General features: G+C 38.5%; 10 protein-coding genes and 1 long non-coding RNA gene across 23 annotated transcripts; 4 read left to right on the top strand and 7 right to left on the bottom strand.

Annotated features, from left to right (window-relative positions):
* Nucleotides 1-241: 241 nt before the first annotated feature.
* Nucleotides 242-28,051, bottom strand: kdr (kinase insert domain receptor (a type III receptor tyrosine kinase)). Its single transcript, XM_065257158.1, has 30 exons — nucleotides 27,746-28,051; nucleotides 25,221-25,317; nucleotides 24,746-24,960; nucleotides 23,944-24,065; nucleotides 23,670-23,838; nucleotides 23,090-23,226; nucleotides 21,100-21,289; nucleotides 20,832-20,949; nucleotides 20,529-20,698; nucleotides 20,284-20,440; nucleotides 15,682-15,793; nucleotides 15,010-15,118; nucleotides 14,471-14,815; nucleotides 14,132-14,278; nucleotides 13,558-13,689; nucleotides 10,224-10,330; nucleotides 9,343-9,478; nucleotides 9,097-9,201; nucleotides 8,602-8,715; nucleotides 8,081-8,169; nucleotides 7,007-7,172; nucleotides 6,737-6,828; nucleotides 6,450-6,572; nucleotides 6,250-6,361; nucleotides 6,071-6,170; nucleotides 4,130-4,235; nucleotides 3,891-4,033; nucleotides 3,382-3,466; nucleotides 2,930-3,015; nucleotides 242-1,221 (listed from the first exon to the last, which is right to left on the bottom strand). Exons 1-30 carry the CDS (start codon nucleotides 27,807-27,809, stop codon nucleotides 1,005-1,007), a joined length of 4,065 nt encoding a protein of 1,354 aa, XP_065113230.1. The 5' UTR covers nucleotides 27,810-28,051; the 3' UTR covers nucleotides 242-1,004.
* A 10,637-nt stretch (nucleotides 28,052-38,688) lies between these two features.
* srd5a3 (steroid 5 alpha-reductase 3) lies at nucleotides 38,689-40,543 on the top strand. The gene is made up of 5 exons (XM_065256727.1): nucleotides 38,689-38,934; nucleotides 39,059-39,210; nucleotides 39,295-39,486; nucleotides 39,586-39,717; nucleotides 39,995-40,543. The coding sequence occupies exons 1-5, from the start codon at nucleotides 38,741-38,743 to the stop codon at nucleotides 40,252-40,254; spliced, it is 930 nt and encodes a 309-aa protein (XP_065112799.1). The 5' UTR covers nucleotides 38,689-38,740; the 3' UTR covers nucleotides 40,255-40,543.
* A 249-nt stretch (nucleotides 40,544-40,792) lies between these two features.
* On the top strand, nucleotides 40,793-48,429 carry tmem165 (transmembrane protein 165). Its single transcript, XM_065257161.2, has 6 exons — nucleotides 40,793-41,098; nucleotides 42,001-42,232; nucleotides 44,855-45,030; nucleotides 45,580-45,765; nucleotides 46,663-46,768; nucleotides 47,022-48,429. Exons 1-6 carry the CDS (start codon nucleotides 40,955-40,957, stop codon nucleotides 47,096-47,098), a joined length of 921 nt encoding a protein of 306 aa, XP_065113233.1. The 5' UTR covers nucleotides 40,793-40,954; the 3' UTR covers nucleotides 47,099-48,429.
* A 946-nt stretch (nucleotides 48,430-49,375) lies between these two features.
* Nucleotides 49,376-115,743, bottom strand: clocka (clock circadian regulator a). 3 transcript variants are annotated; one of them, XM_065257164.1, is made up of 24 exons: nucleotides 115,628-115,743; nucleotides 103,798-103,893; nucleotides 82,762-82,823; nucleotides 81,859-82,096; nucleotides 81,498-81,589; nucleotides 72,325-72,384; nucleotides 71,778-71,926; nucleotides 70,492-70,583; nucleotides 70,257-70,346; nucleotides 70,057-70,177; nucleotides 68,375-68,488; nucleotides 66,669-66,787; nucleotides 66,245-66,327; nucleotides 61,690-61,796; nucleotides 61,426-61,573; nucleotides 60,564-60,639; nucleotides 59,269-59,413; nucleotides 59,081-59,181; nucleotides 57,765-57,845; nucleotides 57,467-57,601; nucleotides 56,982-57,230; nucleotides 56,698-56,882; nucleotides 55,744-56,017; nucleotides 49,376-54,769 (listed from the first exon to the last, which is right to left on the bottom strand). In XM_065257164.1, the coding sequence occupies exons 5-24, from the start codon at nucleotides 81,515-81,517 to the stop codon at nucleotides 54,473-54,475; spliced, it is 2,646 nt and encodes an 881-aa protein (XP_065113236.1). In that variant the 5' UTR covers nucleotides 81,518-81,589; nucleotides 81,859-82,096; nucleotides 82,762-82,823; nucleotides 103,798-103,893; nucleotides 115,628-115,743; the 3' UTR covers nucleotides 49,376-54,472. The 3 variants fall into 3 exon arrangements, with proteins under 3 accessions (XP_065113236.1, XP_065113235.1, XP_065113234.1); XM_065257163.1 differs by having other exon boundaries at nucleotides 56,698-56,879; nucleotides 57,467-57,625; XM_065257162.1 differs by having other exon boundaries at nucleotides 57,467-57,625.
* A 3,488-nt stretch (nucleotides 115,744-119,231) lies between these two features.
* On the bottom strand, nucleotides 119,232-127,096 carry nmu (neuromedin U). Of its 4 annotated transcripts, none has more exons than XM_065256729.2 (10): nucleotides 126,887-127,096; nucleotides 124,802-124,857; nucleotides 124,068-124,115; nucleotides 123,870-123,929; nucleotides 123,278-123,307; nucleotides 122,892-122,942; nucleotides 121,577-121,651; nucleotides 120,026-120,079; nucleotides 119,764-119,816; nucleotides 119,232-119,613 (listed from the first exon to the last, which is right to left on the bottom strand). In XM_065256729.2, exons 1-9 carry the CDS (start codon nucleotides 126,996-126,998, stop codon nucleotides 119,781-119,783), a joined length of 522 nt encoding a protein of 173 aa, XP_065112801.1. In that variant the 5' UTR covers nucleotides 126,999-127,096; the 3' UTR covers nucleotides 119,232-119,613; nucleotides 119,764-119,780. The 4 variants fall into 4 exon arrangements, with proteins under 4 accessions (XP_065112801.1, XP_065112800.1, XP_065112802.1 ...); XM_065256728.2 differs by having other exon boundaries at nucleotides 119,232-119,604; nucleotides 126,887-127,092; XM_065256730.2 differs by lacking the exon at nucleotides 122,892-122,942 and having other exon boundaries at nucleotides 119,232-119,604; nucleotides 126,887-127,094.
* A 50,738-nt stretch (nucleotides 127,097-177,834) lies between these two features.
* On the top strand, nucleotides 177,835-278,728 carry daam1b (dishevelled associated activator of morphogenesis 1b). 2 transcript variants are annotated; one of them, XM_065257165.2, is made up of 26 exons: nucleotides 177,835-178,165; nucleotides 191,478-191,750; nucleotides 199,242-199,331; nucleotides 210,902-210,973; nucleotides 211,438-211,532; nucleotides 212,640-212,973; nucleotides 213,732-213,842; nucleotides 214,016-214,119; nucleotides 214,211-214,277; nucleotides 214,385-214,502; nucleotides 214,964-215,102; nucleotides 215,319-215,377; nucleotides 215,491-215,678; nucleotides 216,419-216,724; nucleotides 216,841-216,948; nucleotides 255,476-255,505; nucleotides 255,981-256,078; nucleotides 262,609-262,693; nucleotides 262,919-263,025; nucleotides 266,126-266,214; nucleotides 266,955-267,123; nucleotides 267,334-267,441; nucleotides 269,756-269,816; nucleotides 269,904-270,035; nucleotides 276,119-276,289; nucleotides 277,222-278,728. In XM_065257165.2, exons 2-26 carry the CDS (start codon nucleotides 191,568-191,570, stop codon nucleotides 277,432-277,434), a joined length of 3,237 nt encoding a protein of 1,078 aa, XP_065113237.1. In that variant the 5' UTR covers nucleotides 177,835-178,165; nucleotides 191,478-191,567; the 3' UTR covers nucleotides 277,435-278,728. The 2 variants fall into 2 exon arrangements, with proteins under 2 accessions (XP_065113237.1, XP_065113238.1); XM_065257166.2 differs by lacking the exon at nucleotides 255,476-255,505.
* Nucleotides 278,729-278,977: 249 nt separating this feature from the next.
* On the bottom strand, nucleotides 278,978-281,232 carry l3hypdh (trans-L-3-hydroxyproline dehydratase). Its single transcript, XM_065257167.2, has 6 exons — nucleotides 280,996-281,232; nucleotides 280,419-280,907; nucleotides 280,034-280,203; nucleotides 279,815-279,937; nucleotides 279,559-279,696; nucleotides 278,978-279,486 (listed from the first exon to the last, which is right to left on the bottom strand). The coding sequence occupies exons 2-6, from the start codon at nucleotides 280,897-280,899 to the stop codon at nucleotides 279,361-279,363; spliced, it is 1,038 nt and encodes a 345-aa protein (XP_065113239.1). The 5' UTR covers nucleotides 280,900-280,907; nucleotides 280,996-281,232; the 3' UTR covers nucleotides 278,978-279,360.
* A 1,058-nt stretch (nucleotides 281,233-282,290) lies between these two features.
* Nucleotides 282,291-414,408, top strand: syne2a (spectrin repeat containing, nuclear envelope 2a). 4 transcript variants are annotated; one of them, XM_065257168.1, is made up of 103 exons: nucleotides 282,291-282,427; nucleotides 292,262-292,385; nucleotides 293,958-294,019; nucleotides 296,253-296,348; nucleotides 296,458-296,535; nucleotides 296,624-296,716; nucleotides 297,301-297,491; nucleotides 297,626-297,825; nucleotides 298,938-299,038; nucleotides 299,429-299,542; nucleotides 299,662-299,799; nucleotides 300,132-300,293; nucleotides 300,373-300,485; nucleotides 300,935-301,103; nucleotides 301,224-301,320; nucleotides 301,413-301,594; nucleotides 303,212-303,376; nucleotides 303,877-304,014; nucleotides 304,176-304,277; nucleotides 305,310-305,486; nucleotides 305,576-305,734; nucleotides 306,690-307,757; nucleotides 309,229-309,363; nucleotides 310,540-310,659; nucleotides 312,334-312,506; nucleotides 313,060-313,114; nucleotides 313,384-313,496; nucleotides 314,349-314,475; nucleotides 314,557-314,699; nucleotides 314,783-314,936; nucleotides 315,657-316,255; nucleotides 316,574-316,729; nucleotides 316,837-316,987; nucleotides 317,302-317,460; nucleotides 317,603-317,770; nucleotides 318,425-318,526; nucleotides 318,647-318,850; nucleotides 318,931-319,380; nucleotides 320,289-342,872; nucleotides 343,498-344,394; nucleotides 344,627-346,018; nucleotides 348,333-348,527; nucleotides 349,369-349,524; nucleotides 350,112-350,341; nucleotides 350,714-352,760; nucleotides 353,230-353,564; nucleotides 356,207-356,351; nucleotides 356,531-356,731; nucleotides 356,955-357,214; nucleotides 357,293-357,443; nucleotides 357,538-357,681; nucleotides 358,148-358,288; nucleotides 359,231-359,413; nucleotides 359,563-359,700; nucleotides 359,813-359,998; nucleotides 363,273-363,395; nucleotides 363,481-363,663; nucleotides 364,474-364,563; nucleotides 364,714-364,803; nucleotides 366,461-366,529; nucleotides 367,930-368,502; nucleotides 368,604-368,674; nucleotides 368,802-368,925; nucleotides 370,842-370,919; nucleotides 371,038-371,232; nucleotides 371,412-371,573; nucleotides 371,736-371,861; nucleotides 373,582-373,772; nucleotides 375,434-375,557; nucleotides 375,666-375,848; nucleotides 375,925-376,071; nucleotides 376,173-376,349; nucleotides 376,440-376,595; nucleotides 376,696-376,851; nucleotides 377,165-377,335; nucleotides 381,553-381,683; nucleotides 381,944-382,148; nucleotides 383,218-383,400; nucleotides 383,533-383,646; nucleotides 383,736-383,890; nucleotides 384,033-384,180; nucleotides 386,407-386,501; nucleotides 387,106-387,325; nucleotides 387,405-387,599; nucleotides 390,772-390,897; nucleotides 392,361-392,516; nucleotides 395,948-396,109; nucleotides 397,366-397,532; nucleotides 398,827-398,989; nucleotides 399,227-399,414; nucleotides 399,724-399,874; nucleotides 399,966-400,148; nucleotides 402,008-402,145; nucleotides 402,271-402,465; nucleotides 402,564-402,813; nucleotides 407,258-407,325; nucleotides 407,466-407,592; nucleotides 409,502-409,704; nucleotides 409,830-410,030; nucleotides 410,154-410,282; nucleotides 410,990-411,181; nucleotides 411,692-411,738; nucleotides 413,872-414,408. In XM_065257168.1, the coding sequence occupies exons 2-103, from the start codon at nucleotides 292,298-292,300 to the stop codon at nucleotides 414,080-414,082; spliced, it is 43,779 nt and encodes a 14,592-aa protein (XP_065113240.1). In that variant the 5' UTR covers nucleotides 282,291-282,427; nucleotides 292,262-292,297; the 3' UTR covers nucleotides 414,083-414,408. The 4 variants fall into 4 exon arrangements, with proteins under 4 accessions (XP_065113240.1, XP_065113243.1, XP_065113241.1 ...); XM_065257171.1 differs by having other exon boundaries at nucleotides 402,567-402,813; XM_065257169.1 differs by having other exon boundaries at nucleotides 364,717-364,803.
* A 185-nt stretch (nucleotides 414,409-414,593) lies between these two features.
* esr2a (estrogen receptor 2a) lies at nucleotides 414,594-433,511 on the bottom strand. 3 transcript variants are annotated; one of them, XM_065257173.1, is made up of 11 exons: nucleotides 433,304-433,511; nucleotides 430,498-430,663; nucleotides 428,464-429,002; nucleotides 426,814-426,980; nucleotides 425,544-425,660; nucleotides 423,966-424,289; nucleotides 421,740-421,878; nucleotides 417,429-417,562; nucleotides 416,436-416,619; nucleotides 416,136-416,354; nucleotides 414,594-415,988 (listed from the first exon to the last, which is right to left on the bottom strand). In XM_065257173.1, the coding sequence occupies exons 3-10, from the start codon at nucleotides 428,862-428,864 to the stop codon at nucleotides 416,153-416,155; spliced, it is 1,668 nt and encodes a 555-aa protein (XP_065113245.1). In that variant the 5' UTR covers nucleotides 428,865-429,002; nucleotides 430,498-430,663; nucleotides 433,304-433,511; the 3' UTR covers nucleotides 414,594-415,988; nucleotides 416,136-416,152. The 3 variants fall into 3 exon arrangements, with proteins under 3 accessions (XP_065113245.1, XP_065113246.1, XP_065113244.1); XM_065257174.1 differs by having other exon boundaries at nucleotides 428,464-428,986; nucleotides 430,494-430,663; XM_065257172.1 differs by having other exon boundaries at nucleotides 430,494-430,663.
* A 33,580-nt stretch (nucleotides 433,512-467,091) lies between these two features.
* On the bottom strand, nucleotides 467,092-468,745 carry LOC135738666 (uncharacterized). Its single transcript, XR_010528743.2, has 2 exons — nucleotides 467,802-468,745; nucleotides 467,092-467,304 (listed from the first exon to the last, which is right to left on the bottom strand). It is a non-coding gene; the product is annotated as an uncharacterized lncRNA (long non-coding RNA).
* Nucleotides 468,746-515,571: 46,826 nt separating this feature from the next.
* Nucleotides 515,572-558,515, bottom strand: jag2b (jagged canonical Notch ligand 2b). 2 transcript variants are annotated; one of them, XM_065257175.1, is made up of 26 exons: nucleotides 558,274-558,515; nucleotides 557,500-557,817; nucleotides 540,345-540,399; nucleotides 535,424-535,681; nucleotides 534,618-534,678; nucleotides 531,737-531,867; nucleotides 530,985-531,104; nucleotides 530,772-530,885; nucleotides 529,419-529,532; nucleotides 528,222-528,335; nucleotides 527,867-527,913; nucleotides 527,611-527,787; nucleotides 525,308-525,470; nucleotides 525,034-525,198; nucleotides 524,531-524,644; nucleotides 524,330-524,443; nucleotides 524,102-524,215; nucleotides 523,874-523,990; nucleotides 523,691-523,718; nucleotides 522,870-522,955; nucleotides 522,379-522,492; nucleotides 522,032-522,147; nucleotides 521,682-521,933; nucleotides 520,439-520,570; nucleotides 518,577-518,727; nucleotides 515,572-517,290 (listed from the first exon to the last, which is right to left on the bottom strand). In XM_065257175.1, the coding sequence occupies exons 1-26, from the start codon at nucleotides 558,340-558,342 to the stop codon at nucleotides 516,782-516,784; spliced, it is 3,753 nt and encodes a 1,250-aa protein (XP_065113247.1). In that variant the 5' UTR covers nucleotides 558,343-558,515; the 3' UTR covers nucleotides 515,572-516,781. The 2 variants fall into 2 exon arrangements, with proteins under 2 accessions (XP_065113247.1, XP_065113248.1); XM_065257176.1 differs by lacking the exon at nucleotides 528,222-528,335.
* Between the last annotated feature and the right edge of the window lie 13,703 nt (nucleotides 558,516-572,218).

Here is a 572,218-nt window from a genome sequence, read left to right on the forward strand (position 1 = left end):
GTTTCCTAAGATCTGTTCACAACTACACATACACAATAGTACACATGTGCTCCCCCCAAAACGGTTTCATTCACAGAGGATAGCATGCATTGTTTAGTTCTCCCACATGCACACAAATAGCATGGAAAATAACTAAAGATAACAGTACTTTGTCTCCTCACGGTCATTGAGAAAAAGATCCAGGAAGAGTTAGGTCTCCAAAGATGCACTCTTTTGCAGCAGTCACGCACACACACATATATATTTTGACTGGCAAGAGATTTATTTAAAAAAAAAAAAAAACTAATAATAAAAATGTGTATTACTAAATCATTATGGCATTTTCATACACAGACAAAAGGCCCTCATAACAAACTGTACAATCAAAAGGCCCACCAAGAAAAATATATTTTGGTCATGAGATTGAATGCGGAGAATGCAAAAGATGAAAACAAATAATGAAAAAAAATCATATACTTAATTGTCTAACATTCCAGTTAACATTTCCTGTGCGACAGGAAGTGGGCGTGACTCTGTACAGGAAGTGCCGTGGACACACCGAGAGGCCACTTTTGCTCTGCAGTCTGTGTAAACATGATTGTATTGCTAAGGCTTTCTCTCTAAAAAAAAGGCATTTATAAGAATTAAAATAAAACTCTTATCTCCTCCGAAACAGTCTGGTCCAACACAATATATTACATTTATTTCAGAAACAGAGTATAATGAAAGATAAAGGTTAAAACGTGTGAGTGGTTCCCTTACACATACAATTCAAAGAATTAGATGAGAGTCGATTCAACAGTTTGTTGTTGTTGGATGATACAGTGCATACAGTGCATATGAAGTCATTACGGCTAATGACAGGAAAACCTAATATGAAAAATGACATTGTAGGTCGCTACTCATTTTAGAAAGGAAACTGCCCTTTGGCACCTGTATTATTTGTATGAAATGAGCTTAAAGGGATTCTGTGTGATGTTACAATTAATGTGAAGGAGGAACACAGTCTGAAGCTCATCTAGATGTTACACCGGAGGTGCACTATAACGGACGTCCGTAAGGAACTTATCGTCTCTCCTGGGCAGTTGAGGTTTCTTCTGGAAGTCTCTCTTCAGAATCATTTCCTCATTGGCGTATATGGGAGCTTCTGCGTCATCGGAGTGGTAGCCAGACTGGTAGCCGCTGGTCTGATTGGATGACTCGGACGCTAAAGACTCCTTACTTTTGCACCGCAGAAGTGGGCTAAGGAGGGAAGCACACAAATTTAAATGGCTGTGGAATCTTCCTGGTTTTAGTGTCTGTATTAAGTCCATATTTACATGTCAATGTTGTCAACCAAAACTAGAAAACTTTTTATGCGCTTTTGGGTCCTGAACAATATTTTGAAAACAAATTTGCAAACATTTTAAAAACAATTTTTTAAACTGCAAGAAACAATGCCACTATTATTTCCATGTAAACTACAAAAACGGGAATCTATGAAAATGGAGACGTCATGCAAAGTGCGAGTACTTGACAAACACAACAACAATGTTGGCCTACAGGACTGTGTTTGTGCTACTCAAGATACTGAGTTTATTAAAGGAAAACACCACCGTTTTTCAATATTTTACTGCGTTCTTACAGTACCTAAACTTAGACTAATTAATACATACCTATCTTTTATCAATGTGCGCCCCTTATCTTTGTACAGCGCGTTGTGAATGTGTTAGCATTTAGCCTAGCCCCATTCATTCCTTAGGATCCAAACAGGGATGAATTTAGAAGCCACCAAAAACTTCATGCTTTCCCTATTTACAGACTGTTGCATGAGTATGGTGGCACAAAATAAAACGTGGCAATTTTTTAAGCAGATAAAAAATTTGAACAGTAGAACTCTATTGCATGGCGGAAGAGCACTTAGTTTTGAGCGCTTCGACTTCAGCGCCCAGTAACACGTTTTATTTTGTGCCACCATACTTACTAATGGCGCTTTTCCATTGCATAGTACCCCACGGTTTAGTTTAGTTTGGGTCGGGTCAGTTTACTTTTGGGAGCTTTTCCATTGGGTGCAGTACGTAGTACCCGATACTTTTTTTCGTACCACCTCGGTTGGGGTTCCAATCGACCCGAGCTGATACCAAACGTGACGCGAAAACACTGTAGATCACTGATTGGTCTGAGAGAATCGTCACGTCATCGCTATAATGTAAATATTAGCTTTAGCTTACTGCTAGCTTGCGCTGTCTCAAGCAAACATGTTGTTATTTGTGTTCTGCTATATGTTTCCAAACACCCTTTTAGCGATGAAAAACATCCACAGGTTGAGAATCCGGGACACCATAACAGTTTTTTCCAGACTTGCAGTTTGTGGCGGCACATTCGCGACGTGCACGTCCGCATTATATATGCTTAAATGCAACTTGAATGAGGCTCAGCGGAGCGCCGTCGACTGACGCCACGGGTAGGGTGTTTGAACAGAAACTGTCATGTGAGACAGAGGTAGTTATAAACGCGATGTGCAAACATCTATTTGTGGTGGCCAATTTTAATTTTGTGGCAGACTGAGAAATAAATGAATGTATGGGAATGTACAACAACGCTCTCACGTGTATGATGTCACAGCAGTAGGCAGCGTAAATATAACGACACGCCTATAATCTCTCCCACTCCGAAGTGATACTAAACTCGATGGAAAAGCTAACCACGCCAAAGTGAGATGAGCTGACCCGACCCAAACTAAACTAAACCGTGGGGTACTTTGCAATGGAAAAGCGCCATAACAGTCTTTAAATTGGGATATCATGGAAGTGTTTGGTGGCTTCTTAATTCATCCTTGTTTGGATCCTAAGGAATGAATGGGGCTAGGCTAAATGCTAACACATTCACAGCGCTCTGTACAAAGATTAAGTTCACCATGTAAATGTATCTTAAGATCAAGATTGTGTGTTGCTGCTACTGTACATCTCACCTGAAATTTGGTGTTCTTTGCACATGTCGATCCAGAGCTTTCATCTGCTCACGTGATAAGCCCACTCCACGGTCCATGTGACCGTTCTGTATGGAGATCATCATTATTTTTATTATTGTAAAACATGCATTTTTGTTACACAAAATGTTTTGCAAGGTAATCTCCGGTAAATTTGCTATTCAACAGGTAACAGCAGCAAGGTCATGGGTTTTATTTCCATGCATTGGATTACAGGGTTTGCAAGGCATTAATGCAAATGTGGTAACATCTAAATAAGTGCCAGTCATAAACACTGGTTGCTTTAAGTTACACCCACCAAGTCATTTTTTTAAGCTCATGTATAAATAGCTCCTTAAGGTAACATTTTCACGTTTTACAGTGTCAACGGCTAAACTTGATCTTTGTAGGGATTAATAAGTAGATCCTAGTTGTATTATGTTGAGCTCATTTACCATTACTGCAGTGTGCTCCAGGGGGATGTCCTCAAAAGTCGTCATAGTTACTGGCACTCCACAACTGTTTGTCTGTTGCGGTAACCTGTCGGGAGAGAAACGAGTGTGACTATTGTTAGATTTCTTTGACAAAAGAAAGGTTTAACACATTTTATACTGAATTCCCTACTGAAAAATCCAGCTAAGAGCAGCATAAGCTGGTAGCTGGTTTAAGGTGGCACTAGCTGGTTTAAGCTTAAAAAATGACCAAAACACAGCTAGACCAGCTTGCTACACCAGCAAAACCAGCTAAAACAAAGCTGGGAGACCAGCTTAAACCAGCTCACCATCTTATGCTGGTTTTAGCTGGATTTTTCAGTAGGGTTGTCAGCTCCTCTTCAGCAATAGACCCATATAATTGAGGCTCGAAAGGTTATAATTTAATCCGACTGATGTTAAGTTTGTTTTATGATTCCACGAACAACACAAAAACACCATGACACTTGACAAAGAAGATAGTGAAAACTAACCCCATAGGTGGAGCATTATCATAGTGGAGCTGGGCCTCCGTTCTGCTCGCTTGTAAAGTTATTTTAGATGTAGCATTGAGGTGAGGGGCCTCTGAATCCTCTTCCACATCTCCGTTTGTCAATGGGATGTAATCCTTTCCATCCTTACACACAGAAGAGATATGTATTAAATCACAAATAAATCACATTCAATATTAGAAAGAAAAAAAATTACACACAGACACAAAGACAAGCCTAACCTGTTGAGCGCTGGCTTGTAGCAGATTTCCAAGGTGCTCAACTAACTGAGTAAAAGTTGGCCTTTCTTTAGGTCGGTCAAGCCAGCAGTCCAGCATAGTCTGGTATCTGGAAGAATTTTAGATGGATTAGTTACATTGTCCCCTGTTAGATACAAAACTGACAACATAAACCCACCAACAACATAACATGAAGCCAGTTGTAATCACACAGTACTACGGTACAGTATAAACTACTGTAGATGTAAGGGTTCCAAAATTAAATCTTAAATTATCGATTTAAAGGGTTCATTTATTTAAAAAAAGTCATTATTTACTCTCTATCAAGTGTAAATATATTTAAATTAATAATGTGGGTTTTTTGTTTACAATGGGACTGCATAGTGACTAACTCTTTTCAAGCTTTAAAATGATGAAAAAGTATCATAACTGCAGGGCATTAAATAGCCTACAGCTTGTGCTGTATATTCAAGTGTCCTGAAGGCGTACGAACAACTAAAATTAGAGATGCACCCATATAAAACTTTTCAACAATACCGGTAACCGATTATTCAGACTTATATCTGTCGAAGGTGATACCAATAGTTTGGTGGTTATATTGACTTTCATTTACTAAATCCTGAAGATTAAAGTCATTTGTTTGGAATATTGTGGTATTTTTTCCACAAATGACTTATCTGTGAGCTTCATTATTTAAAAAAAAAAAAAATGAATGTGCCCTCATAATCTTTAAAGGGGACACATCATAAAAATCTGACTTTGTCATGTTTAAGTGCTATAATTGGGTCGCCAGTGCTTCTATCAACCTAGAAAATGTGAAGAAGATCAACCCAGTAACTTAGTTTTGGTAAACCATTCTCTGCAAGCATGTGAAAAAATTAAGTCATTTAAATTTGTCTCCCCTTGTGATGTAAGAAAGGGAATATACCGCCCCTCAATCTGCAACCACACCACTGCCATTTAGTGCAGAGATCAGCTAATTTGCATATAAAAGGACACACCCAAAAACGGCACGACGAATGTAACAATCTTTCTTTATTTCCGGTCATATGGTATGGCAGGTGGGCGGGGTCCGGAAGAAGATCGCTGTGATTAGCAATTAGCAACACAACCCAACTACAAATAATCAAATCTGATATCAATAAACAAATTGAATCCAGCCCTGCCTTATTTCATTTCAGAAGCCGGTTTCACTCGGATATACGTCCCCACAAGAAAAATTATGCAATTGCTAAAATTTTCTGAATGATATTCATTTGTATACTGGCCATTAATACTGAACCTTAAACCAGTGATGTTTCTTTACATTTTCTATACACATTCATGCAAATTCATTGCATTTTTCTGTTATTTTTTGATTGACATGATATATTTGGCCATGGCAATAGCTTATAGTGTGAAAAATAGCTTTTATTGATACTGAATATTAGTGCAATATTGGTGCATCTTTAACTAAAATATAATCAATTTGTTAATATAACACTGTTAGATGAAAGTTTCGACCTTTGTTTGTTTTCTTTATGCGACGCAAACAACGCATTAATGCCATAGGACACTTTAAGTATATGGCACTCATAGTCATTTAGTTACGTGTAATAATGCTGTTTAATAATGTTTGGATTCTTTTGAAGCTTGAAGAGGCAGTCACCTTTCACTGCCTTCATAAACAAAACAATCCAAAAAAAATCATGAAAAGTCATCAGGGGTTTTAACAACATGGGGTGAGAAAAATAAGGACAAAAAAATATTTTTGGTCTCCATCGTTAGTAAACTGAATAACCTACAGACTATTGCTCAAATTATATTAAACCCTCACAGTAAACTATACTGATATGGCTGGACTACTGTACACAGATCCGGAACATCCACTGTTACTGTTTCTTTTTGACAGTCATGTAGTTTCAGACTAATCTAAAAGTTTGTAATAAAAGTGTTTTTAATTACATTTCAGGTGTGGCGTAGTCTGGAGCTCTCATTCTGGTTCCTTCCTTTAGCCTCCTGCAGAAAGATTCATCAATACACACACCCGGGTACGGCGATGCACCTGCACCAAAGGAGATCAGCAAATGTCAGCTAAGTACAGAAGGACTAATCAGTTCATAACATATCAATGCTTCTTTTACCCAGTGAGAAGATCTCCCAAAGCAGCACACCAAATGACCACACATCACTCTGCGTGGTGTACACACGATCAAAGATGGTCTCGGGTGCCATCCACTTCAGAGGAAGACGAGCCTGTGAGGATGAGTGTGAGGAAGAGCATGAAACAGGGGAAATGCTGAAGTGTAAGTAATGAAAAGAGTTAATATTCAATAGTCCTTACATCTCCTTTACGGACATAATCGGGGTCTTTATAAACATCTCTGGCCAGCCCAAAGTCACATATCTTCACCACATTGTTCTCAGAAAGTAGGATGTTTCTGGCTGCCAGGTCCCGATGAATACACTGGCAAACACATAGTAGCCAAAATGATTAACACTAATAGCAATACAGTAGATCTGCACCGGAGCTGCCAAGTAAATTGCTATCTGGAAAGCAACACTTTAGTAAACTATTAGTAAACGTTCAAGATTACGATGTACAGTGAAAATGAATTGATGCGTGTGTACCTTTCTGGAGGCAAGGAACTCCATGCCTTTGGCAACCTGGAAGCTATAGCTGATGAGATCCTCCATTGTCAGTTGATCCCAGTCTGAACTCTCTGTACATAGATTACATATTGATTATGAGTTAATATATGAAATGTAGATTTGTTAAAGGAACCTGTTTTAGTTTTAGTATTGGACTATGTCTACACTTGGTAAGTTTATCTTGGATGATCTGGGACTGAGTGATGAACTACTAAACTATTTCAAAACAGTCCAGGTAGTCTGATGTACCTTGCTCATCCTGCACATGGTTTGTATTGGTCTCCTCTCCAAGTCTGGTGCACACCGCAGTGCCAGTGCAGATGTCCAGGCGAGTACTAGTTCCCAGACCCAGATCCCCCTCACACAAGTCCACTTCCTGCCGTACCTCCCTTTGGCTCTGCCGTGGCGTGCGCTTCTGAAACGCAGATGGATCAGTTTCCATTGTTGTTAAGTAAGCATGGCAGTCAGGGTCAAACATTACCAACACGTCAGATCTGTGACTACTGTATCACATAAATACTAATGCAGTACACTTGGGTACACTTGGGTACATTGTGTGCAAGAAAGAACAACGGCTTTAACCTTATAAAAATAAAAACAGAAGCCTGACAATTATTTGGCTGTTACTCAAGGTCTTGTATGAGGCTTTTGTGACCACATCAGAGGAAAATGGAATATTGTTAAAATAATGCCCTGCTGGGTCACACCAGAGGCAAAACTGATAAATATGTTTAAAATAGGCAACGACTATTTACAGTAAGTGCAAATAGCAATAGCTACTGTTTACACTATACAGTAAGTGCAAATATAGATAGGGGTGAGCAAATTTCTTAGGGATGTTCAATTTACAGTAGGTGAAAAAAGTTTTATTTAATAAATAAAATAATTACATTTCCGATAAGGGTAAATAGTAATTTATATTGGCAGATACTATTTGCACCTCAGTGTTTTTGTAGATGCAATAATTGACACAGAGTGTAAATGATTATATTTATGATAATTATTAAATGGATGTTGCATTATTAGGAGAATAGAAGCCCTCCCTACCCTTCTCGATAGGAAAAGGGAAAACGAGGTTGGCAAAAGGCGAATTCAAACCAGCAACATCAAGCCAAACGTCAGTCCCACAAGCCATACGGTCTACACACTAAAGCCATTGATTTCTGTGCGTCGTCTTTTTACTTTCGTGGTCCAACCAGACATTGGTGGGTGGAGCTAGTCTAAGTGTCCCTCCCTGTTTGCACTTACTGTAGTGTAAATAGACCCTCCATTTAAAATATGAGTACAATAGGTGCTGCTTCTACTAATCTATGGGCATTTTACCTTGTATGGGCTGTAATTTCCTCGCTTGCTTTTCAAATAACTGGAGAGGTTACCATTTTTACAGTACTCCACAATCACCATCAAGGGTCCTATAATAGTGAATAAGAGAGTGAGAGAAAAGATTTTATTTGAAAACCTATTTGCCTTTTATTTTATTTAAAAACACATAAACATTAAAGGAATAGGTCACAGAAATGTACTTGCTCCAAACCTGTATATTTTTTTATTTCAATAAAAATAGAAAAATAACCAAACAGCACTGGGGCACCATTGACTTCCATTGTATTCTTTTTTAAATGGTTCCCCAGATGTGCTTGTTCAGAAAACATTCTTCAAAATATCTTCATTTGTGTTTATTAAAAATATAAGTAAATGATGACAGAATTTTCGTTTTCGGTGAACTGTCCCTTTAAAACACATTTTGTTGAACATAGTGTGTGCCTGGCCCTGTAGTAAAGTTCAGATTGGAAGGGAATCAAGAGATATAAAGAAGATATGTAGAGGAAAACATGTAAACTCACCTCCTTGTTTGGTGCAGGCTCCTAAAAGGTTTACCACATTAAGATGGTGCCCAATGTGGATGAGAATCTTCAGCTCAGACATCAAAGCGTGGTACTCACTGGCAGTGGCACCCTCTGTTGGAATTTGGGAACATTGCAGCCAAGTGTGTTAGGATATGCAGGTCATGCACAAGGGAGCATACTATATATATAAAATGTATAGTCGTTTGTAAATGTGTATGCATGTACTCAATTTTATATATTGCATAACCTATGTTTACAGTTGCTATGAATTAAAATGTTCACTATTCAAATGATCAAATCTGAAACATTGACATTGTTAAGAATTGGCATAAAAGATGAGACTTTCTTGTGAACAAGATGCTTACAAGATTCTTACTTAACTGTTATACTGTTAACATAAATTGTAGAAAATTATAAAAACAAAAAATACTAAATGCAACGTATAAACCGCATCCACAGCAGATGTGAGATCAGAGAAGAGCAGCTTTATACCCTTAAGCATCTTCACTGCAACCGTAGTGCAGGTGGTGGCCTTCTCAATACCATATGCAGTCGCTTCTACAACTTGACCAAATGCTCCTCTGCCCAGCGGCTCCCCTGGAAAATACATTTGTGAACAACTTGACATGTGCATGTATAGTAACATATTTGGGGTTATTTGTATTTAATTGTTTAAATGTTGATATTTCATTATTTAGCCAACATCAGAGATGATGTATCAGCAAGGTTCAGTCTTACCTAATTTCAGTCTGTCACGAGGGAATTCCCATTTGCTGGCATCATAGGTCAGTCTCTCACAGTGTCCGTCCATTGGCATATCATCTGAGTCAAGGATCATTGACAGGTAGCCGGTTTTTAGATCTCCATCATTAGGCTGTAAAAAAGGAGTAATGAAAAATTAAGGAGGAAGTTGGAAAGAAGAGAGTGAAATTTGGATAAAACAATCTGGAGGGCTACTTTTTGATATTTATCTACTGTTGATATGTTTTATCACTGTTTAAAATGTTAACATATGTGAAAGAAGCCAAGCTAATATAAAAAATGCAATAAGTAAATATTACAATTGAGACTATTAATAGAATGTGCTTTGGCGGGCACTTCACAGACTCTGTGCGGGCAACCTGGCGCCCGCATGCACCATGTTGGAGACTGCTGGTCTTGTGTTTAGTTTACATAAAATTGTTTTTCAATTTTATAATTGTGGTTTAATCTATTTACAGATAACTAAACCCCTAAACGACACGTATAAACAAGACAAACTGTGATTGGTTGCATTTCATGTCAGACGGTCTAAGTAGGCGGTTCTTGCTTACAGTAAGCTGCGATCAGGACCAGACTTCATACAGCAAGTCAAAAGTCTGGCTACATGAGATCATGGTGTCCCAGAATCTCCCGTGCTGTTCTGTTAAAAACCCACTAATGAGTTGCTGGAAGCTACCCCATCCCTACATACTGCCGAATTAAGGCCAGGGTACCACAGGGGCGACGTGACACTAAAGAGCAGAATGTGGGCTGAGCACACAATAAAGACAGCCTGGACAGTCACTTCAAATCAGTCAGAGAAGAGCAATGTGTGCACTTGTGAGCATACAGAAGTGAGGGATGGACTGGAATGTTACCCGTTTCCTGTTGCGAATGACGAAGACAATAAGGAGCCAGAGGAACATGGCGATGACCACAGCACCAATGGGCATGATCAATTCAACATTCATCTTCTCTTCAGCACCTGTTGGATGGATCACATGATCACATAAACTTTTGACTTATCTTTAACCCAAATGTTTAATTACCAATAATGATTTGAAAAAAAAAAGTGTATTGGTTCCTTTTTTTAACTATTAAAGGAAGTCTGCACTTTTTTTGAAAATATTATAATTTTCCAGCTCCCCTAGAGTTAAACATTTAATTTTTACCATTTTGGAATCCATTCAGACAATCTTTGGGTCTGGGGCTAGCACTTTTAGCATAGCTTAGCATAATCCATTGAATCTGATTGGACCATTTAGCATCACACTCAAAAATAACCAAAGAGTTGCGATATTTTTCCTTTTTAAAACTTGACTCTTCTGTAGTTACATTGTGCACTAAGACAGATGGAAAATTAAAAGTTGTGATTTTCTAGGCAGATGTGGCTAGGAATTATACTCTCATTCTGGTGTAATAATCAAGGACTTTGCTGCAATATTACAATAATATTACGCAGCAGCCGAAAATACCTTAATATAAATAAATAAAATGTTTTCGGGCATTTTTCTGTCAGTCTTAGTACACAATGTATAGAAGAGTCAAGTTTTAAATAGGAAAAATATTGAAACACTTTGTTTATTTTTGAGCGAGGTGCTAAATGGTCTAATCAGATTCAATGGATTATGCTAAGCAATTAGTGGAGTGTCCCTTTTATATTTGTTTATGATAAGTTTATAAAACAATATCATAAATCTCAAAATATTTCACCTGTTTAAAAAATCTGATTTTGTTATTAAACCAAATAAATGTTTCTATAAAGAAAGGCATACATTCTTTGTGACAACCTGCCAGGAAATATTTGTATTCAGCTGGGCGTTTATGATAGACACAATCGCAAAGCATTCGAATTGTGTGCTGACCTGATATTTAATCCAATCAAAATAAGCCTGAACATTAGACAGCAATTGAAGCCAAAATCAACCCGCAGGAATTGGTTAACATGAAAAGGTAAAAAGTGCCATGTTCTCTTATCTACATTACAGCATGCGACTGGTCAGTGGAGATATTGAGGACCGAGTTTATTTCTCTCTTTTTCTCTTCCGCTCTTTCTTCGCGTGAGAACCGCACTCCTTGTTAGCAGGCCTTACTGGCGTGTGACTGTCGCCTTTGCGTTGACACATCAAGTAGAAACAGTGATGTTGAGAGATGAGTCACGTACACACTGTGTCTGTTTATGGCTGCTATTTATGTGTCTCTCTGTTCTGTTATGTGTGTGATGTGAACGACTGAAAGAATGCCTAGATGCAAGTGACTCGACCAACGATAAAGAGAGAGAGAGAGAGAGAGAGGGTGGGTGGGTCAATTTACTCTTCTTTTGTGTTCTGGGATTTTGTTTTGTTTCCTTTTAGCACTCCGTAAAGGATGTGCGCTAACAGAGTCCCCTTCCTGACTGACTAAAGAGAGCTATTTTTGCCCCAGGGCTTTGATTAAAACACAATCTCTACTCAAATCCGGATTAAAGTCACTGAACTCGCCTCAAAGCAGTGACAATTTTAGACACCTCCTCTTAAAATGTGTCTTTGATGGCATGGGCACAATGTAATATTTGGAGTTACAATTTACAATCTAGTGCTGGGCATTCCCACAAAGATCATTAAAAGTTAATGGAAAATAAAGCAATAATCTCCCTGAAGCCATAGTTTACAGTGAATTTACTGTACAAAAGCTAATGACGGCATGACGTGGTAACTTTATTCACTGTAAACCATTCATGGGCTTGTGACGTTTGACGTCATGCAACCGATCTCAAATGCCATAGGGAAATAACAAAACGATCACGCTTACATACACTCGTATCATAATGCAAAACTCCTAAAAACACCCGATCCTAATTTTTATCTCCATAACAAAATCCAAGATGATCAGACACGAACTCTGATTTTTTAAAAATTATCAATATATTGCGGTTGGTGATTTGGTGAATATGGAGACTACGGTGTACATTGTGAGTTTATAAAATGTTCGCTTAAATGTGTGATATGAATAAATAGTGCTCATAAATGGCTGTTTAAATAATATCCTATTAAAATGAGTGGAGGCTTGGACCCGGAAACAATATTACATCATGACTTATAGGATTTTCACTTAAAAAAAGGTTATTCCATATGCCTGGCAAAGTCACAAAAATGTAATGATATTACGGATATATTAGGGGCGTTTTCACCAAAGCATTTAAGCGCGGCGGAAAACTTTGTTGTTGTTCAATGCACCGGTTTGTTGTTGTGGTATTTGTCCTGCACCTCCACTACTGTGATTGGACGGATGGCTGAGTGAAAAGTAACACTGATGAGCCAAAGTTAAACGTTTTAGGCTCTGTCCCAAATGGCGCACTTCATGTGGACTTTCGGTCTCATGGCCTTAAATTGCGCATGCTTGCTTAGTCTACGAGTCCGTAGGATGTCCCATTTGTCATTTTTACGCTTCGAAGTGTACTCATCAGCGCCCCCTTTGCACCCTTGATGCGTTCTTGTGCGAAGCATTGCACTGCTGCAGGCTCCATGCACTTGACCAACCAATCAGGTGACGAATAGGAGGAGTTTACACTGATGTGCAACTTCTCTTCCTATTTCCAGCGTAACGCTCAAGTCTGTCCCAAAATACCTTTCTGGTGCACCCTCATGAATTGTGTCAAGGGTCTCTAAAGTCTCCACTACATAATGTCATCAAAGTGTGGACCCTCTGGGAAGTCCACAAGGTGCCATTTGGGACAGGGCCTTAAACTCTGGGGGCTCAGAGCTGGGCATGAAAAAACACTGAAAGCCTTGGCACTCAGCGTGGACAAAGCTGCTGACGATTCTGAAAAGCGCAGCGCTTCCATTGGAGACAATTGAAAACATACGCCGACCGCGGGCGAAAATGCCTTGGTGTATACAACCCCTTGTTCTTCCAACAAAGCAATATCGTTTTTCAGAAATAATTGAACAAAGTGGTTGCCAAGCACCAAAAATTAGCATGGCTGAACCAATCATAATCAAGGACTGAACTATCCATTTAGTAATTCATTTTTGAGGCAATGAAAAGGAGTCCCTTAAAGGAGAACACCACCGTTTTTCAATATTTTACTATGTTCTTACCTTAACTTAGACAAATTAATACATACCTATCTTTTTTCAATGCATGCACTTAATCTTTGTACAGTGCCTCGTGAATGTGTTAGCATTTAGCCTAGCCCCATTCATTCCTATGGCAAGTACAGAATAGACTTACCATCTACAATGATACGGGCCTTATCAGAATCACAGCCATGCTGGTTACAAGCTGTACATACATACAGACCGCTGTCTTCTTTTTTCACCCGTTGGATGGTCAAGACACGATTTGACCTTTTAAGAATCACACCTGACAAACATCAACATGAATGTTACCATATGCCCTAAGAGAGTAAAATGGGTTAGGTTTACGTGTGTGACATCATAAGCTGTAAAAGCAGCTCTTTAACACTATAAAAAAACATCACTGGTTTTGTTTCTACTGTAAACTGTGGTAGGCCGCATGTTCAACCCCAAATTAGAGATAGATACTGTTTGGAATAGTTGGCTTAGAATTGGGATCAAAAGTTAGGAAAATAAAAATAGTTGGCCTTAGAGATTGCTAAAACCTTTGGTTAGGCACATACATATAGTATACAAGTCCCAACAGCTGTTTCCTCTAGCCAAAGAATTTTCATACAGACATGCAAAACAACCCTGAGTTTGTGGCCATTCATAGATTTTTCCACAGTTCACAAAACTACAAACAGAGCTCTTGAATTTTGATGCTTTTCCCAAAATGTTCCCCTCACCTGATCCCTCTATGACAGTGTGGTTGTCTTTCGTCCACACCACATGAGGGGTTGGCGTTCCAGACACCTCACACACAAGAGTCGTGGAGTCGCTCACATTTACCCTCTGGTCAGTAAGATTGGTCACAATTCTGGACATCTCAAGAGCTGCAGAGCAAAATGAGCCGCTGTAATGGACATTCACAACCACTGCAATGCAATTCAACTTAATGACTTTATAGTGCATTTAGTGCCTGAATCATGTCCATTACAATCCTTAAGTAAATTATTGTATAAAGCTTGCACAGCTAAAACCTGATCACACTAAAAGCACTGTATGTAGCTGAATGTCTGACACACCTCTAAGTCTGAGATTGTGAAGTAGGCATGTTCTCTCACTGGTCCGCCCGTTCTCCACCTGGCACGCGTAGAGGCCCTGGTCTTTCATAGCGGCATTTGAAATGAGCAGGTCCAGTGTTGTATTGGTGCCCTGCAGGCCTAATATGGTAACATTTGGCTGGAGGGGTGGTACCAAAGTGAGGGTGTCACAGGGCACGGCCGCTTGAAGAGCATTCGGGTTGGTTATGTTTATTACTCGATACCAACGCAAGTTAGTGTAGAGCAGTCGATCGGCTATGCAGCGCAATACCACGTCTTCTCCCTCAATAGGGTTGTTAGAGGGTAGCACACTTAGACTTAGAAAACCTGTGAGTGACAAAAGTAGGATGTTAGCATTGTAAGATCAGACTGGCAGTAAGTAATTGAACAATTTTATACCATACGGTATGTAATGTATATGGATATAGTATACAGTAATACAGGTTAAGCTTCTCAGCTGATGTTACAATTATGAAAAGACTCTTGTGGTATGGAGATGCTGCATTTACTAAAGCACTTACGAGCTACTTGAAACACAACAACTCTCTCATCATTTCCCATCTTGTTGGTGGCAATGCACCTGTAAAGAGCATGGTCAACTGCTTTCTGGATCTTCAGTGTGCTAATAGTCTGTGAAAAAGCACACATTGGTACATCAAAACTAAATCAGAGGGCAATGGATATTTTTTTTTAATAAAATACAGTTCAAATGCCTTGCTTCTATTTTGCATTAAATGCACATGCATACTTACATTTGTGTTATCTTAAAGTCATAATATGAGCAAGAATTTGAATTGTATTTGTAAGGTAAAGCCAAAAAATATTTTACAATTTTAGTATTAAAATTGTGTTCCTGTGGCTCAATTAGAGCATTCTGTTAGCAGTGCAAAGGTTGTGGGTTCAATTCCCAAGGAAAATACAGTCATTGAAATGCATAGCCTTGAATGCACAGTAAGTCTCTTTGGATTAAAGGGTCTTCCAAATGCATACTTTTAATGTAAATGTAAATGATTTTAAATGTAAATTATTTTTTAATGACATTGGGTATTTGATGGGGAAATTTGGCTTGGGGAAAATCTGAGAATTAAGATTTTATCCTGGCATGATCTGAGATATTCCAAATATCATTTTGGGTGGTTCAGTGGAAGGGCTTCAATAACTTTTTTGTTAGGGAGATAATTGGGGATGTTTACCTTTAGAGAGCGGTCAGTGATCGATGTGGGGCTGCCGATGGGATTTTTCCCTGTGTTGTTAAATATCTCCCTCCATTTGTCACACTTCACCACATTCTGCTCTGCCTTGGGTCTGTGAATAAACACACATTACATGATTTAAAAAAATATATTTATACAGATTTCACTCTCAATTACCTGATAGTCAAGCTTAATAATGGTTTAAAGGGCTTTTTTACAATTTTGTCTAAACCAGTGGTCTCAAACATGGGCACCAGGGTGTCTGTGAGTCACCCGCCAATGCATTTTATAATAGCCTCAATATTTAATATTTATTTATTTAATTAATTTTAACATATTAACATAATGTTAAAATTTTTTTTTATAATTATCTTTTTTATAAAAAAAATTAAAAAATGTACATAGAAAGGGTAAGGAATGGAACTGAAAAGGATATAAATATATCCGTACATACTCATAACATATTGACACATACAAACATCACATACATACAAAAAAAGTAGAAAAATAAAATAAATAATAAAAAAAATAATAAAAAAACTGGTTTAATCATCAATTTCAATTGGAGTTATGGTCATACAAATTTTAAAAAACAACAAAGTCAGAGGTCTATAATAGAAGCCCAGATTTTAAACAATTATCATTAAATAAATGACGATGATGAACATTAAATAAAATCAACAATTGAGTATCTGTTTTGTTACCACCAGGCCAGGAAATCACAATTTTAAAAATCCTTCATAATTCCAATATTTCGGCTGTGAAACAATGATGCCGCATTTCAAGATTTAAAACATTTGCATGTACATATTGATCTCACAATAAGATGCCAAATATAATAACACATTCAGAGATAAACACCTTGATATACACATCACCAGCTGGCACAATACAGTACAGTATTGCTGCAATAGGCTACTGTCTAAAACCATCCCATAATTCACTCGGCCATTGGTAGTTCATTTTCTACTACTGTTACACATCATGACCAGAGGAATGATCAGAAATATCAATAAACAGGGATCAGGGTTAGACATCAGTTCCTCATACTGTAGGTCAGACCATCAGAGACAAGACAAAGAAAGAAAGGAAACAGAACAAACAGATGAAAAAACACAAAAATAGAACATAGAAACTAAATTGAAAGGTAAGGAGAAGTTTGTTCAGAGTAAACACTTGTTAATAGGACACATTGTGACATTGTGCTATTTTTTCTCGTTTGATCAAGGACAGAGGATTTGAATCCGTCTGGTTTAAGAACAACAGGAAGTTGTGATGAGGTTTACGGATGTAGGTGGGGGTGCAGTCTGAAGATAAGGCTTGCGTGATGGTTGACCCTGAACATTCATTACATGATCACAACATCTTTGGAAGAGGTGTTCTGTGAATGCAGTCTGCCAGTCAAAGTCAACCAAAACTCCTTGATGATGGTTTTTTGGCATAATGGCATGATCTAAATAAGCAATCATTCTGGTTGGCCCAATAACAAAAGTTATTTCAGGATGAATGCCCAATTAGAACAAACCATTCTCATGAACTGAACTGTGGGATGCATTTGCACACCATCCGTCGGTAAACAATTAAACTAACAAAAATTAAAGCAATGAATGGCAAGAAAAAATTGTCAGGGAGCTATATTCAAAACGGGAAACATATTATAGAAATGCGTTTTATAAAAATACAATGAACAACATAAATGAAAAACATCTCAACAAATGCAAATTATATCATTTTCAGCTTTGCTTTCTAACTTCTTTTAAAGTACAAATTAATATGACTAAGACAAAGGTTTCTAAATAAAGAATAGTTTGGTTACTGTTTCCTATTATAGCATGCTGTTTGTAGGGTCATGGGAAATCCTGTTTTTTATGTAATATGATGTGCTTCGGCACGTACTGTACACTACTGTATGAACGGTGTCATACTATACAATTTGTAACCACCAAATACTGTACAGTATGTTTATTATGTAACGTATTATTTCATAAAATAAAGCATATTGAACAGAAAATGACCAATGGATGAAATGTCACTGCTAAAGGTAATTTTTTAAATGACTTAAAGGGCAGATACTATGCAAAATCTACTTTAGAAGGGTTTGGACATAAATGTGTGTTGGCAGTGTGTGAACACAACTACCGTACAATAAGAAACCCACTCCTTTTTAAATCCCCATTAAACCAAAAAGTCCTGCTGTTTTAATTCTCATTTTAATGTGATGTCACACTAATAAAGGCCTGCCCACAGCCACTGACTGATTGGTTTTTACCCAAAAGCTTTTCTAAATTAGTGCTTGTTAGCACGCTGTAGCGTTAATGCGGCTAAAGATACTATTGGGCCTCTTATACACCCAGTGCAATGCAGCGTAATACGCAACGCAAGTGTCTACTTTCAATTTGCCGCAATTATTATTTTCACGTTTAGTGCCACGTTGTTTAAATAGCAAATGCATGCACCCAATTTTGCGCCCATGGGCCTGCTGGTCTAAAAACGTGGTGTGTTCAGGCGCATTGTTGGCGGGTTGCTATTTTGGCGCGTTGCTCAACTAAAATAGACTGCGCTATTACTGTTTTTGTTATTTAAAGAACGCATCAATAAAATGCGCTTATAAATGAGACGACAATGTGCGTATGCTTATTACACCAAAACAATTATTGTTACACAAACGTTTTAAAATATAAAAATTAAAGGATTAGATTGTAAAACCTTATTATTGAGTCGCTTGGAAACAAATAATGACCAATTACAAGACGTTAGAAGGCATAAAGAGCTGCTTCACATGTAGCCTGGTAAGTAATTGAATGTTTTGCTTTAAAAAAAATGCAAATCGTCACTGTCCGATGAAAACCACGTATGTCCATTTTGACGATTTTGAGATTTTTCGACGGATTGAAATTCCAGGATCATTTCCGTATACAGTATACTTCACATATGTAAATGACCAATGAAAAGTTGTGAAATCATGCCATCTGATTTTCAGGTATATCCATTTGGTGTCAAAGCTGTCAATCACGCCGCGTATCTCCCGCTCTGTGGAAGCATCTCGCCGGTCTCGTGAAGTTTCATCGAGCACTGGATAGCCGAAAAAACATAGCCTGGTGAGACAATGACTTTCCTTCATCGAGGTAAATGTTTCACCCCTGACGCCAGGCGTATGTCTAGGAGTGACAAAATGACGGTAGGACTGTGCAAACAAAGTATCTGTCTAGCCTTACCATGTCAGTGTATTGATTCATTGTCACTTCATAGTTTGCAAGAGACTTTTAAGAAATTTATAATTAATATTAAATAAACTAAGCGTATTTAATAAGCTAAGATGTAGGCTATTTAATAAACTGAGCGTATTCATCTGTCAATATGAAACGCGACTTGGCCATTCTAATTAATGTTTGGAAGAACGCGTATCGACCACCGTTACTGTAAAATATGCACGCATGTCCATTTAAACTTAATTTTGGTCAAATGTGGATTATAACATTATACTGGCAAGAATATGGTTACATGTAAAGATGCCGTACCAAGTATGACAACGCTACATTCAACTGCTTTTGAAATACAGTGTTTTTTTCACTTCCTGAAAAGTAACCGTTTTGGACATATGTGAGTTTCATCGGGCAGCGACAAAATATTGCATTTATTTAGAATTTTTTTTATGCTACCCCACGGATTTATTGTGTATGGTGACTTTGTACCTCTGCATATGGCGAGATGAGAACCCTTTTTTAAGTAATGCTTTTTAAAACACGACGCTGTCCGAGTGCTGAAATGTTTTGGCTCCTTTATCTCACTGATATTGTAGGCTATCCATATATGTACAGCAATTAAAAGCCTGCTAATTTTACGTCCATGACTGAAAGAAAACGACTTTTAAAGAGAACTAAAGAGGGTTTAATACAAAAAAATAATAAAATAAAAACAACACAATTTTTTACATCGATCTTCTTCCGCTTAGGTTTTCGGTTTACAAATTCTACCATCTAAAAAGGGATTTGGCATGACGCGAGCCCAACTGGCTTTTAAAGGAGATGAGAGATGAGACTCTCATTGGTTTATTGCAGGTTACGCCCCAAACACTCCCATTACACATTAGGAGAATAGGAACAACCCTTTTAGACTGTGCACTAGGCGCACAAACCATTTTCCCATCGTTAAATTAGCAAAAGTGGATTCGGACACACTGCGGGCCATTGCGCTTTAGATCATGTGCTAAGATCGTTAAAATAGGGCCCAGTGTCTCAGACTGTATTCACAGGAATCAGATCTATTTTTAACCAAAAGTGCTCATTGTCTGCTGGTAAGGGACTGAAGGCAGTAGCTCATTTGCATTTAAAGGTACACACATGAAAATAGCACTTTTTGCTCCCACCCAGATAGGGGCATTTCGGACATACTATAACAAATCATTTGTGTGGTATTTTGAGCTGAAACTTCACTGGCACATTCTAGGCACACCTGAGACTTATATTACATCTTGTAAAAATAGGTACAATATGTGCCTTTAGAAATTTGCTAGCAATATAGTGTGAGTATACGCAGTACACGTCCTGTACATTATAGCAGTAAAGTCAAACAAGTACATAGCTTAAGTGGCATATCACTTACTCAAATCTGATTGGACAGTCCTCCCTGGGCATCCACTGCCATTGTATTGTGACAGGACTGGATCCACCGCTAGCAGTACACCTAAGTGTAGGGCTACTGCCATACATATGAACATCTCGATCCATAGGTACTTCCTTCTCTAATATCTTAGGATGGTCTGTATACATGAACACACAATAACAAATAGGAGTGAGAACAGTCAGAGAGAAGAAAAAGATGAAGAGGAAACAAAAAGTTAACAATACCATTAACCAAAAGCTGAAAGGTTCTCTTTTGCTCCTCTCTGGTGATTTTATTTGTCATGACAACTGTGTAATTTCCAGCATCCTTTTCAGTAACACCGTATATAGTAAGAGATCCTCTGGCAGGCTTCATCCTGTACTCATCCTTCGATATTGGCTGGTCGTTTTTATACCTGAACGAATAGGAGTGAAAACAAGTTTAGTCTCTCAAAATTCATTCTTTATAGTGACAAAACACTCAAACACTCTGTAGGTGTATGGATATGTATTGGCATAATGTATACAAAGCACAAATGCTTCACTCACCACTTGACAGTGGGCTCTGGATAAGCATAGTATTTAACAAGGATTTTTGCCTCTTCAAGGCCAGCGGTCGTCTCCACAGTCTGAAACATCTGATCATTCAGCGCAATAAAAGGCTTCTCTGAAAATATCAAACAAAAAGTGTGATACTTCTTGAAACGCCATATCCTTTAGACTTGATAAGAGTTATGCCATTGAAAATCCCATTACTATAGGCTTTAGCCAATGCTCATTTGGTGAGGCTGAGGTGGATTTGAGATCATGGGCATACCATAGACGATGAGGGAGGCACGTGCAACCTTCTGCATTTGACCGGTGGAGGCTGTGCATATATATTCTCCTGTGTCATGTATGGTCACATTCTCTATAGTGAGGGTATTGGACAGTTCTAAGGAGTTCCACAGCTTCTTCCGGTTGGATTTATCATAACGTGACCGTGGTATTGAGATGTTGACACTGCTCTGTAACAGAGGAGAAAAGAGGTTTAAAACTAGCCAAAGAACTGGTTAATGTTAGTCAAAAAAATGCAGTATCCAAAGGGTTTGAAAGGCTGAATATGCAGTTATTTTTGTGTTCCTGTAGCTAGCAGAGCATTGCTTTAGCGGTGCAAAAGGTCATGCGTTCGATCCCAGGGAACTTACGATAACAGACGTTCACTGTACTGTAATGATTTTTTATGAACAATACTGTCAGTCCAGTTCATCTTTAGTATTGTTTCATGTGTTTTATTTCTTTTTGGACAATGAATTACACTTAAAGGGGTGGTTCAATGGTATTTCATGCATTTTGACTTATTAACACAGTTATAGAGTTGTTTCCTCATGCTAAACGTAGGCAAGGTGTCAAAAAAAGCAAGTTGGGCGTGTTACAGAGTATTTCTGTGCCGAATGCACTTCGCCAGGGTTCGTACAAGTTTCAGAAAGTTTTTTTCGATTACGGGTCCAGCTGAAGTTTCAGGGGTTTCTATACGTATCACTTATTTTTATGGGCACTTCCTCCGGAAAAACCCCCCCCACTCGTCAATCAGCGGGAGACGCTAGAACTTGCAAACATCAAATCCTGCAACACAGCTTTGTTTAATTTCAAAACTCTACAATGGCACGAAAGAAAAAGTGTGTTTTTGGATGTAAGGAGAAGAAAGTAAGCCTTATGGAAACAATGGATATAGTTTATTATCCGGGGTAGCAGCGGAGTTTTGCGTGTGTGTTTGATGCGCTGGATTTCATTGAAAAGTCCCAATTGGGTCATGAGTTGCATGCGGTAAGTAATACTTCTGTCTTATGTTGGAAATAGGCACGTGCATATTATATAAATAACATGAACATGTAGTGAATCATAATTTATTAGTGTTGTATAGTGTTGCATGACTCGTACTCGCTCCTCCCGTGGTAGTAACTCCTCCTCCTTCATTTTTTCGTACGTTATCGGAAAGATTCGGTAAAGGTAATCTTTCTTTTATAAATCTGAATAAACTAAAGACTCTTCAGAGATATAATGGATGTAATACTACTCTATAGGCACTCCAGATCAACATCAGAAATGCAGAAACACCTAGTGTTATGTGAGCTTTAAAAGACGAGTAGCAAGGCAGAAAGAGTTTGTAACCATTATGTCTCCTAGCAACATTTTAATGGCTGCAGAATTATTTATTAACAATATTATCATGTTTGTGCCATTAACACAATATCGGTAATTATGGGGGTGTATATCACGGTTATTGAACATATGGAAAAATTTAATAGCTTGAATGCACCTTAAGTCGCTATGTAAAATCACTATCTGCCATAATGCACACATGAAAATGTAAACTCATTAGAGCACTTACAATAGTTGATCCATTGAAAAAATAAAGTATTTGTGCTGTAAGGTCTACTGAAAAATTGTCATTTTTTGAGGTGGAAAAACTTTTATCAGTTGATGAACTTCTAAGTATTTCATCAATTAGGTAATGTCCTGGTGTCAAGTTAAACATTGTCATGATTTTATTTCCTGCATCTCCTGTGTACTAAGGCACATGGCATTCATGACTCAAATTTTCTGTGAAATACCAGAGTAACCGCTAGTAATGAATAGAGATGAATAGAAATGTTGAGAGATTATTATACTATACTACCTCCTTTAGTGTTTTGATGTTGCAGACAGATTTAGAAATATGTTTAGTCTTTCTGTCTGTTTCAACAGGCAACAGTAAGGAGACTATGTTTTTTTCGATTATTGTTATTGTTTACTCAAACGCCGGAAGATTGTTTTTAGCTACTGACCTTCTCATGAAGGAAGGTCCACTGAAAGTCGATTCCCACATTAAGCTCAGTATGAGCGGTACAGTTTAGCACAAGCCTCTCTCCCACCGTCAGCCTCTCTTGAGCTGGACTCAGGATGAGGTCATAGATCTTGAATCCTGCGGAAGAGGGAAAGGGGTGTGAGAGACGTGACGGGTGGAGCATTGTTCTCTTGAGACCATGGGCAGCTGATCGCACACCAAATACTTCTATAGTCTCAACAACCTGATGCAGACTTATATCCCGAAACACAGTGATTTATCAATTACACTGTAAATAAGTTAAAATAACTAAAAAATAAAAGTCAGATAAAAAAACATACTGTATGTCCCAAACAGAATTTACTAATTTTTTTTAAACCTTGAATGGGGTAAAGGAAAATACACAGCATTTGGCTTGTTGTCAGTGGTGAAAGGGTCAAGCACTAGATTTAATATGAGCTCTACATAGCATTAGTCAGATTTTTATCAATGATATATAATAGTGTTGTCATCAATAATATTCCAATATGTAATATTAAATGTATTCTATATACATTTTACGGTCCTCAGATCTGTCTTACCTACAACAGCCACAATGTAAGATGAGGACTGATAGGTCTCGTTTTGAATAACGGTTTCGCAGTAGACTACACCGGCATAGCTGACCACATGACTGTCGAGGATAAATCCTCTCTTGCTGTCCCAAAGCACCTCTTTCCCATCAGTGGCTCTTTCTTTTACTGGATACTTCTGTTCAAGGCAAACACCATAAACATATATTAGACATATATACACAAATATAATCCTGAACAATTTGAAAGTCTTGCATTTGAAAATGTGTGAGCATAAACTCACCGTGTAGAGTGTGACGTTTAGGTCCTCCACAGATACCACGCAGGGAATGACCACTCGCTCTCTTTCTTGAATAAACACCACGTCAAAATCTTGAGCCATTCGGACAAATGGCATGCGATAATCTGTAACCAATGAGATGTTTTGTTAACATTTTTACCAGCAAATCTAACATAATTTGAAGTACACTGTAAACCTAATAGTAAAATAAATAAAATAAAATAAAATGTATGTTGTTTTGGTTTTATAGTATATTATATTTTATTTATATATTATTATATTATTTTATAAGTATATTATAGACCTTTGCAGACCATAAAAAGCCAGAAGTTGCCATAGATATATAAATTTAAATGATACTTTACCACATTAACTTTGAACTAATAACTAATATTAGTGCTAATATTCTGACTGCCAATCTCACTGTCATTCACATACAACATTTAACTATTAAGACTGTAACAGAAAACTATTTTTGTAAACAAGGGTGAGTTTTCTTCTTTTGAGCTGTTTTCTTTGCAAGGCTAATGGTGATACAACTTAAATAAGAGTCCACTGGACAAAATTTCCTGAAACTGAATGCTCTAAAAATTGATGTAAAGTGGTCTGTACTGTCTCTAGATGCTTTCTTGTTTTTCACAGTTTTTGACCGAAGCATTTTATGTAGGATATGTTTGATGCTATAACTGATTTAAACTGTGTCTTTCCCTGCAGAAGCTTTTATGCATCTGTGTTGATTTTCATTTCAACATCACCTAATGAAGATTACATTTAGTTTTTCCACAACACTAAGACAAAGTACTACCTTGTACAAAGACATAAATCCCAACAGAAGTGGCCCCATCCTCTTTGGGGAGGTTTTTATAGAAGCAGCGATACTCTCCGGTCTCATTGGCTACTGCCTTTGAGAGGGTTAAATTGCTACAGAACATCCCATCGCCACTACAATCTGATATGATAAGTCGGTTTTCAGAACGGGTTCGGTTGAAAGGTGTAGACCACTCCAGAATCTGGCGCCCCCTGTGTGATGGGCAGATAAGACAATCAGCTGCGTCTAACAATATTTCGAACAAAATTACAAACACTTTATTTTGCATAAAGAACACAAACAGTATCCACTTTCATCTTGAGAGAGAGAGAGAGAGAGAGAGAGGGGGGGGGGGAGAGAGAGAGAGAGAGAGAGAGAGAGAGAGAGAGAGAGAGAGAGAGAGAGAGAGAGAGAGAAGCTTTAGAGGTATATTTTTGATGACATAGTTAACCAGAGACAGGAGTGAGTTTACCTGCAGGTGATCTGTAGTGTATCCGAGGCATTGATTTTAAAAGTCTTTCCAGGGATGTTTAGAGTCGGAGGATCAGGCTCAAACCTGTGCTCTATCGCTGAAAGAAAACACACACAAGAGCCTTTATAAAAAGCAGCTGATAGAAATATTCACCTAAAATCTAGAGTACTGAGGGACTTAAATGAGGATTTCAGTATATGGTTCATATTCTTATCCTGACTTAATTTCACATGTGTCATTTTTTACTATAGTGTTGCCTGTAAAACACTTAATTCCAAATAGACTGGTAATAAAATCTTAAGTTAAGCAGCTTGGATGTACAGATGTATAGCCTATTTTGTTAAATTACATCAAAATAACTTAAACTTGTTTAAAACAAGCCAACTAAGACACATGCAACACTTCACACCATCAGTAAAACAACACTAAATTCTAAAAATCCATCTGAATGTAGATACCATATCACAATTTCTAATTTTAACACAAAAAACCGGAATAGGCATCCTATTTGCAGAACAATAAACCTCAAAAGATATGTAATATATTAGATCAAAAGTAAATAAAACATTTTTTAAAGTACAGCATTCATCTTTTTCAGGGTCTCGGGGCATAGTGTTTAATCCTATACACTTACGTCCAACTTTATCTCCTGTAACTTTAAAAAAAGTCATACAAATGACAGTGTTACTTGCAGCTGGGTTGCCGGTAACTTACCGTGCATTTAAATGTATGTTATTTACTGGCAAGAGTTTGTTCAAAGTTATATAAATTTTAAATATTATCAAGTCTTTATCTTTACAGAATAAAACTATACAATAACAGCATCATGCAAAGCATTCTGGGAACCAGAAATCATCATCAACCTTTTTCTGTTTTTGCTTCAGATTTTGTTTCCCAGAATGTTTTGCTGTTATTTTACTCTTTAAATACAAAGACTTGTAAATGTTTAATGTTTAGTTAACTTTCAACAAAATGTTGCCAGTAAATAACATACATTTAAATCTTCGGTAAGTTACCGGCAACCAGCTGCAAGTAACACTGTAATTTCTACTGATTTTTTTTTTACAGTGAATTCTTATTAATTTTAAAAGCACTTTGGAGATGTTGGTCTCCATACATACATTTTCAATACATTGAAACAGCAGAGTACATGCACAACACACATAACAGAACTGAGTTAAGGCATTTTAACTTCAACCAGCTAGCTCAACAAACTTGTTTTACCTATTGCTTTTGGTCAAAGTTGATGCAGTTCAATTTTAGTTCATGTTTGCATAAGGTAACAGCTTGTATTTAAATTTTTAAGGTTAACAGAGCCTTTTAATGTATTTGGTCAATCATCCTAACAGTCCAAATCATTACTTCTGTCTGTGCAAAAGCAAGGATACAAACAGTCAAAGGGATCTGAGTGTTTGGGACTCTGAATTATTGCCTATGACCTGGGCTGGTTTTATGGTAAGGGATGTAGCAGTTGGTAGGGCACAGCATGGCACAGTGCATTGTACAGAGAAGTGTGATGTGGGACCCTGGGATATTTTTCCACTGGAGCTGCACAGGACAGCGTAGTGGATGTGTCAAAACAGGAAGCAGGGGCAGATAGGCCGGGGCCGTGCTAAATGGCCCCACGCTCCTAAGCCTGATCCAGCACAACCAGCACAGAGAACACACACCCTTTACAATCAATGATAAAACACATGCACTCCATAGAGACTGACGTATTAACCTTTTTTTAATAACATTTGAATTGCTCGCCAATGAAAGAACAATGGTGCTGAAGGCCTGATTGTATCTGATGAATAAGCGTGAAATGTGGGAATCATAAGATAAGGGCAAGAGAGAATCGAAAGATTAACTGTTTTTAGTGTGTAAAAATAATCCTCACCAAGTCAGATTTTGAAATCCTGAATCTAAGCTCAAATTGTAAAAATCTATTTTAAACATAAATAAGCTATATAAGATAATATTTTGCATTGTTCTTAAATCCTTTTATAAAGGTGCTATCAGAACAATGTCATAGACCAATTTTCAACAAAAAGCCTTAAAGTCAAAAAGTTTTTGTGAGACATTAATTCTCTGTAGATATGAAAGGACCCTTTACCCCATGGCGTCAATATTTGACGACACTTGACGCCATGGGGTGAGACTGTGTTAGTCTGGGTAAAAAAACTAGAATGGGATGACAAACTTTTTATTGCTATGATAAAATATAATAAACAGTAATAATAATCATCATTAAAATAATAATTACATGTTTTATTAAAATATCCTAAAAATGTGTAGTGACAACATAACACGGGCTATGCTTCTTTTATTATTTACAAAGATAACTTTCGTACTCCACAAGAGGATATCTAAAGAAGCCTTAATGGACATCATAAAGACAAATTAAATCATAGCAATTAAATTAACAAAGCGTGATACAACTACTGTTTAATTAATTGGTTAGTAGGCTATTAATTGATTAGTATCGGTCTTAGTATTAGTTTCTGCATACTAACACAATTATTTAAAAATTAAGATCCTACCTATAACCAGGCTGATGGTCAGAAGAAAGTCGACGAGAAGAAGAACGTGAGATTTCTTTGCCATCACGCGACAGTAAAGCTGAAGCGTCCCGGCATGAAACCAAACTTTAAAAGTTTAGAAAAAAATAAAACTTAACTCCTCATCACGTTTGTAAAACACTGCTCTGCTCTTCAAGATACGGTTTTAAATATCCTTGTATATACGAAGGAAAAACAAACTATATACGGGAGGAGGAGAAATCCTCGCGTTGCTTTGAAACTGACAGGACAGGAACCTGTTGCGCGCTCACTGATGGGCTCGCGCTGGACAGACGCGCGACTGGAAGTGCGCTCATGGACACGACGAGATGAGGGAGGAGCGCAACACTCTATAAAAATCAAACATATTCGCGTTTATTTTTATTTGAGGCCGAAGGTCCACATCCAAACCTTTAGTGCCAACCCAGACACGATGACTTTATCAGGGATCAATTACGACAGGAACTTAACTCAATCAAGAAGTGCAGATATGCGGTTGCACTTAGAAGATGCTTATGTGCTTATTTGCACTTTATTGACCACTGATTCCGGTCCTAGCTTATCTGAACTGCTATCAGTGTGGTTAACATTTACGCATTTGGCAAACGCTTTTAACCATGAGCAACTTTATTTTAATCAGTAGGTTATGTTTGTTCGCGGAGAATCAAACCCTTGACTTTTGCGTTACTAACGCAACTCGACTCAAGTGACATACAAGATCCAGTTGATCTATGGGAACACATATTAAATAACAGTGTTTATTATATCTTACAAACGTTTTTGAAAATAGAAATGTGTCTATAGGGTTACAGTGTCCAAGCAGTCACACACAGCCTAATTTTGCAGAGGAAGACCCTCTAACCATTCCATTGTCCGTAAACAATCTAGGTGGCCATGTTTCCTGTACCGTAAAGTTACAGGACTACAATTAATAACAGTGTTTTCTCCTCTCTGGAGGTTGGCTGAGTATTGGTAACCTCCCTTGTTTTTTTAGCAAGTTGAGATAGAATGTCCTAGAGAAGCCGCCAGTGGGATATGGGTGGGTCGAGAAAATAACGCTGGGGAGGGGACAACTTTTGTTGTGTAACAGTAAGCTTTCATGTCACAGGACGTCTCAAGGCAAACAATGCAGTAGGAAAGGTCATGTAGTGTGTATGAGTGATGGACAATGCAATTTTGGGGGTATTTTTTGTTTAGTACTTGTAAGGGCAAACTTTTAACTTTCCTTTTAAAAAATTTAAGGAAAACACCCTTACTGAAAAAATTAGTTTTACAATAAAAATTAAAGGTGTGGTATAGAACAAAAGTATTAGATAATTTGTATCTCTGGTCAAAATCATTTTTCAATTTCAAACTGATTAATAAAGTTATCATAATAAAAAAAAATAAGAAAACTATCGGTGACTGGTTAGACTGTTTTAAGGAACAAAATGTTTTATTTGTTTTACTTTTTTTTATTTAAACCTATAAATGTTATATGTTTTGGTTTGTTTAGTTGAGTTGTTGTTTGTGGGGACACAGTATTGTTTGCTGATGGTCTTAGAAAGCCTGAATGATTCAGGTGGGAGTTTGATCAAATGGGTTAGAGTTTAGGTCTCAAACCACCACATGTTTCCTGTCCTGGTCATTTCTACTGGGAGTAATAGCATTTAAAACACTTCCCCCTGAGCTGGAGATCAGGAAAAAGAGAGAACTTCCTATCTTTTGGAACAGTGCTAACAGCGTGCATGGAAAAGCCCCCAAAAGGTAACTCTTGCGTTGGTTTGTCCTATAGATGTGCTATTATCTACTGCGTTACTTAGTAAAGAGCAAAACATAGACAATATACACCAGCAGAGAGTCTTGTAATTAATACTTTCAGAAAGATGAATAGGATGCTGAATTGCAGAATAGCTAGTTGTAATTTATCAACATTACACAGGTATAAAAAAAGCTTAAGCACGATTAAACTTAACCACCTTATTGTTAGAAGGTATAATTAATATTTATTCATAAAAAGGCGCAGTACAAATTTCGACATCAGTGATACAGCTTAATATATGGCTTTTATTCTCCCAAGCATTTACTGCAGTTATCAAACCCACTGAACAAAGCAAATAGCAGTTTTTACTCAAAAAAGCATGTTCATTAGGAAGCTGTTATGAACTTTAGTGCAATTTAAATTTCACAAGGTAACCAATTTTACCAGGTAACAGCATACACTTTTAAAAAATGATGTGTTCATTTTTTTACACATTGTGTGTGTCATGCCATTTAACACGTTATTTCATGTTAAAATAAATGAAAGGGACAACACAAGTTGTGTTAAAAGCAGTGGTGGGAGTAACGCGTTACAAAGTAATTCCATTACTGTAATTCCACTACTTTTAGCAGTAACGAGCATGTAACAAAGTATTTTTTTTTTAATCAAGTAACGCAGTTACAACTACTGAAATTTAAATGAGTTTGTTACTCGCTTTACTCTATTTTGTGAAAAATTAATACTTAAACGTGTTGTCCCTAAACTAACATACCTTCTGTGCACTGTAACAAATTTCTGTAGTTTTCACAGCATTATTACTGTAAAATGAGCAAATGCTTACTGTAGAACTTGTATACAGCAAGTTGCTGTAGATCTGCAAAGCATCATGGTCTTTTTTCAATGGCGGGTAAATTCTACAGTAAAAATATTTTTTCTGTGAATTACAATACAGCAATTTCTAGAGGATTTTTTTCTTCAGCCAAGGAAAGCTACGAAATTCCACACTTTCATCAGAATTTTTACTTCAGAAAGGTAAATTTGCTAATTTAATTTCAAAGTTTACTCTTGTAAAGTCACCTGTTTGTTCAACTTTAAGAGTGCACTGAGAGAGAGGAGTAATGAGCGGCACACTTCCTAGTAAACCCGTCTCGTGTGTGCATTTTGCAATTTTATTACCACATATATTTCTGCATGATTTCGATATATTTTCTAGTCTGGCAAAATTTTATAACGTCATTAGTTTAGAGAAGGATAATAATTTAATAATAATAGTAATTGGCCGTGTTTCAATGCGAAGGCTGCAGCCTCCGGAGGTCGCATTTCTCGGCTGCATACGTCATCAAAACTGTCTTGTTTCAGAATATTAACAATTATAAAGTTGACTGTTATTCTAAGTTAATAGTAAATTGTTTAATATGCTTATGACTTGCGAATCTAATGGTCAGTTAACTTAAATAACCCAGGGTTGATGACGTATGGACCCTGCATATGCGAGTGCGACGACCTCCGCAGGCTGAAACCAGTCTCTCGAGCTGAAAGAAAACGCAGCTGAGGAGATATGAGGTAAGACTTATCCGGCAACATTACATTTATAACGTCTTTAATTTAATTATAGCGTTAGCATTGTGAACCAAATTAATTTAAAAGTGTGTATTTTTGTATTTATTGGCGCGATATTCGTTTAAATCTCTCGTTTTTTTCTCTTTCTCGCTTACGTTGCTGCCTGAGGAAACGGACATAAAGTTAAGCGGGCCGATTCGAAAGAAAACACAGTAACACACATTTTTCATAATTTCACGATTTTTCTGAACTTCATTGGAGGTCAAACTGCAGAAACTATAACGTTAGATTGTTAATAGCCTAATTTGAAGTGTTATACCCGACTTTGGGGAGCATATTGTATAAATATTTGTCTTATCTGGCGACATTACATTTATAACGTCTTTTTTATTTGATTAAAGAGTACCTAACGTTAGCATTGCTGAATTCAAAATAGTTTGAAATTGTGTATATATATTATACTATTATAATATTCTCGCACTGTATTAAGATATTTCGAGATCTTACTCGTTCTTTTATTCACCTCTTTTTTTTCCTTTCAGACTGCAGACAAGAGCCATCGACCATCGTTCCAGGTACATAAGTTACATGAACTGGCATGCATGATGATTTTCAAATGCAAGCAATGTTGTTTATTCTATGATTTATATATATATTAATATATCAAACATGTTAAAGTGCACAGAAACCATGCAACAGGAAGAAGCTGTTTTTCTCTTGGTTGATGCAAGTTATTTTTGTACAGTATTGACACACTTTTTCTCTTATGAATATTGTACTTGTGATTTCTAATCGTTTTTATTTGTTTGTTTATTTTGTGTTACAGGAAACTTCCACCTAAACAGATGCTGAGGCCCAGATTTCCCTGCCAAGCACTCCAAGGCTCATCATGCTCGGTAAGATCCCAGCACTCGACATACACAATAGATGTCAATTTTAAGGGTTACTTCATCTATAAAGCATATTTGTATCGAGTCACTGTGTGGTGTGAACAAAGTTTTATGTCATCTTGCACATACATTCCAAAAATCTCTAGTGGTTATTGATCTAATAGGTAGTTATGTAGGGCTAGTGTTTTCAATAAATTTTGCTTATGTAAAATAGTAAACCATATCAGATTGAATACTGTGCAATGGCAACTTTTATTTAATATTTTTTAGGAGAGTCCATTCTGGGGGCAAAAAATGGATGCTTTCCATCGAGGGCAGAGTTCTCCTCCAATTGAGTGACCGTTGTGATTTCACTTCTGCTCTAGCCATGTATGATGCAGCCACTACATTGGAATTTATCCAGAGGTAAGCACTTTTATATATAGTGTTTTTTATATAGTTTTGACTAGGAATGGGAACAAATATTTGAGTAGTCATTCTTTAACCAACTACCCGATAAGTAAAATACTTTTTAAAGTGTTTATTTTTGTTTATCAACTGTTGTGCTATTGTTAAACATCAAACGTTTAATTTAACTCACCATGCAAATGGTAGAAAAGCAGCACAGCTAGTCTAATGCAGTGGCGGCCGGTGACTTCTTTTTTCGAGGGCGCACGATGCAAAGTTTGTCACAACATGTATGTAGCCCGTCATGTGTGTGGTTCGTCATTTCAAAATATGTGTTTGGCGCGTCGAGTGAAACAATACTTTTCCATTCACAAATCAACAAATATTTACCATAAATTTCACTGTTGTATCACTAACTGTAAACATGGTATTGTGGCAGAAATGTGGGATATTTATGTATAATTTTATAATAGTATTAAAGGCGGAGTGCACAATGTTTGAAAGCCATTGTTGATATTTGAAATCACCTAAACAAACACGCCCCTACCCCAATAGAATCTGGACCTTCTTTTAAAAGACCCGCCTCACACATACGCAACCCAGCAAGGATGTCGGTTAGTAGACATGCTCCTTACTGCTGATTGGCTTTAAGTGTGTTTTGGTAGTCGGCCCGTCTCCTTTTCCAAAGCGTTTTTCAAACATTATGCACTCCGCCTTTAATGTAGACAGTTATTAAATAATAAATATTAGATTTTACTCCACAAACCACCAACAGAGCATATAAAAAATAAAAATTGTTTATTTAAAGGTGCAGTGTGTAAATTTTAGCGGCATCTAGTGGTGAAGTTGTGAATTGCAACCAACTGCTCAGTCCACTGCTCACCTCTTGCTTTTGAAACACATAGAGAAGCTACGGTAGCTGCCACCGGACAAACATGTCATAGTTGGAGACAACTTAGTAAAAAAGTTTGCCGTTAAGGGCTTCTGTAGAAACATGGCTGCACAAAATGGCGGCTTCCATGTAAGGGGACCCTCTGTGTATGTAGTTAAAACGTCTCATTCTAAGGCAATAAACACATAACGGTTCATTATGAAAGGTCTTTATACACCCCTGATAATTAAGTTTTGTATATTATTTTGCATTTCTGTCAAGAGATCCTTCTTGAAATTACACACCGCACCTTTAAAACACTGTGAAGTAAACTTTTATGTATATGTCATCAACCCATCTGTCTTGCTTATAAACTTTTACATTAATAGTCAATTTCTTTCACTACAGGGTAGAGTCCAGCCCAGGAAGTCAACTAGTTCAGGTCCAGTTTTAAAAGAATAATAGTTCTGAAAAAAAAACGTCTTGGAGAAAAACAATATTCAGGTTTGAAATCCTGCTGTAAATGTAAATCATTTAATTTTTATGCATTTGTAATTTACCAGAAACATTTTAATACATATTGATTGTTTTGTGTGTTCAGAAAAGTGTTTTTGTATGAAGTGTTGAAATTAAATGAAATATTCACAGAAAAATGTTAACATATTAAAAAAAAATGTATGTGTTCAAAATAGTTTTGAGATGTTCACAGAAAAAATTTAACATGTTGAAAAAAATGTATGCTATGCTATTTTTAATTTATGAATTTTTGTAATTTAAAGTGAGAAAATAAATGGCATTTTTGTGACAAACAGTGTCTTCATTTTACAGTACACAAAATAAATGCAGTAATCCCTATTACAGTAGTAGTTATGAAATACAGTACTGTGATTATTACTGTAAAAGAGTTCAGAGTAATTTTAATTTTACTGCAGTTACATTTACAGTAAGAATACTGTGAAATGAAATACAGCAACTTACTAGCTAATTGCTGCCAGCAAGTTACTGTATTTTTCACAGTATTCTTTTTACAGTGTGTTGTTATTCATTGTGCCGCCCACCACGGTCCTGCAACATTAGATCAGAAATGTCTTGTCTGCAAGTGTTCATTTTATATGAATGCATTTATGAGATGCTTATTGAAAGCAACTTACAATGCATTCAATCTATACTTTTTTCAGTACAGTATGTATATTCCCTGAGAATTAAACCCACAACCTTCTCTTATTTTTAACTTCAATAATGACAAGAATACCTCACTATTCAGTGCCACATCCCAGTGGCCCTGGCCAAGGTGTGCCAGTTCCTGCTCTGTCATCAGCGCTGGATACTGGAAAAGAAAACACCATGAGGGAACACCATGGAAAATGAACCTGCAGCCAACCAGCACAAGACAATAGACAAAGCATGACAAATATATTCTAAGCAGATTTTACAATCATTTGAAAAATACATTTTGTACGTACGCACACTTTTTATGTTATATGAAATATTGCCAACACACTGCTACACAATATATGCTACACAGATGATGCCAAATAATGGAACCATTTTTAACTGTAAGCTCCGTAAAAAACTTTTAAAAACTAAAGGACCTTACTGTTTCACAAAAGAATCTTTGTTGAGAAAAAGGTTCTTCCAAAAGACATGAAAGAAATGGTTTGTCTATTGCAATGCTTTGAAGAAGTTAGACATTTTTAGTGTTTGACATGGCATTGTCATCAAAGTAAGGCTATATTACACCTAATTGTGTAAAAGTGTGCTAAAATATCAAATAGAAAATGAGGTTTTTAAATTCCATTATCAATAATTGTAAACTTTTTGTCACTCCAAAAGGTCTGACGGCTGATTACAGTTTAGCCTGAATACAGGCCTAAAGAAAGATGTATAGGATGCTGAATTGCAGAATAGTTTACAAGTATGTAATTTATCAACATTATACACATGCGCCCTAATTGCTCAATGGTGCGCCATAAAGAACTATTAGGTCGCACCCGTGCGACCAGCCGTTCGGCGGATAAAAAAAGTCTCTACAACTCTGTGTCTGAAAGTCTCCCTTTGTTTCAACAACAAGCACACATTAGGTCCATGTTGTGGTATAACCCACACTGTAAAAAAAATCTGTAGAAATTACAGTATTACTGGGTATTACTGGCAACTAGCTGCCATTGGGTATTTACTGGCAACAGTTTGTTCAAAGTTAAATGAACATGAAACATTTTCACTCTTTATCTTCTACAGTAAGTTACTGGCAACCAGCTGCATAATTACAGCAAATTTTTTACAGTGGCAGGGATAGTGAAGGGCGGACCCCTCCCTTTGATTGGCCGTGGTCCAGATATTAATGGTCCAGAAACGTGTGTGCTTTAAAAATACGTGTGGCGTGTCAGAGAGGCGAGTGGCCCGTCCGATAAACATAGTGGGTGTAGCCGCAGATGTCTAGCCCCTGTACGTTAATTCGGCATTAGGTAATGAACCACATAGACCCTTTTACTGTTTGTACACAATGATGATGTGTCAACGTATCCGCACGCATTTTGGCAACGGAATAAAATGGCGATCGCCGCTTGACACTACGTCTTTTTCCTTAAGTTATCATAATGAGACTGTCTGTCACGAGCGCCCTCTAGCTTCACGTATGAATAAAACAGACAAACAAAGTGTGTACGGAATAAATATGGATTAAATATTACCCATCCCTGCAGAAATTTTAAGTAAATATTTCAAATGGAATAAAGATTTCTCCAAATATGAACACTTTGAATAAAAAAAACCCAAATGAACATTGAGTTGTTGAGTGCTTTCATTAACACCATCCCTGCTGAAAAAAACAACATCAAACCAGCATGCTGGTTTAGCTGGTGGTCATCAGCATAACAGCACCAAAACACAAGATATGCTGGTCTTGCTGATATGACCAGCATGGGATGCTGGTGCTAATGCTGGTTTGGTGCTGGCGCTATTGCTGGTGCTGGTTTGATGCTGGTTTAGCTGGTTTTAACTAATAAACCAGCACCAAAACACAACTGGTCTTGCTGGTATGCTGTTTTTTTTCAGCAGGGATGCAGGAAGATTTTTCTCAATGACAGCGACTGAGGGTCATACTTAAAAAAATTAAATACAAATTCATAATAAACTCCTGACAAAAATGAAGACATTACTGTCACTATAGGATTTTCTAAATAAAATAAAACAAAACCTGATACATAAGTGTTAACCCTTTTAAATGCTGTATAGTTTTTTGAGGTAGGTACATTTAAACTAACAGTAACTTTGAATTCATGTAAATAAAGAACTCTTTAGGATGCCAGCACCCTCGTGCGAGTTAAAAGAGTTGGGTGCTTGTAAAACTGTGGCGTTAAATGCAATGCAGTCAAAACTTTGGGTGCACCTAAGAAAAAAAGTTAGGCGCACCAGTGCAACCAGTGAAAAAAGTTAGTCTCAAGCCCTTAAATATATATCACACTAAATTATATCAAGATACAGGGTTGATCTTCAATATCACTGAGCTGAAATGCAATATTTATATTTATATTATTTTACTAAAAAGTCTTTCCACGTTTCTTTTATCAGTGCTTTAATTCTGGATTTTTCCTGTTCCTGTTTCTGATCATTTTCTTTCTTTCATGTCGATCCAAACTTTACTTTCCATAGACCACAGACTGTTAAGCAGCATGTTAGGAAATTAACACTGCTTTTTCCATACAAACATGAATGGATGGTATCAAAAATGCAAAAGGTGGTGCATCCAAAAGTAAATAGATATCTATCTAGATGTGTGTGTGTTGGAGCATGGGGATCACACAACCTAAGATCCAGCTGAGAGAAATGGGTGGGGGGGCACAGTGAATGGATAGACAAAGGGATAGAAGTATTTAAAGAGGGGAGGAGTGACGATGAGAATGTCAGAAGGGAACCTAATGAAAGTCCAGCAGTGGGCACAACGAGGAAGAGTCAGGAGGGGGCAGGAAACAGTGCACACATCCTCAGATAGGAAACCAGCCTCTTATATGTGGCATCCTGGAGTCAAAAACTTTAGAGAATTGCCTCTTCATGTACACTCTCTTTTACTGACTGAACATTAAGGCTATAGTTAATGGATCAAGTGGGCATTTGACATTAGATTTCCTCACATTGGCAGACAAAGTGTGCAAGTAAAGAGACAAATACATACTGTGCTCTGGTTATTGTTTAACTTCCTGTTGTAAATCAGAACCCCATAATGGCACTTGAATAATATTTAAATATATTCATCAATAAATATTATTCTAATAATATTTTAATTAATTTAAGACATAATTGAGAATTTTTTTCCAGCTTTATCAATTTTAGGAAAGTCTTTCAAACTGAAAATAATCTACTGTGGCTTGACAATTGTAATTTGTTTAAACAGTCTGTTGTGATGGTTAGATTAACCACTTTACTGTACACTCTCAGAAAATCTTTCACTGGGGTCCTAATATATACTATTTATGTACAGTTATGTATACATTTGGTAGAAATAAGTGGTAACATCTGCAGTTATCCTAGTTGTGAATAGGGCGTTCCAGTGATGTTATGTTGATTTAGTCTTGTTTGGTGTGAGATTATGTCTTCCTTAATTCTGAAAAACATATTCAAAGCTGGATTCCTTAGTGAGAATAAAGTCTCAAGGTTCCTGTTTGAGTCGACAGAAGATGAGCCCAAATAAACAAAAAGCTGCTTTGATGTCTGCAGAGCCATGAACTTATACATGCCCTACTACTCCAGAGACCAGACAATGCTCCTCAGGACTAAATGATTACGTACTTACTATTAAAATAAGATAACAACTATTTCTGCACATAGCAAATGGGATGAAAATGCATCTGGATGTGTTGATATTGTGCAAAGGCTTCTAAATATATGTCAATAAATGCAATCAGAATGGAATGATTTGCAATTCCCCATTTTTAAAAACAGCTGGAGGAACAGTTTGCAACTACTTACGTTAACTGGCAACAGGTCAATAACATGACTGGGTATAAAAAAAATATCTGAGTCTTTCAGAAGTGAAGAAAATGTTCACAAATCTGCCAAAAACTGCATTCCTCAAGGTAAAATTACAATGACTTTGAATCTCATCATCTACATATTCATTTGGAGAATCTGTAAAAATCCATGCGTGTAAGGGACAAGGGGTAAAGTCAATAATGAATGCCCGTGAGCTTTGGGACCTCAGGTGGCACTACATTAAAAACAGGAATGACATTTCATTTCACTTAGGAGGGTACCTTAATATTTTACAAAATATATTTTGTTTGCTGCCACCTTGTGTTTGTAGGTAGACCTACAATTGTAGATTTATTTAAAAAAGCTCTAAAAATGCGGTTGTTTTCATTACTTAAAATATCAAAAAATATCAAAAACATGAAAATAACTTTGTGTATGGTATCTTTGTGCTTTGCCTTACCACAATAGGGCCTTTGTAAAATCCTAAGAGTGGAACCTAAAATATCCAGTATTTGCTTTCCTCCGGAGTTTTAAAGGAGCGGACGAATTATGATGCTGCGATGCTTATCCCACTAGTTAATATCATATGGTTTTCGTTAGCGTTATGTTTTATCGTAGCTTTCAGCATCTATACATTTTCATTTAAACTGCCTCACAAACTCGATCAAGTGTTTCAGGATTTAATTCGATATGGAAAAACTAAGGAAAACATCAAGCGCCCGAGCTGGCTGCTCAGTTTTCACGTATCTAAGAGGTAACCGTGGGTTAAAAATGATTTTAAGTAGATTTGTAAAAGCCTCATATATCACAGCTTGTGCATGTGAGTGCGGTTTGCATTATATATCTTTTAGTAGATATAAACATATTTTTTTCTGTAGCTATTTCCTTCATTTCTACGCGGTGTCAGTCTTGTGGAATGGACTCCTCCTACTGCTCTCTTTCCGGTCTGTCGTCATGGGCGAGGCGTTCCCTGATTGGCTGATAGACTCGCTTTGTTGTTTGACTGGCAGACCAAGAGCTGCTTGGAAAGGTAAAGTTTAATTATGGTTTAAATGCCCAATATTTATTAGAAACCTATTCTAATAAAATTAACAATCCTGCATTTTATTTTCAGAATTACAGCTTTCCGTTCTGCTTTTACAAGTGCTACTATGGGTTCATTCCCTTAGACGGCTCTTGGAGTGCTTGTTTGTCAGTGTATTTTCTCATGGTGTGATCCATATAGTACAATATGCTTTTGGTTTGGCCTACTATGTCCTTCTTGGCCTAACTGTCCTGTGCGTAAATGCCTGTCTGACACAAGAAGGTTAGTAAAGCCTTCTTTCAGCAACACAGATGTATTTAAATAATGTCTTTGGATTTTACTAACTAATGTTTATGTATTTGTTTCTCTCTTCATTGCCAGGTGCCAAATCAGTCCCGTTCTCTCATCAGCTGACATGGTATCATGTAACCGGGGCTTTTCTTTTTATTTGGGCATCACTCCTCCAGCACCGGTCCCTCTTACTGCTGGCAAAGCTGAGGACTGACCACTCAGGTGAGAAGCCTAGAGTTTACTGGGGAAATAATTAATCAGTCCACAGAATTGAAGGTTCCAGCTGAAACAAAAAAAATATTTTACTGTGTTGTGGTTGGTAGTTTTTTCCTGTTTATACTATTTTACAATTTGCAAACAGTATACAACATTGAAACATTAAATATAATGCATTAATTTCTGTTTAATGACGACAACAACAACATTTATAATATGACTACCAAGTTGTTTCTGTACAAGACACATCATCAAGCTGTCTCCCTTATGTTTATATATACAGGCAAAGTAAAGTCCTTGGCCCACAAGATTCCATGTGGAGACTGGTTTGAGTGGGTCTCCTGTCCACATTACCTGGCTGAGCTTCTGATTTACACTGCCATGAGTGTTTGTTGTGGTTGCAGCTCATTAACCTGGTGGATGGTGGTACTGTATGTACTCTATAACCAGGCACTGGCTGCTCAGCTCTGTCATGATTATTATAAGAGCAAGTTTGAAAACTATCCATGTCATCGGAAAGCTTTTATTCCTTTTATCCTGTAATTTTTATTAAATGAATTAAACTATTGATTGAACAGAAAACAGATGATCTCTGTGGCATACTTTAATGACATAATGAACATAATGTCTGAAATTACTGTTGCCATGACCGACCTGTGTTTATTTGACAACAAATAATTGTGTGTTGATGCATTTTATTTTTAAGGAAAAGACACAGTAGTAGTTTTAACCTCAGTTTTATTTTTTAATTAAAAGGATAATTTCGTAAAATGTAATTATCTGCTCTCTATGCTACTAATAAATGAATACCAATAAAAATATTGGAAGAATACGCAAATCTCATATAAATGTTTGTTAGCAAAGCTAATTTGGCTCTAAAGTTAATATATTTTGTATAAATTACGAGGTTCTTTGATGTCTCTTATCTTGTATTTCCTCTGCGTTGCAACTCTACCTAACTTGAAGGTGTTCTGTTTTACGTCATACAGACCGACATTGAAGCCAATGGCGTTTCTCAATATCCGTGACGTACGGCTCTAACTTACACGTTGATTCCCTAACTGACCAATCACAGTTAGTTGTAAACCAACATGTTTTTCACTTCCCTCACATCAACCGCTCCACAAAGATGACGACGGGCTAGCCCGACTTTAACAAGAAAACGCGGATGTATATAAGTTAAATAAAGTATTATCGTAAATTACTAGTAATACCATAATATAAACCGCGCAAAGCAGCCCGTATGATGGCTGTCCGGGCCGGAGAACGGCATGCCGGGGGCAGATTTATATGCTTCCTTATTCTACTGAATGTCGTGTTGTTCTCAGCTGGAGTTTCGGCGAATCAAGAAGAGAATAAAGTCGTTGTTGAGGAAAAGCCCGCAGATGTAAGTTACATATCAAACCTTTATTTATCTAAGGTTTATCTTTCTTTAACCCTTAATGTAAGTATATCTACGTACTCGTCAGGTAAGACGAGTGGCAGAGGTATCCTGGCTAGCTCTTCATGTCGCTAACGTTACCATTTAGTTTAAGGAAACTATTTTAACTGCAATAACAGAAGTACATACTTGATCAGCAGGAAGTTTTGACAAACAGTGCTCACCAAAGCACACAGCTTTAAAGATGCTTGAGCTTTAGATTTGACATTCTTTACCGTGTTAATATATATAGGTTTATTTTAACTCATGTTAATGAACAAAAGCCAACAAACTTGTTCGCATACATTCTTACATATCTTTCTAAGAAGTGAACACTGAATAGATCATCCGCTTTAAATTACCACGTGTTTGATTAGGTGACCTGTTGGGTCAGGTTTACACAAAGCCGGTGAGAAAGCTCAACTAACTTCCTGCAGTGTAACTGTTGGGAATAATAAGGAAATATTAATACTAACAAATTAACATTTATGTTCTGAGATCTTCTTACTTATCCTTTTTCATATAATATATGCTTTCTAGATTTATACATGTAACACAAACCTATGTATAAAACGCAAAAGTTTAGTCTTTTCAAAAATTATAGTTCTTCATTCCAGGATTATTTTATGCCATATATATTTTGATTTCACATTTATTCCAAAACCATAATAACACAACATGTAGCATAAATATCTAGATTTAAATATTAAATTAAATGTCAATTTCTCTAAAGAATAATCATATTTATTTGCTAACTTTAACAAATATGAAGTACAGTTAGTGTTTCTATTTCTTTATATATTTTGTAAATCATGCTTGTGAAGAATTGTACAGTTGTTGTTATTTCTAATACCCAAACTTGTGTCCAGCTCCAAAAGGCATCCACCGGTCATGCACCTGGCCCGGCAGTCAATGTCAATGAGCCCAGTCAAGGAAACCTGGGCTTCATTCATGCTTTCGTGGCAGCCATTTCCGTTATTATCGTCTCAGAATTGGGAGACAAGACATTTTTCATCGCAGCCATCATGGCCATGCGCTACAATCGCCTTACTGTTTTGGCAGGTGCCATGTTGGCTCTGGGACTCATGACGTGCCTGTCAGGTAGGTCAAACTTTTTTCTGTCATATTCAGATAAGCTTAAGATAACCCACACCCAACACTTTCCAAGAAGATAAGAATACATACATTACTCTCTAAACTAAGTATCAATTCTCATATTCTTTGTATAATCCTTTAAAATGATATTGCGCTTCTTATATAATTGCCTCTCTAATATTGCTGTATTGTTATTGTTGTGTGTTTTGATTTTTAACTAAAAAGTGTCTGGTAAATATTTTATTTTTTTTGCATATCCTGCATCTGGTTATCACCTTCTTGATTGTTTAAATATAACTTTCTTAGAAGTTATAATCATAAAACTATGACATACTTTAGTTTGAATTGATTTATTTTGTATTTGTAAAGAAGATAGCTTCACAGTTTGGTTAAAAGGTGTCAGAAATTGCAAATATCATAAATGAAATAGAAAAACTCACTTCTAAGTCCTAATTTGTTTTTCAAGTAGTTAATCGTAATTTCTTTAAATGACAAGTTCGGTATTTTACACTTAAAGTCCTGTTTTCAGATTGTTTATGATGAAATAGAACGGTTTTGACTGAAATTTGGACATATGATGCTGGTCCGAGAATTTTCGGGTGTTTGTTGTATTACCCCCCACCTCTACAATGGCTGGATAGGTGCACAGGAACAATCCTTCCTAAAAGGCATTAAACTTTTGTTTACAAAGACATGAAACTCACCGAGTGGTCAGGGGTTTTCACTGATATGCTCACAAAAATCGCTGCAAAAGATGCTTTCCTTTAAGGTTAAATATCTCTTATATTTGTTTAAAAAAGGAAAATAGATTTTCAGGCTGTTTTTGCATTTATTTAATGAAAGTATTATGTCATGTATGTTATGTTGTGTTTACCAGAGCTTTCCGTTACACAGTTTAGTCTTACTAACATGACTATTAACTTATTATGTCTTCACAAAGCTTATCACTATCAGTTTATTTGATATAGAGGTCGACCGATTGAGGATTTTACAGATATCGATAACTACTTTGGTCTATACTTGGCGATAACTGATTAATTGACTGATACTGGATAAAAACAACCATAACACACAAAGGAAAACCCCAACAAATTTATTACAAAAGTAATAAAACAACAGTACTGACCCATGAAAATATGCTAAATTAAAACAAATGTATAATTTAAATTATATTAATTATTATATTAATAAGTATTGAAGTAAATACATCTTTAAATTAGTCCCACTGGTAATATTGAAATTACATAAATGTATATTATGTGTAGTTTTGTTCTTGTACTTTATTTGCTTCTGTTTTGTCCACCAATGAACTATTGGTCTACCAATTTAATATGAAAATATTTATGTATTGAATAACAGTTTAACTAGGGATGCACTTATAGGATTTTTTGGGCAGATACCGATTTAAACAGACATTTCTGGCCGATACCGATGCTGATACCGATATTAAACACTTGTATACAATACTATACAATTAGTCTGTTAGCTAGTTTATTTCTGCATCAAATTATTTTTACTGAACATGGATTTGATCTAATTAACATTCAACTGACCAACATAATAAGAGAGGCACAAATTAAGCTAAAACAAATATAATAAGACAACATGACAACCTTCAAAGGTGGTTTTTGCTATTCAGCATTTATTTTATTAACAATTTTTTTTTTTTTTTTACATATATTGGATTTCTTTATGCAGTTAATTAATAAACAATCGGTATCGGCCTTTCTCGTGCTATTGCCGATATGCCGATGGTTTCAAATTCATAAAAAATGGCAGGCCAACTTTCTCTGTTGGCCTGCCATTTAACTTCTCTGGGTTTCTGTTTTTTGTCTTTCATTTCTTTCTCATCTCTCTTAATATTGACATACAGTAAAGGTGGTGTGAGAGATTTACATGATGTCTTTCATTATGCAAATTAATTGTAAATCCAACCAAACCAAAATGTCCAGCTGTACCAGTCTAAAGCCCGGGATACACTGCACGATTATTGGCTGTCCCAGACGAAAGATTGCCATGGTAAAACAATCGTTGCGATTTCTGTGATCGTGGCTCTTCATCGGTGGTCCTATGTCATACAGTGAGAGAGGTTCAAAGTCGGTCGTTTTTCCGGTCTTGCGTCCAAAGATAGCCTACGATAGTTTACTGACAGTGTCAGAAATTTAGCATGATCAACGCACAGTGTGTTTGCTGCTATGACCTGCGTCCTGGTATTTGTTTACCCCTAGCGCATGCTGGTGACGTTTGGCTAACGTGTGACCCAGCCGCCGAAGCTTCCGTGTCATCATTGTACAGTCTACATGCTCGTCGTACCCAAGTTAAAACGATCCATGTCGCACGGTGTGATAAGCTAATGATCTTTTAGGAGTTTAAAAGTCCTGCAGTGTATTCCGGGCTTTAAACAAAAAAATTACAGGCAAAACGACTATTAATGTCTTACCAGCTGCTCAAGCAGTTTATTATGTTTATTATACACCAGTTTCTATATGTACATAATTGTAGCTTGGTGTAAAAAATCATGATGTGATGTTTTATATCTAAAGAAGTATCTAATGTGCTATCAGTGAGTATTTCTGCCATGTCTTCCATATTTAATTTGGACCTATGACACTTTTATTTTCCCATTAGTCCTGTTCGGTTATGCCACCACCATTATCCCAAGGATCTATACCTACTACATATCGACCGCACTGTTTGCCATCTTTGGTATTCGTATGCTTAGAGAGGGGCTGAGGATGAGTGCTGATGAAGGTCAAGAGGAGCTGGAGGAGGTGCAAGCAGAGATAAAGAAGAAAGACGAAGAGGTGAGGACCCAAAGATAAGCCCACGTCTTCTTCAAAAGCTTTGTATCTGAAGTGTGTTTGTCGTCAGGTGTGGTTATGTAACACCTCATGCATTATTTAAAGGAATATTCTACTCTTTTGCCATATTAAACTATGTTATTACCTCAACCGAATTAATACATACCTATCTTTTTTCAATGCGTGCACTGTACAGCGCGTTATGAATGTGTTAGCATTTAGCCTAGCCCCATTCATTCCTATGGTACCAAAAAAAGTTTTATTTTGTGGCACCATACTTACTAGTATAACTCCTCATGTAACAGTCTTTAAATAGGGAAAACACGGAAGTGTTTGGTGGCTTCCCTGTTTGGTACCATAGGAATGAATGGGGCTAGGCTAAATGCTAACACATTCACGATGCGCTGTACAGTGCACGCATTGAAAAAAGATAGATATGTATTAATTTGTCTAAGTTGAGGTAATAACATAGTTTAATATGGCAAAAGGGTAGACTATTCCTTTAAACATGTTATCTGACCTCTGATTGGCTGATTCTCTCTTCACCTGCAGCTTCAACGCTATAAGATGGCCAACGGCGCATCTGATGTGGAGGCAGGGGGAACAGCGACCATGTTGCCTCAGAGGAAGTGGCACAGCGTGATCTCACCCATATTCATTCAGGCACTCACACTAACCTTCCTTGCCGAATGGGGCGACCGCTCGCAGCTCGCTACCATTGTGCTTGCTGCGAGAGAGGTAAGAGCTATAAAGAACTGCATCCTAGTCAAACCAGATACTCTTGAATTTTGATTATTTTGATCATTTTACCTTTTCCAGTGGTTGTCATACTTTGTTGCATGCTCTGTACAGTCCTTAAAGGCAGGGTGCATGATTTTTTAAACAAAAACTTTGGAATAGGGAGTCGGGCCGACCAAAACACACTTGTAGCCAATCAGCAGTAAGGGGTGTGTGTACTAACCGACATCGTTGCCTGGGTTGTGTATGTGTGGGGCGGGTCTATCAAAAGAAGATCCAGATTCTATTGGGGTAGGGGTGTGTTTAGGTGATTTCAAATTAGGGATGCACCGATAGGATTTTTTTGGACCGATACCGATTTAAACAGACAACTTCTGGCCGATACCGATGCCGATACCGATATTAAATACTTGTATACAATACTATACAGTTGGTCTATTTGCTAGTTTATTTCTGCATCAAATTATTTTTACTGAACATGGATTTGATCTAATTAACATTCAACTGACCAACATAATAAGAGAGACACAAATTAAGCTTAAACAAATATAATAAGACAACATGACAACCTTCAAAGGTGGTTTTTGCTATTCAGCATTTATTTTATTAACAACATTAACTCGTTTTTTTTACATATAATGGATTTCTTTATGCAGTTAATTAATAGGCCGATACCGATTGTTTTTCTCGTGCTATTGCCGATATGCCGATGGTTTCAAATTCATCAAAAATCGGCCGATAAATATCGGCGGCCGATACATCGGTGCATCACTATTTCAAATGTCAACAAGGAATTTCATAGACCATGCACCCCGCCTTTTAAAGATGATGCGAATTTTGCAGCAAGCAAATCACTATATTGTTTGTTCTGAATTGTTGCCCTAATTTGTGTTACAGGATCCATTTGGAGTAGCGGTTGGTGGTACACTGGGACACTGCCTGTGCACAGGACTGGCAGTTATTGGTGGAAGGATAGTGGCTCAGAAGATCTCTGTCAGAACTGGTGAGAATGAAATATTATGAAGTATTTAGTTTTAATAACTTGCATAGGGATCTGTATCCATAAATTATCCTTTTTCATGTAGCTCAGTGGTAGAGCATTGCGTTAGCAGGACAAAAGGCTGTGGGTTTAATCCCAGTGAACACTAATAATGATAAAATGTATACTTGGTACTACACTGTAAGTCAAATACATAAATGTAAATAATTTATAATTGATCTGATTATTTATGTTATTCCCTTTTTTATCTTTACAGTTACAATAATTGGTGGGATTGTGTTCCTGGCCTTTGCATTTTCTGCCCTCTTTATTAAGCCAGACACTGGATTCTGATATTGAAGTGAATTTTGGTTTCCATTTGTACATACAATCACCACAGAACAGCTGCTTCAAAGAGAGACTCTTCAAAGACTGAATTGTGGATGGCTTGGTTGTATGTGGCTGAAACCATGGCTGAATGAAAACAGTTTACGGCTCACCTCTCATTGAGCATTTCAGGTTTTTCATTTCTAAATCCCCCCTAGTTTCTTTTACTTTCAGCCGGACACTTTTCAGTTTTTAAACATTCACCACATTTCTACAGTATATGCCACACCTGCAAATTTACTTGAACTTTCCAGATTTACAGAAGACCTGGCACACAGTAACATTTTTAACAATTATAACACAGTGTTTTACACTGATTGAACGGTGCATTATGGGTAAATGGTGTCCCTTTAAATTTTATTCAGGCCCGACTCTCTTTCACAAAAGAGCAGTTGCAAAACTAAGGTAAAAAAAGACACAAAAAGCCCCTCTCACCCTTCTCTATGACAGCTTTCTCTATCCCCATTGCACAGGCATTTAATAGGTAATAGCTTCAGCACCAACAGTCACGATTCCTTCACCAAATAAAATATACTAATTTGAAATGTATGGCTTAAAGGCATTTTGCTTTTAATTAATAGTAGTACAGATTTGTGTGAGATTTGGTTAGTTTTAGACCCATCATCACTTGTGGCCTTTAATCCCCAGTCATGATATTTATAGGTCATTGTTGTTTAATCATAATAATCATATTCCCTATTTGCATCATGTGTTAAGGCAAGTCACGTTATGTTTTTCCAAAAATTCCCTTGATAAAAGCACATTGGCGTTTATTTAAAATTTGCTTGTTGATGAAGCGTGATTAGTTCATTTTTTTTTTAAGTCGTACATAGGTTTTATTTATTGGATAATGCTTTATTATGAAGTTAAATATGCTAACGTTAGTTAATGCATCATGGACTATCAATGAGCAAAATTTTTGATCGGTTAATGGCTGTTAATAATGCATACTTAAATTGTATTGTTAAAAACGTCTTTGTATATGTAGAAATAAAGATGAATAAATGCTGTATAGTTCATTGATATTTTATTGCATTAGCTAAAGTTTACAAATTGAACTTTGTTGTAAAGTGTCAGTGTTTATATATTACGAAGCACAGAAATTTAAATTTGTCTAGGCTGAAGTATTTTCTGTTCTAAAATCAAGACGGGCATATGCTGTTTTTTGTAACATTGTCATGGTGACTTTGTCAATATTTGACAGGGGATGTTTAATATTGGAAGTAAGCTGAGCTATCTGTGACATAGGAATTTAATGTACCGTGATTCCTGTAAATATTAAATAAATCTAAGTCTCAGTTTGTGTGTCGTGTTTATTTATAAAATTACTATGCAGTATGAAACCCTCTACTTCTTTAACCTCCATTAAACCAAAGCAGTCTCATTAAACATGCCGTTTTGATTCTCTTGTTAATGTGATGTCACACTAATAAACCCCCGCCCACTATCACTGACTGCCTGTTTAATTTTAATCTCTACACCAGGGGCCTCATTTATAAAATGCTGCTCTTATAAAATTTGATCTTACAATAGTTTATCAAAAATGCGCGTACCCCTTTCTTTCAGATGTGACATTTATAAATCGCAAATGATCTTGAAGTTGTGCCCAGCTGAGCAGTTTCAGACCTCCGCCTTTAAATGATGCCTAATTAATGTCATGGATATATAAAAGAGCGCTTGTCAATGTTTAAACCCAATTTCGGGCACCAAGAATGGCTTTTTTCCAAAAACCTGCAGCAATCGGACAAGGAAAAGTGCGTACGTCTGCTTAGACCCTAATGTGGCATTAAGCACTTTTCCACGTCAAAGACAGTTTTTATAAATATGGACTTTGTCGTGGATTTTTGCATATGCACACTTTACGATCAAATCTGTGCATACGCACGCTTTCTAAATGAGGCCCCAGGGGTCTCCAACCTGTTTGTTACCAAGGGCTACAATAATAAATAAAACAATCTGGAGGGCTACTTTTTGATATCGTCTACTCAAAATTTATTTTGTTTTACTTGATTTTATTTTGCCTCATTTGTTTTATTATTTCAAATGTTACCATAAACAAAAGAACTAGAATGTAATAATATTACAATTAAGGGCTAATAGAATGTGCTTTGGCGGGCAACCTGGTGTAGACCACTGCTCTGCACAATAGATCACTTATAAATACATGAATTATAATGAATATAAATCAGCTCTCATACAACAGGTGTAAAACCAAATAATTAATCACACTGAAGGAACACCAAGACAATGTATTTAAATGTTTATTTGTCAAAACTGAATAAGGGGAGTAAACAGCACTGTTTGTTTAAAAACTTTCCATTATGGTAAGAATGGCCTGGCTCACAAAATCAACCCAACACAGCACACTTTTGTTGGATTTTACACTTTTTCTTTTTTTAATTCGAGTTTAGGTAAACCCAAAATCCTCGCACAGCCCCGCTGAGCTCTGAATAGATGATGCCTAAGACATTTAAAGGTCTAATATATGCTATCTGTATCTTCATTAACATGTACTGACCAGATAAATTTCATGAGCCAAACGCAAGTGCTCTTCAAAGAACATCACACGTACAAGAATAAATGATAGCAAGATTGAACACTGGTAGACATTCTGAACTTCTACATCAGTACTACAAAACATTTAACATGGTTCACCACCTCCTATTTCATGGACGTTTTTAGGCTGAGCATTAAACGTTTCCAAAACAACAAATTTATGGGGGTTCAGTATTCTCATCTTTCCATCTAGCTCTTTGGACTCATACTGTTTTAAGTTGCATGGAGCACCAAAAACCATTCAGAGGTACAGGGTGGAAATAATCTCATAGTGGGAACGACTGTTTATTGTGTCTATTAGTGCAGAAGAGTGTGTTTTATTGAAGAGGTCACTATCACGAGATAAAGCGGTGTAAGAATGAGGAGGTGTATAAACGTATGGTATTTTGAACCAACCTGAGGAAGCCATAAAAGTTCACCGTTACCTTGGGGCTGACGATACAAATCAGTGCAGAAAAAACATCAACATTGTCACACTGCCGTCGTTTCATGATGTATTTAAGCATCGGAGATGAGGTCATTCTCGACCCAGCCTGAAATTGTGTACGTATCCCCATACATTATCTTCATAATACCCAATAACACAAGCATGGGTCTGATGAACAGCTTTTACAAACAGACCTTAACCACATCCTGAATACAACCGTGGAGAGAAATTTGAACTGGTCCTTCAATGTGTCACAGTTTGTTTAAATCCTTCATTTGGGTTATAATATAATATATAACATGTATAATATGTGTTTTAAACAATAATTAAATCCTATTAAATTTTCTGTTTCGATTTGGCTCTAAAAAAATAAAATCTAACTTCTGTATATATATATATATATTCCTCTTTAAAATATTCAGTTTGTGTTTCCACCTACATACCCGTTACTATGTAATAAAGCTAAATGATGGTTTTACATTCAATCATTAATCTTCCGTTGCCCATTTCTAGCTATGCTGTTGGGTTAAATCTCATATAAATCATATTTCTGTGGCATTGAAATGTACAGCCAAATATTTTGGCAGAAAACCACAATCAAAATCAATGCATGCACGGCTGCCATTCAGATTCTGGTGGATAGGCTCAAAACCATGGCATGAGCCAAGTGAGTATGAGTAACCCGGTGGCACAGATTTTTGTATACTGCATTATAAAAGATTGGTGGGGTCCTCCAGCATTTGGGTGGATACTGCAACATGAACTGTGATAAGATGAGCACTATGGGTGTTTGGCTTATCTTAAGCAAACCAACCATTTTGACTTGCCCTATACTGAGGTCTGATATGACTAAAATATTGACGTCATATACTTAGAAATAAAGTCATGCCATATTCAGATGTTCAAAGTAATGAAACACACACATACAATTCAAATAGGTTGGAAATGAATAACCAAGTAAATAACCAAATTTAAATTTTTGGCGAAAGTTCCTGTAATGAAACCTGTCTACTGGTACTAACCTGAAAAAAAGGCAACATTGCATACTAACACACTAGATTCTGACTATTAAAAGTATCATTTAAACAGGAGGCGTGATCTTTTCTTAAAAAGATCACAGTAAGTGCTACCTGTTGACGAAAGGGACTTCCTCTGACAAATAAAATAATATGTAAAACAACTGAAGTTAAGTGCTACACGTTGATAAAAGTGACTTTAGATTATAAAACAATCAAAATTAATAAAATAGTAAAAATTCTGGTTATATATCTACATTCATATATACAGTTATGTATGCATATAAACACACACATTATATTATTTTTTTCACTACAGATACCTCTAACTCTGAATTTAAACACTGTACATATGTCTAACAATTTCCATATTTGCCTTTTGAAGTATCGCATCGAAAACGAGTGATGGAAACGGCAAATTCCGATTAAAAATCCTTTGATTGGCAAAAAAGTTTTACTCTCGCTTGAGGTGGTTTTTGATTTATGCGAAAAAGAGAATTTCTTTGTTTATCTTTTTTTGCGAATTTTGAAAAGATTTGCTTCACGTTTGGATGGAAACCCAGCTAATGCCTAATTTCTGGTGTAGTGATGCTGATAGTCTAAATGCTGGGTTATTGTCAACCCAGCGTTATTTCAAAAAGACACGAATCTGACCCTTGGGTTGTAATTTAACCTATGCTGGATTGTTAACCCATTGTTGGTTCAAATATAAAAAAATCTGGATTAATTTAACCAAAAAGATTAGTCTTTTTTAAATAACCCAGCATTTTGTGTAATTGAGCAGTTGAAAAGGTTTTATTCTAGTTAGCACTGTTGTGCCAAATAACCCCAAGACAAAATCTATTTATCTATGTACACTGTAAAAAATGCTGGGTTATGTTGTAATTTAACATAAGATGGGTTGTTTTAACCCATTGTTGGGTCAAATATAAACATTTTCTGGGTTAATTTAACCCAAAGGTTGGGTTCGTCCCCTTTTGACCCCATGCTGGGTTGAAAAACAAAACATTTTTACAGTGTATATATCAGGTAGATCTATTGTAAATCTAGCATATGTGCGTAAATACAACATTTGAATTCAGGCATTGTCATGTGTTTATTATTAAAGGGATAGTTCACTTTAAAATGAAAATTGTGTCATCATTTACTCATCCTCATGTTGTTCTAAACCTGTATGAAATTCTTTTTTCTGATGAACACAAAAGAAGATATTTTGAGAAATGATGGTAAACACACAGCAGTAAGTGACATAGACTACCATAGTAGGAATATAAAAAATATGATGGAAGTTAATGGGTACCATCAACTGTGTGCTTACCATCATTAATCAAAATATTTTCTTCATCATTTATCACAATACTTCCAAAATATTTTTTTCCTACTATGGAAGTCAATGGTCACTTACTGCTGTGTGTTTACCATCATTTCTCAAAATAACTTCTTTTGTGTTCATCAAAAAAAAAAAAGAAAAAAATTCATACAGGTACAACATGAGGATGAGTAAATGATGACAGATCTTTCATTTTAAAGTGAACTATCCCTTTAAGTAAAACTATTGCTTTGGATAGAAAGCTAAACTAGATTCACTTCTTAGTGTTGCCAACACACTAAAATAGCATCTCCTCCTATGTGAAAGTTCCTAAAATTTCCATCCAGCTGTTGACACGTGTCAATGTTTCAGAGGTAATATAGTGAATCTTTACATTCCTGCTTCCAGTCCAGAGATGTCTGGAAGATAGCAAAGTCAAGTCATGGAAGATGCGCTTATTTGAAATGTTATCGAGCCAACAGGCATAAAAATATTTTCTGTTTTAAAAATGTGCAAACACGTGATAATTTACTATCAAATAGGTTTGACTGTGAAATTATATTTCATCCTTTCATCCTAACCATCTAGTAAAACAGCTACAACATGTGAAGAACTAACAAAACTAGAGAACACTATGGCTTAACCTGAAGCAATCTGTAAATATATTTGTCCTCTTTATAACCCTGCATTTAGTTTTAGTAATCAGATCTCATTCTTTTTGACTTCAAGCCCTTATCTCCACCCAACAAAATATATTAAGAGAGCTTGGTTCTCTAATAAATAACTATCATTATAAAAATAACTGAACACTAAGTGTCATCTTGATTTTTGTTTTAGCTTATTTTAATGGTTGCTTTGTCTTATTTTTTAATCATTGGATGTCACGAGAGGCTTTTACTGCCATTACATTGAAACCTGTAATGACTTATGCATAAATATGGACATCTTAAAGTCAAAGCACCATTTTGATATTTTGTCTAACCGTGTAAAATCCTAACCGAAGCCTTCTCTTTCCAAAGTATTTACAAATGTAAATCATCTCTCCAAATTTATTAGAACTATGTTTTTGCAATTCCTGTATAATGCAAAATATCTAAAAGTCATCTGTTGTTTATACGAAGGTGATTTTTAAACCAACTGTGACACAAACCGTGGATCCAGCATTGCCTGCTCGGCAGACAGACACGCATCCGTACAAACGCATGTGCGCAAGCACATAGATACATAAACACGTACTCACCCCCATCATCCCACTGGAAAAAGGAAGTCTGTGAAGAGATCAGCCATTATGTGTATTACGTTTGCCTTTGAATATTAGAAAAATGTATATTCAAAGCTACAAATAACAGACTACGCTTTTCATCTCATGCATCATATAAAATATTAATTTCTCTTTCCTTTTGTCCATATATTTACATATTATTTTACAGGCGAACTGTACAATAAATGTTGAATCCACTTGACATTCTTAAAAATATTTTCTGACCCATAATTACTTTCACGAGTAAAATGTAAAAGGAAAGAGGAATTGAGGACAAACGAAGAAGAAATAGCTAGATAGACAGATAGATGGAGGTGCTGTTTGTTCTGTAGGACTTCTTTGAAGTCTCGAAGCACAAGCTCCAAGTTTTTAACCAGAGCGTTCTGCATAAATAAACCTGTGAAAGGTGGGCGAAAGACACGAAGGGGAACATGACAGGCAGAACCTTTCGGCCCCTTCTTACTGTGGCGAAGGTAAAAGTGCAGATAGTTTGCGGCTTTAAGAAACCAAACCAAACAACCAGCAAAACCTTCGGTGACTTGTGGTCGGACCTCTTCCAGAATTCCATGCAAGCCGCCAAACAAATAGGCTGGAGAGGGCACGTTATGCCTTTCACCTGGACCTCCAAACAGTGGAAGGATATGAGGGTACAGTACAAATACCATGTGTGTCATATATCTCCCTCAATCCACCGAATGCACGCCCCCGGCCTCCAAGACTGCTCAGCAGAGGTTTGATTCGGTCTCCGCCATGCGATGGTCCGCTGCTTCTGCTACTGAGGCGGTGCGCTGGAGCGGTCCGACATGCTGTCGGATCTGTGAGCTGCCAGTTGCTGCTGCTGTTGATGATGTTGTTGTTGCAGTTGGTGTTGCTGTTGTTGCTGCTGTTGTTGCAGCTGCTGCTGCTGTTGTTGATGCTGCTGATGGAGCTGCTGCTGCTGCAGTTGTTGTTGCTGCTGCAGTTGCTGATGTTGTTGCGCTGCGGCTGCGAAGGTGCCTTGCTGCTGCAGGGGAAAAGCTGCCTGGAGAATCAGCTGGGTGGACTGGTTACCGTGGATAAGTCGAGGAGCCTGCAGGAGCAAATGTTGCAAAATCATTGCATATTTTCCGTACAACACCGTCTTGAAAATAAATCCGTACAGACGCAAGAGTCATCACAACTGCTAATGCTACGTTCAGACCAGTCGCGGTAGAGGCGTCAAGCGCGAGTGATTTCAATGTTAAGTCAATGTAAAGAAACGTTGACGCATGTCTGGAGGTTCACGGCATGAATGGGGCGTTTAGCGTGGCAGACGGTAATTCTGAAAAATTGAGCGTTGCCGCAGGAAAGGCGAGTTGAAAATGTTTACTTTGCCGAAAAAAGCACTGCGTTAACCAATCAAGAGCTTGCTCTAGTACTGATGTGATTACAGGAAGCGAGCGGAGTCGCAGAAGCCCTGTAAGTCGCCTTGACTACGGCAGTTCATTGGACCGAATGCATCAAATAGAGCCGCCATCTTGAAACAGAAGAGCCCTGCATCAGCGTCATTGTAGTAGGCAAACGGAAAATAATATCACCATAAATCGTCATCAATGCGATTTTCTAGGTTTTTTGTTCGTTCCAACGGTCAGACATGTATTTAGCATTGAGTCCAGAACAAAATTTAAGTTTTGATATTATGAAAATCAACTTTTTCTAACTACAATGCATAGTGCTAGTATGTCTAACATCCATACGCCACACAAAAGTCCTGCATTGTCCATGAATTCAAAGTACAGGCGGAGATAGCAGCATTACCTAGCTACTTCCTATGGCAAGACCCCTGTTTCAAGATGGCAGTTTTGATGCATGCTTAGAACCCCAAGGCGACATCTAGTGTACATATCTATGGAAGCCCCTCCCATGACTCGAATCTCTACGTGAATGTCTCGATGACTAGAATTTCACGAGTAAACTTAAAATGTTCAAGCGGCAAACTAGACGCGGTAGATGCGAATTTGACGCCCCAAATGCGGCTGGTGTGAACCCACAGTAACAGGGTACTCTTTGTACTCTAAACGATACCTGCAGGAATTGGGTTTGCTGCTGGACAAGTTGAGCTTGGGCCTGGCCTTGCTGTTGGGCTGTTGCCACAGCCGTCTGTGACTGCGTCTGGGCCTGCTGCTCCTGCGTCTGCGCAGGCGGCTGCTGGGCGATGCTGATAGTTTGAGCCTGGCCCTGCTGTGGTGCAAATGCAGTGACCACTTGCCCCATGAACATGGTGGTAGGCACCATAACCGCACCGCATGCCATTGGACCGGTTACAAGCTTCGTGAGAAGCTGTGGAGCAGCCGGAAACCTGTGGGAAGTTTTAAACAGTTTTAAAGCACCTGTCTGTAAAATCCAGGCTTAATGGGGAAATTTCACAACACTTTTTTTTAAGATGTCAAATAAATCTTTGGTGCCTCCAGAGTATGTATGTGTCGTTCTCTCTCAAAATACCATATAGATAATTTATTATATCATGTTAAAATTGCCACTTTGTAGGTGTGAGCAATAATGTGCCATTTTTGGGTGTGTCCTGTTAAATGCAAATGAGTTGATCTCTGCACTAAATGGCAGTGCTGTGGTTGAATAGTGCAGATTAAGGGGCGGTATTATCCTCTTTTGACATCACAAGGGGAGCCAAATTTCAATGACCTATTTTTTCACATGCTTGCAGAGGCTAGTTTACCAAAACTAAGTTACTGGGTTGACCTTTTTAATTTTTCTAGGTTGATAAAAGCACCGAGGACCCAATTCAGGCACTTAAACACGGAAAAGTCAGTTTTTCATCATATGTCCCCCTTTAAGTCTCATAATATAATTATAAGATTAGGAGCATCAAAGTTTGATTTCACTCATTGACTTCAATCTTCGACATGACCTCACTCAGGCTATATTAAAGATATCAAGGTTATATTTTCACACAATGTTCTTTACATTACATATGATTGTGATGTGGTTTCACTGGCAGGGTCACATATGTATGGTTGGTACCTTATCTGACGATCTTGTGCGAAAGTGGCGACAGTGCCACCACTGGGGGTGCTGTTCTGGGCCAAGCTTGTGGCGATCTGCACGACGTTGGCTTGGGCAGGCTGAGAGATCATCATGGTGTTATATAAAGATGCAGGCAATGCTCCTTGAGGAGACTGAAGCGTGTGAGATGACCTCTGAGGCTGCTAAGGGAAGAGAGATTGATAATAGTCAAATTCATATTCATCCAAATGTTATATATTCCGGTTTTATTTCGCATTGACTGATGTGTTACACTTGTCTACCTGTGTTAGTGTTGAGCTTTGATCTCTGATAAGGTTCTGCTGTTGTGGTGCCGGTGGTGGTGCCTGTTGAGAATGCTGTGTGACGGCGTGTTGTGTCCCTGTGTGCGTGGACTGCAGACCACTTTGCAGGTTGCCTGCTGGCACCACTGCACCCTGCATGGAAAGAGCGCCCCCTGTCTGCACAGATGATCCCTGCGCCAACTGCACCGAGCCAAGGTTGATACCGCCTGCTCCTGGCTGCAAGAACATCTACATACACACATAAGAGAGAGTCACTTTAAAGGACAATAGCAGCTGGGTTTTAGTATGATATTAATAATGTAACTTAGTAGAAATGTAGGCATTTTTGGACAATAACCGCAATATATTCATAGCTCACAAAATAAATTATTTAATCTCTTAGTTTCAATGATCATCCAAACACTCAATATTTTTATGCACATCCATGCTCTTCTGCATCTGGACACTAGGGGGTGCTCTCTCACCTGTAAGTTCTGTCCCTGCACCCTCTGCAGTTCTTCTTGTATTTGCCGTAGCTCGTCTTGTTGTCTCTGGATGTTGGCCTCGATCATGCGCGTGCGCTGCTCCAGCTGATCCTTAAGATGTTGCATCGCATCCATCTGCGTAGAAAATTGCAGCACCGGCTATAGAATATAATATTGAATTATTAGTAGATGGGGTAAAAATGTATTTGCCCTTTAAATAGCATAAACCTGAGCAGCCAGTGTGCAGACATAAACCACCCTGTTCTCTTTTTTATAAAACAGGTGATGGTTGAATTACCTGTACGTTAGGCTGAAGTTGCTGAGGCTGAGACACTAGGGATGTTGCCATCGTCTGTGCCGTGTTCTGAGAGCTCATAGACTGAAGAGAGATAACATACATCAGCTTAATATTCACACATATTCACACACGAAGCAGCAACTAAGAAAAGAAACCAAAGGTTTTGTCGGAGGAGAGCAGAAACAGAAAACGGGAGAGTGACAGAATAAAAGTAAGGACGAGGATCAATATTGGGCCAGCGTTCGCTCGCTGGTGTGAACTAAAGGAGGAGGAGGGGTTCTTGACTGATGCTGACTTGGCCGTCATGCTTTTGGACTAGTAAGTAATGTTATATGCAAGCAATATAAGTCCTGTCTGGCAATTTTTTTTTTAACGTAATTTTTACTGGAGGCTACTTGGAGAGGCGAGACTGTAGATAGAGACTTATATCACGTGACACTGTGGTGCTGTTGTAACCTCATAGACCTACGTCACCTGCGATTGGAGTTCGATTCCCCTTTAAGGCAATTTTTTTTATATAAACTTTAACCAAGCGACCACCGTTGCAACTGGCTTGTTAACGTGAGCTACACAATCTTTTGGCGTTTGAAAAAAATAAAACCCATGACATTATATTCATATAAAATGCTGGAAGGCACACTTTGTGACCTAAAGAGTTGTCTTCTTTTACTTTGCGACACTGCTGCGGCGCTTGTGGCCTCTAGGGGCGCTTGATGTGAAAAATACATGTCTAGCACCCCCTAGTGGCCAGAAAGTTCCATGGTGTGCCTTTAAATACACTAGTAAATCACAAATGATTACACCAAACACTATTTAGTATTTCCCTTTTTTCTCAACAAGATTCAGGTCAATTGCTTAGTTTTTCTTTGTTTGCGCAAAACCTTGGTGACTTAAATAGTGTCGAACAGGGGTTTTAAAACTTTATGATAGCATTGACCCACACATATGATGAACCTTTCGCAAGAAACCCCTTTCCTAAAATTAATATACATATTTTGTATAAATGAACATTTAAACTGTGTTAGATAAATAGTAGTTGTGATATTATAAAGACATCATATTGTTTACAAACTTAAATAATTGGCTACACAGTAGACTTTTACTATTTTTCCTGTCTTTTTCTCTTTAAATTTTCTGGCAACCCCTTAGAACCTTCAGGGAAACCCCTGAAAGTCCCCAGTTTAAACACCCCTGGAGTAGAATCTTAGATATTTATTTAATCATTTTCAAACAATTTCAGATTATAATGCATTTTCAGACTTCAAATTTTACATTTCAGACATATAATTTTTAAAGTAATAATGACACATGCTAACCTGACTGCTAATGGAGGACCTCCGCTGTGATGTCATCTCAATGGCTGAGACTGATTGGCGGGGAGGTGTGATATGGTCTGTCTGTGGTTTTGTCTGTGTGGCTAAAAAGAGAAACATGCATATTAATCAGACAATAATATTACGCTTAAACATTACTACTGCCGTTGTCTTCGGTATGTAATACGTACACGTGGGGTCGGAGACGGCTGTGTGTGAGGAGGACTTGCGGGAGCTCCTTGAGGAGGCGGAGGGTGTGCGGCTGTGATCGAAACGCTCCAGCGCCTCCTTCAGGCTGGATGTATTCAACTGAGACTCAGAGCCGGAGTCTTGGGACTAAAACAAAGTAAAACATGGTCAACATTAAAGAAATGCTTTTAAGTTAAGCTCAGTTCATTAGCCTCGGTGGCATACTGATCATCACATAAGTAAATAAATACATTTAAACCTTACAAAATGTTGACTGAATGAATTATAAATAAATAAGCAAGTAGAGACACAGACTAACTCTTTCACCGCCATTATGAGAAAACGCTTCCCTGCCAATGACCAGTATTTCTGGCTTTCCGCAATACAGCTATTATCCACTGGGTCCTTCCGCAACTTATGCAACCCGTAAGTAACGCCTCACGTGTAACCGTGGGTTTACACCAGATGCGAGTTCAAAGATTTGCGCGAGTAGATTACATACGAAGTCAATGCAAAGACACGATCACACACGTCCTCGCGTTTGGTGATGCGAATGATCCGATATGGGCTGTGCATTTTCCGCGAAAAACATGCACTATTCGCCTCAAACGCATCTACACCCAAGTTGAAAATATTCAACTCGAGCGAAAAATTCGCATGACACGAAGTTAAATCCACGAGTAATCTAGAGCGAGAAACGCGATGCCCCGCGTTTGGTGTGTACATAGCATAAGAGTAATGCAGGGTTCAGATGTGATAGAGGCGGCAAGCAGGAGTGATTTACATGTTAGGTGCGACGCGAATGGCGCGGAGCGGATGGCGCGTTCCGCTCGAATTGAGCGTTGCCCTGGGACACAGGGACACAGTAGTGACGTGATTACAGGAAGGGAGCGGAGTCGCAGAAGCCCCTTCCAAGACGCAAATTTCCATGTGAATGTCTTGAATGACTAGAATTTCACGCGTGGCTTTCATGCGCAAATGAAGCGAGTAAACTTAAATGTTCCCGCGTCCAACAACGCGCGAATAGCAAAAATGGAATTATCTCAGCTTTTTGCTCAACATTTGGTGTTTTTGAAGAAACCTACCCATATTTAAGAGGGGATTACAACATTTTCTGAAAGGCATTTAAGTTTTGTGAAAATCATGAAAAATGCTGGCACTGGCTGGCAACCTTTTTTTAAATACTGGCGGCGAAAAAGTTAAAATCGTCTGCTCAGTGTTTAATGCTATTTTACATATTTGCCCATTACATTTGTTACATGACTTTAAATTCAGAATCAAATTAGTTTCGTCTCACCTTGTCTGCTGAGATTTCCGGAGGCGACTCCTCAATCCCCAGTTCTCGACGCTGTTCAGCTCTCACTTCAGCGTAACTGACACACAACACATTCAATCATTATTTACTTAAATTTATTATAAACTAAAGAAATACTATAAAAATTAAACAAAAACACTCTAGGCCACCAAACTAGGCACAATTTGTGTGTCTGAAACATGACAATCACAACCATCAAGACAAAGTTAAATACTTTGTTACACACATTTTTTTTTTACATGTATTTACTATAGTAATAACAATAAGTTATGCATAATTACATGCAACTAACCATGAACCAAACCCTCATCCTAACCCTAATGTAAGTACATCGGGGTGGTTTCCCAGACAGGTCTTATCTCAATCACAAAATAAAATGCTTGTTTAAGCTGCCTTCATTTAAAACACTTTGTACTGACATATTTTAACATATATCATTGCCATTTTTTGTCTCAAGATGCATACCAGTATTGTTGTTTTTTGTTGTTGTAAAAACTACTTAAATATCCTATTATTACTAAGGCCTAGTCCTGGATTAATCTTAACCCTGTCTGAGAAACCACTCCATTGTTAATTAATATTACTCATTATTTAAATGCATAATTACACTGCAACAAGGACACTTAACACAATAAAAGTGTGACCAAAATTTGCACATAAATTCAATAATATTTATACAAAAAGTTATACATATGCATAACATAAACATAGTTATATGGGACTATGAACCAATCAGAAGGTGCAGGGCAATCCAGAGTGACGCTTCTTGTTTTAATCTATTTTGTTGGTGTCTTGCATGTACGGTAGTTGATTAAGCGTTTGCTGCGCATGCTTGAAGTCTTACCTGACCACAGTGTGTGTGCAGACGATAAACTCGGGCCGTGAGTTCCACTGGTGGTAGGTGATGTAGTAATGCGTCTGTAGCCAGATCCACTGCTGACCTTTGGTTAGAAATCGATAATAGCACGACTTCCCCTTACCGTACTGCATTACTGCAGAAAAAGATGGTAAAAAAGAGACATCTTACACAGAGTCAACACGATTTCAGGGACAAGAAATCATGAATCATGCTTTAACTTTGAGAGAGATAGAGCAGAGTTCAACTTACATTGCTCATGGCATTTGGCCAGCGTCTCCAGGTCATCCACATGATAGTAGTCATAGCCAGACGTACCCAGAACTTCAAAGGGCAGGTAACCTATGATGGGAGGTGCCCTGCAGAACATACCACATGCCACTTCATATCAACTTTATACCCATGCATAACATCAACATTGAACTTGCAATGTTTATATTGGCGTAGATTTAAAAATCAAATGTCACAGATAGATTTGAACAGAATTGGTTGGCTAAACTTAAGCTGAGCTGACAAATGATAATGTGGAAAATATTATTCACTGCAAAATCCAGCAGCTGTGCCCAAAATTCTTGCTATAAAACAAATATAAGAACATGACAGCGCCAGCCACCATTTCTCTAAAATGACTAGTCTAAACTTAATTTAGACTAAATTAATATAGGCAGTTGTGGCCTAATGGTTAGAGAGATGGGCTTATAGCTCGAAGGTCGCTGGTTTGAGTCTCACGACCTGAGGTGCCCTTTAGCAAGGCATGTTTCCCCCAATTAATCTGCTTTGGTTGCGTGTGTGTGTTCACGACTTGCCCTGCTCACTGGGATGTGTTAAATCCAGGTCACATTTAAAAAAAATCACGTCACTTTTACTTCACTTTTCACTTTAATTTAACTTTTCAAAGCAAAAGGAGACAAGAGCAATTTACAGAGAACACTGCTTGATATTATTTTCGATTTAAATATTTTTGAGCCTGTGGTTTTGTTCAGACACTCTGAAGGAAATACACTGTGCTATAACAAAGTGTAACATTGTCCCACCACAGGGTCTTCTGACTCATGTACTACAAACAAGACCCTTAAAAAAGCTTAACTGAGAAGAGACTACAGGCTGTGTTGTAACCGTTACAGGCTTACACAGCCAGAGGTGCAGGACTTATTGAAAACAAGTATTATAAAGTGATGGTTGGTAAATGGAAAATTATGAAATAGAAAGTTGTCACAAAAACACTGTGGCCCCATTTACAAGAATGAGTAAAGCAACAGTTCAGCCAAATATGAAAATGTATAATTTACTCACTTTTATGCCATCTCATACGTATGTGACTTTCTATCTTTGGTTGAACTCAAACAAGTTTATATTGAAATGCCGTCATGTTATCTTACTTTGTGGCGATAATCCAAAAAGCCCATACTATATCTTTGGTGATGTTCAAATATGGCATTAAGTTTAAATATGGTGGCATGTCTGTAACATTGAATCTTACACCCATGAACTGTATAACCCCATTCACACAGCATTTTGATCTCAGAAATTTCCATAAAATTGGCAGAGAGCCTTCTGTGTGAAAAAACACATCCTGTAAATTAGGGCTGGGCAAAAATTCTCTCTTGAATTGAGAATCGAAATCGAATCGATACCTAGCCCTACTGTAAATGTTCTGGGATTGCTCCCATAAAGAGGACCTAGTAACATCACTGTAACATTTACGGAACGCGTCCTGTGTGAACAAAAGGCTGTAACAATTCCATAAGGGGCATGCCATAGAGAGGACACACGTGTGTCATTGCAACAAGAAGCTATGGTTCAGCTCTTAGACACAAGGAATTTAAATGCAGATTAACATTCACGCCGAGAAATATCTGCATACTGGAGTAAAGTATCACTATCATAATCAGCACTGAAGCTATGGTCATTCACCAGCATGACAACAGCGCATCACATGCTCCTTTGTGATATTATCATAAACAAAAATGCACATGTGTGGTTTCTCAAGAGAAATCACATATAATAAGCAAACTTTAGGTGCTGCGGATGAATGCACGCACAGTTTCCAGAAAATCTGCAGGGAGAATGAACCAAAAAAATAAATGATCCCCGGACAAATCCCAGACACATATTCTGTGTATTTTTCGTAATCTCTGTGTGAAAAGAGCTTTTCCATGGATATGTGACTTATTGATCAATATTAATGGTATTCTTTTACAAACATATTTCATTTAATTTCAATCATTTATATTACTTTAAAGGGGACACATTTCACAATACTTTTTAAGATGTGAAATAAATCTTTGGTGTCCCCAGAGTACGCATGTGAAGTTCCATCTCAAAATACCCCACAGATAATTTATTATAGCATGTTAAAATTGCCACTTTGTAGGTGTGAGCAAAAATGTGCCGGCTTACGTCAGAGGTATTCAGATCAATCACAACGTACTGGTAAGCTCGCCAACAGGGACAGTGCTTTTTAAATCGGTGAGTTTTGTAACAAATCAGAGCGTCTGAGAAAGGCAGGGATATCTGGAGCTACAAAAATGTACGGTATGTGAAAAAAAATGTGTTTTTAACCATAAACAGGGTTTCCCGCAGAAAATTTGTTAGTTAAGGTGGTATGGTTGGGCGGGTGGGCGTTGCATCAAAGGGGCGGGGCGTATGCATCATGATGAAAATTAAAATATTTTATTTAAAGGTATAGCGGAAGATTTTCGTTTTCCGGGTGGATCACCACTGTTATTGGTCATCCCAGATGTCAATCATTCTGATTATATGTTGACATATAACCGCCGTACGTGCTCGCCTCTACGTTCGCTTTCTGCACATGCGCACTTTCACGTGTATGTGTGTTGTGCTACAGTTTCAACCATTCATTGAAGGTCGCGTTCTCACTGTGTTTTTTTCAAAATGTCTGAGGGTCGCAAGAGAAAAAGTGTCTACAAATTGTATGACAAGAAGAGAAAGGACTATAAAGAAAGAAACAAGACCAGAGTGTTTATGGAAGACTATTTCACACACTGGCGTGAGCTAAAAGGACAGGTTGGGCTTCCCACGCGAAGTTTCTACTGGAAAGGTACATTTTGTCATGCTATTTGGAGAAATCCATTTAAAATCACTGCTAGTAAAAGTTGATGTAAGCTATGATTAGCGATGCTAGCCCTGGCACAAGTCACGAACTGCACAGACACGATAAACATGCCGACAGCAACTTGTAAACAGAGCGAAGAGAAGAACTGAGCTCCTGCATGCTCTCTCTCTGTCTCGTGCACGCGTTTAACAGGCGTTCCCTCTCGGTAGGAGGGAGAGTGTTGCGTGTGCATTTTCTTAAAAAAAAATATCGAGGGGTGGTTCTTTTAAATAATTCGGGAAAATCTTCCGCTATACCTTTAAAACACTCAAATAAAACTTAATTTTGAAGAAACTATGACAGAAAATGAACACATACTAGATTTTGAATGTATTAAATGTTTTTACCTCTAATGGGAATAGCTGCGTGATGAAGTGAAACTAAAGGGTTAATAAACACAAACTAAAGCAGATGTTGTAGAACATCTGTCGAATGATGATAGATAGCGCAAAAATTGTAAAAACTGATTATTTCCCACTATTAAATTACATTATCTTAAAAGAGTGTAACTACTGCATGTAAATAATGCACATGAATAAAGTGAGCAAGAGCGCTCAACATTTATATCGAATCAACAGAAACGTGAATCCTAGCCAGCAGGTTGCTCAAACAACAAAATCACCAGCTAACTTACTTTAATATTTGCAAGAACTATAGACGAATACAATAACAGGCTTGAATAACCCCAAAACATAAGTCCACTTACAGTTCTCACGGACATGTGTTTTATCAACTGGCTATCTTCCATACATGACGGACCACGTCTTTATCTAATTTCGGCCGTGTGGCCTGCGTGCACGCTCTTGGTATGAAGCACGTCCGCACTATTCTCCGAGATGTTTTATCAACTGGCTAGTTATCCTCCAGACAGTGGGGGTCCGGACCACGTCTTTCTCATTTCAGCTGTGTGGCGCGCATCCTGCTCGCTGTGTGAAGAGCGTCCGAGCTATTCTCCGAGATGCACTTGACAGCCTTTTTTGCAGCGAAAAGGCCTTTTTTTGGACGACCTAGTTAAGGCGGTAGGGTTTCCAAGTTTAGGCGGGCCGCCTGAACTGAAATGGGCTGCGGGAAACCCTGATAAACCACACAAAGACATTGTATTATACCCAATACACAAAATAACATTGTTTTATGCTAATAAAAGTTTTTTTAACATCGAAATAGGTGTTCTTTAATAAAAAAAATATTCATTTGAGAAAAGTAAGAAAGCCACATACATCATGGATGGCATGAGGGCAAGTAGATTATGACAGATTTTCATTTTTTTTTTTTCATATTTGGGTGAACTGTTCCTTTAAGATCTGTTTTGCTTAATCTAATCCATTCAACTGGAAGATTTAATAAAGACTTCAGAGAACTTCAGTAGACTTGATATAAATACGTAGTGACAAACAAGACCAGCTAATACAGGTATTCAACAAAATAATATGAAACATCTGGAGTGTGCTCAAAAATTTAGTATATTTGGGGGAAACGGTACACTAATTTATGCGTTTTCTAATTTATCCATATGTGCTCCATTAACAACCAGCAGATTGATGTATATACTCCAAGTCTCTTCAAATGGTCACGTGTGTCTCTTAGGTCTAACCATCTAACCAAAACGAATTCTTCACTCCAGAAAGAAGAATAAATTCGAAACAGGAAGTTGTGTGTGCATAAGCTCATAGAAACACTCAATGAAGTTTGTACCTGTGGTCCAAGAACAGGAATTTCCATTCTAAACTGTGTCTGGAAGTAAACTCCTCATTGGACTCCTCCACAGTACACATTTCCTGCAGAACAGAGGTTACAAACATAACCTTTCATACAGCTCCTACAATACGAAAACAAACATCTGAAGACAGAGCCCAAGTGACCTACTTCTCACACAGAGACTGTTTTGCATGCTGGTCATTATCTATGTCTCCAAAACAAAGCGAATTCTTGTACAAACATGTACTGTGTCTATCATCAACACACCCACACAGACACCGGGGCTCTCTCACACACATGTACTGTACTGTACAACCAGTGTCACGATCAACATTTACACACTGTCACTGTCTTTCGGGTAAATAATAAGAGTCTCAGAAGACCAATGAGAAGATGCCAAGTAAGCTTTGGCTCAACCTACCTTGATAAACTGAGGTTTGGCTAACCTCACAGTTGCAATGAAACACACTCTGTCTTCGAAAGCAGGTCTCAGCGATCGCTGAATCACTCCCTCAAAGCCGTTACGCGTCGAGTTAGGCACTGCGGGTAACAAAAGACAAATCGATCCATCAGGAAATCTTCAAAAATGAAATCTTTGAATGGAAAAAAACCAAATCGAGCCGTTTAGGTCTGCCACTAGGTGGCAGCACTTGCAAAGAAATTATGCTTTGAAAACAATTCAAGTGTCACTTATATTGGTGCTGTACAGCACTATTCATAATACATAATATTTCGAAGTAGCTTCACAGAAAATATATAATTAAAATTTGCAATTAGTAACTTTCTATAGATACATCCCTTAAAGGCGGGGTGCATGATTTTTGAAAAACACTTTGAATAAAGGAGTTGGGCCAAGTACCAAAACACACTTATAGCCAATCAGCATTAAGCAGCGTGTCTATTAACCGACATTGTTGCCTGGGTTGCGTATGTGTGGGGCAGGTTTATCAAAAAAAGGTCCAGATTCTATTGGGTTAGGGGCGTGTTTGTTCAGGTGACTTTAAATATCAACATTGGCTTTCAGAGATCATGCACCCCGCCTTTAACTCTTTCCCCGCCATTGACGAGATATCTCGTCAATTAAGAGAAAACGCTTCCCCGCCAATGACGAGATATTCCGTCTTTCCGCAATACCGCTATTATCCACCAGGTGGCGCCCTTCCGCAACTTTTTAAACCCGGAAGTATTGCCCTATGGCATACTGCTGCATGTCCGTGTCTGTTTTAAAGATCGCTCTGAATATGATCTCTATGAAAAGTCCGTCATAAAAATGGAATTATCTCTGCTTTTTGCTCAAAATATGGTGTTTTTGCAAAAACCTACCCATATTCAAAAGCTGATTGCAAAAGAACCACTAAAGGTAGGATGAAACGGTTTTTTTGTTTGAAAGCAGAGGGTCTGTTCTTTCATTTGGTATATTGTATGCTTATATATTTAAAGAAGAACATTTTCTGGAAGGCATTAAACTTTAGTGAAAATCATGAAAAATGCTGGCGCTGGCTGGCAACTTTTTTTTAAAACGCTGGCGGTGAAAGAGTTAACATGCATCACTTAATATGCAACTATGGAAACCATCACTGTAAAAATGCCTTGTTGCACTTACATTTTTAAGTTTAATCAACTTGAATTTACAATTAATTTCAATTTTTTTGATTGTAAATTATAAAAATAAAGTTGCATAAGCTTATGTTGTGTATTTGAAATTAATTGTCAATTCAAGCGGAATAAATTTAAAACTTTTAGAGCAACAAGGATTTTTTTACAGTGTAGATTGACTTAACCAATGGTGTGAGTATGGGGCGGGACCATCTGTTTGTCTGCTTAAAGGCATATTTGGGGTTGTTTGGTAATAATTTTAAAAACACTGTGAAATTTGGTGGCATTGTTGGCACATACATTACTCCACCTTGAACTGCAAAACACCAACGTTCCTTCACTTGAAATCTGGGTCAAAAGCCTGTTTCTCTGCCACATGAGTTTTTTCCAATACTTCCTATTTAAATAATGAACCTCGCTCCATCTACTCTACAAAAAAGCTACGCAATCAGACATTTGGCTGGGTAATTTAATAAAATTGATTCATATGAAAACTTGGCTGATGCTACAGGCAATCGTTCCCACACTCACCAGTGTTGAGGGACTTAAAGTTTCCGATGAACTTGACATACTCATAAACGGGCGGTTCCTTTGGGTCGATCGTGCCCCGGAGCATGTGGCAACAAAACTCTAACTGGTTTTTTGCTGCAGGGAAGACAAACAAAAACAAAAAAAATGTAATCTTAGACATCCTTTGGTTTGCGTGCTAACAAAAGTGAGCTGCAGCAATAAAAAAACTGAGAGATGCATCATAATCAGAATGATAAAAACACTTCATGTTATGAGATGACAAACGTGTTTGTTACACAGCTCTCTCAGAAACTTGATAAATTGCAACATCCGGCAGTTAAATATAAAAATCTTATAAATTACTTCAGCAAAAGTTTGTGACTCATTATGCCACGGTCACACTAAACTGACTTCCATTCATACGCATGCAAATGTAGCAGATAAAAACCTCCTAATTGCCAAATCCACAATTACAGCTGGCCTTTTGTGCTCACTTCCATGCGTTTCGGCAGTATGTTTGAGCACCATATACAATGATGGAGATATTTTAAAATTGATAAGCTGACGTGTCCTTTAGCCATTAGTTTTGGATTTTTGCTAATACAACATAACTCTCATAATTATTTGTTATTTACATTAAATTTAGTTTTGGATGCAGCTGCTTCACAGAAAGTAATAAAAAAGTCAAAACTTCAATGTAAAATCTATTAATAGATAATAATAATATCGCAATTAAAATGTCAAGGTAAATAATCATCATTTTGTCATAATTGTGCAGAAGACGTGACAAATTGATCATTGAAATGTCATAGCGTCATACAGGACCTTTTCAGGGGAATAAAAAAAATTGCATATACAGCAAATCCTACTTTATGTAATATTAAAGGGGCCATGGCACAAAACTTTTTTAAGATGTCAAATAAATCTTTGGTGTCCCCAGAGCACATTTGTGAAGTTTTAGCTCAAAATACCATATAGATAATTTATTATAACATGTTAAATTGCCACTTTGTAGGTGTGCAAAAATGTGCCATTTTGGGTGTGTCCTTTAAAATGCAAATGAGCTGATGAACTTCAAACACTGATCACAATGATGGTGGTTTGTTGCAATTGAAACTCAATTGTGCTTTTCTCTGGACTAAATGGCTGTGCTGTGGTTGGATAAGGCAGATTAAGGGGTGGTATTATTATAAAAGAGCTCCTTATGACATCATAAGGAGAGCCAAATTTCAACGACCCATTTTTTCATGTGCTTGTAGAGAATGGTTAACCAAAACTAAGTTATTGGGTTGAATTTTTTCACATTTTCTAGGTTGATAAAAGCACTGGGGACCCAATCATAACACTTAAACATGGAAAAAGTCAGATTTTCATGCCATGGCCCCTTTAATAAAATTAAAAATGTTGCTGAAAGTCTAATGTGACCATGGCATTAGTCGTGTAAAAAATGCCTTAATATACAGTCAGTTGATTGTTACCAGAAAAAAACCCTTAAGAGTGATTTAAGACATCTCTGCTCCATGTTGGGGTCCTTATCACCCTGTCTGGGTTGTTTTGTGATAACAGCCAGCCGAATGGACATAAGAGAGAGAGCGAGAGAGAGTGCGAGAGAGACAGAGAGACAGAGAGAGAGAGAGAGAGAGAGAGAGAGAGAGAGAGAGAGAAAGAGAGAGAGACTACTAAAAACATAATGGTGCTCTTACTTTTTAGGTAGTCAGGGGTGAGGGTCTCCCCATCTAGAATGTGTGTGGACAGGGCTTTATACACCTCAGAGTGCTCACCCAGTGGAAGAAAATTTAACAGGTTCTGATCCACAAGATCAGACTAAAAATACAACAACAGACATTGTCACCATTATCCGAAATGACAAACAAGCGTACGTGGGGGTAGGACCCATACTCACAGGTAGATGTTCTAATAAAGACGTGACACTTTCTGAGACATAGATTATGTTGCCGTCTGTCATGATAGCCAGAAAAAAGCCATCTAGTGCCTAGGAAAGTAAAGCAAAGCAAAGCAGAAACTCAGCTTAGCTGGGAATACAGAATTTACGAATGGCACAACCTTACAGTACATACACAGTGAGACTTAAGTATTTGTATGCATGTGTGTGCGCAAATCAGAGGAAACGGTCTCACCTCCAGCATCAGCTGTGTGAACTCCTCATTGCTGAGAAAGGGAGGTTTCCAGTCCTGACGGATTTCACTGGACTCAGACTGTGCAGCGATTTCTAAAGAAATACAGCACATAACACTTTCCTTTAAATACAAGACGACATCAATAAAAACATTTCCTCTGTCAGAAATAAAATGGTCAAAATATGCACCCCAGCTGTCACTGCGGCTGTACCCTTTCAAAAGGTATAGCTTTATACCTACCTAAAATAGTTAATAATTAGGGTGACCATACGTGCCATTTGCACCATTTTTATGAAAGTTAAGACTAAATGGACCTGAAAATGTCATATGGTGTAACTGCCAATTGTGCCAAAGAATGAGAAATATTAAATATTTTATCCACATCAAAAAAGCATAATCATAAAAAAATTGAAAATATAATTTTATTAGGTATTTCTTAATGTAAATTTTATTGCAGTTTTGTAATATTTGTCTCGACATAGGCTGAAAACAGCTCTGTTTTCTAAATAATCTTTGACAAATGATGTAAAAATGTATGTAAAAAATCATATTGCAATAAACTAAATGATTATATTTTATTCCACTTTTTACAAATATATTTATATTTTAATAAAAAAATACTAGTTACACCAATTGACACAGACCAGTTACACCACATTGACATTTTTGCAATTATACCCCAAATATTCTTTCAAAATGAAATAAAACCAGAATTTGTAGACTTGGTCCTCTTTTTATTATAACATTTATTTTGAAATTTTAACCCTTTTACATGTAATTTATCCATACGGACACAAAATAATTAACGTCACATCATTGACCCATCTACAGATACCGACCGATGTGATGTTTCTTTACATTTTCTACACACAGAGCTCAAATTCATTGCATTTTCCTCTTCTCTTTTCATTGACAGGATGTATCATCCATGACTGTTGGCTGTTTTTAATCTATCAGCCATCAGTGCAAAAATGTTATCTTTTTATCGACCGATACCAATTATTATATATCGGTGCATCTCTCCTTTTTACTGTATTCAGTTAAGTGTTAGTTTCAGTATTATTCTTTCCACTAAGTGGCATTTTTATTTCCTCTGTGTTGCCTGTCACAATGCATTCCTTTCTATCTGGGTTACTTTTGGTCAGAATACATGAATAGGAAAAAACCTGACTTGCCAGATTACACTAAATCCAACCGCAGATGCATTGTCTAAAAATATGCAGAGTAAACAATAAGGCAAAGTTATTGTACTATTTAGAAAACTGATTGCCTGGAACTACAATCACCTTTATGTTTGCGCAGGAAGTCGATGCTCTTCTGGAGGATGGTAGACTTGTCCATCTTCCGGGTGTTACCCGGCAACATGGTGCCCAGTTCTTTGATGAGCACATTGAACTGGTCTCGCCTCTTCTTTTCCGACTTGTTCCTAGAAACTCTATAAATGTAAAAAAAAAAGAAAGAGGTGGGAAATTCGAGTTGCAATCATAAAACCAACAAAAGAACATAGTCATAGTTAAACACACACTCCATTAAACTTCATATTAAACTGTCCTTCAACATAAATCAATAACGATAAGTTATCAAATCAGAGAAATATATTGTATAAGTATGATACTGTATATATAAATATCAGACATACAGCAGTCAGAGTTAAACAATCATAACTAGGTCAACTTTTAGTTTCTATTCAGGGTTCAAAACCACTTTGGATAAACTACCCTAAAAATATTTTGTTAACACAGTTCTCTAAGGTCAACCTAAACATGACTGAATCATGCTCTTTCATGAAATAAGAGAGTTGATGGGTTTGGTTCAGTAAATTCATTTAATTACCTTTTTGCTTTGTCCTTCTCATCTTCTTCCATCAACCCATCAAAGATGCTGCTGTCATCTCTAAAAAAACAAAAAACAAGAGCATAACAGGTTATACTCTGGTATAGTATAATTTAACTGGTCAATCGAGGTCAGCTCCCTTCCCCACCCCTTTCAAAGTCTGCAGCTATTTACTGTGCTCAAATATTAGTATGTGAACAACACTGTCTACAAACATCAAATTTTCCTTTAATGCCACACGTTTTTAACCACAACCAGGCCATGTAATAAATCATTAAACTGGCAGTATATCAGTAGCAGAGGTGGTGGTGAATTGGCAATAAAGGCCTATGGGGTGTGTTTTGGTGTATATTTAGATCCAGTGTTTTCTGACTCAGCAGCTTTGAGTGTGCAGCAAAAAAGAAAGACCAGCTGTCCACAGCAGCTGATGTGAGAACAGTTTGTGATGGCTGAGGGATTTTGATGCTATAACATCTTCTAAGGTCACTGGCGGTCAATAACACACAAGAGTGCATCAGAAGAATCACTACGGCGGTGTTTCCAAACCCTGTTCCTGGAGGCACACCAACACTACACGGCTGTGTCCGCAGGCAATTGACTCATGAGGCAATGACATCAGCGGGATGAAGACAGCTCCGGGGAATGCATTTGGACAGCCGTCATAAGCAGTGAAACTATTTTTTGTTCGAAATATAAACATATCCGATATTTGAAAACAAAAATACTAATTTCTTGCTAGAAATGCAATCAAAAGTTGTAAAAAGTGAACACCAAATTTGTGCTCCAGACACTTTCTTGGCCGCCGCTTTATTTTTCTAACCCGACCAATCAAATTCCCAGAACACTCCCAAGCATAGAATTGTGGGAGAAGACGATGAAGGTATCTCAGGAGACAGAAAGTAAACCAAACAATGGATTCGGAAGTGCCTTGATGCCTAAAGATTCCGGACGCAGACCACGCTTTCCAACACGTCTTGTCCAAACAAACCTGAATCTGCTCATCAGCTCATGGTAGAGATTCCAAGATATGAAATAATGGGGTCAGATGTGGGAGGCATCCAAAACGATGCACTTTTGGTGTGCCTTTAGGAACAGGGTTGGAAAAACTGCTCTATGGTCAACATATGCAGGAGCCACTAGGATTCTGCGTTTTCTTACTTTATGCTAAAAATAACTTAAAATAATTACTAGGGATGCACCGATACCGATACTGGTATCGGCCTCGATACCACATTTTCTAAAGTACTCGTACTCGTTAAAAGTCCCCCGATACCAGGGATCGATACCACGTTCTGAGAAATGTCTATGTTTGAGCGGCGTGTAAGGTGTTAATGCCTCTTGTGTTGTCCAAAGAGGCAGAGTTTACAACAAACTGGAAAACTAGTCCCTTGTTTTTTTGTTAAATTATATGACTAAAGCTGTTACCTGTAAATTTAAATCATGTTTTCTCTGTAAATCAAGTACTCTGTATCGGCAAGTACTGAAATGCAAGTACTCGTATTCCAAAAAAGTGGTATCGGTGCATCCCTAATAATTATGAGACTTTGATATGCATTGAAATAATTGGTCCTCTGCATTATACTTGTAACTTTGTTGGTAAATGGACTGTATTTATATAGCGCTTTTAACAGACCTATGATCATCCAAAGCGCTTTACATGTTGCCTCACATTCACCCATTCACTCACACATTCATACACCAACAGCGGTGTCAGGCATACAAGGCGCCATCCAGCTCATCGGAATCAGCTGGGGTTAGGTGTCTTGCTCAAGGACACCTTGACACTTGGTCAGGTGGAGCCGGGGATTAAACCATCAACCTCACGATTTGTAGACAACCTTCATGAACCACTGCTGCCCCTGTTCTTTGTGCTTGTAATTTCTTGATTCGGTCTTATTTTCCCCCACCCATTTTTGCTATTCCAAAAAAATCATCTGATCTGTGACTCGAAAATCATAATGTTTACGCACGACTGAATGTGTGATTTTGTACGTAACTGACTTTAGATGCGAGTCAAATGTGAAAGTACATATTTGCAAAGTTGTGTGATTAATGACAGCAAATAACACTACAGCTTGGGTAAATAAATGTGTTTGCATTGCCATTGGGTGTCCATTACCAGCATTTTACATAAACAAACTAGAGATCACCCCAGTCTATATGCATCAAAGGTTGTGGGCGTGACTGTGTGTGTGCGTGTCTGTTTGAGCAAGGAGCGCTGTATTATGCGGTGGATATATAAACGCTGCATGTCTATTACCGAGTTAAGAAATGATCTGACGTCAGTTGGTTTGGCCGGAGAACAGAGATATTTATATCTGCTCTCTGAAGTTCAAAGCCATCTGCTCGAAACTGTACAATGTGTGAAGGTAGGATTGGCTGAAATAAAATATTTTGAGGACAAATATGAGGAATTGTACTTTCAAAACTTTTGTATTTTTGGAAAATCAAACCAGAAATTGGCCCTTCAGTAAAAGATGATGTCGACCCACGATGACTCTGTCTGGGTAATCCAGTCTAAAGTCTCAATCTTATTATAGGATCATAAGCATCAAAGTTTAATATTTAATATTAATCTTTGTCATGACCTTACTCAGTCAATATTAAAGGCATATTATGTAGATTTTCACCACTAGAGGGCGCTATTACACAATAACAAAGGTAAAGCTTAATGATGTTATAAAATGATGGGAGATGTTGTTTTCATCATCTGGAGACGTATAGAATTGGCTAATCATGTAACCGGGTATGCAATGAATTAATGTTTTATTACCTGTACGCTCGTTCACATTATTTTATACTGTAAAAAAATTCTGTCGAAATTACAGTATTGCTGGCAGCTGGTTGCCAGTAACTTACTAAAGCAAAAGCCCCAAGAAGCAGTGGGTTACCAGTGTATTTTATAACAGCTAAGGGGCGTTGTTAGGCACAACGCAAAGCGGAGTGCCTAAAACCCCCTTAGCTGTAATAAAATGCACTGTAACACCACTGCTTCGCGGGGCTTATTGCGTTTATAAAACGGTTACTTCATATGCATGGCAGAATTTCATAAAGGAAACACAAATAAGTTGTAATTATATTAGTATAAATATTACTCTTCTCACTTTTTTTAAGTTGCCACCCAGTTTTAGTTTAATGCCTTACAGAAAAATTCTCTTCTTTACATAAACATAAAATATCAAATGAAAGAACAGACCCTCCGCTTTTAAAAAAAACCCTGTTTCATCCTACCTTCATTTGTTCGCTTACCACCTCTCAAATTTTCAGCTAAAAGCTGAGATAATTCAATTTTTGTGAATAACTTTAGAAAAGATCAGATTCAGAGCCTGTTCAAAATTTCAGTGTTTTTAGTGATGAGTGAATGCGTCTGTGTTTAAGTTGGGTGAGATCGCCACCCAGTGGATAGAGGAAATATGAATTTGAGGTAGAAACTCCTCAGGGAACGTTTTCTCAATATTTATTGACATTTATCTGGATATCGCCATTAATTGTGCAATTGTATACACATTAAAAATAAGATTAAAGACTGTGGTGTTTATTTTCATAAATCAGTACGGTGCAACAGGGCGCCGTGATACTTATGTAATGCGGTCCGAACCGTGGGTTTACCGGGGTATATTGGCAACAGTTTGTTCAAAGTTAAATGAACATTAAATATTTCAGTCTTTATTTTCCTCAGTAAGTTACTGGCAAACCAGCGGCATAATTACAGCTATTTTTTACAATGTATGCCATCGTAATGAATTAGCTGCAAAGCACAACAGCTGCTGGTTAGATGCTTAATAACCGCCACTTAAGCATTTGTCCACTAGTGTTGTCAACTAGTGTTTTACAACTGGAAACTGAGGATAGCAAGGATATTAAGTCACTAAAGTCACAGGATATTAAGTCACTAAAAGAGCGACAATTACATGGGAGACAAGGGATGATCCATTATTTAAAACAGGAATTTCTCTGTATTTACAAATCCTTGGGGACCTTTTGGATAATGCAAGTACACAACTGCATTAAATATATCAAATTGCGCAAGTTACTTTTGAATATTTTATTACCAAATCTTACATATTATGGCTTTAAAGATCAACTGTATATTTTCACAGAATGTTTCTTTATATTAAGTAGGATGACTTTATGTAGAAAATCACAAAAAAATGACTCTAACTTGGTTTTTACAAACTGGGTCACATGTGGAGAAGTATGCGTATCTGATTAAACGAAGATGACACACATTCTTTCAGACACTCTTTCAGGTTATTTTGCATGTTTGTCAGCCTCAAAGCTATTATATACCATCATATTTTATTACAATTACAAACCATTTAGTACCATTTCATTCTATGCAGTTTCAAAGGGTTTTAATAACTGTCCTCCAAATGCGTCACTGCATCAGCCACTGAAGCCTCGTCCATGACATGCTGCCAACAAAAAAGCATGAGTATCAGCTACGGCCCCCGAGTGACCCCATTCCATACCTGTCCTTCAGTATAAAGTGGGTGTATTTAAGGGACCCTCATGTTATAAGACACACACTCGCCTACCCCACACACATAGATGCAATTTGTTGATAAGCCACAAACAGGTCTATTAGTCACCGCACAAGCAAAGCGTGGTATTTTCTTTCTACCTACACATTACACCTTCTAACCTCCATCTGAGTCCTCTAGGACTCTAAAAAGTTAAAGACTTGTACAATTACGGTACAGCAAATCGGCTCTGCTGTGAACCACTAGACGCACCAAAATGTGTGTAATGACCTCACTTACAGTGACATTTATGTAACGCAAACAATGCAGCTCTTATCAGTTACAATGTCACTGCTCTCTCCGACACACGCACAGACAGGACGAGGCGAGCTGTCGATGGCTTATCATTAACTTTAATAGTGCTTGTGTTGAAAGAGAAAGACAGAAAATGGGTTTTCTTCTCATTTCCTATTTTTGAACAGCAGACAGTGTGACCGTAACAATGCAACATAGGTCTTCAAAGCACACATTGAGGCTCACTGTTTTTAAAATGGTTTACATTGGTTTACGTGACCAAAATGTAAAGCTTGCAATGTATTATTACATTTGTACAAAAAAATGGGTTGGCATAATGCATTTACAAAAAAGAAATAAATGATTGGTGTTGACAATTATTAAGAGACAACATTTGAACTGAACGCCACAAAAACACCTCAGCGGCACGACCCACATAAAGTTCAGTGTTTGATAAGACGACGCATATTTGGAGGACTTTTAAAGCAGCACTGAACTGTTAAACACACTCTTGGCCTAGATATGCTCAAAGAAATGTTTATCAGTGGATATCAGAGATGTGGACTTGAAACTCAAACCACAATGTTTATGTCTTATTGCTTGAATTGGCAAATGTTAGTACTTAAGATTTTGCCAACTATTATTGCTCAAGAGAGAAGTCACGCTTGCAGACTGAGTTACACACAAGATGCTGTCATATGGTGTTGGAAAGTGTCAAATGTGTGTGCGGGGGACGAGAAAAATTACTTTTTTACTTCACAGTCATCACTAGGGCTGGGCAAAAAAATCGATTTTTCGATTAATCGTTTTATTATACGTGGTCGATTCAGAATCGATTCTCAAAGAGCAGAATCGATTTTTTTTTCCCCCCATATTTTTTCCTGCAACCAATGAATGTAAGATTAACGTTAATCAAATTACTAGTCTTCTTCACTAGATGTCACCCTCTTTTTTGCCTTGCACGATGTTACCAAGGAGCCTGTCATTCTTTCATTCAGTGCTTAAAATGGCGGATTTAGGTGCTTCATCTACGTTGATGCCCCATTAACATAAAAAGTAAGAGGTATGGAAGCATCCCGAGAACCGGAATCGAAAATTGAATCGAGAATCGGTATCGAATCGATTTGATAGCTTATGAATCGAAATTGAATCGATCTGGAACATCTGAATCGATACCCAGCCCTAGTCATCACAATGTATAACTCGATGTCTGGATCTGGAAGCACTAACAAACTTCATAATATGGAAAAGTTGACTTGGCTAGTGACGACTGTAAACTCATGGGGGCGGTTTCCAGTGGCCAGTTGCATAAACCTTTAAGACTAGTCTTAAAAGTTAGTCATTCATTTTTTTCTTCAAGACTTATCATAACTGTTTTAAGTATAGAAAGGTAGATTGGTCTAATACAAATCCAAATAATGAGACTGATTAGCCCTAACTAATTGCTAGTTAGTCAGAATCATTCTTAAGATGCACTCTTAATGTCACGGCTATTTTTATGCAACCGGCCAGGACAGGGATTAAACTAGTCCTAGACTAAAATAAATGTAAGAGCTGTCCAAACTGAAAAAAAACTTGCACTGACATATCTTAAAATACTCCAGTCACCTTTGTTTTGTCTCGAAATGCAAGTAATGTTTTTAAAGGCATGTTTGTTCAAACTAGTGATATTTCCTAATTAAACTAAGGCCTAGTCCTGGTTTAAGCTAATCCCTGTCCGGGAAACCACCCCATGAAGTACAACTGAGACCAAGTTTTATGTTTTTTATGTTAAGTTCCATACAGTACTTGTGATTCAGTCCATGAAAACTTAGCAAAAAATTTTTTTATTTAGGTTTTCTTCATAAAATCATCCTGTTAAAATATAACCATGATATTTTTAAATGAACACGGAGTAATGTCATCTCTAAATACTAAAATCAATGTTAAAGGAATAGTCAATTTTCTTAAAAGAAAAATCCAGATAATTTACTCACCACCATGTCATTCAAAATGTTGATGTCTTTCTTTGTTCAGTCGAGAAGAAATTATGTTTTTAGAGAAAAACATTGCAGGATCTCATTTTAATGGACTTTAATAGAGCCCAACATTTAATTCTTAACCCAACACTTTTTTCAACGGAGTTTAAAAGGACTATAAACAATCCCAAATGAGGCATAAGGGTCTTATCTAGCGAAACGATTGTCATTTTTGACAAGAAAAATAAAAAATATGCACTTTTAAACCACAACTTCTCGTCTAGATCCGGTCGTGATGCGCCAGCTGACCCCACGCAATACGTCATGACGTCAAGAGGTCACAGAGGATGAACGCGAAACTCCACCCCAGTGTTTACAAGTGTGTTGAAAGAGGAACGTTCCTACGTTGTTGTATGTCGAATTATACTAATTAATGTATTTGTGTCAGTTTATTGTTTACAATGCTTCGCAAATGTGCGTTTTATATATGTAACACGTGACCTCCCTACGTCCCTACGCATTTACGTTAGGTCAAGCAGGAAAGGACCTAGACAAGAAGTTGTGGTTTAAAAGTGCATATTTTTTATTTTTCTTGTCAAAAATGACAATCGTTTTGATAAGACCCTTATGCCTCGTTTGGGATCGTTTATAGTCCTTTGAAACTCCGTTGAAAAAAACTGTTAAGTGTTGAGTTAAGTATTAAATGTTGGGCTCTATTAAAGTCCATTAAAATGAGAAAAATCCTGCAATGTTTTTCTCTAAAAACATAATTTCTTCTTGACTGAACAAAGAAAGACATCAACATTTTGAATGACATGGTGGTGAGTAAATTATCTGGATTTTTCTTTTAAGAAAATGGAATATGCCTTTAGGTCAATCAGGTGAAAGTGCTCCTCTTTAGCCTGGATTTTACAGACAGGATCCCACATGTCAAATTTGCTGTACTTATGCACTTTTTTATTTATAGTTAGTAGTATAAACAATAGTTTTATGAGTAACACAACAAATGACTTGATGTCATGTGATGTGGCACCAAATCTGGACTTGCACAATGATGAAGCCCAGTGCCTGACAGGTATGTAATAATAGGGGCTAAAATGCCTTTGTAAATATTAGAGCTGGGCAAAGAAATCGCCTGCGATCCTCATGCATATATCATTAGTAAAGCCGGTTCGGTGATTAGTAGTAAATCACCATCACCTGCTTTCAGATGGAGCAGCATTTTCTACACAGAGCTGTATTTCACCAAGACGATCTTCCATGATTATGAACGTGGTTTTGCCTAGCTTTCTGTAAAATACGGCTCTGTGTAGTAAATGCCGCTCCATCTGAAAGCAGGTAATAGCGGTTTACTACTAATCTCCGAACCGGCTTTACTGATGAGATACGCATGAGAATCAGAGAATCACAGACAATTTTTTTCGCCAACTCTAGCAAATATTACTAAAGGCAACCACATTAAGTGTCAATGCTTACTGACGTCTAAAGTTATCTATTGGCTATCAAGGGCTTGGTGCCGTAGTTTCACAGTATAGCAGGTAAAACCTGTCCCATCACTTGCAGCCTGGGCAAAATGGCCAAAAAAAATGATGTTATTGCAAATGACTTATGAGAAATTATAGCACAGCCATAACTTAAGATGCATGAGAATAAGAAAATAGTTTTTTATGTTGGTCTATCTAGCATGCTCCATACGGACGTCTTTAGTCACAGCATCATGCAAAGTTTTAATAGCATCTTAGTTATACCGCTATTTTTTAAAGCCATGTCAAGCTAAAATTATAAAAATTAAAAAAAAAAAAAATCACTGAGCTCCGTTCTTAAACGCAACTGTTTTCCTTCATGCTATCAGCCAGTTTACATCATCTAAGAGATGATAGGATTGATACCATATGGTGGTGGTTTTAAGTCCCTGTGTTCTTTACTGAAGAAGCTGTCTCCAGTTTCTTTACTTGGAAACCTCGGAGAGAGGAAAATAGAGCTATAGCTCTGCTCGGTGTGGCCGTAATCCAGGGATTAGCCAGAAAAATTCCACACCAATGTCATACAATGGCACATCTCACTGTCACTCAACAGGCTCAACCAGTCAGAAAAACCCAAACGAACTGAGGCAGATCATTTCATTCACTCTTGTTGCTATGGTTACCAACCATAGGTGTGTTATACTACTTGCATGTTAGTAGAAAATGTAGCCGTTTATGATCATAAGACTGTTTAATATAAGCAGTCGGTCTTGAATGTAAAGACGTCTGTGCATTGACTCTAACTGTAACCATGGTAACCGTGTCCAGCAAATAAATATGGACATATAGGACAGGAATGGTGTCCTTTATCTTACCGTTTCATGAAAACTGAATCTTTAATTGTTGCACTGCATTGTCCTAATATGTGCCAGGTATTGTCTAATGTTAACAGAGTAGATCCCAAATCGAAATGTATCGGTCAGCGGAGTACTTACCGGTCTATGCTGGAGGTCATTTTGTAGTGTCTTCAAGGTTGCAGATGTAGAGAGAGGACCTTTAAGCGTGAGGTAGACATTTGTACATTAACCTAGATAGCAAAGAGAAAGATTTATTTATATAAAGCAATCAAAAATACATTTATTTAATTTAACAAGCACTCCATATTATCATACTTTTGCACTGCTTTAGCCTTTGTACTACGTTTTACAGTATACTGAAGACTCCTGTATGATAAATTGCTCTCGGTTGTCCTCATTTGTATGTCACTTCAGATAGAGGTGTCTAATAAATGATTAAAAGTACAATGACGCATGAGGTTTCAACACAAATTAATGATCCATTCAAAAGCAAATTTACCTCCAGGTCTACTTGCTCTAGATAAAGAGGAGTTTGCCAGAGGATGCAAAGTCAGGGCAGCCACAGGACTAGACAAAAGGTGTGCGTGAATATCAATGTTGTTGTATGGAGGGTCAATCAGAACTCTCTGAGATCACATGAAGGGTTAAGGTTTAAAAGCCTGCTGTGGATCCCTGTGGGGTGTACGTGCTTTCCATCGGGCGTAAGACTGAAGGCACCACATGTTAGCAATAGCCACCTCACAGGAAAAACAGAAGAGGTCCGGTTATTAGGATCATACATATATCATTTTGCAATTCTTATTAATGTGCATAAAGATAAAAACAAGCAGAGTTCACAGTACTTTCAGTTTTTGTTAAATTATATAAATACATACTTATTATTCTTTTATAAGAAATTATGCCAGCAAGTTGCCAAACGGCACAACGGTTCACAAAAATTAATACTTGTTAAGAAAAAATGACATTACTGTATGAATCATTCCCTTGAGCAATAGCGTGCGAGTTTTCAAGAAAAAAAGATAATTCAGTGGTTTTTTTCTTTTATTTTTATGCACATCATAATTTTGTCCTAGGGTTCTGCATATGCATAAAATGTAATATTTGAGACATATCATAAAGTGTTGTGTACATCGTTTATTAAGATATGACTGTTAAAATGTTTTTGTGCAAATAAAAAAAATGGATTTTGCAGAATGAATTTCGATTCAGAAAAATGTATCAAGCCGAGTCATGGCAGCCAAAGCCACAATAAAATTATCTAATATATTTGGTAAACCTCACATGAGCAGTGGATCTATAAACTTTATGAATGACAGCTGTTGTGCAGAAATCTGTGTAGCTTTAGTGCAGTTCAGCAGGGAGGAGATTTTGTGTGGGACTGAACCCTGGGAAGTAAACTTACTTATGTCATGATTTCCGTCGTAGCTGTAATAATTGTGAAACTCCACAAATTTGCTCTTTAATCTGAAACACAACCAAAATCTGAAATGAATCGCAAATACAACTGCTTCATGAAAACATCCTTCTAATGTAATTGTAGCAATCTAAACATACAGTAAACGGGTACTAAGTAGAAAACACAGTACAGATGACCCAACACTCCCCCTATGAGCAGTTCAAATGACATCAGCTCTGGATCATCATAGACAATGATCAAATATGTAAAAACAAAATTTGCCCGAAATACAACGATCTGGGATCTAAGAGTACAAAAATAAATAAATGACAAGATCACATTTAAAGTTCAAAGTCCAAATTAAGTCCTTAGCAATGCATATTAACAATAAAAACTTTTGTCTTCACTACAGTAGCTAACACTCTAAAAAAAACGGTGCTATATAGCAGTGGTTCCCAACCTTTTTTGCCCTAAGTACCCCCACAGCCGTATTAGTAAGGCTCAAGTACCCCTTCATCGAAACTAAACCTAAGTTGTGTTTTAAAGACAAATAATTAGTAATATTTATTAATTTTAAACATTAAAGTAAAAAGCACTGACTGATGAAGCATGTTTATTTCAACAAACCACTATCATTGCGATCAGTGTTTGCATTTTATCGGCTCATTTGCATTTTAAAAGACACACCCAAAAACGGCACATTTTACTCAGCCCTACAAAATGGCAATTTTGACATACTATAATTAATTATCTGTAGGGTGTTTTGAGATAAAACTTCACATATGGACTTTGGGAACGCCAAAGACTTATTTTACAAATTAAAAAATTTCATCATATGACCCCTTTAAGGGCCAGATTTACTAACAGCTTGCGCAAACCATCATTTTGTCGTTAAATAATGACTGAACTTACTAAAGACACGCAGTAGATATTTAGCTCTGAAAAGGTGTTATTTTTGCGACCTTATTGCATTTACGGATTTTTTCCTTTTGAAGCAACATTAATGCGAGGAGAGTTTTACATTTTGCCAGAGGAACATACTTAAAAAAAAATATATAGAGTTTGCCAAGCCAAGCTATGTTTAATTTGCTGAAGAAAAGAGGAGGAGAAGTCAAATCAGGTATTTCAAAACTTCTTTTACCGTTCATCTTTCGTCTTACTTTCACTTAGCTGGAATTTCACACTACGCAGTCCGCATTTTCATTGCGATGTCCTGCCGAGTTCTCTTATTTGCGACCTAATTTGCGCTGCTCTTAGTAGACTGCAATGGTCATTATAGAAATGTGCATATGTCATTATTGTGCCTGTGTATTTTATTTGCGCCTTTGTAGTAAATCACACGCAAATTATCCACTCCGGCGCTTATTTGGAATTGAGCTCTCACGTCCTTTTTAGTAAATGCCCTAAATTTACTAAAATCTCAATTTAAGTTACTGATAATTAAAGTGTGCAAATAAGTTAAATTATTCTGTTCAAATATAAAGAGAAACAAAATGTGTTAAGACATTCTTTATAAATACAAAAGACATCATACGGGACAATATATGTTAGCCAAAAACAATGCAAAAGTTTTTTTGCATAATTTGAAAATGTAATGGCAGTGGGAATGAATATTATAGCATTATTTGAACATTATTTATAGTTTATAAACTTTGGGTCTTTAGAAACTATTCAGGTTCATTGAAAATAGTCAGATCGTTCTTGAGTTGGACATCGCTATTGCGTTTTGGATCATGCAGCGCATTACTCTTGACAGCTAATTATATTAATGATAAGATTAAAATTACAAAGTTTTCCTTTTTAAAATGCTTTCCTCACAAAAATCAATCTTAGGTAAATGACTGGACAAACGAAAGACATTTTTATTAAAAGTAAATTAGATCAAAGCAAAATGTTAATCTTTTCGCGTACCCCCTGGAAACTCTTCACGTACCCCCTGGGGTACGCGTACCCCCGGTTGGGAATCACTGCTATATAGCACCAAAAGTGGTTCTTTGCTCGTAATCATAGAAGAACCGTTTTTAGTCCCATATAGCACCGGTGAAGCACCAGTGAAGAACCATATGGGGGCCATATAGCACCACATATGGTTCTACATAGCACTATGTGGTTCTACACAGGTTCTTCACTGGTGCTTCACCGGTGCTATATGGCACTAAAAACGGTTCTTCTATGATTACGAGCAAAGAACCACTTTTGGTGCTATATAGCAGCATTGTTTTTAGAGTGTACCGCTGTGGACTGAATGGGGAAATTGTAAGCTTTTACATAAAAAACAAACTTCAAAGGAAATCCCCAAAAAGCGGTTAGCAAAAAGTAGTTTGTAGGAGAGTTTCTGCATTTACTCACAAAAATAAAGTTTTGATTTATTTATATAATGTACAAAATATACTAACACAATATGTTGAAAACTAAAAATTTGATAACATACATAAACGTTTTACATTCTTTTCAATTGTTGATCATCTTACATACGTCATTGCACACAAAAGCACTCATTCTTGTGCCAGTCTCTGATTATAAATAACCTCTGCAAGTATTAAAAGTATTCAGGTACTATTGGGATATGCATATTGCCATATGCACCTGTGTGCAGTAGTTTTGATATAATGTATAACCCTTACATCACTGTATAAAGTTTCCATGTCTTTAAAAATGTAAGAGTATTTTCTATGTATTAGTTTTCAACTATGCATTTAATAGAGGTGTTTATGCAATGTGAAAGTGCATTTGTTTTCTCATGCACTTGATTTATGTTTTCTAGGAATCCATTCATTGTTGTTGCTACTAGTAAAGTGAGTTACAGGAATATCTACTCTAGATCAATCTTCTAAGCTTGTCAATCATGATAAAACATACTTGAATTATCATTATATTGGTGTAAAAAAAAATGTATGTCCTTTGGGGCTAATGACCCTAAATGTATAACTCTCAACACTCCACTACCAAAACTCCCATATCCGTCGTATTACTTTTGCATTTGCATATTTTTAAGAAAAGCCTTTAGCAGGGAAAAACACTTGTTCTCATTAGCACTCAAAAAAAATGACAGACCACATTAGCGTCTTTGCTTTCATGCCAGAACCAGTCAGTTGTACTTGTTTACAAGCTTGTACTTGAAGGACATTTCAACAGTTCATAAAAAATAATATCAAGGAGATTAGCCTTGTGCCAGCAGATACTATGACGTATAATATCAGCTACTACATGCCACGAGAAACAGTTCTGGCGCCGGTAAATTTTTTATAAAATGATCATCTATGAAGAAGCACGAACATGCATTCCTAAATGCACCCACACATTCTTTTGAGTTCAAATAAACGTCACACGCAACTGAGTGAGCCGCCCATAAAAATCAGATCAACTGTCATCGTCATGGACGAATGTGGAAAACATTTACACTTAAAACATGCGTGTAGTCTACATATTAATGTCCCAATTAATACTACCGTAAGTTTTTTACGCATTAGCCTCATAAAAAGCTACTCTGTAAAAAGCCTCTGTAAAAGAATACTTATTAAATCACATAACAGTAAAATATAGCAACATTCTGTTTGCTAAAATGCAAAGATGACACACTGTTGCAGATGCACTGTGGTTTTGAAACTGAGAGGGCTGAGTGATGTAAAAAAAATCAAGTGGATCAGAGTGGGTATAGTTGGTTAAGGAAATGATTTTGCCTAAATCTCTTTCACACCTTCAAGTATGAGTGGGCGGTTTGACCATGCCATGGTATATAAAATTTTGTTTCATGGTAATACCACAATGTAGTTATTATACGAGACCCTGTCTGTGACATCCAGGGTAAAATCTAAGTATGAGATCAGGAGCATCAAAGTTTAATTTTACTCATCAATTTCACTTTAATTTCAATCTCTGACATGACCTTACTCAATCAATATATTAAAGATATCAAAGTTAGATTTTCACAGAATCTTTTCATTATGTAGGAACATTTATGTAGAAACAGTAAATCACAAAATATTACTTTAGCTGGTTTACACAGGCAGGGTCACATAGTTCAATATGCATAAACCCAAATCATGTCTTCACCACATGTCACACCTCTTAATAATAATAATAAGCTCATCCTTGTGCTTGGGATTAGTTTGTGGGTCCTCCTGATCTGTGAGTTTATCTTAAACCAAGACTAGGCCTTAGTTATTTATGCACTTTCATAATAGTTCATACAAACATACTTTACACGAAACATTACTGGTGTGCATCTCGAGACAAAAAAGATATTTTAAGATATGTCAGTGCTTTAGCCCCGTCCTGGAAACTGCTCCTATAATACATACTGCACATTTTGCAGCAGGTCATCTAATCATTGAAACAAACAGACACTTTATGCAATAATGTATGGAATACACTGCAGCAATAGTAAGGGTACAATGTTAGTATGATATTTTGAGTAAAGTCACATGCACACCAGCTAGTAAATCCAACTGATCACTGCATGTGACTCCTGGATCATACAGATACAATTTACAGCCACTCCTGCAGCATTAAAGTAAATTAATGGGAAGCTGACATGACCAGTTAAAAAACAAACAACTTGACCAGACACAACATTATATAATTAAGTATTAGTTACTTTAAAAGAAAAACTACACACCTTAAGTAAAGAGAAATAACTTGTTTTGGAACTTGATCTGAATTTGTAACCAATCCTACAGAAACTTTTTTTGGACACGAAAATGAAACTTTTTCCAAAATGGACTACAACATTTCTCAGTTAAAAGCAATTGTAAAAAAGTGTTTTATGATTGTAAAAAAGTGTTTTATGATTGTAAAACCACTTACAAGCTCCATCCGGGACTTCCTTAGAAAGATATAATTCCAAAACAATCCAACTACTTTTAAGAAAAGATAGAGGCCACAATATATCCAAAAGGACCTTTCAGAATTAAAAGCAATTTTACAATCCTTAAGTTTAGGGATTTAGGTTCATCCTTAACAAATCTTTATTTTCAAATTGATTCTATTCATCTATTCATACAGTACACAAACATTATCCCTTAGTTTTTTTTTTGAAAAGAGACACACCTCAGCAATCAGTGTGTTTGCGTAGATGGGGAAGATCTTGCCAAATATTTGGCATTAAGATCCCTTCCAAAAAACAATCATAATAATTTTCAAGTTCAGGTTGGGTGAGCAGGGTTGCTTTACTACAGATGACTCACAGCAACATTCCATACCTGTCAACCCTCCCGTGTTCCCCAGGATTCTCCCGTATTTTACCATTCTTTCCCCGTCTAAATAATTTCCTGTATTTTTTCTTTCTATAAAAAAATCCCAGTGGCCATATTTGACGTTTGCTACATTTACCACCGGTAAAGCAGGCGTCAGTATATCGGTAACATCACTCAGACAACACCCGCCAATAAACAAGAAGAAGAAAAGCTTCTTGAGGATGGAGAGGAAAGATGGGTGGAGGATGATGAGCTATGTGCAATACTACAACCGCCACGCGCATTAGCGTGCACGTCCGCACATTTGGATTTGTGTTGATGAGCAAAATGACCAAAGACAATCAGTCTCGTTTTTAGGACAGAAAAATCAAATCTTAGTGAATTTGTGATTGAAACAAGCAATGGTTTATGAAAATGTAACATTTATTTTTTAATTAAGTGTTTTAAAAAAACTGAACATATTTCAAGATTTTTTTTCTTACCCCACTGTCAGTTTTTTTCTTGATTTATGCACAAATTAACTTAAATTTTATATTTTTGATCTAAAAACTAGACTTATTTTCTTAGGGCATTTTGCTCATCAAGAAAACTTACATTTTGAAAACAAGACAAAAATACTAAGTAAGAAACACATTGTGTGTACCCATCCATTCCCTTTCATAGTAGTAAAAACATTTGTGTTAGGGTTCGAGAAATTTTCCTTATTTTCAAATCCCAATGTTGACAGGTATGAAACATCCTAAACATTCCTTTCAACACATAAACATGCCATTTACACATACAGTACTGAGAATCAATAGGATTTCTTAGTAAGGGGTGGAGACACAGGGAAAAAAAGGTTTGGGGTTTGAAATAGAAGGTGCTACAGATGGAGGGAATTCTGGGAATATATCTGAGAAGGGCACACAAGGAGAGAGAGGGGGGTTGGTTGGGGATAGCATGGAGGATAGGCTAACATTTTATTTTTGTTCACCAAGATAGGGAGTCATTTCCGCAAAAGATCTGACAAAAAGCAAGCCAAGACACACAAGCTCGTAACACAAGACACAAAGAAAAAGGGATAAAACGTCATGCAGGAAGAAAAATGAGGTGGAGTGCTTGTGTCAAGGAGTTCAAGGGAGAAAACAGGATTAAAACAGACATAAAAGTGAAAGAGTTAAGAAAAAGGAAGTACAGCAGTTTCCTGTTGAGCCATTCGCAGTAGGCTGAGCAATGGTTTTGTAACCGTGATGTCAGTTTATGCTTCACTGACCCGCTGACCCAGTGACCTACTTTTGCTTCGAGCTCATTCTGTTCCTTCTCCACTGCGACTTAATCACAGCTCAACAGGCAGGCGCAGCTGCAGCCAATCACGCGGCAGGCTGACTCACCACACACTCGTGACCAGCAAATCAGAACATCAGGAGTGGCTCAACGCAAACAATCAACAGCCAATAACAAGCAGATGAAAGAAATAAAAGACTGTATTAGCCAATCAAACGCATAGCTTGCAAACCTCAGCCAAACGGGGTGTGAAGGACGATGTGCTTAACAAAGTTTGCATTAATAAGCTCACGAACGGAAGGAAAAAAGTCTGCTTAAATTGCAAAAGGAAATAAGTTAAAATTAAACCATTAAAGTGATTGTAAAACCCACAATGCCGTCCGCTATTAATCATACTGACAAATTTACAAATTCTGTCAGTGAGCCAAAACAAATCTGCCTAAAAGACAACAAGATCATGATAAACACATTTTTCCCGCTCTAAAAGAGGTCTTTTCTGTCTTGTACACACCCATTTAAACCACCAGTCTGCCCTGTTTTCACGACTCAGTGCATATCTTAAAGCGATACTCCAGCCAAATATTGAAATTGGCCCATGATTTACTCACCCTCAAGCAATCCGAGATTCATGTGTCCATCATAAATTGGAGTTATTTTATTAAATGTCCTTGCTTTTCCAAGCTAACAATGGTAGAAAACAGGGATCAGGGAACAACTTCTGACTTTGAAGCTCCAAGTGGTTAATAAATGTAATTTTGATGTGATTTTGTAAGAAAAATATCCATATTTTAAACTTAAAACTATAATAACTAGCTTCACTGAATGCTCACAACGCTAAAACTCTCTTGTGAATCGCGTGAGTCCAAGATGACGTCTCTACTGGAAGCTAGTTATTAGTTTTCTAAGTTTGAAATATGGTTACAAAATCGTATCAATTACCCGCAAAATGACTTTATTAACACCTTGGAGACTTGTGGATTACTTTTGTGAAGGATATATGCTCTTTTTTAAGGTTTAAAGTCAGAAGTTGTTCCCTGATCCATGTTTTTTACCATTATAAAGTTTGGAAGAGCAAGGACACTTACTAAAATAACTCCAAATGGACTAAACCATGGGATGATTTTAATATTTGGGTGGAGTATCCCTTTAAGGCAGCAATTTGTAACTCTGTTTGGTTAAAAAAAAAAAAATTTAGCAAGTTTAGAAAAAAAAAATTCTCCTTTCCAGAATTCAAATGTATCCATCCTTATAAAAATTATTTATATTCTGAGCTTTCAGGTCCCATTTCGCTGAAAAAGTCAGTTTGAGTATTTGACCATGTTAATATAAGTAAAGTAACTGGAATTTTTTGCTTCAGACAAAGATGGCAATAGAGAGGGAAAGTTACAGATTGCAGCTTTAAATTTTACCGGTACAGAGGCCCAATATTTCCATATCTATTCCAACATGACAGTTATTCAGATGAAAAATAAAAAAATTACACTTATGCATTTGACCGATAGAAATGTGTCCAAATTGGCTAAAGTACATTAAAGAGATACATTTTATCAGTATCATGGGGATCGAACCTACAACTTTTTGCACAGCTAACACAATGCTCTACTACCAATTAAGCTACAGGAACACAAAATAAGTTATAATTGTTGCTAGCGGTGTCTAGATTTTCCAAATCCTTGATTTGATTTCCTTTTTCGATTCTAATGTCACGATTCAATTAAATTCTCATTTTTTACCTTCTTTTTTCTTTGAAAGCACAAAAAAATTCTATGCCTTTTTAGACTAGACTTTAAAAAAATATAATACCTGACCTTGAACCCGGAGATGCCCTGCCATGTTAGTTGTGCTGCCAGTGGGAAAATATGGTACACGCACATACATGATAAAACGAAACTTCCTGTCAGATGAACATTCCTGTCACTACTTTGCACCTTGTCATTTAAAGCAACACCAAAGAGTTTTTTTTACCTTAAAATAACGTTTCCAAAAAAGTTTCAGTGGTTCATCCACTCAAAACAGGGTGAATGGCACATTCACATTCGCTTTGCAGCCCTCTATCGGCCAAAACCGCACTAAAGAAGTTTCCAACCGTCGGGTAGTGGTCCTGTAGTTCGAGTGAAAACTACAAAAACTTGCTTTACGGCAGACCTACAATCCACTCAGAGCAAGCTATGCTGCAGGATTTACGACAGTGGTAATGGACAATTACGCGTCTAACCTGTAGGGGGAGCAAAGAGCAATAACTCTTTAGTGTTGCTTTAAACGCAAGCGGGAGTAAAGACAAATTTATATGGATGCAAACTAATATTATGTCGGAGTCCACTGCTTGTTTAGCAAGTAAACATGCTGCACAGTGTTTTGTACATGTATATGTTAAAGCTTTCTCTGAATTTTCAGCGCAATTGATGAAATAAGATTGAGCAACTTTCACACGCTTGCAAAATGAAACTGCGGAGATCAGCCGCTTGAGTTTTATCAACGAAAGGCTAAAAATAGCACTGTTCACCGTGTTCGCGCCAGAAGTCAGAAAAGACGTAAAACATAGTTTTCAGTACCTCAGATTAGATAAATGGGCGGAGAGAAGGAGGTCTCCTGTGGCTGTTCGAACACATTCAACCACATGTGCTTTTTCAAAAGCTTGGCAAGCATACCAGATGTGACATGGGGGCGTGGCAGCATCAACGATTTCATTTTTTTATTCGAAGTTCGAGGTTGTGACTTAATTTCGATCGAAATCTTAATTGTTACATGTATTTTAGCTATAAAATACAATTTAGCTGTAATAATTTGCATAAGATGAGTTACTGTACAGCAATGCCAATGCATCCTCTCTCAGTCTCTCTCTCTCTCTCTCTCTCTCTCTCTCTCTCTCTCAAAATAAATAATAAAAAATCCACCCCATTAGTACACAAACAGTCACACAAAGAGTAGCACACATCACATTCTCTTCCTGTCTATATTTTATTTTCTTCTACCACCTTGTCTGCTTTTCATTTAATTTGTTAATAAATTCATGCAAGGTGCCCACACACTCTCAGTCACATCGACTCTTTACAGACACACATACTCTCAGATGTAGGTCAGTAAAGCTCTGAGGATGTGAGTCAGTCCAGTGTGGATCTGAAGATGACGACGTGACAACGGTACCCATCACCAACACCATAGCAACCACTCTCACCAGCCGTGGTATAAATAGATGTGCTGAATTCCTCCGCTGCAGAGTTTCCCTCTCATATTCTCTTTCAGCATTTTCTCCATTACTCATGCGGCAAACTACATAATCAAGCAGAAAAGCCCTTTGGTGCAGAGTTTGTTTGCCATCTGCACCGCATACAGCTATTGTTTAATGATGTCCAGCTTAACCTCTGCAGAGAAATATTTTATACATAATATAAGCATTTCTAATTATACAACACAAACAGTTATTATTTTGTCACATGTGCAAACTCACAAGAGGTGAAAAAAGTCACAAGTTTACAAATGTACAGTATGTCGTTCTTGGGGCTTCTCTCACCCCGTAAGAATTCTTTGCTATTTTAAGCATTATGATGTACTCTGACAAGATAATAAAGGGAACAGACAAAATTTGCTTCAAGTGAAAACAGATTTAAAAAAATGTATTGGCACAACTGGATGGTCAAAAATTTTTCTTTGGTCTTTTGGCCTGCACAAGTGTTTCGGTTTAAAGCAAATACTTCTGCACGCTTGTTAATAAGAAAATACTAGAGCAGGGATTCTCAAAATTTTGCAACTGAAGCCACCCTAAGCATCTCCCTCATGTGGCACGCTATCCTATCTTGTAATTTTTTACTCCATGGGGCGAACACACCAAAAGTGAATTCAACAATTTGCGCAAGTAGAGTCAATGCAATGGCGTGAATAGATGAGAATTCGCTTGGGGGCGTTCCGAATGACAAAAATTGGGTGTCACAATTGCCACTAACATGCGCTATTCGCCTAAAAGCGCATCTTCTGTGCAAGTTGAAAAAATTTAACTAAAGCAAGAAAAACCGGACCCAACGTTAAATCCAGAGAGTAATATTAACAAGGGAACGTGATGCGAATACATGCTTCGCGTTTGGTGTGTACGTCATGTCTGAGCTGTCCCAACTGAAAATAATCTTAAAATTTGCCAGTGCCATTGATTTGTCTTAAGATACACAACAGTAACATCAGTAACTTAATGACATAAATCATGATAAAATCAGATAGAAATACACGTGCAGTGACAGCAAAAGTATTCTAATTCATTCATTTTAATAGCTTAAATGTTAACAAGCTCAATCAACAAGTTTGATGGAATAACGGAAAAATGTATCACGGCACACTTACTAACCACATTTGGCAAGTTGATGTTATTGTTGTGCTGTGAAAAGTTGGACAGGACGACAATGCTTATTACTGAACTCTCTTGGAAAAAGGCACAAAATCTGTCGCTTGGGTGGTATGCTTTTACATCTGACCTCAGTGTACATAACTGGCAGAGGTTTTGTTGAAAGAAGGATGGTCATATCAGACCAAACCGATATTGACAGTATTGTTTCATACAGTATTACGCTGGTAAAAATACTGATATATTACCAAAAAACATAATATACCGCCCCTAACCTAAAAGGCATATTAATACCTCAAAAGGTACAAATTTGAAACAAAAGTATACATGGTTATTCCTAAGTGGTACATATTAGGATCTTTTTTTGAGAGTGTGTAATGAATTATGCTGCAGAAACACGCTTTCAACCATATAAACAATACCTTTTAAAAACTATTTTAAATGATTTCTCAAGCCAGTAGACATATCTGTTCAACATATTCTCATTCTCATATAGTGATGGCTACAGTACACTGAACAGTGTTTGATGCAAGGAACCCCCTTGTGCCCAAATTTGTACCCCAGTGATTCTTATGCTTGGGTATGAAAATTACATGTCTATTTATAAGTCCACTTTCCTCTTAGTTCAAAATCATTCTCATAGGACCAGTATAAATTTTCTTCTCTAATGGATGATTTATGCCTTATCTTCATGTGTAGTTCCCTTGCGTTAGATAACATCGGTCAAAATGTCACCAGAGTGTTTTATAAATAGAGCCATAATTCTTCTTAACCAAACGTGAATCCTCCATTCAATCGTGTAAAGGCAAATTATGACTCATTCAATCAAACCTTGTTCACATTTCACACCTTTAGAAATTGCCTCTGCATTTTTCTGATTAAATAATAGATTTTATATTTTTTTATTAACTTAACTTGAAGGAAATGTAAAATATTTATATTTGGTATGTCCTTCTTTTGCTTTATTGACTGTACGGAGTCGGGCTGGCATGGGCTCCACATTTTTGGATAAAATCTAATAATCCTTGTTATGCATGATTTGAATATGTTCTCAAGAGCATTTTTACAAAATAAATAAATAAATGGTTGGTCGGTTATTGACCTAGAAAGAAACAATGCCGAATCTATGCTATTTCCTATACGACTCATAATATAATTATGTTTATTGCCATAAAAAAATAAAGAAATATCAGATTTCTAATGAGGACTTTTGCATGCCACTGTATATCACGTGAAATATGTTTTCACAAAACAAAACATTTTAAGAGCTTTCAGAAACATGGTCAATGGGTGTGACACAGTGCAATGATGATGATAGTAGTGACAATGCAAAAGTGGCACTCCTGGGAGAGGCTGGGACTGCCGTCTGCTGTCGAGTGTCAAACACTCAAACAGGGCGGGATTGGGGATAAATGCACCACCGTTACCATGACAATCAGTCTATATGCAACCATAGTCGACATTTAAAACCAGCCACAGCTTAGGGGGAAGTAAAAAAACATACAAGTTTAAGCCTACTTTACCATAAATGAATGACTGAACATATTCAGTATATAGAAGTTTGCTTATCTTTTCTTCACATTTAACTTGGACTGAAAAACACAAAAAATACATGAACACACACCCAAGTACATGCACAAACCGTTTAGGCAGAAATATACTGACAAAGCACATTTAACACATAGAAATCATTAACGCTTATGCTCTGTTTTCGCTTCGCAGTGTCAAAAACACACACACAAATCTCAGGGACATAATAAAATGGGACGGTTCAGTAGATGTAAGCAGTAAACACATCCATCTAATGAGTTTTATAATATCCAAACAGTGTGCAGGGGTGTGAATGAGAGACGGGTATTTATACAAACCCTGACAACGGCCATTAAACAATGCGCTGTCGCACCCATAAACCTGTGGCTAAATTTACAACACCGCATTCAATGAATCACTTTACCCCACACAGTTCAGTAAGAGGTTAAGAGAGACAAAACTCAGAAGACGGAAGCATTAAAGAGTATTTTTCACATTTAAAAGGAAAGCAAGAAAACATAGTTAACATATTAACTGATAACGCTTAAAGGAAAACACCACTGTGTTTTATATTTTACTATGTTCTTACCTCAACTTTAATTAATGCATACCTATCTTTTTCGATGCGTGCACTTAATCTTTGTACAGTGCATCGTGAATGTGTTAGCATTTAGCCTAGCCCCATTCATTCCTTAGGATCCAAACAGGGATGAATTTAGAAGCCACCAAACACTTCCATGTTTTCCCTATTTAAAGACTGTTACATGAGTAGTTACACGAGTAAGTATGGTGGCACAAAATAAAACGTGGCGATTTTTTAAGAAGATAAAAATGAGAACTATATTATAATATAACTATATTATAATATAGTTCTCATTTTTTCCTTGTGTCTTTAAATACGGAAAACATGGAAGTGTTTGATGGCTTCTAAATTTATCCCTGTTTGGATCCTAAGGAATGAATGGGGCTAGGCTAAATGCTAACACATTCACGACACACAGTACAAAGATAAAAAGCATGCATTGAAAAAAGATAGGTATATATTGATTTGTCTAAGTTGAGGTAAGACCACAGTAAAATATTGAAAAAACTGTGGTGTTTTCCTTTAAAATTAAACGTGATACGTTTTGCTTGCAAAACATTTATTTTCATTACAACATGATGCATTAAGGTGCCAAACACTTATCCGCAACTAAGAAGTAGGAAGACATGCTAATCTGTAGATAGACTATTCTTTGGGGGTAGCAAGCTACTTTTATTTATTGTTGGGGTATGCACATTTAACAATTGTACTATTCATCTTACGGCATAAGCAGTGTTTTTAAAATAAAATAAGCTTTTCGTTAATATTCATTGCGTCTTATCTACCATACACTGTTGAGCACCATTGCTTTCATTGAACGTATGGTGTCAGCGAAAACAGCCTCCCCTCTAACCAAACAAACTTTAAACCCAGAATCCTACTATAACAAATCCACTTAAATATGAGGCCCAATCTCTGCAATTTCGTAGAAAAGTCACACGACTATCTTTTTACCATCAATTATAGCTTTAACTCCTAGGTGACAATCTCTAATCTGTATTGCCTATTATCTGTCCAAGTGCATGATGATAACCAAGTAAAGATCATATACTTTTTCTTCCAGAAGACTTTGTGTCACTGCAGTTTGACTTTCCAGGGTCATCGGCCCTTCTGCAGGCTTGCAGTCAGTCTCAAGCTCATGTGCCTGGATCTCACAAAAGCTCCCTTTGTTCACCCTTAAAGTCCAGCAGTCTACAGACAGTAAAATGTCTGAGCAATCCGGCTTTCCACTGGCAGGGCCCTATTGCGCAGCTGGCAGGAGGCCCTGTGGTGAAGTTGCTGCGGCTGTTGGCCTGGTCTTTCAGAGGAACGGCGAGGAGCCAACCACTGGCACTGACGCCAAATGGGTCAGTCGTGATCCCAGCCAGAGGGAGACGGAGAGCACATGAAGAATAAAAAATAAAGCTAAGCCCGCACTACAGCACTGAAGGTTTCAATCGCCGACTAGTCTGCAACGAGTTGGAGATCACAACAGGTGCTGATGGTAATACGCCAATAAAAAAGTCTTTATTCTGTGTTTGTTGACATCCTGCATGAAAACTTCTGCTGTATGCTTAAATTTGAGAATATATTTTGACATCATCATATGTATACTTAGGAAGGGCAATGATATTCAGTTGATGGATCTAGTTTTCGAACAACTGTGCAGAATGCAAATCTACAGGAAGTGGAAAAAAGCCTGTGCGCACTCGAGCTTACAAAGATGCACATTTACACTGACTGGCTTGAATTTACAGAGAAGTTAGAGTGAAAGTGACGTGATTGTCAATTATGTTAGCCAATACTTGAATTGTGAACTCTGCATTTAACCCATCCTAGTGAGTAGTGAACAAACGCACTGCAAGTCGTAAACAAGCAGGCACGTACGTACGCACGGAGCAGTGGGCCGCTATCATCAACGCCACGCAATTGGAGGAAACATGCCAAGCTCAAAAGCACTTCAGTCACAAACAGCCATGAGTATAGAACTAAGTACCAGCAACCGTTGCCAGGAAAATGCTTCAAAAGTAAAGGTCTGATTTCCCTGCAATTAACAGCACCAAAAAGTGTTGTAAAATTAAACTTGTTTCAAAACAGGTTTCCCAAACTTCCCCTCTATTGCCAGTCCCACACCAAACCATATTATGGACTAAGAGGCTGTTTACACTTGGCATTAACATGCGTTTTCGTCGATCGGATCACAAGTGGACGACGTTAATGCCAGGTGTAAACGGTGTTCAAAACGTTTTGAGCTCATCCACTTTCGACCACTTTCAACCACATCCAGAGGTAGTCGAAACCACTTTCGATCGGATCGCTTTGGAGTTGCGGAACGCAAATGTGGTTGAATGCGTTCGAACAGCCACACGCGACCGCCTTCTCTCCGCCCATTTATCTAATCTGAGGTATTAAACACAAGTTTTACGTCTTTTTTTGACTTCTGGCGTGAACATACACAACTACGCTTATCTGATACATCACTGTACCACTTTACAGTACCTTTTCTTTTTTAAACCAAGCTGTTACTTTGTTGTGTTGAGATCTCCAAATAAACATTGATTTAATAGCATCACCGAACAAAGCAGCTGAAAGCCTTTACACTTACTGGGGAATACACCTATGAATAGATTAAATACAGTTGCCTTAACAGAGATGGAATAAACTATATAGTACAACAATTCTGACAGTGGCTATGTTTATATGCACAACATTTTGTCAATCCGACGGAATTTAATACGATTGAAGGTTACGACGATACAGTTTACATGCACCCAAAACATTGCAATTTGATTTAAATGTTCGTTTACATGTACATTATATAGAATCCGAACCGAAAGTCTGCGCAAGCGCACAGCCAGGGTTGCCAGATTTGCGCATCAAAACCGTCCGAATGGACGTTCAAAACTAGCCCAAAAGCATCCCAATGATTATTGACAGCCCAAATACCAATAACTTATCAACGAAATCATTTAATATTTAACCAGCAGAAAAAACTTTTAAACAGTAGCCCAAATCTAAACTCGAAAAAAGCAGAGGACTTGGAAACGCTACGCTGCGGACAGCATCTCTCGCCGACGCTTTATCTCTGGATAAAAGTCAAAACTGAGTTGGAGAAAGTTGTTCTTAAGAAGTTTTCAGATAAAGGTAATAAAAACACACTTTTCAAAAGGCCGAACGCAATGTTATTTCTTTAAAAACATTAGGCTGCTACTTAATGTAAACATAAACGCTGCAGAATTTAGTACATTGCGTGTACAGCGCGTGACCCCATTAAGGTTACCTTAATAATGCTATTGCCTTGCATGTTTCTGTGACAAGAATCATGTGATATAAGAGGTAAATATAATACCTGAACATGGAGCACAAATGTTTTGCGCATGTGCACAATGTATTACTACGATTCACGCGTTACATGTGTACTTTTCTCCTGCTAATTGGATCATAGACCGGAGTACACCACCCCCTTCAATACGATCCAAATTTGCCTCAGATCGTCCTCAATCGTATTGATAAAGGTGTTTACATGAACACTTTTCAATACGATTGAGCCATCAATATGATTACAAATTGATTATTTGGTTGCATGTACCTAGTGTGTGTGTGTGTGTGTGTGTGTGTGTGTGTGTGTGTGCGTTACTGTGATGTGTACACGGACATACTGCCTCTACAGTATACAGTATGTCGTATCAGCTAAACTCATGTGAGCCTCTCCCAGTGTAAAAGTGGCTAACTGTGTCCACAGGTCAAATGTAGGCAAACATCCCATTTTCTTTAACTCACACACCTGTTACACCTGCATGACTCATGGAAAACAAAGACACATGAAAACTGAACAAGCTTGTAAATACACAACAGACAATAAAATGAGCTGGACAATCCACTAATCGTTAGTTTTATATGTTTAGCATATTTAATTTCAAAATTGAATACAAGTTAAAGACAAAACTACTGCTAGCCCCATTTACTACCAGAGATTCATGGAAACTAACAATGATAAAGCAAGATTTACAAGCACCAGAATGAGAGTTATGATACGCTATCATATTTCCTCCCTCTTTCCAAGAACCAACTTTTCCAGAAAACCGTAAAAAAGGTAGTGTAAAGTGATACAGTGATGGTATCAGATAAGCATAGTTGTGCATGATATTTTTGAGATATTTTTGAAGCTTGAATGGATTTTTTTATATTTTTTGTATTTTGTCACCTAAATATTACACATCTTCAGATTCTGCTTGTCATTAAGTACATTTACATGGAACCAAATAATCCATTAGTAATCGTACTGATAGGTCCGTCATATTGAAAAGCCTTCATGTAAACACCTTAATTAATACAATTGGGGTCGATCGGATGCAAATTTGGATCATATTGAAGAGGGTGATGTACTCCAGTATCAGGAGAAAAGTATGCATGTAAACGCGTGAATCGTATTTTCACAATCGCATGCAAAAATACATTGTGCACATGCGCAGAACATTTGTGCTCAAGTTCACGTATTATATTTACATTTTATTTACGTCTCACATAATTCTCGTCACAGAAACATGCCGTAGCGTTACATTCTACAGCATCCATGTGCACTTTTATAACATTAGGATACATAAAGGAATAGAAAAGCATCATTCATACCTTTTGAAAATTATCAAAATTTAATTGTATATATCGGAAAACTTCTTAACAACTTTTCCCAACTCTGCTTTGTACATTTATCCAGAGATAAAAACTCGATGAGAGATGCTGTGCACTGGGTGGCGTTGCCAAGTCCTCTGCATTTTTTTTGAGTTTAGATCTGGCTACCGTTTAAACTGTCTGCACGAGTTGTTTTTTTTCCTGCGAGCTAGCAACCCTGACTGTGTGCTTGCGCAGACGTTCGGTTAGGATTATATAGAATGTACATGTAAACAAACATTTTAATCAGATTGCAATGTTTAGCGTGCATGTAAACTGTATTGTTGTAACCTTCAATTGTAATAAATTCAGTCGGATTAACAAAATTTGGGCATGTAAACATAGGCAATGACAGGCAAAATTGTATACCATTACACAAAAGGATTTATCTATTCACAGTTTGTTTTTTTAATAATTATCTCTACCTCACCATTAAGTAAAACTGGTTTTCTTGAAAGTCTGTACATAGGAACAAAACAACCAGTGGCAGAATCAAGAGGTTTTCTATGCCACCGGACTCAGTCCATTCAAATCTGTTGCAAATCAAAAATCAGATTTGCTTTAACTTTGTGCCCTAGATTCTGAGTTTAAATAACTCAAAAGAAAGCAAAAGTAAATAAAAAAAATAGTTCAAAATTTCAAAGAATATCTGAGTAATTAATTAGTCATGCAAAAAAGCTTGTAGGATTTCTCATAAAAACATCTACTTTGCTTTTCTAACTTATTAATAAAACATTAGTGAAATAAGTGTCAAAAAATAAATTAGGCTCCGTTTACACCTGGTATTAAGATACGTTTGAAAAAGATCTAAAAGATTGCGTGACATTTGTGTGACTGAGTCACATAGCACTTTTTTTTTAAACTGACCCTTTTCCACTTACTAAGAGAAAAACACAGACATGTATGAGATATGAGGGGGTCTAAAGCCAAGACCCTGAGATCATTGGAAACAGAAAGTTGGGGAGTGTGTGTCTGTGTATATATGGTTTTTGTGTGCATGAGAGATCTCCAATAAGATTCTCATTTCTAAATCCTCACTCAGCACTGCAGTCACATAAATCCACATAAAACACAGAAACATTTCTCAATGCTTCAAATAGCATTTATAGACACAGGCCATAAGATCTTAATGCAAATGAGGTCGAAAAAACTCAAGACTACACAAACCAGCTGGGCGAAATCTGGATAACAATGAAAAAGCAGGTCTACACTCTTAAAGGGATAGTTCACTTTAAAATGAAAATTCTGTCATCATTTACTCATCCTCATGTTGTTCTAAACCTGTATGAATTTATTTTTTCTGATGAACACAAAAGAAGATATTTTGAGAAATGATGGTAAACACACAGCAGTAAGTGACCATAGACTTCCATAGTAGGAATAAAAAATATGATGGAATTTAATGGGTACCATCAACTGTGTGCTTACCATCATTTATCAAAATATTTTCTTAGTCATTTATCACAATACTTCCAAAATATTTTTTTCCTACTATGGAAGTCTATGGTCACTTACTGCTGTGTGTTTACCATCATTTCTCAAAATATCTTCTTTTGTGTTCATCAGAAAAAAGAAATTCATACAGGTTTAGAACAATATGAGGACGAGGAAAGATGACCGAATTTTAATTTTAAAGTGAACTATCACTTTAAGAATTGCTGGGTTATTTTCAACCCAGCGTTGAGGTCAAAAATGGACGAGCAAACAGCTGAGTTGGAATTAACCCAGAAAATGTCTATATGTGAACCAACAATGGGTTAAAACAACCCAACATGGGTTAATTTACAACCCAGTGAGTTGGGCTTGTCTCTTTTTGACTCAATGCTGGGTTGAAACTAACACTGTACAGTAGAGGTCTTCACGGGTCCACTTAGATCCGAAAACCCGAGGTTCGACCCGAGACCCGATCGGGTTTGGGTCTAAAAGATTCACATGCGCCTCGGACACGGGTCGGGAATAATAATAGCGGTATCGGGTCTCGGGTAATTTAAAATGAATGTGTTTTTGCTGAACGGACCCGAGAAGACCCGAACTCTCTCGCGTGTGTGCATCAATGTCTTTTTCAAACCCCTCATCTGTTTGCCAAGAGTGCTTGCGACATTGTGTGGCTGGCGCTAGGTTAATTTTCGTTATTTTAAATGTAAATTTTTGCGGTAACTTTGGTGTTGTCAAATATCAAGGCAAAACAAATGGAGCAGCTCGCCAAATTGTTTGCGAGGACAGCGGAGTTTCTTTCTGTATGAAAGCTGCGTGTGGGTCTGCAGAATGCAAACACGTCAGTGCCGTTAACATTCGGGTCCAGTCGGGTAAAAAAAAAATGCCACTAGTTTGGGTCGGACTCGGGTCTAATTTTCTCGGGTTCGTCTCGGGTCGGGTCTTTTTTTATTATTTATGCACGTCGGGTTCGGATATAAAGTGATTCGGGTCATTTCGGGTCGGGTACATTTCTTTGGACCCGAGAAGACCTCTACTGTACAGTAACACTGGAATGCATATAGTGTCACATACATATTTCAAGCAGATAAAGTTTTGTGGGATGTTCATATAAAAAGAACAGGTACTACAATGCTGCTTTTCTGAATCAAATCCATTCAGCCTGATCTCACGTGAATTTTTACAAGGATTTCATACGATTATCATAAAAACCAAAAACTAAACTTCACCATTAACCCCAAAGTCACAGGTACAATAGCAAATCGTACAAAAATGTACGAATGTGGTCGTACAAATTAGCCACCTCGTACAATACGTACGAACTGCCATGAGATAGAATTGCTCCATTATGTCATTTTGTCCAGAACTCTTTGGTTCCTACAAATTTCAGGTATGCATTAAGTTTCTGACCACAGCCACTGTCTATGCTATATAGCACCAAAACAGTTGCTTTGGATCGTAACGATAGAAGAACCATTTTTAGTGCCATATAGCACCGGTGAAGAACCAGTGAAGCACCAGTGAAGCACCAGTGAAGCACCTGTGTAGAACCATATAGTGCTATGTAGAACCATATGTGGTGCTATATGGCCCCTATATGGTTCTACACTGGTGCTTCACTGGTGCTTCACTGGTGCTTCACTGGTGCTTCACCGGTGCTATATGGCACTAAAATGGTTCTTCTATCGTTACGATCCAAAGCAATTGTTTTGGTGCTATATAGCACCGTTTGTTTTTTTAGAGTGTACTATAACCATACTATCAAAGGTATAGGAACGATCGAATAGAGGATTGCAAAAAAAAGAATTGTGTTAGCAATACAAAGTTCACAAGTTCAGATTTCCAAAGAACAGACATAGGTATAAATATGTATAACTTGAAAGCACTGTAAATCGCTTTGGATAAAATTGTCTCTTACATGCATAAATGTAAATGAATAAATCTTTATAAACTTTATAAACGATGCAGCATTTCTTTGTAAATTTAAAAATCTTCTATATTCAAATACATAATCTACAATTTCCTTATGAAATTACTTATCTTTTAACATTTCCTCTTACCTTCTTTAGGTCGGGAAAGTTCCAGAAGGGTTCCTTTTGATTGTCATTGAGTGTTTTAAATCCAAAAACAAGTCAAATCCGACGACAATGGTTACACTGCAGATGCAAAAAGAAATTGTTAAGCGCTATTATGCATTTCAAGGCTGAAATGGTAGCATGTATAGTAACACGAACACAATTCTGACACTTTAAAAATAAATACAGATCAGCAAGGACACTGGTTCAAAAAAAACCAACAAGTGCTAAAACAAACAGAAAGGTCTTAATACATACAACCCTGAACGGCAGTGATGCCGCTGTGAGGATTTGCGTAATTATATATATAGTCACGCTTATCTTGTTACAATTTTGTTGACGGAAATTTTCTACACTGAAACGTGTCAGCAAACCAGGTCGCACTTTAAATGTGCTTTGTCCTGGTGTGTGTACAAACACACTTTGTTATATGTGTGTTGTGTGGCATTTAGGCATGTTTCGGTCTAGTTTTAAGAACGGTTCTGTAACCGCCCCGGTAGTTTCTGCCAGAGGTTCTGATCAGAGATGAAATCACAGCTAAAACATCTGGGTCATTTTGAAAGCTTCACACATACTGTAAAAAAACATATTCAAATCGTACAGCTCCTGCTTCATTGTGACAAACAACTGCCTCCCCGCTTATCGCTCATAAATACAGACACTCTTATCCATGAAAGCAGTTTGCTGCTACCTTTTAGCTTTTGAACATAAATCGAGTCCAACCCAAAAAGGAAAGATTAGTGGTTAGGTACAAGGGGTTAGTAACTGGCTGCTAACACAAAAGTATCAGGCAAGCAGCAGATGCTTTTATTCAATGCGAATAACAAATGAGATGATAACAAATACCATCAAATCTTGAATTTGAGAGGAAATAAAACCCATCACCATTGTGCCCTTGATCAAAGCACACCACACTGTGTGGTGCATTTCCCTGCAGTTTAGTAGCAATGGATTAAAAGAAAAGTATCTTGACATGAAATATGCTTAATAATTATCTTTAAAAAAAATCTCTGGCTAGGCTTTCTAACAAGATAACCTTTAACAGTTTATTATTGAAAGAAAATGATGCGTGTTAATATTCAGAGTAAAGTTCCACATAATGACAGAAATCTGTGCGTGGGAATGTTTTTTATGCATTTTGTTAAACAAGTTTAATGGTAATGCTTGCAAATGCCTGACAGGCAATACAACAACAATGAATATTTATTGTGTACAATTCTACTTGTCATATCTTTTTAATTACATTTTAAATCAAAACTTTGCAGCTTTTGTTGGAAACTTTTTTCAGGACTTGGTGACAGCACCACAAAAAGAGTACAATCAGGAGACTATGTTTACACATCAACGTTGTAGTAAAAAAACAGAAATGTTTTTCCTTTGTGTTCTTATAAAAAAAACTACATACACCCGACAACGCTGTCAAAAAATACACAGAAAACGCTGTATTTGCGCATACCTGGCCAGTAGTAAACCTACATATTTTTCAATAGAGTGATAAATACATTCAAAACATACAATGAAGTAGGTTTACAACAAGAAAGCCTGGACTATAAAGCAGCAAAATCTTTATTGGAGACACTCACCTAATACACATTTTGACACTCACCTAAAGGATTATTAGGAACACCATACTTATACTTTGTTTGACCCCCTTTCGCCTTCAGAACTGCCTTAATTCTACATGGCATTGATTCAACAAGGTGCTGAAAGCATTCTTTAGAAATATTGTCCCATATTGATAGGATAGCATCTTGCAGATGATGGAGATTCGTGGGATGCACATCCAGGGCACATAGCTCCCGTTCCACCACATCCCAAAGATGCTCTACTGGGTTGAGATCTGGTGACTGTGGGGGCCATTTTAGTACATTGAACTCATTTTCATGTTCAAGAAACCAATTTGAAATTATTCGAGCTTTGTGACATGGTGCATTATCCTGCTGGAAGTAGCCATCTGAGGATGGGTACATGGTGGTCATAAAGAGATGGACATGGTCAGAAACAGGGCTGTGGCATTTAAACGATGTCCAATTGGCACTAAGGGGCCTATGGTGTGCCAAGAAAACATCCCCCACACCATTACACAACCACCACCAGCCTGCACAGTGGTAACAAGGCATGATGGATCCATGTTCTCATTCTGTTTACGCCAAATTCTGACTCTACCATCTGAATGTCTCAACAGAAATCGAGACTCATCAGACCAGGCAACATTTTTCCAGTCTTCAACTGTACAATTTTGGTGAGCTCGTGGAAATTGTAGCCTCTTTTTCCTATTTGTAGTGGTGATGAGGGGTACCTGGTGGGGTCTTCTGCTGCTGTGGCTTCACAAATGCTTTGCTGCATACTTCGGTTGTAACGAGTGGTTATTTCAGTCAAAGTTGCTCTTCTATCAGCTTAAGTCAGTTGGTCCATTCTCCTCTGACCTCTAGCATCAACAAGCCATTTATTCCCACAGGATTGCCGCATACTGGATGTTTTTCCCTGTTCACACCATTCTTTGTAAACCCTATAAATGGTTCTGCGTGAAAATCCCAGTAACTGTGCAGATTGTGAAATACCCAGACCAGCCTGTCTGGGACCAACAACCATGCCACGCTCAAAATTGCTTAAATCCTTTCCCATTCTGACATTCAGTTTGGAGTTCAGGAGATTGTCTTGACCAGGACCACACCCCTAAATGCATTAAAGCAACTGCCATGTGATTAGTTGATTAGATAATTGCATTAATGAGAAATTGAACAGGTGTTCCTAATAATCCTTTAGGTGAGTGTATATATATCTTATAATTTATGAGTAACGAGTATATGGAGCAGCACAAAATGCATGATTTCAGCATTATTTCAGATTCATCATAATTTACACAGAGACAGCAAGGCGTCATTTTCCAAAACTTGCAATCTGAAACCAGCCTTCAAAAGTTTGCGTTTTCAGAACCCAATAGCATCATTGCTGTGTAAACCGCAAAAGTGCATAAAAACATTCCCATTTTCAGTTGAAAACATTGTTAGATAAACAGCCCCTTGGACCCCTAGATTTCTTTCAATACTAGTGTGTTTTTTTATCTTAAATAATGGAGCATGATGCGGTCATCATATGCCCTAGCTTTTAACCCAGTCTCATGTAGATGCACATAAATAGCAAAGTGTGAAAACTTGTGCAATACATGCAAATGATACGCCAGTCCATCCTGTTCACTTAAAACGGCGCATCTTTTTTTGTCGTTTTATGTATTGGTTTCTCAATTTTTTTTCTGTTACTTAAAACCTTTTTTGCTCGGCTTGGGGTTAGATTATTTGAGATTTGCTTTATGATGTTATTTAATACAAGTATATACGTTTCTCCATGTTTCTGTCTATTTTTAAGCCATGGTCGCTTGGAGTTTGGGTTAGAATTGGGGTTTGGGTTAGGATGTCATTTTATGTAACAAAAAGTTGTTCTTACCCCAAACCCAAGCGACAATGGTAAAAAAAGAAAAAAATTGAGAAACCAATACATAAAATGACAAAAAAAAGCTTTAAGTGAATGAGAAGTACTGGCTTATCTGCCAGTCCTTCCCGTTTGGCACGAGTATCACACTTCGTGCTATTTATAATCTAATCTAATCTCCATGAGACTGGGTTTGTATTCATGATAACCCAAATGCAGCCTGGAAACAAGAAAATTAACTGGATATTACGAATTGAATATTTCACTCCCCTTCAATTATTGGTCAATATCAACATGCAGCCCCGCCCCAATCTCACATTTTGATTTAGCTAATGCTGCTATATTAGGCTGCCTAAGCAGATTGCATCTTCATTTGGGGCTGCTAGTGCCTCAGAAATTACACATTTCACCTTTAAACAACACCTGGTACTGTGTTACTAAAACGCTTCAGATACGACACATGATGGCATGCTGGTCCCTCGTAGTAGTGTCCAGTGCAGACGGCAGTGAGTGTACAGCAAACAGATGGACCCAGGGTTGGGTGGAGTGGGAGAATGTTGAGAGCTCTGGGTGTCCAAAAAGAATCGTCATTCCAACCCACACTGCCACAATGCAGTCACGTGTCATTCTGGACACCGGGCTGGTGACCAGCTTTACAGTACTTAGTCGCACTAAGACTTCCAAACTGGACCAAAATCGATTCTGGTTTTGTCTTTAAAAGCAATGGGGAGGAAATTCAGGATATTTGTGGAAAAAACTTAGATGCCAAGGAATTTGCGTTTGCTTGAATCTTTCTACACATTAAAAAAAGGATGAATGGAAATTTCTCTTGTCTGAACACACACAGATTGGAAATTAATGAAACGCATCGGCTGCCGGGTTATAAGAAGCAATGTAAAGCTCTCAGCACAGTGAACAAACCTCCTGTGTTACTATTACATGTCATTAATAAAAAAACAAGTTTAAATGAAAAACTATTTTACATTATTCCTTACAGCCTCTCCCTACCTGACATAACCAGATCAGTTATAACTCTAGACATACAGTATGAAGGATCTTTAAATAGAAAATTAATTCTCATTAGAAGTACATGCGCTCTTTAGTTTTCCATCTACGTGGCATGAACAATGCCATTTGGCAGGCAGGAATGAGAATCTTCTGAAAAGGCAGCTTGCTACAAAAAACAGCTCAGATGGCCCCTTGACCCAAAAGCATTTTCAAATAGAAAACATCAGAGATCTGCCGGTTACTGACCCTACAGAAGACGCAAAGTCAGACATAAATACTTCACAAATAACAATGCTAACAAGTAACCAAAATAAATGAACAAATACATCTACATCAACTTTTTTTGCAGTTGCAGTTCTGTCATAAGTTGTTTGTGCACATGCATATGATGTTTTTACTTAATTCAGATGGACCATTAATAGAACGGCACCACTTTATTTTAGTCTTGATTTACTATGTTTCTAGTACTGTGTACTATGTGTAATAACATCAGATACCATAAACATAACCCATATGAAGTACATGTAGTTAGTTACACATTATTTATTGGGCAAATACACTGCTAGTGCACATACCATGAATGACTGTTGTTTACACAAAGGAATAGTTTACCCAAAAATTTAAATTCTCTCAATTTACACTACTTTATGTGACATGTCAGTCACTTAAAATCTCATAGGTTCTTGCATGTCTTGTGACGAAATACATGGAAACTAGTTAAGAGACATGCAGAACCAATAAGATTTCAAGTTACCAATGTGCCACCATATTTAAAATGTGCCATCGGTTTAATTTGATTTTATTTATCTAAATAAAAATTGTCATCGTTTTCTCATACAGACAAATCGTTTTACTTTAGAAGACCAACTCAAGTTGTTTGAATTTCTTCTACGATGAACGTATGTGGTTTTGGGGGATATATAGAGGTTTTTATTTAAAAGAAAAAAAGTTTGTTACACGCTGAAGAAATGAGTCATATACATCTAGGATGGCATGAGAGCAAGTGGTAACACTTTAATATAAGGTTGTATTTAACAATTAGTTAATGCATTAGCTAACACAAACTAAATTTTACAACATTTATTCATCTTAGTTCATGTTAAATTTGGCATTTACTAATACTAATCAAACGTTTTAACTAAACAAAAATACACCATGAATTAACAAATATTTATAATTAATTATTATAAAAAATTATTAATTGACATTAACAGGAATTAATAATACATGTTTAAAAACTATACTGTTTATTGTTTGTTCATGACAGTGTACTAATGTATACAAATATTACAACCTTATTGTAAAGTGTTACCGGCAAGATATTAAATTATGAAAGTTTTTCATTTTCAATAATTAGGGTGCTTTGCAGGGCAGACACAAAATGAGGGGAAAAAAATCTAAGAAATTATTTATATTAATAAGAGAAATCACAGAAATAGGAAAGTCGTAAACATGAGAAACATTATTCTACTGCTTCAGCACTATTGGTTGCTGCAATGGACATGCATGCTGTACATCAAACACTGACCATGCCTATTTCTCTGAACCTCAATAACTTTAAAAAGCTATTTGCAGAGTTTGAGGATGTGAGGGGTTTCCAAGTTGCTTATTTTTAAAGGCCTTTGTGTGCTATCATCTGTTTTCAGAAAATTATTCCAGCAGTAAATATTTTACAGATCACAGTCCTGCCCCAAAGTAAACAGCCCCATAAACACGCTTTAACCCAAAATACTGACACTGAACAGAGATAAGGTCAAAATGGCCTTGTGTCATTGGCTGTTTATTCTGAAATACAAGTACAATAAGACATCTTTACTATTCAAAATAGGTAATTCAAGTTATGGTTTCTTGCTATACCCGCCAACCTTTAGTTTTGCTTTTTGAAAACTGTCAGCCGAGCGGCACAATATTTACATTTTTAAGGATATTCCAAATACAGTAATATATTCAGGGATCTGCTATATTTGCATATATTTGTGTATGTATAGGTTAGTATGCATGTTCTCATAGCTCAGTTGGGAGAACATCACAAGCCTAGCAACACCAAAATCTTGTGTTTGACTTTCTGTGAAAACACAAAACTGCACACAAATATAAATGAAATATAATACACACTTAAAGGTGCAATACTGTATCACCAATATAAACTTTTATAAACATAACAGTGTGAAATGGCTGATAAAGGAACTCAACATATTAAAGCAATAAGCCATTATGTGAAACTGTGCCTTATTTCTTGTCCTGTGTTTGACAGAAGCAAGCATTTCATTGCCAATATTGCACACCCCAAGGCTAACAAATGTGCGTACATACAAAACGTCTGTGTGGATATTATTAAAATCTCTTAAGCGCTTTTTTTGTTTGATCATTTGTGGCCTAAAATATACATGCAACTGATAAACTTTTGTGACGATGCAGCATTAGCCTGATTGGGCATGTGACAGTTCAGTTAAAGGTCCCATATTGTCAAATCTAAAATGTCATGGCTTTTTACATCATAACTGAGGTCTAGGTGCTATTTAAGTACCATATAAGTTTCAAAACAGACATTTCACAGTCAAATTTACATAGCCTGCTTGAAGTAGCTGTGATTTTTAACAAGCCGTTGTTGTGACTTCCATAATAAAGTGATGTCAGGAATACTCAGTCAGGGCCCTTAGTCACCAACCCGAGCACTGTCACCGTCCACCACCCCACGCCTTTTTGCCAAACAAACACCCAAGGAATATCGCAACAAGTTCGCGAAAACGCTGTTCAACGAGGAATCTTCAGGAAATGATTGCACAGACCAATGGTTAATGTTCATTTATTCAGAAATTCCACAACAATTAGTTTAACCGTCTGTTATAAACATTCCGGCCCGTGCCATTGGGCACTACTTTTTGTCTGATTTCTGCTGTTTAGTAAAGGCAGATCTTTATTACCAGGAGCTCAGATGCAAAGGTCGTTAAACGCCACCTTTGTCAAAAATAAAATAATGATATTGAAACAAAGTTCTCAGCATTTAACAGTATTTAAGGTTTATCAAATCATCTTTATCCCGGCCTCATGCAATTCAGAAATATCGCTTTGTTGGTAGAATCTATTAGGAGTGTGATAAAAAAAACACTTATTTACAAGAAAACATTTCAGGCACACTTAAAGGTGGGGTGCATCTCTGAAAGCCAATGTTGACATTTAAAATCACCTAAACAACAAACCCCTACCCCAATAGAATCTGGACCTTCTTTTAATAAACTCCCCCCACACATACGTAACCCAGGCAACGATGTTGATTAGTAGACACACTCCTTACTGCTGATTGGCTACAAGTGTGTTTTGGTAATTGGCCCGACTTCCTCAACCAACATGTTTTTTTTTTAAATCATGCACCTCGCCTTTAAGAGGCTTTTGCATCCGAGCTCTTCGATTATTAGCCCAGACTAAATCACAACAGTTTTTCTGGATATTGTTTAAACCTTGTTGTCATTAAACAGCATGATTCATCAAGAGATGCTCTTTAGAAAACAAATTTGTCAACACAAACAGAGCAGTACAACAATCAGAACACACTGACCAGTTCACATAGATAAGATTTGGCATCACGGTACAACTATATCCCACACTACTTAGTTCACCACCCATAACACTTTTCCAGGTATTATAAAGCTATACTTTACACATTAACCTTAGAGAGTTGCCAACAATTATACAAAAGGAAAACTTGTTCTGCATTGTGCAAGATGTCCATTGTCATCTGCTTTTCACCCCAAGTATTCATTAAATTGGATAATCAATCATAAAAATTCATGTGAAATGCCGATCGTTTACTCTTCATTAAGCATTTGCAATGTCATTTTCTTCTATGAAAAACAAAATGTATTGGCACAGACGGACCTGTTAAATTCACCTCTTAAACATAAACTTTCCTTATTCGAGCTAAATGACGTTAATTAATTTAATTGGGTTTGATTAAACAATCTCAGCATGCATAGGTTTGCATACAAACAAACAGGTAACTCATTCAACTGCCCATTATAATCTTGACTCCTTCTAGAATTACGTTAACAAACACTGTCAAAGGGACTCAGAAGGGTACAGTGTCAAGCCACAGAATGAAACACTTTATATGCAAGGTTAATTCAGGTAAATTGGGACACTTCTGACAGCCATCTCAATGTCGTTTCCCAAATTACCTGAACTCACCCTTATTACAAAGACATGATGATTCCATTGTTTTACATCTTATCAAATTTACAAACACACATTCTATTGCTTATAATAATCTTGATTTCATGTGTCTTTATTACAGTAACTTTAAAGCAAACATACTTTTAATAGACCATAGAAGATACAGCTGGGATTAGCCTTCAAACTAGCCATTCAGTCAAAATCAAAGGATACTGTATGTGATACGCCGACACGCTTTTCAAATATAGCAAGGAATGCAAGGCTGTTATACATTTGCACATGCTATCAAAAGCAATATCACACAAGCCTGTTAAGTCAGTGTAACTAAATACAGCTATTGACCACAATAAAGTTACTGTCAACATCCTTGCAATGTGAAAAAAATCTAATAAAAGACACTAAATGCAAGTGAAAACAAAGCATGGCTGGTTTATGATGCTTTTAAAGTTTGATGGGAACATTTTTATAACCATATTACTGTATATCCAAATACCATATTACAATAACCTGGTACTAAGTAGGCATGGGCCGGTTTCAATGTATACAGAGGTTTTAAAGAGTCAACCTTTTTATTGGTTTAAAACCATTAAAATATCATTTCCAAGGTATGAGCTGTTTTTACAGAAAATGTATTAATTTAAATCATTAAGTCATGTAAATGATTTATTACAAAATATTTTTTTAGGCTTTTATTTTTATCTGACACAAGTATGTTGCTTAAAAATGAAATGAATTGTTTCCAGTTGAAAAGTTGTTGTTTGTATACTATACACATATGAAATAAATAACACATTTTAGTGTTGAAATGACAATAACGCAACACAGTGAAACCATGGTATTTTTTGCTGAAGGTTACCACCAAAATCTCATACAAGCCCATGCCTAGTACCCAGTGACAAAGAAATTTTGCATTAACACTTAATATGCAATAAAATAAAAATAATTGAAATAAATTTGCATGTGTTAACTTTGGTTAATGCATTAGATAACACAAACTGGTGCGTCACACAGCTGGTGCAAATGAGAAGTTTTTTTCTAGATAAGACCCTTATGACTCGTTTGGCAATTTTAAACTGTAAACTGTTGGGGTCCAATAGTGTCTATTAAATTGACAAAAAATCTTAGAATGTTATTATAAAAAAAGTCTTCTCGACTGAACAAAGAAAGACATCAACATTTTACATGACATGGGGTGAGTAAATTATCGGGATTTTTTTAAAGAAAATTTTGTTTTTATCGTTTCCTTTTATAGGGATTATGAGGAGGTCTCATTTATCAGTGTTTGAATTATGTCAAAGATTATGGGGGTCCTCTACCAAAGCCCCCCCCCCCCCCCGGTCATTAGGGTCGCCGTGATTTCTCAAAAGTAAGATGTGATCCTGGATCAACATTTTTTGTTGGTCCTGGATTAATGTTTTTATCAAAGAAACCCCAAATTACCCTTAACTCAAACCCTTACCATTTTACCCCTCAAATTAGTGTGAAATAATAGTTTGAGAAGAATTTGTTTAAAAGGCCAAAACCCAATACTTCAGTAAATCTAACAATCTGTCAATTCCTCCAGAAAACAGCGTACGGTACACTTGAGAGTTTACATTTATTTCAGACTGAAATCTTATGGATTGGTTTATTGCGAAATTGGGACAAATAATGGAAAGTATTGCTTTGTGCAACACAACACAATTTTTTTATTCATGTAGTATTTTAATAAAAACCAGTGGACCCCCTAATATATATTTTTGTGCTTTATAGGTGGTCCATCAATGCTTATATAGGAGGTCTGGGACCACCCCAGAAAATGTGGGTGATAAACGCACCTTCTGGCCTTTTACAGGAGGTAATACTTTATTGTTGTCTTCATGTTACAATTTAAATAAGTACTGAGTGTTACAAATGAACTAGGACTAGCTATTATAGCCACTGATGATGTTCACACGCGCTTGCTTATTATTTTATATGTGGCATCCACATCACAAAATGTAATTTGCAGAACACACGGACTATGTAAAACATAACGTTTCCCTAATATACCAATCCAAAAGATAGAATCAATTTAAAAATCACTACAGTTAATAAGGTGCGACTAATGTGCATGCTATAGTATCTCAAAAGCAAACTGTCTACCGAGACAACGTTTTACCGGCGCGTCCTCAAACAACGCTGCATACTGGCAATTCACCAATAAGACAGCGCCATACTGTCAAAATAAGCAACATATGCAAAGCATTTTGCGTAACAAAAATCACAATCACTTTTGCACAGATTTAACAACATGAAATCTAAAATGAAACGAAGACAACCAACTCGGCTCCATTGCCAAATAACCTTAATTCACCCTTTACCGAAACCGAAACAATCTCTCTCAAAATCATAATATAATGTTTTACCTTTTAGCGTTTGCGGAGTTTATAACCATGACAGAAAACACAAATGTGGATAAAACGTGCACTAACCGTCGTTTAAATAATGAACTAAATTACCGGCGTTTTCTTTTTATTGTATCGCTTCAGTTGCATAATAATAAGACAGAGACAAGCATTGGTTGCAATAAATGTCAAAAATCCGTCTGTACAACGAATGAGAGACGTTAACTATTTTACGTAGTTTTTAGTATAAGAATAACATAACGTTACATGAAAAGGAGCTCGCTACAGGTTGTTCTGCCGCGGTAAAACGGTCAGGTTAAATTGGATTTAAATCCCATCATCATAGTCGCCATCCCAGCGAAAGCATCCGGTAGCATTTACAAATAAGCAAGCAAATTCAGGATCACAGTCAGAAATTCGTGTCATAAATTCATTCAGAATGAAATGCAGGTTGAAATATCACTAGATGAAGCGCGAGTTTACATTCAGACAAACGTTTTGTACAGGTTATGTAAAGTGATATGTACAGTTGATAAAATTAGCAACAAAGTTTAAAAGGCGAACTGCAATGATATCGTTTGTTCACCGACTAAGGCACGAGAGATGTGCGGGCTTTAAATCGGTCGCAAACATTTGGCAGCGCAACATCGTACACTCCCCTTGTCTCACTAGGGTAGAACAAATGTGGGTCACCGGGCCTCCGGATTTTTCCTAAGCAAGCGTTAAAAACACACAGCACTGTATTTCCACCGCATATATAAAATCTGAAACAAATACGACACTACAGCTGCACGGCACTTTCTTAAAATAAAATCATCCAGCAAGACCGCTTGTCGCCTTACCTCGTTTATTTGCCGTCCAGGAGGGGGATTTTCTCGCTCCTTGTTTTGGTTGAGACGGCAGCGTAGGATTGAACTAGAGTTAGAAAAACAGCAGGGCCTACCCCAGGCTTCCCACGCGCATGCGCAGTAGCACCAGAGCAGAATCCCACACAATCCTGCTACACTCTAGCTTGCATGCGAGCGTTTTTACGAGGCTACCTGAACATAAAAGAACAAAATGTATCGTTTATCATATGTGCATCGATGGAAAAACTAACATTAAAAATTATAAATGTAAGATATACGCGAAATACAAATGACATTGACATTATCAATCGAAATTATTTGCAGGTCTATTTTTATCCGTAATCGTTTACAGGTCTATTTTAGTATTTGGGGCTATGCATATAAATACCCATATGATTGGCTTTTTGGATATACCAACGCTTTTGTAAAACCCCTTTTAAAGTTCTAATAACCTCAAACATTAAATACATTGCTGGGTGCATTTCTGTGTGAATTTTATGTTATACAAACGTTCCTAATCTTTGGCCCACATGTGTCGCTCTTTCCCTTGGCTGGATGCCAATTAGGTCAAACTTGCACTGCAACCAACCTTGCAGTTGTGAGAGTGCGCGCGAAAAGTTGAGGGAGTGACTTATTAAATGGCAGCTCCCTGGTCCAATAGAAAGATGGTGCGTGTGCGCGACCTGCACAGCATCGCAGATAGGAAAATTGTTCTCAGGAACAAATTGTTCTCATTCACAGGGGCTAAATTAAAAGGCATTTTTAATGTTTTTTTTATATATGCAAGAAAAGTTTAAAGATGTGTTAACGAAACGAGCCGAGGGTCATTTTACTGTAATCGTTTTAAAGTCAATAAATTATTATTATTTAGATCAATCAATTGTATTTATTTGTTTAGAGTCGATATTTAGTTTATTTAATTATATGTATATATAACCTATGCATAATGTATTTAGAGATCATTTGAGAACAGTGTTCCTACGAGTACTTTTAACTATGTGACTCTTTATGAATCTTGCATCATTTTTTTAAACAAAAATCATATATATATAATTATATATCAAATTCATAACAAAAATCATGATCTCTTTTGAACAGATTTGACAAATGAAACATAAAATGAAATGGAGACAAACAACTCTGACAACCAGCTCGGCTCCAGCGCCAAATAACCTTCATTTACCTTTTTTGAAACCAAAACAGTTTATACTCGAATCATAATGTAATTTATGTACTTCTATGTTTAAAACCCTCACAGAAACACAGATGGGTATAAAAACGTGCCATAACAGCCAGTAAATTAAAGCAGATTCTTATTTTATGGAGAGCTTGTGACACCTAGTGGCACACATCTTTATAAAGCCTAGCACTCCACTCGGTGGCGCTATGATCACATTAAATGCATGCTTATTTAATTTCATAATAGAAACGTCTTAGTTTAAATTACCATCACTGTTACCATACAATTGATTTTGGTATTTCATGTTGTTTAATTCAGAAAGTCAATTTACTAAAGTGTAATTATTTATTATAACAAATTAATTGTATTTGCCACAAAATTGTAAAGGAGTCCTCATTAAAATTGCAACCCTTGCGAAAATTAACCATGGTTTTACTGCAGTTAAAAAAAACAAGGTTACTGTAGTTAAACCATGGTACCCACAAAATAACCATGGTTTTGACAACCATAGTTAAACCATGGTTAGTGTAGTAAAACCATAGTTTTGCTGTAAATCAATACACCAACAAAAACATGGTTGCTACACTTTTACCACAATAAAACCATGGTTAATTTTCGTAAGGGAAGTTTTATACATTTATATATCAATAAACATATAATTAGACAATGCAACATTATTGCATAAATAAATACTACAGTAAATATTTAAGAGGCAACTTTTTTGGCCACTAATCAATTTAGCAAGTAAACATTTGTTTAGTCCATGCCAAGTCAAGTGCTGGTATAATATAATCAAAAGGTGTAATATTAAATTTGTAGTATTTCTAAATAGGATGGCAAAATAATTTAAAGTAAAATAATGTATACACATGTAAATAGACCTTTGAATTTACACTGTATTGTCACAAATAGGAACTTCACAATCCTATTCTTACAAGCCATGTTTTTTAGTCATAATACAGTAAGAAGTCATCATGTTAGTAATTAGTTATTAAGCTCTTAATGATGTCTTCATAAGCAACTTGGAGTATATTAATTATCTAACTAATTATGTTTCTACTACATGTGACTTACTTGCTTAAGGCCACAAACGTAACCTAACAGGATTGTGATCTGCTTAGTTCCTGGGTCACCGACATTGTATTTTAACTGCAGGATTATCCTTAGCTTGAACATATGTTTCAAGTTTCGACTATGAGAGAGTGTTAGGTCTCCACACTATAACTTTTCTCATATTGCCGGATTGATTATGTTCGACGTCTTTTTACAACCCCAAAGCATCTATTTTTCACACCCAGCCCCCTATAACACACCCACTACCCACAACAGGACTAATGTGTTTTGAGTTGTTCCCTCTGGGTCTGTCTGTCATGTTTCGTGTGTCACAAGTTTTATAGTTCTTAAAGGAAATGCAGTGATGAATAAGTGACTTAACCTACTTGCAGTAAATGTTTTATTAACTGCATTATTTTTTTGTGTAATCATCTTCTTTCATTCCTTTATTAGTTTAGTGAAATGTTGCTTTTGGACTACTGTTCTCATCATAAATATGCATAATGTTTGTATTTATTCTTACATTTTTATCTATTCTTGTTCTTACAGGCCCAGTTCATATCCACAAGCGTTATGCATATTAATAAGAACAATAGTGCAACATTTCACTAAACTATAAAGGAATGAAAGGAGATGATTATAAAATATAACACAGTTAATAAACATGCTGTCATGTATACAATATAATAGGCTACTGTTACTGCTTCACAAAAGGTTCCTTGTAGTGGATAAAGGGTTCTTTCTCAAAGTGTGGCCCGGGGACTCCTGGTGGTCCTCAATGTTTAGTCAGGGGGTCCTTTAATTTTTTTTTTAAATAATATAATTGAGTTGTATTATTAAGAAGGGGATATATACATAGGGGACCACCTAAGAACCATGTCAGTCTTGCAACTGTTAATTTAATGAAAGCTTTTAAGATCATTTAAAAAGTATAACTGTCCAAATATAATTTGAACAAAACAACCCTCTTAAAAACAAATGATGAATTAACATGATTCAGGATATTATGTGTTTTTTTATTACTATTAAAAAAGTGTAAAAATATGCTTTAGGTAAGAATATGCTCAGCAACTGTGGGGTCCTTGGAAATGCTTTGAGAACCCCTGGCCGCAAAAAGTTTGAGAACCCCTGCTTTAGACTATAAAAAGGTAAGAAAGAGTGTTTTTTAGAGCATCTTTGTGAAGAGATTCCATAGCACCTTTATTTTTAAGAGTATGCACCAATCAAATTAAAATGAGTGTAATTGCATGTGAAGACTATACATTTTGCGAAATTTGACTACAGGTGCATGTGCAAGAATAAAACAAACACATTCATGCAGAAAAGGAAGAGCGAGCAACAAGAGTCTCACTGTTTTCAAGAAAATACTGATTTAAACATTTTATTTGCTCTTTGGTAACACTTCAACAATGCAGATATACAGTAGAAGCTATTTGGTCAAAACATACGGATAAGATGTACAGCATACCTTAAATGCATCGCAAGTTGCTTTGGATATAAGCGTCAGCCACATGCATAAATGTAAAATCACAATGCCACAATGAGGAAACATTTTGTAATGCTTTTAATTCAAAAGACAGTGCACAGGTATACAAACAGGACGTTTTGACCAATAAAATACTTTATTTAGATTCTGTCTGTACATTCGACATCATAATCACAAAGGGGGGTCTCAGGAATGAGTGATGTGATGTTTTAGGTTCTCTTGCTCTGGTATCACACATCTGAAGGGTGGGTTCTGTTGAAACTATACAATGAACAGAGACTTTAAACTTGTGGGGAAAATGTTTCTATATCACAACATTAGGTAAAAGATGTTATACACAAATGGGTTGATTGCTTTATTCGAATGGTTTTAAAGTTTGTGTGTGTGCATCTGTATGTTAAACTGAGATACCTGAATTCTTTATTGTTTTACACATACTCAGCCGATCTTCTTCCATTACGTGGCTGGAAAACAATCAACAAATTGTGTTTTAGCCCACAACTATTTTATTAATCAAAAAGCTAAAACAGTAAAAAAAAAAACTTTCAGGAAAAGCATCTCGTATTCAGTAAAGGAATATTACAGTGTAGTATGTATTGTTCAACCTTTTTTATCATATGAAATGCAATGGGAAGAGTGTAATTGACATTGCATTAAACAATATATACTATACCCGATAAAGGAAATACCCTCTGCTCTGGATCCGCCCTGGTATTTGAATGTCGTCCTGTGCACAAAAACATGGTTCATTGTTACAAATTTTTCCCAACATTAAATAAACCACCTGATCTCATGGCATATTATACATATTCTACCAGTTGGCTAAATGATAATTAGAAAATTAAAAATAAAAGCTGCCCCTAAACCAAACGTCACAGGGGAGAAAGGAAATCATTGGAAAACCAACAAATTTGGTCGTACAAACTGATACGAATTAGCCACATCGTAAAATATGTAAGTTGCAATGAGATTATGCTGATATAAACTTAAACTCTACTTAAAATGTGATCTACGGAACATATACAAAATACAGAATATTTAGTTCATGGATTTAGGATGGTAGTGTGAAGGGTTAAAAAGCTTTATCTGGTCCACATAATCCATCAAGTCCATTTCCTGTGTCAGAATGATGTAAGCATCATTTACTCTGCTTCTGTTTTGTGTTTAACTCTACAATAACACTTTTAATGTACAATTACATCTGAAATGGACAAGAGCATTTAATGAAACTAAGGTCAATCCATTTCACAATGTGTACACTGGGTCCGATGGACTCAAACACATGCATGCACATGTTTTCTTCATGTGTAATAAGTGCAGATCACAATAAAAAAATAAAGAAAATATCACATAAAGCATAATAAAAAAGAACATAAAATGAATAATAAATAATCTGTGAATGTGAACATGTGTGTGTAGGTTGTCAGATATGTTTTGTCCAAAACACAAATAAACACACTGACTTGTTTAATATGAATTGACACTTCTCACTTTAAAAATTAACACTTAACACTTAATTAAATCAACAATTACTGATGGTCAGAACAGAAGCCCCAAGGGAGTCATGATGGGATATTATCAAACAACATATGGCATTTCTTCAAGCAGGCACGGAGGAACAGAAAATGCAGTTAACATCTCCATGCATCCTTCTAAATTCATGTGGTTACTCTTTGTGAACCTATTCAAAGAAATTCTCATAGAATTTCATGTTGCACATGAACAACCTTGTTTAGCATGTTTATCAGTGTTATAGCGTTTCTGTGTCACATTGGCAGAACAGATCATACAAATCTATAATGTCCTCGCAAGGTCTCCAATCCGAGAAGTTTACAGTAGAGTTGGTATATTTAGTATGGATAAATGTCTCAAAACAGCCTTTAAATGCCAACTGTGCATTATCATCTTATGGACTGAATACTGTATATGTGACCCTGCCTGTGAAAATCCAGTTGCAGTCATTTTTGTGCTTTACTGTTTTCTCTATAAAATCATTATTGTAAAGAACATCACAAAAACCATACAGATAAATTTTTTTTTTAATCAAACGTTGATGCTTCCAATCTCAAAATTAGATTCTAAGACTTAAACCTGGATATAAGAGACAGGATCATATATTTAATGATTTTTTGTCATCTGTACTTAATTTCTTGGGGACGGCGTCATACTCACAGCACTACTGAAGTATGAAAAAATGTATACTGTAAGCATGCAGGATACATACATTTAATTTCATTCTCCTGCTTCTTCTTCTGTTAAGCTGGGGTATGAGTTCCAGGAGAGGGTGCAATACAGTAGACTGACACATACACATATAGAGAGAAATCATGAAGACAGGAGGTGGAGAGATATGAAAACCATGAACATCCCACCGGAGGACAACCGGGGGTCGCAGTGAGGATGGCCATTTGTCCTCAGTGCAGCTCAGTGTTCATTTTGCACACGTGGTGCACTGATGTGCAGTAAAACACTACACATCACATGCTTACAATGCCAGAGCGCATGACAACATAAGAGGAGGAATTTTAAATGGTGTTTTTTGCTAAAGTGATTCTGTTCAGATTGTAACTTAAAGTGTTAATGTTTTCTGCTTTAAGATGAGTTGTAAACATATAGAAAATGCCTAATAATAAAACTAATATTAATAGAAATAACTAATATTAAGTATTGTGTAATCTTTAGCAATGGCCTCATGTTCAATGTCTGAAGCAGCAGGGCTTGCAATGTGATGAACATGCAAATAATGAACAGTAGGAGTGCCACGTGTTGAATATTTTAATTCCTTATACAGCATCAACACAGATTGATTGTTTAATTTAATATTAAAATTAAGTTTTCTGAAATTGAAATTTTTAAACGTACCAGAGAAGTGTCTGGGGTATATCAAGTGCAAAATGTTCATTATGAAAAATTTAGGATGAGCTGTTAAAGGGATAGTTCACACAAAAATGTAAATTCTGTCATGTTGTAAACCTGTATGAGTTTCTTTATTCTGCTGAACACAAAAGAAGATAGTTTTATAAATGATGGTAAGCACACAGTTGGCAATACCCATTCACTTCCACAGTAATTGTTTTTCCTACTATGGAAGTCAGTGGGTTCTGTCAAATGTCTGGTTATTCGATCACTTTTCGATCAAAATATCCTAATTTGTGTTCAACAAAATAAAGAATTAAAATAATATGAGGGTGAGTTTACATTTTTGGGTGAATTATCCCTTTAATAATGACAAGAAAGTTTGTCTTTCACCCAGTGTGGATGCTGTCACCAGGAATCAAACAAACATAAAAGGTTAGCATGCCCATGATAACTAAATAGGTGTACATATGTTCTTATGTGTGTCCACTTTAGCTTCTCCATGGGCTGTGCACTAGCTTAAAATTGAAAAAATACCTATATTTGAGTTTAATTCAAATTTAAGCCTGAGTATGACATCACAATTATGAAGTTTGCAATAACATGATGTGTAATTGAGAATGAAGTGGCATAGCGAGTTGAAAGCGACAGACATTACTAAATGAACTCTCAAATAAACCTACCGTCCCATGTGATAATCCAGAACCACTCGGTTTAGTGTAATGAAATAAAAACTATACACACATGGACACACACACACACACACAAATACATAAAACCAGACATACAGTAAAAACATCAAAAATGTTACACAAACATATAAAGAGAGACATACATATATAGAAAACAAAATCAATAGAGCACAACAGAAAAATACATCACAATTCACACAGAAATAAAAAACAAATTCATCACCCATACCGTACATGAACCAGTACAATTACAATTGAACATACATGAATAGAAAGATAAAAGGATGTTGATGTTATGATGTTGCAGAATAGTCATTGCAATGAATGTGCTTTTGAGGAGGTGACCTCAAATTCAGCAGCAGATGCTAAACACTCACCCTTTTGCTGGTCTCTCGAGCAGTTATCTCCTGCAGAAAGACTTAAACTTAAAAACGACTAAAAGCTCAAATATACTTGACCCTGTCTGTGAAATCCAAGCTAAAGTCTGATAATCTAATTATGATATTTGGAGCATCAAAGTCAGATTTCAATTAATTTCATATTGATTTCAATCTTTGACATGGTCTTACTCTGTCAATATCAGATCAAGGTTATATATTCACAGACTATTCTTTACATTATGTAGGTCACAAAAAAAACTGACTTTAGCTGGGTTTTCACATGCAAGGTCACATATATTTATAATAAACACCTAATAACTTCGTTATAGTGGAAACGTAATTGTTGATATCCAGAATTAAAATTGTTACTAGTAGAAATGTAATTTCTTGTATCAAGAATTAAAATTTTTAAAAGTGAAAATTGAATTGTTGATATCAAGAACACAACGAATAAAAGTAAAAATGGCTTGCCATACTCATACTGGTATATTCCACTTTATACCAGCTTTACAAATAATACAGTGTCCTACTAATGCTATAAGACTTTAATAAAGTAAGCAAATAAGGAGAGCAGGCAACAGAAACTCACCTTGGATTTCTGCAGTGATCCCAGCATTAGGAAACACAGATTCCCCAAAACATCAGATGTCTTGCAAAGGTTCAAAGAAAGCAGATGGATTACAGACCATTTAAATATGAGTCAAGCAACCAAATTGTATGATCTTGCCTTCTCAAAAACCATATTGAGTGACACTCATGCAAATGGCAACAATGCTGCATTACTCACTCTAAAGGATTGGTCTGCCGCGAGGTAAATTGAGCAGAGGGTTGTTATCTAAATGAGATGACATAAGAGGAAGGTGTAAGTTTGTGTTGCACAGCTTCTCTGAGACGAAAACTGAAAAAAGAGATCCAACTAATCTAACTTGAAATATCTTACAATGCAAATGCAAATATTCAATGCACACTTTTATCACATCCAAAGCCAACACTATCACTTATTCGTACGACTATGTTCATACATTTTTGTACAATTTGATGTTGGAGTTAGGGGCTTCGCCATTGTTTTTTTATGATAATCGTATGTTTTTGTACGATTAACTTCATAGCATAAAATATGTACATGTTCTTGTGAGATCAGGCTGACAAAGCAGAGAGCTAAACATTTTCTAGAAGGGCAAAGATATCGATCAAATATGCACTTTCAGAAAAAATACTAACAAAAAATCTGTCACTGGGCTGGAAGCATTTGAAAAGGTCCCATTTTGTACCATTTAGGAACATATATGTATACATTTGGTACCATCTTTAAAGTACTAACATGCACTTAGATCCATTTTGAAAGGGTATTGCCCCATTCACTGATTCTTTACCTTTGTGGGTCATTTATGATATACTTTTATTGAATGTTGTAGTTGAAAGGGATGAATGGTAAGGTATTAACAAAAAAATTAATTGGTGGGCAGCATTGAATAAATTTGTTGACTTGTATTCAACATCATGTCAGTGAATTATACACACCTGGGTTAATAACTGGTCATGCTCTATTGATGATTGATTCAAGAGTACTGGAGCACCTGCATTTGATGAAAAACATCATTATATCATGTATCTGCAATCATATTAGTTATCATATAAGTTTAATAATAGAAAAGGAGACTAGTGTAAATAAATGATATTGAAATATTACAGGTTAACACATTGAATCTTTTTTAAATTTCATAATTTTCAATAAGTTGCATGTGTAATATAAATGACAAACAGTATCTTTATTGTCATGGTGTCTCTTTGCGTCACAGAATTAGCAGTGAAGCTTGGGAGCTGTAATCCTGTTGAGGTTTGTTTGGCTCGACAGCTCCGAATTTAATTACTCCGGTTAATTTTCTTGTTTTGGTGACTTTTCTCAATGGGATAAGCTTTAATTTATCATTAGAGTTAATTTACTGATTTATTGAATGGGTGACTTAGCTGAGCTTTCTTTCTTACACCAGTATTCTCAAAATGAGCTCCTAAAATTGATTTGTTTGTTTAAAATAACTAGCCACTTTTGTATAAATAGAGATGGTCATTAAACTTTAAATTTTATCACCAAATAGGTACAACTCGCAAAAAAAGATGTTCATGTTATTGTACACCTTCATTCATCAGGTGGGTGACCCTCGGGGTCTCCTTTGACATTTAACAGACTTGATATTATTCTATTTCTGTATCAATAAATGAGTCACACAGTTGTCAGGGCTGCTAATCTGACAAATCTCTCCAGACATTTCTGATATTCTTAAAAACTTTAGTAACATCACAGTTCATCAATTAGCAGTCAAAATGACTGAATCTAATTTGATGTTTAATAGCCCTGGGTGAATAAAGCTTTACACTTTATTGCTACTGTATGCTGCAGATACTGTATTGAAGTTTTTTTGGCACAGTGATTATGATTCCTCAAATCAATATTGGTCAAACATTATTGAATTTATCTTCTTTTTTCAGTGTTTATGCAAAACCTCAAACAGTACATTACAATCGCACGGTGATAAAATGTATCAAGCATGTCTTGCTAATTATTTTTAAAATTAGAGTTTGATTAAAATCTCTCCTGCTTTAATTCAGTCTCTCTCGAATATTCTCAAAAGCTTTTGCTTTGCTCTGTTTGTATTATCATAAAGGGTTTATGTGACAACATTTGTGCTTCAACAGAAGCAAGAGAAATTATTAAAGCAATTTAACAAAACTCCGTACTCTACCATACATACAAAATTAGTTAATGCATCAAAATGACGCATACTTGCATTAGCCCAGAATAGTTTTTCAGCATTATGTGCATTAGAAATAATCACAATCGCCTGTTTTTTACCCTACACACTCAAGCAGATGATCCTTAATAGGAGCTACATCCTTTTAAAGCATGAACTTAGTAAACAGCCAATCAACAGAGGAGGTAAAGGATCACAAAACGTTGTTGCTTTTCAATACTTGATTCAATATTTATGTGTCCCATTCAAAATAAGGTTGTGTTTATAAGCACATACTTTTTCAAATCAATCTTCTGAGGTTTAATATTGCATAAAACATTTTTTTTTACTTTACCTAACACCAAAAGAGGATTTTTGTTGGTGTAATCTAATGAAGCTAGGCTATATTTAAACATATATTTTAATTAAGATGTAAAATTGTATTTTAGTCAAACATAGTATATTATGCTTCAAGTTACACGTTATTTGATTATTAAAAAAATACTGAAATAAACTACCCTTTTAAACTAAGTTGTTTAGGATGCAAAAATGGTTTAAGCAAAGTTTTGGTAAACAACGTATTTTAACAAAGTTATTCTGAGATTACACGAGCATAAAATGTTAAAGGTAAGAAAATGACCCTACATGAAAAAACAATGTAATATGCTTACTAAAACTCACAGATACTATAGTGTTTTTGAAGAATAATACAGTAGTTATATTCTACAGTTTGACAAATAAAATACTAAATACTTCATTATACATAAATAAAGTGTAGTTATTACAATTACATAAAACATTTTATTGCAGTTAACTACAGCAAATACTAAAGTATACTTAAGTATTTTTATGCGGAAGTTGTTTGTTCAAAACTTACTTCTGGTGATTGGTATCAAAGAGATGAAAAGCAGTGCGAGCATCAGGTGCAGATGTCTCGCGCTGTTGCTCGTGCTGTGCGATGATGCGCGTTCACACTGACTGCTCCTCATTGTCTGTCGCGTTGCGTTTGATTCCGGTGTTTCTCTGTCAGCGAGGCTTAAAGCAAAGCATTTGAACTCTCGCAGACACACACCCCTTCGTAAATTAACCTGCGAAGTACGTCACGATTAATGAGCCCGAACACGTAAGACAAATGAATGCATCATCATGTGATGTCAGTGCACACTTTCCACATGTATGTTCATAGCTGGACGGGGGTGTTATTGAGTACTTCATAAGAAAGTTTTAGTGAAGCAAAACTGAAAAGGTAACTCACGTGGTGCATAACAACGATTTGTGTTCCCTTTAAAGTGGTCGCCATAAATATTTTAAACATCCTCGACCTCGTCTAATGTTGCTGCCACATATCGATCACAAGGAATGCGCAAGATGTTTCTGTAGAAATGAAAGTAGCCTACTATAGTAAAATATTGCTTCACATAAATCTTAAACATTCATTAAATGTAAATACTATAGTATATATGATACTATTTGTTAGTTTATCAATTCATTATGGTTAATATGCTACTTAATAGTATAGTATTTATTAAAAAAGTATGAAATGTGAATTACAGTAAATACTAAAACAATTTACTAGGCTATATTTTATCACTTGGGAATTTGTCTAAAAACCACTATTAGACATCAAACAAATACATCATTTCAATAATGGACTGTGATTAGACTGTATGTTTTGTCTATTCACTTTAACCATATTTAGGTCCAAACAAAGCAACAATTTATCCAATATAGAAAGTAACATGGCAGAAAGTAACACTGATGTCTATGATTTCAGCACCCCCGGTTGTGGACAGCTCCAGACCCGAGGCACCAATCTAACCCTTGATTAACAAAACCTTATTTCCCCTTCAGGATGCCATAAATGTGTTAATGAGGAAATAGCTGTGCGTGTGATGTAATACAGTTATATTTAAAAAGTATTTCCTGGACATGAAACGATAAACCCGGTAGGGAAATGATTCAGACATTTAGGTTTAATCATGTAAATGTGTAAACAAATGAAACTCGTTTTCACATTATTAATTCCTGGGAATTTGACTCACATGCCAGCCATAACCACTCGAGATCCCTTAATCTGGATTTTACAGAACCATAAAAATATTGTGTGTCCCACAATCGTCCTAGAAAAATTCAATTATTTTTGTTTCTAGTTTGCCTACCGTTTGACAAACCATTCAAAGCAGAAATATAATATGTGTAAAAATATTTCACATAATATATGCTCAGTTGTCTGCAAATATAAGCAAATATTTTAATGTTCAACAAATACAGATAGAAAGATGTAGACATACTGACAAAATTGCTTATTCAAGGAACATACAGCTACAAGAGGTGTAAAAATAAGCTTGATTTACCAAATATCAATGGCGAAAGTATTATTCTTTTTCATTTTATAAAGTCCAATTTCATTCATTTTCTTTTATTGAGAAAACCCACACCGTATATTCAAAGCGTGCAAACCCTCCATTACAGATTGAATGATTCAGAATCATGCAGATCAGACATGCAATCCTTGCGCCACTCCTTTTCAACCTGTATATGCTCCCACTAAGCCAAATAATGAGAAGAACCAAATTGCCTATACAGTTATGCAGACGACACTCAGATCTACTTAGCTCTCGCCTAACGACTACAGCCCCATTGACTCCTTGTGCAAATGCATCGATAAGTGATACAGTTGGATGTGCCAAAACTTTCTTCAGATAAACAAAGAGAAAACTGAAGTCATTGCGTTTGGAAACAAAGTTAAAGTTCTCAACGTGAATTCATACCTTGACGCTAGGGGTCAAACAACTTAAAATCAAGTCAGGAATCTTGGTGTGATTCTGGAGTCGGACCTTAGTTAGGACCTCAATACATTGCAGATATGCTCATTGAATATAAACCCAACAGATCACTCAGATCATTAGGATCACATCAGTATAGGGTTCACTTTAAAGCAAGGAGAGTCAGCTTTTAGCTATTATGCCAGTCGAAGCTGGAACCAGCTTCCAGAGGAGATCAGATGTGCTCCAACAGTAGTCACATTCAAATCCAGACTCAAAACACATCTGTTAGCTATGCATTTACTGAATGAGCACTATTTTGCGTCCAAACTGATTGCACTATATTTTATATGCATTATTTTTATTCTTTTCTATTTCTCTTGTCTTTATTCTTATTTTTATAACTGTTTTATACTTTTATTCCTGTTTTATTCTTTTTCACACATTTAAAGTGTTTTTATTAAAATCACATTTATTCTCTTTTAATTTATATTTTAAACTATTATGTATTTTTTGTGTCCCCCTTATTTCTACTATTTTTTTTCTCTTATACATTGTTTTCTCATTTCTATGTAAAGCACATTGAATGACCTTTGTGTATGAAATGTGCTACAAATAAACTTGCCTTGCCTTGCCTTGACTTGAAACAGCCTATTCTGTTAGGTTAAAGTATCTTTGAATCATTCACCAAAACATGAAATATTATCCTATATTCAGTGATGTGATTTATTTAAAAGGAAAAGTAGTTAGGCTGACTACTTTGATCGTTTTAAATAACAGTCACAATTAATACATGAATGCAACAGGTCACTAATTAAAATGTGAATTACATATATGCTTCTTCTTTAATAAACTGCAGCAAACCTTTTTACACTACAACTGCGCATAACAGGGCCTATAACCTGAATTAGTATAATTAGGTCCAAAGCGCACATTCAAACACTGAATTAAATTATGTGGTGATTGTCTGGGACATGACCCTTAAATTTGAATGTTACACGGCATGTGGTGTATACAGAGAGATACTGACAATATTGTACTGACAAAAGTAGTAGATGCTTCAACTGAGGAAATGTTTGGACTGTTTAAATAGGACAAACATAAAATCAATATACAATTAGCCAGATGTCACCATGTGTACAGGAAACCTTGAATTTACAACTAAAAACATAACTTTTATACTTTTATTTCTATTTTGGTGCTTGTACGTTCTGGTCACTATTGCCTTTCATATGGATAAAAACAACAGAGGACATTGTTTAAATTATTTGATTTTACTGTTATACAAGATGAACAAAAGGTACAACGGTATGGAACTACATGAGTGAGTAAATATATATAAATTATATTTAGTAAAATAAATTGGTAAAAACAAAAGGAGGCACCATATAGGTAATGGTCTTTTGCTTTAATCCCAGAGGCGTTCCTGGCTATATAATACTGACAGATATGATTGATATGAGCTATGAATCCTATATTAATGCCATTAGTAAGAAACAACACATTGTATTGTGTGCAGGCCTGAAGGACAAGTACATTTATTATTACTGTTAAATACATTTTATTGTGTTAATAATAGAAGGAATGATGATGATATGAAAATGAAATAAAGTAGGTATAGGCTATCTATTTAACAGAGCTTGCTTCCCTTCTTTTTACAAAAAAGTTACATTAAGTCTTAAAAATGTCATGTGATCATGGCTCATTGAATGCTTTAATGTGATCGCTTTAGAAATGTTCAACAGATATGCATTATTTTTCGATAAATGCACGCCTAACCGGTTAAATGTCTTAGCCATGTCTGTAGTAACCGTGGTATAAGTAAGGGATAATGTGTAGGCAGCAGGTTGTCAAGTAAGTACAGTTAAAAACATTAAATATTGATTTAAAGCAACACTATGTAGTTTTTTGACCTTTACATAATGTCTCTAAAATTATTTCAGTGATAGAACAACTCATAACTGGACGAATTGTACTGCTGCTGCAACCTGAGCAGCCTCCTAGCTGCTACAAGCACACTCTGAAAGTCCAGTTTGGGGGTAGAGCACACAGCCCCGCCCCTCCCCCTGCCTGAAGAAGAGTGTCTGATACCATGCACTGTTGCGCTTTTCAACCACATGGGGGAGCCATAAGTCCATTTTACATGGAAACTACATAGTGTTGCTTTAAAATAATTTATTTGCTCATTTTTTACGAATGCAGACCTGCTGCGAGGAAAACCCATTTACTTTCAGGTTTTAAGATAAAATGTTCAATATGTTAAAATATAACAAACACACTATTTGGTTGAATCATTGTTAATATAATGTTGCATATGTTATTAAAAGACATATTCATATTTAATTTTTGTGGAATATTAAACTGTACTTGTCAAAATAATTTGATCCGGGTTACCGTGACTGGCCAATCAAAATCAAGCATTTCAGAGTGCAGTGTAATAAGTGGAATAAATGACTCTTTTCCGTTAAATTATTAAAAAAATAATGCACACCGGCTTTGCGCAGTACAACCTTGGGTGTGCATTATTTCAGAATAATTCAACGGCCTGTTGTCAATTATTACTTACTTATAACACACTGTTGAAACAGATAATACATTTGCCATAAATTTTAAAAAAAGTATGTACAATTAATTTTCTTTAATCGGCTTTCTTCTGTTCAGGGTCCCTTGAGTGGCATGAAGACACCGATAATACTATTCAAGCAATGTTTGTGTAAAATCTTTTCATTATCAAAATGTCAAGCATCTTGGTGTTAAAGGCTCTAATTCAGAAGATCAGCACTGAAAAAAGCCTTTAAATTTCTGGGGATTGGTGATGTTCAATAAGTGTTTAGATAAGAACTTTGCTTTCACATGTATGTGTTTTGAATGTGTTCACGTGACTTGTGATGTTTTGTGTGCATTTGTGTGTTCATGCGTGAGATGTGTCAAGGTGCTTTTGTGTGCCTGCCATCATGACGCACAAGGGAGAAAGAGATTTGATACACAGCTAAGCATTGTGCCACTGGGAAATATAGGCTAAATATCAAAGTGAATAAATAATCAGTGAATATCCTTTATAAGAGGGGTTACTGCTAGAGTTGTGGAGAACTGGGACCGGATGATAGAGTAGCATTAAGACCGAAATAAAAACATCGAGGGCTTTTGCACAGGAGATAATTTATTTAGCCCGTGTAATGGGAAGGAAGGAGGTAGAAATGTAATTAAGACGATTAATCCAAAAAGAATGTCAAGAAAAACAAAATGCAGGTGAGAAAGAAGCGCATTACGCCAAAATGAACACGTGATATAATAAAGGGGTTGGTGGAAAACCATAACGATGAATAACATAGCGTGAGCAACAGTTGACTCAACGAAGACTGAAAAAAATGCATGAGTAGTTTAGCCTAATTTCTTAAGGTTTATTTCACATCAAACTCATTTCAGTTGTTGAATTGTTCAACAAAATTTTAAATAAAAAATACAAATCCATGGCATGGCTATTGAGCTCAGTCTGAAAAACATGATGTTCCACCATTTCCTTTTTATAGTGTCTCTGTAGTGCACGTTAAAGAAACAGTTTACCTAAATGATTAATGATTTGTGAGGGAAGGTTGATTTTTTTTAGCTTATTTAGCTTTGAATGCATTACGTGTTAGTGTCTGCCAGTTCTTGTGGTGCTGCATAAAGTCGAACAGACCTATTAGGATTCAACATGCCACCATATTTGACTTTTTGTGGTGATTTGTATTACAAATCTATCATATATTTACCTATAGCATATAGTAAAACATATATTAAATCACTGGAGTTATCTGGATATAATAAATATTTTTAATTGAGTTCAGCTGAAGAAAGGATGTCTGGCAAGGTGGTAAGTAAATTTATTTACTTAATTTAAATGTTTTCATTTAAAAGTTTCATTGGATAAAAGTGTCGAAAGATAAAGCTCCACTGACACAAGTAAATCCAACATCTAAACGATGTGGGAGTGATACTTTGGTGAAAGTTTCTGATTTTAAACATGTCCACTTTCTCTGTTAAGTAAAGTAATAATCTTCAATTTCAGGTATGAGATGGCATTTTAATGGTTGAATACAAATAGACAGTGAACATAACATAGAACTAAATAAAAAGTTGCTGCAGTACCATAAAAATCTGTCACTGCCAATTCATTTTAGTTTTTACATATGTTTGGCATTTTAATGGAGCATACAAACCCATTAAGCTATTAAAGCATTATCATTTTTGTCCCCTAGCTAAGGAGTTAAGATCCAGGGTCACAATTTTGTTTGAAAAGTAGGATAGCTTTGGTTTAATGGATGGGGGGATTAATTGACATCAATGGTCAGTTGGGTAGCTCGGGGTCTCTGTGACCCAGGAACATCATGGGAAAAGACTGACTCAACCATCAAAATCAATCTTCAATGTGACCTGGGTGATTAAACATATGACTCACACAAGTTTATCACTGTTAATCTTTCCCTTCATACCACCGGCCATCTAATTCTCCCTCCACCTATTTCTTCATCATCATCTACACTAATTTCCCCAACTGTTTTAACTTTGCCCAACAGTTTAAAGTTAGTTCATCATAGCAGGGGCACATAATGTCAAACATGAACACATAGCATCAGAATAATTTTTGTTTGGAAATGTGCTGTTCCTCTTAAAATACAGTACATAAAGTACTCATGCTTATGGCGCTTATTATAAAACAAATGTTGGAGTTACAGACTATGCAAGCGCAAAATGATCAAATCTGTGTTTTTCTTTTGGTAAGATGAAATAGCCCTTACATCCATTCTGTGTCAGGTTGCTGGGCAACTAAACACCTAGTTTACACTTAACCCCTATTTTGAACGTTTGTCAACATACACTACCCACTTAAAGACCATCGTAAACCAGCATGAACTTTCATGCTGGATCAGACTGTTTTATGATAGTTCTGGTTTGGTGCTGGTCTTGTCAACCAGCATGGTCTCTGATTGACCGAGAAACCAAGAAAATGAAGCTAAATAAGAAGCTTGGTGGTGACACCACCAACATCTTATACAGGTTGACCAGTATTCTAAACAAAATATATGCTGGTTAACAGAAAAGCTCTGTTCAACAGATCAGCAAACACTTTGATAGATGGGAAAGTATTTATAGTACATTTCACAGCAGTGTGATTAAAAGTAATTTGTTACTAGTTACTTCTCACAAATAGTAACTGAGTTAGTAACTGCGTTACATCATTATAGAGGTAACTAATATACCAGGGAAAGTAACTATTGTGTTACTTAAAAAAGATAAAATAAGTTTAAATATATCATATAACTTTAATGCCCTGAATATTAAATATGTTAAATAAATGAAATGGACACTAAAGAGAAACCATTCATTTTGTGGCAGCATGTGACGATGTGATGTGCTTCATTAGATTAAAATTACTTTCCACCGACGTGGAAATACTCTTTTGTCCTGGGCATAAGTTGCCGGTGTGAGCACCACTTTGGTTGGCTACTGATGGAAATGTCAATCATCATCAGTTATGTAGTTGTCCCACCCCCTCTAACACACACACACCAATCATCATCAGTTTTGTGTCCCACCTCCCAACACACCAGAGAAAACATTGCAGGTTTTATTGTCTAGCTGGATGAGAAAGAGCCTACTCGGACTAAAATCGCTTCAGTGAGATCAATTATAGTAACGTGCAGCATTTTATTGACAGTAACGGAAACGGAGTTATAAAGGGGGAAACAATAATTTGTTTGATTAATCGTTACTGAAAAAAGCTACGCCAGTATTCCCATCACTGTTTCACAGTTACGCTACAAACAATGGTGATCATACTGTACACATACAATATACATCCATGGTGTTTAGGGTCATTTGCAGTGGCGGCTCGTGACTGCTCATCTGAGGGGCGCTAATTCAAAATAAGTGTTTGGAGTGTCATGTGTGTTGCCTGCGTTTTAAAAATATGTGTTTGTTGCGTCATGTAAACCATGTGCACACGCGTCAAAACCGTTTATGATAAAAGAGACGCTCACGTTCACAAAATACACGCAAGACACTCCCTTAACAGTAAACTGTGATTACGCACGAGATTATATCTGGCAAACGTGAGCGTCTCTTTTATCATAAACCATCTGTAGCAGGGATTTGATAAGAAACATGATGCACACACAATCTCTCGAAGCGCAGGACACATATTTTGAAAAAAGGAACCACACACATGATGGGCTACATACATGTTGTGACGAACTTTGCATCGAGCACCCTTGAAAAAAGAAGTCATCAATTGCCACTCGTCATTTGACTGAAATGTTTTGTATGATCTTAATAGCCTGTTGATCTGAAAGTGTATGTCTAAATGCATGAAGGTTGTTATATGAAGAAACATATCATACACAGGCTCATTGGAATTACATACATCTACATTTCTGCATAAAAAATATGTTTTTCTTGCTACATATCACTGCAACTCTCTGTCGGAGTGTCCACTAGAGGCTTGTTTTTCTGCTTTTGATGCGGGTTTATTCAAGGTTACAAAGTAGACTGAACATTACTGGTGTGTGTTCTTCAGTTCGTGCCTGTGTGACTGGGATGGATAAATGTCTAATGTTGTTACTGTCAGGATTGATTGTGTTCGGCTGAGGTATGTCAAGAACTTGTTGTTTACAGAAGCATCCTCTTTTTTAATCCCCATTAAACCAAAGCAGTCTTATAAGACATGCTGTTTTGATTCTCTTGTTAATGTGATGTCACACAAACAAAGCCCCACCCACGGCTAACTGGTTAATTTCACACAAAAGCTTTTCTAAATGGGTTTGTTAGCACGTTGTAGCACTAATGCAACTGAAGATATCATCTCAGACTGTAGTCACAGGAATCAGATCTATTTTTAACCGAAAGCAGTAGCTTATTTGCATTTAAAGGAACACACATGAAACTGGCACTTTTTTGCTCCCACCCAAATAGGGGCATTTTGGATATGCTATAACAAATGATCTGTGGGGTATTTTGAGCTTCGCAAACACATTCTAGGCACATAACAGGCGGCCTTTAAAGGCACAATGTGTAGGATTTCACCACTAGAGGTCGCGTTTTTACAATAAAAACAACAGCGAAGCTTAAAGGCACACCGCAGAACTTTTTGGCCACTAGGGGGCGCTAGACATGTATTTTTCACGCCAAGCGCCCCTAGAGGCCACAAGCGCCGCAGCACTGTCGCAAAGGAAAAAAACTGGCCAACCTTAAAACTTAAAACTAAACTAAGAACTAAAACTTTAAAATGCTAAATGATCAACATTTTGGGGCATCAGGGAGAAACGCAGTCAAGTTACAACTTTCTGATGAGGAACTCGTGGCAGAAGCCATTCCTCAATCTGAAGGTTGCAGCCTCCGGATGTCGTATTTCTAAGCTGCATACGTCATCAAGACTGTCTTATTTCAGAATATTAACAATTATAAAGTTGACTATTATACTTAGTTAATCGTAAATTGTTGCAGTATGCTTATGACTTGTGAATGTAATGCTCAGTTTACCTTAATAAACCAGGCTTGATGACGTTTGCAGCCTGCATATTTGACCTCCGGAGGCTGCAGCCTTCCAATTGAGAAACGTATTTCCTTGCCTTTTTTGAAACAAATATTGTTGCATCTTCCCTCTCTCCCTCGCCACCAGGATTTTCCGCAATGGCGCTCGTTTTTGCTCTCTTTTGTGTGAAAATTGTCGCTCCAAATCCAAGTACCGATGTGTTTAGGTCTGCCACTTTGTAATACGTCACGCGAGTGACAGCGAACGCAGCAATGAGGAAGAGAGAAACGCTAGGATCTGATTGGTGAATGAATAGCGATTGGTGAATGAATAGGGTTTGGTTTTACACTGTGTGAGTCTGAGCAAGTTTGACTGCTATAGCATCCTGGATTGTAATGTAAATACCATAGACAGTAAAAGAAAGGTAAATACGTGAACACGTGAATGCAGCATCTGAATACAGGGAACTATATGCAAGATAATCGACGTCATTAATAAGGAAGATCGCATTTATGTATGAATCAAGATCGTGAGTTGCCTTAAAGGGGAATCAAACCCAGGTCACCTGTGTCATAGGTCCGTGACACTAACACGGTGCCACAGAGACACATAATAGAAGTTGCTCTCTACACTCCTTAAGTAGCCTCCAGCAAAATTCACGTTAAAAAAAAATTGTGTTGAGGAAGTGGAGAAAGTGACGTATGCCGTAAAGCAGTGGAATTTTGTAGTTTTTTATGTGCTCTGGTTACTACCCGAAACCCGAAAGTTTTATACGAGTAAAAGCGATACAGACCCCGTCAGGTGATGGTAGACATGTCATTCATCCTATTTAAAGTCGATGTACTATCACAAGGGTCTTGAAAATTTATTATGAAGGTTGAAAAACTACATGGTGTCGCTTTAATGTTTTAACAATGTTTTCACCATCCAGACACGTAATCATTTTCACAGATGCATGAGGTTATAAATTAATTTGTATTACTTGTATGTTTGATCACAATATTTTATGCCATTGTAATGAATTAGCTGCAAGACACAACAGCTATGTGCTAGATGCGTTATAACCACCACTTCCACATAACGCGAATATTACTTCATTGTTAGGAGACAGTAATTGGGACAAGCCATTATAGACTTATAAATCCTTTGGAACTTTTGGGATAATATAAGTGCAACTGCCACTATACAAGTGGTTTTTGGATATTTTATCACAAAAATCTTACATATGATTTTGGCCTTAACAAATTTGAGCAGGTTTTAATTTGTATGTGTCTGCTTTGTAAATGTAAAAAAATCCAAACACCTCTAGTGGAAATGTCATTAAAAGATGTAGCGATATGTACATGGAGCAATGTATTTAGGTCATGCAGAGATGTAGCCAGATGTACGTATTGTGAGTGAGGCTGGGTTGGAAAATACCTCACATAATATTTTTTATTACAAAGCCAAACCTTTTTTTTATTATTTTAAACATTTTAGAAATGGATGTCTTGGAGCAAATAATAAAGAAAAAGCAATGTTAGAAAATCTTACTAAAAGTATATCAGGGTTAAACTTTAACAAGGTGCTTCATAAAAATGCCAAGAGTATATATTTTTTCAAATTCTAAGTGTACTTTTGTGAAATATAAACTTTTTCTGTGTTATTCTATAATTTTGATAAATTATATTTTATATTATTTTAAAATGTGGAATAAAATGTAAATGCCGAATGATTAAGGGACCCAAAACCAAGAGTGCAATTACTCTATAAAGAAAATAGTAATATCTATTTCATTCTTTTGCCGATCTTTACAGTGAAAACAGGCAGAGCAAGCTTATCGATATGGCAAGACACTGACATTATGTCATTGTCACTTCCCAGTAATGAAGGAAGATTAATGGACAGAAAGCAGCTGATAATGCACATAATGTAGCTGACGCGCACTCTGTCTGATAAGACTCTGTGTAATGAAGACTTCCGCTGTGTACAGCTGTGGGCATTTAGGAGGGAACACCAGCCTGTGGGAGTAAACACTGATATTTCAACATACTAATTAGATGCCATGTTGTCTTTCAGACAGATGAGGAAAAAACGTGCAATATGCTTACATACAAACAAACCCACAGAAAAGCATTTATTGAAGTGCAGACACAAAAGTTTGTCCAAAAAATGCTTTTTTTATTATAATACTGACACAAAGTTTTCCCGATCAAACCAGTTCCTGTGAAATGCATGATGAAGTTTTATAATGTTATTTTCTTAGTCAATATTAAAGATATCATAGGTAATAATTTTACAAAATGTTCTTTACATAGAATGAAGTATATCACAAATATGACTTCAGCTGGGTTTTTAGAGGCTGGGTCATAAATCTTGTAAATTATACATTTTTTTGTCAATTTTAAAGATTTACAAATCAAACGTATTTTTTTCGAGTGTTCTGCCACCCTGCAATATTTGTTGTTGTTCCCTGAATTATTACAGTCTATAATAAAATCAAGGATGTGTCTCTAATCATGTGGCCAAAAGCGCTCACACTAATTACACTAGCGCTCATTTTTCACCAAGGGTAATTTTGCTCTCCGGTCTTATCTTGCTCTCTACTGAATGCTGTTTATCTACTTCATTCAATTCTGCATCAGTATTTGCCTTATATTGTGGTTTTTGTTTTAAAAAAGACATTCAAATGCTAAAATGTTATTGTTTTAGTAGATTTTTTTCAGTAACATGGATAAATAATAGTAGTAAATAAGGAATAGTAGTTAAATGAAAATACGGAATATGATTCAATTTATTATAAAACCTGTTATCATGAGAGTATTGTGATTTGCTTGTTCAACATTCTAGGAGTCTCACCGATCCCAGGGGGCTTCTTTAAAATTGCATATCTTACTCAATGCCACAAATGTCACTGCATTAACCATTAAAAACATCATCACATATTTCCCAAAAGCCTATTTCATATCCTTTACAATGTTTTCAGACTTTATGTGCTCAAGAAAAATCCTCATTGTGTATTCTTTAAGTATTATGTTTGCAAGTACATTTTAAAGATGTAAAATGTATGTTTATATATAATTCTGAAGGTGGAGGTTTTCACAAACGTATCAAAATCAAACAAACTGCACTATATTCTCTAAAACTGGCCATGTATCCATGTTTTAACACTTTTAAAGCTAATTTCTTTCATCAAACATTGGTCTTGTGCCACCACGGACAACAGCTTTAATGTCAATGGCTGCAGATTATAAAGACTCTTTTACTGTATCTATTGCAGTGTGAAAGTCATTTGTTGGCCTGCGGATGTTATTCTGCAACACCTTTCATATTCCCTTTGTTTAGACCAGTTGGTAAATGTCGATTTTAATGTTTTGACTTTCATTCACAATTCCCCACCTATTGCAAATCAGGGCGTATGACATTGAACTGACAAATTATCAATGCGTTTACCTGTTGCCTAAGGGCAGGTGATGCTGTGTATTGATCAGAATGAAGAGCACATATGTGTGCATTTTTATGCCACTGTTTCTATTTTTGACAGGGTGTTTATGTGACCTTTAATATCCTGTTGACATTCTCATAAATAATCCACAAAGGATGGGCGGTAAGGTTTGTGATATGTTAACTGAAATAAGTCAAAGTCAAACTTGGTTAGAAGGTTTACATGACCTATACAGAGAAAATAATAGGTAATTGACATTAAAAGCACTAAGTGTATTACATGCGCACAATTAGATGTTGGACATTATTTGTGACCCTGCTTGTGAAAACACAGTTTTCACATTATTAGTTTTCTATTTTTAACTGTTTTCTACGTAAAAAAATACTGACTGACCAAAGCAATGTCAAAGATTGAAAATAAATCATTAAAATCAAACTATTTTGTCTTACTTAATCTACACAGCCTACTTAAAACTTGCTCTGTAGACTGAGGGAACACACTTAAGTTGGGAGATTCAGGCTAAGAGGACACACAACATAACTTTGAACTGGAACCTCCTTTACATGAATTGTATTTTTTAAAATTTGCACATTGAAGAATAGCTTGCTTTGTAATAAATGGTTTATCAATGGCAGAATAATAACACATAATTTAACTGACCACAGACACAATTTTAACTGCCTTACATTGGCTAAATTACTCATAATTTTCCTATTCCAATAACCTGAATATTGTATCTAGCCATTGTGTCCATCTGCAAAATAGGATAATGTTTTTATGGGCTGTGACAAATAAGCTAAAGAATTATTAGCTTCCATTAACTAAATACAAATGTGGAAATAGACATGCAATGCATTTGCAAAAAAATAAAGCTTATATAAACTACAATTATGATTATGATCATTCAAATGATGAGTGGTGAAGTTATTCTCTTTGAAAAAATAATGTCGTCATACATGATAAAAAAAAATGTAAAGACAGCATGAACATCAATGGAAACATATCTAATTATTATCTTAAGCATTTTTATATATTTATTTTCAACGTATCTCGATGTTTAATTTAAAGGAAAAGTACAACGAATGAGAACTGAATTACATCAACTAAACAATAACGATTAAATGGCGCCTCCTAGTGGTAAGTAAAAAAATCAAAACAACCGGCTATATTGTTCAAGATGCTGTAATATAAGATCACTAGATTCACTGCATTATATATTCACAATTACAATAAAAGCTTTACCGATTAAATAAATTGAAAAAGGACTGTCAATAGAACAAAATTGGCAACAGAAAGGTTACCTTACGAAACCTGTAAATTTAAAATACTGTAGTAAAACCGTGCTAATAGTAATCAATATACCAAAAAACATGGTTACTACACAAAAAAAAAAATGTTTGTAAAAAATTTTGTAAGGGATTAGCCAGATAAATAGGCTGCTGCCTGTCCTGTCACTGACTGACTGTTGTTGGCAAGGTGCATACAATATATGCTAATGTTTATACAATATAATATTTTTTTATTTGTTTAAATTATCTTGTTATACTATTTCTTATTTTTTAATGTCCAGTGTTTAATTTAATATAGGCTACTTATTTAAAGACTTTTCAGCTGTTATTTGCCAGAATTTTCAGAACCTCTCACTCCCTAACATTTTGCGAACTCTGTGGTTTGCTTTATTACTAATCCGCTCTAAACTCATCTTCTCCTCTCTACATCGTCATCTCATCCTTAACAAACAGAGATGGTGGGAAATTATTTCTTATTTAAATCATTTAACCGATTTTTGTTTCATGCAGAGCCCAATATGACCAGAAGAGGGCAACAAAGCTTCGTGCAGGATCAAAAAGCAATGAACACCTAGGTGTACAAATTACGTTTACTTAGGTTTAAGCAGTAAAATTAACAACAATAAATATGTTTTATGTAATAGTATTTTACTAAATAAATGTAAGTTAAGACAAACACATTTACGTTTTCCTTTGATACGTTTAAATAATTGCACAAAGCTATAGCTATTACAGGTTTTAAAATAAATACAAAGCAAATGAGCTCTACTCCAGGAGTTATTCCTGCAATATTACGGCAGATAAATAAATAAACTACTCGATTTATTAAAAATGTATAACTGCATTTCTAGAGAAAAAAGCTTTAAAATATTTATAAATAAATATTTATAAGATAAAATATTTCTCCTACTCTTAAAGTGGACATATCATGAAAATCTGACTTTTTCCATGTTTAAAGGGACACTCCCCTTTTTTTGAAAATATGCTCATTTTCCATCTCCCCTAGAGTTAAACCTTACATTCTTCCCGTTTTGGAATCCATTCAGACGATCTCCAGGTCTGGCGGTACCATTTTTAGCATAGCTTAGCACGATCCATTGAATCTGATTAGACCATTAGCATCGCGCTCAAAAATAACCAAAGAGTTCCAATATTTTTCCTATTTAAAACTTAACTCTTCGTGTACTTAGACCGACGGAAAATTTTAATTTATTTACTGCACCAAAGTCATTGATTATTACGCCAGAATGAGAGTATAGTTCCTCGTCATATCCGTAACTAGAAAATCACAACTTAACTTTCTGTCGGTCTTAGTATACAATGTAACAGAAGAGTCAAGTTTTTAATAGGAGAGAGAAAGAGAGAGAGAGAGAGAGAGAGAGAGAGAGAGAGAGAGAGAGAGAGAGAGAGAGAGAGAGAGAGAGAGAGAGAGAGAGAGAGAGAGAGAGAGAGAGAGAGAGAGAGAGAGAGAGAGAGAGAGAGAGAGAGAGAGAGAGAGAGAGAGAGAGAGAGAGAGAGAGAGAGAGAGAGAGAGAGAGAGAGACAGAGAGAGACAGAGAGAGAGAGAGAGAGAGAGAGAGAGAGAGAGAGAGAGAGAGAGAATAATTGACAGCACAATTTAGTTTCAATTTCAACAAACCACCATTATGGCGATCAGTGTTTGCATTTCATCAGCTCATTTGCATTTAAAAGGATACACCCAACATTTTTGCCCACACCTACAAAGTGAGAATTTTAACATGATGTTCTAAATTATTTATATGGTGGTTTGAGCTAAAATTCACATATGTATTCTGGGGACACCAAAGATTTATTTGAAATCTTAAAAAAAGTCTTTTGAAATGTCCCCTTTAAACCCAGTAAAATGATTTCACTTATTATTTTGTGTCCCACAGACAAAATAAAATATCAAAACTATAATAGCTTTGGAAGGACATGTGTAAATAATGGCATCATTTCATTTTTCAGTTTCTGTATCCAAGGCTTTAAACTGACTACTGGTTTATTATTGACATATTAAATTCATTCAAACAACACCCATCAATTAAGCATCTGTGCCTGATATTCTAATGAAAATAACCATATGCTGGGTGTAACCAATACCTAACATACTCATCCCCCATGCTGTCACAAACCATTGGGTGTCTCAGTCTGAGTGGCGACACTGACGCATTCGTCAAAGGAATGAAGCAGCATGAATGAATCCTCCTGGGGGAGTGGCCTGTGAGGGGGTGGGGCTTGACTGGCAAACAGAGGCCTGGGGCTGAGTGACAGCTGCAGGGATGGCCACCTCTCCAGATGGCCACATCTTCCTGAGCCTCAGATGTTTACTGGCACTGGTTTTTTAATATGCAAAGGGGGAGGATGAATTTAAATGGGAAATAACCTACAGATGAGCACCAATGTTAGATGCAACATACGATAAAAAAAGTATTTTACATATTCAAAGGCAATTAGTTCCAATTTAAACATATATAATCTACATAGCAGATTTATGCCCCTCCAAAAAGTAAAACACAATGGGAAAAGACACCTTTTATAAAATTATAGTAATCCCGTCTGCCCATTAGCGGGCTCTCTAGGTCACTAACCACCTAAAGGCATCGAAACTGCAACAATAAGGGCCACAACACGGCTGCTGTGTGATCAGCAGCTGGTGAAGAGAGCAAAGTTGTTGTGCGCCTCTCTAACCATCGATCTATCGGTCTTCCAGAGATATACATTAGACCCATCAGCCATCATGGAAAAAGCCCTGGGCTGAAAGCCATTAAACGGTCTGCTGGATTGTAATCATACAATCATGCTGTGAGCCCTCAAGCCCCTCTCATAAAGAACCATTGATAAAAGCAGGGCATTGCAAAAAAACGGTTTCTTTGTAAATAGGGCAAAGTTCTTTGATACATGAGAGAAATGTCTATTATACTTAGCCGGCCTGAGAGCTGACATGAAGCAGATCTTCACATCCAGCCTCGTACGAGTGATAACTTAGCCGAGTGGCAGAGGTGGACAACCCCTCTTATCTGTGACCTCTTACACAAGCTATTTCTCATGACAAAAATGTTCCCAAAAACTAAGTTCATAGTGCAAGGACAAATCCAGCATGTGGAACAGTACTGTATGTACAGCCTGTCTAAATCACATAATATGCCGTGGTCAGAGAGACTTGTGATGTCCTATTGAGTCCTATCTAGGTCATCGGGAAAACAGAAAGGAATTTAGTTGGGAATCTTTGATAAGGAACCAACGATCCTAATTGTGAACATTTGGATGTTTTAAACACCATATTTTGTTGCTAATGTTTAAAATGGGTTTTTATGGTCATTGCAATATTACAGTGCACACATTACCATCTCTCACATCAGGATTTTATGTGCTGCATAATCCAATCCAGTACATTTCAACTTCTAAATCTTGGGGATTTTATTGGACCTGCCTGCCTTGGTCGTAAACAACTTTATTGTTTATGAAATATATATTTCATAAACATCATGTCTTCAGTGGCATAAAATCGAGAAAAACAGCAAGGCTGGAAAATCCTCCAGCATTGCTGTTTTGAGTGGTTTGTATTGGGAAAGGTGGGCAAAGGCACTAAGTGCTCTTTTCAGGCCAAAAATCAATACAACACCAGTTTTCCTGTTGCTATAGCGAGCCATTAGTTTGAAGAAGAGATGTTTTTTCCAAAGTTTTGCAACATCACTTCAAATAAAGCTGACAATTCATATTAAATATTGCATTCAGTGTAATGTATTGAAAGGGGTGAGACCGGGTTAGATGAATAAATCTTTCTGAGAGAAAAAGAAGTTCATTGCTAAAAGAAGTGCGTGCGAGGTTCTGTTTGATCCATGCTGGTTGTCTGCAGGTTCTGGTATAATAAAGTGTAGCTCTTTAATTAACAGATTTTAACAAGGACACAGTGGCAACAGCAGAAGATACAAGCCATCATGTCTATCCGTATCATTAACTCAAGAACACCTTAAGCTATATGTCTATATGATGCTTTAGTGAACAGACATCATTAAGAAATCATTCTAACACACAACCACACATTCTAACAGGAATATATGGGAATTTGTGGGAATAAACTTTTGGACACTTTTTTTTGGAAAATATGCTCATTTTCCAGCTCCCCTAGAGTTAAACATTTGATTCATACAGTTTTTGGAATCCATTCAGCTGATCTTCAGGTCTGGCGCTAGCACTTTTAGCATAGCTTAGCACAATCCATTGAATCTGATTAGACCATTACTAAAAAATAACCAAAGACTTTCGATATTTTTCCTATTTATAACTTGATTCTTCTGTAATTACATCGTGTACTAAAACCGAGTCAGTTAATGACTCATAACCTTTTTATTGCCTTTAAAGTGAAATTACTGAACCTAAACATAAAAGCCTGATAAAAATGCCCATTTAAATAGCTATGCCGTTAGGCTGCGCATCCCTCCAAAAATGTAACAACGTGCCACTTCTACGCGGGGCCGCAAAGCGCCTTTTGCATTTCCTCATACACATTTCCACTTGAGACGGTAAAGACAAACATGGACCAAGTTGAGGAGCAATATTTAATAACTCAGTTTACAAACAAAAGTCGCTGTCTATTAACCTTTATCACTGCTGATGCTTATCTAAAATGTACACAACTATCTGCATTTTCTTTAACTTTTGGCCTGGTACTGTAACAATAACGCAGAAGTATAAATAGAAACAGACGGTTATAGTTCCTATAAATCGGCCTGTACACTCGATGCCGAAGTATTAATTGCACTTAAGAGGGTTTTGGAACTCTTCATGCATTGTACATATACAGTAAATAAACACACATTGTTCATTGCTGATTTGTTATCAAATAATAACAAGTTGATGTATCTGAATGCACAGCATATATTTAGATTCACTGACCTCTTAATGCCTCTATGAAATATATGAGTGGATGTTGAGTGTGTCCACTGACATTGCAGACCAGCCTTTCATTCTGGAGCATCTCCAAGTCCAACCCATCATCCTGTTGTTTCTGGCAAAGAGAAGAAAAGCTCCATTAATACAGTACACATCCCTTCTTAAGCTAAGCTAAGCAAGACTTTTCAGCTGCTTTATATTTTGATGGTCCCTGTATCATATTGTCTTTAGTTGAGTGTTAGTAGACGGTTAGAGTAGGGGCATTGTCAATTGGGTGACAATCACAATAAAGTGTTAACAGACATTAAGCAAAAAGTTTACTTACTCTAATGAAAGCTAGATTACATGTGGGTGAAACATTACTTATAGTCAACAAATTGTCAAAGTGGACCATCAAAATAAAGTGATATTGACTTCCTTTTGCCAAGTTGTTGTCTTTCTATAACGGTGAGAATTAAATTTTACATTCTGCAAATGACAAACCAAACAAGTTCTGTCAGCAAATGTAGTTGAGGCGCTGACAGATGTTCAAAACGAATGATAGCAGTAGTTCATACGATAAGTGTACTAGTACACACTATATAAATGTCTATACAAATAATAGTAAATGATGTCAAAAGCATATCAATTCACTTACTATCTAGTAGTTGTCAGGACTCTGCCTTGAAGTCTTGTTATATTTGTATTTTGTCATGGTGGCAGAGTTCTGGCAGTCCCTGGCCTTGTGTGGAGGTTCATGCCTTGTTTTTGTGTTTGGCATGTACCTCCGGTGTCTTGTCATTTGTCCCCGCTCCCTCGTCCTCCTGCTTATTGTTAATTATCACTTATTCCCATCACCTGTTCCCGCTCGTTATCTTGTTTGCTTTCTTCTATTTAATGTCAGTGTATCTTTAGTTCTGTGCAGGTTCATTGTGTTCTGTTTCCCGTGTTCGTGTGAAGTCTAGATATCCAGTCAGAGTTTAGTGTTTTATGTCAGAGTTTGGTGTTTCATGTTTTGTACCCCCTCGTGGGTTTTTGTTTGTGAAAGAATAAAGTGTTTTCTGTTTTCCCCCGACATCGTCTGCGTTTGGGTTCATCTGTTCCTGCAAATCTTCACAGTAGTGTTGTAGTCAAGACCACCTAAACCAAGACCAAGTCATGACCAAGACCAAGACAGGCCGAGACCGAGACAAGATCAATACTTTAAAGGGTCAAAACCAAGAACAAGACAGGTCTCATCAGTTGTGGTCTTGACCAGTCTTGAAATAAAATTCCGAGTCCCCTTTGTCTGAGACAGAGACGAGACCGAGTAAAAAAGCGGTCGATTCCAAGACCAAGACCTTTAAAAAGTGGTCGAGATCGAGACCGATCTAGAGAACTACAACACTACTATCTAGTAAACATGTGTATACTACAGACGCATAAAAAATCAATGTATGACAGTGCTATTGTATACATACTAACTACATCATATACATACTTGACACAATGCAAACTAAAGAGTGTGTAAGAGTATGCACTAGTATACATTTATGTATTTATACTATACATATTTAGCTCATACTATTTTAAACATACTAGAAATGACCTTCTCCAAATAGTATACAATTTAATGAAGTTTAATAATGCAGTACACCCAGCTTGTAGTGTTGTTAAATATTTCATCCAAAAGATAGTTTAACTCTTTCCCTGCCTACCTTTTTTTTTAAAGTTGCCTGCCAGCACTTTTTTTTAGATTTCACAAAAGTTTCACAAAATCAGAAAAAAATTACTCTGTAAATATATAAACATATCATATATCAAATGAAAGAACAGACCTTTGTTTTTAAACAAACTAACAAACAAAACAAAAAAGTTTTAACCTATCTTTATTTGATCTCTTTTTGTAACCTCTCAAATATGGGTAGGTTTCTTAAAAATACAAAATTTGTGAGCAAAAAGCTGAAATAATAGCATTTTTGTAAAAGGCTTTTGTTAAAGATCAGATCAGAACGATGATCAAAACAAAACATACACGGTGTTTACAATGTTGTTGAATTAGTTGCTGCTTCAGTTTTTATAAATTGGGGAAGAGCGCGACCTAGTGGATAATAGCGGAATTATGGATTACCGTAAAAACTCATCAGGGAAGCATCATTGGCAGGGAAATGTTTTCTCTAAATTGACAAGATAACTCGTCAATGGCGGGGAAAGAGTTAACTGTATATAGACGATAACTGTACCATAAAACATAATTTGCAATCCATTTTACTTCCATAATTCATATTTCCAAGTGAAACAGTATACATGAAAAAAATGTGGCACTTGTATTTTAGCACTTACAAGTTGCAAAGTATGAATACTTAAATGGAAGATGGTTCAAAATAATTTTTTTCTTTATTGTCTGTGTAAAGTCATTTCAGAAAACTGTTTTTAAACCGAGGAGCAACCTTACGATCTCTCTGATGAAGCCAATATGGAAGTGATTTAAACTGCAATTCATCGACTGACCACTAGAGGCTCCAAAAGGGAGTCAGTTCCCATAGACCCTCATGTTAAAATGTCCAACTTTACAGTAGAAAATAATATGTTTACAGCCTGGTACAAAAAGTGTTTTAGGTCTGTATAGATAATTTTGCCCTTCATGACAACTGTGAGTGGGGTGATTTTTTTGTACCTCATCCGTTTAATTTATATTAAGCCTTAAACTTCTGCATAATTATGCATAATTGACGGTTGAACTGCCACGGCTGTCACTAGAGTTGAGCTAGGCGGGCGTGGTTTCAGCAACCAGTCACCTCAGCTTCACCCACGTCCTGCCTCTTTACCCATTTTTAGATATTTGCGAGGTGATGCACGGTGACGCGCGGCCAAGATGGCGATGGCAGGCACCGCCTACTTTAAGCTTCAAAAACAATCTTCAGAAACCTATGGGTGACTTCACGGACACTAGGTCCTATCTTTTTTTAAATTCTATGTTCTAAACAAATGTTAGAAATGTATTGCTGAAACACGTTAGAAAGATTGTGAATTATGTAAAATTTAATTGTGGAGTTACCTTTAAACCGTTTTCCACATTATTCATGATTATTTAGGTGGGGCTAAAATGGTGCTTCGATGACGCATGTTCGATGAGTCATCAAACATGGTCCCGCCCCTAACAATAGATAATCCTGCCTGTTTCTCTAAGATTTTGAGAACTTATTTTATTTACTTGGCCATTTTTAATCATTTAAATTTGGTTGGATGGCTAATATGACGTTTTTCTGTGGTGTGACAAACTGAGAACACATTTAATATCAGACTTTACACAGACTTCAAATACAAATGACTCACTCATAATAAGACCAGAAGTAACATTTTAAAGTAACTTTCCCAACACTGGTATTTCTCTTATAAATATATAAATACTAATCTTGTAATCTTGAGTTTGTTGACAGTACTTTAGATCCAAAGTGTGCCAACACCTGTCTGCAGTGCTGTGAAATGATGGCTTTAGTTATGTAGTGGGATCCTGAGCTTTGATCTGTCAGGTGTTCTGCTCCACAGATGTGCCAGCTGAAGTGATGTTGCTGACAGAAGCATAACTGGTCAGATCAGTTTCATGTCTCCGTTTTGCAAGACAAGTTATGTTTATTTCACATTTGTTCTGGCAATAATATTATGATTTTAATAAACAAGCAATTTTGTTTTATGAAAAATATTCCCTCATAGGTCATTATTATTGACAAGAAGCCAACAGCCCTGCCTTTAAACCCTACACTAGAAAATGCAGAATTGTTTTAGTCCATGGTTGGGTCAAATGTGGACAAACACAATCGCTGGATAAAATTAACCCACAAAATGTCCATATTTCACCCAAGCATAGCTTGAAAGAACGCAGTTTTTGGAGTGTGTGGGGGGTCTATTTGCTCATACAAAGAAAATTAAAAGCTATTACTAAACTCATCATAATTAAATGAACCTGAATAAACAAATGCCATCTGGTTTTGTTGTGTTATTAGCCATTTCCCAAGCCTTAATGTGGTAAAAGTTTAGTTTTTTGTTTAGTAAATGACACCTGGAGGTCCAGCCATACATCATTCAATGCAAGTTGTGAAGGGTCACTGCTAATACGTTGTGGTTAACTGTAACAACCTCTCGACCTCAGTGTTTCTGGGATTTGACAGAGTTTAGAAACGCAGAGCAAAAGCTGGTGCTTGGTGCTGGTTCGGAAACATTTAACAGCTGGGAGACCCTCAGAAGGGTTCTGGTTCATTTAAAAGGCAGTAACATATTAAATTCCACTGAAGGGGTAAGGACATCTGCTCAGTAGCAAGGACTTTAGATGGACACCCACTGCTGTGGACTCAAGGTTTTTTCATTAAGTTTGCTAGTTTACATGTCCATAAGTTTCACCACATATTTGGTGACATAGGTCAATAGTGGTGCTTGTTTGTGACAGAAGTTTGAGTCGGACTCAGGTAATTTGATACATTAAAGCGAGGAATTTCCATGTTTACTGGTGCAGACAGTAGTGCTGTGTTGGTCAGATGCTGAGCTTTCCTATACTGTAAATAAACAGCTGGCTTTTAGTAACAGAGTCCCTCCCAAGACTTTTCACCATAATGCTTCTGTTCTTAAGGTCTTAAGAAGTCAGTCAGTCCCATTTTACTGGAAATGTGAGTTCAAAAGTCAACCTGTATTGATTTACAACCTGTACACTGATCTGTATACAGTACATACTGTACAGACTTAGAGAGCAACCAACTATGTGTCTTAATATTACATTTCTAATATGGGAGTGATTTACAGGATATGTTTGTGTTCACAGAGAAGGCTCTCTGCCAAAATGGCAGAATCCATTAAGAGTTTGGTAAAAAAAAAAAAAGACGCACTTAGAGGGTTTTGCATCTGAGCATTTGATACTGTATGTAAGCTCTAATGCATTAGGATGTATTCATTTTAGGAAAACATGGCATGCTATGTAATTTCCTTTAAAAACAGGAAACCATCTTCACAGTTTTTAGATTTACCTTGGACGACATGTGCAGAACACCCTCTTTCAGTTTATTCTGGCTGTAGCCTTTTGCAAAACCTCTCTTGATTTCCACTCCTTCATGTTTCTTCACCTGTGGTATTTAGGAAGAACTCACTTGGGATTTTTTCTTGGTCAAATTATTGGAACCATACACAACAGAACATGTTTTTTTTATCAGAGCAAACATACAAATAACAGATATATAGTACTCATTCTGAACCAGCAGACGGTTTTTCAGCTGTGTTCTGACATCATCAGAAAACTATCTATAGCAAGCTGACATCATAACTTTTTCCGGCATTCATTTACCTACCAAAACAATAATTTGTGCATGACCAGGCAAAGCATATACTGATGTTTACCAGTAGATAGTCATTTACATTAGTAATTTTTTTGAGCATAATGTTTCTATTTTGAAGATTGTACACTGTCAAAAATAAAGGTACAAAGCTATTTCTGGGGCAGTAGCCTTTAAAATAGGTCATAATATGTACCATTTAGGTACAAATATGTATCTTTGAACTGCCATTATGTACCTTTGAAGTACTAATATGCACTCTTTGGGTACAAAGGTGCACCTTTTTGAAAGGGTACTGTCCCAGAGATAACTTTTGTAGCTACCTTTATTTTTGAGAGTGTACACTGTTTGCATGCTTATACTTTTTAGAAAATGCAGAGAAAGACACTGATCTCATCACACAGTATGAAGTGATCATTTGAACTCACTATTTTGAAAAAATATACTTAATAAATAAAGAAATACTGGCATTTTGTTTTGCTTATTTTGCTTTGGACATCTAGTGACCCAACATTGTCCCAAATTGTCTTACCAAAAAAAGATCCAGTAATATTCAAAACTATATGAGATGGCATAAACAGCAAAAAGTTGGATGTTTCCTGAATTCCGATATTTAAATATTAGTAGCCAGTAATTCACTTGTTGACACAATTGACACAAACCCTGTTTGTCCTCACCAAGTGAACTCATTTAATGTTGTTTAGGGTATAAATGCTATGAAAGGCTTGTATAACTATGCCCAATTACAGAGTTAGTTTCATTTTAATATTTGCATTTAACATTACCTCGCTGTTCATGACCTATTAAAGCAGACACGCAACATATTTTTAGTTTGGAAGCACGGTGTTAGACTCTAGCAATTGTTTAAATCTTTCTCTGCCTATAATCTTCATAACAAGGAGTATAAGCAGAGAAGAAGCTTTTTCCTGCATCACTTATTAAATTATATCGTGTTTATTTTCCAGGTGGTTTCTAAACAAATAAGATTATCTTGGTTTATTAGCACTTTGCTTCCTGCCCCTCAGCATCTTGTCCATATTGAATTAAGGAGCGAAGGTTATCATCTGAACTTTACAAAGTAAAGTTTTAAGCCTCAGAGTTGATGTTTTACTCAGGATGTCACAGTGTGGGTTGATCCCACACAGTAAAAAAAAAAAAAGGCAGCATGAAGTTAAAACCACTTGGTTATGCAAGTCAATTCAACCTACTATTTTAAAGGGACATTACACTTTTTTTGAAAATATGCTCATTTTCCAGTTAAACATTTTATTCCTATGTTTTGGAATCCATTCAGCTGATCGCCGGGTCTGGCGCTAGCAATCCATTGAGCTAAAAAATAACCAAAGAGTTTTGATATTTTTCCTATTTAAAACTTGACTCTTCTGAAGTTACAAAATAATCCCCTTGGTTACTTTCAAAGGCAGGAGACTATTTTCAGGCAGTGCGTAATATCACTACGCCTGCTGCGGCAATGTTACAGCAGCAAAGTCCTTGATTATTACACCAGAATGAGAGTATAGTTCCTAGCCATATTTGCCTATTAAATAATAACTTTTAATTTCCGTCGGTCTTAGTACACAATGTAACTACAGAAGAGTCAAGTTTTAAATAGGAAAAATATTGAAACTATTTGGTTATTTTTTTTCTGCGATGCTAATGGTCTAATCAGATTCAATGGATTGTGCTAAGCTATGCTAAAAGTGCTAGCACCTGACCCGGAGATCAGCTGAATGGATTCCAAAACGGTAAAAATCAAATGTTTAACTCTAGGGGAGCTGGAAAATGAACATATTTTCAAAAAAAGTGGAATGTCCCTTCAAGATTTGACTTGTGATAAGTTGACATGTTGAAATTGTTTGGCTTAATTTATTAAGTTAAGGTATAACATAAAAATATTGATTTCATATCATTTTTACAGTGCAAAACATTGATTTTAAGTATGCGCTGTAAGCTGTTTCAGATAAAAGTGGCTGCCAAATGTAAGATTTGATCTTGTACAGATGCTTGATGCTTTTTCATCACATTCACAGTCTGGTGTGTAAGTAATGTGACGCTGTTTCTCATTTTCTGTGTTCTTTATGGCCAGGAGGGTAATGAACTGCAGACACGCAGGCACCTGAGCTTTAGTGCATCCATCCTTCATACACTCAAGAAAGGATAAATCCATGAAGATGACACATAGGAGCCAAGGGTCTTTCTCATCTCAAAAAAGAGAGAAAGAAGAGTAAATACAATTTATTTTTCCATGGAACAGTGATGCAGATGACAGGAGAGGTTTCCTTAAGAACAAACATTGAAAAGATGTGAAAAGTATTCAAAAATGTGCTCAGTGGAAGATTCGATCAAATGAATGGGTTTGATTGTGATAATAGCATGATGAAGTGCATCATTCGGTTAGAGGGCTATCACATTTATCCGATTTATGTGGAAAGCAAAACCCAGATGCACTATCATGGCATGCAAACATTATTTCTAAAAGAATAAAGGGGAAAAACATATGGACTGAAGAGACAGAGGATTTTTGTCACCTGTCTTTCGTTATTATTCATTCATATGATGTTATAAGCAAGCAATAGCCATCGTTTCCCCATCTGGGTTAACTATAGACCCAATATAGTCCGGCTACGAGGAACCCACTTAGCCAAAATAAACTGGAATTTGGTTACATGCTGTTTTTGCCAAAATAACTTGCGAGATGTACTGTATAATATTCTATCATGTAAGCAAAGACAACAGTGATTACAAGGTGTTTGGTTTCATTTATTTATTTTAAACACAAAATTGCTTGCTGAAAGTAGCTGCTCAGTCGAACCATTCAACCCACTCGGGCTATAAAGAGAATCAAAAACAAATTCTTAACAATCACTTTAATGTGATCTCACATGAAAACGTACCTATTTTAAGTGGTGGTAGTTTTATATGAATGTATGTTGTAAGAAGCATAAAAAACATAAGATTATCAAAAAAATCCATGAATGAAACCCCACACCTTACCCAAATGTCACTGGGGCCAGCACTGTAAAAAATATGCAGCTTTTTGTCAAATCAACATATATTTTTATTTTACTTTAACTTAAAAAATAAGTTAAACAATTTCAACTTGATTTTATAAGTACGTATGTGTTACGATTTGGGATGCATTTTAACTTGAATACTTTTAAGGACAGTTCTGAACTCCCTAAATAATTATGGACGGATTCACTGCTTCACAAAGCTTTAAAATCTTCACATTGTTCTGAGTAATAAAACTGAATATTATATTTTTTTAACTAAAAGCACAATCTACTTGAATAAAAAGTGATATAAGTTTATAAGTCATAGTAAACATTCAGTGGTTCAGTCTAATTCTGTCTTTGGTAAAACCCTGAACAGTTGTCAACGAATCTGTGCCGTCTAATACATATTTCATTGGTGCGTGTCGTCGTCTGTCCCCTTATTAACCACACGTGTGAAAGGTTTGACTTTTTGTGCTATATTGTTTGTATATATAGTGTGTCTTCATATAGTGGCACAGGCCTCCAGTACAATAAACAAAGATGTGTTTAAGCAGTCTTCTGTCCGTATGTTTATGGATAAATTCATGGGTGGGTGGATGTGTGTGGCAGGCCATGTGTTCCCTTTTGTCTAAATCACCCGTCAACAAACGTCCTCTTTTGCAAAGCCACGTGCCAGGGTGCAGGTGAAGGATTTGTGGATGCGAAATGTGTGTGGTGTTCGGTTCATTAATTCGGTGTAGGGTTACACCAGCCAATCAGACGATTGTTTCTTCGGCTCCCTCCACAGCTCATGTTTGTTAATGAGGAGAAAGGCGAGACTCCGTTGGGAGTCGTAATTGTTTCCGCTGGTGAAAGGGTGGTGGCGGGACAGCTGGGATTATCCCCCACCATTGTGACACATCACACTAGACTGCATTATTGAGATCAGTATCACCATCTATACAAACAGAGGAGATCACGACTAGTTTTGTTTTTCTCCAGCAGTGGTTTGTTTGTTACAAACAACTAGTTTAAAACTTAAATTTGAATATTATTTGTTAGTTCTGACAAAAGTGAAGTAAATGCATTAGCTAACATGAACTAACAATGAACAATAGTTTTATTAACTAGCATTTATTAACCATTGTTCATGTGACTTAATGCTAATACAATTGTTTGTGTTAGTTCACTATGTCATCATATTTTTGCTATACAGGTAGCTATTAAGTAAACAAGCTGACCGACAAAACAAACTGACATATGAGACAGCAATGCTAAACAATCTGATGGTGGGAGATTTCAACCAAAAAACAAATGTGCTTTTCAGATGTCAGAGGGGCAAGTTTTCACTTGTTTAAGATGTTTTAAATTATACATTTTTAGAATTTTGGCATTTGTTTGCCAAAACAATAGTTTAAGCTTCTGACTGGCAGCTGTCACTTTGCTACAAACTACAGCTAATGCAGATACAGTAAATGGTCTTTATGTACACATTGTGTGTGCTTTCTGATTTCGTGCCTGCTATATCAGGATGACCATTGTGGTAATTATGTTAATCTGGGTAACAATTTTGGGGGAAAATATTTAAAAATAATTATTAAAATACAAAAAAAAAAATTAAGTAGGCATATACAATAATTTATTCAAGTCATTGTCAAGTCACTGTAAAAAGTAATTGTGGGATTATATAAAAAAATTACTTTAACTGTTAACCCCTAAATTTTTTTTTTTAATTAAATTTCTCACTTAAGGTGAAAATTAAGGTGATAAAGCTTACATTTGTCAGGTTTGACAGTTAAAGTATTTTTAAGTGTTTTCAAATAAAGAAATTTTTTAAGTAGATATATATAAAGGTATTTGCTCCGCTGAACACAAAGGTTGTTCCTTCTTACTTCTTTCTTGATTACAAATATGTTATTTTGTGTCCGGTAGAAGGTGAGGGTGAGTAAATGATGACAGAATTTAAATTTTTGACTTATCCCTTTAACATTTAATGAGTAAAATAAAAGTTAAAGAGGACATATCAGTGTACCCAGTGCTTCTAAAACCGAGATAATGTGAAAAAGAACAACAGTATTGAAAAACCAATCCCTGCAAGCATGTGGAAAATATGTCATTCAAATTGGCTCCCAGTGTGATGTCAGAAAGGGATCTTATTATAATAATACCACCCCTTAATCTGCACTATCCAACCACGGCACTGCCATTTAGTGCAGAGAAAAAAAACCTACAAAGTGGCAATTTTAACATGTTATAATAAATTATCTTTTGAGCTAGAACTTCACAATATGTACTCTGGTTTTATTTGACATCTTAAAAAGGTAGAATGGTCCCCTTTAAAACATATGTTGTCATTACTTACACTGTGATCATATAATTTTTACAGTATACTAGGATGAGTAAATTTGCTAATTATTGCAATTTAGATATGATTTGTTTCTACTTATCTACCAGTGCTACAAAACTTGATGCAGATAAATGCAGATATCTAGCCTTAAAAATTTAAAAGCAAGAAGCTCTCTGGTAGAGTTTACATGAAATGACTCATTTAAACTTTCAGCAATGTTTTAATCTTTAATAATCAAGGGTTCAGTCTCTCTTTTATGCTTCTCTTCTCCATCTCTAGGCTTGTAACCATGGCAACAGGCCAAAAACTAGAACATGTAAAAAAAACTCAAGGAAGCATCTCCTCTGAGGAATCCCTATACACCAAAACATCTGTGGGACGCCAAAAAAACATCTAACTACCATTGTACCAGATGTTTATGTGAAGAAAAACAACTTGAACTTTGATATCAAAGGCCTTTGTTCAAATTTATGTCCAACCACAGCCTAGGTTGCTGTTGTTCCAGGCTCAAACTAAGCCTTCAGCTGAAACGTATTGCACATACGCATTTGTTTTCTTTCACAATAAGACAGTGTTTGAATGTTTACAGAATTGGATGAGGATTTTTTTAATAGGGCTTGAGAAAGATCGTAGCACGGCAATAAACTATGAGCCTCTCGGCCCCTGCCAGACCTTGTGAGACAGGGCCCCGCTCAACTTGGCCATAACAATGGGCCTGTGTGACTGTTTGAATGTCCTATTCTCTAAGTGGTGTGGTTCACTTCGAGTGGACAATGCCTTCACTTTGCATCATGTCACCAGGCCACTCCTGTTTGCTGCATTCTGTACCAATCGTACCGCATTCACACACCTTCAGCATTCTGGATCTTTTGTCTCTGCAGTTTTCACTGTTTTCAGCTACGCTAAAATGAATAAAGAGAAAGCTTGTAATATGACAGCTTATTGTCGTTTCGCTGCACACTTACCACTGAGTCAGATATAATCCTGTTTCTGGTTGTATCCTCAAGTTGTCCTTCATCTCGGCTCAAAGAAGATTATGTGTGTTGTAGGGTGACTGTAATTACTGCAAAGCTTCTCCTTGCCTTGTTTTCATTTTCTATCTCAGACTTGGTATGCCTTCTTGCTTTCGCCTTTACATTTGCTAGTGGGGATTTTCATGGCTGGTTAGTGTTAGGATTAAAAATGCTTCTTTATGGTCCATGCCAAATTAAAGGATTTGTATACACTCTAAATAATGCTGGGTTGTTTCAATGCATGGTGGGATAAAATATGGTCATTTTCTAGACAGCAAAATTGTACTGAAACAGGGACATGCGCATCGAAACAGCTGGTGGGTCAAGTTTTTAGTCTTCTGATTGATGGCATTCTGGAAGCTATTAACATGCATCTCTCTATCTAGGTGTTACTGAAGTAATGTGGCTTTTGCGTGGGACCTCAGAGCCATGAGTTCTTTCTCTTTTTGGAGGCCCCTTGACCTTCTTTATTCCTTCTGGGTCAGGGAGCAGGTCATCCTCAGAGTTTCCTTGAATAGTTGAAGTTTTCCTAATTCATTGAGGGTCGCTGGAGAATTCCGCAGATCTGCTCCCAGGATATTGAGAACCTTGCATATGGACGGCTGGTGTTTTATTAACACTTGAGACCTCAGGAAAATGGGAGAGAGGTTGTTTCCTTATATGGGCTGTAAGTGCAATAACAATCCAAAACACAAGAACTCTGTTAGGAAAATGTCCTCCTCTGTAATAGTAAAACTATCTTACTAGATCTATTGTTGATGGATTTAATTTAATAGTTTTTAGCTATCCTGAAAAGTTGTGACTGGTTTTGAGTGAAGACTCATTTGATTCAATTGCGTATAATGTTCTTAGTCAAAGAAGGCAACAATGAAATGTAATTTTTTTTTTATCAATACAAAAAGGGGTCGATCACATTAAACGCGTTTATGGCAGTTGCAGGCATAGATATGTATAAAGGCTAGATGGCTCGCCCGCCCTGCTGGCCAATTGAGTGGAACGTCTGCATTTTGGCGGCCATCTTAGGACAGGGCGCTCGCTCACTCCTAGCATTGAGTTTTAATGATGCAGGTACTTTTAAATGACCATAACTTGCTTAATTTTTTACCGATTTTCAAACGGTTTGGTTTATTATAAACGTCAAAGATGTAACTATGACACTGCATACCTATACTAAAAATATATAAAAAAATCATGAAACATGTCAAAGCATCCAGTATTATAGCCACGTTAATAACGTTTGTAAAAAACCAAACCGTTTGAAAATCGGTAGAAAATTGAGCAAGTTATGGTCATTTAAAAGTACCTTCACCATTAAACTCAATGCTACGAGTGAGCGAGCGTCCTGTCCTAAGATGGCCGCCAGGTGATGCCATTAGGGACTCAGCGGTAAGCCATCTAGCCTTTATACATATCTATGGTTGCAGGCGCCTTTTTGAATGATATTTTAAGGGCATGAGTGTATGCTTTGCGGTTTTTGCCGCCAGCCGCAGCACGCGCTTTTGAAGAAGCGCTGAGAGCGGAGGCGCCCGACGTCATTCACGTCTGTCCATTGTCCAATCGAATGAGGGGGAAGGCGGGCCTTACGTTGTGGCGATAGGAGTTTACAGTTGCTTTAAAGAACCGGACTCCACTCACTCACGTCTGTAATTGTGCACCTCTCATCCTCAAACAAGGTCAGAGCAAGTGTACTCTTTTTAAAGTTTCTGCTAATATGACAGTTAACAGCAAATAGAGCGCTCACGCTTCAATATTTGACTGACAAGACAGCTGATTCGGCGGTTGCCTAGCAATATAAAAGCCGCTTCGCACTGCTCCTTTTTTTTAAAAAAGTCAGTGCGAGGCGCCTTGCGTTTTCAAGTGTTTAAAAAGTGTTTGGTGTGATTAGCCCCTCAGCAGTTTTTGGAATGTAGTGTCTCTGTGGAAAAATTAAGCCAAGTGTCCCAGACTCTTAAGAAATTAGTAACTTTTTTTATTTTAATTGCTGCCATACACTGTTTTTGTCGTGAGAAATAGAGTGTTGCAACTGTACAACATACATCTTTTTCAAATTCTTCAGTCAGATAAATGCAATAGTTTATGTCAACCAGATTTTCCCGTTTGATGGTTTCCTGCTGTTGACCTCTCTGAATCAACGTTCTTATAGGATGATTTCATGGGAGTGATGTCCAGCAGTGTCTATGTTTAGGCCTGCGGTTTTAGTGGCAATGTGTTTTCTCTATACAGTGTTGATGTTGCCGTCCTCAGTGAACTACTGTATGCCTACTGTATAATCTGAGTGTTGTAATCTAACTGTAGAGAGGCAAATGATGCTTCCTTTGCCATCCACTGCTGGGGCTAGTCAGATAAATCAACTGTTAAACCAACGGCCAAAACAAACAGAAGCATTGTCCCTCTTTGTGGTTTCCGTATGGGGGTTAAGTGTGGCTCGTGGAGCTTTAACCTTCATTCTATCATTTTGAGAAGGGACTGAGAATTGGGGCAGAGGACGAGTACATGTTTTTCCATACAGGTATGATTTAAACGTAGACAGGCTGTTGGCGACACCTGAGCTGTAAAGTTACTCTGTTAGCATTCCTTTGATAATGAGCTCTTTCGGTTAGCGTCTCATGTAAGGTATGCAAAGTGTAGATGAAAAAACAGCAAGAATTTACACTTCAGACACCACGTTTGCCATTTCTTGTGTCGGGAGCTGATATTTAGTCAGAATCACTCAAAGTGCTTCAGTTAAAGGAGCAGTACACCCAAATTGGAAAAAAATCATAATTAATCATTATTAATAGTAGGGGTGACCCCGAATAGTCGAATATTCGATGCATCGATAGGAGAAGCCTGATTCGACTACCAATCTCATAGTCGAATCGTCGCAGATGTATTATGAAATGAGGATCATTTAATTTTGGCCGTATGGGTGCACACATTATCTGATTTCACATATAACAGCTTTCTCACAATATATTAATATACTGCATATTATGATAATGCTGCAAATAATATGTGAAGTAGCAGCTTTCAATAAATATTTTTAAAATGCGTTAATAAATCCAACAACCCCTGTGACCGGACTTCACGTCCATAAGAGGTCTCTATGTTATTAAAGCCTTGCCTCTTTGTTTCGATATTTAAAAGACAAAGCTGGCAAATTAAACTATGTCTTTCGTTCTTTTAATAATTTCTATATTTTATTTTATTTATAAATCACTTTGGGTTATCTGATTTAACTATTTGGCTTGTGTTTTGTTTCCGTGCACTTGAGGCATTTTGCATATTTGTTCTGCACTTTGTTACTTCTGACCTTATTTTATTAAAAAAAATTGTATTTATTATAAACGTAAATTCCGATCTAATTTAAGTCTGTAAATTTTGGATAGCTTTTCGTTGTATCGATGTTGCGCTATTGCGTGCTGGCCATGCTTGCGCATGTAATTTAGCCGAACGGTTAGGTGCTCTGCGTCTCATATTTAGGAGTTCATCAAACTAAACATTAAAAAACGGATGTTTTTCGACGAGTATAAGTTTTTAAAATGTATTTAAAACATATATTGTCTATCTTAAAGTTAAACTACAAAACAGGTAAGCCGTTTTTTTTTATTTCGCTGATGAAACGGAAACTAGTATCTATCTGCACCGAACCTATTTCTGCCTGACACGAATGTCTTTCTTGTGATTTAATATTATGGTCAGTCGGTGTTCACTTTCAAATTATAGCAAAGAGATTCCTGAAATAAATAATATCATCCGGTCTTTCTGTATCTAAAGTGAATACAGAGATGATCAAAGTCAAAGCAAGCAAGCAGGTATTTCTGTGCTAAATAATAACGCGTAGTGTCTATATAATCATTAATTTCAGTGTTTTTCTTGTTATAAATTAACGTTTAATGAATTGTAAATAAAGATTAGTTTTTATCATTTACAGTCACAATCACAAATTATTTGTCATTTCTCATTTGTCGGGTTTTTTTTGGTCATGACTGCTTTGACGCGCTATCTCCAAATTAAATAAAAACACGTAATTGTAGCCGGAGTTTCCAAGGCAGGATCACCTTTGTTATTTTTTTAGGTTTAGTTATCAAAATGTATTTTTGTGTGATGTTCTGTAGATCGTGGCTTTAAAATGTTATGAGGAATAATTAAACAAATGTTGCCTTACATTTGACCTTAAAAAAAAATATATATAAATGCATCGTCAGTTTTGTCTTCGTTTATTACTTGAAAGACAGTTTTGGTCACTTTATCAGACAGTTGTTTATGTGTGCTGTTTGTGAAAGAAAATAAAAGTTACCAATTTGTACCTGGTCTGGCCCCCTCCCAACCCATGCATACAAACATTGATGATTCGACTATCGGTCGACTATGGAAAGATTCGAAAATTCTGATTCGAATATGTAAATCCTTAGTCGAGGACACCCCTAATTAATAGTCATTATTTTCTCACTTAACGTTGATCCAAACCTACACACGCAGTACCTTACCCTAAATCCAACCATCACAAATAAGTGCATAACCCCAACCCAATCCAAACCTTACCCGTTAACATAAATCTTAACCCTCAAGCAACCCTTTAAAGGGGTGGACCACTTTTATGATACTATACTTTTATGCTGACCTTGCCTCCTTTCTTTCTGTTTAAAAGCTCCTTCAAATTACTTTAAATCTTCTTCTATGATGATTGAGTGCTTGTTAGATCCTTATTCTATTTGTAAAAAAACATCCTTCTCCATCAAACACTTGTCTTTTCAGCATGCAGCTGTTTGTACATGTTTTTTGGTTACTTTGACTGTCATCTTCAATTCCATGATGTCTTAATTTGTATCCAGAGCTTTGATGTGACGGATCACCAGGTGTGCTGTAAGTGGGTCTGTACCAGCATGACTAAGGAAAATCCAGTGGAAAAACAAACACTTTAGGGACACCGTCTTCAAAATGTGGATATGACTATTATTCAGTATGGTGCTAGGCAGAAGCAGTTGTTGTATTGGAGAAGCTATAAAAAGCTCTATGAACAATATTAAAATTCCTGACTTGATTGATGTTTTTGTCCCCAGGTGTATAACGGTTTTAAAAACAGAAATAATAATAATCTTTACCTAAATTCTGCAGCACTGGGGTAAAATCAAAATATTACAGTAAGAGCTCCCTAAGGCAAACAAAGGGGATTTTTTGTAGAAGTGGAAGCTTAACAGGGTCAAAAGAGTGCTCATAAATTGCCACTATGTCTCTTTAACTCCAAGAATGTTTTATGGTAAGGAAAAAGTAGGCAATGCTTCAACCCTACAGTACTTAAAAGGATCACTTTTGATTTAGTGTTTTAATAAATCTTTTAATTTTACTAAACGACAAATACATTAAAAATAGAGCAATTCAATTTCAATTGTTAATTGTTGCAAAGCAGCTTTACATGAGTAGATGTAGAGGAGAACATTGAAAATCAATACATAGTATAAGAAGTAGAATATAGCGGCTAAGGATAAAAAACCGTGTAAGCGAGCATATTAATAATGTAACGTATACAGTAAAGTGCTAAGTTAAGCCAAAGTTGGCTGACTCTCCCTGGGACTAAAAAAACCCCTAGGAGAAAACCCAATGGGAAAAAATCCTAGAAGGACAAAAAACCCTAGGGAGAAATTAATATTTATATTTATAATATATAGACATGGTAGGGATAGGAATCGGGTAAGCGGATTAAACTGTTTCAGCCGGTGGCCGTTGGTCGCGCATCGGTTGGGCATCACGTTGAAGGATAGCCAGTAGATCAGTGGTGCGATGACCTTCACAGCAACAGGAACTGGGTCTGTTTGTCTCATTGTCCTCGGTTCCAGACAGGCTAACTATTGCGGCAAGAGTAAATTACCCGTATGAGGTATGTGAGTGCTTTGTTCTAGACAAAATAACTACTGCGGGAAAAGTACATTTACTGGACATTCTATGTGAATGCTTTGTTAAAGAAGAATGTCTTAAGTTTAGATTTAAATTGCTCGACTGTGTCTGATACTCAAAAATTATTTGGTAAATCATTCCAGAGCTGGGGGCTAAGTAGGAAAAGGATCTACCACCTTTAGACACTTTTGTTATTCTAGGGATAATTAAGTAACCAGAATTTTGTGATCGCAGTTTACGTGGTGGATTGTATTCTGATAGTAGTTCTTTAATATACGAGGGCACTAGTCCATTTAAGGCTTTGTAGGTGATTAGTAATATTTTAAATTGTATGCGATATTTAACTGGTAGCCAGTGTAGAGATGCCAGAATTGGACTAATGTGGTCATACTTTTTAGATCGAGTAAGTACTCTAGCGGCGGCGTTTTGAACCAGCTGTAGCTTGTTTACCTGATTTGCATGGCATCCCCCGAGTAACAAGTTACAATAGTCTATTCTAGAGGTCCTAAAAGCATGGATAAGCTTTTCTGCATCTGATGCAGACAGCATATGGCGTATTTTTGAGATATTTCGCAGAATATTTTAAGACATTAAATTGTATTTGATTCGATCTCTGACTCAATATCTTCAGGCCTATGTGTACACAAAAGTTTTGTGCCCTTTTCTTAACTTCTAGTACAGATGCAGAACTGGGTTGCTTCTGACCTAGAATCTGGGCTGAGCAGAATTCATTGCTGATGTCCCCTGGAGTGTCAGGACCAGCTGTTCTAGTTCTTCAAAATAAGGGCATTTTCGGATGTTTTAATCCAAGCATGTCATGCAAATTTTTTGAATTAGAACTTTGAAGGCAAGCTCTTCTGCACGTTTGTCCATTAATTGTTAAGGGACCCCAACGTGTTTCTATGTTTGCATGTTGTCCAGGGTTTGCATAATGTTTCTGCCAAATCCTGCTTTTGTTTAATCCACTTCCTCCCATCGTGGTTTGTCGTTTTCTAATTAAATGAACATGAGTGAAGTCTTGTGATCCGCTTGTGCGTTTAGGGCTTTGGGGACCAATCCCTTGCTTTCTGCCCAGTGACAAGCAATGACCTATTTTCCTCGATCTCCAAACAGCACTGCTATCAGAAGACTATACTGTTTATCGCATTAATACATTAACATAATGAAGAAAATGTTCCTGTAGCTTAACAGCTAAAGCATTGTGACTAGCAATGCCATGGTCATGGGTTTGACTCCCAGGAAACACACAAATTGTTGTATACTTTGAATGCAGTGTAAATCACATTGGATTTGCTTTGCAGAAATGTTGATGAGATCATGACAACAGCAAAGCAACAATTCACCTCAACAGCTTGTTTAAATTTTTTATAAGTTCAAAAAGTACCATAAAAGTTTTTCATGTAAATCTTGTAGTTTCGCAAGCTGTATTGAATGCTTTAATAGTGCTTTTTTAAAACTTGGTTATAAAAATGGAGCTTGGTGATAAAAAACATCCATTTTCATTTGGAAAAGATCGGCTCAGACATTTTGCCCCAAATGTTGTTAAAAAATAACACTTCTAACTACTGTAACATGGCTGCAGGAGGCACAATGATATTATGCACTGCCCGAAATTGCCCCCTGCTTTTGAATGTTACCAAGGGGACTATTTTCGGGCAGTGCGTTATATCATTGCGCCTCCTGCAGCTATGTTAAGGCAGCAAAGTCTTTGATTATTACGCCAGAATGAGTTCCTAACCATATCTGCCTAGAAAATCGCAACTTTTAATTGTTCGTTGGCTTAGTACATGATGTAGCTACAGAAGAGTCAAGTTTTAAATAGGAAAACTATTTAAACTTTTTGGTTATTTTTTTTGCGCGATGCTAATGGTCTAATCAGATTCAATGGATTATGCTAAGCTATGCTAAAAGTGGTAGCGCCAGACCCAGAGATCAGCTGAATGGATTCCAAAACAGTAAAAATCAAATGTTTAACTCTTGGGAGCTGGAAAATGAGCATATTTTCTAAAAAAGTGGAGTGTCCCTTTAAGCACTAGTATAGGAGGACAATGCAACGTTCAATATGGGCACTCTGATGACAGAAGTCCCACTTTCAGTTAAAAGAACCAATCATCAATCGATAAGACTGATTCTCTGGGAAGGAGCTCTATACAGAATCCCCTGTGCACAGTAGCTGAAATGATTTTAGCGCAGTGTTTTGCTTTGGTTGATGTCAGAGTAATTGCTGGTCAAAAATATGTTGATTAATTATAATTTAAGCACACTATTTTAAAGATAACTGTTTTTTCTAAACCAAAGAGATAGTATTGTAGTCTTGCATGACTAAAATAACTGCCCAGAGGCGATGCAAAGATGGCCGCCTAGTGGTGCGACTTTCCTTTGTCCAAAACCTGTACAAGCTAAACCGTCTTCAAAAAGAGAAACACCATTTAAAGTTTTCACTGCATCACAAACAGAATAAGACATTTTCTGGCCCTACAATGTGGATCGTAAAGACCTTGGCTTGCGTACTTGGCATTGTCTAGCAGATCTGGTCTGGTTTAGGAAGAGCATGCAGGGATTATGTCTGTTAGGACATGACCTGCTTTCATTTGTGTTTAAAGATGCATACCAATAAGACAACAAAATGTCCTGTTTCGCACAAACACACAAACACGCCGTCTTGTTTAGGCATGTTAAAATGACAGAGGTTGATTCCCACCTGCTGTGCTTTGCTCTTCAGTCAAGTTCAGTCCACAGGTCCTAATCCGTCAGAAGCTGTGTGAGCTGATAGATAGATAGATAGATAGATAGATAGATAGATAGATAGATAGATAGATAGATAGATAGATAGATAGATAGATAGATAGATAGATAGATAGATAGATGCAAATCATTTAATTTGCATTCATTCAAAACCGTCATTTCCAAACCGGTTTTTCATTTGGTTTTATAACACACAGTAAGGCAAAAGTCATTAGGTCACTCTATAGTCTTACTGGAGTCATACGTTTCATTACTAGCTCGAGGGTAATCCTCTTACTCAGCTGGTGGGCGGAGCATATGGGTTGCTCGCCTGCCTCACCTGGCTTCACCAGCACACCTGTTACTACTGTAGATCTTTTTCTAATTGTGTTACGTTGCATTCAAGATCTCATTTGTATACGTTCAGAGGTGTGGTGCTCGGCTAATCCACGTGTGTATTGACTTAACCACGTGCAGCCGGGCAGGTTTAAAAAATGTAAGAGGATAACCGGATTTAGCAGCACTACAGGCCAATAGGTCTAGATTTGTTTCCCTTCTCCCAACCATCACATGGCTTTTTCTTTAGTGGCGTCTCCTGGTGCTCATAACAATGCACAATTAAAAACATGCGGGTTTGGTTTGAGACGGGAAATGTACACGCTGATACACAGTTTCTCAATATCCGTGCTATCATGCATTCCTTGGGATCAAAAGCATTTCACACATTCATACTGTATGTGCTTGTTAAAGGGTGCACTTAGTAGACTTCTTTTGCGCTAAAGATAAGAAAATATACTTTAAGGGCTACTTTTATAATAATTACTTAGAAATATACTTAATTTATATTTATAATGAAATTTATATATATAATAATTTATATAATGAAATGAATTATAATGTAATAAATTATTTTCCCTATGGCGAAAAGTGATCCAAAACTGCGATAAGCAGCCCCTCAGAAGAGCAAAAATAAGTTCATGACACCCTTGTCTGGCATGCTTCAGACTGTACAGTATGAAAAATGCAAGGCAGTGTGGGGAATACTGATACAGATGTTTCACATGGATCGGGTTTCGTAATGTGATGCCATGCCTCTGATCCCTCGATTGGTGCAGCCTTTTATCGGCTCTACTGTAAGTGTAGGCAGAGTCATGCATGCAGATAACACAGCGTGACTGAGCCGTCAGCAGGCCGTTCCCAGCACGTTGTGTGAAAGAAAAAACGCATCGGGTGCGTGAGATCAGCGCTGTGAAAGTTCCACCGTCAAAAAGGACACCACATCTGGGATCAACAAGTTAAATTGAAGTTGTTAACCTTTAAATTCCAGTAGTCTGGTTCTAGCTTTTCCTGCAGCTGCAGTGCGTGGTCCAAACTGTTTCAAGTTCCAATTTAGCATTTGAGTGTAAGGTCTTTTGAAAGTTCATCATTAACTCTCAGCAGAACGGTTCTTAAAATAAAAACTTAACTGATTCTCTAGGGTAATGATGATAATGTTGAGGGCTCTCCAGATAGGAGACACAAGCTTGGGTCAACATCATGGCTTTGGAATGTGCAGTGGAAAATGTACCCTACATGCCTGTCCACTTGTAAACCAAAGCTAAATATGCTGAAACCAGACAGGAAGAAAGAGATGTTAAGGTGAGGGAGATTTAAGTCAGATATGTTCAAATCCAATCTCATTCTGTTCATCTGTGGCTTTATTGTGGTCACGTGGCACTGTGTTTCTCAGTTTCCCAACCCTTCTTATTTAATTAGTCATAATTGCATTCTTTATCTTAACCATCATCACTCCCTATTCTTTTTTAACACAATAAGGCGTTTGCTCCAAATTGGCGTCCTGCCTTGTGAGGTAGCCTACTGTCTATGAACATCTATTTCAATGGGTGGACAAAGGAACCCAATAGACTTTGGTCGGGGTGTATTATTAAATGCCTTATTTAACTTGAGTCAAACAAGGGCTGAGCGATGGAAGTACAATACTCACTTAATGAAAAAGTCCCCCACTCCTACTTAAATATGTGGTAGCTCAATATAAAAGCTATTTCACTGTTCTGGTAAGAAGAGGCTTTTGTGTGTGAGTGTAATTGGCAGGCTGAGGCAGCAATGTGCATGCACAGCTTTTCTCTAGACTGTGTTTAGGTCTATCACATTGAGTGGAACCAAAATATGTTTTCGTGAAGGAATTTATGGCCATTGTTTTTAATGTCTGCTTGCACCCTTATAGATATTCTGTATATCCGAAAATGAAAAGTCATGCATCATGTGCTAACCCGTTACTGAATCATTTGACTGACTTTATTCTGTTAAACACAAACGTCAGAGGTTCTATTGACCACTCATTTACAAACAGTATAGTGAAGTGACTGGAGACATGGGCTGTTCATCCAAATTACATTATTTGTGACCCTGTCAATGAAAGCAGGCTTATTATTTGATTTCAATCATTGATTTCAATCTTTGACATTGCCTTACTCAGTCAATATCATTATATATTCACTGAATATTCTTTACAAATATGAAAAAAATATGGTAAACCTTTATTTTACAGTACGTGTCTTGTACATATGGTAAATATGTTGTAGTTACAGACAAATGTGTCATACTTACTTTTGAGTATCTACATGGTAATTAAATGGTATCATTACTGTACTTACCAGTGGTACATACTTGGTAGTTATTATGTAAGTCTAGATAAGTACTGGGTAATACCAAATTCATATTTATAGTGTATGAATACTGTAACTAACAAGAAACACTACTGTACTTACAAATGAATGTACATAATAAGTGTTTAGTACTTACAGGGAAGTTTGGGTTAATGACAGGTACTGCAGATCCAAATGCAGTAGATTTAATAAATGACAGAAATTACAATCCAACGAAGTAAACACTGAGAACACGAAACACAAGAAATTACATTACACTTGACAATACTGGACAAAAGACTGAAACCCTGGCTATTTATACACAGGTGAAACCAGGTTAATCAATGAATTGCTATGGCAACAAACAAGGTGGGAGTGGTATCTAATCAATGTCAACAAACAAAGGTGTGGAGTGACACAGAAACAACAGGGAAACAAGACATACTAAAAACAGGGGAAACACAGACAGTACTCATGACAGAGCCCCCCTCCTAGGAGAGGCTGTCAGACTCTCCTAATTAAATAATGTCCAAGTGGGTGGGGGAGGGGAGGCGGAACAGGGGGCAGGATAGTGGACAAGGCCCATGAAGGGGAAGAGGGCCTGGAGACCAGATAGGATCTTGCGGAGGTGGAGGTCAGGGAGGCCATGGCGCTGCTGGCGGAGGCTAGGGTGGTGCCGGCAGGGTAGGTTGCCAGGGCAGAGAGAGATGAGATGCCAACTTGGCCAGGTTATTGCATAAAGGGAACACAAGCAATTCAGGTACCTCTGTGGTGGCCACCTTGGCCAGGACAGGAAGCACAGGGAGTTTAAAGAGCTCTGGGGTGGCCATCTTGGTCAGGGCACTGAACACAAGAAATTTAGTGAGCTCTGGGGTGGCCATCTTGCCAAGGGCAGAAAACACAAGAAATTCAGGGAGCTCTGGGGTAGCCATCTTAGCCAAGACAGAGAGTCTTGGGAGCTCAGGAATGTCCATCTTGGCTGAGGCAGACAGTCTATGGAGCTCAGGTTGAGCCGTCTTGGCAAGGGCAGAGAATTAAGGGGAACCTTGAGTCGGCCTCCTTGGCTGAGACAGAGATCACAGAGAACAGGGGAACGGCCATCTTGGCGGAAACACGGAACACAGAGAACTAAGAGGATGCCATCTTGACCATGACAGGGAACTTAGGAGAACCAGATTCAGCCAAATGGACCATAACAGGAGGTTTGGGAGAATCAGATTCAGACATTTAGTTTCTAACAGGAAACTCAGACTAGGCTTGCTGCGATAGCCGGTGAAACGGTGATAACCGGTGCTTCAGCCTCTCACCGGTTAGATCACTTGCCCACCGCGACACCGCCTTTCACGTCGTTTTTATATTTTCGTGTAATTAAATCATTTAGTTTCGTTAGAGAGAGCAAACACTTACAACTGAATGTGTCTCCTGCCTGAATTCAGCGAAGCTGAACGCGCGTCACGTCACAGAGCAGCAGGTGTCAGATTTCATTTATTTCTCTCAGAGTTTGCGAGGCGAGCTGACTGACCAGATGATGACAGAAGCCGCGTGCTTACTCGTTTTGTTATAATATACATATATGATGTTTAATATAAACAAGATCGTTTTGTTGTTGTGTTTTTCATCAAGAAAGTATTAAACCCATCATTCAAGCAGCGCTTTTATGGATAAGAAGCCGGTTGCTCTGCTTGGGACTGGCGGGTTCTGTGAGAATTACCTGCGCACATTGACTCAAGCACTTAAGTAAACCAGCTGTTGCACTCGCATTGCACCCAAATTCATACGCAATTTAACGCAGCTTAAGCAAGCGCTGCATTTAAACAGTTGCGTAATTCAAAAGTGAAAGTAAAATGTGCACGTCTGCATGCGCATTTATAAGCCCCTCCCACCCGGTGATACCGGGATCACGAGTTTGTGGCGCGACGATTAACCGGTGGTAAAATTACGTCACTGCGGCAACCCTAACTCAGACAGTTCAGGTTCATAGGCTGTAATATCAGACAGGGAGCATACCCTCAACAACTCTGGGACCACTGGACTTGAGACCACTGGACTTGAGACCTTTGAGTATCTGCTAACTTAGACACCAGATTGTACCTAGAAACATTTGCGAAGCGGCCATCTTGGAAACTGAGGCTGGAGGGACGGCCATCTTGGAAAATGTCTTGGGTGTGGCAACCATCTTGGAAGCTGGCTATGGAGTGGCAGCCATCTTGGAAACTGTTTGGGGTGTGGCAGTCATCTTGGAAACTGGCTGTGGGTTGGCAGCCATCTTGGAAACGGTCTTGGGTGTGGCAACCATTTTGGAAACTGGCTTGGATGTGGCAGCCAACTTGGAAACTGGCTGTAGAGTGGCAGCCATCTTGGAAGCTGGCTATGGAGTGGCAGCAATTTTGGAAACTGGCTTAGGGGTAACAATCATCTTAGGAACTGGCACTGTGATAAAAGCCTCCACAAACATTGGGCTTGCCAACAATAACAGGGTGCACACAGGCTCTCCCAACCGTTTTGGCTCCAGAGCCTGGTGCTTACTGCCCCCCCCCCAAAAAAAATGATGGTGCTACTTGTCCCTCAAATCACCTTTAAAGTTGTCCAAGTCATTAGCAACTGCATCCACTCACTAAAATAAAGTTTAGGAAATAGGAAATTTACAAAGTATCTTTACATAATATCACAATGTTTTTTGGCATAAAAATCAATAATTTTGACCCATACAATGTATTTTGGGACTTGTTTTGTGGTCCTGGGTCACATATATGCTTATATGGGCATCAAGACTTGTCAATGATTACTTTTTTCCCATATGCAACAGCATTTTAATGTTAACATTTATGAAAAGTTACACCCAGTGCTCCCAATGGATTACCAAATAGAGCTAAAAAACTTTGCATCAGATAACTTTGAATCACCTTACTTACAGGCGGAAACGATCCCATAAAAGGGAAACTAAATGAGTCCTCTGTGTCTGAACAGCTGCAGCCCAGACGTGGCATTGTCCTGTAGGCATTCAGGGTGTTCAGATGTTTATCTCTGAGAAGAGATTGAGATCTCATTCTGTCTTTGACGGCGTGTCTCCAAGCTTGTTCGGCAGTACATTTGGCAGAACATGCCACAAACTTTGGCAGCGATTTCATCGCCATAGGAACTGATGATGAGTGATCCCTTCGGCTACAGTAAATCGACCGCGGTTCATGTTTCTATTTCAAGTCGTTTGTGTGGTTTTATTCTTTAATGAGCTGGAGGTGTTCTGGACTGGTACTTTTTATCTTTTCAGTGCAGTGTCACTAACAGTTTCACAATTGTGAAAAAAAATCTGTCAGCGTTAATAACCTATCATGTCTTCACAAACTAACTTTTATTTTTTTATTATCTGACAAAAAGCTGTGTTTCTGTACAATCCAAATAGGAATGCGTTTGTGGTCCTGATTTTCATTTATTATTTATCCGCTATACAGTAGTTGTGTTAAAAGGATAAAGTAATACAGGTTTGGAACAACATGAGGGTGAGAAATAGATGACAACATTATCATATTTAACTATCTTCTTAAATAGCCGTGGCACTAAATGACTATAAAAACATAAAGAGCTGAAGTTATCCTGAATCATACGCTGTGGCAGTCCTGTGTCTTGGGCAGGCTCCAGGGATCTCTGTCGTTTCTAATATTCTTTTATGAGGCACGATGACCTCATCATTACTATTGTCTATACGAGACAGCAATCCAGCTGTTGTCTGAGGTAATCGTGATGATATGGTTTGTGGCCTTGATGACAATGACAATGCACTGCAAAGGAAGCCGCCTTAGGGTGGAAGCCTTGTTTTCGTCATCATATGTGGATGGAGCTTAGAGGCATGACCAAACCTGCAAGAACATCAAGGTACAGGTTGCCTTTCTTTTAGGTGATTTTAAGCAGATTTCTACATGGGATGAAAACAAAATAACCTAAAAATTACATAAAAAGTTGCTCCAAAACTTGCGTATTTTTCCCCCATAAAATATATTTCAGGGTCCCCGAAGTAGACATATTAATTATTGCGTGACTCCAGCAGTAAAAACAGCTACTTTGCATTTAACTTATACTTTGAAGAACCTGTTTTAAACCGGAATATGCCGTTGGTGACATACAACACTAACAACACAAACCTTGCTAAAAACCATGATGCAGTCAAATATTTTCAAAAATGATTTAATACATTTATTTAATATTGCTTGTCATTGGAACAGTAGCTTTTCAAAAGGTCCTAATATGCATCATTTACGTGCCTTTGAGTTACCAGTAGGGAGTGTGGGGCAAATTAAGCCAGTGGGTAAGTTGACCCACACCCAGTATCTAGGCAACTATACAGATTTATAGCTGTGTGACCACAAATCCAGGTAGCAACAATCATTTCTATTTGGCTATGGTAAAGAGAAGTACAAGTTAAAGAGATAAGTATGAATTTTTTTTATACATGTCAGGTATAATGGCTGTTATGTGTCAAAGCAGATTTATACTGGTCTAAATATTTATACCATACATATTGGTGATAGGCTAATGTTTAAAACCATGTGAATGATTTAGCTAAAGATCAGCCTGAATGACTAAGGGCGCACTCACATTATCCAAACCAAACCAAACCATGCCCCAGCGCGATTGTCACCCCTCCCTACTCCCCCAGGTGCACGCACTCACACTGTACTTTTTATCGATCCGTGTCCGGACGCGCTTTCGTCATTAAGATGCGATTGTTTTGAAAGAAGCAGGAAGTAAAGCTCTCTCTTGAACCCACCGTAATGATAAGTCTGTGTTTTTATTTCGTAGTCATTTGGCGAACAATTACAGACGGCCCACCTCTGCAACCTGGCCGCGGCGCGATTAACCAATCCGCGCCCGGGCGCGGAACAGAGCGATCACACTAGTCAAACAAACCAGGCTTTGGGGGTCAAACGTGCCCGAGCGCGGTTTGGTTTGTATAGTGTGAGTGCCCCCTAAGGCAGTTTTTCCCAAATAGTGGCCGTGGGGCAAAGTGAACCAAATGCTGTGTACAGCCCGCAAGCCCGTCGGGGCCCGACAGGCTAAGCCCATTTGGGCCGGGCTCGGGCTGTTTTTTTTTTACAGACCGGCCTCTGGGTCGGGCTCGGGCTTATTTTAGTGTCTCTCCCTATTGTATGTGTGTGTGTTTGCGTGTGTAGCAGAGACAGCGCGCATCTGAGAGCGCGCGTCCGAAAGAGAGAGCACGCATCAAAGAGCGCACGTGTCAGAGAGAGCTTAAAAGTGATTGATATTGGTCTCGGGTTAGGTCGGGTTCGGGGTGAAAAAAATGCAGGCATTGTTGGGCTGGGGTCGGGTAGGGCTTGAACACTATGGGCCAGGGCCGGGTTAGGGCTGGAGTTTTTGGCCCGTGCAGGGCTGTAATGCTGTGGGGGAAACTGAACCAGCGGTTCAACGTACCCCACCATGAGGCACTGAAACCATGGAATATGTTTAGTTAAAAAATGTATTTCTGTGTAGTTTCGCACAACTGATTTGGTAATTTTTAAACATTTTAGAGAACATATCATGCCAAGACATTACAATTTCCATTTATTTCATTTTATGCATTTGGCATGAAAAATAAGTTATGTTTAAAGGTGCCATAGAATAAAAAATTATATGTATCTAGGCACAGATGAATAATAACAGCTCTGTACATGGTAATGATATATTGTGAGCCTCAAACGCGTTTGTTTCCTAATTTTGTTGTTAAAATGCTAAAAACAAAGTTGGGACTTCTGAGTTAACTTCTAGTTAACTTCTAGTTTAGGCTGAAGTTCTACTATTGACTTTACAGTTATGTTTTGCAGGTCCATACTGGGAAAAAAAACTTACCACTCAGAAACATCCATTAGCAATCTCCAAACAATTACTTGTTCCTTAAAATCTGTATTTTCATCTGATATAGGCTCAAACATACAATATCTGTTTACTAATGTGAGCTACTGGCATGAGCCGCAGAGCAATCAAAATATTATTATTATTACCCTTCCAAATAGGGCAAAAATAGACAATTTAATTCAAATGACAAATGCTAGGGTAAAAACATTTCTGGATAATGTTTGCACTTAATAAAGTTACATACCTTTTATGTAAATATCAAAGAACAATTTAACAGATTATTTCAATGCATTCTTTGGCACCTTTAAAATTAAAAAGAAAAGTGTGAATTTTTAAACTATATTCAGGTTTAAACAAAAAAAGTCAGTGGGTCACTTTCACATGGATCAACTTACCCCTCAGCTGGTGCAAGAGCACTTTTTTTGAGAAGCCACCTTTTCAAAGCCCTTTGTTATAAAGACATGCTTATCATTTCATTTGACAGGAGACATCCTTAAATAAAGGTTGATGTTTTTGTTTGACTTCTGTCTCAATTTTTCATGCAGAAAAGGAAACATATGTGAAAATCGGCTCATCTTACCCCAATCTTCCCTATTTACCTTTTAGGTACCTGTACCTTTATTTCTGGGAGTGTATGTTAAATATTTGTAATAATCAGTATTAGTTAGATATTTAAAGCAGAACCAGAACTAACAGCAATGATATATTTTACTAATTCAAATGAATTTGTATAAAGTGAATCGTACAAAAAATATGATTATAAGAACCTCACCACCAACCAAAAAGGTAAAAGCAGATTGTATATAAACATACAAATTTCATTGTACATATTCACCAAAATTAGCACCCCACAGCCATGAGATTGTGTTGGATTATTTTTCCAATTAAAATATTTTTATCTGTGTTGGTTGTAAAAGTATTACAGTTATGAGTTTTTCCAGTGTACATTTTAATGTCTTGTATAATAAAAACACTTCTGATCCACATTCTACCGTAGATTTTAGCTTAACATCATCAACAATTCTGTCAATTGTGAGCTATTGATATTGGACAAAATGTTTATCAGATTATCCCTAAATCCACATAGAAAGTAATAAAAAGTCTTGACTCCGGCTTAAACCCCCATTAGATATCAGCCCTTTAACCCATACTCTGCTACTAATATCCTCAAAAGCTCTCTCTCTCTCTCTCTCTCTCTCTCTCTCTCTCTCTCTCTCTCATTGCTTTTCTGATGGGAATGGAGTTCATCTGTTTTTGCAGCTGCTGTTGGTGCTTTGCAGAAGGAAGTCTAGAGAGCGAAGCCGAGCAGATGCCTGCCATGAAACTGTTTACTCGATTAAACAGGTGAACTGACTAACTTTAAGCATTATTCTATACACATTGTCAGTTATTAGTCAAGCCCTGTGAAGTAAAAAAAATAAACAGCTGAGTTAATGCTGTGTCTTTAATGAGTTCATATACAGTAGGCTGTCTTCTGTTGGGAGATAATGAAGCCAGCCAAAACCTCTGATGTTTTAGATAAATATAAAATGTTTGGCAGTGCTTTTGTTTTTGTATACATTCCAGGCCACGACTTTATGTTTCTGGGTTGTTAGCCTAGACACTTACATTTAAGTGCTCCCGTACATTTATATATTTAAAGGGACAGTGCACCCAGAAATTAAATTGTTGTCATGTAGAGTCCTAACATATTTTGGAAGAATGGTGGTTATACAGTACAAGTCTGGAGAAACATTAGTGTGATGATAGTGATAGCCTATATGTAATTTTATTTTTGGGTGAGCAGTCCATTTACCATAAATATTTGGGCAGACATGAAAAAACTACTTTAGACTATCACACTTTCTCCACTGTGAAAGTAGAGAAGCTTCTTCCAGACAAGCTTCCATAAGCTCCACAGGAGGGTGGCTTCACTGTTTTTTTTTTTTTTTTTTTGCTTTCCACAGTTATGTCTGCAACTGCTGCATGGTCTCTTGTGCTAAACGACAACAATAATTATACCCACTACCATTAGATTCTCTTCAATTTGCTATTAAAGCCATTAATCCAATGTTAAATCGAGCATTTGCCAATAAGATGTAAAGTGAAAGCATTTGTTAAAATAATGTTAAACAACAGGGCAAATGCGTGAAAAATATAATCAATGTGCTCTCCTATTTTACCAAATGTGCTCCGTTTTTTTGGGTTTTTTTTTTTTAACATATTTGCTATTGGTATGTTGAGCAGACCAAAGGTGTTGCCCCTTCTTCGAAAATCCAATAGCAACAGACACATTTGTTTTGGGAATTACGATTTACATTTATGCATTTGGAAGATCCATTTCAGCTATATATTTTAGTATGTGTGTTAGTCTTTGCACTGCGAACACAGTTGATCTGCAGGAACATATTTACCAGCATTGTAAAGGTTAAATTCTGTTGACCTTTCCTTAAGATCTCATTGGCTATAATTTCTCATTTAAACTGTTTTTAATCAGAGGGAGCAGTTCACAATTTGAGTTTCACAATTTTATCCTCTCCATGACTTTATTTGAACTGACAAAGCCATCATTTCGCTTGTTATTTGTCCTCATTTCAAATATCCAATAGTCTCTTTCCACTTGCTGGTTGGTGGCAGGTGGCAGTTGGGGGCGGGGGTCATCCTCATTCCATAATGCCTTTTATTGGACAGACATCTATTTTCAATATGTTTGGTCCTCATTCCTAGATAAAAAAGTTAATTTTAAAAGCTTGCTCAGTGTTTGCATTTATGGATTTGACAGATGCTTTTAATAAAAGTGCATTCAGTACACTTATCATGTGTGTTCCCATGCAGGGAACAAACCCATGATTTTCCATTGTTAAAGCATTTGAGCAAGCATCAGTGCTTGTTTGACAGACTGGATGAAGTATGTGTCTTTTTCTTTTCAAGTATATTTTTAACATTCTTCATTTCTTTAACTTAGCTTTCTAATGTCCATCTGGAGGAATCTGTGCACTGCTGCGGATGACAATGTCCAGGCTATTAAAACCCCACCTTCATGGACTTTCATTCTCATTTAGGCACCCCCATACACAAACAGAAGTGAACATACAGAACCCTTCTTCAAACAAACTGTAAACACCGCAGCAGAACGCAGCGGCTAGAGGGATAAACGAATAGCATAGGGGCGGAGTCTACATTTCGCTCGCGTCCTATGAACGAGCTGATTGTGTTGAAAAGAGGCGTGGTTTGTGGATAGTATCTTCTGTGCCTGTGTCCTCCGAGCAAAAGAAAAGCGAGAAAGTGAAAGACGGGGGTAGTGGGGCATTTGTACGAAATGGGCTGTTGAACAGCGGGTCGGATCGCTCACGTCCGCTACCGCCGGCTTTAGGATTTTAAGCGTGACGGTAAAATGGACACATTTTTGGACTGACCCACGACGCTCGTATATCCGGAATGACTCCGATTACCGAAGTGACATCGTTGAATGTTCATGCTTTACGAGCTCTTTAGAGAAGATCCTGTGCGCGTGTCGTTTCGCTCTGGAACCGGTATTATTTCCTTGTCAGGGATGTAGCAGTAAACGGACTTTACGCACAAGCGCAGCCGGGTAAGTTAACACGCGCACCGCATTGAGCATTTGATGACAGGATCCAAGAGATTTCTCCGTCTCGTGGCAGCGAGAAATATGGTTGCGGTTCGGAATGGAATGGACGATGCCGTGTTGTTCATATCTCTGCTTTTATTGGTTGTAAAGGCTGTGAGGGCAGGTGTGTGGACGTGTACAGATCTGCTGCTGATAGTGAACTAGTCCGCTGGTTTCAGCCCTTGCTTTTTTATTAGATGGGTGCCATGTCATGATACAGCTCTGATTAATGCAAACTATGCATTTAACGTTACTGTCCATCAGAGCTGCGCGGCGCGCGTGCGATGAAAATCATTCATAGGTTTGCAGGCATCCATTTTTATGAAGGGTTTGGGTGAGTGCAGATAAGGAGAATGGAGATCACCTTGAAAACAGAACGACCCTTTTATTATGAGTTTGTCTTATCAATGCTTTTTCCACTGAGCTGTCATTAATTTCACGGTCTTTCTATGGTTCAGTGTATGTTTGGGTGCATTCTCTTTCACGCGTGACATATGGGAGGTGTTGAAAAGCATGTTCTTAGGTTGCATTTTTCTGTCCTTAGCTGATCACTTCTCACAGTATATTTAAGGCACTGTACCCGCCCCTCTGCCCTGAGCTGTCATTTGATGTTAGTTACGGTTTTTTGGTTTCAAAGAAAATACTGGTTGTCACATTGCAGGTGTTACTGTACCTTTAAGTGTTCACACTAGGTTATATTTGGTCTTGATTTGCGATTAAGGAATAATTCTGCTTAAACAGTCATAGGGTGATCGGTTTATAGCCTACAATATTAAATTATTTTAATTAGAGGGCGTGGCTCACCCTTTGAGTTTCAAGATTGGTGGTTTATCTTTATGATTTGAATTGAACTGACAAAGCTCTCGTTTCAGTGGAGAATTGGAGGAAGTCGGTTTTAGGCAGATGCCATCCAAAATGTTCATCAATTTTGGTTGTCCTTACATTACATTAACCGTAAAAGAGGGCTGAACGCCGGCCGGTGTTGAATGTGTTGGTTGCCATGACAACAGTAGGGAAAAGATGGGTGGCATCCTTGGTGTAGCTCCTGGATTTATGAGTCAGTATAATTCAACGGCCTCAAAAATGCAATTTAATCTTAAAGTGCACCTATTCCATTACTAAAAAAACATATTATTTTGTGTATTTGGTATAATACAATGTATTTGCGTTGTTTATGGTTCAAAAACACATTATTTTCCACATACCATACATTTTTGTAGCACCAGATTGCCTTATCTTCCTAAAACACACTGATTTTGTACAAAACTGACACGTTGTGTCCCTGATTGGCCAGCTAATGTGTACGTTGTGATTGGCCTGAATACCTCTGATGTCAGAAATGTGACGCTCCTTACCATGTTTGAAAGATTCGCTTAAAATGCAATACTGACAGGAGTTAACTTACAAGCTGTGAGTCTATGCAGGATGAATTATGATAATGTCGGTCTTGTCTACAACACCAATACCAGGAAGTAGACTGTTGCCTACAATCCGTGTGTTTGTTGTAGTCCAAGAAAATAGATTTACGTTGAATACGATATAACTTGCGTCATCTTTTACTTTTACTACAACATCATTAACATGTACTAATACACACTTGCGCACCAAAGGAAATGTAAAATTGTGGATCGAACCATTGGTGCTCTTTAAAATCAAAGCAAAGAGAAAAAGTATTGTACACCCTGCATAATAGTGTAATAGTGTAGTTTAGTTATTGCATTAGCATCGCAAAAAAGTCATGGGTTTGATCCCCAGCGAACACATATATTGATAAAAATGTATACTTTATAATGCATTGCAAGGTTCTTTGAATAAAAGCGTCTGCCAAATGCATAAATGCAACTCATATTTTTGCTCATGGCAGATGAACAAGTCATACGTCAATCTTACCATCTTTTGTTTCATTAAAATTGACAACATTGGTGGGTTTCGTAAGGACTTCTCTACCCACAAGGGACGTAATCAAATTAGCCTTCACAGTAGTCAATGGAGGCAGTAAACCACGTTACATCTGTATCAGGTGTCATTTCCTGTCATGCAAGGGTCTCAGGGTTCACCAACATCTCTCTATTTTGTTCTCTATGACCTACACACATCTCAGGGCCCTCGGGCCAGTGCATACACAGGCGTGGCCCTTACATAGACCTCACCGGGGCAAGTTCAAACTACCTTCTGCAAACATGCCTGCTGTCTTCAGCATATTATACGTTACTTTCAGCATATTATACGTTACGCTTTTTATTATTACAATTATTTAGGTGAAAATGTTTACTTGAATCACTGATATGATATTTGACTTATTATTTGCCATTTCCCTTTTGCTTTAATGACAATGTGCACTTGTTTATGCAAAACCCGATGATGTTATCCCTGCCTGATGTGAGAATGTCCCAAACATCTTGCATGCTTTAATAGAAGCAAACAAATCTGACTTTTAGTTGAATTGTTATACATTTACTGACAATTTATTTGTCTAGATAGAAATAGTGCAGATTCTCAAATTTAGCTTATTCATTACTTCATAATGTAAATGTGCTTCAAATTTTATTTTCAGGTTTCAAATGAGCTAATGCTAGGTTTTAATGTGGTCCCAGTTGAATCCCACAGTATGTGTGCCAGACAGTGTGCTTTCAATTGCACCGTTTGATATCCTAGTTATTTTTACATTAATTCAATAAGCTGTTTTATCCCAACTAACTTCAAAGTATGCATTGATTTATCAGTATGTGTTTTGAATTACAAGAACAGTAATATAAAATAAATATGCCTGCTTAAGCTATGGTCATCATCTTCTGTTTTCATTGCAGCCAGTGCCAGTAATTGTGTTTAATTGGGTGTACAAGGATTATGGCTTTTTATGGTCAGGGTAATTGACAGTAAAAACGAGCCCCTTAAATCACAAAAAGGTTAAACTTCCTTTAAACATGATCACTCCTCAGTTTTTTTTGGAGGCCTCTCTGAGGGTGTGGATAGGAATGCTCATGCTATATGTGTGTTTGTGTCTGGTTGTGTATGCAGTTTGGACAAGTGTCGAGAGGGGGGATGGTGGTCTCATTGTCTGCTGAACATGTTTGACAGGCTGTCTGCGAGGGGGTGAAGCTATTCAAACCTCTTCATCTTCCCCTCCTGTTTTTCCTTCTAAATTAGCCTTGACATGAGGGAGTTTGGAATCTGGACCCCAGCTTCGGGTTCACATCGGGGCTTGATCGGAGGAATCCCGGCCTGGCTTGTGCTATGGGGCTCTCTCCTCCATCCAGATTCATTAGAGCGTGAGGGGGAGACGTAGCCCTTAGCCATAACCACCACCCTCATGATTAATGAACGTCTTTTCTCACATTTGCAGTGTTACTCAACACTTCTTTTAAAAGCTTGAGACCATATCTCACTCTCCATACTGGCTAAGGGGTCCTCTTGGGTGAGCATAGGAGTGGTTCCCCAATTCTCCTTTTCTAAATGTTGATTTAAGACCGCTATTTTAGCTGCGACAAGCATTAGAGACGTATCGGTGCGTGAAATGTGTTCGGGATTAATGTGGGATTTCAAATCAGTCTGCGCTGAAAAACATTATTTTGGCTTTAACCCTTTAAAACTATTTGGGTGTTACATGATCGCCTCTCGATAGGAATGCATGTTAGCAGCCATCAGTAAGGCGATTTAATCACAGTCGGTATGAACGGCCCTTTTCTTTAAGTCGTGAGTTAACCGTAAACACTTCAGACAAGAAAAATGGCATGTTTGCAGTAATAAAACAGTGCATAGTTAAACACTGCTACCACCTGCCCCGCTGTCAGTATTTGGAGAGAGAACTGAATTGCAGAATTGTCCCCGGACGATCCGTCATAGTGACATTCACGCCTCAGAAACCGTTTTGTTGACCTTACATTGGATACAATTACATACAGCATCCAGGCAACCGAATCTAAACATTGCCAACTTGCAGTTCACCTACAATTACTCATCTAAATATTTTGGCAGTCTGGTTGGTTGTCGTTAATATTAACTAGTGCCAAGATGTAATTTAACAAGAGAACTGTAAATTGTGTGTGGTACTTTTTTCATGTGGTAGTAACCGCTTGCGAGGGTCTGCGAGATCTTGTTCTGCTCTACGTACTTATAAATAAAGGTGTAACGCAGTGATATTACTTTTGTTTCAGAGCAGATCCATCCTGATTTGAGTTTTGTAAGTAATGTATGTATATATTGAAATTTGGCAAGAACCGTGATTTATTTATAGTAAAGCACAGCACAGACTGTGCTTTTCATGCTACATCCATCCTCTGTGCATAATGTCTTGTCTTCCTGTCTAAACTGTGCATTAGTCAAGCAATCCTTTTTGACTGTGTCATCAGTTTTTGCTGAGTAAGTTGTGAGAAAACGTATGGAGGTAGAGGCATTCGTACAAAAAAGGCCTGGTGAAGTGTGCGGTGTCCTGCTTGTCACAGAGGATTAAGTCAAAGGCAGTATTCTCTCTGATATATGGCCCTCATTCTTGTCTTTCAACTTCCCTCAATGTTTCTCCTCCGGTCTGATGACCTGACTGACTGGAAGGCCATTGAGACATAATCTCCAAACCAACAGCACACACTAAATGCCATCTATCTCCACCCATTGTCTGCAGGTGTCGTGTTACTATAGCTGGTTTAGAATGACTTGGGTGTGTGTGACTACAAAATAGGTCACAACATTGAGAAGAAATGTATAAAGTGAAAGATTGAACAAATGACACATACAGTATGTGGCTGATGGCAGTCACTGGAGGCTTGTTTGTTTACATTTCATACATGTACCGTATATAATATCAAGAATTATAAACTTGAATGTGGCATGTAAGATATCTAAGACTTTAATGTTAAAATTTGACAACTATTTATAGCAACAGTAATTCTTTACACATCAAACTTATATTATGACATTTCAAACCACCAGCGTATCCATTAATGTCGTCTCAATTACACTGCTTGTGGGAAGGCTTTACTAAGCCGCACTAATGGCATTAAAGGTCCCGTTCTTTCAGTGTTTTTAAAGCTTTGATTGTGTTTACAGTGCGCAATATAACGTGTGTTCATGTTTCACGTGTACAAAACGCAATAAACTAAACACAATTTTTCACACAATTAACTTATCTGTACACTGTCCTCAAAACGGGCTTTTGTCTTCCTTGTTCTATGAAGTTCCTCCTTCAGAAATACGTATTGAGTTCTGATTGTGTAGTTTGTTTAGTGTGTTGTGATTCGATAGCAGGTAAGCTAGCCGTTAGCTTAGCTGGCCACTGACATATTCCTGTGTGCGGAGTTTGGTCAAAAACTGTTCTACTGATGTCATTAAAGCAGGAAGTAGAGGGCTGTAGTCCAAACCAACCGTTCGCTGTAGGCTTTGAAAAGGGAATTATGTTAAAAAATATATATTTTCTAGAAGTGAACTTTGAGCTTTATCATTTTACAGGTATTATTTATGCTATTATAGCAACATTATAAACTAACTAGGGTTTATATAATGAGATAAGGAAGAACGTGACCTTTAAAACTGAATACGTACATGAAAAACAAAGCTATTTTATTGCAAGAGGAAAAGCCTGCTAAGGGGCCAGTCACACCAAAAGTGTTTATTGCAGTTGCAGGCGCCTTTTTTGAATGATATTCTATGGGCAGGGAGCGTTTGCGCGCTGTTTATGCGTGCTGAGCGCCTTGCGGTTTTTGCCGCCGGCCGCAGCATGCGCCTTTGAAGGATTGCTGAGAGCGGAGAAGCACCTGACGTCATTCGCGTCTTTCCATTGTCCAATCGAATGAGGGGAGAGGCGGGCCTTACGTTGTGGTGAGGGACATTTACAGTTGCTTTGAAGAACCGGACTACACTCAAACAAGGTCAGAGCAAGCGCCCTCTTTTAAAGTTTCTGCTAATATGACAGTTAACAGCAAAAGAGCGCTCGCGCTTCAATATTTGATTGACAAGACAGCTGACTCGTGGTTGCTTAGCAATATAAAAAACCGCGTCGCACTGCTCTTTTTTTAAAAAAGGCAGTGCGTCGCGCCTTGCGTTTCGAAGCGTTTAAAGCACGGTTGGTGTGACTAGCCCCTAAGGCAAACAGTGTTCAGTTTATAAAACTAGAATATCATTTGTGGATGATATTGTATTCTTGCCAAAACTATCGCAAGACTGTCAAGCTATTGCTTTTGAGGCATAATCTATTGTCACGTAAACAGATGTGTACTCCTGTATAGCTCAGTGATAAAGCATTGCGTTAGCAGGGCAATGTGTTCAAACCCAGGGAACACGCACATACTTATCAAATGTACTGCACTGCAAGTCACTTTGGATAAAAGCTTCTGCAAAATGTTTAAATGTAAATGTAATATGTGATTGATCACCAGTTTTACATTTGCCTTCACATTTTTTGCACAGATAATTCATTATGCATTATATTGCATTATGCATTACAGTATATTATGCATTCTGAATTTAAGATGCATCAAATGTAATACTTGAGTTTAGTTTAAATTTAGTCTTGGGAGAGGTCACAGCAGGGCACATTGTCTTGTCTCCTTGTTGTTGACAAAAAATAACAGAAGCTAAGGAGCGTTTGATTCAAACATAGACTTGAACCCAATTACCACGCGTGCCCTGGGGACACAAGAAGAGTGACAAGCGGTTGAGTGGTGAGAGATGGCAGTGGGTTTGTGCAGAGCTTGGCTGGATATGTGAGGAATGTGGCCTGTCCAGACAGGCTCACAGGGAAGATTAGGCCATCCGCAGGGACAGAGGTGAGCCGAGTTGGAAGATTAATACATTTACTGTATCAGTATGAACACCACTGGGTTTAATAGGCAATTGAAACTATACTACTTTGTATAAAATTAAATTATTGTGTGCGTGTTCAATTTTGACACGTGCAGAGTTGCAGATGGGTATACATTTCTGAGTGAGAAATTAGTATGGTGTAGGAAATGATAATAAAAAGAAAAATAGGTACAAAAGATGTCATGGCCTCCATGAACCTTTCAAAAAGTACACATCTCTACCTGAAAAGTGCATATTAGTAGCTACATCAAATGTATACATATCTGTGCATATTAAGGCCTTTTCGAAGGATACCGGCGTCCTAGTGACTGCTTTTGTACAATTTTTGTTATTCAAGTTGAATACTTGTAAAATCCGTTTGCTTCCTTCTTGGGACCCTGTTGTTAGGAGACCTGTCTGGGAGTTGTGATATCTGTCATTGTGAACGTTTTTTACCCTAACCTGCTTCCCGTTTGTTTTCTGAGAATGTTTTTTTACGTTCATTTTACTGGTTATTTATTTACAGTGTACTGTACATACTTTCCAGTTTGTTTAAGATTTTAGCAACAGGAAAAATATTTGGTTATATGACTAATGTAGCATGTTTTTTTTCACACAACCATTTGAGATGTATACTCTCTAATGACCCCATGAAATAGCTTTACATCACGTTTGACATATTTTCTTTTTTAATAGCAAGTCTGAGCAGGACATATATCTTTAAAATGGCCAAAAGACATAAGTTTAATCATATTTTGTATTAGGGGAGGGATATTCTCATGCTAAAGAGCTTTTGATTGGCTTAAAATCTTTGTAGAGTAGGATGAGTCATTAATATTGTCAGTACAATTTCTTGGAAACTGTAAATTTTCTGTACTGGATCTGCAAAATGTTTGTTTTGACAACCTTTTGAGAATTGCATACGGAAGGCTTCAAAGCTGACAGACATGAACTAACAGCCACGAAATGTGCATTTTTTTTTTAAGAGTACATGGACCAGTATGAGTCAGCAGACCGTTTCTGATTCTGTTGATAATGTCTAGGACTCTTGACTGTACTAGATAAGCATATGTTGGTACAAGAATAATTACTTGTTTTAATTCCAACGAAGAACACCTGTATGGAAATAACAAGGAAGTTATATAGCCTATAGACATGTAACAAACTCAACATTTTCCTTCTAGTGCTGCAGGCACATGCTGTGAGTCTTTATTGCTGTTTGAGTCTTTTGCATTAGCAGTAATTGCTTATTGCTTCATACAGCATAATGAATCTTTCTGTTAAAGATTAACCGTCGAGTGCCGCCGACCCCTGTGGCAGTCACAGGGTTGCGTTGGGTATTGTGTTTTCATCATGCAAAGCAGTCACGTGACCAACTGTTTGTTGTGTCAGCTGAATAGGTACAGTAGAAAGGAGAGCTCATATTACGTGTCAACAAGTCAATGTGGACACTTTCCTTTTGAATGCTGGCTGTTTTAACTGTTCAATGTGCATGCATTGAGGGAAATTAATGAATGATGGTTGTTCGCTGTACAAAGTAAAGACGCATTGTATGATGTAAAGAGAATTTCATTGACAAATTGAAGGTTTTTAACATATTTATAAAATCACGATTTAATATTCAGCACTAGGCTGCTTGCATTCATGTGATATTTGGTTTCATAAAAATCTGGTTTAGGTTTTGTTTACATTTTATTTTGAGATGGTTGTTACAGTGCATATGCTATTTAGTTTGCCATTTGCTATTAAATGTTATGTATTTTCATCTTAAGTTTACCTAACTACGTAAGCAAATAACAATTTCTGAAATTTGCTTATTGAATAGTAGAGAGATATTTGAGCTGCTTATTAACACAGTGACAGAATCACATATTAAATTGTCAAAATGTGTAAGGACATGCTATAGACTCTAGGTTATATGACTGATTGCTTTTTGCAGTTTAATAATACTGTTCATTGTAATCTTGCATAAAAAGTATGTTTGGTTACATGCATGGTATTGCACCAAAATAAATAGTTATCCTTTTCATACCTTATCAAAATACAAGAAATATGAGATCGTCTAGTCAGAGGTTTCTTCAGGTTCCTAAAACTATAGGGCCTTTTCTGTGGCATTTCTATGAAATCATCTTTCAATGCACATTAAATCTTCCAAGTCTTTGTTGTGCGTTCACACTGGACGCGGAAGAGGCGGCAAAAATGCGCTATTTGCGCGTAGTTGGTAGGGGTGGGACAAAAAAATTGATTCTTAGATGAATCGCGATTCGGACGATATACTCTTGTTAAATATGCACATAGTTTGTTATTCAGTCGCTGGGTGCACTGCATTATATAAATACAGTAATACTACTGCCAAAATCACTGTGTATAATGATGGTGCTAGACGCTTAACGTTAGTCAGTTTGTGGAAGTTAATATGACGGTTAACATACGGAATTAATATGTCACGTTTAATTACTATTTTTACTGGTTTTAATGTCTTACAACAGAAACAGGACATATATGTATATAAGAATGACATTATTTATCCCTTAGTTGCATTTAAAGTACAGTATATGACAGTTCAGAGACTACTAGCAAAAGCCTAAACATTAACCTGGCTTTGAGAGCAAATGTGAGGTAATGACGTAACAGATATGCAAATTAGTACGTCAAGAATCAATTCTGAATCAAATCGGAATCGATTAATGGGGGTCCAAGCGATTCCCACCCCTAGTAGTTAGATGCTTGAACATTTTAAGTTTACTCGCTTCATTCGCATATGAAATTATAGTCATTCGAGACATTCCCGCTAGGCTTGCAGCGATAGTCGGTGAAACGGTGATAACCGGTGCTTCAGCCTCTCACCGGTTAGATCACTTGCCCACCGCGACACAGTCTTTCACCGTCGTTTTGATCGCAAATTCATACGCGATTTAATGCAGCGTACGAAAGCACTGCATTTACAGTTCATTTAAACATAATTAAAAAGTGAAAGTAAAATGTGCACGTCTGCATGCGCATTTATAAGCCCCTCCCACCTGGTGATACCGGTATCACCGGCTTTGTGATGCGCTTATGTAGCTCAAATAGAGTAAACTTACCAGATTGTTCAACCTTCTCATTTACTTTCTTCCAAACAAGATCCTTTAAATTCCTGTAAAAGTATAGTGATGATGATTGTCCTCCATTGTTGTTTTGTTTTTCTGCCTCCGCTTGCTTCCTGTTATTACGTCAATGCTAGAGCAAGCTCCTGGTTGGTTAATGCAGCATTCAGATTTTTTAACTCAATTTGTGCGGAATGCGCCATCCGTGCGCGCCTTGGATGCCTATTCGCGTCTTTGCATTAACTTAATATGTAAATCACTCACACCTGCCGCCTCTTCCGTGTCTGGTGTGAACGGGACTTAGTTTTGGCTGTGTAATTGCTGAAAACTAAGCACAACGGCTGTTGTTTAAAATGTGCTATAGAAATAACATTTGTATTGTATTGTACTTGATCATGTAATCCAATTAGAGCAAGAAGAGGTCTGTATAAATAGCCATCACCTCATCTCTGTCTCGTGACATTTTAGCAGCATTCCTCCGCCACCCCAACACCTCACTGTCAGCTGGTATCTATCCCAGTCAAGAATAGTGGAATTCAGGCCAAATTTCCGAGCTCAGAGACCAACACCCTACCTCGGACAGCACTTTAAATGTGCATTTACACTATAAAAAGTGAAAGCTGTTCTATTACAAAAAAAACTAATACCTAAAATATTTAAACCTGTTTAACTTAAAGGAGATATATTGTGACTTTTTCCATGTTTAAGTGCAATAATTGGGTCCCCAGTGCTTCTATCAACATAAAATGTGGAAAAGAACCCAGTAACTTAGTTTTGGTAAACCATTCTCTGGTAGCATGTGAAAAAATAGGTCATTGAAATTTGGCTCCCCTTGTGATGTCAAAAAGGGGATAATACCGCCACTTAATCTGCACTATCCAACCACAGCACTGCCATTTAGTGTAGAGATCAGCTCATTTGAAATCAAGGCCCCTCCCTCGCTCTTGCAGAACGTGCATATCACAGCTGTCAATCATGAGGTGACACAACTGTTTTATAGCATTAAATAACTAACTAAAAACAAACTTATTTTAAAAACAAACACTTGAATTTACATCAGCGTGATAAAAACTACAGTAAATGACAGAAACCAGCTTCGGAAAAAAGATAATTGAAGTTTTATTAAATTGTTTAGTTGGTCTCAAGTCCCATTGAATAATATGGGGGAGGCGGGGTTTATTACCTATACTGGGACCAGTCACTAGGAGGCCATCGAGAAGTTTAGACTTTAGACTGAATTAACATGTAACATTCGATGACATCAGCGTTATTACATTATTACGTGATTCGCATTCACGTAGTTAACATCGAGACGACAAGGCACCATTCTCAAAAACTTGCACTTTGAATCCCGTCTTCATTAGTTTTATGTTTTCAGGGCCCCAAAACATAACGCCAACGAACAGCCAAACCATTTAAAAACGATTGGTTTCGGTAAAAATTTTTGTTATGTAAATGGCTCTTAATTCAAAACACAGGTTTCTTCAGACTGATTGTGGTTTTTTTTTTTGATTTCCAGTAAGCAAAAACCATGTAAGTAAAACCTATTATAACGTATATTTCACACGTTTATTTCTCAAGTGAATTTTTTGTTTTGTTTTAAGAATATTTAAATATGCATACTGGCAAACATTACAGAAATACCGATTAAATAAATAGTTTTATTTGCAGACTGGACCATTTTGGTTTGCGTCCGTCAACAACATTCCTCTTAGCTGCGAAACTGATTACTCGTGAGTGGCTTCTTTCAAACTATTTTGATGCTAACCGTATGGTCTGAAGCTGAATGTTATTTTATTATCAGCTTGGAGTCAGCCAGAGGTTAGCCAGAAAATGTGAGCAAGAGAAGAGCTGCTCTTCTTCAGCTTTCTGTAGTAGGATGCTTGTTGGTGTGTGGTTCAGGGCCATAGGTTTCTTCAGCAGGGCATGTTTTCATATCGCACTAAAATAGAGGAATTTGTGGTGATCTTTCATAGAACGAGGGCTGATCTTGGAATCCACCAAACCAGATCACTCCTGGTGGTGGTAGGTGGGACGTCTGTAAGCAAAACCAGACGATGACTGTTGGGTGAGATGAACAAAGACCCAACACATGCGATTCTTGGGTTATTTTAGGAAACCTTGCACGTTGACCTTCTCTGCATTTTACAATTTTGTAAAGCACCCTGGTGGACCTTATTACATACAAATTGCAGTTGAGATTAAAGTGGCAGTTGGGATTGAACCGACTCCAGGTTTAGGGAGGGGCGGTCGGGAATTCCGCTAAGGCAACAGACTGGCTGAGGGGCGTTACGTTCAGCTGTACTCCAGCTGTGTCCATTTATATCAATGACTGACAGGCGGTCGAAAGGGCATCAGTGCCAGACTCGCCCATTCAGAATGCTAAGCAATGGATTCCTGTATCTCCACCTATGTTATTTTGCCATTTCTTTATTTTTAACTCCAGTTTCTGTTTTAAAATTTTTTTCACTTAAGTTCCTCATACTTTACTTTTCCAAGAAAGATGCTCAACTTTTCACCTTATGACTGTTACATGTAAACACCATGTTGACTTTTCCCACAGTATTTTACTTAAAGACCCCAGGGCAGATATCTGTGATCAGCATCTTCTTTAACCCAATAGGCAAACGGTTCTTCATGTTTTCATCTCTAAAATGCCTCGCAGGTGTGCACACATCTGCATGTATGTAATTTGCGCCCTCCTCTGAGAATTTAGCTGATTTTGCAGTTTCAAAAGTCGTTGAAGAGTATTCATTGTTCAAGCCATGTGTTGTTTATTTGTGGCTTCACACACAAATGCAAAGCCATAAAGACAGCTGATAGACCTTCTGTGTTTGGGCTTGAGTGACAGATGTTACTACAGTTTGTCTTGTTGCACACACGCTAATCTTTTAGCAACTGTTCATACCGTACTTTTCGCATTGCATGCCAAAGGACATGCTTTGATTCTATGCGTTTATTTCAGAACGGCTGAAAAGTTATTAAAGCCCAGATGCTCTTATCTGTCAGGTTCAGAACTTTTATTTTTGTCTGTGGTCCTTTGAAGCCAGAATCAGCTTCTGTTGTTTTATATATAGATGTGGCCCTACACATGTGGATGCAAGCTGCGTTTATTTGCGTGGTCTCTGTAATCCTCTATGGGAAGTGATGCATAGTGGTCCGTATTCACACGTGTGATGTGGTTTAACAGAATGCACAAATCTGATCATTTTATGCATATTATGTCACTCTTAAAAATAAAGGGTTCCCGCAGAGATGCCATACAGAACCTTTTTTTACTACAAAGAACTTGTAGATGTTAAAGGTTTAAAGATTAACCTTTATTTTAAAGAGTATAGGCTATTGCATTTTCTCTGTATTTTGTTTTTAAAAAAAAGATCTGGTATCCTGAACGTCTCTTGTCTTGTTTTTCGCAGGGCAGAGTGACCCAACTGTAGCGCTCACCTGGGGGAGGACCACCACTCCTTCATTCCTATCATCCCTTGAGCCCCCTCTCTATAACAGCCATGGCGCCACGGAAACGCGGGGGTGGAGGGCATGGTGCGTCCTTCTTCTTCTGCTGCTTCCAGAGCAGTGACCACCCAGAGATCACCTATCGTCTGCGGGAGGACTTCGCCCTGCAGTCGATGGAGCCTGCTCTGCCCATCCCCAGCTATGACGAGCTGGATGCCATGTTTTCTGAGCTGGTGGTAGGTACCATCATGTATGTTTTTAGTATAAAGGCAATTATATTTGATTTTTAAGATTGTCAGCATCTGTTGATTACTGGGCGAGCTTTGCTATCAGTCAACCACAAGTTCATATGTAGGTGAGCGTATCAGAATCCATTTACAAATAATGCATGAAATGTTTATCTATAGGAGTGGCCAAAAGTGATGTTCAGCTTTAAAGAATTGACATCTTTGCTTATAATTCAAATATTTTATTATAAGCATTTTATTAAACTTTTGTATGCATGTTGCATTGGTGTGTTTGGAGTATAAACTGAAGCTCAGTTTTTACATGAATTTAAGGAGGCTTGGCGAAAAATTTAACACAACACATGAGCAAAGTTTATAAGGACAAAGCCAAGGACAATGACAACATGATACTGCCACAAAAGAGGATTGGCAGAAATTAATAACAGATCAGTCTGCTTGTGACCTAGATTCCCTCATACACTGTGGTTTGCTTTTTCGCCAAGTTTTTGTCCCTCAAAAGTTTTAGGGCCAGATTTACTAACAGCTTGCGCCAGTGCAAACCATAATTTTGGCGTTAAATAACGACTGTCGGGATTTACTAAAGACACGCAGTGGATCATTAGCGCTGAAAAGTTGTGGTCTAGTTATTTTTGCATTTCTAGGAGTTTCCCTTTCAGATGCAATATTTTTGGGAGGAGATTATTTGAATGATTCACGCAACGCGATTTACTCTCTTGCACGTGTATTATAATTGGTATTTGCGCCATTATTTAACGCCGAAAAATCATGTTTTAAATCATTTTGCGCTTAAAATGGCTGAAATAGTTGGTAAACAAAGGGGCATCACAAAGAGCAGAGAGTGCTTGATACAAGGCAGAGGATTGTTTTAACATGTACAGTAACAGTTTATTTGGAATGCCAGAGGAACATATTATTCACAAATATTGTTTGCCAAGGCATGTTATTTTTTATTTGCTGAAGTAAATAAAAGAGGAGTCATAGGAGAAGTCACACAATACCAGATGTTTCAGTTCTTTTCAGTGTACTATGGCTTCGTAAACTGGGATCCCCCCCCCCCCCGAAATTTCCGCTGCAATGTCCGTGGTGCTAAATTTATGCGCACCTCATCATTTCGGCTTATTTGCGACCCTGAACTAATTTGCGCTGCTCTTAGCAGATTGCGTTGATCATTATGGAAATCAGCTTTGGCGTCTGTGTTATTTAAGTTGCGCTTTCTCAGTAAATAACCTGCAGATATTACCACACCCATCTGTGCTTTTTTGGAATTGCACTCTTACTGTGCATTCAGACCGCCACCGGCGAGAGCGTCAATAAAAGCCCTTGCTGCCCTGACAACGACGCTAAAGAAAAGTTGTAGTGGACGCTCTGACGCTCGAATGCATTCTCTGAACTCCTCTCAGGCGGAGGTTTCCGCCTTCCGATTGGTTGCCGGTGAAAATTTCCGCCTTTCGATTGGTTGCCGCCGAACCGCGTCATAGCTCATTACCATAAAGTTGAGCTGATTTCAACTCTCCTCGACGCTCAAACCGTCCAAAGCTCGCCACGCCGCTTCCCCCTGGAACAAATTAACTTTTGTCTATCAAAAGTATTTGTATTATTGCTGTAAAAAATAGTGAAGCAAGCATTTTTATGTGCTTTAAGCCTAGTTTGACCAAAATGCCTTCATAATTAATCAAGAAATTGAGCATTATCACCCATCTTCACCCCTTTATGAAAATAAGCGAAGCATAGTAACCATGGTTTTTGGTGTATTTATTACTTTTTGTAAGAATAACCAGGCTTTAACTATGGCTGCTGTACACTGTAAAAAATTAAAACGTAATAGATTTAACTAAATATTATATTTCATTTTACGGTAAAGTAAAATGTATGGTTTTTGAAGGTGAAATGTGTGACTTATTGAAATATTTCATAGTATAATATTCAACATGTACCTTTATGGTCAAATTTGAAATGATGGTTACTGAAATTTTAAAATACTAAAATTTACATAGTAAAATTTACAAAGAAATCAATTTCCACAATTCCCTGCATGACTCTTTACATTTGATGATATTTTATTTAAATAATTATGTTTCCTCTTAAATGTTTTACCAGGTATGTACATGAGTATTTAAAAAAAATTGGTGATGTTTAATTAAAGGTCACGTTTTTCCTGATCCCATTTTTTAAACCCTAGTTTGTGTGTAATGTTGCTATAATAGCATAAATAATATCTGTAAAATGATAAAGCTCAGTCCTCTATTTTCTTCTTTAATGACGTCAGTAAAACGTTTTTTTGACTAACCTCCGCCCACCGGAATACGTCAGAGTCACCAGCTTTGGCTTAAACGGCTATGCTAAGCTAAGCTGCTATCGAATCACAACACACTAAACAAACTACACAATCAGAGCTCTTTACGTATTTCTGAAGGAGGGACTTTATAGAACAAGGAAGACATCAGCTCGTTTTGAGGACAGTGAAAGAGCGCTATACATATAAGTAAATTGTGTGAAAATACCGTGTGAAACATAAACGCATGTTATATTGCCCACTATAAACACAATCAAAGCTTCAAAATCACAGAAAGAATGGGAGCTTTAATGTTTGTTGCATAATTTTCATGTCACGTGTTACCATCAGTTTTGTATTTGCAAGAATGTGCACCATTTCCACTTTGAGATCTCCCTTTACCACCTGTGTTATGGTGATAAGTTGATGGTTATTAAGTACAAAGCAGATTTATATATTTATATGTCTAGACACATTTAAGAATTGTGAAATGTGCAAAACTTAGCTGTAATCAAAAAGAACATGCCAGCTGCCTGCAAAGTTCTGTTTATGTGTCCTGTGTTTTTACACCTGTTTTCTGGCAACCACAGCTACCGTTTTTTTAACCGTAAAAACTTCAGATTTTTTTACAGTGTAGCAAAAACAAGGTGAATTTCTTGTATGGTAAAAGGTTTAACTATAGTGACCATGTTTTTTGGGGTTTTATTTGTAGTAAAACCATTATTCATTTTTGTAAGAGTTCTTGTTTGCTCAGCAATTTAGCGTAATTGAAAAGCAGTAATTAACCTATGATAATATGCTGGCTGTAGTTCATGATTGAAGCATGCTGTAGATGTCATTCATGCTGTGTCTCGCTTCCTCCCTTCTCAATTTCTCTGCCAGCCTCCACTTTACACATGAATGGGTCTCTTTGAGTGGCTTGTGTCTTGGACAGCTCAGCAGACTATTTGCTTGTTTTTAGTGTGACCCTCTCTTAACCTCTCCTTCCCTGTACTTGGGCTCAAATTGATGTACAACACAAAGCAGCAGCAGTCGCCCTCTTTTCAAAGACCTTACAGAAAGATTTCATGCTCCCAGCACGTGCCGTTCTGGCAAGTTACTGCCGAATTTGTAAATCAGTGTTGCGTAACTGGCAAGGTGCCTGCTTATTCACAACTACAAAGTTACCATTGAAGGAATATTTCATATTAAAAAATGCATACTGTAGTCAATTTACTGAAATACAGAAGGTTTATTTAATGCAGGTTTAGCTTCATGCCAGAGCTTGTGCTGCCGAGCACGTCAAAAACATTTGAATTACAAAAATAGGTCTTTAAACAAAGGGTCTGTTCATGCAGAGATGAAAAACTGAGATGCATGATGGGGGTTTTCATGCGATTTAGCCGTGGCATTTTTCATAGGATTACATTAAATCTTTTGTGTTAGGATTGGCACCAAATGTGACATTTAAACATTGCTGGAATCTGATCCAAACTTGCTTTATAGTCCCTTATTTGGTATTATTTTGGCATATGGAAATTATCATCTGTATAAACCATGAGCACAGAGATAGTGCTGTTTATGGATCCAGTAAACTGTTTTAATATAAACGGTGCCAGACTGGTATTTTGTCATTAAAATGACCTTATTTAACTGCTTAAATGTCTTACAGTAAATATTTCAAAGGGAAGGTTGATACTGTATCTAAATCAATATTAATCAAACGAATCATATTGTACAGGTTTACATAAAAGCACCTTTTTAATACATTAAATGCATTTGAATCAAGCACATTAGTAAATAAAATAAAACATTTGAATTGTGCTATTCATTTTATTGTGAGTAGGCTAAGCATTCCTGTAATTCAATTAGCATTGCAAAAACAGCATAAAGGTCATGGATTGAAGTCCCATGGAGCATACATACGGATAAAACGTATACATTTTAATGCAATGTTAGACAGTTTTTGTATAAAATTGCATGAAAATAAATGGCTCCCATCTGCCTTCACACCACCACCAGAGTCTACAAATGAGACTTTTGCAAAGGAGATTAGCGTCATTATGAGTGCTGAAAGGATTTGTGTAGTATTGTATGAGAACAAGAGGGCATTGATGGATTCATGTTTGTTCTGAGTTGAAAGCCTGTGGCTTGATGTGGCGTGTCGGCTACAGATAAGGCAAGGTGTGTGAATGAAACATCCTGGTTGAGGGCCGAACTTCAATGAGTAACCGCATGTGTGTGTTCTCTGTGCTGGAGAGACGTCTAGACTTTAGCTGACTGTGCAGCTCGTACATAAACTGGGGGATTCACAGGAAGGAGAGACATGGAAGAGACACCAGGCCGGATGAGAGGAACGGCAGCTCTTCCTCTTTCCTGCGTCCCAGAGGAGCTCCAGGGACATCGCTGTCACAGAGAGCTGCCAGACAGGAAGCCATCACTGCCAGGTTTGGCAGGTCGAATTCTCTGTAGTGTTGGAAACAGGGATTTACAGAGACTGACGGGACGTTTTATTAAGTACCGCTGGTGAAATGAACAGGATGGTGTTGGATCACTTTTTTGAATGTGGTCCAGTTCATACTGTGGGATTGCTGGACTGCTTCAACTGTACAAACTTGTGCATGTTACACACTGATATTCTGCAGGTGTTTTATTGAAGAGTTTTAAAAAAAATGATCGACCCACTTCTGGCAAATGCTCTTTTTGATGTGGTTATGGATTTTGTGCCCAATACATCCATCTTCCATTTAGCTATAACGGATCAGTTTCCAAAAAATCAAACATAAGTACAAGGTTACCTTCTTGCGGCATTAATATATGAGGTCTAGGAAAAGGCTATGGGAAAACTTTGCTGTGTTGATTCCCAACAGAATGATGCATTATGATGAGACCATAAAGGACAACACCCTCCTGTTACAAGAGATTCTTTAAGAATCGATAAAGGCCAATTGTTGTACATCTAACTACTCCAGTATATATATATATATATATATATATATGTGTGTGTGTGTGTGTGTGTGTGTGTGTGTGTGCGCTTGTCTGATTTTATGTTTGTGTGTGAATGCGAATACTAGGGGGAAATCACAGTGGAAACTTTGGTTAGCATGGGACTCCCATGTGGAGAGCAAGTAAACAAAAACATCAGTGCCGTCTTTGTAGACACCTACACCCACTGTTCTGGGTCAACCACAAGACTGTGATTGTTGTGGTTTACTGCTATTTAAAGTGTAAAACTAAAGGAAATTGCAAGTGGCTGAAGTTTATTTCCAAGACATTCAATACCAGACCAACATAGCTGTGCTTCAGTGTTTGTGTATTTGGATCGGAGTTGGGCATAATTGAGAATTTAATTACGGTAGATCCCTTTTAATTCATGATTTGTAGGATTCTGGATTGACATTTGAACTAGAATAACAGGAAGTGGAACTGACATTAATTGTAAAGAAAGAAAATTCATTACATTGACACAACAAAAGCATAGTGGCTCAAACCGATAACTGTATAAAACCCCATTCACACAGACCTTTGATCCCAGAAAATACCCGTAAAATTGCCAGACAAGCGTCTGTGTGAACACAAACTCATCCCGTTAATCTTCTGGGAGTGTTGCCGGAAAGATGACCTAGTCAGATACACGGAAAACCCTCTGTGTGAACAAGAAGCCGAAAGAATGCCGTAATGGGCGTGTCGTAGTGAGGACGTGCGCATCATCACAACAAAAGTTATGGTTCAGCTCCTTAAAACATGAGATAACATGCATATAAGGGAGAGGGGGGACAACCTAATGCTTTTTGGTTTTGGCTCAATCATTAATTTTAATTTTTTTGTTTGATTATTTATATTTTTATACAAGCAACACACACATCTTTGCTACAAATGAACATTTGAAGTTTGTTTCTAGTACCATTCTTAGACAGTTACACAAAACATGACAGAAGTGTAGACAGTTACACCAAACATGACAGAAGTGCAAACGTTACAACTTACCCCACACTGTAAAAATACTATGCTGCCTTAAATTTTTTTGTTAAATCAACTCAGATTTACAAGTCATGTCAACAGAGATGAGTTGTCACAACTTAAAAAATATTGTTGAGAAAAGTCAACTTAATTTTAAAAGTTATAACAACTCACCAGTAGTTATAACAACTAATCTCTAATCAAGATAAATAATAGTAAGTTGAAATGACTTGTAAATCCGAGTTGATTCAACAAACATTTTTTACGGCAGCAAAGTATTTTTTTACAGTGCGTAGATGGGGTTAATTGTAACAGACGGGTTTAGTTGTAACACTTGCTAAAAATTACGTTTGCAGGCAAATATTTCAATACTTTTTTGTCTATATAATGTACTTGAAGTGGATATTGTTTATATATCTGTCTATAATAGATGGTTATCTACACTGTTCATCCCTCGTAACCATAGTTCAATTATAAATGGATAAAAAAAATTCTAAATATGTGAGAAAAAGCAGCACAATTATGGGGGAAAAAAATCATTTTTATATATGACCCAGTCTGTAAAAACCATACTTAAGTCTCAAAATCTAATTCTGAGATAATGAGCATCAAAGTCTGATTTTAGCCATTAATTTTATTATGATTTTAATCTTTGACATGACCTTATTCAATCAATTTTAAAGATGAACAAAAATTGTGTATTGTGACACAATTTTTGATAAGACAAACACATTTATTTTGTTGGCAGCCAGCAATTATTAGTGTGTAGCCTATTTAAAACAACGGCAAGAATTACGTTTGTTTTCATATCGTTAGTGCCGAGGGGTTAATTGTACACAACTTGCGTTACAAATTACCCCACTGGGTGAAATATTTTCAAGCCTACCAAAAAAAGTTGCTACGAACTTACGAAGTGCAGACATATTTTAAAATGATGCTATGTTGTAGTCAACAAGACACTGATTAAAATGACATAACATTGGTTTTGGTATCTTACACACCCAACTCAGAAACCGAAGCAAAGATTTTCTGAATTTATGTATATGGGCGTTATCATTATGATTTAGATCAGTTAGACATGTTGTGCTCCTTTCTTTGTTAATTTTCTTTCTTATTCGATTTTACAGAATTATTTTTGGGTAAGGAGATATCATTGGTTTGTGGGTGGATAATAACCCTATCTGGAGGGATATACAGGATGTTTTGCTATGTTCAAGACTCTTTTCAAACATGTCTAATATTTCTTCTGTTTTTACTTCTTATTATAGGATGAACTGGACCTGACAGAGAAGCACAGAGAGGCCATGTTTGCCTTACCAGCAGAAAAGAAATGGCAGATATACTGCAGCAAGAAAAAGGTCAGACCTCTGTCTTGTAGTCACTTCTTTTCACCTGAAAGAAACATCTTTCATCCAGTTTAAGAATTGGTAATCTATTAAACATTTACATTTATCTGTCCATGATAGTCATATACGTGTCAGCTGAGATTTATGTTTGCTGGATGGGCTAAACTATAAAAGAAGCTCTTTATGTAGAGACCTTCTATTACATTAACAGACAACTTCCTGCCAACGTGACAAAGACATAATGCAAAATTGCAAATTCATATTTTTTATTATTCATCCTAGTTTTTTGTTTAAAACACATGTTCTCTCCTCGTTTCTATTAAACATAAAAGTTCCAAATCTCAAAACAATGTCAACCTGTCAAGCCTCAGAAATACATAAAACAACCCAACGATAAAAACACCTATTTCATTTCTAAAAACAACTTTATTTTGTGTATTGGTATAATATAGTGTGTTTGCGTGGTTTATGGTTAAAATAACCACATTATTTTACACATACCGTAAATTTTTAGCTCCAGATTTCACTCTCTTCCTGAAACACACTGATTCATGTTTAAAACTCATTGGGCCCTATGTTAACGATCTGAAACGCAAGTGTGAAGCGCAAAGCGCAAGTGACTTTGTGGGCGGATCTTGGGCGCTGTTGCTATTTTCCCGGCGGGAGAAATAACTCTTGCGCCAGGCGCAAATCAATAAGGGGTTGGTCTGAAGTAGGTTCATTATTCATAGGTGTGGTTTGGGCGTAACGTCAAATAAACCAATCAGAACGCTATCCAACATTTCCTTTAAACGCAAGGGCGCAAGTTCCATGGCGGGTTGCTATTATTATGACGGATTTACCAGGCGCACGCCAGGAGCGGTTCACAGCCAAGGAGACCCACGTTCTTGTAAGAGCAGTCAAAGACAGAGAAGTTGTTTTGTATGGGGATAGGAGAAACCCGCCCAAATCAGTGTAGGTTAAACAGGCGTGAGAGGAAATAGCCACAATTGTCTCATCAGCTGGCATCCCCATCGTTGCGCCAAGCGCTACAATGATGTCAGGAGACGGGGGAATCCCAAGCTTGCCAGCATGAATCAGGCACGCCGTGTAACGGGAGGTGGATCTGCCTCTACACAGGACCTGACTCCAGCAGAGGACATTAGTGCGTCCACCCTCACCGCTGAAAGGGTTTGGGGGCTTTGAAATCGGACCGAAGAAACGCAAGCAAGGTCCAACCCCAAAGTACACTTACAAATCAAGTTTCATATACATTAAGGTTTCTTATGAAAATATTTTAATAGTTATTTGCATGATAATTTTTTAATGCAGCCACACAATATATAAAAACTATCACCACAATGCTCACCACTATGATTCCCCTTATCTCATGTGTTAATATTTTTTATTGTAACAATTTATGATTTGCAATAATAACTGTTGCATCTGTGTAGATTAGATAAGCAAAGTGTGTGCGCGTTGTGTATACATTATCGTCAAGCATGCACCCTTAAAATAGCATAATGAACCACGCGCAACGCGCCACTGACTTTAGACTAGTTTTCTTTGGTCAGTGGCGCAATTGTTTTTTGAAACTGCAAAATAGCATCAGGGATGGTTTGCGCCGCAACACGCCTCCTTTTTTGTGCTGAACCGCCCAGGGAGCGCAAGTTCATTCCCTAGTTTGCCGACGTGCGTCTGTGGAGGGAAAAACCCGCAGTGCGCCGGTGCAAAATACGAATGATACATGCGTCACTGACAAAGTCAATTGCGCTGGGTGCAAGATAGGGCCCATTGATTTGAAAAGCGCTGTGTCCCTGATTGGCCTGAATACTTCTGATGTCAGCCGGAAATGTGACCCCCCTTACCATGTTTGAAAGATTCTCCCACGATGCAATGCTAACAGGGGTTAACTTACAGGCCCAGGAAGTAAACTGTTGCCTACTATCCATTTGTTTGTTTGTTTGTTGTAGTCCAAGAAAAGAGATTTATGTTGGAGACGATAAATCGTGCCATTGTACACTTTGTGGTTTGTACCTTTTACATATCGTTAACGTGCTAATACACACTTACACACCAAAGGAAATGTAAAATCATAAATCGGATAATTGGTGCTCTTTAGTATACTTCATAAGACTCTATAATAGCTTGAAAAACTTTATAATACAAAGTCTACAGAAGATATGTGATAGCTTTATTTCATATTCTTTTTAGTGAAGTTGTAGCATTCTGTGTCCATGTTTGCAGCGCCTCCGGACAGCTATTTCAATCATGCAAGACTAAAGTCTGCTTGAATGGGGGTTTTCATGGATAATTTTTATAATGCTTTTTTGTCCCATTTGTGAACTATTGAACTATTGTACAAGAGCTGCACAAGGATTGTTGAAAATTGTTATTGGAACGATCTTTGGTGAGCTGCTCCTTTAAAACACAGTGCATGCTGTTCTTCACAATACTCAGGATAATTTGTAGCTTTGGCAGCGTCTCGGTGAGCCTGTTTCCTTAGGCATTACTTTCATCAAAATCTGAGAACATCTGAGAGCTTCAAAATGTGATGATTCATAGCCTTTGCTAATGGTGTGAGACCCTAAAAGACAAAAACAGACCCATTCTTCCTTTGACAAACTCAGAAGGTACTTTCTGCTCAAAAAAGGCTATTAGTATCTGTTGATATCTTAGACAAAGACTTGATCGCCCTCTGAGCTAGAGTTTTATTACACATATGAGATGTCTATAGCGGAGACTACAAAGGCTTGATTGATCCGTTTTGAGGATGGAGGGAATTTACTCAATTTGTGTTGTATTTTGCACATGGTTGCTATTGGTGAAGTCATCAGCGTGAGTTCACATGTGTCCGCCGTTCCCACCGGCGTAATGTTTTGTTAACAAGCAAATCCTGTTTTATGAAATCACACGTATTAATTTATACTGGACGTCCCTGCATGCTCTGGAATGCAGATTGCAGTGCAGCCAATTCGTACCATTTATCCTCAATGACCTAATCGAGTTCAGACAAACAGCAATCTGAATCTTATGCACTAAATGCCACATCATATCCTTTCAGCTCATGTGTGCCTTCTGGTATGAATCTTGGTGGTTGATTACTTACTTGACTCAAGACAGCACAGCACTGAAACACACAATGGGTGATCAGTGTTACCTGTCAGTGATGTGGATGAATCCAATGACGGCAATTAAAAGAAAATCAAGTTTTTCTGAATAAAGTTATTTTTTTTTAATAATTATTTTTGTCTTGTTTTATAAACTATTGGGTATTTTTACTGCAACTGAGGCATTTTTTTAAGCAAAAATGCATAATATATTAAGTATTGTTGTAAGCAGGTACTTTTTCCCAATTGCCATTTTGTAAACATCGAAAGAAAAAAACATAAACTATACATAAAATGCCATTTTCACCATCTTTCTGATTCTATAGGAAATAATTCAACATAAGTGAGAATATTTTGTCAGTCAAACCATTTCAAGGGATGTTACACCAGGATACAGCTACTAAAATAAGGAATGCTGGATATGAAATTTGGAGAGCGATACATGTCTCCAAACATGCTAAAACAATGATGGAGCAATAATGTAACACAGAAGAAAACTTCTGACTTGGGTGTAGCGCATCCAAAAGCTGGTAATGGTTAGAGGGGAACCGTGTCTCATATACTGTAGCCACATATACTGTGTCCCCATTATAGACCTAATTAGTCATTGCTCTGGGACACAAAGTGAAGTAGGGCACTAAAAATTGCCCTAAAAGTTTTTTATTATATAAAAGTGTGACCTGCTTTCTGACCTGATCTTTATTTTTGGAAGCGCATCAGAGAGTTCGGTTTTTGCCAATTTGGATGCTGTTTCTGTGTTTTGATAAGTGTCTTTCAGCCACATTTAATTTTGCTCTACATGCATCAGGAGGTCACGCTCCCGGATTCTGCACGTGGAACCAATGAAAAAGATTTAAGATGGTGAGCGGATGGATGAGATTAAGGAAGAATATGTCTGTCAAGAGACAGGCCATGGCTGTGGACCAGCATTAATGCAGATTCAGCACAGTGCCCGCCTGGAACTAGTAAAGCAGGGGCTTGGCACTGTTCCCCAGAGCTTCAGTCTGGGGGAGGAGGGTGGAAGGATGAGGGAAGCAGCGGTTGGTCCAAAGTAAACAGGAAGGCCTCCATTTGCAGGTGCAGATGGAGGGCTTGGAAGAGACAGGGTTGTAACCTTGATCTCTGTTAATTTAGTGTTATGAAAAGATACATAATTTTTAATGCCCTCTGACCCGTACTCTGACTATAGTATAGTATAGTACATTGAGCTTGAAGTTTCACTTAAATAGCAGTAATGCAGAAATCATACAAAAACAGGCCCCTGGTCTGTGTTTGACACGGTGCAGAAGGTCATTGATCTTTCTTCACTCGGTGGTTATCAGCCAGGGCCTTTGTACGCTGCTAATCCGCTGTGCAATCTGATCACAGGCTCAACACTGCCCTTAAATAGGATGAGTCATAGGTGACTGTCTGTCTTTGATATCTCTCGTCACATCATAAGAGGTGATAACAAGATTAACCAGATAAAAGAGTTGTATTGCTTTGGTGGATAAAGAGAAAGCTAGAAGACTCACAGATTCTGTAAAAGTCTTCAGTAACTAAAACGTATTACTTAAAAAGGTTATATCACACTTCTTTGATCTTGTGAGATATATGTGGTTATGGTACTATAAAAAACTTTTACTTTTTTACTTTACTTCATATATTCATATAACAGGACAGCATAGAATTCATATAACAGGACAGTATAGTATAGTATAGTAGTTTCGGTACGTTTCAGTACACTTCGGTCACAACAGGCTTCTTTACAAAAATAAAAACCTATGCCGTTTTCAACCTCTGCCAATATCAACATTTTCACTTGTATTATTATACTGTATTATTATATCAAAATGAACATAAAATAGCTTAGAACACTGGGTTACTTTTTATGTTCTATGCCACTATCTTCAAGTTTTTTTTCGCAAGAAGATCAGTTTGTTAACATTTAAACACAGAAGGCATTGTGTGATGTTTCTGTTTCATCTGTGATCCTGTGCTATCAACAACACCATGATGATGACGCAGCAATAAGCGACTTGTCATATTAGACGTATTGTCTTGAACATACGGCACTCGCAAATTTTACAGTTTTGTCCACGTTTTCTTGAGCATCGCTAGACTTAAAAGAAGCTGGCGGTGCCTCTATTAGCGTCTTTTCTCCTTCGCTTGCCACGCTAAACGGTCCACGCCACACACGCGTGAGGAGGAACTGTGAGGTTGGCAACAGATTTCCATACTTTAAGTTGTTTTGACAGGTACTCTCACCTAAACACACGCAGAGCTTATTCAGAACCATACATTAGCGGTTTTATGCATTGTTTTTTCACATAACTATATTAGAAATGCGTGGTCGAATTAAACAAGGTGCACGTGCAATCCGAACCATGAGAGGATAACGGGGCAATTATAGTATGGTATGGTATAGTATTCATATAATAGTATAGTATAGTATAGTATAGTGTAGTGTAGTGTGGTGTGGTGTGGTGTGGTGTGGTGTGGTGTAGTATAGTATGGTATAGTATTCATATAAAAGGACAGTATGGTATAGTATTCATATAAAAGGACAGTATGGTATAGTATTCATATAAAAGGACAGTATGGTATAGTATTCATATAAAAGGACAGTATGGTATAGTATTCATATAAAAGGACAGTATGGTATAGTATTCATATAAAAGGACAGTATGGTATAGTATTCATATAAAAGGACAGTATGGTACAGTATTCATATAAAAGGACAGTATGGTACAGTATTCATATAAAAGGACAGTATGGTACAGTATTCATATAAAAGGACAGTATGGTACAGTATTCATATAAAAGGACAGTATGGTACAGTATTCATATAAAAGGACAGTATGGTATAGTACACTGAAAAAAATGATTCATTGAATTTAATAAATTTTTTTAAGGTAAGTGGTTGCAATCAATTTATTTAAGCTACATTTAAACAAAAGTTTTATATTTTACTTTACGTTACTAATCTTTTTTGTTTAAATGTAGCTTAAATAAATTGATTGCAACCACTTACCTTAAAAAAATTGATTAAATTCAATGAATCATTTTTTTCAGTGTATAGTATTCATATAAAAGGACAGTATGGTATAGTATAGTATTCATATAAAAGGACAATATGGTATAGTATAGTATTCATATAAAAGGACAGTATGGTATAGTATTCATATAACACAGTATAGTATAGTATTCATATAAAATGACAGTACGGTCTATTATTCATATAACAGTATAGTACCGTATCGTATAGTAGTATGGTATAGTATTCATATAACAGTATAGTATAGTATAGTATAGTATAGTATAGTATAGTATAGTATTGTATTCATATAAAATGACAGTATGGTACCTGTATATAACAGTAGTATAGTATAGTATAGTATAGTATTCCTATAAAAGGACAGTATGATATAGTATTCATATAACAGTATAGTATAGTATTCATATAACCGTATAGTATAGTATTCATATAACAGTATAGTATAGTATTCATATAACAGTATAGTGTAGTATTCATATAACAGTATAGTGTAGTATTCATATAACAGTATAGTATAGTATTCATATAACAGTATAGTATATTATTCTATAACAGTATAGTGTAGTATTCATATAACAGTATAGTGTAGTATTCATATAACAGTATAGTATAGTATTCATATATAAGTATAGTATAGTATTCATATAACAGTATAGTGTAGTATTCATATAACAGTATAATATAGTATAGTATTCATATAACAGTATAGTATAGTATAGTTTATAACAGGAGAGTATAGGATAGTATTTGTATAACAGGACAGCATATTATTCATATAAAAGGATAGTATAGTATAGTATAGTATAGTATAGTATAGTATAGTATAGTATAGTATAGTATAGTATAGTACTCATATATCAGGGCAGCAAGTATTCATATAACAGGACAGCGCAGTATTCATATAACAGGACAGTATAGTATTCATATAACAGGACAGTATAGTATTCATATAAAAGGATAGTATAGTATAGTATAGTATAGTACTCATATATCAGGGCAGCAAGTATTCATATAACAGGACAGCACAGTATTCATATAACAGGACAGTATATTATTCTATAACAGGACAGTGCAGTATTCTTATAACAGAACAATGTAGTGTTCTTCTTCTAGCCCCTGTCAAGGACAAGGCCTACTTTAAATTTGACTCACAACCTGTTTCTGCTTAGCACATTTTTCACTTTCTGCACCGTGTTCTCAGTTTAAATGCAGTGAGATGTACTAGCCACTCCTGGCCTGGACCCAAAGCTCAGGGTACAGCATCAGTAAGATATAGATATCAACTCTCCTGCTCCTGGCATAAAAATTAGGAACTGTCCTTGTAGATATCAGTCTGACTCTCCTCAATTGTTCTATTGTAGAAAAATAAGCATCAGTAATCTGAGCTCTTTGAGTTCTCCAGAATCAAGCAATACTGTTGTAATTGTAAACTACTGTTACGTACATTTTTTTAAAGTGTCACACATTTTTCAGAAGATGAAGAATCTCTGTGTGATGGTTTCTAGGTCATTGGCTGAGCTATCAAACGTTTCACCAGAAGTCTTTGGGCAGCGGGCCAATAAATACAGGTTCAAAAGAGACAAAAAAGCCTCTGACCCACCATAGCCCCGCAGATGTCTGACAACAGTATCATCTCTCGATTGAATGCTATGAAACAATTAAGCTTGTTTAGCTAGTTTTCGTGGTTTTTCACTAGACAATGCTGTTTAAACAGTAGTTTATTGTTTCTTTTGCTGTTGATTGCTGATTTCACCCATATGGCCAGTATGCTGATACTATCCGTCTTTTTTAGTAAAAGTTAGATTTAGATACTTAAGCATAAACCACTCTAAAGTTTGTTGAATTTATAATAAAAAACAAGAATCTGTACCTTCCCAAAATTTTATTTAAAAGCAAGACAAAATGTTAAGAAAACTATTTGTACAGTATAATTATTAGAACTACTGAACATATTAAGTTCCTAGAAAGAGGCCTTTTCCAAACTGACCTCTGGCTCACCTCCTGATACGAGTTAAAGTGTTAAGTCGCTCTGAACCACAAACACAACCTCTGCCCAAATATCACAGCGGTTACACAAGCATTCAAAAATGTCTGTCTGAGAATTAAGCGCTCATGGAGGGCAGAAGGAAGTCCTGTAGTGAACTTTCACAGCGTGAAACACGAAACCTGCCAAACATCTACATTAATGCTTTGCTCATTAATGGTGAGTGGGGAGTTGAGAAGACATATGCACAACGGGAGACTAGGACTGTCTCCAGGCCTGTGGCAGGTGTCCAAAACAGATGCACAATTGTGAGATGCCATCCTTGTTTGAAAGGCTTGGCAGAGTTAAGTGTGAACTACAGGAGCTCACCGTGCTGAAATCAAGTGTGTTCAGTGAACAAAAGCTACAATTAAACTCCTATTAGTGACCATGCAGGCAGTCTTTAGGTTCCTGCCTTCCTTACTCAGAGCTCCAGTTTCAGCTCATTGACTTTGAGTGTTTTATGCAGTCTGTCTTCTGGTCGATTTGTCTTATTGGTTTTTTAGCATAGAGCTATAGTCTACACTGTCAGACTAAATGGTCCCTACAGTAGGTACTGTATCACTTGGGTGGTACCCTTTCAAAGAGTACCCTTTGCACCAAAAGAGTTCATATTAATACTTAAGAGGTACATATTGGTACCTATAGAGCGCATATTAGTACCTCAAAGGTATCAATTGGTATGTATGTATGTATACGCACATATACCTAAATAAAACATTTTTTAAAAGGGTACTGCCCTAGTGACAGATTGGGACCATTTTTTGACCATACTGTATTTCTGACTTAGAGATGATCACACTGATTGAATAGTAGCCCATTACCTGACTAGTCCATTGCTGCATCTGAAATGGCCTACTTCCATACTATATAGTAGGCAAAAATCAGTATGCAAGGCGAGTAGTATGTCTGAATTCATTAAGTGTGCATTTGGGGGACACTTTACTGTCCCAAGAGGCCACGTAAGCTGTGGAACTGCAAAATTCAAAAAAGCGAAATAGATACACATACCGGAAATCTATATCAGGATTTAGATTCCAAAAAATGTATTCCTCATAATTTAACTGTACTTGTTTAGGGTGCTTTCACACCTGCCTCATTTAGTTCGGTTAAACCGTACCAGAGTTCGATAGCTCACTTGGTACGTTTTTTTTGGGCAGGTGAGAATGCAGCACTCTGGTGCTTTCAAACGAACTCTAGAGCGGTTTGTTTGTGGTGAGAACACAATCCGAGGTCAAACCAACATAACTGCGAAAGTACTGCGCATCTTTGGACTAAACCAGCTGCCGTAGTCAGCTGAGCAGTGCTTTATTGGATGAGGAAGTGTTTGTTGACAGTTTCTATTAGCACAATAGGTGCTTCTCAATGTCAAGGAAGGATCCTCGGAAGCCAGAATTTCGAGGATGTTACGTCATCGTCATCCGTCGAAGGACTGTTCCAATGTCGAGGATCCTCAGAATTTCAACCAAGGACTGAGTCCTTCATTCGAGAAATATCCCATATACAGGAAAAGATGCATATGCAGGGTTTCCCGCAGCACTTTTCAGTTCGGGCGGCCCACCTAAGCTGGGATACTCTACCACCTTAACTAGGTCGCCCAAAAAAAAATTCCACCAAACGCCACATGGTCGAAATGAGAGAAAGACATGGTCTGGCACTGTCTGAAGGATAACTAGCCTGTTGATAAAACATTTAATTCATTAATAATCTATTATGTGTTCATTTTCTGTCATAGTTTCTTCAAAATTGAGTTTTATTTGAGTGTTTTAAATAAAAATATTTTATCATGACGCATACGCCCTGCCCCTTTGATTGCCACGCCCCTGGCCCGCCCACCTGCACAACCCTACCACCTTAACTAACAAATTATCTGCGGGAAACCCTGCATATGTGTCGCCTTCGCGCTCTTTGCACTCTGAAATCACCCACAAATGCGCCCAGCACTGAAAGCACACCTTTTCACTGACGTAATGACGTGCACTTGCTAGCTGATCCAGATTTTATCTCTGTTTAAGTACAGGTGTTTAAATTGTTGTGCTGTGCTTATGTCTTGTAAATAAAACGCTAAAGGAGTTAAACATTGGACTAAGAATTTGTCTTGAAATTCATCCCTATTAAAGGATGTCTGCTGTAGCCATACAGGTTCAGATGGAAATCTTTAGTCATTGCTTTAAATGTCCCGCAATAAGCATTGCATTTTTAAAATGGTATCTTGTCAAAAATAGCATCTAAATATGTCTCCAGATCCTTGTGTTGTGTTTTGTTTTATTGTGCTGCTCCTGGCTGTTTTTGAATGCAGAAAACATTTCCGGCATAATCACGTCTAGCTTCTTGTTGGGTTCCTGTAGATCAAATGGTTGAGTATTGCTTGGGGTTGATTTCTAGGGAGCACACATACTAATATATATACCTTGTAAGTCACTGTGGATAAAAGTGTTTGTCAAATGCACAAATGTAAATATTCTTCAGTACAGTACAGTAGTGCAGTCCAGTGACTATTGACTAATTAAAAAAATATATATAGTTTTGCAAATTCACTATTCTAATGTGGCGTTGGCTCAATCTGGGTGCGGTGCTGTGTCTCCGTTGTCTTTGATTCTGTGCTGGCCTACTTAAAGTCTGGTCTATTTCTGCCACAAGTGCTTTGAGCATGATGTTCTGTTTTAGATTTGCGCTCTCGTTTTCTCTGTGAGCAAGTATTTTTTGGGAGAGCATGTGTGTATGTGTTCGGGGGTGTGGTGGTGAGAATACATGCAGAGTTAATATTATTGCCGATGTGATTTTTGAATAGCCATCTGTTCTGCCACATTGGCTATGAGCAATATGCAGATAATTTAGTTCTTCGGAGGAAATGAAGCATGAATTAATTTCCACTGACTTGTTCTTAAATATCACACCATTAGCTAGATGCTAAATAAACATTCAAAGAATGTAGGATTGAAAGCGACTGAAAATTGGAAGCGGGAAATAAAAATGAATGAGCCAAAAGATAACCATCAACAGAGTAACTTAATAAAAAATGAAGAGCTGCTCAGATGATCATTTGTTTAAATAATATTTGGTTTCACACAACTGGCCTGCATCAAAATAAGAGATAATTTTTTTCATGCCCGCATAGTTTGGAATTGCTCATTGCACTACAGTGTCCAAATGATGTCATTCCCAATAACATTCCAAAATCTCACATTCTTTCCCAGCTCTCGATATGTTATTACACATTCCCCTATTCCCAGTTTCATATTCCTGTTGTGTGGAGTCTGATCTGTACGTAGATGGCCCACGTCCAGGATTGAAAGGATTAATGATGTGTACTTGAAGAGAAAACAAACGTTATAATCATACTGATGTGTTTTGCCAATGCTATGATGATTTTATTTAACTAAGAGTATATTTGTTCCTTGATTCCTAAGATATGCGTTTGACTGTTTTTCAGGAAAATGAGGAGAATAAAGGTGCTACTAGCTGGCCAGAGTTCTACATTGACCAGCTTAGTTCAATGGCAGCTGTGAGTATGTCGTTTTTAGACGTTTTCTTCAAAATGACAGTGCATTTATGAATTTTACACTTGGGTACAGGTCCTGTACAGTTGAATTTCAATAATATTTAACTGATTTTCCATCAAACATTATGTTTATTTTAAGTATGTATATTTTTTGTGTTTAAAGGACCAAGAAAACATTGATAACAAAAATCCAGACCATGCGTTTTAAAATCCAGACCATGCAAGATCATGTTTACATAAGATTTTAAAATCTGCAGTTTTACTGGTTTTAAGGTCAGAATGTAAACAGATAAGCCATCAGAATGCAAATGAAGTTTACATAGAAATTAGAGTAATGGCCGAAAATCAGCCTACTACTACTCCACGTCACATCTCTGTGCCAGCCATATGCCGGATGGGGTACATAATGGCTTTATCATGCTATATTTGATTCTTGTGTAACAATATGTTACATATTTATCCAACAGAGGAAGACTTTGTTGGCTTTGGAGAATGAAGAAGAAGAAGAACGCAACAAGACCATTGAAAGCCTTAAAACGGCCCTACGGACACAACCCATGAGGTATTTCCTGTATAGTACATATAATATACAAAGTTCACTATATATTGTCTCGTTTTAAAAACCTTTAACATTGTCGACCTAAGTTGTGCACAGCTGTCTCTCCAGTTTTATTTTACACATTGATTTTTTTTATTTGCCATGGGCGTCATTTATTAAGCAAACGCTTTCCTTATGGCGTGTGCTTTTGGGCACTGCGTCTCATTAAGCAAATGAGATCACTTTTGTCACACACGTGCTCACACAGACGCATGCATTCGATTAGCAGTTCCTGTTTTGACCATCTGATCCCCAGGTCAGGTCATCACCACTGACCTTTGAAGGCCACGGGTCAAAACACTCCAGTCTTTTGTGCATGATGATGGTTTGTTTCAGATGTGTTTTTCTCAGTTTGGGCCAATTCAATTTAAGGAGAAGTGCTTTATAAGGGCCATAAATCACTTGAAGTACTGATGTAATAAATAATATGGAGTTTATCATTTTCAGCTTTGTGGCTGAGAATAAGTACATGCACACATGCTGCATTCACATTAAGCTGTGCAGCTCTCTTCAGGGAGATGTGGGTTCACATCCAACCCTGTTTATGTCGCAGCCCTAATCCGTTTCTTCCTTCCTTTAACATTTAAATTGTACTGTAAATAAAAGCATAGTAATTCTAAAGTTAAAAATATGAATGAAAGGATTATTACATTAAAAGTGTATTAATATTTTATGATCCTTAAGATCTTAAAAACAACTGTACCAACATGAAAACAAACTGCTGAAGTTTACAAAGACACATTTAAGTCAGCGCTTAACAATTTTATCAGCACGTATCAGGACAGATTGTTTTATGACCCTGTCAGGATTTGCAATGAGGTCATTATTGAAGGATGCAGCACTTAAAAACTACATTAGATCCGACCGCAAATAGCTGCATGGGAAAGTTAAAAACTCCATTAGTCGCACATAGCCGGATAAAGCAATCTTATTTCACATCCAAAGGGGTGTTTCCTGAAGCCACAGCAGCGAAAAAAATGACATAACCCTTTTAAAATGAGTCTTCTATGTATTTTTTAATGTGAATGAAGCTGATCTTTAATGCACAGCTTCTGACTTCACCCTCCACAGGTTTGTAACACGGTTTATTGACCTGGATGGCCTGACATGCATCTTAAACTTCTTGAAGAGCATGGATTATGAGACCACACAGTCTCAGATCCACACGTCCCTCATCGGTTGCATTAAAGCTCTGATGAACAACTCTCAGGGTCGTGCCCATGTGCTCTCGCATTCTGAGAGCATCAACATCATTGCCCAGAGTTTGGCCACCGAGAACATCAAGACCAAAGTGGCGGTGCTGGAGATCATGGGTGCCGTTTGTTTGGTACCAGGAGGTCACAAGAAGATTCTAGAGGCCATGCTGCACTATCAAAAGTTTGCATGTGAACGAACACGGTTTCAGGTGGGTTATATGTTTTAAGCAAACAATACAGAAAAATGAAACTTTTGCATAAACCAGATATTAGTTGCATATTAGTTTAGTTTGGTTTGCTGTTTTTAGAAAGTTCTGGTCACTTATCAGCTGATCAAATCATTTCAATCTTAAAGGGCACCTATTATGCCCATTTATACACAATGTAATATAAGTCTCAAGTGTGCCCAGAATGTGTCTGTGAAGTTTTAGCTCAAAATACCCAACAGATTAATTATTATAGCATGTCCAAAATGCCCCTATTTGGGTTGGAGCAAAAATGTGCTGTTTTCGTGCGTGTACCTTTATATGCAAATGAGCTACTCCAGCTCACTCCCTTATCAAAATAAATAAAAATAACTCTGATTCCTGTAAATACAATCTGAGACAATAATATCACACTATTTTGATATGGCAGACAGTGTAAAACTCACCGAGGGTGAAAACTAATGCAGGACTGTCGGTTACTGGCTATGGGCAGGGCTTTATCAGTGTGACATCACATTAATAAGATAATCAAAACTGCATGTCTAATGAGTTTTGGTTTAATGGGAGTAAAAAAGGATTGGGTGGATTTTTTTCATTGTGAGGTTGTTGTTTTCAGACACTGCCAATGCACATTCATCCCCAAACACCTTGTAAAAGTGGATTTTGCGTAATAGGTGCCCTTTAAAACAAAGTGAAACCAGCATACTTTCTTAAGCTGTTTTTAGCTGTTTTGCTTATACCATGTGTATTTTGTTTAATAGACATTGCTGAATGATCTGGACAGAAGCACAGGCCGGTACAGGGATGAGGTCAGCCTGAAGACAGCCATTATGTCCTTCATTAACGCTGTGTTAAGTCAAGGAGCTGGTGAAGTATGTACTTTTTTGGCTATCATCACACATTTTCCCCATCAATCTTGATGTACTCTCTATCCGAATCAGTGCCTTTCTTTGTAAACATCCCCAGAAATATATTATAAGTTCATAATTTATAATTGTGTAAACAGTTCCTCGATTTCATCGTTTTTTCTTGTATTAACCCACAGTCCAGCCTTGAGTTTCGGATTCATTTACGATACGAGTTCCTCATGTTGGGCATTCAGCCCATCATTGATAAACTCAGGTCACATGAGAACTCTACTTTAGACAGGTGAGCTCCACACCGGTTACTTGTTAATCTTTATAAATAAACGTCATTATTTGCAAATCTTAGGCACTTTATATTTTTTCTTTGTCCTCAGGCACTTGGATTACTTTGAGATGCTCAGAAACGATGATGAACTCACTTTATCCAGACGCTTCGACTCTGTAAGTAGTCATTGTATTTTGCATGGTTAAGTCATGCTTATATCAAAACAATAATACTTACTTAGTTTAAGACTGTTCTGTGGATTGACGTATCTCTCATTTTTCAGCTTCATATAGACACAAAGAGTGCCACGCAGGTCTTTGAGCTCGTGCGGAAGAAGCTGGCCCACACAGATGCATACCCGCATTTCATGTCTGTTCTCCACCATTGCCTGCTCATGCCCCGTGAGTCGCACGGCAATCTTGTACAACAAATCTGTTGTATTTCTCTACTGTATTTAGCTTATTCAGTGGTTTCGGTTTGAAAACCCCCCGAGCGGGGTGCATCTCTTTGCATCTCTCTTTCATGACAAAGCAATCTCAAACTTTGAATTAAACAAAACATATTTAAATTATGCAGTGTAGTGCTGTTGGTTTATAGTCTTATTACACAGAATTTATTATAAATGAATTCATTTCATAAACTTGTGCCCCTCAGCACCATCTCGCATCTGGCCCCAAGTTTACCACTGGCTTACCCATAGTTTTCCTAGTCTCTCTCGGGAATTTCATCCAATAGTTAACTTAACACATCACATATTAAACCATTTTATACAAAATGTTGGAACTATATTACTAAATATTATTCCAAGGTGTTACACACAATATGCAGAAATGTACAAATCTGCACTTTGAATCCGTTTTAGATAAGAGAAGTGGAAACACGGTGCAGTACTGGCTGCTGTTGGACCGTATCGTCCAGCAGATGGTCCTGCAGAACGACAAAGGTCACGACCCTGATGTCACCCCGTTAGAAAACTTCAATGTGAAGAATGTGGTTCGAATGTGAGTTCACTGACGTGTTTCGGACAATTTCCTCAAAATTGCTTTTCCAGATTTGTCATCTAGTATTCATGTCTGGCTTTGGTGAATTTGTAGTTGGCATTTTGTTTGATTTGTTTTAAATCCGCTCATTAAGTCTTTACTAAGTATGCTGAGATTATCTGTACTGGAATAATCTGTCTTTTCCTAAATCCACTCACTTTAAATTTTTCCCTTTAGGCTTGTCAACGAAAATGAGGTCAAACAGTGGAAGGAACAGGCTGAGAAAATGCGAAAAGGTTAATATTAAGTTTTTCAATAAAACTATGAAAGAGAAAGTTTTTATCGGCTGGAATTTGTTTGCGAAAACATTGTGACCTGAACGTTGCCCTTTAACCTTTGTGTCCTATAGACCACCATGAGCTTCAGCAAAAGATGGAGAAGAAAGAGCGAGAGTGTGATGCTAAAACACAAGAGAAGGAGGAGATGATGCAGACGCTTAATAAGATGAAAGAGAAGTTGGAGAGAGAAATGGGGGAACATAAACTGGTCAAGCAGCAGGTGGCAGAACTGACTGCCCGACTACATGACCTCAGTATGGTACGGTCATAATGTCACAAATACTTTACATGACCTTAACACGGCATGCTGATAATATCACAAATACTTTACATGGCCACAGCACAGAAGGCTGATGATGTCACAAATAGTTTGCATGACCAAAGTATGCGGACTCTTCCTTCCAGTTAATGGGTTTGGCTACACCCATTCATTGCATAGACACGTATGAAATCAAACATACAGCTATCCAAACATTATAGTAGAAAAGATCATATCATACCAAAGATATCAGTGATTCATGTTGCACCGTCATAAGACATCTATTTATACCTTGACAAACGAAAACGAAACGTTGGTGAAATAAAAATATGCAAGTGTGCGGTCATATCTCCTTTTCATGCATCATAAGATACCAACAGTAAAATGGTTTACTGATTTTGGTGTCAAACCCACACATAAACATCACTGAACATCTCTGGGATTGGTTAAAATGTCAACAGCCAGGCCCCATAATAACCCATCATTAATGCATAACTTGTATAACTTGAATAACTTTAGAGATCATTGAATGCTTTTATAGCAGCAAAAAACAGAAACTTACTATTAATGTTCATAGTTATTCAATTAAATCTTTAATATGCACTACGTATGGGTGTAGTTCATGGGTCTGCATACTTTTAAACCAACATTTGGATACAGCTTACAATAAAACACTTAATATAATGAATATTAATTTTTATTAGATACTGTACATAAGTACATTCCTTTTTTATTTCTAGAAACAGATAGCCAGTGTTCCCGGAGGTCCTCCTATCCCCGGTCCTCCAGGTGGACCTCTCCTGCCCCCTCCACCACCTCCACCAGGTGGCATGATGCCTCCTCCACCACCCCCTCCACCAGGAGCTGCTATGATGCCACCACCTCCACCACCACCCCCTGGAGGTCCTCCACCACCGCCTGGACGGGCTCCCTTTGGTATGGCTCCTCCTCCGCCAGGAGCCCCTGTGGGACCATCATTGAAGAAGAAAAGCATTCCTCAGCCAACCAATCCACTTAAGTCCTTCAACTGGTCCAAGCTGCCTGAGGTGAGACTGGCGTGGACCACAGCAGTGGCTTGGGTTATCCAAATGTACACAAAGTGAAAAATCTGTTTAAGGCCTTTTGTAGTTTCGGTGACACAATTGGTGTCTCTCTTTTACAGAACAAGCTTGAGGGAACGGTCTGGGCAGAGGTTGATGACGGCAAAGTTTTTAAGGTCTTGGATCTGACGGACATTGAGAAGACCTTCTCTGCCTACCAGAGGCAACAGGTTACTGAACAAGGCTACTTTCTTTGTTTATTCCAAAATGATTTTACAAGCATTTACCGTCCCTCGTGCATGATATTTATATGTTTGCCTGTGGTAATCCTGCATCACGAAATCACAAAGCATGAGGTTTTAATTAACAGACTGTAAAATGTATAGATATCACCAGGCATTACAGAATAGTCTTCTATAAAAAGCAGACTTTGGCAAACCGTCCTCATTATGGTTGGTAAACCACAATCTTGGTGACATTATAATGCAATTACACAAATATCTTTACAGTCAAATTAGGAAGGGAAGAAGATGAAAAGGGAAAATTTCTACCATGTTAGATACATCTTGAGATGCTTAGGTCTTTGGCTCTGTCTTCGTAATCATAATTTGAAAGCATTACGTATTTTAGCTGGTATCAAAATGACTTGCTGAAGGGCTCGTAAGCATGCTTAATACATTAAAATCCATATTCATTAAGCCAACCAGCCCTCTCTAATTTCATTACTGTATAACAGACAAATTTAAGTTTTCTTATTGTTCATATATTTGATTGATTATAAAATTAAAGACAGAAGTGAATTAGGCTGTGTCCACCAAAGCATTTTTCCTGAGGCCAGCATATTTATTCAATTGTGCCGCACTTTTCCAGTACCTTGCAAGACGCCGGGTGCATTCACAGAGTTGAACAATATTCAACTATAGGAAATACCCTGTGCTTGTCCATGTCACTTTTAAGCCAGCTATCCAATCGTAATGCAGGAGGAGTGGGACAAATACAGTACCACACCAACCAGTGACTGATCAACAATTGAGAAGTTAATAGATCTATGGATATCAATTTCTGTACCATATGACATTCCCAGACTACCACAGTATTAATATATGTTTATAAAACAAACTAGATAGTAAAGTTTGAAGACAAACTTTATGTTGGCTTGAGAAAGCGTAGCCTGAACGTTTAAAACGGTTTGACATAAGTTTAGTTTAGTAGGCTATCTGGCTGTTAGTATGTTTAAGTATGAAGGTAGCATGATTTACCATGAAGCTAGCATGATGTTAGCATGATTAGCATGAAGCTAGCATGATGCTAGCATGATTAGCATGAAGCTAGCATGATGCTAGCATGATTAGCATGAAGTTAGCATGATTAGCATGAAGCTAGCATGATTAGCATGAAGCTAGCATGATGCTAGCATGATTAACATGAAGTTAGCATGATGCTAACATGATTAGCATGAAGGTAGCATGATGCTAGCATGATTAGCATGAAGGTAGCATGATGCTAGCATGATTAGCATGAAGTTAGCATGATTAGCATGAAGCTAGCATGATTAGCATGAAGTTAGCATGATTAGCATGAAGCTAGCATGATGCTAGCATGATTAGCATGAAGCTAGCATGATGCTAGCATGATTAGCATGAAGTTAGCATGATGCTAGCATGATTAGCATGAAGCTAGCATGATGCTAGCATGATTAGCATGAAGCTAGCATGATGCTAGCATGATTAGCATGAAGCTAGCATGATGTTAGCATGATTAGCATGAAGCTAGCATGATGTTAGCATGATTAGCATGAAGCTAGCATGAAGCTAGCATGATGCTAGCATGATTAACATGAAGCTAGCATGATGCTAACATGATTAGCATGAAGCTAACATGATGCTAGCATGATTAGCATGAAGCTAGCATGATGTTAGCATGATTAGCATGAAGCTAACATGATGCTAGCATGATTAGCATGAAGCTAGCATGATGCTAGCATGATTAGCATGAAGCTAGCATGATGCTAGCATGATTAGCATGAAGCTAGCATGATGCTAGCATGATTAGCATGAAGCTAGCATGAAGCTAGCATGATTAGCATGAAGTTAGCATGAAGCTAGCATGATGCTAGCATGAAGTTAGCATGATGCTAGCATGATTAGCATGAAGCTAGCATGATGTTAGCATGATTAGCATGAAGCTAGCATGAAGTTAGCATGATTAGCATGAAGCTAGCATGAAGTTAGCATGATTAGCATGAAGCTAGCATGATTAGCATGAAGCTAGCATGAAGCTAGCATGATTAGCAGGAAGCTAGCATGAAGCTAACATGTATTGCGTTGCTAGGGTACTAAGTTTGGTTGCTAGGGAGAAAATTGGCATCCCATAATGATCACCCTTCAAGCCACAAGTAAAACGGTCCAACCCCCGTGTCTCTACAATGTTCTGATGCGGAGATATAAGGCTTTGTTTATTCCGTTACTAGGGTACTAAGTTTGGTTGCTAGGGAGAAAATTGGCATCCCATAATGATCACACTTCAAGCCACAAGTAAAACGGTCCAACCCCAGTGTCTCTACAATTTTCTGATGCAGAGATATGAGGCTTTGTTTATTCCGTTGCTAGGGTACTAAGTTTGGTTGCTAGGGAGAAAATTGGCATCCCATAATGATCACACTTCAAGCCACAAGTAAAACGGTCCAACCCCCGTGTCTCTATGATGTTCTGAAGCGGAGATATAAGGCTTTGTTTATTCCGTTGCTAGGGTACTAAGTTTGGTTGCTAGGGAGAAAATTGGCATCCCATAATGATTACACTTCAAGCCACAAGTAAAACGGTCCAACCCCTGTGTCTCTACGATGTTCAGATCCAGAGATATAAGGCTTTGTTTATTATGTTGCTAGGGTCTTCATTTTCTGTTGCTAGGGGCGTGGCTTAATACCTCAATAAGAATCCTAAGAGACTGATTGGATGCCTGAGTAAAATGAGCCCACCCCTATGTCTCTATGACACTCTGGTGCAAAGATATCCATCTGGGCTTTTTATAATGGTAGTCTATGGGAGATGTTGCTAGGGTACCCAAAATTGTTGCTAGGGGCGTGGCTTAATAGCTCTGGGGTGATCCTAAGAGACTGATTGGATGCTTGAGTAAAATGAGCCCACCCCCATGTCTCTAAGACACTCTAAAGTGAAGATATTCCATCTGGGACGCTTTTATTCCCTTTTATGGGCATGTTTCCTGCCCCATTATAAGTCAATGGGAAATTTTGGGGGCCTCTTACACCCCAGGGGTACAGCTTACACCCCATTGTGAGGTATGTTCTTACACAGCCTGTCAGCCTCCTTAAATGTGGTAAGCCACAAGTTTCTACAAGTTTCTCACTCGCAGCTATGACCCGTCAAAGTTTGTCTCAATGTTAAGTCAATGGAAATTTTGGGGTGTTTCAGCGCCCCGTTTAGGAATTCGGAAGGTCCCATCAGTTAGAAAAGATATAGCACACCTCGTCAGATCAGACCGAAAGTCTGTCCAAAGTTTGATGGCTGTAGCTTGAAAGCTCTAGGACGAGTTAGAGTTAGAAATTTTAGTCTCAGAAGAAAAAGAATAACTAGATAGGTACATTTCCTGAAGAAAATGTGAAGTGGTGCTTGCCGTGGCAAAATTCTCGGGACAATCTATGATTATACTCCAACCCAAAAGTAAAACGTTCCAACCCCCGTGTCTCTATGAGGTTTTGATGCAGAGATATAAGGCTTTGTTTACACTGTTGCTAGGGTACTGTATTTGGTTGCTAGGGAAAAAATTGGCATCCACTAGTGATTACATGCCGAGTCACGGGTAAAACGGTCCAACCCCGTGTCTCTACGATGTTCTGATGCGGAGATATAAGGCTTTGTTTACTCTGTTGCTAGGGTACTGTATTTGGTTGCTAGGGAAAAAATTGGCATCCCATAGTGATTACACACTGAATCACGAGTCAAATGGTCAGACCCCCGTGTCTCTACGATGGTCTGATGCTGAGATATAAGGCTTTGTTTACTCTGTTGCTAGGGTACTGTATTTGGTTGCTAGGGAAAAAATTGGCATCCCATAGTGATAACACTCTGAGTCACGAGTCAAACGGTCCAACCCCCGTGTCTCTACGATGTTCTGATGCGGAGATATAAGGCTTTGTTTACTCTGTTGCTAGGGTACTGTATTTGGTTGCTAGGGAAAAATTTGGCATCCACTGCTGATTACACTTCAAGTCACGAGTCAAATGGTCCAACCCCCGTGTCTCTACGATGTTCTGATGCGGAGATATAAGGCTTTGTTTACTCTGTTGCTAGGGTACTGTATTTGGTTGCTAGGGGAAAAAATGGCATCCCATAATGATTACACTCTGAGTCACGAGTCAAACAGTCCAACCCCCGTGTCTCTATGATGTTCTGATGCTGAGATATAAGGCTTTGTTTACTCTGTTGCTAGGGTACTGTATTTGGTTGCTAGGGAAAAAATTGGCATCCCATAGTGATTACACTCTGAGTCACGAGTCAAACGGTCCAACCCCTGTGTCTCTACGATGTTCTGATGCGGAGATATAAGGCTTTGTTTACTCTGTTGCTAGGGTACTGTATTTGGTTGCTAGGGAGAAAATTGGCATCCACTGCTGATTACACTTCAAGTCACGAGTCAAACGGTCCAACCCCCGTGTCTCTACGATGTTCTGATGCGGAGATATAAGGCTTTGTTTATTCGGTTGCTAGGGTACTGTATTTGGTTGCTATGGAAAAAATTGGTATCCCATAGTGATTACATTCTGAGTCACGAGTCAAAAGGTCCAACCCCGGTGTCTCTATGATCTTCTGATGCTGAGATATAAGGCTTTGTTTACTCTGTTGCTAGGGTACTGTATTTGGTTGCTAGGGAAAAAATTGGCATCCCATAGTGATTACACACTGAATCACGAGTCAAATGGTCCAACCCCCGTGTCTCTACGATGGTCTGATGCTGAGATATAAGGCTTTGTTTACTCTGTTGCTAGGGTACTGTATTGGGTTGCTAGGGAAAAAATTGGCATCCCATAGTGATAACACTCTGAGTCACGAGTCAAACGGTCCAACCCCCGTGTCTCTACGATGTTCTGATGCGGAGATAAAAGGCTTTGTTTACTCTGTTGCTAGGGTACTGTATTTGGTTGCTAGGGAAAAATTTGGCATCCCATAGTGATTACACACTGAGTCACGAGTCAAACGGTCAAACCCCCGTGTCTCTACGATGTTCTGATGCGGAGATATAAGGCTTTGTTTACTCTGTTGCTAGGGTACTGTATTTGGTTGCTAGGGGCGGGGCTTGGGAGTGGCCAATGATGCGACCAGTTGCTAAACTCCGAGTCACAAGTAAAACGGTCCAACCCCCGTTTTTCTACGATGTTCTGATGCGAAGATATAAGGCTTTGTTTACTCTGTTGCTAGGGTGCTCACATTTGGTTGCTAGGGGCGTGGCTTGGGAGTGGCCAATGATGTGGCCAGTGATTACCCTCCGAGTCACGAGTAAAACGATCCAACCCCCGTTATTCTACGATGTTCTGATGCCTAGATAAAACTGTTTGAATTTTATGTTGCTAGGGTGCTTAAAAGTGGTTGCTAGGGGCGTGGCTTAATAGCTCTGGGACTATCCTGATAAATTGATTGGATGTCTGAGTAAAATGAGCCCACCCCCATGTCTCTACGACATTGTAAAGCGAAGATATTCCATCTGGAACTTTTTTATTCCCTTATATGGGCATGTTTCCTGCCCCATTATAAGTCAATGGGAAATTTCGGGTGCCTCTTACACCCCAGGGGTACAACTAACACCCCAATGTGATGTATGTTCTTACAGAGCCTACCACCCTCTTCAAATGTTATAACCCACATGTTTCTACCAAATCCTCGAGCGGAGCTATGACCCGTCAAAGTTCGGCCCAATGTTAAGTCAATGGGATTTTTCGGGTGGTTTTTCGCCCCCCTTTCGGAAATCCTGCACCCGATCTCTTATAAAAGTCATAGCACACCTCTCCTCAATAATCCGGTCAATTTGAGCCCTCTTTCGTGTGTCTACGACAAACCGTGTGGGACGAGTTACGCGCCGAAAAAGTGTGCAGACATAAGAATAATAAGATATAATAACTAGATAGGTACATTTCCTGAAGAAAATGTGAAGTGGTGCTTGCCGTGGCAAAATTCTCGGGACAATATATGATTATACTCCAACCCAAAAGTAAAATGGTCCAACCCCCGTGTCTCTACAATCTTCTGATGCGGAGATATAAGGCTTTGTTTATTCGTTTGCTAGGGTACTGGATTTGGTTGCTAGGGAAAAAAATTGGCATCCACTAGTGATTACACTCCGAGTCACGAGTCAAACGGTGCAGCCCCCGTGTCTCCACAATGTTCTGATTCTGAGATATAAGGCTTTGTTTATACGGTTGCTAGGGTACTTGATTTGGTTGCTAGGGAAAAAATTGGCATCCACTAGTGATTACACTCCGAGTCACGAGTCAAACGGTGCAGCCCCCGTGTCTCTACGATGTTCTGATGCTGAGATATAAGGGTTTGTTTATTCGGTTGCTAGGGAACTGTATTTGGTTGCTAGGGAGAAAATTGGCATCCACTGCTGATTACACTTCAAGTCACGAGTCAAACGGTCCAACCCCCGTGTCTCTACGATGTTCTGATGCGGAGATATAAGGCTTTGTTTATTCGGTTGCTAGGGTACTGTATTTGGTTGCTATGGAAAAAAATGGTATCCCATAGTGATTACACTCTGAGTCACGAGTCAAACGGTCCAACCCCCGTGTCTCTATGATGTTCTGATGCTGAGATATAAGGCTTTGTTTACTCTGTTGCTAGGGTACTGTATTTGGTTGCTAGGGGGAAAAATGGCATCCCATAATGATTACACTCTGAGTCACGAGTCAAACGGTCCAACCCCTGTGTCTCTACGATGTTCTGATGCGGAGATATAAGGCTTTGTTTACTCTGTTGCTAGGGTACTGTATTTGGTTGCTAGGGAAAAAATTGGCATCCCATAATGATTACACTCTGAGTCACGAGTCAAACGGTCCAACCCCCGTGTCTCTACGATGTTCTGATGCGGAGATATAAGGCTTTGTTTATTCGGTTGCTAGGGTACTGTATTTGGTTGCTATGGAAAAAATTGGTATCCCATAGTGATTACACTCTGAGTCACGAGTCAAACGGTCCAACCCCGGTGTCTCTATGATGTTCTGATGCTGAGATATAAGGCTTTGTTTACTCTGTTGCTAGGGTACTGTATTTGGTTGCTAGGGAAAAAATTGGCATCCCATAGTGATTACACACTGAATCACGAGTCAAACGGTCCAACCCCCGTGTCTCTACGATGGTCTGATGCTGAGATATAAGGCTTTGTTTACTCTGTTGCTAGGGTACTGTATTTGGTTGCTAGGGAAAAATTTGGCATCCCATAGTGATTACACACTGAGTCACGAGTCAAACGGTCAAACCCCCGTGTCTCTACGATGTTCTGATGCGGAGATATAAGGCTTTGTTTACTCTGTTGCTAGGGTACTGTATTTGGTTGCTAGGGAAAAAATTGGCATCCCATAGTGATTACACTCTGAGTCATGAGTCAAACGGTCCAACCCCCGTGTCTCTACGATGTTCTGATGCTGAGATATAAGGCTTTGTTTACTCTGTTGCTAGGGTACTGTATTTGGTTGCTAGGGGCGGGGCTTGGGAGTGGCCAATGATGTGACCAGTTGCTACACTCCGAGTCACAAGTAAAACGGTCCAACCCCCGTGTTTCTACGATGTTCTGATGCGAAGATATAAGGCTTTGTTTACTCTGTTGCTAGGGTACTGTATTTGGTTGCTAGGGGCGGGGTTTGGGAGTGGCCAATGATGTGACCAGTTGCTACACTCCGAGTCACAAGTAAAACGGTCCAACCCCCGTTTTTCTACGATGTTCTGATGCGAAGATATAAGGCTTTGTTTACTCTGTTGCTAGGGTGCTCACATTTGGTTGCTAGGGGCGTGGCTTGGGAGTGGCCAATGATGTGGCCAGTGATTACCCTCCGAGTCACGAGTAAAACGATCCAACCCCCGTTATTCTACGATGTTCTGATGCCTAGATAAAACTGTTTGAATTTTATGTTGCTAGGGTGCTTAAAAGTGGTTGCTAGGGGCGTGGCTTAATAGCTCTGGGACTATCCTGATAAATTGATTGGATGTCTGAGTAAAATGAGCCCACCCCCATGTCTCTACGACATTGTAAAGCGAAGATATTCCATCTGGAACTTTTTTATTCCCTTATATGGGCATGTTTCCTGCCCCATTATAAGTCAATGGGAAATTTCGGGTGCCTCTTACACCCCAGGGGTACAACTAACACCCCAATGTGATGTATGTTCTTACAGAGCCTACCACCCTCTTCAAATGTTATAACACACATGTTTCTACCAAATCCTCGAGCGGAGCTATGACCCGTCAAAGTTCGGCCCAATGTTAAGTCAATGGGATTTTTCGGGTGGTTTTTCGCCCCCCTTTCGGAAATCCTGCACCCGATCTCTTATAAAAGTCATAGCACACCTCTCCTCAATAATCCGGTCAATTTGAGCCCTCTTTCGTGTGTCTACGACAAACCGTGTGGGACGAGTTACGCGCCGAAAAAGTGTGCAGACATAAGAATAATAAGATATAATAATAACTAGATAGGTACATTTCCTGAAGAAAATGTGAGTGGTGCTTGCCGTGGCAAGTTTCGTGGGACAATTTATGATTATACTCCAAGCCAAAAGTCACACGATCCAACCCCCGTGTCTCTACGATGTTCTGATGCGGAGATATAAGGCTTTGTTTACTCTGTTGCTAGGGTACTGTATTTGGTTGCTAGGGAAAAAATTGGCATCCCATAGTGATTACACTCTGAGTCACGAGTCAAATGGTCCAACCCCTGTGTCTCTACGATGTTCTGATGCTGAGATATAAGGCTTTGTTTAATCTGTTGCTAGGGTACTATATTTGGTTGCTAGGGGCGTGGCTTGGGAGTGGCCAATGATGTCGCAAGTTATTACGCTCTGAGTCACAAGTAAAATGGTCCAACCCCCGTGTCTCTACGATGTTCTGATGCGGAGAAATAAGGATTTGTTTATTCGGTTGCTAGGGTGCTCCAATTTGGTTGCTAGGGGCGTGGCTTGGGAGTGGCCAATGATGCGGCCAGTGATTACCCTCCGAGTCACGAGTAAAACGGTCCAACCCCCGTGATTCTATGATGTTCTGATGCAGAGATATAAGGCTTTGTTTATTCGGTTGCTAGGGTGCTCATATTTGGTTGCTAGGGGCGTGGCTTGAGAGTGGCCAATGATGTCGCAAGTTATTACGCTCTGAGTCACAAGTAAAATGGTCCAACCCCCGTGTCTCTACGATGTTCTGATGCGGAGAAATAAGGATTTGTTTATTCGGTTGCTAGGGTGCTCCAATGTGGTTGCTAGGGGCGTGGCTTGGGAGTGGCCAATGATCCGGCCAGTGATTACCCTCTGAGTCATGAGTAAAACGGTCCAACCCCCGTGATTCTACGATGTTCTGATGTCAAGATATAACTGTTTGAATTTTATGTTGCTAGGGTGCTTAAAAGTGGTTGCTAGGGGCGTGGCTTAATAGCTCTGGGACTATCCTGATAAATTGATTGGATGTCTGAGTAAAATGAGCCCACCCCCATGTCTCTACGGCATTGTAAAGCGAAGATATCCCATCTGGAACTTTTTTATTCCCTTATATGGGCATGTTTCCTGCCCCATTATAAGTCAATGGGAATTTTCGGGTGCCTCTTACACCCCAGGGGTACAGCTTACACCCCAATGTGATGTATGTTCTTACAGAGTCTATCACCCTCTTCAAATATTGTAACCTACATATTTCTACAAAATCCTCAAGCGGAGCTATGACCCGTCAAAGTTCGGCCCAATGTTAAGTCAATGGGATTTTTCGGGTGGTTTTTCGCCCCCCTTTGGAAAATCCTGCACCCGATCGCTTATAAAAGTCATAGCACACCTCTCCTTAATAATCCGGTCGATTTGAGCCCTCTTTCATGGGACTATGGCAAACCGTGCGGGACGAGTTACGCGCCGAAAAAGTGTGCAGACATAAGAATAAGATATAACTAGATAGTAAAGTTTGAAGACAAACTTTATGTTGGCTTGAGAAAGCGTAGCCTGAACGTTTAAAACGGTTTGACATAAGTTTAGTTTAGTAGGCTATCTGGCTGTTAGTATGTTTAAGTATGAAGGTAGCATGATTTACCATGAAGCTAGCATGATGTTAGCATGATTAGCATGAAGCTAGCATGATGCTAGCATGATTAGAATGAAGCTAGCTTGATGCTAGCATGATTAGCATGAAGCTAGCATGATAAGCATGAAGCTAGCATGATGCTAGCATGATTAGCATGAAGCTAGCATGATGCTAGCATGATTAGCATGAAGCTAGCATGATTAGCATGAAGCTAGTATGATGCTAGCATGATGTTAGCATGATTAGCATGAAGCTAGCATGATTAGAATGAAGCTAGCTTGATGCTAACATGATTAGCATGAAGGTAGCATGATTTACCATGAAGCTAGCATGATGTTAGCATGATTAGCATGAAGCTAGCATGATGCTAGCATGATTAGAATGAAGCTAGCTTGATGCTAGCATGATTAGCATGAAGCTAGCATGATAAGCATGAAGCTAGCATGATGCTAGCATGATTAGCATGAAGCTAGCATGAAGCTAGCATGATTAGCATGAAGCTAGCATGATTAGCATGAAGCTAGTATGATGCTAGCATGATGTTAGCATGATTAGCATGAAGCTAGCATGATGCTAGCATGATTAGCATGAAGCTAGCATGATGCTAGCATGATTAGCATGAAGCTAGCATGATGCTAGCATGATTTGCATGAAGCTAGCATGATGCTAGCATGATTAGCATGAAGCTAGCATGATGCTAGCATGATTAGCATGAAGCTAGCTTGATGCTAGCATGATTAGCATGAAGTTAGCATGATGCTAGCATGATTAGCATGAAGCTAGCATGATGCTAGCATGGCTAGCATGATGCTAGCATGATTAGCATGAAGCTAGCATGATGCTAGCATGATTAGCATGAAGTTAGCATGAAGCTAGCATGATTAGCATGAAGTTAGCATGAAGCTAGCATGATGCTAGTATGATTAGCATGAAGCTAGCATGATGCTAGCATGATTAGCATGAAGCTAGCATGATGTTAGCATGATTAGCATGAAGCTAGCATGAAGTTAGCATGATTAGCATGAAGCTAGCATGATGTTAGCATGATTAGCATGAAGCTAGCATGAAGCTAGCATGATTAGCAAGAAGCTAGCATGAAGCTAACATTTATTGCGTTGCTAGGGTACTAAGTTTGGTTGCTAGGGAAAAAATTGGCATCCCATAATGATTACACTTCAAGCCACAAGAAAAACGGTCCAACCCCTGTGTCTCTACGATGTTCAGATCCAGAGATATAAGGCTTTGTTTATTATGTTGCTAGGGTCTTCATATTTTGTTGCTAGGGGCGTGGCTTAATACCTCAATAAGAATCCTAAGAGACTGATTGGATGCCTGAGTAAAATGAGCCCACCCCTATGTCTCTATGACACTCTGGTGCAAAGATATCCATCTGGGCTTTTTATAATGGTAGTCTATGGGAGATGTTGCTAGGGTACCCAAAATTGTTGCTAGGGGCGTGGCTTAATATCTCTGGGGTGATCCTAAGAGACTGATTGGATGCTTGAGTAAAATGAGCCCACCCCCATGTCTCTAAGACACTCTAAAGTGAAGATATTCCATCTGGGACGCTTTTTTTCCCTTTTATGGGCATATTTCCTGCCCCATTATAAGTCAATGGGAAAATTTGGGGGCCTCTTACACCCCAGGGGTACAGCTTACACCCCATTGTGAGGTATGTTCTTACACAGCCTGTCAGCCTCCTTAAATGTGGTAAGCCACAAGTTTCTACAAGTTTCTCACTCGCAGCTATGACCCGTCAAAGTTTGTCTCAATGTTAAGTGAATGGAAATTTTGGGGAGTTTCAGCGCCCCGTTTAGGAATTCGGAAGGTCCCATCAGTTAGAAAAGATATAGCAACTCGAGTCAGATCAGACCGAAGGTATGTCCAAAGTTTGATGGCTGTAGCTTGAAAGCTCTAGGACGAGTTAGAGTTAGAAATTTTAGTCTCAGAAGAAAAAGAATAATAATAACTAGATAGAAAAGTTTGAAGACAAACTTTATGTTGGCTTGACAAAGCCTGGCCTAAACGTTTAAAACAGTTTGAGAGAAACTTAAAACAAGTTTAGTTTAGTATTATAACTTTCCATAAACATGATACCAAAAGTTACCATGTTAGCATGTTTAGCACTAAGTTAGCATGATGCTAACATGAATTAGCATGAAGCTAGCATGATGCTAACATGAATTAACATGAAGCTAGCATGATGCTAACATGAATTAGCATGAAGCTAACATGAATTAGCATGAAGCTAGCATGATGCTAACATGAATAAGCATGAAGCTAGCATGATGCTAACATGAATTAGCATGAAGCTAGCATGAAGCTAACATGAATTAGCATGAAGCTAGCACGATGTTAACATGAATTAGCATGAAGTTAGCATGATACTAACATGAATTAGCATGAAGCTAGCATGATGTTAACATGAATTAGCATGAAGCTAACACAATGCTAACATGAATTAGCATGAAGCTAGAACGATGCTAACATGAATTAGCATGAAGCTAGCATGATGCTAACATGAATAAACATGAAGCTAACATGAATTAGCATGAAGCTAACATGAATTAGCATGAAGCTAGCATGAAGCTAACATGAATTAGCATGAAGCTAGCATGAAGCTAACATGAATTAGCATGAAGCTAGCACGATGTTAACATGAATTAGCATGAAGTTAGCATGATACTAACATGAATTAGCATGAAGCTAGCATGATGTTAACATGAATTAGCATGAAGCTAACACAATGCTAACATGAATTAGCATGAAGCTAGAACGATGCTAACATGAATTAGCATGAAGCTAGCATGATGCTAACATGAATAAACATGAAGCTAACATGAATTAGCATGAAGCTAACATGAATTAGCATGAAGCTAGCATGAAGCTAACATGAATTAGCATGAAGCTAGCACGATGCTAACATGAATTAGCATGAAGCTAGCACGATGCTAACATGAATTAACATGAAGCTAGCACGTTGCTAACATGAATTAGCATGAAGCTAGCACGTTGCTAACATGAATTAGCATGAAGCTAGCACGTTGCTAACATGAATTGGCATGAAGCTAGCACAATGTTAACATGAATTAGCATGAAGCTAGCACGAAGCTAACATGAATTAGCATGAAGCTAGCACGAAGCTAACATGAATTAGCATGAAGCTAGCACGAAGCTAACATGAATTAGCATGAAGCTAGCACGAAGCTAACATGAATTAGCATGAAGCTAGCACGAAGCTAACATGAATTAGCATGAAGTTAGCACGATGCTAACATGAATTAGCCTGAAGCTAACATAATGCTAACATGAATTAGCATGAAGCTAACACAATGCTAACATGAATTAGCATGAAGCTAACATGAATTAACATGAAGCTAGCATGATGCTAACATGAATTAGCATGAAGCTAGCATGATGCTAACAAGAATTAGCATGAAGCTAGCACGATGCTAACATGAATTAGCATGAAGTTAGCACGATGCTAACATGAATTAACATGAAGCTAGCACGTTGCTAACATGAATTAGCATGAAGCTAGCACGTTGCTAACATGAATTAGCATGAAGCTAGCACGTTGCTAACATGAATTGGCATGAAGCTAGCACGATGTTAACATGAATTAGCATGAAGCTAGCACGAAGCTAACATGAATTAGCATGAAGCTAGCACGAAGCTAACATGAATTAGCATGAAGCTAGCACGAAGCTAACATGAATTAGCATGAAGCTAACACGAAGCTAGCATGAATTAGCATGAAGCTAGCACGAAGCTAACATGAATTAGCATGAAGCTAGCATGAAGCTAACATGAATTAGCATGAAGCTAGCACGAAGCTAACATGAATTAACATGAAGTTAGCACGATGCTAACATGAATTAGCCTGAAGCTAACATAATGCTAACATGAATTAGCATGAAGCTAACACAATGCTAACATGAATTAGCATGAAGCTAGCATGAAGCTAACATGAATTAACATGAAGCTAGCATGATGCTAACATGAATTAGCATGAAGCTAGCATGATGCTAACAAGAATTAGCATGAAGCTAGCATGATGCTAACAAGAATTAGCATGAAGCTAGCATGATGCTAACATGATTTAGCATGAAGCTAGCATGATGTTAACATGATTTAACATGAAGTTAGCAAGATTTATTATGAAATTAACATAAAGCTAGCATGAAACTAGCATGAAGCTAGTATGACTTAGCATGAAGCTAGCATAAGGCTAACATGACCAAAAGACCCAACCCCCATGTCTCTATGATGTTCGGATCCAGAGATATAAGGCTTTGTTTATTATGTTGCTAGGGTGCTCATATTTGGTTGCTAGGGGCGTGGCTTAATACGTCAATAAGAATCCTCAGAGACTGATTGGATGCCTGAGTAAAATGAGCCCACCCCCATGTCTCTGTGACACTCTGCTGCAAAGATATCCATCTGGGCATTTTATAATGGCAGTCTATGGGATATGTTGCTAGGGTGCCCAAAAATGGTTGCTATGGGCGTGGCTTAATAGCTATGGGACGATCCTGAGAGACTGATTGGATGCCTGAGTAAAATGAGCCCACCCCCATGTCTCTATGAAACTCTAAAGTGAAGATATTCCATCTGGGACGCTTTTATTCCCTTATATGGGCATGTTTCCTGCCCCGTTATAAGTCAATGGGGAATTTTGGGGGCCTCTTACACCCCAGGGGTGAAACTTACACCCCAATGTGAGGTATGTTCTCACAGTGCCTGCCAGCCTCTTCAAATGTGGTAACCCACAAGTTTCTACAAATTTCTGGCTCGCAGCTATGACCCGTCAAAGTTTGTCGCAATGTTAAGTAAATGGGACTTTTCGGAAGTTTTATGTCCCGTTTTAGGAATTCTGTAAGTCGGATCCCGTCAAAAAGATATAGCACACTTCTTTACACCAGTTAGAATGTCCGTGGAAAATTTCGTGGATGTAGCTTAAAAGCTGTCGGACGAGTTACGCGCAGAAATTTTAGTCTCAGAAGAAGAATAATAATAACTAGATATTAAAGTTTGAGGACAAACTTTATGTTGGCTTGAAAAAGCGTAGCCTGAACATTTAAAATGGTTTGACAGAAGTTTATTTTAGTAGGCTATCTGGCTGTTAGCATGATTAGCATGAAGTTAGCATGATTAGCATGAAGCTAGCATGATTAGCATGAAGCTAGCATGATGTTAGCATGATCAGTATGAAGCTAGCATGAAGCTAACATGATTAGCATGAAGCTAACATGAAGCTAACATGATTAGCATGAAGCTAGCATGATGCTAGCATGATTAGCATGAAGCTAGCATGAAGCTAACATGATTAGCATGAAGCTAGAATGAAGCTAACATTTATTCCGTTGCTAGGGTACTAAGTTTGGTTGCTAGGGAGAAAATTGGCATCCCATAATGATCAACCTTCAAGCCACAAGTAAAACGGTCCAACCCCCGTGTCTCTATGATGTTTTGAAGCGGAGATATAAGGCTTTGTTTATTCCGTTGCTAGGGTACTAACTTTGGTTGCTAGGGAGAAAATTGGCATCCCATAATGATCAACCTTCAAGCCACAAGTAAAACGGTCCAACCCCCATGTCTCTATGATGTTCTGAAGCGGAGATATAAGGCTTTGTTTATTCCGTTGCTAGGGTACTAAGTTTGGTTGCTAGGGAGACAATTGGCATCCCATAATGATCAACCTTCAAGCCACAAGTAAAACGGTCCAACCCCCGTGTCTCTATGATGTTCTGAAGCGGAGATATAAGGCTTTGTTTATTCCGTTGCTAGGGTACTAAGTTTGGTTGCTAGGGAGAAAATTGGCATCCCATAATGATCAACCTTCAAGCCACAAGTAAAACGGTCAAACCCCCGTGTCTCTAAGATGTTCTGAAGCAGAGATAAAAGGCTTTGTTTATTCCGTTGCTAGGGTACTAAGTTTGGTTGCTAGGGAGAAAATTGGCATCCCATAATGATCAACCTTCAAGCCACAAGTAAAACAGTCCAACCCCCATGTCTCTATGATGTTCTGAAGCGGAGATATAAGGCTTTGTTTATTCCGTTGCTAGGGTACTAAGTTTGGTTGCTAGGGAGAAAATTGGCATCCCATAATGATCAACCTTCAAGCCACAAGTAAAACGGTCCAACCCCCGTGTCTCTACAATGTTCTGATGCTGAGATATAAGGCTTTGTTTATTCCGTTGCTAGGGTACTAAGTTTGGTTGCTAGGGAGGAAATTGGCATCCCATAATAATCAACCTTCAAGCCACAAGTAAAACGGTCCAACCCCCGTGTCTCTAAGATGTTCTGAAGCGGAGAAATAAGGCTTTGTTTATTCCGTTGCTAGGGTACTAAGTTTGGTTGCTAGGCAGAAAATTGGCATCCCATAATGATCAACCTTCAAGCCACAAGTAAAACGGTCAAACCCCCGTGTCTCTAAGATGTTCTGAAGCGGAGATAAAAGGCTTTGTTTATTCCGTTGCTAGGGTACTAAGTTTGGTTGCTAGGGAGAAAATTGGCATCCCATAATGATCAACCTTCAAGCCACAAGTAAAACGGTCAAACCCCTGTCTCTAAGATGTTCTGAAGCGGAGATAAAAGGCTTTGTTTATTCCGTTGCTAGGGTACTAAGTTTGGTTGCTAGGGAGGAAATTGGCATCCCATAATAATCAACCTTCAAGCCACAAGTAAAACGGTCCAACCCCCGTGTCTCTATGATGTTCTGAAGCGGAGATATAAGGCTTTGTTTATTCCGTTGCTAGGGTACTAAGTTTGGTTGCTAGGCAGAAAATTGGCATCCCATAATGATCAACCTTCAAGCCACAAGTAAAACGGTCAAACCCCCGTGTCTCTAAGATGTTCTGAAGCGGAGATAAAAGGCTTTGTTTATTCCGTTGCTAGGGTACTAAGTTTGGTTGCTAGGGAGAAAATTGGCATCCCATAATGATCAACCTTCAAGCCACAAGTAAAACGGTCCAACCCCCATGTCTCTATGATGTTCTGAAGCGGAGATATAAGGCTTTGTTTATTCCGTTGCTAGGGTACTAAGTTTGGTTGCTAGGGAGAAAATTGGCATCCCATAATGATCAACCTTCAAGCCACAAGTAAAACGGTCCAACCCCCGTGTCTCTATGATGTTCTGAAGCGGAGATATAAGGCTTTGTTTATTCCGTTGCTAGGGTACTAAGTTTGGTTGCTAGGGAGAAAATTGGCATCCCATAATGATCAACCTTCAAGCCACAAGTAAAACGGTCCAACCCCCGTGTCTCTATGATGTTCTGAAGCGGAGATATAAGGCTTTGTTTATTCCGTTGCTAGGGTACTAAGTTTGGTTGCTAGGGAGAAAATTGGCATCCCATAATGATCAACCTTCAAGCCACAAGTAAAACGGTCCAACCCCCGTGTCTCTATGATGTTCTGAAGCGGAGATATAAGGCTTTGTTTATTCCGTTGCTAGGGTACTAAGTTTGGTTGCTAGGGAGAAAATTGGCATCCCATAATGATCAACCTTCAAGCCACAAGTAAAACGGTCCAACCCCCGTGTCTCTATGATGTTCTGAAGCGGAGATATAAGGCTTTGTTTATTCCGTTGCTAGGGTACTAAGTTTGGTTGCTAGGGAGAAAATTGGCATCCCATAATGATCAACCTTCAAGCCACAAGTAAAACGGTCCAACCCCCGTGTCTCTATGATGTTCTGAAGCGGAGATATAAGGCTTTGTTTATTCCGTTGCTAGGGTACTAAGTTTGGTTGCTAGGGAGAAAATTGGCATCCCATAATGATCAACCTTCAAGCCACAAGTAAAACGGTCCAACCCCCGTGTCTCTATGATGTTCTGAAGCGGAGATATAAGGCTTTGTTTATTCCGTTGCTAGGGTACTAAGTTTGGTTGCTAGGGAGAAAATTGGCATCCCATAATGATCAACCTTCAAGCCACAAGTAAAACGGTCCAACCCCCGTGTCTCTATGATGTTCTGAAGCGGAGATATAAGGCTTTGTTTATTCCGTTGCTAGGGTACTAAGTTTGGTTGCTAGGGAGAAAATTGGCATCCCATAATGATCAACCTTCAAGCCACAAGTAAAACGGTCCAACCCCCGTGTCTCTATGATGTTCTGAAGCGGAGATATAAGGCTTTGTTTATTCCGTTGCTAGGGTACTAAGTTTGGTTGCTAGGGAGAAAATTGGCATCCCATAATGATCAACCTTCAAGCCACAAGTAAAACGGTCCAACCCCCGTGTCTCTATGATGTTCTGAAGCGGAGATATAAGGCTTTGTTTATTCCGTTGCTAGGGTACTAAGTTTGGTTGCTAGGGAGAAAATTGGCATCCCATAATGATCAACCTTCAAGCCACAAGTAAAACGGTCCAACCCCCGTGTCTCTATGATGTTCTGAAGCGGAGATATAAGGCTTTGTTTATTCCGTTGCTAGGGTACTAAGTTTGGTTGCTAGGGAGAAAAATGGCATCCCATAATGATCAACCTTCAAGCCACAAGTAAAACGGTCCAACCCCCATGTCTCTACGACACTCTAAAGTAAAGATATTCCATCTGGGATGCTTTTATTCCCTTATATGGGCATGTTTCCTGCCCCATTATAAGTCAATGGGCAATTTTGGGGGCCTCTTACACCCCAGGGGTATAGCTTACACCCCATTGTGATGTATGTTCTTACCGAGCCTGCCAGCCACCTTAAATGTGGTAAGCCACAAGTTTCTACAAGTTTCTCACTCACAGCTATGACCCGTCAAAGTTTGTCTCAATGTTAAGTCAATGGAAATTTTGGGGTGTTCGAGACCCCCGTTTAGGAATTCGGAAGGTCCCATCAGTTAGAAAAGATATAGCACACTAAGTCAGACCAGTCTGAAGGTCTGTGGAAAATTTGGTGCATGTAGCTTGAAAACTCTAGGACGAGTTAGTGTCAGAAATTTTGGGGTAGAATAATAATAATAATAATAAGATATAAGTTTAATAGCAATAACAATATGTTGGCTTTTTCAAGCCAACATAATAAGTTTAAATACAATATCAGTATGTTGGCTTTGTCAAGCCAACATAATAAAGATAGAAAAGTTCGTCGGAACAAACTTTATGTTGGCTTGAGAAAGCCTAGTCTGAGAGTAGAGTTTGACAACTTAGCATGAAGCTATCATGATTTAAGATAAAGCTAGCATGATTTAACATGAAGCGAACATGATTTAGCATGAAGCTAGCATGATTTAGCATGAAGCTAGCATGAAGCTAGCATAATTTAACATGAGGCTAGCATGATGATAGCATGATTAGCATAAAGCTAGCATGATGCTAGCATGATTAGCATGAAGCTAGCATATTAGCATGATGCTAGCATGATTAGCATGAAGCTAGCATGATGCTAACATGATTAGCATGATGCTAACATGATTAGCATGAAGCTAGCATGATCAGCATGAAGCTAGCATGATTAGCATGAAGCTAGCATGATGTTAGCATGATTAGCATGAAGCTAGTATGATTAGCATGAAGCTAGCATGATGCTAGCATGATTAGCATGAAGCTAGCATGAAGTTAACATGATTAGCATGAAGCTAGCATGATGCTAGCATGATTAGCATGAAGCTAGCATGATTAGCATGAAGCTAGCATGAAGCTAGCATGATTAGCATGAAGCTAGCATGAAGCTAGCATGATTAGCATGAAGCTAGCATGATTAGCATGAAGCTAGCATGAAGCTAGCATGATTAGCCTGAAGCTAGCATGATATTAGCATGATTAGCATGATGTTAGCATGATTAGGATGAAGCTAGCATGAAGCTAGCATGATTAGCATGAAGCTAGCATGATGTTAGCATGAAGCTAGCATGATGTTAGCATGATTAGCATGAAGCTAGTATGATTAGCATGAAGCTAGCATGATGCTAGCATAATTAGCATGAAGCTAGCATGAAGCTAGCATGAAGTTAGCATGATTAGCATGAAGCTAGCATGAAGCTAGCATGATGTTAACATGATTAGCATGAAGCTAGCATGATGTTAGCATGATTAGCATGAAGTTAGCATGATGCTAGCATGATTAGCATGAAGCTAGCATGATTAGCATGAAGCTAGCATGATGCTAGCATGATTAGCATGAAGCTAGCATGAAGCTAGCATGATTAACAGGAAGCTAGCATGAAGCTAACATTTATTGCGTTGCTAGGGTACTAAGTTTGGTTGCTAGGGAGAAAATTGGCATCCCATAATGATCACCCTTCAAGCCACAAGTAAAACGGTCCAACCCCCTTGTCTCTACAATGTTCTGATGCGGAGATATAAGGCTTTGTTTATTCCGTTGCTAGGGTACTAAGTTTGGTTGCTAGGGAGAAAATTGGCATCCCATAATGATCACACTTCAAGCCACAAGTAAAACGGTCCAACCCCCGTGTCTCTACAATGTTCTGATGCGGAGATATAAGGCTTTGTTTATTCCGTTGCTAGGGTACTACGTTTGGTTGCTAGGGAGAAAATTGGCATCCCATAATGATTACACTTCAAGCCAGAAGTAAAACGGTCCAACCCCCGTGTCTCTATGATGTTCTGAAGCGGAGATATAAGGCTTTGTTTATTCCGTTGCTAGGGTACTAAGTTTGGTTGCTAGGGAGAAAATTGGTATCCCATATTGATTACCCTTCAAGCCACAAGTAAAACGGTCCAACCCCTGTGTCTCTACGATGTTCAGATCCAGAGATATAAGGCTTTGTTTATTATGTTGCTAGGGTCTTCATATTTTGTTGCTAGGGGCGTGGCTTAATACCTCAATAAGAATCCCAAGAGACTGATTGGATGCCTGAGTAAAATGAGCCCACCCCTATGTCTCTATGACACTCTGGTGCAAAGATATCCATCTTGGCTTTTTATAATGGTAGTCTATGGGAGATGTTGCTAGGGTACCCAAAATGGTTGCTAGGGGCGTGGCTTAATAGCTCTGGGGTGATCCTAAGAGACTGATTGGATGCTTGAGTAAAATGAGCCCACCCCCATGTCTCTAAGACACTCTAAAGTGAAGATATTCCATCTGGGACGCTCTTATTCCCTTTTATGGGCATGTTTCCTGCCCCATTATAAGTCAATGGGAAATTTTGGGGGCCCCTTACACCCCAGGGGTACAGCTTACACCCCATTGTGAGGTATGTTCTTACACAGCCTGTCAGCCTCCTTAAATGTGGTAAGCCACAAGTTTCTACAAGTTTCTCACTCGCAGCTATGACCCGTCAAAGTTTGTCTCAATGTTAAGTCAATGGAAATTTTGGGGTGTTTCAGCGCCCCGTTTAGGAATTCGGAAGGTCCCATCAGTTAGAAAAGATATAGCAACTCGAGTCAGATCAGACCGAAGGTATGTCCAAAGTTTGATGGCTGTAGCTTGAAAGCTCTAGGACGAGTTAGAGTTAGAAATTTTAGTCTCAGAAGAAAAAGAATAATAATAATAACTAGATAGAAAAGTTTGAAGACAAACTTTATGTTGGCTTGACAAAGCCTAGCCTGAACGTTTAAAACAGATTGAGAGAAATTTAAAACAAGTTTAGTTTAGTATTATAACTTTCCATAAACATGATACCAAAAGTTACCATGTTAGCATGTTTAGCACTAAGTTAGCATGATGCTAACATGAATTAGCATGAAGCTAGCATGATGCTAACATGAATTAACATGAAGCTAGCATGATGCTAACATGAATTAGCATGAAGCTAACATGAATTAGCATGAAGCTAGCATGATGCTAACATGAATAAGCATGAAGCTAGCATGATGCTAACATGAATTAGCATGAAGCTAGCATGATGCTAACATGAATTAGCATGAAGCTAGCATGATGCTAACATGAATTAGCATGAAGCTAGCATGATGCTAACATGAATTAGCATGAAGCTAGCATGATGCTAACATGAATTAGCATGAAGCTAACATGATGCTAACATGAATTAGCATGAAGCTAGCATGATGCTAACATGAATTAGCATGAAGCTAGCATGATGCTAACATGAATTAGCATGAAGCTAACATGATGCTAACATGAATTAGCATGAAGCTAGCATGATGGTAACATGAATTAGCATGAAGCTAGCATGATGCTAACATGAATTAGCATGAAGCTAGCATGATGCTAACATGAATTAGCATGAAGCTAGCATGATGCTAACATGAATTATCATTGTGTTAACATGAATTAGCATAAAGCTAGCATGATGCTAACATGAATTAGCATGATGCTAACATGAATTAGCATGAAGCTAGCATGATGTTAACATGAATTAGCTTGAAGGTAGCATGATGCTAACATGAATTAGCATGAAGCTAGCATGATGCTAACATGAATTAGCATGAAGCTAGCACGATGCTAACATGAATTAGCATGAAGCTAGCATGATGCTAACATGAATTAGCATGAAGCTAGCATGATGCTAATATGAATTAGCATGAAGCTAGCATGATGCTAACTTGAATTAACATGAAGCTAGCATGATGCTAGCATGATTAGCATGAAGCTAGCATGATGCTAGCATGATTAGCAGGAAGCTAGCATAATGTTAGCATGATTAGCATGAAGCTAACATGAATTAGCATGAAGCTAGCACGACGCTAACATGAATTAGCATGAAGCTAGCACAACGCTAACATGAATTAGCATGAAGCTAGCACGACGCTAACATGAATTAGCATGAAGCTAGCACGACGTTAACATGAATTAGCATGAAGCTAGCACGACGCTAACATGAATTAGCATGAAGCTAGCACGATGCTAACATGAATTAGCATGAAGCTAGCACGATGCTAACATGAATTAGCATGAAGCTAGCACGATGCTAACATGAATTAGCATGAAGCTAGCACGATGCTAACATGAATTAGCATGAAGCTAGCACGATGCTAACATGAATTAGCATGAAGCTAGCACGATGCTAACATGAATTAGCATGAAGCTAGCACGATGCTAACATGAATTAGCATGAAGCTAGCACGATGCTAACATGAATTAGCATGAAGCTAGCACGATGCTAACATGAATTAACATGAAGTTAGCATGATGCTAACATGAATTAGTATGAAGCTAGCATGATGCTAACATGATTAGCATGAAGTTAGCAAGATTTATTATGAAATTAGCATAAAGCTAGCACGAAACTAGCATGAAGCTAGTATGACTTAGCATGGAGCTAGCATAAGGCTAACATGACCAAAAGACCCAACCCCCATGTCTCTATGATGTTCGGATCCAGAGATATAAGGCTTTGTTTATTATGTTTCTAGGGTGCTCATATTTGGTTGCTAGGGGCGTGGCTTAATACCTCAATAAGAATCCTCCGAGACTGATTGGATGCCTGAGTAAAATGAGCCCACCCCCATGTCTCTGTGACACTGTGCTGCAAAGATATCCATCTGGGCATTTTATAATGGCAGTCTATGGGATATGTTGCTAGGGTGCCCAAAAATGGTTGCTAGGGGCGTGGCTTAATAGCTATGGGGCGATCCTGAGAGACTGATTGGATGCCTGACTAAATTGAGCCCACCCCCATGTCTCTAAGACACTCTTAAGTGAAGATATTCCATCTGGGACGCTTTTATTCCCTTATATGGGCATGTTCCCTCCCCCATTATAAGTCAATGGGGAAATTTGGGTGGTCCTTACACCCCAGGGGTGAAACTTACACCCCAATGTGATGTATGTTCTTACACAGTCTGCCAGCCTCTTCAAATGTGGTAACCCACAAGTTTCTACAAATTTCTCGCTTGCAGCTATGACCCGTCAAAGTTTGTCGCAATGTTAAGTCAATGGAAAATTTGGGGTGTTTGAGCGCCCCGTATAGGAATTCGGTAGGTCCCATCAGTTAGAAAAGTCATAGCACCCATCTACGGACCAGTCTTAAAAGTTTTGTAAAGTTTTGTGGGTGTAGCTTGAAAGCTCTAGGAGGAGTTACAATTGGTAAAAAGTATGAACAGAAGAATAATAATAACTAGATATTAAAGTTTGAGGACAAACTTTATGTTGGCTTGAAAAAGCGTAGCCTGAACATTTAAAATGGTTTGACAGAAGTTTATTTTAGTAGGCTATCTGGCTGTTAGCATGATTAGCATGAAGTTAGCATGATTAGCATGAAGCTAGCATGATTAGCATGAAGGTAGCATGATGTTAGCATGATCAGTATGAAGCTAGCATGAAGCTAACATGATTAGCATGAAGCTAACATGAAGCTAACATGATTAGCATGAAGCTAGCATGATGCTAGCATGATTAGCATGAAGCTAGCATGAAGCTAACATGATTAGCATGAAGCTAGAATGAAGCTAACATTTATTCCGTTGCTAGGGTACTAAGTTTGGTTGCTAGGGAGAAAATTGGCATCCCATAATGATCAACCTTCAAGCCACAAGTAAAACGGTCCAACCCCCGTGTCTCTATGATGTTCTGAAGCGGAGATATAAGGCTTTGTTTATTCCGTTGCTAGGGTACTAAGTTTGGTTGCTAGGGAGAAAATTGGCATCCCATAATGATCAACCTTCAAGCCACAAGTAAAACGGTCCAACCCCCATGTCTCTATGATGTTCTGAAGCGGAGATATAAGGCTTTGTTTATTCCGTTGCTAGGGTACTAAGTTTGGTTGCTAGGGAGACAATTGGCATCCCATAATGATCAACCTTCAAGCCACAAGTAAAACGGTCCAACCCCCGTGTCTCTATGATGTTCTGAAGCGGAGATATAAGGCTTTGTTTATTCCGTTGCTAGGGTACTAAGTTTGGTTGCTAGGGAGAAAATTGGCATCCCATAATGATCAACCTTCAAGCCACAAGTAAAACGGTCAAACCCCCGTGTCTCTAAGATGTTCTGAAGCAGAGATAAAAGGCTTTGTTTATTCCGTTGCTAGGGTACTAAGTTTGGTTGCTAGGGAGAAAATTGGCATCCCATAATGATCAACCTTCAAGCCACAAGTAAAACAGTCCAACCCCCATGTCTCTATGATGTTCTGAAGCGGAGATATAAGGCTTTGTTTATTCCGTTGCTAGGGTACTAAGTTCGGTTGCTATGGAGAAAATTGGCATCCCATAATGATCAACCTTCAAGCCACAAGTAAAACGGTCCAACCCCCGTGTCTCTACAATGTTCTGATGCTGAGATATAAGGCTTTGTTTATTCCGTTGCTAGGGTACTAAGTTTGGTTGCTAGGGAGGAAATTGGCATCCCATAATAATCAACCTTCAAGCCACAAGTAAAACGGTCCAACCCCCGTGTCTCTAAGATGTTCTGAAGCGGAGAAATAAGGCTTTGTTTATTCCGTTGCTAGGGTACTAAGTTTGGTTGCTAGGGAGAAAAATGGCATCCCATAATGATCAACCTTCAAGCCACAAGTAAAACGGTCCAACCCCCGTGTCTCTATGATGTTCTGAAGCGGAGATATAAGGCTTTGTTTATTCCGTTGCTAGGGTACTAAGTTTGGTTGCTAGGCAGAAAATTGGCATCCCATAATGATCAACCTTCAAGCCACAAGTAAAACGGTCAAACCCCTGTGTCTCTAAGATGTTCTGAAGCGGAGATAAAAGGCTTTGTTTATTCAGTTGCTAGGGTACTAAGTTTGGTTGCTAGGGAGAAAATTGGCATCCCATAATGATCAACCTTCAAGCCACAAGTAAAACGGTCCAAACCCCATGTCTCTATGATGTTCTGAAGCGGAGATATAAGGCTTTGTTTATTCCGTTGCTAGGGTACTAAGTTTGGTTGCTAGGGAGAAAATTGGCATCCCATAATGATCAACCTTCAAGCCACAAGTAAAACGGTCCAACCCCCGTGTCTCTATGATGTTCTGAAGCGGAGATATAAGGCTTTGTTTATTCCGTTGCTAGGGTACTAAGTTTGGTTGCTAGGGAGAAAATTGGCATCCCATAATGATCAACCTTCAAGCCACAAGTAAAACGGTCCAACCCCCGTGTCTCTATGATGTTCTGAAGCGGAGATATAAGGCTTTGTTTATTCCGTTGCTAGGGTACTAAGTTTGGTTGCTAGGGAGAAAATTGGCATCCCATAAAGATCAACCTTCAAGCCACAAGTAAAACGGTCCAACCCCCGTGTCTCTATGATGTTCTGAAGCGGAGATATAAGGCTTTGTTTATTCCGTTGCTAGGGTACTAAGTTTGGTTGCTAGGGAGAAAATTGGCATCCCATAATGATCAACCTTCAAGCCACAAGTAAAACGGTCCAACCCCCGTGTCTCTATGATGTTCTGAAGCGGAGATATAAGGCTTTGTTTATTCCGTTGCTAGGGTACTAAGTTTGGTTGCTAGGGAGAAAATTGGCATCCCATAATGATCAACCTTCAAGCCACAAGTAAAACGGTCCAACCCCCGTGTCTCTATGATGTTCTGAAGCGGAGATATAAGGCTTTGTTTATTCCGTTGCTAGGGTACTAAGTTTGGTTGCTAGGGAGAAAATTGGCATCCCATAATGATCAACCTTCAAGCCACAAGTAAAACGGTCCAACCCCCGTGTCTCTATGATGTTCTGAAGCGGAGATATAAGGCTTTGTTTATTCCGTTGCTAGGGTACTAAGTTTGGTTGCTAGGGAGAAAAATGGCATCCCATAATGATCAACCTTCAAGCCACAAGTAAAACGGTCCAACCCCCATGTCTCTACGACACTCTAAAGTAAAGATATTCCATCTGGGACGCTTTTATTCCCTTTTATGGGCATGTTTCCTGCCCCATTATAAGTCAGTGGGAAATTTTGGGGGCCTCTTACACCCCAGGGGTATAGCTTACACCCCATTGTGATGTATGTTCTTACAGAGCCTGCCAGCCACCTTAAATGTGGTAAGCCACAAGTTTCTACAAGTTTCTCACTCACAGTTATGACCCGTCAAAGTTTGTCTCAATGTTAAGTCAATGGAAATTTTGGGGTGTTCGAGCCCCCCGTTTAGGAATTCGGAAGGTCCCATCAGTTAGAAAAGATATAGCACACTAAGTCAGAGCAGTCTGAAGGTCTGTGGAAAATTTGGTGCATGTAGCTTGAAAGCCCTAGGACGAGTTAGTGTCGGAAATTTAGTCTCAGAAGAAAGCGGAATAATAATAATAAAAATAAGTTTAATAGCAATAACAATATATTGGCTTTTTCAAAGCCAACATAATAATAAGCTTAGATCGAAGAACAGTATGTTGGCTTTGTCAAGCCAACATAACTAGATAGGTACATTTCCTGAAGAAAATGTGAAGTGGTGCTTGCCGTGGCAAATTTCGGGGGACAATATATGATTATACTCCAAGCCAAAAGTAAAACAATTCAACCCACATGTCTCTACGATATTCTGATGCGAAGATATAAGGCTTTGTTTATTCGGTTGCTAGGGTACTGTATTTGGTTGCTAGGGAGAAAATTGGCATCCACTAGTGATTACACTCCGAGTCACGAGTCAAACGGTCAAACCCCCGTGTCTCTACGATGTTCTGATGCGGAGATATAAGGCTTTGTTTACTCTGTTGCTAGGGTACTGTATTTGGTTGCTAGGGAAAAAATGGCATCCACTAGTGATTACACTCCGAGATACGAGTCAAACGGTCCAACCCCCGTGTCTCTGCGATGTTCTGATGTGGAGATAAAAGGCTTTGTTTACTCTGTTGCTAGGGTAATGTATTTGGTTGCTAGGGAGCAAATTGGCATCCACTAGTGATTACACTCCGAGTCACGAGTCAAACGGTCCAAACCCCGTGTCTCTACGATGTTCTGATGCGGAGATATAAGGGTTTGTTTACTCTGTTGCTAGGGTACTGTATTTGGTTGCTAGGGAAAAAATGGCATCCACTAGTGATTACCCTCTGAGTCATGAGTCAAACGGTCCAACCCCCGTGTCTCTACGATGTTCTGATGCGGAGATATAAGGCTTTGTTTACTCTGTTGCTAGGGTACTGTATTTGGTTGCTAGGGAAAAAATGGCATCCACTAGTGATTACACTCCGAGATACGAGTCAAACGGTCCAACCCCCGTGTCTCTGCGATGTTCTGATGTGGAGATAAAAGGCTTTGTTTACTCTGTTGCTAGGGTAATGTATTTGGTTGCTAGGGAGCAAATTGGCATCCACTAGTGATTACACTCCGAGTCACGAGTCAAACGGTCCAAACCCCGTGTCTCTACGATGTTCTGATGCGGAGATATAAGGGTTTGTTTACTCTGTTGCTATGGTACTGTATTTGGTTGCTAGGGAAAAAATGGCATCCACTAGTGATTACCCTCCGAGTCATGAGTCAAACGGTCCAACCCCCGTGTCTCTGCGATGTTCTGATGCGGAGATATAAGGCTTTGTTTACTCTGTTGCTAGGGTACTGTATTTGGTTGCTAAGGAAAAAAATGGCATCCACTAGTGATTACCCTCCGAGTCACGAGTCAAACGATCCAACCCCCGTGTCTCTACGATGTTCTGATGCGAAGATATAAGGCTTTGTTTACTCTGTTGCTAGGGTACTGTATTTGGTTGCTAGGGAAAAAAATGGCATCCACTAGTGATTACCCTCCGAGTCACGAGTCAAACGGTCCAAACCCCGTGTCTCTACGATGTTCTGATGCGGAGATATAAGGCTTTGTTTACTCTGTTGCTAGGGTACTGTATTTGGTTGCTAGGGAAAAAAATGGCATCCACTAGTGATTACCCTCCGAGTCACAAGTCAAACGGTCCAACCCCCGTGTCTCTACGATGTTCTGATGCGGAGATATAAGGCTTTGTTTACTCTGTTGCTAGGGTACTGTATTTGGTTGCTAGGGAAAAAAATTGCATCCACTAGTGATTACCCTCCGAGTCATGAGTCAAACGGTCCAACGCCCGTGTCTCTACGATGTTCTGATGCGGAGATATAAGGCTTTGTTTACTCTGTTGCTAGGGTACTGTATTTGGTTGCTAGGGAAAAAAATGGCATCCACTAGTGATTACCCTCCGAGTCACGAGTCAAACGGTCCAAACCCTATGTCTCTACGATGTTCTGATGCGGAGTTATAAGGCTTTGTTTACTCTGTTGCTAGGGTACTGTATTTGGTTGCTAGGGAAAAAAATGGCATCCACTAGTGATTACCCTCCGAGTCAAGAGTCAAACGGTCCAACCCCCATGTCTCTACGATGTTCTGATGTGGAGATATAAGGCTTTGTTTACTCTGTTGCTAGGGTACTGTATTTGGTTGCTAGGGGCGTGGCTTGGGAGTGGCCAATGATGTGCCCAGTGATTACACTCCGAGTCACAAGTAAAACAGTCCAACCCCCGTGTCTCTACGATGTTCTGATGCGGAGATATAAGGCTTTGTTTACTCTGTTGCTAGGGTACTGTATTTGGTTGCTAGGGGCGTGGCTTGGGAGTGGCCAATTATGTGCCCAGTGATTACACTCCGAGTCACAAGTAAATGGTCCAACCCCCGTGTCTCTACGATGTTCTGATGCGGAGATATAAGGCTTTGTTTACTCTGTTGCTAGGGTACTGTATTTGGTTGCTAGGGGCGTGGCTTGGGAGTGGCCAATGATGTGCCCAGTGATTACAGTCCGAGTCACAAGTAAAACGGTCCAAACCCCGTGTCTCTACGATGTTCTGATGCCGAGATATAACTGTTTGTATTTTATGTTGCTAGGGTGCTCAAAAGTGGTTGCTAGGGGCGTGGCTTAGTAAGTCTGTAAGGATCCTGAGAGACTGATTGGATGCCTGAGTAAAATGAGCCCACCCCCATGTCTCTATGACACTGTGGTGCAAAGATATCCATCTGGGCATTTTGTAATGGCAGTCTATGGGATAGGTTGCTAGGGTGCCCAAAATGGTTGCTAGGGTAACCTAACACCCCATTGTGGGGGACGTCCTGACAGAGTCTAGCACCCACTTCAAATTTAGTAACCCACATGTTTCTACGAAATCCTCGCTTGGACCTATGACCCATCAAAGTTTTTGCAATGTTAAGTCTATGGGATTTTCCCCCATTGACTTTTCATTAGGGCACTTTTGGGAGCCTCTTACACCCCAGGGGTACAACTTACACCCCAATGTGATGTATGTTCTTACAGAGTCTACCACCCTCTTCAAATGTTGTAACCCACATGTTTCTACAAAATCCTTGAGCGGAGCTATGACTCGTCAAAGTTTTGCCCAATGTTAAGTCAATGGGATTTTTCGGGTGGTTTTTTGCCCCCCTTTCGGAAATCCTGCACCCGATCGCTTATAAAAGATATAGCCACCATCTCTTCAATAAGCCGGTCGATTTGAGTCCTTATTCATGGGTCTACGACAAACCGTGCGGGACGAGTTACGCGCCGAAATTTTGTCCAGAAATAAGAATAATAATAATAACTAGATAGGTACATTTCCTGAAGAAAATGTGAAGTGGTGCTTGCCGTGGCAAATTTCGGGGGACAATATATGATTATACTCCAAGCCAAAAGTAAAACAATTCAACCCACATGTCTCTACGATATTCTGATGCGAAGATATAAGGCTTTGTTTATTCGGTTGCTAGGGTACTGTATTTGGTTGCTAGGGAGAAAATTGGCATCCACTAGTGATTACACTCCGAGTCACGAGTCAAACGGTCAAACCCCCGTGTCTCTACGATGTTCTGATGCGGAGATATAAGGCTTTGTTTACTCTGTTGCTAGGGTACTGTATTTGGTTGCTAGGGAAAAAATGGCATCCACTAGTGATTACACTCCGAGATACGAGTCAAACGGTCCAACCCCCGTGTCTCTGCGATGTTCTGATGTGGAGATAAAAGGCTTTGTTTACTCTGTTGCTAGGGTAATGTATTTGGTTGCTAGGGAGCAAATTGGCATCCACTAGTGATTACACTCCGAGTCACGAGTCAAACGGTCCAAACCCCGTGTCTCTACGATGTTCTGATGCGGAGATATAAGGGTTTGTTTACTCTGTTGCTAGGGTACTGTATTTGGTTGCTAGGGAAAAAATGGCATCCACTAGTGATTACCCTCCGAGTCATGAGTCAAACGGTCCAACCCCCGTGTCTCTACGATGTTCTGATGCGGAGATATAAGGCTTTGTTTACTCTGTTGCTAGGGTACTGTATTTGGTTGCTAGGGAAAAAATGGCATCCACTAGTGATTACACTCCGAGATACGAGTCAAACGGTCCAACCCCCGTGTCTCTGCGATGTTCTGATGTGGAGATAAAAGGCTTTGTTTACTCTGTTGCTAGGGTAATGTATTTGGTTGCTAGGGAGCAAATTGGCATCCACTAGTGATTACACTCCGAGTCACGAGTCAAACGGTCCAAACCCCGTGTCTCTACGATGTTCTGATGCGGAGATATAAGGGTTTGTTTACTCTGTTGCTATGGTACTGTATTTGGTTGCTAGGGAAAAAATGGCATCCACTAGTGATTACCCTCCGAGTCATGAGTCAAACGGTCCAACCCCCGTGTCTCTGCGATGTTCTGATGCGGAGATATAAGGCTTTGTTTACTCTGTTGCTAGGGTACTGTATTTGGTTGCTAAGGAAAAAAATGGCATCCACTAGTGATTACCCTCCGAGTCACGAGTCAAACGATCCAACCCCCGTGTCTCTACGATGTTCTGATGCGAAGATATAAGGCTTTGTTTACTCTGTTGCTAGGGTACTGTATTTGGTTGCTAGGGAAAAAAATGGCATCCACTAGTGATTACCCTCCGAGTCACGAGTCAAACGGTCCAAACCCCGTGTCTCTACGATGTTCTGATGCGGAGATATAAGGCTTTGTTTACTCTGTTGCTAGGGTACTGTATTTGGTTGCTAGGGAAAAAAATGGCATCCACTAGTGATTACCCTCCGAGTCACAAGTCAAACGGTCCAACCCCCGTGTCTCTACGATGTTCTGATGCGGAGATATAAGGCTTTGTTTACTCTGTTGCTAGGGTACTGTATTTGGTTGCTAGGGAAAAAAATTGCATCCACTAGTGATTACCCTCCGAGTCATGAGTCAAACGGTCCAACGCCCGTGTCTCTACGATGTTCTGATGCGGAGATATAAGGCTTTGTTTACTCTGTTGCTAGGGTACTGTATTTGGTTGCTAGGGAAAAAAATGGCATCCACTAGTGATTACCCTCCGAGTCACGAGTCAAACGGTCCAAACCCTATGTCTCTACGATGTTCTGATGCGGAGTTATAAGGCTTTGTTTACTCTGTTGCTAGGGTACTGTATTTGGTTGCTAGGGAAAAAAATGGCATCCACTAGTGATTACCCTCCGAGTCAAGAGTCAAACGGTCCAACCCCCATGTCTCTACGATGTTCTGATGTGGAGATATAAGGCTTTGTTTACTCTGTTGCTAGGGTACTGTATTTGGTTGCTAGGGGCGTGGCTTGGGAGTGGCCAATGATGTGCCCAGTGATTACACTCCGAGTCACAAGTAAAACAGTCCAACCCCCGTGTCTCTACGATGTTCTGATGCGGAGATATAAGACTTTGTTTACTCTGTTGCTAGGGTACTGTATTTGGTTGCTAGGGGCGTGGCTTGGGAGTGGCCAATTATGTGCCCAGTGATTACACTCCGAGTCACAAGTAAATGGTCCAACCCCCGTGTCTCTACGATGTTCTGATGCGGAGATATAAGGCTTTGTTTACTCTGTTGCTAGGGTACTGTATTTGGTTGCTAGGGGCGTGGCTTGGGAGTGGCCAATGATGTGCCCAGTGATTACAGTCCGAGTCACAAGTAAAACGGTCCAAACCCCGTGTCTCTACGATGTTCTGATGCCGAGATATAACTGTTTGTATTTTATGTTGCTAGGGTGCTCAAAAGTGGTTGCTAGGGGCGTGGCTTAGTAAGTCTGTAAGGATCCTGAGAGACTGATTGGATGCCTGAGTAAAATGAGCCCACCCCCATGTCTCTATGACACTGTGGTGCAAAGATATCCATCTGGGCATTTTGTAATGGCAGTCTATGGGATAGGTTGCTAGGGTGCCCAAAATGGTTGCTAGGGTAACCTAACACCCCATTGTGGGGGACGTCCTGACAGAGTCTAGCACCCACTTCAAATTTAGTAACCCACATGTTTCTACGAAATCCTCGCTTGGACCTATGACCCATCAAAGTTTTTGCAATGTTAAGTCTATGGGATTTTCCCCCATTGACTTTTCATTAGGGCACTTTTGGGAGCCTCTTACACCCCAGGGGTACAACTTACACCCCAATGTGATGTATGTTCTTACAGAGTCTACCACCCTCTTCAAATGTTGTAACCCACATGTTTCTACAAAATCCTTGAGCGGAGCTATGACTCGTCAAAGTTTTGCCCAATGTTAAGTCAATGGGATTTTTCGGGTGGTTTTTTGCCCCCCTTTCGGAAATCCTGCACCCGATCGCTTATAAAAGATATAGCCACCATCTCTTCAATAAGCCGGTCGATTTGAGTCCTTATTCATGGGTCTACGACAAACCGTGCGGGACGAGTTACGCGCCGAAATTTTGTCCAGAAATAAGAATAATAACTAGATAGAAAAGTTTGTTGACAAACTTTATGTTGGCTTGACAAAGCGTAGCCTGTACGTTTAAACGGTTTGACAGAAGTTAAGTTTAGTAGGCTATCTGGCTGTTAGTATGTTTAAGTATGAAGCTAGCCTGATTTAACATGAAGCTAGCATGATTAGCCTGAAGCTAGCATGAAGCTAACATGATTAGCATGAAGCTAGCATCAAGTAAGCATGATTAGCATGAAGCTAGCATGATGCTAACATGAAATAGCATGAAGCTAGCATGATGCTAACATGAATTAGCATGAAGCTAGCATGATGCTAACATGAATTAGCATGAAGCTATCATGATGCTAACATGAATTAGCATGAAGCTAGCATGATGCTAACATGAATTAGCATGAAGCTAGCATGATGCTAACATGAATTAGCATGAAGCTAGCATGATGTTAACATGAATTAGCATGAAGCTAGCATGATGTTAACATGAATTAGCATGAAGCTAGCATGATGCTAACATGAATTAGCATGAAGCTAACATGATGCTAACATGAATTAGCATGAAGCTAGCATGATGCTAACATGAATTAGCATGAAGCTAACATGATGCTAACATGAATTAGCATGAAGCTAGCATGATACTAACATGAATAAGCATGAAGCTAGCATGATGCTAACATGAATTAGCATGAAGCTAGCATGATGCTAACATGAATTAGCATGAAGCTAGCATGATGCTAACATGAATTAGCATGAAGCTAGCATGATGCTAACATGAATTAGCATGAAGCTAGCATGATGCTAACATGAATTAGCATTGTGCTAACATGAATTAGCATGAAGCTAGCATGATGCTAACATGGATTAGCATGAAGCTAACATGAATTAGCATGAAGCTAGTACGACGCTAACATGAATTAGCATGAAGCTAGCACGACGCTAACATGAATTAGCATGAAGCTAGCATGACGCTAACATGAATTAGCATGAAGCTAGCACGACGCTAACATGAATTAGCATGAAGCTAGCACGACGCTAACATGAATTAGCATGAAGCTAGCATAACGCTAAAATTAATTAGCATGAAGCTAGCATGATGCTAACATTAATTAGCATGAAGCTAACATGATGCTAACATTAATTAGCATGAAGCTAACATGATGCTAACATTATTAGCATGAAGCTAGCATGATGCTAACATTAATTAGCATGAAGCTAGCATGATGCTAACATGATTTACCATGAAGTTAGCAAGATTTATCATGAAATTAGCATAAAGCTAGCATGAAACTAGCATGAAGCTAGTATGACTTAGCATGAAGCTAGCATGAAGCTAACATGAGCAAAAGACCCAACCCCTGTGTCTCTATGATGTTCGGATCCAGAGATATAAGGCTTTGTTTATTATGTTGCTAGGGTGCTTATATTTGGTTGCTAGGGGCGTGGCTTAATAGCTCAATAAGAATCCTAAGAGACTGATTGGATGCCTTAGTAAAATAAGCCCACCCCCATGTCTCTATGACACTGTGCTGCAAAGATATCCATCTGGGCTTTTTATAATGGTAGTCTATGGGAGATGTTGCTAGGGTACCCAAAATTGTTGCTAGGGGCGTGGCTTAATAGCTCTGGGGTGATCCTAAGAGACTGATTGGATGCTTGAGTAAAATGAGCCCACCCCCATGTCTCTAAGACACTCTAAAGTGAAGATATTCCATCTGGGACGCTTTTATTCCCTTTTATGGGCATGTTTCCTGCCCCATTATAAGTCAATGGGAAATTTTGGGGGCCTCTTACACCCCAGGGGTACAGCTTACACCCCATTGTGAGGTATGTTCTTACACAGCCTGTCAGCCTCCTTAAATGTGGTAAGCCACAAGTTTCTACAAGTTTCTCACTCGCAGCTATGACCCGTCAAAGTTTGTCCAATGTTAAGTCAATGGGACTTTCGGAATTTTGATGTCCCGTTTTAGGAATTCTATAAGTCGGATCCCTTTGAAAAGATATAGCCCGCTTCGTCAGACCAGTTTGAATGTCCGTGGAAAATTTGGTGGATGTAGCTTGAAAGCTGTAGGACGAGTTAGCTGCAGAAAAATAGTCTCAGAAGAATAATAATAATAACTAGATATTAAAGTTTGAAGACAAACTTTATGTTGGCTTGAAAAAGCGTAGCCTGAACGTTTAAAACGGATTGACAGAAGTTTAGTTTAGTAGGCTATCTGGCAGTTAGTATGTTTAAGTATGTAGCTAACATGATTAGCATGAAGCTAGCATGAAGCTAACATGATTAGCATGAAGCTAGCATGATGCTAGCATGATTAGCATGAAGCTAGCATGATGCTAGCATGATTAGCATGAAGTTAGCATGATGCTAGCATGATTAGCATGAAGCTAGCATGATGCTAGCATGATTAGCATGAAGTTAGCATGATGCTAGCATGATTAGCATGAAGCTAGCATGATGCTAGCATGATTAGCATGAAGCTAGCATGAAGCTAGCATGATTAGCATGAAGCTAGCATGAAGCTAGCATGATGCTAGCATGATTAGCATGAAGCTAGCATGATGCTAGCATGATTAGCATTAAGCTAGCATGATGCTAGCATGATTAGCATGTAGCTAGCATGATTAGCATGTAGCTAGCATGATGCTAGCATGAAGCTAGCATGATGCTAGCATGATTAGCATGAAGCTAGCATGATGCTAGCATGATTAGCATGAAGCTAGCATGATGCTAGCATGATTAGCATGAAGCTAGCATGATGCTAGCATGATTAGCATGAAGCTAGCATGATGCTAGCATGATTAGCATGTAGCTAGCATGAAGCTAGCATGATGTTAGCATGATTAGCATGAAGCTAGCATGATGCTAGCATGATTAGCATGAAGCTAGCATGATTAGCATGAAGCTAGCATGAAGCTAGCATGATGCTAGCATGATTAGAATGAAGCTAGCATGATTAGCATGAAGCTAGCATGATGTTAGCATGATTAGCATGTAGCTAGCATGAAGCTAGCATGAAGCTAGCATGATGCTAGCATGATTAGCATGAAGCTAGCATGATGCTAGCATGATTAGCATGAAACTAGCATGATTCTAACATGATTAGCATGAAGCTAGCATGATGCTAGCATGATTAGCATGAAGCTAGCATGAAACTAGCAAGATTAGCATGAAGCTAGCATGAAGCTAGCACGAGGCTTGCATGATTAACATGAAGTTAGCATGAGAATAGCATGATTAGCATGAAGCTAGCATGATTTAACGTGAAGCTAGCATGATTAGCATGATGCTAGCATGATTAGCATTAAGCTAGCACTATTTAGCGTGCAGCTAACAAGATTTAACATGAAGTTAGCATGATTTAGCATGAAGTTAGCAAGATTTATTATGAAATTAGCATAAAGCTAGCATGAAACTAGCATGAAGCTAGTATGACTTAGCATGGAGCTAGCATGAAGCTAACATGACCCAAAGACCCAACCCCCATGTCTCTAAGATGTTCAGATCCAGAGATATAAGGCTTTGTTTATTATGTTGCTAGGGTGCTCAAATTGGTTGCTAGGGGCGTGGTTTAATACCTCAGTAGGAATCCTAAGAGACTGATTGGATGCCTGAGTAAAATGAGCCCACCCCTATGTCTCTATGACACTCTGGTGTAAAGATATCCATCTGGGCTTTTTATAATGGTAGTCTATGGGAGATGTTGCTAGGGTACCCAAAATTGTTGCTAGGGGCGTGGCTAAATAGCTTTGGGGCGATCCTAAGAGACTGATTGGATGACTGAGTAAAATGAGCCCACCCCCATGTCTCTACGACACTCTAAAGTAAAGATATTCCATCTGGGACGCTTTTATTCCCTTATATGGGCATGTTTCCTGCCCCATTATAAGTCAATGGGAAATTTTGGGGGCCTCTTACACCCCAGGGGTATAGCTTACACCCCATTGTGATGTATGTTCTTACAGAGCCTGTCAGCCACCTTAAATGTGGTAAGCCACAAGTTTCTACAAGTTTCTCACTCACAGCTATGACCCGTCAAAGTTTGTCTCAATGTTAAGTCAATGGAAATTTTGGGGTGTTCGAGACCCCCGTTTAGGAATTCGGAAGGTCCCATCAGTTAGAAAAGATATAGCACACTAAGTCAAACCAGTCTGAAGGTCTGTGGAAAATTTGGTGCATGTAGCTTGAAAGCCCTAGGACGAGTTAGTGTTTATAATTTTGGGGGGAGAAAAAGAATAATAATAATAATAATAATAATAATAAGTTTAATAGCAATAACAATATATTGGCTTTTTCAAAGCCAACATAATAATAATAAGTTTAAATGCAATATCAGTATGTTGGCTTTGTCAAGCCAACATAATAAGTATGAGCAATAATAATAGTGATGCCTTGCATAAATGCAAGCACCACTAATAATAAGTATGAGCAATAATAATAGTGATGCCTTGCATAAATGCAAGCACCACTAATAATAATAAGTATGAGCAATAATAATAGTGATGCCTTGCATAAATGCAAGCACCACTAATAATAAGTTTAAGTGCAACAACAGTATGTTGGCTTTCTCAAGCCAACATAACTATCACCAAAATCTGATAGTAGTACCACATTATTTTGGAGGATATTTAGTAATAAAAAAGCGTTTTCAGAAGAGTGCCTGCCATTTACAGCTGGTTTAATATGCTTTGGTGGACACACAGCATTAGCTTAATGAAAAGATGAGTTATACTTGACTTAACTACAGTAATTTAAATTTACTTGCTTTTAAGGATGAAAAATATTTATTTTTATACAACCTAAAAAAATATTAGATTAAAATGGAATTGGAGAGGTAAATTGAATCATTTTAAAGTTAACAGGCAAATAGCATGCACATACTGTCTTACACTGCACTGGCAGACCCCCAATCCCCCATAAGTCTTTGCTTCCATGCACCCTCACCATTTACCAACCCTGTGATGTCATCATGTGCACATGCCTGTTTGAGTTTGTTTTGGCTGAATTCATCAAACTGCTGTCTTTCTAACATGTGCTGCATCTTCCTTGCTTCATGCCTGCGTTGTAGGACTTCTTTATGGTCAATAACAGCAAGCAGGTAAGTGTGGATGAAATATCTAATAGTGTTTGGTTCATCTCTGTAACCTATACTCACTCTGTGTCATATTTGTATTAGTATCTTGTTTGTTTTAAATAATAATTTTAGGTACACTACCAGTCAAAACTGGGGAAACATTTACTTGTTTTTTATTTTACACATTTTAGAAAAATGTTGGTGTAACGTAAAACTGCGAGATTTTCCCCATGTATTGCTGGCTTTTCTCTGTACGCATTTGAAGAGACAATAATTACCTTTATTAATTTTTAAAATCTTCATCTGAATACTTCAATCTGTATTTTAACTAATTTTAAGCATAAGCTTAAATAAAAATACATTTAAGTGTGTCCAAACTTTGTAAGTTTGGAAAAATCAGCTGTAGGAGAAAGAATATTCAGAAACCAAGTCTATTCTTTCTGTTATTAATGAATTTTACACTGCAGGCTGAGTAAAATGTTTCATCTTTTGACCACAGAAAGAGACTGAGGATGATATCTTGAGCTCCAAGAAAGTCAAAGAGCTCTCTGTCATTGATGGACGACGTGCACAGAACTGCAACATCCTTCTCTCACGGTTAGTGTGGTTTATCTTCTCCGTGTCTTTGCTCCAGGTGCGAATTCGCCTCCGGCTGTTATGTCTGTGGTGCACACTGGTTTTCCGATTTGGTGTCATATCCTGTGAGTAAAACCTTGTGGTTCCCATGTCCTGTGTTAAATTCCCATCCACATTGGTCCCAGTGCCATTTCCCATTAGTAAAAGATTCCCTTCCTTAGTTTCTTTATTTGTACAAAGGTGATTTCCTTGAATTCTTTGTAAATCAACGCAGTACGAGTTTCTTAAAGTAACAGTTTCCATGTCACAATAATTGAGATTGTCTTAAAAAATGTAAAAAAAAATTTGCTCTGTTGTCTTTGCCAAGAACAATATTTGACTTTGTTCACTTGGGGTCTCTGCTTTTGTATTCATGTAATTTATGTCAGAATTTAATACAAAAATGCTTATTCAAACATGCTTCTTAATAACATAATCTATTAAATCCAGGCATAAATGATTGATTTACTGTAAATCTTTTTTTCTTTTCTTTTTTGATTACGTCGGCCATTTCGCATCCAAGAAAGGACCTCAGAATTAGCTATTTCACAGCTGTTACAACACAGAGCTACAGCATTTCAAATAGCTTTGCTGTGCAAATTCATCAGCTTTATCAATTTAGCATGTTTCATTGCCTTCATTTCTTTTTCAAACATTGTTCTGTCAATGTCAGACCTCAGGAAATGACTATCATGGCTACTAAAGAGACACTTTTCAAGTCTTCATTCAAGAACTTCCAAGTCTGTGAATAATATTCAGGGTTTACATTAATTTCCACAAGTTTATAAAAATGTTACTGTGAGAACACATTGAAATTAAACAGCCTTCATGGAAAGTCCCTTATGCAAAGCTTTTTTTGTCCATTTTATGGATAATTTCTATTGGAAGATCTGAATCTCATTGTAGGTTAAAAGCTCTGCCACCTCAGGATTGACATTTCTTTTTGAAAGAACTCCCACAAACTGTAACAGCTGGCAAACCAGACAGCCTCACATTTATTATGACTCACTAGTTGATTGTGGTCTGGCATGGTACAAAAACATCAGAGGTTCTTGAGTTCAGAGGAAGTCAAATGCTTTGCTTCCTCAGAGTACATGATCGGGCAGCTGTATGATGTACAGTAGGAAATAAGAGACATCTGTTTACTAGGACTGGATATTGCAACCATATAAATAAGAGTTGAATCGCTAACTTGGTTTCAGTTCGATTAGTTATCAATATTTTATTAAAAATGTTAGTTGTGCTGAAACACGATGCAAATATATAAATTAGGGCTATCCTTATATTAAAATATTTAATCTAGATTAATCGCATGATTGTCATGAGTTAACTCGCGATTAATCGCAAATTTTTCTCACATTTTTATCTGTTCTAAATGTACCTTAATTTAACACTTTTTAAAGCAACACTATGTAGTTTTTTTACCTTTAAATAATGTCTCTAAAATTATTTCAGTGATAGAACAACTTTTAACTGGACAAATTGTACTGTTGCTGCAACCTGAGCAGCCTCCTAGCTGCTACAAGCACACTCTGAAAGTGTCGGTGGAGGGTAGGAAACACAGCCCCGCCCCTCCCCCTGCCTGCAGAAGAGTGTCTGATACCAGGCACTGTTGCCCTTTTCAACCACATGGGGGAGCTGTAAGTCATTTTTACATGGAAACTACATAGTGTTGCTTTAAATTCGCAATGAAAGTAAAATAAAAAACTGTAATTTGTTTTGTAATATTGTGGTATTTTTTACAAGTGATTTATCTGTGAGCTTCATTGATTTTTTTTAAATTCATGTGCCCTCATAATCTTTAATCAAAAATGCAAATCTCCTCCCCTCCTAAAAACGATCTTTCTTTACTTCCGGTCATAATGTATGGCAGGTGGGTGGGGTCCGGGAGAATATCGCTGCGATTAGCAATTAGCAACATGACCCAACTTCAAATGATCCAATCAGATCTCTATGGACAAATTCAAATCCAGCCCTGCCTTATTTCATTTCAGAGGACGGTTTTACTCTGATACACGTCACCACGGGGAAAATTAGACAATTGATACTTCCGTTTCATGGCGACTTTAAGTTTTTAATGCTCTAATCAACATGGATGTGGACAAATATAGATGCTTTATGCAAATATATGTTTACAACAGCCTGTTAAAATTTTCAACAGAGCCATCAGCCATTGTTTTGTATTTGAATTTTCCTTACAGAAGACCTATTTCTGTTTGCTGCTGCAGCATTTGTGACCTGTGCTGGCAAATTGAGTTTGAATGAGCACATTTTCATCAGTTATTAATATTTTAACATCCTCTATTAAAAAACTTGAAAACAATCCATGATTTGTTGGAATCTGACAAAAATGACAGAAATACACCTGTTTGAAGCTGAAAAAAGACCACATCCATACCTTAAAATCACTGGTAAAAATAATAGGTTTAGCAGACACAAGTCAAAAACAATATCAATATATGTTAAACTGTTTTCTTTCTTTTATTGTGTGATTGACATTGAGAGAGACAGCTTTAAGATCTACTGTATAATGCAAGGATCAAATATGTTAACACATCAGATATTTTTCCTCAACAGTTAAACAAACATTCACTTTGAATCACATGAATTCTTGTCAAAACTGATATTTTTTTAAAACTGTAATTCTGTAGATGTATATATATATATCGGGCTCGTACACACGCTTCAGATGTGTCAGTTAGCGCGAGGAAGATCGCTTTTGAGTCTTGGCGCTCTTAATAACTCTTTTAACATTAATCAGGTCCCAAATTTTATCTCTCTTAATAACACTCTTAACATCAAGCAAGTCCTGCTCTTATTTTCAAATTCCTGCATGTATTAAAACCGAAACCAAAGACGTGCATCCTTTGTGTATTTATTAAGCATTTAGGACGGTACACCTCTCAAAAAACGATCATTTTAGATGTTCAACGACCATTAACAGCATTGGATTCGCTAGACGTAAGCTTAAAGGCGCTCTAAGCGAATTGACGCTTTTTTATTTTGGGTTGAAACAATTCAGCATGGATAAAATACAACCGAACTGGTTGGGTTCGTCCCTTTTTTATTTTTTTATAGTGTAAGGAAAATCAACATGCTACGAGTACTATGACAGCCCATTCTAGCCAGTTTGTAAAAATTCACATAATTGTTCCCCAAAAGCCATATCAAGGATTTTTTTGGCATTTTATTAATGACGGTTTGTGAATGGCTGACATCAAGATCCTCTTTAACCCCGACTAATGCACATTAACAGCTGACTTCAGCACCATCTGTAGATCGTGTCCTGTGGTTATATTACACTTTCGATGTGACTGAACGGTCTCTTAGGAGTCTCCACAAGCAGAGAGTGGGTTATAATCCATTGTACAGCCACCCTGTGGACCACCCAAGCTGAGATTCATAGGGATTTATATAGTTTCGCTTCTGGAGCCCGCAGTCTCATTAGTGTTGGTTTGGAAATGGCGAATATGGGCTGCGGGGCAGCAGATGGTGAGAGATGGTTTCTAACTAGAAGAGTAACATATGCCCAGACTCTCAGTTCATATGAATCAATTCAGTGTTGACAGTTCTGAATCAGAGGAGGAAATGAAACACAGTAAGCCAGTTCAACATCAACGATTCTCCATCCTTTGATTCATTTGATTCAGGCTTGATTCATTTCTTTCATGTGTCTGTAACCACACGAAATGGAAAGTCTCTTTAAAATTCCCCTTCCATCTTTTTATTTGCTGATTAAATAATAAACAGGGAAGACCTGAGGTTATACTAACAACGTCTTAATAGCGACATTGGCTTGCCTTTAAATGATCTGAATCTGGCAGTATTTCATTTAATTCCTTCACTGGTTCCTCACTTCTGTAAGACTATGAACTTTGTTAGAAGTAACCTAATAACAGAATGCTGAGAATTGGAAGTGATGGCTGGCACTAACACACAGACTATAACATGGAAAGAGCTCTGGCCGTGTTTCATGTCCTTGCTGCGGTTTGCAGCCTCTCTGCATGCTGGCAGAAGAAGGAAGGCTGCCCTCCAGCACTGATCTCAGGCCTGTCAAACACCTGTTCTTTTTGGCAATGCACCCACAAGCTGTCGTTGGATTAGATGCTTTACTCTATCAATAATGTGTAATCTAGGATGGTCTGCACTTGCAGATTTTCCTCCGAGCTGTTTTGATTGCTATTGTCAAAGGGGTATGTGGGTTGTCTGCTATGAACTGCCAACAGTGATCAGGACTTCAATTACAGGAGTTAAAAATTAAAAGACCGTTCATTTACATGACATGTATTATGTTTTTAGACTTTGTGTGACATTGCCAACTATTGGCCTGGCATACATGATACAGCATTTTTAGTCGTTTTCATGCTTATGTTTAAACAGGGATTGTTTTATCAGCGTTGTCATCTGTATGCAAATATTTTCAAAAGTGTTTTTGTACATTGTTGTCATATAAATTACATCTTTGATTTCAGCTTGCTGACAACCTGAAGTTACGAATGTGCTGTACAGTATAAAGGGGGTCGCACACCGGATGCGCAGCTCAGCGCCGCACTGTTCTAAAAAATCTATATCGAAGTATACACACAGCGGCGCCGACAGGTGGCGCCTGTCTGCAGCGCCCAGCTACGACTCACGAAGTTGCTCAAATCCCTGTCGCGCCACAGAGCTCCACTCACATAGTTTAACATTAAATAACATCATATTTGTCCCAAATCGTTAGCAATCAACATTGGCTGCTAACGTATATTTTGCATTTTGAAGTAGACACTATCTGACTAGGCTTGCGCTATTCAATGCGCACTTCCGGTGTACGATACCTCAGAGTTGTCCTAGACGCGACGTGACGCTAAGCTGCGCGTCCGGTGTGCAACCCCCTTAAGTATTGGCAGTGACTGCTCATCCAAGGGGTGCAAATTCAAAATAAGTGTTCGGAGTGTCATGTGTGTTGCTTGCTTTTTCAAAATATGTGTTTGTTGCATCATGTGCATCACGTGTTTTGTCAAAATAAGTGCCTGCTGCACACGCGTCAAGACCGTTTATTTTAAAAGAGACGCGCACGTTCACAAAATACACGCAAGACACTCCCTTAACAGTAAACTCTGCATGAGATTATGTGAGTATCTTGCAAAAACGAGCGTCTCTTTTGTCATAAACCCTTTAGACGCATCTGCAGCATGCCCTTACTTTGACAAGACACATGATGCACACATGATCTCTCGAAGTGCAGAACACATATTTTGAAAAAAGGAACCACACACATGACGGGCTTCATACATGTTGTGACAAAAATCACATCAATCGCCCTCGAAAAAGTCACTGGCCGCCACTGCGTATTGGGATGGGTCCTTCTAATAAGAAATTAGAATTACTTATTACTAATTTTAGTAGAACTACTAAAATTACTGTAACCCCTTCAATAAAAGGTGGTGTCCAAATACTTTTGTACATATAGTGTATTTTATATTTACATATTTTACATAAAACTACATTTGCAACCCTGGACCACAAAACCAGTCATAAGTAACACAGGTATATTTGTAGCAATAGCCAAAAATACATTTTATGGGTCAAAACTAGCGATTTTTGTGTGTGTGTGTGTGTGTGTGTGTGTGTGTGTGTGTGTGTGTGTGTGTGTGTGTGTGTGTGTGTGTGTGTGTGTGTGTGTGTGTGTGTGTGTGTGTGTGTGTGTGTGTGTGTGCCAAAAATCATTAGATATTAAGTAAAGATCATGTACCATGAAAATATTAGTAAATTTCCTATTTTAAATATAGCAAAAATGTATTTCTCAATAATATGTTGCTATTTTTCATTTGGAAACTTTAAAAGTGATTTTCTTCATTTAGATTTTTCTGCACCCTCAGATTCCAGATTTTCAAAAAGTATCTCTGCCAAATATCGTCTTATCCTAACAAACCATACATCAATGGAAAGCTTATTTATTCAGTTCAAAACTCTTAATGAACCCCTGAATAATTAGACTGGTTTCATGTTCACCTGACCACGAATAGACCAAAAACATAAAGATGGAGCACAAAGAAATGAAACATAACGAATATATAGATCAAACAAATTGCTGGTAAGTGAAGAAGTTAAATGGGAAAGGCAGACCACAGATGTAATGTTGCTGTTTAAATGTAACCAATGATGAACACAGATTATTTAAAGCATGCATTCGCTGTCTTACAATACACGAGTCATGCGATATCAATTCTTTACTCCAATAATTATATATAGCGCTAGCCAGGAATTCTTGTAACTGAAACAAACATGGGTTCAACGTACGGCCTCACGATTAATACTCCTTCTAAATAACATATACTAGTTTATTTGAACTGTTTGCCAAAGGAAAATTAATGAACGTTTCAGATCCCAGCAAAACCAGAAGTGATTCATTCGAGTTCTGTGGGTTCTGTGCTGATTCAGAACTATCAGTTCCACTCAGATTTTATTGTTTCAGATGAATTTATGCGTCCCTGTCCGCCTGATCTGTATATCCTGTGCTTGTGTTTCAGATTGAAACTTTCCAACGAGGAAATAAAGAGAGCTATTCTGACTATGGACGAACAGGAAGATCTGCCTAAGGACATGCTGGAGCAGGTGAATGTCCAGGGATCAATGGAATGAAATGTGTGGGAGAGACAGCAAAGCATTCTGGGATATTTTGTAAAGATTGAAACACTGACACTGTGAAACCTGATCTTCCCGTAAAAGATGTTCAGTGTTTATCATTCTTCCATTAATAGTCATTCACATTCGATTAAATCAGAGCTTATGTCACCATAGCCTCAAAGCACTGAAAGATTGTTTTCTTCAATCCTCCAGATGTTAAAGTTTATCCCAGAGAAGAGTGATGTGGATCTACTGGAGGAGCACAAACACGAGCTGGATCGCATGGCAAAGGCAGACCGCTTCCTCTATGAAATGAGCAGGTAGAGGATTTATTCAACTTTAATTTAGATATAAAATAATTTAAGATTAGATTAAAGGTGCATTGTGTAACTTTAAGAAGGATCTCTTGACATAAATCTAATATTATACACATAACTATGTTTTCAGTGGTGTATAAAGACACATTATGTTTTTATTACCTTAGAATGAGCCGTTTTTATCTACATACACCGCGGGCCCCTTACATGGAAGTGGCCATTTTGCACTCCCGTGTTTCTACAGTAATCCTAAATAGACAAACTGCTCTACAGAGTCAATGTTCATCATAAAGATAAACATTATTAAATTAGATAAATGTAAAAGATTAACTTAGACTATATTATGTTTTTATTTCAATAGAAATGTTGAAAAGAAATCAAATTTGTTGTTTGTGTAAACTAAAAATCTCTTAAAGGTGCAATGTGTAAATTTTAGGAGGATCTATTGACAGAAATGCAATATAATACATATAACTATGTTTTCAGTAGTGTATAAATACCTTACAAAATGTACTGTATTATTTTTATTACCTTAGAATGAGCCGTTTTTATGTACATACACCGTGGGTCTCCTTGCATGGAAGTCGCCATTTTGCACTGCCATGTTTCTACAGTAGCCCTAAACAGACAAACTGATCTACAAAGCGAATTTCTTCACTATGTTTGTCCTGTGGCAGCTACCATAGCTTCTCTATGTGGACAGAGCCGTTGGTTGCAATTCGCAGCCTCACGGCTAGATGCCACTTATTTCTACACAGTGCACCTTTAGGGGTTGTTCACATGTCGCGCCTAAAACGCGTGGAAAACGCTAGGCACTTATGTTTTTGTCACATGACCTGCGGTGCGTTTGCGTCATTCTGAAAAGTTGAAATGTTTTTAAAGAGTAACTAAACCCTAAACATACTTTTTTTAGTTAATGATCTGTAAGAATGATGCTTTATTAGTGCTGTTCATTGATTTTAGTAAGTTTTTTTACATTTGGGTATAAAGTGTTTCAATACTACAATATATGGTGTAAAAACGTCTGAGTGCTGCCCACTTCAGGTTGAACGGTGGCTACTGCAGTTTAATTTTCCTATTGGATGTTGGGTACAAAAAATAACTCGTGACGTAAGCAGATTCAAGCTCACCACGCCCTTGTTACGATCTCACCACACACTTAGTTCGTCCCCTCTATCTCCGTTGGGATCTGCCCACTTTTCTTGCATTTTTCAAATATTGCCAGTGGGTGGAGTCACGCTCTGACCAGGGGTTTAGTTACGCTTTAACTCGATGTGGTGCGGACGTGCCTGGAAAAAATTTGCACTTGCGACCACGTCTAATTTGAGCGGGCAAAAGACGGAATATGTGAATCATCCCTTAAGATGGTGTCAAATGCTTTTCATATAAACACTTTTTTTAAAAATCTGATTTTTTTGATGGATATCTGCATGTGCAAGTGATAAAACCTTACAATAAATATTTGGTGTATCGGTTTCCACACTAGTAGTCTTTTGTCTCTTGGTGTCGTGCTGACAATGTCTGCCATTATAGAGATGTTGACATTGTGGAGAAGAAAAGTATGAAAACTTTTACCTCTGGTCATGGTGCTGAATTCAGGAGTGTTAAAAAACAACATTCAGTATGCTTTGGAGGCAGTACTGTACAATTTACACATAATGCATACTCAGCTATGCAAACCAATCACTTGTTTATTCAATCTTGAAATCTGATCTGACCATTGAGACAGAACATTTAAAAAAATCTAAATTTCTAACCACAAATTTAGGTTTTTTGCCTGTCTAACGAAACCCTAAGTAGCTCAAAACAATGTCCTGATTTCTAAAGGGAACTGTTGCACACTACCCATAAACCCCACCCGTTTCCTTTGCCAGGCTTGGATCTAAACTGGTTTTATCTTGGCAGGCACCAAAATAAAAATTTTGCTGTTTACCTCCACAGTTCCACATTGTGGATTTCATGATTCTGGCCTGGTATATACAGTATGAAAAACATGTTGTCTTTAAAGGCCACCCACTCCTTTACATTTACTGCATTGGCGAACACACATACAGTGCCAGTAGCAAATAGGATTTCCAGGAGGAAGGAGCAAAAGGGTTGTGAGGCCTGGGTGACACATTGATTTGGTCAGGCTGAAGATCCCATTCAGCATCAATATTTGCTGTAACCAAATCGTTGCAGCTATGCAACAGTCTTGTTATGCTATCTAGCAGACGGCCAAATGCCAAACAAAGCACAGGTGCCTTGGCTTGCTTGTTTTCTTTCCTTTATTTTATGAGGCCCTTGTGAATGTTTTGACTTCGCTGTGGTTGATGTGTTTGGAGTTTAGAAGATGGAAGCAAAATCTTTCCAAGTATTGACCGGGTTGTCCGATTTAAGCCGTGAAGTTAGGGGTATTAAGGCCCTTGGCAAGTGCGGTATCCATGGTCCCCATGCAGCACAAGGGTGCTGAACGTAACACAGCAGTGCTATGTTTAGTTCACCAGTTTAGGCTTTGTTTGTTTTTTATTAAATGCAGTGGTTCTCAAACCAGGGGCCCCACATTTTATTTAAAAAAAATTACATTTATAATCCTAAATTGTGTAATTAAACCTCGAAAAAAGAATTCACTATGTTTGTAACGTTTTTTTGTCCATTTTTGACTTTATTTGATAGATAATATTAAAAGGGGGTGCGTGATTTTTGAAAAAACACTGGAAAGGGAGTTGGCCAACTAGCGAAACACACTTGTAGACAATCAGCAGTAAGGGTCGTGTCTACTTACCAACATTGTTGCCTGGGTTGCTTATGTGTGGGGCGGGTCTAAAAGAAGGTCCAGATTCTATTGGGGTAAGGGCATGTTTGTTTAGGTGATTTCAAATGTCAACATTGGCTTTCAGAGATCATGGACCCCGCCTTTAATGAGAGGACAGAAAAGTACAGGGTGGAGAGAGGGGTACGGGATCAGCAAAGGACCTTGAGGGTCACAGAATTTATATGTTTTGTTTAATTAAAATTCTATCTTTGAGATGTCATGAATTTTCTTTTGGGGGCGGGGGGTGGCACGCAAAGGGATGCACCTTCCTGTTAATATACCATTCCTCTTTCTTTGACTTCCCCTCAGAATAAACCATTACCAGCAGAGGTTACAGTCTTTGTACTTTAAGAAGAAATTTGCTGAGAGGATTGCGGAGATCAAACCCAAAGTTGAAGGTATGAACGTGCAGTTCCACATATATACACTTTTTCAAAGCCATCCACTATAAGGGCGCTCACATCATATTTAACCACACTAAACCAGACCTGTACGATCGATTGTCCCCACTTCCCGCTTGTACGTACCACATCCCTTTATGATCCGTACTAGAGTATGATTACATCATTAAAAGTTGTGATTGTTTTGTAGAAAACTGGAAGATATGTGCGATGGAGTTCATCGTAATTATGAGTTTATGGCTTGAAATTATGCTTGCTGCACAGATCATTTGGCAACAGAGATTTATAAACATATTAGGAGCAGTCTGCTCTCCAATCACGCTCATGCAGCTTTAATGTCATAAACCGATCCAAACCATGAAGCGTGCGTGATGTCAAACACACTTGTTATCTCTGGTCATTTAGGATGCCGTGACACGCGGCTGTACTGTATGTATTTGTGCTGCGCATTTCAGAAAGTTTTTACAGTGACAGCTGAAGTTTCGCATTCCAGGGCATGTTAAAGTTTGTAAAATATATTAAAATTATAATAAAATATATTTAAGCTGATCATTATACTATGAGTATCGACCTAAAACAGTGTTCTTTTTTAAGTGATAAGAATATTCAGCTATTGCAGACTGTTGCCATATGCACATGTGCAACATTTTCAATGCGTGTTCCATATTGAAAAGTTGATCATCAAACAATTTAAGGTTTGGTTGGTCTTCTGTTACAGTTTGATTTTTGTTTTGCAGCACTGACCAAGGCCTCAAAAGAGGTTTTACACAGCAGGAATCTCAAGCAGTTGCTGGAGGTGGTGCTGGCGTTTGGAAATTACATGAACAAAGGACAGAGAGGCAACGCATACGGCTTCAAAATCTCTTCGCTCAATAAGATAGCAGACACAAAGTCCAGCATTGACAAGTGAGGGATCTGTCTGTCTGTCTATCACACTCCTTCCATTCCTCAATCCACAAATGAGAGATATGTCTGTCTGTCTGTCTGGCTCACTTCATCCATTCCTTGTGGTCTCAGTTGAAACCTACAAAACATAATGATTTACTCCGTGTAGTTTAGAGATTATGTACGCGTTTGTCTTTCTGATAGTAATCATGATTTGCTCCAAATATGCAGGAATGTCACTCTACTACACTACTTGATCACCATTCTGGAAAAGAAGTACTCCAAAGTCATGGTCTTCCTGGAGGAGCTGCAGAATGTGCCGGAAGCTGCCAAAGTCAAGTAGGTATTGCTGTGGAGTGACTACTAGCGTGCAATTCTTTCGTCAACTTGGAAATTTACAGCCCTTTGGGGTCTACTTGCGCTAAATAGATTTTGGAAATAGTTTTTGTGGCCTCTCTTCCCTTCACCTTGTGGGTCGTACGAGCCTTGGTTACCCATATATGCATTGTAAACCCTAAATTATACTAACAGGAAACAGGGCCCTCGGCTCTTTTGGCCTTAGGTGCTGAAATATATAGAAGTGAAACAGATGCATGGCCACCATAGCAGTAAAAGGGCACCCTTTACCTGATGACCTTTGAAGTTCGAATGTGGCTGTGAAGGGCATGCCAGAAAATATAGTTCAAAGCGTGACTAACACATTTAATATAGTACATTTTTTACATGAGGGTCTGCGTACAGTGTGCGTGACGCAATTGGTTTTGTCATTAGAAGAGTGAGTGGTGTACGCGCACCACTGGATTTTTGAAACATCGCGTACATTGTACGTGTATGTTGCACATGCGTGTACAGGTGTATGTAGTATGTAGGCTACAAGATGTATAGTTTGTCACATACACGTGTGCTGGCGTTTCACGCATGTGCATTGAGTCAAATGGCTGTGGTTCGAATGTGCCTATACACCCACTTATGGGTGATTCTCACGAAATCCAGACTTAGAAGGTGTTCAGCATCAGATTTTTTTTTTAAAACCCTTGAAAATGTTTTTCTTTTTGCACATATAAGATTAAGGTCTGAAATTACTATAACCATTATTTTTAGAGGATTTAAAAAATATTTCCTATAGAATTATTAAAATTTTTTTAGATTATCAAAAATTATCATCACCGCAACATGATATTACATTAAATATATGCATTTACAAACTCATGTTTCGGTAATGAGAACTAAAAAGTTGTCTAGGTACTATGACAAACAAAATGTTAACTTTTATCTGGAGAGAAAAAATAAGTACTGCTTACCTGGTAGCCATCTTGAGTGTCACAGTCAATTATTTCCCTTCCAACAAGTTTTTTTTTAAATATTAGTTCCTTGAGGGCTTAAACAATGATTGAAAATTGTTGCGGAGGATGAGAAAAATTTTCTTGGACACATTTATATTCCTTATTATTGTCTCTACATTTACCAATGATCCCCAAATAGCACATGTTTCTTTGCTGTAAATGTTTATAGTATAACATGCAATTTTTATTTTTTAGATTTTTTTAATTATAAATATTTTCATGTCAAACAACCCAAATCATGTGTCATGGATACATTGCGGTAATGAAAATTTTCCCCTTAAATGTGGAAAAAACAACACAATTGGTTTGTATGATGTCATTTGAAATCATGTGCAAAATAATACATGAAGAGATGTTTGTAATTGTATGCTTCTTATTTTCATACTCTTACTTTGCATTTCTTATTATATCAAAATGTTTTATGACACCTCATAAGTCTAAAAACAGACTATACCAAGGCCTTTAGTCAACACTAGCAATTATAAAGTCATCGAACTACTAATGTAAAGTCATTTCTTGTATGTTGGACACATTTTACAGTGGCTGCACAACAGCTCAAGTCGTTTAAAGGCTGCATTGTTTTCAGTCTGTTAGCGAGACTAATATGATGTGGTTTGGTCCACGGGTGAAGTCACAAGACAAATTGGGCTCGTGATCCCAACTGGGGGTAAAATGAATGAAAGGAATTTCATATCTGCCTGCCGCAGGGTACCAGTCAGTGTATTTACATCAATCAGAATATGAAAATAATAATAATGTAATGTGTGTAATGGTGCAGATGTTCAAATTCCAAGTGTTTGAATGGATTGGAAATTTTTGAATGCGTCTTAAGGTTTTTTCCATAATCTGATACGTTGTGCTCTTACAATGGCCTATTTGTTTGTAGGGCAGAATAAAGGGGACACTGATAGAAAGCAGTAAGCTATCAGTCACACTGCGGTCATTTCTCCAAAAATAGCACAGCTTTAAACAGACCCATTCACACTCATTATATGCAGCATCCCACTAATGGAGTCACTTTGGCCTATCACGGGGGTTAAAGTTCAGACCAATGGCTTTTTATCAAACTGTGCCCTGTTTAGACAAAAAGGTTAAAAAGACAGTGTACAAATGAACAGTTTTCATGTAAACATACTAACCGCATCGCTTGATAAATGAATCTGACACCATTAAATAACACGAACCGGCAATTGAAAAGATTGATTTGTGGAAAACAAATCAGATTTATGTGCAGTGGTGAAAGCCTCGCATGCTAGATTGTGAATGGGCTAGATTGTGAATGTTAAGTGACTGTGATCTCATCTTTCCAGCATGACTGAATTGGAAAAGGAGATCAATAATCTTCGCAGCGGTTTGAAGAGCGTTGAAAGCGTAAGTTCCTCTGTGAGATTGTTTACATGCAGGATTTTTTCGTCCGTCTTACGAGCGAGGCTTATATAAATTGTCTCTTTCGTGCAGGAGTTAGAACATCAGAAGAACTGTCCTCAGCAATATGGAGATAAATTTGTGCCTGTGGTCAGCCAGTTCATTACGGTGGCCAGTTTCAGTTTCTCTGACATAGAAGACTCCCTCATCGAGGCTAAAGAACTGGTGAGTATGAATGTGGAGGACTGCATTTGTTTGTCAGAGAAATAAAATATTTCAGTCTTTGTCTTGGCCTCACTTGGACAATATTAAGCATATCAAGTTATATTTTCACTGAATGTTCTTTACATTTTGTAGGGTGATTTTGTGTAGAAATCACAAAAAATCACTTTACTAGATGGGTTTTCATACAGTCACCTATGCATATCGCCTATGGTGCACTTACTGCACTATTTAGGGTGCACTTAATGGAATAAAACTATGTGCTGTCTGTCTGACTGCTGACAACTTGCTTATCCAGAGTATCTTTCAGTCACTGCTTGTTCTCAGATCACAAATACAGTATGTGATTGTAAAGGGCTTATTCTAGTTCTGCATATAGGTCCTACGGCGAGGCTATGTGTCATTTTTTCATATAGACGGTTTCATCGGTGAAACCGTGCGGTGAAGCGATACGCGTCTGGTCTAAACTTCACTTCCTGTTTCAGTTTTTTAATGGTCTGACTATTTTCTAAACTGAACTCTTGAACAAATACCACATTGAAAATAACAAATGTTTTGGTTTCCTAGATAATCTACCTGTTGTTTATTTTGCTTGTTATATAAATATACTACGTTTAAAGGGGCTGTCCGTAAGTTGAGAAATTTCTAACCGTTACTGACACCAGTGGCCGTTATAGAAACTGCAGCCAGTCTCATGCTCGTACTCGGTGGGCACACTCGTACGAGCATGACCACAACAACCAGAGTTGCCATAGCAACCACAGACAGCTCATTGAGATTCACCAGCATGTTTACAAATGTAAGAAAAGTTACAGTACTGTAAGGTTATTGTTTGACAGACCATATTTTAGCAGTGCTAAAATTTTGTTGCAGTGCTACTTTATTTTCAACAGAAGTCTACTTCTTAAAGTTTTGTAACACGACACTGTAAAACACACTCCCGACACTCACAATCTTAATGCACTCGTGCTCTGAATAAAGATAATTCATATAAGAAAGTAACTTTTGAAACGGTCCTGTGCTACATGCTATCGTTAGCATTACACCACAAAATAAATGCTATCATTAGCATTACACCACAAAAACAATAACATGATATATTACAGATGCCCTGTAACTATGTCTTACCTTTGCAGTAAAAAGGAAACCTGCTCAAGGTCTGTTTTCATACCCAGCGCTGACCGGAGCTCCCTCAAGCATCATATGTCAATCCGATGTTTACTCTTGTCTTTTCCCCGACGCCGGTCACGCACTATTTTGGCCGCACTAGATAAGGATTTTTTTTAAACTTACGAGGAGTTTCCATAAGTGTCTGGATTGTGCTGGAAGTTGCTTGCTTCTTTCCGTCTACAGAGTCCATTTGAAACATGTTAGCGATTGCCGCTGTTTACTAATGACTACCGTACGCGTCTATATGGAACGCCCAGGAAGACGAGCACGCGCATGACGTCACATTTTGAATTTCGCGCCAATTCGGACTCGACTCCTTCAAACAGAAAAGAGCCTACAGGCTGATAGAGACAACCGTGGAGGACACTCAAGGTGTCATTCTTTCTATTACATTATGGTTGCCTTATAAATATACAAATGAAAACTCTATCTTAAAGATTTTTTTAAGTAATAACTTACATTCAGCCCCTTTAAAGGTGCAGTGTGTAAATATTAGCGGCATCTAGTGGTGAGATTGCGAATTGCAACCAACGGCTCAGTCCACTGCTCAACTCTCGCTTTTGAAACACATAGACAAGCAACGGTAGCCGCCACCGGACAAACATGTCATCGTCGGAGAAAACTTAGTAAAAAAGTTTGTCCATTAACCTCTCGACGCGCACTAGCTCGAGGACGGAAAGACGTCAGTTTTTTTTAATGCTGCTAACAATATATATATAGCCTACTGTGTACAAACAACAATAATAATAACACTACTATACATCGTTTAAAAGGTCTAAGGGTTTAGCATCAGTGTATGGTGTCCGTTTTGAGATACAATTGCTCTAGCATCATAAATATAGTTTTTTGTTACAGAAGTCCAGATAACAACATGCATAATATAAACTGACTCCTTACCTTTGTGCTGGTATAAGGAACGTGAATCGAATCCAGTCTGTTTCAGATGTGTGAATAACCCATAAAAACTCTCCAACAAAGTACATCCAATGACCAGTTTTGTCCACAAATGCGTATAATCCGTGAAATATAGATATATTTTCCATTGTTTACATCAGATTTCACATGCACGTCTTGTAATAGATTATAATATACAATCTGAGGACTATTTACATCGTAACACTTGTATATGAGAGTACACTCGCGTTCAAAACCAGCGGTCAAACCTGCTTGTACAAGTAGGCGGGAGTATAATACATAATATCCAAACAGCGCTGTCAAATATCGTGACGTCATCTGACTCGCGCGTTCCTCCAATGACTTCATGGAAAATATTGATAGACAGAACGTGTAGCCAATTAGATAACGAATTCAACGATCTTTGTGTGAAGCTTTATTTCCTGGTGTGGATACGGCATTTTATACGCTTATATAAGGATAAACAATAAAAAGAACGAACGTATATGCATGTAAACAAAAGACTTTTATTTTGTGGCTGACTGGCACTTAGAAAAGGCACTTGTCTTACAAAAACTCTCACACACATATTTATCATTAAGATTTTTAGTGTTAAAAAAAGATGTTATGCAAAAACAATTTTATTACAATGTACTTCAGCCTCTCTAACTTTTTAAATGTTTATCTTAAAATAATTTTGAAACATGGAAAATGAAGCTCAAAGTGTCTTCTAACTAATGATACCACAGTTATGCTTATACTGTAAATGGTTTAGTAAACACAGCCCTTTTAGTGAAAGTAGGTATTTTCATGGTTTTGGGCCAGAATGGGGGTGCTTTTCAAGAGGTTAAGGGCTACTGTAGAAACATGGCGGCGCAAAATGGCGACTTCCATGTAAGGGGACCCTCAGTGTATGTAGATAAAAAGGTCTCATTCTTAGGCAATAAACACATAACGGTTCATTATTAAAGGTCTTTATACACCACTGATAATATTGTTTTGCATATTATTTTGCATTTCTGTCAAGAGATGCTTCTAAAAATTACACACTGCACCTTTAAAGGACTTTGTTGTTATTTATTCTTAGCGGAGTTTACCGGAAGTTATGTGTTGACCAAGAAAGCAGCTTGTTTATTTTGTTACTGCTGAAACCATCTATTTATGTCGTTGTCCGCGCTGACGTGCAATTACACATGCAAACCGCTAGTAGGCAGTATCCATGCGTTTAACCCACTGTAGCAGTGCAATAGCCAAAGAAGAAGCAGCTTGGCCAGTAAAACCACAAACGAAGCAGCAGCTTATTATTATATATGATTTAATAAGACCAGCAATGATGTACGTAAATAGACATTTTGATGCTTTTCAAGTTTTCACTCCTCAACTTGGCCCATCTTTGTTTTTACCGTCGCAAGCAGAAATGCTTGTGAAAAAATGCTAAACAGATTCTTTTACCTGATGGGAGGGGTTCTAGTGGACCAATCACCAAGCTTGCGCTCAGTGTTTAAAATTTTGGTGAGGTACACATCAGAATAACGCATAGCCTTTGGTGTAGAACCTACGCACGAGTATAAATTGCACTTATAAAGGCTCAGGTGGTAAAAGTGCATATCCTGGTGGTTCCTTAAGCTTCCTTCAAAGGCCAGCTGTAGAAACAGGCTACAGTCCTCATCTGTCTCCTGCTGACCTTCGACCTCTCGCTGTGAACGCTTCCTATGCAGTGACCTGGCACTTTCACTGGCCCCTAGGGGCCCAGCAGGACACAGAAGAGGAACAGGACATACAACTCTCATTGCTTTCAAGTCTTTAACCTGTGCAGAGTCAGACAGTTGTTAAAATGCACACTTGAGTATTTCTTCAAATGTACAGTAAGGGGAAATGGGTATATAAATAAAATTTTTTCAACCGTGTCTTCATACGGTAAAATTTTCCTCAATATTGTACTTAATTGATAGGTTGAGTTTATTAAAAAAATGTATACATTTATAAAATAAAATAATATTTCAGGCTTATAAAACTTTATTTATTCTTATTACACTGCACTCAAAAATGCTTGATTCTAATCGGCCAGTCGCGACATTCCAAGGTTTGCTATTCCCAGATATTCCCACAACCGCCTGAAACTATAACACACGGTAACCCGGATGCTGCGAATCATTTTGACAGGTACAGTTTAATATTACACAAGTAAAATATAAATGTTTTTAATAGCATATATGACATTATATTTACAAATGATTCAACCAAATAGTGTGGTCGTCTTAAAACTTTAAACAGGTTTTCCTCGCAGAATGTCTGCTTTGTTAAAAAATGAGCAAATAAGATATTTAATGTTCCCTACCTTAGTTATGAGGTAAATAGGTAAATATAATAAGTGGGATAATATACAAGCAGCCAGTTGTTATGGCAAAATAAGCCCCAACAGTGTGTTGTGGGGTTAAAAGGGATAGTTCACCCCATTTACTTCCATAGTATTCTTTTTCCTACTATGGAAGTAAATGGGGTCCACGAACGGTTTGGTTACAAACATTTCTCAAAATATCTTCCTTTGTGTTCATCAGAACAAAGAAATGTATACAGATTTGTAACAACATGAGAGTCAGTAAATGATGACATAATATTCATTTTTGGATCAACTATCCCTTTAAGGGGTAACAGATCATGCATAATAGGGTCATGAATTTAGGTTACACTTTATTTTACATTTTCCTTGATACAGTGTAATTATACATTTAAGTGCTAAGTAAAAATTATTACCAAAATGTACTAAATATAGAGTTAGGATAAGGGTTTAGTTTGGGGTTAGTTGCATGTATTTATACATAATATTACTGTAGTAAATACATGTATTGTTTAACACAGTAAAATAAAGAGTTACTGAATTTAGAAAATGAGTTGATATCCTTCAAACAAGAACTTTACCTGCGAACAACCTCACATAAGACCTGTTTTCAATTTCTTTATTTTTTGGTATTTGTCTTACTGAACTGGCAGGTTTTGTCTTATCTGCCATTGGCTAAGAAGTAATGCTTGGTATTTAATAGTTTCAGTACCTCGAGTTGTCTTATGTAATTCTGTTTTCTCTAATACGCTGTGGAATAAAGGAATCCCTACATACACTACTCATAGCAAAAAAGCTTTAGCCCAACCCTAATCTAGGCCTTCAGTGTTAACCTATAGACATATATAAGATGATATCCAAAACCAGGGAAAAACTGAAATAAATATATGCCCCTTGGCTCAGGCACACGTAGCCCTATAAAGACGCTTTTCCATATGGCAGTGATAAAGGCACATCAAAGGCATTGTGGGAAGGCTTGGCCTCCTCTCCTGTGGTGAGACGGCACGAGGCAGCAGCAGTACCGTGGCAAGACTCCAGTCCCCTGTGTTTAAGCTGTAATCAGCCACTGGAGAAATCTGGGTTAACAAGACCACTTTATGCTTGGCTACCGGTGCTAGATAACTACCTTTGCATCATACAGTTCATTTACTGGAAGTTCATTAGACTCCTAAAGTTTGTTTGCTGACTTTCTGCTTATTCTGCTGCACTTTGTTGTTCATCTCTGTTTACACCTGCTTTTTGTTATTTTTAGGAAAAAACTTGTGCTTTTCAGGGCTCGGCAATACAAATGCCCTATATTCACCTATAACTGTGTCCTTTGTCACTTACATGTGCATTTGGTTTTCTGTGATGATGTCAACATTGTTGCAAATTGTCCAATTTAATAGTGTCACCATAGTAACATCTTGTACCTGGCTGATACACATAAGGATTTTGTCACACTTGTGATGCATCAGTCAGAATGGGTTACAGATTATAAACAGATGAGTAAATAATAAAAACTATTCATTTTTGAGGCTGGACCAATCCTTACCCCTTGGGCATCTTATTCTATCATAAAAGATGTTTTTCTTTTGAATCTCTTAAGATTTTGTGGGTGACTCAGACATGCTCATACTGTATGATTGCTGTGAAAGGAGAGAACGTCATGCCATTCAAATCACCAGAGCTTTGTGTTTTCTAGTTCCTAAAAACAGTCAAGCACTTTGGTGAAGATGCTGACAAGATGCAGCCAGATGAGTTCTTCGGGATTTTCGATCAGTTCTTGCAATCCTTTGCAGAGGCCCGTCAGGAGAACGAGAACATACGGCGGCGCAAAGAGGAAGAGGAGCGTAGGGCACGCATGGAGGCTCAGGTCTGCAAATCTTTAGCGTATTATACCAACAACACTTTCATTAGAACTGGTTGTTAATACAGTAACACATTAGCATTTTTTTTTTTTTTTGTGCATGCTCTGACTCAAGGGTCTTACAACCAGAGAGAGTATAATTTCAACTATTGTAGTTTAGTAGATGTTTAATGCTAATAGAAACTAATACTGCCTTTACGAAGCTTAAAGGGACGTTCCACTTTTTTTGAAAATATTCTCATTTTCCAACTCTCCTAGAGTTAAACATTTGATTCTTACTGTTTTGGAATCCATTCAGCTGATCTCCGGGTCTGGCGCTAGCACTTTTAGCATAGCTTAGCACAATCCATTGAATCTGATTAGACCATTAGCATCGCGCAAAAAAATAACCAAAGAGTTTCGATATTTTTCCTATTTAAAACTTGACTCTTCTGTAGATACATCATGTACTAAGACCGACAGAAAATTAAAAGTTGTGATTTTCTAGGCAGATATGGCTAGGAACTATACTCTCATTCCGGCGTAATAATCAAGGACTTTGCTGCTGTAACATGGCTGCAGCAGGCATTGATATCGAGAAGTGCCTTAAATAGTCCCCTTGGTTACTATTTTCTACAGAGGAATCAAGTTTAAAAAGGAAAAATATCAAAACTCTTTGATTATTTTTTGTTCGATGCTAAAGGTCTAATCAGATTCAATGGATTTGCTAAGCTATGCTAAAAGTGCTAGCGCCAGACCCGGTGATCAGCTGAATGTCAAATGTTCAACTCTAGGAAAGCTGGAAAATGAGCATATTTTCAAAAAAAGTGGAATGTCCCTTTAATGGCCCAGTGATAAAAAAAACCCATTATCTTAGTTATTACATTTTATATTGCCAGCCAAAATATATATCATCAGTATAAAAACATCTCAGGCTGACATTGTCTCTTGTCTTTTAGCTTAAGGAGCAGAGAGAAAAGGAAAGAAAGGCCAGAAAAGCCAAAGAGAACGGAGAGGACGACGGGGGCGAGTTTGACGATCTGGTGTCTGCTTTGCGTTCCGGGGAGGTTTTCGATAAGGACCTGTCAAAGATGAAGCGCAACCGCAAGCGCATCAACAGCCAGACGTCAGACACCGGCAGGGAGCGTCCGATTACCAAGCTTAACTTCTGAACAGCCACCACTGAGCTTAAGTACAGAGACGCACATTATCAGGACTTGCATCATTACAACCAAAAAACCATCATGTGGTGGTGAATGTCTGGAGAGCACTCCTCTCCTCAAATTAAACACTAAACTGGGCGGAGCCGGGGAGAGAAAGCATGTTTACCCAAAGACGGTCAATTTATCATTACCTGTTTTAAAGTGAAGAGAAAGGACTCTTAAATATTAAGGACATGAACCTTATTTAAATATAAACTTTATTAAGAGTACTGGGAGCGTGTTTCCTCGGTGCTGGAGCTGCCAGGATTAAAACGAACTGAAGGTCTGCTTTTTGACCATGCGCAGGAAACATGGCAAAAGGTCCACCTCTTTTTGCCAAAATTAACGCCACTGACTTCAGCATGCCAAGCGTCACCAATGAGCTTTTCCATTTCTTGCTTTTTTGATGCATTATAGGTATGTATTTTAAAGAGGCATAGCGTCAAGTGGAAATAATATGTTAAACCTTTGTAAATATGTCACTGAAAACTAGTAATGCGACTGCAAAACTTTGGGGGTGGCGTGCCCTTTTACTAAGGGTAATTAATAATAATACATATAGTGTTTTTAAGGATATTTCTGACATCAGTAACCAGGGCTGTGGGTAGCTTATAACAGAAAAGGCATTATGGAAGATGACTCCGTTTGTTATATTCGGTACAAGCTAATTGGAAATGATTTTTTAAAGGTTTTTAGGGGCCAACAGGGCCCGTGTTGTCTTAAACACTGTGGACGGTCAATGTACAGATTCTATGCAGTTTCTGATGTCAAGTGTTGCTCAGTTCGAGGACTTTTTACATGAAATGTAGTCATATTTAAAATGATCAAGGCAATACTTTTCCTTTACGTTCTTCCCTCCTGTCTGGAGTCCCTTCAGGCTTTTTTATCTGTAAACTAGTGGTATGGTGTGACGGTTTCTTTTTTCACTGTAAAATACCTCCATTGGACTTTTCTAATTTAAGGAAAATACAGCCTTCCATTGTAAGATGAATCTGAATAAATGTAAGAGTTGAAAAAGTTAGTTTCGCTTTTTAGTTATGCTAACTCAATTGTTAGTAAATGGTAAACAAAGCGCTGGTTTCAAACTCTGGGGGTTGCTTGATGGTTTACACTTAAATAACACATCTGGTTTGTCAGTGTGTTCCATTAAAAACCATGTGTTCATACCTGCAGCTTTTTCTGGGCCAAAATATGGTCAGATGACGCCCCCTGGTGGTCATTAAAACATTACTGTAGCACAGCAAAATAAACCGGAACAATGTAATTCGTTTCCATTCAGTTATTTCTAAAATATTTCATACCACTTATTTATTAATTTATAATCCGTTAAACCAGGGGGATTGTGTAAAGGTTAACCATAATCGGGCCAAGTACCCTTTTGACCGTTTTATAAAATGAGTGGTGCTTGCCCGGCCTATAATAACATGTATGGTACATTATACCTTGAAGTATTTATATTCTTTGTACATACATACACACTTACTCGCATACGATTAAAACAAGCATTACTGAGTTTAATTCAGTCACATATTTAATTATAGGTGGAAAATTTATTTGCATATAGTTACATTTTTATTCTTAGCTTTAACTTTAGTTGTAATACAAATATTCAATTGTGATATCATAAGTCAGAAACTGACGTACAATTTAAGCCCAATTCAAACACTTAAAAATTGCATTGTCTTTTAAAAAGTTTACCTGCATGCATGCAACACTAAGGTTTATTCATTGTTTAATTGTAAATTGCACAATTTGCTTTACAGAGAGATTTGCTAGCTCCAATGATACAGTTTGTTTACAGTACCTAAACTCACACTGGGGACTGTAGTCCTGCACTGTACCTGCGATCAGTCAATGTTTCAACTTTTTACTGGACTTTGGTTAGGATTAGTCGAGTCAACGCAGAAGAAAGCCTTCACTCAGTGGGTCATCGCTCTCCTGGGTAAAACTGGCCACTCCGCTGTAGTGAGCATGACCTGCCACCTCTACTATCACAGCACTGAAGTCTCCACATGTGGTCTCCTTCAACAATAGATTAGTTCAGTTTAGTTTAAAGATTCAGTGCTGAGACATGTTGAGATTTGGTATTGATACCTGTATTGCTTTCCCTGTGAAAACCGATCCTGTAGCTCCGCTCTGGAAGCTTCTGGTCTGGTTCAGCTTGATCAGGCCTTTATGGTACTGAAGAGCTATGCGAGCAGTGACGCCTGACCCGGTTGGGCTTCTATCAACCTGATAACCAATAAAACAAACACTCAGTAGGGAAGTGACAAAGCAGTTGATAGACATTATATGTTTGAAAGTATGTAAGCATGTCGGATCCAGACAAGGTATGTATGTTAAATTGTACCTGTGCATCAGCGAACACGCACAAGTTGGCAGTGGGTTCCTCAGAGAAAGCGTCTTTGCCATCAGTAATGATCGTACCATATAGAAAGGCCAAATCTTCACTAACAGGATGGGATAACTTGACCTATCACAGGAATGAGGATCACAGGTATGGGTGATTCTAAAATTGCACACGAGTATGGCTTATGTTTCTTTCATAAATTTGATCCTAGCTCTGTACCTGGGACTTAACAGCATTTGTCACTGCAGTTGCTGCATCCACCAAATCTCTGGTTTTGGACTTGTTGACATCCAGTCCAAACTTGTCAGCACTCACAAAAGCATAAAGAGCGCCACCATAACTTATATCCACAATGACAGGCCCATATCCAGGTACAGAAACACTCACATCTAGAAAAAAAAACGTGGATTTTTTTTAAATGCATATATTATTTTTGAATGTATATACATTGCATGGACCTGAGCGTTATCCAAAGACAACTCAAATGTACAGCAAATTTCCATAAATATTATTCCCATTATAATCATCAAATCCAATAAAAATTTCTGTGATGTTTATTTGTTATAAATAAAATAATGCACATAATTCACATCTTATTGCTCACCTGTGGCAAACGCAAAAGCAGGTACACTGTGAAATCTGACAGCCCCTGTTTTCCCATCTGAATACTGAGTGAAAGCCTTGACTAAACCGCAGGGGCAGTGTATGTTTATTTGTGTCTCTGGTGAAGTGGGCGCTTTGATCAAACCATAATCCACTGCGAAGCGCCCGAGCGCAATGACAGCATGCCCACACATGGTGCTGTATCCTTCATTATGCATGAACAGAACACCGATGTCTGCTTCAGGCAACTCACTGCTGACCAAGAGTGCCCCGTACATGTCATAGTGACCACGGGGCTCAAACATCAACACTTTGCGAAGGTGATCGAGGTGCTCTCGTACATAGCGACGCTTGGCGAGGATGGTATCACCTATGACCTCCGGGTAGCCGCTCAGGATCACGCGCAGCGGCTCTCCACCCGTGTGCATGTCCACTACTGACAGCACGGACCCGGAGTGAGGAGGAAGCTTTGGGAAGTCCATTGATCACTCTGTAGTTGGAGTTATATAACACATTAAGAGAATAATGCGCAATTTAACTTTGTAAATAGAGGATTTATGAGATATGAGGCTGCTTACCGTTACAAATGCACAGAGTTGAGACTGCAAGTTTTGTATTGACGTCGAAAAAAGTAAATCATGAGGTTTTTGTTATCAATGCAACTATTTATATGAAATAAAACTGCGATTGAATGTAACAAACAATTCCTTCCCTCGATTTAGAAACTTTTTGGGATTGTTTACAGTAGCAGTTTCTGGATTTCCCTGGATTTCAGCTGGAAAGTTGTGTACAGTTGAGCAGTGTTTCATTACTGCCACCCTGTGGCGTGGATGAGAATGCCATTTGTTGTCTCTTGTCGCGATTAACAAAATACGTTTAAATGCGCGCATATAAATTGCGGGGAAAAAAATAAAAACAGCCGGGTCTTTCATTTGATCTTTATTTAAAACCAAAGCCTCGTTTTATCCCAGCAAATTTGCAAAACTGTTTAATACACATTCATGATGGAAAATAGCTACAAAAAGAATCACATTTTTAATACATAGAAATAAAGTTGTTGTTTTTTACTTACATGGCTAAATAATTTACCCAGATTCATGACATTGATGAAACTTAATTTCTAATTTCATACAAAAGTTTTCTAAATACAACATACATAGTTGTGTCATCTGATCGTGTGTGCCCAGTTGTTGGTTAGTTATCCAACATACCTAATAAGTTACAGTATTTAGTGGGCACACATACAAAAGCCATAAGGAAATAAATATATTTTTATGCAAGACAAATCTATCATCTAATACGTCTAATTAATGACCAATTATATATTCGTTAACTATTTTCAATATTTTAGTTATAGATTAAAACCTCTTGGTGTTTCAATTTTAGTTTTGTTTGTTGTTTTTAACAAAAAATTTAATGGGAATATTTCTGTGAATATTTAATGTAAAATGTAAAGTTGCTATTTACAGTTATAGTACAGATGTGTGATGTGTGTGTATTCTTCTTTTCTTTAAAAAATAAAATAAAATAGGGAGCTGTCATTTACATGCAACGTTTATGTCAGTACTGCAACTCGCCGCGTGCTTCCATCGGATCCTGACTCGAGTGAATCTTTTGTAACGATTCGTTCGAACCGATTCCACAGAATCCATCTGTTTCACTAGGTGAAATTCATATTGGAATCACATGTAAACCACATATAATTCAACTTATAAAACAAATTTATTCAACATTAAATTCTCACGGGGACTCGGGGAATTGACTTCTGAAACGAGTCATTCTAACGAACCGATTCGAAAGGAAAGCTCCGAATGAAAAACTGCGTGTGGGGTAGGCTACTTCAGGAGGTTTGAAGGCGGAGTTCACATTCACAACACTTCAAACAAATCTTTGCAGCCACGCTGCACTCAAAGTTTGTTTTCAATTTAACTTTCAATGCTTTCCTGATCAAATGAGCTGTTTGGGAAGTAATTGAAGAATCGTCAAGAACATAAGACAGCATTTATTCATGTGAGTTTATAAACCTTTGTTAAATTAATTGTTAGGTAATGCCAGGTGAGCATCATGAGTCATGACATTAAACGCAATATCAGTTCATAATAAGTTTTTTGTATGTCATAATTTCGCAGAAGTAATATTTTTTAAAGATATTTTTTACTAATTTTTGGGATGTGTTATTTCATTTTAAATCAAATGACGTAGGTGCAATAAAATAGAAATTTGTGTGACTTGGATTTTGCCTGACTTTGAAAGCTGCAATAAGGATACATAATTATAAACATGAGGCTGTCATGAGCATGTATTGGCATGCGGACACTGGCCAGTTTAACTTTCATGTTGCCCTTGTGCTGCTGTCATTTTATGATTTCACAACTGACTTGCAGGTCAACTATTTGTAATGCCTTTAAATAACTGTGTTGTAAAAGCACCTATAATTGAGAGTATGTAAATAGGGTTTATATGGTTAAACTGAAGAAGTTTATTTATTGGTCAGCCTAAACTTTTACTAAAACACTGCACATTTGTTTACATTTGTAACTGAGGGCAAGACCCGGGCAGGTGATCAACGCAAGTGTAAAGATCAGAGATATGCAGAATGCATCAAACATAAACACGATGACTTACCCACCCATATTTTCTCTTGCACAAGCATGAATTAAACAACATTGTTTTACTTTTTAAGTAATATGATTTGATTCCTCTGTGGATATTAATGCCTTTCCCCGCCCATGTGTGTATCACACCGCACCTAGCAGGTCTTTTCAGTATTGGGCTGCTTTGTCTGGTCTTGCCTTTCCACTAATTAGCTGAATGTTTTTGGGTGGTGTCATTATATGTTATATCACAGATGTGCTTGAGGGCCGAAGCCTGTGCAATAGGTGTGTATGGAACAGAAATGATGAATACACCTTTGATAAAAGAAAAGGCCATGCTGGAAACCATGTCCATGCAATAATAATAACCCCCTTTGAATGCAACTACCACAGGCAGTGTCATCATATACAGTTTCACTTTGAGTCAAGCAGTAAGAATGAGGGCGCATGCCACCTTATTATGAGAGCCCAGTTTATGATAGCTGTAATGCAGAGTTATGTAGGTCACCTGTGATTTAACCGCATAACCTTAATATACAATGTGTTTGAAAAAAGTAACATTTAAACCCAAAGTGATACCAAATTATATTTTGCAAAAACAAAGTATAGCTGCTATTTTTGAATCATTAAGATTTTTGCATTGTTATCTTATTTTGAAAATTAAATCCCCAACTTATTTCATTAGCATAACGCGTGTGAATTCTTCCCATGTTTTTAATGAAGATATTTTGATTGGAAAGTATGTGTACTTATTGTGCTGCCTTTTATATTGATTTTAATTAATGAACCGTTTTATCTGTCTATAATTGGTATCGGCAGATACAACTTTTTGCTCACTATTGAACATTGGTCGATGGTTTTAAAAGATTATATCCTGGCAAACAAAAGGAACTCATGCTTTGTGATTATTTTTTAATTGGGTGACAATTGCTGTGTATCTATTACCTTTCACAAATTAAAAATGCAGCCAATGGAAAGCGACAATTTTGCATACACTCCCATGTATTGCAAAAAAGCTTTTACACTCAAGTGAGGTGGTTTTTCAGGCAATTCGAAAAAGGAATATATTGCAGAACTGCATTGGAAACTGTTTATCTGCATTAACAGATCCCCTGACGTGCGTTAAAGTCGCCATGAAACGGAAGTAGCGATTGCCTTATTTTCCCCGTGGTGACGTATATCCGAATGAAACGGCTTTTGAGATGAAATAAGGCAGGGCTGGATTTGAATTTGTCCATCGAGATCTGATTGGATCATTTGAAGTTGGGTCGTGTTGCTAATTGCTAATCACTGCGATCTTCTCCCGGACCCCGCCCACCTGCCATACTTTTGACCGGAAGTGAAGAGAGATCGTTTTGAGGAGGGGAGGAGATTTGCATTTTTGATTAAAGATTATGAGCACACACGAATTTTTTAAAAATAATGAAGCTCACAGATAAGTCATTTGTTAATAATACCACACTATTAAAAATACATATATAGTTTTTCATTTCAATTTCATTGCGACTTTAACTCATATGATAATTTCATAGTTTCAACCGAATCAATCAGAGCAACCGAGTGTGTGACGTATGTTGATATGGCCTCTGTTCTTTTGCAGCCTGAACTGCTAGTTATTTCGCTACAATGAGACTAAAGGCCGTTTCACACGGTACGCGGCAACTGCGAGTGTTTAGTTCTTTTTCAATAGGAGACGTGCGGAAAGCGGCAAAACAGGGGCGGTTACAGAGGTGAAGCGGAGTTGGTCCACACGCCTTGCTCGTGCACCCAAAATCCTATTCCTTCTCCGGACATGGTACTTCATTACAGGCGCCGTTGAAGATAAACGTATTTGCACTAAATGCTGCACAATACAAGAGAAAAGCTGAAGCCGCGCGGCAATTTTGCCGCTTACCGCGTACCGTGTGAAACGGCCATAACAATATGATTGTACTAAGTCTGAGTTAGGGTACATCGACACCTATATTTACAACATTTCATTCATATCACGACATTGTGAGTTATTTACTAAGTCATACAGTCAGACCAGTGGCGTAGCGTCTTGGCATGCAGGGTATGCATGTGCAAATGGGCCCGGGTCAATAGGGGGCCCGCCCCAGCTTTTAATGATAAAATTATTTTTCAATTTAATTTTTATTTGTGGCCGCAATAAATATATTTTGTATGCATATCATGTGTAGTGATTTCTTATTTCTCCATAATGTCTAATTTCTCCGTCATTTCTTTTTTGCCTTTATTTTTTATTTTTTTGCACTCTGCGGCTGCCGTAGACTACTACGCCATAATTTTTTTACATGACGCATCGCCGCGCCAAAAAGAAGAAAACACAGTGTGAGAGGTTACTATAGCGGATATCTACATGAACATTAAGGATGGACAAATATAAAACATAAAAGTGGGGCCTTAAAGGGAAAAGAGAAGGCGGAGAAGTTAGTCACGAGTTAAAAAACCAAAACAATTTTTGTTTTTCTTTATTTAAATCTACCCTTTAAAGTAAAAAAAAGGAAAAATATTTGACTACCTTATTAAAAGTGTATATGTTGTTAACAGACCTGCGCGTCACAGTTAACAGTGTCAGCAGGCAAGGTTGAGGGGGGGGCTTTGGCTTAAGGGGGCCCGTAATTTTTTTATTGCATATGGTCCCCGGGACTGACTTGCCACTGAGTCAGACTATCTCCTACCATTTGTAAGTTAGCCTGACACAGCACACACCCCCTCGGAAGTGAGGCTGCATAAACTTAATTGTAACTTTGAAGCATTAAATCTTCAAATATACGGTCATGCAGCACATCGTTTTAAAGCTTAGACTCTCAGGATTCCACTTACCCACACCCAGCATGAGATGATTTATAGCAGTCATAAAACTGTAATCTAGTTGATAGTTACCTGAACCGGGCGGCACAGATTCAGTTTGTTTACTTGCCATCAAATTCTTTCCTTTATCCTCTTCGGTGAAATTATCCAAAAAAATTGTTTTTATAAATCCCTAAAAGTCCAAGGAAATTAAATATCCAAACCAAAACTATTTGTTTGCCTCAAAATCTCGTTTCTGACCGATTTACGATATAAAATCTATAAACAATAGTTCACTACCAGACACCACACACCCCAGAGTGTCAAAGTATATGGGAGCTGTACCACTTTTAATTTGGGTATGTCGTTTAGAAAAAAAACATGAAATTTCAGCCATTACAATTTGATTGGTTCGACCAGCTTTGGGTCGAGCATAGTTGCGCCACAACGGGAAGACACCAGACTGAACTTCCCGATCTGAAATATTGTGGGCGGGGCTAAGTGCGGCTGGCACCCAGGCTAGCTTTAATTGTGTTTACAGTGTGTTCATGTTTCACATGTAAAAAACGGATTATTTTATTCATCACACAATTTACTTACCTGTATACCGCTGTTTTCACTGTTCTAAAAATGGGCTGATGTCTTCCTTGTACTGACATATTCCTGTGGGCGGAGTTTAGTCAAAAACTCTAATATTAGTCCCTTTCACACATACAGTCTTTACTGGTAATTTACTGGGAAATTACAGTACACAGGTCATGTGTGAACAGAACCTTTCCTGTAAATCAGTGCTGCCAATTTACCAGTAAGAGAGGTTGTAAGATTACCAGTAATTTACCAGTAAGCGCTATGTCTGAACGAAAAATATAGGATTACCGGCATTTAGAACGGACGACGTCAGACCGCACTGACAGCTTCGGGCCAATCATAACGTTTTAATACAGATGACGCGTTAACCCCCGCACTGTTACATACGTTTCTACACACATGCTGCTTAAAAGTCGAGCACACCTGAAGTTAACATCCACATTTCTTCACTGAAGTTGTTTAAAACAGCTTACCATCTATTTGCCGAATTGTCAACGTCCTTAGTACATTCTCTGTGAAGCCTAATGTGCAAACACAGGTTCCGTTTGGCGTCGCCTGACGCAATGTTGTTTGGTCACGAGCAACTACGCGACCGTCAGCGTTTGCCACAGATGTGAAAACAACTAAACACGGAGAGTTGATAACCTTCCATTGCTTACAAATACAACACTGAGCTCGCCGGCCGCGCGAAACAGGTAACTTCCGCTTTCTCTCCGAGTTTACCGGTATTTTGATACTGAATGATGTCTTAATAGGAAAAAGACGGAATGGCACTGCATGTGTAAACAGCACATTTTTGTATTTACTGGTAAATTCATTCTTGCAAATTCATGGTAATTTACCAGAATACCTGTGTGAAAGAGGCTAATGACGTCATTCAACCAGGAAGTAGAGGGCTGTCCTCCAAATCGGCCGTTCACTGTAGGCTTTGAAAGGGGAATTCTGTTAAAGAAAATATATTGCCTGGCAGTGAACTTTGAGCTTTATCATTTTGTAGGTATTATTTATGCTGTGACAGCAACATTATAGCCTGTGCGTTATGCGCCAGCTCAGCCGCATCAAATTTCTGCTGTAAAACACACGTATGATGTGAAAAAAACCCATCGAGCGAAATACCGGAGTTAACATGGCTATGAACGACTTCTGCAGATTATGTAACGTAAATCGGGCCAGAGCTAGTTGAACACGATCCTTACGGTGTCTTTCCACTCACGTCTAAGTGGAGGAACGCCCCTCTCTCCTCTCAAACTCTTCCACCAGACAGCCATAACCATATGTAAATTAAATCTTCCTACCTTTTTTTCTGGTTAATCAGGAACGTCACCAAAGAATGTTTGCCCACGCGTCCTCCACCATTAACTGTGAACAATGAAATTTCCTTCCATGATATCTCGATTGTTGTGCACGTCAAGCTGTGCTGCACACAGTTTCTCGCTGACGATCGGTAATAGTTGATAAATTTAAGTTTTCCCAAAACCTGTCGGGAGTAGGGCAACAACATAATCTCTATTCAAAATGTTTAACAAACACTTTTCTTGTTCGGGCTTAAGTTGGCAAGTGCCGGTTCTCCACAACAGAGCAAATAGCTTTCTGCGCTTCCATGTCCACTACAAACTACAACCGTACATTTGGCGCTTAGCGTCTACGTCACAGCTCTCAGCCCGCCCTCTGTTCGTTGATTCGACGGTTGTTTTGAGACCTGAGGAAAACGGTTTGAATGGGAGGTATCTCAGACTGAGTACAGAAGCGTAATGAAATTTAGCGGAAGTACAAAGTCTGACGTAGTCAGGCTAGCAACATTACACACCAAAGTAAAAAAAATGGAATCAGGAAAAATGGGACCTTTAAACAATTGTTGCACTAGTTTACGTGAATTCTGCTAAATAATGGTGTTTCAAATCAACGCATACATGCTTCAGGTAACCAAGTATTTGCTATGGCAGAATACATGTAGCACGTTATTAACCTATACTATTATTAGCTTTAAATTCCACACAGGTCTCTTCAACTATCTCCTTTCATCCTCCTTTCTCTCCTGTCCCTGTCCATCTGTGTATGTGTGTGGATAAAGTACATGGTCTGCTGGTAACAATGTCTGCATGTACCCAAGGCTGTATTTTCTCTGGTGTCAGTAACAGCAGCAACCCACAGTTTTAGTGTCTCTGAATCTCACCCAGGAACAGCAGGTGTGTGTGTGTGTGTGCGTGTTTGTGTGTGTGTGTGTGTGTGTGTGTGTGTGTGTTTGCACGTAGTGAATGACTGACAGATAAATCAAAAGTGATTTAAAGGCTTAAATGACAGCTTAGTCATTTTTGCATTGATTAAATTGATTTCTATTTAAGGAAGTTCTCGATAGAGGCATTATGTGTTACTCATGCATAGTTCACGTGAAAGTTACTCCTAGCTCACACACATACTGATTAAATATTGTATATGTTACTTTGTAATGTACTACGTAGCTTTGGATAAAAAAGTCTTATAGATCTTATAGATGTACAGTATGTGTTAATATAAGAACAGCAATTTCCTATTAACAAGCCTTTTAGATTATATATTTTTATAAAATAAAAAGCATGTGTCAATAACACTTGTATAGCGTGTACAGTATTAAGGCCATAAGCCATCTCATAAGTCAACCCTGACAAGAATGTAGTGTTTCAGCATTATTAACGTTTGGTTAAGCCCTCAACTGCTTTGGGGGTTTGTGTGTGTGTTGGGGTTTTTGTGATTTATGATTTTTGTTATTTTAAAATGTATGTTGTTTTAATTAATAGCAGTTACTGTATAGGGTTTTTTCACACTGATAATAGTTAACCCCGGGTTAACGTAATCCTGGGTCAGCTGTGTTTAATTGGGGTCATAGCATTCTAACTAGTGATAGACCGATATATCGGCCAGCCGATATATCGGGCCAATATTTGCGAGTTTTATGTGTATCGGCATCGGCCGATACATGGCTGCCTTATTCGCCGATTTTTTTCAGGCATTATTTACAGACAGAGTGCTGGAAGCCGCAAGCGATTGCAGGTCAAGTGACTAAAAACAACCAACCTTTCCATGACAACATCGAAAGATTGTTCCATAGCACCCTCACCTGTTTTTACTATTTGTTGAATATAGTTTTTTTTAGGTTCAATAAATGTTACTTTTTTTAAATTGAGACTTGTAAAATTTGGCAGCATCATTGTGTCATTTTTATGATGTAAATTGAGTGAGCAAAAGCAGTATCGGCTCCAAATATCAGTTCAAGCAAATCGGCAGCCTGTATCGGTCATCGGCTAAGGCTGATGAAACAAAAAACGGTATCGGCATCGGCACTGAAAAATCCATATCGGTCGATCCCTAATTCTAACCCTGCTTCATTTCATACTGTATGTGTTTGGCACCGCAATAAGGGGTTAACCCCACAAAAGCAGGGCTAACCTTGCTTCCGAGCAGGGTGTTACGGTACCTTCACACAGGGTGTAAGCGTTAACGCTTCTCATTCACATTTAATGGGTGATGTCATGCGTTGCTGAACTGATTTGTGGATCTGTCAGTGACGCGTCACTGTCGTCGCTTGCGGCAGAAGTTGAAAATTATCAACTTCTCAAGCGCCAACGCGTGCGTCAGCCAATCAGATCGCCTTATGCAAATGACCTGGTGCGAGATAGCCTATTATATTTGTGCAAGACCGGAGCATGTGTTGCGGCCACTGTGATTGGCTGTTAGCCACGCTTCAGAGTAGACAAGCCTTCTGTCAAGCATTAGCGCTTTCGCCCCGTGTGAATGAAATCATATCCCGGGGTTAATTTCAGGAATATCCCTTCTTCTAAAATAACAAGTATGAAAAGATCCTTAACCTAGGGTTAAAAGTGTGGTTTAGAAGAAAGATTACCCAGTGTTAAGTGCAGTGTGAAAACCCCTTAAGTGTCCAAGACAAATTTCCTTTGGGATAATAATAAAGGTCTGTCTTCATATCTGTATATGTGTTTGCTTGTACTTGTCATTTGTCGCCCTTAAGGAGCAAACAGTACAGTATTTCCTGTGTTATTCATTAGTAGCAGTTTGTTCATTAATCCTGCTTCAGACTTTATTGGCAGTTAGTGTTGTGGGTTTGGAATTTGATTTGCTTTATCTCCCCGGGGCTGACGTCCTTCAATGGCTTCCTTCATCACATTATAACCTTATGCTGATGATGTTTATCTGTTCATGTTTATCTTTCTTTCTAATTTACAGAACTGTCAGAATTATTTACATCTTGCACATTTGGCAGACACTTCTATCAAAAGCTACTTGTTGTACATTCAGTCTATACTTTTTTTTTATCAGTATGCGTGCTCCCTCACTGGGGATCAAACTTGTGATCTTTGTGTTGCTAAAGCAATACTCTGCTGCTAACTAAGCTACAGAAACACTGATAAAGGGTCTGTTGTTGAAGCTTCTTGTGTTCTGTGACTCATCACTTTTGTACGTAAGCGCTGTCCTCAGATCAGCAGACTTATAAACATACAAAAATGAGAAACAATATGGCCGAAATGTTGTGATGATGCAAACAGAAACCGCGACCTGCACGTGCTTGTCTGAAGCAACATGTCTGCAGTGTGGATGTATGTAACCGCAAAAAGGCGCTTAAGTGAGCAGCTTTCTGTACGCACAAACGCACATGCGGTTGAGTGTGTCGGGTCCAGCTCCAGTCAGACGTGATGATCCTTCAAAGATCAGAACTCTTGATGTGTAAACTTTATAGAGAGTTGTGCTACTGTGTCTCATACTGTAGTCCATTAACATACATTTGCGAATAAAGCAATGGAAAAACAATGTAACGTTTTTATGTATAACGACTGTTTATACTGTTTGGAATTTGTGTTCGGTCTCTGTGTGCGCACGCGTTTAAGTGCACTCACTAGTGCATACATGGAGAGATGCATTTCAAAAAAGCAAGCAAACATAAAATCTTTCTGTTATTGACAGGGCACATACAAACAAAATGATCTCCACAGTTTCTTTTTTAATAAAAACATGTGTTTATGTCTTAAGTGTATTTATAGATTATACAGAAACCATTCTGTGCTTATTTGTTCTTAAAGCGACAGTAACCTCAATTAACCTACTTGAGTCTGTGTCATTAATGTTAATCAAACAATGCAAGACAAAGAGAAAATCACTTCTGTAGCTCTAAAATAATAATAAATATATTTAATTTATACAATAAGACAGTGTTATGATTCATTTAATTTGATTTCTGGCCCTAATGCTAATTTCAGACCTTACTTAATGTGCATCTTTGTTCTTTTTTTAAAATGTTTGCAATTTCTTTATTTGTTATTAGATTTTTCCCACCCCTTTTTTGCTAATCCAAATTTTTTTTTTTTTTAGAGTTTTGTGATCCGTCACACCACTAGTAAAGTTAGTACACAGTAATAGCCCTAAATGCAATGGTACTAATAATTGGCATAATAATTTTTTTCGGTTTTTGGCCTTGGTTTCCTCTTTTTCGGATTCGGCTTAGAATTTTCATTTCTGTGCAACCCTAATAAAAAAAGTGCAAGAAATTCAGCTTTATTTGGCAACTCCTTGCTTGTCAAAAAAGTTTAAATGAATTGTAAATTCAAGTTGATAAAACACAAAAATTGTGGTGTATGTTTGTTCCCTATGAATCGAACCCATCACCTTTTTGTTGCTAATGCAATTCCTAGTGATCACCTAGTGAGCTAAGGGAACACTGCAGGAACACTTTTGATTTTCGAAAATATCCGTCTTCTCTTACCAAAATCAATTGTGAAGCTTTCACATCAAGACAAATCCTGACTTGTTGGTTATGTGTCATTCCATTGCTGTGTGTTGTAATAAAAATCATCATCATTATCATTTCTCTCTATCACTTTAGTGGGGATAAGTATGTAAAACCATCAAAACAGAAGTAATGGCGACAGGGGGAGAAACCTCTTCTCCAGCCGAGGATGAGAGGATCATCCCGATGGACATCGATGATGTACACATGCTCTTGCAAGGTCAGTCCAAATATTTATCATCAAATCAAGAAATTTGAGTTTGATTTGATCAAATAATCTCTTATTTTCTGCTAGATAAGGTGCAAGGCTGAGTCTGTATATTAAATTCGTATTGACTTATAAGCATACGTTTTATAAGGAAGTAGTCAGGTTGCATTGTGGCAAACAGATGGGAATTTATTTAGTGAAAGGATTCTCTGGGGCATTTTGCCAAATGATCATCCCATGACAAATGTGTTTTACCACTTGAGATCTGCGGTTTGCTTTATTTGTTTTACAAGTTCTCTTCTATTTGCCGCCTCTTTCTGAAGTTTAGGGTGTATACCATAATCTGTCGATTCAAACAGAAACATGTTTCAAATAGGCGTGCTACAAGTTCTGTCTATCAAAGAAAGGCAAAAGTGACTTGTTTTCATTTTTTGGAACCTGTTCATCTTAGCTACACATGTATCTCATGTATATACATAGTACTGTGACTCTATGGTGGTTCTGCACCATTAAACGATGCATAAGGCAGCCATACAGTATAAATGTGATCGTGGTGATAAAAGTGACTGTGGATGGGCTATGAGTCTTTACTTAAAGACTGTCATGTTTTTACCCAAAATCAGCTTGCAGTGCATTTAAGGTTTTAACATTTTAACAATGACTCTGGGAATCTAACCCACGACCTTGGCATTACTAATGTAGTGTTAGCTGTTATGTCTCTTGTTTCATGTCCTTTCACTGCTGCGTAAGGGTCATTTCCCCCACGTGTCTTTCAAGGTTTCTGTGTTGTGCTCGGTTCAGACCGTCGCTGCTTGCTGGTGCATGGTTGCCAGGTTACGGGTTATTTGTTTGCTATGACGACAGGGCGGTCTTAAAGACAGACATTTTCACTGAAGTGACATCATGTGTTTGTGTTTAGCTCAGTGATGCTTTTCATCTGGTTAAAGATTGCCACACATTAGTTAGCAGTTTTAGTTTGGTTTTATGAATGCAACCATTGTTCTGTCTATATACTGGGTGCAGGAGGAGGGAACTGTGCCACAGATCAGTCTGCTTTTGCATGTGGTAACTTTTTCATATTAGCAATGGTTACTGTCAGCCTGTTGAATGTTTTCCCATTAAACTAAATAATGATCTTATAAAGGCCCAGTCTACTTTTAACAGCACATGAAGTTACAAATGAAATGCACACGACTGTGATGGATGAGCTATTCAGCCGTCTGGGTTTCTCTACGAGGAACATGTCTGGGTTGTTAATGAAATGAGGGAAAGTTTAATGTAGATATGAAGAAAAATGTTGTTTGAGGCGGAGGCTTATAAATCGGTGAGCTGAGCCAGGTTTCCAGCAGTCGTTCGACGTTCCCAGGTTAAAAATAGATGCGTATGAATGACATGTTGGGAACTGATGTGCTGTGAACCAAAAGCCACAAAACTGTGTTCTGGCAAGGTCTTTACATATTTGTGCATGGATGTAGTTATGCCAGTTTGCACTGTTTCAAGCACACAGAATACGTAGCATGTAGTTTTACAACATGCATGAGTTTGTTCTAGGTCGAATCTAATATAATGTTATTTTATTAACAGTGGAACAGGAGCAGATTCAAAAGAGAACTTTTACAAACTGGATCAATGCACAGCTCTCCAAGGTAAATCCAAGCACAACAAGTACGATAATGCCTCACACTTTTGGATGCAACTGCAAATGTTATTTTAGAATGTAATACGCATGGTTTGGATAATGAACATTTAAATAGAGAAAAATATTGCAGTTTTACATGCTGCATTGCCATATCGCGTATTACATTGTTTTGTTTCTGATGTTTTTTATTGGAGAAATATACAATATTCCATATACAAATCCAATGAACTTAAAAGAAATCAGATTAGATGATCCTCCATTTTGTCCTTATACATACAAACACTGTAACTGAATTGATGGCCATTGATGATGGTCTATTCTATTCTGTCTTTGCGAGTTTGATTATGAATAGTTATTCACAATCACCCGGCAGCGGTGCTCTTCAACGGGCCATAACATGAGCTGTGCACCCCTTTCAATGTTGTTTGGCCACATGTCAGGCCCAAGCGTTTTTGAATCTCCTGAAGCAAGTGATAACCTGTATGGATATTGAATGATCTGTAATGCATCTGTAAAACAGATTAACACTATAATGACACATTTACTTTTGTAGACAATACAATTATTTATCAACTTATGAATAGAAGATACTATAGTTGTTTATTCCCACTTTGGCATGCGATTTTAATTTTAAATAGTTATAAATAAAAAGACAGTCAGTTATACATAAAATAAGCAATAAAAAAGCAATGAAAAAGTTTAAAATGGCTTTTAAAGGCCTGTGCAATGTGGATAACAGGATTTAAAGCAGTGTTTCACAACTAGGGGGTCGGGGCCCACAGGGGGCCTCAGCAGATTTCCAAGGGGGCCTCAAGATGATTTAAAATTAGGGATCGACGGATATGGATTTTTTTAGTGCTGATACCGATTTTTGTTTCATCAGCCTTAGACGATGACCAATACAGGCTGTCGATTTTCTTAAGCTGATATTTGGAGTAGGCATGGGCCGGTTACCGGTTTCAAGGTATACCGAGGTTTAAAACAGTCAAGGTTTCAAAACCACTAAAATGTTCTGTGATACCGTCTCCAAGGTATGAGCTGTGCTTATACAAAATTCATTAAATCATGAAGTCATGTGATTGATTTGATGTTTACATTTAATATATATTACGAAAATATTATATATGTTTTGAAAGCATATTATAATTTAAAGGCTTTATTGAACCTGGCATTTGAAAATAACACATTTTAGTGTTGCAATGGCAATACCGCAACACCGTGAAACCGTGGTATTTTTGCTAAAGGTTATCATACCGCCAGAATCTTATACCGGCCCATGCCTAATTTGGAGCCATTACAGCTTTTGCTCACTTAATTTACATCATAAAAATGACACGATGATGCCAAATATTACAAGTCTCAATTAAAAAAGTAACATTTATTGAACTTAGAAAAACTATATTTAACAAATAGTAAACTTTACTACTACAAATATATATATATATATATAGAGAGAGAGATGAGAAATAAAAACCCTCTTTGTCCAGCTATGATCAGCTGTTAGTCCGAGCTTTTGATGTTGTCATGGATTGTCATGGTTGTTTTTAGTCACATGACCTGCGATCGCTTGCGGCTTCCAGCAATCTGTCTGTAAATAATGCCGGACAAAATCGGCGAACACAGCAGCCACGTATTGACCGATGCCGATACACATAAAACTCGCAAAAATCGGCCCGATATATTGGCCGGCCGATATATCGGTCTTTCACTATTTAAAATTATAAAAAATTGGACAAAACAAGCATTAAAATAACATAAAACAAGCGAAAATCAAGATGTTGCTTATTTTTTGGTGATTATATTAGAGAATATTAATTTGTCTAGTCATTCCAAGCTCTAGTTAATTTTATTTGGAAAAAAATAAGTGAGTGGGGGGCCTTCAAATATTGTGGGCAACTAGGGGGCCTTGAAGTAAAAAGGTTGGGAACCACTGATTTAAAGGGTTCAAGGTGAAGGGCACCAGTAGCAGCACCAAAAGAATTGCTAAATTTTTTGTAATAAGTTTTAAAACATCTTTGCTAAATATCCCCACATTAAATGTCCCTGTTAAACTATAAATAGGTACTTACCCTATGAAAACATCACTTTCTGTACTGTATCTTAACATACAGTGATTTCTAATGACATGTTTCATATAAATTATTTAATAGTTTATTCTTATTTTAACAGTTTAACATCAGCAATGCTCAATTTACTGCCATTTGAACACTATAGCGAAGTAACATTGACGTGTGTTTCAGAGGAGTCCTCAGACCTCCATCCAGGATCTGTTCACAGATCTTCGTGATGGGACTCAACTGTTGGACCTGCTGGAGGTGATGACTGGCGAGCGAATGGTGAGCTTCTGAAATGATGTTTGGCACATTGTATCATAGAAATGTGCAAAATACTGCATGCATTGACAGGTACTGTAGCATTCAATGGAGTTTGTTTTTTCATGTGTAGAAACGGGAGAAAGGTCACGGTGTGTTTCAGCAGAGAGGAAACATTGAGACTGCTTTGAACTTCTTAAGGAATAAATCAGTAAGTGGTCTTACAAGGGGAACGTATGTTTCAGATATTCTGAGACTGATAGGAAAGCTTATATCTAGTACTCTTTGTGTGTCCTCAGATCAAACTGGTGAACATAAATATCCCAGATATACTTGAGGGGAAACCATCTATTGTTCTGGGTCTGATATGGACTATCATCCTACACTGTCATGTAAGGATAATAATAAAGCATCATGTTTATTCAAAAACACACATAACCTTGCCTCTTCCATTGCCTTGAGCTCATAAACTGTATAAAGTTTTAGTGATTCATTTATTTTTGAAATGATATACAGTACACAGGAAGCATATAGTGTTTCATATTTGTATCATGTTCGTGTTTAAGATGTATTCACAGTTTTCTTTTGTATCAGGGAACAAATTGTGCTTTTAGCGCAATCTCTATCAATCCAATATCATTGTGCAGAAGCTGACTATTATTTTCTGATCTCAAATTAAATGTTGTGACAAAATTGTGTGTAAAAAGGCTTTGTAGTGTCTTGGAAATGTTTCATTGTCTTTCTCACATTAAGATGTGAAGTACAAGATTATGATTTAACATACTGTACATCAGTAATGACTAGTATTTATTTATTGGATAAAATAACATTGAAAATGAACATGTTAGTTACTTTTTATTATAGGTTAGGTTTAAAATCAAACACTCTTGACTTGAGAAAGGCCTGTTTATTTTTTTATTTGCCTTTTAGCAGGAACTGACAGCTTACATATTCACCCTTGTATCCATTACTACAGATAGAGGAGCTGGCCAGCGCTCTTTCTTTCAGCTCCCGCTCATCCTCTCTGGACTCTCTGTCCAGTCTGGATTCGATGCCTGGATCTCCAGTTAGTAGTCCAGTTCCTCGAGGAGCATCACCCCTCCACACGCGCTTCCGTCTCTCCGCTAAGAAGTCTTTGTTGCTTTGGGTCCGTGATCAGTGCAAGAAGTGAGCATTGGTTGATGTTTGCATAATTTTGCCTTTGTGATGGCTTTGTAGATGTTTTTCTATTAGTTTCTATATCGCTGTTTACTGTATATTTTCACCCTGAAATGACCTTCTAATCGTTATTATTTCTTCAGAGTCAGTTGCAAAGCCAGTGCGAAGGACTTTAAGTCCAGCTGGAGGAGCGGTGAGCTGTTTCTGGCCATCCTGTGTTCTCTTCGACCTGATCTAGTAGATCTTTCCCAAGCCCAGACCAGCAGTCACCTGGAAAACTTGGAGAAGGCTTTTCATCTCGCTGAGAAAGAGCTGGGAATACCTAGACTGCTCGAACCAGAGGGTAAAACAATGAACATTTTATACTTGTCAAGTGTAGAGTGTAAATAGGCTACATGGGATTTTAAATTGTGTAATTTATAGATTTTTTTGTTATTTATAGCAGTGGTTCTCAAACTGGGGGGCCAGGATTGTGCTTGAGGACCCAGTTTTTTGACATTTTATAAAAATACATTAATTTATTCTGTATAATTAAACCTCAGAAAAAATAACTCTACTGTATATAAATATATATTTCGGTGTAAAAAATTATGTAAAATAAATAAATCTTCAAAAATAAATAATATAGTATGTATATATAATTATTTATTTCTTACACCGAACAATAGACATGCAAAATAAATCGAAAGCATCAAAATATCATTTTATCATTAATGTGCATATCACAGTATGAACTAATGATTTAAATACTTCAAAAGCTTAGCTCACAAATGTCAGTACTTGTTTGTGCTCTGATTTGTGGGAATCAATTATAAAGAATGTAAAACATGTACATTTGTTATATAGATTATTAGTTTTATTTTTAAAATATACATAACATATATAGGGCTGTAAAAAGATTCATCTTGATTAATTGAATACAAAATAAAAGTCATATATGTATATATATATATATAACACACACACACACACACACTTAAAAGTTTCTTAATTACAGACAACATGCTTATGTGTGTATTTATATATACAAAATAATTACACAGAGTGCACACACATATTATGCAAAAACAAACTTTTATTTTTTATGCAATTAATCTTTTGACAGCCCTAAACATATATAAAATATCAAAAGATCACATACAAAAAGAAAAGTTTATATTATACTTTTTTAAATATAAATTAAAGTATATCAAAACCTCAATAAATATATATACATACATGTAAAAGTTTCTTAAATAAATACATGCATATGTGTGTATTTTTATATACAAAATAATTACAAACAGTGCACACACACATATTATGCAAAAACAAACTTTTATTTTGACAGCCGTAAACATATATATTTAATATATATTCATTATTAAAATACCTTTGTTATATATATCAAAATGTTGCAAAAATTGAGATTTGTGTGGTAAAGGCACTTTTTAAAAAAAAACTTTTTCATTTTAGACATTGATGTCAGTAACCCCGATGAGAAGTCCATAATGACATATGTTGCTCAGTTCCTGCAATACTCCAATGATGTGCCCTCAGATGATGATGTCTTTGAGGTTAGACTGTTTCGTATTGAATCCCCATCGGATCTTTCCTTTTGCTTGTCTGTCACTTTCTGGTCATTCTTTTCTTTCTAACCCCGTTTGGGTCTATGCTCTGCTTTTTGCTCTCTGTTGCCGCCTCATGGTTGGATGCAGCTTCAATCTCTGCTATCTCCCACCCGCCTCTCTCCTGTCAACCTGCTCCCATTCTTCACTCCTGCTGTGCTGGCCTCCCCGCTGCATCAGGTACAGACACCACACTGCGCTTATGAATTCCTCTACTGTTTGCTTCTGTCAAAACATCATTCTAGAGTCGGCTGCTGCAAGTCCGGACACCTTTTCATCGTGTTTTATCATTTTAATATTCATTTCGATTAACTTCGGTGTTTTCTACCATGCCCTCAGGCTTCAACCAGTCAGAAAGTCAGAGAGATGACAAGTTGGCTGCAAAGAGCCTATCAAGAGTTAACGGAGGCTTGGACCTCGGCAGAAGAGAATGGATATGCAGAAAAGTATCAGGTAGATCCTCAAATGTAAAATTGGTAAACTACCTAACAGAAAGTATGTGTTGATACTGTTTCTTCACAAAATGTGTTATGACAAGTCCTGAATGTTTGTATGTGTGATTTTAAATTAAGGCATTCCAGAAATTTATCAGCACATACTATGATCGACGATCTCCAGTTATCCCGATGCTTGGTGCAATGAAGCGCAGTGCTAAACCAACAGAGGACCAGCGAGCACTGAGAAAGGCCTGGGATAGTATGGAGGAGAGGGTGGGTCAAAACAAAAATCAGTCTACACAGTCTATCAGGCTCCAAGCGGTCACTAGGGCAGTACCTTTTATAAAGGTCCTTATATGTATCATTTAGCTATATGTTTGGTACTAATATGTTCCTTTGAGGTACTAATGTGCACTCTTTGGTACCAATATTTACTGCTGAGTTACTAAAATGAACCCTTTGGATGCAAAGGTGTACTTCTTTCAAGGGTACCGCCCCTGTGACAGCTAGAGACCATTTTGGGAAAAAAATCGGACAGTGTAGTACTGCATTTTACATTTTGTCACGTGAATTCAGCAAATCTTATTAACTTTTCTCTTGCACAGCTTCAAGATTACAAAAAAGAGCTTGACGTTTGTCTGCCAGCCCCTCTGAACATGGTGGGCCAGTGGCTCCAGCTTATGGAGACAGTGCTGACAGAAGAGACTGACACTAAAGATCATGCCATCGCTGCCAGAGACGCCAGGAACAAACAAGATCAATTCGAGGTCAGTGTGCTGATGTCTACTTTCGCTCTGAAATGTGTATTACTGAATGGTATTTACGGTTTTGTTTTATTTTCCTCAGGTCTTAATTGTGGAGTTAAATGAACACTTGGACACTCTTTATGATTACCGTAACACAGATGATGATGGTCTTCCTCGAGTGCCTGCCGAGAAGCTGGAGGAGATCAAGAGACGGTTGGCAAAGATAATCATCCATTCAGATTTTCCTACTGAGAAGACCAACATGGCTGACTACCAAGCTGGTCATCAGCATTGGATGCTGGTTTGCCCATATCAAACTTAGAAGGGATAGTTCACCCAAAAATGAAAATTCATCATTTACTCACTCTTATGTTGTTTCAAACCTGTATACATTTTGTTGTTCTGATGAGCACAAAGGAAGATATTTTGAGAAATGTTTGTAACCAAACCATCTGTGGACCCCATTTACTTCCATAGTATTCTTTTTTCCTGCATAAACCAGTTTGAACCAGCTTGAACATGTTCCTGTAGGTCAATTGAATGCACTAATGTAAAGTTCATGTTGGTCTTTACAGCAGGGCTTTCCTTTCGTTTCTGTTTTTCTATCCACATTTTATAGAGTACATGTTCTTTATCACCATGGTCCTTATTCTCTTCCATAGTTTTACCAATGTCAGAGTGACAGCCAAGTACCACAACATCAGGTTGCAGTACAGCGAGCAGATGCATCATGTTTATGACCTGCTGGGACGTCTGAAGTCAAAGCTGACCTTGTGGAGAGGGCCTTACGGTTCTCAGGAGTCTGTTTGCGCTCTGCTACAGGACTGGCATGTATGTGGCTATGGAGAGCTGTTTAAAAATGATGTCTTTTCAGTTAACCACAAATAAATAAAAAATAAACCGTCTAGATGCGATATTCAATCCTTTATCTTAAAACAATATGCCACTTAGGACACCGTGGACAAGCAAGGCCTGGTGTCGAAGATAAAGGAAGAACTTCATAAGCTGAAAGACGCAGCAGTCAATTACACAAACAAAGCAGCTTTAGGTAAGATTGCATTTCTGGGTGTTTAAGCCACACCTTAGTTTTATGAAACTAATAACTCAGGTTAAACTCTATAACTTATGTCTGCCTTCCAGCTGAAGACTCACCTGCGGTGAACAGGCAGGTAAAGGAAGTTGAGAATGAAATGACTGCAAATGCAGAAGCCACAGAGGCGGTGAAGGCAAGCATGGAGCGTGTGCTGACCGCGTGGGAGTCATACAAAGACTCTCTGTCTCTGCTAAAGGTCTGGTTGGGACAGGAGGAACCATTTGAAAAGGTAGAGCCTAAGAAACATAGTAGTGTAGTAATGTAGTAGTAGTAGCCCTTAAAAGTGTTGAGATTTTTCAACTAAATGCATTAATATATTGCATTAAAGGGATTGTTAACACACAAATGAAAATAATGTCATAATTTGCCCCCACCCCCTTAAAGGAAAACACCACCGTTTTTCAATATTTTACTATGTTCTAACCTCAACTTAGACAAATTAATACAAACCTATCTTTTTTCAATGTGTGCACTTAATCTTTGTACAGTGCGTCGTGAATGTGTTAGCTAGCCTAGCCCCATTCATTCATTAGGATCCAAACCGGGATGAATTTTTTAAGCCACCAAACACTTCCATGTTTTCCCTATATAAAGACTGTTACATGAGTAGTTACACAAGTATGGTGGCACAAAATAAAACGTGGCAATTTTTTTTTAGCGGATAAAAAATGAGAACTATATTGTATGTCCCATACGTAGGCTAAATGCTAACACATCCCTGACACGCTTTACAAAGATTTAAGTGCACGCATTGAAAAAAGATATGTATTCATTTGTCTTTTAAGTTTGTTTCAAACTTGTATGAATTTCTTTGCCCTGCTAAACACCAATGAAGATATTTTTGAAAAAAAGGGCACCATTGGCTTCCATAGTAGAATAATAATACAATGGAATTCAATGGTGCCCCAGATCTGCTTGGTTAGAAACATTCTTCAAAATATCCATTTATGCTCAACAAAACAAATAAATTTATAAAAGGATTACTGAATTTAAATTTGCATTTAATTAACAAAAAATTAAGGCAAAATGTGGATGTTCTTTGCTCGCTTGTACTGTAAGTCACTTTGAATAAAAGCGCTTGGTAAATGAATACATGTAAAATGTATTATATCAGTAAGCATTTATTTGAAGGAATGTTGACCTATGCACTTTTCAAGGAGTTGCACAAAGATTTGTTCTGGTTCTAATGATTAAACAATAAATGAAGACAATCGTTTTGTTTCTATCCAAGGTTGCGTATTAAACTTTTGCACATAATTGTAATATCGCATTAAACATTTGAGAAAATAAAGCAGTTTCCATCCAGTGAGCTAGAGAGCAAAATAATAATTTCCTGATAAATTGTCGCTAAATATCAGTATTAAAAGCATAAAGCCACTGTATTTAACCATTTTCGTGTAAAATCACCTCAGAGCTCGCAGACAGAAAACCATACACCTGTTATCTGCTTTTGGATGTGGATTCCTGCTGTTTGTGTGGACAGTCCAATAAGACAGTCCTGTGAAGTAATATTACTGAACTATTGAAATGACAGACTTTACCTACAGTATTCATTTCAGAACTTGCAAAACCGCATTTAGATGCTGTGTAATGAGTTCTGTAAACTGATTAGTCTAGTTATGCCATCCAACTTGCAAAGTCATGCGACATTTTTCAAAATGCGCATAAAAATAGGTGGATGAAAACAAAGCTAGTGGAGACAAAAGTATTTCAGCTGCACCATAGCATGAGTCATTTTCAAATCCGGAAGGCTGTAACCAGGGCATGGCACTTCGTTTTGTTGTTTGTTTGTTTGATTGTTATTCATTGATTTCCTTTTTCATAATTGACCTTATTCATAATGTAGCAGAAGTCATCCAACCTGTCTGATTGGAGTTCACGTCAAGCCCAGCTGAACGAGGCTGGCAACTTTCTCATTGAGATGTCTGATGCCTCCACCAGTCGCTCTCTGTCTGATGAGCTCAGCAGACTCAACATGCAGTGGGCTGACTTCATTAAAAGGACCAAATTTGTGAGTTTGTATAGACGTTCATTTGAGCTTCATGTAGTGGATGGAGTGAACAGTTTTGTCTTTAAACTGCAGGAATGTTGCTCAGGAAGTTGGGTGGAGGATCTTTACAAACACACTCACTTTTTTAAGTCTCTGTAATAGAGACACTAAAGCAATGCATCACACCATACAGTATGTAGTTATTGTTACTCAAGGTGTGTACTTGCTTTTTTGTTCTTTGTTGTTTTAACATAACACACCCATACATTGATTGATTGTTGGCTAAAAACATTGATCACAACAGAATAGTCTTGTTTTGGACCTAAAGTTTGGTATTTTTGCAGCATTTTGTAGCCAAGAATCTCGAATCAGATTGAAATTGGTAACTTCAGCCAATTTCAGTGCACAAGCATCAAAAATAAATCAGACTTTCAACAGATGGTGGGGTTGGCATCTAAGACTGACAATAGGATACGTTTTAAATTGTTAATTAAAACGTATGTGAATTCTCCTGTGTTCAGGCAGTGCCACCTCAGCCCACCTGTGCAGTTCCGGGTGTACAAGCTGCTCAGGGCGTGATGCACGAGGCAGGCTGGGTGCTTAGAGAGGCAGTGGAGGTGTCGTCTGGACCTCTACGAATCTACAGGAAGAATCTTCAGGTATATTGATTATAGCGCTGTGGTTCGTATAGTTCATGTTGGTTATACTGTGATTTTTGTCCTTGTTTGTCACTTTATTTTGTATTTTGGGTGTTTCTCATAATCAGTTTTCATTCACTGTCATTGGACACTCACCCTTTTCTTTATTATCTCATATTTAGGGCATCACCAAGAAGATTTCAGACTTAGATTTGCAATCTTTATCTCCATCTCCAGATTGCAACGAAAAAACTCTTCAAAAACTCAGACAAACTCTCCCAGAGGTAAGGGTTACATTTCATTTGGGAATGTAAAGCATAATGGATGAATTTTTTAAAACATGCTGTATCTACACACACACTTAAAAAAATGCTGGGTTGTTCGCATATGCGGGGCAAGGGTGGTACTGCCCCCCAGACCAGAGCCATTTATGATTTTGTCTGATCTATTAATGAAATCATCTTAATATTTTAATGGGTAGACTGAGTAACTTAAAGGGACACTCCACGTTTTTTTAAATATGCAAATTTTCCAGCTCCCCTAGAGTTAAACATCTGGTTTTTACCATTTTGGAATCCATTCAGCCGATCTCCTGGTCTGGCACTAGCACTTTTAGCATAGCTTAGCATAATCCATTGAATCTAATTAGACCATTGGCATAAAAAATATCCAAAGAGTTTCGATATTTTTTTCTATTTAAAACTTGACTCTTCTGCAGTTACATTGTGTACTAAGACAGACAGAAAATTAAAAGTTGCGATTTTCTAGGCAGATATGGTTAGGAACTATACTCTCATTCTGCCGTAATAATCAAGGACTTTGCTGCCGTAACATGGCTGCAGCAGTCGCAATGATATAACACAGTGCCCAAAAATAGTCCCATGCTATTGAAAGTAAGCAAGGGGACTATTTTCGGGTGCCGTATAATTCCGCCAGACCTGGAGATGGCTGAATGGATTCCAAAACTAAAAACCAAATGTTTAACTCTAGGGGAGCTGGAAAAAGTGGTAATTTAAACTATATTTAAAAACCACAAAGCCGCACTCTCTCTAGCTCTTCTCGAAGCATGCAGTACCCTTGTTTGCCAGTAGGTGCCCCTCAAGCACAAACGATGGTTAACATACTGTATGGGCAAACCCAGCTACTGGGTTGAAATTAACCTATGCTGGGTTTTGTTGGGTCTTTTGGTTATGGTTAACCTAACCCAGTGGTTGGGATTGTTCATATTTTACTAAACCTTTGGTTAAAACATCCCACCATTTTAGTGTATTGTGAGTATAATGTTTTTTTGACCAAATAACTGCGTTTCTCGGCAGATGTTAGAGACTCTCAACCGTGTGGACCAAGAGTGTGAAGGACTTCAGAGAGCAGCGTCTCTGCTAGAAGGGAGGCTGGCTGAGCTTGAAAATTGGAGCACCGAGGCCCAAGAGGTCTGCCTTCATCTCAAAGAATCACAGCATAGGGGCCACCGGGGAACACATCAAAGAGCTAAAGTGAGCAGATTAACGTGGTTCTGATTCATAATCCATCTGGTAGATTAAAATAAAACCTTCACATCATCTCTTTATGATTTCTGTTGCAGGCGCTGTTCGCCAGAGGTTTACAGCTAGAAGAGCAGGTGGTGACAGAAGCTGAAAAACTGCTGGTTCTTGTAAAATCAGTGCAGAAGTGCTGCCCCCTTCCTTACTTCAATGCATTGGTCCTACAGGACAGAGTGAAACTGGCTATCTCTCTGTGTCAGGTACCAACGCATTTTAACGCAGTTCAGTATTGTCCTTATTTTCTCTTATGTTGTTTCAAATCCATATACATTTGATCTATTTTTCATGAAATTACATACACTAGAATGGGGACAAAAACTTTAAAAAAAACCTCCTCTAGATTTAAACACTTGATTTTTAAAGTTTTGGAATCCAATCAGCTGATCTCTGGGTCTGGCTGTACCACTTTTAGCATAGCTTAGCACAATCCATTGAATCTGATTAGACCATTAGCATTGCGCTCAAAAATGACCAAAGAGTTTTGATATTTTTCCTATTTAAAACGCGACTCTTCTGAAGTTACATTGTGCACTTGGACTGAAGGAAAATTAAAAGTTGTGATTTTCTAGGCAGATATGTCTAGGAACTATACTCTCATTCTGGCGTAATAATCAAGGTTTTTGCTGCCGTACAATGGCTGACGCTGGCGCAATGATATTACGTAGCGCCCTTGGTCACTTTCAATAGCAGGGGACTATTTTCGGGCACTGCGTAATATCATTCCGTCTTTGGTCTAATCAGATTCAATGGATTATGCTAAGCTATGCTAATAGTGGTACCGCCAGACCCAGAGATCAGTTGAATGGATTCCAAAACGGTAAAAATCAAATGTTTAACTCTAGGGCAGCTGGAAAATGAGCCTATTTTCCAAAAAAGTGGAGTGTCCTTTTAATAATACACAATGAAACAATCAAAGTAAATTAAAGTAAATAAACTGATTCATTTGAAAAGATCTTGCTTCATCTTACATAATTAAATGGTCATTGCAAGTTATTTAATGAGCTCTTATGAACACACCAAGAAGAGCTACTGTAGGATGGATGTTAAGATTTTCATTAGTGTCAACCATTGTTTAAATGTGAGATATCAGAAAACAGAAGAATATGGAAAACAAGTCACAAGGTCCTGATTTAAATCTTTTTGTATGTCAACCAGGAGGTTACTGAGATGCTCAGTGGTCAAGGACTGAAGCGTGAAGGACAGTCGGATATTGCCCAGCCGCCTCCCAAAGTAACTGTGCGTGCCTATACTGAGCCTGAGCTCCAGTCTGGAACCTTTAAACAACATCAGGCTCAAATGTTCTCCAAAAGCACCAGATCTTCTCTAGAAATCCCAGCAGAGCCTCAAAACCAAAAATGTCATTCCTCTCAGCTGGACACACAACTACAGGCCACCGGTGTCATCCAGCCCCAAGTTCCCCCTCTTACCAACCCTCAGTTACAAGAAAAAAGCCCCAAAGATCCCACAAAAGCTATATGTCAGGTACAGGATACAGAGCTTAAACTGCCTTTAGTGTCATCAGTTGTTGGCAGGACAACTAGCATGAAAGCCCAGACTGAAATCCAGGTTGTGTCTGTAGACCCGAGTCAAACCAGTGCCACTGAACTTCTCCAGTCTCCTGCCTCACCTTCATTCAGCCCAAGTACTCCACCAAAATCGAAACCTCAAACCTCTCTAGCCAGCCCACACCAAAGGCAGAGGGTTCTGTCCAAAAGTCACAGCTTTCCACTGCCCCATGAACCATCACAAACAGAGTCTTCATCCTCACCTACCTCCAGCCCAAACACTTTGCACACATGCGTTACAGTTACTCTACCTAAATTTCCAATTGAACAACACTCCCCTGAAAAATCACAAACTTATACCTCGATGACCGCCCCACACCAAAGGCACAAGGTACTGGCTAAACGTCTAAGCTTTCCACAGACTCATGAGCCATCACAAATGCAAACACAAAAACAAAGTATCCCACCCACTCAGAAACAAAACCTTTCGCCTGACAGTCAGCCACCACAGTCAGGTCGTTCAAAACTTCATGGAGGTCAAAGCAAGACTCCAGTTGTTCCTCATGTTCCAGTGCAGAATGAAGTGTATGCCAGAGCTCAGGCTTTGGCCAGTAGCAGACTGGAAAAAGCCAAACACCGCCTGCAGGAACACTTACAGGAAGTCATCGCTGTGTTCAGTAACAGAGACCTATCTAAAAAACTACTCAAGAAGAACCAGGTGAGACATTTCACCTTTTATAAATATATAATTGATTATAATTGATACATTGATGATCGTGAGCATACCCATTAGGCTTTTTTATTATGTTACGCACGCTGTACTTACGCAATACTTGGACTGATACTGACACCTTTTGGCGTCATGCAAAAGTTTTAGTTACTGATGTCATTGTTGCCATTTATTCATTCTGTGAGTTAAAGCGTCCATTATGTCAAGCTCATTAGACTATATTTCCATTAGACTACCGATTTGTCATGTCTGTGCATTAGTTTTGACATTTTTCTAAACTAAAGTATTTCCTTATGTGTAAATCTTTGTAGTAGCACAATTTGCTATAAGGTTGTATTTGGAACTGGAAATGCATAAGATAACAAACTTAGGGGTGGTTTCCCAGACAGGGATTATCTTAAGCCAGAACTAGTCCTATACTAAAATAAATGTAAGAGCTGTCCGAAATGAAAACATCTTCACTGACATCTTAAAATAGATCAGTGCCCTTTGTTTTGCCTGAAAACGCAAATAAGTAATGTTTTTAGTAAAGCATGTTTGTTAAAACTAGTTATATTTCCTAATTATACTAAGGCCAGGTCCTGGTTTAAGATGATCCCTGTCCAGGAAACCACCCTTTAGGGTTTAGATTAATCCAGGACTAGGCCTTAGTTACATTAGGACATTAAAGTAGTTTTAACAAACATACTTTACAAAAAACAATACTGGTGTGCATCTTTAGACAAAACTCTGGTACTGATATAGACGGTTTCACCGGACGCACGTGATACATGCTGGATCCGAACCTTACTTCCGGTTTCGTTTTTTTAATGCTCTGACTAGTTGCTAAACTGATCTATAAAACAAATGCCTCGACGAAAATAACAAATGTTTTGGTTTCCTATGTAATCTATGTGTTGTTTTTTTGCTTGTTATATAAATAAACTACGTTTAAAGAACTTTGTTGTTATTTATTCTTAGCTGAGTTTACCGGAAGTTGCGTGCGGACCGCGACAGTGCTTGTTTATGTTGTTACTGCTGAAACGGTCTATATGTGATGACAAGTTGTTTTGAAATTAAATCAGCTCAAACATTCATTTTAGTATGGGACTAGGATAAGCCCTGTCCGGGAAACCACACCATTATGCAATATAATTTCCAGCATTTATTAATAGTTGTTAGTGCCAACAAAACTGTTTATGTTAGTTTGCTATGCATTAAGTGATTTTAACAGTAACAACTTTTGATTTAAAAAATATGTAAGTTAATTTAAAAAATAACGATGAATATTAATAAATTTAGGTTAATAAATGTTGTATTGTTCATTTTTTAGGTCTTGTTAACCCATGCATTAACCGCTGTTAAGAAATACAATCTTATTGTTAAGTGTTACCAACTTTTCTATTTGGATTACGGGAGAAATTTGAAATTGTAGTTGGGATGATTGTTGATAGCCCCATGTAAATGTTTTTCTCCTCAGGCAGCATCATTGCTGCTCCGGCCGGCTGTGTTGGATGAGTTCCTTGAGGCTGTGAATGGAATGAATGCTTTCTGCTCTGATGCCCAGCTCAGAGATATGGAGCTCCTCTCTGAGACCGTCATGGCCCAGTGGGAGGTACTTTGACTTACTATTGCATGCCACTAATGGTAAACGCAAACCTCAGAGTTATGGCATGCTCCTTTAACTAATTTGATCACTGCAAAAAAATTACTTTCTTACTTAGTATTTTTGTCAATCAATCAAGATTTATTTTCTTGATGAGCAAAATGACCTAAGAAAATAAGTTTAATTTTTAGACAAAAAATATAAAATTTAAGTTAATTTGTCCTTAAAACAAGCAAAAATGTCTGCCAATGGGGAAAAATATGTTTTCTTAAACACTTAATTTAAGGAAATAATTCTCACCCCATTGGCAAATATTTTTGCTTGTTTTAAGGACAAATTGGCTTAAATTTGATATGTTTTGTCCATAGACTGTAAAAAACGATGGACGACGCCTGTTCGCTCTCTTCCATTGGTGAAAGTAAAGCTGCCAGTGTCCCGATACGGCGCTGACATCTTGGGTCTTGAGTCTGCGCAGTAGCGATTTCGGGAAAAGTAAAGCCACCAAATCAAGACCCCGCCCTCGCTCTCACAGAATGCGCATATCACACGATATCACAGCTGTCAATCATGACGTGACACCACCGTTTTTATATCATTAAATAACTAACTAAACACAAACTTATTTTAAAAACAAACATTTAAATTTACATCAGCGGGATAAAAACTACAGTAAATGATAGAAACCAGCTTCGGAAAAAAATTATTGAAGTGTAATTAATTTTTTTAGTTGGTCTCAAGTCCCATTGAATAACATGGGGAGGCGGGCTTTATGACCTATACTGGGACTAGTCACTGGGGGGCGTTTGAGACGTTTTGGCTTCACTTTTCAGGGCTTGTGCGGCACGCTTGGTTTTGCCTAAAAACTAGACTTATTTTCTCAGGTCATTTTGCGCATCAAGAACATACATCTTGATTTAAGAATTTTTTGATATTTGTGCTGAAACCAAGACAAAAATACTTAGTAAGAAAGTCATTTTTTGCAGTGATTGTGATTGTTTAACTTTTTTATAAAATTCATAGCATATTTTGGATTTGTTGCAAAAGTCAAATGAGCCAATTCATGCATGTAAACATCAGATTTTTTTCATATCATATTTAATATAATGTGCCCTGGGTTCTAAGTGTTTATATACGGGAAGATTTTTGTCTATTTTTTTTAACTCAAGAGCCCTGTGTTTTGTTTAGGCGGTCCTTGCAGCAATAACAGCCTTTTCGCCTGATTTGGGGTGTAACCAGCCTGTTTTGAAATGTCAGATTAAAACTAACAGCTCCACGTCTCTTGCACAGTGTGAACGCAACCAACAGGTATTTAATCCGCATGTCTCTGCTTGTGAGAATGAGGTGCACATTTCTTCTCAGCAACTGCAAACTTTCACATATCACAAGCAATCTTCATCATTTGCTTCTTGTAAATCTTCAGAGATATAATCTACAGGTATAATTTATTGACTGCTTGCCTGTTTAAGCAGGCCGATAAACTATAGACAACCTGATATTTGCCTTTCAGCTGTATAATCATCTTTTGTGAACATTCCTCCATAATCACTAAAAGTAAGCTGTCATCAAGCATCATTTATTGCTGCAAATTGATTTTTAACACGCTTTCAAAATAAGTCAACTATAGATAATTGTGTATAAGACATACAATATGCATCAAATGGATGTATTTATATGCATTTATGTGCAACTCACATTGACAAGACAAGGCAATGTACTTGTTGTGGAGAAATACTTATACAAATATTAGCCATATATAGTAATATTAATATCGTTATAGCAATATTAGTAATGTTTAAAGTTGTATGGCCCGCCATAAAATAAGAAACTCGGATATCAGAATTTTCATCGTAAATAGAGTCGATTCGTGTCCATTGTACATAAAAAACTTCGTACTTGCGGTACTTCCAATAGCACATGAAGGCATCTATCTATTCATGGGTACCAAAGATGTCACTTCTGCCATGCGCGCCGCCATATTTGTGTCTGTCATGGCAGCAAACACAGCACATCTAATGTGCTAAATTATCAAATTTATTAGTTTAAAGGTGCAGTGCATATTTTTTGAAAAACACTACTGGAAAAGGAAGTCAGGCCGACTACCAAAACACAAATGTCATCATTGGCCTTTAGAGATCACGCACCCCGCTTTTAATTGAGGGCTTACCAGAGGCAAAATCCTGATTGTACAATCTGGAGTTAGATGTCGGCTGCCAGCAAAATCAACAAAATGTTTATATTTGCAATATTCTGTTTTAAATATTCCAGAATTTTTCATATTTCCAGAATTTAAAAGGGTCTCAACAATCTAATATAATATCTGTTATTATACATAAGGTACACAACTTGGTGAACATTTTTGGCTTTAATTTACCAACATGCAAGAACAATCCTTTGTATCCTTTGAAACCTGCTTGGCACCCCTGCTAACTCATATAAATGCCAAGGATCTGGTGAAGCAATATCATAATGTAATTTATTGTTTTTATGATAAGTTGCTGGGACACAAAAGAAAGTCTGCTGTCTTGTCGAGTAACGGTGTGAACAAACGTGCACATGCCGCCTGTCAGAACTGTGCTTTTCTTTCAGGCTTGCACTTGACAGCCACATACGCTCCCTCATAATGTCCATTGGCGAAAATTTATGTTGTAAAAATGTGTAAAGTGAACAGTTTAGGGAAAAGTAGTTTAGGACGTATGTATGGCTATTGAATCCATGCATTACTGTAGGTTTTTAAAGAGACTGTTGTATGTGTTGATCAAAAAAGATTGAAGACAATCCTTTATATGGCGGCGATAAAACACAGAGGCGTAACATGGTCCAGATAAATTAGCCAACATGAACACAAGCACTGAAATTCAGATCAAATGTTCTAAGATCTGTTTTAAGTGTCCAATATCTTACTTAATTTTTTAGTACATTTATGTATTTGCATTGTTTAAAGAGGTTTATTTGTTGAAGACTTGTGTTTTCATTTCTCAGGTCTGTTCCACGGCTGCTGACTCTTCAGGGCATCTAGATGCCTTGAGAAGCATAAATGAGAGTGTGCAACCCCCAGAGACGTTACATCTCACCACCACACATCTGAGGATGAGCACTGAAAGGATTGAGACAATACCACACCGCACAAGTGACCTGGCACCATGCCATGACAGGTATAAAAGAGTGACCAAATTAAGGTTTTATAAGGTTTTACTATTTTTAGATAAATTGTTCCCACCCCACTGATAGATATTGCTGCCCTCCGGTTTGCAAGTCATTGCAAAGGAAAAAACAAAACATAATTAAATAACAAATTATATAATACCACCAGTGGCATGCATTACTTACATACACAGTCATACCTACATGTAGTAAAGAACATTTTTTTGTAATACAAGTAATTATATACTGTACTGTAGATGCAGGTTAAAACATTTTCGGGTGGTTTCCCAGACAGGGTTTATCTTAGTCCTAGACTAAAATGCATGCTTGAACTGCCTAAATTTGTTACTTAATTTAAAGTGTCCTCTTAAGAAATATAGACAATGGTCCCTTGAGCAAAACTGGATAAATAAACATACTACATAATGTCATAAAGGCTTGTGATGTTTAGTAATAGGCTTATCACTTTCAAATATCCTTAGCTCATATAAAAACCATTAAAGTCAATGAAAAGTCCCCATCATGGTAGAAAAAACAATGTGTGTGTTTGTGTGTTTTTATCAGGAAAGAAGATTCTTCAGTGCTAGATGACCAATCTCAAAACCTTATCCCCTCACAGGTACACATGCTTATGTTTTGCATGTCAATGTGTTTTACTGTTTCTTTATATCTTTTTAGATTTAATATAGAATTGATACCAACATTGGCCACCATGACATTAAATGTACCTCGACAGGGACTTGTGCATCTGATGGCAACTTTTTAGCCCTGCTTGGCTGTTGTTTATAAGCACATGGGCAGCTCAGAGGAGTTAATCTGCTCATATCTGTTTGTTAATAAAGTTATTTTCACCCCACTTGTATTAATGATTTGACTGCTGTCTCGTAGGGCATTGTCCAGATAAACACATTGGAAATAAAGCAGATACCTGAGAAGACCATCATCCACCCCACCTCAGCACAGGATGTTAAGGTTTCTCCAGGATCTAAAGCTCTGAGCAGGTGAATTTTGATGCTCACAGGATTTCAAATTGCCACAATGATTATATTTCCTTTATTTTTTGGTGACATCTGTGCAAGTGAGTAGATTTTGTTGAAAGTAAAGCAACATATTAAAAAAAATCAATATTAGGATTTATATAGGACTGTATTTCTGTAGCTCAATTGGTAGAGAATTGCTTTAGCAGGTCAAAAGGTTTTGGGTTCAATCCCCAGGGAACACATACTGATAAATACTGTAAATATCTTCTAATGCACTGTAAGTTGCTTTTGGATATAAAGCATCTGCTAAATGACTAAATATAATATGATTTTACTTTTAATAAAATAATACATATGAATAATTATAGAAAAAATTATATAAAATAATAAATTAATATAATATAGATGTATATAATATAAAATAAATAAATTATATAATAGCCTGTCATAACTCTTAGCGGTGAAGTAAAGCTTTAAATCAAGGGCATAGTTAGGGTTCAATATTTGCCTGATCTTACAAAACATGGGTAGTCCATACACTGAAAAAAATGATTCATTCAATTTACTCCATTTTTTTTAAGGTAAGTGGTTGCAATCAATTTATTTAAGCTACAATTAAACAAAAAAGATTAGTAAAGTAAAATACACTAAAAAAAGTTTTGTTTAAATGTAGCTTAAATAAATTGATTGCAACCACTTACCTTAAAAAAATTGAGTGAATCATTTTTTTCAGTGTAGGCATTTTTAACATTTTATAGTAATTCAAAGTAATTTTTCTTAATTTACAAAAGCATTTTGTATAAGTAACCACCTGTAGTGCATCCAGTATCTTATATGCAGGACTAAATAAGTGCCTATTTCTTTATACTCCAGCTACACTGCGGCAAAGTCAGCGTTTCAGCAGCGGTTGCTGAAGAACGATGAGCAGATCGGATCAGAGTTTCCCATGAGCCCCAGCATCTCTGCAGACTCCCTAAAAAGTTATCTGCAAGACTTACTGGTCAGTCTCCCTTATGATTTCTTGATTTGGGATAGGTTTTGTATACGCACATACTGTAAGTAAGCCTGTATGCTCTTTTAGGCTCTGAAGAAGCAGACAGAGGCTTTGTGGTTCGAGTTTGAGCTTCAGTGTTCTCAACTAATGGAGGGTGGCGGTGATATAGAGCAGGAGAAATCTCAGCTCATTCAACAGTGGAGGGGACAGCAGATCTTCATTCAGGACAGGTGAGATGCACATACCACATATACTGTGCAATGATTGGTTTTAAAGAAATGCAGTTACTAATAATGTTTTATTTAATGTTCAGAGTGAAGTCCCTTGAAGGTGACATAGAGCTGCTGGAGTCAGTGGACATTCAGATCGGGCTGATCTCTGATCAGTTGAATCAAATAATTCAGAAACCTGTTAACATTACAAACTTCACTGTTGATCAAAGCAAAACTCTACACAAAGACCTAAAGGTACAAGAGTTTTCGATTTTATTTACAATCTTGCAGAAAAATGTTATGCATGTTTATGGGTTTTCACACAGTAGTGCAGTAAGGCAGCTTTGCTGCATGAAAACATTTACACACACAAAAAACTCCTTTAAAAACCATTGTTTAAGTAACATATGATTAAGATCTACTTCTTTCAGTAACCTTATAAAACTGTAGCCTAATCCATAGTGTGGGTCACCTCCTGGAGGTTGCCTTGATGATCAGAGGACCAGTTAAAGTACCCTTTAAAGGCGGGGTGCATGATCTCTGAAAGCCAATGTATGAATATGTAAATTAGTCTCTGCCTCTACTACTCAATTGTATCACTCAGACTATAGATATGTATATGCAAAATTAGTTCCCTTCTTATTTTGGATAATTCTGCATCTACACCACTAGGTGTCAGTATGAGTACAACACAACTGCTGTGCTGCCCATCTTAGCACGTACTGTACTGAGATGTCTGGATTCAAGTTTTCTTTTAATGGAAATAACCATATATCTTGGTATAGTCCCAGGGTGCATAGAAACATTAGTTACCTTACCGTTCATTAATACATTTTTTGCCTATTCATCATCTAGTTCCAAAGTTTGCTTTCAAATCTCTCTTTAAATAAGTTTTATGTACGTTTTATAAACTAAACCAGACGTACTTTGCATCTCCAAACTCCTTTAACAACCACAACTTTATTGTTTGTCCAGCGTCTATATGACAGTATTGAGAGAGAGCTCAATCGCCTTCCTAAGGATAAAGGTTCAATGAGGGACCCTGAGGATCTGAGTCACATCAAGCTCCAAGCCCATCTCCCCCTGCAGCAAGCCTTCAACAGCCGCACTAACTGCTTAGAGCAACAAAAGCAGCGTTTAACAAAGACTAAGTCGACCCTGGTTGCCCTCGAGAACCTCCTATCCCATCTACAGCAGGTGAATGAAGACCTCATAGCAGCTTCAGCCTCCAATCTGGCGTCCATCCGGCAAAGCCTTTTACAAGTCAGCGAGGAATCGGTTCAGCTAGACCGAATACTGGAAGAAGCTGGCATGAGAATAGCTTTGGATGATAAACCGAGCAGCTGTCATGAGATGATGTCAGCTGTGGCTCTGCGTGCAAAAGAGGTTGAGGTCGAACCAGCTGTAGGGTGGAGGCGATCACAAAAAGGTTTGAAAGGCAGAGAGCAGGGGGAGCAGAGAGAAAAATCGTTCTGTAGTAAGAGGTTGGCCCTGCAGGTGACGCTGAGGGACGTGCAGGCGGCTCTGGAAAGACACGGGCTGAGGGAGCCAACACTTCCTGCTCTACAACATAGGTGAATTGCCTTTAAAACAGAATCACAACTATCTTTATATATTGCTTTTTTATGTAACTAGTGTTAACTTGCATTAATATCAGACTCAATTTTGCTATGTAAAGTTAACTTTTCATAACACAATGAAATGTGACCCTGCCTGTAAAATCCAGATTACAAGCACCAAAGTTTCATTTGCCTCAATGATTTTATTTTATTTTATTTCAGTCTGTAACATGGCCTTCCTCAGTCAAAATTGTACATTTCACAGGCTGTTTCTCTCTCTCTCTCTCTCTCTCTCTCTCTCTCTCTCTCTCTCTCTCTCTCTCTTTCTCTCAGGTTGCGCTTCCTGACTGAAACCGAGGGTAAACTGGTTGCGCTACGCTCCGAGATTCAGGATCTGAAGGATACATCTGCACATACAGGCAGCTCAGACACAGGACTTAGTGAACTGCAGATGCATTGGGAAAATGCCCATAAATCTGTCACTGAGAGGTGAGCAGGGGCGGATATGATGATAGGAATGTTATTTCTCCTTTGAAAACTTGCATAGGTTGTCATCACAAAGCATTATGTTTTTAATCTGGACCCATATGTTGCAGTCGTGAGCAGTGCATCTCATTGACCGACCTCCTGAAGAAGTTTCAAAGCTGTCGTAATAGTTTGGGCAGCACTTTGCAGAAAGCCGAGCAAACTGTCGGTGATCAGGCTTCTTACATGAGCAAAGACAACCTACAGCTCTTAATCAATAAGGTACAGAGTTATTGGTCAAAGTGTAGAAAATCATGGATTGTTGGCTGTTATCCTAAGCGGACAGTAGATGGCAGTGTTAACTGCAAATTTCAGATATAATAAAGAGTATTGTGCTAGTAGGAGCCCTGGTATCAGCACGACAGTACAGATACACAGCTAACATACAGTACAGTTTTATAGCAGCGCTTATAATGTCTCTCATCCAATCAGATATAAGGACTGGAAATAGCTGTTGCATAATGAAACCTATTTTAATGTTAAATAGAAAGTAATGTAGTAATATTTACATTGCATGTGTATGTGTGCATGACCAGGTCAACATTATAAAGTCAGAGCTGAGTGGTCTTGGAGATGGTGTGGAGGAGTTCAGAGCTGTCTGCAAACAGCTGCAGTCTCAGATGATAATGATCTGTGACTGTACTGACACCCCATTTGAGACCGAAGCTGAGACACTAATGGATCGCTGGCTTGATGTACGTTCACTTAGATATACTATAACGTTTTTATATGTTTGTATTGAGTACTGTAATTGCTTAATCACAAGATTGTTTTTTTATAAATGTTTAAGTATTGCAAATTGGTAGTTTTGCCATTAAGCTGTGACAAATATTACAGGTCAATGAGAAGACAGACAACCACCTGGACAACCTTCGGGCTGGGTTTTCTCTTTGGGAAAAACTCAACCTATTGGCTGGAGAAGTAGAGAACTGGACTGCCCAAAAGCTGATGTCACTTTCTCAGACACAGCCCTTTCAGACTGATCAAGATGTGTCTGCCATGGAGGTAAAATCTTTTGGTTGCAGCTTTAAAATAAATATTTTAACAAAACTGAAACAAAATAGTAACACAGTAATTTACAGTAGATACAATTATAAATTGGTGAAAACATGAAAACACGTTTAGATAAAAACTTGTTTTTGTTCGCATCTGATATTCATTTAACTCTTTCCCCGCCATTGACGAGTTTTTCCAGCAATCCGTATTTCCGCTATTATCCACCAGGTGGTGCTCTTACCCAACTTATAAAACCTGGAAGCAACCCCTTTGGGCAAACAGTAAGAACTCTGTGTATTTTTTGATAATCGCTCGGAATCTGATTTCTATCAAAAGTCCTTCACAAAAATGAAATTGTCTTCGCTTTTTGCTCAAAATTTTGTCTTTTTGAAGAAACCTACCAATATTTGAGAGGTGATAAAAGAGAACAAATGAAGACAGGATGAAACTTTTTTGTTGTTGTTTAAAAGCAGAGTGTCTGTTCTTTCATTTAAAATATTGTATGTTTATATATTTAAAAAAGAACATTTTCTGGAAGGCATTAAACTGGCACTGGCTGGCAACTTTTTTTTTTAAAACGCTGGTGAGGAAAGAGTTAATGTAAGAAGAACGCTTGACACACCTATGATGACCACATATGTCAAATGTTATTATTCTGACCAGGATGAGTTGAGGGCTCAGGAAGGCAACATTGAACATTTTCATCGCAGATCATCAGAGATCCAGGATCTGCTGCATAGTCCAGAGTTTCCATTGGAGCTGCAGGTGATGCTCAGATACCAATAAACACAATGTGCTGTTTTATGTGATTACATTACTGTTCAACAAATGATCTTAAAATTATGATTTAAGGATAACATCTTCAGTATGCTTTTTATACTGTAGGTGACTGAGAGTCAGATGAGGAAGAAGATGGCAGAGGTGAAGGAGATCTTTTCAGAGACCAGCGATGTCTTCTCACAGCTGGTAGCTGCTAAAGCGCAAGTGGCATCTGAAATAGCAAAACACCTGTCCGCCATCCAGACCATCACAAATGTTTTGAGCACACCAACTCAATATGAAGACCCACAGGTTCTAAACACAATCCAGGTAAATGTACAAATATGAAAAATATCACAATGTAAAATATAATTCATACCTGCAATTAAATATTCATGTGACTTTATCAGGGCTTATCAGAGCAGCTGCAAGTGGAAGCAGAGCAATCAGATGCTGTGCTGCAACAGATTGGACTTCTGGCCAGCATTGCAGGTCCAGAAAACTTGCAGGCACTGGTTAAAGATGGGACTCAACTCCAAGAAAGCATCTGCAGAACCAGAGATCTGATCATGGAGAAAACAGAGTGGGCGATGAATCCCAACAGGCCCAAAGATCTTCACATGGCCCGAGAACAAATCAAGCCTCAGTCTGAAACAACACAAGACCATCCACCAGAAGATACTCAGCCTGGGGATGCTCAGGGTCCACAATCTCAGTCTCACATCAAAATAGTGGAACAGTCACACAAACAGCATGATGATCTCACTTTTATGGACTTTGAACAGCAGGCTGGCACCTGGACCAGTGATCTACAGGCTTATGCTGATGAGGACACTTTTAAAAGATTCGGAGCAATAAAGGTAATTTTCTTGTAGTGGTTCATTTTGTTCTTTGCGGGCTTTGAAGTACCTTGAACTGGAATATGACGTAGTGTTGTCAGAAATAATTTTTAGTTTCGAGGACTAGAATCAATTTGTTTCTAGGAAACTAGTCATAAGGTGCATTTTACATTGCCTGTTAATGGTGATCCTCAATTCCATTTCAGTCCATCATACAGTAAGAGGAACATCTGACGCACTAAGGAAAATTAATTTTTCAATAGCTGACATTATCTGGGCTGCAGGTTTATATAAGTTTTTATGTGCACATGAGGCTTTGATATAATTTTGGCTAAAACTTAAGTTTGCTACCGCACAGTCATGATGATGATAAGGTGTTGTGGGTGTTTGCCATGATTGGCAGGGTGTTCCTAACTTCTAAATCTAACTTAAGCAATAGTAATATCACATCAACACTACTAACATTTTATTTGCTTTGGATAAACGTGTCTGCCAAATGCATAAATGTAAATGTTTGCTATCCATATTACCTAAAGCATATATAACAGTAACGTTAATAAGATGTGAAATGACATTGGAGTGTAAGAGAAAGAAACACAGTCTCTGATTGTTTCTTGATAGACAAACACTTGGTTCTCTTTTAATGGGTCAAGCTCTGGGTGCATCAGGGGTAAAGTCACTGAGGACATAGACAAACTGTTTACCGCTGTGAGATTTGCACAGAATGACTCTGTTCTAGCTAAATCCAGCTCAGTTTGTGAATGTCAAAGCTTATCTTTTAGCAGTGTTATCTTAATTATTATGCTCAATTCTGGTTGATGGCTTCCTAATTACTATCCTAATAGGTCCCTAATTATCAACAAATCCTTTGAAATTATTATACCATTTTAACATTGTAAGTAGTAGTAACTTTTTTATTTGTTTTGCAGGTGGACATGGATGTAATTGATTCACATGCATTACCGACAGACAGCTGCAATCAGCCAGGGCAGCCAACAGAATGTAGAAGCCCCCAAAAAACTGAAGTTCAGGACCCTAAAAGCTGCTTTTCAGAAAAGGACAATGTGATATCAGGAATTTCTAAATCAGAGGAGGGCAGTATTGAAGATCGAGGAGAGCCAGCACAAAAGCAGACTGCACTTTTCCTGCTGAAAGCCTCTGAGGACGTGGACACTAAAATCGGAAAAGATGAGAAGCCACATCAACCTGCTATAGAAGGGCAAAGTACAGGCGTAATTGCAGACACATCAGGCCAAATGGAATTGAGTACTGGAGAAGGCAGTGATTTGGGTTGTGTAGTTCACCAGCATGATTTCTCAATGGTGGAGAGTCATGCAGATGAGGTTACCAATGACTTAACCACATGGACACTTGTCAAAAAGCGTAGGAAGAATAGAAAATCACCTGGGACTGACCATTCTGACAATGTTAGTAGCAGAGATTTGAAAACTTCTAATTCAAAAGATAAGAAGACAGGTAAAGCAGAATCATTTTCAACATCTGAGGTAAGGCTAAAGGTCACAACAGATACATCACTGAATGTGTCTTCAAGTTCTAGTCAGTCAAACACTCTAGTGTCTTTGGCTACCGACAGAGAACTTCCAGGAGTAATAAGCTCCAACCAGAAAGATACCTTAAATCTCATACCAATAGAAATGAGAGATAGACATTCAGAGATAGTTAGTGTCACTGATACTAGAGCTGCCCAAACTAATGTCATATATCACAGTCCTCCAGATGATCTGGCCTTAACAACAGTGGAATCTGTGCAGTTAATACACACAAAAGCCTCAAAATCAATGCCAACAAATCCTTCAGATTTTGCGAGTACAGAGTTTAAAACACGCGTTTCTACAACACTTGTGTCAGAGCCAAAACTCTGCATTACTTCCTGTAATCCACTCAACCCTGTAACTCTGCCGGCTATTCTTGCCACAGAACTGGAATCAGATCTTACCAAATCCAACCAAAACCTACTGGCACAAGGTTCCCTAGATTCTGCAACAAAATTGGATGAAACTTCAATCATCCGTGATGAAACCGCAGAGACAACAGAGATTAATTTGAAAGAAGACAAGTACTGTGTTGATGTCACTACAGATAAAGAACATGCTGTAACAAGCTCTTCTGATGAAACGCCAACAAAGAAGATGGACAATATTTCCTTGGGCACTGATCTTTTTTCATCAGATGTTCATTCTCATTTAGATATCAAGAGTCAACACAGCCCTGGCCAACCTGAAGTCGTGCAGCCTGAAAAAGTCCTTTTAGAAAAGGAAGAAGTGTCATCAGGTATCCCAGAATCAGAGATGGTTAATATTGGAGATCAGGCAGTCATCCAATTAGAACAGATGGAAATAGATATCCAGCTAAAAACCTCTGAAATTATGGAGATTGACTTTAGAAAAGGTAAAAAAGAGGAGCCAACCACAGAAGGCCAACATGCAGTGATACATGTAGACACATCGAGCTGGATAGATGTCCATAGAACAGATGACAGGGATTTGGGGTCTGTGGTTCACCAGCATGAAGAGGAGGTTACCAGTGACAAATCCACAAATGTCACTCCACTGTATGACATTGATGATAGGATTAAAAAAATCATGCCCACAAGAACACAAGATGTATTGCCTACATCTGAATCAGCACAACAAGCAGTAATAGATGTGGAGAACATCCCTCCTGAACAGGATACAAATAATGAGCAGTTCATATCTAGATATGAAGAAATGGATCAAACTGAACCAGTAATGAAAAAGTCCACTGACAATACAGGTGAGGAATCAAGTGGAACCTCTGAAACCCCAAAGATTGTCTTTACTGCAGAATTGGGCTCAGATTTTAAACAGATCTCACTTGAACAAAAATTTCCAGATTCAGAAAAACAATTACATTCTGTTTCAGATGATAAGCTTGATGCGAACATCCACCCTGTCAGTGTTGACTTTAATCAGGTAGATTTTGGTCCTATGCCTAAGAAGGACTCATCAACTGAACCTATGGCTGTTTACCCAGAGAACGAAGAAGATACAAAAAATGTTAAGAAAGTATGTACTATAATTTTGGATGTTGATCCAACAACATTACCACCAAATCAATCACTTCATCTGACACAACATCAGGATCCCAAAGAGTCTGCCCACACCAGTGACTTCTCTTATTCAGATATCAAGAGTCAAGAGAGAAGTTCCTCTGGCTCTAGGAAACCTGATGGCCAAGAACTTGAAAGAAGACTTTTAGACAAGAGTGATGATAATTTCGAACTTCAGGATGAAAAAGGTGATGTCAGTTCTATGCCTCAGAAGGACTCATCAACTGAACCTTTGGCTGTTTACCCAGAGAACGAAGAAGATACCAAAAATGTTAAGAAAGTATGTACTATAATTTTGGATGTTGATCCAACAGCATTACCACCACATCAATCACTTCATCTGACACAATTTCAGGATCCCAAAGAGTCTGTCCACACCAGTGACTTCTCTTATTCAGATATAAAGAGTCAAAAGAGAAGTTCTTCTGGCTCTAGGAAACCTGATGGGCAAGAACTAGAAAGAAGACTTTTAGACAAGAGTGATGATAATTTCCAACCTCAGGATGAAAAAGGTATAATTTCATTTGTGGAATCAGTACAGCCTGAACCGGGGCAAGCAACACTTATGCAACTAAAAACACCTGATTTTATTGAGACTGACATTAGAAGAAGTGAAAATGAGAAGTCACATCAGCTGATTGTCAAAAGCCAACACACAATCATAAATACAGACACGTCAAGTCCACAGGGAGATTTTGCTTCCGACCCTGATTTCAGACTCAAGCCTGAGAAAGCCTCAACGTCATTACCATCAGATACTTATCAGCCACTGGAGCCAATGCAATGTGTGGAACCTGAAGATGAACCAACTTATTCAGATGAACACAGAAGCTCAAGGGGGACTGGGAAACCTAAAGTTTCAAATCCTGAAAGGGCTCTTTCAGGAAATAATGATATGACATCAAGATTTTCTGATACGGGCATGAGTAATATTGAAGCACAAGATGACATTAAACAAGTATGGAGAGAAAGACTAATTTATTTTAAACCCTCTGAGGGCATGGAGAGTGACATTAGAGAAGGTGAAAAAAAGGAGCATTATCATCTAACTAGAGACATCCAACCCACAAAAACAGATACATCAAGTCAAATAGATGTCCAGACTGGAGAGGTCAAGGATGCGGTATCTGGGGTTCACCAGCATGATGTCATAATAGTGGAGAGACATGAGAAGGACATCACCAGTGACGAAACTACAAATGCACCAGACAATGCAGAACTAGACTCAGATTTTAATTATCTCAAACATATTCCACTGGCACAAAGTTTCCCAGATTCCAAAAAACAATTAACTACTGTTTCAGATGATCAGCTAGATGAGAAAATTGACAGTGTTAACTCTACTCAAGGAGATTTTGGTCCTATTTTTGCTGTCAGTTCTAAACCAGAGAATGACTCAACTAACCCCGTGGCTGCATACCCAGAAAATAAAAATAATGTAAAAACTGAAACTGAAAAGAAAGTATTTACCATCTTTTTGGATGTTGATCCACCTACATTACCATCTGATCGATCACTGCACCTGACACAATTTGAAGATCCGGATGACTTTACCCAGACAGGTGAATTCTCACATTCAGATGTCAAGACTCAACAAAGAATTTCTTCTGCCACCGGAGAAACTAATGGACAGAGGCCTGAAAGTGACCTTTCAGACAAGAGTAAAGAGAAATCAAAAGTGTCTGAATCAAGCAATGATCAATTTGAAGCTCAAGATAAAAAAGATGTTATTCCATTTGAGGAATCGGTACAGCCTGCAGAGAGGCAAACAACACTTTGTCGACTTAAAATACTAGATAATGCAGAGACTGATATTAGAAAAAATGAAAATGAGGATCCACCTCAGCTCATTGTAGAATGCCAACATGAAGTCAATAATACAGGGACATCAAGTCAAATGGATATCCAAACTGAAGAACACAGTGCACAGTTAGGCTCTTTGCTTCACCAGTGTGATGTCAAAGTAGTTAATGAGGATGAAGTTGCTAGTGATAAAAGCAAACATGCTCAAAACAATGAATTTTCAGATGAAGCAAACAAACCAATAGAAAAGACTCCAAATATTGGTAAGGGTAAAAAGAAGAAAAATAAATCTACTAGCAAGGCACAGACACTCAGTGTAAGTAGCAGAAAGCTGGAGACACCAAGTTGTAAACGTGAAAGCACAACTGACTCAGAATTCCTTCAACCCCCTGAGATAAATCTACAGGACACTACAGATACTTCACTGACAGTGTCTTTAGAAACGAGTCAGTCAAACCCTGAAATTATGTTGAATGTCATACAGGATGATACCATAAATTTCCTACAGTCAGAGATTAAAGAGCAACATTCAGAGATGGTTAGCATCTCTCATGCTGTAGCTGGCCATACTAATGTCACAGATGGACATTCTCTAGATGGTGTTACATTAAAAGAAGTGACATCTGTACAGTTGGTACAAACAGACACATCAGAATTAATAGCAACTGATGCTTCAGATTTTGTGATATTTGAGTGTACAACGCAAATTCCTACCACACCCAGCTCAGAAAAACTTGAAAATGATGGGGAAGCACAGAGAACATGTCAGGACACAGGTGAGCAGGAGCTTTTATCTGTATCTCTGGAGAGGAGTGAAACAGGATCTGTTATAGAAGAACATGACAGAGATTCTTCTGATGGTACAGATTTGAAACTTAGTGTCAGCCATGACTTGTTCAGTGTCGATTCATTCGTCCCTGAAAGCCCAATGGCTGTTCTTGCCACAAAACAGGACTCTGACCAGAACTCACTGTCAAAAGGTGATTCAGCAACAAAATATGATGATACTTCAGTTGTTCATGATGAAACCACAAAGACATTGAAGACAGAAACCTTTATCAAGGTGAAAACCTCTGTGGACATGGAGGTAGACATTGGAAAAAACAAAAAACAGAAGCCTAAACAACCATCTACAGAAGGCCTAGAGAGTGGTGAAACTGAACCTAAAGAAAGAAAAGATGATCGTCAACCTACTGATGGTGCAGGTGTGGAATCAATTGAAACCCCTGAAACTCAAACTCCCGATTTCATTGAGACTGACATTAGAAAGAGTGAAAATGAGAAGTCACATCAGCTGATTGTCAAAAGCCAACATACAATCATAAATACAAATAAATCAAGTATACAGGGAGATTTTGCTTCCAACCCTGATTTCAGACCCAAACCTGAGAAAGACTCTTCAGCTCAAAAATTGGCAAAGAAAGTATTTACCATGTTTTCAGATTTTTTTTCACCTAAATTAGCATCAGGCAGTAATCAGCCACTGCAATCACAAGACTCTCACACAAATGAACCAACTCATTCAGAAATTAACAATGAACACAGAAGCTCAAGTGGGACAGGGAAACCTGAGGTCCCAAACTGCGAAAGAACTCTTTCTAAAAGTGATGATATGATATCAAGTTTTTCTGAAACAGGGACGGGTAATATTGAAGCTCAGGCTGACATTGAACAAGGATGGAGTGAAAGACTTGACATCATGGAGAAGATGAGAGAAGGTGAAAAAGAGGAGCCTCATCATTTGACTGTAGAAGTCCAACTTGCAACCACAAAAAGAGACACATCAAGCCAAATAGATGTCCAGACTGGAGAGGACAGTGATGCAGTATCTGGGGTTCACCAGCATGATGTCACAGTAATGGAGAGACATGAGAAGGATGTTACCAGTGACAAAACCACAAATGCACCAGACAGTGCAGAACTAGACTCAGATCATAATGATCTCATACATATTCCACTGGCACAAAGTTTCCCAGATTCCAAAAAACAAATAAATACTGTTTCCGATGATCAGCTAGATAAGATCATTCCTAGTGTTGACTCTACCCAAGGAGATGTTGGTCCTGAATTTGATGTCAGTTTTAAACCAGAGAAAGACTCATCATCTGACCCTATGGCAAATGTTGGTAAGGGTAAAAAGAAGAATAGGAAATCTCCTGGCAAAGCACAGACAACCAATGATAGTTGTAGAAAGATAGATGATACTATGAATCTAATACATTCAGAAATTAAAGAGAAACATTCAGAGATGGTTAGCATCTCTCATGTTCTAGCTGGCCATACTGGTGCTAAAGACAACATTGAACAAGGGTGGAGTGAAAGACTTATCTATTTTAAAACCCCTGACATCATGGAGAGTGACATTAGAGAAGGTGAAAAAGAAGAGCCTCATCATCTGACTGAAGAAGTCCAACATGCAACCACAAAAAGAGACACATCGAGCCAAATAAATGTCCAGACTGAAGAGGACAGTGATGCGGTATCTGGGGTTCACCAGCATGATGTCACAGTAGTGGAGAGACATGAGAAAGATTTCACCAGTGACAAAACCACAAATGCACCAGACAGTGCAGAACTAGACCCAGATCTTAATAATCTTAGACATATTCCACTGGCACAAAGTTTCCCAGATTCCAAAAAACAAATAAGTACTGTTTCTGATGATCATCTTGATAAGATCATTCCTAGTGTTGACTCTACCCAAGGAGATGTTGGTCCTGAATTTGATGTCAGTTTTAAACCAGAGAAAGACTCATCATCTGTCCCTATGGCAAATGTTGATAAGATTAAAAAGAAGAACAGGAAATCTCCTGGCAAAGCACAGACAAGCAATGATAATAGTAGAAAGATGAAGACACCTAGTTGTAATCGTGAGAGCACACCTGACTCAGATTGCCTTCAAACCCCTGAGATAAAGCTACAGGACACTACAGATACTTCACTGACTTTGTCTTTAGAAACGAGTCAGTCAAACCCTGAAATGTCAGTGAATACCATTCAGGATGATAACACAAATCTCCTACAGTCAGAAATTAAAGAACAACATTCAGAGATGGTTAGCATCTCTCATGCTGTAGCTGGCCATACTAGTGCTCAAGAAGACATTGAACAAAGATGGAAAGAAAGACTTATCTATTTTAAAACCTCTGAGGGCATGGAGAGTGACATTAGAGAAGGTAAAGAAGAGGATCCTCATCATCTGACTGAAGAAGTCCAACATGCAACCACAAAAACAGATACATCTAGCCAAATAGATGTCCAGACTGAAGCAGTCAGTGATGCTGTATCTGGGGTTCACCAGCATGATGTCACAGTAGTGGAGAGACATGAGAAGGCAAATGTTGGTAAGGGTAAAAAGAAGAACAGGAAATCTGGCAAAGCACAGACAAGCAATGATAGTAGTAGAAAGATGAAGACACCTAGTTGCTATCGTGAGAGCACATCTGACTCCGATTGCATTCAAACCCCTGAGATAAAGCTACAGGACACTACAGATACTTCACTGACTTTGTCTTTAGAAACGAGTCAGTCAAACCCTGAAATGTCAGTTAATACCATTCAGGATGATACTATGAATCTAATACATTCAGAAATTAAAGAGAAACATTCAGAGATGGTTAGCATCTCTCATGTTCTAGCTGGCCATACTGGTGCACAAGACAACATTGAACAAGGATGGAGTGAAAGACTTATCTATTTTAAAACCCCTGACATCATGGAGAGCGACATTAAAGAAGGTGAAAAAGAGGAGCCTCATCATCTGACTGAAGAAGTCCAACATGCAACCACAAAAAGAGACACATCAAGCCAAATAAATGTCCAGACTGGAGAGGTCAATGATGCGGTATCTGGGGTTCACCAGCATGATGTCACAGTAGTGGAGAGACATGAGAAGGACGTCACCAGTGACAAAACCACAAATGCACCATACAGTGCAGAACTAGACTCAGATCTTAATAATCTTACACATATTCCACTGACACAAGGTTTCCCAGATTCCAAAAAACAAATAAATACTGTTTCCGATGATCAGCTAGATAAGATCATTCCTAGTGTTGACTCTACCCAAGGAGATGTTGGTCTTGAATTTGATGTCAGTTTTAAACCAGAGAAAGATTCATCATCTGACCCTATGGCAATTGTTGATAAGGGTAAAAAGAAGAACAGAAAATCTCCTGGCAAAGCACAGACAAGCAATGATAGTAGTACAAAGATGAAGACACCTAGTTGTAATCGTGAGAGCACACCTGACTCAGATTGCCTTCAAACCCCTGAGATAAAGCTACAGGACACTACAGATACTTCACTGACTTTGTCTTTAGAAACGAGTCAGTCAAACCCTGACATGTCAGTGAATACCATTCAGGATGATAACACGAATCTCCTACAGTCAGAAATTAAAGAGAAACATTCAGAGATGGTTAGCATCTCTCATGCTGTAGCTGGCCATACTAGTGCTCAAGAAGACATTGAACAAAGATGGAAAGAAATACTTATCTATTTTAAAACCTCTGAGGGCATGGAGAGTTACATTAGAGAAGGTGAAGAAGAGGATCCTCATCATCTGACTGAAGAAGTCCAACATGCAACCACAAAAACAGATACATCTAGCCAAATAGATGTCCAGACTGAAGCAGTCAGTGATGCAGTATCTGGGGTTCACCAGCATGATGTCACAGTAGTGGAGAGACATGAGAAGGATGTCACCAGTGACAAAACCACAAATGCACCAGACAGTGCAGAACTAGACTCAGATCTTAATGTCAACCATATTCCACTGGCACAAAGTTTCCCAGATTCCAAAAAACAAATAAATACTGTTTTAGATGTTCAGCTAGATGAGATCATTCCTAGTGTTGACTCTACCCAAGGAGATGTTGGTTCTGAATTTGATGTCAGTTTTAAACCAGAGAAAGACTCATCATCTTACCCTATGTCAAATGTTGGTAAGGGTAAAAAGAAGAACAGGAAATCTCCTGGCAAAGCACAGACAAGCAATGATAGTAGTAGAAAGATAAAGACACCTAGTTGTAATCGTGAGAGCACACCTGACTCAGATTGCCTTCAAACCCCTGAGATAAAGCTACAGGACACTACAGATACTTCACTGACTTTGTCTTTAGAAACTAGTCAGTCAAACCCTGAAATGTCAGTGGATACCATTCAGGATGATACTATGAATCTAATACATTCAGAAATTAAAGAGAAACATTCAGAGATGGTTAGCATCTCTCATGTTCTAGCTGGCCATTCTTGTGCTCAAGACAACATTGAACAAGGATGGAGTGAAAGACTTATCTATTTTAAAACCCCTGACATCATGGAGGGTGACATTAGAGAAGGTGAAAAAGAGGAGCCTCATCATCTGACTGAAGAAGTCCAACATGCAACCACAAAAAGAGACACATCAAGCCAAATAGATGTCCAGACTGAAGCGGTCAGTGATGCTGTATCTGGGGTTCACCAGCATGATGTCACAGTAGTGGAGAGACATGAGAAGGACGTCACCAGTGACAAAACCACAAATGAACCAGACAGTGCAGAACTAGACTCAGATCTTAAAAATCTTAGACATATTCCACTGACACAAGGTTTCCCAGATTCCAAAAAGCAAATAGATACTGTTTCCGATGATCAGCTAGATAAGATCATTCCTAGTGTTGACTCTACCCAAGGAGATGTTGGTCCTGATTTTGATGTCAGTCTTAAACCAGAGAAGGACTCATCATCTGACCCTATGGCAAATGTTGGTAAGGGTAAAAAGAAGAATAGGAAATCTCCTGGAAAAGTGCAAACAAGCAATGATAGTAGCAGTGTTAGTAACATCTCTCATGATGTAGCAGTGACTAATGTCACAGATGGACATTCTCCAGATGGTGTTACATTACCAGAAGTGAAATCTGTACAGTTGGTACAAACAGACACATCAAAATTAGTAGCAACTAATGCTCCAGATTTTGTGATATTTGAGGGTACATCGCAATTTCCTACCACACCCAGCTCAGAGTCAAAACGCAACAATGATGGGGAAGCACAAAGAACAACACAACAATGGCAGGTCACAGGTGAGCAGAAGCTCATGTCTGTATCTCTAGAGAGGAATGAAACAGGATATGTAACAAGAGAAGATGATAGAGCTGATTGTAGACAATATCAGCTGATTGTAGAAGGCCAACATACAATCATAGGTACAGAAACATCTACCCAAATGGATGTCCACATTGGAGGAGAAAGTGATTTAGACTCCTTGCTTCACAATAGTGATGTCACAATGTCACATGAGGATGACGTTGCTGTTGACAAAAACAAATATGCACAAGATAAAAAGTCTGATGAAGCAAACAAAGCACTAGAAAAGTCAACAAATGTTGCCAAGGGTAAAAAGAAGAGGAAGACATCTGGCAAAGATCAGACAAACAGTGTTAGTAGTACAGAGACACAAAGTTGTGAACATAAGAGCACACCTGACTCAAAATCCCTTCAAACCTCTGAGGTTAAGCTACTTGACAAAGATGGCGAAGCACAGAGAACAACCCAAGCAGTTGAACCTTTGACTGTATATCCAGAGAGTGAAGTTGCAAGACCTGAAACTGCAAAGAAAGCATTTACTATAATCTTGGATGTTGATTCACATACATTACCATCAGATAAGTCGTTGGATTTGACAAAATTTGAGGCTTCTAAAGACCCTGCCTGTACAGGTGATTTATCTCAGTCAGAAATCAAGAAGCAAAGTTCTGCAGACACGAGGAAACCTGAAGACCAAACGCTTGAAAATGACATCACAGACATGAGTGATGTGAAATCAAAAATCTCTGAATCAGACACTGAAAATGTTGAAGTTCAAGATGAAAATTGTGAAAATCCATTTGTGGAAGCGGTACAGCCTGAAGAGAGACAAACTACATTTATCCAACTAGAAACACCTAATGTTATGGAAGTTGACATCAGAGGAAATGAAAAGTCACATCAGCTGATTGTAGAAGGTAAATATACAATCATAAGTACAGAAACATCTACCCAAATGAATGTCCACATTGGAGGAGAAAGTGATTTAGGCTCCTTGCTTCACCAGAGTGATGTCACGATGTCGCATGAGGATGATGTTGCTGGTGACAAATATGCACAAGATAAAAAGTCTGATGAAGAAAACAAAGCACTAGAAAAGTCAACAAATGTTGCCAAGGGTAAAAAGAAGAGCAGGAAGACACCTGGCAAAGATCAGACAAGCAGTGCTAGTAGTAGAAAGACACAAAGTTGTAAACATAAAAGCACACATGACTCAGAATGCCTTACCTCTGAGGTAAAGCTACTTGACAAAGATGGCGAAGCACAGAGAACAACCCACCTATGGCAGGAGCCCATGTCTGTTTCAATAGAGAGGAAAGAAACAGGAGCTGTTATAGAGGGTGACACTGAATCTAAGGGTGGTACAGATTTGAAATTAAGTGTCAGCCATGACTCTTCCATTGTCAGTGAACTCCCCCCTGAAAGCCCAATAGCTGTTCCTGACCAGACATCACTGTCACAAAGTGTGCCAGATACTTCAACAAAACGTGAAGATGCTTCAGATGCTCATGATGAAACACATATCCTGCTGAAAACCTTTAAGGTCATCGAGGTTGACATTAGAAAAAGTGAGAAAAAGGAGTTCCGAGAGTCGACTATAGAAGGCCAAAAGATGGATGCAAGTGGACCTGTAGTAAGTAAAGTTGACAAAGAACTCACTGGTGGCACGGGTGTAAAATCAAATGCAACTTCTGAAACCCCAACACCTGCGTTTACTGCAGAACTACACACAGATCTTAGCAATCTTGAACAGGTGCCAATGACACAAAGTGTCTCAGATTCTATAAAACAATTACATAATGTTTTAGATGATCAGCTAGATGAGAACATCCACACTGATACTGCTGATTCTGCTCATGGAGATGTTGGTCATCTACTTGTTGTCAGTCCTAAACCTGAGGAGTTATCAGTTGAGCCTTTGGCTGTATATCCAGAGAGTGAAGTTGCAAGGCCTGAAACTGCAAAGAAAACATTTACTATAATCTTGGATGTTGATTCACATACATTACCATCATATCAGTCGCTGGATTTGACTAAATTTGAGGCTTCTGAGGACCCTGCCTGTACAGGTGAATTATCTCAGTCAGATATCAAGAAGCAACCCAAAAGTTCTGTAGACACGAGGAAACCTGAAGACCAAACACTTGAAAGTGACATCACAGACATGAGTGATGTGAAATCAAAAATCTCTGAATCGGGCACTGAAAATGTTGAAGTTCAAGATGTAGATGCATTTGTGGAATCGGTACAGCCTGAAGGGAGGCAAACTACATTTATCCAACTAGAAACACCCAATGTTATGGAAGTTGACATCAGTGGAAATGAAAAGTCACATCAGCTGATTGTAGAAGGCCAACATACAATCATAAGTACAGAAACATCTACCCAAATGGATGTCCACATTGGAGGAGAAAGTGATTTAGGCTCCTTGCTTCACCAGAGTGATGTCACGATGTTGCATGAGGATGACGTTGCTGGTGACAAAAACAAATATGCACAAGATAAAAAGTCTGATGAAGCAAACAAAGCACTAGAAAAGTCAACAAATGTTGCCAAGGGTAAAAAGAAGAGGAAGACATCTGGCAAAGATCAGACAAGCAGTGTTAGTAGTAGAGAGACACAAAGTTGTAAACATAAGAGCACACCTTACTCGGAATCCCTTCAAACCTCTGATGTAAAGCTACTTGACAAAGATGGCGAAGCACAGAGAACAACCCAAGCAGTTGAACCTTTGACTGTATATCCAGAGAGTGAAGTTGCAAGACCTGATACTGTAAAGAAAGCATTTAATATAATTTTGGATGTTGATTCACATTCTTTACCATCAGATCAGTCGTTGGATTTGACAAAATTTGAGGCTTCTGAAGATCCTGCCTGTAGAGGTGAATTATCTCAGTCAGAAATCAAGAAGCAAAGTTCTGTAGACACAAGGAAACCTGAAGACCAAAAGCTTGAAAGTGACATCACAGACATGAGTAATGTGAAATTAAAAATCTCTGAATCAGACACTGAAATTGTTGAAGTTCAAGATGAAAATGGTGTAAATGCATTTGTGGAAGCGGTACAGCCTGAAGAGAGACAAACTACATTTATCCAGCTAGAAACACTTAATGTTATGGAAGTTGACATCAGAGGAAATGAAAAGTCACATCAGCTGATTAGAGAAGGTCAACATACAATCATAAGTACAGAAACATCTACCCAAATGGATGTCCACATTGGAGGAGAAAGTGATTTAGGCTCCTTGCTTCACCAGAGTGATGTCACGATGTCGCATAAAGATGACGTTGCTGGTGACAAAAACAAATATGCAGAAGATAAAAAGTCTGATGAAGCAAACAAAGCACTAGACAAGTCAACAAATGTTGCCAAGGGTAAAAAGAAGAGCAGGAAGACACCTGGCAAAGACCAGACAAGCAGTGTTAGTAGTAGAAAGACACAAAGTTGTAAACATAAGAGCACACATGACTCAGAATACCTTACCTCTGAGGTAAAGCTACTTGACAAAGATGGCGAAGCACAGAGAACAACCCACCTATGGCAGGAGCCCATGTCTGTTTCAATAGAGAGGAAAGAAACAGGAGCTGTTATAGAGGGTGACACTGAATCTAAGGGTGGTACAGATTTGAAATTAAGTGTCAGCCATGACTCTTCCATTGTCAGTGAACTCCCCCCTGAAAGCCCAATAGCTGTTCCTGACCAGACATCACTGTCACAAAGTGTGCCAGATACTTCAACAAAACGTGAAGATGCTTCAGATGCTCATGATGAAACACATATCCTGCTGAAAACCTTTAAGGTCATCGAGGTTGACATTAGAAAAAGTGAGAAAAAGGAGTTCCGAGAGTCGACTATAGAAGGCCAAAAGATGGATGCAAGTGGACCTGTAGTAAGTAAAGTTGACAAAGAACCCACTGGTGGCACGGGTGTAAAATCAAATGCAACTTCTGAAACCCCAACGCCTGCGTTTACTGCAGAACTACACACAGATCTTAGCAATCTTGAACAGGTGCCAATGACACAAAGTGTCTCAGATTCTATAAAACAATTACATAATGTTTTAGATGATCAGCTAGATGAGAACATCCACACTGATACTGCTGAGACTGCTCATGGAGATGTTGGTCATCTACTTGTTGTCAGTCCTAAACCTGAGGAGTTATCAGTTGAGCCTTTGGCTGTATATCCAGAGAGTGAAGTTGCAAGGCCTGAAACTGCAAAGAAAGCATTTACTATAATCTTGGATGTTGATTCACATACATTACCATCATATCACTCGCTGGATTTGACTAAATTTGAGGCTTCTGAAGACCCTGCCTGTACAGGTGAATTATCTCAGTCAGATACCAAGAAGCAACACAAAAGTTCTGCAGACACTAGGAAACCTGAAGACCAAACACTTGAAAGTGACATTTCAGACATGAGTGATGTGAAATTAAAAACCTCTGAATCAGGCACTGAAAATGTTGAAGGTCAAGATGTAGATGCATTTGTGGAATCGGTACAGCCTGAAGGGAGGCAAACTACATTTATCCAACTAGAAACACCCAATGTTATGGAAGTTGACATCAGTGGAAATGAAAAGTCACATCAGCTGATTGTAGAAGGCCAACATACAATCATAAGTACAGAAACATCTACCCAAATGGATGTCCACATTGGAGGAGAAAGTGATTTAGGCTCCTTGCTTCACCAGAGTGATGTCACAATGTCTCATGAGGATGACGTTGCTGTTGACAAAAACAAATATGCACAAGATAAAAAGTCTGATGAAGCAAACAAAGCACTAGAAAAGTCAACAAATGTTGCCAAGGGTAAAAAGAAGAGGAAGACATCTGGCAAAGATCAGACAAGCACTGTTAGTAGTAGAGAGACACAAAGTTGTAAACATAAGAGCACACCTAACTCGGAATCCCTTCAAACCTCTGATGTAAAGCTACTTGACAAAGATGGCAAAGCACAGAGAACAACCCAAGCAGTTGAACCTTTGACTGTATATCCAGAGAGTGAAGTTGCAAGACCTGATACTGCAAAGAAAGCATTTAATATAATTTTGGATGTTGATTCACATTCATTACCATCAGATCAGTCGTTGGATTTGACAAAATTTGAGGCTTCTGAAGATCCTGCCTGTAGAGGTGAATTATCTCAGTCAGAAATCAAGAAGCAAAGTTCTGTAGACACTAGGAAACCTGAAGACCAAAAGCTTGAAAGTGACATCACAGACATGAGTAATGTGAAATCAAAAATCTCTGAATCAGACACTGAAATTGTTGAAGTTCAAGATGAAAATGGTTTAAATGCATTTGTGGAAGCGGTACAGCCTGAAGAGAGACAAACTAAATTTATCCAACTAGAAACACCTAATGTTATGGAAGTTGACATCAGTGGGAATGAAAAGTCACATCAGCTGATTGTAAAAGGTCAACATACAATCATAAGTACAGAAATATCTACCCAAATGGATGTCCACATTGGAGGAGAAAGTGATTTAGGCTCCTTGCTTCACCAGAGGGATGTCACGATGTCGCATAAAGATGACATTGCTGGTGACAAAAACAAATATGCAGAAGATAAAAAGTCTGATGAAGCAAACAAAGCACTAGACAAGTCAACAAATGTTGCCAAGGGTAAAAAGAAGAGCAGGAAGACACCTGGCAAAGATCAGACAAGCAGTGTTAGTAGTAGAAAGACACAAAGTTGTAAACATAAGAGCACACATGACTCAGAATGCCTTTCCTCTGAGGTAAAGCTACTTGACAAAGATGGCGAAGCACAGAGAACAACCCACCTATGGCAGGAGTCCATGTCTGTTTCTCTAGAGAGGAAAGAAACAGGAGCTGTTATAGATGGTGACACGGAATCTAAGGGTGGTACAGATTTGAAATTAAGTGTCAGCCATGACTTTTCCAGTGTCCGTGAACTCACCCCTGAAAGCCCAATAGCTGTTCCTGACCAGACATCACTGTCACAAGGTGTGCCAGATACTTCAACAAAATGTGAAGATACTTCAGATGTTCATGATGAAACACCTATCCTGCTGAAAACCTTTGAGGTGATAGAGGTTGACATTAGAAAAAGTGAGAAAAAGGAGTTCCAAGAGTCGACTATAGAAGGCCAAAAGATGGATGCAAGTGGACCTGTAGTAAGTAAAGTTGACAAAGAACCCACTGGTGGCACGGGTGTAAAATCAAATGCAACTTCTGAAACCCCAACGCCTGCGTTTACTGCAGAACTACACACAGATCTTAGCAATCTTGAACAGGTGCCAATGACACAAAGTGTCTCAGATTCTATAAAACAATTACATAATGTTTTAGATGATCAGCTAGATGAGAACATCCACACTGATACTGCTGAGACTGCTCATGGAGATGTTGGTCATCTACTTGTTGTCAGTCCTAAACCTGAGGAGTTATCAGTTGAGCCTTTGGTTGTATATCCAGGGAGTGAAGTTGCAATGCCTGAAACTGCAAAGAAAGCATTTACTATAATCTTGGATGTTGATTCACATACATTACCATCAGATCAGTCGCTGGATTTGACTAAATTTGAGGCTTCTGAATACCCTGCCTGTACAGGTGAATTATCTCAGTCAGATATCAAGAAGCAACACAAAAGTTCTGCAGACACGAGGAAACCTGAAGACCAATCACTTGAAAGTTACATCACAGACATTAATGATGTGGAATTAAAAATCTCTGAATCAGGCACTGAAAATGTTGAAGTTCAAGATGTAGATGCATTTGTGAAATCGGTACAGCCTGAAGGGAGGCAAACTACATTTATCCAACTAGAAACACCCAATGTTATGGAAGTTGAAATCAGTGGAAATGAAAAGTCACATCAGCTGATTGTAGAAGGCCAACATACAATCATAAGTACAGAAACATCTACCCAAATGGATGTCCACATTGGAGGAGAAAGTGATTTAGGCTCCTTGCTTCACCAGAGTGATGTCACGATGTCGCATCAGGATGACGTTGCTGGTGACAAAAACAAATATGCAGAAGATAAAAAGTCTGATGAAGCAAACAAAGCACTAGACAAGTCAACAAATGTTGCCAAGGGTAAAAAGAAGAGCAGGAAGACACCTGGCAAAGATCAGACAAGCAGTGTTAGTAGTAGAAAGACACAAAGCTGTAAACATAAGATCACACCTTACTCAGAATGCCTTACCTCTGAGGTAAAGCTACTTGACAAAGATGGCGAAGCACAGAGAACAACCCACCTATGGCAGGAGTCCATGTCTGATTCTCTAGAGAGGAAAGAAACAGGAGCTGTTATAGAGGGTGATACTGAATCTAAGGGTGGTACAGATTTGAAATTAAGTGTCAGCCATGACTTTTCCAGTGTCAGTCAACTCACCCCTGAAAGCCCAATAGCTGTTCCTGACATAGAACTGGACTCTGGCCAGACATCACTGTCACAAGGTGTGCCAGATTCTGCAACAAAATGTGAAGATGCTTCAGATGTTCATGATGAAACACCTATCCTGCTGAAAACCTTTGAGGTGATAGAGGTTGACATTAGAAAAAATGAGAAAAAGGAGTTCCAAGAGTCGACTATAGAAGGCCAAAAGATGGAAGAAAGTGGACTTGTAGTAAGTGAAGTTGACAAAGAACCCACTGATGGCACTGGTGTAAAATCAAATGCAACTTCTGAAACCCCAACACCTGTGTTTACTGCAGAACTAAACACTGATTTTAGCAATCTTGAACAGGTCCCAATGGCACAAAGTTTCTCAGATTCTACAAAACAATTACATAATGTTTCAGATAATCAGCTTGATGAGAACATCCACACTGATACTGTTAAGACTGCTCAGGGAGATTTTGTTACTGAACTTGTTGTCAGTCCTAAATCTGAGGAGTTATCAGTTGAGCCTTTGGCTGTATATTCAGAGAGTGAAGTTGCAAGAGCTGATACTGCAAAGGAAGCATTTACTATGATCTCGGATGTTGATTCACAAACATTACCATCAGATCATATGGATTTGACCAAATTTGAGGCTTCTGAAGACCCTGCCCGTACAGGTGAATTATTTCAGTCAGATATCAAGAAGCAACACAAAAGTTCTGCAGACACTAGTAAACCTGAAGACCAAACGCTTGAAAGTGACATTTCAGACACGAGTGATGTGAAATCAAAAATCTCTGAATCAGGCACTGAAAATTTTAAAGTTCAAGACAAAAGTGGTGTAAATGCATTTGTGGAATCAGAACAGCCTGAAGACAGGCAAACTACATTTATTCAACTAGAAACACCCAATGTTATGGAAGTTGACATTAGAAGAAATGAAAAGTCAAATCAGCTGATTGTAGAAGGTCAACATACAATCATAAGTACAGAAATATCTACTCAAATTGATGTCCACATTGGAGGAGAAAGTGATTTAGGCTCCTTGCTTCACCAGAGTGATGTCACGATATCGCATGAGGATGACGTTGCTGGTGACAAAAACAAATATGCACAAAATAAAAAGTCTGATGAAGCAAACAAAGCACTAGAAAAGTCAACAAATGTTGCCAAGGGTAAAAAGAAGAGCAGGAAGACACCTGGCAAAGATCAGACAAGCAGTGTTAGTAGTAGAAAGACACACAGTTGTAAACATAAGAGCACACGTGACTCAGAATCCTTTCAAACTTCTGAGGTTAAGCTACTTGACAAAGATGGCGAAGCACAGAGAACAACCCAACCATGGCAGGAGTCCATGTCTGTTTCTCCAGAGAGGAAAGAAACAGTAGCTATAATAGATGGTGGCACAGAATCTACTGTTGGTTCAGATTTGAAATTAAGTGTCAGCCATGACTTTTCCAGTGCCTGTCAACTCATCCCTGAAAGCCCAATGGCTGTTCTTGACACAGAACTGGACTCTGACCAGAGCTCACTGATAAAAGGTGTGCCAGATACTGCAACAAAATGTGACAATACTTCAGATGTTCATGATGAAACACCTATCCCACTGAAAACCTTTGAGGTCATAGAGATTGACATTAGAAAAAGTGAGAAAGAGGAGTTCCAAGAGTCGACTACAGAATGCCAAAAGATAGATGAAAGTGGACCTGTAGTAAGTAAAGTTGACAAAGAACCCACTGATGGCACAGGTGTAAAATCAAATGCAACTTCTGAAACCCCAACGCCTGTGTTTACTGCAGAACTAAACACAGATCTTAGCAATCTTGAACAGGTCCCAATGGCACAAAGTTTCTCAGATTTGGAAAAACAATTACATAATGTTTCAGATGATCAGCTTGATGAGAACATCCACACTGATACTGTTGAGACTGCTCAGGTAGATTTGGCTCCTGATCTTGTTGTCAGTCCTAAACCTAAGGAATTATCAGTTGAGCTTTTGGCTGTATATCCAGAGAGTGAAGTTGCAAGACCTGATACTGCAAAGAAAGCATTTACTATAATCTCGGATGTTGATTCACATACATTACCATCAGATCAGTTGCTGGATTTGACAATATTTGAGGCTTCGGAAGACCCTGCCCGTACATGTGAATTATATCATTCAGATATCAAGAAGCAACACAAAAGTTCTGCAGACACTAGGAAACCTGAAGACCAAACGGTTGAAAGTGACATCACAGACATGAGTAATGTGAAATCAAAAATCTCTGAATCAGACACTGAAAATGTTGAAGTTCAAGATGAAAATGGTGTAAATGCATTTGTGGAAGCGGTACAGCCTGAAGAGAGACAAACTACATTTATCCAACTAGAAACACCCAATGTTATGGAAGTTGACATCAGAGGAAATGAAAAGTCACATCAGCTGATTGTAGAAGGTCAACATACAATCATAAGTACAGAAACATCTACCCAAATGGATGTCCACATTGGAGAAGAAAGTGATTTAGGCCCCTTGCTTAACCAGAGTGATGTCACGATGTCGCATGAGGATGAGGTTGCTGGTGACAAAAACAAATATGCACAAGATAAAAAGTCTGATGAAGCAAACAAAGCACTAGAAAAGTCAACAAATGTTGCCAAGGGTAAAAAGAAGAGCAGGAAGACACCTGGCAAAGATCAGACAAGCAGTGTTAGTAGTAGAAAGACACAAAGCTGTAAACATAAGAGCACACATGACTCGGAATGCCTTACCTCTGAGGTAAAGCTACTTGACAAAGATGGCGAAGCACAGAGAACAACCCGCCTATGGCAGGAGTCCATGTCTGTTTCTCTAGAGAGGAAAGAAACAGGAGCTGTTATAGAGGGTGATACTGAATCTAAGGGTGGTACAGATTTGAAATTAAGTGTCAGCGATGACTTTTCCAGTGTCAGTCAACTCACCCCTGAAAGCCCAATAGCTGTTCCTGACATAGAACTGGACTCTGGCCAGACATCACTGTCACAAGGTGTGCCAGATACTGCAACAAAATGTGAAGATGCTTCAGATGTTCATGATGAAACACCTATCCTGCTGAAAACCTTTGAGGTGATAGAGGTTGACATTAGAAAAAGTGAGAAAAAGGAGTTCCGAGAGTCGACTATAGAAGGCCAAAAGATGGAAGAAAGTGGACCTGTAGTAAGTGAAGTTGACAAAGAACCCACTGATGGCACTGGTGTAAAATCAAATGCAACTTCTGAAACCCCAACACCTGTGTTTACCGCAGAACTAAACACTGATTTTAGCAATCTTGAACAGGTCCCAATGGCACAAAGTTTCTCAGATTCTACAAAACAATTACATAATGTTTTAGATGATCAGCTAGATGAGAACATCCACACTGATACTGTTAAGACTGCTCAGGGAGATTTTGTTCCTGAACTTGTTGTCAGTCCTAAATCTGAGGAGTTATCAGTTGAGCCTTTGGCTGTATATTCAGAGAGTGAAGTTGCAAGAGCTGATACTGCAAAGGAAGTATTTACTATGATCTCGGATGTTGATTCACATACATTACCATCAGATCATATGGATTTGACCAAATTTGAGGCTTCTGAAGACCCTGCCCGTACAGGTGAATTATCTCAGTCAGATATCAAGAAGCAACACAAAAGTTCTGCAGACACTAGGAAACCTGAAGACCAAACGCTTGAAAGTGACATTTCAGACACGAGTGATGTGAAATCAAAAATCTCTGCATCAGACACTGAAAATTTTGAAGTTCAAGACAAAAATTGTGTAAATGCATTTGTGGAATCAGAACAGCCTGAAGACAGGCAAACTACATTTATTCAACTAGAAACACCCAATGTTATGGAAGTTGACATCAGAAGAAATGAAAAGTCACATCAGCTGATTGTAGAAGGTCAACATACAATCATAAGTACAGAAATATCTACTCAAATGGATGTCCACATTGGAGGAGAAAGTGATTTAGGCTCCTTGCTTCACCAGAGTGATGTCACGATATTGCATGAGGATGACGTTGCTGGTGACAAAAACAAATATGCACAAAATAAAAAGTCTGATGAAGCAAACAAAGCACTAGAAAAGTCAACAAATGTTGCCAAGGGTAAAAAGAAGAGCAGGAAGACACCTGGCAAAGATCAGACAAGCAGTGTTAGTAGTAGAGAGACACACAGTTGTAAACATAAGAGCACACGTGACTCAGAATCCTTTCAAACTTCTGTGGTTAAGCTACTTGACAAAGATGGCGAAGCACAGAGAACAACCCAACCATGGCAGGAGTCCATGTCTGTTTCTCTAGAGAGGAAAGAAACAGTAGCTATAATAGATGGTGGCACAGAATCTACTGTTGGTACAGATTTGAAATTAAGTGTCAGCCATGACTTTTCCAGTGCCTGTCAACTCATCCCTGAAAGCCCAATGGCTGTTCTTGACACAGAACTGGACATTGACCAGAGCTCACTGATAAAAGGTGTGCCAGATACTGCAACAAAATGTGACAATACTTCAGATGTTCATGATGAAACACCTATCCCACTGAAAACCTTTGAGGTCATAGAGATTGACATTAGATTAAGTGAGAAAAAGGAGTTCCAAGAGTCGACTACAGAATGCCAAAAGATAGATGAAAGTGGACCTGTAGTAAGTAAAGTTGACAAAGAACCCACTGATGGCACAGGTGCAACTTCTGAAACCCCAACGCCTGTGTTTACTGCAGAACTAAACACAGATCTTAGCAATCTTGAACAGGTCCCAATGGCACAAAGTTTCTCAGATTTGGAAAAACAATTACATAATGTTTCAGATGATCAGCTTGATGAGAACATCCACACTGATACTGTTGAGACTGCTCAGGTAGATTTGGCTCCTGATCTTGTTGTCAGTCCTAAACCTGAGGAATTATCAGTTGAGCTTTTGGCTGTATATCCAGAGAGTGAAGTTGCAAGACCTGATACTGCAAAGAAAGCATTTACTATAATCTCGGATGTTGATTCACATACATTACCATCAGATCAGTTGCTGGATTTGACAATATTTGAGGCTTCGGAAGACCCTGCCCGTACATGTGAATTATATCATTCAGATATCAAGAAGCAACACAAAAGTTCTGCAGACACTAGGAAACCTGAAGACCAAACACTTGAAAGTGACATCACAGACATGAGTGATGTGAAATCAAAAATGCAGGTAAGACTCAGGTTTTATAATACTATAATATGTTCGTAGATATTGAAGAAACATGCTAAGTAACATGTAACTTCCCGGATAGTCTACTGTTTTAGGTGAAAATGTAAAGTGTTAATCCATGGACACTCAAACGGCTGATCTTACTCACAACACACCAAGAGAGGGCGGAGTTTAGTGTGCACTACACAGATTTAACAAATTAAAAATGATACGTCACTGAATTAACAATTGAATCAACCTGGGTCTGAGATAGCAGATTTCACCCTTCCCAAAAAGCCTCGGCATAACAAATGTAAAGAATTAGCCTTAGCCTAACTTTCAGGTTAAAGTTCAAAGCTTTCCATCATAAGTTGCGCTCCTGCAGGTGTCTAACAACCCATGTGAGCATTGGGTCTGAGAAGGAAGGGGCAGGGAGTAAACAATGTTTTGAATTTAGACTGCGGTACCAAGTTTAACCTCAGATGTCAATATCACATACTGCTCTTTTAATGGTTTACTCTTTATTTTTCCTGTGTTGATCCACACCTAAATGATTTTTCTTCCTTTGGAACAGTGATGTTCATTAAATGTACCTTGTTTATTTATGTTAATTTTAAGCCATTAAAGTTGTTTTCTTGTTCTGCAGGAGTCCACTGACGGTGCACTGAAAGAATTGGATTGTATGCATGTAAAAGCCATGCCCTGTGAGGAAATTAAGACGACACAAGAAGTATTGCCTTCATCTGACTTAACACACAAAGGGACCAAAGATCCAGACATAGATCAGCAGCAGTTCATTTCTGTATCTCTAAAGAGAGATAAAATTGGTCCTTTAATTAAAGAATATGATAGTGCGGGTGTTAAATCAGATGTCATTCATGTTTCGTCCTGTGCTGGCCCACTCAACCCTGAAACCCAGAACCTTGATATAGAACTGGACTCGGAGCTTACCAAATCCAACCAGGACCTACTGGCGCAAAGTAGCTCAGTTTCTGAAACAAAATGGGATGCTGTTTCTGTTTTAAGTAAAGAAACCAAAGAAGCTGAGCACTGTGTTGATGTAGCTCTAGATGAAGACTATGCTGTAATAAGCTCTTTTGATGATGTGCCTCCAAGAAGGATCACCACTATTGGTTTGGGTACTGATCTTTCTATGACAGACAGTCAGTTTGATGACACAAAGCACACTGATGATGTTGAGCCTACAGATACATCACTGACAGAGTCTTCATTAAATATAAAAGACCAACCTGAAGAAGCAGAAGGCACTGTACAGAAAGATACAATGGATCACCATTCAGAGACAGTTAGCATCTTTCCTGCTGAAACTGCCACAGATGATCATCTTCCTGAAGCTGTCATTTCAACATCAGTGGAATACGTACACACAAATACAGAAGTTTTAGAGTCAGTGCAAACAGATTCTTCATCTTTTGTGAGAGCTGAATGTACAACACAGATTCCTGTAACACTCTCATCAGATTCAAGACTCAGCAGTTACGGTGAAGCACAAAAGACTGAGGTTTCAGATAGCAGTTTAAAGGTAAGATTAAATTTGTTTATTGACAGGTCCTAAAACATAACAGAAATGAATTGGACAAATTACTACTACCACTCTCTAGACACTTATAGAGGAAATAATCTGGTCATGTTAAGTCATCCTGCATGTTGCTCGAAATTTTTTTTTTATTCTGTGGCAATACAGTATTCATCAAATGTCTGTAAAATGAATACAATACAGTACGTCATAATTGTTGTGTTCATTTGTTTTGCAGATGGCCACAGACAGTGCCGTGGATGACATGGATCAAAGAAGTGTAAAAATCATGCCCGTTGAGCAAAACCAAGGGACAGTAGATGTATCACAATACATCTCAATACAAACAGAAACCACAGATGTAAAGAACCTCCCACCAGATGAAGACAAAGATAAACAGCAGTTCATGTTCACACCTGTTGAGAGGGATGTAACTCGACCTGTAGCAAAAGAAGACCACAGAGAATTGAAAGATGATGTAGGTGTGAAGTCAGGTGTTGCTGAACAGGTGTCATGTTTAGTTAACCCAGAAACCACAAAACCTGTTACAGTTAAACTGAATTCAGATCTTACCGAACCCAAACAGATTCCGTTGGCAGAAGGCATCCCAGGTTCTCCAACAAAATGTGATGATGCTTCAATTGTTCATGATGAAACCACAGACAATACAGAGTATAATTTGAAAGAGTTTGAAGTCGAACACTTAGTTAATGTAGCTACACATAAGGAACATGCTGTAACAAGTTCTTCTGATGAACTGCCACCAAACAAAATGGACACTTTGTCAGATGTTCAGTTTGATGAGAACAAGCAAACTGAAAGTGTTAAGCCTAAACCAAGTGATTCTGATAATGAACTCGATGTAAGTCCAAAACCTGAAGAGTCTCAAAGATTTGTGTCCGATATCCCTGAGGTTTTGTATCCAGAGATTGATGATGCAAAACCTGGAACTGCAACAAAAGAATACACCATTATTTCAGATATTCATCTACCATCAGATCAATATCAGCCGCTGCAGCCAACACAGCATGGGGGTCCTGAGGTCTCTGTCCGCACTTGTGAATTCTCTCAGTCAGATATCAAGAGTCCTGAAGACCATGAAAAAGACCTTTCAGAAAAGGATGATGTGCTATCAAGTGTCTCAGAGAAGGGTAATATTGAGGCTCATGAAGACATGGATGAAAATTCATTTGTGGAATCAGTAAGCAAGGACACAACTGACTCAGAATGCCTTCAAACCACTACAGATTCATCCCTGACTGTGTCTGGAGCCGGTGGTCAATCTAATACTGAAGTGTTATTGAGTACAGAAGGCGCATTTTCAGGTGCTATAAGCACCATACAGAGGGATACCATGAATCTCCTACAAACAGAGATCGAGGATAAACATTCAGAGATAGTAAGCATGTCTGCCTATAGTAATGTCACAGATGACCATCCTCCAGATGATGTACCAGCAGTGGAAACTGTGGAGTCAGTACATACGGAGATGCCAGCAGATGTATCACCTTATGTAGCCTCTGAGAGTACAATGCAAATTCCTACAACACTCACATCAGAGTCAAAAGTCAGTGTCATAAGCATGCACACTGAAGAACAGAGGACTGAAGATTCAGAGAGCAGTTTCCAGGTAAGATACATTTCACAATTATCAGGCTTATGCATGTATAACAACATTAATGGAAGCCATGTTTCTAAATCCACTGATTTCTATTCAACTTTGGGTTTGGTTTTGTTCAAATCCACTATCAACATTTTGCATTATTAGCTTTTGCTTTTTGATTAGCCTTATAATGTGGCATTAAAGTGCAAGATTACCAATTTCGACATCCACATTTCACATAACTATATTTCTCAAAAAAACGTTCCTTATCAGAATGCATGCTGTGATTTTCCTCTGCTCTATAGGACCGACATTAAAGGTGCTAGCCACTTATATTTGCATTAATAATGCTGTTTTAATGGGAGTGTATTGGGAAAGACAGTGTAAAGGACAGGCACAGCACAAAACCAGAATATCAAATGTTCAGGCAACAAATCCAGACAATAGGCAGATGGAAAATGAGAAAACAGCTGCAAGTGTCCAACACAGACATATCAAAAGTAGTCAACCAACATGTAAAGTGATAGTTCAGCAAAAAATGGAAAATTACTTCATTATTTACTCACCCTCAAGCCCTCAATGAGATGCATATGTCCATCATATTTCAGATAAACACATTTTCAGTTATTTTAGAAATTTTCATGACTCTTATAACTGTAAAAACAGGGTCCACAAGCCCAAAAAATTGCATCCATCCCTCACAGAATTAATCCACATGGCTCCAGGGGGGTTAGTAAAGGCCTTCTGACGGCAACTGATGTGATTTAGTAAGAAAATGAAGAAAAATATACATATTTAAATCATGTAATAATTTTCATTTTTTGCTGAACTAGCACTTTAAAGGCGGGGTGAACAATCTCTAAAAGCCAATGTTGACATTTGAAATCACCTAAACAAACACGCCCCTACCCCAATAGAATCGGGACCTTCTTTTGATAGACCCGCCCCATACATACGCAACCCAGGCAACGATGTTGGTTAGTAGACACACTCCTTACTGCTGATTGGCTACAAGTGTGTTTTGGTATTTTCCAAACTGTTTTTCAAAAATCGTGTACCCCGCCTTTAAGAAAAGCTCAGAACTGAAAACGATGACAATATACAATACTTAACTCTTTCCCCGCCATTGACGAGTTATCTGGTCAATTTGCAATACCGCTATTATCCACCAGGTGGCAACTTATAAAACTTCCGCAACTTATAAAACCGGAAGTATTGCCCTAGGGCAAACAGCTGTTTGTCCGTGTATGTTTTTTAAAGATCGCTCTGCATCTGATCTCTATCAAAAGTCCTTCACAAAAATGGAATTATCTCAGCTTTTTGCTCAAAATTTTGTGTTTTTGATGAAACCTACACAAATTTGAGAGGTGATAAAAACAGAACACATGAAGGTAGGATGAAACTGATTTTTTTGTTTGAAAGCAGTGGGTCTGTTCTTTTATTTCATATATTGTATGTTTATATATTTAAAAAGGAGCATTTTCTGGAAGGCATTAAACTTTTGTGAAAATCATGAAAAATGCTGGCGGGGAAAGAGTTAATTATAGAATCTGTTGAAGACCAGTCCTGTGTGCCAAATCATTTACTTCCGCACTAATGTACATAGTATGCAAATCAGTATGCGAAATTATCCTTAGTTATCCAGAATCCTTACTATACAAAAAAAGCATTTTGTGTGAAATACCCATATAATATGGTCTGGTTTATTGATCCCTCTAAATCTTAACTGTTAATTTGCTGACCTCAAAGGTAAATTAACAGTTAACATTTTGAGAGTCCAGCTGTCTCTAAGAGAGGTCTGATTGAGAGGTTGACTTTTCCAGAAGCGCTAGTTTATGTCACAGCTCTCTGTCCTCTTGTAACAGCGCAGAAACTTCAGCTGTGCAAATATTAGCCTGTCAAAGACTCGCGTGTCTCTTGTCAAGTTTACTGTAAGTGATACTGGTACCAAGAAAAGTAATCCATGTGTTTAAATTGTTCTTGTGTAACAACAACACCTTTGAAGCTGTGACAATGCAACCATAGTGGATGTATTACATCCAAAATGTATGCATATTGCACCCAAGCCTACTAAATAGAAGGTAGAACGTGTCAAGGAGCTACTTCATTAAATAAAGTACGCACTTGTTTACACTTTGTGTAACACTTTTTCTGATGAGTTTGTTGTGGGCCTAAGGGCACACCACACCTACAGTAAAGGGGATGGCTCATCTCCCTATAGGCTAGCTTTCCTTTTTCCTCTAAATCTGATTCAGTTGAATTGAGAGGAGAACTGTTTTGAATGGAGCTTTAAGAGCATGTGCAAGCTGTGCTGTGGTGAACTTTTGGATTCATTTTACAGAATGAAGAAGAAATGCACAAATCCAATTCAGATCAATCTGGCAGGCAGAAATTATCCCGAAAAACAGGATCGGAATCAGATGGTGTGGATAAGTTGAAGCATGTAGAGCGCCCTTCAGGGACAAACGTTTGGGCTGCTTTAAGGGACAATGTCATTCATGTTCAGCCACTCATGGCAACCAGTCCTGTTTCTGAGGTAAGTTTGTGAATGTCTGACTTTTTCCCTTAATGATCAAGGTGTGAAAGTAAACATTTAGGCTTTTAACCAGATAAAAGTACTGTACTTTTTACAGATTGCGTTTTTGTATTTGTTCGAAAACCAAAATGTATTTTTGTTTAAAAATATAGACTATAGAGAGACTGTTATCAGATACTGCAGTCTGTCTTTGATATGACCATGTATTCCCTGATGGATTTGAAAAGGAAATTACACAGGAAGGAGGTTGTCGAGAATTTCCTGTGCTCGGGCTGCTTTTAATTGCAGTTGTTATATAATTTTCTCTGTATTTGTCTTTTAATTTCTTACTAAAGCGCACAATACATTTCTTGCAAAATCCACTTTTACAATGTTTTTGGACATAAATGTGTGTTGGCAGTGTGTGAATACATCGACCCTACAATAAATGAAAAAAATCCACCCACTACTTCTTTTTAATCCCCATTAAACCAAAGCAATTTCTTGTTAATGTGACATCACACTAATAAATGCCCACCCATGGCCACTGAAAGTAATTTTACCCAAAAGCTTTTTTAAATATGTGTGTAAGCACGCTGTTGTGCTTATGCGACTAAAGATACTATTGTTTCAGACTTTATTCACAGAATGGAGTAAGGAGCTGTAGCTCATTTGCATTTAAAGGTGCACACATGAAAACAGTGCTTTTTTGCTCCCACCCTATGGACATACTATAACAAATGATCTGTTGGGTATTTTAAGCCGTAACTTCGTAAACACATTTTAGGCACATCTGAGACTTATCTTGTACTTTTCTTGTAAAAGTAAGCATTAAATGTGCCTTTTAAAATTACTTTGACAGGAAACTTGGTCGAATGAGGTTGCCTGCTTTCAGAAGTCATTACTTACTGAGTCAGAGATCAGTCTGGCACAGACTGTCCTATGGGTTTTCAGATGCCGTTATCAACCAGGCCAACTCAGTATTACACATATGAATCACCAGCTGGAGGAAGCTGAGGTAAAGCATTTACCCTCTTTGCAGGGGTTTCCTTAAACCTTTTGAGTGAATAGTTCACCCTAGGGCTATCAAAAGATTAATCTCGAATAGAATATACAAAATAAAAGTTTGTTTTTGCATAATATATGTGTGTCCACTGTGTGTAATTTTGTATATATAAATACACATGCATGTATTTATGAATATATATGTAAATATTGATATATTGTATGATATATATATAAATGTAAAAAATATATACATAAATAAAAAAATCTTAAATTTATACATGTGTGTTAGCGATTAATCGCGATTAATCACGATTAATCTTTTGACTGCCCTAGTTCACCTCAAAATGACATTTGCCCCATAACTGAAAACCATTCAAGCCATCATAGGTTTATAACTTCACTCTTTTAGCCAAACACTATCAGAGCTATTAATCAATATCCTGGTTTATTTTTAAAGCTCCAAGCGTATCTATCCATAAAAAACTAACCCATATGGTTTTTGAGTAAAGCTGTAGTCTAAAATATAAATGTTTACATTAAATTTACATGAACAACTATTACTACATAATGACATAATTGTCTCCCTGTATATTTTAGACCTGCAGGCAGTGTGTCCTGGAGCAGGTGGCTAGGCTGCCAAATTATGGGGAGCCCTCTACAGACCCCAAGCAGAGCATGGAGGAGACCCCTGGAGCACTCCTGGAGGCCTCTGCCATGGTAGAGTTTAAAAAGGCTCAGCTTCAGCAGGTTACACAGTATTACCAGCAAAACTGTGCTCTCAAAGATACATTGCAATCCCTGGAGGCAGAGTTCAGCACAATAACACGGTGAGTTTTCATGACATTTCAGTGTGTGTAGATTTATCTTAAAGGGGCCATATCATGAAAATCTGACTTTTCCTATGTTTAAGTGCTATAATTGGGTCCATTGCTTCTATCAACCTAGAAAATGTGAAAAAATATCAACCCAGTATCTTAATTTTGGTAAACCATTCTCTGCAAGTATGTGAAAAAATAGGTCATTGAAATTTGGCTCCCCCAGCAAATGCATTTCTAATAGAATTAAAACATTAATGTTCTATAACCAAGTAGCACAATTAAAGAAAGTTTGTTCTAATATTTTAGGAAAGCATGCTGAATGATTTTTAATCTCTATCTTTCATTAATTTCTATATGTCACCACAATTTTCTCATTAACAGGGATTTTAATGAAAGCAGCACCCTGCAAGCAGAACAGCTGAGTGCATTTTTGAAGACCATGCAGACGAAGAGAAGCATGCTTGAGGAGCTCCTACAGACATGCTGCCAAATTTCAGCCCATCTGGGTGAAGCGGAGGGACCTGTTGCCTGCCTCAAACCTGTTACGAACCTGCAAGAGAGATGGCAGACTCTGGAAAGAACTGCTTCCAGGAGTCTTTGGCAGGCTGATATTTGCACATCTGATGTTTCTGAACTGTTACAAGAGGCCAGGGAGCTGCAACATAAACTAAAACTTTTGGAGAAGTCAATCTCTCAATCAGACCCTTCTCAGGGACAGCTGGACTCTGAAAATGCACTACAACAGGCTCTCAAATCGGCTGACCTGGAAGAATCAAGAGAGCATTATCTGTGCTTGCTTGAAATCTCGAAGGCTCTTTCATCAAGTCCACTAGGAAAGAAAGAACTTGCAGATGTGGAGGATGCCATGCAGGGTCTAAATTCTCAACTGGCTCAGACTCAAGAAAAGTTCAGCTTGCACACTATTAACAACAGTGACTGTTCACCTGTAATAATGATTATAAGGGATTACATTACATGGGCTAAACAAACCAAGAGCAGAATTAGTAGGAGGAGAAGGTTGTCTCTGTTTCCTGAAGAGGCAAGTCACCAGGTCAACCACATGAAGAAACTGCAGTCAGAAATATCTCAAAAGAGGACTCAGCTGGCTTCTGTTTTGAAAGAACTAAAACGAGAAGTTGTAGGACTCACTGAGGCAGATTCCATCACCATGTCACCTACACTCAAATCCTTAGAGGAGATGTACAATGAGCTTCCAGAGATGACTAACTGTGTCATTGATGAAATGAACAGAATGTTGCATGTAAGAGAAAGGCTTTGGAAACAGATCACTGACAGCAGCTCTTGGCTAACCTCAGTATTGGAGAAGGAGTCTGGTAAATCTATGGCTTCCGAACTTAAAACCAGTATTCCAGAATTGAGGGTCAAGCTTCAGCTATGCACAGAAGCTCTAAAAGAAGCTGAGAGACAAGCAAATAACCTTCAATCTTTGTTAGATGAAACTAAGAACATAAATCATGGCCTGAGTATATCTGAAAGCTTTCATCTTGTTGACAGGCTTACAACCTTACATGAAGAAGTTTCTAGAGTTGTGAATCGTAAATGGGCATCACAGTGGATTCTTGAAGAGCTGCTTCATGCTCAAGAGTCCTCAGCTAAACTACAGAACACCATTCAGAAGAGTTTGAGACAGATCAGTGCTGATATCTCAAGGCAAACATATCCTGTAACAAGGGAGTCGCTTTTGGCTATTGAACCTGTTAAGCACATGCTTATAGAGCTTCTCTGTAAAGTACAGGAACTTCCATACTGGCCAGAACATCGGAGGAATGAGATGCTTCACAAAATAGTAGACTTGCAGGGCAGGTTACATCAGTTGGACCAGCAAGCCAGAGAGCAGAATGAGTATCTCAGTTTAAAGCAGCGTATGGAGAATGCCATTCAGGCGGTGAGGAAGAGCCTGTCAGAGATCACCGACTCAAATACAGAAGCTGACGCAAGATTACGCTTCTATCAGACTTTTCTGGTGGAACTTCCTCTGGTGAAATTGACATGTCAAGAGGCCGCAGACCACCTGGAGGCCATTTCAAAAAATCTCTATCCACCCCATCTCAAAGCAGAAAGGCAAAAGATACGCTGGAATTTTGAACAGATTGCCTCTTGGGAATTTACAGCCAGTAATGAGGCCAAAACCCTAGGATGCTCTCTCATGGAAGGTCTCAGCATCTCCACAGAGCTCTGTGGAGTTACTGACCTTCTGAGCTGTGTCAGACAGGAGCTAAAGGAGACTGTCTTGGAGCCTGATAATCAGGCCATTGATGCAGAGCTGCGAAAGTACTCGACACTGGTTAGGACAGTGGAATGTGTGCAACAAATGTTGGCAAGTTGCGGGAGAGGAACAGATGCTGAAAGCTACCAGAAAATCATCAATCTTGGCCAGAGAACTCTCAATGATTGCCATATGCGCATGGTAAGCTTCTTGACATCTATGCATCTATGTCAGTGGTTCTCAATCCTGGTCCTGGAGGCCCACTGTTCTGCACATTTTGTATGTCTCTCTTATCTGATGGACAATAAGATCTCTGCTAATGAGCTGATTATTTGAATCAGCTGTGTTAAACAAGGGAGACATAAAAAATGTGCAGAGCAGTGGGCCTCCAGGACCAGGATTGAGAACCACTGATCTATGTATATGTCTGTGAAAGGCTGTTAGAAGGCCCCAGTTGGACAGATATTGTCCAATCCTGTATCCCATTGGGAAAAGATATATTCCCAAAACTTGATGTACTCCCCAGCCCTAATTGACAGCCACTTGCAAGGGAAATGTAGCATAAGAGCTGTTTATTACTGTGAAACCATCTTGTTTTTAAGACATTTTTAAGAAATTTACTAAATATACAAAATTCTGTAAAGAATATTAATTTTGTCTGGTTGTCTAGGACAAGCTTCTCCAGGCTCGGGAGGCACTGAAGCAATACCGCTGGGCCATTCGAAGTGCAGTGGGCTTTTGTCAGCATATCGAATACAATCTTATGATGCCCCCTGTCAACTTCAAAAATTGCCAAGAGGAACAGCGTCATATTCAACAGACTCATACCAGTTTGGTGAAGGGTTTCCAGGCCTACTTAGCTGACATTGGTGCTTGCGTACCTCAGCAGACATATCTCTCAATACCTCTTACTGAACAACTTCATGTCCGGGTTTTGAGTCATCTTCTAGTGGAAGAAGCCAAACTTAAAGCCCTGGCTCAACTAAGACTCCAGGCCATTAAATGGTAAGTTAAAGGTTACTCTTCACCATTTATAACACGGTGGGCCCTATTTTAACGATCTGAAACGCAAGTGCGAAGCGCAAAGCGGAAGTGACTTTGTGGGCGGATCTTGGGCGCTGTTGCTATTTTCCCGGCGGGAGAAATAACTCTTGCGCCAGGCACAAATCAATAAGGGGTTTGTATGAAGTAGGTTCATATTCATAGGTGTGGTTTGAGCGTAACGTCAAATAAACCAATCAGAACGTCATCCAACATTCCCTTTAAACGCAAGTGCGCAAGTTCCATGGCGGGTTGCTGTTATTTTGACGGATTTACCAGGCGCACGCCAGGAGCGGTTCACAGCCGAGGTGACCGACATTCTTGTAAGAGCAGTCAAAGGCAGAGAAGTTGTTTTGTATGGGGATGGGAGAAACCCGCCCAAATCAGCGTCCGTTAAACAGGCGTGGGAGGAAATAGCCACAATTGTCTCAGCAGCTGGCATCCCCAGGACGTTGCGCCACAAGCGCTACAATGATGTCAGGAGATGGGGGATTCCCAAGCTTGCCAGCATAAAATCGGGCACGCCATGTAACGGGAGGTGGATCTGCCTCTACACAGCACCTGACGCCAACGGAGGACATCGCTGCGTCCACCCTCACCGCTGAAAGCCAAGAAACGCAAGCAGTCCAACCCCAAAGTACTCTTACAAATCAAGTTCACATACATTAAGGTTTCTTATGAAAACATTTTAATTATTATTTACATAAAATAAACATAATACAGGCACACAACAAACATATGAAAATATATAAATCGTTATTTGCATGATAATTTTTTTAAACCAGCCACACAAAATAAATAAAAACTATCACCACAATGCTAAACCCCAAAATGATTCCCCTTATCTCATGTGTTAATATTTTTTATTGTAACAATTTATGATTTGCAAAAATAACTGTTGCATCTATGTAGATTAGATAAGCAAAGTGTGTGCGCGTTGTGCACGCTATACATTATGGTCAAGCATGCGCCTTTAAAATAGCATAATGAACAACGCGCAACACGCCACTGACTTTAGACAGTTTTTTTTCTGGAGGGATAAACCCGTTGTGCGCCGGTGCAAAATATGAATGATACATGCGTCACTGACAAAGTCAATTGCGCTGGGTGCAAGATAGGGCCCATTATTTTTTTCTTTAATAGTTATTGCTGATAATGTGTAAAACAGCCACTGGCTCTGCATCATTATACACTCTCTCATACTTCTGGTGCTTTGTTCCCTTAAAAAAGGACACAAAATTGCTTTTCTGTTTATTCAACTTTACTCTTCCTCACCTATGGAGCGATCTTATTAACTGCTCCCTCAGACAGGCCCCTAACAATACACTTTTTAAAAAATGCTGGATTATTTTGAACTCAGTTTTTGGTCAGAAAGGGGCAAAGCCAGCTGTTGGATTAAATTAACACAGATTTGTTTTTATATTAAAACAATCGTTTTGGGTTAAAAACAACCCACAGCATATATTAAATTATAACCTGACTGATTGGATTGAAATTTGAAATTTTGTACCAAGACACTTACCGGTATTGTTTCTTAACTCGTTCACTGCCATTGGCGAGTTATCTCATTGATTAATAGAAAACATTTGCATTAAAAAATCGTGTTCCTGATAAATTTTGATGTTAATCTGCAATACCGCGATTATCCACTAGACTTACCCAATTTATGAAAAACTGAAGCCAAAACATTTTTTGCTAATTTTAAACTCTGTGTATATTTTGATAATCGTTCTGAATCTGATCTCTAACAAAATTCCTTCACAAAAATGCAATTATTTCAGCTTTTTGCAAAAAAAATATTTTTAAAGAAAAATACCTATTTTTCACGTTTTTTTTATTTTTTTGAAAACAGAGGGTCTGTTCCTTCATTTGATATATTTGTTTGTTTATATATTTTTAGAAGAAATTTTTCCTGGAAGGCATTTTGTGAAACTTTTGTGAAAATCATGAAAAATGCTGGCGGGAAACTTTTCAAAAAAATGGCTGGCAGGGAAAAAGTTAAAGGGATAGTTCACTCCAAAATGAAAATTCTATAATCATTTATTCACTCTCACATTGTTACAAAACTGTATACATTTCTTGGTTCTGATGAACACATGGAAGATATTTTGAAGAATGTTTGTAACCACATCGATCAGATGCCCCATTGACTTCCATAGTATTGTTTTTTCCTACTATGGAAGGTTTTTGGGTGAACTAAGATGAAGTTGTACTCCTTACTTTTGTAAGTCAATTGGATTAAATGTAAACCCTTTTATCCTGCATTGCTGATTAACGTTGTTGCATTCGGAAAGTTAGTGTGTTGTTGCTGTACCGGTACCGCTTCTGTTTATGACACATGCATTTCTAATAGGAAAAGCATTTTTGTTTTGTGCGCTGATTCTAAATTGTTAACCCAAAGCAGTAAATACTTGTACAAGTAATCAAGCATCTTCTCAAAAATGGCTCTTTAAATGACTGCCATATGTGCAGTACTTAAAAACCTTTTTTCCCTCTGAAACTAATAATTAGGCTGAATGAAATACATTTATTTCATTAAATTAAATGTACTAGAGATGGTTTATCCTAGCTCCCTGTAATGGTTCAATTTGTACTTTCCAATTTAGGTGCATGAGAGACCAAATTGTGCACCAGAGTCACCATGACGAAATGAACCAGCTTCTCGAAAACATGGATTCTGAAATCTTGAAAAGCTTAAACATCAAACTGACTCATTTAGATGCCTGCCAGGACCAACACCAGAAAGTAAAGGTGTGTTGCCATATTGCAGTATTGCCACATTATAGTGTCTGTGTAGAAGAATTACATAATTTTTTTTATTGTATGCCATGCATGTTGTGTCTATCAGCAGTTTAAATGTACTTTAACAATATCCACATGTTGAAGAGATGATGGCGGCCATATTTTTAAATATATTTTATGGACCACAGGTGCTTCAGACAGAACTGAAGAACATTGCTGAAAGGCTGGAGAAGTTCAGTGAAACCTGTTTGGGTCAACGCTGCAATGTACCCGCTGATTTAATGCTGGGACATCTGTGGAGGTCTTGGGCCGTGCTGCAGTGCAAAGTGGAATCATATAAAGCCAGTGCATCTCATAAAGAAGCCGAGTGGAGGGACTTGTTGACACGTGTTAGTACTTTCATGTTCCTAAACTCCTCATTTTGTTTGCATGGATTCAATTCCCAGAAAATGCACATACTGTAGTGGTAATATGTACACTTTGAATGCACTCTAAGTCATTTTGGACAAAAGCGTCTCCCAAATGCATACGTTATGATCATGCTGTATATTTTTCTCTATTATGTCCTAGTAAATTAGGATATTGTATTAATTACTTGTGTTTGGATTGCAGTTTAAAAAATCACAGGAGAGTCTTGACAGAGTACAGAATGATTTGCCTGACTCATCTGTGGTGACTCGATCCCTGATGGAGCTTCAGGGTCTACTGAGCCTCACAGAGAACCTTCAGGACAGGACTGAGCAAGAGCACCAAACGCTGGCTTCCCTTCAACACCACATGGCCCGATTGCTTGGGGTCTCAAATTTGCAACAGCTAAAAGTGTCTCCTCAAATCTGTGTGGACTTGGAGTCTGCGCAGGGTCGCTGCAGAAGGTATGTCATATTAATAAAAATGCCACTTTGTTCCAAAAATAAAGGAACCACTACTAACAGACTTGCTTTTTCATGCAGTAACAGAGATCAGATCGGTAACATCCGTCAAAAAGTGCTTTTCGAGATCCAGGAGTTGAGCAAGGTCCAGGAGGAGATGGGTGCCATTCACCAAAATGTTCTTTCACTTTTGACCATTTTACAATCAGAGTCAGCTGCTGAACACTTGCAGGTTGGTATTTTACAGTTTATTTATTCATTTCAATCAATTTCATTTCAAAGTGATTGATGTTGATATTGTATTTATTGTGTTTAACACACTATAGAGTGTTAAAGTCGACCTGGGCACACAGAAAGGCAGACTGGAGGATGTCATGGACAGAGTGCAGAAGAAATGGAGCTGTGTGCCTTTAGAGATTCAGACGTTACAGGAAGAGCTCACTCTTTCTCTTAAGGAGGCTAAAGAAAAAGTATTTCCTGTTTAAATTTATTTATCTTTATTTTAGAAGTTTTATACTGTTTGAGTGCTTTTTATAGTAACACACACTAACACAGTGCCAGCAATGTGTTGTGTTAAAGGGATAGTTCGCCAAAAAATAAAAGACAATTCTGTCATTATTTACTCACCCTCAAGCTTTCAGACTTGTATACATTTCTGCTGAATACAAAGGAAGTTATTTTGAAGAATGTAGATGTGGGGCATCGTTGACTTTCATAGTAGGAAAAATTATGGAAGTGAATGGTGCCCCAGATCTGTTAATACAATTTTTCAAAATATTTTTATCCGAGTTCATTTATACAGGTTTGGAACAATTTGAGGGTGAGTAAATGATGACAGAATTTTCTTTCATTTTTTTTGCTGAACTACTCCTTTAAATTAATATCAAATAATAATAGTACACAATAATAGCTAAGTGCAATTGTTTTCTTTTTTAGTTGGTAATAGTTATGGAAACCCGTGGTCCTCTTCACAAAATGGGTGAGCAGGTGACAGAGGTGACTGTGGGCTTGAATTGTGTAAAGGCCCTTCTGCAGCAAAAGAGCCCAACTTTTCCAGAGGCTGAGCGCACACAAAAGGTATTTTATTGGTTGTTCTTAGGCGTTTGTGCTTCTTATAAAGTGTGATGTAGAATTTAGTTTTAGAATGAATAAAAATTTACTCACCCTTATGAATAAAGAAACCTGTATGAGTTTCATTATTCTGTTGAATGCAAAAGAAGATATTTTGATAAATGATGGTGACCACATCGTTGTCGGTAGCCATTGACTTCCATAGTACTTGTTTTTCCTACTATGGAAGTCAATGGGTACCATCAACTGTGTGTTTACCAGTAATTATCAAAATGTCTTTTTTGTACTCCAGAATAAAGAAACTCATACAGGTTTAAAGAGCAATTATGGTCCGATTTATGATTTTACATTTCCTTTGGTGTGTAAGTGTGTATTAGTACATGTTAAAGATATGCAAAAGGTACATACCCCAAAGTAAACTATGACGCGAGTTATCGTCTCCAATGTAAATCTCTTTTCTTGGACTACAACAATCACACAGATTGTAGGCAACAGTTTACTTCCCGGGATTGGTGATGTAGACAAGACCGACATTATCATAATTCCTCGCTTCGGGCTCACAGCCTGTAAGTTAACTCCTGTCATCGAATCTTTTAAAAAGGTAATGAGCGTCACATTTCTGGCTGACGTCAGAGGTATTCAGGCCAATCACATCATACAGATTAGCGCTTTTCAGATCGATGAGCTTTGTACAAAATCAGTGCATTTCAGAAAGAGAGGGTAATCTGGAGCTACAAAAATGTAGGGTATGTGGACCACGTGAACACATTATTATACCAAATACACAAAATAATGTTGTTTTTTAGCAATAAAATAGGTGCAGTTTAAAACAACATGAGGGTAACTATCCCTATAAGCCAGAACACCTGTTCCCATTTAAATTTTTTCTATTAAAAAATATCTCTACTCTGTCTTTTCTTTGATTTAAATCTGTTGTGTTTGTATCAGCGTATTTGGGATGAGCTGGATCAGTGGCACACTCGGATAGCTGAGCTGGAGGCTGATGTTCAGGAGCTGGCCGAGGAGCAGCCTGACCGAGCGCATGTCCTCATGGACCAGCTCACTGAGCCCTTGCAACTCTATCAGACCACAGCCAAGCAGGCAGAGCAAAGAACTGCTCTAATCAGCAAAGTGAGATGTTTACTATGACACTTCTTTCATTTTCATAACCATAACAACTTGTGCACATATGAGACCAAGGAGGAGCATTTATAATACCTGGAGTGCTACACAGTCAAACCCTGACCTCTTAGCTAAAAGCAATAATCTTCTCCCATTAGATCCCTGCCTGCCTGCAGGAGTTTGAAGGTATACTCGGTAGCTCCACCTGCTGGTTAAGAGAGGCTCAGTCTTGGCTGGTTGCCCCCAGATCCTACACCACTGCGAAATGCCTTCACACCCACGCCAACTCTCTCAAGGTATCTACACTTGATTCCTGTCTAATTTAGCAGGTAGAGCTTTATAATAGCATGTTAGTCGTGGTACTTTGAATGTGCTTGTTTTTATATGGCTATTTGCTTGTGTGTATAGATGATGCTGGGTGAGTCCGAGGGATACAGAGCATCTCTAGAGGCTTTCCAGCCGGTCCTGCAGGAGATCAGTCCTGTGTGTGACACCAGCTCTCAGGAGCAGCTCCTCCACATGTCAGTTCAGAAAATCACGGACATGCAGCAAAGCGTTCAGGAGCCTATTTCCCACCTTCAACAACTAGCAGCTGTAAGATATTAACCATCAGCTTTACATGTTTTTCTTAGGATTTACAGTGAAAAGAGCATATAGTTGGGATATATTATACCAGGAATGGTTTATTCAAAGCGATACTCCAGCTAAATATCAAAATTACCCTGTGATTTACTCACCTATAAGCCATGTGAGATACACATGTCCATCATCTTTCAAACAAACACATTTGGAGTTATTATAGTAAATGTCCTAGGTCTTCCAAGCTTTATAACAATAAAAGCCAACTTCAGACTTTAAACCCCAAAAAAGAGCATCCATTCTTCACAAAAGCAATCCATGTGGCTCCAACGGGTAAATAAAGGTCTTCTGCGGGTAATCAATGCGATTTTCTAAGAAAAATATCCATATTTCAAACTTTATAAAGTATTATAACTAGCTTCCGCTAACGACGCCAATTGGACTCACACAATTCACGAGAGAGTTTAAGATGTGGAATGGATGGATCGGAAGCTACAGTAGTTATTAAAGTTTGCAGCCGGCAACTTATTGCTTGTACAGACACTTGATAATCATACGAGCAAGCCTCGGCCAAAAGGAGTTAATGAATGTGATTTACCGACATCATGTTGACAGATGAGGTTAAGTACGTTTAAAGCAAGGCTCTCTGGAGTGTGCATAAGTGTCACATCCTTTGAATTTTCCCATCAAAACCTCCAGAGTCATTCACATACAAATTAGTCTACAGGCTTTCAGAGACAACCTACAGTATAAAGTAAGAAAAAAATATTTTTAAGATTTTTACAGTCAGTTAGAAATCTTAAAGAGTAACTAAACCCCTGGTCAGAGCCTGACTCCACCCACTGCAATATTTGAAAAATGCAAGAAAAGTGGGCAGATCCCAACGGAGATAGAGGGGACGAACTAAGTATGTGGTGAGATCGTAACAAGGGCGTGGTGAGCTTGAACCTGCTTATGTCACGAGTTATTTCTTGGACCCAACATCCAATAGGAAAATTAAACTGCAGTAGCCACCGTTCAACCTGAAGAGGGCAGCACTCAGACGTTTTTACACCATATATTGTAGTATTGAAACACTTTATATCCAAATGTCAAAAAACTTACTTAAATCAATGAACAGCACTAATAAAGCATCATTCTTACAGATCATTAACTAAAAAAAGTTGGTTTAGGGTTTAGTTACTCTTTAAGGGCTCATTATAGTTGAGCGTACATCCTACGGCATAGCCACATCGACATAGGATAAACGTCGGTTTTTATATTTACTTCTGCGTAGGGCTGTCACGATTAAGTAATTTGGCTGGCGGTTAATTGTCTAATAAATTGTGACATTAATGGCGCTTTTCCATTGCATAGTACCCCACGGTTTAGTTTAGTTTGGGTCGGGTCAGCTTACTTTTGGGAGCTTTTCCATTGGGTGCAGTACGTAGTACCCGATACTTTTTTTCGTACCACCTCAGTTGGGATTCCAAGCGACCCGAGCTGATACCAAACGTGACGTGAAAACACTGTAGATCACTGATTGGTCTGAGAGAATCGTCACGTCATCGCTATAATGTAAATATTAGCTTTAGCTTACTGCTAGCTTGCGCTGTCTCAAGCAAACATGTTGTTATCTGTGTTCTGCTATAAGTTTCCAAACACCCTTTTAGCGATGAAAAACATCCGCAGGTTGAGAATCCGGGACACCATAACAAAGACTTGCAGTTTGTGGCGGCACATTCGCGACGTGCACGTCCGCATTATATATGCTTAAATGCAACTTGAATGAGGCTCAGCGGAGCGCCGTCGACTGACGCCACGGGTCGGGTGTTTGAACAGAAACTGTCATGTGAGACAGAGGTAGTTATAAACGCGATGTGCAAACATCTATTTGTGGTGGCCAATTTTAATTTTGTGGCAGAGTGAGAAATAAATGAATGTATGGGAATGTACAACAACGCTCTCACGTGTATGATGTCACAGCAGTAGGTAGCGTAAATATAACGACACGCTTATAATCCCTCCCACTCCGAAGTGATACTAAACTCGATGGAAAAGCTAACCACGCGAAAGTGAGGTGAGGTGACCCGACCCAAACTAAACTAAACCGTGGGCTACTATGCAATGGAAAAGCGCCATAAGACGATTAATTGCCTGTTTTAGTGCTTTGATAATTATGACAATTAATTGTTTGTTTTATAGCTTAGACATTTAATTCCTGATAAGAAATAAAGTGGCTGCAAAAAAATCAATTCCTGCAGCTTTAATCACTCCTCAACTTGGCCCATCTTTGTTCTCACCGTCGCAAACAGAAATACCTATGACACAGGTTTTTTTTCCCAGACTGGAGGGGTTCTAGTGGACCAATCCCAGTGCTTGCGGTCCGCGTAGAACAATTTTTGAGGTGCATGTCAGGCTACACAGAGGTTATGGATAACCTACGGCGTAGCTACGACGAAGACCTTACACACGACTATAATTTGGTAGCCTGGTTAGCCAGACCTACATCAAGATGTAAGGTCTGGCAACTCTTCACACAAACGGCTCAATGCAAGGGGCGGGATATAGGGTTGTCCCTCAAAATGCCTCTGCACGCAATAGGATAGCGCTATGAACAAACAGAGCAACGAAGAAGGTGATGTAGTTACCGTAACCAGTCGGCAAAACTCCAAACACATCTTTCTTGCTTAAAAAGGACTTCAGTAGGGTTATTTGCTCTTCTCTCAAAGAAAAACATAAGTCTAAGTCCTCCAGAGTCGCGGCCAAAGCCGCTTCAAAAGAAAGCTGTTCACCAGCAGCAGCAGCCATTCTTTGTTTTCAAGTAGGAACCGTTGCAGCTCTGTCGTCATCATGTTAAGCCCGCCCCACAGACGCTACACACGATGTGATTGGCCTGACCAAATTTTGGTTTTTGGAGCTGTTAAGTGTATTGTGAGTGCCTAGACTAAACCCTGGCAGCAAATATATTTTGCGGCCGCTAGGGTGCGTCTAGATTTCTAGGCTAATAATTTGGACTTTATTAGTCTTAGAAATAAAGGTGCCAATGCAGCAAAGGTCCTAATATGTACCAATATGTACCCTTTCAGTTACTAATATGCACTCTTTAGGTACAAAAGTATACGTTTTGAAAAGGAACTGCCCCAGTGACAGATTTTGTACCTTTATTTCTGAGATTGTTCACACATTAGCAATAAAGAGGTGCATGCAAATCTTACATGTAGCATCTTTAATATCTAATACCATAATGCCATTTTTTTTATGATTTCCTTGCCTAAATTTTCACCTGAATTCACTCATAACTGTGTAGGAGATGGATGCAATTGAAATGGAGTTAAATACGATGGAGCAGAACCTGACAAAAATAAGAACTATCCTTTCCACCGCTGATGCAGAAGACATATCCCCCGAAGAGCATCTTCAAAACCGAGAGGTACGAAACTTTTCGCTTATTTGCAATGCATAGAAATAAGTTGTCTCATTTTCGAAATGCATAACTTCTCTCTTCTTTCATATAGATCATCCTGGCTAATATCCGATCCATGAAGAGGACAATTGATGAGATTGAGAGCTGCAGGCCGGGTCTGGGTCTTCCTGCAGGTGCAGAACAGACTCTCACAGCTTTCCATTGGGCCCAAGAGCTACGGCAGCCCATAGAGGACCTCGAGCGTCTCACTGTGGAGCAGAGCACAGTGCTGAGGGTCTGTCACTTTACCTGTGTTTATTTAACTTTCCTGATTATTTCATTTCAGCCTAATAAATGAATCAAAGTTTTTAATCAAAGTTTATTTGTCAAATTTGAAAATAATTCAGCAGCAGCAATTTTATTTACATAATCAGCTTTATAACCCATAGTGAAATCTATCGATCTTCGTGAATCATTTTTTTGCCAGTTGTGAAGGACTCATAACATTTTATTTCACCGATGACAACATCATAATGAGACATTCATAGTCTTATGTTCAGCATGACCTTGAGTCTGTCTGGTTAGAGCATGTTAGTCCATTTTATCACAGTGCAGTAAATTTGTAGTCTTGAGAAGTGTGTCTGTGAGAAGTGCATGACCTTTCTTTCATGTCTGTGGGAATTAGGGGAGTAAAGCATCCTTGAGCTTGAATGCCGAGTCCGACGGGGGAAGTTGTGTGTATGGGAACTTTCTGACTGTGATGTCAAACCTTGTGTGTCTTAAATCATTACTGGCATGACTTTATTAGCAAAGGTTGTGGTGTGTATGCACAGTTAGGCCAGTGGTATTATATATCATGATCTTTATGCATGTCCTTGTTAGTGTACATTTAAATAGTTAAATTGTTGAAACATTCAATCAATTGTTTAACCTTTCATATTACAAAAGGATGTTAGGTGGGATGTATGAAAGGACTTAAAACTTTTTATTTATTTATTAATATTTAATAGGGCAAGTATTGACACTAAATACAAAAGCAAAAATCAATAAAACCCAAAATCCAATACTAAGATTTTTTTATCGTTTGTGCTTTATCTCTGCTCAGGCCTCTATTGGTCAACCAGCTGAAACGATTCCCTCTTCTGATCAAACTGGTGTGGATTTCACTTTGTCACACCTTTACACTGATGATATGGTAAGTACCTTTATAAAGCTCACGTAATACAACACACACACTCGCTCGAAATGATTAAATCTGGAGTATGTTACAGATTATCTGTTTTGATTTGGTCCATTCGTAAGAGCTGCAGGAATAATATATCCCTATTTTCCTGGATCTGTTAAGCAGGTGTCTATAGAGAGCCATAACAATGATGATGAAGAATGTGTCAGTCCGTCATCATCAACAGGAACTCTCATATGCAGCTCTCCAGAGGTAAAACATTTAATATTTCTTAAGCCAAAAGTGTACGTTCGTTTTATCTATTACATTAGTATAAATTACTTTTTACTTTTTGATTTCTTTGGGCTTAAACCAATTTACTGAACGTAGTCACATTATGCACTCTATGCGTACACGCCTGTGTGGGAACCGTTTAAGTCAGAAACTGAGATGGCAGGCCAGAGCTCGACATTTTTGTGATGAAATATGCAATTTCTGAATGCAGAACATTTCAGTTATAAAAAACACCTGCAAGGCCTAAAAGAGATCAAGCCTCAGCCAAGAAAAAGTAATGCAAAAGTAACTAAAAATTAATGTAGGCATTACAAGTAACGCAATTAGTTACTTTTTTTGGGCGTAACTTAATATTGTAATTTGTTACTTTTAAAAGTAACTTTCCCCAACACTGCATATCATCATTATTTCAACAGTATTCATGTTTTGTTATACAGCTCTGAAATATTTGATCTAGATTGGCTATGGCATTCTGCATTCAAATATTTTGTACAGTCACTACAATTAATATATCTGACAATCTAGGCAAACAATGGGTCTCATTCACTAAGCATGCGTACACACAAATTTGTTCGTAAAATGTGCGTACGGGGACAGAGAATGAAAAAACATTTTTACCGTGTCTTTGTTGAATAAAGGTAGTCTACCCGCATTCACAAACATACAAAAAGTGCTAAACATGCTAAACATCTCCGTCTCATAGTAATTCCTCTTTTAGAAATGTCAGCCAGAAAACGGCCCAATCTGAAAAACTGATGCTTATGACATCACATGCATCAAACTACCCCTCCACTTTAAAATAATTGGCTACATTTTTTAGTGGCAGCAAAGTCAGCCAATCAGTAATGAGATTGCAAGTTAAGCCAGTAGGGGGAGCCAAATAGGTGCAAAACCACTTGTTTAAAATCCCCCACCCTAATAGAGCTATCTGAGAGAGGTTTTTAGGAAGCTTCTAAGGCATTACAGACCCAAACAAAAAAATTTTTGTCTACATGTCACATCACAGAACAAGGATAAATACTCCGCTCAATCATTCTATGTCACCTTTAACTAACAAATTATGATTTAACAAAAACTTTTACACTAAAATTTATTTATATGCAAAATTGTAAGAACAACTTATACCACAAGTTTGCAATATTCATGAACAATGAAAAAAACATATAACACAGATATATACAGTATATTATAGGGTTCTTTTTCCTCGTTCATGATTATTGCGTACGTGTGGTCTAAGTAGTTCTTACATTTTTGCAAACATTTAGAAGAAATTTTAGTAATAAAGTTTTTGGTGAGTCATGATTTGTTAGTTAAAACATCCAAACGCATATTTCACAAACAAATTTGTGCGTACGCATGCTTAGTAGTAAATGAGACCCAATGTGCTAGTTCTACAGTTTCATGTCTCTTGTTGCACTCTTTACTGTTTCAGGGTTTATTCTGTAATAATATTTGTCTATATGTATTGCAACACTCTGGCTTTTACTGTATTTCTGGAAATGTCAATTTTACGGTTCATTTGTAATTCAGACACAGCCTCTTATGCCTTTAGTGGAGAGTGAACATTTACCAGCATGTCAACCTTCACTAACAGGTGCTTCAGCTCTATTCATTTGCTCTTTCATTTCTGTATCAGGACCCAGATGACAAACCCACAGAAGAATATGAGAATGAAACATCTGCTGTAACAAAGTGTGTCACTAAGGTATGGACTGGACCCAGTAAAATTATTTTACTTTAATTATTGCTTTATCTGCCCACATATGCACAGTGCAGTTTATTTACAAATGTAAGGGTGGGTTGCACCAACAAGGATTAAATTAAGCAGAGTTTAGAGCTAATCTAGGGTTTGTTGATCTCAGTTTAATTTTAATTCGAGTTGTGTTGCACCACTTAAATTTAAACACAGATTAACAAATCTTAGATTAAAACTATAAACTGTATTAAACCCTTCATCTGCGATTTATTTTGTCCGCCATGTTGAATTTTTCGGTGTAATTAAACAGCAACAATGTTGACATCATTCAAAAAGAAAATAAACAGTTTATGCAAGCAAATGTAATGTGATTTTTGTATTATAAATCACCTACATACACCGGTAGGCTAATCTAAAGGTCTGATTCAAATAAAAACATTTGACAATCTTTTAAAACAATTGTATTGATTAACATATCAGGAAATATTGTGACAGGAAATATCGCAAAGCTCAGATATTGTGATATCATGAACAAGATGTGTCGACGCATTTGTCATTAAGCGCCACAGTGTGTCCGTTCATTCACTGTCTTTCGTCTGACTGGAGCGCGCGTGACAGAGGAGAAGCACATATGAGCATCGGTAACTTTTTGAGCCGCCAAACTCACTTTGTTGAGACGTTATAATAAACGCATTTTTGAATAGTGCCACCACGCTCGCGATATGTGTTTCTAATCATTTAGCCAGACATTTAATTATTAAAAAACATATTTAAACCTCCTCATATGCAAGTTTAAAGTTAATCCCTCACTTAGATTTAAAACAGAGTTTAAAGTAATGGAGCAACAGGATTAAAGATAATCTAGATTTACTGTAAGATTTAAACCTGGATCAAAATGACAGTTTAAATTTAAACCTGTTTATTTTTAAACAGGTTTAAACTTTGGTGCAATGGAATTATTAAATAAGCTTTGATTTAAACCAGATTTTGGCCTAATCCTTGTTGGTGCAACCCACCCTAAGAGTTCAAGAGTAATTTAATTCATTGCCTTTCTGTCACCTGTTCATTAACATACGTATATTATAAAAAAGCAAAAGTTTTGCAAACAAGGGCAGGAACAGATATATTATAATGCAAAAATTTCCTGAATCTGGATCTGCGGGATTGTGGGACTGATGCAGATACAAAGGCTCATAGTCACAAATTTTGCTGTGTAAACACACAGAATTAATCTGTCAGGCATTGACATAAACACCAGGACTCTGTTGGTGAAAATCAAGATACTTCAGCTAGTTTATACGAGTTCAAAAATACAAATAGCATTTAAGTCTAATGTTTAAAATTTTGCCAAATGTCATGGATAGAATTCTTTAACTAAATATTTCCAATATTCTTGTATCTGCCTTCAGGAATCTTCATCAGAAGATGTAAACAAAATGGATTTGGCTGCTGTCCAGTATTCATCTGTGTTACCGGAATCAAATCCAGAATGTTGTTTACCGGATTCTTTGCTCTCTGAAATATCTGTCACAGATGACGGATCAATAACTGACCTTATCCCATGTCTTGCTGCACCAGCCCTTCAACACGTTGATGCTTTTACAAATCAAAGTTTCCTAGAGCCCGATATAACAAATAAAGATCCTGTTTCAAGTACAAAGGAAAATGAGAACCAAGTTACCAAGGTAACTGCAGAAGTACCAGCAAAGCCTGCAATAGACTCAGTAAACACAGGTTTCAAAACCAGTGATTTGACCAAAGCGTCTCCAGGTGAAAACAAGGGATCTATAACCTTAGAAACAGGTAATCAAGACAACCTGCAAGTCCCACAATCATCTGACAGTGATACAGTAGAAGTTACCGATGATCTACAAACTCAACCTGAATGCATCACTGATCCAGAGACAACACCGCAAGACTTCGCTACACTTTCCACTGCCCCTGCCTTACAAGATATCACATCGCAGAAAGAAACAACACTGGTAAATCTGAAGTCTAGTACTAACTGCAGTTTACTATACTGTAACTCTAATATTTTAACAGATTAAACAGATAATGCATGACTATTTAATGCTGTCTTTAGGAGAGGCCATGTGAAATAAAAGACCAAAGAGATCTGATTGAGGTCATTGCTCAACTTCAGCAGCGCACTTGGTAAGCAGGAATCCCACTAGATAAAGACAATTGTGGAGTACTGTAGAGACTGAATAGAGACGTATCATTCACTGAATATCATGCTTGTCAAGACAACACTTCCAAACTGATTTTTCTTGTCCTACAGTGCATCAACATTCAGTGATCTGCCACAGTCTGGGGAAGATAAAGAGAGTTTGACGCAAATTCTCCTCAAATTAAAGGAAAGACCAGAGGCACTGGAATTATGCCAGGATACCAATTCACTAGAGGTCAGTTTCAGGCCTGTTAAAACACTCACAAACCCAACAGACTATCTTCATATGAGTCAGATGTACTTGCAGTAAATCCGCAGTGTTCCTAGTTCAATAGTTCAAAACTGTTAAAAGATATTCGTAAAACTTTACGACATGTTCGGATCAGTAAACATTAGTAAATGCCTTAGCTAACGGGAACAAAAGGTTTTAGCATTTATTAAGTCTTGTTAATGTTAGTTATAATTATACAAATTATACTTACAGTACTTTCCGAAACTATAAGCCGCACCGGAGTATAAGCTGCATCATTCAAAAATGCATCATTTAGATGAAATAACATATATAAGTCACAGTGGACTATACGTTGTGTTTATTTAGAAAATTATTTCACAAAATCCAAGCTGAAGAACAGACATTTAATTTGGAAAGGCAAGTTATTCAATTAAACAATAGCGGACAGAACAGCAGGCTGAATAGATGTCTGTACGTTGAAAGTAATATTATCAGTTATTTAAACGATAAACATAGCATACAGAACTTACCTGGAAGGTTGAATAGTCTAAATTAACCAAACAAGCCAACTAGCATGAAGTTCGCATACTCGTCATTCCACACAACAGAATCCATTGAATTAATAAATTACAGAAGCAGCATATGGCGGACTCTCGCGGCTGTTGACGGAAATGTTGTCTCTTGCCTCATAAATGTCAAAATTAATTCATACTCAATTACAAGGCGGACCTGATTGTAAGACGCAGCACCAGCCAAGTTATGAAAAAATGCGGCTTATTGGCTGAAAAATACGGTAGTTATAGCCTTTCATTCAGACAAGCCTTTAGTTGATTGGGCTTCTATGTTTTATATTCTTAATTGTTCAAAATGCTTGCAATTTGTTTGCATTGTTGCACTTTGTACACTTTATGGTTGTATCTGTGATAGGTGCTATATAAATAATGTTTACTGCAGCATTTTTGTCAAATCAAAATTTTGTAACTTTAACTCAACAAATTAACTTGTTTTTATAAGTTATGTCAACTTATCACAGGCCAAAACTTAAAATAGTAGGTTGAATTGACTGTGTGGTGCATTAACTAATGTTAACAGCTAAATTTATTAGTAAATGCTAAAATTAACATAAACTAATGCAGGTTACGCACCAAAAGATTTTATACATCTTATAAGATTTTCAAAATGTGATAGACCACAAACATGAGGATAAAAAAATCCTAGATAGAACCGTTTTGCTCTGCTCTATTTTCAACCTCTCGACTGTGAATACAGGAAATCTCGCAAAATCTCGCGAAACTTCAGAATAAGTATGGCAGACAATATGCAGGAAGAAATTTCAATGATAGTTTTTGGAATGATTTTCACAGAAAATTCAAAAACAAAAAGAAAAGGGTTTGGGTGAAGTCATGGAGACATCGGGAACATGGTCTTTACATGTTAACTTTGCATCAACTTCACTTTGTGCTGTGCCATGACTGCTTCCATCTTCCATCATCTGGCTTTCTGATTGGATATTGTTTTGTTTCACTTGATAATCTCAAAAGGGTGCGTGCGTTTGTCCGCGGGGTTCCCCACACACATCAGGATTTCTGATCTGAAATATTAGACATGTTTAATATTTACGATTCACAATCAAGGCGGCTCCAACGTACCTCCGATCAGGTTCGGACACCCTTAACACACCTCACACCAAGGGAAAATCTGATAAAATAATCTCTAGAACCATAAAGATAATCGGGACATAGCTAGAATTGTCAGAAGGGGGAAATCGGCCCAAAATAAGATGAATATATGCTGTAGATGTATTGTTCATGTTAGCTAATGCATTCCCTAACCCTATTGTAAAGTGTTGCCAAACATATTTTACAGGGAAATTGAGATTGATTCAGTCATTCTAAGCCCTTTTATTTCTTATTACACAGACTAGTGATCATCTGTCAGAGAGTGCTGGAGAAACTCAGACTTCAACCAAACTCACCAAGGACTTTTCATGCATAAAGGTATTCAATTAAATCTCTTTCTTTCTTTCTTCTTTTCTTTCTACATTATTTTCTTTTCCACCTTCCTTCCTTTCCATGATATTATACCATATATGATGTTAAGTGTGTGTTCTGTAAGGGTGGCATATGGACCTTGGCACATGAGCGCAGATTGTCTGTGGGGCAGAATGGTCATGAGCTACAGAGATGTTGTGAAGCTCTTCTGAAAAATCTAAGGGGTCTCCTGGACCTGGGCTCTGAACGGCTGCAATGCAGTCAGGATGCACACCCACATGACTGCAGCCAGCTGCACCGTCTGCTCAAAGAACACAAGGTACACAGCTGGGCTGTGGTTGTTAAATCATATTAATGTTTTAATAAACAGTTATTATTATCAATCACAATATTTGTATTAAAAATAAACATATTGGTAGGTATAATGTCTTACATTTTTTCTTAATGAGCTATTATAATTAATATTACTTTTTATTGTTTGCACTCGACTGGTAACAGAAATACTTCAGAGGTTTGGGACAGAACCTTGTCATGTTTAAGCTGCTGTCCCAGAAGCTGCCAGAAGGGGCACTGCATGGCCAGGCAGAGGTGGAAAACTTAATAGCAGAACTTCAGGACAAAGCACAAAATCTTGGAGTCCAAATGCAACACAACTTACAGGTACAGTGCATTTTGTTGATAAAATCTTATCTATCAGAGAGGGGTAGTGCTGCCATAATTGCAGTTTTTATGATTAGATTTACATCTAATAGCTCATTGTGTCAGTTGAGCAATAACAACAGACACTGAATCTCTTTTGTCTTTTCTGTACATGTTTTGTAGGAGTGGTCTCTGTGTGATGAGATCACAGAAAAACTGTGTAAGCGGTTGGATGAACTCGAGTCATGCGTGTCCAAGGCAGATTCAGAGCTGGAGGGCGACCTGCAGGTTCAGCTGCAGTCATATGAGGTTAGTTTCACACAGGGTGCATAATATCATATGATTCCAGCAGTGTTGGGTTAGTTACTCAAAAATGTATTATATTAATATTACTAGTTACTCCTTTTAAAAGTAATATTATTACTCCCAACCAACAGTAATTAGTTACACTACTAGTTACATTACTTTTCCATTACATTGTAAAATATTTTTAAACAACTTCTGTAATTATATAAAGCAGTAAAATATATATTAAAATCTGCAACAGGGCTTAAGCAGATGGAACCAAACAAACATGTTGGCAAAATAAAAAAGAGCTAGCTTCCTGCATTGGTGATGTTGTGACAAATGAACTATTAACTAGAAAAGTTTTTTTGGTACCTGAAAATTCACCTTTTAAGTAAAAGTCTGTGAGTTGAGATCGATGACTTCTATATGTGTGTTTTTCCTGTATATTATTTTGTTATGTTTTATTATGATGTGTTTTTATATGATGCGCTTCTGTACGTTTTTATTTTTATTGTTGTATGGCTGTAAAGCACTTTGGTTCAACTGCCCGTTGTTGGAAATGTGCTCTATAAATGAATAAATGAAATGAGTATTATTACAAAATTTTTTAGTAATTAGTTACACTACTACTGTAGTTACCAAAGAAAGTAATATTATTACAGTAATATTATTACTAGTTATTAGTTACTGTCCAACACTGCTTACCAGCCAGTGTTGAGTTGTAGACATATAGGAGGTTGCATGAGAATATTTTACTTTATTAAGTCCGACACATTTCGTTCCAGATTTAATTAACCAGAACGATGGTTGCAATATCTGCAGAACGTCATGTTCTGCTGTCAGCATCGGACGCTCTTGTATTATTTGTCCCCCGCACGATTGTGTAAGCTCATTTGTCAGCTCCACTGACTCACGCAGAACAGTCAGCCATAAACAGTGAGCCATGCTTTCGTATTATTTTCCCCTTCTGACTACCAAAGCTCATTACTCAACTGGATTGGTTTTGGAGGAACAGCATGCAAACCTTTTGTGTGCCTTTAATAGATGTACATCCAACTCTCTCCCATCCATACAAGCCACTCAGATTGAACAGGGGCTGAGATGCTGAGGGAGAGGGTGGATGAGATGAGATGTGCTTGAACAGTGGTCCTCAAACTTTGAGAGCACCGTACCATATTTAAACACATCAGAGTACCACCTGATCACCGCATAATGTTTCCTTTTTTTGCGGAAAAATAATTTACTTCTTGGCAGACCCCTTGTAAAATCAATAGTGTATCATATGTTAAAATTACACAATATTATATAATTAGTACACTCTCAAAATAAAGGTGCTTCAAGCATTATTTACAGTGATGACATAGAGTAACCAACTCTGGTTCCCTAACATTTTAATAGTCTGAAGACATTTTGAAAGCAGGTTAAAGACATCAAAACAGGTTAGTCAGATGTTAAAGGTTTTTACAGGAACCATACAGCCAAAAATAATTGTTTGTGGCATAACACCTTTATTGTTAAAACTGTATAAAATAATGAAAAATTTATAATGTTTCTTTCTGTATGCTCTCTCTCTCTCTCTCTCTCTCTCTCTCTCTCTCTCTCTCTCTCTCTCTCTCTCTCTCTCTCTCTCTCTCTCTCTCTCTCTCTCTCTCTCTCTCTCTCTCTCTCTCTCTCTCTCTCTCTCTCTCTCTCTCTCTCTCTCTCTCTCTCTCTCTCTCTCTCTCTCTCCATTTATTGTCAGGAATTGCACAAAGCCCTGGAAGACATCAAGCCTGAGGTGGTAGAGATCCAGGACCAACTCAAGGGCTGCTACTGTGAGCGACCCGGTCAGACCACTAAAAGTTCACTGTTGTTAACACGCTGGCAGGAGCTCCGTATTCAAGTAGAGCGAAAGATCCAAACCACAAAAACAATCAGAAAGAATTTTGAAAGGTATGAACACCATGCACAAATAGCATGATTAAAAGAGCAATAATGCAGTTTTATTGAAGGAATACGTTAACGTTTTTTAATAGATATTTTATTTCTGATTCCATTAGTTTAAATTGTTAAGGCACCTATATATATGATTGGCCATTTTACACCCTGCCTTGACTGCTAGGAACCTTTTGTCAAAGAAAAGAGATTATATTGAGAATATTATGAAACCCACACATCACACATTTTCATTAAATGAAAACCATAATAACTAAGAATCCATTAAAATGAAATCATAAGTCTTTAAAGCGTAACTAAACCCCTGGTCAGAGCCTGACTCCACCCACTGGCAATATTTGAAAAATGCAAGAAAAGTGGGCAGATCCCAAAGAGATAGAGGGGACGAACTAAGTTTGTGGTGAGATCGTAACAAGGGCGTGGTGATCTTGAACCTGCTTAGGTCACTAGTCATTTTTTGGACCCACCATCCAATAGGAAAATTCAACTGTAGTAGCCATCGTTCAACCTGAAGAGGGCAGCACTCAGACGTTTTTACACCATATATTGTAGTATTGAAACACTTCACATCCAAATGTCAAAAAACTTACTAAAATCAATGAACAGCACTAATAAAGCCCCATTCTTACAGATCATTAACTAAAAAAAGTTGGTTTAGGGTTTAGTTACTCTTTAAAGGGGACTTATAAGGAAAATTTGACTTTTTCCATGTTTAAGTGCTATAATTGGGTCCCCAGTGCTTTTATCAACCTTGAAAATGTGAAAAAGATCAACCCAGTAACTTAGTGTTGGTAGACCAGTCTCTGCAAGCATGTGAAAAATAGGTCATTGAAATTTGGCTCCCACTGTGATGTCAGAAAGAGAAAATACCGCCCATTAATCTGCACTATCCAACCATGACACTGCCATTTAGTACAGAGATTAGCTCATTTGCATTTACCAGGACACACCCAAAAACTGCAAATTTTTGCTCACACCTACAAAGTGCCAATTTTAACATGTTATAATAAATTATCTATATAGTATTTTGAGACAAAACTTCACATATGTACTCTGCCAGAGATTTATTTCACATCTTAAAAAAAGTCTTGTCGAATGTTCCCTTTAAAACTTTTCTTTGTGTTTAAAAATGACATTAGTTGTTCAAAAGGCTAGTGAGCAGCCTATGTAGGCAATTGTCTTCTAATGCAGCATCCTAATTCTCTTGTTACCTCCTAATTTACTGATTTACATCCATTCTGCATGACATGCAACACCCCATAGACAGAAGGAGACACATTTTTGAGCATTTTTTCTAAACTTGATTTTGTCAGAGTTGCATTCTCATAAGTTGTTTGGATCAGGGGTTTTCAAACTTTGGGCTGGGGTCCCATTAAAAAAAGACAAAGCAAAATTATAAATATCTACTGTTTAGCCAATTATTTGGAAATAATATGCTGTCTTTTTTATATCAAAATAATTACTATTTATCTAACAGTTTACATTTTTTTAATATCAAAAATATAAATGGATATATATTTTATAATAGGGTCCCTCGCATAAGGTTCATCATATTTGGGGTTCCTTGCCATAATAAAGTTTGAAAACCCCTGGTATAAAGGACATGCATTGGTATAACAAGCAACACAACAGCTGTGGATTTCTGTTTGTGTTTGTAGCTTTCAACATGACTCAACTGAACTAGAGGCATGGATGAGCACTACTCATGAACAGGTTCAGAGGTGGAATAGCTTCTCTGATTCGGATCTTCAGGACTCCAGACTCAGCCTTACCCAGCTCACGGTGACTTAAACTTGCGGATCATTTAAATTTGTTTGTTTTTGTATCATGTTGACCACATACAGTCCTAAATGTCTCAATGAAATGTGTCTTTATGTGTGTATGATGCAGGACTTCCTAAGAGAGCTGAACGTCAGGTCTCCACAGAAATATTCTGCAGTCTGCGCCGGCATGCGCGTACTGCAGCTGACAGACAGCAAGTCTTCACCACTACGCAAACAACTAACTCAGCTTGAGCAGGGCTGGATGAGCCTAACTGACATGGTGCCCAGCATTCACCAGAAACAACAACAGGTAGGAAACGTCAAAGTGTCTTCATCCATCTCTAGCTCTCTCACAACTCTCCATTAAAAAACAAATCTCCTTATAGCTGTTGGCGAGCCAGTCATCGAGTCAGATCTTGGCTGAGTTGACCTGTTGGCTCGAGCATGTTGAAAGTCGACTTGATCAAGAGAAGTCTGGGGTCCATCTTGCATTGGATTCCAATGGGCTATCGAGACATCTACAGTCTTTGAAGGTTTTACACTTAGGATTTTGGCATTCATTGGCAACTTCCTTATTGGTTTGCATACATTAATTTGAACTTGTATTCATTCTTTGATTGCATATGCATCTTAGGATGTCAAGAGCGAGTTAACCTCCCGCCAATCCTGTCTCGACTTTCTAAACCAGTCTGTTGAAGGGTTGGGCTCTGCAAATGAACCAAACAATCGCAATGACCAAATCATCTTTGCTGAGCAACTAGGAGCTCTTAATCTGAGATGGCTTATTGTACGTAGCACAGTAGACAGCATGGTCAGTACCAAAGCACAACATCGCTACAGCAACCTATGTAACTTATAAACCATCCATTGTGATTGGCATTTGTGTACTGTTTTGTTAAAGATACACGATACAGAGGACAAATGGCAGGTCTGCACAAACAGAGAAAGGCGATTTCTTCTTTTGCGCAACTGGATCTCTCAACGTTCAGAATGGGTGAAAAACAGCAAGAGACCGGACAGCCGCTCACAGATTGATCAGGCATTACTTGAGTGTGAGGTGGGTCTCTAATCCATAACTTGCTTATGGATTTTTTGTTTGTATTAGTTGTTGTTAGAGTGAATGAGAAAGGTGGTTGAAATGTACTGATTTATTTTAGGATATAAAGGAAACCCTGACCGTCAGTTCTTCAGAGCTACAAGGTCTGGAAGCTCTCCATGTGTTTGAACAGCAGGATGGCCAACACCCTGGAGATAAAGCTTTCTCCATGCAGGTGAATTCAGCCATCCAGGACTCCAAAGCTTTAAGCGAACAGGTAAATTCTTAATTTTTTTTCTTAACATTTGTTTTCTTGTATTGTATTAATTGCAATTTATTGATTCATTCAAAACATGCTTAAACATCTTAAATTGTTTTCCATCATTTCAACCGCTTAATTGCATTTAAGATGCGATAGAAATGTTCATGATGTTTAAAAGAAAAACTAAAACTAGATAAACTAGAGAGGGTATAAATGATCTGTATTGAATAAGTTTTCAGTAAGTCCACGTGACCATAAGTGCTGTAGTTATTGAAACCCCTAATAGTTTTCTTTCAATTTTTCTGAAACGTTGTGTGTCCTCTTTTAGATAAATGCTCTCAGGGCCGACCTGCAGCCAGTCAGGGATGAGTGGGCGCACTTTGAATCCGAAATGAGTTCAGTAGGACGGCAGACAGACAGTGCGGTCTACACGCTGGAGCTCTGCAAGGTTCCTCTCTATTCATCCGGGCAGAGTAGAGTTCACGTTGAATGTTTGCAAGTGAGTAAACAACATTGATGTAACTAAATCTCTGAAATTGTTAGTGATGTTGGTTTACACTTTGGCATTCCAAAAATTCATCAGTTTTTTTATCTCTGGGTTCTTAGGATAATGCCTAAAGGGCACTTATTATTCAAAATCTACTTTTATAAGGTGTTTGGACATGTTTGCAAAGTGTGAACACGACAACACTACAATAAAAAATTCCACCCTCATGCTTTTTAAATATACATGCTGTTTAGATGTTCTTGTTAATGTGATGCCACACTGATCAAGCCCCTCCCACTGCAACTGACTGACTGGCAGAGGTGGAAGTAACGAATTACAACTACTCACGTTACTGTAATTAAGTAGTTTTTTCGTGTACTTGTACTTTTATGAGTACATTTTTAAGTCTGTAATTTCCCTTGTACTTAAGTACAAATTAAGGTCAGTAATGTACTTCGCTACTTTGAAAATCACATTCGTTACTAAGTACTTGTAGAATTTGAATCAAATTAATATTCAAATCTTTGACAGCATTTGGATATCCAATAGAAATAATTGATCGTGGGCGGGCCAATAAAAACCCTTGTATTTGAACCGGAAAAAAGCCCGGTCTCTGGAGAGCTATTCAATCGATCCTCGTGCGTCCTTCACTGTGACGTTGTATTTAGTGTTTTAAAGAACTTTGGCGTTATGGACGCTGAATTAATTAAAAATTCAGAAGAAATACCGGATGATGAGTGCCCATGGCTGCACCTGGGAGTTGTTCAAACAGAGGAAGGAAAGGAGACAGCGTGTAAATGTAATGCAAACTTTGTTTGCCATCTGCAGTGATTTCGGCTTACAATACTTCAGCCTCTAATCTCAAAAAGCACATTATGGTAAGAAGACTTATAACCATATTTATTTGATCGTTTTCGTTTTTAATGTTGGGTAGACCTCACGATAATTTGCCTGAAAACATCACTTGAAACATGTAGGTATGTGACAAAATGACGTAATACGCACGAGCGCTTTGTTCCCACGGCTGTGTTCCTAGCAGGTATTCAGCGCCAGACGCGTTGTTGACTTAGGAAATCTGTCATATCTTTGCTTTGTGAATACCTCTAAAGCCCATATACTAGTGACATAAATTACTTCCTCACGTTGATTCTCACGTTCGAATTTCCAAGATTGCTGTCGTAAGAAGAAAGTTATAAGCGAAGCAAAATTTCTCTCGTGTTTGGCATTGAAATCCTCTATGAAGGCGAGTATTTTTTTGTTTCAAACCAAATTCTTTTGATAGAATATACATTTAACTTGAATTAGGTGAAGTTTGGGATTGATTGTAACATTCGCATGTGCTTTTTTAAGATCCGCAAGTGACGTTGTTGTCAAAAGCAGAATCGCCCATTCAATCATTTTGGCTTCCAAAAATTCTCCGTTTTCATTAATCCGTGCATTATTTTTTAAAGTAATCATACAGAACGAAGGATTAGAATCTCTAGATTACATTATTGGCATAATTTTGTCAAACATATAAATAAATACATGCATGCAACATGCATGCATTTATTGAATTATTATTAATGATAAATAACATAATCATCAATTAATGTATTAATAATATCTGACCATTTAAATTGCTCGCCAGCATTATTAGTCAATTAAGAAATATTAAAGAAACAATGAAATGTTTCTTTAATATATAAAAATACAGCTTTTATTTGAGAGGGCTTTGATTTCATATGGAAAGATATGCGTGGATTGATGCTCTCGGTTTCATTAATTAGTGGTTAATCAAAAATAATAACATTTATATATATATATATCTTTTAAAAAGATGTCATCTTAATCTTGGGCTTTTAATTACATACAATGTGGTGTTTGAATTATGCAAATAGACCAAGAAATGAGAAAGTTATGATATTTTAAAGTGTTTGGTCAAGCGGAAGTTTTTCATAGTTTTATAGTTTTAATTGGGTACAAAAATGCCCCCTAATTTTCGAGTTAAAAAATTCCATATCTTTCTTAATAATTATCCGATTTTAATAATTTAAAAACCATTTTAAAGTTATTTTTATTATCTATCATATGGTTATAATTATATATGTATTTATATTTTTTGTCACATACCTAAAACATGAGCTTCAGTTACCTAGGTGACGAGCACGTAGACCGTAAAAAAAGATTTAACATTGTAAAATGGCGCTCAAAGTTAAATTTCATGTCATTGTCAACATTGTATTATTCATATTGAATCAGTGTTTTAAGCTTATAATAATAAACAGTCAAATAAGGACTCTTTTATCAAATTAGTCTGTTGCCGCGTCCCACTGGCGTAGCAGTGTAACTGCACTGACAGCCTGTCTAAATTACACATATGTCAGTGCTAAATCATAAATGCTGATAACTTTTGAAATATTGTAGTGTACTTTTGGAAAGCTTTCTTGTCCAATAATATTTTTAACTCTTTTCCCCGCCATTGACGAGTTATCTTGTCAATTAAGAAAAAAAAACATTTGCATAAAACGTGTTTCTGAAGAATTTATGTTAATGTGCAATACCGCGATTGTCCACTAGAGAGCGGACTTACCCAATTTATGGATAAACTGAAGCCAAAACGTTATTTACTAATTTTATGTTTGATATTCGTTCTGAATCTGATCTCTAACTAAATTCCTTCACAAAAATGCAATTGTTTCAGCTTTTTGCTAAAAAAAAATTTGTATTTGTAAAGAATAACACCAATATTTAAGAGTTTATAAGCAGGGAAAAAAATAGGATGGAACGGTTTTTCACTTTTTTTATTGTTTGTTTGAAAGTAGAGGGTCTGTTCTTTCATTTGATATATATATTTTTAGAAAAAAATTTTCCTGGAAGGCATTTTGTAAAACTTTTGTGAAAATCATAAAAAATGCTGGCGGGCAACTTTTCGAAAAATGGCTGGCGGGGAATGAGTTAATGTAAAAAAATCTGTTTTTAAATAAAATAACCCAACAAGCTTATTTATATTGTATCATAATTCATTAATAATAATAACATTAGACCATTTTTATAACTTGATAAAAATTATATGAAGAAACAATATGAAATAATATAGCTGCTGTTAAAATCATTTAACATTCTTTAAACAGACAAAATTTCATAAAAATTCATATCTCTGATTTCATTCAATGGATTTAATATTTATTCAATAAATATCACCGGCTAAAAAGTAATTTGTACTTGAGTAGTTTTTAAGAGGGGTACTTTGTACTTTTACTTAAGTAAATTTTTAACACCAGTACTTTTACTTGTAATTGAGTATTTTTTTAGCAACTACTTGTACTTGTACTTGAGTACAAATTTTCAGTACTCTTTCCACCTCTGCTGACTGGTTAATGTTGTGAACACATTGTAACACTAGGCATCTCAGACTGTATTCACGGGAATCAAATCTAATTTTAATTAAAAGCAATCACTGTCTGTTGGTAAGGGAGTGAGGGCTATAGCTCATTTGCATTTACAGGTACATTTGCATTTTTTGTACATGCTGTAACAAAGGATCTGTGGGGTATTTGACCGACACATTCTAGGCACACCTGAGACTTATATTACATCTTGTAAAAATGTGCATAATGTGTGCCCTTTAAGGTTAGATATTCGACTTAAAGGGGACATTTCACAAGGCTTTTTTAAGATGTTAAATAAATCTTTGGTGTCCCCAGAGTACATATGTGAAGTTTAAGCTCAAAATACCATATAGATAATTTATCATAGCATGTTAAAATTGCCATTTTGTAGGTGTGAGCAAAAATGTGCCGTTTTTGGGTGTGTCCTTTAAAATGCAAATGAGCTGACATCACTAAATGTCAGTCCCGTGGTTGGATAGTGCAGGTTAGGGGCGGTATTATCCCCTTCTGACATAACAGGGGGAGCCAAATTTCAGTGACCTATTTTTTTCACATGCTTGCAGAGAATGGTTTACCAAAACTAAGTTACTGGGTTGATCTTTTTCACATTTTCTAGGTTGATAGAAGCACTGGGGACCCAATTATAGCACTTAAACATAGAAAAAGTCAGATATTCACAATATGTCCCCTTTAAGGTTTAATGATGATATGTAGACCACGTCATTCTTGGCATTCTGTCTATCTAAACTGATTTTCTGTATCATATGTACAGCACTGCTTTGAAGCAATTAGTGCTGTATAAAGCATTGTGTTACTTTTTCCTGTCACCACTGATTTATTTTTTCTGGTTGCTCACAGGAGTTTCAAAGGGAACTGGAGAGATCAGAGACTTGGACCCACTTAAATGAATTGTTATCTAACTTCAGAAACACACTTAGCCCCGGTGCGGCCACACTGATGTTAAATCGACTGGAGAAGGAGAAGAGCCGGTATTTTATTCTTTAGCCACTAATGGCTTGTTAAGCCCACATCCTGTTTAACCGTTAATTAGTTTACATGATTTGATATCTGCATGTTCTTGCTCAAGAATTACAGTGGTCATTTTTATTGTAAAGAAGTGGCAAAATATGCTTCTATGCATGAGCAAGGCAATAATCGACTTATGGCATGGATCACTGTGCACTTCATAGAAAATCCATTTTGTTATTGTACTAAATTCTGTTTGTTTGTGTGTGTTTTCTTGTGTCAGGCGTCTAGCAGTAATTGAGGACCTGCATGCTGACTTACTGAATGCCCAGGATGCACTGCAGCTCTGGCTGGAATATGAACGTCTCATGGGAGAAAGCCACAGTCTTCTAAATCAGCACTGGGAGAAACTTAACAAACTTTTGTGCTCTCCTACCGGAGGAGAAAACCCTATAGAGCTCCTCAACAGCAGGATGCAAAGCATCAATGTGAGTAACTTAAGGGCTCGTTATAGTCGTGCCTAGGTCCTACGGCGTAGCAGCGACGGCGTAGGATCCGCGTCGGTTTTCATTTATACTTTTGCATCGTCGTCCGCGTCGACGTGCAAACACACGCGCGACCGCTGGTGGTTAGTATCCACGCGTGTAACCACAGTAGCAGCGCGATTGTCAGAGAAGAAGCAGCTTGGCAAGTTAACCCACAAACGAAGAAGAAACAGCAACTTGTTGTGTATAATTTGAGAAGACCAGCAATGATGGAAGTAAATAAACAGCGACTTTTGATGCAGTTTGAGTTAAATCACTCCTCAACTTGGCTCATCTTTGTACGGAAATACCTATGACGCAGTTTTTTTTTACCTGACGGGAGGGGTTCTGGTGGACCAATCACAGCGCTTGCAGTCCGCGTAGATCTGACGCGCTGTTAAAATTTTTGCGAGGTGCGCGTCAGGCTACGCACAGGCTACGGATAGCCTACGCCGTAGCTACGGCGTAGAACCTACGCGCGACTATAAATCGCCCTTTAAAATATATCGAGTACAGGATGAAATAGTGAGAAGTAAGACAACTGCAGAGGAGAAACTTTGAAATACAATAGATCTGAGGTACTTTGGATGCATAATAAACTACTTGTATGAGGAAAAAAAATGCATGAGATCTTTCATGGTGAAACTACCTTTTATGCTGTTTATTAATACAAAAGTTTCGGGTTCAAGGCCCACTTTCTGTACCATTAAGAAATTAACATAGTTTCCAAAGTAATGATGAGGACAAAACTTTAATTCACCAATTTTAACATAAGCATGTTAAGTGCTAAAATGTTAGATGGCCACAGATGGCCTGCAGTACTTTAAATTAATAGAGCTTTTAAAACGGAGGAACATGAAACATCTGTGCTGAAGCTTTTGTTATTGGGTTAAAAATATCAGTAAAACCATGTTCCAACTTCCCACAAATAAATATTGAAAGTATTTGCAATCCTCATCATTGTCATTTCCTTTTTAATTTGTTTTAAGTAGCTGTGAATGATGTGATTTCTAGATGATAATGTTTTCCTCAGGATATGGAGAAAAACGTGATGGCTTTGAGAAATAATGTGGACAAAGTGCTGGAGGCTACAGAGCTTCTTATTGGGCAGGTAAAGCCCCAATCAGCCCCACTAATCCAATCAGAAACCAGACTGTTGTCAAAGGACCAGGTCCATCTTGCCAAAACGCTTGCTGAAATTGGAGCCCAATTTAAGGTTTGTGTTCTTAAAATAAGACCTAAGATTGCCATTATACAAATGTCACCTCCCACATTATTGCAAACATCCATATACTCTAGCTCCTTAACACATTCATAAACAAGTGTTGTGCTGTTTTTTTATCCATAGGAGGAGCTGGAGGAACACCACAGTTTCATCACAGAGTTGAATTCATTGGAGCAACAACTGGACAGCTTTGAATGCATTACAAAGTCATCGGCTGACAGCATGGACAGCCTAAAGGTGAATCTTTGACCTCCTAAAATGTATGGATGAAAAAGGTGATAGTTTATGTTAATCTCTCTCTATCTCTCTTTCTTGCCCACCTATAGATGGTTCTGTTAGATCTGGGTGGACTTAAGTCTGACCTTGATGTTTTGAATCAGAAGAGCCTCAATCTCACACTTGATTCTACAGAGGATGAGAAGCTACAGACCATCAACACACAATGTGTTCAGACCTTCTCTCAGGCTACAGACATGCACAGGTAAATAAAACTGAAATGCAGTTCTGTTAACAAACAACAGTTTTTTATCTTTAAGCAGACTTGGGACACTCTGAAATTAACTAAAGAGAAACGTTCTTACCCTTTTGTTATGTGAATGCCAATTCAACTCTTTTGTCTGTAGGAAGCTGTATGGAGAACATCTGTGTGCTCAGAACTTCCAACAGATGTGCAAAAGCTGGATGGAGATCATGGATAAAATCGAGTCTGGTTTGTCCAATCAAGTGTCTGGAAACGGTTCTGTCATAAGAGAACAGCTAGCTGTGCATCAAGTAAGGCTTACTTTTTAGCTGGAATGTTGTCATTTTTATATAAATATTCAATTAATCATCTGTATTATATTTAATGTTTGAAAAAAAATTATCCTAAAAGGATTTGTTTAAATTTTACACTCTAAAAACAAACAATGCTACAGTTTCCTTCAGTACTACGTCTGGGATTTCGGTCTATTCTAGCGTTTCGAGAAATCAAATTTTTGTAGGACCAATCAGCAAACAGAGGGAGTGGCTGAGAACGATGACGTTTGAGTTGTAGTTCAGTAAAGGCGGCAGAGAAAGACATGAGGAAAGCTATTGGGTCCGTTGTTGCAAAACTGCCGAATATACAGAAGTAAAGCCGGAGCAAGAACGTTTGCTAAGTTTTGTTGGTCTGGTCATTCTGACTTGTTGTGTCCGTCCGGTTTCGGTGCATGATATACGTCACAACCACACATTAGCGATTGCCTATGGCAGATCTTGAGTGACTCTGGGCAGATCCAATAGTGTTGAATTTTAACAGAGAACCCGCCTACAAGGAAGTAAACGTTTCTCAATGGAGAGAGGCCAGGTACAATGAAATGTACGAGAGTCTGGTAGAACCAGGCTACTTCATAGGTCCTATATAGCACTAAAAATGGTTCCCTTAAGATTACAGGCTTTTAGTGCTATTTAGTCATTTTATAATAAAAAAATAGGAACAAACGCACTCCGTCCGAGGTGCGAATCAAAAAGACGAAGGCTGTATGCCGAAACGTTGGTGACAATAAAATTCTTTTGCAAGTGAGTGTGCAGTCACTATTTTGTGTTATATATATTTAGTAATTTCATATCACACAGTCGACACGGAGTTAGGGTTAGGGTTAGGCTTACATTTCGGCATGGATTAATATAAATAAATTAGGAATTCAGATGCAAAAGCCGCTAAACGACACCACGCCAAAAATGAAAAAAAAAATGAATCAAACGGTCTTAGTACTATTATATGATCATCAAATACCTTCGCTTCAAAACCACTTAATCTTGGCATCATCAGGCCATTCAGAGATACCATTTTGTTGACAGAATCCACTAAACCACACTCCGATTTTTAGCATTTAAGTGCATGGAAGATGAAGTGAAAGAACAACAGCGTGTCCCTTGTGAGTACTTGGGCCTGAATGCAAACCAAATGTGGCAGTGAAGTGGATCACAGCGCCCCCTGATGTGTGGTTCAGTTTCGTCATTTTTACATTCTGACTTTCATCATTTGCATTGTTTCTAGTTTCATCTTTAGTGATTTTGCAACTGTTTGCGATGTCTTGTCCAAATAAGTGGAGCTTGGTCAAAAAAAGCTTACATGCACTTTTTGCAGCAAAAGACAAAATTTGTTAACTCTTTCCCCGCCATTGACGAGTTAAAATGCAATTAAGAGAAAATGCTTCACTGCCAGTGACACGTTTTTCCCGCATTCATATTTCCACTGTTATCCACCAGGTGGCGCTGTTACCCAACTTATAAAACACTGAAGCGTCCACTAAGGCAAAACAGTAAAAACTGAATTTGATCTCTTAACAAAAGTCCTTCACAAAAATGCAATTATCTCAGCTTTTTGCTCAAAATGTGGAGACAAAAAGAGAACAAATGAAGATAGGATGAAACATTTTTGTTTTTATTTGAAAGCAGTAGTGTCTTTTCTTTCATTTGATATATTGTATGTTTATATATTTAAAGAAGAACATTTTCTGGAAGGCATTAAGCTAAAAAAAAACGTAATAAAAAATGCTGGCGCTGGCTGGCAACATTTTTTAAAAACCATTGAAATTACCAAAGTGACACTGAAGTGTGAAAATAAGGCATTTCAATTACTGACTAATAACCTCTTCTTTGCCACTAAAGTGTAATTTCTGAACATAAACATAAGAGCCTGGTAAAAACACTCATTTACATGAAAAAGTGTCTAAGATGTTTTGAATCTGAACTTCTCAAATATTCCATTACAGTGGATGTTCCAAATAATGTGTTTATATGAAATCCAGCTTAGCTAGCATTTTGGTTATTGCATTTTTAATACATATAATACATAATTAAAACTTGAATGCAAATTTCAGTTAATTTTGAGAACATTCTTGTGCATGGAAATGCCATAAATAGTAGATATTTGACATCTAAATCAAAAATCTGTTGTTCATAAAATGCTGTGAAATTCATTTTTGAAATGGTTATTACAGAACTATTCATATATATTAATAATTAATCTTCCAGAGGTTGAAAGTGGAGATGCAGATGACCCAGCAGCTATGGGATGCTATGATCACTGAAGCTTTACGACTACTGGAAACTGGTCAGATTGAAGACAGGTGAGCTTATTCCCTCCAACCCCAATAATATTGACAGGACTCTGCCGCTGTTTTTAAAAAATGAAAGATTGTTGCGTAATAAACTTTCTGAAAGCAATCATCACCTAACAAGTAATTAAAATGGAGGTTATCCAGCAAAAATTTTCCACAAACTCCAGCTGTGTCCATAACTCTTGGAGCTATGTGGTATGGAAGAGCTCAACTCTGGAACAAGCTGGCTTGCTTTCAGGAAATAAAACTGTGTGTGCTACCACAGTGGAAACAGCACGAAATCATATTTCTTTTCAGCCGATAAGTGCTGCTTCAGATGGAACTCCTGCGCAGTTACATTCAAGATGTTTCATGGGCTTAAATTATGTCTGGATTTTCACTGCAGGAGCGGATGTCTTGTAGAGAGCCATACAAAAGTGCTTGCTTTATTTTTTTAGATCATTGCTAAAGCTGAGGTTTATTATTTAAAAATATATATTTTCTTAAGATGTTTTCTTAATAAGGATCCTCAATGACTATAACAATTTATAAGTTAATGTTTTAGAGTAAATAAGTCAAGATTTTCTTCTACTCCTTCTCAAAAGCACTGACACACTTTTTTCATGACCTACAGGAGTCATCTGATCCCAACTCTTATCGGAATAAAGGAGCACTGGCAGGGAACACGGCAAAGGGTCCAGCGTCTGGAAAAGCAGATGAAAGAGTGGCAGATCTATGATTTGGGTTTGAAGAAACTTTCAAAGTTCCTCAAGCGCATTGAAGAACTACTGCCCCCTGCAGGACTGGTGCCTTGCACCGTACAGCAGCTCCAAAGCACTATAAAGGACTTTGAGGTAAATTGGCTGTCATATTTTATGTCCATATTGGGATGCAGAGCTTAATCCAACATAAATGTTGTTTAATTTTCCACAGTGGGCTGAGGAGCAACTGCATCTTCATGAAAATCTGTATAACCAGACTTCAGAGACATGCAGGCAGATTTATCCACTAGCAGATGCGCAGACACAAGCACGCATACAGGCCGAACTTGATGCCCTCAAAGAAATGTGGGAGAGAAGCTGTGTCCTTGTGAAGGAAAGGAAGACTCTTGCAAATGCCGTAACTCATGTACGTGAACCATTTCTTATAAACAAGATACAGTAAGTGCTTTGAACGGGCTGTGAAATTAAAGGGTTGACATTTCGGAGGAGGATGCACTTGTTTTACACTTGTTTCATAGTGATTTAACTTATGTGGAGTTGTTTTTTCCAAATTACATTTGACTCAATGGTTGTATTTTTTAAATGTAAATCTTAAAAGCTTTCATAAAATCAACACCAGCAAGACTAAAGTGGTTCTTGAATGTAAATATATTATTATCTTATTTCTTTCAGTTATAACAAATTATTTCACAGACCCCCTGGCTATACATTGGGGACCACCAGGGGTCCCCGGACTCCACTTTAAGAACCCCTGATATATGTAAAATAAATACGATAAGGACCTCAATCTCAAAAACAACCAAAACCATGTCTTTTTCGTTTGCATTTGCGAGCAATAATAGTTACAATGGTGGTCTTGCTCGGCTGCCACTGACATACATACCCGACATACTCTGCATTTCTCTGACCAAATGTTTTATGTTGAGCATGAGAGATCAACATTAATCTGTCTGTAATCCATAAATGAGGCAGCTGCGCCACATCACACAGTAGGTCTTTGAAAACTAAGCCAATGCACAGTTAATGTAGATGTCTGCACAGATCATCTGCCGCAAGCTGTCTCACAACTGTAAAAAAAAAACTTGACTGGATGTTTTTGCCTTCAAGACTTTGCAAACCTTAAAGCTTCAATCTGTTCTGTAACTTCTTTTGGTTAAAAAGAAACAAACCAACAGTTAGTGAGCAGGTACAAAAAAATCATGGGGCAGTACCCTTTAAAAAGGGTCTAATATGTACCATTTTGGTAAAAATATATATCTTTGAACTACCAATATGTACCTTTGAAGTACTACTGTAATATGCACTCTTTATGTACCTTTTGAACGGGGTACTGTCCCAGTGACCACTTTTGTACCTTTATTTCTGAGAGTTTACCCCAATTCACAACAATAATTTGAGCTGTCAGGTATGATTTCGTTAGAAATGTCACTTTGACGTAACATTTGACTTAACCTATATACAGATGGTACTTAACCAGATTGTGTTTTTTTGCTGCTGTGGATACTGCAGAGGCCGTGGCAGAATTTGTATTATTGTATTTTCTGGACTATAATCACTTTGGAGTATAAGTCGCATCATTCAAAATGCGTCATGAAGACGAAATAACATATATAAGTCGCAGTGGACCATACGTCACATTTATTTAGAAAATCATTTCACAAAATTCAAGCCGAAGAACAGACACTTAATCTAGAAAGGCAAGTTATTCAACTAAACAAAAGCACACAGAACAGCAGCCTGAATAGATGTCCCTATGTTAACGCAACATTATCAGTTATTTACATGATACACAATAGCATACTGAACATACCTGGAAGGCTGAATAGGCTAAATGAACAGAACAAGCCAATGAGCATGAACGCTAGTCATTCCACATCACTGAATCCACTGAATGACATAAATACAAGAGCAGCATATGGTGGACTCTCACGGCTGTAGACGGTAATGTTGTCTTGCCTCATAAATGTCAAAATTACTTCATGCTGACTTACAAAGGCGCACCTGACTATAAGACGCACCACCAGCCAATTGATGGGAAAAAAATTCGACTTATAGTCCGGAAAATACTGCACTTTTTCTTAAATGTTATGGTGCTATAATCAGCGGCGGTCGATGACTTCTTTTTCGAGGGTGCACGAATGGAAGCATCTCAAAATATCTATTTTGCCTGTAATGTGTGTCTTGAGAGTATTTTGTGAAATTTTGGCTCAACATTTATTAGTAGGCTTTATGCCAATGACGGAAGGTTATAACTTTTACACTCAGTTATTAGTGAATGAAACCCATTGTATTGTAAATGTTTGCAATTTAAGTTTTCACTGGCGGCAACATCCATTGCAACAATGGAAAACCCCTCACAATTTCTAACAAATAAACTATATCCCAGCTTGGCAGAAGCTTTAGTATAGAAGTAGACAGATAAATAACCAAACATTGCCTTGATTTTTGTTTAGCTTAGTGCTTTTTGTTTAATTTTGATTTATTTGAAGTCAGCTTGAGGCCAATTTGTAAGTTTGTTTTGTCCCCCTGGTTGGGAAACACTTCTGTAGAGAATGAAAAGTAACTTGGCTGCAATTTTGTATTTCAAACAGAGATGCAGATATTTCAGCAAATGAATTGCAGCTTTAAAGTTTTATCTCTCTTACATTTAACTTATTAAAACCACAAGTTTGGGAGAGGCATTTTAAAGGGTTCAGTCCTTTAAAAATATAAACAGGATTCATTTATGTATAGGCACAAGCTAAATGCTAGTTGCAGGTGCTATTAAGGAAAGAGACATTTTCATTCTAGAGAGCCTTTTTGTAAAAAGGTTGGTGTAGTGCAAGATGAGTTATTTGGTCCCTTTTTCCATAGGAGATTACTTAAAGTCTAAATACACCTTTCAGATAGTAATCAGAGGTGCGTTTTTTTGTACTGTATCTGGTGCACAAATAAATTGAAATAAAGGCTCAGTTTAGTTGTGATCTTTGGAATGATGACATCATAGTGTTGACTGCCAAAAGTGAGTGGTGCTTAGAAAGTGATGTCCTGCATTATTTGTGCATGTTGTCTCAATAGGTAGGGGGATGGTATATCCCTAAGAAATCCTTCTCTTTACTAATCTGAGATTTAAGCGAAGATAATACAGTGATGGACTGTACACAGATACACACAGCAAAGTGTTGGCTCTTAAAAATCATGAAAACATTACAAGAGGCCAAGCAATGCACATAAAATATGCACTGTTTTGAACTTTTTGTTGGAATGAAACTTATTACAATATACTATATTTCAACTTTGTTGTTAACTGTTGACAGTATAGCACTTTGAATTATGTCAGTAAAACCACACCAGAAATGTCGACCTAAAAAGTAGTTTAACTTCAAAAATTGTGAAATTATATTAAAATGCTGTTAAATGATTTATGAAGATGCTTTGCAAAAATACAAAATAATTACATTTTTGTCTTCTTAACACATGTTATTGGAAGCCTAACTTTTATTGAGTCTGTAACGTTGCTTTAAACAGTGTCATCTGTTATTATGCATTTCACAATGGAACATAAAAAATAATGATCACTTTCTGTTGGTTTCTCACAGACTTGGAATCAATGTGAAGCTGGACTGGCTAACAGAGCTCTCAAACTAGAGGAGATTCAAGAAAAATTGAAAAATGCACTGCCAGAGAAGATAGAAGAAGTAAAGAAGCTCGAGCAGATTTTACAGGTATCATAAGCATCTGACAGTGATGTCTAAACTATTCAGTTTCTTACTCACAATCTCAAATAGCTGCTCACATACACCACATTAAGGACATAAAGCAGACACAGCCACATTGATACTAAGCATTTTTTATTTAAACTTGTAAATAAATTAAAACAAAGATAAAGATGTAAATAGCTAATGCTAATACAGCTATTCTACATTTCCTATTGATTTTTTTTTTAAAGTTGCCAGCCTTCTTTAAGTTTTTCTTCTTTAAATATCAAACCATACAATATATCAAATTAAACAACAGACCCTTTGATTTTAATTAAACAATAACAGCAATAAAAAAAACCATTTAATCCTAACTTTATTTGTTCTCTTTTATCACCTCTCAAATATGGGCAGGTTTCAAAATAGCTCATCAATTGTAGGGGAAAGAGTTAAATAAGTATATTAATATACTAGAGATGCACAGATATGTAGGCCAATAATTTGTGCCTTTATCAGCTATAAAAACTGCCAATAGTCATGGCTGATATGTCCTGTAAATCAAGAGTACAGGAAAATGCAATGAATTTGAGTGTATAGTGAATGTGTATAAAAATTTAAAGAAACAGCCCCAGTTTAATCATGTTCAATATTAATGGTCATTATATGAATGAACAATATTTGGAAAATTTTATTTTCAATAATATTCAATAATAATATTGGTGCATATCTAATGTATACATTTCTTTATTTTATGCAATATTGAATGCATTAATATAACGATTTTACTAATAATCATATACTTTTGATACCCACAGTAATAACGTATAATCAGCTAACATTAAACACAAGGATGCTTTCTTATTTAGATACAGTAATAGCACATGCTAAATGAATGATGTACAAGGAGCATGTGCAGAGCATATGGGTTATGTTGGCTTTTCTTTTGTATATCGTTGATCATCTTTGGATACTTGCTTGCTGAAATGTGCCAGTTCACAGATATGTTGTGCTATTACATGGGTAGTTTGTGGTCAATTGTAAGAAACGATTTGAAGTTCTACTCCATAAAAAGTGATTTCATCTGTCAATCTGCCTATTCCTTGATGAACTTAAAATATAAAGGCTTTGGTTCAGTATAAGCACCTGTTGATTTAATCATATTGTTTTAGTTATTAACATGCTGATGAGTGAGTGTTGAATGTGTTGATTAAGATTTAATAAGAAAGAAATTGGGTGAAACTTTCAAACAAAGGAAAATATAGTGTCTCTAACACGTTTGGCCTTTACCCCACCACCACTTTAATGGCCTTTAATGGGTTCCCTGCCCACCCCCGACCGCCCTCCCTCCTCTTTCCCCCCTGTCCCCCTCTCCACCGTTTTCCCTCCCCCATCCCGAGCCTTAATCCAGTGGACGGATGACAGGGAGAGAGAGGAGTAGTGTGCGGCAGAGCAGGAGAGGTTAACTTTGTGCTGCCCGTCGTGTTATGCAGGAGGCTGAGGACACGCTGGAGATTTGGGCTGAAGGATTGACAGATCTGACCAACATGAAGGCGGACGTTTCGCAGTACGTGCTGCCAACGGATACAGCCTTGCTTCAGGGACAGGTGGAGGAACTTCACAGTCAATGGGAAGAACTGTGCCTAAAGGTGAGTGCATGTGTTTGGTGGGAGAGAGAGAGAGGGAGTAGGAGGGAAACAGAGGCACGGGGCTGTTGTCCAGGCAGCATTGAAAAGACACACAATACTTTCACCGCTGGGGCCTGGCCTGCACTCACAATGGCACATGGTTTAGAAAAAGAGAGGGAAAATTGGTACATATGTAGGTTTACATTTATATTAGAAAGTGCAATAAAGTCTGTGGACATGCTGGCAATAATGTGTCTTTCAGGAAAGGGCTTAGTAATGAAGTTGACACTTCGGTGGTTGGTTGCATTGACAATCTCATGGCTTTGAAAATTACATTTAGGTTTGGTAATTATCTTTTTGAGATAAAGCAAATATGCTAGGGTAATGTACAGTCAGTTTTATTGCCACACACAATGAATAATTTAATTTTGTTTGAGTACAGTGATACAATAGATAAAACTAGCACTGCTTAAGAGATTATTTTCCAGGGACAATAATCAAATGTGCCTGTCATTATACACCAAATTATTTAATGTACTGAACTGTGCAAAGTGACACCATACCACCATTGTATTTGTTGTTTTGGCAATGGTGTATTGACCATATATAATTATTTCTCAGTCTCTTTATTAAAATTCTCAGAAATAAAATTACATGCTAAAGTGTCAAGTATTTAATGTGAACTCCCCTTACACTTGATTAATAACAGGCTCTATTAAATGAAATGAAAGTCTTATATTTGAAATTTAATCTAACGACTCCTCTTTACTTCAAAAAAGTTCAAGATGTGCTAAGTGCCACACTAAATACTGACCCGAGGAATACTTGTTTTACATTTTGTGTACATATTTCCTGTATTGCTAAAACAGCAATGCTGCTGGTTGCCTTTCTTTGCAATAGACATGTTCGTAATACTTTGAAAAATACCCCACTTATGTTATGTACAGTACTGTCCAAAAGTCTTAGGCCACCATGCTACCATTAGATTTGTTGTTTTTGCAATTGTATAGTGATCTTGTATAATCATTTCTCAGTCTCTTTATTAGAATACGACCAGAAATACAGAAAATGTGTATGTACACTGCAAAAAATGATTTTCATGAAAAAAATTCTTAGTATTTTTGTCTTGTTTTTAGTAAAAATATCTACAAATTCTGAAATAAAGATGCTTTTTCTTGATGAGCAAAACGACCCAAGAAAATAAGTCTAGTTTTTAGACCAAAAATATCACATTTAAGTGATTTTGTGCATAAAACAAGCAAAAAAAAATCTACCAATGGGGTAAGCAAAAGTTTCTTGAATTTTTTTTTTATTTAGTGTTTAAGAAAAATGTTGGCAGATTATTGGCAGATTTGTTTGCTTGTTTTATGCACAAAATCACTTAAATGTGATATTTTTGGTCTAAAAACTAGACTTATTTTATTGGTGGTTTTGCTCTTCAAGAAAAAGCATTTTAATTGAAGAATTTTTAGATATTTTTACTGAAAACAGGACAAAAATACTAAGAAAACGTTTTTTTTGAAAATCATTTTTTGCAGTGTAGTATTAAAAACAGTGTAAAAGTATAAGCTGAAGTGTCAAGTATTTAGGGTAAACTATCCTTCCACTTGAGCAATAGCAGGCAACTGCAGGATCTCTTAAACCTAAATAAAATTAAATCCTAATTTCTTATTCTAATCGAATGACTTCAGGAATTCAGTCTCCTCAAAAAAGCTCAAGATCTGTTTCGTGCCAAGAGAGGTCACACAAAATACTGACTGATGCCTAAAGAAGACATTTAGTTCTGAAAATTTTGTTTTTAATTTTGTTTTTGTTCATATTTTCTGTTTGTATCTTTAAAAAAAGAGGAAAAAATTAATATGAACGGACATTAAACCTTAGCTTAAACAACAAAGCTGGTGATGGTGGCACAGTACTTATATTGTATTAAAAACTTTTTTAAAGTTTATTCCTAAACATGGTACAAGCCAAGTAAAGTATCTGAATGGCCCTGGCTGTGACGTTTGATGGAGCTGCTCTTGTAACTGTAAACAGCCGGAGTAATTAACACAGAACGGCTGCATTTATCACACATCATTGCATGGCTTACATCCAAGCCATGGACGCCTCACCAGATTACATCCAGAGCCTTGTTTAGTGAACCGTTTTTTCAGTTTCAGAGTTGCGCTGTGAGTTTGTTGTTGTGTCTCCATTTAAAACTCTGGCTTGAACCCAAGTCAGAGTTATTGAGGTCAGTCTGCATGTGCATGTGTGTCAGTGTCTGCGGTTAACAGGTGGCAGGTGGATCCGTTCCCTGGAATAAAGGGCAGATGGTAAAGCCAGGCCTTGCTGTGTCTTTCTAGGAGCAGATCTTGTATTTTTGTGATTGTGTTTGTGGAGAGGAGGGAAGCTTAGGTCAGTTGGGCTTGTGAGCTCATGGGAATTATTAAATAATGTGTCCAACAACAAGCCCATGAATAATCTCAATACCTTCATGCGTTCCTACTGCTTGATAATTATTGTGTCGCTTTAAAGAAAGGCTACATTCGCGCACAGCTCTGTGTGACATTAATGGTGAAAGGAGAACGTATGGGCCTCGTTGACAAATGTGCTGTTGAAAATACAGTCGTTCTTTTTAAAAGGCTGCATGTCAGCTACCATCTGAAAGAAAAACGAGCAGAAGGAAACTACAAAGCGTTGGCCAGGCACCCCGGAGCGTCTTGATGTTAATACATTCTTAATAGACAAACCCTCTGAAAGCAGGGGCCTTAAAAGTACTGTGAGCATTTACACCTGGTTTTATTAGCATGCGTTTTGGTCAATCGGATCACAAGTGGACAAGAGAGACTCATTCCCATTCACACCTGGAGTTTTAATCCGTCTCTTTTGTCTAATTTTGCCCGCTTCTGTCCTGATTCATTTGAGGGGATGGTCTTTAGGCGAGCAGTTTAAACATGAGAGGGAGAACTACCAGGTGTACACAGGGCCTCATCCAGTAATAAATCTCACTGCATGAGACAAGTGTTTTGTTAAAAGCCTTTCAGATATGAGACTTTTGGGGCCTTCTGTGATAGTTCAGTCTCATGCTGGGATGCCTTGCACTGTGCATGGCTTTTAAAGTACAAAATCGTACACATTTGAATTGGGTAGAGCACTTTTCAAACTTCAAAGAGGACAGAGAGTGCCAGAAATGCAAGAAAAGGTTTTATTCCCCTTCCAATGGAATTAAACAGAGATCATTGCGTCATTGTTTACTTTGGGGTTTGTAACTTTTCCATATTGTTAACATGTACTAATACACACTTACACACCAAAGGAAATGTTAAATCGTGAATCGGAATACTGTTTAATTGAAAATATGCCACAGGATGCAGAAAGGAAGACTATACATGTAAAGCAAGTTTATGGGAATTGTCATTTTGTTTGTTATACTGAATTGCATTTTAACTCTTTCCTCTTCATCTTGCGTGTAGGTGTCCCTTCGCAAACAGGAAATAGCTGATCGACTAAATGCCTGGAACATTTTCAATGACAAAAACAAGGAGCTCTGTGATTGGCTCACACAGATGGAGAAGAAGGTGGCACACAGGGGCGAAAATCTCAGAATTGAAGAAATGGTACAGAAGCTTAAAAAGGTAGAGTGCCATGAAAATTGACCCAAAAATAGATCAGACACATCCTCTTGTGAAGCAGTATCATTAATCTTTCAATTCAATTTTATTTATATAGCGCTTTTCACAATTGTTAATTGTTGCAAAGCAGCTTTACATGAGTAGATGTACTGAATTTTACTGTTAAATCAGTACATCAATTTCATCAATACAATTAAACATCTGCACTGCAAAAAAATGACTTTCTTACTTAGTATTTTTGTCTTGTTTTCAGTAGAAGTTATACAATATAAGTGATATTTGTGCTTAAAATAAGCAAACATTTCTGCCAATAGGGTAAACATTTTTAGCTTGAATTAATTCTTTTATCAAGATTTTTTTTCTCACCCCATTGGCAGATATTTTTGCTTGTTTTAATTTTTGTCTAAAAACTAGACTTATTTTCTTAGGTTATTTTGCTCATCAAGATAAAGCATCTTGATTTAAGAATTTTTAGATATTTCTACTGAAAACAGTGTAGTTCAGTTTTTACGCATACGCATGGGTTCGCGTACACTGGTGGACATACTTTGTACATACAGGAGAATGTAGTTTGTAGCCCAGCAGATGCTTTGCATTTTTTGAAACTATTATTCAACTAGTTTTTATAGATGATTTGTCAAAGACAAGTAATGTAGTTTAATTCTAATCTGGCTTATTGCATGTACTATACTGTAGTATTGAGGGCAGTACTGCATAAACCTGCGTTGATCTGTTTACTTCTTTGTTCCTACACAACAATGGCCTCCTATATGCAGATTCTCTCTCACCATCAGTCAAACACTATGCAGTCATTAGCACATAGTTTACTGTTGAGGTTACAGATGGTTTGGGTCCATGTCACTAATGATCACACATCAGAAAAGCAGCTATTGTCTCTCTATAGCGCAGTTACTGGGGAAATCCATAGAGCTGCTGATCAAAGTAAACCAGAGGAGGCTAAACAAAACAGGTAAACCATCAAAAGCACAGGGGGGACATATGAAAAGCTGCAGAAATGACAGTAAAAGAGATTTAAGCCATAGAGTGAATAATTATTCCTCCTTAATACAAAAAGACCCGAAAAGTGCTTGGTTTACAGAGAGAGGTCATGCTGAGAGAAGGGTATAGTTTTGACACCTGTCAGACCCATTGAGAGACAACGTGCAGCGAGTTGATTTTGTTTGGGATGGATAATGACTAAAGCACACGAGAGGGTTTGGAGGGGGAGACCGGTGCTCATTGTACCTCTCTCTTTTTAGGACTGCGTGGAGGAGATTAACCTCTTCAGTGAGAACAAGAGCCACCTCAAGCAGCTAGGAGAGCAACTCCTATTGGCCAGTGACAAAGCTAAAGAGGCGGAGATCCATGGGGCCTTGCGTGATGTCAACGACCGCTGGCAGCACCTGTTCGACCAAATTAAGGCCAGGTGAGAATTAAACAATAACACATTAAACAATGTCGGGCTTGTTGTACCAAAATATGATGATTTTGTTTGATTTGTTTGTTTGTTTATTTGTAGATCCTTTCCTATTTTGCATGTGTTGGTTTGTGTCATTTGATTAATGAATGATTGACCTTTTGCATCTACAGTGATCAAAGCTTGCACTACGTTGAAAGCATTTCTGGTTTTTACTCAAGGTTCCCCTGATTTATAAATTTTTCATGTAGACCTGTTTATTGTTACAACATTAACATTTAAGGCATTAAAGTCCATGTTAAGTCTGATATTAAATGTGTTTTCAGTTTGTCACACACCAGAAAAATGTGATATTAACCACCTAGCCAAATTTTAATGATTAAATACATTTGCAAGTAAATAAAATGTAGTTATCAAAATATTAAGAAAAACAGGCAGAATTCTTAGCTCTCTAACACTAGGGGAGTCCGCGGTCGGCGCTGAAACTAACATAAGAAGGAAAATATTTTGTATCCCTTGGGTCTTTGCAATTGGTAGTCTGATGTGCTTCTGAACAGCCATATGGTGATGGTACAGGGAATTAACATGGTCCTCACTAGTATCACTGGCTTTGCCATGTGGCCTGTTCAGGCTTCTGCAGTCTGTACAAGTCCCTCTGTGTAGCTGCAGTTGGATGGAGGGGTGGGGGCAGTGGTCCGTCACCTCACATTAGTCCTTATAAACAGATTCACAAATGGGGCCAGGGAGATGATATGTACTCAGGCACGCCATAATCCCATTTGACCATCTGCAGGTGTTCCTGTTCGCATGGTTCGAGAGGTTGTACGGTCACTTTACTGCATAACAACATAATGAGAGGCTTCACACTGTCACACTTTAACGGGCTCAGGATAAGCCCATGCGGAACACCCTTTGTCTGTGTTTTCGTGTCATCTGACCTGAGGTTATCTGACCTGTTTCCGTTGGTGTTTTTGCTGCAAGTGTATTGCGGTGAACTATGACGGATTATTTTTGCGTTTCTGCCAAACAACACAAACTTTTTTACCCAAGTAAAGAATGATTTGCGCATTGGTCTGCATCCAAGGCTAGGATTGTATTGTGTTACTCATTTAGTTGTTTAACATCAGAATAAAATACACAGTGAGGGTGGGTTAATGTATGTAGATTTGGACAGGTTCTCCGCCACCACTACTCATCATGGTTGATTTATTGAAATATGAGTTATATCCAGATGTAGAGGAAAAATAGCTATTGTCAAGGTTTTTGATCATGAAATGAATAAGCTTGTCTTCTTTCCACTAAGGGTGAAAAAGCTGACGGAGACCCTTGTGACAGTGCAGCAATTGGATAAGAACATGAACAACCTTCGTTCTTGGCTCACCCGTGTTGAGGCTGATCTGGCCAAACCTATTCACTACAATGTCTGCCACAGAGACGAGATCCAGAAGAGACTGACGGAACAGCAGGTCAGGAAAACTGAAGCAATCCTGACTCAAAGGCCTTTGCTTAAAAAGGCAAAATGCAACAATGTTGTGTCAGTGATAGATTAAAAGCCTGATATCAAAAAAACAAATTATATTAAGGATTACAAAGTCAAAAAACATTTGTCACTAGATAAAATACACAGTAATGGCCAAAAGTGATGTCTGGGGAAAAGCAATATATGTATTTATCTCAAATGTGTGTATGTTTTCTTTGTTTAGGACCTGCAGCGTGACATCGAGCATCATGCGGAGCGGGTAGCATCCGTGCTCACACTATGTGATATGCTTCTGCATGATGAAGATGCCTGTAGCGGCGATGAAGAGAATGACTCCATCCGGCAGACCACACAAAGCCTGGACCAGCGCTGGAGAAACATCTGCTCCATGTCCCTTGAGAGGAAGCTAAGGCATTGCCACTTTTTTGATAACTTCAAATTCAAACCCTCCTCACAGATATCATTCTGTGGCATGAAATAGTTATCCAATCACACTGAAGACAGAATCATTTGAATCTGAAATTTTCTGCTAACTGTTTCTGCTGTTTAACAAAGATGACAAAAAAGTGATTTCTTACTGACGTGGCAAAAATCGGTTCAGTGTTGAAATTATCTGGTGCGCAGCTTCGTCCTGGTCACCTACATCAGATGTGGGATATCACAAATTGGCTTTGTTTACAGAAATGTACTAAAGCTTGTGTGCTTACTTTGCATCTGCAGGATTGAGGAAACAGGGAGATTGTGGTGTACGTTTCAGGAAGATTACTCTTCTTTCGAAGCCTGGCTGAATGTGGCTGAGAAAACTGCTGCCGAACCTAACTCGTCTGATGTGCCGTACGCCGTGGCCAAAGAGGAGCTCAAGAAATATGAGGTCTGTGGCAAAAAACGCTCAGTGGAAAATTGCAGTACTCGAATTGATTTTGTGGTCATAGTAATGTTTAAATGTTTGATTGTTATTTTAGGGTTTCCAAAAGCATGTACAGGATAATCTGACACAGCTGGAAATGATTAATAACCAGTACAGACGTCTGGCCAGAGAAAACTGCGCTGATGCCGCCGGTAGACTCAGAGCTATGGTGGATCAGGGTAATGAACGCTGGGACGCATTGCAGAAGAGAGCGGCTGCCATACTGCGCAGACTCAGAGTGAGTAAACTGACATTTTACGATTTACATTCTGGGATTTTCTGTTTTTCTACATCTGTATTCATTGTAGAGCCCTTCTCATATTATTGCCTCTTTATGATGAATCACTTCAATGTATTGCTTATTTTTGTCAATTGCTTTGAGTAAATTTATTGTATACACTGTTAGAAAAAAACTGTACCTTTTCTGTCCCTGGGTGGTACCCTGGGGTCCAATTTTGTACCTTTACAGGTATACTAAACATAATACAATATTGTACCTTTTTGGATACATAACTGTACCGTAAGGATCTATTTACAGTTTCCTGTTTTGTACCCCTAAAATTGCTCCTTAAGGTACGCAATAGGTCCTTAGGGTATAATATTGTACCCCAAAAGGTACAACATTTACAATGTGTTGTATACCGATGAAGCTACAAAAATGTATCTTTCAGGGTACCACCCCAGCGACAGAAAAAGTACAGATTTGTACCTTTTTGTACCTTTTTTCTGACATTGTACTTTAATACAATGTGAATAGATTTTATATTGTTAAGTACATAGTATTAAACTCTCCATGTAGTCAATAGTTTTATCAGCATAATAGCATATGAAAAAGTAATTTCAGTAAAAGTAATTTCTTCATGCAAATTAGTCTCCGCCTCTACATAATTGGACAGTTCGGACCATATATATATATATATATATATATATATATATATATATATATATATATATATATATATATATATATATATATATATATATATAAATATGCAAATGAGTCCCCGCCTTCACCTTTTCGTACTCGTGAATAGATGCTAATTTCGGTAGTTTTCGAAATGAGTTTTTAGCTCTGATGTTAAAGGGATAGTTCACCCAAAAATGAAAATTCTGTCATCATTTACTCACTCTCATGTTGTTACAAACCTGTATAAATTTTTTCGCTCTGATGAACATAAAGGAAGACATTTTGAGAAATGTTTGTAATCAAACCATTCGTGGACCCCATTCACTTTCATAGTAGGAAAAACGAATACTATGGAAGTAAATGGGGTCCACGAATGGTTTGATTACGAACATTTCTCAAAATATCTTTCTTTGTGTTCATCAGAACAAAGAAATTTATATGGGTTTGTAACAACAGAATTTTCATTTTTGGGTGAACTATCCCTTTAACAGTTTAGACCAGTGGTTCCCAAACTTTTCATTTCATGATCCACTTAGACAGGTATAATCTCATGACCCACCAAAAATATTTTTATAAAAATGTGCTCAAAAAATACATTTAGAAATGCAAAAAGAAATGTGCTGCAAACAAAGCCGATTTCAAACTGCGGGAATGAGATGTCTTTGGAAAGCTCAAATATTATGTATAAATACTTCGCAATGGTGTTGAATTTGCACATGGCTTGTCTTAAAGGAGCATTTCACCCGTTGAAACATTAATCTTCATTGAAAGTGTGTCATATTTGTAGTTGAAATGTAACATACATTTAGAATTTGGTGCCTATTTGACCGAGAAAAGGGGTGTTTGTAGTCTCACCCGCTCAAAAAAGATATTGGACTTCCTGCTTTCGATGATGCAAAATGATGATTTTTACATCATTAAAAGAAGGAAGTGCAACACTGAAATCTGTATTTATCCTGTCTCAGCGGCAACTGAGAAAATTATGCACGACCATTCAAAAACATGACTGGGGTTCTAAATATACAAAGCTTAATGCAAATGGGTGAAGTGGTTCTTTAAAGCATATTAAAACACCACATGAACAACAATACAAAACTTGATTTTCACCACAGTGGTACTTCAAAAGACATATAAAAACAACTTAATTATTTTGTCATTTTTCACACATTTTTTTTTTCTCTGTCATTCAGCATTTCATAAGCCAGAGAGATGAGTTTGAAGGAACCCGTGACAGCCTCCTGGTCTGGCTTACTGAGATAGACCTTCAGATGAAAAATGTGGAGCACTTCTCTGAGCGTGACCTCCATGAGACCATGAAACGACTAAAGGTTAGAAAGCAAGCTTTGTATATGCATTATTTAAATAAGAAGCCTTATAGTTTGAGGTATTTTTTTGCTTACTAGTTCTACTTGTTAGATTAAATTGAATTGAACCTGAGTGTCTCGCTCTCCAGAGTTTCAAGAAGGAGATCAGTCTGAACACCAACAGGATTGATGCACTAATAGTGTTTGGAGAGGGTCTGATTCAGAGAAGCTGTTATCAAGATGCTGTTGTCATTGAAAATGAGTTGGAGGAACTCCACACATACTGTCAGGATGTGTTTGGCAGAGTTGCCCGATTCCACCAGCATCTCACCAGCCTCCGTCCGGTACTCTTAACTTCAATTTTAAAAATGTTCATAGTATACTTCCTGCTAAAAATGTGTTATAGTAGCTGAAATGACAACGTTTCCCTGTCTCTTTGTAGCAGGTATTGCAAGAGCAACCAGAGATCGTGGACGTCGAGAGGTCCGTAGACACACAGAGTACCAGCCGTGAGACACTATCCTCCAGCCAGCCCTCCGTGTCCTTGTTGTCCCCACCTCAGGAGTGCTCTGGTCGTGAAACCCCCATCAGCGTGGAGTCGATTCCTCTGGAGTGGGACCACACCGGAGACGTGGGTGGCTCTTCTTCACATGATGAGGATGAAGATGCTGCCTTCTTCTCTGCACTTTCAGGTAAATTAAGAGACCTACCATTACCGAAGCTGTGACTCAGACAGCATCCCTACTGAGTCTCAGCTAGTCTTGCATAGCCAGACTTTTAACATTGGGTTTGGCATAAATCTGATCCACTTAACTTGTTCTGGCTAAGATGTGCCCACTTAGACAGGAAGTCTAAATATCTAACCAACATCTTGAACTAAGACCTCCTGATGTCTAGAACGGCCATTACACTTTTCTCCCTCTTTGTGTAGAGGTCACAAAAGCCCGAAATGTTCCTATAATAAGTTTGGATTGACTGCAAAAGCTTATTATACCTTCTTTTTGGTCCCCGTCCCACTCTTTCTCGCTCACTTAAACCAAAGGATCTAAACGTCCTTTCCTCACTCTGCTCTGCAATGTGTTCTTATCCTAAAAGCATTGGTTCTGTGGGGAGGCTTTGTTGGTTAAAGGGGAGCTGAGAGCCGGCCATGTCCAGCTTCCAGGGAGGGAAGGAAACAACTTTGAGCTCGGTGCACCTCTTCATCCCCCTACACATCTTTCTTGCTCATGTGTAAAATACTACTATTCATTTATTTAAAATGTGCACCCTATGCTTGTCCTATTAGTATGTTAGTGTATAAAAATGAAAACCCAGCAGGGATACTCTGGTTTTAAAGGGGACATTTCACAAAACAAGACAATTATTTCTCTCTCTCTGGGTCTGTTTACACTTGGTATTAAGATGTGTTTTCATCGATCGGATCACAAGTGGACGAGAGAGAGACATTACGTTTACACCTGGTATTTAAATCCGTCCTTTTGTCCACTTTCGACCGCTTCTGTCCTGAATACTCTGAGGGGACGGTCCGTGAGACGGTGGGCGAGTCTCTCTGCTGTCATTCAAACGCGAGCGGGAGTAATTATGAGTTTATATGGACGCAAACTAATATTATGTCGGAGTCTGCTGGTTGTTTAGCAAGTAAACTGCTGGACAGAGTTTTGTACGTGTGTATGTTAGAGCTTTCTCTGAATTTTCAGCACAATTGATGAAATAGGATCGTGCAACTTTCACACGCTTTCAAAACGAAACTACGGAGATCAGACGCTTTAGTTTTATCAATGAAAGGCTAAAAATAGCGCTGTTCACCGTATGTTCACGCCAGAAGTCAGAAAAGACGTAAAACTTGTGTTTAGTATCTCAGATTAGACAAAAGGGCGGAGAGAAGGCGGTCGCGTGTGGCTGTTCGAACACATTCAACCACATATGCGTTCCGCAACTCCAAAGCGATCCGATCGAAAGTGGTTTTGACTACCTCTGGATGTGGTTGAAAGTGGTCGAAAGTGGACGCGTTCAAAACGTTTTGAACACCGTTTACACCTGGCATTAAAGGGGTCAAATTGTCAGATTGCATGTTTTCCTTTGTTTTTAGAGTGTTTAATGATGTCTGTGCTAGGGATGTTAACCGATGACCGTTTGACCGATGGTTGACCGTGTCAACGTTAACAGGTCAAAGTTGTCGGTTGTCGGTTAAAAAAAGGGATCTGTAAATTAGGCTATTATAGACAGTGGACTAAACCCTACTACAGTTAGTCATCTCTTTCTTTCCAAGATCTTTTTGTGTGAAGTGAACAAATCCCTCACACTCAGTTTTTCATAACTGGTCTGTTTGTACTTTATAAACCAATAAAAAAACATTTGGCGCGAGGTCACTGCTTTTGGTTTCGCATGCTCACAAGGTTTGCGAAAAGTAAATACTACAGGCTATTTTTTGATAAATTCCTTTATTCGAATAGTAAATAAAATACAGCAATAAAATAATTAAAATTATAGTCTCTCCTGGTTGTGTTCCAAATTATTAACATTTATGTCTTTTAGGCTAACAGTAAAGTGCAGAGTAAGTTTTGTTTCTGTAAATCCTCAGCCATGATTTTTACCACTTTATTAAGTTTTGCTTTGTAGAAAGCATTTCTTTAAAGTGAATTTCGTTTTGTATAAATTGTATCTTAATTTTAATAAATGTTTCATCAACCAAATGCATGTATTTAATAAATAAAAAGCAAATATAGCAGAGTATATAATTACCGGTCCGGCACGGCGCGTTCACTTGCATTGCATTGTTAATTAGAACGCACCTCATCATAGATAAATAAAACTCAGCGTAGGCCTATATGCCTCATACATTAGCATTAAATATCTTTGCTGCATTTGTTCTAGAACAAACACAGTGCGAGACCTGCTTTGGCCGGTGCGTCTTTTACACATTCTGAAGGTGCCTGTTTAATCCATTGGTTTTATCGTGTTGCAGTCTATTAGGCAACATTCCGCATAAGATGGGTTTAGATTTGGAAATACATTACATCTATATTTCAGTGGTAACAGAAAAGGTGATGATGATCATACTATGTCTTTATTATTACTACCCCAAACTAAAGCGCAGTCTCTTCTGAGCTGTCATTTTCTTAAATGAGCCGCGGCAATTTTCAAATGAGCTTCACAAACGCCTTTATTTTCAAGTTCAACGCGATCACCTAGTACCTTAACTATTTCGAAACTAAGCACGGCGCCGCGTTTGCGGGACTTATGTTTCGCGCTGTAGGGGATTTAAAAAGTGTTGTGAGGTCTGTGTGTGTGTGAGCCGAAGGCAGAGCGCAGAGAGATGCGAGTTGCGAAATTGCAGGCGCGGCTCGAAATGGCTGTTATTTTAAATAGCATAGCATATTTTAAACTAATAGGCCTATCGGTTAACCGGTTTCAACCGGCTAATGAGGCTCGGTAGCCGGTCAAGAAAATTTTTCGTTTTCGCCATCCCTAGTCTGTGCACATAAAAGATCTGTAAAGTTGCAAAAATTTAAGTTTCAAATCCAAAGAGATATTCTTTTAAAGGTGAAGCCTCATCCACGCCCACCTAAATGGCTCGTTTAACACGCCCATGCAGTTTGACGTCATACTGGTTTGAACATTTTCATAACACCGCCCTCATATATACGCAAAGATAGAGGGTGTAACTTTCAATCACGCTGTAGTATTGTTTTTTCCGCCATGTTGAGCAGACGCTGTGTTTCGTTGCAAAACTACTTTGGTTGGCATTCCAATAGAGTAAATATTAAGAAACCAGTGGTTAGGTTTTATTTACAACACTGTGTCAGAACAGTACAGCCCAAATGTTCGATTGTGTGCTGCACATTTTTAGGAGGATTACTTTCTAAACATTGCGGAGGACAACCGCTGGATGTACACAAAGGCTTCGTCTAAAAAGTGGAGCAATTGTAACTTTGCAACTACACTGACATCCTGTTAGTAGCCGATGTTTTCATATTTAATACATTTCCTCACTGACGATTCAAAGACGAGTTTGGTGCAGAGACGTGCCTGTGTTTTAATGCATTTCCTAATGATGATCCAAACACGAGATTTGAGAAGTGCAGATTAGTGCTTGTTTGTTGTTTCTACGTTCACAAATGCAAACATGGTTTATGTTTTAGTATCCTTACCTTACCATCTGTTACGTTCTGCTCACATCGCGCTGGTAAAGTTGATCGATTAGCTTAGCCATCCGTGTTTTCTTGGTCAGATTCAGGCTCATGTTGATAAGGTAGTAGTAAATACAATAGTATCTCGTGGCTTTCACTATTGGTTTGGGAGCTCATCTTCCAAAACTTGGCAAGGAGCGTCATATTTCCGATTACGTTACTGAGGTATTTGGCCAATCACAACGCACTGGATAGCTGGCCAATCCGTTGACACCGCGCTTTCTCACAACGATGAGCTTTGTACCAAACGACCTGTTTCAGATGGGCGGGACTTAGAGGTGCTAAAAAATTTATGGTATGTGGAAGATAAAGATTTTTTTAACCATAAACCACATGAACACATTGAATTACACCAAATACACAAAGTAATGTGCTTTTTAGCCCTATAATATGCCCCCTTTAACGTTGTCCACTTGTGATCCAATCGACGAAAACGCATGTTAATGCCAAGTGTAAACAGCCTCTCTCTCTCTCTCTCTCTCTCTCTCTCTCTCTCTCTCTCTCTCTCTCTCTCTCTCTCTCTCTCTCTCTCTCTCTCTCTCTCTCTCTCTGCACTAAATGGCAGTGCCATGGTTGGATAGTGCAGATCAAAGGATGGTATTATTATAATAAGATCCCCTTCTGACATCACAAGGGATGCCAAATTTCAATGACACTTTTTTTCACATGCAGAGAATGGTTTATCAAAACAACGTTTTACTGGGTTGTTTTTTTTCACATTTTCTAGGTTAGTAGAAGCACTGAGGACCAAATTATAGCACTTAAACATGGAAAAAGTCATATTTTCATGATATGTCCCCTTTAAAGGGTTTCTTTACGGTTTCAATTGGAAAAGCATGGTGATTGTGGATTCAATTTACGTCTTGAAATAATGAAGTTTTGAGTAATTTTACAGTACAGTATGTAAAGTAATCTTTCTCTTAATCTCCCTGTCTGTCACTCACAGGACAAAATTGGCCCAAAATAGAGACCTCCTCATCTTCAGACACCAGCACACCATATAAACAAGGCTATGTGAGTATATAACGTTAAACCCTTCTTTCCATACCAACCGTGGATATTAAAGGCTGAATGTAATTGTGTGTGTGTGTGTGTGTGTGTGTGTGTGTGTGTGTGTGTGTGTGTGTGTGTGTGTGTGTGTGTGTGATCTACAGGTCCAGCTGATGTCAGAGTGCAGCGGCAGTATTAAGAGTGTACAGAGAGTTTCTATGATCCTGGATAATGAGGAACAGCAAGAAGAACAAGGCCTTACTGGCATAACTACTGCAGATAAACAGTCAGGTAGAGATACTATGTCTGCGCACCTATATCTGAGAATATAAAGTTTTGCTAAGTGAGTCGTATAATAAAACTTAAATGGGTAAACAGTGACGCAGATCACATGTAGAGGCAGGCAACTTGTACCGTCCTTGATGTATCTAATATCATCAAAGCTTCTGTGGTTAGCAAAAATAAGATATTATTTATTAGATATAGTTATTTCTGATAACCACAAAAGCTTTAATAAATAAAGATGGATAAACATACAATATGTATTGATGGGTAAATAGACCCTATAGCCATTTAATACAGTAGTAGATGGATGGATGGATGGATAAATGTATGTATAAATAAATACTTTTATCCATCCACCCATATATTTTTATATCAATATAAATATCCATTTGTCCATATTTATCCATTCATTTATCTATATGTGACATCATTCATCATCTGAATAAAACAGCTTTCCATTGATGTATGGATTGTTAGGATAGGACAATATTTGGCCAAGATACAACTGTTTGAAAATCTGGAATCTGAGGATGCAAAAAAACCTAAATATTGAGAAAATCACCAAGTTGTCTAAAAAAGTCCTTAGCAACTGCATCCACTCACATAAATAAAAGTTTTTATATATATTTACAGTACAAAATATTTACATGTAGGGGAGAGCGGGGCACAACCTAACGCTTTTTGGTTTTGGCTCAATCATTAATTTTTTTTTTTTTTTATTATATTTTTACACAAACAACACACATCTCTGCTACAAATGACTGAAGCTTGTTTCTAGTACTTACCATTCTTGGACAATTACACCAAATGTGACAGAAGTGCAAACGTTACAACTTACCCCATAGGTGGGGTTCATTGTAACAGGCAGGGGGTTAGTTGTAACACTTGCTAAAAATTAAATTTGCAGGAAAATATTTCAATACTATTTTGTCTATATACTTGAAGTGGATATTGTTTATATATCTGTCTATAATAGACAGGTATCCACACTGTATTCATTCATCCAGCCCTTTTCTAACAATAGTTTAATTATAAATGGATACAAATGTGTAAATATGTGAGAAAAAGCAGCACAATTTTGACAAAACATTTTTTTATATGTGACCCAGTCTGTAATAACCATACTACAGTTTCAAAATCAAATTTTGAGATAATGAGCATCAAAGTCTGATTTTAGTCATTCATTTCATTATGATTTTAATCTTTGACGTTACCTTATTCAATCAATATTAAAGATATAAACAAAAATAAATTTGACACATGATTTTTGATAAGACAGGCACATTTATTTTGATGTCAGCCAGCAATCATTCGTGTGTAGCCTATTTAAAACAACGGCAAGATTACGCTAACCTTAGCGTTTTTCATATATGCTGAGGGGTTAGTTGTAACACAGTTACAAAATATTTTCAAGCCCACCAAAAAAATTGCTAAGAGCTGCAGACATATTTTTAATCAACAAGACACTGATTAATATGACATAGCACTGGAATTGGTATCTTACACACCCAACTTATACTCTCTGGAAAAACATTATACATTTCCAATCATTTGTGCGAGATTGTCTTTAGGCAGCGTGAAAAAATACCGGTAAAACAAAACGCTCCACCTTGTGCAACAATGTAAACAGTTTGTCTTACAAATAACCCTGCGTTAGTTTTTGCACCGCGCACCCCTACATCACATTTATTTATACAAAGTGACTTACAGTTTATTACAAGCTATATATTTTTTATCAGTTTGCATGTTCCCTTGGATCAAACCCACAACACATTTATCCATCTATTCATCCAAACTCTATTTATAAAAATATAGGTGGATAAATCTAGTATCTGGATGGATAGATGAATATATAAATGAATAAATGTATCATCGCACACATGTAATGTACATTATGTGTAAATGTTCATTGCAGGAGTGATCGAGCGCTGGGAATTACTGCAGGCACGGGCAGTGAGCAAAGAGCAGTGTAGCAGCAGAGACCCTCATCAGCTGACCTCTGACCTACATGACATCACTTCCTGGTTGGAGCGTGTCAGACCTGAGCTGGAGAGACTTCAGAGGCCTGAGACTTCAGCCACGGTGGAGATGTTAGAAACACGGGTTAAAGAGCTTAAAGTAAGCAGTAAAGCACTATTAGTCTGACTGTACTCGAACAGCATTTGATCATATATAAATTAGTAGATGAAATAATCTATCTATAGTGACCGATTTGAAGGTAATGTCTTGTGATTTCGACACAGGAAATGCAAAAGGCATTTGCCCGCTATAAGGCCATGATGCTGTCTCTGAATCTGGGTGGTCGAGAACTCCAACAGGAGTCGAGTGGAGATACGCAGGAGCTTCAGGAGGGTCTGCGCAACATGAACTGCCACTGGGCAGAGGCTTGTGCCAGCCTTGAAGGATGGGAGGGCAGTTTACGTAATACCCTCATACGCTGTCAGGTGAGTTTTATCCAGAACATAAACGAAAAAAGAAAACCATCTGCTGTTATATACTCAAGCACATTGGGTCTGAAGGTTTAGAGCTGTCTGATTGACCTGTTTTGAACATCTGCACTCATACAGGAGTATCATGAAATGGTACAGTCTCTGCTGTTATGGCTGGCCCACGCAGACAGCAGACGATACACAGTTAACATGGATGACCCGTCTGTGCAGCTGTCCGTGCTTCAAGAACACAGGAACGCTTTGAAGGTGAGCCAGGGGATTTTTACCCCTTCACATTTTTTGGGAGATCTTTTATAGCATTATTTCATTTCCATAAATAATGACAGCTTGGATGGCCTTGTAGGTACAGTATGGTGCTTTATTATTTTTCTAAGGCATCATTATATTATAATTATTTATAAGCTGTCGGGCATGATATCACGGAAAGTGACGTCAATTGACTTCAACCCTTTTTACGAGTTCGCATTAACATGCAATCAATAAGAAATGCGATAAAGCATATTTGTCGTGCTGTCCGAGGGGAAGGCTCCGAGCTTGGAATTTTTGCCTGAACCCAGAGTACCCCCCAATCTTTAACTGGGATAGATGTAGTACGGTAGCTAAGAGTGGGGTGATGGAGTATAGGAGGGATGCTGTAAAACTGTGCCCGGACAAAGGTGAGGGACAGCTATATTTAGACACCTCTTCAAATTGATTGGTTGGATTACATGACCATGCTCTTCCCAAACTTAAAAAGTTAAATAAACTTCAATAAAAGATAATTATGTAAAATAGCCTTACATTTTTTGTTTGGAAAAAAGCAATATAGAGGCAAAAGTTTAAATAAATAGAAAAAAGACTTGATAAAAACTCACATCTCCATCCACAAAGATAGATCAGGCATGGCTTACATCTCTGTTTAGTCTTTATTCCCTATGGAGTGGTGTGTAATGTGTTGCGCCTCCTGGTGGCAGGTTCTGGCATCGGAGCTGGAGGGCAAACAAAAGCAAGTGAGCACCCTCCAGACGATCGCATCTGAACTGCTCCCACATACAGGGGAAGAGGAAAACACTGAAGCCAGAGAAAAACTTCACGTCATTGGAAGCAAAATGCGTCTACTGTCACGTCAAGTCAATCAGGATCTCCAGCATATTGAGGAGAGATTGGTAAGAGCATTCTGCAGAAAACATTAAAAAGTACAAATTAAAATGGCACCTCCCTCTTCTCGATAGTTTATGGGTGCTATTTCTCTGCCAGTGTTGTTGTAAATTAAAAGTTACATTTTATTAGAACCTTGAGGATTTACTCAAACCTTGATGGTTTTATGTCCGTGAGGCATTTTTCTTTTCCATTCAAATTGCTACAGACCATAATTTTACTTTACAACAAAATGGCACAACTCAACTGTGTTTATTTAACTATTGTGAAAATAAAGAATTTGATATAATGTTCTTATTGTGTAGATGACATTTCAGGAAATGGTGATTGGGGGGTGAATATTTATCCATTTGGGGGTCTGTACTGTACTGTATGTTGTTTGGTGATTAAGCGTTAACATGAATGACACTGTTGCTCGTAGCCACCATAAAAAATCATTATGCCTGTGAATTTATGGTGTAATTGCTGTTAAACTTCAGTGTTGTTTAGTTTAAAACTCACCTGTTTTGTCCTTACAGGAGTCTGCAACTGCAACAACAGACACCAAATCCTCGGGGCGCTCAAGGTACACATTATTTTTACTCACATTAGTTTGTAAGTATTTACGTTTTGGAGTAGGGGTGCACCGATAAATGCAGATATACACTAATAATGCGTGGCCGATAACTATTCTGAATCGCACCGCCGATATTATTTACAGCTATTTTATGTACCATGGCTTTTGATCAGTAAGTCCTTATCGATCTGAAATCACTGTTAGTTTAAGTCGTTTATGACATGCATATAAAAAGGATCACTCGTCATACATATTCATTATACATACAGTCTTGTTCAAAATAATAGCAGTACAATGTGACTAACCAGAATAATCAAGGTTTTTAGTATATTTTTTTATTGCTACGTGGCAAACAAGTTACCAGTAGGTTCAGTAGATTCTCAGAAAACAAATGAGACCCAGCATTCATGATATGCACGCTCTTAAGGCTGTGCAACTGGGCAATTAGTTGAATTAGTTGAAAGGGGTGTGTTAAAAAAAATAGCAGTGTGGCATTCAATCACTGAGGTCATCAATTTTGTGAAGAAACAGGTGTGAATCAGGTGGCCCCTATTTAAGGATGAAGCCAACACTTGTTGAACATGCATTTGAAAGCTGAGGAAAATGGGTCGTTCAAGACATTTTAATCAAAGTACGCTGTTCTTCTGAACAAAGTTGATTGGAGAGGGGAAAACCTATAAAGAGGTGCAAAAAATGATAGGCTGTTCAGCTAAAATGATCTCCAATGCCTTAAAATGGAGAGCAAAACCAGAGAGACGTGGAAGAAAACGGAAGACAACCATCAAAATGGATAGAAGAATAACCAGAATGGCAAAGGCTCAGCCAATGATCACCTTCAGGATGATCAAAGACAGTCTGGAGTTACCTGTAAGTACTGTGACAGTTAGAAGACGTCTGTGTGAAGCTAATCTATTTTCAAGAATCCCCCGCAAAGTCCCTCTGTTAAAAAAGGCATGTGCAGAAGAGGTTACAATTTTCCACAGAACACATCAACTGGCTTAAAGAGAAATGGAGGAACATTTTGTGGACTGATTAGAGTAAAATTGTTTTTTTTTGGGTCCAAGGGCCACAGGCAGTTTATGAGACGACCCCCAAACTCTGAATTCAAGCCACAGTACACAGTGAAGCATGGAGGTGCAAGCATCATGATATGGGCATGTTTCTCCTACTATGGTGTTGGGCCTATTTATCGCAGGGATCATGGATCAGTTTGCATATGTTAAAATACTTGAAGAGGTCATGTTGCCCTATGCTGAAGAGGACATGCCCTTGAAATGGTTGTTTCAACAAGACAATGACCCAAAACACACTAGTAAACGGGCAAAGTCTTGGTTCCAAACCAACAAAATTAATGTTATGGAGTGGCCAGCCCAATCTCCAGACCTTAATCCAATTGAGAACTTGTGGGGTGATATCAAAAATGCTGTTTCTGAAGCAAAACCAAGAAATGTGAATGAATTGTGGAATGTTGTTAAAGAATCATGGAGTGGAATAACAGCTGAGAGGTGCCACAAGTTGGTTGACTCCATGCCACACAGATGTCAAGCAGTTTTAAAAAACTGTGGTCATACAACTAAATATTAGTTTAGTGATTCACAGGATTGCTAAATCCCAGAAAAAAAAGTTTGTACAAAATAGTTTTGAGTTTGTACAGTCAAAGGTAGACACTACTATTTTTTTGAACACACCCCTTTCAACTAATTGCCCAATTGCACAGCCTTTAGAGCGTGCATATCATGAATGCTGGGTCTCATTTGTTTTCTGAGAATCTACTGAACCTACTGGTAACTTGTTTGCCACGTAGCAATAAAAAATATACTAAAAACCTTGATTATTCTGGTTAGTCACATTGTACTGCTATTATTTTGAACAAGACCTGAAAAGGTATTAAGAACAGCAATAAAAATATATCCTTAAGCCATTTCCTGGAGCTGCGTGTCAATGGTTCTTCGTCTGCAGCACATATTGATTTCTGCAAGAGAGCGCTCTCTGGCTTTTGGATGTAGCGGCATTTCACCGTAATTCATTGAGAAGCATAACAAGCATCATCATCGTCAGATATATCGGTGCATTCCTATTTTGGAATTAAAACAACTAGATAGCAGCGGTAAACCAATATTTTGTTTGTTTGTTCTGTTTCAGGTCAGCTAAGCGTGAAGCGTCACCCCAGCGTTCATTCTTTTATCGGGTCTTGCGAGCCGCTTTCCCCCTGCATATCCTCTTTCTCCTGGTGCTGGTTTTGGCCTGCCTGGTCCCTCTTCCTGAAGACGACTCCAGCTGCACCCTTTCCAACAATTTCGCCCGCTCGTTCCATCCCATGTTACACTACACCAACGGCCCTCCACCGACATGAGCCATTGACTCCATACTGATTCAGTGCGTTGAGGCATACCTCACTTTTTTCCAAGCAATATTTTAAATGCTTCTATTTATATAATTGATTTTATAATATTTATTCCCCAATCAGCCATACTACTGAGTATTTTTGCTGTTTTTCTTTAAAAGTTTAAAGAGTTGGATGTGATTCAAACTCTATTTGTCCATTTGCCTATGTCAGACACACTGAAAGATGATAATTATTGTAAAAGTTTTTAAAAAGTCAGATATTTTGTTTTGTTTTTTTCTTCTCAGTTGGTTTTCAAGATTTTAAAGGTTATAGGCATGTGCAACTGGAAATTGTTTTAACAGCCCCAAATTGTTCCTGAATCACAGTGGTGACAAAATTGATGCCTGCTATTAAGGCATTGTGGTCTTATTTTAAAAGTCTTGCTTATGGTGTGATTTAACTTGACAAAATTAATTTTCATTTCTAAAATGTACAAAAGAGCTGTATTTCCAAAGAACTTCACGAAAAACCTTTTTTAAAAGTAAATGTCATATACACAAGAAATTTTAATTCACCTCTGCATATCATAAGCGTACAAGTGTTAATATAACAGTTACATATGCACTGCAAGGTACAACACATACATAAATGTACAGAAAATGAATGTCACAAATCAAGCATTTATGTCTCTTGTTTGAAAAATAAACATTGATTAAAAAATATAACAAATGATATTTTCTTACTAGCTTAAATGTTTTTAAATGGTTATCAGTGCTTTATATCAATTGATTAAAAAAAATCAAAGATCGCATAAGTTTAAATAAATGCACAAATGTTTTTATTAAAATGTTAAAGTAAATAATACATCTTTTTTGTGCTTGAGTTGTATGTTTTCATGTGCCAATGCCATTATTTTCCTATAATTTTAACACTCTTCTTAAAACCTCTTCTATGTAAACAACATTAAACCAAAATGTATGGACTATAATTATGGTAGGCACTGCATAAAAATTTTCACCGCTCTTTGATTCTCAAGTCAGGTTTTTAAAAATGTAACCATTATAGTGCAAAAAAAAGTTTCTGTTTTCACAGTAAAACAGTCATGAGCTTGCCATATTGAACAGTATCAATAGATTGATAGAATTGATAGAAAATATACAAATGTTTTGTAAATGGCCTTTACATGATAGAAAGCAGTCAGTAAAGGCAGATCACAGCAAAAAGGCTGGAAAGAAACATTGTTACTGGTTACAAATTAACGTAAACCATACATTCAGCTTATCTGGTTTGCTTAAGTGATGTCTTTTACTGATTCTGACAGAAAAAGTTAAGGCATTACAAGTGAAGTAATTCCGTTTTCAGCCTTGCGTCTAGATTTCAGACGTTGCACATTTTGTTAGCTTGAACTCCACTCTTTAGAAATGGGTGTGCGCACTATAATCCAAATCCATTTGTTCAGTATAGTCGGTATCTGGTGTAGCTACATCAGTTGCTATAGCAACAGCAGTATGATGTTAAAATGTGGTACAGCAAAAGAAAGCAGTAAGCTGATAAGGACATTTTGCATTTGTCCATCATGGCATCTTGCTCTGGTTAAACTCATGGGTTCATAAGTCATTCACTCATTTTTGTTTTACAATTACCACGTAAGATTTTGCTATATGAGGAAAGGGGATACAGTTCTTGCAGTTCCTGTTTTGCCACATTTGTAAAAGTATCTGATTTTGATCAAATTAAAAACCTTGTGTTTGTGGTTGGTTGGTTCTTATTTTTCTGTTTACAAAAATGGCTTTGAGAGTTTTTCATCGGCTGCGCCTTTAGAAAAAAACAAAAGCTTGAGCTATCAGTGATGCTTTTCATCTTGTGCGTGCTCAATCCTCTCTTAAGTGTTTATGTCATCCATCCACCAAAAACTATAAATCGTCCTTCAGCCCTGGAGATAAAGAGTGAGATCAGAAAAATTGTGAGGACCATAATGTGTGCTATTCATTCAGCCCTGCCTTTTACAAAGAACCGAAATTAAAGCGATAAACGAAATGTTTCTCATGCTGAGAACTTTTCTAATTATTTCGAGTCTCACCAGGTGAACTAAGGTCCTTAAGTCCCTCCATGCTGTGAAGGGCATGCATGGGTATCCTGGGTACCTTCGCTGTCTTTGGGAGCAGGGTCCATTTGAGAGCTGGAGTGAGATAGCCGTGAGCTATGCATGATATGGGCATCCAACATCTCCAAGAGTAGGTCATATAGAGGAACTACCTTCTTCATCTTCATGCAGTGCAGATGATCCATGCCTTTGTTACTACATAAACATATTAGGGTGAGAAAAACACTAAAATAAACTTTCAACAAGCTATCACGTTCCACTATATAATGTCTGTACCTGACGTGTCTGATGTGGGACAGCAGCATGAGCAGATGGGCCAGCCGTGTTGAACGTTGCTGAAAACACAAGCCGGTCCTCGAGATGGCCCACACCAGAGCATCTGTCACCGAATCCAGCAGACACGGCAGCTTCGACCGACCCTGCAGCTCCTCTCCAGCTTCAGAAGAGCTCAAACACATGTCTGCAATGACGCACAAATGCGGATAAGTGCCGTTTTTTGCCGATTAAAGCCATAAGGTGCTGACATTTATAAGCGTTTGAAATAATAGAGGCTAAAACCCAAAATACCATTCAGTCCAAAGGATTTCCCATTCAAGCACGAGGAGATAAACTATGACGAATATTCCGATGAAAAGTTCAGGGGAATCAGAGCAGGAAGAAATACTGTTCCCCTCTTATTATAGGCCCAGGTACTGCCTGTTACTTAAATATAATCACTTCAATGAAATAGATACTTGGGTTGAAAGAGTTGAACGCCCATCAAAGCAGGCGTGTTGTCCCCATTAAGTCTTTACGGTGTTTGAAGGCCTTGCCAACACTCCCTTAAAGTTTAGGATAGTAGTAACCTTGTAAAAAAGTTATAGGCCTCTAGTGAAGACTCAGATTTATTATGGGTTTGTTGAGGTGAGTCATGTTTTTAATTTATTAGTATTTGGATGGGAGTGTATTCTGCCAATTTTGATGATAGACACAGTACAGAAAACAGGAAATATGGGGGCAAGCTGATGTGAGCCACAATCTCAGAAATAAAGGTACAAATGTATACATAACATTGACAGCTTTTGTACTTTTTTTGAGAGTGCATTTGGACGAAATGTGTTGTTACTTACATTTGCGGTAAATCAACCAGACCAAGACCTTTACTTTTGAAAATTAAAAAAGCCTTGTGGCATTCCAATCATGTGACCGATAACTTTTATATGACTTACCAATGACCTATGAATGAAACACTTTTTTTAATGAGAAAAACATTCTGTACTGTATACCCACTTGAGTTAAGGAGGACCATGGCTTTCAGACACACATACTCCTCTCTCTGTAACTTCAGTTCTCGTAATCGGGATGTGGCTGCAAGCAGCATATCAAAGATCTCCACAAACCCCTGCACACAGCTGCTCTCATCCCTGCCAAAACAAAAAGACATTCGTTAGTCGCGCAAATTAAACTTCCCCCCATTAGAAGCAAGTGTCCATGCCCTTAATCTCCAAACATTCGCCGACTAGCTCAAACCTGGCATCTAATAAGAGCTGAAATGTAGAATTTTTTCCAATGTGTTAATAGTAAATAAGACGTGTGGTGCTCTCTGAGATGCTGAGAATTGCTGCAGTTTGATATTCAGCAATGGATGTGACCAACATACTGCAAAAGCCTCACTAACACTGGTGCGAACAAAGGGAGAACATGCATAGATCACGGATAATCCCATTTAAAGTCCCTGTGAACTAGAAGTAGCGATCAACTTCACTTCCATGTTGTGACGTATTTCCGAAACAGAATATTGGTTATGTTTATGTGTATGCCATCGCCGTTCTTCTCACAGAGTCAACACCCATTTAAGTAGCATTTTTCAAAATGAAGGTGAGGTAGACTGGAGCTTAAGTCGCCTTGACGCCTAAAGTCGCGCTGCTGTGACGCAATCGATCTTAGAATACGTCCTTAGAAGGTCACAGCCTTCAAATTGGGACACAGCTATAGAATGGGCGCCACAATTTTATTAAAGCTTATAAGAGCACATGAATAAAAAAATGACTAACACTCAGGGTTTCCCGCAGCATATTTCAGTTAAGGCGGCCCGCCTAAGCTTGGAAACCCTACCGCCTTAACTAACTTGTCCAAAAAAAATACAATTTGCTGCACAAAAGGCCGTCAAGTTCATCTCGGAGAATAGCACGTACGCGCATCACACCACATGCGGGGACGCGCGCCACACGGCAGAAATGAGAAAGACGTGGTCCGGACCGCCACTGTCTGGAGGATAACTAGCCAGTTGATAAAACATCTCGGAGAATAGCGCGGACGTGCTTCACACTGTGAGCGTGCACGCGCACCACACGGCCGAAATGAGATAAGACGTGCTCCGTCATGTCTGGAGGATAGCCAGTTGATAAAACACATGTCCTTGAGAACTGTAAGTGGACTTATGTTTTGGGGTTATTCAAGCATGTTATTGTATTCGTCTATAGTTCTTGCAAATTTTTAAGTAAGTTAACTGGTGATTTTGTTGTTTGAGCAACCTGCTAGGGTTTCACGTGCCTGTTGATTAGATATAATTGTTGCATTATTTACATGCTACAGTTACACTCCTTTAAGATAATGTAATAAGGGTTGTACCGGTATACCGGTTTGGCGGTCTTTCACGATTATCATACCGTAAACATTTGCTTGTACACGGTTTTGGGGGAAAAATTATAAAGCAGATCTCACCTCTGCTACTGCACAAACGCAACTTAATTCGGCTTGACTGCTAGGCTCCTCCACTCGTTTTATGTACAGCAGAGAAAATGTCAGAGCCAGAGACTACAAATTCTAACCTCTATCCCCCACCAGAAAAAAAGTTAAAATCTACAGTATGGAAATACTTTGGGTATCCAAAAAACAAATGCAGGGTTGTTCTTTAAGATGGATATCCGGTTTGCAAGAAATGTGGACAAAGAGTGGCTGCAAAAAGAGACACTAAAGCCCATTTAAGTGATTACAGATCAATTTAAGTTGATTATACTTGATATATAATAAAAACTATACTCACTCACTATTTCACTCACTATATGACGATGTGAACAAATGAATACATCCAGAGCAGCTCTGAGATAATTAAATAAGTATTTCATTATTTTATAAAAAAAAAAAAAAATAGTAATAAATTAAGAATAAAATTTAATTTTTTTCAAAAGTGTTTTTTTCAAAAAAGTTTGACATAATAAACCATATGTTCAACCCAAACCCCCTATCTGTTTTTTTTTTAATTTAAGGGTCATTGTAGCTAATGATTATATTAATAAGTGTTTAATACCCCCAAACCGTGAAACCGCGATAGTTTCTGAGACGATTATCATACCGTGGAAATCTCATACCGTTACAACCCTAAAATTAATAGTGGGAAATAATAATTTTTTACCATTTTTGCGCTATCTATCATCGTTCGCCAGATTTTCTACAACATCTGCTTTAGTTTGTGTTTATTAACCCTTTAGTTTCACTTCATAACGCAGCTATTCCCATTAGAGGTATCTGTTAAAAACATTAAAATTCATTAATAATCTAGTATGTGTTCATTTTTTGTCATAGTTTCTTCAAAATTAAGTTTTATTTGAGTGTTTTAAAAATAAATATTTTATTTATTTATTTTATTAAAATATTTAAATTTTCATCATGATGCATACGCCCCGCCCCTTTTATTGCCCCGCCCTTGGCCCCGCCCATCCACCCAACCCTACCACCTTGACTAACAAATTTTCTGCGGGAAACCCTGAACACTGATAAATTGTTTATAATAAGCACTATAATATTACATAAAAGATATGAATTGTCAGTTTTGATTTCATTAAGACTTTAACATTAAACAAATCATATTTATAACCTAAACACAACGCAGCTGTTTTGAATATTAGAAACATACATTTTTACATTGTAGATGAATGTTATATCAACCTATAAGAAATTTCAATCTCAGATGTTTTGTCTATTTTTATTAGAAAAATCAAAATAGACACAAATGGGACAGTTCGATTGGAGTGTACAGCTATAAAAAATTAATAAGGAGATCAGATCATTCGTGACTTATTTTTGTGTCATTTTTTGTGATTTTATTGTTTTTTTTTTACACAAAATCATCCTACATAATGTAAAGAAAATTCTGTGAAAAGTCCTTGATTATTACGCCAGAATGAGAGTACAGTTCCTAGCCATATCCTCATAGAAAATCATAACTTTTAATTTTCTGTCGGTCTTAGTACACAATGTAACTGCAGAAGAGTCAAGTTTTAAATAGGAAAAATACTGAAACTCATTGGTTATTTTTTAGCGCAATGCTAATGGTCTAATCAGTTTAATACTGACTAAGACCATGTCAAAGATTGAAATTAAAGTGAAATCAATGACTGAAATTAAACTTTCAAAATCTCATAATTAGATCATGAGACTGTAGCCTAGATTTCACAGACAGGGTCACATTGACTCTTGAATGAAATTCATGACAAATACCTGAAAAAAATAATCAGAATATTTAAATTGTCAGAAGCATTGCATCCGAGTAAATCTAAGCCAGGTTGAGATCTCATTTGAAACCACATGTGGTCAGCAAGAAAATAGCCTCACATAACCTCATTGCTGTCTTGAAGAATTCATTGGGATATTAAAGAGATTTAAGCATTGTTTTTCTTTCCTACTAAACACGCAGAGACCTCGTAGATACTGTATGACTCATTTAATGTCGGTGATGCACTGTGTATTATTCCTGTTTAATTCATTTAATGGCAAACTGCAGTCAGAAAAAAGGCGTCCGCTGTTTCTGCAGCTTCTTGACTTTGGGAAGCAATTTGCCAAGTTGAACTCAGGAAGCCATGGCTATGGTACAATGAATTCCTTATCTAAAACAGCCAATGAAAATACAGTACTTTCTGGCAACAGATTAGATTTATAGCGCTTTTCAATAAAAAACAAAACCACCCATGGCTAGAATGGTTTTGTAGTCCAGTTTAAGGTTTGCAGAGCAACTGTAAGCCGAATCAATTACTTTCTAACATTACAACACAGGTACATATACAACATGTTAAAGGGTACAAATGTATAACCGTGAAGGGTATTGGCAGCTTTCTATTTCCCACCACAAACCCAAACACGCTGTTACACATCTGATCCAATCAGGCCATTTTATGGCTGTATTCCTACAACAGCCGTATTCAGCACCAGTTCAGCTGTTAGGAATTTCTCATTATAATCCAGAGCAGTCGAGAGCAGTTTCATTTATCCAATTTCATTTAAATGTCAGAACATGGTACAATTTACGTCAATTATTCTTTTTAGATCCAAATCCCAAAATATTCAAAATTACATAAAAATGTTTTGGGATGTTTACATGTAAATGTATTTGACAATCCAGTATAAAAAACAGAGAAATGACCCCTTATAGGTCAATTTACAAATAAACTGTTTTGAGGATGTTTAGATATTTGAATGGAAAATAACTGGAGTGCATCTAAAGCATAGGAGAGTAAACAGATACATTAAAGAATGTAGGGATGGATGTGCCTGTTCATAAATCAGGCCATTGAAGAGATAAACAGAATTATTCAACCTAGTTACCTGCTGAGACTGAGATCTGGAGAAAAAATGAGCTTTCCAGGGTGGTTAACAGACCTCCACATTAACCCCAGCATTAAAACCTCCAACCAGCAGCACTCCAACAAATGCACCTGGTCAAAAAGACTGAGCTCCACAAACCCTGCAGTGGGAAACATCAAACACTTTTATTCAATGTACTTCAGTACTTTTTCTGTTTAAGCGTTCAAGCAATCACAGACTCAAAGTTAACAGGTAATCACAATTCGTTCTGAATTTCAACAGTTAGAGATTGTGTTTCTATGCAAGGTAATCATTGCTAGAAGAAGTGCTTGTAGTAAAACAAAACTGAGTCTGGGAGAAAGTTTGCTGATGTACTCGACAAAATGTTCAGAACATGATTTAATAATAACTTAGAGGAAGACTGTTCCCATCGGAAAAGTCGAGTGTTGAAGTGATTAACACTTCAAGTATATTAAAAAACACATCAATTTGGGGAAAGGTCTCAAAGCAGAGCATTTGCTGAGAAATCTTGTGCTTTATAATGACCAAAAGATTTGATTTAAAAATTATCTTTACACAAGTTGTATCATGAATACTTTTTGTGTTTTTAAGGCTACAACTGTTTAGATATACAGTACTGTGCAAAAGCCTTAGGCCACCATGCCAGAATTAGATTTGTTGTTTTTTGCAATGTTATAGTGATCATAATATCATTGTTTCTTAGTCTCTTTAATAGAATACAATAAGCTTTGTATAGTTAGAACCCCAGTCATGTTTTTGAATGGTCGTGCATCATTTCCTCAGTTGCCCGCCGCTGAGACAGGAGAAATACAGATTTCAGTGTTGCACTTCCTTCTTTAAATGATGTAAAAATCATAATTTTGCATCATTGAAAGCAGGAAGTCCAATATCTTTGTTGAGGGGTGAGACTACAAACACCCCTTTTCTCGGTCAAATAGGCACCATATTCAAAATGTATGTTACATTTCGACTACAAATATGACACACTTTCAATAAAGATTAATGTTTCTACAGGTGAAACGGCCATTTAAACCTAAATAAAAGTAAATCCTAATTTCTCATTTTAAAGAAATTAGTCTTTTTACTTCATTCTGCTCAAAAACGCTCAAGATGTGTTTAGCGCCAAGAGAGGTCACACTAAACACAGACGATGCCTGAAGAAGATATTTAGTCCTGAAAATGTAATTTTTGTACATATCTTCTGTTTGTTTCTTAATAAAATAGATTGAAAAATAAATATGGATGGTCATTAAAACTTCTAAAACAACAAGTCTGGTGGTGGTAGCCTAAGACGTTTGCACAGTACTGTATCTGACCCCAAAGTCTCATAATCTAAGGTGTGAGATTCGATTTGATTTCAGTCTGTGTTTTTTCTCAGTAAATATGAACGATATCAAGGTTATTTTCCACAGAATGTCCTTTACATTATGTAGGATGACTTTATGTATAAAACAGTAAATCACAAAAATTACTTTTGCTGGGTTTTCACAGACTGGGTGGCGTATTGTTAAACAAAACATAATTTATATATGGCCAGGGACAAAAACATCAGGGGCCCTGGATGTAACAATCAGAATATATATATAATGCAATAAAGGCATTTTTTCAACTGTAATGTGACCCTGGACCACAAAACGAGGCAAAGCTGAAATAAGCTTTCCACTGATTTATGGTTGTTAGGATAGGACAATATTTAGCCGAGATACAACTACTTGAAAATCTGGAATCTGAGGGTCCAAAAAAATCAAAATATTAAGACAATCGCCTTTAAAGTTGTCCAAATAAAGTCCTAAGCTACACATACATATTTGATATATTTACGGTAGGAAACTTACAAAATATCTTCATGGTACATGATTTTTACTTAATACTTAAATGATTTTTGGCATTAAAATGATCATTTTGACCCATACAATGTATTGTTGGCTTAAACATACCCGTGCTTCTTTTGTGGTCCAGGGTCACAAATAGTATTTCGGATAAACAATGAATATCATGTGTTTGGAGTAACACTGCAGCGTGTCTTCAACAGAACGTTTTTTTTTCACTTTAGACGGTTTAACAAGACAAGTTTGACTTATTATGTGATTGAATCTGTGGATACAATGTTTACAATGTTCCATAAACGACAAAGACATAAACAAAGTAAAATACTGAACTTATATCATAACTGAATAATCTGTTCTTGTACTGTAAATGGCCCTTACAGTTAAATCTTACACACACCTGGTATCTTCTTGGCCCAGCTAATCATATGAACGAGCTCTTTGTCGGCAAGGTTGGTAAGTGACATCATGACATTGGCCTCAGTGAACGGTCTTTTCATGTCCTTCATGAGGTAAATCTCAGGTGGCTCAGCATCGATGATGCGGGTTATTAGTTCCTCGGGGCTCAGCGTCATGGTAACAACCTCGTTTCTACTGAGGGGACGTGGGACACTTTTAACCTCCTGAGGCCTCGGGACACTCGCTCTGGTCCTGGCAGGTAATCGTACCAGTCGCTTCTGCTGCCCTCCTCTTTGTTGGTAGGTGCCACGATCTCGCCGTAATCCTGTGAGAAAAACAAATGTCACACTGTAAAAAAATTCCGTAGAAATTACAATGTTATTGCAGCTGGGTTGCCGGTAATTTACCGTAGATTTAAATTTATGTTATTTACTGGCAAGAGTTTGTTCAAAGTTAAATAAATTTTAAATATTAACAAGTCTTTATCTTTACAGAATAAAACTATACAATAACAGCCTCATGCAAAGCATTCTGGGAACCAGAAATCATCAACCTTTTTCTGTTTTTTGCTTCAGATTTTGTTTCCCAGAACGTTTTGCTTGATGCTGTTTTTTTAGTTTTACTCTGTAAAGAAAAAGACTTGTAAATGTTAAATGTTCATTCAACTTTGAACAAAATGTTGCCAGTAAATAACATAAATTTAAATCTACGGTAAATTACCGCCAACCCAGCTGCAATTTCTACTGATTTTTTTTTACAGTTTCCTGTTAACCTAATTTTAACGCTGTTTACCCTGCGCCAGAGTCCTGCACGGGTCCATTTTTGGAGATCCGCTAACGCCCGTACCCGCAAGGTTCAACACCAGATCCGACCCAGTTTCAACTTTTGTTAAAACTGATTACATACAATTTTTAGAGTACTCTGAGCTTGGGTTTCACAGTGCTGAAGTGCATTTGATATAATATTTGATCCTGATACAGTAAAAAAACACATCAGCCAATGACAAACGAGTACATCACTTTTACTTCTAACCTTGAAGTGAAGCTCTGAAAGTAGACAGCGCTAAAAGAGCACTTAGAAGAATGGATTAGTAAATACACTAGAAGTCTCCACAGCAACGAGGGCTTAATTCTTCTATAGAGGCTAAAGTAATCACTTATCTTTAGAGGACAAGCCCTTCAACCATAAAAAGACCACAATCCAAGTGAAGAATATTTAATAAAATGATCCTTATTAATGTAATCTCATTTCAATTAATGTAACAGTATCATTTTCAAGAATGAAAATATTCATGTGATTCATAATTCATGAGTTGTGTCTGTGTTGTTTTGGCGGTAGACACCTTTGACCAACATCTATAAATATCTATGGCCAAATATGACATTACCTTATCATGATAATCCATATAAACTCTTCATCACGGCATGATATATACTTAATATTGGGACACAGGATAAAGTCCACCACTTTGGAAAAAAGTCAGCAGGCTTTGGCAAGCCCTGGTGTTGTATTTGGTAACTGTGTAAAGGGCTTTGGTATGGAAGGATAAAAAATGAGACAGAGAGAGATAAAGCCCTACCACATTTCATCATTCCCACTTCGTAACACTTTCTGAGCCGACAGGCCTGGCAGCTTTTTCGGCGGTTCTTATCGATGGTGCATTGGTTAGTTGCAGGGCAGATATAGTCATTGTGTCCTGAAAAAAATCAATCAAATGTTGACTGTTATCATAGGCTATAGAAATTAAAATGAATAAGATACTAAAGCTGCATTACTATGAATTGGGAAACTTGCATTGCTCTATATGGCTGATCTAGTGAAGGAGGGATGGGTCTTTGGTTGAATGCCTTAAAAGATGCCAAATTCTGGGAAATAATCTGGGGCTATTTGAAAAATTGCAAGCTTCTGGAAAAATGTGTGGAGCTTGCTTGATATTGTATTAAATTCTGCATAAAATTGCAAAGTCCTGGAGAGTGACCTTTCTTCAGTTTTCAAATGAGCATTTACATGAAGTTAAAAAAGTTTTTATCAAAAGAAAGTGCTGTATAACAGATGGGATAGGAATAATTAATTGACTAGACCAAAATTAAACATATACACTCTCAGAAATAAAGGTACAATATTGTACCTTTTCTGTCACAGGGGCTGTACCCTTTCAAAAAGTACAGCTTTGCACCTAAGGATTTCATTTTAGTACCTCAGAAGTACATGCTGGGACCAAAGAGAGCTTATTAGTACCTCAAAAATACATATTAGTATCTCAAAGGTACATATTGGAACTAAATGTTTACACATCTGTACCTAATGGTCCATACAATTGCCTTCTTAAAGGGTGCTGCCCCACTGAAGGCTAGGTTACATATTTTGACTTTTTTCTAACAATGTAGGTCCTTAACGTACGGTAATCTACCCAAAATAGTATTCTGTTTTGTATTCCTGTAAAGGTACCAAACAGAAACTTAGGGTACAGCCCCAGTGATAGAAAAGGTACAGTTTTGTACCTTTATTTCTGAGACTGTAGGGGTGGTTTACTGGACAGGGTTTAGATCCAGGACTAGGCCCTTAGTTATAGTAGGACATTCAAGTAGTTTATACAAAAAAACCTTACAAAAACAATATTGGTATGCATATTGAGATAAAACAATTGCACTAATATATGTTTAGATATGTTAGTACAGTGTTTTTTAATTAAGGGAGCTCAAACTTGCATTTTAGTCTGGCACTAGGATAAGCCCTGTCCGGGAAACTGCCCCATAATATATAACATTATGCTTATAGCTTATATCTTTGGACGTATTGATGATAAAAACAAAGTAAGAACACAATAAAATACTTGAAGAATGTGATACCTTGGATACTCCTCTTGAAGAAAGCTTTGCAGCCCTCACATGACCAGACTCCATAATGATACCCAGAGGCGTAATCACTACAGACAGCGCAGTAGTGCATGTCAGCTTTACCTCTGTAGGAGACAGATGTTTCTCCAGCATCTGCTACCCTCTTCACCAGAGGTTTGCTATAGATGGCAGTGGACACAAGCCACACACAAAAAATCTTTTAATTTTTTATTATTAGATAATCATCATATCCTAACTCCAGAACCCCATTTGTCTTTCAAGTAACCATGATGATTTTAGTTAAGATCTCATTTAGAACATCGAACGTCTCAGATCGTAATTTAAAGAGCAAATATTATCCAAAATCCACTTTTACAAGGTGTTGGACATAAATGGCTGTTGGCAGTGTGTAAAAACAACCACCTTACAATAAAAAAATCAAAAATCCACAATCTCCTTTTTAAATCCCTATTAAACCAAAAATGCCGAATTAGACATGTTGTCTCTTGTTAATGTGACATCACAAAAAAAGCCACACCCACGGCCATTGACTGACTGGTTAGTTTTAGCAAAGATATTTTTTTTATTTGTTTGTTAGTGCATTGTGGTGCTAAATATACTATTGTCTCAGACTGTATTCACAGGAATCAGATCTATTATTAACCAAAAGTGATCACTGTCTCCTTTGTAAGGGAGTAATGGCAGTAGTTCATATGCATGAAGCGCTTTTTACACCAACCCAAATAAGGCATTTTGTACATGATATAACAAATGATCTGTTGGGCAGTCCCTCCAGAAAAACGTGATTATGCGATTGAATGATTCAACGCATTATCAGCCAAATCCGCATATTTAATACCCCGCACTTTCGCAGCATAAATTGCAAATTTCTGTGCAAAAAATATTCAGGGCTTGCATGATTTCATAATCCCTGCATTTTCCTAGCAAAAATCACATATATCTTAGCAGAAAGTTGAAAAATTTTGCATTCCTTCACACAACCGCAGCCATGTCCCCTGTTGCCATGGGAACGTTATGAAGTGACGTGATTATGTGACGTGAACATCATTGAAAAGCTGCAAACAGTTTTTACAAGTTCCCACAGTTTCTGCAAGTTCCTGCAAATTCATCCCTTTAAAATTGCATAAATATCCTGCATATTCCATCACATTTTTTAAGAAAACGTGCCGCAAGATCAAGGATTTTTGCCCGCAACAATTACAAAAAAGCGTTTTTCTGGAAGGACTGGTTGGGTATTTTGAGCAGAACCTTCACAGACACAATCTAGGCACACCTGAGACTTATATTATGTCTTGTGGGCGTAATATGTGCCCTTTAAAGCTGCAATCCAAAACTTTTGCCTCTATATCGGCATCTCTGTTTGCAACATAAAACTGCAGGTTAGCTTACATACTTATCTGAATGTTTGCTGAAAAACAACTGATGACCCAACCCAACTTATGTACTTGCTCAATAACTTTAATAATTTATGTTTGTTTTAACCAAAAACGTTGCAGCTTTAGGACAACCACTGAAAAACTAAATACATATAATTCAAATAAATATATATTTTTTATACCTTTTAGGTATCCATATACTTTACAAAATCTAGAAACCTATAGTATATATTTTACTATAGTAAAATCTCCTTTTAATACATACCTGTTTTCCTCTTCAGCGTGATCATGTGGCGTAAGTTCTGCCCAACTCCCATTGGCCGGATGGTTTTGCTGAAGGCGTGTCTGTTGTTGATGCAACGCAAATGAAGAAACGTGACTGTGAGGTGGCCAGAATAGAGTAGGGCTTAGCGACTGCCGTACTGATGGGCAGTCAGAAAGGGAAGGCGCACCATAACCAAGCAGAGTGGGGCTATAGAATGGCAGAGTGGTGAAATCATGGCCAAGGTCCGTGTAGGGTGAAGGGATGCAGATGGGGTGGCTCTCCGCCGTCAGGGACGGAGAGGTGGAGTTAAAGATTGGAGCGAGGACATGACTTCCTAAACGGCTCGAGTCCACTTCCTGCATTTGCGGTACAGAGTTTTCTTCCTGGGGATACTCTGACATGGTTATCACGGATTAGCTCATTGCTGTTGCATCATCAACAGGGGACTGTTGATGTATTTTATGTTGAAATCCTCAGTCATAGATGAAGAATTATGATAAAATATGATGCAGGAAACTTTCCACTGGAAATGTGGGAAACTGATGGGAAGGAAAACATGTTTTTCATTCAATACATGTAAACAGTTCTTACCTTATCTTTAAAAACACACACACTGAAATAAAGCAAAATTGTGTGACCTTTAAAGACAAGTAAATGAGAGCATCAATAGGCTGAAACTGTCTGCAAGATAAAGCAGCAACAAATTAAACTTTTAAATATGATATTATAACCGATCGAGGGCCAAGTCATTTTATATCAATGATGTCTGGACCAAAAAGATTTAAAAATACTTAAGCTATAAGATTTTTGGGGGTTTTGTGGGGATGTGATATTATAGTGACACCTAAAGCTGTTATTAGGCATGACAGACTATAACTGAACTGCTATTTTTAAATATTCAAATCATCATGTTTTATACCTTAAACAAATATTTTTATTTTATTTTAACTAATACCAACATTTATAATGTTTTTTAACAAATTATGATATTAATTATTATTTTTAAAACAATTATTTTGCTTTTATGAAACTTTTTGTCAAATGTTACACTTGTTTGTTGCTTTCTGTTCTTGGTATTATTACTGATGTAATTTAACTTTTAATATATGGTATATACAGTAATGAAACACTGTACTGACCAATTAGCATCTGGGATCAGAACCATGCATTTTTTATTAAACTTCATAGAGAAAATGTCATCTAGGTTCCCGACTAAACTGAAACTGTGTAAAAATAAAAGAAATCCACTTGATTTGACTTAATTTTTCATATATTTTTCTAAAATTACATCAAACACAACAGCAACAGTTCATCTGTCAGACGCTTTTATCCAGAGCAACTTACAATGTAGTCAAATTACACATTTTATCAGTATGTGTGTTCCCTAGGAATTAAACCTATGACCTTGGCGTTGCTAGCGCTACGCTATACAAGCTGAGCCACAAAAACAGTTTACACACACATTGTGTCCCTTTGCTTTGCCATATGCCGACAGCAATATTCAATAGCATTGAGTATAACTGCAAAGTGAGACAATATACTGCAGCATCATAGGCTCAGGCAGGCTCATTATGATTTAAGAAACACTTTTGTTAAAAAGAAAGACTTAATTTCTAGTAAACATTTTTTTTATTTAACTTAGCTTAATCTTAATAAATTATTATAGAGTAAATAACTATGTGTTGCATACATCTACACATTTTAAGTCAGTTTACAACACAAAGATAATGTATCAAGCCTTTAGTCTGTTGTTTAAAATGCAGCTGTGTTGTTAATCTAAACTGCTTAAGATGAAATTTTATCTTGAACTCTCAGATCTAAGAGTACCTAATTAAAATGAATGATGCATTATGGCATAATAAAAACAAGACATGTTAGTTTTAATCAGCTTTGCAGTGTGTCACTACACCCCAGAGATTGAAAGAAATGTATCACAGTCTCTCGTAGGACAGAGCATTGTAATAATGATATACATTAGTTCGTAAAAATGAATCGTAAAGTGGTAAAGAGACTCTGATTAATCTACATACCTACATGCTGTTCTTGTAGACTGTACTTGACAAAAAAGCAGTTAGCAAAACTCTCTGACTCTGACCAGACAGCCAACGGTGACTCGACCTGAGTCAGCTGAGGACTTTTGAACCCTTGTGTCAATGTGGACAGGCAGATGGCCAAAACATATCCGGCACAGGGCACGTTACTGCAGAAACAGACATGTAAGTAAAGACAGATATCATGCTAAAACATACATGTTTTAAATAAGTAATAAAAAAGAAATTCACTGTAAAACAACACATTATTAATAAAAAAATGCAATGTTAAATACACAGTTAATGTATAATGCATAAATATCAAAAACCTATTTTACATACAATTTTATTTTATCATATATATATATATATATATATATATATATATATATTTTATTATTATTATTATTAAAACAGGTTTCCCCTGTTTTTGCATTAGCCTGATGAGTCACACATCTGCTGCACCTTACAGGCAGTGAATTTTAAATGCTTATTAAATACTAAATTGGTTAAACACAAGTAAACAGGGACACTGATTATTTCTCATCAAATATGATGCTTCTCATACAATACATTACATTTGACCTCTATGCATTTGGCAGACATTTTTATCCAATCCACTTACAGTGCATTATTATCTGTAACTGTGTTCCCTGAAGATCAAATACACGACCTTTGCACTGTTAACACAATGTTCTACAAGTAAGGCTTTAAAGAACTTAATGTAATTTTAAACAGCTAAACAGCTTTCCAATACTATACAGAATAGGAAGAAAAGGCTGCAAGCATTAATGAACAACCATAAACCCTAGTATAAAATCTCAAAAAATCGCTTTTTTTTGCAAATTTTGTTCTGTATTCTGGATTTTACTTGAGCTTGTGTATCAATCTTGCTTATACTCTAACTTGACATTGTGTACTATGATATGGCTTTTATATTACAAACTGTTTTTGATTTTTTAGATTTGTTAGATTAATAAATTTAAAAAACTTACATGTAAGTGTTCCACTTTACCACCTGACCCCTGCAAGCCCCCAGAGTTCAGTAACTCATATAAACTTCATATAAACCATGACTTTAACCAATCTATAAAGATGTCATTTCAGAACATTAAGTTCTGGCATCAATCACATTATTATAATAATTAGAATCTGTTTTTCCCATTAAAAAGCCCAGTAACCTTTAACCTTGTAAACTTTTCCTCTCTACAGTAACTCCAGCATTTCGTCTGAGAGGAGGATCAGAAATTCATAACATTTATAGAGGAAGACATGAGGGGGAGAACTGGAATCAGAAAGAGACTTTGAGCTGCCCGCATCAATTCTCTATAGACAACCGGTTTACCATGATGCAGCTTTTGAGGGAAAAAAGCACCCGGCCACTATCCAGCAATGCATACCAAACACAAAAGTCCAAGGCCATGGTGTGATCTTTCCTCACTCCCTTCTCTAGCGGAAAACGGATAAGGGAGAGAAGGCGAGACGGAAACCATGCCCTGCGCAGGAGTGTTGGGAACTGGGAAAAGACCACCTTTGGGCCTATATACCTTCTAGAAAACATACAGTACAGTTATAATGTGTTATATTTATACCCTCGAAGGAAGTTGTAGGAGTGACATGCAATTTACCAAATTAATGTTAATCTAATTTTAAATCTGCAAATAAGGTAGCTTTTATTAGAACATAATCAGTATGCAAAATGATGAAAGTATTGAACTCTGTCAATAAATTACAAAGCATGGCCTGCAGATCAATCTTAAAATATTAGTTTACTAAAAATTCCTCTTCACTGTTCTACCGGAGACACAATGTCAACTACACCTTGGATGACCCGTGGGGTGAGTAATGTTGCTTTTTTAGGTGAATTAACCGTTCAAGTGATGCTGGGTGCATGGATTTGCACCACAAGAATAACCTGGACCGGTTTTTCAAGGCAAAAGCAACCAGTGCATGTCAGTTTAGTGTAAATAAACATTTAGGAGTTCACACTAGTGACATTGAGAGGACGTACATGTATAAAGGTGAGCATAAAAAATTATGATGCAAAAAAATACCAAAACGAAATTATTTTGTTTATCTATATGTCTTTACGTGGTTCTTTATTTGGTAGTTTTTAATTTATAAAGAGACTAACTAACAAAAAAAATAGTCAGAATAACATTGAACATTTCATCCTGACAGTCTAACAGCTATTACGAAGACCATGGCTTTACTACAGTAACACAGTTTAACTATGGTACTGTAATAAAACTGTATAACCACAAATTTACCATTGACTCAATACAGAGACCATAGTAAAACATTATGGATATATACAAATGGTAATTAATCGGCTAAAACATGATTACTATCATTTAATACATTAAAAGCATGGTACATTTGCAACAGAAGGGTACATCTGTTTCACATCTGACAAAACATAAATACACAGAAAAGTGGACAGACCTTCCCTTAAGAAATATAAACATGTTTTTATGGTAAAAGTGTAGTAACCATGAGTGTATCAGTCAGTGTATTGATTACTAGCAAAACTATGGTTTTACTACAGTTACCATGGTTTTCAAAAACTATTTTTTACCCTTGATAGGCTACTATGATTCACTTATGTTAAAAAGCCACGACTAACCAATGTGTGAATGTAATATTTATGTGTGAGTTAGCTCGTGTCATCAACAGGGTCCACGCGCTCTCCAACATCAAAATGTATTTGTGCGCGCACGCTGAACGTAAACCCTGACATTATAATGCGATTGAACAAAAGTTACTTCATATATTTACTATAAGAGAATATTAAATGATAGTGAACCTACCAATTGCAATCGCTGTTTCAGAGTCTTGATATCTGTTCCGGTGAGTATCCGAAATGCATATTTTTTTCCCTTGCTGTCACTTTAAATGGGATAATATTCTCGTCTACGGGGAAATTAGCAAATAAAAAAAGAAAATAGAAAAAGAACCCAATCTCCGTGTACGCTTTTAAGGACCCGTTAAAGTCCGCTCTGCTCTCTCTGTCACTAAACGCTCGTACTTATTTTTGAGAGTGCTTGCGTCATTGACCACACCCCTTGAACCTCCACCTCCAGCGTTCTAGTGTCTGCTACTGGAGCACTTCACAGTGTTTTATTAGAGCAGTAGTTTATGTTTGGATGAATTATTTAATTGTTTACTTACTGCAAAACCCACTGGAATCTTTAGCCTATATACTGTAATTCATTCCAAGTGCCTTCATTTAAAGCACTGGCACACAGGATATATAGAAACTATGATTAATTTTTTGTATCCTTTGGAATAACATTAAAAGGGAAATCAAAAGTGAACTCTTAAAATCCGTGTACAATTAAAATAGTAAATGGATTCAGGTTTTATTATGAAATGTGGTAATAATACCAACTGATTTATTGCTTCCATAAATTCTGACTTTAGATATTAAGCTAAATTTAGGCAAACCTTATGAAAAGAACTGGGTTACATTTAACTTTATCATCATTGTACAGAGAAGTATCTATGAGGTACAGCATCAGTAGCATTAGATCTATAGAGTCCAGTATTACAGAGATGATGTGTAAATATGGCCAGTGTCAATTACAGTGCAAATGGCATTTTGATGTGGGAATGTGCAAAGGTATGGGGAAAGTGGATGAGACTAATGGCATGAAATAAACATTAAATATTGTACAATGTAGAATAAATGTATGATAAAAACACTGTACAGTGTCCAGTGAAGTAGCATTGTTTAATAATGTATAGATCAGCATTATTTTTTATAACAACACAAGGATTATGCACAGCAACTGCAAGCATTTACTTGCAAATTCAGTCATTATCTTCTTATTATTGCTTATTCTTATAAGCTAACAAATTCAAGATTCCTGAAGCAAATGCCAAACTTGACCATGTCATAGTTTTCAAAGCCAATACTCACATGATATGAAAATGAGGGCAATTTCAGCACAATTTACTAATATCTAGTCATATTATATTATAGGTAAAGCAATAAAAAGCAACGGTTGACCCATTTAGTGCTGTTATCCATTTTGGTGCTTTAATGTTACTCACAATGTAACATTTAATCCGACAACCAAAAACAATGCACAGGGAAAAGCTCTAAATCAAACACACTTAGTACTGCAAATAAAAGTTAAATAAAATTTCTAGAGCAGCAGGTCTGATGTTGTCAGCCTATTTAAAGTTATAGTTTTTGGACCTCTGGGAATTGGAGTGAATGGTAGTAAATTGTGCACATTAGCAAGAGTAACGGTGCCATGAAATGGCTTTGGAAATGTGACAGGTAAAGCCATCTCCACAGGAGATCCATGCTTTAAGCAGAGGCAGAGATGCAATGCTAGGTGCTTTTCTCCCACTTTCTCTCTGCACCTGTATTCAGGATGTCTGATAACCAGCCATATGGCCTGCTGAGATGATTGCACCTGTTACCCCTGCACCTCAGAAAGCTCCAGCTTTTAGAGTTCGAGAAGTACAGGCTTGGTGATTACCTGTACCTGTACATCCACAGGAAAATCATTTATTGTCGTGCTGCAAATTATGCATAATTACGAGAGTCGTCTGACCGCCTCACTTGTTTAGATGAGCTCTGCGAAAGACTTCTGGTAATTATAAGATGTACACCAGACAATAAAGTTTATATCGACGGAGCTTAATTCTGATAGTTAACTTATCACAGGCCAAAAGGTGTTAAACTATTATGAGATATTAAACATAAAACTAGAAACTAAAAGTAGATAATTAAACATACGGGGAACTTTGAAGCAACACCTCGATCTACTTCACCATTAAATTCACAGTGCACTGTGTTCTGTAAGTAATCTGTTGGAGAAGAGAGTCTGCACCTCAGGAGGGGTCTATTTTATTCTCTTTTCATTATTAATGGTGGAAATGGGTCCTGCTGATGAAACGAGTCGGAAGAATAAGGTAAAGACAGGACTGGCTGTATCTAATCCAGGCAGGTCTGCATTGGTAATAATCACCATTCATTGAAGGGGTTCCTGTTCCTTATATTCAATGACTATTTCAATAATCACTATCATGAACTCTAAAGAAAGGTGGGAAGATGGAGAAAGAAATAGTATTACTTTTATATAAAAGAACAAGGCAGTTCAGTATTCACTTTGCCTAGAAACTATATTGGCTACAAACCAAACTGGGGTTTTCTGAACTGTAGACTTTATTTGCACCTGCTGGGTTTAGTTCTCCGGATACATGTACATTTATATACTGTATGTGGATATGTTTATCTAAATGAACTTGTGTTGTGCATTTTATTGCTAGCATCATATATTTGAGGTACAGGAATACTTTTACACTAATAACATTTACATATTATTTCAAACCTAAAGATGCACTGTCTGCTTGCATGTTTGCGATGGCATCACTTATCCGCCTTTATTGCTGTTCGGAAAGGCATATGGCTGTTTTTGAGTTGTAGTCTTTCTATGGTGCCAGTAAATATTACGTTTCTATAATAAATTTCCCTGTTAGTATTGTTATAATAGACAAAAGACATTGCAGAGTCAGTAAATGTGCCAAGGCGAGAAAATGCCAGCGAGCAGAAAAATGCCTTCCCTAAATAACAGCCCAACACGTGCCAAATCAAAACAATAACATCAACGACTTCCTCTCTCACTTCTACAAAGCTTCACGCTGACCTCGATGCCCCTGTGGGTCAACTTGAACCCCTCGCATGACCCTGGCAGCACCAGTCAGGAGGTTTTATTTATCAATGTTCTCCAACGTTGTTTGTGGCAGTGGGTTTGGGATCTTCCTCTTCTTTACAAATCAATCATTCTTTGGAAGCCAATACTTCTTCTTTTTAATGTCAGCTGTTTTCTGTTTTCGAGGTTCTTGTGACCTGTGCAGTAGATGGTAACGATGAAGTGATGGTAAGATACAGACCTGCAGGTTATATCATTAAACATTATTTCTCAATATTAGTGTATGGTATCAGTTCAAATCATCAGTTACCAAAGTCTTTTTTTTATTAATTGCTTAAATTCGGGTCACTAGTCCCTTTTACACATACAGTCTTTACTGGTAATTTACTGGTAAATTGCAGTTAACATGTCATGTGTGAACAGAACCTTTCCGGTAAATCAGTGCTCCCAATTTACCAGTAAAGCCCTTTTCACACAGAAATTCCGTAAAATACACGGCATATGCATCCTGGATTTTTCCGGAATAGTTCGAGTTTTTGTTTGTTCACACTGCCAAGATTACACGGCATCTGATGGTCCCGGAAAGACACGTGACCTGTTGAAAGTCTCGCCCTCTCTTCTACGCAATGTCTGAAGTTTGCATATTATATATTATTTCTCTCTCCAGAAACAACTCGCGTGCATTTTTTTTATGATAAGACTACAAAGGAGCGCGTGAACGCACAGTTCTATGCTGGTGAATGACCTCAGCTTCAGAGTGGATATTTGACATGCGGGTATTTTCGTTTATTATAGCTCAAATGAGCACGTGACGCGATATTCTTTTATGCTGCTGAATGATCTCCGTTTCAACGCAGTAAGTAACGAGCTAACTTACCTGATATCTGCTTCAGTCCAGTTTGCTGAAATTTCTCGTAGTGAATGTTGTAAATCCCTCATTTTAAAGAGTTGAACCAACTTCATGTTGCCATGACACGCGCGTCCTCACTACGGCACGTGCGTCATTGTTTATGCGTCTCATATATCATTTCCTGATAACTGCTTCAATCTAGTTTGCAACATTTCTCGTGGTGAATGTTTATATGCATGTTATCTCTCGTTTTAAGGAGCTGAACCATAACTTGTGTTGTGATGATGACGCGCGCGTCCTCACTTCGACACGCCCTTTAGGGCATTCTTGCGGCTTCTTGTTCACACAGAGGGTTACCCGCGTATCTTACTAAGTCCTCTTTCCGGCAACAATCCCAGAAGATTAACGGAACGAGTTTTTGTTCACACAGACGCTTGTCTGGCAATTTTACGGGTATTTTCTGGGACCAGAGGTCTGTGTGAATGGGGTTTCAGACAGGTTCTAAGATTACCAGTAATTTACCGGTAAGCGCAATGTGTGAACGAAACATATAGGATTACCGGCATTTAGAATGAATGACGTCAGACCGCGCTGACAGCTCGGGCCAATCAGAAAGTTTTTTATACAGGTGACGCGTTTAACCCCGCACTGTTTACGTTCGTTTCCACAGACATGCTGCTTAAAATTCGAGCACACCTGAAGTTAACATCCACATTTCTTAACCAAAGTTGTTTAAAACAGCTTACCATCTGTTTGCTATATTGCCGACATCCTTAGCATACCATCTGTGAAGCCTAATGTCCAAACGCAGGTTCCATTTGACGCCGCCTAACGCAATTTGTTTTGTCACGAGCAACTTCGCGACCGTTTGCCACAGATGTGAAAACAACAAAATACGGACCGTGGATATTAAGTCATAACCCGCCATTGTTTACAAATACGACACGGACGGAGCTCGGCGGCCGCGCGCCACAGGTGCTTTTGCTTTCTCTCCGAGTTTACCGGTATTTTGATACTAATGTGTGAATGATGTCTTACTGGTAAAAAGACGGAACGTCACTGCATGTGTGAACAGCACATTTTTGTATTTACTGGTAAATTCATTCTGGTAAATTTATGGTATTTTACCAGAACTACTGTGTGAAAGAGGCTATTGACGTTACAGCAATTATTTTGTCAGATTGCATTTTTTTCTGTCGTAAATGGGTTTAAATGCATATAAAAGATATCATACATGTAGTATTTATCCCATGTACTCACTTTTAGTTTTTTAAAAACCATCAGTTTATTTTTTTCTGTTATTTAAATGTCAAAATATCATACTGTATGGTGTAAGCATCTGGCCATAACCACTCTCTTTACATGGATTTTTAACGATTTCTCTTTTTGTCATTTGGGGCAACTGCTCATCAAGTGTTGTAACAAATAATAGCATTTTACTGTATTGAATCAAATATCTTATTACTGGGCCTGAAAATATGAATCACTGATACAGTATGAATAAGTGAATACTAACATTTTATCAGTTTTATGTGATGTACAGGAAAAATTAGTTTGTTGAAACAAGACCGCCGCATGAAATACGCAGAGAGTTGCGTACTGAGTTACTCCAAATTGCTCTATTTAAAATAAATGCACTAATAACCATAAATTAATAATTATTTACTTTAAACATAATAAAACACAACCATGATCTATTGTTTTTCCACATTATGCACCCTATAATGTGCAGATGGTTGACACTGCTAAATAAATCTTGATAAAGTGATCATCACCACAAAAAATAGTGTGTGTGAACCTGATTTATTTTACTGCCTCCTTTAGCTGTAAGGCCTTGACCAAACTGAATGCAGGACTCAATGGCACTGCTCTTCATAAGGATAGTTGCTGTGCTAACATGTCTTTGTCACACCCCGGGGGCGGACCCAACTATACTACTGGGCCACACCCCTCTTAACTCTTCCACCTCGAGGAGTTTCCCAAGAACGCCCCAATGACCAGACAGACGAGTATACTATAATTAAAACAAACTTTATTAAATATTTAAAAAGGGGAAAGGGGGAAGGGAAAAAGGGAACTTTAAAACTAATGTGGCTCTTCTTTGCCTCCAGGGCCACTTGGGGAGAAGGCTGGGGGCCGGGGCTCTGGCCCAGCAACCCGTGGCGCGCTCCGCTTCTCCTGGAGGCAGAATCGAACACAGTCAGACCAGGTCAGACACCCCACTAATGCTCGCAGCACTGGGGGATCCTCGTTCCCACACAGGGCCTCACTGGTTCAGGTAGGTAGTTGCTACAAGCATAGAACAGATTATTCCACAGGTTGCGTTACTCACAGTGCCGGGGGATCCTCGTTCCCACACGGAGCTTCACTGGTTCAGGTAGGTAGTTGCTACAAACACAGAACAGATTATTCCACGGGTTGCGTTACTCACAGTGCCGGGGGATCCTCGTTCCCACACGGAGCTTCACTAGTTCAGGTAGGTCGTTGCTACAAGCACAGAACAGATCATTCCACAGGTTGCGTTACTCACAGTGCCGGGGGATCCTCGTTCCCACACGGAGCTCCACTGGTTCAGGTAGGTTGCTGCTATAAGCGCAGAACAGGTTATTTCACAGGCTGCGTTACTCACAGTGCCGGGGGATCCTCGTTCCCACACGGAGCTCCACTGGTTCAGGTAGGTTGTTGCTATAAGCACAGAACAGGTTATTTCACAGGCTGCGTTACTCACAGTGCCGGGGGATCCTCGCTCCCACACGGAGCTCCACTGGTTCAGGTAGGTTGCTGCTATAAGCACAGAACAGGTTATTTCACAGGCTGCGTTACTCACAGTGCCGGGGGATCCTCGTTCCCACACGGAGCTCCACTGGTTCAGGTAGGTTGCTGCTATAAGCACAGAACAGGTTATTTCACAGGCTGCGTTACTCACAGTGCCGGGGGATCCTCGTTCCCACACGGAGCTCCACTGGTTCAGGTAGGTGGTTGCTATAAGCACAGAACAGGTTATTTCACAGGTTGCGTTACCCACAGTGCCGGGGGATCCTCGTTCCCACACGGAGCTTCACTGGTTCAGGTAGGTTGTTGCTATAAGCACAGAACAGGTTATTTCACAGGTTGCGTTACCCACAGTGCCGGGGGATCCTCGTTCCCACACGGAGCTTCACTGGTTCAGGTAGTAGACGAAGCTCCCGCTGTCACACCCCAGGCACAAAGCTTGATTTTCTCTCTCTCCTTATAGGATTCAGGCCACCACAGATGTCACCATCTCGTGTCTCGTCGGAGGCTAGGCAGTTCGAACGCTACAAGCACAGCATACGCACAGCAAGTCAAGCGTAAACACCATCAATCAGTGAAACTCACCCACAGCACTCTTATACCACGTCACGTGAATTTTAGATCGTCCTTGCCACCTGACCACGACGACCTCGAGAGATTGGTTGGGCAACAACTGGATCACAAAGGAGGGAGAAAGGTAGGGTATTCACAGGCCCGGCGTGTCAGTTATCACTTCCCTGGCTCACCTGTACTTCCTCTTTCCCACAGGGCCACTGGCTTACTGGCGGGCGGTGCTTCGTCCGTGCTTCTGGTCAACCGCGGCTCACCCACGCTCTCCTCTCCAGTGGGGCCAGGGACCTCACGAAACACAAGAACACACACCAGGATAACTCTTCATACAAGACATTTGCAGAGCAGTATCACAGCGGTTACTCACGCTTGGTTGCCAATAACCTCTGTTCACGGTGCTCTCGATGGCTCAGTGTCCACTCCTTCTCACATAAACTCCACAATATCCCTTCGTCCGCTGACTGTCTCTTACTCTCTTCCCCAGGAGAGCGATCCGACCAGCGTGGTCCGTCCGCAAAGCAGCAACACAACGTACACAACGTATACCACAAGCACCCCGTTTAATGTCTGCAAAGGTGTCTTTATACCCTGACTCTTCTCCTCGTCAGCCTATTAGCAACCGCTGTGTTAATTTGCCCCACCTGAGCGTGATCAGGCTTAATTTTGCCTTAGGGGAAACCCCGGATACGAAGTGTGGAAGCCGGATTCCGTCAGTCGTCAAAATAAGATGTGGAAGCCGGGTTCCGCCCGTCGTTCATTTAAAACGTCACCTGTGACATCCTCCCCCGCCGAAATGGTTCTAGTCCCTAGAACCACTTCCTGTAACCCACTCTCCATACCGGATGGGCGGCCGCCCCCGGGTCTCACGCTGGGGGCGCTGTGGTGGGGGCTCCGGGGCTTCTTCGGCAGGTAAGTCATCCAGCTCTCCTGGAGCCTCTGGGGCTCCTTCAACAGGTAAGTTATCCGGCTCTCCTGGAGCCTCTGGGGCTACGTCGTTCACTGGACCCACTACGACAGGTAAGTTCTCCGGCTCCCTTGGGGCCACTCGGGCAGGCCCCTCTGCCGGGCCTCTTGGAAGGATGACCCACCCTCCATACCAGGGGGTAGCAGCCTCCGGCTCCTTAGGAGCCACCTCTGTGGCTAGTGGGGGATAATTTGGACAAGGGCGGATCATGTTCCGATGGACCACCCGATCCGGCCCAGGCTTCCCTTCTGGCCGGATCGTGTAGACCGGCTGCCCCGGTCTCTGCTGCCGTTGCACAATGTACGGCCTCGCCTCCCACCGATCACTCAGCTTGCCTCCACCTAGTCGCCGATTGTCCCGGACTAGTACCCTTTCTCCAGGGAGCAGGGGAGCATCCCGCGCCGTCCTATCATACAACCTCTTGTTCTTCTCCCCGGCTACCTGGATCTTCTTATTGACCTGCTCGTAGGCAAAGTGGAGACGGTGGTGGTGTCGTCCCACCCACTCAGTCACGTTCCCTTTTCTCTCACCTCCCGCTGCTCCCAATAGGAGATCTGTGGGCAAGCGGATGTGTCTTCCAAACATTAAGTACGTGGGGGCATACCCCGTTGTACTGTGCACGCTGTTATTATAGGCTTGTAATAAATTCGGCAAGGCACTCACCCAATCATCCTGGCGTCTCTGGTCCAGAGTTCCCAGCAGATTCAACAGGGTCTGATTGAAGCGCTCACATCCTCCGTTTCCTTGGGGATGGTACGAGGTCGTATGGGTCTTTACACACCCGTACAGTTGGCATAGCTCTCGGATGACGCGGGACTCGAAGTTCGGGCCCTGATCCGAGTTTCTCCCATTGCCCCAGTATTTTTCGACCCACCTCTGTCTGGGCTTGTCTCTCGGCGGGGGTCGGTCGCCGGGCCTGCCTAAGCCACTCGACTAGATTCCGCAGCTCTAGATCCTCCTGCTGTCTAGCCTTCCAACGCTGGGGGTCCCATCCCCAACTTACAGGTGCTGCCTCCTGTTGGCTCCCAGGCGCCTCCACTACGCCGACCATCAGTCCTTCCTCTCCTTGTTCTCCCTCGCATGGGGCCGGGCCCCTTGAATCGGCCCTAGCTGGCAACCGGGAGAGGGCATCTGCGTTGGTGTGCTCCCGCCCCGGCCGGTACTGTAGCTGGTAGTTGTAATTGGCTAGTTGGGCCACCCATCGCTGCTCTACTGCTCCCAACCGGGCTGTCTGCAAATGTACCAGAGGGTTGTTATCGGTGACCACGGTTACCTTGGCTCCCCAGAGGTAGTCCTTGAATTTCTCGCTCAAGGCCCATTTCAGCGCCAGCAGTTCGAGCTTGAAAGAACTGTAATTTGCATCGTTTCGTTCAGCGGGATGGAGGCTCCGGCTGGCATAGGCGATCACCCGTTCCACTCCGTCTTGTTTCTGCGCGAGCACCGCTCCCAGGCCCAGATTACTGGCATCTGTATAGAGTAGGAAGGGTTGCGAGAAGTCAGCGTACGCCAAAATCGGGGCTTGTAAAAGTTCTTGCTTCAAGGCCCTAAAGGCCGTCTCACATTCTGGGGTCCACCCCACCGTGGGGGATCCTCGTCCCCGTGGTCGTCCCGTCCCGACCAGCAGCTGGTTCAAGGGTCGGGCGATCTTAGAGAACCCTTTGATAAATCGTCGGTAGTAGCCAACAAAGCCTAAGAATGATCTCACTTGCCTTACAGTCCTGGGGGCCTCCCAGTCCCGAACTGCCGATACCTTCCCGGGATCAACGGCCACACCAGCTGCGCTCACCACGTGTCCCAGGAACTGCACCTTACGGCGCAGCAGGTGGCACTTCTCCGGTTGCAACTTCAACCCATACCTCTCCATCTCTCGGAACACCTTTTCCAGGTGTTGCAAGTGAGTCTCGAAGTCTGGGGAATACACAATCACGTCATCAAGGTATACCAGCACAGATTCTATTAACTGACCTCCCAAACATCGTTGCATCAGTCTCTGGAAGGTGGCGGGAGCGTTGCAAAGACTCAAAAAGACCAAACGGCGTGGTAAAGGCGGTCTTCTCTCGGTCCCGTTCCTCAACCGGTACCTGCCAGTACCCGCTGGCTAAATCCAAGGTGGAATACCAGGCAGACTTGGTCAAACTTGTCAGGGAGTCCTCAATACGAGGTAAGGGAAACGCGTCTTTCTTGGTCAAGCTGTTCAACTTCCTATAGTCCACACAGAACCTCCAGGCCCCGGTCTTCTTCTGGACAAGCACTATCGGTGCCGCCCATGGGCTACTACTCTCTCTCACGATCCCCTGCTCCAGCATACCTTGCAAAAGGGTCCTCACTTCGGTATATAGGGTGGGGGGTATTGGTCGGTACCGCTCCCGACTTGGTGCAGCTTCTCCCGTAGGGATACTATGTCGTATTACCGTCGTGCAACCATAGTCCTCATCATGGGTGGAAAACACATGTTGCCATTTCTTCAGTAGCTTCTGTAGCTCTTCCACTTGTTCCTGCTCCAGGTCCTCTCCTCGTAAGGAGTCCCCCGTCAAGTGGGCCGGTACCTTGTTCTCCCTCGTCCTAGACGCTCCTACGGTTTGCGTTAGTGCTACCTCAACTACTGCAGGGTGCACTCGCCGGAAACTCACATCCTCCTTGTCCCGCACCTGATGTCCCTCGACCGACGTCACCGTCACCAGCCGCTGGTGCCTGTGTAAGTGTATTGGGTAGGAGTTTGCATTACAGACCTTCACTGGTACTCGGCCTCGTCGTACTACCGTCAGTCCTCGGGCCACCCTCACCTGTGTGCAGTCTTCGTGAGGTTCCACCAACACCCAGCTCTCAGAGCCTCGACGCTGTTGTGGCACCCTGGCCCACACTATGGCTTCACTTTCTGCTGGCACCGACAATGCGAACCGACATGCTACTCGACCAACCTCTTCTCGGCCATCTTGGTTCTTAGCCAGCTGCACTCGCCTGCAGTCGGCCACTACTCGTTCCCAGCCTGGCCGCTCGGCCCTCGGTATTGTCTGAACGGGCCTAGCCCGAAATAGCTCCTCCCAACAGTCCGAGAGGACATTCATACCCAGGAGGGCTCGATGACGGCCGAGGCAATGGTCCTGTACAATGATGACCCCCTTCTGCGGAACTCGTACTCCATACAATTCAAAGTCGGTAAGTCGATAGCCGATGTAAGGGATCTCTAAGCCGTTCGCCCCCTTCAGGGTAAGCCAGGGCGCTTCGACCTTGTGTGTGGGGTGGGCCCCAAATAATTCATGGGACAAGCTTTCTGAAAATAAAGTCACTTGAGAACCAGTGTCGACGAGACAGCGCACCGTGGTGCCACATACCTGGGCCTCTACTATTGGGCTAAGCCCAATCATCCCGTCCTTGGGTTCCATTATTCTATGGGGGTCACTTTGGGGGGCGCCGACCACATGACCCACTGTGGCCGGTCGTCTTAAAAACCCCCCTCGGAGGCTCTTCGTGGTCCGCACTGTCTACTCACATGCCCGGCGGTCCCACACCGATTACAAATGGGCCTCCCTTGCTCGTCCCACTCGAACCTAGGCCGACTCGCCTGCCAGGGCCGCCTCATCCCATCCCGGCCTCGCTCAGAGTACGTCCGTTCTCGGGGGGCGGGCCCTTCTTCTTTCCTTCCCGGCCCTAGGCGCAGTTCCCCTACCAGGGCCTTGGTTAGCTCGGCCATCTGATCTCGCACGTCTTTTAAGAGCTCCATCTTCAATGTTTGTTTCCAGTCTGATACCTCCGAGGCTGCCGCCGGGCCACTCACTGCTGCACATACGGGGGCCTCCTTAGCTTCCGCTTGGTCGCCTTCCAAGGCCATGGCCTCCTTTTTCAGGTCATCGAACGTGAGCTCAGGGTCTCGTCTAAACTGCACTCGGAGATTTTGTCGTAAGGGGCCCTCCCGTAGCCCTAACAGGAACTGATCCCTTAACAGGGCCTCCTCATCTCCAATCCCATGATCTCGTCGTCGCTGTAGGCGTGTATACTGCTCGCGCAGCTTCAGGGCGAAGGCTCGAATGGACTGGTGGGGGCCCTGCTTATAATTAAAGAACTGCGCCCTCAGGACGGCCACAGGGGTGGTATCACCATACTGCTCGGTGAGGAAGTGGAAGATGGTCTGGGCGGTGGCTCGAACGGCTTCGGGGGCGGCCTGTACTTCTCGCCGGGCTTCTCCTCCTAGTGAGTTTAATACAAACTGCTGTTGTTGTCTGGCACTCAGCCCTTGAAGGCCGGCCAAATACTCGATTTGGGCTCTCCACTCCGTCAAATGAACCTCGGACTCGACCCCAGTATACTTCTGCACCCAGGGGTTTCCCAGGAACACGGGCATAACACGGGGTGGTGTTTCCGGCCTTTCCGGCACAACACGGGGTGGGGTTTCTGGCCTTTCAGGCGCAACACGGGGCGGGGCTTCGGGCAACTCGTCGTCGGCCATTGGAGGACCTTGGTCGCTCAACTCGAGGTGGAGCCCTGCCGACTACGCCAAATCTGTCACACCCCGGGGGCGGACCCAACTATACTACTGGGCCACACCCCTCTTAACTCTTCCACCTCGAGGAGTTTCCCAAGAACGCCCCAATGACCAGACAGACGAGTATACTATAATTAAAACAAACTTTATTAAATATTTAAAAAGGGGAAAGGGGGAAGGGAAAAAGGGAACTTTAAAACTAATGTGGCTCTTCTTTGCCTCCAGGGCCACTTGGGGAGAAGGCTGGGGGCCGGGGCTCTGGCCCAGCAACCCGTGGCGCGCTCCGCTTCTCCTGGAGGCAGAATCGAACACAGTCAGACCAGGTCAGACACCCCACTAATGCTCGCAGCACTGGGGGATCCTCGTTCCCACACAGGGCCTCACTGGTTCAGGTAGGTAGTTGCTACAAGCATAGAACAGATTATTCCACAGGTTGCGTTACTCACAGTGCCGGGGGATCCTCGTTCCCACACGGAGCTTCACTGGTTCAGGTAGGTAGTTGCTACAAACACAGAACAGATTATTCCACGGGTTGCGTTACTCACAGTGCCGGGGGATCCTCGTTCCCACACGGAGCTTCACTAGTTCAGGTAGGTCGTTGCTACAAGCACAGAACAGATCATTCCACAGGTTGCGTTACTCACAGTGCCGGGGGATCCTCGTTCCCACACGGAGCTCCACTGGTTCAGGTAGGTTGCTGCTATAAGCGCAGAACAGGTTATTTCACAGGCTGCGTTACTCACAGTGCCGGGGGATCCTCGTTCCCACACGGAGCTCCACTGGTTCAGGTAGGTTGTTGCTATAAGCACAGAACAGGTTATTTCACAGGCTGCGTTACTCACAGTGCCGGGGGATCCTCGCTCCCACACGGAGCTCCACTGGTTCAGGTAGGTTGCTGCTATAAGCACAGAACAGGTTATTTCACAGGCTGCGTTACTCACAGTGCCGGGGGATCCTCGTTCCCACACGGAGCTCCACTGGTTCAGGTAGGTTGCTGCTATAAGCACAGAACAGGTTATTTCACAGGCTGCGTTACTCACAGTGCCGGGGGATCCTCGTTCCCACACGGAGCTCCACTGGTTCAGGTAGGTGGTTGCTATAAGCACAGAACAGGTTATTTCACAGGTTGCGTTACCCACAGTGCCGGGGGATCCTCGTTCCCACACGGAGCTTCACTGGTTCAGGTAGGTTGTTGCTATAAGCACAGAACAGGTTATTTCACAGGTTGCGTTACCCACAGTGCCGGGGGATCCTCGTTCCCACACGGAGCTTCACTGGTTCAGGTAGTAGACGAAGCTCCCGCTGTCACACCCCAGGCACAAAGCTTGATTTTCTCTCTCTCCTTATAGGATTCAGGCCACCACAGATGTCACCATCTCGTGTCTCGTCGGAGGCTAGGCAGTTCGAACGCTACAAGCACAGCATACGCACAGCAAGTCAAGCGTAAACACCATCAATCAGTGAAACTCACCCACAGCACTCTTATACCACGTCACGTGAATTTTAGATCGTCCTTGCCACCTGACCACGACGACCTCGAGAGATTGGTTGGGCAACAACTGGATCACAAAGGAGGGAGAAAGGTAGGGTATTCACAGGCCCGGCGTGTCAGTTATCACTTCCCTGGCTCACCTGTACTTCCTCTTTCCCACAGGGCCACTGGCTTACTGGCGGGCGGTGCTTCGTCCGTGCTTCTGGTCAACCGCGGCTCACCCACGCTCTCCTCTCCAGTGGGGCCAGGGACCTCACGAAACACAAGAACACACACCAGGATAACTCTTCATACAAGACATTTGCAGAGCAGTATCACAGCGGTTACTCACGCTTGGTTGCCAATAACCTCTGTTCACGGTGCTCTCGATGGCTCAGTGTCCACTCCTTCTCACATAAACTCCACAATATCCCTTCGTCCGCTGACTGTCTCTTACTCTCTTCCCCAGGAGAGCGATCCGACCAGCGTGGTCCGTCCGCAAAGCAGCAACACAACGTACACAACGTATACCACAAGCACCCCGTTTAATGTCTGCAAAGGTGTCTTTATACCCTGACTCTTCTCCTCGTCAGCCTATTAGCAACCGCTGTGTTAATTTGCCCCACCTGAGCGTGATCAGGCTTAATTTTGCCTTAGGGGAAACCCCGGATACGAAGTGTGGAAGCCGGATTCCGTCAGTCGTCAAAATAAGATGTGGAAGCCGGGTTCCGCCCGTCGTTCATTTAAAACGTCACCTGTGACATCTTTAAACGAAAGATGATGAGTTTGAAGGTCTTTATACTGTCTGTGTGAACCAAAGATAAAAAAAGTTTCACTTTCAAGAACTTAGAACAAAATTATGTTCTTTAAAAAAGGAATATGAAGTATAATTGCCAGATATACAAGCTCAGTCGATTCATCAAATTGACTTTGACAGCTGCTGAAAAGCTACTATTATATGCTGACTGTAATAACTGATTATATAAATGCATTTTGGGAAATATGAAGAACTGCAGAGGCAACAGAATTATAAGTCTCCAACATTGATTCACCAGCAGCTTTAGCACAGAACCCACCAACTTCGTTTAAAAAAAAAAACATCACTAGAAAAAATAAAAAAAGTGCTTAATGTAGAACAAAGAGTGATAAAAGATGGGAAAGCATTTTAAATCCTTCCTGTGAAATGCATACAGTTAGGCATCGAAAAAAAGAATGAGAGAGAAAATGGAGACATGTGTGAGGGCTACAAGTCAGGCTGCACAATCTCTGTAGATTTATTGCGGCCCTTTTTGGCAGCCACTGTCAAAGCTCTCATAGGCCAGATTAAATGGAGATTCACTTACTCTAGACAGTTATAGGGCTCCTTAAAAATAAAGTTACCAAACATCAGAATCACAGCACACTCCTTCAGAAACACTTTGATCAGTAACATGGGCAGGGAGGAAGGTTACTAAAAAAAATGGAAAAGTAATGTTTCTGTAGCTCAACTGGTCGAGCACAAAGGTTGTGGGTTAAATATACTTTTAATAAACTTTAAAGGGGAAATTTCACAAGACTTTTTAAAGATGTAAAATAAATCTTTGGTGTCCCCAGAGTACGTATGTGAAGTTCAAGCTCAAAATATCATATAGATAATTTATTATAGCATGTTAAAATTGCCACTTTGTAGGTGTGAGCAAAATGTTCAATTTTTGGGTGTGTCCTTTATGCAAATGAGCTGATTTCTGCACTAAATGGCAGTACCATGCACTGTCAAAAATTAGGGTACAAAACTGTACCGTTTCTGTCACTGGGGCTGTACCCTAAGTTTCCGTTTGGTACCTTTACAGGAATACAAAACAGAATACAATTTTGGCTAGATTAAGGACCTTAAGGACCTACATTGTTAGAAAAAAGTTAAAATATGTACCCTAGCTGTCAGTGGGGCAGCACTCTAAAGGTAAGTGTATGGACCATTAGGAACAGATATGTAAACATTTAGTACCAATATGTACCTTTGAGATACTAATATGTATTTTTGAGGTACTAATAAGCTCTCTTTGGTCCCAGTATGTCCCTCTGAGGTACTAAAATGAAATCCCCTGGTGCAAAGCTGTACTTTTTGAAAGGGTACAGCCCCAGTGACAGAAAAGGTACAGTTTTGTACCTTTATTTCTGACAGTGTGGTTAGATGATTAGTGCAGATTAAGGGGCGGTATTATGCCCTTCTGACATCACAAGGGGAGCCAAATTTCAATTACCTATTCTTTCACATGCTTGCAGAGAATGGTTTACCAAAACTAAGTTACTGCGATGATATTTCCTAGGTTGATAGAAGCACTGGGGACCCAATTATAACACTTAAACATGGAAAAAGTCAGATTTTCAAGATATGCCCCTTTAAGTTACTATGGATGAAGGTGTCTGCAAAATGCAAGAATGTAAAAGCAATTTAGCCAGCATATAAAGTGCTTTAGTTTTAATTATGCTTAGTTACTAATGCAAAAGATGTTCCTGTAGATCAATTAGTAGACCATTGTGCTAGCATTGTGGGTTTGATTCCCAGGCAACATGCATACACAGTTTTCACTATTCCGAAACAGTACCTGTTTAGAGAATACCTGTTTATTATAAAGAAAGAAGAGGTGGAAATGCAGTGAATTTATCAAGTATTTTGGAAGAGATGAGTTTTTAGTTATTTTTCAAATGTTGCGAGAGATGTGGCTGACTGGATTACTATGGGAAGACCATTCCACCATCAGGAAGTAGGGAAGGAAAATGAGCGGGAAGGTGATTTAGTTCCCCTTATGTGAAGGTATGATGCACAGTTGCTGAACATGACGTTCTGGATGAGGTGTAGGAATGTAAGAAAGTATGTTGGTGCAGTAAAAGTTCTGTAAGCAAGCAGTAGTGACTTGAAAAGCAGCATTACATGAGCCCTTTTGGGCTTCTGGAAGATAAAACGAGCTGCTGCAACGTTGACCCGATGTCAAAATCCAACGTTGATCCGACATCAGGATCCAACGTTTATCTGACGTCTGGATTCCAACGTTGATCTGAAGTCAGGATTCCAATGTTGATCCGAAGTCAGGATCCAATGTTGATTCGACATCAAGATCCAATGTTGATCTGATGTCAGGATCCGATGTCAGGATCCAAAGTTGATCCAATGTCAAAATCCAACGTTGATCCGACGTCAGGATTCCAACATTGATCTGATGTCAAAATCCAATGTTGATTTAACATCAAGATCCAACGTTGATTTGATGTCAGGATCAAACATCAGGATCCAACGTTGTTCCGATGTCAGGATTCCAACATTGATCCGATGTCAAAATCCAACATTGATCCAATGTCAGGATTCCAACGTTGATCCGATGTCAGGATCGGACGTCAGGATCCAATGTTGATCCGATGTCAAAATCCAACATTGATCCGACGTCAGGATTCCAACATTTATCCGATGTCAAAATCCAACATTGATCCAACGTCATGATTCGAATGTTGATCCGACGTCAAAATCCAACGTTGATCCGATGTCAGGATCCAAGGTTGATCCGACGTCAGTATAAAACGTTGATCCGACGTCAGGATTCCAACTTTGATCCAACGTCAAAGTCCAATGTTGATTCGACATCAAGATCCAATGTTGATCCAACATCAGGATTCCAACGTTGATCCGACGTCAGGATTCCAACGTTGATCCAACGTCAGGATTCCGACGTCAAGATTCAAATGTTGATCGGACGTCAGGATCCAACATTGATCCGACATAAAAATCCAACATTGATCCGACATCAAAATCCAACCTTGATCTGAATTTCAAAATCCAACACAAGTGGATACAGCAATCTGACAACATTAATGTCTATAACTGTCCATGAGCAAGGGTTCAGTATGGCTTTTTAACCAATGGAGTGACCAGCGCCTGCCTAAAAGTGGATGGAAAGTGCCGGTGAGCAGGGAAGTGTTGATGATATGCGTGAGTCAAACGAACCAGGCTTTGAGGGTCGAACGCACATCAAGTTCACCCGTGTCAGTCAGTAGAGAAGAAAAGAAAAAAATGGATGTCGGATATAAGTGTAGTGTGTCCTGAGGTTTGTGGTCTAGAACAGTGGTTTTCAAACTGGAGGCCAGGGCGCCCAGGGGGGCCGCGAGATGGTGCCAGGGGGGGCCCCAGTTTTGTGACATTTTATGAAATACATTCATTTTTTATAAATTCTGTGTAATTAAACCTGAAAAAATAAGGTTACTAACCAAAAGCACTACTTTTTTTTATTAAAATGTTGAGTTTTAGAACAGTTTTTTGACACAATTTGTTTTTGGGGGGAGGCCACAAAGGAATGCACCGTACACAAGGGGGGCCACACGCTGAAAAAGTTTGGGAACCACTGGTCTAGAAAATTGGTGGCTGATGGATTCTGTTTTGTTGGTGAAAAAGTTTGAAAAAGTCATCACCTGACAATGAGGAATTGGGTGGAGCGGGAGAGACTCAAACAAAAAGGTGTGGTTATTTTTAATGACTTTGTGAATTGAGTGATGAGTTTTTTCTAAGATATATCTCCACTGTTTCTCTACATTCACATTAATTCATTGCCATTTCCACACCACCCTTTTATTTCCATCACCACACACGTTTTTAAAAAATATTTAGAAAGTTCTCATCACACATTAAGAATTAACCCACAATTTATGAGATCATGCTCTACTTCAGTGTTCTTCACTCCCAATTCTTGAGAGCCGATGCCCTGCAGAGTTTAGCTCCAACCTTAATCAAACACACCTTCAAGCTAATCAATGTCTTCATGATCACTAGAAAATCACAGGTAGGTGTGTTTGATTAAGGTTGGAGCTAAACTCTGCAGGGCACCTGCTCTCCAGGATTGGGAGTGAAGAACACTGCTCTACTTTATATAACAATTCAAGTGATTTATTTTCTATTATAAAACGGCTCGTTCTGGTTCTTCATTCTGATTGGTTGAAACGCGTTCTAAGCCGTGATAAAATACCCCGGTAAACCCACGGTTCAGTCCGCATTACATAAGTATCACTGCGCCACTGTTGCTGCGTACTGAATTATGAAAATAAACACCAGTGTCTTTAATCATATTTTTTTTCTATATTTGCACAATTGTGGCGATATCCAGATAAATGTCATAGATATTGTTCAGTCATTTCGTCAATAAAGAGAAAACGTTCTCTGAGTTGTTTTTGTCTTCAATTGATATTTCCGCTATTATCCACTAGATGGCTATGGCTCTGATCTTACCCAACTTAAACACTGACGCATTCACTCGATACAACAGAGTTGTGGTGGATTTAGCGTGACGTGTAAGTTTTGATGGCTCTGAATCTGATCTCTTACAAAAGTTCTTCACAAAAATGGAATTATCTCCGATCATCATTTCAACAGTTGCACGATATAAATGTTAATGTATGAATTAAATTAGATGAATGTTGATTTATAAAATAAACACCACAGTCTTAAATCACATTTTCATTGTGTCTTTGCTGCGTCTGTGTTGGTTGTGAACTGCGCTCTGTTGCAGCCACTCTTGATTCTGAGGAACTACTTTGTTTGGCGGAAGACTAATATTTGTACTAATATAATTACAACTTATTTGTGTTTTATTTTATGAAATCCTGCTATGTATATGAAGTAACCGTTTTATAAAAGCAATAAGTCCCGCGAAGCAGTGGGGTTACAGTGCAATTTTATAACAGCTAAGGGGGTTTTAGGCACGTCGTGCCTAACAACGCCCCTTACCTGTTATAAAATGCACTGGTAACCCACTGCTTCTTGGGGCTTATTGCTTTTATAAGATCTTACCCAAACCAATATTACATTTTAGAGTGTGACACAGCGGTGTACAGTATTTGGTCCTTAGGGCAGTTAATTTATCTTGTTGACAAATGTATAATTATTGTACATTGTGGAAAAAATAGTAAAACTATTTACAAAAATTATCTTAAACAAAAATTTTGTATTGGCATAAGTAATTCTATTTTTAAATAATAACTGTATATTGAGATGTGGTGGAAATGACATTTGATCATTGCAGATGTCACCTGGGGCATGTTCAATCTCACACCGGTGCGCAACGTTTTGCTACGGTTTCCGGGTTGAACGACATGTTTCCTGGAAACGGTGTGCAACGGAATGCAACAGGTTTTAGAAGCGTTTTCTCTTGTTTGGTTGGGTGTGTCAGAAATGTCGGCCCAATCAGCGGCAAGATGTATAAAACCACGCGATAGTAAAGAGACAGCTCTCTCAATGGGTTCAAGTTGGAATGTTGTCTTTCATTTTGGACAGCAAGGTCAGTGATTGTAACATCGAGGGTATTTTACAGTATTAAACACACATTTATAACGATTTCATCAGGCTTTAGAAACATTTAAAAAAGAACACAAAGAATGGCCTCTCAGCTACCGTAGTTGCAACTCTTGCGTCATCACAACAGGGTGTTCAATGCATCACCGTTTCAGTTTAATAAACGTTGTGCAACGTTTTGTCGGGGCTGAACGCAGCCCAGGTGACTATGGGAGGGCGGGAACCAAAAGTGGCGGAGAAAGGTTCCGTGAAGATGGTTTCCGCCCAGACCCGATTTTAAGAACACCATTTCGCTTCCTGGTCTCCCTGGTAACACAGAGTGGCAGAAAATGAGCAACAGGTGTGGCAAATGTAGTAGAGAGACACGATTGGAGGAGGGAGTAAAGCCAAGCAATATAAAAAGGTCCAAGGAGGCACAAAGAGGAGAGCTGTTTTCGGGCGTGAGTCCCTTTATGCCTTGGGCAAACTGAACCACAAGCCCCGTCCCTAGAGGAGCCGAAAGGGCGCCGTTGATCCGCGATTCACCTAAGGTGCAAGGAAAGAGTGCGGCTGCCAGAAGAGGCGAAAAGGACGGGGCTGTGCAAAATTAAAGGGACACCACACCGGGGTGCTTGTGGTGTACTTTGTATACGCTGTGTTGCTGCTTTGCAGACGGACTATGCTGGCTTGATCGTTCCCCTGGGGAAGAGAGAAAGGCACAGTCAGCTAGCGAAGGAATACTGGGAGACTTCATTCGTGAGAGAGCGGACACAGAGCATTCAACAGTGCAGATATTAGAAATCATTGACAACGAAGAGTGAGTCACAGCTGTAATACCTATCTGTATATTACTTGGAAGAGGAGTTGCGGGTGTGTGTTTTCCTTGTGTTTGAGGTCCCTGGCCCCACTGGAGAGGGGAGCGTTGGCGAGCCGCGGGGTGACCGGAAACACGGACGAAGCAATTGGTAGGAAGCACCGTTCTCCAATCGAGCAGTGGCCCTGTGGAAAAAGGAAGCGCAGGTGAGCCAGAGGAGTGATAAACAACACGCCGGGCCTGTGAATAACGCACATCTCACTCTCATCGGTGGTCTAGCTATCGCCCAACTATTCTCTCGAGGGAGTCATAGCCAGGTGGCGAGGGTGATCTAAAAACCACGTGAAGTTGTATAAGAGTGCTGTGGGTGAGTTTCACTGATTGATGGTGTTTACGTTTTACTTGCTGTGTGTATGCTGTGCTTGTAGCGCCCAAACTGCCCTAGCCTCGGACGAGTCGCGAGACGACGACATCTGTTGTGGCCTGGGTCCTACGGAGAGTGAGAAGATTAAGCCCTGTGCCCCGGGTGTGTCAACGAGAGCGTCGCTCCTCCAAAGAGCAGACCGTGGTGAAACCCAGTGAGTATCGTAGGAAGTGTACCGTGCGGATTGAGGGTCATAGCTGTGTGTGCACTGACCTTTCCAACAGAAGCTCGTGGTGTGCGGGGCCCCGACGAAAGTTCGCCCCAACTCGTGACCCCGGCCGTGGAAGTAGGAGGGGGAGTTCGGGAAGCGTTCGGCTCCGTGCCACTGAGCCACTAGTCCCTACAACGCCCGGACAGCTTGAGTGGATGGGCGAAGGATCACGGTGCACTGACGCTGTAGCGAAAGTCCACTGTCTGCGAGCGAACGAAGACCCTCAGTACAATGAGTAACATACTCTGTGAAGTGAAGTTAATCTGTGCTTATAGCAAATACTTACCTGTGTTCTAACGAAGACTCTGTGTGAACGAAGATCCCCAGTGCTGTGAGTAATATATCCTGTGAAGTGAAATTAACCTGTGCTTATAGCAAACGCTTACCTGTGTTCTAACGAAGACTCTGTGTGAACGAAGATCCCCAGTGCTGTGAGTAATATATCCTGTGAAGTGAAAGTAACCTGTGCTTATAGCAAATGCTTACCTGTGTTCTAACGAAGGCTCTGTGTGAACGAAGATCCCCAGTGCTGTGAGTAATATATCCTGTGAAGTGAAATTAACCTGTGCTTATAGCAAACGCTTACCTGTGTTCTAACGAAGACTCTGTGTGAACGAAGATCCCCAGTGCTGTGAGTAATATATTCTGTGAAGTGAAATTAACCTGTGCTTATAGCAAACGCTTACCTGTGTTCTAACGAAGGCTCTGTGTGAACGAAGATCCCCAGTGCTATGAGTAATATATCCTGTGAAGTGAAATTAACCTGTGCTTATAGCAAACGCTTACCTGTGTGCTAACGAAGGCTCTGTGTGAACGAGGATCCCCAGTGCTGTGAGTAATATATCCTGTGAAGTGAAGTTAACCTGTGCTTATAGCAAAAACTTACCTGTGTTCCAACGAAGGCTCGGTGCGAACGAAGGTCTCCAGTACTGTGAGTGACATATTCCGTGGAGTGAAAACAATCTGTACTTATAGTGATTGCTTACCATTTTTCGAAGACCCTCTGTGAGCGAAGGACCCCGGGGTTGATCCAAGGAGCCACGCAACTAAAACCCGAGGGAAAGAAAGAGAAAGAAGGGTGAGGAGAGTAACGACCTAGAACAACGTACCACTGCATAACTTTTATTTGATTCTGCCTCCAGGAAGAAGCGGAGCGCGCCACGGATTCTCGGACCAGAGCCCCAAAAGAGCCCCTGTCCCCAGTCTTTGTCCCAAGTGGCCCTGGAGGCGAGAAGAAGACTCATTAGTTTTAAATTGCCTTTTCCCCATTCCCCCTTTCCTTTTAAATATTTAATAAAGTTTATTTTAACTGTAGTTGCTCGTCTGTCTGGTCATTGGGGTGGTCTTGGGAAACTCCTCGAGGTGGGAGAGTTGAGAGGGGCGTGACCTTTAGTTACTCGGGTACGCCCCCGGCCGTGACACAGATATGAAAAAATATAAAAATGTATCTTGTAATCTAAGTTTGTCAGATCTTAAAACTAGACAAATTGTTTAAACTTATCACACTGTGTTACGTGACTTTTGAGAAAGTTTTTTTTATGCAAATTCACAAGGCTAAAAGTGCCTCTAGTTGATGAAATGCCCAGTTACATGACTCAGTTGAGTGGGTTTATTTAATTTTACAGGGCTTGACAGAGCATTTCACTGCGACTAAAAATAAAAGCATGCGAATTGAGAAGCAACAAAGGATTTATTAAAAAAACAAATACCATTTTAATCTGGAAAGACAGAAAATATTCCCGTGACTCATTTTAAGGAGATCACTAAACGAAGCATTTATGAATCTATGGACAGTACCGCTCATGTTTGCATGGCAGACGCTACCGGATGGGAAGCGCCAGGATTGCACAGCATTGAAAGTACACACTTTAGTTTTGTTTACCCATTAACTTATATAATATAACTGTATAAAAACCCACCAAAGTGATCCCATTCCAAAATTTTGCCCATCTACCCAAACACATTTTTACCAGCACAATCAAATTAAAAACCACCGGGAACCGGTTAAATATTTAAAACACTGAATAGGTCATGCTTGCACAATTATTTTAAGAGCCTTTTACTTAACACTTAAAAAAGTAATTGCCAGTAGTGCATTGCACAATAGTTAACAAGATTTTAATAAAGTATTAGTAATTGTTGAAATGAACATTAACAAAGATTAATAAATGTTGTATAAGTGCAGTTCATTATTAGTTAATGTTAACTAATGAACCTTATTGTAAAGTGTTACCGAAAAAAGTAATGTCGGTGCGGGCCCCCACACATTCTAATGGGCCCATATGCCTGGTATACTTTGCACCCCCTGTTAAGACATAACACTGGCACTGATATTTGTTAAGATATGTCAGGGCAAGGTGTTTTTAAATTGAGAAGCTATGGTAGCTGATACAGAACAAATATGGCGTCGTCTGAGACAACGTAGGGACGAAATGCTCTCTGTAGAACAGTTTGTCCGTTTTGGGCTTCTGTAGAAACATGACGGCGACTTTCATTTAAGGAGACCTGCGGTGTATGTAGATAACAAAATGCTCATTCTAAGGTAATAAAAACAATACAGTTGATTATGTAAGGTCTTTATACACCACTGATAATACAGCTCGATTATATTGCAATAGATCCTTACACAATACACATTTAACTCAGAAATGTGTTACATAATGAAAGTTAAATGGATTGTGAATGCCATGTCAAGAGTTTGAAGCTTGAAACAGCAATTTCAACAACTCCATTGCCATGTGGAAATAAGTGCAAGTATAACCAGATATTTTGGCCTTTCTTTCATCCAAGAAAGAATGTAATACAGAATGATTACATGACTCTGTGATGATATCGTTCTAAATAAAAAAAAAACTGAGGGAATGACAACAAATGTATTACTATAGCAAAAGTTGTGTCAGATAAAAGAATGATTGATGCTGATGGGGACATGGAGATAAACACGAATAAGCAATATTGTGGACCAGTATTGGATCCATCTGAGTGAAGCTGATAGCAATGAGGCAGTCTGACTTATTGCCAAGCCATACTTCACATTCTCTACTGGTACATGCTGTAACATGGGGGTATTCAGAACAACCGACAGCTAAACGAATACATGATAAATAAACGAAAGCTATAATTTGAGCTATGATTTGATGTACTCCCACATACCAGACTATGTCAATCATTGGGATTATAAACAGTTCCATTTTTAGTTGGTCTGTTTACTACATATTTAATGTATAATGGCTGGTATATGATTGTGCTTTTCATATGTAAATCCTTTAAAGTTATGCCATACCATGAACTTCTATAAGATTTGGTTTAATTTTAGTTTATTTTTAGTTATTTTTCTGACCTTTAAAATTAATATTTATTTATCTATATTTATTTTTATATTGTTTGTTCGTGCCTTTAATGTAAGTGCCTTCTTTACATACAATTCGGCCTAAAAATGTACTAACTGGGGAACGCTGTATGACATCCTAACCAACTGACATTAAATGTCCGCTTTAAGATTCATGTTGGTTTACTTATGTTTACTATTGTTTGTATTATGGGAACAAGGGAATTAATTGATTAAAAAGAAGAACAGTACATTGTAAAGGGAGTGCATTTCTTAATATTGTTTTATGGCTGTGTGACATATTAAGTGCTCGTAAAACAGTCTCTAGAGAAATTGCCAGAAACTTTAAAAATGCTTTAAAGTGCAGCCCTACAGTACCTGACGTCAGACAAAACATGGGCCACATGTTAGTGTCAGCCTAAATCAGACAGTGATGTAAACTAAATGGTATGTGTGCTTTTGTTAGTTTACCTAAGTTTCTAGGGTGCTTAAATGAAGTTTTTCAGTTTTGTTGAGGCAGCAGCTGCACTACTGTCATTCTTTAACAAGAAATTCAAAAAAAAAAAAAAAAAACATTTAATACATTTACTTTTAATTTCCTGAGGCAAAAGCTGATCAAAATTACACAAGCGGTGTCATATAGCTGCTGCTAATTCATACATTGTTTAAAACCTTTCTTAATGCACAATAAGGTCCTGAACTCATGAGGAGAATTATGTGGATAATCAGCTGAATAGCGCCCTCTACTGACACAACCATCACTCACTCATCCAAGGCATTTTCTGTAATCTGCGATTTAACCTGTTGTATTATTTATTGCTTATTTAGTCCTGGGCTGTGCATTTGCACCAATATGTCTTCAGTTTAATAGCATTCTTTGGTGCAATGACATTTTAGCCTATTAGTTATTTATCTGACTAATTTCATAACATGTTATCATAAATAGCCTACACTATTTATTATTTACTATTAAATTTTTTCTAGGTTTATAGAAACACTGGGGACCCAATTATAGCACTGAAACATGGAAACATTTAAATTTTAATGATATGTAATGTCCCCTTTAAGAAATTTTCTGAGACATTTTCTGAATTAACCAAAAGTTTGGGTAACACTTTATTTTACGACCCGCAAAGTACCGCGTAATTAAACCGAATTTACAGCGTACCTATTTGTAACAACAGGGTAGGTAACCTGTAGGTATAATGGAATAATATTTTAAGTTTGGGGTAATAAGGGGGTAAGAATATGAAGAATTATAAATTATTTATACTCTAAGTATTTTATAACAACAGGGTAATATTACGTGGTATGTATGACTTAGTCAAGTCTATGGGGAAATTATGTTTTATTTATTTTTTATTGTTATTTTTCATATTGACTACTGAATGTTGTACAGTCAATGTCTAAGAGCCACATCGGCAAATATAACAGCATATCACTTTTATTTTAGTAGCCTATTTTACTTGCTTTTAATAACAAAAGTCCAGCTTATTTAATGTGGTTATCTTTTTTTTAAGGTAAGTACAATAAAAATAGCAACTTATTCCCTATTTACCAGGAAACTCCTACATTTGCGGACATATTTGAAGTGGTGCTTTGCAATTTATTTACTGTAAACACAAGTATTTTATAATTTATGCAATGGCAAACCAGAATGAAACAACAGCAGATATCAGCTCCCGCTAAAGCAAAAGACGACTACATGCGTAGGCTACTGCGCAGGTGTAGAGCGCGCGGCCGTCTGCAGGAGGTTTGCTGGAACGCGATCCTGAGGTGAAATTTCTTTAAGAGGTTTTAAAAACGTTCTACACTGTGGCGTACGGCTGCGAGTGATGTCAGCAGGATCCGCATGCTGGATAAGGTGACTGGTTTTGTTAATACATGACTCACGCATTTCAAACAATGTTTTTCAAGAAAGTTGCTAGCTAACGGTAGCAGGTTAGCTAGCACATAAGTAAGCCTAAAATTTTTATTTTAAATAAAAGTTATGTGATAATAAACATTAGTGTTGGCTTAATTATAGTGTTTTAAAGATGTTTTGAAATAAGTTGTTTTAAAATAAAAATAACATTATTCTGTATGTTTATCATGGGCGTCGGAAGCAAATGAAAAGTGGGTGGGTCCCCACATAACACCCCCCCCCCCCGAAAAATACATTTACTGCAATAGATGACATTTTCATGTTTCCTTTTAATTAGCCTGAACATTTGCGTTTATTAAATTAAAGACAGTAGCCTATTACGGTCGAAATTCTGGTAATAGCCCTTTAAATATTTTGCAAATAATGACAGATGTCATGTTTCATTTATCTTTCTCTGTGTCATTTTTTTTCTCTACTCTGCTGACAGTAGGCTACAATGTTTATTTTTTATTTTGAGGAAATAAAAGGTAAGAAAAACGATACAACTTTTGTATACCTTTTTTATTTGTTATACCCATTCTCTCATTCTCTCTCTTAGAGAAATATAAATGTGAGATTCTGGAAAAGAGATCACTTTATTTTATGGTATCAGTCGGGAAACTATGCTGTCATAAGAGTTTGAGCATGTGTACTTCTTAAACACAATCGATTAAACAGAGGTATGACTATGAATTATCTGCAAATGTACCTCGCAAATAATAACAACACGTGAAGACGTTCAACGCTGTGATATCGCAAATAAAAAGTAATTGGCTTCCGTAAAAAAACTTGAAAATTATCCAGCGATCGTGCCATAATCAAAATAAACTATTTTACAGCAGTAATAATATTTTAACAAGTAGACTATACTTTTAACGTTTGAAAGGAACCCCATTTAGTGCTGTGTTAATTATCATTAAAAGCAAAACGGGATCTCTGTGCCTCCGCGACAGACGCAATTCTTCTGGCATCTCTCCTCATCATCTCCTCCTTTTTTTCTTCTGTGTCTTGAACTTGGGGCTCGAGTCCGACCTAAGGTTCGAGCTGCCTTTAAGAACACCAAGCTAAGTTCGTTTACCGTTAATTATTAAGACTAAATGGGCAGGCAAACTCGTGAAACAATGAAAGTAAAATAATCCGCTATAATATGGTTTTACACGTCTAAAGAAAATATACTATAAATAAAGCAGTTATTAATTTCCCTAATGCATGGTTGTTTGACATTGACTTCTGTTTAAAACGTTAGGCCTATACATTTGGCAAATGAGGTTTTTCAGCACTATATTCGAACAGCAACTCAGCGTCCACTCACCCCCGCGAATTATGTTTAAAAGCTGAAACGGGTCCGCGGTGTAAAAAAAACAAAGGTTAGGGATCCCTGCTCTAGTGGAATGGATGTGGACTAACAGCGCTTTGATAAGTGAACAGACAAATGCGCTAAATTAGAGAAAAAGTGGGTGGGTCCATTATCATTGGTCTTAAAAAGTGGGTGGGTCCTGTCCCACCCACGTATAATGGTTCCGACGCCCATGATGTTTATGGTATTTACCCTATAACATTTATAACAAGAGGTGAACAAAGCACCACTTTAGTTTACAGCCTGCAAATATGAGAGTTACCTTGTACATACACAGAACAATCGGGAAATAAGCCCCACTTTAGTTTACAGCCCGCAGATATGTGAGTTACCTGGTACATACACAGAACAATCGGGGAATAAGCCCCACTTCAATTTACAGCCCGCAAATATAAGAGTTACCTGGTACATACACAGAACAATTGGGGACTAAGCCCTACTTTAGTTTACAGCCCGCAAATATAAGAGTTACCTGGTAACTCCTGTATACATATACAGATCAAAGAGGTACAAGTTGCTATTATTTTTATTGTGTGTTATATTTTATTTGCCGACGTGGCTTGTAGACATCAACTGTAGGCTATACAAAACACTTCATCAGGTAAGTAGCAAATATGAAAAAAAAAAACATATTACACACAGACCATATTACCCATAGACGTAAGTCACATACCACGTAACATTACAATAGGTACCCTGTAGTTATGAAATACTTAGAGAATAATTTTCCATATATTCTTACCCCCTTATTACCCCAAACTTAAAATATTGTTCCCTTATAACTACAAGTAGAGGTACTCTGTTGTTACAAATAGATACGCTGTAAATTCGGTTTAATTACGCGGTACTTTGCGGGTCGTAAAATAAAGTGTTACCGTAAATATAACTAGTTTGAACAAACAAGCCCATGACACATTAAAATTGTGTTCAATAAATGTAAAATACCTCATTAGGAGCAATAAGTGTATATATTTAATTAGTCTAACACAAAATGAATATGTACTACAATTTATTGATGTCTTTTTAATTGCGTTAACACAATTAGTTAAAGTTTGGGTTTTGGAAAAATAATTTCCCAGCATGCTTTGCATGCAACTGCTTTTGGAGAGTACATTTTTTAAAGGAGCTGTCCGCAGTGTTTCTACTTAAACTAATCCCTTTTCAATTGCCTTTGTGTGAAGGGGTTGTAATCTCACATTAATATGATCCACTTTGCAGGTTTTGCTATTACCTCTGAAAAAAAATATTATAATTTTTATGTGAAAGTACCGGGCCGGATTTGGCGCGAAATCCAGTGACGTCACCTGCATGCGCGCTCCCGGGTCTCTCGCCTCGTCTACTCAACAGCGACGACACTGTCTGATAAAAGACTGAAACGACCTGCTCCCAGCATAACACAGACTCCAACACAAACTCCACATATTGTGAAGAAAAAAAGTTATCTGCTGAAGCTCGTATAAGGCCAAACGTGAATCGGATCAATTTAGGACAAAAACACGGATTAACATTGGCAGGGCATTTGAATTATGGAGAAACCTCCGCTTTGTTTTGGGTATAAAAACGGATCCGGAGTTGGCTTTCATCCCTTTGGACAGACAGGTAAGCTAACATTACTACAAAGCATGTCAAATATATTTCGATTATGTGCTTTAGTTTTTTAGATGTTATTTCGGTTTGCTAGCCTTCGCTTTAGCGTGTTTGCCCAGCCGTGGTCGATCGATGACGTAAAACTGCGGACGCGTTTGTTTGCGTGCGTCCGCTTTTTAAAAGTCTTTAAACTCGTACAGTCTGACATTGATGGAAACTGAGATTATACAGTGTGACATGGATTTAACTACGATATTGATCGCACAGTGTGGCAAGCAACAACCCTAAAGGACTATTTAAAATAGCACAGTATATACCGGGCTTTACTGTTATACTGAAATTGTTCAGTGTAGTTCACTAATCGTTTTCGTTATCTTACCGTAAATTTACCTACGTAATACCACATTACATAGGCTAAATGCAGTCAATTAAACGTTGCAGTGGGAGTTTACCTGAGTTTCCAGCATGTTGTGTGATGCTTTCTCCGGTGTGTTACATCTCAGTCTGTCCGTCGCTCATGAGTTCGAGCACGCGCTGTAAACTTATTGGTTGCAATCTGAAACATTGCCGCTAGAGGCCGCTGTAAATTACATACAGCGCCTTTAATTAAGTGTTATTTTATGCATGTTTAGGTAAAGAGAAAGACTTAAAGGAATAGTCCACTTTAAAGATGGGGTCCATTGACTTTTCATAGTAGGAAAAAAATACAATAGTAAGTCAATGGGCCCCATCTTTAAAGTGGACTACTCCTTTAATAGTGTTTAATGTTTGTTTATCATATTTATTTAGAAGTGTTTGTGTTATATTTTTTCAAATTGTTTGGTTACCATCGTGCAGAAGAGTGGCGCTTGTGGTTAGGTTGTGGATGTGACATATTACTCTCAATGAGTTCTAACTGTGTTAATACCTGTTTGGAGATCAGTCTCTTCTCACATGCTCATCCAAAGTATCAAATGTTAGTATTATTAGCATGCTAACATGTGCTTATGCTAATTAGAATTATATAAAAATGTTTATATAAAATAACAGAATTTAGTTATTCAGACTACACGACATTGAGTTATTCAAACTACGCTAAATCAAGTTATTCAGACTACACTAAATTGAGTTGAGGCAACTAATTGAGTATTGCCATTTGCTTTAAATTGAGTTGGACAAACTCAATATATTTTTATTGTGTAAAGCAGCTTTTTATGAGTTAGGGGTACACATTCATATTGGATGGAAATCCTGCCCACATTTTATTGAGTTAATCCAATGAATAATTTTTTTGAGTGATTTTGGGGCAAAACAAAGGGCACTGATGTATTTTAAGATATGTTAGTACAAGGTGTTTTCAGTTTGCAGGGCTCGAAATTGCGACTATTTTGGTCGCATATGCGACCGAAATTTAATCTGTGCCACCTTAAAATATATTTGGGAGCATTTTTGCGACTGCCCATTTTGTTGTGTGGTGCGACTTGATTTAGATTGTGATGCTGCGTGCTGCTGTTCCAGGTTCAGTGTTCTCCAATGTTACATAACCAATCAAATTTCACCATTAAGTTCTTGCGTTTAATGAAGACCGCAGATTGGCTAAAAATAGGCGTCAGTCATTCCTTGTTGCCGTGCTACGTTGGTACGTGAAGCGCGAAAATGTGAAAGACGAACCGTCCGCCAGCATGACGAGAACGAGCCGACTACAGCCAATGTTACTACTCTAATTAATGACGACGATCCGGATTCAAATGCGACTCCACCACCGGAAGATAAGACTTGACGTTAAACCTTTCGGAGAGAGTGGCTTCAAGATTACGAGTGGCTCCGCTATGAGAATGGCTCGATGTAACTTACTGTGTTTACTGTAAATCCTTTAAAACGGCGTTGGTGGCAGAATCAAAACATTTTAAGCGCCAGACCTTGCTTAAACATGGCGAAAGTGCCAAAAACACAAGTAGTGTCATGACAAATGTATTCATTATTGATGGAGACACCGACCTGTCTGTCAAAGAGTGTTTGATAGTGTATGTGCGCATGCGCTGGTGAATGGACATCCGACATACATCCTTGTGGTCCATGTTGATGTGGAACACGACAATGTTGATGGTATGTTTTTATAGTATTTTTTAAAACATTGCCTATTTAGTAGTAATAGCATCCTGGTAATGCAGTTATCAATACAAATATATATATATTAGCCTTCTATATTAAGGTCACTTTTGTAATGTCCCAATTAATCAGTGTTTTACGTGTTTGCTAGATTTTCTATTGTAATCTTAATAATTTTACCTGTAATTGTTAAATTATTATTGCTATACTATTTCAACAACATTTGGGTATTAATTTTGGAATCTATGCAGCAAAAAATAAAATGAAATGAAATAAAATAAATAGAAGACCAAATTTTAAATGCTGGCCATGGTGGCGTTTTATTTTTTATAAAATAAATCTATTAACATATACATTGTAGTTTTGGTGCCTTTTAGTTTTTGGATGGATGCGCCTAAATTTTTGCTGGTGCTCCTAACTCTTTAAAGTTGGGAGCACCAGTGCTACCAAATAAAAAAGTTAATTTTGAGCCCTGGTTTGGACAGCTTTTACATTTATTTTCCTTGTCCAGGAAACCACCCCATAAGTATACTGTAGGCTGAATAACATGCTTTCACTTCAGTGGCTATTAGGTTGCTATGTTGACCCAGATATAAAATGAGTAGCCTGCTGCTTATATTTTGTTGTGTAAAAGAATTACAATGTAGTATCTGACCAGGTTTAAATTATTTAAAAATGCTCATTCAAGCCCACAGACTGCTGATGTACTGGCAATCTGTGCATTAGAGCCCTGCAACCCCGTCGAGGGCCCGGCAGGCTAAGCCCATTTGGGCCGGGCTCTGGACGTTTTTTTTTTATACAGACCGGGCTCAGGCTCATTTTAGCGTCTCTCCTTGTGTGTGTGTGTGTTTGTGTGTGTATCAGAGACAGCGCGCATCTGAGAGTGCGCGTCCGAGAGAGAGATTGGTCTCGGGTCAGGTCGGGTTCAGGCTGAAAAAGTTGCAGGGTCGGGTAGGGGCTTGAACACTACGGGCCGGGTTAGGGCTGGAGTTTTTGGCCCGTGCAGGGCTCTACTGTGCATGAACTGAAGAGGGCATTAGCACACAACAAATAGAGAAGAGCTTTCAGCAAAGAAGTTAAATGATAAAAATCACTCATTTAAAAAAGTCCTTTACACATCAAAAGCAGAGCTACAGGAGTTCACCCAAAAATGAAAAATGTCATTATTTACTAACTCTCATGTTGTCCCAAACCTATAGGACTTTTATATTTTATGGAACACAAAAGTCATTTTCTACATGTAATAATCATGAACTGTGATGGTCCAAAATGTCAAAAATCTATGTAAAATTATCATAAAAGTTATTTGTGTCTGTCTTATATTTCAAGACACCTGAAACCATACAAATTCATGTGAGGAACAGTCCTGAATTTAAGCAATTATTCATCTAACATGTTGGCATGTGCCCTTCATGTTGGCACATTATTGACAGTGCTTGACTGAACACACTGTAAAAAATAAATTGTTGGCTCAATGAATTATTTTTTAGTAACTAGTTCCACAGAAATTTTACGTTCACTCAATTTCTGTCTCCAAAGTGTTACCTGGATTGATGTTTTTTAGTTGGCCCAAATTTGACTCAAATATAAAAAAGTATGTTGGCTCAATTAGCTTTATAGTTCATTCAACTAAAATGTTTTAATCAGTTGAATCTTTAAAAAATTACAGCAAAGACTCTGTCAATTAAAATTTAAGTATACACTCAATGTTTTATGTGTTACTTCAATTAATATTTATTATTTGGGATTTTTTTAATAACATTTTAAAATTATTTATCAAATAATTTATGCTGGTGTTGTAAACAAAAGAATTAACTTCAGTCACATAAAAACAAAAGCTTTTTATTCACTTATCATACAGACTGAACATACAGAATTAAGTCTTCTTTAAATAGAGGGCATAAAACAGTCCAAAAAGCCTCCAAAGTCAGTCAGAACATCTCCAGGGCCATTTAGGAGACTTTCCTCAGCCAGTCCAAGCGGAGACTGTCTCGCTATGTATCCTTCTGGTCTGCCCCTCACATAATCTCCGCTCTGGTTTGATAAACAGAGGAATATAAACACACACACATACATAAATAACATGTTTAATATAATAAATTTTGACGGTGAAAGACTTTATTCCCTAAATAACGTTAATGTTAGGCCAAATTTCCCTCAGACATCACACATAATTAAACACTATTGGGCGGTTTTCTCGGACAGGGCTTTTCACTGACTAAAATAACTTACTGACATCTCTCAACATATGAGTGCTATTGTTTTGTCTCAAAATGCACGCCAGTATTGTATTATATAAGGTTTGTTTGTAAAAATGTCCCAATTATAATAAAGACCGAGTTCTAAACTTTGTCCGGTAAACCAACCCTATATCCAGTTATCTTAACTAAAATAGCTCCACTTTACTTCGGTCACGTAACATAACACACTTCTAATGTATCTTTACAAAAATATAATTACAAAAACGTCGAGTATTTGCGTCTTTGCCAATTAATATATTCTAAAATTAACATTTAATTACAAACACTTACCTGACGTGAACTTGAGGAAACGGCTGACTTGTGTCCTCCCTGGTGTGAATCAATGAGTGATTCCAGCTGTTGCGTGCGGATTGATCTCAGATGAAATGACCCGTGATCCAGATCCTTCCGAGTTAAAACATTTTAAATTCAAAATACACAGACGCACGCGCATACATACATACATACATGCACACGCGCGAGCACGCGCGCGCGCACACACGCACGCACACGGGTACACACACGGGTATATTTAGAAGTTTTAAGATTGTTATGATATTGGGACTATTTCTCCACTCGCACCTTCAGCTCTGAAGTTCAAAATCGCAGGCAGTACGCAGCCCAGTTATAACAAATGTGAAAGATATGAAATATCATTCAACAGCGATATCATTTAAGTGCAATCCTAAAATATGATTTAAAACATACTGGTAAACCTTTTATTATTAAGTATGAGAAATTAAAATGAATTAAATCGCATGTTTAAACGCCACAGAGATATCAGAGCCAGCAGTCGGTTTCTGATGGGCTTGCCGAGGCGAGGCTGCGCTGGGCGGGGTGTGAGCGCTTAAGTGTCTGTGATTTTCTGGAGCTCATCTGGAGCTCTTCTCCGTCCGAAAGTGTCCGAGCACATTTTTAAATAGACGCTATCTATATTAACCGACCGCATATTTAAACTTAAAGCACATACATTCACGCCTGAACAACTCTTAAAATTACATTTTGTTACCAAATAACAGTAATATTGTAAGCATTTTGTTGTCAGGAAACAGCTGTCATAAGTCCACATATTGACCAGATTTGTCTTAATTAGTTCAGTCAACACTAGCCATTCTGAATGTTGACTGAATTTGGAAATAACCATTCACTTAATGTTTTAAACACAGATTTATCTAGACTTAAAATAATATGTCTACTCAACTAAGCCCAAACAAGAAAATTGGTTTAACTTATATATTTTTGCCCTTCCAACATTTCATTAATTGGATTTTTTACAGTGCAAGTGAGTGAGATGAATTTGTTTATTCAGTTTAGAAAACCATTCAGAGACATCACAATATTCAAACGACATCATATAAAATTGACAAGAGCTGAATAGACCACTTTTCACCCCATTAACTTTTAAAAAAGTGTGACCATGAAATCCATTATGAAATCTTTATTTTTGGGTGAACAACTCAAAGTGAGTGAGTTCACCTAACACATGCTTTTGAAACACAAGCTCACAAATCCTTTAATATCTCTGCATCTAATGCCACCATGGAGAACAAGGTTCAGCCATCAGCCTTTGCTCACCTGAGGGGATACAAAACCAGTAACCACCGGAGTTAAAAGCATTTTCAACGGAGCCATAGGGTGTTATGTCGCTCTTGTAGAGACAGGCCGAGCTGACGCGCGAGAGAGGGTGTGTCTGCACAAGGCCTCCACGCCCTGCGCAGGGCCGGCACGCGTCGGCCTCGACCGCAGCCACTGCACCCACGCTCGCTCTCATATACAAACACCACAGCCTTCAGACCTTAAGCTTGCCATCAGATACTAATCCGATTATTTATATACATCTAGAAAAACTTAACTGGAAATCGCACCACAGTTTCGGGTGTTTAATGAAATGGCTCCACAATGTGGCCTGGCGAGACATTGAAAGTTTAACTCTCGTCTTACTTTCACTGAGGCGTGACCCCACAACGCCAAGGAGTTTTTTTATTTTTGGCTATAGCACTTGGGTGTTGGTGCTTCCGGCCTGCTCCATCTAACCAGCCATCGGTACTGTAGCTCGCCTCCATCAACACTATAAGACCTTAAAGCAATAAGTGTTTCATCAATGTCAAAGCCTTACTGTAAGTCTTGTCCTACTTCAAAAGAGCCCTTGAAATATAAAAGGACCCCATGGAAGGATCACAAAGAAATCTTTGGGCTTATCTGGTTTAAAATCTAATGATAAAAGAAGGCATGAAGGTAAAATATGTGTTTTACACTGTTTCCTAATCATTGCTTATATGCTGTCATGGCACTTTTAACTCAAGCGTGGGCCAGGCATGCCGTTGCATGATTTCAACATTTCTACAATACTCCACCCGAGAGGAATTATATTGCCTCCGAGGGGTAAATATCAAACTTCAGGTTGTTGCATAAGTGTTTTTTCCAACTATAAAATTCATGGCATTGATTGGGGTGGCGTGTCCTCAGCTAACACAGCTACATCTATAGCATTAATGATTTAGTTATTTTACTCCGTGGGGGTGGTGGCAGGCCAGGTAAGGGTCTTAGCTGGTGTCCCAAACAGAGGTGACCCTGTAACTGGAGAATTACTGCCATCACAGTATACCTCTCTTACGTCTGTGCCCTCAAGTAAGGTTTTCTTGAGGGACTATCAGTGCAATCTGCCAACTATAAGTCATTTTTGGAAGAAAAATAAAGAGAAAGCATTTGCTAAATGGTAGTGGGAACCGGCTATGGGAGACATAAATGATTTACAGGTAGTAGTTTTTATACCAGCACTGTTAAATGTATTGTACTGAATCTCATGTTTCATAAATGCCCAGGAAGTTGGGTGTAGAGAAACTGAAAGTAAATATAGACTTTAGGGTGTATTTTACACTGTCAGAAAAATGGTCAACATATGTACCCCAGCTGTCACTGGGGCAGTACCCTTGAAAAAAGGTCCTAATATGTACCATTTGGCACAATATGTACATTGAGATAATATAATTTGGTACCAGTGTGTACCTCTGTGGTATTAACATGAAGTTTTTAGGCACAAGGTGTACTTTTTTTTAAAGGGTACCATATATTTTTATGTATATTTTGAAATTACTTGTATACAGCAAGTGCAGGTCACATGGAATGACTTAACAAATGGCAATATAAACACAAATCCTGTGTGTTGTGTAGATATCCTGCCACAGGGCTCTCTATACAATACCTAACTGAATCTGGTTACAGTTTCATATTACACGGTAACATGGTTTCCTGTTTATAGAAATCAAGCAATCTATCTTTTGTTTAACTTTCTATGGCCAAGTGAGAGCAATACAAAATAAGGACTTATGAGCTGTGATTCTGTCAAACAGAGACCTACACCCTACATGGCACTGATTTTCAAAAACAAGGTGTTGCCTGATATGCACCCAGAATGCTCTTACGATTTATGGATTACTTTAAAAAAGGTTGGGTTCCTAAGATTTCCATTGCATGTTAACATAAAAAAGAGTAGTTAAATAAATGTAATATTAAGTTTATAATATTATAAACACTTTATAATATTAAATAATTGCTGATTAGAAAAAGAGTAGCATTTAGTGACTATCAAACATGATCTTTTTCTGTTTATATTGACAAAAACACAGGACTGTAAAGCTGAGATGACAGTGTGAATTGATTTCATTACATTAGTTTTGACTATACAGCATGATTTTTGGTAATCCAGGGGCCTCATTTATAAAATGCTGCAGAGAAACCATCCTACATTTGATCTTACGATCAATTATCAAAAATGCGTACGTGTGATTCATAAACCGAATGTACGCGCATAACACGCTTCCAAAGGAGGAATATGATCAATTGCATGGAATGTGAAAATGAATCTTATTGGCAGAATAAATTACATTTAAATTAAACTGGCCATCAGCGCAATTTAATTGGTTTGGTAATAGCAGAGGAAAGAAGTACTTTTTGACTGTAAGTAAAATTGTAAGGAGTAAAAACAAAAGTACTTTAAAAAAAGTATTTGAGTCAAAGTATTGATATTTAATTGTACTCAAGTAAAGTAAAAGTCCACAAAAAATACTTAAGTGCAGTAATCAAGTAAAATTACACCTCGGTTAGTTCACTTATGTTTGTTCACTTGTCTGAGCGTCGTCAGTGAAATTAATTCCACTAGAGGAATGCCCAAATAAATAAAAAAGTCCATATAAAATTAACTCTATTTCACTAATTTCGCGACAGAACACTGTAAAGTGAAGTGCCCTGATTTTGTTTCTTCTATGGGACAGCTGAGTCACACCTCACTGAATGGAAAACAAGGTATACATCCTCAAAATATCTTCTCGTTTAATATAGGTTTGAAATGGCATGTTGGTGAATAAATGACAACATAACTGTTATTTATATTGAATGATCACTTTAAATGATGCTCAATTTACAATAACAAACACTTAGCCCTTTAGATCTCCATTTCTCAGTTTAACTGCTTGCAGTCACCATGCCAACTAGCTTGACAAAGAGACAAGAATGTAATAGATTGAATGTTTCTTTCGAGCAATAATCATCCAATTCAAGTAAAAAGGAAAGAAACTCAACCCTGAATTATCTTAAGTGGCTTGAACAACATTCAATAAACAAGGCAAGGACGTCAAACTTTCATTTCGATTTCCTCGAATGCTCTATCAAAAGTCGTCATGGAAATCACCAAATATTTTGCCAATGCATTTGTAGGAAAAAATTAGATGTCCTCACACAGATAACAAGAAACACTTTCTCCTGAGGTGTACAGATCGACAGTCGCGTGTTTACAAACCCTTCTCCATCAAAAGCAATTATAGAACTATGCATGAAATGTTTTTTGACAGAGTGTGGCACTCCTTTGCCTATTCAAAACCTCTGTGTGAGGACGTATGGTTATACTGTATGTCCTGAGGCTCTGTAAGACTAACAAATACATAATCAAGCAGCCCACACACATAGACCTTTTAGAAATCACTGCTTTTGCAAATATTTCCATTCATTCCAGCTGGATGACTGATAATAGGTTATGAAATTATTATTTCCTAGAATTTGGAGAATCACCCCCTTTACCAACTGTACCATAATGAAGGGTCTATAATGCTGGTTTCTCAACCATACAATTTTTTAAGTTTTAGTTTTTTTTTTTTTGGCCTTTATAGTTTTATTTGACAGGACAGTGAAGAAAGAACTGGAAATTATATGGGTGAGAGAGTGGGGAACAGGAGTCAGGAAAGGAGACTCAAACTCCAGTCGCCTAAAGAGATATTGCGCAAGATGTCCACACGTATCCCACTAGGCTATTGGCGCCAAACTCCACCACACTTGTTTTGCTACAGTAGGTTCACCAACATCACCAGAAAGACCTGCTGATTGATCAACTCTCTGAATCAGGATGGTGGCGCTATTGATTGACCAGATTAACACTAAAAAGTCTAGATTGACGGGGCAGACTAATCTTCTTACCCTAGGCCAGTGGTTCTTTATTCTTTTTAGTGTGTGCCCCTTGTGTAGTGCGCATCCCTTGCCCCCTCCAAAAGAATATTCATGCAAACAATATCGAACTTAGAATTGTAATTAAACAAAACATATTAAATGATACAATGTGTTGTTGGTTGGTAGCTACAGTATAATTTTCTGAGGTTTGATTACACAGAATTTATGATAAATTTATGTATTTTATAAATAGTCATAAATCTTGGGGCCCCCGGGGATGGGGCACAAGATGGTGCCGTGGGGGTCAGTTTTAGGACATTTCCCCCAGTTTATAAACAACTGCTGTAGGCCACGTTTACGTAACATTTTCAACCAAAACCTGGAAACGTTGATGCATTTGGCAGCTTGTTTACACACAATTTTGGCTGTTCATTAACATAATTTTTAGGTCCTAAATACTATTAAAAACGGGGTTTAAAGTGCATGTTTTTAAAAACAACTGTTATTATTTATGTGTAAACTACAGAAACGGGAATCTGTGAAAATTGTGACATCATGCGCATGAATTACGTGTTCAGGCTAAAGGAGTGCTTGAGTACAATAATTTGCTGCCTACATGCTGCCTGTTTGTTTGTTTATTAACGCTTCTCATAAAAGTTTATAAAAAAATTCTGTATTATAGTCCATGGTCATAAACCAATCAAAACTGTTTGATACTTTTTTGCCATTTCACTGTAAATAAATCCGTGTTGCACTTAAATTTTTAAGTTAAATCAACTTGAATTTAAAATTAATTTCAACTTTCGTTAACTACTGAGGAGTTGCTATTAATTATAAAATAACGTTGAATTAGCTTAAATTATTTCAACTTTATTTTTATAACTTAGAACTACTCACTAGTCAAGAAGGTTTTAATAAATTGTAAATTCAAGTTGATCAAACTTAAAAATTAAAGTTCAACAAGGAATTTTTTACAATGTAGAAGACACTCTAAATACAAATAGCACTAAAAGTGGTTCACTGGCTCCTAGTCATAGGGGAACCGTTTTAAGTGCCATATATGTAGTACCATGTATAGCACATGTGTAGAACCCTATTGTGCTATATATATAACCATATCACCCCCATATGGTTCTTCATAGGTGCTATATAACACAAAAAAAATAGTTCCCCTCTGATACCAAGCCATTTAGTGCTAGTTACACTCTTAAAATGGCTGGGTTATTTTTGACCCATAATTGTCATGACTGGGTAGGAGTGACAGGACGCAAACGCAAAGTTCAAAATAAATAACATTTAATAATAAAAACATGGTGAATACAGGAACACAGGAAAACAGGAACATCCAACACAGGGAACAGACAGGGTTGTAATGACAATAATCCGGCAACCGGTGTGACAGAAACAAGGAATATAAATACTAAGACAATTAAACACAAGACATGTGTTGTGTATTGGCGTAATGAGTCAATGAGTGTCCAGGTGAGACGGATCAGTGCAATACACAAAACATGACACGGACTAGCCGTGACAATAATGGGTAAATATTGGACAGAACATGTGCTGGGTTAAAAATTACCCCGTGCTGGGTTAAAAATGACCCAATGCTGGGTTGTTTTTATGCAACCATGGAGTATAATAACCCAGCAGTTGGGTTAAAATAACCCAGCATTGGGTCAATTTTTAACCCAGCACATGTTCTGTCCAATATTTACCCATTATGGGTCAAAAATAACCCAGCCATTTTTAGAGTGTACTGTAGCACCAATTTTTTAGAGTGTATGTGCACAGCTGTGTACTGTTTCTTTACTCTAACACTGCATTTTTAGTCATGTAGATCTTTGTGATCGGGGATCCCTTCGACAACATTTCCATTTTTTGTACAATCTTCATGTAAACATACTCTTAGTTTCAATGCATACCACAGCCAAAGTCAAATGTAATCAACCAAGAGATCCCCAATCATAGTGTAAAAAATTATTTCATATGTTCCCATGACACAACCATGTGGCAAGTCAAATGTCTCATGTGAGTCTGATAGTGCCTCAAAAATTCAGTTGTCTGCCTAAATGCAGTAAAAATAGAAATATTAATATGAGCTTATCAGAAACACTGTGATATCGCAATGAAGCTCTCATTTTCAGACAGTGAGACTGCAATTACATTTGGGAAATGATATATTAAACGTATTGCTTGTCAAATGAAACCTGTCCATGTGTTTCTGTCACATACACTTTCTGATCAACATCACTACCAACCATCCCATCTGTTCCAACTACAGAAAAATCATTCTGATATGTACCACATATGTCCTTGATATCACACTGACACGATTGAAAGGTTTGTGCTGTGCCTAAGTGTTATCGAATCAAAATAAGACTCATCCACAAATCACAGCGACTATAATCTTGTAAGTCAAACAGCGAGCAACGAATATACAAGGTTTGTATCCTGTGTGCACTTGCGATTGATCGCTTAGTAAATGGCTAGTGTGGGGATTGATCAGTAGGAGGCATGTACAATCAGTTTAGTCCGATATAAGTGTTGTATTTCTCAGCAATAACGCTATTAGATCTCTGAGCTGGCAAGGGTGGGTAGACGTAGCCATTTATCAAGAAGGTGAGAACAGCTTTCTGTCCATCAGAGCCCACTTAAACTGAAAACATTAGTCAGTGAAGTGTGCGAAAAACACCAATTTATTGTGTACATATTTACTAATGTATCTTTTCCCAATTCACCAAATACTAAAGATGCACTTCTTTTTTGTTTGTTACTAATGTAGAAGTACATTACATTATTCACAGTTTTCATGATCAAAAGTGTCCAATAACACAAAGAAATATGTTTTCAAAAAATACTATTAATGCAGTTTGTTATGTACAAAAACAAAACTAAATCTATTAATTTTATTTACGCTAAGTAAAAGCAATTTGTAAAAGTGGAAATTGAGCTGTAGGGGTCAATGTTATAGGGCCACCATCAATGGTTTTAAGACCAGTTAAAAGTGGGTATAAAATTTACTAGCTGTTGCAGGTTAAGTGCGGTGGCAAAGGTTACCTCAGTCACCACTAACCATGGCTTTTCAGAAAAGCAGCTCTAACCATGAGCGCAGAGGGGTCAAAGGGCAGGACATCTGTGAAAGCAGCTTCTGACCTCCATACAGGGCTCACTAGAGACAATAAGATCAGGTTTCTGACAGGGCACACCATCACAAGACTGCTCTGCATCTGTCTTCTCTATTACTCCATTTGTGCTAAACACCATTTTATTTATTTATTTATTTATTCATGGTTTAATCACATTTTAATTATAATCTTTTGTTTTTCTTTGGTATAGATTAAGGCATCTTTAAATCTCTCTATAGTAGAAATGATTGAGACTCTGTATCTGGTCTTTATCTTAAGTCTGCTGAAAAGGTTTGCAGATCTTAAACAGTATATCTTTAAAGTTATACGGTAATTACAAATGCTGCACACTGGCTCTTTTTGGCAGCATGGGAATCTATATCCTTCTATCTATACCTATATATAGGTTTCAGCTTCACATTCATCTTTATTTCGAGATGAAAAGCCATACTCGCTCATTCATTTGCTGTAGTCATAGCACAAGTTCATTTATACAATAGCCTACCGATTCATTGAAATTACTGGAACGCTAAAGGATTTGAAGAATCTGACGTCAACATTAACTGTCAGAGAAACCATCCAAGGACCTGAAAGCATGTGTTGCATATACGTTAAGGAAATATTTAAGGATTTAAATAAACCAAGATGGACAAATACAACTCTATTTCAAAAACATTCCAGCTGTCCCAGACAAAAAGGTCGGGATTGTCATGTCGTCTCTGCTATCGCAGCTGCTCATCCACATTTTACAGGGAAGTCAACATTCTAGACCAGATTGATTTAAAAAAGAAATAAAAACGGTTTCCTGTATTTGTGACTTGCATTCACTGAGACTAGTAATTTTGCTTGGTTTATGTAAGCTGTTTGCCCAAAACAAACTTTTTTCAAAATATGCTTAAGTTGTATTTGTCAAAAATATGAATACTTGTGTATCTAAGTTTTTTTTCCGTCAGTGACAAAAACGGTTTGGCAAGATAAGAAATTCAAAAATCAAATAAAAAAACCTGTTTTAAAAGCATGCATCAGTTTTATTTCAATGCACAGTGTATTTATATTGATTTTATGCAATGTAAAATTACATTTGCACCAATTTGATTGAAGTTAAGACTAAATTGACCTGAAAATGTCAAATGGTGTAACCGATAATTGCGCCAAAGAATGAGAAATATTCATTATTTCATCCACCTTAATGGCATGTACACAATCATCATCAAAATAATAATAATAATAATAATTATATATATATATATATATATATATATATATATATATATATATATATATATATATATATATATATATATATATATATTTATTTATTAAAATATCATTCTATTAGTTATTTCTAAATGTACATTTTAATGCGTTTTTGAAATATTTGTCCTGACATATGCTGAAAACAGCTCTGTTTTCTAAATAATCTTTGACAAATAATGTAAAAAATGTATGTAAAAAATCAAATTACACTACACTAGATGATTAAATTTTATCCCACATTTCTTTATGAATATATTTATATTTTCTTTAAAAAAATACTATAACACCAAATGACACAAACCGGTTACACCACATTGACATTTTTGGCAATTATCCCCCAAATATTCTTTCAAAATGAAATAATACCAGAAATTTTAGATTCGGTGCTCAAAAAAGAGAATGTATGCAAGTAATCTTCACATTTACTTTGAAATTTTAACCCTTTTACATTTAATTGAACCATCCAGACACAAAATAATTAACGTCACGTCATTGACACAAATATAAAAAATATCATTAGTAATCTATGGACTTTAAAATCCACTTTAAAAGGCAATTTTCATCAATGGAAACTTATTTATTCAGCTTTTAGATGATGTATACATTTTATGACTGATATTGTGCTACAGGGTCATATACTGTATAATAGTATTACCACAAATGTTTTAACATGCAAATGCTTTTCTGGGGTGGTTGCTAAGATCAAGTCATTACTTGCCTAAAGGGCATCAGATTTAAAGGTTCCTCCACCTCCAAAGTCATCTAAGTCTGTTTATTCATGTACACCTTTAGGCTATGCATTTACACAGATCCAAAAACGTAATAAAAACTCTGTTTTATGACTATAACGAAGCAAAATATTGTAAACTTTGTTGGAAAAGTGTTAATAAACTCAGTATCTTGAGCAACGCAAACGCAGCCCTGTAGGCTACCATTGTTGTTTTGGTTAAACTTGCTCATGCCTATAGAGTGAATTAACAAATGCTTATGGCATCACCATTACGACAGATTCTCGTTTTCATACTTTACAAGGCGTCGTTTTCAAAAACTTGCACCGTCCTCAAAAGTTTGCATTTTCTGGGCCCAAAAAACGAACAACCAAACTACATAAAAGGTTCAGTTTAAGAACGGTGTAAACGAACACTGTTTTTGTCATCCTCTCACACTGATCTGAGGTCAGGTCCTCTTTGGGCCGCTGTCCTGAGCATTACAGGTCACAATTGCTTCCTCTAGTAGGTTTAATCAATAGTGTGACCCTCTGTTCCTGGGGGTTGCCATGCAACCTTTAAGGCTGAACCGAATCACCCCTTCCCCCAGTTAAGAAACCTCTCCCTCGAGGCGTGGGCTTGGGTTTATTCAAGACTTCCACCGCCTGTCAGATCTTATGGGATGTGTTGAACAAACAGATGCGTTGCATGTCTATCATCAGGAGTAAATGAGCCATATGCTTGTCTTGGCCTACAACCTGCCGAGTTAAAATTGCTTCTTGACGTACCTCGTTTCTGTTCCTGACACTATGTTTGATTGATAGCCACAGTCACTGTGAGTTGAATCGTCTCCGATGGGGCCAAGGCTCCTGGGGAGCCAAAGATCAAAGTTCAAGCTGGACTCCCTGCGCCGTTACACATCAACGGTGCATCTTAGAAGATCTGTGCAGCGGGACAGACCACATGTCACCCCATAAGGTCAACGTGAGACGGCACAGGCCATACAGAAACATTCCCTTCATTTCACACAGTTGTGATTTGTCTGTCTGTATCCGAGCCTTTCTCACCAACATGGCTCAAGGTCAATATGGGCTCCATCTCCAACCTTCTGTCTCCGGTCAGTCTCTGATGTGGACCGCATTCCCACCTGTCATGTTTAAAAGAACACAGGTTGTACAACATAGACTTGATCATAATGCATTTATTTAGATCCCTTTTTTTTTTTTTCGAATCGTTCACCCAAAAATTTAGGCTGTGATTGTTTACTTTCAGGGTTTTTTCATACGTGTCAATCACACTGTGCTGGTCAATCTTTTCCATGTAATAACAGTGAAGAAGAAACCAAAAGCCCCATAAAAAATTCAAACACTTAAATTTGTGGTGCAACCTAATTTTGTTCTTATTAACCTAACAAAGTATATGGTAGTGCTTCAGTCCACTTGGAAGTCATTCTGACAACTCTAATTGTTGTTTCCTTTTTGAAGCTTTTAAACCTACAATCCATATTCATTGTCAATTGGATGGAAAAAAGCGACCACTCACAGAAGATAAGTAAACTAAAACAGAGTATAATTTTTGGGTGAATTATGCTTTTATAATTACTTTGCAGTCTTACTCAGTAACAAGTGATCAAGTGATTTGAACAAACTGTTTTGTCTACTATTTCACACGTGAACAAGAATACCTTCTCTGAATAGAATCCAACCAAAAATATCACAGGTGTCACTGTTAATAGGCAGCCGTGAGTCATCCCTACAGTTTCCCAGAGGCATTTTGTTGATGAATGTCTAGATGAAAAAGCTGAAGCTGATTGGAGGACAAGTCCCGGATCTCCCCTGTTTTGTTTTCCCAGCGGCTGGATTGGGAAGAGGAAAGGTTCTGTGTGTAGGCCGTAAGCCCACAGGAAACCAAGATCAGGAAAAAGAGAGATCAGCAATCCCAACATCATGTAGTGAGCTAGCGGGGACACGGCACCAAAGCAAATCCTTCCAACAATGAGATTGTTCTCAAAACAGGGCATCAAAATATGACTACAGTGACCAGCAACATTATACTAATAGGACTAAAGAAGAGTAAAGTAAAAGAATGGAGTATAGCTTGCTCTGACTTGTATAAATGGTCATAATTTGTATACATCAGTGTATATAGGGCATGTACTTGTGTTGTATCTGTACGTAAATATATTGCATACATTTGTGTTTTGTATATGTCAGTGTATAAAATGCATATCTGGGTGATGTATATGGCAGTATTTTTAAAGCATACATTTGTGTTTTGTATATGTCAGTGTATATAATGCATATTTATTCTGTATATGTCGATGTACTTAATGCATATATTTTGTGTATATATCAGTGTATAATAATTTATATTTTTGTGTTGTATATATTAAACATGATGCATATATTTGTGTTTTATATGTCAGTGTTATGCATATATTTGTGCTGTATATATCGGTGTACATAATGCATATTTAGGTGTATATGTCAATGTATATAAAACATATTTTTGGTGTAAATGTCAATGTATATTATGCATTTTTTGTGTAGTATATGTCAGTGTATGTCAGTGCATTTATAACGCATACATTTTTCTGATGTATATGTCAGTGTATATAAAACATATATTTTTTCTGTATATGTCAGTGTATATTATGCATATTTTTGTGCAGTATATGTCAGTTTATATAATGCATATTTTATTTTATGTTGTATATGTCAGTGTATATAATCATACATTTGGGTTTTGTAAATGTCAGTGTATTAAATGCATACATGTGTGCTGTTCATTGCAATGTTTTTAAAGCATACATTTGTGTTGTATATGTCAGTGTATATAATGCATATATTTGTGCCGTATATATCGGTGTACATAATGCATATTTTGGTGTATATGTTAATGCATATAAAACATATATTTTTCGGTGTATATGTCAGTGTATATTATGCAATTTTTGTGTAGTAAATGTCAGTGTATGTCAGTGCATATATAACACATATATTTTTGTGATGTATATGTCAGTGTACATAATTAATATATTTGTGTTGTATATGTCAGTGTATATTAAACATATATTTTTGGTGTATATGTCAGTGTATATTAAACATATATTTTTGGTGTATATGTCAGTGTATATAAAACATATATTTTTGGTGTATATGTCAGTGTATATTATGCATATTTTTGTGCAGTATATGTCAGTGTATATAACACATATATTTTTGATGTATATGTCAGTGTATATTATGCATATTTTTATGTTATATATGTCAGTGTATATAATGCATATTTGTGCTGTATATGTTGATGTACATAATGCATATTTTTTGGTTTATATATCAGTGTATATAATGCATATATTTTTCTGCTGTATATGTCAGTGTATATAATGCATATATTTTTGGTGTATATGTCAGTGTATATTATTTTGTGTTGTATATGTCAGTGTATATAACACATATATTTTTCTGCTGTATATAATGCCAGTGTAAAAAATTTATGTTTGTTCACATTTATACCATTTGTGTGTTGTACATAAGGGCTTATAAAATGAATAAGTTTTATGTATGTATGTATGTATGTATGTATGTGTATATAATTTTATGTTGCGGAATATGCCTGATATATAATGTATATATTTGTGCTGTAAATATGTACCATTGTATATATTTGTGTTGCATCAGTCCCGAGTCACAGCAGCCAACAGGTAGTATAAATACAGATTTAAAGGACCAGAGGTAATGACAATGTGGATTTGAGGGCAATATTAATGGGATAAAGGAGAGATGTCAGATGAATGTCAGGTATTGTAATGGTGGATAAAGGGGTGACCGATAGAGCATGACGAGGTCAGTCACTAGCCATGTGGATCGTTGATCTATAGAGCACATTGCAGAGGTGGGGATGGGCCATTAGGCACACATCAGTGCCCATCCCTATTGCCCAATCCGATCCTACTGGTACAGACAGCCAAGGAGAAATAAAATAAAAAGAAATGGAATAACAATGCAATGCTCTCCATTTAGAGGACTGATAAAAAAGCAAAGAGAGGTTGGTGAGGGTCAGTGGTTCAAAGGATTAAGTTCTATCCTTTTACTTCCAAATGATATGACCATAAAGAGTGCACTTCATAAACTTTTTCATCATCCTCCAATTACAACCAGCATGGGGAGAACCATGCACCGTGCAACGCACAAACACATAAAAGAAGACATTGCAGGTGCTAACAAGCAAACTCAGCTCCAGAACAGTAACCTAAAATGAACCCAAGACTTACAAAAGATACAGGTATGAATAAAGTAACAATACAAGACAGTTCATTATTGATATAATTGTATATATATATATATAAAACTTTTTTTAAGTTAAAGTAACACGAAATTCTTCGTATTTTTTTACAGTGCCGGGCTGCGTTTATACTGTAGTATAATGACTATTGTGGTATATTCTACTTTTTAATTGATCTTATATCCAAACAAGCTCACCCTCTAATACGTTTGGGTTTGTCCCTTTTTGATCCAATCATGGGATTAAAACAGCCCAGCATTTTTTCATGTCCAAATTAAAATAAAATCATTCTTGATCACAGGTTTGCTAAATGGATAGACTGCAGATAGCGAGACAGCAATACTGTCTTGGCTTGATGGGGGACCCTTATGTGTCCATCACACAGTGCCAATCCCATAGGGCATAAAGGGCCAGGGGCCACCTCTCTCTGCTGTCGTGTCCACCAAGAGAGAGTCACACAGCCACATTGTACCGCATGGTCGTTAGATGACATCACTGACTGATTTATAAGGCTGGCTCAGAAAGACATTCATTGTGTGCACACAATAAGGCTGTAAATGTATGACACCCCATTAATTGGCTTGCTCGCTGTGTATGTGCATAGAAGGAAGGGTAATGATTAAACTACGGCCAACATCCTGCTTAACCGCTCCGTCGGGATGCGCTCGTGAGCATGCACAATTTGTCGAGTGACTGCGTTTGTGCACCTCAGCTTGTTAGTCGTTATCAGTGGCTGGCTGAAATATTGCCTGTGCACGAATGTAATTTCATTATTGGCAGTTTGACAGGTATTTCCATGTTCCTTTGATTTGAAGCCCCAAGCTATGCATGTCCAAGCATTCTTGCATTGACGATCTTGCATTATTATGTGCTTTCCTGATGTCTCAATTGTATCTCAAAAATGTTTGACTTTCATTATTCTCTTTTCATAATCACCAAGTCTGTGAACTCTGTGATTCTCTGAACCGGCAGGGGGCAGCAGGAGGCAGTGTGGAATTGACATGATTGAAAACCACACAGTTGACACTCATGAAACCCAATACGGCTGTGCGCACTTTCAAACACATGGCACGCACGCACTCCCATTCCATACTGCCGACACACTTCAACTTGGTTTTACGTAATGATGCTGCTTCAGGCAGTAAAATCTCAAATCTTCCATCTACACCCTTTTCTGGTGGTGTTGCCTGGACTGGCACACCTATAACAATAATGAGCAGTCTATTTTCTCTTTCTTTTTCATATCTCCTAAATGTTACAATGAATACAGTTAAGATCTTAGCAAGTGACCTTCCATGCATTAATGGTAAATATTTTAACATTCAATGTAATTGCTAACTATTTGTAGTTTCTTCAGATAAATCTCTTTTCTATCTACAAAAGTATTCATCTCAAAGCTGCTGTCTGCTCAACAAACAGCAGAGCCAACTGCTTCCACCAGTGTTGCCAATTGCCCCTCCATTTGGCAACTTCTGTACATCATCCTCCCTGCATCTTGGATAGTGTTTGTAAGGAGCTTCACATGCTATTCTCGTCTTGTTCAAGTCGCCCGCAACCTAGTCACTAGTTTTGAAAAAGTCTCCCAATGACTGTTCAACATGAAATCCCACCTACTCCCGTTTTCCCGGCAATCCCGACGTACTGGAGCCAAATCTCTTCTTTCTCCGCCCACTCCTGTAACCAAAACACTTTTCACACCTTTTATGGGATCAATCCCTTTATTTACCCTCTTATTTATTTGGAGATGCTTCAGGCCTCAGTCTTGGCTGCATCACCATCTTAATTCTTCCTAGAAACTGAAACGGGTACATGATATCCCATTTCCTCCGTGAAGCCAGATCCCTGCTGGGCAAGGTTAACAGGGCTATGATGCCAAATACTCAAACTCCAACTTGTGGTGCTGCTTGTTGAAAGAGTACTGGTAACATTAGCCAGTTTGGCATGAAATAGTGTATTCCAGTGTGTGATAGATTAAGATGTATATGTTAACGTTAATCCCTTTAACTCTATCCAAGTGCCTATATGTGCATTAATTTCATTATAATGTGATTGATTAGTAGTTTAATTGGTAAAGCATTGTGTTAGCAGTTATTGGTTATGGATTCAATCCCCAGGGAACAAATATACTGATAAAATGTTGCAACCCTGTATCACTATGTACCTATAATCATGTAAATTTGTGAGTCTTTTTTGTGACACTGACACGGTTTTCCACCTTTTTGCGTAAACATGTCACGTATTTCTGTTTATGTGTCATTGTCACGTTTTGTTACTCAACTGTTTTGTCCTATTTTAAAACCATTGACACTTCGGTTTAGGGTTAGATTTGGTGTTTGCGTTAGGATGTCACTTTAAGTATTGGATAATACCTTTTTACTGATTTATTTGTATATTTTATGATTTTTAAACCATTGTCGCCTGGGATTTGGGTTTAATTTGGGTTTGGGTAAGGGTGTCATTTTATATAAATCTAACCCAAACCGAAGCGACAATTGTAAAAAAATAGGACAAAACAGTTGAGTAACAAATACGTGACAGTGACACGTAAACAGAAATACGTAACATGTTCACGCAAAAAGGTGGAAAACCGTGTCAGTGTCATGGAAAAGACTTACACATTTATGTGACTATAGGTACGTAATTTCGTGATACTGGGTTGAATGTTTACCTTGTTTATGTTTTTTAAATATTGATTACCTTTGGCAAGACCTTGGTTTTACTATAGAAACTATCAAACCATTGAATAATTTTTTTTTGTGGTAACCATTGTTCAATTATACTAACCGTGTTTTTTAACTGTGGTAAAACCATGGTTCATTTCTGTAAGGGATAAGTCGCATTGGATAAATGTAAATACACTGTATAGCTTAAAAAGCTGTTAACACTCACATACTATATAAAACAAGCTTTAAAATATAGACGGTTTCATCGGACGCACGTGATACACGTCTGGATCTGAACCTTACTTACGGTTTCGTTTTTTTAATGGTCTGAGTAGTTGCTAAACTGATCTCTTGAACAAATGCCTCGTCGAAAATAACAAATGTTTTGGTTTCCTAGGTAATCTATGTGTTGTTGTTTTGCTTGTCATATAAATAAACTACGTTTAAAGAACTTTGTTGTTATTTATTCTTAGCGGAGTTTACCGGAAGTTACGTGCGGACTGCGACAGCCGCTTGTTTATTAGGGGTGTGCATTGGCACTGCCCTCACAATTCGATTCAATTACGATTCACCAGGTAACGATTCAATTCAATTCGATTCTACGATGCATTGCAATGCATCAGAATTCTACTGTACACAACAAGGCAAGTGCAACTATTCTCAACAAAACGGAAGCTTAGCAGCTTTAAGACAATGACAATTATATACCTGAGATGAGAATTTACACACAGCGTAAGTCTTGTCTAGTTGCCCATTAACTTCGCAGAATCCGAAATGTGCCCATATAAAGGGTGCGTTTTTATTTACCCGTCAATCACTGTCATTTCTCTCCACCTCAGCCATCTTGATTGTTATTGTTATGCCCCCGGAAGTAATTGAAACTTCACAACTTTTTTGTCCAGAAAATAAACAGTGACATAATCGATTATGGCACTTTGCTGCATCGATGCTGAATCGTGCATGCGCGCATTGCGATGCATTGCCGAATCAATTATTGTTGACACCCCTATTGTTTATGTTGTTTCTGCTGAAGCGGTCAATAGTGTAATCATTTTCCAGACAGTCACAATGTAGTAACTGCAGTAATTCACCAAAATCTTATCTTTATGTGACATTAAAAATACAACCTTATTTATTTTTAATAAAAATTATTTGTATAATTTGATTTTTTTGATTAATAATGTAACAATAATTTTAATTGACACATACTTACATTCCCATTTAATTCACACATATTCACTTAAATAAAATGTATAAATAAGTACATAAAATAAATAAAAAGCATGAAAAAAGTATTTTCTTCATGCAAATAACATCAGTGTGTTTGCTTGGGTAAAATATGGACAAACCCAACTGCTTGGATCAAATGAACCATCCCAAAATGCAATAGATTTGGACTTCTTATAGGTTCATGTAAACCACCAGTTGGGATTGTCCACATTTAGGCAAACCATGTATTAAAACATCACAGCATGTTTTAGAGCACGGGTCTCCAACCTGAGCAATGGATAAAACAATCTGGATGGCAACATTTTGTTAGTCTACTCAATTTTTTTTTCTTTTTTACTTGTTGATTTTATTTTATTTTACTTGTTGATATGTTTTAGTATTGTTTAAAATGTTAACATACGTAAACCAAGCCAAACTAATATATGAAATGTTTAATAAATAAATATTACTATTGAGACTACGCGGGCACCGACCGCGGGCACCACGTTGGAGACCCCTGTTTTAGATTATACAAAAATGTTGTGACATTTGTAAAATGTTATTATACACTATACACAGAGTCTGTTCAATACTTTATTCTGACTGGCTGGGAAATGTTTCATGGGTGTTGATTATTTTTCTGTAAACCGTACAGCTGATCTGTCAAATGTCTTAAAAATAGGCACGACAGCGATGTTTGTGGTAACCGTGGTATAAGAGAAATAAGTGACTCCTGTCTTTGAATAAAGTGTAACCCATGGTGTAACAGCATTTCGCTTCACATCGTGCCGCATTACCACCTTGGGTGTGCATTATTTTCTTATAATTCAATGGCCTTTCATCAATTATTCCTTACGTATATCACATCTGAAAACATCTGCTGCTCAGCACTGAAGATCAACATTAAAGGCACACTGGAAAGAGTCTTCTGCATTTCACTTGGCTAAGCATATATTTTACATACACAGGCAGACATTATTTGACCAAGTATTGAAACGGGTTCATTAGTCCTGACAGGCAGTGTTTCATGGTGTTGAAGTCTCCTCCACCCTGCCACTCAGTCTCATCACCACAAAGGTGCCGCTGCGTCAGGTGCCACGCTTGGCACAAGCACATCCCTGACAACCTCAGCACAGCCCTTTATCAAGTGTGAGTTGAGAAGCTGCCATCTGACACACAAGGGGATGCGGGGGGGGGGGGGGGTAACCATTCTTTCCACACTGGCGATAATAGGTGTTTCAACCCCACACATACACATACACAAAACACACACCTCTTCTGGCCGTCTCTCATACCCGCTGGTTTCATACTGGCTGTTACCGGCTGTGACGAGACCATTAAAGCAACTGTACTGGTAGTGGAAAGGTGGGGTGGGGGTCCGCAAGAACAGCTGCAGTCACAGGACAAACAGACGCTGGAAAACGCTAGTCTATCCTGACCAAAACCAGTCGGTGCTGAAAGCGAAACCACAAATGACAACTGGAAGAGCTACGCTAGTGATATCTGATTCAACGAATATAACATCTTCATGCATCTAATACATTACAATACATACAAAATTAAGGCATTTGTCTTGTTTTTTGGCCAGGCAGTGCATATTAATAATTATTTAATGACTTTTAAATGTGAAAATCAAATAAAAATGCACAAGTAAGACATTATGAACTAGTTTTTATACTCTCAGAATGGTATGTGTCACTGGAACGGTACCGAATACCCTCTAAGGGGTGTGTCGCAACATTATAATATGTATCATTTAGGTACAGATTTGTATATATTTGGTACCAATATGAACTTTTGGAGTACTCTTTAAGTACAAAGGTGTAATTTTTGAAAAGGTATCTATCACCCCAGCAGCTTTTGTACCTTAATTTCTGAGTATAGGCAGGGCTAAAATGCAACACTTGCAATCGCAAAGTAACATGGCATCCCTTCTGTATCCCTATCCACCAAAATGTTAATTATTACTTTACGTGTCAGTCAAGTGGCTCTTCTTGTCTAAGCAGACGCCTTCATAGACAGTTTAAGCTGACTTTTTGACTCCCAGACACAACATCTTTTCCAAGTAAAGCAAGATCACGTTATCCGTGCATGACCTTTAATGCTCTAATATACTCTAATTCATCTCAGCCACAGAGAATATCCATGCAACTAATCCTACAATGCCTTTCATGTCTGAAACACCAATTACAGGGGGTTGAAGACCCACACACACACATTTACAGCATCCCGAATTTTGGGGATGATGGGCTGGCTAAGCGTGGGAAACTGACATGAAAGAAAGCATTGGGGTAGGTCATGATTACGGACTTGGATGTCATGTAAGTAAATCAGGGGTAAGAGAAAAGGTTGCTCAGGGTACATCAGACGCGTTTTCGCATGCGCACAATTACTAAACATTAACCACTAATATCTAGGCAGGAAGAAGTTCAGACTGTGATTCAGGCAGCCGGGAACACACGGTGGTGGTGGGGGGTGGGCAGATGTCTATTGTCAATGAATCTCTCTTAAAGATGAGCTGGGAAACTGTAAGAGTCTCACTGTAAGAGACTGTAAGCCAGCGGGCTTATTTATGATGCCCAAATGAATAGCGTAGTTTTTATAAATATAGCTTCATCTTAGACACACAACAGCAATTAAACTGTAAATGTGTGTGCTTTATAAAAAATGCTGGCTTGTTTCAAACCATGGTTAAGTAGAAATGGGCAAACACAACCACTGGTTTAAATTAACCAAGAAAATGCCAATTTGACATATCACTGAAAATATGATTTGGTGTTTTTTTCAGCTTATAAAGTAAGTTCCTTGGTGCCTTAAAGGGACATCTTTTAACTCCCCTATAGAGTTAAACATTTGATTTTTACCGTTTTGGAATCCATTCTCAAACTGGCGTAATAATCCAGTGCCGAAAATAGTCCCCTGCTATTGAAAGTAACCAAGGGGACTATTTTCAGGCAGTGCGTAATATCACTACGCCTGCTGCAGCCATGTTATGGCAGCAAAGTCCTTGATTATTACGCCAGAATGAGAGTATAGTTCCTAGCCATATCTGCCTAGAAAATTGCAACTTTTAATTTTCTTCTTACACGATGTAACTACAGAAGAGTCAAGTTTTAAATAGGAAAAGTGTTGAAACTCTTTAGTTATTTTTTAGCGTGATGCTAATGGTCTAATCAGATTCAATGGATTATGCTAAGCTATGCTAAAAGTGCTAGCACCAGACCCAGAAATCAGCTGAATGGATTTTAAACAATCAAATGTTTAACTCTGGAGCTGGAATATGAGCATATTTTCAAAAAAGTGGAGTGTCCCTTATTACTTTATTTATAAATATTAGTTAAAATTTTTAAGCTGAATTAACTTAAAATTTTAAGGTAACCAGGTAACTTACTTTTTTTAAGTTGAACCCATTTTTACAGTGCATGACCAAAATGTCCATACTTGAAACATCTTAGCACTTTGTTAAAAAAAAAACCTCTAGCATCACCAAAAGAAAAAATAATTTCATCTGCCATTGGTGACTAAAAAGATTGCTCTGCCCCAAACACTTGAGACAGTGATTTGAGTCATAGTGTGTAGCAACACCTTCACAAAAATATATGAAAGTATTCATTCACAAATTTCCAGTAGAAGTAGGGACATGTTTGAGCAGAGTACAAGACTACCAAGTGTAACTTCTATAAAAGTACAAAAGACCCAAAAAAATTCACAATTACGCCCCGATGTTGAAACTGGATTCCTAACATTACAGGTCCAATGGCATGTCAAATCAAATAGAGATGATCAGAAGTTAAACGCAAATGGAGGCTCGTAAAGAAATGAGTTAGGCGTTGTGCAATGATGAGGTGTGATTGAATGGTAAGGAGTCATTTGTGTCAGAAAGGATACATTAAAGTAAAGAGGGTCAGGTATGTGCTCTAGAGGATTGAGAGGTATTAGGAGGAATGATGTGAACTGAAAAGGAGTTCTTGACAAAGAAGTGCTTGACTGCTTATACAGAAGAAGCCCCGAGGAGCTCTCTAACATGACATGCTTATATTTTACAACAGGCCCATGAATAAATGCAACACTACACACTGTAAACTAAACAAACATGCACACCAATGTCTTCTTTACCTAAATCAAAAATTCAAGCACATGGTAAAATGATCATATATGACTATATCCAGGGGTGCCGGCACCAATTATTTTTAAGGGGGCAAAGTGTGCAAAGTTCACAGAAATGTGTGCATACACAAACATCAAACGAAATATTATAGAGCTTTCAGTCTTTCCATGGCACTTACATTTCTAACAATCTGAACACCCCTGCTTTCATACAAAAACCTACAAAATAAAAGTGTTGACTAACTTTCATATCAAATACTATTCAATCAGAATAATGACATATTGATATCATATTTAAATCTGAAATGGTATGTTTTATTTATTTAAGTTTTAATAAATGACTTGTTTAATTGTGTCATTAATGCATTTTGCACAACAACTGCATTATCCTATTAAATCAATGTAATTTTAAATCCATAAAGTATATAAACAATAAAAATTACATTAGCTATAGCCACGTGATTGATTTTAATGTTCAATAATGATTTTAAAAAATCAAAATTGTAGATAAAATTAACGCATTATTACATCAAATTTTAGCTCATTTGTGAGCATGTGTGATTCCGCGCCCCGTGAACTCTGGCGAACTTTGGCGTTGTACCAAGATGAATCTAGAAATCTACTAATATAACGTTGAGATGGTCACATTTGAAACCCTATATTTCTACACAGAGGAGGTTAACTGCACATTACCGTTCTGGGGTCCTTACACGTTTTAATTCCTCAGATAGCAAAATGCAGCAGCAAACAGCAAAGAGCTTGTGAGCACACTCAGACGAATGACGTCTGGAATGACATCCAGAAAAAAGTAATGTAACCTGATAAAAACGGCGAAAATCTCCAAAAAGTGACAAGGATGCAGCACAGAATTGATAACATTGTGCATATTAAACAGATTAAAAGAAAAATAACAGATTAATGGACGCTTCTTTGATTTTGAGGTTGCATGCAAAAAAAACCAAGGGACACGTGCCCCTTCACTTTAAATGGGCATGACGCCTCTGACTATATCAATAAATTATCTTGGGCCTAATTGGTATGGTATATTTGAAATGCACCTGTACTGTCATTTGATTTATTGTGTGATTTGTGAGTTGTTATCATAAACTCAACTTCTGAGCAGTTTTGACATGGGGCATTGATTTAAAGGATACAAATTTAAATAAATAAATACATAAAAAATAGTTTCATTTTATGAGAAGGGGGACAAAATTTTTTTGATCAAAGGGCCCCATTGACTTCCATTCACGTCATTGGGCCCTTATTGGTTTGCCGATAAACATTCCTCATAATATCTTCCTTTGTGTACATCAGAAAAAAGACATTTATACAGGTTTGTAACAACATAAAAGTGAGTAAATGATGACAGAATTTTCCTTTTTGGGTAAACTATCCCTTTAAATATTTACCCACCCTCACGCCATCCCAGATGTACTGTATGACGTCTTTTTAAGTTGAACACAAATCATTTTATATTGAAATGCTGTCAGCGTCTTAACCGGGAGCCAACATGGTAAAACTCCAACAAGCACACATATTCGGTAAGTTCAAATTTGAGGGTACATCAAAAACATCAAAGCTTGTTAGTGCTTGCGTGTCTTATGACGAAACATGGATATGACAGTTAGTCACAAGACACGCAAGATGCAATAAGATTTAACTTTATCGATGTGGCACCATAATTAAACTCTGCACTGCTGTGTATGTTTCTACGTATTGTATAAAGCTTATAATAAATAAATAAAGCTTAAAATATGAATCGTTCTATCACAAACATATAATTTCACTTCTCAACACACTGAAATTTGAATTACTTTTGTGATGGATGAATGTGCATTTTGGAGCTTCGCCATTTTGGCTCTCATATAAGATGCTTTCCATTGTAAAATATTTCAGATGGCGGGAATGATTACGCTTCAGAGACAACACACTGATCTCTCTTCTTCTCTTTTCAACAGTCTGTTTTAGATTATATGCACATAGGGTTAGCCCTTGTCTTCATTTTTGTTGATGTTTACTTTACAATAACATGGCATTGTATCTGTATCTTACTCTGAACATTTCCACAAAATATTGCCCGTCATTCACAAGTTCTGCACACACTTGCGTGTTTATTTAATATTTAGTACTTTTTTGATTTTTGATGATTTCTACAACCAATAAAATAGTAGTATCATCTCCATGCACCCTATTAATGGATGAGTTATTTTAAGGCCATGCTGGGTAAAATATTGGACAGAACACACCGCTGGGTTAAAATTGACCCAATGCTGGGTTGTTTCAACCCAACAAGCCATGGTTGCAAAAAACAACCCAAAATTGGGTAATATTTAACCCAGCATGTGTCCTGTCCAATATTCACCAATTATGTGTTCAAAATAACCCAGCCATTTTTATTTATGTATTTATATTTTTTGTGTTTCTGTGTTAACTGTGCTACTTTTGGCAGCTGATGGTTTCCCCCGAACAAAAAACGCCAAAAGCTTGAGAATTGCAAAAAGTTTTCTCGAGACAAGTGCAAGCTCTCATCCTCCTTACTGAGCCCCTGTAGATCTGAAACGAAAAACAAAGCTTGTGAGTACAAAAACTGTCAGCTCTGAACGACTCTGCCCTTCTTTTGGAAGACCCAGCTGGAGTAAATCTACAGTCGAACCCCCACCGCCCGTCTCTGAACCTCGTCTCACAGGTTATTTGATAAAGTGATGAGGGCTGCTGTGAGCTGCTAGACGGGAACACAGGGTATTTTTAGAGTGTCAACATGGAACACATTCTAGAACATTCTCCTCAGGGAACACTGGCCTTCACCATCCTAAAGTACATTAAAGCACAATCACCTGCTGGCCAGTGTTACTAATGTGAATATGAGAAGATAAGAATACCACACTAGAATGACCATTTAGACTTTGTGACCTTTAAGTGTGCCATTACAGAAGCTATTCACACTGCATATCAACAGTGATAACAGCAACAGAGAAAAGATTTATTTTACAGCAATTGCACCTTCATTTTTCACTGTCTTTGTTTTAATTATTTGTCCAATGTTAGTGTTAGTCATAGTCAACCAACATTTCTCTACAGTCTAATGCAAACTCTATCATAATAAAAAGTTTTTGCATTTCCAGGCTCCCAAGCTGTTGTCGTGCAAATGAACAATCAAAAAGATTTCTGTTTTTAGTCCAAAACAGTTTTGTGTAAATACCAGACGAGGAGTGGTGGAGTGCAGAGGATTTAAATATGGTGTCGTGATGAAAGGTGACAGGTTGTAACACAGTCTCACCCCATGGCGTCAATATTTGACGACACTTGACCATGCGTCAATATGTTGACGCGGAGGGTATACCTTTCGCGTCATTTTTTGACGAACTGGGGACTTCAATACTATTACATCCGTTGCATTCTCTTTCCTATTTTCTTACCATTTTCACGTCGGTTTAGGGTTAGATTACGCAAAATTAAACAGTGTACGCGAAATTAAACAGTTGTCACCTGGCGTTGGGGTTAGAGTTAGGTACGCGAAATTAAACAGTTGTCACCTGGCGTTGGGGTTAGAGTTAGGTTTGGGTAGGGATGTCATTATGTAAATCTAACCCTAAACCGACGCGAAAATGGTAAGAAAATAGGAAAGAGAATGCAACGGACTTAATAGTATTGAAGTCCCCAGTTCGTCAAAAAATGACGCGAAAGGTATACCTTCCGCGTCAACATATTGACGCATGGTCAAGTGTCGTCAAATATTGACGCCATGGGGTGAGACTGGGTTGGACAGGTGATGGTGATTAGAATTTGGGTGATCGAGAACGAGTGAGAGAAGCGATGAGGTCCCGTGCTGACTGAGTGGATGTGGTGGTGGTTGTCTCTCTCACACCTACATTTTCCAAGACAGGGTGTAGATTAATCCAGGACTAGGCCTTAGTTATAAAACATTACTTGTGTGCATTTTGAGGCAAAACAAAGGGCACTGATGTATTTTAAGATATGTCAGTGTAAGTTGTTTTCAGTTTGGACAGTTCTAACATTTATTTTAGTCTAGGACTAGTTCAATCCCTGTCCGGGAAACTGCCCCTTATAGTTTTTACAAACATACCTTACAAAATCAATACTGGTGTGCATCTTGAGACAAAACAAAAGCACTGATATATGTTAAAATATGTCAGGGCAAGATGTTTTTATATTAAGGCAGCTCAGTTTCCTGGACAGGGTTTAGATTACATTTAATCATTTAGCAGACACTTTTGTCCAAGATTAATCCAAGTTGTTTTTACAAACATACCCTACAAAAACAATACTGGTGTACTGGACACAAATCAATGGCACTGATAGGTCAGTTCAAAATCTTTTTAAATAAAGGCAGCTAAAACATGCACTTTAGTCTGGGACTAGGATAATCCCTGTCCGGGAAACCGCCCCATGACATGCATTTTAGTCTGGGACTAGGATAAGCCCTGTCCGGGAAAATGCCCTATGACATGAATTTTACTCCTTGTATGACATGAACTTTAGTCTGGGACTATGACATGCATTTTAGTCTGGTACTAGGATAAGCCCTGTCTAGGAAACTGCCCCTATGACATGCACTTTAGTCTGGGACTAGGATAAGCCCTGTCCGGGAAACCGGCCCTATGACATGCACTTTAGTCTGAGACTAAAATAAGCCCTGTCCGGGAAACGGCCCTATGACATGCACTTTAGTCTGGGACTAGGATAAGCCCTGTCCGGGAAACTGCCTCTATGACATTCACTTTAGTCTGGGACTAGGATAAGCCCTGTCCAGGAAACTGCCTCTATGACATTCACTTTAGTCTGAGAGTAGGATAAGCCCTGTCCGGGAAACCGGCCCTATGACATGCACTTTAGTCTGGGACTAGGATAAGCCCTGTCCGGGAAACCAACCCTATGGGGCGGTTTTCCAGACAGGAATTAGACTAGTCCTAGACTAAAATAAATGTAAGAGCTGTCCAAACTGAAAACAAGTTGCTCTGACATATCTTAAAATACATCAGTGCCCTTTGTTTTACATCATAATGCACATAAGTAATGTTTTTAGTAAGGCATGTTTGTTAAAACTATCCTAATTAAACTAAGGTCTAGTCCTGGATAAAGCTAATCCCTGTCTGGGAAACCACCCCTAAGACATGCACTTTAGTCTGGGACTAGGATAAGCCCTGTCCGGGAAACCAACCCTATGACATGCACTTTAGTCTGGGACTAGGATAAGCCCTGTCCGGGAAATCGGCCCCAGCTGTATTCAGATTTGCTAAGATAATAAAATTTGCAGTTCACTATTGTTACAGTATGTCCCATTTTTGCATTTGAATTATCTGTGACAATGCTGATACCTAAATGAAACAACTGTGAACAAGTGTAAAAAAAACCTATATCAGCATTGATCAAAAGACAAAACTAAAATGTAGATTAAATAGCATGTCATAGTCCCAGACATGCACTTTAGTCTGGGACTAGGATAAACCCTGTCTGGCAAAATCATCTCTATGACATGGACTTTAGTCTGGGTCTAGGATAAGCCCTGTCCAGAAAACAGCCGCATGACATGCACTTTAGTCTGGGACTAGGATAAGCCCTTCCCGGGCAATCACCCCTATGACATGCAATATAGTCTGGGACTAGGATAAGCCCTGTCCGGGATACCGCACCTAGGACATGCACTTTAGTTTGGGACAAAGATAAGCCCTGTCCGGGAAATCACCCCTATGACATGCACTTTAGTCTGGGACTAGGATACTTCCCGGGCAATCACCCCTATGACATGCAATATAGTCTGGGACTAGGATAAGCCCTGTCCGGGATACCGCACCTAGGACATGCACTTTAGTTTGGGACAAAGATAAGCCCTGTCCGGGAAATCACCCCTATGACATGCACTTTAGTCTGGGACTAGGATAAGCCCTGTCCGGGAAAATGCCCTATGACATGAATTTTACTCCTTGTATGACATGGACTTTAGTCTGGGACAAAGATAAGCCCTGTCCGGGAAATCACCCCTATGACATGCACTTTAGTCTGAGACTAGGATAAGCCCTGTCCGGGAAAATGCCCTATGACATGAATTTTACTCCTTGTATGACATGGACTTTAGTCTGGGACAAAGATAAGCCCTGTCCGGGAAATCACCCCTATGACATGCATTTTAGTCTGGGACTATGATAAGCCCTGTCTGGGAAAATGCCCTATGACATGAATTTTACTCCTTGTATGACATGGACTTTAGTCTGGGACAAAGATAAGCCCTGTCCGGGAAATCATCCCTATGACATGCACTTTAGTCTGGGACTAGGATAAGCCCTGTGCGGGAAACCGCCCCTATGACATGCACTTTAGTCTGGGACTAGGATAAGTCCTGTCCTGGAAATCACCCATATGACATGCACTTTAGTCTGGGACTAGGATAAGCCCTGTCTGGGAAACCGCACCTAGGACATGCACTTTAGTTTGGGACAAAGATAAGCCCTGTCTGGGAAATCACCCCTATGACATGCCATTTAGTCCGGGACTAGGATAAGCCCTGTCCTGAAAACCACCCTTATGACATGCACTTTAGTCTGGGACTAGGATAAGTCCTGTCCGGGAAATCACCCTTATGACATGCACTTTAGTCTGGGACTTGGATAAGCCCTGTCCTGGAAATCACCCCTATGACATGCACTTTAATCTGGGTCTCGGATAAGCCCGGGAAACCGCCCCTATGACATGCACTTTAGTCTGGGACTAGGATAAGTCCTGTCCTGGAAATCACCCCTATGACATGCACTTTAGTCTGGGACTAGGATAAGCCCTGTCTGGGAAACCGCACCTAGGACATGCACTTTAGTTTGGGACAAAGATAAGCCCTGTCCGGGAAATCACCCCTATGACATGCCCTTTAGTCCGGGACTAGGATAAGCCCTGTCCTGAAAACCACCCTTATGACATGCACTTTAGTCTGGGACTAGGATAAGTCCTGTCCGGGAAATCACCCTTATGACATGCACTTTAGTCTGGGACTAGGATAAGCCCTGTCCTGGAAATCACCCCTATGACATGCACTTTAATCTGGGTCTAGGATAAGCCCTGTCCGGGAAATCACCCTTATGACATGCACTTTAGTCTGGGACTAGGATAAACCCTGTCCTGAAAATCACCCCTATGACATGCACTTTAGTCTGGGTCTAGGATAAGCCCTGTCTGGGAAATCACCCTTATGACATGCACTTTAGTCTGGGACTAGGATAAGCCCTGTCCTGGAAATTCACCCCTATGACATGCACTTTAGTCTGGGACTAGGATAAGCCCTGTCCGGGAAACCGCACCTAGGACATGCACTTTAGTCTGGGACTAGGATAAGTCCTGTCCGGGAAATCACCCCTATGACATGCACTTTAGTCTGGGACTAGGGTAAGCCCTGTCCGGGAAACCGCACCTAGGACATGCACTTTAGTTTGGGACAAAGATAAGCCCTGTCCGGGAAATCACCCCTATGACATGCACTTTAGTCTGGGACTAGGATAAGCCCTGTCCGGGAAACCGCACCTAGGACATGCACTTTAGTCTGGGACTAGGATAAGCCCTGTCCGGGAAATCACCCCTATGACATGCACTTTAGTCTGGGACTAGGGTAAGCCCTGTCCTGAAAATCACCCCTATGACATGCACTTTAGTCTGGGTCTAGGATAACCCCTGTCTAGGAAATCACCCTTATGACATGCACTTTAGTCGGGGACTAGGATAAGCCCTGTCTGGGAAATCACCCTTATGACATGCACTTTAGTCTGGGACTAGGATAAGCCCTGTCCTGGAAATTCACCCCTATGACATGCACTTTAGTCTGGGACTAGGATAAGCCCTGTCCGGGAAACCGCACCTAGGACATGCACTTTAGTCTGGGACTAGGATATGTCCTGTCCGGGAAATCACCCCTATGACATGCACTTTAGTCTGGGACTAGGGTAAGCCCTGTCCGGGAAACCGCACCTAGGACATGCACTTTAGTTTGGGACAAAGATAAGCCCTGTCCGGGAAATCACCCCTATGACATGCACTTTAGTCTGGGACTAGGATAAGCCCTGTCCTGAAAACCACCCTTATGACATGCACTTTAGTCTGGGTCTAGGTTAAGTCCTGTCCTGGAAACTTGCCCTTTGACATGCACTTTAGTCTGGGACTAGGATAAGCCCTGTCTGGGAAATCACCCTTAAGACATGCACTTTAGTCTGGGACTAGGATAAGCCCTGTCCTGGAAATCACCCCTATGACATGCACTTTAGTCTGGGACTAGGATAAGCCCTGTCTGGGAAATCACCCTTATGACATGCACTTTAGTCTGGGACTAGGATAAGCCCTGTCTGGGAAATCACCCTTATGACATGCACCTTAGTCTGGGACTAGGATAAGTCCTGTCCTGGAAATCACCCCTATGACATGCACTTTAGTCTGGGACTAGGATAAGCCCTGTCCGGGAAACCGCACCTAGGACATGCACTTTAGTTTGGGACAAAGATAAGCCCTGTCCGGGAAATCACCCCTATGACATGCCCTTTAGTCTGGGACTAGGATAAGACCTATCCTGAAAACCACCCTTATGACATGCACTTTAGTCTGGGACTAGGATAAGTCCTGTCCGGAACTCTTGCCCTTTGACATGCACTTTAGTCTGGGACTAGGATAAGCCCTGTCCGGGAAACTTGCCCTTTGACATGCACTTTAGTCTGGGACTAGGATAAGCCGTGTCTGGGAAATCACCCTTATGACATGCACTTTAGTCTGGGACTAGGATAAGCCCTGTCCTGGAAATCACCCTTATGACATGCAGTTTAGTCTGGGACTAGGATAAGCCTTGTCCGGGAAACCGCCCCATGACATGCACTTTAGTCTGGGACTAGGATAAGCCCTGTGCGGGAAACCGCCCCTATGACATGCACTTTAGTCTGGGACTAGGATAAGCCCTGTCCAGGAAACCGCCCCTTTGACATGCACTTTAGTCGGGGACTAGGATAAGCTCTGTCCTGGAAATCACCCCTATGACACGTACTTAAGTCTGGGACTAGGATAAGCTCTGTCCTGGAACCGCCCATAGGACATGCACTTTAGTCTGGGACTATGACATGCAATTTAATCTACATTTTAGTTTTGTCTTTTGATCAATGCTGATATAGTTTTTTTTACACTTGTTCACAGTTGTTTCATTTAGGTATCAGCATTGTCACAGATAATTCAAATGCAAAAATGGGACATACTGTAACAATAGTGAACTGCAAATTTTATTATCTTAGCAAATCTGAATACAGCTGGAGTTTAAGTTACATATGAATTTCACTATCTTCTCCTAATACCACCCATGGTGTTATCAGTAAATGTAGTTCAGTATAGTAAAATGCAGAACAGGCAGGAACAAGACAACCAGACTGGGCTTCAGTATAAATCACTGCCTGCTGCTTCATTGAGATCTTCCCATCTGCTGCTGCTGTCTAACCATGCTGTAGCACATGACATTTCACATAGTGATAGTTTCACTATGATTTGTGGTTTGTTATGCGGTACATACTTTTTTCAGAGTAAAGACAGTAAAAGGCAGACACCAAAGAGTTTTGTTCATGGTCGTGAACTTGTCATACTTCAGGATAAATTAAATTGAGTTCATTACGTTTATAAATTGGATGGCAGCAATTATATGTGTAGCTTTCGTCCACATAGGAAAGGAAGATTATAAATAAGAAGTCTTTAATCTGAATTGTTCGTCCAACAGTAAATTGAAAACAAAATCAGTCTTCCTGGCTTCTCAGATTTTTTCTTAAGAAAGTGACCCTAGTAATCTCACATCTGTCTCCTCTAGTTTGATCTCAAAGAAACTTTGTTAAACCTAAATATCTTCATTCTCCAGAGCAAGGTTTAGTCAAGTATCAAATTCGTCCAGGGCACATTATCTACGGTTTAATATTTAATAGCGTTCCAGTAGCTCAACTGGTACACTCAAAGTAATCTCATGCTGTATTTTACGAGGTGGATACTTCGTTTTAATTCATACGACCAGTAAATTTTTACTATTGCCCCTGTGATGTTGGGTTTAGGGGCGGAGCTAGGGGTGGGGTTTCATAATTTTTTATGATAATTGTACGTTTTTGTATCATACACTTCGCACAAATTCATTTTAAGTAGGCAATTCGTTCAATGAAAGACCAATGTCGCACACCTGTGAGTTCCGGTTAGGTGCGTAGGATAAAGAGACAATAGTAGTCCAGCTTTTGTATACAAGTAGGCAATTCGTAAAATAAATACAAATTTCAGTGAGATCAGTCTGGTATACTTTAAAAAATTATTAAGGTTATTTTTAGCACAGCGTTCAGTCAAAAAGGGACAAGCCCTAATTACACCCATTGTAGGGTCAAATATAAACATTTTCTGGGTTACCCAACAGTGTTGGGTTCATCCCTTTTTGACACAACACTGGGTTGAAAATAACCCAGGATTTTGTAAAGTATTGTGTTTGCACGCAAAAGGATGTTGGTTTAATTTCCAGGGAAGACACATATAAAGCTTGGATGCACTGTAGGTCACTTTGAATAAAAGCATCTTGCATAAATGTAAATGTAGTATAAGAATTAGTATTTATTTATCAATGTTGATACTTAACTGAGAACTCAATTCATCTCCATAGTTTTAAAAGTGCAAAAAAATCCCTTAGGTTTAATTTTTACAAATGACAGATTTCATTTGAGTTTGAACAAAGTGTGTGGGATTGAATTGTTTGTGCTGAGTTCTTGCAAACATTGTTTATTGGAAGGAATTTTCTGGCCTTTGATGCGTAACCACGCACCGCTATTTTTACACCAACACTTGTTCTCCTCAGACGAAGAGATATTGTTTTTACCCTGTGCATAAACACACATAAACACTAGCTGGCTTGGAATAGCGTGCTGCTTATCAACAGGAAGTCAGAGTTCCTACTATGGAAATGTCATTGTTTGACTTCTACAATACACATTAAGGGGCTTTCTGTACTGAAGGGTTGGGAGCCGTTTCTCAAACTCAAACAGGCAATGGAACTTTGAAAGGAACTTAACAATCAGAAGAAGTGAAACAAACCAAAAAAAGTATTCACAAACAATGGATTTGATTAGAAAAAATGTATCTACATGGTTACACAATCTATCATATTGACCAATGAATAATCATGAGGTCAAGGTTTGACTGATTAGCATCATATAATAAACTTCTGTTAGTATGTCTGGACCTTTTGTTTTAGCAATCAATTGCAAATATTTCATTTTTGTATACTGCAGCAGATGTTTGACCTTTTTGGGCTTTGTTTGAATTGATTAAAATTTCTTTTTTTTTCTTTTAATATGAAAAGCATCACAAGTACAAGTGTGAGAATATTATACAGTTAAATGAAGGGGAAAAAACAAGAATTAAACACGCATAATAAATACTCTGATTAAAATTTCTTAAAGATCAATTTGATGTAGTTGTCATAGTCATCTTTGTTAGAAAACAATTACAATATTACATTTGTTTTACAGTTAATATAGCTTTTTATATAAGCACTATAGATTTAATGTTAATTAGTATCCTATGGACAACTAGGATAGTTAGTTTGTATTTCTAATATACATCTTACAAAAATTTGACACACTTGTTTAAAAGTGCTACACTGTTAAAAAAGAAATATCAACATAGTTTTTATCTTACCTGTATAAGTAGTGAAGTAGTGAAGTATTTTTACTTTAATTAAGTAAATTTTTCAAGAATCTATTGATGGTTTAATCGAATGCACATGCGTTGTGGGTTTGTTTCTAATAAACAGTAAAAACTTGATGCACTAAAATGTTTAAGTTTAATCAACTTAAATTTATGATTACTTTCTTACTAAGGAGTTGCTATAAATTAGAAAAATGAAGTTTAGTTAGCTTAAGTTATCAACTTTATTTTTTATAATTTATAGCAACTCCTCACAAATGAAGAAAGTTGAAATTAATTGCAATTTAAAATGTAAAAATGTAAGCGCAACAAGGAATATTTACAGTCTACTGAAAACTGTAACTTAAGTTGCTTTGGATAAATGCATCTGCCTGTGGATAAATGTTAATGTAAAACTAGCAGACTCAAAGGTCTAAAGTTAAATTTAAGGATGTCATGCTGTCCTATATGATGACACAAAGCGTTCTCTTTCCTAATCATTAGCCTGATGGTGATAATCAGACAGTCTTGTCTGTACATTAATCTGGTTCCTGAGGTCTCGGTTAACTCTCTTGTATCACGTTTCCATATCAGGAGCAATGGTACATCAACTGTGTAATTACTTTTACTCACATGCCTACAACAAAAGCTCACATTCTTCCCCTCAAGTAATTTCTCCATGTATTTCCTTTGCCCGTCTTGATGTAATTACAAAACGCAAACAATCAGTGGAATTTACAGGCAAGCTGGGTGTATCAAAAGTGAAGGAAACTTTAAAAGCACATTTGTGTCCTTAGTAAGTAGTAAACTGACTCAGTACCTAAAAATAAGGTACAAGAAGTTACAAAAATTTCACTGGGGTGGTGAATTTTTAAAAAGTACACTTTTGTACCTAAAATTGGCATACTAGTACCTTAAGGGTACATATCTGTACCAAAATGGTACATATTAGGACTTTTTTAAAAGGTACCGTCCCAGTGCCAAATTTTGTACCTTTTTTTCTGACAGTGTACTGTACAGGCAAAACCCTTAAAAGAATTGATGTTTTCATGACTAAGTAACTTTCGATAACACTTAACAATGAGGTTGCATTTGTTAACAATTAGTTGCATTAGCTAACATGAACAACCAATGAATAATACTTCTACAGCATTTTTTAATCTTAGCTTATGTTTATTTCGGCATTTATACATTTATAAATCAAGTGTTGTAACTGTTAACATTAATAAATGCATCATGAACTATACCATAAATAACTGTATTGACATTAACTAACCATAATAAAGATTAATACATGTTAAGAAAAACTATATTGTTCATGTTCTACATGTATTTACTTATGTTTACTAATACAACCTTATTGCCTTATTGTTAAGTGTTACCAAACTTTTTAGTAAAGTGATAATGAAACGTTTAAGCTACTTTTATTATACAGCACTGCCACTAAGTTTAGACAGAAATTGCATGTCCCACCAAACTAATTCTAACTTCATTCTTAATTCTTATAGCAGCCTGTTGTATGTATCACATTTAGCCACAGCTGACTTTATTCTTAAATTATGGCATTTTGGCATCTTTTCCACATGCAATTCACTCTCTCTTAAATTTTGGAATAAAATTTGGAATAAAACAACATAATAATTGTTCAGTTTTAGTTGCTTTTCTTCATCTTTAATGTAAAGCTGCTTTGAAACAATGCAACATTGTAAACTAATTTTGACTTGACTTCATCATGTTTTGTGCTAACATATTGTCTCTAAAGCTGGTTTGCAACAATGCACACTGTGATAAAAAGTATTATAGAAATAAAATGTGTTGATATTGGTGACATACGAACATTCCCTGAGTTAACCTGGGCTAAGATTACACACAGTTAAATCAAACTCTCTTACAGAGGTCAGTGTGACAGAAGTTACTGCAGCTTTTCTTCTGAACGGCTCCTCCCTTAACTCTGCAGTCAGACTGAAGATGCAGACTTGCTCCACTTGGATCTTTGTTGCCGATATTTAATATATCTGAAACATCCTCTGAGTCTGAAGGTGCAGGGAGTGCGAAGATGAAAGTGAGATGGAAAGACGTTTGAATATTGAGATTGTAGGGTAGAAGGACAATACTAAAGAATCTGTGGCAACAATGGGGTTTGTGAGAGCAGATTACAGATAAGAAAAGCCATCTTGGTGTAATGAATAAAAGTATGAGAGAGAGAGAGAGAGAGAGAGAGAGAGAGAGAGAGAGAGAGAGAGAGAGAGAGAGAGAGAGAGAGAGAGAGAGAGAGAGAGAGAGAGAGAGAGAGAGAGAGAGAGAGAGAGAGAGAGACTGAGTTGTTGATGTGTGGAGCCCTACATGCTGCCCCTGAAATAGATTTATCTTTAGCAGCGATCAATAGAGGGCATCTGGTTCATCCTACAGAAGTCATACTGGAAAAACATCAATGCAAATACATCAATTAGTCAAACTTTTGCTTAAAATAAGTTTTTGAAAAGTAAAAAAATGCAGTATTGAAATAATTGTTTTGCAATTTACTGCTTTTTTACACAAATTCATCCTACACAATGTATAAGAACATTCGGTGAAAATGTAACATTGATATATTTAAATAAGTAAGACCTTGTCAAAGATTGAAGTCAATGTGAAATCATTTATTGAAGTCAAACTTTGATGGTCCTTATCTCAAAATTTAATTAAAACTTTAGTCAGGATTTCACAGACAGGCTCACATTTATGGACATTTATTAATGTATTGACTATAAGATGATACTATTTAATTCTGTGATTACAGCATTCATCTGACAAAAACATCAAAATGACTAAATCTCATATATAAACATGAACCTAGAAAAAAAATTCGGAATACCGATATTAAAAAAATGCAAAATTTTTAATAAATCAGTGCATTTATTAAAAGAGCATCTTTGCTTATAGCTCGCTCTGCTTTGGAGTCTGAAGAATGTGAAATGTCTTTGGTCGAATAGTGAAAGTAAAGGTGTCAGTGAGATCCAAGGTGTTTGGCTGGGTCATATCGCAGTGTCTGTGAGTGATTAAGAGCCTGAGGTATCAAATCAGACACCTTGTCAAAAGGGGAGAGATATCAGCACCGATTTAAGTGTGGCATTGAGTGCCAGACAGATTGGACCGAGACAGGAAGGAAGGAAGGCAGGCAGCCGACTGCTGTGGTCGATGCCTCTTCCAGCGTCATTGAAAGATCAGCTGCAATTTTGCTGGCAGGCTGACAAAAGCACTGCTCGTGACCTCGACCATCGCAGGTAAGCAACAGGGGTTCCTGTGCTTGTTGAAACTGTGCGCGTCTGCTTTAAAAACATAATGACCTAGAAACAATGAGCGGAGCCAAAACGTAATGACTTTGCCATGCCTCTCTGTAATAAGTCACCACTCACCCCTCCAGTCCCCGCTACCTATTTTTGCATTATCATCTGGTTGGCGCTGCGTGCTGATGACCTGCGGTGGCCCCGGTGAGGTAGTAATGCAGCCCTTCCGAATCTACTCGGATCTCATTGACCCAGTTGGATGGAGTAGCTGAGTGCTTGCTTTCTCTAGGAACACACTAAGTACATTACTCAAAAACGAAAGGGATTTTTACGTCCCTGTGTCAGATGTTGGGGGTGGGTACCATCAAGCCCACATGTTCGGCTGAAGATCAAAGCGCAGCATCCGAGCCAGCAGGGCATCTTGCCAGCATTCATGGTGACCTGCCAATCCCAGTCGCTCCTGCCATTCCCAGGTCTTGCATGTTTTAACCTGACCTTATGCATAACAACCTGCAGCATCACAGGGAGGTCCCTTGACTACCCGATGCCAACAATGTGAATTACATTATAACCCCTGCATATCTTCACCATTAACACATACTGTATGATGAATTGGTGCCCGTTTCCTGTCTCGGCTTGTTTTTAGAGAGAAAGATTGGCTAAAGAAATATTTGGTGGATCTATGGCATTTAGAGTCTACCACTCCCCAAGCTTTTGTAGAGACAGCTGCTGAAATATACAACATCTGCTTTAGTTAGCTCTGTTTTTTCGAGAACCAGGACCCAACCCATCTGTGGCATGTGACCAACCCATTTAGCTAAGTTCACCTATCTGTCCTCTTCAGTGGACCAAATGCAGTAAAGTACGAAAAAACAGCGTTATGATTTAAATGTCATGATTACTCATGCTATCTAAGCTTTAAGTCTGTGGTCAACTGGTGGTGTTCATACTTCCCTCTATTCAAAGCTTTGTTAACTACTGTATATGATCTTATTCATTTGCACATAATTTTTATAAAAGTTGACTTTGCACAAAAGTTGAGGGTGCTTAAAACAAGTCTGAACTGACATTGGAATGTGATATTACAAAATGATTCTAACACATTTCTTCATTGAACTACATCTGGCAGGGAATTAAATATATAAAAATCATTTATCTACAGTATCCATTTCACATAATTCTGCTGTGCTTATGGAAATCTACAATTTTCACTTTTTAAAACAGTCGAACTTTTTAATTTGTGACACCCTCGAATATGTATAACCTATATCCCAGGACCCACCAAAACAGAGGCGTCATGCCCATTCAAACTGAGGGGGCACCTGCCCCCTTGGTTTTTTTGAGCCAATGGGTTTTTCATCCAACCTCAAAATCAAATAAGCGTCCATTAATCTGTTATTTGACTTTTAATCTGTTAATATGCACAATATTATACATTCTGTGCTGCATCCTTGTCACTTTTCGGAGATTTTCGCCGTTTTGATAGTGTTTTGATCATGTTACATTACTTTTATTCTGGCGGCAGCTGGCGCTGCAGTCAGAGCGCAGTCGCAGACGTCATCAGTGTCTGGGCGCGCTCACGAGCTCTCTGAAGTTGCTGGCTTGCTGCTGCATTTGGCTATCTGAGGAATTAAAACGTGTTAGAAACGCTCACAACATTTCCAAACCCCAGTACGGTAATGTGCAGTTAACCTTCTCTGTGTAGAAAATGTATGGTTTTAAATGTGACCGTCTCAACGTTATATTAGCAGAGATTCATCTTTTTGGCACAACGCCAAAGTTCGCCAAAGTTCACGCGGGCGCGGAATCTCACATGCTCACATGAGGTAAAATTTAATGCAAAAATCCGTTCCTCTAATAATTTTATCTAAACATATTTTTTAAAATCATTATTGAACATTAAAATCAATCACGTGGCTATAGCTTATGTCATTTTCGTTGTTTATATACTTTATGGATTTAAAATTACATTAATTTTATATGATAATGTAGTTGTTGTGCAAAATGCATTAATGACACAATTAAACAAGCCATTAAGACTTAAATAAATAAAACATGCCGTTTCAGATGTGAATATGATGCAAATGTGTCATTATTCCGATTGAATAGTATATGAAAGTAGTCATCACTTTTATTTTGGAGGTTTTTGCATGAAAGCAGGGGTTTTCAGATTGTTTGAAATGTAAGTGCCATGGAAAAGACTGAAAGCTCTATAATATTTCGTTTGATGTCTGTGTATGCACAAATTTCTGTGAGCTGTTGACACTGTGCCCCCTTAAAAAAAATTGGTGCATGACGCCCCTGCGACCAAAATGCTGAGTTTCAACCTAGTATTGGGTCAAAAAGGGACAAGCCCAGCTTGAATATGTTTATATTGACCCATTAATGGGTTACACATGGTTGAAACAACTCAGCATAAAGGTTAAAGTTTAACCCAAGGGGCTGGGCTCATCCCCTTTTGACCCAACGTTGTGTTAAAAAAAATAACCCAGCATTTTTCACAGTGAAGACAGTGTTTAAAAGTTCTGCAATTTTGTTTACACATTTGTAAACACATTTACTTTCCACTCGAAAAATATCATATTATACTGTAATATATAACTGTGGTAAGCTGGGGTAAAATTCACGATATTGTACTCTGTATATTATAATTATTTTCAACCCAGTGTTGGGTCAATAAGAGATGAACCGAACTCGTTGGGTTGTAATTGAACCCATGCTGGGTTGTTTCAACCCAAAATGCTGGGTTCTATTAATCCATTATTTTTTATCGAATATAAATTTTTTTATTTTAACACAGTGGCTTGGTCTGTCCCTTTTTGACCCCCAATGCTGGGTCAAATTATAAACAGTAGTATATAGTTTCATATTTACTATAGTAATGTTCCGAAACCAAATAGAAACTAGGAATTAACAGTTTACAGTGTTTAATTTTACTATAATAATAAAAAAGTTATTCACAGCGATACCAAAGAAGAACCATTTTTGGTTCCTCAAGGAACCATTCAGTCAAAGGTTTGAAACAGAAAGGTTCTTCTAATTTTAAAGCTTCTTTATGGAACCATTCAACCAAAAATGGTTCTTCTATGGCACCAAGAGGCACCTTTGTTTTTTTTTTTAAACATGCTCTGTTTGGGTCTCAGACACACTAATTCTTAAACAAACCTCTTGAAATGTTTTGAATTATAAGATTAATAATGTGTTTCCATAATAACACTGGGTTAAAGGACAAATTCGGTATTTTACACTTAAAGCCCTGTTTTCAGATTGTTTATGGTGAAATAGAACGGTTTTGACTGAAATTTGGACATATGATGCTGGCTCGAGAATTTTCGGGTGTTTGTTGTATCACCTCCCACCTCTATAATGGCTGTATAGGTGCACTGGAACAATTCTTCCTAAAATGCATTAAACTTTCGTTTACAAAGACATGAAACTCATCGAGTGGTCAGGGGTGTTCACTGATATCTTACACAAAAATCGCTGCAAAAGATGCTTTCCAACAGGTTTTATCGTATTTTTTGTCCAACTCCATTGACTTGTATTAGATGTGCTGTGAGGTACTGTATTACTCCGCGCCAAGAACGTTGTTTGTATTTTTGCAATTGGCAAAGGTGGATTATCGCCACCAACTGGGCTGGAGTGTCTATTATTCAAGCTCTCAGCGGAAGAATATACGGGTGTGAGGCGTTTGGAAAAATAGGTCCACAAGTTTACAACGAATGGTAGAATACCTGTTGGAAAGTATCTTTTGCAGCGATTTTTGTGTGAGCATATCAGTGAACACCACTGCAAATTTTCTCCTGCAAAAATCTGCAGGTCCAATCAGCGAACAGAGGGGGGTGGCTAAAAATGATGACGTTGAGGTCGTGCGTCAGTTTGAGTTGTAGTTCAGTAATGGCAGCGGAGAAAGACGTGAGAAAAGCTATTCGGTCCGTTGTTGCAAAGCTGCCGAATATACAGAAGTTAAAGCCGGAGCAAGAACCAGGTTTGCTAAGTTTTGTTGGTCTGATTATTCGTACTTGTTGATTCCGTCCGGTTTCGGCGCATGATATACGTCACGACCATACGTTAGCGACTGCGTATGGCAGATCCTGAGATCCAGAACGCTTTGCAATGGAGCGTGGCCAGACTCTCTGTACAAATGAAATGAATGTACGAGAGTCTGGTTAGACCAGGCTAAGTAACATTGTGTACTAAGACAGAAAATTAAAAGTTGTGATTTTCTAGGCAGATATGGTTAGGAACTATACTCTCATTCTGGCGTAATATTCAATGACTTTGCTGCCGTACCATGGCTGCAGCAGATGTAGTGATATTACGCACTGCCCCAAAAAAGTCCCCTTGGTTACTTTCAATAGCGGGGGACTATTTTCAGATACTGCGTAATATCATTGCACCTCCTGCAGCCATGTTAAAGCAGCAAAGTCCGAGATTATTACGCCAGTTTGAGAGTATAGTTCCTGGCCAAGAAAATCACAACTTTTAAATTTTTCGTCAGTCTTAGTACACGATGTAACTACAGAAAAACAACTGCAGGAAGGAAAAATATTAAAACTCTTTGGTAATTTTTTGGGCCATGCTATTGGTCTAATTAGATTCGAAGAATTATGCTAAGCTATGCTAAAAATGGTATCGCCAGACCCAGAGATCAAGTGAATGGATTCCAAAATAGTAAAAATCAAATGTTTAACTCCAGGGGAGCTGGAAAATGAGCATATTTTCAAAAAAGTGGAGTGTCCCTTTAACAGTGAATACATCACATAAGGTTAAGGAAGTCTCTTTCAAGTTCTGTTTGATGTCAGGCAGTAAACACCTGTGGATATTTGAGACGCAAATATGACATCTTTTGATGTCTCTTGGATTTTCCTTAGTTTCTGGTTCACCAGGACAGTGTTATTCCATCAGAGCCGAGAAAAGCACTATTCGATTGTCAGCTGACTATGAAAATAGGAAGATTTGGCTTCGTGTTCGAGGAAGCAAAGCAGCTCCAAAATCAACAGATCACCACAGTGTGTTCTCGAGGATTAGGGCAGTCAGTTTGCACTCTTCTTCCTTTTTAAATGAAGAATAACAGTTCAACCAGTCCACAATAGCATGTGGAATTTTCCTAACACACTGGGTAGCAAACTAGGCCAGCGATGTATGTCTCTAATAGTTTAAGTGACCCAACACAATTTGAGAAAGATCAGATGGATTTGAGAAAATAACATTTCTGCTCAAAATAAATGTTTCTGCATTAAGAGATCCTGAATTGATATATTATGCCAGGTCCTGCAATAGGAGCATTTCTTGATCTTGATGGGGGTGGTGATGCTTGCATGAGGGCTTATGACCTTTATCGTGCTGCCAAAGCCATACCCATGAGACTTTGCCACATAATCCATGCTTTATTGCCGGAATAAAGGCCCCCGGGTGGAGTTCATCTGCTTCATCCCATCTTTATCTTGATGGAAGTGGAATACTCATGGCAGTGAATGATTCAAAACCATTTGCTTAAATAAACTGCAAAACCATACAATTTTTAATGCTAAATTTATAAGCACAAATAAGATTACCGGAATAAGCATCATAGAAATATTTATGTTGAAATGTTGGGTCATTTTGGGGGTAACAAATGTTGATTGTGTTAAATACACTACATTTCTTCATAAAAAAGTAATTTTAGAGTAATCTGTATTTATCACCCAGATCTATTAAGTTACTCAGTTCAGGGTCTCCTATGTATAAACAAAATGTATCACATGGTTTTGAAAGGGTTCTTTGCAGTGATGCCATAGAAAATATATTGTTGGTTTCCAAAGGACCTTTTAAGAAACTCAAACGCGAAACTCTTCAATTTCTTACTTACTTTTATATAATCTGTGAAACCATTTCCACTAGTGAACCTAATGTACAACAGAAAGTCTCTGTGGATGTTCTTTATGGAGCCATATAGCGTGACAAGAGTGCAAGGATAGTAGTACAATTGATCACAAATCATCTTGGCAACAAGAACTTCCACAGGAAGACCGGCAACACTACAGACTTGTCTTACAAGTTCCAACAACCATCTTCTTTTGTAATGGACTGGACATCTGTTCTGCACTACACTGAATTCGACATGAATGCAGTGGGCCCAGCAACTGGTGTACATGGACAAATATGCACTACTACTGTTGAACAGAGTTTAAAATCCCAAAGAGATCAACAAAAAGCCTCACATGGTATTGGTGGACAACCCAATAGCTACAGCTTTTTACACGCCATCGCTTGGTTGAGCCTCGATGGCCCTAGTGCAAACCACAGGTCATGAAGATACAGTACCTGTTAAACATGTGTGCATACAAATTCTGATATGGTCTAGACTGTTACCGGCAACTGTGTTGATGTAGGGCAGTGAAATTACAGAGCTGGCTTCATATAACAGGGTAATCTGAAGCCATACACCCATGTGATGAGTGGAGTCATTTTCTGCTCCCTTGGAGTTTGTTGGAGAACCTCAACAACTCTTCAAAAGCCCAAAGCTTAAACACAATGATGTGCAAGAACGTTAAATATAATCATAATGACATCCTGGTAAAAATATAAAAGGTTGTTGCTGTCCATCACTGGACAAGAGACAGACTTGTCTCAATTAAAATCATAAAACATGCATATTTTTTGTGGCAGACAAAGATCTTCTAAGATGTGAAAATAAAAAGAAATCCACCTGCATAATTGAACCATTGAAAGTCCAGACAAAAGTCTGTGCATTGCGAGCCAAGGGTTGGCAGTCTCAACAGTCTATGTGGGCATTTCTTAAGTGTTACCAAATATAACCTTTTCTCCCAAATAGGAGACATGAAAAGCCATAAGGAATTGTTATTCAAAGCATATGCTCCAAATTGGTCCACACAGTAAGTGCTGTAACGGCAAATATTTCATCTACAGATGAATTCTCCAATGCATGTCATCTCGCAAAAAGCTAACAAACCATGATTCAACAGTTTTGACATTCAAATTTTGTTTTGATTCAGCACATTTTCAAGGATCTTGTAGCAACCTGCCATATCTTCATACACACATTGTTTGAAGTGGAAATGCACTGTAATCACACAAATGGGCAAGTTATGGATTGCACTTAGGGCAAATAAAGATATAGAAAGATGGAGTTTCTCTTAAAGACCAAACACAACAGACTGGTGATTGGAAGAGATGGGCGTACCTTTCATTTCGGGTCACGGCAGGCACAAACCGTTTATATATGCGTGTGGGTCAGGCGTCCTTGACTGCTTAGAAACCCTTTAGGAATGTGCTATCAGCTTTCAACCACATGCAATAGTCTTGTACAGCAGAGACACGGGGCAATTTTATTAACTCCATCACACGTATAGGTCACTCATGCCTGTAAAAATTCAGACCTCTTTATATTATACTGTATGAACACGAATTACATCAGTTGAATTATTATAGGTGTCGAATTAAGATTTACATACATTTAGTAATAAAGCTAATCGAAATTTAAGCAATTGCTGCGTTGTTTATGTAAAATTGGGGTGCACCAATAATGCTGATATACACTAATAATACGTGGCCGATAACTATTCTTAATCGCACAGCATATAACATTCACAGCTATTTCATGTACTACGGCTTTTGATCAGTAAGTCCTCATAGATCTGAAATCACTGTTAGTTTGAATCGTTTATAACATGTATTTGAAAAAGCAACACTCGTCATACATAATCATTATACATATTCTTTATTATCATGAAAATACCTGAAAAGGTTCGAAGAACAGCAATATAAATATATTCCTTAAAGGCGCTCTAAGCGAATAATGTGCGACGTCACTTCCTGTTGATGTTTGAACTGTTTTCAAACAGACGGCTCCGGTAGCTAACTCCTCCCCCTCCCCCTCCCTTCCGTGCTTTCATGAACGCGCCCAACCCCCACCCCCAAATCCTTCTTGTCGTTTATTGGCTGGAATACTTTGTTTGGTTTTGTGCTGCTAGGTTTGGCCATTTGTTGATATTGCCGTTTGTGAAGTCTGGGCTGTCTACAGAGATCGCGTTTTTTTACAGTTTGATCAGCGGACAGGCAGCAAGCAGATAGTGAGGAGATGTTTCCGGTATGTAACAAAAAATGTTTTATGGTCTAAAACGCTTCAATTCGCTTAGAGCACCTTTAAGCCACTTACTGGAGGTGCGTGTGTATAGTTACTCGTCTGCAGCGCATATTGTGTTTCTGCACGAGGGCGCCCCCTGGCTTTTGGATGTAGCAGCATTTCACCGTTATTCATTGAGAAGCATTATAGCAAGCATAATCGGCGATATATCGGTGCACACCAATGCAAAACATGAAATGCAACCATTGGATAAGTTTAACATTGAAAGATTTTCATATTTGACTCATCTTTTTGGAGTGTGGATGAAACTAAGTTTAACTAAGTTAAATTTTCAGACGAAACGAAGAGAAGCAGAAACAAACCTTAATTTTTCAACTCCTACTCTCCCCCAAGTCTCTTGAAATGCACAGCTTTGTTCAATAGAGTGCCACAGGTATGACGCATTTTTGTAGGCCAAACCGGAAGTTAGCGGGATACTGGTTCCCTTGAAAAAAAGCCTATTAATTATTCCCATTTTGGATTATTGCAAAAAAAATAAGCTCTTTGTTTAACAAAAGTTTAAGAAACCTTACATGTTTTGTGCAACAAGTTAGTCTTCACAGATTCATCATTTCACAGAACAACTTTTATGAATTTTGTAGTCAAAATTCATCTTTTATAGTTTTAGTAAATGCATTTACACTTCAAAATTCATAAAATTTGTTTTCATCTGTAAAGATGACAAACTTGTATGGACAACATGTGTAAGTGTCTTTAACAGTGGCGGCTCGTGACTGCTATTCCGAGGGGCGCAAATTCAAAATGTGTTCGGAGAAGCTCATGGTCACAAAATACACACTCCCTTAACAGTAAACTCTGATTACGCATGGGATTATGCGAGTATCTAGCAAACACAGGCGTCTCTTTTATCATAAACCATTAAGACACGTCTGCAGCAGGCACTTTTTTTGACAAGACACGTGATGCACATAGGTTCACTGCATGCGCCAAACACATATTTTGAAATGATGAACCACACACAACGGGCTACATACATGTTGTGAAGAATTTCGCATCTTGCACCCTCGAAAAAAGAAGTCACCGGCCGCCACTGGTCTTTAATCTTTGTTAATCACAGAGCCTATTTGTGCTCTATGGGAAATAAATAGGCCTTCTGGCATAAGAACCAGTGTCCCGCTGACTTCCAGGTTGGCCTACAAAAATTTGTCATCCCTGCGGCACTCTATTTCCACTGAAACAGGAAGTTATGGCGGGACGTATTAAGTCACTCCTACCCCTTTAAAAAAATAATAACCTGTAGAGTTTTGTTTACCTCACCTGGAATCTGAGGTAAAGCTGATGAAAAGTGCAGAATAATGTCATAAAAATTGTTGATCCATATTTCCACAAGTGAGAGATTTGAATGTTTTATATCTTTTAAAGTGTTTATATAAAGTTGATAGATATCCTTAGAGCCAACTTATTCATACTAAATATTCATGAGGACTTAAAAATATGCAAATTTGTTTATTATAGCAACAATATGAGTTTTGAAGGCCATGCAAAATCCCAACATTTTTGTGACAACATTCTTTAAGCTTTATGAATTCCTCAGATTGCATTTTTTTACTCATTGGTAAGTCAAAGCATTATAGTTATTTAATATAATCACTACTACAGTACTACTGTATATAACTACAGGTTGAGCTTATAGCCTGTCATCGGCTATGTATCCAAATGGCACTCATGTTTCTCATCTCACGTCTTCGGTTTTCCTATTTCATTTCTATAAATTTCATTCCTATTTCCCCTCACTTTACTTCCATGACCAGAGTTCAGTTACAGCATCAGAGACACCTTCACCCAACACTGCAGTATCCTGAGTGATGTGAAACATGACTCCAGTACTCTATCCCATTAGACTCAGTTACTTACAAACAAAACCATAACAAAGTCACTGCATCATCATAAGTGTCCTCATAAAACATTCAGACCAGATGAAGCCACGAAAAACCACCATCTATTGGCCAGCCAGCAGTCAGCCGAGAACAGGAGACCAATTACCATTGGCTTTCTGTCAGTGACATCATCATCACTGGAATCAAGATTTCCTGTATTGATCCGGAGTTGTCCTCACCTCTGGCAGTGGAAAGGTTTTTTTATTGGTAATATGATATGATAAAATAAGACTTGCTCCAAACTGAAATGTGCTCAGACAAGCGGCTGTTTCAGTACTAAATATACCAGCACACAGTGGTTTTCTTGAGCATGTTGTTATAAAATGCTTTAATAAATAGTTTGATTTATTTCTAAGAACAAACATAAATTCCACTAAATGAACCAAATAACTTTTTCCATAGCAATTCTTCTGTACAAAAAAGACTTTGACAACAAGTCGTGACATTTTACAGGTTTTCTTTGATCAGCAAGAGGACCGGTGTGGAAAGAGAACAGGGATTTTTTAAGGAGGCGAACACACACGCCACAATACAGCACACAATCTTACACGTGTCTCGTAAAGTGAAAACAAACCCAAGAACATAATAGGATGATCTTTGATTATATTTCTGTTCTGACTTTGGGACGCTGCAAACATATTACAAAACCTGCCATTATCAACTGGCATAAATAAAAGGAATGGTGTAAAAAAAAAATCAAAAACAGTAATAATCATAATAATTTCAATCATAATTATAATAATAATAATAATAAAAAAGTGACTTAAGTTACTAAATTCAAATATACACAGCGACTCATTTATTATTTACACATATTTACAGATTTCTTGTCTTTGTTTAAACAAATACCTTGATGGTGATATGGGAGCTGCTCTTAAGACCAGCCTCTCCACTTTTTGTAGTGATCTATGGGGTCTACCGCGTCGGTAGGACCCCGAAACCGAGGGGCTTGTCTGAAGGCACTTGCGACCAACTCAAAATACTGCAATCCGTTTTTAAAGACCATTCAGCCAAGACAACAGAAATGACAGAAAAAACAAGGCCACTTTATAGGCACTGTAGTCCTCCTCGTGGACAACGAGCTCGGTAAGGCAGGCGTAGAAGGAGATTTGAACGGGGCGAACGGAGACCCACAAAGCCAGTGTCTGCCCCATACAGGGTGTGCACCGAAACTGGGCCACTCGCAACAAAACAAAACCACAACCATTTGTAAACAACGAAAAAGTCTTAATATGGTTTCTCCCTCGAGTTCCTCAGAGTTTCTCAGTCCTGCTCTTTAATCCAGCAGTAGTTTCCAAAAACAAAGCAAGGCTTCTCCCTGCCTCCTTATAAAGAAATAAAAATTTGCTTCTTCTGTACATAAAAAACAAAACAAAAATCAAGAAAAGAAAGATATTTGCCACTTTACCATTCAGCCTGAAAATCTCAACGTTTAAAATAAAAATAACAAATGGGAAAAAGTCTTTGCTTGTTTCTGAGATGGCCTTGGTCTCCAGATTCTGCTCTGTCCACTGCTGGAGCTCATACGCAGTGCTCTCTGTGCTCTTGGCCGGTGGCGTTATTGACATTATTACAGTTTTTCTCCTTTGGGACGAAGCCTGTCCAGTAGTGCGTTTTGAGGGACGGGCTGCCTGCGCTGCTCCGCGAGGTGCAGATCAGCTCGTTGTTGGTCTGCGCTGCAGCCTTAGAGTACTTTTGGATGGGACGCTTGCCCCCCTCCATTTTACACCACCCCTCCGTGAGCTCCAGCTCTTCCTCCTCCATCTCCTCCTCATCTTCCCCGCTGTTGCAGGTCCGATCCGGGGAGCCCATGAGCTTGGCGCGCTCGTACTGTGCGTCCCGGTTGTCTTTGTGCTGCGGCCGCGTCACCGGCCGAAGTGGTTCCCACTGGTTGTTGACGCTTTCCTCGACGGAGACGGGCTCGCGCCTCTCACGCTCTTTTCGACGCTTGCGGGTCCACCAGACGCAGACGATGATGCAGAACACCCAGAGCACGCACAGGATCACGCACAGAATGGGCACCAGGTAGTCTGAGTGGAAGGAAAACCCAAGTCAGACATTAGAAACCGTAATTAGAAACCAGAAAAATATGCACTATATATGTATGCAACCGTATGTCCCGTGTTACCGTAAAAATGCGTTTTGTAGAGGAAAAAACATATATAAAAGTCGCACTGGACTACACGTCGCATTTATTTAGCAAATTATTTCACAAAATACAAGCTGAAGAACAGACATTTAATTTGGAAGGGCAAGTTATTCAACTAAACAATAGCACAGAACAGCAGGCTGAATAGGTGTCCGTACATGTTAAAGTAACATAAACAGTTATTTACATGATACACAATAGCATATCGAACATTTCTCGGAGGCTAAATTGGCTAAATTAACAAGAAAAGCCAAATCAAGTTAAAAAAGGTCCCAAAGTCATTCCGCATCACTGAATCCATTGAATTACATAAATACAGGAGCAGCATAGAGCGGACTCTCGCGGCTGAAGACGTAATGGTTTCTCTTGGTTCATATGAAATAATTTTGATGTATAAGTCGCACCTGACTATAAATTCCAGCACCCACCAAACTAGGAAAAAAGTGCGACTTATAGTCCAGAAAATACGGTATTCAGTATTCACTATATGCAGTGAATGTCCGGACCATACGTTTTAGTTGATAAAGTTTCAAAAATCTGATGAGCAATACATTACGGTATACGTGGTTTGTTTGTTTAACGCCATTCCAGCATCCATGGCTATATTCATGCCAAGAATCAGTTAATCCATACACACATTTCGGGGAAGGGGCAATTTAGCATCTCCAACCTAACCTGCATGTTTTTGGCCTTTGGGAGGTAACAAGAGGATCCGGGGTAAACCCACGCTAAAGAAAGGCCACCTGACCTAGCCGGGGCTCGAACCGGGGATTAAGGCACATATAAAATAAAAAAAAATTCAAAAAGCACGTCTAGAAAAAAATATGGCCAGAATTTTAACATCGCTGCACCATTTAAAACAGATTTTAAAGATATTTAATTATTTTCATCTTTAAATGATGAAAGAGCAAATTTGCTTGTTACTACCACCTAGTAGTTCGAATACTGTTATATAGTCACAACTTTAGGAGGCAAGTTTGCCTACAACAGTTTCAGACATCATTATTTTAAATGAGTCCCAGCATTCTCTTTAACACCGGCTGCAGTGTGTCATTGGACTGTCACAGGTTTATGGCCTTCTGCTGGGTCCAGTGTGTCTGTCAGACTGTCACTAATTGGTGGAGATGGGGAACTGACAGTGGGTCGGGGGATGAAGGCTTTACTCACCCACTGGTTGGGACATGACCGGCATCTCCACTTTGACCTCGATGACGGCGAGCATGACAGTGCTGTTGTGCCGTCTGGACAGCGTGCTGACTATGGCGCTGGCAGCCTCTTGGATCTGACTGTGGTCCGGCTGATCATCCTGTTGGAACGACTGCAGGACAAACGATAAAGATTTAATACATATATATATATATATATATTTTAACATCATTACAGCATCTATGACTATATTTATGGTGAGGACTGGTTAATCCATACACACTTGTTGGGGGAGGGGCAATTTGGCATCTCCAATTTACCTAACCTGCTTTTTTTGGCATGTGGAAGGAAACCGGAGTACCCAGAGTAAACCCACGCTGACACAGGGAGTACATGCAAACTGCACACAGAAAGACCACCTTACCCAGCCGGGGATCGAAACGAGGACATTCTTGCTGTGAGGCAACAGTGCTACCCACTAAGCCACATATATTATATTGTCAGTTTGCCTGTCAGTAAAAAAAGGGTACTGTCCTCTATGTGAATAAATGTGAAACAAAAATATGTAGAGATGGAACATTGAAAAAAATGGTTTTTTGATAACTCAGGAGGGTCCCCTGAAAAATCAGATCCCATACAAAATGTTTCTCCATTTGGTCTTTTGCAAATAATGTGACTTTGTTGTTGCCTTGTAAACATTCATTATGGATTGAGACCTTTCTGGGTAGGATAACAGTGCGCTAGTGTAACAATGTTCAGGGATTGCTGGTAGAGTATCCTATCCGGTGTGTAAAATGACAAATCAATACGGTGAATCAGATTACATGCTCAGAATGAACACTGTAGTAACAGCACAGATCTTCACCCCCCCCCCCCAAAAAAAAAAAAAAAAAATACAGAACATTACACTAAGTCAAAAACGTGTCCCTATTAATTGGTGTCACGACCAACAACTGTACACAAAACAACAAGAGATCTCAAATCCGTCCATATCACGATAATAAGCGTGCTCACGCATTATTCAGCTGGGATTAGTTTTGAATAAAACATGTTTGGTGATTCATAAGTAAAAGTGAAAGGAATCTTAAGGAAAAGTAGTTGTTTATGCATTGCCTCAATTCATACCATAATCATTTCAAGCCTTCTCTATTTTCAACATGCAAAAACCTGTAGCTGTTCAAAGCTCCTGCCTACAGGTTCCATTTTAATGAGTCAGGCCTGGCATTTAAACACGAACCTTCAGTCAGTGACTTGTTACGACAGATTTAACCAACCTGACCCAACAGTACACTTGGTAGGTAGTCACTACTCGACACACGCGTTCACTTAACTTGACAAAATTTTCCCATTTGTTAAGTTGTTTTATTCAGTATACAACGTGAGCATCGGTGAAATGTTTTGCTAATGCCTTGGCTTATCTGATTGTGCAAGCTAAAGACAAAAGTGTATATCCTAAAGCTACATCTAAGATGTGCTGGAGCCGGCTTCAGCATTCGCTGTGTGGGTGGAGGGAATGCTGCAATGCAGTACGGCCCGCTGCTGGCCAGTCAACTGAATCTTATTACAACATAATGGGTTGGTTTGAAGAGGAGGCCGGTTGGCATCGCTCTGGGCGTCCGGGCATTTCAAGGAACCGTGCTAGACTCGGTGAGGAAATCAAATTTGCATCCATTAACAGATTTGTGCAATGACTATCCAAGACCCCTGTGGTTTTGACTTTCTGTTTCTCGGATAATAGATCTTAGGAGCCACGCACACCGCTGCGTGCCGGGTACAGATGCGTGGAGGATTCATGAATATGAAATGTGAGGGATAGAAACCTCTCTTTAGGTGAGCCATGTGGATATGTGCACAAAGCGGGAGTTTTTAGGACGTATACTTACGATGGCAGCTTCTACCGCGTCCTGGTTTTTGTAGGAGAGGTCGCAGAGAACCAGCAAGGCGTGATCTTTCGCTAGGCTCCGCGTGGAGGGCATGTACCTGAGCTCAGAGCAGACGTTCTCCACTGTCGTTCCCTAGAAAACATTGAGAGAGGAAGCCTTACATAAAGGCACTATTGTGGAAACGAATATGATCGAATGATGAAATACAAAATGAGAGTATCAAAGATTGCTAAAAAATATTTTTGGATGTGATGCCCATGGTTATCATGGTATCAGATTGTTTTCTTATCACAATTTTGTTTTGGGCACAATACTTTAGTGTTAATATGACATACGTTGTTATTAGTATGGCTTTTTGCACCTAAATGATGGTTTGCTAGGGCTACATAACAACTAATCGCAACTAATCGTTTACCAAATAAAAGTTTTTGCTTACATAATATATGTGCGTGTATTGTGTATAATAATTATATATTATTATATAAGCATTATATATATATATATATATATATATATATATATATATATATATATATATATATATATATATATATATATATATATATATATATATATATATATATATATATATATATATATATATATATATATATATATATATATATATATATATATATATATATATATATATATTTATAAATAAATACAAAATATATTTAAGAAATATTTATATGTGGATATATATTTTAAATTTATATATAATTTATATTATACATAAATATGAATACTTAATATATACAAATATTTTTTTCTTAAAATTTTACAAGCTTGTTTGTGTATTTATATATACACAATTATTATACACAATGCACACAAATACATGATGTAAACAAAAACTTTTATTCTGCAAACGATTAGTTGTTATGCAGCCCTAACTGAAGACCAGGGAAACTGCATGTGGAGTGAAGACGCATGAACCAAAGATGCTTTATCTGACATTTTGCACTGGTAATAGCTAAAAACAGCTAAAATTCTTGTATCATAATTTTTTTACATACAGTACCATGGCAATACAATATTACTATCCAAATTCCAAATTTTTTTAAAGCATGGTGCCATACTTTTTAGGACATGTATTTGTTACATATACAAGGCTAATACCGGGGACACCGGGGCGAGAGCTTGAAGTACTATAGTATGACCATCTGATACCATTGTTGTACCACGACACCCCCACCATGCCTTTTTGTAGCCAAACAGTAACTCGACCCAGAATACTCACTGTAGGTAGTTTGTCCCTGTTGAATATAAGGGTGATGCGAGCACAGCTTTTGTCCAGATACAGTGTATTGGGCTCACATTTGGTTTGTATGGTTGGGGGGGCTTCGGGGCTGGAACAGAACCCCCATTGGTGGCAGGGGGGAGAGAGGCAAGTGAGGAAGTTGTGCTCCATGCATTCGCGACCTCCGGGGCAAGAGTGAAGCTCTCGCCCTGGCGTCCCTGGTAAGAGGCACGGGCGGCGACCACACACCACCTGAGGAAAGCAAAGAACCACATCAACACAAACAAAGGCACCTTTATTTATATGATGAGAAACTAGTAGTGTGCATGCACATACGTTCACACACTTACCTTTGTGCACTCCACTTTGCCGTTGACACATTGACAAGTGTTGCATTCTTCCTCCCAACGGCTGCCGTGCGGAAACTGGAGTCCAGCATAGTGACACGTCTTCCCGATGCCAATGACTGCGGCACAACACAAACACCGTAAGACCAGCGCCAACGCTAATTTAAGAGCAGATATCAATTCGGTCTGGAATGATCTTAGTTCACATGACGCAAGGTCAGGGCTCCTACACAGATGCTGCATGCTTGCCATTGCTGCAGCTCATGGGAACCATATTAAGGAACCTCTTCAAAATTGTCAAGCTTATAGGGATCAACTATGTTTATGATATAACTTCTTTAGCTTCTTACACTCTTGGCATCGAGGTCCGGTACGGCCAAGCGGGCAGACACATCGAAAGGCATTGATTTCATCCACACAGGTAGCACCGTATGCGCAGGGCGAGGACTGGCACTCGTCAATGTCTGATGAGACAAAAGAGAACATTTGCATCGATACAGCTGCTGTCACCCGTGGAGAATGATCAAACTGTTGGGAAAGTTACAAATGCGACTTGAAATCAATAAACATTTGAGCCTTTTCTCAGGGATTGATTGTGTTCCCATGGTTGCACCTCGGAAAATGAGGCCGGGGAAATGCATGGAATCCTTAAAGACTATTTTCTATGTAACAGCTATCAATGGAAACAAGAGACAAGAGGAATTTTTCCACCGGTTGAATAATTTATCTCTTCTGTTTGTGAGTGAGGGCTAACCTTTGACCCCAGAAGAGGTCAAAGGGCACGGGATGCTCGGTAATCCAGTGCCACCTTTATACTACAGTCCCCCCACAAAATACTCACTGATTCGACAGTCGGGTCCGGCAAATCCAGGGGCGCATTCACAGCGGAACCAGTTCACACCGTCCACGCAAATTCCCCCGTTGTAGCTGCGGGGAAATGGGAGGAGAATGAGGTCACTCGCAAAACAAGACACCTTTGAGATAATACGTCCAATGTACATGCTTAAAAGAAAAAAAAGGAAAAAGGGGGGAAGGGCACGGAGAGGAAAGACGGCGAGATAGAGACGAAAAAAGGATGCAAGAGGGTTAAAAAGCCTCATTCCGTTTATCAATACCAGAACCTTTCAGATGCAAATCCCCCCGCTGCCTCCTTGCTGTGATGCCCAACCCCTTCTCCCACCCCACCTCCCAAATCCCTTGCTCTCAGGTCAGCAATGAAAAAAAGCAAGGGGACCAAGAAGGCTGGGAGAAAAAGAACCTGCCCATCCCCTCCGCCCCTGCACTGTTGGGGGTTCTCTTCTAGGGCCATCAGCTCTATTGTGTTCCCCATTAAAACCAGCCCGGGGTCTCCCGAGCTGTCGGATTTAGGGGTGATTTAGGGACATCTTCTCCTGTCTTTACAACTAGCGTCCCCCTCAAACCCCTCCCTGCGCCCGCCTACCCCTCGGTGTATCCGCTCGGGAGAGAATGGGGGTTAGTGGGGTGGCACTGGGGTGGAACAACAGGGTGGAATTGGGCAGAAAGCCACATTAGAAGGGTCACTCCTAGCTGTCTATGTTGTACAGCGAAGGGGAGGGTTAGTACAGAGAAGACAACAGATTTACCAGCAGCCCTGGGCGGCATTGAGTAAACAAGAGAGGAGAGGCAAACAATGATTCTTACCAGGGGTGAGGGTTGCAGTCATTGGTGTCTGCGAGGAATAAAAAGATTTAAAAGGGAGAAAGAAACACGTCAGTCAGCATTAGACATTTGTGTATTGAATGTATGTAAGCTAACAGTTTTAGTTGGAAGATATCTGCGTTCCAACGGTATGCAGACAGGGAGTATAATCGGGAAATGACTCACTCTGAGCGCAGGTGGGACCTTCCCATCCATCTTTGCAGATGCAGGTAAACGTGTCTCCGCCACCCACACACGTTCCTCCATTCAGACAGGGGCTGGATGCACAGGTGTTGTTCTTTGCTGCAGTATACAGACAACAAAAGATATAGTAACTGAGAATACCTGTAGATTCCATAGATTCAAATTTGCATTAGCTAAAAGCATTAATGAGACCGGTTGAGGTCTGCTTACCCGTGTTGCATGCACTTCCCCCCCATCCAGGTGTGCAGGAGCAGCGGAAACTGTCTCCGTGGTCATAACAAGTCCCTCCATTATTGCACGTGCTGGCATCACACTGACTTTCACCTGTATACACATAATAAAGTATTAGTTTACTTTACAATCATGCAACTAGCAATTGAACTACAGGTAAACACTATAGTAGCCATAAACAGTTTAACTGTCAGGGCATAAACTTACGTGAATGGCAGGTCTTGCCCTTCCATCCGTTGGCACATTCACAGTAAAAGTCATTGACCAGGTCCACACAGTGTCCGCCGTTCTTACAAGGGCTCCGACCGCACTCGTTTACATCTAACCACAGGGATGGACGCAAGTAAAAAAGTTAAAAGCGAGAAAGTGAAGAGGGGGAGATGAGGAGGATGAAGATGAGAAACTCACTGAGGTTGCAGAGATTCCCCTCCCAGCCGTCTGGACAGAAGCACTGGAAGGAATTGATGCCATCGATGCAGGTACCTCCGTTGTGACATGGGCTGCTTGTGCAGTCGTTAACATCTGGTTATGTAACATAAGAGTTATGAGCTTCATTAATTCGACAATCAAGAAGGCAAAAAGGTATATATTAGGCCATGTAACTAGTCACCATGTTAATCAAGGTTTGCCTTCACTAGATCATTTTACCTGAAAATAAATCCTAAAATTAAAGTTCCTAAAAAAAACTGAATGTATGAGGATTCCAAAATAATAAAAAAGCTTTGTGTGTTGTCTAGATGTTTATACATTTTACATAAAGGTTGTTGTGCGCTATTTGTGCAGTATACTATTAGCAATTAAAGCACAACTATAGAAAAGTCTTGGCAAACTATTAATGGATGACTAGTGAACAATCAGACATACAAAATATGGTGTAATAGGGAAACGAGTAAACAGAAAAGACGACGTACTCTCGTGGCAGTAGGTTCCAGTAAAACCGGGCTCACACGTGCAGGTGAAGTTGCCGCCAGGCTGGCTGATACAGCGCCCGTGAGGACCACAAACATTAGACCTGATGCGTTGCACACCCCCATCAGAACTGTTACTCGCCACGGCAATAGTACAGCTGTCAATCACTGCAAGTAAGGGAACACAAGCATATGTAAACAAATATCTGGCTAAAATATGGGAAATAAACCTACAAGTTACACAATCTTTGCTGGTGACACACAGAAAATGAAGTACCCTGGCAAGGGGCGGTCTTGCAGTGGTCCTTGCGGTTTTCACATGTCTTGCCTTCGTAATCTTCAAGACAGGCACAGTAGAAATCACCTGGCAAGCTGTAGCACAATGCTTTATTCTGACATGGGTTCGGCTCACAGGGGTTCGAGTGAATAAGAGTTTCCACCTAAAAAAACGGGAGAAAAACATGAGAGGGAGATTTGGTGAGGGAATGAGCATCAGGTTTTTTTTAATCCAATCCTCTTAAACTATAGAAATAAACAGTCAGGTAAAGCTGTGGAAGGCTCATATAAGCCTACAGCTAAAGAAGACAACACCATTACTGTATACTCACTCAAGAGACCAATCAAAACAAACTGCGCTGCTAAATTTAGCTCATCCTTCCTCTCTTACCGAGCATATTCAACTGGGACAAGGAACACTTTTGCACATCTATTTTTTTCCTCTGCCTTGAGTTGGCCTTGTTCCTCTAAATATGTTTAAAATTGAATCTTTCAGAAAATCTATTACATTCCTCCAATATGTTAACTTTAAACGATTTATTCAATAGTAAAATGTTTAAATAATAACTTTTCAAATTAATAAAATTTATTCATAAGTATAATTTAAATAAGAAATTCCTTATTAAAACCTGTTGGTCCATAGTGATTTTGCATACAAATTTTGCCATATATTTTTTGTTACATGCAATAATGTAAGTATATAGTGTGGTGGTTATAACATAATTTGGGAATTGCATTACTTTTGTAATGTATCAAGACATTATTATAAAACTTGCTTAAATTACACAAATTTGTGCCAGCTTAATTACTTCCCGAAATCTCCCTAAATGGGTTTTGTCTGTTAAACCTATATGACCAAAATTATTTTCAAAATTTTGTTTAATTTAATTAATCATTTAAATCACAATACATGATCTATTTTGGTCTTGTTTCAGTAGTGTCATTGCATAATACACCTGTTTTCATAATGCCCACAAATACAAGTTGGCATCTTTAGCTTTCCGTGACCTCCTCAGTACTCCCAGTTCCCATTTTTCCCCAAATGCCTCTTTTAGCAATCTTAGGGAGCTTAAACAATCCACCATGTCAGGCCTTAGGTCGGATCGTAACACTGCCCTCCACAGATCCTCTCTGGGCATGTCTGCTAATTTATTTTAATACTGTATAAATACACGCTGTATATACAGAACTCTATAAAGCAGTCTTATCCACAGGATGTGATGCAAGAAAAAATGTCCAGATACCAGAGCTACTAAATCCCCATTTGTTGCAGGACTTATACATCAACATAAGTCAACAAATAATTAAAAAATGCTAATATTTTGCTTTAGAAAACATTTCCATTGGATCTACCTTTGGTGAAGATGCGGACTGCATTCTAAAGCATCTAAAATTAGTTGATCACAAACCCATTTTAGTGACTTAAGTCTAAATGAATTTGATCTGATCTAAGATCAAAGCATGTAGGAGTATTTGTGAATACTTTACAACTAAAAACAACTTTGAAAGATCAAAAGCTTCTCTGGTAAAGTCTACGTTCTTCAGTAGACTGCAGACACTATTGTCTAATGTGAGATTGTGGCATGCCAGGCATGAATATAATGTTTAGAAAAAATCAAGGCCTTCTTTTCCCGGGCTGAATTGTGGGCAGGCGGCCAGGATGCCAAAAGAAGCGTTGCCTCATTCACTACAACTTATTTTTAGTCTGCATGGTAAACAGAGACTGGCTCAGGACCAGCGTTCAGTACCTCCATCTTTAGCCTGCCGCTGGACTAACGCTGGCTGCAGACCAGCGACAACAGCAATAATGGCCACATGAAGGCAAGAAAAAATACCACCGCCCTCCACCCAAACCCTGCTCTAGTTACCCTGGCGCACCTGTGGCCGAATAACAAGCTTGATCTGCCTTACACCAGGGCTTTAAAAACACATGCACGTAATGGCGTGAGGGGGCGGTTGGGTTGAAGACTAATTTAGTCGTGACAATGAGGAATGAGATGTGGGAAAGTATGAATGGAGAAGTCACACTGTAGTAAACCAACGGCTGAATTCTGGGAAAAATCTAGACTAAAAATGGCCTTCCGGATAGTGCATGTATTCTTATACATTGAGTTACAGTCATACCGGCGTTACAAAGATACAAGTACACTAGGGGCACATAAGCAGAATCCAAAATTTGATTTGATTTTGAAGAAGTTAAAAACTTTCAGTTTCTTTTCTGTTTTCTGTTAATGATGAGGTCAAATAATACCAAAATGGTTGGAAAAGAAACTCTAAAATGGAAATAGGGCCAAAGATTTTTACCTCACAGAGCATCCCTGCAAAGTTTGACTGGCATTCGCACACAAAGCTGTCTAAAATCACATGACAACGGCCTCCGTTCTGGCACGGCCCGCTGGCACATTTGTTTCTTGAGACTTCACAGTGCAAGCCCACAAAGCCCGGAGGACACTGACAGTGGTAACCTCCGTGTACCAGCTCCTGCAAAATGGCACTTATTTAATAACACAATCAATTGAGATGTTAAAGCAAACTTAAAATTTTAAACGTGAAACTGTACCATGCACGTCGCTCCATTCTGGCACTGTCCATGGCAGCCATTTAAATCTGCAATCAGGGGCAAAATAATTTAGACAATTAATCAATGGCTAAGTGGAAGAACATCGTTCAAGACGTGCTATTAATTGGAATTAGATAAGCTTGGTAAGTGTGCTGAAGGTGAAAGGGTTAGTTTAATCAACACAAAGTAGAGCTACAGCCAATGAGGACGATATCCCAGCATGCAACAGCAGGTTAAGCCTTAGACGAAAAACACAGTGTACAGAAGCCCACAGGATATCCAAAGAGGAAACCTAGGTGACCTATATAGATTATGTGCTGGAAGATGGAGGAGAGGAGCATGAGAAGATACTGACTGATGTCACAGTTCTGTCCGGCCCATCCTTGAAAGCAGTCACAGTGATATCCACCAATCATGTTTTTGCAAGAGTGAGCATTTACACAAGGCTTCCCCACACATTCATTTGCATCTGTGAAAGTGAGGGAAAGAGATTTTTGTAGAGGATTTGCTCAATTCTGGAGGGTTGGGAGAAGAAGAGCGGTGAGCGAGAGATAGCAGGAGAGGGGCAGAGAAACCTGAGCTCTTGCTTTGTAACCCCACCACCATTAAACCCATTGAAAAGACAGTCGGCTTGAAATTCTAACGGTCACACTGATGCCGGTTCGCTTCACTTCCGTGTGCTGATCAATTACAGCTAAACCCTGGACGTGCTGCTAAAAGCATCTCCATTAGCTGATGGGAGCTAAATATTGATATTTAACTGCAATGATAGTCTCATACCAACAATAACTGGCATTGGTACCAACAACTGTGAATAAGAGACAAGCGAGAAAACATGCTGATGTCACTTAATCGCTAAATTATCACGAATATTAATGCAGTAAATATCACCCACCACAGCAGGTGACAACTTGTAGGCCACGGCTCTTACGACTTTACCATGACAAAACCCGCCGCTTATTAAGCGTTGAAAAATTCATCAGGGGCCCCTAGTGAGGTGCGCTCAGCTCCCATGCGCACCTGTCCTCTGGGAAACATGACACTCCACCGTGCTCAGGCCTGGTTCTTGCGGATGAAACCCAAGCTGGAGGCTAATGTTCGAAGCGCAAGATGAGCACCCCGACTCCTATTCCCACCCCACGCTTGTTTACAGGTCACAATCCACTTCCTTTCACATTAATCACTTCCCTTGACCAGAGCTGAGCTCTACTTTGACCAGAAGGATGGTGGAAAAACAACACTCCAATACTGTGGCACCTGCAATGTCGGAGATGGGCCATTTGATCTAGCTGTATATACAAGTCCAAGGCCAACACTACATGTTTCATATGCATACGTACATGGCCCCACTACAGTCAGAAAGTTCAGGTTGCTGCCACCACCAGCTTCAAACAACATGCAATGTGCATGCTTTATTTGCATCAAACACATACATATAAACTATTTGGATGCGTAATTTGGCAATGCAAAAACAAATACGGATTGAGTAGATGGTTCAAGGAGCAGAGTATCTTAAAACATGCCTTTAATAAAGTACGGATCTAAATCTTACCGATTTGACAGGTTTTCCCGCCCCACTGCGGAGGACAGATGCACTCAAAGCCATTGTATAAGTCAATACACGTTCCACCTTTCGCACACGGGCTGGAGGCGCATTCATCCATGTCTGCAACACAAAATCAACAGAACTCAAAAATAATGTTACGTTCTGTAACACTAAATCACTTTGCCTGCTCATAGCTTGATAAAACTGAAACTGGATTGTATAACAAAACAGCTTTTGGTGAAATTACGAAGATTGATTGCAGTTTCAACAATACGAACATTTAAACTGGACAATTTTACACCCAGCATGGGTGTGGGGGCTGTTCACCACCCACCACACAAATACTAGACAAAGGATCAGTACAATTGATAATAAACAATGATAGAAATGCTCAGCTAAAAGATAAAAAAAATGGTAAAGCTGATTATATGGCTTTCAAAGTTGAAAGTTAACAGGCTGGAGACAAAAGAGAAAGTGTGATTTACAGTAGGTCCTTGTCTTTATTCGAGTAATGCAATTAAAAGTTTGATATAATCCAGATTAGCAGCCATTTAAACCTTAATCATTACATTTTTAATACAGGCATAAAAACTGAGAAACATGCATTTGAAATCAGGGAAACAGAAGCAAAAACAGACATTCCTCCATCTTTTTAGTTGAACACATATTGTGTGGTTACAGAATGGGGCGGAGTGGGGTGTGTAAAAGGGTCAGACATGGAAGTGATGGAGCAAGAGGTGGGGGAGAATCTTAATGGTCAAAATAGGGTGGGAGGGGGTGTGCGAATGTCCAAATTCCAGCAGGGGACCCTGTTGTTGCTATGACAATGGAAACACAGGCCCATATGTGTGGCTGAGGACTAGGGAGGTACAATGTGGAAGAATAAAAAAAATAGTGTGAGAAATATCAAAATTAAAAAGCTGGAGGTGAGAAATACTGGCACATTTGCGCCAGACCAAAATTGAGCTCTGTGGAGCCAAAGTGGGATGGTTTGCGGACAGGGAGGGGCAGCCCGCAACACACTGTGTTCTCAATTTGTGAAGCCAAATGCTGGTTTAAAGTGAGGAGGACAGATTATGCAAATCCCCAGTCTCTGTGATTGGTATCACCAGGGTATAATCCTGGCCCCTGCAAGAGTTCAGCTCTTTGCCATTCGAAGGGATCCCGCTGCGTTGCCAAAATCCAGGATTGGCTTGCCTAGCCATATACCTGACATATCCCAGCATGAGAACCAGTTGAGAGGCTTGGCGGTCATTGCATTTGGACACGTCGGTGAAAAAGGGGGAAGGCCCCTATGCTTTAGTATAGTAACTAGGTTTCCAGGCCACTAGGACTTGGAAGCAAGAAAAGTTTTCAAACCTTTAGCACAGGTGGGTCCCTCCCACCCCGGTGGGCACAGACACTCAAATCCTGAGACGACTTCATGACACGTGCCTCCGTTTGCACAGGGGTTGGATACACATGCATGCTCAGCTGCAAAGCATAATTGTATACATTTATATCAGAAATATAGACATGATTCTTACAAAAAACATTAGAGCACTTTCAACAAAATATAGGCTCTACTCTTACCTATTTCACAGTTTTTCCCAGAGTACCCTTCAGGACAGACACAGTTGTATTCATCCGGTTTGGAGTTAATGCACGTCGCTCCATTGACACAGGGGTGGTGCGTGCCACAGTAGTTCAGATCTGCAAGGACACAAACTTTACCATGACTGCATATCAAAACATGGAGTGAAATGTTCTTTTGGGCTGAAACAGATGAAGCAACAACCCCAGGTATCCAAAAATCTAATTTTTACAGCTGTTAACATTTGCTCTTTGGGGAAAACAGCCGACAAATGTTTGAGGGCTCCCAGCATGCCTTGTAAGGCGAGGCCTTGCACATAAAAGCTGGTAAATAAATAAAGAGAACCGTAGGCAGCTCTCGGCTGCTTCTCATTCTTAACAACCTTCCAGTATGCATGCATGCTGACCAGCAGATCGGATATCGGAGATCCACTCCAATCACAACCGCGATATCCGAGTGCGTGTTTGCGCGTACACACTGTCACATGATGACACGGAGCCCGTGCTGACATCGCAGCCAACAAGCAACCCTAGCGTAAGATGCTGTAATTCTATTTAACACGATGATGCAAATTCGCCACTCACGGCTGGATGTTCGTGATTACGGAGAAATAAATGTTTAAGGAATAACACAACGGTCATTTATCCTGATCTATTGCTGACCATTTTATGGGTCACTTCCACTCTGACCTCGATTTTTCAAAACTAGGTAGGTCAAACATTTAGCCTCGCTGTGCATGATGCACACTTACCTTTATCGCACATACGGCCGCCCCAGTTTTTCTCACAAGCGCACTGCCACGGCGCCGTGCACGTCCCGTGTACGCATCCAGGGTACGGAACGCAGTCGTCACAGAACTGGCCCTGCCAACCGAAGTTGCACCTAAAATCAAATGAGAATGCTATAAATTAAATGGATGAACAAACAAGTCCATGACATCTTAATGACAGACAGAAACAAACATATAGCTGCACTCAAGAATGACATCGCCGAGCTGACACCTAATCTTAGGACAAGGCGGCATTCCAAGGCTGCAAAGGTTAAGAACACTTTCACGATCGTGCACACACTTCCCCCATGGGCGGTTTGGTCAAAGCATGGGGTGCATGAAGAAATGCTGGTGATGGGTTAACTAATCATTGCTTTACAGCAGCACTCCGCTATTCCAAGGACAGTGCCGTTCTCTCCAACACCACCACCACCCCCCCCCCCCTACCCAGCTGTCTTGTCATTTCTGAGCAGGCTATTTTAAGACAGCTTTCCTGCAGAAGAGGTATGGTCTGACTCCAGCTGCCGAGCGGAGAGACGCTGTCTGCATATCTATACCTCGGTGCCTTGGAGAGAAAGCAAAACAGCACAGAACCCTCACTCATCTACCACAAAAATACTGCGGTGGTACCATGGTTTGGTCATCGTAACAACTGCTTTGTATTTATAGGCATAAATACAAAGTGTTTTTCAAGTCAAACCAGCACTTGTCTCTTATAGTAACAAGACAAAAAGTACCAGTTTGACTTGAACGGACCCTCGTGTATCGCAACACCGTTTCATTTGCTTTTTTTCATCATAAAAATCTAAATGTGATGCTAGAACATTACTAACTAAGATTTAGTTTGACAATTTTTTGCCTTTGCAAAAACACCTGGCACATTCTCTGGCTGCACGGAGGCATCAATTCAGATACATTTATAACATCTCCAATCCCTTGGGGTAAAGATCTAGGGGCTATTTCAGTGGCTGTAATATTTACACCACAGCGTACACAGCCTTGCGCTGCCCAGAAACAACCTCTAGTAGTATTGTATGAAAGAGCATGTAGGCAGCGGAGTGTGTGGGGAGAGTCTGAACCCTGCCTGTGCACGGGGGCGTTCAGCCCTGTCAAATACTGCCAAACATAAGCTCTCTCCAAAGAGAAAGTTGCATGCCATGTATTTACTTTGTGTGTTAGGACATGTTCACTACAGCAAAATACCTTATACTTTAAAATCAAGCACACTTTGCTCTCTCTTTTCATTTATTTTCACTTTCATTGCAGTGCATTGCATGATGTGACCCCAACACACATCATTATACACGTTTTTTTTTTTGAGGGTGGTAGATTTAAGAAGTCACACACAGGTATAGATCGTCACAATGATTGTATAAATATAGCTAACCAAGCGTCCAAATACCCACTTAATTTTAAACACTGTATCATCCATTTACAGTAATTCATGACATTCAAACATATCAAAGCATGTCTAATATGCCCACATTTATTTATTTTCTTTTGAGCCCCTGATGCCACTCCTGATTCATAATGATGTAACTCTCTGTGGCAACCTTACTTTTCAGTGTCCACCCACTTCCTTCCCAGGACCATCAAGCTAGTGACGGCAGGGAAACGAGTCACCGCATCCTGCAGAAGAGTGACGGTCACAGAACATCCAAATTCTAAAACCCCACAATCATTTATAGGCCTCTGCTTCCTAGAAGCTCTGGAAGCTTATGTACGTGATGTCCTCTAGGATGTTTCTGGCCCTTACATCACTCCTGGAGAGTTTGGCTTTTATAATGCCTGAGGCAAAAATCCATCACGTCTCACAGCAGGTGGATGGGATTCAAGATAAGTTTCTGTGCTTTCAAGACAGCAGGCTGGAAACCCTTGAAAGATGGATGCCATATTCATTGTTTTCAGAAGATTTGAACCCCTGGTTTACACCTCATGAATAATTATTTCCCTGCATATAGTCATATTGGTGACTGGCATGAAGAGGTTTTAGGGGGTAAGCAAGGAGGCTTTCCTTGTGCTAAGAGCTTTTCCTGTGGCAAAGGAAGAATGCCGCGTTAAACCACAGGATGAGACTGAGTGGGAAACGTGATGTAGGATGGTAGGGTGGATTCCAGCAGAGGAAGTGTAACAGTTTCCTGTAACAGTGGGAGCAGAATCCAACCATTCCATTCGATTAAATAATCATCCAATGATAACTCAGCTACTGCAAAAGGCATGCTGGAACAGCACAACAGCCTATGGGAGGAAACACTGCACTGGGTATCCATGTGGTTGAACATGGATCATTTGTTTTAACTAAAATTTTATATTTTGACTTTTAGATGTGTGCATTACATCCAAACAGTAGCTAGGTCGACAGGTCATTGATATGCAGCTGCTAAAGCATTGGAGTAATTTGCCATGTGGTTGCTAGGGTACTTAGGTGGTTGGGTACCCATGTCTTTATAATATTATGGTAACTTAATATCATGTCTCTGATATCAAACAAAACAACACACTTTTGTTCAACATTCTGCAGATAGTTCTTGCAAGTACAGGAAATGGAGCATGATGGGTTTATGTCAAAAATATAGCGGGTTAAAAAGTCCTGCTGTAAAAATACGAATGACTAAAGCTTTTCAAAAACTTGGAAAGGAAACACCCATCAAAAACTTTTTAAACTCTCAGAAGAAAACATGGCGTGATAAAGGGAAAACATAAAAACAGCTTGCACAAACAATGGCTTCAGTGCACTAAATTAATTAATGGTGAGGTAAACAAATGAAAAGACCTTATCAGCATGAACACATATGGCCCTGCTGAAATTAAGGAGCCAGATTAGCCTGACCAACCGAGCATGAAATGATGCTTGTGCACTTACATGCATTCTCCAGGCACCAAACAGCCACCGTGAATGAGATTACAGCCCTGCTTGCAGATCGCTGAGGGAGGAGAGAGAAAAAAAATGGCGAAAGAAAGAGAGAGAGAGGTCAGTCTTGTTTGTTTGTGTTGCCTTACAAGTGTGACAAGATAAATTCATGGCTCTCACTGTGACAAGAGACAACTTTATGGCACAAACCCACACACAGACATTTGCCCCTGGTACCCGCCCCCAGCTACTCCTATTTACTTGTACCCATAGTGTTGGGTGATTTAGTGCCTTTTTAAAGCGTTAGTAACATTACACACACATATATCGGCAAAGAGGCTTCTAGCTTGTGTATAAACGCAAGTCTGCAGCAGTTAAAAGACACCAACACCCCAGCATCACCTAAATTAATTGAGCTAATGGAAAGTGTGACTCCAGGACTGTGGAGGTGTTGTTTACTGCCCAATCTCACATATACGAAGGAGCAAAGATCACAGGGCTGTGAAAACACTGATAGCAGCAGGTCTCTTTACAGGGCAGTAAAGGGCAAGAATTGGCGGGATTGCTTTCTATGTGCATTTTTAATGCATGTGCATTCGTTTTCTCACATTGCGTGTTTCCTAAGAATCAAACGTCATGATCTTGCGACCAACTGAGCTAGAGGAACTAAAGAAGGCTTCGCATCAGCCAGCTCTATTTTTATTCTTCATCCCCAGATCAAAGCTAGTACATCTTCCTTAAATTTAAATATATAATAGCAATAACAGTATATATGTATATATATATATATATATGCATTAATGAGCAACATCACTTACCCGTACGGCATTGGTTTCCCATCCAGCCATCTAGACACACAATATTTCCTGATGGATCGCAGCGGTAATGGCCGAAGTAATCGTCCCGTGGCCGGCATAGTTTATTACACTGACTGCCGTAGTAGTTCTCGTTGCACATGACCCGGATGCGGTATTCAATGTGGGCTGTGTTACCAGGGTGCCGAATAGACTGCCATTGGGCTCCAGGGTTCACCATGTTGGTGTGTATGTGCCGCTCTATCAAATTCTCCTCACCACCTGGAAAAAAATTAAATAATAAACATATATTATCCATATGTTCGATGCATGCGCCTTGCGACAAAACGCAATGCATCTCCTTGGCCACATACTACAAGCGTGACCTACGTGTATAAAGTACGTGCAGATTTTTTTATTAACAGTAAATGCCATCTAAAGCTAGAAGTATAGTCCCATTTTTTTTACGCATACACAAGGGTCCACGTACAGCACGTGTGACGCAAATTTCGTCATCAGAATAGTATGCACACACTGTACACGCACATTTTTGTATCTGCACGTACTATATACACGTAGGTCACGCATGTAGTATGCGGCCAAGCAGATGCATTGTGTTTAGGGTTGGGAATCGTTAGAAATTTTCCGGTTCTGATTCCGGTTCCATATAATAAAAAATAATGCACAATACTTAAACAATTCAATTTGTGTTTATTAATTACTGATAAAATATTTTAAATGTAAAATGATTAATATTTTCACTTTTTCAGTCACTAGGCCTATCATTTATTCCTGTTCAGTAATTTTATCAGTAATTAATAAACACAAATTGAATTGTTTAAGTATTGTGCATTATTTTTTATTGTTGAAGTGAACATGATAGCAGCAGTAGTTCTCAAACATATGATTTGAGATTTATATGCTGTGTTTTGTGTGTTTTGTCATATATCCTGAAAAGGCTGCTGTACAAGTAATAATTTTTGTATGTGCATGCGTATAGGCTTATATATAATGCATACATATATTTTGAAATATAAAAATGTAAATGAGGATCAGACATACGTTTCTTAACAAACATGCGTGTTCATATGCGCTGACTTCTTTTCGCTGGAGGCTGCTTGTCACAACATCAAGCAATGCTTAGGCTACTTAGCAACGACAGACACTTTGGAGCGTCCACGCGCTTTGGAGAAAAGTGGCGCGATCACGTTTTCCGCGTGGTTTTAGATGCGAAATGTGAAGCAATTGAGCATAATGTGCATGGCCATTTCGGTGGGCGATGCTCGAGCCCCGGAGCGACCACGGGATCGGCGCGGCTATGTGCGTGTTTATTTTATCACTTTCATCCGTGAAACAACACACGGTTCAAGTGAGGAACCTTTTTGGGGTTATAATGTCTGCACAGTGCTGAAAACGCATGTTGCTATACTGGTAGTGCAGATTGATACTTTTTCGCAACCTTGACCAAGAATATCTTACCTCATTGTTCCGCCCCCAAGCCAGCGGGTCATCACGGATATCGGTTTATAGCTCATTAACTCTTGAGTCTTATGTCCGTTTGCTTTCACGCGAACTTGAAGGCATCTCGCTGGGTGAGACTGTACTTTATCATCGCGGGTCGCAATGTACCGTCAACAGCCCTAGAATCCACACTTTTGACTTTTAGACATGTTTAACACGAAGTATACAAAGCCTACCTCAGCAGCCCGAGTGTTTTCTGTTGTAAGCTGCGTTAATTTGGTTGCGCGAGTGACTATAAACAGTGGCTCAACGTAATTAATATTCATGAGGTAAGAGACATAAGCGCTTTGCACGTGCCTCGCATCAGAACCGCTTTTAGAACCGAAACTTAAGAATTACGTGCGGTTCCGGTTCCTTTTAAAAAACGGAACCGGTTCTGAATAAGAACCGGTTATCGGTTCCCAACCCTAATTGCGTTTTGTCGCAATGCGCATGCATCAAACATACGTGTACATGTTCAAGTCAAATAAACTATGCTTTGCAAGGCTGCGTGTTCAACCGTTGGCGTACATTCGCAAATGTAAAAAACAGACTTTACACTTTTGGTTGGGGTTGACAACCCTACAAACTATAAAATAAATTTAAATGTAGCTATGCACATTCCTAATTGTTCCTTTATAAAGGACAGGGTTGAAAACCGTTAAGATGCAAAATATAAAATAGGATTTTTATTATACAAACAAACGCAATCATTCCATTACTGACGTTACCAGGAAGATTTGGGCAATAGCGTTAGAGGAACCTCATGGTTTCCATACCTGGCATCTTAGTATAAGCAATCCTGCAAGGACTTTACATTACCAGGGCACCAACAAACCTTAACAAGTGTCCCTACTGCTAGCCAAAGCAGCTAACGTCCACATTACCATCTCCATTTACCAAGCTTTCCCAGCCGTCTGCAAAGAAAGCAATCTTTATCGCAGTGGGATCGGAGACGGCAAACAATCACGGTGGAAACGGGGGGCCTGCGATTTCCTCTGTCCTGACGCGTTTAGCGTCCACTTCTTTCTCCTCTTGCAAACACACAAGCACAGCGCGTACACACACTTTCCTCTCCGTCCTCTGACAATGCCGACCGAATTAAGCAACAAAAACAGAAATAGCCCTGGCGCTTCCAGATAAAGAACAATGGAGAGAGCTTTGCTGGGCCTTTCTGCCCAATGTCTAAACACCGGGCAGTCCAGAGCCCTTCCTGCAAAGTAAACACAATGCTACAGGACCTTTCCTGAGGCCTGCAGGGCCCTACATTGCACACGTACAACCCTCGGATATGCAACGGAATTATTTAATCCATCTTTGAAAAATGCAAGGTCATTGACAATGTTGGCTAATGTCTGAGTTGGGAATGCTTTGGAACAACAAGATTTCCGGCAAGTGAAAGACATGACGCAGTGCAGAGTAAACTTTAATCATCCCAGCGAAAAGACTGAGAGACATATTTTTTGCCCTTGGGTGTCTGACAAGACAGCAGAGGCGGCGCAGGGACGTGTCCGGTTTAAGAAAAGAGGTGCAGCCGCTTTGAGTGTTTGTACTGCATACTAAATGAGTAGCATCAAATAGCATTAGAAAGAGGATAAGGTACTGGCTGTTTTTAAGCTCTTGTTCATTGCCAAGCCTTGCATAAGTACAAACTGCAGATAGTCACATCAGACAGACCTTGGCAGTGTTCACGCTCTATGACAAGATCATTAATGTTTGGCACACGTCTCTACTATGGGACTGCGTGATAAATGAAGCCACCGTATCAAACACAGCCTTGCCAGGCCATTAAGAGTACACCAGATCATGAAAGAGAGGTTGTTATTTTCAAGCCATTCAAATCTATTCCTCCTGAATTCCTTCTGGGTATATAGGTGGCTTGAAGACCACTATTTTTGACCTATATATAAAAACAGCAAGCTAGACTCCCCAATTTACAGACCCCATGCTATACAGGGAATGTCCCAGAAACTTCACTAGGAGACACCTGCCTGGCACTCTTGACAGGCAATCTCTAATAGACAAGAGCTCTACCAAGATGCTTGGATCATTGAGGTCAGTCAAGCAAGTGTCTCCTGGGCCATTGTTTTGAGCTCAGGCTAAAACGAAATCGAATAAACAGGACGTAATGACATCAAGCAGAGTAAAGGGCGTCTGTTTGCATTAGGAGTTTTACCGATGTTGGGATATACAGTTATTCTACTGATGACATCCGCAGATCAAAGGCCCCATGTCAGTCTGCAAGTGTTCACCTTTACTTTGCATACGTCGAATTCCTCCGTCTGACCTCTTTATACCGACAATTCTTAAAACCAGACAAAGACGCCGGGGGAAAACAGGACACAGCTGCCGAATTATAGTGCCCATGTTGATCCTAATGTGCTGAAACCCCAAAGGAAGCCTCCTCCCCTGAACAAGTTGGCAAATCACAGTCGAGCTCTTGAGTTTAATTTCCATGCAGTTTGAGGTGCGAACTATTAAAAAATATTTATGTCGTTATTGTGCAACCACATTGGGAACAGCATGAACCAACAAACTTCCACACCAACAGTTGCTAACTTCATGTTTATTCCAAGCATGAGAGCTACAGCTTCAGATTTTAAATGTGCAAGGACTTTAAATGTGAATGCAGCCGGAAAATTCACATTTAATATAAACAATATTTAAAATATTTGATACCCATGTTTAATTATCCCTACAGTTATTGTTCGAACTACTTTCAATATCATCTTTGGTGTAAACAGGCCTTTATACTCCCAAGGAATTTTCACATTTTCAGCACTCTACAGAGGCATTCAGATGATCGGGTTTATTGAGAAATCTTGGTGGACTCACATGCATAAGCACGCACACTGAAGCACAAAAGGAAGACACAAGAGCGTACTTGTTTCAGCGTTGAGCCTTAAACTACATGTTTGTGTGTGAGGTACCCTATCAGTCCTGTTAAGAATGGTCTGGAAGCTCAAGTAACAATATTTATGTGATGTAGCAACAAATCAAGCCAATATATACACATGTATGTGTCAGATATTAATAAGCTCTTGCTTGGTTTGGTGAGAAAAGTCAACTTTGAGGCATGTTTTCTACTCTTTATATCAGCAGGCACATAAAACACAACTTTGACTTTAAATACCCACAACGAAGTCCCTAAATAACCCCATCCATGCCCAATAAAACTCTCAGAGCAGAATATAAACTCCTGACACACCCTGATGAATTCCCCCTCGCTAAACTTATGACACGTCAGCAGACCAGCAAAAACGTTTTCATCTTAACCGGCAAGGATCAGACTCGATCTCTGTACTATTAAGTCATCCCCTGAAGCACTAAACTACAGTAAATCAACAAAGCTCAATGCCCGCTAAGGGCATTAAACCCAACCTAAAGAGGCTACCAGCAGCCTACAACAATGAATCATCTTTGACATAAGGTTGAATATACTCACTGTCGTTAGTGCTGTTGTCCCAATCCCAGGCATCCAAGATGAGCGTGAATGATCGCTGTCAGGAAGAGAAAGAAAGATCATCAATATGAGCTTTTACAGAGGGTGAAGATACAGAGATATATAATCTATATATATATATAAATTAGACTACTGCAAAAGTCACTTTCGAGTTGCTAGGGTGCTACTTTGAGGATGCTAACTAAGGTGCTTTATGTGGTTACTAAGAACTTTAGGTTCCTGTTGCTAGGGTGTTTTAGATCTTGCTTAATGGCCAAAGGTAAAAGATCCCATCCCAGACCTATATCTGGTCTGAGACAGCTCATGTACCCACCCCAATTTGAGGTAAAATGCGTGTCTCTAAAACAAAAAGTGCAGAGCAATTCATAAATTAAGCAAATAAATCAAATGCAAAATAAATCGATGTAAAATGAAAATGTAAATGCAATACTTGGAATTATGGGTTCATACAAATCACTAAGTAAAAGCAACTGGAACAGTATAAACTAGTATGAGAAAACATTATTTAAACTAGTATGAGAAGGCCACTATTTAAATGACAGAGAGGCTTTAGTTCGGGATAGCAGGGTTTATAAGAGTTGAGTTAGGTTACAACATTAGATGGAGGGACTGGGAGAGAGATTTCCAGCCACACCTTAGATGCTCAAACTAAATTTGGAAACATTCTTGATACTCTGACATCTGAGACCTGATCCACAAAATGTCGCCTATGGACTACCTGACCAGGTCATTATCACCCTTCATACAGTAATATCAGAAACAGGCCACTGAAACAGGGTAACTTGAAAAAAACTTAAGATAAAACGACAAGGCAAAATTAATTGGTGCAGTTTTCTTCAGAGACACATTTGTTCACACACTGTTCTCGCCCCTGATAAAACATGGGTAAATTACATCACTTCTGGCATACCCAAATGTCTCCACATTCATTAATTCTTATAAGAGACCTTTCTCTCTTTAATTTTCCAGGACACGGCCTTCAAATTACTGAGGCATTGTAGATTTTTGAAGATAAGGTTTAAAGGCATAGTTCAACCAAAAACAGAATTCTGTCATCTTTTACTGATCCTTGCGAATGTTGATATTGCTCTTTTTTCGTACAATGAAAGTAAATGACGACTGAGGCTTTGTATGTTCCAAAGAAGAAAGTCACACAACTTAAAAAAAAAAAAACTCTAATAAAATCGGGTAATGTAATTGAAACATTTCTATACACATCGCCAGAGGTGGAGTGAGAAAGAGGGGTGGAGCCTGACAATGTGAATGTGTGTGTTGGGGGTGGTCTTTGGGTTGGTCTGGTTTGTTGGATGAAGTCAGGGATTAGTATCAGCACTGGGACTGTCTGGATGCACTAAAGTGGGTGTGGGGGGCGTTCTGCTCTGCTGCAGCAACATATCCATGCAGACATACAACAGATGCGTCTTAAAAAGATGGATTATTTGACATGAACGTGGATCATCCCACGGCATGCTGCAAGGCTTCTGACCTCTTGTCCCATCCCCCAATGGGGGGGGAGTGGCCACTATGCATGTACAAGCGTATTAGCGGGTTCTCGTGGTCGCACGAGTGTCTATGTGAAATGTGTGTATTTCTGCTTGCACGCTCATCTGTGCATGTGGATTTGATTTCGAAATGCTGGATTGATCCGGTTGGCCGTGCACATGGGCTCATGTGTATCGGAGACGAGCATGTTCATACCCACGCAAAGGTCAAAATGTCAGGGCGTGTGTGTACGTGAGAGAGACAAACCCGGTAGTACGAGGACAGTCCTGTTCCCACACACACTGATTAGCTGGATTATGTGACAGCTGCCCAAAAGTCTAGATGCGGATCAGGACCGGTGGGGGAGGTGACGAGTGAACAAAGACCTCCATCTAAACCCCATCACTCCAGAGTCACCATTAACCTGAGTCTCGTGATGCTCCATGAACATTCCTCCGGTCACACACATTGCCCGTTCAGTGCAAACCACATAAAGGCCCCTAGATACAATCACAATTTAACACAAATTCACACCCCAGAACAAGCGTCCTTAGAGACGCTGTTGCTCTTATAGCAACGTACAATTCTGTGCTGTTATCACGGACTACTTTTGCTGATAATGAAGATATTTATAGCGGGCTGTGAACACGCTCATGTGGGACGCCTGACACCAGGCAGGCTCGCGTCACACACATCCAGTTTAAGTGCCGTTTTCCCATGCCCACCACCAATGGCTTTTAAAACTAAAGAATCACATACTTGCATGAGGTAAGACTACGGGCATGCTGGGACATTAAGCCTGTAAACAACCTGTGTGTGGTTGTACAATTAGGTGGGTGGCCAACATGGTGCTGGAGGGAGTCACAGGTGCAGGTTCCCACAGTCAGTGGATGGTGCAGTTTAAAGAGGGGCAGGGCTGAAATTATAGGGGATTGTAGTGAGAGAGGCTGAGAATGACCCTGGAGACCTTTCATCAGGCTTCTCATCAGCTTCAAAAGGCTCCCACGCTGCAGGTTTAACTGGCAGCCGTGCATACACGCAATCTACTGCAACGCTCTGGCACATTCACAAACAAGCAGCTGCTCGGTTCAAACCATGTGATTGTTAAAATTAAAGAATACTTTAATCAGGTGATCACATGACAGTACAATATGAGGCTCTCCTTGCCAAGATAGGCAAAGTGTTATCCGCCGGCAGCATTGTTGTGGATGTCACGAACATGTCATGATGTCATGACTCAGTTAAGTGCGAGGTCAGGGGGGTCAGAGTGGTTTCACACGCCTTATCTAAAATACTTGGCCTTCCTCAAAGATGGCATGCCAGTTAGAAGGCAGAGAATTGAAAAACTGAACCTGGGTAATGAAAGATATACAGATATAGTTGATTTATACAGCAATGTAGGTCTCCATTAGTCTGTGATTCATGTGAAAGTTCATCAGCTTTTGTAAAGAGAAGCAAAGTGCCCTTGTCTAACCTGCCAGTAGGATCCTTTCCGTACGTTTGATGCAAATCAACACATAACCACTAGTTCATGTCTGCAGCATTGCTTGAAGGCAAACTTACAACAACATGTTTATAGGAAAGATGGCAAGAAACCGCTCAATTCCAAATAATTTGCATTATAATGAAAGCTGTATTTAAAGACATGCAAAACTCTTTTGAATACAAGTCCCACTGGTTCTGTCACAGACATTGATTTATTAAATTAAAACGATGTCCAGGTTATTTATTGATTTCATGGCCAGTGATGACAACATGTTGCTTTTAGGGTAAATGCTTGTGTGTCCAAAACTGCTACATTGCTGATATAATTGAAAAAAAAACTTTATATATGGCCAGACACCTGTGTGTGTCATGTTATTATTAACTCTTTACAAATATTAAGTTTGTAGTTACGTTTTTGACCAGCTAATGTTGGACATAGAGGCGTTTTGTCTATCATTAGAATGGCCGCATTGGAGGCAGTAAGGGCATCACATTGCTGCCTCACATTTTCATTAATTTACGGATTATTACGTTTATTATAGCTTCGTAGATGCGCAGTTGTTGTGTCATTTGGCAAAAACCTGTCATAAAACATGAAGTAGTATGATGATCAGTTTATTTAAAGGAATATCAGTGTTTCCCATACGTTGATTTATTCGTGGCGCACCGCCACAGAATCAGCGCTGGCCGCCACAAATAGATTTTTCATGATCCCCATTTACATTTATATTTTACTGTTTAAAAACGTCTTAATTCATTGTTGCAAGCACCCAGCGCGCCCTCCCTTTCTATGTTGCATGCAGTGCGCGCCCCCTCTCTCTCTCTCTCTCTCTCTCTCTCTCTCTCTCTCACATGAGCGTGAAAAGGTGGCGGTGTTTCAATGTCCGTTCCGCCGTATACTTTCTTTTTCGCGTAAACGTCAACAGTCACAGATTTTACTGACAGAGAAGACGGCGATGACTTGACGAAAGGTTAGCATTAGTGTTTCCCCACACACACCCGTTCTCTATAATGCGATATGCCTGCGCACGTGTTTTGTAGTAACTTTGTGTAACAGTTACTGTGTATTCTATCATATTTCTGAATTTGCACCCAATTGTCTGCGCTATACGCGACAATAAAACTCACATTTAAATAAAAAGGGGCTCATAACAAGACATTGATGAGAAGAGCAACAGCAGTAAGACTTCAATGTAAATGTATGGTGATTTATATACCAGCTGTAAACATACACGTACGTTTCGTAATTTCCTGTTATTTTGCGGGTTTCTTTCAAATATAAAAGCGCTTAAGCATTTACTTGTATTCTAGGCGAAAAAAACAAGTCAGTGGCAAGTCAGTTCCTGAATAACACGACACAAACTTTAAAAAGTCAAATTCACTTCTCAGAGGCACAGAACTGTTCCTGAAACTGACGTTCTCCCCAAACTGAAATTAAACACAGTGTTTCGAGTTTTTCTCGTCTGTGTCATGTTGATATCAAGAAGCAACGTGCACATGACGACGAGAGAGGTGACCTGCTGCGCAATCGAGTTACCCCTCCCATTTCTGAATGTTTAACTGAGATTTCTAATCCCGTCCGAATTGACCATCAATATTACAGACGTCCTGTGGTAAAATTACATTACGCCATCTACAACCGTAAAACTAATCCCATCCGAATAGGGCTATAGTCTGCTCATGTTATGTCTGACAACAGAACTGATAATATGTAAATAATAGCAATCAGTTGTGTTAAAATGCAATATAACGTGACAGATCAAAGAGTAGAAGTGAAACATATTTCAGGTGCCAACACTCGATCAAACCGGATCAAACGCAAACACGTGATGACGTCACATATATGCTAATTAGAGTGTGACGTCATCACCGCCACAAGTCTCTCAAAATCCTGTGGGAAACACTGAATATTCAAATTTTCTTAAAAGAAAAATCCAGATAATTTACTCACCACCATGTCATCCAAAATGTTGATGTCTTTCTTTGTTCAGTCGAGAAGAAATTATGTTTTTTGAGGAAAACATTGCAGAATTTTTCTCATTTGAATGGACTTTAATGGACTCAACACGTAACAGTTTTTTTTCAACTGAGTTTCAAAAGACTATAAACAATCCCAAACGAGGCATAAGGGTCTTATCTAGCAAAACGATTGTCATTTTTGACAATAAAAATAACAAATATACACTTTTAAAGCACAACTTCTCGTCTAAATCCGGTCCAGCGCGACCTAACGTAAATGCGTAGTGACGTAGGGAGGTCACGTGTTACATAAAACGCACATTTGAGGACCATTGTAAACAATAAACTGACACAAAGACATTAATTAGTATCAGTTGACATACAACACCATAGGAACGGTCCTCGTTCTCAATACTTGTAAACACTGGGGCGGAGTTTCGCGTTCATCCTCTGTGATGTCATGACGTATTGCGTGGGGTCACGTTGGCGCATCACGACCGGATTTAAACGAGAAGTTGTGCTTTAAAAGTGTATATTTGTTATTTTTATTGTCAAAAATGACAATCGTTTTGCTAGATAAGACCCCTTATGCCTCGTTTGGGATCATTTAGAGTCCTTTGAAACTCCGTTGAAAAAAAACTGTTAGTGTTGAGTTAAGTATTAAATGTTGGGCTCTATTAAAGTCCATTAAAATGAGAAAAATCCTGCAATGTTTTCCTCAAAAAACATAATTTCTTCTCGACTGAACAAAGAAAGACATCAACATTTTGGATGACATGGTGGTGAGTAAATTATCTGGATTTTTCATTTAAGAAAATGGAATATTCTTTTAAGACCGAACTGGCTATACGGCTCAATGACAAATCTTACTAAAACACTAAACATTTTGGGGTGGTTTCCCGGACAGGGATTAGCTTAAACCAGGACTAGGCATTAGTCTAGAACTTATAGACTAATGCCTAGGAAATATAACTTGTTTTAACAAACATGCCTTACTAAAAGCATTACTTCGATTTATTTTGATGCAAAACAAAGGGCACTGATGTATTTTAAGATATGTCAGTGCAAGTTGTTTTCAGTTTGGACAGCTCTTACATTTGTTTTAGTCTAGGACTAGTTTAATCCCTGTCCGGGAAGCCGCCCCTTAATGTTTGCTGATTAAAGAAAATGCTTTACATATTTAAACAACCAACAATGTGTGACAGTGGAGTTTTGAGGTTTAGTCAGCTCTTTTTTTCAATACTTATCATTGGTTATTAGCAAAACTAAAGACAGACATACAAAATGACAAATAATGATTATGCAAAAATATGACGACAAAAGCCTTTTACCAGACAGCGACAATATAATCTCCATTAATCTGAGCTGACAATACATTTTTGAATGACACAGAAATTTGGGCCAAACTGAGGTTGGGGAGGTGTTGACATCACTGACCACAACCTTCAATTACCAAATGTAAGACACCACCAGGCCAATTACAGGCCACTGAAAGGCTTTTTTGTATCATCAGTCTGGAACAAGATGGGACTGTTCCCTATATTCATTCCTGCTACTTTAAGAGCTAAAAACACTTTAAGATTCCCCTCTTAAGAATTACTAAAATCTGATGCTGAATTAAAATTTCAAACATATTATTTAATCTCAAATGCATTTTATTACATAGACTCGATATGAGTCAAATGGCAACAAATGCATCCAGCTTTAACTTTCCGAAATGTAACAGTGAGAATAAACCAATAACAAAATCCTGCTAGATCCAAAAAATGTGTTTTCCTTAGGAGGCAAACGGCAATTCCAGTGTACATCTATCAAGCCATGGTACAAATTCAGCTGCTGTGTTCTCCCCAGGGCTTTACAGAACAGGTCTGATCACAAATGAGAGCACTTTGTTCTCACCGGTGCTCACAATGTGATGTCCACCACCCAATTCAACACGACACGACACGACAAGGTCATGTTTGTGTCAACCGAGTCTAGACTTGGTTGAGATAGGCTGAGGATTGTAGGGGGCTATGGAAGGTCCAGTCATCTCACAGGATCTGCATCACAACCCCTCAGTGGTGGGAAGAAAAGGTTGAAAAGCCAGCTCTGTAATCAATCACCCAGAAGAGAAAGGTGTCCTCTACTCCATTATCAATACATAGAGGTCTTGGCCATACTGCCAACAGGGGGTGACCAGGTCATTTCATCTATGCCTTTATCTCTTTCTCTCTCTCTTTGACTGTTAAACCATTTCTAAATCTAGATTTCTCACAAAAACAACAACTCTCTGAAGAAGATTACCTCAAGCTTGCAGTCCAATTGGGTAAACCAAGGAAAACAGTAAAGATTGCTCCTCAGACACTGGTAATGACAGGAGACCGTCATGGGGAGGAGATAGGGACACTTCAAAGTAAACAGCTAACAAATATAGCTGGGCAAGACTCTGTGAGAACCTGGAGCAGCGGTGACATTTATCTTCACGTCCCACCCTAACTCAGCTTGTACAAAAGATTTAACAAGAGGGCTTTCTTTGTGGCGTAAAATGATCAACGATTAAAATAAAGAAATGAGAACAAGACAACAATAGAAAAAAAATTTTTATATCTGAAAAGATGTTATTAGAGGTCATTGTCATTGTTTCATGACCAATAAAAAGTGGGCATCCTCTGGAATGTGAAAAGTCATTTCCATAAACTCTTGTCACCAACACTACCTCACATCCCCTTAAGCAATGCCTTGCTTTTTCATACCTTTAATCAGATATACATCTTCCACTGTTTCTGCATACAAAGCTGGTGTCCATATGACACGACTTGTTTCAACTCGGTCAATTGTCATTTTCCGCCAGACTTCCATGGCACAAAAGCAGACAATAGCTTTGTTGAAGCATCATTATGGTCTTGGGAAGATGGGAAGATAGGAAGATGCAGCCTGATGTACACTCCAAGCCCCGGAGCCAGTAAATGATATTCTGTGCTCAGTCACCTCCCCTCTTTCAACATATTCTCACACTAGTGTTGAGTTCCTACAGGCACAATACTAATGCCCCTTCACTGACTACAATGCATCCAGTTAACCTTGCAAACCCATGAGACATCATCATCAATAAAGCAAGATGAACAAGAGTTTGTTTATGTTCGCAAGACTGAAAGGCGATCTGGTTGCAGGTGTAAGATGCAGAATTATGCTTGCGTTGTGCTTATCGCTGCAGACTTGGCCGGCGTGGGGCACGCTCTGGGTGAGCGTGTACACACACGGCCCATTTAGCATTCTGCTGCTATGCCAACAACATCATTAGCAATGACAATACAACAAACCCCTCCCCTCAGGGTGCTAATTAAACTGGAAGGGACGGCAATGGGCTAACACACATACACCCACAAACACACAACCACACACTTCGGGTTACAGTACGTACGGAAATTCAAGCAAAGATGTGTACAAGTTTTCTTACTCATCATGGTAACAAGGTCTTTAAGATATGTACTAGATTTAGAGATGTTAAAAGTACTACTGAAGCCCTATTCGGGTGGGATTAGTTTTATGTGGTAGATGGAGTAAAGCATCGTCTCTCCTCATCTTCTGGAAACCAAAATGTTTTTTTTTCACAAGGTATTTGTTCCAGAGGTCAGTTTAGTCATCATTAGCCACACGGATAAACACACAGAATGGAAGTTTACTTCGGGCCAGCTGCAAAACTCAATATACCACCCAGTCCAACACCATATAGGTATATAATAAAAACAGCAGCTTTTCATTACTTGTTTAATCATCCAAGTTCAAAAATCAAAGAATTTATGCATTAAGACATAATGTGCAGAAAATATGATGCATATGCTTATGCATTTGACAGATGTTTTTATTCAGACTTATAGACTCATTCTGTACAAATATACGCAATTACGCATCATAGATTGCTTAGACAAAATTTACTTAACCACAGTTCAAAACTTAGTGTCACTGTAATCACATTCGTACATTATACACTGAAGTTTAATTGTTATATTTATACAGGAATAAAACAAATAAACAACCTAAAAAATATATTTTTCATAGATGGTTTACTACTTGTATTACTATGTGTACCACCCTAGATACAAATAGGCAAGACACATCAATCACCACTATACTGTACAGAGCTTTGGTGATTCAGATCTTCTCAATTTCAGAGACTTTTCAACTGCGGCATTTGTAGAAACTGAGACTAGCATGGCTGCTTGGCAGCAACAGAAACAGGCTGTGAGGTTTGAAGCTGCCATATCCCAATGGGCACAGCTCACAGATCTCCCAAAGACGCTGGCCCGGATCAATTCTCGCAGCTCTTATTCCTTCCAACCCATGTATTACGCAGCGAGTTGCCACACCAAGTAAAAAGGCTTCCAAAAATGAATTTGTAACACATTAACCTTATCTGAAAAAGTATTTCACCTCGTAGCTACTATTACATAGTGTTATGACCCCAACATGGAATGACAATATTCCATAAACGGCTCACGGGCAACCACCCATTTGGCAACCGGCCCCTCAGTTACTACAGTGAGGCGGCCATTTGACACCCTAGACTACTAGCTCATCATCAAACCATCTGACAAGCCAGTTGTCTATCTGTCTGTCTTGTCCGGTTACAGCACTGCTCATTATGCCCGTATCAAAATCTAGTTGATTCTAGTTAAATGACAGAGACACTGCAAAGCAGATTTAGGTCTTGCTAAAGGAGTCTTTTTGGAGATTAAGAAGAACCATTTGATTGACATGTTAAAGACATCAAATCACAGTCTGTTTAGTTTTGATGTAAAAATCAATTCATGATACTACAACCACACTAATGTACAGAAACTGTTTAGTTATGTGATTTTATAAATAGTGCATATTTTTTGTAATGATGCACCGATAACAATTTTTTCCATTACCGATCCAATTTCGATACCAGAATTCTGAGTATCGGCCGATCCCAATTAAAATGACATATGATAGGTACATTTGAGCAAATAAATAAGCTAAATATATTGTCCTTAATTTAGCAAAACCATTGCAGTAAAAATTATTCAATGCAGAGTGGCACAACAGCGCTTATGCACATCTTGGGTGCAGAACTTATGCGTATCCAAGGCAAGTCCAAGTATCATACTAGGAATTGAAATCACACATTTTTGAGCGCTACATTCACCACGTTGATAACTTCAACTCTCATAGATCTCGTACTTTGCAAGTCTCGCAACGAAATATCATACAACATCTGGTAACAATAAACACAGGAACCAAAGATATTTATCATCAAAGTGTCCTCATGTTTTAAATTTGCACTCGGATGTAATCATTTTGGTTTTAGTTTTAACAAACAAGCTTAAACTATTAGCCTTTTCTTGCAAAATTACTTTTAATAAAAATACATTTATTAGGGTGCTTTCACACATACAGTGTTAAGGTCGGCCCAAATGACGTGTCGGTCTGAGTAGGGTTTGTTTGGGTCAGTGTGAACACAACAGCCGCACTCTGGTGCGTACTAAATGGCCGCTCCAAGACCGCTCTAAACAGGTGGTCTGGGAGCGGCTGTCGCCAAACTCTGGTGGAACCCATCTGTGGTGTGAACACTGCTCGACCTCGGGCCGAACCGAAGTTCTCCACGTTCTCCACATGTTTGAGCCACTAGGCTCCCGTCGTGACGTGAGCCGGGTGTTATATTGTGAGTTAACAACAAATAAAGCCATCTTGGTCCGTTGAAGATATTCGCTGTCTCCTGGCGGTGTAAGCTGATGATTTCATAAATGCATAGCTGTCCTCCACAGACAAAAAATAGTGAAACTTTGATTATTTTTAGCAAAAGGGCTTTAATAGAGTAGTTGCGCAATTTTGCGTTAAAGCAAAGAAACTTCACAAAGATGTGCATAGTTTATCTGCATAGCTTGCTAGATTTGCTCTTCATTCACGCTGGTTGTCGTGGAAACGTGGGGGGTGGTCATGGGGTAAGCACTGTCAGAGACCAATGACAGCGCTGACCGTTGTCACATTGTGTACGGTGCGGTGTTTCGAGTAAGGTAAAAACAACATATGTGAACACGAACCGCACTACCTTATACAATGTAATTTGGTGCACTCCGAGGCCGCACCATGGTGTGCACCAACATGTGTAAAAACAACCTTAAACAAAGATGTTGTTTGAATTACTGTTATGATGGATGAATACGATTTCTGAAGCTTCCACACCTACAGCCGAGTAAGAGACCACTCCAATTTTGACTTTAATCATTATTTCTAGATGTACTGTGACCATTTCAGTCCAGTTTCTTGAATTTCAACAAAAGCAAACCTAGGAAGTGTCATAAAGTCACCAGACAGCAAATTTAAGACCCATGCCATGAAAGACGTAACTAAAATGTTTTATATTTTTTTACAAAAAAATTTAATTTTTCATTTTTTTGAATAAGTATTTTGTTGTTGAGAAATTAATTTGAACTTTTTTAACAGTATTAAAGATCAGAAAGCAACTTTTTTTCTTATTCTGACCATATTTTTCCCCATTTCAATTTTCAATAAATAAATGCAAATAAAATCTTTTTCATAAAGAATTTGGCAGAAATGTTTACGGTAGTTGACAGTAGGGCTGTCACTTTTGTGAAAAAATCATTTTCGATTTTTAATATATAAGTGTTCATTGAATCGATTGTAAAATCGATTTTCCATGTCTAAAAAGACGTTTCCATTTTCAACGCCAAATAACAGACAAATGTAAAGAGAGCGCCTGAAACGCACAAGTCAGCAATATTTCTTATTCATTGTCATTAAGTTTCGTGCAGAATAACAAACAGCAACAGTAGTGCAACATTCTCTAAAAAAATATGCAGAGTGGACTGCTGCCATAAATGAAAAACATTACTGCAGGCTTCAACCGGCTGCTTTTATGATTTAGGCAATTCAAAAATTATTTTAAATAATGATTCGATCCATTTCAAACAACTGTTCAAAAATGAAACTTTAAATAGACTTACTTGAAGTTGAGAACATGATGTGTATTTTTTATTAAACGTAACCGACACTTAGGCGGCACTAGGCAGGCATAATGAAATGCGCAAAAAGACTAGGGCCATTACAAATTATTGGTCAGGAAAACAAGTCGATCAACATTTTAGGGGTCAAGAGCAGAGCGCTTTTCATTCACTATATGTCCATCTGTTGAGAAGACGCACTCCGACCGCACTGATGTCCCAGGGAAACTCGGGTACTTCGTTGCCAGCTGCGTATTTTGTACTGCCAATGTTCCATCACAAAAGCGGGTTGCTGTCAGCTCGCAAGGGTGGCTCCTTGTCATAACTCATCATCTCCTGTAAGGTCACAATTTCAACGCTCTCTCGTGTTGCACAGGTTTATTGACGTTGTCCTCCATTTTCTTTGCAAAACACTAGATGCAGCGATTGAAAGCGTGAAACTATAGGTGCGTAAAATTGCTGGGTATTTTCTGTCTAGCTTTCGCACACCTACTGCACTTTCGGAATTATTTATTTTCTTTTTCTGCTTGTTTGTGAGTTTTGTTACATCTATTTTTTAAACTGTTTAATTCTTTTAAAATTAATAGTGTACATATTTGGTTAAAATCGATTGCCTATTTTCGTTTTCGAAACTTTTTTTGGTTGGTCCGATCGATTGTGCAATCGATTTTCGAACGAAAAGTGACAGCCCTAGTTGACAGAATTTAAAAAAAAAAAAAAACATCTTTGTGTTCAGTTAAAGAAAGGAAGTCACAAACATCTGAGATGGGATGAGTAAATTACGAGAAAATTATAATTTTTTAGTGAACTACTCTTTTTTTTACTTCAGAATCAAATCTAGCTTATTAAACAAAAAATTATTTCGTTTTGTAATATCCTTCAGATCTGTCTGATGGTTTACAGTACAGTAAGCAAGCATAGCGCCCGTCTCTATCCAATCCGTGTTGTTAAGTGGCCAAGTTATTTCACAATGACAGAATGAGCAGCAACTCCATTATAATCATTATCATTTTGAACAAGGTCAGAGGTCAAGCGCGAATTAAACTTGCTGAGCGCTAATGCACATTAATTACAGCAGCACACCTGCTCACAATTCATTAGCTCACTGGGCCGCTCAGGAAAGATGCACATGCATTAGTCAAACACAATCACACATGCAACACATCCATGTATGCCAGCATGACAAAACAACAGGCTCTCACGGAGTACATTCAAAATCAACCGCTAAGATAACAACAGGAGCATGGTGATGTACACGCACACAAATACACACACACTTCTAGCAGTTAAAAGTTCTGTTCACATTTGTAAATTGTTGCTGAGAGGAACCCAGTGCCAGGGAGGAAGAGCATCATGGCTTGTGTTCATGAAAACAATTAGTCGAGCACCGTGGACTAACAATAGAAACTCCTCTTTCTCGCATGCACGCACGTACGCACACACAAATCTCTAGTGTTATTGGAAAGGGTTAAGTTTGCTTACTCCCACTTCTTTCACTGAAAGGACCCCATGTTTTTTCTATCCCTTCTCAGGGGAGACATAAATGGCAATATAAGCACACTGTCTGATACAATTATGTCTATCACTGGAAGCTTGGTACATTTAACCTAATGGAAGCTCTCTACTGGGCATCCAAGCAGACATTTATTTATCTTATCCTCCATGAGAGCCATGGTTCATTTGCTCAACATCTCAACATGGACAGGCACATTTAAAAGCACTTCAACACAGAGCAAGCCTCCTTGGGTACTTACAAAATAACAGCGCTTTTTCACCACTTTTATTCCAATGCCAGGCCTAACCTTTGTCAAAACCCTACTGCTGCAATCATGTCAGGCTTATAATGTTAATGAATACAATACTTGAATTAAAAACTCCACTCTATCAATCGATTAACAGCATTTTGGAAAATACCCTCTTCTTCCAAATGCAACCTCTAAGTAGGCTGTTTTATCATTTAAACTAGTGCACCATGTGGGAGTGATGAAGTAGGAGGTACCTGGCCTACAAGCTTCACTAAAGTCCAAACAATATCTCTTTTATATCATGTAACCAGCATCTACCACATCTAAATAAACAACAGGGCATGAGTAAATATGTGGTCAAAATAGTTAAAAAGTCAAGGTGGAGATAAAAATCTTAATCGAACCAAACAGCTGGTTTCATGTAAGTCACCTCTGGGCACATCGGCTCCAAACTGGCCCAGTCTATCCGCGACTAAAAATCTACCATGACGGCTGCATTCAAATGCAGAAAAATGCAACCTCTAAGGGAGTCTCTTCCCGTTATATGATGGAAAAGGGTACAAAAAGTCCTACTTTGCTCCAAGCCACAAGACAATGTTAATTGTGGTGGCAGAACAAAAAGGTATTTTAGGGTCAGGAAGAATGGGGATTGAGTCTTGCATCAAACTAGTGATTGCTCATCTTAAACTTCCTGTTGAATCACCACAGCAGGTCTCCATGGAGAGAGGGAGATATCAGCCCCACCGGAAAACATCACAAACCACTTTCCTTTAAACAATGGTTTAATAAAGCTTTTAATATAAATAAAAATATTTAGAGACAGCGCTTCCTGTTGTGTTTTAGCAGTCGAAAAGATTTAATCTGTCCCTCACCTTTAAGACAACCCCACAAGGATTTTTAAGTTGAATTAAGATGATTTTTTTAAACTCATTTTTCGAATAATTTCTTATTTCGTTCCATTAATTTGCACAATTTAGACAAGCTTTTTAATGCAAATACTGTTTTAAAATATGTAGTTCACACAACTAGAGGCATGAATTTTTGGGCAGACATCAATCGATTTGACTCATGAGATGATTAATACATTTTGGATTTGATTCAAACACGATTTGTGCAAACTTATGAAAACCCATTCGGTTTGATTTATAATGCACGGTAAAGGCATTTGAAATTTTTATTTAATATTTATACATTTTACAATTAAATTCGATGCTCTCTGTTTTAACCATTCAGTTTTATGAGTCGACATTCGTAATCGATGCACTGATAAAACAAATAAATCGTTACACTTCTAATCACAGCATTATTAAAAAATAGCTTTGGTCACATTTTTGGTATTTTGGTCAGCACAGTCCCACCCACAACTTTATGGCTTTCATGCAACCCCATAAAAGATGACAACAACAACAACAACAAAAGGCATACATGGCTTACTTGAACATTTTAGGCCTTAGGGGAGCAATGATCTATAATCAGCCCCCATCAGAAGCCACCTGCTCTGATACTGAACTGGACAATTACTGCTTTCTGTTGACCGGAGATGTAGCCAGCTGTGACTGGCTAATTACACAGTCAATAGTCGTGAGGCTCTAGCACTTCTTTCCCAGGTGAGACGGGAACGAGTGGCTTCACTGAAAGACCAGTCAAGGGGGAAGGGGACTCGGAGGGCAATAGATAATTGTTTACTAAAGGCCCATGTAACCGTCTCCTAGCAACTACCCGGCAAGCTCCCAATCAGGTGTGGCTGATGCTGCCGTTTAGCCTTGAAGTGTAGCGGTCCTCCGCTCCGACGGATGCTTACAGCTGCTGGCTTTATCGTAAAACCAGAGAGACGGTGGCGGACTCTTGTCACTGTGTGGTTACTCACTCTCTCTCTCTCTCTCTCTCTTTAACACCCTTGCACTGTGGAGCTGGCACTAACACAGACATAAAACAGTAACAGTAACAAAGCTCCATTACATAACTGCAATGGCTAAAAGTAACAGGTGAGAAACTTGGCTCTATAAAACCTACTGGCTGTAATAGACATTGTGAAATACGGACTATCCTTACAGCATGTTAAACAAAATCCTTCATTAGAAAATGTAATGCATGCCCAGAAGTTGGCAGATTCAATCTCAAAGATGGGCCGAGGTACTAAAAATCGTTTAACAATACACCCCAGATGAAGTTACAGTTGGCACACATCAAACACATGACCGGATGCAGACGCAGTAAGGAAGAGATTCCTCTGGCAGTTTCATTAGTTTGCATCGGACACTCAACAACCACAAACACAGCACGGCATTAAAAATTCAAAGTCAATCCAAGGCTTAAAAGAGGGCAGACAAACTAAATCTAAGTAATATAGGGACATATCAAGGTGAGAAAGAGAGAGCAGGTGTACCACTTAACCTGGCTTTGATAAAACTGACCCTAGAGGGTCAGATTGATAGCATGTTACACATTAACTTGAATGGTTGTGGGTCGTGCGTGCAAATGTGTGTGTGTGTGATGGGGGTGTAAAGAAAAGGTGTTCAACTGCTATATGAGGGCTGGTTAGCGGGCGTACCATTAAACACAGGTGAGTGAGTTGGGCTGCAGTCCAAACCTGACAGTCAATACCATGGCAGATCTCTTTGTTGTTGTTGTTGTTGTGTTTCAGGTGTAACAATGAACCACATAAAGCAATGCAGTGATTTGCTACCTGATATCAGCATCAGTAATCTGCCAGTGTATGTAGAGAGACACTTGATAAGTGTTTCAGATATTAAAACAAGGGAGAGACAACTAGTACTGTATGTGGTACCGTTACAAGATATTTCCATGGCAACCACAGTTTCCGCCAAAATCCACAGCTAGTGCTGCTAACATAAATCCTTACTACTATAAAACTATAACTGAGTAATATAAAAAAATCTAATTACGTATAATTACGTACACAGCTGTATATCGGCAGAAACTTAGGTCACCAGGGTAATTGTTTTCAACGGAAATAATCTACTGAAAAACGTATAAACAAATGTATACAAATCAGTAACACAACAATTGAAACACGTGCAGCTGCAGCCGTTGTCTTCTTGACATCTTCACAACAGCAATGAAAACAGCGTCTCTTAAGCCAACAAACAGTGGCTGTGTCTCAATATCAAGCGACTTGCCTACCTAGGCAGCGTTTTATGAAGGCGCCTATAATCCCTATAAAATCATCCCAGTAGGGTTGGAGATACAGCCAAAAAGGTGGGGTGTGTATGTACGTCACCTTAAATGCACCTTTACAGCAGTCAAAATGATGTTGCGTTTGCAACGAATAGATAACCAGAAGAAAATGTTACAGAGCATTATCTTTTTTTATATATAATAAACATATTGAAATTAACACTTCGTTGAGACAAGTCAAAAAATAACAGGACCATGTTTCCAACACGATGAACCCTGTCATCACCCTAGCACCACATAGCGCTCTACAGTGACAGCTCAACGCACTTCATTTTTACAGCTCAAGTGACGCGCACTTACCAGCCAGGCGAAGTCAAAGGGGATGGTGATCCTCCCCGCATCGCTTATTTTCTTGGGGTTCCTGGGATCCTTAAAAGAAAATATATTTCCACCGAGAACGTCCGTAGATCCAACACCAAAGGTGCAGGTGCCGGTTGTGGTGAGTTCGGATTGGTACTCCTTCAGACAGACTTTAAAGTAAGTATCGCACTCGTCCCGCACGCAGCGCTGGTCTTGAGAGTTCCGCGTGCCGTCGCAACAATCCCCGTCCCACAACTCACCGTTTATATTTTCTACAGCAATCAGCTGTAGCTCGAAATAGCCAGAAGACTGGGACACCTAAAATAACATTGAAATAAAAAATAAACAGAGAGCCCAAATACTGGTTTGCATGAAATGTGTTGCACATTTGTTGCAGACGACAAATTATACGTGTAGATAAATGTTTGTAAGACGAAGGGAACATTACTTGAGGGAATGTGTTAAACAAGCCGGACTGACATTATATATAATATACAATTTGCCTACCTGCAATGCGTGAAAGATAAGAAAACGGACTAAAAATTTTGACTGAATTGACATGAAATCGAGTTCAAATTTCTCACATCCCTTGACAGTCCAATTGCACGAGCACATGTGTCTGCGTAATTCAAATATCGATCACTTTGAGCATATTTCCTCTCTTGCCATAAACACTTCTTAAATCATCAGCCCACACCCATTAACTTTTCACTCCCGATCACTTTGATGACAATTAAATCGATCCACAATACCAGAAACAATCAGCGCTCTCACCTCCGTCCATATCGTTAACAGCAGGCACGCTATTGGGAACCAATTCCTAATCCCGATACAATTCCACATGCCTCTGATTTCAACGTTAGAAATTAAAGAGACAACAGATGGAAAACGGCCGTTGACCGGCGACAAGATCCTTCGCTCCTGACATGCAAAATTTCACTAGCGTGGTGTGTTTGCGTGGTGATGGTCTGAACTGATACTCTCCCTCCGTCAGATCACTTCACAGCAAATGATATGTTTCACGGCTACCGCACGCCTGAGGAGATCTCGCGTGAGTGACAGCTGAATGAACCAATCGCAAACGCCCCGCTTAGGTTGTTGGCCAACGCCGTTCGGGGGCGGAGCATTGCCAAAAAACTTACGTTGTCTATTACACCGTGAAAGGTGCAATGTTTCACAATCAGTAATAAGACACGTTATTTAATTGCCATCAAGACTTTTATGTTATTTTTTTTACTTCTGAAATCAAAATAAAAGGTGATTTTTTTCATAGACAGCTTTACTGGCACTCTTACAATTAAACTTTTGTAAAAATTCCAACTTGAAATTGACTAGTTACATTTACATTTAGCTAAAATGTACGTACGAAGCTAAATATAAACCCTGAATATTAAAATGTTGCATAAAAAAATCAAAAATGTATATTCTTACATTCATACATGGCATGTTAGAGAATTTATGTTTGATATGTGGAAGACTACAAGCTTATTCAATATAGTGAGGTAGTATAAGCTTTGGGAGATCTTTATGACTCTGCAGTGCGTGCCCAGCCTGCTAGTGTGAGTTGACGTAGATGAGAGCGCCCTCTACTGTACAGTTGCGCATTAAGCTCAAATTAGCACTGGGTTGCTAAACACGTTTTATTTGAAAGTTTATTTTCTAAAGACTGTTAATGTACTCACTTCAAGCTGAAGTTTACTGATTTGCAAGGAAAAAAGATAATTCAGCTGGTAATTCATAAACATGTGATATAAGTTTCAAGAAATATCTAAAATGTATCTGCCTGCATTTGTCTGTATTATTTGAAACAATGCTGAATGTATTTGTGATTGTTGTGATTTATGATGTAAAAGGAAAAAGTAGTGTGGTTTAACAAACCGGTTTTCCTACCAAACCCATGCCACTTTCACCTGGAAAGTGCCATGTCACTTGGCAAAACATAAATAAATGCACTTGAAACTTCACATCAAATGTAATAGTTGACAATGCTGGGTGCAAATGGCTTGGCTGGGAGAGCTTGGAGAACGTAAAAGAAGAAAGTGTGGGTGAGTAATAACAAATTTGTGGTGAAGAGGATGGGGGAAGGGGGAGCGGTGCACTGATGGACAGAGATGCTGGTGCCTCTGGTATGGTGATGGTAAAGGCAGTAGGCGTGCCTTGGTTGCTTCCTTCATCCATATTTAATGGGCTTTCCTTTGAGGCCTTGCATATAAACCTTATAGCCAACACATTTAATTTAATCTTGAATCATGGCCTTGACCCACTTTAATGCCTTTCACGATTTGTTAGTTCATTTCCTCCGCTCACCGTAGACAGAAGATCAGAAAATATGAATCCCCTCCTGCAAGATAAAACCATATGCTTAAATTACACCATTATTCAGCCACGTATAAACTAAATATTATTATGCATTATAAAGGAAAACAACTTTTTACATGCTGACAGGTTATAAATCAATCGTGTGATCCATTCGCTTTTTGTATTGCTGCTCTCAGTTCTCTCGTCCCTATATTTGATGCATGACCTTATTACAGAAGCTTGTTTCCATAGCAATAGGCTTTCGATTTTACTGTAAAGCAGACACTGGAAATTAAATGTGATATAAGAAGATTTCCCAAAGGTGAGAAATTATTGATAGAACAAGCATACATCACACAGATGTGAGAGCTAGATGCTGTTTTCTGTGTCAAAACTTACCACGTTTACTCTTCTTTTACAACCACAAATTATCCCTGATTATTTACTTTAGAAATCATCTTTAAACTGTACATTATCAACCAGATGTTTCATTGGGTTTGGATCATCTTCCTACATTACATCTACACAAATCAAAAATGTGTGGTATGATATTGCAAGAGTGAAAAATACCATAGGCATTACAATCATATTATCAATAAGATCTATACAAAAAAATACATTACTTTGTTATTTCATCCATTCATAAACCATGTTCTCAGTTGCATGGGAATATGATACTACACTAAGTGCACTAACATCCTTTACTGAATGGAAAACTGCCTGCACTGTACTCATAACCAGTATACATTAAACATTATAATTGCTAAACTTAAAATGTGTTTGTATATTTCAATTTATTTCCATTTGTAAGACAATTGCATAGGTACTAGAACAGTTCAAAATATTTGATAGATAAGTTCAAGCAAGAAGTTTAGAAAAGGACAGGTAGAAATACTACTTTTGCGCCTAACCGTCTAAAAAACCTGAGGCATTTTAGTTCCGCAATCAAAAAAGAAGCTGTACAGTATATATCACAATGCATGAGTATTGTCAATCAATTGCCAAGTTTTTATGTGTTTGTTTTAGCCCATGTCAAACAAGAAACACTGCCTATAACATCTCTATCGTGAGCAGATGGGCTTCAATAGGGCATTAGAGTGGAATGGTGGCAAAAAAAAACTCACAATATATGTGAAGAAAGAGATTGCGATAACACTCCATCTACAATAACTGCATTATCTAAAATAACTATTTTTAATCCTCCCTCTTTTTTTTACAGAATTAAAGCAAGAATGAGGAAAGGGCATTGGCTGTCTTTGGTGGAATCTCACTCTTCATGTTTTATAAACAGTGATCATAGTAAAGCTGTTGGTCTCATTCATAAAGACATGATAGACAACTTCAGAAATGCAGTGTGTCACATTACATCTTTGTTACGCAATTCTTTAACTCTGTCCTAATTTCTTATGTTTACAATTACAAACAAACGTGGTTGAGAAAGATAGAAATACTGTATATGATATGGGATTTACTGTAAGTGTGTAAACCCCTGACAAGCATCCTTTGACCTTTGCATGGTAAAAGTGGTGTGCATATTTGCATTGGTGCAGAACATGAGGGCATCCGACACCTGAAAGTGTCATGACTCCCCACGCCCTGATCACTGAGCTCAGATCAGTCTTCTTATCTCAGGAAACATGATTTCCCCCGCCTTTGCAACCTCAACAAGAGCAATGGATACCTTGGAGTCTTCTGCCTCAGCTCATCATCAGTCAGTGTGTGTGTGTTTGTTTGCTTGGTAAGTATACCTCAAGGCACAAAATGCCTTTTCAATTAAAATACTCCATTCACAAATAAAATTTTAAGAAGTGTTTATTTTTTATACACAAACGATGCAAACGAGCAGATTATGGAGAACAATAGGCTGACGTTTGGGTTTTCAAAGAGTCAGGATGTCATGTTGTCTTGTGGTTGCCTTTAAGAATTGATGACACACCCCTGAATGATTCCCTTCATTGGAGCAGGTGCAGATTGCTAAGCTCAACAATCTTTACAATTAGACCTTTAACAATGGGACCAATCAATCTTTACACACTGTACCAGGAAAGTGGAACAGCTTGTTTTAATTTACCCTGATTTTATAGTAGTAGAACTAACTTGTCAACCTTTATTTATCGGGTTATTAATCCACCCATTTATGAAAATGGATAGATGGATGGACAAACTGATGGAGGGACACATTATATACTGTACAACACACTGTGCATTGTGTTATGGTCTATGAATAATGCATAATTTGGCTGCACGGATTTGTTTCAAAACAATTCGCAATTCACCCAAATCAGGTTTGATTTAAAAATAGCAGCAATTGTTAAATAAATTATGTTAACTATATTAAATTGGCCCCTACTTTAAAATGTTATGCATAATGAAGAGACTCTTCATCCTCATTTTTTTATGGGTCTTTGAAGAGGGCAAAGTGTCTATGCTATGCGTGTCATTAAACACATAATACATTTATGCTGAGAGCTGAATGTAGATTTCTGTGTGGATGCATTAATTCAAGTGGGACATCTTTATAATATCCAGAAGTATGGTCTTTATTTGGCTATTTTAAAAATGTTAAATATGCCATTGTCATATTTTGTGTGTGTTATTTGTGTACAATTGAAAACATGTTTAGAGACTGTTATAATCATAGGACTGTTTAAAGGAACCGTTTATCAAAATGTGAAATTCTCTCATAGTTAACACACCCTCATGCCATCCCAGATGCATTTGACTTCCTTTCTCAGCTAAAAGCAAACAAACAATTTTATATTAAAATGACATAATGTTCATAATGTTTTGGATGTTTTTTTCCAAAAAGCACATATACAGTATTGTTCAAAATAATAGCAGTACAATGTGACTAACCAGAATAATCAAGGTTTTTAGTATATTTTTATTATTGCTACGTGGCAAACAAGTTACCAGTAGGTTCAGTAGATTCTCAGAAAACAAATGAGACCCAGCATTCATGATATGCACGCTCTTAAGGCTGTGCAATTGGCCAATTAGTTGAAAGGGGTGTGTTCAAAAAAATAGCAGTGTCTACCTTTGACTGTACAAACTCAAAACTATTTTGTACAAACATTTTTTTTTTCTGGGATTTAGCAATCCTGTGAATCACTAAACTAATATTTAGTTGTATGACCACAGTTTTTTTAAACTGCTTGACATCTGTGTGGCATGGAGTCAACCAACTTGTGGCACCTCTCAGCTGTTATTCCACTCCATGATTCTTTAACAATTCATTCACATTTCTTGGTTTTGCTTCAGAAACAGCATTTTTGATATCACCCCACAAGTTCTCAATTGGATTAAGGTCTGGAGATTGGGCTGGCCACTCCATAACATTAATTTTGTTGGTTTGGAACCAAGACTTTGCCCGTTTACTGGTGTGTTTTGGGTCATTGTCTTGTTGAAACAACCATTTCAAGGGCATGTCCTCTTCAGCATAGGGCAACATGACCACTTCAAGTATTTTAACATATGCAAACTGATCCATGATCCCTGGTATGCGATAAATAGGCCCAACACCATAGTAGGAGAAACATGCCCATATCATGCTCCATGCTTCACTGTCTTCACTGTGTACTGTGGCTTGAATTCAGAGTTTGGGGGTCGTCTCACAAACTGCCTGTGGCCCTTGGACCCAAAAAGAACAATTTTACTCTCATCGGTCCACAAAATGTTCCTCCATTTCTCTTTAGGCCAGTTGATGTGTTCTTTGGCAAATTGTAACCTCTTCTGCACATGCCTTTTTTTTAACAGAGGGACTTTGCGGGGGATTCTTGAAAATAGATTAGCTTCACACAGACGTCTTCTAACTGTCACAGTACTTACAAGGTAACTCCAGACTGTCTTTGATCATCCTGGAGGTGATCATTGGCTGAGCCTTTGCCGTTCTGGTTATTCTTCTATCCATTTTGATGGTTGTCTTCCGTTTTCTTCCACGTCTCTCTGGTTTTGCTCTCCATTTTAAGGCATTGGAGATCATTTTAGCTGAACAGCCTATCATTTTTTGCACCTCTTTATAGGTTTTCCCCTATATTCAACTTTTTAATCAAAGTACGCTGTTCTTCTGAACAATGTCTTGAACGACCCATTTTCCTCAGCTTTCAAATGCATGTTCAACAAGTGTTGGCTTCATCCTTAAATAGGGGCCACCTGATTCACACCTGTTTCTTCACAAAATTGATGACCTCAGTGATTGAATGCCACACTGCTATTTTTTTGAACACACCCCTTTCAACTAATTGCCCAATTGCACAGCCTTAAGAGCGTGCATATCATGAATGCTGGGTCTCATTTGTTTTCTGAGAATCTACTGAACCTACTGGTAACTTGTTTGCCACGTAGCAATAAAAAATATACTAAAAACCTTGATTATTCTGGTTAGTCACATTGTACTGCTATTATTTTTAACAAGACTGTATCATTAAAAAATGTAGAGCGTCGCCATGTTGACACCATATAAAAATAGCATAACTGCATTTTAATATAAAGTGTCACATGGATGGCATGAGGATGAGCAAATAATACGAATTTTCATTTCATGGTACTATTCCTTTAAGGACTTTAAAGTCACATAATCATAATGATTTAGTCATAAAGGAAAATTTGACATCTTACAAAAGCTGAATAAATACGCTTTTCATTGGTGTATGGTTTGTTAGGATATGACAACACTGTAAAAAAAATCCGTAAAAATTGCAGCTGAGTTGCCGGTAATTTACCGTAGATTTAAATTTATGTTATTTACTGGCAACATTTTGTTCAAAGTTAAATGAACATTTAACATTTACAAGTCTTTGTCTTTACAGAGTAAAACTAAAAAACAGCATCAAGCAAAACATTATGGGAAACAAAATCTGAAGCAAAAAACAGAAAAAGGTTGATGATGATTTCTGGTTCCCAGAATGCTTTGCATGAGGCTGTTTTTGTATAGTTTTATTTTGTAAAGATAAAGACTTGTTAATATTAAAAATTTATTTAACTTTGAACAAACTCTTGCCAGTAAATAACATAAATGTAAATCTACGGTAAATTACCGGCAACCCAGCTGCAATAACATTGAAATTTTTACGGACTTTTTTTACAGTGAATATATGTCCGGGATACAACTGTTTGAAAATCTGGAATTTGAGGGCGCAAAAAAACTAAATATTAAAAAAATCGCATTTAAAGTTGTCCAATTGAAATCATTAGCAACCGCATCCACTCACAGAATTAAAAGTTTTAATATATTTACAGTGGGAAATTAATAAAATATCTTCATGGAACATGATCTTCACAAAATATCCTAATGATTTTTGGCATAAAAGAAAAATCAATTATTGTGACCCATACAATGTATTTTTGGCTTTTGCTACAAATATACTCGTGCTAAAACTACAACGCAGCGTTAACCTCCACTTCATTTGGTTATATTTGGGCCAGAAAAGACCAGGATGTCCGTCCTGTCTATGACATCACAACCGACCTAAAGTGGTTAAGAAATCTCATGAGAGCTAAAACATATCAAACTCTACATGCTTCGGCTGCCCAAAAACAGCAACATTGACTCATCCAGGATATCCTAAAACAGAGTCGGAACGGTGACTCCCTGTTTGCTTGTTTTTTTTCTAGTTCATTCCAAACTCTGCATCCGTTCACTGGTTCAAAGAGGGTTCAAGGGGTACATAGCGAATACTGTGGATTCAAAACTCCTTTGCCCTGTCGCTGCATAATAAGAAGCAAACTTTGAAGGAGACAGCACCGCAGGGGAGTCTAGTCACTGAATAAATATCTAGAATGACTTCTGATAAGCACAGAGGACCTTGCTTTCTCACAGCCAGTTTTCTGCATTGCTTTAAATCAAAAGCCTGGATCATTTCTGTCACCCTAAAAGCAATGGAGAATGATCCCTTATGATCTCCAACATCCAGCATGTGCCTGCTGTTGGGCTGTGAAATGATGAAAGAATGAAAATATGATTCATGACGGTATTAACCATAACTGTGATAATCACCAATATTGACGGTTTCATAGGATGCACGTGAATCTATGTGTTTTTTACTTTGCTTGTTATATAAATAAACTACTTAAAACAGATTTTGTTGTTATTTATGCTTAGCGGAGTTTACCGGAAGTTACGTGTTGACCACGAAAGCTGCTTGTTTATGTTGTTACTACTGAAACCGTCTATACAGGCTCATATCTTATATAAAGTACAAGTATTGGACAATTCCTGATGGTCCTATGGTTTGTGTCTTCAATGTATTTTGAAAATAATTATGAATCGTGCACTCTTAAAATGCTGGGTTGTTTATAGCCCATGCCGGGTAAATATTGGACAGAACACAACGCTGGGTTGTTGTTAGCCAACCATGGGTTCTAATAACCCAGCAGTTGGGTTGAAACAAGCATTGGGTTAAAACAACCTAGCAATGGATAATTTTTAACCCAACAGTGTGTTCTATCCAATATTTACCCAGCATGCATATACTCTTAAAAATGGGCTTTTGCACAGGGGCAAAAAAAGATGAACCCAACCTATTGGGTTGTAATTTAACCTATGCTGGGTTATTTAAAACCCATTGTTCCATCAAATATAAACATTTTCTGGGTTGATCGGCTGGGTTTGTCCCTTTTTGACCCAATGCTGGTTTAAAAATACCCCAGCATTTGTAATCAAATTGGTTTGAATCAAATTACCAATTTTAATAAAGAATCATAATCCAAACTCTAAAAACGGCTCGGTTATTTTTGACCCATAATAGATTAATATTGGACAGAACACACTGGTGGGTTAAAATTGACCCAATATTGGGTTGTTTTAACCCAACTGCTGGGTTATTAAACCTTATGGTTGCATAACGACAACCAAACATTGGGTCATTTTTAATCCAACATGTGTTCTGTCCAATATTTTCCCATTATGGGTCAAAAATAACCCAGCCATTTTTAGAGTGCAGGTTAATCCAAGTAAACTAAAATTACATTGGGGTCCAATAGTGTGAGACACCATTGAAAAACATGGGATTGTATTTTACATTTAACAACTAGAAATTTGACAAATGCAAACATAGAAAAGGATATATATAAAAAAGGTGCTACACAATGCAATAAAATTTTTTGGTTGCATGGTTCCATAAAGAATCTTCAACATCCGAAAAACCTTTCCTATTGGACAAAAGGTTCATTATAGTGGATTAGGGATCTTTAGATTAAACTGTTTAGACATGGAATTATGGCTTGCCAATGCACAAAACAAAACTCACTTAAAAGATTAAGAAACTACTAATTAGAAAATGCCATGAATTTATTATGATGTCACCATTTAAGAGGTTATTTGACAGAGATCAGCTCGCAGTACTGCACCATTGATGAACCAGAACTGTGACACCTGTTGACCAGGCGGTTTGTTGACCATCAGCTCCAAGGCAAGAAGATCCCAGGACACTGAGTGGACAGCCATATCCAGTTTCTTTGCCCCCGTGTGCACACCACTCCTCATTACCATACAGATGGACAGTGTGCTGGAATCATATTGTGTGTCCTCCTCTTCTTTGTTCGCCATGTCATAACTCCAGAGGTGGGCACAATGCTCCCCGCTCTTCAAAGGGTTGGTCACACCTGGGAGTGTTCAGAGAAAGGGAGTAGGCACCCATAGCCAGCCGCACAGATGGCCTCTCGCGCTAAAGCACAATGGCCGAGCCGCATGAGGTCTGTGTGTCGGATTACACGTAAAAGTGCTCGGCCAAACTCCGAATGGATTTGGGGGCTATGACGCGTGAGAAGGGCTCATTACTATTTCATCATCAGCAGTGACACAGTGGAAAATCACGTTGTGATGGGCTTGTGCATGGTAAACTCATAGCGTGCCATAAAGCGTTATTCTGTAAACAGCAATGCTATAGAGCATTTTTTGGGGGGTTTTTAGAAGAACCTTTCAGTTCTTTAATACCTTTTAATAGCCTGCAGAACCTTTTGTGCAACAGAAACAGATATTAAAAGCCAAAAATTGTTCTGTATGGCTTCATGTAGCATCTTTATTTTTAAGAGTCAGGCATACATGCACTTCTATATTTATTTACATGCTGTGCATGCATACTTTGAAGGTTAGGAGATGCACCAGTAGGCACAAATGCAAATATCCAACCAGGATGACTTGTATCTCGTTTAAACCCTGAGGGGGAGTTTCATGATCTGCCGCCATCTCGTTCCCTGGCAACAAGTTCTTCTAGAAGCTCTAGTTGCTTTACAGAATTTTCGTGGAATTTAGCAGGTGGGTTGGAAGTCAAGTCACGTTTCATAAAACCCACCCTTTCCTAGAAACGCTGCCTTCAGGTGTAGAACGACAACAACTAAACGCACCGCCATCCAAGACCTCTTGAACGGCGCATGAACCAGCAATGTTACACACCTCAACCGAAGTGAGAAATCCCAAATCCCTTGAGGGATACACAAACACTTGAGTGTGGGTGATCCATAGCCAGAGGGGGTGGAAGTGGAAGCTCTTATCTGTAACACAAACCCACATGCTGATGATGAGAAGCTCAAAAGCTGCATGGTGTAGCTTGAGAACGAAAACAAATGATTACTCAGAGGACATGTCAAATTCAGAATGCCCTGCCCCGAGGCTTTGGAAGTAAAAAGTGAAAGCGAAAGCAAAAATTACTGGAAGCCAGGATGTTTGAAATATAATAATTCATCCAAAGGTTTTAAAAAAAATCTGAATAAACAGATCAATCTCACATATCTACAAAATAATTCTGATTATATAGTGTGATTTTTTTTTAAAGGAAGTCTTCTGAAATTAAACAATACGTTTGTAAGATAAAATTATTCATATTTTAAGCTTATTTAGTGATCAATGTGGTGCAAAAAAACCCCATCTAAATCAAATATTGAGAAAATTGCCTTTAAAGTTGTCCAAAGAAGTCCTTAGCAACATTACTAATGATAAATAAATTTTTATACATTTACAGTAGGAAATTTACAAAATATCTTCATGGAACATGATCTTTACTTAATATCCGATTATTTTAAATGTACTGCTTGTTACAAATATACGACTTACCAGAAGAAGAAAAAAGAAAAAAATTTAGTTTGCGTATTTTTACGTGGTAAATGTTCCAGTGTGAATCCCAAAGGTGATACTTTGATAATTTGGCCACTCTGAAAACAAGTTTAAAAGACATCTGTGGCTTGAATACGTGGTATAAGGTGTCTATGAGGTATTAACGTTCCACCTTTTGGACCCAAAACTGAAAACAACAGGCCTTAATTAATCACCTTCCTACCTGGCGTGACAAAACTCCCAATGGATGTCTGGGTATTCCCCACTGAATCACAACTCCGTCAAACCACGTACAAATCAGTATTGCTTTTCTGGCAAAAGCGAGATGGTTTTGTTGGCTGGCAGTCAGATTGCACATTAAAGTTGACATCAAGATGGGACAAGTTCACATAAACATGTACAAGTGTGCCATTAATGCATAAAGCTCTTACTATCTACAGTGAATCTTATCAGCTGCGCTTGGTGTGCGGAGCAGGATGGGGGAGTGATGACAGATCGTGGCTTCAGGGAAATGGAAATGCCCTTTCTTTCAGGAACCTGCATGAAATATAGAAGCTGAGGCTCAACGTGTGCTGAAATGCTGACCTCATTTTCCCATCATCAAAACACTTCGTTGTTACATTTTACTTTCTCCGAGATGATTTATGAAAGCATTGACAGTTAAGAATATAAATAAGAAATGTTAGAACATGATAACTTTTAGTCAACCCTTATATGTAGGCTACTGTATGGTTTAAAAATGGAAGGCTTTTGTCAGGAAATGTAACCTTTTCCAGTAAAAACAAACAAAACCCATGGTAGGAATCATTATATTCTAGAACCGATGTGTTGATATAAACTAGTATGTTTCCATGCCTAAAAAGTGTTAAAGAGCACCTATTTCATTGCTTAAAAAAGCAACGTTATTTTGTGTATTTGGCAGAGCTACTGTACATGATTAATCGTTAAAAGATCGCAATCTCGATTCGACCACCCAAACGATCTTAATCCAGCATTTCTACGATTCAGGTAATTATATTTTCAAGGAGGAAAGACGCAGTCTCGTCAGTTCTCACGACAACACACAATCACGTCTTGACGTCTCATTCATTATGGCGCAAACCATGTTTGCTCGACCAGTACAGCGGATGCTTTCACCGAGAAATTAGACAAAAATAAACAGAAACTAAAGAGAATGAGTGAGGCAGAGCAATGCGCAGGTATGTCTGACAAGAATCTTGACGTTGTTTTAGTACCAAAAAGAAGATCTTATTCCGGATCTTATCCCTTCTGAAAGGGTTTTTAGCACAGGGGGAAACATTGGCTGCGTCCAAATAACCGCACTTGAGCACTTGACTACTTACATGACATTTTCCTGTATTTTTTGGCCCAAGTGTTCTAGTGGGCGTGAAGATTAAACGGGGCATGTAGATTTATTTACCGGATGGACGTTCACGCCGCCGGCAAGAGAGTCATAAAACGCTCTGGCTACACTGCCAATGACGCTATAGACAAAGTTTAGTGTGATGCTCAAATGCATTCTCTGGAATCCTCTCAAGTGAACGTTTCCGCCTTCCGATTGGTTGCCGCCGAACGTTTCCGCCTTCCGACTGGTTGCCACCAAACTGCGTCTTAGCTCAACCTTTTCTTTGTTTAATCACTACGCAAAGAGACTTAGATTACTCTGCTGATTTTGGACAGATATGATTTATACATAATTTAAAACGCTAAAGCATCAGCAACTGAAAAAAGCACAAATGTCAGTGCAGATCAAAACTGCTCAAGGATGCCAAATCACCCAAGGACCCTAGAGGGTTAAAAAAGGTCCTTAAAAATACCACTAATGTATGTATATATTTTATACCAATATGCACCTTTGAGGTACTAATGTGCACTCTGTGAGGTACTACTCTTTAGATGCAAAGGTGAAGATTTTGAAAGGGTACCGCCCTGGTGACATCTAGGGTAGAGCCCTGCACAGGCCAAAAACTCCAGCCCTAACCCGGCCCGTGGTGTTCAAGCCCTACCCGACCCCAGGCTGACAATGTCTGCAATTTTTTCAGCCCGTACCCGACCTGACCCGAGACCAATATCAATCACTTTTAAGCTCTCTCTGACGCGCGCGCTCTTTGATGTGTGCTCTCTTTCTCGGATGCGCGCTCTCAGATGCGCGCTGTCCCTGCTACACATGCAAACAGACACAATGAGGAGAGACGTTAAAATAAGCCAGAGCCCGACCCGAGCCCGGTCTGTAAAAAGAAATGGCCTGAGCGCGGACCAAATGGGCTTAGCCTGTCGGGCCCCGTCGGGCTTGCAAGGCTCTAATCTTGGGACCATTTTTTAGGAACTCAACAATTAACACAGTAAAATCAAACTTAAGATTTCTAATCATACATGCATAGACAACATAGAAACCATAATTGGTTTGGACAATTATGGTCATGGACACAGGGCTGGGGGTAAAACCAGTACTGATTACCAGGGCCCAAAAGGAAGAGAGGGCCCTTGAAAAGTCTAGAATATATTATGGGGGTGGGGCATGGGGGCCCATCAGGACTGCCTATGCATAGGGCCCGAGATCTTGTGCAACGCCCCTGCATGGACATACTTCCACATCATTGGGTATAACACAAAGTATGTTGCTGGACAGTCATTTAACATTAAAGTATATGAAACCAGATTAAGATCCATCTATTAGAAATGTTTGTGCAAAACAAATCCAAAGACAGGCACGATTCTGCTCCTGACAAAAGATAAAATTACGGGCTGGCGCACAACACAAAGCAACATAACTGTCTCCCACACTTTGTTTGCATAGTAAAACGATCATCATACTGATGCCAGGCCACCCAAAAACAACATCTGGAATATTCAAACCAGTATGTGTGGCCATCAGTGTAGGAAACTTCTGCTTGGCTATGAAATGATGGGGAGAGTCCAAAAGTCTAAGTTGGTCCCATCACCACCATATCAGTTTCTACTAACAAGCTTATCCTCTAAAGACTTACAGTACTATGAAACAATCATAGCATCTCTAAAACAATGTCTGACTTCAGTCTACACAAACTACAAGAAAAGTTAAAAACAGACTTGACCCAGTTGACAAATGACCATTTGTTTTGTATCGATTATAAATTCACTGTACGTAGTTCACAAGCACTTTCTAGGTCATCTAAACAAAGCCATCAGTAAATCAAGAAGACAGAGAAAGCGCTTAAGCGCACTCGCGTATCATCTCCTCTACTCTGCCCCACAGATCAAACTCATTGTGTGCCTTGTTGTGAGGCGTGTGGTTGCTATAGCAAAGTCGTGGTAGTTGCACTTAGTTACTTAATTCTATTATTTGTGCCCCCCTCCCCCTACCACCTGTCCCTCCTTCACAATCCTTTTGCC

Source organism: Paramisgurnus dabryanus, chromosome 12 (genome assembly GCF_030506205.2).
Source record: "Paramisgurnus dabryanus chromosome 12, PD_genome_1.1, whole genome shotgun sequence".
NCBI lineage: Eukaryota > Metazoa > Chordata > Actinopteri > Cypriniformes > Cobitidae > Paramisgurnus > Paramisgurnus dabryanus.

Bases quoted from the DNA above. Each gene is read 5' to 3' on its own strand.
- syne2a (XM_065257168.1), top strand. From the start codon at position 292,298: ATGGCGACAGGGGGAGAAACCTCTTCTCCAGCCGAGGATGAGAGGATC. The intron at 301,104-301,223 runs GTATGTGGCTAT...TATGCCACTTAG, and splicing joins CTCTGCTACAGGACTGGCAT to GACACCGTGGACAAGCAAGG. The intron at 376,596-376,695 runs GTGGGTCTCTAA...GATTTATTTTAG, and splicing joins AGGCATTACTTGAGTGTGAG to GATATAAAGGAAACCCTGAC.
- esr2a (XM_065257173.1), bottom strand. From the start codon at position 428,864: ATGTCAGAGTATCCCCAGGAAGAAAACTCTGTACCGCAAATGCAGGAA. The intron at 425,661-426,813 runs GTATCACATTCT...GATTTTTTTCAG, and splicing joins CTTCAAGAGGAGTATCCAAG to GACACAATGACTATATCTGC. The intron at 416,355-416,435 runs GTACAGACATTA...ATGTTTATGTAG, and splicing joins TCCCACATCAGACACGTCAG to TAACAAAGGCATGGATCATC.
- clocka (XM_065257162.1), bottom strand. From the start codon at position 81,517: ATGACCTCCAGCATAGACCG. The intron at 70,584-71,777 runs GTGATTGTAGTT...GTATTTCTTTAG, and splicing joins CTTCCTGCGCAAACATAAAG to AAATCGCTGCACAGTCTGAG. The intron at 57,231-57,466 runs GTGAGAGAGCAC...GTGTGTATGTAG, and splicing joins TGCAGGGACAGAACTTACAG to ATGTTCTTGCAGCCAGGAGC.
- nmu (XM_065256729.2), bottom strand. From the start codon at position 126,998: ATGAGGAGCAGTCAGTGTGAACGCGCATCATCGCACAGCACGAGCAAC. The intron at 123,308-123,869 runs GTGAGTTTCTGT...GTCTTTCTGCAG, and splicing joins GATCACTGCAGAAATCCAAG to GAGATAACTGCTCGAGAGAC. The intron at 120,080-121,576 runs GTATGTATCCTG...TTTTGTGCACAG, and splicing joins GCAGGAGAATGAAATTAAAT to GACGACATTCAAATACCAGG.
- l3hypdh (XM_065257167.2), bottom strand. From the start codon at position 280,899: ATGGACTTCCCAAAGCTTCCTCCTCACTCCGGGTCCGTGCTGTCAGTA. The intron at 280,204-280,418 runs GTGAGCAATAAG...TTTTTTTTCTAG, and splicing joins TGCTTTTGCGTTTGCCACAG to ATGTGAGTGTTTCTGTACCT. The intron at 279,697-279,814 runs GTACAATTTAAC...ATTGGTTATCAG, and splicing joins GCGTGTTCGCTGATGCACAG to GTTGATAGAAGCCCAACCGG.
- srd5a3 (XM_065256727.1), top strand. From the start codon at position 38,741: ATGCTTATCCCACTAGTTAATATCATATGGTTTTCGTTAGCGTTATGT. The intron at 39,211-39,294 runs GTAAAGTTTAAT...TTTTATTTTCAG, and splicing joins ACCAAGAGCTGCTTGGAAAG to AATTACAGCTTTCCGTTCTG. The intron at 39,487-39,585 runs GTTAGTAAAGCC...CTTCATTGCCAG, and splicing joins TGCCTGTCTGACACAAGAAG to GTGCCAAATCAGTCCCGTTC.
- kdr (XM_065257158.1), bottom strand. From the start codon at position 27,809: ATGGCAAAGAAATCTCACGTTCTTCTTCTCGTCGACTTTCTTCTGACC. The intron at 24,961-25,220 runs GTAAACTCACTC...CCCATCACACAG, and splicing joins ACACTACAGATCACCTGCAG to GGGGCGCCAGATTCTGGAGT. The intron at 9,479-10,223 runs GTAACATTCCAG...CCTTTTTTACAG, and splicing joins TCATTCGCAACAGGAAACGG to CCTAATGATGGAGATCTAAA.
- daam1b (XM_065257165.2), top strand. From the start codon at position 191,568: ATGGCGCCACGGAAACGCGGGGGTGGAGGGCATGGTGCGTCCTTCTTC. The intron at 213,843-214,015 runs GTATGTACTTTT...ATTAACCCACAG, and splicing joins TAAGTCAAGGAGCTGGTGAA to TCCAGCCTTGAGTTTCGGAT. The intron at 214,503-214,963 runs GTGAGTCGCACG...AATCCGTTTTAG, and splicing joins CCATTGCCTGCTCATGCCCC to ATAAGAGAAGTGGAAACACG.
- jag2b (XM_065257175.1), bottom strand. From the start codon at position 558,342: ATGTGGAATTGTATCGGGATTAGGAATTGGTTCCCAATAGCGTGCCTG. The intron at 535,682-540,344 runs GTGAGTATATTC...ATTTTTTTCCAG, and splicing joins GGACAACAGCACTAACGACA to GTGGTGAGGAGAATTTGATA. The intron at 520,571-521,681 runs GTGAGTATTCTG...AATGTTTTCTAG, and splicing joins ACAGGGACAAACTACCTACA to GGAACGACAGTGGAGAACGT.
- tmem165 (XM_065257161.2), top strand. From the start codon at position 40,955: ATGATGGCTGTCCGGGCCGGAGAACGGCATGCCGGGGGCAGATTTATA. The intron at 41,099-42,000 runs GTAAGTTACATA...ACTTGTGTCCAG, and splicing joins TTGAGGAAAAGCCCGCAGAT to CTCCAAAAGGCATCCACCGG. The intron at 45,031-45,579 runs GTGAGGACCCAA...CTTCACCTGCAG, and splicing joins TAAAGAAGAAAGACGAAGAG to CTTCAACGCTATAAGATGGC.